Source organism: Myodes glareolus, chromosome 22 (genome assembly GCF_982192425.1).
Source record: "Myodes glareolus chromosome 22, mMyoGla1.1, whole genome shotgun sequence".
NCBI lineage: Eukaryota > Metazoa > Chordata > Mammalia > Rodentia > Cricetidae > Myodes > Myodes glareolus.
Window position 1 is genome coordinate 35,558,079 of NC_142047.1, and position 482,709 is coordinate 36,040,787.

The 482,709-nt window shown below is 47.3% G+C and overlaps 23 protein-coding genes and 2 long non-coding RNA genes across 54 annotated transcripts; 11 read left to right on the plus strand and 14 right to left on the minus strand.

The window, feature by feature from the left end:
- The first annotated feature begins 8,150 nt into the window (after positions 1-8,150).
- On the plus strand, positions 8,151-30,608 carry Slc12a4 (solute carrier family 12 member 4). The gene is made up of 24 exons (XM_087900232.1): positions 8,151-8,321; positions 13,423-13,517; positions 14,889-15,020; positions 18,577-18,723; positions 18,859-18,913; positions 20,193-20,323; positions 22,197-22,438; positions 22,578-22,792; positions 23,345-23,509; positions 23,590-23,688; positions 23,892-23,949; positions 24,277-24,451; positions 24,746-24,864; positions 26,397-26,495; positions 26,750-26,869; positions 27,145-27,249; positions 27,480-27,648; positions 28,125-28,320; positions 28,435-28,604; positions 28,686-28,817; positions 28,895-29,002; positions 29,475-29,659; positions 29,792-29,925; positions 30,041-30,608. The coding sequence occupies exons 1-24, from the start codon at positions 8,207-8,209 to the stop codon at positions 30,130-30,132; spliced, it is 3,258 nt and encodes a 1,085-aa protein (XP_087756358.1). The 5' UTR covers positions 8,151-8,206; the 3' UTR covers positions 30,133-30,608.
- A 177-nt stretch (positions 30,609-30,785) lies between these two features.
- Lcat (lecithin-cholesterol acyltransferase) lies at positions 30,786-33,962 on the plus strand. 3 transcript variants are annotated; one of them, XM_048437055.3, is made up of 6 exons: positions 30,786-30,974; positions 31,689-31,845; positions 31,924-32,039; positions 32,137-32,232; positions 32,313-32,537; positions 33,370-33,962. In XM_048437055.3, the coding sequence occupies exons 1-6, from the start codon at positions 30,821-30,823 to the stop codon at positions 33,942-33,944; spliced, it is 1,323 nt and encodes a 440-aa protein (XP_048293012.1). In that variant the 5' UTR covers positions 30,786-30,820; the 3' UTR covers positions 33,945-33,962. The 3 variants fall into 3 exon arrangements, with proteins under 3 accessions (XP_048293012.1, XP_048293015.1, XP_048293014.1); XM_048437058.3 differs by having other exon boundaries at positions 30,835-30,974; positions 31,676-31,845; XM_048437057.3 differs by lacking the exon at positions 30,786-30,974 and adding an exon at positions 31,559-31,599.
- A 2,021-nt stretch (positions 33,963-35,983) lies between these two features.
- Psmb10 (proteasome 20S subunit beta 10) lies at positions 35,984-38,497 on the plus strand. The gene is made up of 8 exons (XM_087900233.1): positions 35,984-36,188; positions 36,399-36,486; positions 36,573-36,670; positions 36,783-36,923; positions 37,196-37,311; positions 37,425-37,483; positions 38,072-38,223; positions 38,316-38,497. The coding sequence occupies exons 1-8, from the start codon at positions 36,133-36,135 to the stop codon at positions 38,425-38,427; spliced, it is 822 nt and encodes a 273-aa protein (XP_087756359.1). The 5' UTR covers positions 35,984-36,132; the 3' UTR covers positions 38,428-38,497.
- Positions 38,498-40,688: 2,191 nt separating this feature from the next.
- Positions 40,689-43,045, plus strand: Ctrl (chymotrypsin like). Its single transcript, XM_048437061.3, is given in 8 exon segments — positions 40,689-40,846; positions 41,395-41,498; positions 41,592-41,671; positions 42,113-42,194; positions 42,349-42,399; positions 42,401-42,530; positions 42,608-42,741; positions 42,830-43,045. Coding segments are annotated over 8 exon segments (795 nt in total). The 5' UTR covers positions 40,689-40,794; the 3' UTR covers positions 42,992-43,045.
- Positions 43,046-43,192: 147 nt separating this feature from the next.
- Positions 43,193-75,126, minus strand: Pskh1 (protein serine kinase H1). Its single transcript, XM_048437059.3, has 3 exons — positions 74,993-75,126; positions 58,331-59,345; positions 43,193-45,364 (listed from the first exon to the last, which is right to left on the minus strand). Exons 2-3 carry the CDS (start codon positions 59,273-59,275, stop codon positions 45,047-45,049), a joined length of 1,263 nt encoding a protein of 420 aa, XP_048293016.1. The 5' UTR covers positions 59,276-59,345; positions 74,993-75,126; the 3' UTR covers positions 43,193-45,046.
- A 6,519-nt stretch (positions 75,127-81,645) lies between these two features.
- Nrn1l (neuritin 1 like) lies at positions 81,646-83,289 on the minus strand. 2 transcript variants are annotated; one of them, XM_048437069.2, is made up of 3 exons: positions 82,970-83,289; positions 82,184-82,298; positions 81,646-82,044 (listed from the first exon to the last, which is right to left on the minus strand). In XM_048437069.2, the coding sequence occupies exons 1-3, from the start codon at positions 83,058-83,060 to the stop codon at positions 81,759-81,761; spliced, it is 492 nt and encodes a 163-aa protein (XP_048293026.1). In that variant the 5' UTR covers positions 83,061-83,289; the 3' UTR covers positions 81,646-81,758. The 2 variants fall into 2 exon arrangements, with proteins under 2 accessions (XP_048293026.1, XP_048293025.1); XM_048437068.2 differs by having other exon boundaries at positions 82,184-82,316.
- A 150-nt stretch (positions 83,290-83,439) lies between these two features.
- On the minus strand, positions 83,440-96,687 carry Edc4 (enhancer of mRNA decapping 4). Of its 3 annotated transcripts, none has more exons than XM_048437063.3 (29): positions 96,407-96,687; positions 92,700-92,856; positions 92,229-92,340; positions 91,051-91,150; positions 90,623-90,812; positions 90,365-90,512; positions 90,181-90,285; positions 89,696-89,805; positions 89,521-89,604; positions 89,340-89,435; positions 89,148-89,250; positions 88,852-89,032; positions 88,687-88,759; positions 88,495-88,586; positions 88,227-88,414; positions 88,025-88,152; positions 87,787-87,940; positions 86,922-87,358; positions 86,739-86,843; positions 86,501-86,653; positions 86,385-86,421; positions 86,071-86,248; positions 85,809-85,964; positions 85,606-85,721; positions 85,364-85,529; positions 85,094-85,280; positions 84,785-85,004; positions 84,234-84,397; positions 83,440-83,959 (listed from the first exon to the last, which is right to left on the minus strand). In XM_048437063.3, the coding sequence occupies exons 1-29, from the start codon at positions 96,486-96,488 to the stop codon at positions 83,767-83,769; spliced, it is 4,215 nt and encodes a 1,404-aa protein (XP_048293020.3). In that variant the 5' UTR covers positions 96,489-96,687; the 3' UTR covers positions 83,440-83,766. The 3 variants fall into 3 exon arrangements, with proteins under 3 accessions (XP_048293020.3, XP_087756363.1, XP_048293019.3); XM_087900237.1 differs by having other exon boundaries at positions 86,922-87,319; positions 87,787-87,943; XM_048437062.3 differs by having other exon boundaries at positions 87,787-87,943.
- A 499-nt stretch (positions 96,688-97,186) lies between these two features.
- On the minus strand, positions 97,187-120,073 carry Nutf2 (nuclear transport factor 2). 2 transcript variants are annotated; one of them, XM_087900238.1, is made up of 5 exons: positions 119,954-120,073; positions 104,108-104,234; positions 101,841-101,912; positions 101,658-101,756; positions 97,187-98,777 (listed from the first exon to the last, which is right to left on the minus strand). In XM_087900238.1, the coding sequence occupies exons 2-5, from the start codon at positions 104,204-104,206 to the stop codon at positions 98,664-98,666; spliced, it is 384 nt and encodes a 127-aa protein (XP_087756364.1). In that variant the 5' UTR covers positions 104,207-104,234; positions 119,954-120,073; the 3' UTR covers positions 97,187-98,663. The 2 variants fall into 2 exon arrangements, with proteins under 2 accessions (XP_087756364.1, XP_087756365.1); XM_087900239.1 differs by lacking the exon at positions 119,954-120,073 and adding an exon at positions 119,482-119,558.
- A 4,037-nt stretch (positions 120,074-124,110) lies between these two features.
- Positions 124,111-125,962, minus strand: Thap11 (THAP domain containing 11). The gene has a single exon (XM_048437072.3). The coding sequence runs from the start codon at positions 125,704-125,706 to the stop codon at positions 124,777-124,779; it is 930 nt and encodes a 309-aa protein (XP_048293029.3). The 5' UTR covers positions 125,707-125,962; the 3' UTR covers positions 124,111-124,776.
- A 6,141-nt stretch (positions 125,963-132,103) lies between these two features.
- Positions 132,104-138,831, plus strand: Cenpt (centromere protein T). 3 transcript variants are annotated; one of them, XM_048437086.3, is made up of 13 exons: positions 132,104-132,261; positions 133,570-133,660; positions 133,778-133,865; positions 133,982-134,078; positions 134,181-134,317; positions 134,453-134,489; positions 134,673-134,821; positions 136,104-136,301; positions 136,445-136,597; positions 136,949-137,039; positions 137,995-138,171; positions 138,409-138,513; positions 138,595-138,831. In XM_048437086.3, the coding sequence occupies exons 1-13, from the start codon at positions 132,149-132,151 to the stop codon at positions 138,716-138,718; spliced, it is 1,560 nt and encodes a 519-aa protein (XP_048293043.3). In that variant the 5' UTR covers positions 132,104-132,148; the 3' UTR covers positions 138,719-138,831. The 3 variants fall into 3 exon arrangements, with proteins under 3 accessions (XP_048293043.3, XP_048293044.3, XP_048293045.3); XM_048437088.3 differs by lacking the exon at positions 132,104-132,261 and adding an exon at positions 132,317-132,619; XM_048437087.3 differs by lacking the exon at positions 138,595-138,831 and having other exon boundaries at positions 138,376-138,514.
- A 90-nt stretch (positions 138,832-138,921) lies between these two features.
- Tsnaxip1 (translin associated factor X interacting protein 1) lies at positions 138,922-162,202 on the minus strand. 2 transcript variants are annotated; one of them, XM_048437073.3, is made up of 16 exons: positions 162,075-162,194; positions 158,484-158,565; positions 145,514-145,626; positions 145,241-145,367; positions 144,421-144,514; positions 143,366-143,562; positions 142,854-142,989; positions 141,476-141,645; positions 141,229-141,388; positions 141,021-141,151; positions 140,794-140,919; positions 140,511-140,663; positions 140,302-140,411; positions 139,640-139,766; positions 139,432-139,538; positions 138,922-139,232 (listed from the first exon to the last, which is right to left on the minus strand). In XM_048437073.3, the coding sequence occupies exons 1-16, from the start codon at positions 162,116-162,118 to the stop codon at positions 138,992-138,994; spliced, it is 2,118 nt and encodes a 705-aa protein (XP_048293030.1). In that variant the 5' UTR covers positions 162,119-162,194; the 3' UTR covers positions 138,922-138,991. The 2 variants fall into 2 exon arrangements, with proteins under 2 accessions (XP_048293030.1, XP_048293036.1); XM_048437079.3 differs by lacking the exon at positions 158,484-158,565 and having other exon boundaries at positions 162,075-162,202.
- A 414-nt stretch (positions 162,203-162,616) lies between these two features.
- Positions 162,617-222,567, plus strand: Ranbp10 (RAN binding protein 10). Of its 3 annotated transcripts, none has more exons than XM_087900244.1 (14): positions 162,617-162,950; positions 163,703-163,814; positions 184,877-184,929; positions 204,103-204,270; positions 209,307-209,329; positions 211,191-211,375; positions 215,090-215,202; positions 216,067-216,175; positions 216,249-216,397; positions 216,573-216,777; positions 217,728-217,849; positions 218,344-218,489; positions 218,769-218,880; positions 219,179-222,567. In XM_087900244.1, the coding sequence occupies exons 1-14, from the start codon at positions 162,632-162,634 to the stop codon at positions 219,307-219,309; spliced, it is 1,947 nt and encodes a 648-aa protein (XP_087756370.1). In that variant the 5' UTR covers positions 162,617-162,631; the 3' UTR covers positions 219,310-222,567. The 3 variants fall into 3 exon arrangements, with proteins under 3 accessions (XP_087756370.1, XP_087756371.1, XP_087756372.1); XM_087900245.1 differs by lacking the exons at positions 162,617-162,950; positions 163,703-163,814 and adding exons at positions 167,885-168,000; positions 168,298-168,380; XM_087900246.1 differs by lacking the exons at positions 162,617-162,950; positions 163,703-163,814; positions 184,877-184,929 and adding an exon at positions 195,530-195,665.
- Positions 222,568-235,300: 12,733 nt separating this feature from the next.
- On the plus strand, positions 235,301-277,557 carry Gfod2 (Gfo/Idh/MocA-like oxidoreductase domain containing 2). 3 transcript variants are annotated; one of them, XM_048437089.3, is made up of 4 exons: positions 235,301-235,487; positions 262,061-262,404; positions 269,820-270,714; positions 277,273-277,557. In XM_048437089.3, the coding sequence occupies exons 2-4, from the start codon at positions 262,146-262,148 to the stop codon at positions 277,310-277,312; spliced, it is 1,194 nt and encodes a 397-aa protein (XP_048293046.1). In that variant the 5' UTR covers positions 235,301-235,487; positions 262,061-262,145; the 3' UTR covers positions 277,313-277,557. The 3 variants fall into 3 exon arrangements, with proteins under 3 accessions (XP_048293046.1, XP_085537789.1, XP_085537788.1); XM_085681662.2 differs by lacking the exon at positions 235,301-235,487 and adding an exon at positions 235,597-235,733; XM_085681663.2 differs by having other exon boundaries at positions 269,820-277,557.
- Positions 277,558-277,794: 237 nt separating this feature from the next.
- C22H16orf86 (chromosome 22 C16orf86 homolog) lies at positions 277,795-279,572 on the minus strand. The gene is made up of 4 exons (XM_048437098.2): positions 279,455-279,572; positions 279,022-279,251; positions 278,450-278,694; positions 277,795-278,353 (listed from the first exon to the last, which is right to left on the minus strand). The coding sequence occupies exons 1-4, from the start codon at positions 279,536-279,538 to the stop codon at positions 277,944-277,946; spliced, it is 969 nt and encodes a 322-aa protein (XP_048293055.1). The 5' UTR covers positions 279,539-279,572; the 3' UTR covers positions 277,795-277,943.
- A 191-nt stretch (positions 279,573-279,763) lies between these two features.
- On the plus strand, positions 279,764-284,058 carry Enkd1 (enkurin domain containing 1). The gene is made up of 8 exons (XM_048437093.3): positions 279,764-279,797; positions 280,020-280,119; positions 280,199-280,393; positions 280,997-281,169; positions 282,988-283,113; positions 283,227-283,390; positions 283,492-283,628; positions 283,719-284,058. The coding sequence occupies exons 2-8, from the start codon at positions 280,035-280,037 to the stop codon at positions 283,877-283,879; spliced, it is 1,041 nt and encodes a 346-aa protein (XP_048293050.3). The 5' UTR covers positions 279,764-279,797; positions 280,020-280,034; the 3' UTR covers positions 283,880-284,058.
- Positions 284,059-284,226: 168 nt separating this feature from the next.
- Positions 284,227-286,054, minus strand: Pard6a (par-6 family cell polarity regulator alpha). 2 transcript variants are annotated; one of them, XM_048437096.3, is made up of 3 exons: positions 285,912-286,054; positions 285,322-285,544; positions 284,227-285,111 (listed from the first exon to the last, which is right to left on the minus strand). In XM_048437096.3, the coding sequence occupies exons 1-3, from the start codon at positions 285,972-285,974 to the stop codon at positions 284,360-284,362; spliced, it is 1,038 nt and encodes a 345-aa protein (XP_048293053.3). In that variant the 5' UTR covers positions 285,975-286,054; the 3' UTR covers positions 284,227-284,359. The 2 variants fall into 2 exon arrangements, with proteins under 2 accessions (XP_048293053.3, XP_048293052.3); XM_048437095.3 differs by having other exon boundaries at positions 284,227-285,114.
- A 559-nt stretch (positions 286,055-286,613) lies between these two features.
- Acd (ACD shelterin complex subunit and telomerase recruitment factor) lies at positions 286,614-289,343 on the plus strand. Its single transcript, XM_048437090.3, has 11 exons — positions 286,614-286,812; positions 286,888-287,024; positions 287,157-287,250; positions 287,341-287,417; positions 287,639-287,683; positions 287,794-287,828; positions 287,978-288,126; positions 288,204-288,300; positions 288,525-288,871; positions 288,983-289,074; positions 289,153-289,343. The coding sequence occupies exons 1-11, from the start codon at positions 286,714-286,716 to the stop codon at positions 289,229-289,231; spliced, it is 1,251 nt and encodes a 416-aa protein (XP_048293047.1). The 5' UTR covers positions 286,614-286,713; the 3' UTR covers positions 289,232-289,343.
- On the minus strand, positions 289,300-301,870 carry Carmil2 (capping protein regulator and myosin 1 linker 2). Of its 2 annotated transcripts, XM_085681660.2 has the most exons (39): positions 301,525-301,869; positions 301,187-301,278; positions 301,043-301,093; positions 300,561-300,623; positions 300,327-300,451; positions 300,132-300,223; positions 299,873-299,943; positions 299,690-299,763; positions 299,467-299,542; positions 299,299-299,387; positions 299,121-299,215; positions 298,961-299,047; positions 298,769-298,881; positions 298,590-298,667; positions 298,399-298,475; positions 298,189-298,302; positions 297,927-297,996; positions 297,729-297,810; positions 297,525-297,621; positions 297,381-297,438; positions 297,074-297,246; positions 296,747-296,909; positions 296,567-296,665; positions 295,031-295,159; positions 294,834-294,947; positions 294,502-294,662; positions 294,343-294,430; positions 294,071-294,208; positions 293,888-293,954; positions 293,228-293,463; positions 292,347-292,447; positions 291,902-292,265; positions 291,695-291,817; positions 290,730-290,766; positions 290,503-290,574; positions 290,155-290,376; positions 289,931-290,011; positions 289,550-289,627; positions 289,300-289,464 (listed from the first exon to the last, which is right to left on the minus strand). In XM_085681660.2, the coding sequence occupies exons 1-39, from the start codon at positions 301,826-301,828 to the stop codon at positions 289,352-289,354; spliced, it is 4,467 nt and encodes a 1,488-aa protein (XP_085537786.2). In that variant the 5' UTR covers positions 301,829-301,869; the 3' UTR covers positions 289,300-289,351. The 2 variants fall into 2 exon arrangements, with proteins under 2 accessions (XP_085537786.2, XP_085537787.2); XM_085681661.2 differs by lacking the exon at positions 289,931-290,011 and having other exon boundaries at positions 301,525-301,870.
- A 4,435-nt stretch (positions 301,871-306,305) lies between these two features.
- Positions 306,306-355,840, minus strand: Ctcf (CCCTC-binding factor). Of its 2 annotated transcripts, none has more exons than XM_085681672.2 (12): positions 355,659-355,840; positions 348,660-348,777; positions 323,799-324,588; positions 322,885-323,055; positions 319,490-319,623; positions 315,862-315,982; positions 314,742-314,891; positions 311,888-312,048; positions 311,105-311,287; positions 310,383-310,518; positions 308,891-309,067; positions 306,306-307,788 (listed from the first exon to the last, which is right to left on the minus strand). In XM_085681672.2, the coding sequence occupies exons 3-12, from the start codon at positions 324,577-324,579 to the stop codon at positions 307,604-307,606; spliced, it is 2,199 nt and encodes a 732-aa protein (XP_085537798.1). In that variant the 5' UTR covers positions 324,580-324,588; positions 348,660-348,777; positions 355,659-355,840; the 3' UTR covers positions 306,306-307,603. The 2 variants fall into 2 exon arrangements, with proteins under 2 accessions (XP_085537798.1, XP_085537799.1); XM_085681673.2 differs by having other exon boundaries at positions 308,891-309,064; positions 355,659-355,839.
- On the plus strand, positions 354,412-427,279 carry Agrp (agouti related neuropeptide). Of its 8 annotated transcripts, none has more exons than XM_048437105.3 (7): positions 354,416-355,106; positions 411,312-411,431; positions 411,520-411,570; positions 426,249-426,370; positions 426,480-426,616; positions 426,768-426,850; positions 427,041-427,279. In XM_048437105.3, the coding sequence occupies exons 4-7, from the start codon at positions 426,261-426,263 to the stop codon at positions 427,221-427,223; spliced, it is 513 nt and encodes a 170-aa protein (XP_048293062.1). In that variant the 5' UTR covers positions 354,416-355,106; positions 411,312-411,431; positions 411,520-411,570; positions 426,249-426,260; the 3' UTR covers positions 427,224-427,279. The 8 variants fall into 8 exon arrangements, 7 of the variants coding, with proteins under 7 accessions (XP_048293066.1, XP_048293065.1, XP_048293062.1 ...); XM_085681675.2 differs by lacking the exon at positions 354,416-355,106 and adding an exon at positions 402,915-403,037; XM_048437109.3 differs by lacking the exon at positions 426,249-426,370 and having other exon boundaries at positions 354,412-355,106; positions 426,423-426,616.
- Positions 370,861-394,832, minus strand: Ripor1 (RHO family interacting cell polarization regulator 1). 7 transcript variants are annotated; one of them, XR_015735940.1, is made up of 23 exons: positions 385,192-385,346; positions 384,242-384,368; positions 383,972-384,124; positions 383,739-383,817; positions 383,341-383,364; positions 383,191-383,244; positions 382,907-383,059; positions 382,746-382,809; positions 382,616-382,659; positions 382,409-382,534; positions 381,764-381,912; positions 381,559-381,688; positions 380,033-381,478; positions 379,836-379,954; positions 378,886-379,018; positions 378,498-378,633; positions 378,208-378,369; positions 377,832-377,990; positions 377,512-377,708; positions 377,350-377,433; positions 377,153-377,243; positions 373,572-376,650; positions 370,861-373,539 (listed from the first exon to the last, which is right to left on the minus strand). XR_015735940.1 is itself a non-coding variant. In XM_085681669.2 (22 exons), exons 1-22 carry the CDS (start codon positions 385,208-385,210, stop codon positions 376,634-376,636), a joined length of 3,666 nt encoding a protein of 1,221 aa, XP_085537795.2. In that variant the 5' UTR covers positions 385,211-385,346; the 3' UTR covers positions 370,861-376,633. The 7 variants fall into 7 exon arrangements, 6 of the variants coding, with proteins under 6 accessions (XP_085537795.2, XP_087756379.1, XP_085537793.2 ...); XM_085681669.2 differs by having other exon boundaries at positions 370,861-376,650; XM_087900253.1 differs by lacking the exons at positions 370,861-373,539; positions 385,192-385,346 and adding an exon at positions 394,710-394,832 and having other exon boundaries at positions 376,613-377,020.
- On the minus strand, positions 399,904-403,529 carry LOC125402395 (uncharacterized). Its single transcript, XR_014999015.2, has 3 exons — positions 403,056-403,529; positions 402,153-402,218; positions 399,904-400,556 (listed from the first exon to the last, which is right to left on the minus strand). It is a non-coding gene; the product is annotated as an uncharacterized LOC125402395 (long non-coding RNA).
- On the minus strand, positions 425,433-427,909 carry LOC146890147 (uncharacterized). Its single transcript, XR_014999017.2, has 2 exons — positions 427,635-427,909; positions 425,433-427,436 (listed from the first exon to the last, which is right to left on the minus strand). It is a non-coding gene; the product is annotated as an uncharacterized LOC146890147 (long non-coding RNA).
- A 39-nt stretch (positions 427,910-427,948) lies between these two features.
- On the plus strand, positions 427,949-470,609 carry Atp6v0d1 (ATPase H+ transporting V0 subunit d1). The gene is made up of 8 exons (XM_048437111.3): positions 427,949-428,194; positions 456,320-456,491; positions 464,005-464,183; positions 465,406-465,485; positions 469,334-469,411; positions 469,537-469,713; positions 469,807-469,884; positions 469,992-470,609. The coding sequence occupies exons 1-8, from the start codon at positions 428,065-428,067 to the stop codon at positions 470,151-470,153; spliced, it is 1,056 nt and encodes a 351-aa protein (XP_048293068.1). The 5' UTR covers positions 427,949-428,064; the 3' UTR covers positions 470,154-470,609.
- Positions 470,610-471,054: 445 nt separating this feature from the next.
- On the minus strand, positions 471,055-476,429 carry Hsd11b2 (hydroxysteroid 11-beta dehydrogenase 2). Its single transcript, XM_048436981.3, has 5 exons — positions 476,052-476,429; positions 472,825-473,037; positions 472,544-472,729; positions 472,309-472,446; positions 471,055-472,170 (listed from the first exon to the last, which is right to left on the minus strand). Exons 1-5 carry the CDS (start codon positions 476,314-476,316, stop codon positions 471,767-471,769), a joined length of 1,206 nt encoding a protein of 401 aa, XP_048292938.2. The 5' UTR covers positions 476,317-476,429; the 3' UTR covers positions 471,055-471,766.
- Positions 476,430-482,709: the final 6,280 nt, after the last annotated feature.

Genomic DNA, 482,709 nt, shown 5'->3' on the forward strand with positions numbered 1-482,709 from the left:
TACTCCATATAAAAATCAGCCTGGCAGCACTCAGGAAACAGAAGCAGGCAGATCTCTGTAACTTCGAGGTTTGAGACCAGCCTGGTCTACATAGAAAGTTTAGGCCAGCCAGGGCTGCATAGTGAAACTCTCTCAAACAAATATCAGTCCTGGTCTACGTATGATGACTCAAGCCTCTAATCCTAAAGGCAAGAAGATCATCCACAAATTCAAGGCCAGACCTGTCTATTCCAGGCCAGCTAGAGATACATAATAAGACCCTTCATCAAAAAAAAGAAAAAGAAAACAAGAAAATTCTACAAGATAATTATAGGAAAACAGTTCCTTCCTGAATGTGGAGACACTGGACAGAAAAAGCAGGAAGTGTTTTTGCCCAGGTGAGATACAGGGCCGACTGTCCTGAGTATTGCAATTGGTGAGGGGCAGTGACAGTTCTGTTCTCATGCCCCCGGGGATTGCTTTCCTGCCTGTCATGAATGGCAAGGGGTGGGAATGAGGGCATATTTCTCTTACCCTTGCCATCCCATGGCATACGAGGGAGGAGGCAGGGGCAGCTCTCCTGCTCTCACGCCCACAGACCTAGCCTACCTGTGCCCCTGCCAACGGGGTCAGCTCTGGTATGCTGCCCAGGTGAAGTGCCATGCCCGCTCTCCCATGTGCTGCTGCTGGGGGTGGGGGCAGGTTCAGTTCTCCCATTCTCATGGCCTTGGGGCCACCTCTCTCACCTGCCGCAGGTAGCAAGGGGTGAGGAGAGAGAGGGCATTTTACTTCCTCACTCATGCCTCCATACGACAGACAAAGAGGGGCAGGCTCAGGCCTCCTGTTCTCGTGCTCCCCAGGCCTTCTCTCCTCAGTGTTGCTGCCAGCGGGGGCAGGATCGGCTCTCCCATTCTCAAGACTATGGGACCTGCAGTAGGTGGCAAGGGGTGGGAAGCAAAGAGCAAGGGGGGGGTATCTCTTCCTCACTTGTGCCACCGAGTGACAGACCATGGGGCTATCTCTCCTGTTCTGGAATATTCAGGGTCTGCTTACCTGCACCCCCACCAGCGGGGACAGCACTATTTGGCTGCCCCGGGAAGGTGCAGGGCCAGTTCTCCAGAGCAGTGCAGTTGGTGGGGGGCATGGCCAGTTCTCCCTAGTGCTGCAGACAGTGGGGCACAGGACCAAGTCCGCGCAGCCCTATCTTCACTGATTTCAGTGGCAGCAGGAGCCACAGACCAACGCAGACTGAGGCTGTGACAGGGCCACTGACCCAGACATGGTCCCCTGCAGTAGCCTAGGCCCAGGCGGCATCGTGGTCCTGGGTGGCACCGCAGGCTACTCAGATCTGCATGGCCCTGGCAGAGGCTCAACCTTTCGACACTAACCTGGCCCTAGGTGGTCGCCCAGGTCCCTGACGATCTAGTGGCATCAGTACAGACCCCTCATGTGATCGAGCCATGGGCCCAGACATGGTCGTGGGCAGCACCTGGGCTCAGATGTCACCATGGTCCCAGTTGGCAGTGCAGGTCAACTTAGATCACCCAACAGCAGCATGGCCCTCGAGCCCCCACAGCCCCACGTGTAGGCCCAGATCCCAGGCATCTGTACTGCCATTGATGGCAGCAGGAGCCTCGGACACCAACACAGGGCCTGTCTGTGTCAGGGCCACAGACTCAGCTCAGGCCTGTGCACCCTGGCCCCGGGAGGCAACACATGTTACTCAGGTCTGTATGGGCCTAGCAGCAGCATAGTCCTCGGGCACCAAGAAGGCCATGGGTGGAAGCCCAGATCCTGGGCATCAGTGTGGCCTTTGGTGGCAATGTAGGCCTCAGACAACACAGACTCAGGCTGTGGTAGGATCATGGACCCAGACATGGTCCTTGGCAATAGTCTGGGGTCAGATGTTGTAGTATGAGGGGCCGGCTTGTTGGGGTTTCTTGTCCTGCCCGGTACCCCACAGCTGGCAAGTCCCAAAGAAAATCACACACAAGACTCCATAAGATTATAAACTGATTGGCCCATTAGGTCAGGCTACTTATTAGTTCTTATAACTTATGTTACCCCATTATCCTTATCTACGTTAGCCACACGGCTCAGTACCTTTCTCAGCTGGGCAGCTTACACCTTTCCTCTCCGGTGGTCTGGGCAGAACTGGAAGAGGGAGCTTCCCAGAATACTCCCAGTCTTCTTTGCTCCACCTCTACTTCCCGTCTGGCTTTTTCGCCTATACTGCCTGCCTGGCCAATCAGTGTTTTATTAAAATATGATTGACAGAATACAGACAATTCTCCCACACCAAGATGTCAGCATGGCCCTAGTTGGCACTGCAGATCACCCAGATTGGCATGGTCCTAGTGGCAGCATGGCTCCAAAATCCAACGTTTACCCAGGTGGCAGCCCAGACCCCAGGTATCCGCTTAGCCTTTGATAAGTAGGAGCCATGTACATAGACCCACACCCTGGCTGCGGTAGACTCACGAACCCAGACATGGATAATGGCCACATTTTGGGACCAGATGACACCATGACTCCAGGTGGCAGCATGGGCCACCCAGGTCTTTATGACCTGGGCAACAGTTTGACCCTCTAAGACCAACATAGCCTCAAGTTTCAGCCTGAATTGTGGACCTCTGCACAGCCCTCGGTGGCAACAAGAGTCATGGATATCAACTCAGAGTCCCGCTGTCGTAGAACCATGAACCCAGACACGGCCCCTGGCAGTAGTCTGGGCTGGACATCACAACAGTCCTGGGTGGCGGCACAGGAATACTGGATCGGCATGGCCCCTGTGGAGGGACATCTCTTGGACATCACCTTGGTCATAGGTAGTGGCACAGACTCCAGGTGTCCACAGCGCCATTGGTGATAGCAGTCTGGCTAATAAAAATTTAAAAGCAGAGCCAAATGTGGCATTTACCTTTAATGTTACCACTCAGGAGGCCAAGGCAGGTGGATCTTTCTGAGTTTGAAGCCAGTCTGATCTACAAGAGCTAGTTCCAGGACAGGCTCCAAAGCTACAGAGAAACCCTGTCTCCAAAACAAAACAAAACAAAACCAAAAAAAAAACAGAAAACAAAACAAAACAAAAAAAGCAAAACAACCAGGCCAGGTGTGGCAGTCCACAATACCTCTAGTAAACACCTCTAATGGTACCAGTTGGAGGCTGAGGAAAGTGGGTCTCTCTGAGATCCAGGCCAGTCTTGGCTGCATAATGAGTTTCAGGCTAAAAGGCTACATAAAGAAATCCTGTCCTCCCCCTCAAAAAAAAGTCAGGGCTGGTATGGTTATCCATCAGACTTAACCAAGTAAGTCTGGAGACCTAAGTTTGACCCCAAGGACCCCTGGAAAAACAGAGGAGAGAAATGACACCAGAAAGTTGTCCTTCGACCGCCACACTTGCACTGTCATACATGCATACACATGCATGCATCTGTCATACATACATACATGGGCACAGCATTTTAAAGACATTGGGAAGATGTTTAAATAGAAACTTTACAAGAAAAATATCAAAATTTCCAGTAATAATATAAAAAGGTATTAGTCATTAGGAACCCCAAGATTACTCGTATGTATCTCAGTGGTAGAACATAGGTTTAATATGGGTGAAGCTCCGGGCTCAGGTCCCAACCCCTAAAAACAAATTCAGGTCTTAGTTACTGTGTTATTACTGCAAAGAGACGCTGTGGCCAAGGCAACACATTTAAGAGAAAGCGTTTAACTGGGGGCTGGCTTACAGTTTAGAGAGTCCACCCTCACTATGGTGGGAAGCAGACAGGCACGGCACTGGGGCAGTAACTGAAAGCTTTACTTCCTGATCTGAGACAGCAGGCAGAGACAGTAAGACCGGGCCTGGTAAGGGCTTTTTAAACCTCAGCCCACCTCCAGTGACACACCTCCTCTAACAAGGCCACACCCCCTAGTTTGTCCAGAACAGCTCTACTTCCTGCGGATTTAACATGCAAATATATGAGTTTAGGCAGGCAAGGTGGAATCCCAGCACTAGGGAGGCAGAGGCAGGTGGATCTCTGTGAGTTCAAGGCCAGCCTGGTCTACAGAGTGAATTCCAGGGTCTCCAGGACTGCGATAGAGAGAAACCCTGCCTTGAAAAAAAACAAAAAACAAAAACAAACAAAAAACTATATATGAGGGGGCTGGAGATACGGCTCAGAGGTTAAGAGCACTGACTGCTCTTCCAGAGGTCCTGAGTTCAAGTCCCAGCAACCACATGGTGGCTCACGGCCATCTATAATAAGATCTGGTGCCCTCTTCTGGTATGTAAGCATACATGGAAGGAATGTTGTATACATAATAGATAAATAAATCTTTTAAAAAAAGAAAAAAAACTATGTATGAGCCTATAGGGGCCATTCTCATTCACACCACAACACCCAGCCTCTGAGCTTCCTTCTACAGCACAGTAGCCCACTTCCACTTTCTTTTCTTAATAAACAAACCCTCATAATGAAGATGCCTAGGATTCAACACAGTAAAACCTTTTATATCTATGCTTTAAAAAAAATAGCCCACTTACAGCAGGCTTTGGATGTCTCAAATAGCATCTCTCTCTCTTTTTTTTTAATTTATTTTATTATTTTATGTTCTCTGGTGCGAGGGTCAGATGCTCTGGAGCTGGAGTTACAAGCCGTTGTGAGCTGCCATGTGGGTGCTGACAACTGAACTCAGGACTCTGGAAGAGCAGTCAGTGCTCTTAACTGCTGAACCATCTCTCCAATCCCACAGCTTTTTTAAAAAAAAATTAATTATATTAATATATTACATATTATATGTTATTACATGTTATTATATTAATATAATACATATTACATATTATATGTTATTATATTATATCTTATATATGACCAAAGCTCATCATAGTTTGTTTGTTTATTTATTGCTTTTGAGTTTCTTTGTTTATGTCTGACTGTCCTAAAACTCACTCTGTAGACCAGGCTGGCCTCAAACTCATTAATATCCACCTGCTTCTGCCTTCAAAGTGCTGTAATTAAAGGTGTGCACCACCACCGCCCAGAATTTTTTTTTAAAAATATAGCTTCTGGGGATTAAATTTAGGTCCTCATGTTTGCAAGGTGTGCTTGTTAACTTCCTTTGTGCTGTGAGGAAATCCTTGACAAGCATTTTAAGAATCATTTACTTTAGTTCACAGTTCCAGGGTACAGCCCAGCATGGTAGAGCAGTCACAGGGGCAGGAGAAACTTGAGGCAGCTGGTCACAATGCATTTACAGTCAGGAAACAGGAAACTGGATGACAGTATTCAATCTGCTTTCTTCTTCTTTGTGTGTGTGTGTGTGTGTGTGTGTGTGTGTGTGTGTGTGGTTTGAGACAGGGTTTCTCTGTGTAACAGTCCTGGCTATCCTGGAACTTGCTCTATAGACCAGGTTGTCCCCAAACTCACAGAGATTCACCTACCTCTGCCTCCAGAATGCCGGGATTAAAGGCGAGGGCCACCAGGCCTAGCACTGCTTTCTTCTGACATAGTCCAGGACCGAAACTCATAGAATGGCCCCGCCCACAATTAAAGTGGTTCTCTTCACTGCCATTGTCCTAGACTAGTTAACTCCTCACAGGCATGACTAGAGGCTATCTTAATGTAGATAATCTCCCCCAGGTGTGCCCAGAGGCTTGCTGCCTGGGTGATTCTAGACTAAATATTTAAGGCAAGCTCCTTACCAACTAAACTATCTCCCCAGACCACCAATAACTTTTGGTATAGTCACGGGTTGTATGACCATTCTTTCTACCAAGTTCCATAATATTCTAGTCATGATAAGAGGAAACTACCATTAAACAATTACTCTCTGCTTTCTCTCTTCATTCCCACTCAACTGCCAATCTGATTTTTGACTCTGTGGATTCTTGGTATTTCTTTTTTTTTCCTTTTTCTTTTTTTGTTTTGTTTTAGTTTGTTTTGTTTTGTTTGTTTTTTGTATTGTCGAGACAGGGTTTCTCTGTAGCTTTGGAGCCTGTCCTGGAACTCACTCTATAGATCAGGCTGGCCTCAAACTTACAGAGATCCTCCTGTCTCTGCCTTCCGAGTGCTGGAATTAAAGGTGTGCACCATCACCACCCAACTTCTAGGTATTTCTTACAGCTGGAATCTTAGGCTATGTGACTCATGTTGAGTGTCTTTATCTTAGTATAATGTTTGGGAAGCTCGTTCCCAGGTCGGCTTCAAACTCCCTATGTAGCCAAGGATAACTCTGAACTTCTGAGCCTCCAGCATCTACCTCTGGCCTAAATACTGAGATTACAAGCAAGCACCACTTCCTACGCCCCCCCCCCCCCCCCGTCTTATGTAGTATGCACTCTACCAACTGATCTACATCTTGAACTCACTTTCTGTTTTTTTGAGACAGGGGTTTGTATGTAGCCCAGGCTGTCCTCAAACTCCTCCTCATTCTGCTGAGTTCTGGGAATGCAACTTTTTTATCTAGTTTAATTTCATTTTCTGGGATTTTTATTAGTCGGGTGCTGTTAGGATTTCTGTTGTAATCCTCTATCTCTCTTCTTCTCCCCCTGCCTGGCTGCCCTGGGACTTACTAGGTAGACAAGGCTGACCTGCCTCTGCCTCTCTAGTGCTCAGATTAAAGGTGAGTACCAGGTGCTGGAAAGATGACTGGACATTTAAGAGCCCTTGCTGTCACTGGGTGGTGGCGGCTCATGCCTTTAATCCCAGCACTTGGAAGGTAGGCAGATCTGTGAGTTTGAGGCCAGCTTGTCTACTAAGCAAGTTCCAGGTCAGCCAGGGGTACACAGAGAAATCCTATCTAGAAACAAAGCAAAACAAACAAAAAGATGAGTGTCACCATGCCTGGTGTGTGTGTGTGTGTGTGTGTGTGTGTGTGTGTGTGTGTGTGTGTGAACGCTGGCTTGCAGGAGTCCAGAGGGCATCGGATCCCTTGGAGCTGGAGTTACAGGCAGTCGCGAGCCACCTGATATGGGTGGATACTGGGAGCTGAATTTGGGTCTGCCCTAAGAGCTTCAAAAGCTCTTAAACACTGAGCCGTCTCTATGGCAGAGAGTGAAGCATGCGGAGAGCAGAGAAAAGCCCGGTTGGAAAGTATTGAAGGGTGAGGAAAGGGAGGTCGGATAGCAGCCCAGAAAAGCTGAGCAGGGTTAGAAGGTAGACTGCTCTAGGCGAGGGGAGGGTCCTACGGGGCTCCCAGACCTTGAGCAGGCCGGCCCACCCACCGAGTTCGAGCTGGGATTGGACAGCGGCCGTCAGAAGGCGCGGATCCTACAATCAGTCCACGTTTTAAAGGCCGTCCAAGCCAGAAAGGGGGAGAAGAATGGAGATAGACCAGAAAGATGAGCCCTGAGGCTTTCTGATAGTAGAGAAGGTGGGGGGGGGGGGGGAGAGAAAGAGGCCGAAAGGACAACCCAGAAAGATAAAAATTCTGAAGTAAAGGCAACTAGATAAGTTATCTGAATGTGAAAGAAGTTAGCACCAAGAAAGGAAAGGACTTGGGTGCAGAATCGCCAGGAGGCGAGGCTGTGAAGGAGCAATTTCAAATGAGATAGCTGGGCTTAACTCAAGTGTCAAACAGGGCCGGGTGGGTGCCACCTCTGCCGAGGGAGTAGTGGCCTTAAAGAGGAGAGGCTGCAGCAGCAGGACTGAGGGCAGAGACTGTGCATCTGCGGGGATTTGACTACCAGAGACACGAGAGAGACGAGACAGAGACACGAGAGAGAAATGATGGAAACCGACGAGTGTGTATGTGGGGTGATGAGCGACTCGGGGATGTTTGGGGTGGCTACTGAGACACTGGGCGGGCCCTGCCTTCCCTTCCCGCTAAGTAACAGAAAAGTGATTGAAAAGTCATCAAGTCCAAAGCCCGTGCACCCTGCGCCCCGTCTACCGCCATAAAGTCCCTAAATTAAGTGGAAAACGACTTTCCCTCATCTAGGGCTCAGAGAGGGCAATCCCTCAACCAAAGTCACACAGGAACCCAACCCTCCAGCAGCCTGAGTACTCTGTTCTTGGGGTCCTCTCACCACCCTGTCTCCCCCCCCCCCCCCCCCCCCGCCTCGGGGAGGAGCCGGCCCGAGCCCCTCCTGCTCCCCGCCTCCGAGGGGCGGCCCGGGGGGCGGGTGGAGGAAGTGAGCGCAGCGGGGTGGAATGCGAGCGGGCGGGGCGGGGCGGCCCAGGGCGGCGGGGACAGCGGGCTGGAGGCCGGGACAGCGGCCCGAACGCGCGCTGCGATGCCTCACTTCACCGTGGTGCCAGTGGACGGGCCGCGACGCGGCGACTATGACAACCTCGAGGGGCTCAGTTGGGTGGACTACGGGGAGCGCGCCGAGCGGGAAGACTCGGACGGTGAGGGTGCGCCCGGCCGGGGCCGGGACTGGGGGCGTCTACACGGGACCCGCTCGCGCCGCCGGACCGCGCGCGAGCACGTCCATGCGGGACTCCACTTTTCTTGCTCCACGAGCACTCAGACCGATGAGTCTTCTCGGTCCGGGACTCCTGAGCCAGGTCATCCTCCACCCGCCCGCACCCCCAGCTCCTCCCCCGAGAGCCGCGGGCGGGGGCTGCAGACGTGGCCGCCCGGGGAGACCGGCCAGCAGGCTGCCTCGCTCAGGATGGTGCCGAACGCGCGTCCCGGGCCCGGACCAGGCTCAACGGAAGCCTGGGTTGCAGCTTCCTCGCTTTCCGTGAATCGCCCCCATCCTTTTGAGAGTTATCCTTTCTTCCCCTGTGACTCACCGCCCCTCTCTTGTCCTCCCCCCACCCCTGTACTCTGGCCGGGTAGGAGCGAAGGGTGTGCTCGTTGAAGGGCCTCTCTTGGCCTTGATGTAGATCTGTAGGTACTTCATGGCTTCTGGGAAGCAGTTACACGGGGCCAAGCTTGTCTAGGCACTGTACATGAAGCGGCTCGTTCTAATCCTCCAGCCTCCCCCATGGGACAGGTTCTGTTACTCGCACTTAGGAAGAAGTGAAGAGAGGTGGTGAAGAGTTATGTAACTGGTTCCCAGTAGGATTCAAACCCGGATGTGAAAGTGCAGGGCCTTAACCTAGGGCTGGCCATGGAGGCGAACCCTTCCCCTCTTGCGGTGTTCCTTTCTCCATCTTCCACCCTGGAGGGATCCTCCAGGCCAGTCCTGGCACACACTTGGAATGTGACCGTCCGTGGGAATATGTGTCCGTGGAGCTGTGTAGGCATGATGCAAATACATGTGTGAGGCAGAGAGTATGGCAGGGTGAAGGCAGGGTCAGGTCAGGACATCCTCATGGCTACTGTTTCCAGCAAGGCTGCCAGTGAGGAGCGTGATGCTATGATTGATAGAACAAATGTCTATGATGTCTGGGACTGACAGTCACAGAAACGTGTAGGAAATGTGTGTTGTGTTGGGTGATGTTATCAGAGGCTGTCTGATAGGTCCGAAGTGGTGACGTGCTTGGGGTAGCCTGTGTCTGATGTGAATGATGGCAGTGTCACCTGTCTGCCACGTGTAGATGTGGCACAGGCCAGGGGCTTGGGCTGCCAGAGGTCATGGAGATCTGTCAGACTTCACAGCTGTATGTAAGTAACCCTAGGCCCAATGTCCCTGACTGCCTCTATCCTGGTGCAAGGAGTCAGAACAGTTTCCCTCCTCCCCTAGGCCTGGAAGGATGTCTGTCCCCAGATGATGTGCTGAGCCACATCATTAGCCTGGACCAGTGGGCAGTGCTAAGCCTTGGCCCCGCCTTGGTCCTTCACAGGGTGACCGGAGTAACCTGGAGCTATGCTGGCTGCTGGCTGAGTCCGGCCAGGTCCCTCCAGGCTAGGCCACCTCCTCCCACCCCACCCCCTTCTTCTTCTCCTCCTCTTACTCCTTTTCATCCAGACTGTGGCTGTGTTTGCAGCATGGGGGATACCCTGCACCCTGGTGAGTGATTTTGCTTTTTCTTAACTGGTATAGCAAAGGGTCAGAGAGCACAGAACTATCTTAGGCCCAGCTCTCCTGGAACCCCTCAACTTAAAGCTCACACCTCTACCCTGAGGGGCAAAAGTAGGCCATCTCATCTAGGTGGGCTGTGGCAGGAATCGGAAGGTCAAGGAAGGGCATTGTAGATAGATGCTATGTTTGTAGGGACCAATAATGTCACCCAGGTCATTCCCTACCATTGGGACTTTTATAATTGCTGGTAGGAACACACCTGTGTGCTTCACAGGACGCCCCGGGCCTGAATTGTGTCTGGTTCTCTGAGGGTCTCAGGTAATGTTTGAAAAACTTGAGCCTGGCAGGCAGGCATGCCTAAACCTGCCCTGGAATTTTTGGAATAGCTGAGGCCAGGGCAGGTAGCTTGAAGTTTAGGGGAATACAGATCTGAGGCACTGTTTAGACCCTCTCATATCCTACGGGAGGGGTCCTTAAATGAGGATTTGTGGAATCTAAGAAGTGCCTGCCCGTGTCTGAGACCAGACAGAACCTTTTCTGATGCATCAGGGAAGTTGGAAGAGGGAGTTCCTGCCTCTACTTCACAGACGATGATAGCAGTACGGAGAGAGTAAGCAGTTTCCTTTGGGTCACACAGGGCAAGGGGCAGGAACTCAAGCCAGATTGCTGACCCTCCAAACACCCAGAGGCTGGGGTATGCACACAGTGGCCAAACTACATATCCCAGAGGTCATTTCTATGCTGAGGTATCTTAATCTATCCCAGAGTACCCCCTAAATGGACTGAGATCTAAAGTGTGAAAAGGGGACCCACAGCTCATCTCCCAAGCTTGGACCCAGGTCTGGCCCTCTTCACTACACAATCATGCCTTGTCTTCTTCCTGGAAGAAGGTAAATGACATACACCAGGTCAGGTAATAGAAACAGCCTCTCGAATGTCCAAGCCATCTGCGAGTGATGGTTGTAGGGACAAGGGGTCAGCTGGGTCATAGAGGGGTCACTAGTGTGTACTTGCTCAGCAGTTTGTAGAAGTTTTTCTTTTGGTTCTTTTTAACACAAATTTTATGTGGTACTGGAGATTGAACCCAGGGATTTGAGCGTAATAGGCAAGCACTCTTCCACTGAGCTACATTCCTAGTCCTTTGGCTGTTTTGTTTGTTTTCCTTCTGCAGCCCAGGCTGCTCTAGAAACCACTAAGTAGCCCGGATTGACCTTGAACTCACGCTTTCCCAGCAACCGCCTCACAGGGTCAAGGATTACAGATTTGTGCCACCGTGCTTAGGTCTGCAGCAATGACTCTCCACCTGTGGATCAAACGACCCTTTTCACAGGGGTCACCTAAGACCATCGGAAAACAGATATTTACATTATGGTTCAGAACCGTAGCAAAACGGCAGTTATGAAGTAGCAACAAAAAGAATTTTCAGGTTGGGGGTCACCACATCATGAGGAACTGTATTAAAGGATTGCAGCATTAGGAAGTTGAGAACCACCGATCTACAGTTTCTAAATAATCGTCCATTGTTCTTAGAAACGGTTGAGGTGGGCCAGCCAGCATTGTGTGCACTGAGAATCATTTACGTTTATCTCCAGCCTCGTTCCACAAAGGGATCTGAAATACTCAATGAAAGTGCTCTCCAATGAAAGTGCTCTCCGCAAGGCTCCAGAGGGAGAGGGCAAGCACCGACACTAAGTAAATGCTGGCCGCATCTGAGGGATAAATTTATGGAAATTCCTAGTGGGCAAGGCAGGCAGGCAGGAAGACGAGCTGCTGTTCTCATTTCTGTTGTGTTGTTCTGTCTTGTTGTGGTGGCGGTTGTTTCTGTTGTCAACTGAAGAGCTGTCGATGGAGATGGCAACCGTGGCTGAATTTTGACATTTATTTCCTCATGATTCCTTCTTCATGAATGAGCATGGAAGTCACAAATGCCACCGAGTGTCTGGGGAGCTACCTGACCCCACCAGGCTTTAATGCTACTTGGTGGACTGAAATGACTGCTGCTTTGGCATTGACCTACATTGCCGTTGGTCTACAGATCACCAAATGTAGGCAGAGAACCAGGTGTACAGTGCCAGGCACATGCACCTTCTGTGATTCTGGCACTGGGGAGATAGAGCCAGGAGGATCCTGGAGCTTGCTAACAGGCCAGTCTAGCTGAATTGGTGAGCTCTAGGTTTAGTGAGAGACCCTGTCTCAAAAAATAAGGTGACTAGTGAGAAAGGAATACACCTGATGTTGGCGTTGGTCTCCATTCTACATAGACATGTTTGCACACACACACCACATATACAAAAAAAAAAAAAGGGGGTGTGAGAGCTGAGCATGGTGCTTATATCTTTAATCCTAATACTTAAGAAGATGTGGCAAGAGGATCGACACGAGCTTGAGGCCAGCCTGGGCTACAGTGAGACCCAGCCTCAGAGGAAGAGGGGCTGGAGAATGTGGTGGTGGCCCTTCGGTACAGCATTCGCCATAGTGCTCCATGAGTTTGCGGGTTCATCCCGACACATAGCAGAAAATGAAGGCGCGCAGACTCCCTCCTTGCTAGGAGGTTTTCTGGTTGATGAGGCACATTTTCACCGGCCTGAGAAGTGAGTGGAGCCTGCAGTAGGCCTCATAATCTGTCCTGGAGCAAACCGGAACCCTCGGACTCCTAAACTCAGTGATTCCTTTTGGATCTGGCCGACGGATGACACCCCCACCCCCACTGCAGTTCATGCTCCTACATAGCTTCTGCTCAATCCAAGATTCATCCTGTGCCCTGGCTTTCCCAATGGCCATTTCTGGCTCCTTGTGTAACCATGTGAGATTGGCCCCGTCTCCCAGCATGCTCTGGGCTACCCTCCGGGACACCTCACGCGGTGCATGGTGGGGTAGCTATCTGGCCCCTAGTTGGGCCATGGCAGCGGAAGGCACTCTGTGTGGTTTCATCTTCCTGGATGGCAGATTGGTGTCTGGCTACAGATCTGTGGGAAGAAGGAAGGTGGGGTCTCAGCGTTGGTTCTGGGCAGACCCCGCCTCCTCAACAGACCCTGCCCTTCACGTACACTTGGCGCTAGTGTGGAAATGTGGACTCCTCTACAGAGAATGATGCCTCCTGAGATTTGATTCCTGGGGCCTTCTTTATGGTCCTTTTTTTTTTTTTTTTTTTTTTTTTTTTTTTTTTTTTTTTCTCTTGATTCTTTTCGAGACTGTGTTTCCCTGTAGCTTTGGGGCCTGTCCTGGAACTAACTCTTGTAGACCAGGCTGACCTCGAACTAACAAAGATCCGCCTGCCTCTGCCTCCCGAGTGCTGAGATTAAAGGCATGCGCCACCGCCCATCCTTTTTTTTTTCTTTCTTTCTTTCGTGTGTGTGTGTGTCAGGGTTACTTGAAAGCTATGGCTTCCAAAAGTGTTTTAGAGAGATGGTGTTTTTGTGACTTCTCAGCCTCCTGGCTAAGATGTGCAGCGCTGTTTTGTGGGTTGTGGCCGTCTGGGGTGGGGTATAGGCTGGTACCCAGGGAGGCAGCAACTCACTTTCCCTCTCTCTCCACAGGACAGAGTAACCACAGAGAGAACAGCCCTTTCCTTTGCCCTTTGGAAGCTTCCAGAGGAAGTGATTACTATGACAGGAACCTGGCACTGTTTGAGGTATCTGGGGGAGCCATTCGGGTGTGGTGGACAGGTGGGTGATTGGCAGGGGCTTCTCCAGACCGCTCAGTTAAGCCAGGCTGTGGTTCTCTTGGCCCTTTGACGCACACTGTCCTCTGAGACCCTTGCAACCCTACCTCTGTTGCCATCCCAGAGCCTTTGCGTTCCTTGTGCCCCTCACCAAAGCGACTACTTCCTCACACTTTCTTCCCTCTCCATTCCCGGGCTTTTCCCACCCTGTGGCCCTGCTGTCTGCTGTGGATAGAATCTTTCTTTTCATTTCTTGCTGGCTCTTCTGACCCCGTTCCCCTCTGGTTACAGAGGCCTGTTTTTCCTCCTCGCTCGCTCTGCCCTCCGTAGCTGCAGCTATGGTGCACACTTCTCTGGAAAGGTTCCCACATCTCTGCCTTTCAGCGGGATTTTTTTTTCTCTGCAGACCCAAGCTGAGAAATAAGATCTGGACTTAAGACGCGGTTCAGATTCCTAAACTCTGAGCCTGTACATTAATCTGCCTCCTAGCCAAGAAATGTAGGCTTCTCAGTCTGCACACATCCAGAGAACCTCCATCGTCTCTCATCACTCCCAGCCAGACTCCCTGTGTTCCAGGGTCAGAAAGGTGGCAGGGAGCATCACAGCAGGTGGTAAAGTCACAGTGCTAAGGCCACAGTGGCAGGGAAGCCTTCGACCCCTTGAGTGCTAGAAGTCCTGTGATCTGTCCCCACCTGAAGAGAAGCGGGGGGGGGGGGGGGGGGGGAGGGCAGATAACAAACATCCTCCCTTGGAGATTGAGGTATGATTTTCATAGACTAGGGCCTGAGGACACCAGACAGGTCAGGGCTCAGACAACTAATGGATTACAGTTGTCCCGGATGTCCCTTTATCCCTCTTTTGTCTTTCTCGGTTTTCCGGATGTAACCTGGGTGGTGTGTGTGTGTGTGTGTGTGTGTGTGTGAGTGAGCATGCACATGTGCGCACACGTGTGTGTTAAGATAGACGTGAATCCCAGAGACCCAGCCATAGCTTCAAAGTGGCCAAGCAGGCAGGATGAAGTGTACAATCTGTCTGTCTGCCAGCAGGGCCTGCCCTTCCTTCTCCCCTGAGGCGGGTGATTTTCACAAATGAGCTGGCAGTGATTACAGCCAAGGTGGGGCAGAGAGAAGCAGCCGCTGGGCCTTTGAGTGCTGCCTTCTGGGGTGTGGTGCCCACACCTGCCCAGCTAGCTGGCTTGGGCTTCCCCAGGCAAGAACTGGGATCAAGTCCGGGCCTGCTTCAGGGCTTGGCACTAGGCCAGCAGCCGGGCTGCTGGCTACACACAGGTAGCCTGACGCTGGCCTGGCCCATTGCCATCTTGCCCCGTGGCTCTGTTTATAGGAGGAACTGGACATACGGCCAAAGGTGTCATCTCTCCTGGGCAAGCTTGTCAGCTACACCAACCTCACCCAAGGAGCCAAGGAACATGAGGAAGCCGAGAGCGGGGAAGGTGCCCGTCGGAGAGCTGTCAAGGTGAGCAAGTCAGTGTCAGCAGACACTGACATCTGAGGAACCAGATTGCCATGGAATTAGATGCTGGAAATAGATGTTTCCCTCTGGGGTGTTGAGCATACCTGGACCAGTGGGTGATGGCATGGAGGGTGAGAACTGAGTGCCTTAAGCTGAAGGAGACGTCAAAGGCTAAGAGCTAAGGAGGAGCTCCTGGGAGCAGAGGGCCAAAGGAACCTCAAAAGCAACAGGAGGAGCGGTAGCTCCTTGTTCCTAACTGTTGGCAGATGAGACATTGTTTTCAGAGTGGACCCAGGTTGGCTGGGCCGTGGCGGTGGACACCTTTAATATCAGGAGGCAGAGGCAGGCGGATCAAAGAGCAAACCCAGGATCTAGAATATTATTTTCACAGAAAAAGCTTTGAGACGGAAGTTGGGCTTGGTGGTGCACACCCAGAGTCCTGGTGATTTTAAAGGGGCTAACGCAGGAAGATTAGCTGCACCTTGGCATTCCCAGAGGGGCTAACGTAGGCAGATTGGCTGTACCTTGGCATTCCCAGAGCTGTCTGGGCAAGCAGCTGTGCTTGAAAGGAACAGGGGTCTGAGCCCGCTACCACATTCTCCTTGGCAGTAAACACAAACCAAAGTAATTCGTGGTTGAAATAAACCAGATTACTGGCTTCAGACCTGCTTATGGAGATGTGGGCATTGCTGAGGTGGGTCCAGGAAAGTAAGCCAAGCTAAAGTGTGTCCTTTACCTTCTGCCTATGGAAGTCAGCCCCCTCTTCAGAGAGGGCAGCTGATATCTTGAGGTGGTCTAGACCTGACTCCACCTTGTTCTTCTGGTTCTGATTTTGTTGGCATGTTCTGAACGAAGACAGCAAAAATTCAGCCAGGCGGTGGTGGCATGTGCCCTTAGTCCCAGCACCCTGGGTCTGAGTCCAAGGCCAGCCTGGTCTACAGAGTGAATTCCAGGAAGTCCAGGGCTACACAGACAAACCCTGTCTTGAAAAACAAGCAAACAAAAAAGATAGCGAGAACTCTGCCTGTTTCTAGTCATCCCTACCCAAACAAAAAAGATAGTGAGAATTCTGCCTATTTCTAGTCAGCCCTACCCAGCCCTACATAGGAGCAGTCTCAACTTCCAGAGTATTGCTTGGTACTAGTAGAATCCTTGGGCAATGCCTGGGAGCTGGTGACTGGGAATAAAAAAGCCAAGAAAGGCCTGTGGGAGAGAAACCTGAGTTAGTAAGGGGCCCTGGTCCTGAGCTTAATTAGGAGCCCATGAAGATGCTCAGCCACCCATTTACCCCATCCTAGTATAATAATGGTGTAAGAAGATAACTAACAGTCCTAGCTCCACAGCTGACCCATGGAGCGAGGACTCTGGCTAAATCTAATAGGAGCTAGGGAGCCACGGGCCTCAGAAAAGAAGGCTTGAATCAGGGAGAGTGGGCCTCCTCCAACCAGACTATGCCAGGACTGAAAGTCAGCCTCTTCTCTCTGGCAGCCACTTCTGCTCTAACCCAGTGACCTTCTGAGACTGCCAGGGGTTATTTAGGGATGCAAAAAGCATTTCCTGCCCGGCCCTTTCCCACACTGCCCTTTAGAGTGACTCAGCCTAGGCTGGGGATAAGAATAGGAGCTCTCGCTACTACCACCATCCAGTAGGTGGTGTCCTCTGAGAAGGGCACCAGAACCCAGAATAAGGTTTATCTCTCACCTATACAGCCTTGTGCAGGATGGCATACGCAAGCTTCTGTTCTTACTCAGGCTCTTTTGAAGATCCTCAGGCCCAAGGCCCAGCTTCAGGGCAGAGGAGGATTTGCTGGGGTTCTGTGGATGCTCTCAAGTGTTGCCTCTGCACACACAGCCTCTGTCATGGCCTCCTGGGTAGCCCCTCACCTGCCCTTCCAGAGTTGAGAAGCTGCCGGTCTGTATGTTAGAGCTTTCTCGCTTGCTCTCAGAAAGCCTGACTTCTGTCTGTGAGACTCCAAAGCAGGAAGGGATTTAGAAGGCCCCACTCACTGGGTTCAGGAGCACTTTGGGTGGACTTGTTGGGCCTGGTGTTATTAAAACAGTAAACAACTGTGTTAGTCAGGGTTCTCTAGAGGAACAGAACTTAAAGAATATATATACTGAATATATATATTATAAATAATAGGAATATATAATATAATATATGTTATAAAGAATAGGAATGCATATACATATACATATGTATATATGTGGGTATATATATATATAAAGGGATTACTAGATTGGCTTTATAGGCTACGGTCCAGCTAGTCCAACAATGGCTGTCTAGCAATAGAAAGTCCAAGAACCCAGTAGTTGTTCAGTTCACGAGGCTGGATGTCTCAGCTGGTCTTCAGTGTATGCTAGAACCCTGAAGAAGCAGGCTCTAATGCCAGTGAAGGAATGGACTTGCTAGCGAGAGAGCAAGCGAACAAAGAGAGAGCAAGCTTCTTTAGTCCATGTCCTTACATAGTCTGCCAGCCGAAGGTGTGGCCCAGGTTAAAGGTGGATCTTCCCACCACAGAGATCTGAGTTAGAAGTGGATCTTCCCACTTCTGATGATTTAATTAAGAAAATCTCTCACAGGTGTGCCCAGCCATTTGCGTTTTTGTTAATACCAGTTGTAAAGTCGACAACCAGGAATAGCCATCACACAAGCCAAGTCTACTAAATATGGTGGTCATGGATATACTAGTATATAGTCCAGGGAATGTAGTTCAAAACTGGGCCTGACAAGGGAGGTGATGGACTATGTCCAGTGGCCAGAGCCGAGGAGTCTGGACCAAATGCCCCACACTCCATTAGAGGGCAGTGCAGAGAATTTTCAGCAGGAATGATGGCACTGGACTTGGTTTTCAGAGGTTGGCAGGCATGGGAGGCGCCTGATGGACTGGTACAAAGCAGGCTAGTATCCAAGCAGCCTCGAGGCCAGCAAGGCAGAATTCTGTCTACTTAAGCTGGAGATGGGGGATCAGAAAGAGGGAGGGCAGCAACAACATTTTAAGCTTTGACTTGTATAATGAGGCCTGCCAGGTGGTCTTCACTTCCCAGAAGTTGAGCAGAAGTTGGAAGCCAGGTGTGGCAGTCAGTGTACTCAACACCCCAGAGGCTGAGACAGGATCGCCACAAGTTTGAGGTCAGCATGGTTACATAGTAAATCCCAGGCGAGCCTGACCAAAGAGTGAGAACCTGTTTCCAAAAGCAAAAACCAAGAAGAGGAGAACCATAAATCGTGCGTACGTCTATAATCCTAGCACACAGGAGACTGAGTGAGGCGGAAAGATCACTAGAAGTTCCAGACTTTCTTGGTCTACATAGAGAGTTCCAGGTCAACCAGGTACAAAACAAAACAAAAGAAAAAGAAAAGAAAAATCAGGTCTCATACCTTCCTAGTCTGAGCAGTCTTCCTATGGGAGAGCCTGTAGAAATAGCCTAGCTCTGCTGCTGCCTCCTGTGCTCCACTGGACCCCAGCATAGAGGCTGCTGAGTGACTAGGTGCTCCTTCCTGTGGCATATCTGGACCTCTCTGATGCCGTGTGCCCCCTCCCCTTCTGCCCATTTAGGCACCCAGCATGGGCACCCTCATGGGAGTGTACCTTCCCTGCCTGCAGAACATCTTTGGGGTCATCCTCTTCCTGCGGCTGACCTGGATGGTGGGCACGGCTGGCGTGCTGCAGTCTCTGCTCATAGTGCTCATCTGCTGCTGCTGTGTGAGTGTCTGGGGCCGGAGCCGGGCTGGGGCCGGGCCGTCATCTGCTGCTGCTGTGTGAGTGTCTGGGGCCGGGCCGTACTGCTCCCCAGAGCCCACCCAGCTGAGCTGCTCATCCAGGCCTTCCTTCCTACAGACCCTGCTGACAGCCATCTCCATGAGTGCCATTGCCACCAATGGTGTGGTTCCAGGTGAGTAAATGCCACCTGTGGGCCCGTTGCAAGGAACATGGCTCAAATCTACCTAGATCTGCCTGCTGTCCTCCTTTACCCCTCCTTCCCAGGGAGTTTTCTGGTAGGGGCCCATCCTTGACTCTAAGACAGTGCCCTCTGGTAGCTTTTCTGCTCAACAGAATTTGAAGCTGCTGTTGTGTTGTTTTTTTAAAAAATGTTTATTTATTTATTATGTATACAATATTCTGTCTGTGTGTATGCCTGCAGGCCAGAAGAGGGCACCGGACCCCATTACAGATGGTTGTAAGCCACCATGTGGTTGCTGGGAATTGAACTCAGGACCTTTGGAAGAGCAGGCAATGCTCTTAACCTCTGAGCCATCTCTCCAGCCCCTGCTGTTGTGTTTTGTCAATATAAAAGTAGTGCACCCTTCCCAAGAAAGAACAATGTGTATTTACTATAAGAGAGCTTAAATGATCAGGAAGCGGAATGGAAAATCAAAAGTACCCATAACCTCACCACGCTGACTGAGTTTATTGCTGATTGCTTTTGAAAGTGCATGGTCTTAGGTGCTACAAAGTATTAGTCTCTCTCTCTATGTGTGTACAATTTGCATTTCCCCAAGTCTGGAAATTTTCTTGAAAGCAGGTTACTTTATGCTAGGATATAACCAGTTTATGGAATCATCTCCTGTTTGTAGATTCATTTTCAACGTTGTATTTTGTTTTTGTTTTTTGGGTTTTTTGTTTATTTGTTTGTTTTGTTTTGTCTTTTGAGACAGAGTCTCACCATGTAGCTAGCCTTGGCTGGCCAGAAACTGTCTATGTAATCCAGGCTGGCTCTGAATTTGAAGTGATATTGCTTCTGATTTCTAGGAGCTGGGATTATAGGCATATGCCACTACATCAGCCTCCCCCGCCCATACCGTTGTATTGTCATGACAGTCTGAGACACCTTGATTTTTCTTTTAGGGGAGTCCTGAAGGTGGGGTTGCAACATAAAAGAAACTGATCACTTTTGTATTTTTTGATGCCTGTTATTAGACTTTCACCATTGAGGACTTAATGGCAGTGTTGGGCCACTGTCTCTGTGTTCTTTGTTGACTGCCCACCTTCTACGGGTGCTAGATCCTGATAGAAGCCAAGAGTCGGGGCAGGCCTGGACAAGACGCTGGTGCTGCCCTGGTCTGCTAAAGAGAAGCACAGTCTTTGTTCTTTTGGGTGGCTGTGCAGGTTCCCTGTGAGGGAGATCTCACTGAAGAACCAGTCTTGACCTGTGTACACTTTCTCCATCATAGCTGGTGGCTCCTATTTCATGATTTCCCGTTCGCTGGGACCAGAATTTGGAGGTGCCGTGGGCCTGTGCTTCTACCTGGGGACCACATTTGCAGCGGCCATGTATATCCTAGGGGCCATTGAGATCTTGCTGGTGAGTTGTGCAAAGCCTCGGTTAATACTAGTGGTGAACAGTCTCTCTAGACTCTAGAGGCTGTTAGTACTTCCCTCTTCCCTGATCAGGGTGTGGGGTTTTCTGATGGGAGGCCTCAAGGGAGAAGGTCATTGCTCAGATCTGTTTCCCCTTTACACCTGTGCTAGTTTGGGCCAAGCAGGAAAGAGGCCTGGTTGCCTTCAGCTTAGCCTGGTTATTCCTCCTATCCAAATACTGTTTGGGCCATGGCCCGGGGTCTGCCAAGTGCTGGATTGGGCTGATCTGGATGGTGACAGAGAGATTGCCTCCTAGACTTTTGTGGGCCCTGACAGCTGCTCCCCCAGACTCTGTGCCTGCCGGGATTCTTTAGATCTATTTTCTCTTTGTCCTTAAATCAGAGTGAACAGCCATAGATTGCTATCTGGAGACCCTTGAATCCCATGGGTGCTGTCTCAGACCCAGACCCCTACTCACCAATGAATGACTTACACCAATGGGAGAGAAACCGTGGGGGAAGCATGGTGACATGAGGAGAGTGTCACAGGGTGACAGGTGCCCCCTTGGAGATCCAGAGAATAGATGTTTAGAGATACTGTGTGGTACTACCAGCCAGAAGCCAGGACTTTTTGTCTAGATCTGAGTTTTTATTTCCTGTTTCTCACGTTTCTTATGTTATTTGGGAGGAGATGTTATCTGTAAGGAATTGTGTCCCTTTTCCACTGTATTTTTTTACTCAACCATGTAATTATATGGTTTCTGGAGGTTTACTTTGTTCTCTGGGTTACTGGTATAATCTGATACCACCTTTATTTAGTTCCTCAAACCGTGTCTTTTTTGGCCCTTCCTTCCACAGGTTGGCATCTGTGTCTGTCTCCTTTTCTTCCATTCCTTGCCTTCCCTTTCTTTCAATACTGGTTTTGTTGAACTACAACATGCATGGCAAGTAATTCATTACCCATTCAAAAAGTGTACAGCTCGGGCCAGTGAATGACTTAGTGTTCAGTCCTCGGGACTCACATGATGGAAGGCAAGAGCCGGCTCCTGCAAATCATACTCTGACCTCCAACCTGATAAATAAATGATTTTTCTTTTTTTCCTTTTTTTTTTTTTTTTGTGGTTTTTCGAGACAGGGTTTCTCTGTAGCTTTAGAGCCTGTCCTGGAACTAGTTCTTATAGACCAGGCTGGCCTTGAACTCCTAGAGATCCGCCTGCCTCTGCCTCCCGAGTGCTGGAATTAAAGGCGTGCACCACCACCACCCCGGCTTAAATGTTTTTCCTTTAACATTAGAACTCAGGAGGCTGAGGCAGGATATTGTAAGTTTAGTCAGTCTGACTTACATAGCAAAATCTTTCTCTCTCTCTCTCTCTCTATATATATATATGTGTGTGTGTGTGTGTGTGTGTGTATAAAAGCTGGGTGTGAAGGTACAACCTTTAATCGCAGTATTCAAGAGGTTGAGGTAGTGAATCTCTATGGCTTCAAAGGCAGCCTGGTCTACACAGTGAGTTTCAGAACAGTCAAAGCTACATAGTGAGATACTGTCAAAAAAGAAAAGAAAGAAAGAAAGAAAATGTACAAAGTTCTTGGTTTTCAGGATGCTCAGGGGATGTAACCACTGCCAGAATCAGTTTAGAACATCTTCATTACTCTAAGAGAAACTTCATTAGTAATTAGTCAATCTCCCTTCTTCCCATCCCTTAACAGATACTAGTCTGTGTTCTCTCTCTGTGTGGATTTGCTCTTCTGGACATTTCATACACCATTGGTCTTCTACGGTTGGGTTCTTGTAGACACACTTTATAAAGAAAACCGAACGACGGTTTCACCCCCCAGAACGAAGCCTTGAGCTGGAGCTCTGTCTTCTTGTTGCAGACCTACATTGCTCCACCAGCTGCCATCTTTCACCCGTCGGGCACTCATGATGTGTCAAGTGCCACCTTGAATAACATGCGAGTGTATGGGACCATTTTCCTGACTTTTATGACACTGGTGGTGTTTGTTGGTGTCAAGTATGTGAACAAATTTGCCTCACTTTTCCTGGCCTGTGTGATCATCTCCATCCTTTCCATTTACGCTGGAGGCATCAAGTCTATTTTTGACCCTCCTGTGTTTCCGTAAGTAGCTAGGGCATTTGTCCAGCCATTACACTGGCATCCTTTCTAAGCCTTTGATGCTCTGTATATCCCTCAGATTGCTGGGTGGGAACGAACTGGGACTCCAACCGAGCAGGTGCCAGTGCTTCTCTCCCTGCAGGGTATGCATGCTAGGCAATAGGACCCTGTCTTGGGACCAGTTTGACATCTGTGCCAAGACGGTTATGGTGGACAATGAGACTGTGGCCACCCGGCTGTGGAGTTTCTTCTGCCATAGCTCCAACCTTACTGCTGACTCCTGTGACCCTTACTTCCTGCTCAACAACGTGACCGAAATCCCTGGCATACCTGGGGCAGCTGCTGGTGTGCTCCAGGGTGGGTCCTCCCTCTGGTCTCCTAAGCCCACCGTACCCTCAGTCCCCAGGCTGAGCAGCAAAGCAAAACACAGAGCTGTCCTTGTATGCCCAGATCAAGGCAGGCGGGGCAGGCTTGGCGGCTTTCCCTGCTCAGTGGTGTCCTTTTAGCCTGGCTCCTTGTAGCTGAATTTAGGGTGAACGGAGCCTGTTTGGCCAAAATCCCAGGCCCACAGTGAACCCTGTAAAGTTCTGGCATTCCCTTTTGCCTGGCTACCAGCCCCTGATGCAGTGGGGGATGTTCCCACAAGAATCATAAAGGGCCTCTGTCTGGGAGTCAGGCAGTAGTGAGGTCCAGGCTGATGAAGGTTCGGTCACCTTTATCTGTTATAGTTCTAACAGGACAGCATCCTCTCTGGCCAAAGCAGTCCTATGGAAGACTCCATAATCACTGTGCTAAGACTGTCCCCAGAATTCCCCGAGCTCCCCTGCATCTGCAGGATCTTGCTGGGCTGCCCCAGACTTCCCTGGGGACTTCAGTGGTGCTGTAGTGCTTATGTTCCTCCCTCTACAGAAAACCTTTGGAGTACTTACCTGGAGAAGGGTGAGGTCGTGGAGAAGCATGGTCTGCCCTCTACAGACACCCTTGGCCTGAAGGAGAACCTGTCCCTGTATGTGGTGGCTGACATTGCCACATCCTTCACTGTGCTGGTTGGCATCTTTTTCCCTTCTGTAACAGGTAAGGTCTTCATGCCCACACGCTTAGCCCTACCCCAAATTCTGGAGACTCCCTGAGGGAATCTTGTCTGTTTTTTGGAGGCATCATGGCTGGCTCAAACCGCTCCGGGGACCTCCGTGATGCCCAGAAGTCTATCCCAGTGGGGACCATCCTGGCCATTGTTACCACTTCACTTGTGTGTATCCTTCCCCAGGCATGGTAGGGCAGGTGTCAGGGGGGACTTCTGTGTACGTAAGTCACCAGGCAGTGTGTGCGGACACACCACGGGACCTTCTGATGTCTGCAGGTCAAGGCTATGGCTGGGAAGGTCTCTAGGACACTGTGCAGGGAATGAATTGGGGCTACAATTTGGTAGACACCTAGTTTCCTTAATACAGCCCAGACTTCAGCAGTGTGATTCTCTTTGGCGCCTGCATTGAGGGTGTCGTGCTCCGGGACAAGTGAGTGAACCGTGCCCCTCCCTGTCGGCTTTTTCTGCCCTCGCTCCAGCCCATCCCTCACCACCCATGGCCCCACACATCTCAGGCAGTTGACTCTAGTAAAAATCTGTGTAACCAGGTAGGTCAGGACCCTCCATGACCTTTGCCTCTGAGATGATGATGATGTTACGATCAGGATGAGTTAAAGGGCAAAGATGTAAAGTTCAGGGCTGGCAAGTGGTCTCCGCCAGCATTTAGAGTCCTTCCTCTCAGCCTTTCTTCCTGAGGTCCCACCCAGGGCTTGGAGGGCTTCTCATCAGGAGCACGGTCTGAGCCTGGCCTCTGCAGGTATGGTGATGGCGTCAGCAGGAACCTGGTGGTGGGCACCTTGGCCTGGCCTTCGCCCTGGGTCATTGTCGTCGGCTCCTTCTTCTCAACATGTGGTGCTGGCCTCCAGAGCCTTACTGGGGCGCCACGTTTATTGCAAGCCATTGCCAAGGATAACATCATCCCCTTCCTCCGGGTAAGCCCTCCTGTGTGCCCCGCAGCCTTGGCAAGGGGAGGGGCAAATTCAGATGCAGCGTGTCTAGCTACACTGGCCCAGGCCTTGGCAGCCATCCACAAGGAGCTGCTGAGAGCTCCTCTGACCCTGTTTGCTGTTAGCAGTGTTGATTAGACCCAGAGTCTGTGACTTGTCTGTGCTTCATCCAGAGCAGGCAGAGCTGGAGAAACTATGGGGCTGGGACCAGTGGGACGACTGGGGCTGCAGGTGTGGGCAGTGGAGGTGGTAGGAGCAGCTCCTTTTCTGATCCTGCAGGTGTTTGGCCATGGGAAAGCAAATGGCGAGCCAACGTGGGCACTCCTCCTGACCGCACTCATCGCTGAGCTGGGCATCCTCATCGCCTCCCTGGACATGGTGGCCCCCATTCTGTCCATGTGAGCTGGGGAAAGGCACCTCCTTCATCAGCCAAGGACCCCAGCACCTCCCGTTGGTCCTGCCTGGTGTCTAGGGTGCCACTGGGAGATGGGCTGGGCTAAGGGGGAGCTGGCAGGTCTGTTTACCCAGAAGCCAGCCTGGTACAGCCACAGAGGCTGAAGAAGCCAACAGACCCTATCTATGCCCATGGTAGGAGCCTTCCTAGAACAGAAGGGCAGCAGATGCCCACTTTGAAGAGGGCAAGCACCTGGGTTGCCTTAGCCAAGCTATCGCTGCCCCATCATTATTTTTAGTGTCCTGTAAGCTGAGGAGATGAGTGTGCTCATGCCTTTCAGGTGTGGTGGCCAGCATGCTTCCTAGGGATCTCTGAGGCAGTTTGGTTTCTATACTCACCTGTACCCATGTTGGGGTTCTGCTCCACGGCTGATGGTCCTTACTTGTTCAGTTATAAAGGGGCTTGCTTCACACACTCAGCTTACAGACCTGATAGGGCTGCCTTCATCCTGAGCAGCCTCCAGCCCTGTCCCCAGGGGTTCTGTCACCCTAGTTTTGTTTGATTCTTGGTTTTGAGACAGGATTTTTTTGTGTAGCTTTGGAGCCTGTCCTGGAACTCACTCTGTAGACTAGGTTGGCCTCGAACTCACAGAGATCCGAGTGCTGGGATTAAAGGTGTGCGCCACTACCGCTCAGCTAAGCTATTCTTGCTGTAGGTATCTAGAGTGGTGTCTCTCTTGCCTAAACTAAAGGAAATAGGGCATCCTCTGTCGTGTGATTCTTTTTTTTTTTTTAAGACTTATTTATTTATTATGTATACAGTGTTCTACTTGCATGTATGCCTTCAGGCCAGAAGAGGGCACCAGATCTCATTACTGATGGTTGTGAGCCACCATGTGGTTGCTGGGAATTGAACTCTGGTCCTCTGGAAGAGCAGTCAGTGCTCTTAACCTCTGAGCCATCTCTCCAGCCCTGTCATGTGACTCTTGCTGGCAGTCCCATGTTGGGTCTTACTCCCCCATGGGAGTTCCTGCCCCCTGATATCTCCCTCCCTTTGTCCATTCTCTTCATCACTGCAGATGACGCTTGACAGCCTGTCCCCTCTCTTCCTTAGCTGACTCCTCAGAAGGGCTCACACAGCCTGCCTTGCCCATGTCCTAATTCCATATGCAGCGCAGCAGCCCGTCTCTTCAGAACAAAATTGCATGGTCTTTGTCGTGTTTTCCTGACAGCCCCCATTCTGTCCCATGGAGTGTCCCCTGGCATTCCTTGACACGGGCCTCTTACAACCTTCCACTCATTATACCTGGACTTGGCTCCTTTCTCACCTGCTCTGCTGGTGAACACTTCCCCATCCTCTACCACTTGGCTCTCAGGGCATTTTCTCGATACTGCCATCTGCATCAGGCCATAGGAGTGGGGACCTGGGGGATAGGAGCCGTGGTGTGGGTTGTTTCTGGGTCAGGTGTAGCCTGTTTTCAGGTGCCTAGAGGTACCAAGGAAGCTCCTGTGCTCCAGCTGCCTCCTGGTCCTGCAGGTTCTTTCTGATGTGTTACCTGTTTGTAAACTTGGCCTGTGCTGTGCAGACGCTTCTGAGGACCCCCAACTGGCGGCCCCGATTCAAATACTATCACTGGTGAGTGCCTGCTGGATCCCTGGGGCAAGTCCCTTGATAATTGGCCCTACTGGGGAAGCCATGAGACCCTTCTTGGAGGACGTCTGAGTTTCCCAGGCCTTTGCTCCTGAAATACTATGAGGGGGATTCTCTGACTGCACACTTGACCTGCTTCTCACATTTCAGCTTGTGACTTGGGACCTGTAAGGGCCACCAGAGTATGGGACAGACTATGGCCTGGATTCCCCATTCTTACCCTCTCATCGCCTGCCCAGGGCATTGTCTTTTCTAGGCATGAGTCTCTGCCTGGCTCTCATGTTTGTGTCCTCCTGGTACTATGCCCTGGTCGCCATGCTCATTGCAGGCATGATCTACAAGTACATCGAGTACCAAGGGTGAGTGAAGGGCTGCTGGCCAGCCTGGCAATTGCTTGGACAGCTCTGCCTGTGCCTCCTGAACAGTTAGAATGGGCTGAGTGTTGGGGTGGCCTGTAGTTAGGGGCTGTGATTCGGGACCTGGCCTTCCTTCAGCCCGTATTCACATAGAAACCCCTGAGTCCAGTCTAGGAGTGCAGCTCCACAGTAAAGTATTCACTTAACATGCAGAAGAGGGAGGGGGAGAGGGGGAGGGAAGGAACCAGGGGCTCAGTGTCTTGTGGTGGCATCTGTAGGGCTGAGAAGGAGTGGGGCGATGGGATTCGAGGCCTGTCCCTGAGCGCCGCGCGCTATGCCCTGCTGAGGCTGGAAGAAGGGCCTCCGCATACCAAGAACTGGCGGTAAGTTCATGGCCTGACTTGCAGGGCCATCTCAGGATTCTTAGGGAATGCCGAGGGTGGGAGGTCCTAGAGTTCAACCCCAGAGTCTATAAGAGGTACCCTCTTGCTTGCTGAGTCCTTGCCTCTGTGCTTCCCAAACCTGTGGGAGTCCAGATTCTGAGAATGAAAGCAGAGGACTCTTGGGAAAGGCCAGGCCCTCATCTCAGGCTACCGACTTCTGACCACCGCAGGCCTCAGCTCCTGGTGCTGCTGAAGCTAGACGAAGACCTTCATGTGAAGTACCCTCGCCTTCTCACCTTTGCCTCCCAACTCAAGGCTGGGAAGGGCCTGACAATCGTTGGCTCCGTCATCCAGGGCAGCTTCTTAGAGAGCTATGGTGAAGCCCAGGCTGCTGAGCAGGTAATGGCCAGGGGTGGGAAGACAGCTTAGCCAAATCAGTGGTGATTGGGGTGCAGCAGGCATATATGGGAGGGAACCAGTCTGGGTCACTATGGCCAACCAGATGGACAACACAGCCACTGTCTTCAAGCTTGAATGAGTATAGTTGTCCCACCTGGAAACCCTGACCTGTGGGCTGGCAAACACCTTGGGGTAGAGACATTCACATGTAGACTTAAGGTTGATTCCCAAACCCTACAAGGTTTCTGATGAGACCCACTCCCAAGAGTTGTCTTTTGACGTCCATATGATGTCATATATTTGCACTGTATTTACATTCACATACATACATCACATTAGCACACACATAAAATGCATACAATTCAGAAAATAGAACCTGTGGGCGGCAGCTTGCTCCAAGGTCTCCCCTGTTAGGGATCCCAACTGGGGTGGAAACTGGTGGTCCTTGCCTTTTGATGCTCTTGTATTCCCCACAGACAATCAAGAACATGATGGAGATTGAGAAAGTTAAAGGCTTCTGCCAGGTAGTGGTGGCCAGCAAGGTTCGAGAGGGACTGGCCCACCTCATCCAGTCTTGCGGCCTGGGCGGCATGAGACATAACTCCGTGGTGCTGGGCTGGCCCTATGGCTGGCGACAGAGTGAGGACCCACGTGCCTGGAAGACCTTTATTGGTGTGTGAGGGTCTGGCATCTAAGCTGGGCCAGGGACCAAGGGCCAGGGTTAAAGTGAGGTGGCAGAGACCAGAGGGTCACAGGCTGGCAGTCAGCAGTGACCCTCCTCCCTAGACACTGTGCGCTGTACCACAGCTGCCCACCTGGCCCTGCTGGTGCCAAAGAACATAGCTTTCTACCCCAGCAACCACGAGCGCTACCTGGAGGGCCACATTGATGTGTGGTGGATCGTGCATGATGGAGGCATGCTCATGCTTTTGCCCTTCCTGCTACGCCAGCATAAGGTGTGCCGATTGGTTGGGCATGGGTGAGGGCAGCTGGGCTCTTGGGAAGCCAGGTGTGGTTGAACCGCTTCATTGCGGCAGGTGTGGAGGAAGTGCCGGATGCGCATTTTCACCGTGGCCCAGATGGATGACAACAGTATCCAGATGAAGAAGGATCTAGCCATCTTCCTGTATCACCTCCGCCTGGAAGCTGAAGTGGAGGTGGTCGAGATGGTGAGCTGCCTGTCCTGCCCTGGCCCCGAGGATCCAGGGTCCTGCAGCCTGGTCCTCATGGCTTCCCCTCTCTCCAGCATAACAGTGACATCTCTGCGTATACCTATGAGCGGACCCTGATGATGGAGCAGCGGTCTCAGATGCTGCGGCAGATGAGGCTGACCAAAACCGAGCGGGATCGAGAGGTAAATGGCTGCCCTGGTTCAGGCTTGGGACATGGCCGGATCACACCTTTGAAGAACGGTTGTCTGGTGGAGGTATCAGGATGACTCATTTGACCTGGCATGATGGCTTATATCCATAGCTCCAGCACTCAGGGGGTTAAGACGGGTGGATTCCTGTGAGTTCAAGGCTGGCCTACTCCGCACAGAAAGTTCTAGGCCAAAAACCTAGGCTACATAGTGGGACCCTGTCTCAAAAAACAAACAAAAACCAAACAAACAAAAAGCTGGGCATGGTGGCTTATGGCTGTAATTCCAGTACCTAGGAGGCTGAGGCAAGAGGCCAGCTTGTTTTAAACTAACAAACAAAAACCCTCACCTGCTCCACCTGAACCAGAACAATCAGTGCCTATATCCTAGAGGCGGGGTGATCATGCTGGGCCAGCCAGGCCCCCATTTTCCCAGAGTACCGAGGATACACCGTGGTTGTCCTCAGGCCCAGCTAGTCAAGGACAGACACTCAGCCCTGCGGCTAGAGAGCCTTTACTCAGATGAGGAAGACGAGTCTGCAACGGGGACCGACAAGATCCAGATGACGTGGACCAGAGACAAGTACATGCCTGAGCCCTGGGACCCCAGCCATGCCCCTGACAACTTCCGGGAGCTGGTGCACATAAAGCCGTGAGTTCAAACGATGCTGAGGTCTGGAGTGGAGGAAGAGTGGGAGCAGGCAAGCTGTGCAGATGGGCCGGGGACAGAGACCCCTTTGCTAGGTAGCTCTCCGTAGCCTGTGATCAACTGCTGTGTCTGCAGGGATCAGTCCAACGTGAGGCGCATGCACACTGCTGTGAAGCTCAATGAAGTCATTGTCACTCGTTCCCACGATGCCCGCCTGGTCCTGCTGAACATGCCTGGCCCCCCTAAGAACAGCGAGGGTGATGAAAACTGTATCCTTTTGTGTAAAGGCTGACAGTGGGGTGCTATCCTCTCCTTGAGATGCCCACGGGTGGGTGGGAGGTGGTCTTGGACCTGTGGCTGCCTCCTTGACCTGATACCCTGCAGACATGGAATTCCTTGAAGTGCTAACTGAGGGCCTTGAACGGGTGTTGCTGGTGCGTGGAGGTGGCCGTGAAGTCATCACCATCTACTCCTGAGGCCAGTGGAGTCTGGTGGCCTGGAGTTGGGGTGTCTAGGACAACAGTTCCCACCCCTACACCTACTTGCCAGTTCTGCTTTGCCCAGCCTTGCTCTGGACCAGCTTTGCTAGGTCTCCTGGGAAACCAAGCTTGGACCTGGCGATTGAAATGGATCCGAGGACCCGTGGGACCCTGGGGGATGTAGGGACTTTTCCTTCCCATATCCCAGTATAGGCCTATCCTGACTAGAGAAGACTGGTGAGGGTCGATATGGGATTTGAAGTCCCAGTCTGGCCCAGGAACGTTATTTATTGTATATTTATTGTTTGGATGTCATCATCAGAGAAGAGGGGAGGGACAATAAGAGGGGAAATTGAGTTGCTGGAAGACCTGGCTCAGGCCGCTGTGGACAGAGACCCTCATCAAGCCAAGTGGAATGGAGCTGGCCAAGCTGAGCCTGACTTTTTTCAATAAAACATTGTGTACTTCTGGGCCTCCTGCTGCCCCAGCTCTTTTTCCCGTGGCGCCAAGGGAAGAAAGACTAAACTGAACCCAAACCTAGAGCCAGATCCCTAAGGCTATGCCCCTTCCTGGCCACCCCCATTGGTGGTTCTGCCCCTCCCACTGGCCCTGGGGCCCCTCCCAACCCCGATCTAGATAAGGCCAGCCCAGGACTGCCTCATCTGGCAGTAGGCACTGGGCTGGAATGGGGCTACCTGGCTCCCCATGGCAGTGGGTACTGCTGCTTTTGGGGCTGCTGCTCCCTCCCGCTGCCCCCTTCTGGCTCCTCAATGTGCTCTTCCCCCCGCACACCACGCCCAAGGCTGAACTCAGTAACCACACAAGGCCTGTCATCCTAGGTAAGCCCCCACTAGGTCCCTGATGCATCAAACGAGACCTTGGGGAACGTGGGCCCTAGCACCTGACAGCAGCAGATGCTGTCAAGGTTCATCCGCCCCCACCATTAGCCCTCATGCCAGACTTGGTACGGGGAAGGGTCAAGGGTTTGTTCTATAGAGACGCCGCCCCTTTCCCTTCACACTGTTCTGTCTCCAAGTTGTCTTCTTCAGGGGTTTGGGATGGGGTGGTGGTCGGTGAATGGGATGCAGTCTGCCTGTGGCTTTGGCCAGGGCAGTACAAGTTGTGGCCGACTCCAGACACACTGGATACTGGGTTAAGCCCCACTGCTTCCTTGGCTTCTGCCTTACCAAGGACAAGCTACCCTAGTCCAGGACAGGACAGCAGAGGTCCAGAAAGGCCTGCCCCTTGCTCTAGGCCCAGCCTCTGTTCCCCCGTACCTATTTGTTCTCTCTTTGGACTTTGGCAATAATGGAAAGCCAAGCTGGATGTTTGTTTTGTGGGGGCGGAGGGCAGCGGCCTTGGTTCCTGCACCTTCCCTGCCTGAAGGGAGTCTGGAATTTGCAGAGCTGGTGAGACTGTAAGAAGTGTGACGGAGAGAGGATAAGTGTCACCAGAGCCTTGAGGGTGCGGGAGATGGAGGGGTGGGCTTTCTTGGTGACAGGGTTGGGGGTGTGGAGAGAAGCTAAGTCCAGAACAAAAGCTGGTGCCCACAGTGCCTGGCTGGCTGGGGAATCGTCTAGAAGCCATGCTGGATAAACCAAATGTGGTGAACTGGTTCTGCTACCGCAAGACAGAGGACTTCTTCACCATCTTCCTGGATCTCAATATGTTTCTACCCCTTGGGGTGAACTGCTGGATTGATAATACCAGGTATGTCCCATGTGCCCTACCCAGCCCCCTACACATTGCCCTTCGGCTGCTGGCTGCTAAATGTCCCACTGTCCCCAGGGTTGTCTACAACCGCAGCTCTGGGCGCATGTCCAATGCTCCTGGTGTACAGATCCGTGTCCCTGGCTTTGGCAAGACCTACTCTGTTGAGTACTTAGATGACAACAAGCTAGCAGGTGTGTGTGCTCAGGGAAAGGCAGGGGCTCTTCTTGGCCATCAGGCTGGCCTACCGGTGTAATGGACAGGGTCCCCTGTGTTGCTGCCTCCCCACAGGTTACATGCACACACTGGTCCAGAATCTGGTTAACAATGGGTATGTGCGGGATGAGACAGTGCGGGCCGCACCCTATGACTGGCGTTTGGAACCCAGTAAGTGCTAGCAGGGAATGGGTTGGGGGTATGACAGGTGGTCCCAGACCCTAATTGCCCTGGTGTCTACCCATCTCCAGGCCAGCAAGAGGAATATTACCAGAAGTTGGCAGGGCTGGTAGAGGAGATGCATGCTGCATATGGGAAGCCTGTCTTCCTTATTGGGCACAGCCTGGGCTGCCTACATGTGCTGTATTTCTTACTGCGCCAGCCTCAGTCCTGGAAAGACCGCTTCATTGATGGTTTTATCTCTCTTGGGGCTCCATGGGGTGGCTCTGTCAAGCCCATGCTGGTCCTGGCCTCAGGTGAGGAGCTTTTGATTGCTGTCTTCCTGTGTGGGGTGAGGGATGAATCAGATCACAGAGCTGGCTGTCACTCCAACTGAGCTCACAGTGTCACCCAGGGAAATTGTGGGGCATACAGCTGTCCATCAGCTCCTTGAAGACAGCACCATTAGGATGTCCCCTTGTAGAGTCTTTAGTGATGATAAGGGAGGTGATAGAGGAAGTCAGTCCCAGTAGTCTGTCAGCTTCCGATTTGTTCTATGTAGCCCCAAGTCCTCTACACTCTGGCCTTCAGCTTTTTTGCTCCCAGGAATCTGTTTTAATGAGAACATATTTGCCACAGCATGGCCAGACCTCATGCTCTGTGTTTCTGAGTAACTTCCCCAGGAACCCAACACTAATACAGCCACCACTCACTGAGTACCGTTTTATACTGGGCACAGCAAGGCCCAGCCTTCACTGTGGAAGTTCACAGTCTTGTGAGTAACTCACCAGACTATGTCACTGACTGTAAAACAGACGCCATCTAATCCTCCAAAAAAACAATCCTGTGACCAATGTGCAGCATAGGCCCCGTACAGGACCTGAGGAAGAATAGCCAGTACACACGCATGCACACACTCACACACACATACCACAGATCTCCCTCTCTTTAACTGACACACCGTTTGAGGCCCCATAGCTCTGTCTTACAGAAGTACCAGCATAGCCTCTTTGAGCTTGAGCATCAGGCCTGCTTTGGTCTGGGTCTTGGATTCAAGGTCAGGACAGTCACCAACAGGGTTGAGTTCTTCATGGAGGCAAATTGTGAGCCAGGCCCAGCTCCCTGTCCCACCGGGCTCTGTATCCACAGGCGACAACCAGGGCATCCCGATCATGTCCAGCATCAAGCTGAGAGAGGAGCAGCGCATAACCACGACGTCGCCCTGGATGTTTCCAGCCCGCCAGGTATGGCCTGAAGACCACGTATTCATTTCCACCCCAAACTTCAACTACACAGGCCAAGACTTCAAGCGTTTCTTTGAGGATCTGTATTTTGAAGAAGGGTGGTACATGTGGCTGCAGTCACGTGACCTGCTGGCAGGCCTCCCTGCACCTGGTGTGGAAGTGTACTGTCTGTATGGTGTGGGTCTGCCCACACCCAGCACCTACATCTATGACCATAGCTTCCCCTACAAAGACCCGGTGGCTGCGCTCTATGAGGATGGGGATGACACTGTAGCCACACGAAGCACTGAGCTCTGTGGCCGGTGGCAGGGCCGCCAGTCACAGCCTGTGCACCTGCTGCCCATGAATGGGACAGAACATCTCAACATGGTCTTCAGCAATAACACACTGGAACATATCAATGCCATTCTCCTGGGTGCCTACCGTCATGGTACTCCTGAGTCCCCCGCTGCCAGCCCAGGTCCTCCACCCCCTGAATAAAGACCTTTGCTGTTATAAGTCCTGTGAGGTGTGGGTTAAATGGAAGGCACTACTAGGATCCTTGGATTCATGTATCACCCGACCCAGAGGAGCATGAGGTGAGATGGGCTTTGCCAAGCCTGCCATTGAACTGAACAATGAGAGGTGTAGCGTCTCATTGCCCCGGTTGAGCAGCTCAGAAAGCCTGCCCTTTGCCTTCCTTCACAGTACCTGTGCCAATACTCAGATATAAGTACAGCTGTTGGAATGGGACACAGACATATGATTTGAATTCTAGTTGGATACAAGAGTGTAAAATAGGACTAGGCAGTGGTGGTACATGCCTTTAATCCCAGCACTTGGGAGGTGGAGGCAGGTGGATCTCTGAGTTTGAGGCCAGCCTGATCTATGTAGTTCCAGGATAGCCAGGGCCACATACACCTTGATTCAAAAACAATAAATAAATAAATATGGCTGGGCGATGGTGGTGCACACGTTTAATCCCAGCACTAAGGAGACAGAGACAGGCGGGTTTCTGAGTTTGAGGCCAACCTGGTCTACAAAGTTCCAAGTAGACCAGGGCTACTTGTCTGAGTTCCAAGACAGCCAGGGCTATAAAGAGAAACCCTGTCTTGAAAAAAACGACTAAAATAAATCAATAGAGTATAATATGGGGGCTGAGACTGGAGATCTGTTAAGAATGTAAAATTGGGGCCAGAGAGATGACTCAGAGGTTAAGAGCATTGCCTGCTCTTCCCAAGGTCCTGAGTTCAATGCGCAGCAACCACATGGTAGCTCACAATCATTTATAATGAGATTTGGCTCCCTCTGGCACATAGGCAGAACACTATACATACATAATAAATAAATAAATCTTTTTTAAAAAAAAAAAACCACACACACTCATAAGATTGCCTGGTGGTGGTGGTGCACCCCTTTCATTCCAACACTCGAGAGGCAGAGGCAGGTGGAGTTCTGAGTTCGAAGCCAGCCTTGTCTACAGAGTGATATCTAGAAGAGCCAGGACTACAGAGAGAAACCCTGCCTTGAAAAAACAAAAAAGGTCCGGGCAGTGGTGGTCTTTAATCCCAGCACTCGGGAGACAGAGGTAGGTGGATCTTTGTGAGTTCAAGGCCAGCCTGGTCTACAAGAGCTAGTTTCAGGACAGGCTCCAAAGCTACAGAGAAACCCTGTCTCGAAAAACGAAAGAAAGAGAGAAAGAAAGAAAGAAAGAAAGAAAGAAAGAAAGAAAGAAAGAAAGAGAAAAAGAAAAAACAAAAAAGGCAGGGGAATGGGAGGGCTGTCAGAGTTAAAGAGCACTGGCTGCTCCTCCAGAGAGGTCCTGAGTTCAATTCCCAGCCCAGCAACCATAGGTTGGCTCATAACCGTCTATAATGAGATCTGGTGCCCTCTTCTGCCATACAAGCAGAACACGATGGTCTACAGAGCTAGTTCCAGGACAGCCAGGGTTAAACAGAGGAATCCTATCTCGAATAAATAAATAAATGAATAAATAAATAAATGTTTAGAGCTAGGTGATGGCATTCAGGCTAGCCTGGTCTACAGATTGAGTTCCAGGACAGCCAGGGCTACATGGAGCAACCCTGTCTCAAAAACCAAAAAGAAAAAGTCTAGGAAGCTTGGGATCTGAAAAAATGACAATTCATCTAAAGGCTTAATTTGGGGCTGGAGAGATGGCTCAGCAGTTAAGAGCACTTGTGGCCCTTGCAGAGGACCTGGGTTTGGCTCCCAGCACCCATATGGTTCACAATCATTCGTTCCAGGGAATCTAATGCCCTCTTCTGACCTTGGTGGGCACCTGGCATCACTAGAACATAATTAAACCTAAAAGGGCTTCATTTATACTTGAAGAGGTATGTGGTTCAGAGTTTTGCCTGCATATATGTATGGGCTTGCAGTCAGATAAGACGGAGGAACTGAGGAGCGCCATGGAAGACCTGGCAAGGGGCACAATAGCCCCTACCCTCAAGCTCCCTGGAACCCGAGGCAAAGGTGAAAGTGAAACAGAAGCCACACAAAGAGGCCTGCAGCTTCTGAACTGGGGTGGAGGTGAAAGCGAAAGTAGGAAGCGAGAAGCGTCCTGAACAACCCCACCGGAGCCGAGGCAGACGCTTTTCTGCTTCCCCCACGGGCTTCACTCTTTTCATCTGATCGACCTCCGGATCTCAGCTGGCTTCCCTGCCCCGAGATGCTGAAGCAGGCAGTGGAATTCAGAGGAGGCTTCTCTTTCGAGAACTGCCAGAGGTGAAGGGGGAGTGGAGTTCTAGTTGGGAGACGCCAGCGCTCGACAGTAGAAGGCCTTTTTTTTTTTAACTGGTGGAAGTGGGGGAGCCTTATGTTGGGTGACCAAGTAGGGGGATGAGGAGATGAGGAAAGTAGAGATAATTTGGGGGGCCGGCTCAAGGGCTCTCCCTAGAAGCAGAACTGAAACGTGAGTCACCCCACTGTTTGCAGGAATGCGTCCTTGGAACACGTCCTCTCGGGCCTTCGGGTCCCTCATGCACGCAAGACCGGGACTACCATCGCGGGACTCGTGTTCCGAGTGAGCAGAGCGATAGGACTGGAGGGTTAGGATGGCGCCACTGCGGAGAAGAGAGTGGGCATTAAGGCTAGGCTCTTTCTCTGCAGGATGGAGTTATTCTGGGCGCCGATACGCGGGCCACTAACGATTCGGTCGTGGTTGACAAAAGCTGCGAGAAGATCCACTTCATCGCCCCCAAAATCTAGTAAGAATCCCCAGCCCGGTCCCCACACTCAAACACGCTGCACTGTCTGTCACTCACGCCCTCCTCTGTCCCTGCACGTCCCCGTCCACACCCACCATCCCTTTTCCCTCAGCTGCTGTGGAGCTGGAGTAGCTGCAGACACTGAGATGACCACACGGATGGCAGCTTCCAAGATGGAGCTACACGCGCTGTCCACCGGTCGTGAGCCTCGGGTGGCCACGGTCACCCGTGTGCTGCGCCAGACACTCTTCCGGTGAGGAGGTGGGGTAAAGATGATCCCTAGCAGGGGTCATTTATTTGCGGATAGGCGGGTTGACGGGGAGGCGGGTGGCGAGGAAAAGGCCAGGCTGCTGCCTGCAGAGAGACCGGAAGAAGCCAGGCCGGTGTGACCAAAACTGAGTTCCGGAAGAAGCCCAGTCAATTATAGGACGCCAGGTCACAGGAAGGGGAGGGACTCAGATCTAGAAGTGGCCTAAGACGCGGAGCCGACTCCAGTTGGCAGTAACAGCGCCCACTTGTCCACAGGTACCGAGGCCACGTGGGAGCGTCACTGATCGTGGGCGGGGTTGATCTGACTGGGCCACAACTCTATGGAGTACACCCTCATGGTTCTTACAGCCGTCTGCCCTTTACGGCCCTGGGTGAGTGCTTCCTTCCTTTTCCCACGAATCCTGCTCCTGCAACCCTACCTTCAAGGTTTGTTCCCCAGAGGAGACGACAACAGCTGACTTCAGATGCGCCTTTTCACCTGTAGGCTCTGGACAGGATGCAGCCTTGGCGCTGCTGGAGGACCGGTTCCAGCCAAACATGACGGTGAGCGACTTCTGCCCATTACTTCATGCTCACAGGTGGGGAGTGTCAAAACAAACAAACAAAAAAACTGACCAAGTAAGGAAGGCTTGGAAGTGAAGAAGATGACACCTAAATAGGGACCGAATAATGTTGAAGGTCCAGGCAGTAACCAAGCATAGACCACTGAGAGGTGCTCACAAGTGATCATTAACTGAAGGAAGAGGTAAAGCCCACTGCGGTTCTCATGAGGTATGAGGTCTGGACTTGGGAGTGCGATAGAAATTGGCGACTATGTGCTTCAGGAATAACTAAGGCCCAGAGAGAAACTTAGTGACAGAGGACTAGCTTGGTAGGTGGGAAGACCACTGGAAGGGCCCTGGAAGTGTAAGGGGCACTGAGAAGCTTGTACAGAGGACCAGGGAGTGGAGGCAACACAGGGTTTGGGGAGAAAGCAAGTCAGAAGCCAAGGGACTGGAATTTTGCCTGGCAGGAGAGAAAGGAGGTTGGGCTTGCACAGATGGCCAACTGTCTAGGCTTCAAGATTAACGAAGTCCCCAGGTTAGTGTGAGGCCACAGCAGGCTCACTTAACCTCATTCACACTACCACAGCTGGAGGCTGCACAAGAGCTGTTGGTGGAAGCCATCACTGCAGGGATTCTGGATGACCTGGGCTCTGGAGGCAGCGTGGATGCGTGTGTGATCACTGCAGCAGGCGCCAAGCTGCTGAGAACACTGAGCTCACCCACAAAGCCCGTGCAGAGGTAGGAGCAGGGGAAGGGAGGACCGCTGGCTGGGAGGACTGCCAGAACAGGACAGGCTGCATGCTGAAAGGCTGCCCCCCCCTCTCTTCTAGAGCTTCCAGTTACCACTTTGCTCCTGGAACCACAGCTGTCCTGACCCAGGAAGTGAGGCCCCTGAACCTGGAGCTTCTGGAGGAAACCGTGCAGGCCATGGAGGTGGAATAAAGTGGCCTAAGACTTAGAGCTTGGAACAAAGGGGAATAAACCCGGGAAATACAAACACTTAAATAAAAAAGACTCTGTCGTTTTTGAGAGGAGTGAGCCATAGGAGCTTTGTGTCTGGGGCTTCTAAGGACCACAGGCCTGGTTCCTTCATCACCATCTCAGCGGTCGGTCCAGAATTCCAGCTCTAGTCAGCACTGCAGGCTTTGAGGTGGAAAGCTACATCCTGTCATCCCCAAGCCTAATTCCACACAGTGGAAGCATACTCCACTGTAGAGGGCCGAGTTTGAACTGCATAGAAACTCTGTGCAGGGGTGACTTGAGGTAGCATTCTCACTGGCTTGGCAAACCAAGTCAGGAGGAGGCAGGCCTCTCCCATCAGTAGAGTGCCTTGCCAATGGTCAGTCCTTGAGAACACAGATGTGCACTGTGGTTCAAAGGCTCTGATTAGGTTGTGGTTTGTCTTCTGATGAGGTGTTTTTACATTATTATATTACAACAAGAGTTTTTCCCATGACACCGAGCTTTTTGTTTAGATTAGCTAGGGCATGGAGCTCTTGAAATTAGTTGCAACCAAGTGACTAGTCTATGAAACTATTTTCAAGTATTATGGGAACCTAGTTTGAATCATGATTTGAGTATTATAGAAAGAGCACTGGCTTTGCAATAAAGTTTGCAGTTGTGTCTCTTACTCTGCATCCCTTATGTCCTGATTTCTGCAGCACTACCCAGGGTCATCCATAACCGAGGAGGTTGGGGAAGGGTCCCAACACTCCACCAGTCTCCATCTTGAACGACCCCATAGACAGACCCTATTTATTGCCGTTCCCTGGCTTATCAGTGCTTCCCTATTGCTACCAGGTCCACCCTGGGATCCAAGTGAGCTAAACTGCTGATAGAGCAACTGTTTCCTGACTCTAAGGCCGGGTGGCAAGTCCTCACCAAGCACCCCTCATCAACCTACAGTGCCTCTAACTTTATGGCACCTCTCAAACGACCTGGCTGTGTGAGATGCTGGTGAAAAGCTGGGCCTTGTCTGCACATGCGGGGCTGTGAGTAGAGAGATGGATTCCAAGCTCTCTGGGCTGAAAGGGGTCATGAACTCATGGGGAAAGGTGACACACACGTAACAAGAAACTTTTGCTAAGCATCCACCTAGGGCCCGAGGGCCCGGGCCCCTGGGTTGCTGCTAGGAACATCCTGCTCTCAAGTAGCTAAGCCCCACTGGGTCTTCAGAGTGAATAAGCCACATTCTCCAGAGAGGTTCTTCTCCAGGCTGGACATCTTTGGCCCCTGACTTTGTGTTCCCTGACATTTTATTATGAAAAAAATGTATATGCAATAGTAAAGTTAAGGGAATAGTTCACTAAGCATCCATATGTCCATCAGGTTATAATTCATATTTTGTTGGATTTGGTCTTATTTCTATCCACCCCTTTATTCACCCGTTCACTTGTTGCACCCTTTAGACTGGTGTATTAATTTTTTTAAAAAATCTTTATTTATTCATTTTACATCCCGACTGCCTTTCCCCTCCTTCTTCTCCTCCCAGTCCCTCCCCTAGGCTGAGGTATTCTTGAGTCAGTCAAAGCCTTTGATATTCTAGAAAGATTCTTGCCAACTTACCTGTTGCAAGTCTGCACACAGAGACACCCATCTCTCCATTGATTTAGTTCAGCCTGGAGTTCAATAACAAATGCACTGTGGACAGATCTTGCCCATGGCAGTCTGGGGTCTAGAAACAGAGGTCACAGCTGCCACTCTCATACTTCCAACTTCAGTCCAGAGTCTCCATCGCTGAGGGCTCACTCACACTTATGGTAATGTAGGCCTTAGAACCGGACACATGAGAGTTTGGGTCCCATCCCACCTCTCTGGGCAAACCTCTGGCTCCTGTTCCACACTGATGAGAAACCCGAGATGATGTCTGTTAAGATTCAGAACCTCCATCCCTGGTCTTCACAGCAGAGGCACCAGTCACAATACCTGTATGTTCTGAGCTGGCTTCTCTGGGAGTCCAGGACTCCTGATAGCCCTGGGAAACTTCACAGTTCCCAGCCACCAGTTTGGTATTTTACATCTAGTTCAGCCATATGTCCTTAGTATCCAGTGACCAACACTTGGGGTAGGAGGTGGCTCAGAAAGCCAATAGGAAGGCAAGGCTTGGGGAGCCACCTCCCCAAGGTGGGAGCCTCACACCTGGATACTTGATAATTCCAAGGACTTCGGCCTAAGAAGACCTCTCCTAGGCAGGTGTGGGAGTGTGCTAAGACCACACAGCTGGCCTAGTCTCAAGCCCAAGGCTTCTGCCCAAGGACAAGGATACCCATAAATAAAGCCAGGCCATTCTCAACTTCATTATCTTCCACAATGTTACTGCTCAGCCTAACCCTTAGCCTGGTCCTCCTTGGCTCCTCCTGGGGTAAGTGGGCTGGGGACCGATCCTGACTGATCAGCTTAAGGCAACTTAGCTTCCAGCTCCTGTTTAGGGGACCAGAGAAGGAGTCAGCCCGGCTAGAAGGAAAGTGGACAGTACAAGCAAAGGAAAACTAATGTACTTAGGGAAAAAAATACAAAAACAAAACAACTTTCAGGGCTGGGAGTGAGGGACCAGTCTCACAAATAAGTCAGACCTGAGAAAACATGAAAGATATGTATAGTCTATGCAAAGCAGACTTTAACTGCTCGGGTCTGGACTAACAGAAGGCCAAGGAGATGACCCCAGGAATCAGGGAGAAAGGTGGCCTGGAGAATATCAGGACTAGGTTGGTAGATGTGATGTGCACAGGATTTGAAGGCTGGTAAGATCGGGTAACCGAGATAGCTGTGTATGCCTAAAAGGCACTCAGGAGAAGGGCTAGTGAGAAATCCTCATGATCGGATCCCTCTGGAATACACAGCTTGGGGGTCTTGAGCGAGAAGGGAGGGCGAGGTAGGCTGGGATGTGGATACTCACCGCCCTATGTTCAGGCTGTGGTGTTCCTGCCATCACACCTGCATTGAGCTACAGCCAGAGGATTGTCAATGGACAGAATGCAGTGCCAGGCTCCTGGCCCTGGCAGGTGTCTCTACAGGTACACACGCTAGGGGTGGGTCAGGGTCCTGTATGCTTTATGCCTATGGGTAACTGAAACCCATAGTTTCACATATCTGACTTTTGACCCTAGGAAACCAACGGCTTCCACTTCTGTGGTGGTTCTCTCATCAGCCAGAACTGGGTAGTCACTGCTGCCCACTGCGAAGTTGTGTGAGTGTAATCTATCTGCCCTGCCAGTCCATCTCTTTCTTCTTCCTTGTAGCGTCCGTACTACTCACATACTACAGTCCTGTAGCACCTGTACTATGCCTGAGGCATACTGCGGGACAGTCCGCGAGCCAGGCAAGGGGCTGGAGATTGAAACACACAAATACACAGAGACAGAGGTCATCCTTGGATTCTCCAAAAATGCCCCCTTATTGTGTTCAGGGGCAGCTTATATAGTGCTCTGATCACACCCCAGCTCTCAAGATCTTTCAGCTGCAGACCAATCAGAAACCACTCCCCTGCCATCAGGCTGCTCAGAGCAGAGGACAACAAATTGTTTACAGGAAATTCAGGGTCTGGTGGCCTGCGGTCCCCAACACTTCCTTCCCTTGGATGCCCCCTCTGAAACCCCCTAGCAGCTACCCACTCCCATTATCCTTGCAGTGCTGGACGACACTTAGTTGTTTTGGGAGAATATGACCGATCTTCCAATGCCGAGCCTGTGCAAGTGCTCTCCATCTCGAAGGTAAGTCCCTGGCTGCACATGTACAAAGGACAATGGGCTTCAGGCGGTTTGCTTTGGACACAGAAACTCCAGCATGCCCCGACCTACCCCTCGGCGCCAACCTTGGGTACTTGCACATGCTCCAGCTTCCCATGGCTCTCTCCTGGCTCCATAGGCCATCACCCACCCTAACTGGGACCCCAACACTCTGAACAATGATGTGACCCCTCCTGAAGCTCGCCTCACCAGCCCAGTACACAGCACGAATCTCACCGGTCTGCCTGCCTTCCTCCAATGAGGGACTGCCCGAAGGCCTCAAGTGTGTCACCACTGGCTGGGGCCGCACCAGTGGTGTGGGTAAGAACCTGGGTAAGAGCGAGGGGAGCCTGGAAGAAGCATGCTGGGCCAGCCTGACCACCTTTCCTGGCCCACAGGCAACGTGACACCAGCACGTCTGCAGCAAGCAGTTCTACCCCTGGTCACTGTGAACCAGTGCCGGCAGTACTGGGGTTCGGGTGTTACTGACTCCATGATCTGTGCGGGTGCCTCGGGTGTCTCTTCGTGTCAGGTAAGCACGGGCACCCTGCCCTCTGTTCTGTCCCATGGGAGACTTCCTCAACTGCCGTCCCAACTTTCCCCCTTTCCTTCCCTTTCAGGGTGACTCAGGAGGCCCCCTTGTCTGCCATAAAGAAAATGTCTGGAAGCTAATTGGCATTGTCTCCTGGGGCACTGAGAACTGCAATGTGCAAGCCCCAGCCGTATACGCCCGGGTGAGCAAGTTCAGTACCTGGATCAACCAGGTCATGGCCTACAACTAAACTGTCTGCAGATCCTTTCCCCATCCCAATTCAATAAAGACACCAGGCTCGGTTCTCTTGTGTAGCCTTGTCCTCCATCCTGGTTTAGTGGAAAGGAGAGGCTCTCGGGGGCTCTACCCCTGACCTGGACTTTGTCATCCCAGGCTGTGGCCCCTACTCCTCTTTTTTGAACAATTCACTAGTCACATGGCACAGTCATGGTAATCAGAAGAAAATGGCAGCCTTCCCTGGGGATGGCAGCCTGTTTATTGGATACAGAAGATACACTTACAGGGTACACAAAATAAATAACTGCACATTCTCCATCCACGGTCCATGGCATGAACGCCTGGTGGACCTATCAAAGGCCCAAGACACAAACTCCCTCTGCCCTCTCCTCACAACCAGGCCTATTTTGGGCAAGAAGGACAATTAAATCCCCAGTGGTTCACACCCCCAGAAATTTCTGGGGCAACTGGTAGGTGGAGGGTTCTGAGGCTGTGAGGCTCAGTCCTCCAGGGCCTCCTATCCAGAGGATATAAGGAGAGAGAACATAAGGCACAGTTGACTTGGCACACAGTGGTCTCTTTGGTTTGGTGTCCCAATGGAGGTGGCATACTTAGAAAGAGGGCCTAGCCCAAGACTGCCTACTGAGAGGAGTTGTGTGGGAGTCAGACCCTTCTGCCGACAGAGGCTCTTAGTCTAGCTAAGGCTCAAGCTAGGCTCTGTCTGGCCCCTTCCTACCCACTGAAAGCAGCTACAGAGGGAGGGAGCTTGGATTCCAGCCTAGTGTGGTGGTGGTAGGGAGACCATGCCAGCTATAGGAGCTGCTGCGGCTCAGTTCTCTGGGAAAGCAGCCCCTGCAACCCTACCCTACCTCCCAGAGGAGCTCCCTCCAGCTTGACTCAGTGGGGACAGCCTCGAAAGTTAATGCTATGAAAAGAGGTGGGCACAGGGCAGACAGGGCAAGGCCAGCTCTTACAGCACGGTCAGCACCCAAGGCACCCGGGGTTCAGAGGCAGGTAACACAGTATGGCTAAGTTCCAGGGTGAGGTTTGGAGAAGCTGAGCAGAAGGGGAGTTGAGCAGCCCAGGACTCTCCCCCAATTCAGCAACTCCTTTCTTTCCTCTTCCTTTAGGAGGGCTGTGGCAAGGGTGTGCACCAGTCACCACCCCTCCCCCGGCCACCTATACCTAGACCAGACACTAGATGGCGCCATCATGAAGCTATAAAGAGGGCATGGCAGCTTTAGAAAGGAACCAGCAAAGGACAATACCAAAGGGTGGAACAAGGGTTGACAATGGAATTCTGAGGAGAACTCTTCATGCACATCCATCCCCCAGGTAGCAGCAGTGGATCTCCATTTAACCCCTCCAGGTGGGGAAGGAGGCAGCTGGGGAATGACATGGGCATCTAAGCAGGAGAGGGAGACAATGATGGGCTCTGCAGAGGCAGGAGCCTGAGACACGAGGCAAGTCTGGGGGCCAGAAGGGGTCCTGGTGGCACCATGAAGAAATATTGCTCTTGGCTGGGGAAAATGGTGGGGTTGCTTGGATCTGACTGGGCTAAGGCACCCATGAGGCACCCGGGACTTGCAGTCTAGCTATGGCAAAAGCTAGACCTCCCACTGGAGCATACTCTTAAGGATTAGTATGACATAGGATATGGGAACTAGACCAATGCTTTGTGGAAGAAAGGGGGGTTATAAAAGTAATGGATTCAAAGAGTCCTGAGCCATAGGACCCTTTCTACCCAACACTATAGACCCCTTTGGTCTAAGAAAAAGGCAAACATTAAGGAGATCTGTGAGGACTGGGTCCTGTCCTTTCTTCCAGCTCAGCAGCTGCCTACCAGGTTCTCAGGTTAGATGGTCCTGGGCCACCATCCCATTATAACAGGCCCAGGCCCATAAGGAGGTAGGGGCTACTAAAGGCACAGAGAAGAGCTAGGCCCAGACGTGCCCAGCTATATACTGCTGGTCATGATGCCTGGGTACAGAGAAGACATTGGGCCCAGGTGACAAAGCAGAGAGTGTTCAGGAGGAGACAACAGTGTGTCCATGTCACAGCTGGTGGCTCAGCCATTATACTGCTGCTGATAGCGCAGGTTGAGCTCCCGCAGTTCACGCTCCCGAACACGGCGGGACTTGTTGGAGCGCGTGGAGCGGCTGGAACGTGTGGACTGGGAAGATTTGGTGCTCTGGCAACGAGAAGAAGCACGCTTGAGGAGATTCTGGGAGATGGATCGATGCAGATTCTTCATGGACGAAGAGGCTGCCATGCTTACTACCCATGGGTGTCTCAGGGCCTGCAGTGCAGTCATCCGTGCTCCAGGGTCCACTGTCAGCAGGCGGTCAATGAAGTCCTTGGCCAGGTTAGATACACTAGGCCAGGGCTAGAAGCCAAGGACAAGCATTAGTGTGAGAGGACTCGATGCTGCCCTCCCATCTGAATGATACCTCCACAGCACTAGGATCCACCCAGCATCTGTGCAGTCTAGAGACGCAGCACCTCTCCTCTGGCCTTCCCCTCAAGTAACCTGACATAGGTTACTGAGCAGGCGCTGTTTGCTCATGAGTCTGACAAGGAGGAAAAGGATCCATCATCTATCCTGGGAAACAATTTAAGTGCTCTGCACCCAAAGCCTAACTAAAGGGGGTGGACCATGCCAAGACCCCTAACCCACCCAAGGGACTTTTTTTTTTTATTTTTTATTTTTTAAACAGTGTCTCTCTGTATAGCTCTGGCTGTCCTGGAACTAAAAATGTAGACCAGGCTTGTCTGTAAGTCTGTAAGTCACAGGGATCCACCTGTCTCTTCTTCCTGAGTTGTGATAGTAAAGGCATGTACCACCACATCTGGCTGCAAGATTTTTGTTTGTTTGTTTTGTTTTTTGTTTCTCTGTGTAGCTCTGGCTGTCCTAAAACTTACTCTGTAGATCAGGCTGGCTTCGAACTCACAGAAATCTGCTTGCCTCTGCCTCCCTGAGTGCTGGAATTAAAGACTTTTTTCTTTAATTTAATTTTTATACCTGTGTACCTGAGTGTATATATACCCACTACACACATGCAAGTACCCACGGAAGACAGACGGACTGGAGTTTCAGACAGCTGTGAGCCCTCTGCGGGTCCTTTGCAAGGACAACTCTTAACTGCTGGGCCATCTCTCCAACTCTAGATTTTTGTAGAAACTGATCCACATTTTCTCACCATGGCTAAACCCCACCAACCATCTGTCTGGACCATATTGAGTAGAGGGAAATTTTACAGTCCTTACTGAGAGGGTCTCACCTTCTAACTTCCGAGGAGCTCCCCATCAGCATTCAGGCTCCAGGAGGAAAAAACTATTTAGTGCATTTATATTTCTGTTTGGTGACAGGGTAGGGACTTCTGGAGCCAGATAAAAATGATTACCCTTCTCAGAGACTCTGTCGAGTTTGTGTAGTGATATTTCATTTGTTATCTTAATAAATACTGCTTCCCTGAAGTTCAGAGAGTAAAACAACTGCACTGGTCAGCCTGACAGACCAGGCAGTGGGGACACACACCTTTTTTCCCTCTGCTTCCCAAGTGCTGGGATTAAAGATGTGCCCACCACCACCCAGTGTAACACACACCTTTAATCCCAGTAGCCACATTAGTTTGTCACAGAAACCAGGAGGTTGTGGTGCATGCCTTTAATCCCAGCACTAGAGAGGAACATAAGACAGGAGGAAACAGCTCTCACATACAGTCTCATCCTGAGATTCCTGGAGGCAGGATCACCATTACGAACTGAGGTAGAGGGTAAGAGTCGGCGGCTGGCTGTTCTGCTTTCCTGACCTTCAGGCCGAGCCCCAATTCCTGTCTTTGGGTTTTTATTAATTGTGCGACAAGTTTTGTATAACTTCTTTGAGCCACAAAAGCCCCTGACATTAACCAGGTGTAATGGTACCTGCCTTTAATCTCAGCATTTGGGAGACAGAGGATGGCAGACACCTGTGAGCTCTAGGCCAATATAGCCTACATAGTGAAAGCCTCTCTCAAACAAAGAAACAAACAAGTCCTTAAGTATTATGTGCCAGCCTCCTTCTAGTCCATTTCTGTCCTTACGGAGCTCTCCTAAAAGCCTGGTCTGCTACAGGTAACCAGAGTTGCCTTGTCTTAGCCATTCGCAAAGCAGCTGTCAATGCTGGCTCTCAGCCTCCCTAACTTGTCTTTACCTGGATGAAGTTAAATTCTTAGGGGAAAGGACATTTCCTTCAGTGCTCTCCTAGCCTCCAGTGCTTACAATTATTCCAGTCTCTGAGTTCCAAGTTGATTATTACCGTTCGATGTACTGAGCCTTAGTGCTCGGTGCAGCTCACACAGGAGGCACTGAGTAGGTTCAGGTGGTTGAGTCATCACATGCTGTCTAATGGGTACCCTCTGGGAAAGCTGCTTCAGGCCATGGAACCCAGCCTCTGGGCCCCTGAACTTCCCAAGAGAGCTTCTAGAAAGTGTTCTGATGCTCCTTCAAGGGTAGGCCGCCAGGTAATTCCCTGTTCTGCTATATGGGCTCTACTATGATGCCAGGACACCACTGCTCTCTTCACTGCTATGTGAAGGCTGTCTGTCCTACTCCATGGCACCTTTACCTTGGGGAACCTCTGAACATGCTCTCCATGGTACTCGGCACACCTTACAACAGTCCACATTCCAGGTAGGAACATGGCCACTTAACAAAGACACACACCTGCTGATTCACATTGCCTAGCAGGGCTCCCTTCCCAACTGACAGATAGAAGTGATGCAGAGAGAAGACTCATCTGGACTCCTAAGAAGAGGTAAGTAGTTTCCTTGTAGTCACTGTCCTCACCTCTCTGTTAGAAAGCCAAGTTTTCTGGGCAGTGGTGGCGCATGCCTTTAATCTCAGCACTCAGGAAACAGAAATAGGTGGATCTCTGTGAGTTCGAGGCTAGCCTGGTCTACGGAGCAAGTTCCAGGACAAACAGAGACACAGAGAAACCAAACCCTGCCTCCCTCAAAGAAAGAAAGAGAGAGAAAAACGCTAAGAGAGAAAGACACCCATTCACATAGTTTTTTTTTTTCCTTTAAAGAAAGTTCCATGAATTGCTGTTGCCACCTGAGTACAAGCCTCTGCCTATCACGAGATGGATGCAGCAGGTCTATTAGAACACGTGATGAATATGGAAAGCCCAGAGCTGAACAGATCAGATCAGAGTACCTGCATGTGCTGCCCTGCTGGGCTTCTCTGGGAACTGGGAAAGCTACTGCAGCCCAGCCTGGCTTGCTGGAAGAACAACTCCAAGGTGGCCCAGGGTACTCTGAACAGAGCTGAATGATTCTGAGTCTGTCCCTTACTCAATTCTGAACAGGAGAAACTCCTAAGCCAGGGATTTTGGTACACACATTAGATCCCAGCACTTAGCCAGGCAGTGGTGGTACACACCTTTAATCCTGGCACTCAGGAAGCAGAAGCAGATGGATCTGAGTTTGAGGGCAGCCTGGTCTACAGAGTGAGTTCCAGGAGAGGCAGAGCGACACAGAGAAACCCTGCCTTGAGAAAAAATAGTAGTAGTAATAGTAATAATAATAATAAAAAGATCCTAGTACTTAGCGGGTGGAGGCAGGAGGATAAGGAGTTCAAAGCCACCCTATACTTTATAGACAATTTGAAGCCAACTGAGGCCTCCCGAGACCTCACAAACACACTCCTCCAAATAAGAGTAGCCGCTCTGTGCAGAAGGTGGAACAGTGGTACAGCTGGATTCACAAGCTAGAAGCCTAAACAAGGATGAACTGGAGGCTTTCTCCCTTCAGATCCTCACACAGTTAAAGCATGGACGCCTGCGGCTTGCAACCAGTCTGCTACTGTCTTAGGAGGGCCTCTCAGCAGACCTGCACAGTGAGCTTAAACAGCTCTATCTCCAGAGTAGCACACGCACACACCAGGCATTAACCCCTGCTGCCTGCCAAGCGCTCAGCCTGTTAGTGACAAAGCGAGCCAGATTGATCCACGCTTCCTACTCCCCAGACTCTCGCCTCATCAATCATTGTGTTCGTGCCACTGGGTACAGAATGCCAATGGACTCATTTGTCTGCGGCCAGCCCAGCTCTCTGGAAGGCCCCCAACACTCCCCATCTATGAGGAGCTGGGAGCAGCTATGCTGGTCTCCAAGCCAATGTGACTCAGGTCACACTAACCAACGTTTCTCCGTCTAATCTTTGTGTGTTGGAAGAAACTACAGTAGGAAGTCAAACAGGCTGAACACAGGGAAGTGGCCCTCATCCAGCTTGCAGACAGTGAGGCAGGGGCTTGGAGTGACCTCCAGTTGAGTGACCTCTTACCTCGACCTCCCACATTACTCAGAAACGCAAGGCCTCCTGTGTCCTCCACAGTCCCACTTCTGGACTTAAGCTCATTCCAGCACCTCCCAAGAAAGCGGCCATTGCCTAAAGCCCATCCCACCTGCTTCTCTGAACCCTAAGTATGTCTGTCAGGCTATGACTGACTGGTCAGGAGGCATTCTGGACATGAGAAAAAGAAAACGATTAAACAACCACGCCCTTCAGTTTCCAAAGTTCCAACTGCTTTTTCTGGCTAAAGGACACAACTCTGACCTCAGTATATATATCCTTGTGGTCAGATAGGGACATTCATGGGCCTCAGGTGACTGACAGATGGGACAGGTCCCAATAGCAGCTGGTTAGTCTCCCATTGGTCTCTACCTGCATCTGGACCATATGAAACCCAGGAGGGGTGAGGACTAGAAGGAAGAGGTCAGTTAGTTCTGCCTGCAGACAATGAGGAGATCAGAAGACAGCTTCAGTATATGCTTCTAGCCCATACTCTCCATAAGTCTCTGGACCCTGCATGTGTGGGCTGGGCCTTGGGCTGAGGCTGTGGGAGGAGGGTAATCACTGGCACTCCAAGTCTGACCATCAAGCTGGCTGCCTTTTTCCCAGTACACAAACTCCGAAAGACCTGTTCCCTTGCAGTTAAAGTACCTACTCTTGAGGTTCTAACAGCAGAGGAGACATCTACAGTGAGTGGGAGGGACCGCTCCCTCAGCACCCCCTCACCAATTTCCCGTCGTTATCCCCTACTTTTCTCCTGGGCAAAGCCATTCCTCTGTGGACTCCAACTCTCTCCTAGAGGGAGAGGCACCAATACACAAAGGCATTGTGTTCCAGCTCAGAGCGTGTCTCCCTTTTCTCTCTGCCCCTTCTACTTGAGTGGGAAGGTATGGCGAGAACATTTCCCAAGGCTACGACATAGTCTCACTTTGAGCCTGAAAGCTAAGAAAAGGAGGTTGGAGGCAGCTGTCCAACCGAGGCTGCATAGGGATGAGAAAGCTGCTTCCTCCTAGCAGCAAACCCTGCTCACCTGCTGCCCCAGACTTCCCCTGGTAGAAGGCTGACTACTTTTGTTTTTGTTTTTGGAGACAGGGTTTCCCTGTGTAACAGTCCTAGCTGTCCTGGAACTAGCTCTTGTAGACCAGGCTGGCCTCGAACTCACCGATCTGCCTGCCTCTGCCTTCCGCGTGCTGGGGTTAAAGGCATGCGCCACCACTGCCCAGCTAAGGCTGACCACTTTCAAGTGAGATTACAAAAGGACAAATGGCCCAGGTCTTTTCTGGATGGCATCAGGGTGATAGGTTAAAGTGTCAGGCTACAAGCCCAGTGGCCAATTCCATTTCTTTGTATGACCTAAGAGAACTCACAGCCTAACTATTTTCAACACAGAAAGACTGAACACAACATAATTCTAACTCTCTTCTAGATTTTAAGAAATGGCTTCCCATCTCTCACTCCTTGGCTGCATGCGAGGTCACAGGATGTGCTATTCCAGCCAACCTCCTGACCCCTGGGGCTCATCATACAGCCCATGAGTTTGGGATGAGAAGGTAGTCCTACTGCACAGCAGTCGGGGGAGGAAGGAACAAAGTTGGGCTTGCTACCATGACTCAGTTCTTCCTTCAGCTTTATCTCAAGATGTATTTTTATATTTTCAGACCCAGTATTCCCACCCTCAAAGGCCTCCTTTCTGTACTTACGTGGGCCTGAATCAAAGCCAAGAAAAGGGCACAGAAGAAATTCTTGGAAATAGAGCTTTGGGTTTACTTAGGAGAGCAGAACTCTCATTATAACAATAAGGACAACACACTCAGAATCGGCCTCCAAGGTTATGTTTTTTGAAAAATGTAGCAAGTTTGGACACTGGTAGAGCCAGCAAACCCTCTGATGAAGATGGCAACATCGGCTCCCTCCCACTGAGGTCCATGGTGGCTAGGGAAGGAGAAGAGGATGTAGAAGGACAGTTTAAAGAAAGAAATAACAGAAATTTTAAGGAATTTGTAGAGACAAGGTCTCAGGTCAGCCTCAGCCTTCTGGGTGTTGGGATTCTAAGGGTATACCATCATGCCTTGCTGGGCTTTGCTTTTGTTTTTGTTTTGATACATAGCTCCACTCCCCACCCCCCAGGCAGGGTCTCTGTAGCTTTGGAGCCTGTCCTGGAACTAACTCTTGTAAATCAGAAGGGCCTTGAACTCAGAGTTCTGCCTCTACCTCCTGAGTGCTGGGATTAAGACCCCTGCCACCACCACCTGGTGTTTGTTTAGTTTTTGTGGTGCTTCAAGCATACTAGACAAGGAGATCATATCTAACCCTGAAATTTGCATTTGATCTTAGCCCAGCAATTCTCAACCTGTGGGTTTCAATCCCTCTGGGGTTGCACATCAGATTCATAACAGCAGCAAAATTAGAATTATGAAGTAGCAATGAAATTTTATGGTTGGGGGGTCACCACATGAGGAACTGTATTAAAGGCTCACAACATTAGGAGGGTTAAGAACCACTGTCTTAGTCAAAAGGCCAAGAAACAAAAAAAGGAAACAACAAAAAATAACAACAACAAAAACAAACAAAAAAGATGAGAACAAGGGTATTTTGGGTTTTTGTTGTTGTTTTTCAAGACAGTGTTTCTCTGCATAGCCCTGGCTGTCCCGGAGCTCACTCTGTAGACTAGGCTGGCCTTGAATTCACAGAGATCCACCTGGGCTTTTTTTTTTTCAAAAAAAAAAATTATTTCTAAAAATTAAATTTAATTAGCTAGGTGGTGGTGCACACCTTTAATCCCAGCTCTTGGGAGGCTAGGGAAAAGGATCTCTAAGTTTGAGGCCAGCCTGGTCTACAGAGTGAGTTCTAGGACAGCCAAGGTTATTCAGAGAAACCCTATCTTGAAAAAACAAAACAAATCAAAACAAAATTTTAATTTAATTAAATAGACAGAGAAGGTAAGCGCGTTGCTCAGTAAGAGTGCTTGCTTATCGCTGTACAAGGCTCAGATCAACTCTGAGCACCAAAACAGAGAGGAAGAGAAAGAGAAGGAAAAAGGAGAGTGAGGGAGAAAGGAGAGAGAACGAGAACAGAATGCAATCTTGTCCCTTCTAAAAGCTTATGAAGCGAAAGCGGACAGGAAAGGGGATGGAGACAGAACAGGGTATAACTAAGTGCCTAGAAGAACGACAACCTGTGCCAGCCTATCTAGCAATGTCTATTTTAACAATGTCCGGGAGCAACCCTGGAGGGTTCTCCATCTAGATGAGTGCTAAAAATGATCTCTTTTGTTTCCATTCAAGGATTCTGCCGAAGCCAAGTAGTGTCCAGAGCCTGAGCTAGCTTTTTTCCCCTTGTTTCTTAAACAAACGACTTCTTTTCATATAAAACAAAATTTTAGATGTATTCCAAGCTGGGACAAACTCATTGTGTAGCTAAGGATGACCTTGAACTTCTGATCCTCCTGCTTCCACCTCCCGAGGTGTACACCACCAATTCTGAGAACATGTAATGCTCAGGATCAAACCTGAGCTGGGGAAGCACTCTACCAACTGAGATACATACCCACTTTAACTCTGAGGTGGTATTGAGCCTCAGTGGCTGTTAGAATCTCTCTCACAGATGTTGTGGTCTCTGTCTTCGGAGGTCTGTGTCCCTAGAACCCTAGGCACAGCAGGATTTAGTTCAGGACAAGTACTCGGGCAAGACTGAATGGCAGGATGAGCGAAGAGATGAAGGTAACTCAGCTTTCTGCAAGTGAGTCAGACAGCATTGGCCCGGAGCCCAATATGGGGTAGCACACATTTACTAGGAAAGAGAAAACAAGGCACTCTAGGCAGAAAGAGTGGCTCTGTGAGATGAGAGACTAAGTGGGGAAGGAGGGTGTGCAGAGGTATGGCCAGTAGGGGACAGGTGGACCAGATCACCATAACCACCCACCCAATAGAGAGTTAGCACCTATCTTAGCTGAGGCAGAGGGAGTGACTCTGAAGTCAGAATGTGGGGGAGGTGACAGCCAGGCAGCTAGCCCCCAGAACTAGAGAGCCCATGACAAAGAGGTGCTATCCAGGTGAAGTCAGGCGGTGAAAAGGAGAGGGAGGGGACCACAGGGAATGACTTTGAGCACAGCCATGTTGTTTCCTTTTGCTGGAGGGCCTCTGAGGGCTGCAAGTGGAAAGGGCAGAGATGAAAGGCAGCTCTAGCTAAGGCTGACAAGTTGCTGAAGTGTCTGAAGCAAGGCCTTTCTGTAGGAAGGGCTAAACGCAGCAGTGTAAGGAATGGCAGCTGCTTCCATCACTACAGGCAAGGTACTGCTCTCTGGGGAGTGTGTAACCAGGGCAGCAGCAACGGAAAAATGCCTAAAGGATTAGACTCTGGAGCCTGCAGCCCAAGAGGTAGCACATGATGGGGCTCTGCCTTCTTCCCTCAGAGCCTGTCTTCTGCCCCATCACATAATAGCCCTTATCTTTCTAAAAAGGGATTCCAAACGAGGATAGGTCTCCCTCCAGTGTGAGAATCCACTACCCACACCCAGTGGCCCAAACGACGCCACCTTTCAGAGGCACATGTTGCTAGGTATTAGGGAAAGCCTGTCTGAGGGTATCAGCAATCTAGTTTGTCTGTCTAGGGCATACAAATGGTGAAAACTGAAGTCCTGCCCAATGTGGTCCAGTTCAACTTGGAATAGAAAACTGCATCATGCTGAGTGGTGGTGGCGCACACTTATAATCCCAGCTCTTGGGAGGCAGAGACAAGTGTATCTCTGTGAGTTTGAGGCCAGCCTAGTCTACAAAGCAAGTTCCAGGACAGTCAGGGCTGTTACACAGAGAGAAAAAGATTCATGTCTTCATTCATCCTGCCATGCCATGTTGTCCAAGTGCTGGACCTGAGGCAAGTCCCAGTGTCCCTTATTTGTATCTTCTTGAAATGGCAGTTATAGATTTTGGAACATCATATAACCCTGAGTGCAAGCGCTATGAGAAAAAGAAGTGAGGAAGAATGAGGTGAGGAGCAGGTCAGGGAAGAGTTGACTCTGGGAACCCATCTTATTACAGGTGATCAGAACTAAATGGTGTTAGTCCAGCTCACTGCCCTCAAGAACCCTTGGCTCCAAGAAGAAGGATGGCTAGCCCAGGGTCCACCTCCCACTACCCCATATTTCCCAGGCAGAAGCAGGGTGGGTTTCTTCTCCCACCAACTCTGTCACCTGCTCAGAGGCACTTATGCTCCTGGTGTAGTCACCCGGGCTCACCCACGGCTCAGAATGCCCAAGTGGAGGAGGATGAAAATTCAGGCTTCTAAATTCGAAAGCCAGCAGAACTGCTGATGGCACCATCACTCTGCCGTCAGCCTCCAAGAGCCTCTTCATACATCCTGCCTCTAGGAATAGAACCCTTGACAAAAGCAATGACATCAGGCCAAGGAGTGTCACACTTGTCAAGTGAAACACGGCAGCTGAGTGAGAGACCCCCACTATACTTCAGTGTGAATCTAGATGACTCACATCCTGTGCTCTCTCCTTTAAGACAGTTCCTCCAGCCTCCTGAGGCCTCCTGTTAGAGGCAGTTCACCTTTGGGTGGCTTTGTGTCTTCAGTCTTCTCTCACCCTTATACAGGTCTTCTTTGCCCCTTAACAGAATGTTCCCTCACTTTCAAACTTCTTGACTCCAGCACCTCCAAATAGGTAAACTTAAGACTTCTTTTTGCAATATTAACTATCTGCATGCATTTCCTCTTCTTACAATGCCCTGTGTTTGCCCTAAGTAAAGAGCACATTCACTCCTGGTGTTCTGTGAACCCTTCTGTCTGTGCCTACAGGCAGCCCTGGCCAGGAGTCTCTAGCACACCACTAGCAAGGTCTCTGCTTCAACTTGCCTACCAGCAGCTGCATTTGGACCTTTCCCAGCGCAGAGCACAGAATCTCTGGTTCTATCTAGTCTTTGAATTTCAGTAGAAGCAAGTACATCCCCTACTCCACTCTTTTGTTATTCCCTCATGCTCAGATAGATAATCAATAACTAGTTAGTGACACTGTGCACATGCCAATTAAATAAACTGCTTGATCAACAATTGCCAGAATCAGAAATTCTTAGGAGTCCCTACAGATTTTTTAAGTCTTTCCACTTGAGAAACAGATAATCTCTCTCTCTCTCTCTCTCTCTCTCTCTCTCTCTCTCTCTCTCTCTCTCTCTCTCTCTCTCCCTCCCTCCCTCCCTCCCTCCTTTAGTTAAGATCCATGCTGCCCTGTCATCTGGAGGGACCCTCAACAGCTTGGCACCATACAAAGCTCAGAATAGAAGCAGCCTTTCAACTTTCAAACATTCATATTCTTTTTTTTGTTTTTGTTTTTTGAGATAGGGTTTCTCTGTAGCTTTTGGAGCCTGTCCTGGAACTAGCCCTTGTAGACCAGGCTGGCCTCAAACTCAGAGATCCACCTGCCTCTGCCTCCCGAGTGCTGGGATTAAAGGCATGCACCACCTCCTCACGACTCAAACATTTATATCCTATTTAAAGCATCAGTTTCGGTTATAAACTAAAGTAGTCCCTGAGCCTCCTACCAAAACTACAGAACGTTCTGAGTGCCTCTACGGGATGTGCTGGCTGACCTGTGACATCTTATGCTGTTTAGTACTAGCCCAGCACAAATACGTGAGAATCAAGTTTTCAATCACATACCCCATTCACTTAAAATCCACAAAGGACAGGAGACCAGGCATGTGCCTTCCATGGTGCTGCTCACTCTGTGGAAACTATCAGGTGTTCTCTAGCAACCCCTGTACTCCAGAGACCAAACACAGGTGTCAGTGTAACAGTTATCATCTCTCTCATAAATGGTGCAAACGGAAACCCTCCTCAGTGCCTGTCACAGAGTTGCACTGAAGAGGAAGGCTTTTATCCTTAAATCATTGCCATCTTTGAAACGTATGACCTGGGAACCCTCCTAGAGAAGAGCAGTTCCATCCCTGAAAAAGGGACATCCTTAACTAACCCCACAACCTCATCTGCAAACTAACAGGGAGGCTGACAGAGCATGGAATCTCAAGCCCTGAAACAAAGTGATCTAGGCCCTTGGGTGACTCTTACAAGGAACACTGTTCTGAGCCAGGTGATAGGGATGAGAGGGCTGGAACCAAAGCCCTGGGAGGAACTAAGTCACAGAAAACAGTTGCTCCCAGAGCTCCTTCCCTTCTCTGCAGGTGACAAAAAAGGCAGAAATGGCATCTGACAGTGGTGAGGCACACCTGTAATCCGAGAGTTTGGGAGGTAGAGGCAGGAGAATAGCAGTTCAAGGCCATCCTTGGCTACACAGAACTTCAGGTCAGTCTAGGCTACCTGACACTCCCCCTCAAAAACAAACAAAGCAAAGGGGCACTGAAATGTGCTTGGTAGGTAAAGTATAGTCTGAGTTTGATTCCTAGAATCTACATGAAAGTGTAAAGACACAACCTACTCACAAAGTTGTTCTCTGACCTCTACATACATGCTATGGCATGCACATGTCCACACACCCACATTATGCACACACATACAATAATAAGTAAAGCAATAAAAAGTAAAACACAAATCAAAATAAAATAACAACAAAAAGAGGCACAGACAATTAGTACCCTGGTAGCCCCAGCCCTGAGGGGAGCACTCTGTACTTTGTGGGAGGGGCCCTCACTATCTTGGCAGAGTCCTATAGTCCTGCATAACTCAGCTCATGTTTCTCACAAGCATGGACACTCTTCCACAAGCACACAGGTATTCTCCAGCTCGCAGTTTACGGCAGTCAGCCTCATCTCCTACCCCGTCAGAATCCTTCTGAAGGACAACCAGCAATGACTCTCTTTGCACCTTCCTTTAGCAGTCAGCAATACTAAAAACTGACATTTTTTTTTTGCAAGTATCAGAAGTATCCATGGACCTGGATACACAAACTGGATGGGTTGCTATTTGAATTTGGAACACAGGCTTGCATTTGTTGACATACAACTTACTATTTAAATATGTGAGCTAAAGCTAGGTATGGTGGTGCAAGCTTGTAATCCTAGCATTTAAGAAATAGAGGCAGGAGGATTAAATGTTTAAGGCCAGCCTTGGTTATATATTGAGTGTGACGTTATATGACACTCTGTCTCAAAACAAAAGTAAACTAACTTCTAACATCCTAATTCAAAAGATGAGCATACACAGGGTCCTCGTTGTCTGGCAAAACTGAACAGAGATAAGAAATTGAATGCAGATAAGAAATAGAGATGAAACATGACGTTCCTGAGAAAGGGGCATATTCATTCTAGCTTATGTGGTACCCAGTGGAACAGACACTGGAGAGACCCTACCTACATTCACCTCTGAGCTCACCTGTAGCTACTACGGCCAGTCATAGCTTCCCACTGCCAGGGCCTGCATCTTTTTGCCTCTCTACTTTTCTTTTCTTTTCTTTTTTTCCTAGACAGGGTTTCTCCATAGCTTTTGGTTCCTGTCTTGGAACTAGCTCTTGTAGACCAGGCTGGCCTCAAACTCACAGAGATTTGCCTGTGTCTGCCTCCCGAGTGCTGGGATTAAAGGCGTGCGCCACCACCGCCCAGCTACATTTACTTCTTCTTTTTTTTTTTTTTAAAGATTTATTTATTTATTATGGATACAACATTCTGCCTCCACATATTCCCGCACGACAGAGGAGGGCGCCAGATCTCATTACAGATGGTTGTGAGCCACCATGTGGTTGCTGGGAATTGAACTCAGGACCTCTGGAAGAGCAGCCAGGGCTCTTAACTGCTGAGCCATCTCTCCAGCCCCTACATTTACTTCTTTCCTGCATCACTTTCTCCTGTCTTTACTGAACCACCTCCCACATAAGCTTTCTGCTCCCAGGTCCTCATCTCAAGACTTACATTTAGGAGAAACCAAACGAAGGCACTTTGCTAGTCTTCGTCGTTTCTACACTGTCTGCCTGGTCCCCATGATCTACCCTCAAAGCAGATCCCTCTGACCAGGAGTTAATACCGTCCCAGGGGGGCCTCTCTAACACTCCTGGAACAGAAGCAAGACAAACTCACCTCCCCCAAATAACTGTATTTGCCCCTGAGGATCTGCCGGTAAAGCCGGGTGCGGTTGTCATCCTCAAAGGGCATGGTACCACTGAGCAGGATGTAGGCAATGACACCCAGTGCCCACATATCCACAGAATTGGTGTAGGGTTTTCGAACCAGGACCTCAGGAGCAATGTATTCAGGTGTGCCACAGGTGGTCTTCATCAGGCAATCATCACCTTTCTTTCGGGCACTGGCCAAACCAAAGTCAGTGATAATGATTTTGGAGTCAGTGCCTGGGTGGTAGTAGAGGAGATTCTCAGGCTTGAGGTCTCGGTGTGTGATGCCCAGGGCATGCAGATATCGGACACCATCCAGTACCATTTGCAGCACTCTTGTGGCATCCCGCTCAGTGAAAGAACCTTTGGCAATAATCCGGTCAAAGAGTTCACCACCAGTGGCCAGTTCCATCACCATGTATACACGCTCCTGTGTCTCAAACACTTCCACCAGCTGAATGATGTTGGCATGGCGCACCCGGCGCAGCACTCGCAGCTCGGACTCACACACCTCCCGTCCTTCTCGGTACTTGGTCTCGATCATCTTGATAGCATATGGCTGTCGGGTTGCCCGGTGCTCCACTCGTACCACTCGGCTAAAGCTGCCTCGGCCAATCAGGGCCTTGATGTCATACTTAGCTGTCACACGTGGGTCAAACTTGGCCCTGTACTTCGCCACCTTGACCCTGCGTGGTGGTTCTGAAGGAGGTTCTGTGTGGCCAGTAGTGGGAACACCAGGGCATGGAGGTGCATACTGACTGGCAGCTTTCAGTGGGCCAACACTGTCTACCTCTGTGATGAAGTGCTTGTACACATCAGTCTTAGTGCCACTAAAGGGCTCCACTTTCTTGACCAGATCCAGCTGGACATCCTTGGGTGGCTCAGGAAGGACCTTGCTTGTCCCACAGCCCATCACGGACACGGGGGCATCCTCCCCAGCGAGGCTGGCAGGACCTGCTCTGTAGGCAGTGCCCCGTCTACACCTATGCAAACAGAAGAGAGGGTTAGTCAGTATAGTCAGGGATACCCCTGAAGGACAACAGTCATTCTCCCTCTTCCTGTCGCCTTGATAAATGTAGTCTAGTTAAGAATGAAGTCAGATATGGTGGTGCATATCTGTAATTCTAGATTCTGGAGGCAGAAGTAGGAATACAATGCAAGTTTAAGGCCAGTCTGGTCTACAAAGCAATTTTTCTGGGCCATCCAACTTTACAGAACGAGACTCTGTCTCTAAACAAACTGATACAATTGACTGACACAACACCCTGCAAAGGGTGTGGTTGACATCTGAAGAAGTTAAGAATAGGGAATGGAAAGATGGCTCAGCAGTTTAAGAACACTGGTTGTGGTGGTAGCACACACCTTTAATCCCAGCACTTGGGAGGCAGAGACAGACAGATCTCTGTGAGTACGAAGCCAGCCTGGTCTACCAAGTGAGTTCCAGGACAGCTCCAAAGTTATAAAGAAACCCTGTCACAAAAAAAACAAAAAACAAAAAAACAAAAAAGAACACTGGTTGCTTTTCCAGAGGATCCAAGTTCAATTCTCAGCACTCATACTGAGAACATACTCACAATTGTTTGTAACCCCAGTTCCAGGAGATCTGATGTCTTCTTCTAGCCTCTAGTGGCACCAGGCACACACATGGTACATAGACATACATATAGACAAAACACCCACACACATAAAAATTTTAAATAAAATGAAAATAAAGAGACATCAGACAGAGTACAGAAGCCAGGCATAGTAGCAACTCACACTTGTGATTTCAAATTTTAGGAGGTTGAGGCATACCAGGCTGTTACACAGTGACTTCTGAGACAGAGTAGGGTTACAGAGACCCTGTCTCAAAACAAAACAAAGACAACTCAGACCGCAATCTCAGGGGAGGGTCTAGGAAAAAGACCAGGGCTGATCTCTATGGCCTTGGCTTACATTTCTCTGGATCGCAGTCTCATGCTGTTCTTCAAGCCTAACAGAGGGCAAGACAGTTCACCAGGCACAGCTGCCGGGTCCTTTATTTCCTCTTTAGTCTTCCTGACCCTCCTCATCTTTCTGACTCATCTCTTCTGAAACAGGGATGTAGAGTGTTGGAGACCTCCTCCAGCAGCAGCATCCATAAAAACTCAGAAAGTTGTATCTCCAGGTCTCCATGGAGAGCTTCCTAACCGTTCTCTTCTTACAGAGGTGGACCCCTACAACAGCAAAACTACCTTGAGTCTGTCCTTACTTCACCTTCCTGCATGGTTTCTACAGCCTTCCTTGTGTACAGTCTTCTCTTTGGCAGCTATCCTGCTCCACAGTCTCATATTTGCCCAGTTTCCACAGGGCTAAAATCTAACCCAGTGAACTGGAGACCAGAAATCTTGGCACAGTGTCACTAGGTAAGCTCCAACAAATCTGTGCTCCAAGAGACTGAGGGGACTTGAGCTCAGACAGAACAGGTCTGATGGTGACTGGACATCAGAGTACCTGCTCACCCCCACACCACCTTTTTGAGTCAGGGCTAACCTGGAACTCACTATGTAGACCTGACTAGTTCAAACGCACAGCGATCCTCCTCCCTCTGCCTTTTGAGTGGCCCTACACATGTAGAAGTGCTAATGCTTTGCAGAGGGCATCAACTTTTTCTCTACACTGACCCTCTAAGGGCCCATGGATTGGAGCCAGCTGGGAACTGTCTATTAATTATGATATACAGAAGAGCTGGTAGTAAAATGACCAAGGGAAACATTTATCAAACACCTATAGGATACAGGCAGGAATAAAGGATAAAGGCATGTTCCAATATATGTCTTTTTAGATTTTTGTTTTTAATTATGGGAGAGGGATTTGCACATAAGTGCAGATGCCAGAAAGGGTTGTTAGATGCCCTGGAGCTGGAGTTACAGGTGATTGTGAACCATCTGATGTGAGTGCTGGGAACTCAACTCAGGTCCTTTGCAAATGTAATATGTGCTCTTAGCAGAGCCATCTCTTGAGTCCCTATTGTTTCCTTTTAAAACACAAAAATACAAGACATGATCAATAAATATTAAATTTAAGTGAAAGAGAAAAAGCATTAGAATATATTTTTTATAGAAATTGGTTAAGATTAGGTTGAGAAAGGGTCTTTCTATGTGGCCCTGGCTAACCTGGAGCTCTTTTCCCCTTTTTTGAGATAAAGGATCTTATGTGACACAGGCTGGCCTTGAGCTCAATATATAGACCAATGCTGGAAGTACAAGCATGTTCCACCATGCCCAGCAAAGCGGTGGATTTCAATAGAGCATAGTGTTTAGCTTGAGAAATAATAGTGGCATATATAGAGTGACATGGTGTTAGGAAAGCAAGAATTAATCAAGTAACGGCGTATGTTGTCTCAAACCAGTAATCTTAACCTTCAGCGAACTGGGAAGAGGACTGCTAAAAGTTCAAAGCCAACCTGGGCTACAGTGTGAGCCCTCACTTCATGGAGAGCAGAGAGGGGTTGAGGTATAACTCAATGGCACAGTATTTTTCTAGCATGCACAAAGCCCTGGGTTTGATTCTCAAAATTGTCCCCAAGAAAGAGTTAAGTCAGCAAAGGAAGAAGATTCAAATAGAAAGAGTAACATACTTCAAGGCCCAGAAGCCCAGAGTATGCCTGGGAATGGGCACTAGAGTGACAGAAAGCTGAGCATGATGTTGTGGAAGATTAGCAGAAACCAGGTTATAGTGAGGACCAGGCCTTCTTGAGAAGTGATGGAGAATTACCAGATAGTTTATAAAGAAAAAGTTAATCTCATCTTTGCTTAGAAAGAAGTGTAAGGTTAGTCTAAACAATGGTCTAAGTGGTCTAAATGGGCCAGTCACAGTGTGGTGTCCCCATATGGTGAGATGGAATTAAAGAAATGAATGAGCAGTACAATAGCCAGGAACTAGAGTAGTGACTCTCAATTTGGGGATCATGACCCCTTGGGGTCGAACAACCACTTTGCATGGGTTGCATAATAGATATCCTGCATATAAGATACTTACATTACCATTCATAACAGTAGCAAAATTACAGGTATGAAATAGCAATGAAAATAATTTTATAGCTGGGCGATGATAGTGAACACCTTTAATCTCAACATTTGGGAGACAGAGGCAAGTGGATCTCTGTGAGTTTGAGGCCAACCTGGTCTACACAGCAAGTTCCAGGACAGCCAGGGATACACAGAAAAACCCTGTCTCAAAAAACAAACAAACAAACATAATTTTATGGTTGGGGTCACAACATGGTTTGTTTGTTTGTTTTGGGTTTTTTGTCTGCTTGTTTTTCAAGACAGGGTTTCTCTTTGTATCTCTGGCAGTCCTGGAACTCTCTTTGTAGACACTGAACTCACAGAACTTCGCCTGCCTCTGTCTTTCCAGTGCTGGAATTAAAGGTGTGCGCCACCACCACACAGCTGACAGCTCAGTTTTGGAACTGCCTGTGTGACATTTACTGTGATCACTGGATACAGAATTTGATCTCAAAAGAGCTGGCTGGGGTGTCCAAGAGTCGTGCAATATGTATAGTAAGGCACATATAAGGTCAGGACCAAGACGTACATGTCCTCACCAGCTAGTGAAATTAGAAACTAATCCAATCAAAGGCAGTGGGAAACCCAGGCATCTTTCACTGTGGCAATCTGAGGGTCACAGAAAACTCACAGAGGCCCTCAAATTATAATGAGTTGGGGCTTGAACTCAAGATGGGGAAGCTAGGCCTAACACCCCACTGAATAAGGGGTTGAGGGTATAGTTCTGAAGCAGAACACTTACTTGCCTAGCAGGCATGAGGCTCTGAGCTGATCCCCAACATGGTAAAAAACAAAAACGCTGGTGAAATGACTCAGTTGGCAAACTGTTTACCATGTAAGCAAGAGGACCTGAACCGGGCAGTGGTGGCGCACGCCTTTAATCCCAGCACTTAGGAGGTAGAGGCAGGCGGATCTCTGTGAGTTCGAGGCCAGTCAGCCTGGTCTACAGAGTGAGTTCCAGGACAGGCTCCAAAGCTAAAAGCTACAGAGAAACCCTGTCTCAAAAAACAAAAAAAACAAAAAAAGAGGACCTGAGTTGGAGCTCCAGACACCTATCCTTGAACAAATGAACAAACAAAAGAGTCAGGCATGCTATTCTGGACCTAGAATCCCAGTGCTGGGGAGGTGGTGACAGGAAGATTCCTGAGGCTTGCTCACTAACTAGCTGAAATGTTGAACTTCAGATTTACAGAGGAGGCTCAGTAGCTAAGGGAGCTTGCCACCAAACCTGAGAACCTGAGTTTGATTCCTGAAACCAACAGGGTAGAAGAAGAAAACTGACTCTCAAATTGTCTGCTGCCGGGCACAGTGGTGCATGCTTTTAATCCTAGCACGGCAGAGGCAGAGGCAGAGGCAGAGGCAGAGGCAGAGGCAGAGGCAGAGGCAGAGGCAGAGGCAGAGGCAGAGGCAGAGGCAGAGGCAGAGGCAGAGGCAGAGGCAGAGGCAGAGGCAGAGGCAGAGGCAGAGGCAGAGGCAGAGGCAGAGGCAGAGGCAGAGGCAGAGGCAGAGGCAGAGGCAGAGGCAGAGGCAGAGGCAGAGGCAGAGGCAGAGGCAGAGGCAGAGGCAGAGGCAGAGGCAGAGGCAGAGGCAGAGGCAGAGGCAGAGGCAGAGGCAGAGGCAGAGGCAGAGGCAGAGGCAGAGGCAGAGGCAGAGGCAGAGGCAGAGGCAGAGGCAGAGGCAGAGGCAGAGGCAGAGGCAGAGGCAGAGGCAGAGGCAGAGGCAGAGGCAGAGGCAGAGGCAGAGGCAGAGGCAGAGGCAGAGGCAGAGGCAGAGGCAGAGGCAGAGGCAGAGGCAGAGGCAGAGGCAGAGGCAGAGGCAGAGGCAGAGGCAGAGGCAGAGGCAGAGGCAGAGGCAGAGGCAGAGGCAGAGGCAGAGGCAGAGGCAGAGGCAGAGGCAGAGGCAGAGGCAGAGGCAGAGGCAGAGGCAGAGGCAGAGGCAGAGGCAGAGGCAGAGGCAGAGGCAGAGGCAGAGGCAGAGGCAGAGGCAGAGGCAGAGGCAGAGGCAGAGGCAGAGGCAGAGGCAGAGGCAGAGGCAGAGGCAGAGGCAGAGGCAGAGGCAGAGGCAGAGGCAGAGGCAGAGGCAGAGGCAGAGGCAGAGGCAGAGGCAGAGGCAGAGGCAGAGGCAGAGGCAGAGGCAGAGGCAGAGGCAGAGGCAGAGGCAGAGGCAGAGGCAGAGGCAGAGGCAGAGGCAGAGGCAGAGGCAGAGGCAGAGGCAGAGGCAGAGGCAGAGGCAGAGGCAGAGGCAGAGGCAGAGGCAGAGGCAGAGGCAGAGGCAGAGGCAGAGGCAGAGGCAGAGGCAGAGGCAGAGGCAGAGGCAGAGGCAGAGGCAGAGGCAGAGGCAGAGGCAGAGGCAGAGGCAGAGGCAGAGGCAGAGGCAGAGGCAGAGGCAGAGGCAGAGGCAGAGGCAGAGGCAGAGGCAGAGGCAGAGGCAGAGGCAGAGGCAGAGGCAGAGGCAGAGGCAGAGGCAGAGGCAGAGGCAGAGGCAGAGGCAGAGGCAGAGGCAGAGGCAGAGGCAGAGGCAGAGGCAGAGGCAGAGGCAGAGGCAGAGGCAGAGGCAGAGGCAGAGGCAGAGGCAGAGGCAGAGGCAGAGGCAGAGGCAGAGGCAGAGGCAGAGGCAGAGGCAGAGGCAGAGGCAGAGGCAGAGGCAGAGGCAGAGGCAGAGGCAGAGGCAGAGGCAGAGGCAGAGGCAGAGGCAGAGGCAGAGGCAGAGGCAGAGGCAGAGGCAGAGGCAGAGGCAGAGGCAGAGGCAGAGGCAGAGGCAGAGGCAGAGGCAGAGGCAGAGGCAGAGGCAGAGGCAGAGGCAGAGGCAGAGGCAGAGGCAGAGGCAGAGGCAGAGGCAGAGGCAGAGGCAGAGGCAGAGGCAGAGGCAGAGGCAGAGGCAGAGGCAGAGGCAGAGGCAGAGGCAGAGGCAGAGGCAGAGGCAGAGGCAGAGGCAGAGGCAGAGGCAGAGGCAGAGGCAGAGGCAGAGGCAGAGGCAGAGGCAGAGGCAGAGGCAGAGGCAGAGGCAGAGGCAGAGGCAGAGGCAGAGGCAGAGGCAGAGGCAGAGGCAGAGGCAGAGGCAGAGGCAGAGGCAGAGGCAGAGGCAGAGGCAGAGGCAGAGGCAGAGGCAGAGGCAGAGGCAGAGGCAGAGGCAGAGGCAGAGGCAGAGGCAGAGGCAGAGGCAGAGGCAGAGGCAGAGGCAGAGGCAGAGGCAGAGGCAGAGGCAGAGGCAGAGGCAGAGGCAGAGGCAGAGGCAGAGGCAGAGGCAGAGGCAGAGGCAGAGGCAGAGGCAGAGGCAGAGGCAGAGGCAGAGGCAGAGGCAGAGGCAGAGGCAGAGGCAGAGGCAGAGGCAGAGGCAGAGGCAGAGGCAGAGGCAGAGGCAGAGGCAGAGGCAGAGGCAGAGGCAGAGGCAGAGGCAGAGGCAGAGGCAGAGGCAGAGGCAGAGGCAGAGGCAGAGGCAGAGGCAGAGGCAGAGGCAGAGGCAGAGGCAGAGGCAGAGGCAGAGGCAGAGGCAGAGGCAGAGGCAGAGGCAGAGGCAGAGGCAGAGGCAGAGGCAGAGGCAGAGGCAGAGGCAGAGGCAGAGGCAGAGGCAGAGGCAGAGGCAGAGGCAGAGGCAGAGGCAGAGGCAGAGGCAGAGGCAGAGGCAGAGGCAGAGGCAGAGGCAGAGGCAGAGGCAGAGGCAGAGGCAGAGGCAGAGGCAGAGGCAGAGGCAGAGGCAGCTCTTTGAGTTAGAGGCCAGCCTGGTCTACATAATAAGTTTCTGGACAGCTAGAGCTATATAGTCAGACTCTGTTTTGGAAAAAGAAAAAAAGTTGTCTCCTAACCTCTATACTCTTGCCTCAACAAAACAAACAAAACCTCTGACCTCTACACACACATAGGTGTACCCGCATATATACATACACAAACACACAGAAACAGAAAAACAAAATAAAAACAAAACAAAGCAAATCCATCAGACATAAAGGAAGAATTTGGAGAGCATAAATAGAATTCAGATTTTACTTAGTATACTAATGTGGTTCTCAGCAGAATAAAATTTATTTTCCCTTACATGAAAAGCAACAATTCATCTTCAGGGTTTGATATTACCAAAATACCCAGGAGGCCACATGGACTTATGTTAGTCTTCAAAATTTAATTTTTTGTTTTGTTTTGTTTTTTTGTTTTTGTTTTTCGAGACAGGGTTTCTCTGTGGCTTTTGGAGCCTGTCCTGGAACTAGCTTTTGTAGACCAGGCCTGCCTCTGCCTCCCGAATGCTGGGATTAAAGACATGTGCCACCACCGTCCAGCCCCAAATTTAAAATTTTTTTATTAAATTTATTTATTCCTTTATTTATTTGAGTGAGGGAGAGAGAGAGAGAGGAAGAGGAAGGGGAGTAGAGGAAGAGACTAGATCAGAGTAACCTACAGAAGTCAATTCTTTCCTTCCACCCAAGTGGGTCCTGGGACTTTAACTCAGATCTCTGGACCAGTACTCCCAAATTAGAACAACGTATTTAAACAAAAACATTTGGAAAGTATGTTCCTTCTCATACAGATCAATGATTACAACCATGAACCAAGAATTCCGTAGACTCATCTCTTCAGGGAAATACACGTACTGAAACCCTGGAAGAAGACAGATCTTGGGTAGAGCACAGGTGTCTGGCTCCTGAGCCTCAAGCCCACAGAGGAAGTAACATCTCACTAATGAGAAGGAATACAAACTGCATGGATGACCAAACATGAGCCACTCAGAACTCACTTCCTCCTCCAGGTGAGTAAGGGTAAATAATACTCATCTCTATCCATACACACTTGACGAAAAAAAAGTTTCTTTATAAGGTTTATAAAGAAAAAACCATCAGGCAATGGTGGCACACACCTTTAATCCCAGCACTTGGGAGACAGAGGCAGGCAAATCTCTGTGAGTTTGTCAAAGCCAGCCTGGTGTATAGAGCAAGTTCCAGGACTGATATAAGCCACTCCTCCAGGAAAGCCCAAGCATGCTGGATAGTGCCAGAGGGAGTGAGCACTTGGCACCAGCCTTCCCTGACACTACAGAAATGACAAGCCAAGAGAGGTAGTGAGACTTGTCCAAAGCCACTCAAATTGTTGTGCTCAAGCATGGACTCCTGTCTCCTGGTTCTCCATCCAAGGATCTCTTCATAACACAGTCAAGATTTCAGAAGTATCTGGGCCCAGCAGAATTTGACCTCACCAGGTCAAAGCCTGAATTGTTTGCTCACTTCACTAAGGTGGTGAGTCAACACACCTCTGCTGAGCCCTTTTCTGTCATGAGGCTCACAGCTTTCTTCTGATTTTCTTTCCTTTTAGACAGTCTTGCTGTGTAGCCTTAACTGACCTTGAACTCACTACATAACCTGGGCTGGCCTCTAATTTGCAGTAATCCTGTCTAAACTCCTGAGTGCTGGGATTACCGGCACGCGCTGCTCAGCCTAGCACACAGCTCTACTCTAGACCATTACAACACGGTCCGCACCTCGAGGAAGGACTGTCTCAACTTTCCTGGACTCCTTCAGTATCTAGCAAAGTGCTGAGCTCAGGAAGTGAACGAGACTGAGTGAAGCTGAGACCAGGTGGATTCCTGTCTGATGCCAGGAACAACGAAAGATTCTGAGATATTTTTAAGGGGCAGAAAGCAGCCACAATGACGATTCAACATCCTCTACAACAATGGTAGCCTATTGGGTTTTGGAGGTTTTCTGAACTCCAAGTAAGTTTGTCCACAAGCTTCCAGACCTAACTTTATGGGGGAAAACCAGGAGTAAAGAATTAGTGAGCGGGCTGGAGAGATGGCTCAGTGGTTAAGAGCATTGACTGCTCTTCCAAAGACTCGGGTTCAATTCCCAGCACCCACATGGCAGCTCACAACTGTCCGAAGATCCATTTGCAGGGGATCTGACACCTTCACACCAATGCACATTAAAAAGTAGATAGATAGATAGATAGATAGATAGATAAAAGAGTTAGCTAGCCACAGAGGCAAGGTTTATGAATGGTGAAAAAAAAATGCCCATCTCTCATGCCACCCACCAACAATTTTTTCCCCACATTAAAGCAAGATAACCTTTCACCTATAAAGATCCTGAACCAAGCTGGGCAGTTGTGGTACATGCCTTTAATTCCAGCACTCAGGAGGCAGAGGTAGGTGGGTCTCTGAGTCTCTGAGTTCGAGGTCAGCCTGGTCTACAGGGTGAGTTCCAGGACAGTCAAGACTACACAGAGAATCCCTGTGTCAAAAAAGAAAGAAAGAAAAAAAAAAGACAGAAATCTCACAGTAATCTCAGAAATGAGTACTTCTCACCATCACATCATAACAAGACAAACACACACCAGACAAACATTCTTGCCATTTTAGACAAAAATTTCTCAACAGGAGCAGCTGCAGACTTGAAGAGAACTCTGCTTTCTATAACGGAGACTGACGCAGCAATTCTACTTCTAGAAACAATGCTACATAACTACTTTCATAAGGGTACAGATATGTGTTGTGGAATATTACTTTAACTATGTAAAGATGTGTTACTACTTTTGTTTTTGCTGCATTTGTTTAAGAGGTAAAGATGTGTGAACAGCCATTAGCTAGGCAGAGGAGGGATAGGTGGGGCTGGTAGGCAGACAGGATAAGGAGGAGGAGGAATCTAGGCTGCAGAGAGAACGTTCCCAGGCCCAGAGATAGACAGGACATACAGAAGGAAATAAAGGTAAGAAAGGCCCAAGGCAAACGTAGGTGAAGAGAAACAGGTTAAATTAAGTTGTAAGAGTTAGCCAGAGGCCAGGCAGTGGCGCACGCCTTTGATAGATCCCAGCACCCAGGAGGCAGACACAGACAGATCTCAGGGAGTTCAAGACCAGCCTGGTCTACAAAGTGAGTTCCAGAACAGCCAGGGCTGTTACTTAGAGAAACACTGTCTTGGCCGGGGGTGGGGGGGGAACGGACGGGACGGGACACGACACGGGGACACAAAGTTAGCTAGAAATGAGCATAAACTAAGGCCGAGCATTCATAACTAATAAGAAGTCTCTGTGTCGTTTCTGTATCATGATTAGGGGCTGGCGGTCCAAGAAAGCCTGCTACTAATAAGTGTGTGAGAAAATTCATGGTAGCATTCTTTAACATGATGAAAAACTAGGGCCTGGAAATATAGCTAGTGTCAGAGTTCGTGCCTAGTATGTGAGAGCTCTGGATTCAAACCCAGCACAGAGAAAGTAATTTCTTTTTAAGCTGGAAAATAAGGTTTTGGGGATGGCTCAGCTGGTAAACTATCTGTCCTGAACCCATGAGGATCTGAGTTTGCACACCCAGCACCCATGTAAAAAGCTGGGCATTGTGGCACAGAAATGCCATCCTAACACTCTGAGAAGAGGGAGGCAGGAAGGTTCCTGGAGATCATTGGCTGGCAATTCTCACCCACATGGTTCCAGGAGATCCTATGCTCTCTTCTGACCTCCACAGACACACATGCAGGCAAAACACTTGTGCACATAAAATAAAAATAAATAAATCTAAAAAACTTTTTTTTTAAATAAGAGAATGATAGAGAAGACATCTGACATTTACCTTAGGCCTCCATGTGTAGGTACGCACGCACACACACACACACACACACACACATACAAACATATAAACATACATAGAAAATAAATAATTTTTTCTTTGGTTTTTCGAGACAGGGTTTCTCAGTGCAACAGTCACTCTGTAGACCAGGCTGGCCTCAAACTCAAAGATCCACCTGCCTCTGCCTCTTGATTGCTGGGACATTGTGCTGCCACAATTGTTACAGTTTTTATTATTTACTCCGTTTCTTATTTATTTTTTTGAGATGGGGATTTATATTGCCCTTGCTGGTCTTAAACTCCTAAGCTCAAGCAATACCTCTGCCTCAGTCCCCTAAGGAGTTGGCACCACAATCATATACCACCATGCTTAGCTATGGCTTCTTGGGCTATAATATCTTGGGACCCCACTTTTCAAGGACTACAGCTGAACACTGTCCTCATGGTAATAGTTGGTAGACAACGACCTCATCTTGCTGAGAACAAGACTTACAAGGTTTGCTTTGTTTCCCCACTTTGTCGTGATCCCCAAATTTAAGACCTCCCACCATCAGAAATACAGATGTAGTAATTTACCAAGTTCTCCTTTCCAATCCACAAATATTTACTGATATCCTGCTTCGAACTAGAAACTCTTTAGGGCAGTGATAAAAAATAAGGTATAGTCTTTACTCTCAAGGAATTTATACCCTGGACAGTGCTTTTGACCATTTTTTTTTCCCTGAGACAGGTTCTCACCATGTATGTAGCTCTGGTTATTATGGAACTCACTATGTAGATCAGGCTGGCCTCGAACCCACAGAGACCTGCCTGCCTCTGTCTCTCAAGTGCTGGGATTAAAGGTGTGTGTCACTGAACCCAGGTGACCATCATTCGTATGATTCCTTGAAAGGCTACTTCAAACCTGTAGTCTGAAAAAGTCTCTCAGATGATTTCCTTACAGCAGATGAAACATCACATTTTCATTACCTTAACATCTAAAACCCTGACAATACAAGACTGTATCAAAAATTAGTTCCGAAATGACCTAGCCAATACTAAGATTTCTGGAGGGGAAGGGTGTTTGGATAAGCCTCTTTCCAGCTCTCAATAACCGGGATTGCTTACCTCTTTCTAGAGTTTTACTTCTCAGATACGCACAGAGAATGACACACTTGTGCAATGCTCTGGAACAATGCAGACAGCTGCTCTCAGCTACACTGAAGTGTAAGGTCAATGGCTTCAGCTGCATTCAGCATGATCACACCATCACACAGCTGCTTAAGTGCTAGGAAGGTCAGAGCTGCGCATATAACATGCTCATGCTTACAAAGCCACATAATAGGACAAACCAAATTCTTACCCATTTAACCATGACCTGTGACTCTGACACAAGACCTCTGCATCTATTTCAAATTCCACAGGCACTCGGAGCTCAAGGGTACTCTGTGGCAAGTGCCAAGAAAATCAGAGATGTTAAAGTACAGCTCACTGTCGGAGGCAAACAAGTTCCCTGAAGGCTTCACTTTCCCTGGCTCATTTATACAACTTAAGCACAGGATTACAATTAGACCTAGAGAACTCGCTCACTCGGCAGCAAACATCCCCTAGCGAGTTAGATCCCAAAGATCTTCTAGGGGAGTGGCCAACTGCATCTATCCGGTGAGAAGTAGTGTAACCAGAGCTCTCTGGTGCCTAGAAGTGACCTTGCAGATACCACAAAGCACAAGGCACCTCCCTACACACAGCTCAATATGAAGAACAACTTTAAAAGATGACATTTTCTGGGCTTGGTGGGAAAGGCCCATAATCCAAGCTACTCAGGAAGCTGAGGCAGGAAAATTCCAAGACCTGTCTTAGCTACAGAGTAAGTTCAAGACCAGCCTTGGCAACTAAGTAAAATCCTATCTCAAAATCAAAAGTGAAAAAGAGGGCTGGGGTTATACCTCACTGCTAGAGTTCTTGACTAGGTCCAACACTTAGTGTTAAGGAAAAACAAAACAAAGACATCAACTGCAATGGGGCTGACAAGAGAGTTCAGTGGGTGAAGGCACCTGCTTCCAAGACCGACAACCTGTGTTACAACCCAGAACCAACAATCACTTACTTACACACACACACACACACACACACACACACACACACACACACACGAAAAAAGTAAAAGAAACACAGAAAGATGAAAATTTCCAGAGTTAGGGGTTGTAGATCAGTAACGTAGAGTATATAATTGGCATATGTTTGATTAGTACGCATAGGGCCTGGGTTTGATACCCAACACTGGAAGAAAAAAAAAATGAAAGACACTATGGACATTAGTAAATTGGCTTCCATGTAGAAGGTTTCAAGTGTACTAAGCATTTCATGCATACTATGTCACCCATCTGCCCTCTAAGGAGATTTAATGAAGTAACATGACTCCCCTTCCTTGGATATGGGAAAATAGAACTCAGAGACTCCCAGGATGCTAAAAAGCCACTATCAGGCCCTGCCGCGGTGGCGCACGCCTTTAATCCCAGCACTAGGAGACAGAGGCAGGTGGATCTTTGTGAGCTTGAGGCCAGCCTGGTCTACAGAATGAGTTCCAGGACAGCCAAGGCTTCACAGAGAAATCCTGCCTCGAAAAAAACAAACAACAAAAAAGGCCAATAATCTAACTTAGGTCTTTCAAAATTTTCCAAGATCAACTAATTCAGAACAAGAGTCTACAAAGCTGTAGTTTTTGAAGCAGCAACACAAAATCTTCATCCAAGGAAGTACAGTAATGTCTTTAGCTTTGGCTTTTTCATTTTCTTTTCTTTTCTTTCTTTTTTTTAATGTGTAGCTCAGGCTGGCATTGAACTCGTGATCCTCCTGCCTCTGCCTCCTTCAGCAAATCCTACCGGTGAGAGCCACCTCAACCAAGACAGTGTCTCACTCTATAGCCCAAGATGATCTGGGGAACTCACTATTAAGCAAGACTGACCTCAAACTCACAGCGATTCTCCTGCCTCAGCATCCAGAATGCTGGGATTACTGATGTGACTACCATGACCTGCTTTTATTGGTTTTCAAAATATAGATTTCTGAAATAGGGACATAGCTCATTTGGTAGAATGCAAAACATCCTGGGAACAATTCATGTACAGGGGGAGGAAGACTTCACAACTTTAAAAAACACAGGTCTTAGGATTGGAGAGGCGGCTCAGCAGTTAAGAGCACTGCCTGCTCTTCCAGAGTCCTGAGTTCAATTCCCAGCACCCACATGGTGGTTTACAACCATCTGTAATGAGATCTGGTGCCCCCTTCTGGCCTGCAGGCATACATGCAGGCAGAACACTGAATACATAATACATTAAAAAAAAAATACAGGTCTCTATCTCATATCCTGTTTCTTATTTTTGTTTTGTTTTGTTTTGTGAGACAGGGTCTCACTCTGTAGCCCTGGCTGACTTGGTACTCAATATACAGTCTGGAGTAGCCTCATACCCATGGTAATCCTCCTTCAGTTTCCCAATGCTGGGCTTACAGCATTGGAGCTACCACACAACTTCCGAACTCAAACCGTAAACTGACCATGTAGCTTACATGTCATCTAAGTGCTAAGAGTACAGGCCCTGGGTACAGTCTCCATCACCATCATAACAGCAAAAAATAGAGCGAAAAAAATTTCCCCCACGAGAGCCTCTGGAAGTCGTATCAGATTCTTTCGATTTCTGGGCATCCTCCTGCTTCTGCCTGTGGTGTGCAAGTGATAACAGGTATGCTCACCCAATCTGGGCTTTGGGGTATTTTGTTTGCGAGACAGGGGCTGGTGGTCCTAAACATACTGCGTAGTCTATGGTGGCCTTTACTGTCACCCTGCCTCCATCTCATAGATGGGATTAGAAGTGTATCCTACCTTTTAAAAAATTTTTTATTTTTATTTTGAGACCGAGTTTCTCTGTGAAACAGCCGTGGCTGTCCAGGAATTCACTCTGTAGATCAGACTAGCCTCGAACTCAACAGGATCCACCTGCCTCTGCCTCCCTAGTCCTGGGATTAAAGGTGTGCGCCACCACCGCCTGGCTGTATCCCACCATTTCTACTAAGAATAAAACTCTTGAATTTGCATCTTGGAAAATTACTCCAAAGATTTTTTAGGTCATTAAGGTTGAAGAGGAAGCAGCACCTATCACCTAAAGATAGGTGTTTGCTGTGATTGTCTCAGCTGGTGGCTATGACAGACGCTCCACCTGTATCCATTCAAGCCGGTGCCGCATACAGCCTTAATCAAACACTACTGCTATGTGAAAGCAAGGGAGATGGAAGAGACATCGCTGGTAGATTCTTAAGGACACATGTAAATTCCTTACACTGGTGGGTGAGGGTGGAATGAAAGGAAGAATTTCCCAAACCGAGAAAGCAGCTTATCTGAACCTGAAGGGTATGGAACCATGGCGCTAACGGGAGGCTCACGTGCCTCAGCAGCACACTCCAGAAAAGCAGCACAGCGCCCGAAAGCTGACTGGAGGGCTAGGCCTCAGCAAATGAGGACGAGCTCTGAATGCCGCAGCCTAGAAAGGTCAGTTTTTCCCTACAGTGACTAGGGAGGCGGTTACAACTAGTGATTTTTCAGGTGGGAATTATCACTGCAGCAACTTCACAGAAGACTGGGCGGGGATGGGGCACTCCTTGGAAGTATGACAGGTTTGCCGTGCAAGCGACCCAGCTGGACTCTGGCCCGTTTTCCAGCCAGTGCATGGAAGGAGATCGGTGGCCCCAGCAGGACCCTAGCGTTTACTGGCAAAGGCAGGATGTAGAGTAGGCGCCGCACACAAGGTTAGATCAACCTGACCCGCGCTGGGTGCGGGACGACTGAGCCACAGCCAGGGCAGCTGACCACGTCCATCGGGCCCAAGGCCGCAGCAGGTTTTGAAGCCACGCCAGGCGACCGTGGGTAGCCACGGCCCGGCCCGCTCCCCTGCACGAAGGCCCCAGTGCACGGGGGCCGAAGGCTCGGAGTTGCACTGCGGCGGCCCGGCAGCGTCAAGCCCACGCCACGGCCGAGCTCGCCAGCCCCTCACGCCGGTCAGGCCGAAGCCCCGAGCCAGAAGGCCTCACCTCGCACGGCCGGCGGGCTCTTCGGAGTCTCGGCGGCTCAGCCCACCGTCTCCCGGCCCAGGCCACGGACGCCGCCGCCATCCTCTCGCGTCAGCGTCGTGACGTCATTACTGCGCGCGCCTGACGCCAAAACAAATTTGGGCGGCCTACAGGGAGGAACCGAGGCGGACCCTCCGCTCGGCGGACGCGGTGGGCGTCCTCTGAGGACCTGCCAATCAACGTCTTCCGGGCGGAGAAGGACTTTCCGGGAGGGTGGGTCTATCTGTGGATCCAAGCGGCTGGGGAGCGGGTTGTGGGAGGGACTTGTAAAGACTGGGAAGTTGGGGAGAAAATGTCAAGGTTATAGAGCTGAAGGGGCTCGTGAAAGGCGAGGAGAGAGCACAGTGGGCGCAGAGGTTTCTCGAACTGCCCCTGAATCTCCGCAGATGACTGATTTAGATCTCATTAATTAAATGTGTTTGTTCTGTTTCATTTGAAACTCGATCTGACTCTGTCCCTCTGGCTGACCAGGAATATATACTACGTAGTCCAGGCTGGGCTCGAACTCTTGGAAATCTTCCTACCTCGGCCTCCCGGAATGAGAGATTACTCGCTAGTCTTAAAATCTAATTTTGTTTGTTTGTTTGGTTTGGTTTCTCTGTGTAGCTTTAGAGTCTGTACTGGCACGCGCTCTGTAGACCAGGCATGTGAACCACGGCCGCCCGACTTAAAATCTATTTGAAACAATTGTGAACAATCAGATGTGTTAAAGACGGCAGTTAATTTCTGAATTGTGAAGTAAGTTTTGGACCAACTTCTAGATAGTCATGGGTTTTCTCTTCGCTTTTTCTCTTCCTTCCTTCCTTCCTTCCTTCCTTCCTTCCTTCCTTCCTTCCTTCCTTCCTTTCTTTCTTTCTTTCTTTCTTTCTTTCTTTCTTTCTCTCTTTCTTTTCTTCCATAAAACAAGGTTTCTCTGTGTATCCCTGACTGTTATGGAACTCACTCTCTAGACCAGACCTTAAAGTAAGATTGACAGGGTTCCTCTGTAGCTTTTTAAAGCCTGTCCTGGAATTCGCTCTGTAGATCAGGCTGACATCGAACTCAGAGATCTGCCTGCCTCTGCCTCCGAGTGCTGGGACTAAAGGCATGTGCCACCACTACTCGACTTTTAAAGAAAGATTTTTAAAAGATACTTAGCAATCTGAGCATGGTGGCTCACACCTTTTAATCCCAGCAATCGGGGAGGCAGAGGCAGGTGGATCTCTTAGTTTAATGTCAGCCTGGACTACATAGTGAGTTCCAGGACCAGAGCTGTGCCAGGAAAACCATCTTGAAAAATAAAAAAACGAAAGTTGTTTCAAAGCCTAGTGCGTTGGTACTTGTAGCCTGGAATTCTAGTAGTCTGGAAACAGCAGCAAGAAAGTCTTCAGTTTGAGGCTAGCCTGGGCTACATACTGATGTCCTGTCTCAAAAGAAAAATTGACAAACACCTGTAATCTTGGCACTCAGGATCTAAAGGAGTTTTGCAGTGAGAGATCAAGAATACCTGAGATAGGGCTGGAGAGACAGATCAGCACTTAAGAGCACTAGCTGCCTGGCTACTCGTCTCGAGGACCTGGGTTCAATCCTTAGCACCCACATGGCAGCTCACAGCTGTCTGTAACTCTAGTGCCAGGGGATCTGACACCCTCACACCAATACACATAAAAGAAACTTAAATAAAATATTCAAAAAATACGTAGGTTATATATAGAGTTCTAGGTCAGCTTGGAATATAAACTGAGAACTTATTTCAAAACAGCCACCATGAAAATTGTTTCTCAAAGTGTAGTGGAATTACTAAAAGCATAGACTTTATCCATGGTGCACACCTTTAGTCCCAGCACTTTGGGAAGCAGAGGCAGGTGGATCTTCAGAGGTTCCAAAGCCAGGGTGGCTTTAAGACCAGCATAGTTTATATATAAGCAGGACAGCCAAGGCTGCCACACGATGAGACCTTGCCTAAAAAAGAACTTTGGGACCAAACCTGAGATCAAATCTCAGTTCTGACATTTCCACAGTCGTGTGAATTCTTAGGGAAGACATCTTCCTCAAACCACTTTACATATTGTTTTCCTAGCTTTATAATGATTATAAACCTAGGTAGCCAGTCGGTGGTGGTACTGCACACCTTTAATCCCAGCACTCAAGAGGCAAAGGTAGGCAGATACTTGAGTTCAAGGCCAGTCTGGTCTACAGAGAGAACTCCTGGATAGCCAGGATTACACAGAGAAACCCTGTCTGGGGGGAAAAAGCTATTATGATCATAATCCCAACCTCACAGAAAGTAGTAAATAATATAAAATTTCAGGTTGATGACACTCAGAAATCTATACAACACTTTCACTTGACAGATATTTGGCAAATAACCAATATTTATCAAATATTCAGGTGCACCATGGTTTGGACCCTAGGGAAAAGCACGGGTCTGGTATCAAAGTGTGCAGGTGTGGTGGCACCTGAAGCCAGACCATCTGAACAACAGGCTGCACTTTGTCTATAGACCGACAGCTGCAGAACACTATCATTGTAATGCTGGGGCCTAGGCAGCTGTGCCCAGGCCCCAGCATCTTGGCTATCATCCCACCCCTTTGCTCTAGCTCTGAGATAAAACCCATAAAGCCTTTAAGCCCCTGACCAGAGAGCAAATTCTTCCCCCACTCATCCTCCCAACCCAGCCCATGGAAGAGTAGGGACTTAGGGAGTAAAACATCAGGGTAAAAATAGGTCACTGTAGGAGGATGGTAATCCCCAACAATGGCTGACCAGAGCAGCCAGCCCTGCTTGGAGAGGCATACTGCTCCTGGCCATTTAATAGGTCTAGAAAACTTTTACGATCTGAAGCCCCAACCTATCCCCCAATACTAACTGTATGCCCAGACTGAGGGAGATGTCCCAAAATGACATAGCCTCTACACTGGACTTATTCTCAGTTCAAGGTCTTGTTGACTATAATAATGATAACGATGCCTATGCTAAAGTTATTTATAGATTCTTTGATCCCAAATACTCCATACTGCACTTTCTTTTTATTTATTTATTTATTTATTTATTTATTTGGTTTTTCGAGACAGGGTTTCCCTGTGTAACAGTCCTAGTTGTCTTGCAACTAGCTCTTGTAGACCAGGCTGACCTCGAACTCACAGGGATTCACCTGCCTCTGCCTCCCGAGTGCTGGGATTAAAGATGTGTGCAACCACTGCCCAGTTGATTTGTTTTTATTTTATGTACATCGGTGTTTTCCCTGCATGTATCTCTGTGCGAGGGCATTGGATCCCTGGAGCTGGAGTTACAGACAGTTGTAAGCTGCCATGTGGGTGCTGGGAATTGAACCCGAGTCCTCTGGAAGAGCAGTCAGTGCTCTTAAGGACTAAGCCATCTCTCCAGATCCCCATAGTGCACTCTTTATCCTTAGGTTGGGTGCTAGAGACACAGAAAGTACCCCTTACCTTTGAGGAGTCCACATCTGGGAATTTTCACTGGGACTTGGGAATTACAAACCAGTGTTATACTGAGACGGGGAAAAGCACAAGTTCTGTGTCTATATAGAGGTAGTTTTAATTCAGTCTAAATACAGAGTTACAAAGTACTTTCTAGAAGAGGTGATGCTAAGCAAGATATAGCTGTTTCTTGTTGACCAAAAATAACTAGGAAAGGATATTTTCTTAAAAATATAGCTGTACAGGGCTGGAGAGATGGCTCAGTGGTTAAGAGCATTGCCTGCTTTTCCAAAGGTCCTAAGTTCAATTCCCGGCAACCACATGGTGGCTCACAACCATCTGTAATGAGGTCTGCTGTCATCTTCTGGCCTGCAGACATACACACAGACAGAATATTGTATACATAATAAATAAATATTTAAAAAATATATAGCTGTACAGGTCCAGCACGATAAGTTGCCAAGCATGGTGACCTGAGTTCAATCCCCAAATCTGTGTAGTGGGAAGGAGAGACTTGACGGCCGCTAGTTGGTCTTCTGACCACCACATGTGTACTGTGGCACACCCACAAGTACTCATGCCCCCCCACGCTCACACACACATGTACACACACACATGTACACACACACACACACACACGTACACACACACACGTACACACACACACACACATACACACACACAATATATTTTGTAAAGCACATATACAGCCCTGGTAAGGTGCTACACAAATTTAGTTACAATACTCAGGTGGCATAAGTGGGCAAGATCTTTAAGTATTTGAGGTCATCTTGGTCAGTGTAGTGAATTTCAGGACGCCAGGACTACATAGTGAGACTTCCCCCAAAAAAGGTACACCTAAAAGACTAAAAATTCCATTTTTCTTTCAAGAAATTTCTGGTGGCCAAAGGTAGCAGATTCAGGATTCTAGGTTTTGTGGGATTTTTTTAAAAGTGTTTTTGTTTTGTTTTTGCTGGGGTTTTTGTTGTTGTTGAGACGTGGTTTCTCTGTGTAACTCTGGCTGTTTAGGAACTCTCTAGATCAGGCTGGCCTTGACCTTAGAGATCCACCTGCCTCTGAGTTCTGAGCCTGTGCCACCACTACCTGGCTCAGGATTTTCTCCTTCAGAAATGTGAGTCTATGTCAATGAGGGAGGCTGGAGGGATGGCTCAGAGTTTCAAAGTTCTAGTAGAGACCGAAGTTGTGTTCCCAGCACTCACATGGAGTAGCTCACAAACTTCCATAACTCCAACTCCAGGAATGTGGCACCCTCCTCTGAACTCTGGGGCCACCAAGCATGCACATGATGCACCTGACTGTTCCTCCCTTTCACCGTGTGTGTGTGCGTGTATGTGTGCATGCATGTGTGTGTGTATGTGCATGTGTGTGTGCATGCATGTGTGTGTGTATGTGCATGTGTGTGTGTGAACAGCCTCCCAACATGAGTGTCATAAGCCTAGCCTTCCAAACTTAGACCCTGTGGATGCTAACGGCCTCTTTTGCAAATCCCTCTCCATATCTGCTCACCTTTCTTGTACCACTTCTTTTATGACAAATTTTGATTTTTATTAGTTTATTTTTTGTATTTTAAGACAGGGTTTCTCTGTGTAGCCCTGATTGTCCTAAAACTTGTTCTGTAGACCAGGAAGGCCTTGAACTCACAGAGATCCACCCGCTTCTGTCTCCCAAGTGTTGGGATTAAAGGTGTGCACCACCACCTGTCACCTTGTTATTTCTGATCGTGTGAGTACATGTGCACACATATAATAGTTCACACGTGGAGGCCAGAGGATAACTTGGCAGAGTCAGACCTCTCCTACCTTATAGTTTTACACTGAGTGGTGAGCCTTCTCATTGCCTGCACCGTGTGCACCAAAGTCAACCATGGGTGTCATTCTTCAGCTTCCATCTACCTTGTTTTTTGAGATAGAGTCTCTTAGTGGCTTGGCTCACATATTCAGCTATGGCTGGCTCTACATTAAGCCCCAGCGATCCATTTGTTTCTGCCTTCCCAAGTGCATGCCACTACATTGACTTTTTACATAGGTCCTAGGGGTCAAACTGAGGTCCTCATGCTTGAGTGGCAAGCACTTTGCTTAGCAAGCTCCCCAGCCCTTCCAAACCAGTTGTAAGGCTGCTGTTCTCGTGAGCTCTCACATCCTGTGTGCTACGTCCTGTCCTCAAGGACTGGTCCTGCAGGAACACAGAGCTGGCTTATGCAGGACCTTGTAGGCAAGAGGGGAGGAGTATACATAAGCATCAGTTTCTCAACCCAGAAAGTAGAGGGACTGAATAATAATAGCCCATGAGGAAGACATGGCAAAGTCCACAATAGTCATAGTGCTTAATCAAGGAATGGCACCATATGCCTATAATCCTAGCACCTAACAAAAGGCAGGAGGATCACTCCAAGTTTGAGGCCAACCTGGTCTATATAGTGAGTTCCAGGTTAGTCAAGAGTGACAAAAGAAGGCACTATTTAAAATAATAATAATAATAATAGTAATAATAAAAATAATAAATTAACACAGCATTAGCATAGAGTTAAACTTCTCTGTTCTTCTGCCCCCACTGGAATGAATAGGGGCTCTGCCCACACCATTTACTCATTTTATGGCTTCTGAAACACCTTCTTGAATCATTTTGTTTTCTCACTGCAAACCCCAAAGAGAAGCCAGATCACCTCCTCATTATAGCTTCAACTTGTGTAAGTTCAGATCCTGCCAGGGGTTTGAATGTGAACTTCTCTTTGGACAGTCTAGTACAGACCTCAAAAGAGAAGACTGGGCACCGAGCCTACATATCTTGAAGGCTGAGGTGATAGTTTAGCAGAGGAAGGTGCAGGTAAGGCACCAGGAGACAGCAGGAGCCTGAGAAAGACTTCACCTAGCCACTAGGGGTGAGTTCTGGACCCCATTGGTCCCCCACATCCCTGTCGGGTTAGGAAGGCAGAGAAAGGCTGTGCATTCCGGCAGATCTTGGGTCTCTACAAGAGCTCTTGGGATCCGAGGTACTCCTGAGATCTAAGGTGTAATGGAAAGAAACCTCAATGCTGCCATCATAAAACGAATGTTTGTGAGGGTGGATGAATCCCTTGTGGAGGTCCTGCGCCCGCCCTTTCCATGATGGGATCAACTTCTGGGGGCCCCTGCCTTTGCCAAGAGGGTCACAGCCAAGAGAAAGAAAACAGCTTGGTGCAAATATAAATACCTTTAATGAAAATTATGCACACTCTGCAGAGCCCACACGGCGGCCACTGCATGCAGTGATGGGAGGCAAGGGCACTGTTGGCTAGCCAACCAGACTGTTTAGGCCAGAGGCCCCAGGAGGCAGGCAAGTGCCAAAGCAGCAGCAAGCAATGCAGGGGCTGGGGCTGGAGCAAGTGCAGGAGCTGTGGCCCGTAGTGTCTCCTGGTTGGTCTCTGGGCCAGCAACCATCTCCCGAACACTCACAGGAGCGCCACAGAGGATGTGCAAGTTATCTGGGTGGGGGGCACGGCGAGCTTCTCGCTGCAGTGACTCCCACACTGCAGCGGCCTCCTCTGGGCAGCCGGACAGGACCCGAGAGGCACAAGCATGGAAGTCATTCCAGGATCTGTTACAGAATGGGGTTAGGGGAGTTGGGTAGAAATTTTAGAGTGGGAAGAGACTCAAGGCCCTGAGGTTGTTGCCCCAGTGGCACAGATTATTGGGTGGTACCTCCCACTGGCCCATTGCCTCCCACCTGCTGGTACCTGCAGACAGTCTGTAGCTCGCCCCCGCGGCCCATGCCATCCCCCAGGCGGATGAGACACTCAGCAAAGCCTTGGTATATGGTATCACAGCGGTTTGGGCCCTCAGAGGCCACAGCTAGAGAGGGTACAAAGACTAGGAATGGGGTGGGAATAGAGAAGAGTTGGTAGAATGAGCCAGGGTCCATTCATCAGGACCTTGTTTACCTGGCAGTGCTCTGGGGACATGACTCAGCGTGAGAGAGGTGCCCCCAGGGAACTTCAGGCTAGCTGGAGATCACTTGTCTTAAAGACAGGATCTGGACTGTGATGCACATGGAAGATGAGATGTGGGAACAGGAAGGGGTATGGGTTCAGAGCTCAGTTCCTTCTCTAGTTTCCGGGGCTCTAGAGCAATTCAGGGATTCAGGGGTATAGGGTCTGGAAGCATGAGGTCATGGGCAGAAGGCAATCTTTCTGTAGTTTTAATGAACTTCAGCTGGAACCCCCACTGCCTCCTCCTCAAAGACAAGTGTTTCTGCTGAAGCTGAGCGGCAGGGTGGGGAACCAAAGCCAGTCACCCTAAGTTCAGGGGTCTATGGCCTGAGTTCTACTAGGGGTCACAAACTCCCTTTGTCAGAAGAGGGGCTACAGGATTTAAAAGGTCTTCTCCCACAACTGAGCTGTTTGCACTTTCCCTCCTAAAACCACTACCACACTTCCCTAGAGCTCTACCCTAAACCCTTCACCCTACACCCAGTCTAAGAATTCAGAGAAGGGCTGCAGCCTGGGTCCAGGACACTCACTCACCGAGTGGCAGCAGCAGCAACAGCGTCAGGGCACAGGGTAGCGGCTGCCAGCGGCAGCGCCTGTGGCAGTGGCAGCAGCAGCAGCACATCATCCCTGGCTGTGAGCCTAGTGCAGGAGCTAGAAGCTTGGAGAGCTGCCTGTGGGCCCAGCCCCCAGAGGAAGGGATCCTGATTGGACAGGAGCTGGAGGCGGGGCCTCATCCCAGATGTCAGCCCCACCTCCAGGACCCAGATTGGCAGAGAAGGAAGGAAGGACCCCAGAGGGCAAAATTGCCTAGAGAGGAGATGTGTTGATGCTAAGCTGGCTCTAGGAGCTTTGTCTGAATTGGACAAGGGAGATAGGAGTAGACAGTTTATCAGATAAGAATGGGTGCCAAGGGACCCCCAGGGTGGGCTGGTTTAGACAGGCTCCCCCAAAGGGAGGAGACAACAGTTAGTCACATCAAAGGCAAATCAAAACCATACACATACTTTGTTTTATTCCAAAAGCCTTTAATTGAATTTCTCAATGTTTTTCAAAAACAAAAAGATCCAAATTATAGGTAAAAAGGAACATGGAAAATTCAACTCAAGTGGTATCACGATCTTGGGGTCATGATTCAGGCATGGCAGGACCCAAGAAAGCACAATACCTGCCCTGGGCCCAGCCTAATCCTGCTGGTAGACCAGTGTGTCCTGCCCCCTACCTCCCTCCAAACACTAGAGATGGAGATCTGGGCAGGCAAACAGCAGACACGGTCCTGCCTTGGCCTAGACCTGCCGACCAGCCTTCAGTGTCACCTGTCTCTGTTTAGACAGCTAAGGGAGGCTAGGGGTCGCAAGGCCATGTAACATTAGGCTGAGGCGACGGGCAGCTTTGCCAAGTGAGTTGTGTGGATCAGCCTGCAGGAACTGGAAGAGCTTCTGGCGTACCTGCGCCATGACAGAGCCCATGTGGTCTCGAGTAATGGGATCACTGTGGTCCAGGTGCATCACAGCCTCTTCCAAATAGCTGGGGATAGGGGGAAAGAACAGGCTATAGCTGAATGCCAGCAGATAGGAGTGCCCCCTAGTGGCACTGGAGCCCAGAGAGGTAACGGCAAAGACAGCTTCTAAGCCTCATTTCAGAGGGGTGGAGAACGTGGGTAAAAAAATAGGGATGAAAGTCAGGTAAGAGTAGGTGTCTGCTTTCAACTATTCTCTCTACCCCTGTCTCTAGCCCATCTTTCAACTATTCTCTCTACCCGTCTCTAGCTCATCTTTTGATCCCCGGCTGCCCCACTCACCTGAGCTTGAGGTCACTTCTAGTTCCAAGGTCAGATGCCAGCTGCTGGATTAGGGAAAGGAGTACAGGCTGGGACAGTGGACAGGGTGGCTGCCCAAAAACCTGGGCTGGGTCCACAGTTTCACACACATACAGCACCAGGTTGAGATCAGCGGCTGTCAGTGCCTGGGAGTAGAACAAGGCAGCATGCTCATTTATACCTAACATCAGGACAGGATGGAATGCTTGCTTCTCTGAGGTGTATGGCCTAAGGGCAGAAGACCAAAGTTGGATTCTAAAGGTTCCAGAAGTGACGTTCAGAAACTGATAGTGCTGTAGAGTTACTTTAGAAAATCAGATTACAAAGTTTTCCTGAGAAAGGTGATCATGAGGAAAAGTACGCTAAAGTGGGAAGAAAGTGGTCTAGCACAAGGAAACAAGAGGGGCAAAGGCTCAGGAAGCCAAAAAGAATCAGTGTACCAGACAGCCCAGAGCCTGCTGGGGAAGTGGGCATAGGTTACATAGACCCTGTCAGGAGACATCTTTGTGAAGGGATTATAACACTTGTCATACCTGCTGGAAGGCCTGATTGAGGTGGCCCTGCTGCAGTAACTGCAAGATATGGGCTTGTTGAGCCTGGCAGTCAAGGTGGGCGGTAGGGACAGGCGTGCCGGCAGCTGAACGCATGGCCTGCATGATGCTGGAAGTGACAGTGGCCTGTTGTTCCTTAAGGGCCACACTTACTTCACCCTTAACAATGCGTTGTACTTGTGCTAAAATTGACTCCTGCAAGCTGCAAAGGGAAGTGAGCCAGTGAGATGGATTGGAAGCCCAAAAAATTGTTCCTTCCTAACCACCTCACCCAGAGCCCTGCCCACACACCTGCCCACAGCTACATGCAGCTGGTGCTGCACCTCAGCCCGAACACTGCTGGACACAGTGGCCGCCATCTGCTCAGTGGCACTCTGCAGTGTGCTCACCAGGCCCCGAAGCTGGGCCAGGACAGGCTCCCTAGCTTCCTGTTCACGTGCCTTTCGGCTCTTCATGTGACTCTCGAGCTGCTGCAGATCTAAAGGTGACAACAGGGATCAGCAAAGGGATGACAGCAGAGCACAGCCGTTCTTCTACTTTGGGTTTTGTGACGCCACTCACATTCCTGTGTGCCCAGTCTAAAGCTGTCATTGATTTGCTGGAACATGGCCTGGCAACTCTTCTCAAAAGCTGGCAGTACCACGCTCTGGAAGGCTTCCCGGTAGGCAGCCTGCATTGGTCCCTGTAATGTGTCTGCAGCTGCTCGGGCAATGGCATCTGTCAAGTTCTAGAATATAAGGAGGGGTCAAGTTGAAAGCTTGAGTCCAGTTTGGCCTCACTTCCCATCTTGGACCCTGCATCACCTTGGACTTGAGTAGCTTAGAGATATTCTCTTTCATGCTGCCTTCCACTGCTGTAAGTTTGGTAGCCACGGAGTTGCTTAGCTGACCTGCCACAGGCTCCAGACTTCTGGAGACACCTAAGAAAGACGGATGAAACCAAAAGAAGTTTAAAAGCTTCCTGTACCCACATGGCTCACCCAAAAGAAATCTCATGAGAAACTCACAGGGAGGAACCGTCTTCTTGATTTCATCCCTTATACTGCGCTCCAGCCGCCCAGCCACAGCTGAAGACAAGGCCTGGGACAGCTGCTGTGTCAGCTGCTCCTGCAGCTGCCCACCCCGTTGCTGCCCCTCAGCCAGGGCCCGCTCCAGCCGCCGCTCTGTGGTGGAGCTAAGGAACAGGCCTACAGCACGACCTATACATTTCCTTAGACAAGAATGTTGCCATGCCCTACTGCCCTGCTGTGTCACTACCCCCAAGGATACGCTCTTGCTCATGCCGGGTCTCCAGGGCACGTTCTACGTGGTCAGTGACAGTGTTCTGTAGACCTTCAAGCTGGGCACAGAGACGCTGAAGCAGTTCTTCTTGGTTGTGCCATAGCTCTGTCAGCTCTCTTTGTTGTTGCCAAATTAATGCTGTCCAGTCCTCAGGTGGCTCTGCCACCTGCCAGTAACATTGAAAACTGATGAAATGTCTGTCCTTCCTATCTCCACCCACCATAAAAAGAAATAACTTAAAGTCCCTCCCTTCCTTGTGGGTTCCCAAAGGGATGGGGTCCCAAAGGTGCTCCCTTACATACCTGGTGCTCTGTAAGCCGGGATCCCACAGCTGAATCCCTACATAGGCAAGGAGCATTGGAGGTCACATCAGACAGCTTGGAGACCCTCCCTGGCCCCAATCCCAGAAACCTCCTACCCATCATCCTTCTTGCTTTTCCTCTTGAGCTTGGGTGAAGTCCGAGGGGATCCTTTGGTCTTCCAATCCTTGGTGGGCAGTCGTGGAGTAGGAATTTTGCTGCCAAAACCCCCTGAGGCAGAAGCAAGGCTGGCAACCTCGTCATCATGGTCACTGTGGAAGGGGAAGACGGCTAAGTGCCTGCTCACAGTCTGGCCCTCCTGTATGAGAGGAAGAACACAGAGCAGATGGTGCTTACCTTTGCTCAGCACTGGTGTCCTGGCTGTCATGTTGCTGCAGTAGGTGATAAGGTGGCCGGTGGAAGGCCAGGCTTTTGTGCTTTTCCTGGAGGCCATTCCTGGGGCTAAGGAAACACAAACTCAGTAGAGGATAATCCTAATGCCCTTCCCATAAGCATACTTTGCCCCTCTAAGCGCCTCACCTTTCTGCCAAGGTACTACAAGTCTCACGAGTAATGTCAGGTGCTGTAGGCCAGACTTGACTGTCAGGGGTTGCAACCTCCTGGGTCAAGGCTGCTTCCAGTAGGGAGGGAGTACTATGCCGATCCCCATCCCCAGAGCCTCCATCTAGGCCAAGCTGAGAGCCAATCTCAGGGCCTTGCCTGGGCCGAGGAGACAGTAAGTGTAGGGCTGAAGCCGCAGAAGCCATACTGTCTGGCTCAATGAGACCCTCAGGAACAGAGGAGCCAAAGCCACGGGACAGGGCCTCAGACGCAATTTCAGGGATGTCCTGGGACAGGGCAGTAGAAGCTGAGGAGATCACATCAGGGGAACGGGTGCGACTGGGAGAGGCCTGGGGTAACCCCAGCGGCTCCACATCCTGCAAATCCAAGGACAGTACAGAGGCAGCAGTAGACACCTGAGAAGGGCCAAAGATGGAGGCTTAAATACTAAGGAGTAAGGGGCACTGAGACACGGTACTGGTACTGTAGTGACGAGACAGTATAACAGGGAAGAGAGATGCAAGTAAAAAGCAGGGTCATAGTTCACAAGAGGGGGATGGGAGGCTGAGGAGATACCCTCCAAGGAAGATTAAAAAAAAGTCTTTATAACCTTTGGGGAAATATGAAGCCCTCAAGGCTAAGCAGGGTCAGCAGAAAAAGTACATTAGAATATAGCACCCCAATATTCCCCATTGCTCTCCACCTGCTACCCAGTACTTTAACACTTTACAGATTCTTTCTCTCTGTCTCTCTCTGTTTCTCTCTCTCTCTCTCTCTCTCTCTCTCTCTCTCTCACACACACACACACACACACACACACACACACACACACACACACACACACCTGTCCAGGTCCCTTGGGAGTCAATTTGTCAGCTGGGCCTGGGAGCAGACCAGGAAGGAGGCTTCGAGGGCTTGCCTGCAGGCTGCTGGTACTGTTTATTGTCAGACTGCCATCCAGCTGCAGCTTGGGACTCAAGGTCAGCTCCTCAGATGGCCTACTGGCAGAAAGGTAAGGCATTAGCTACTATGATTCATCACATCTGGCACCAGACTCTGCTATCACCCAGACTCTGCCTTACCTGGGCAGGGAAGGGTCCATAGCTGAGGAGCTACTCACAGCAGACACAGCTGTTAGGGAGCTGCTGCTGCTGCTGCTGCTGCTGCTGCTGCTGCTGCTGCTGCTGCTGCTACTAGGGGACGCAGAGATCTGGGAAGATCCAGAGAATGAGCACTAAGGCTGCTAATGGAACATTACCAGGTCTCTCTTCACTGAGGATGTACCTGCTGCAGGGAAGCGGTGGGCGTCATGAAAGCATCGGGTGTCATCAACTTAGGCTTGGTCTCACTGCTCAGACTGAGGAAGTCTGCAGGTGCAGGCAGTTCCACAATGCGTCGGAGGTCAGGCTGAGACCCGTGGGCAGCTGAAGCTAGCCCCTCAGAGCCTAGTTCAGGTCGAGACTCTCCAAAAGCTGTTGGGAAAGCTACTTGAGTCAGATCTGAGAACCATGTCAGTGTAACCTGCTTCCTTCCCTTCTCTTCCCTAACTCACTGAAGTCCTCGTGAGCCGTGTGGGTAGGGAGCGGAGCCACCACATCAGGGTTCAGCTGTGGTTGGAAGCGGATCTGCACATCCTGTAGTGCTCTAAAGAACAAGGGAGAGGGAGAACAGAATATCCAAATGAGCCAGGGCAAGGAGGGTAGGGGACAGACAGGACGCATGCACGGGCCTCCCTGACACTTACTTAGTGTGCACACAGAAGAGCTTGATAAGGACCCCAGCTGCAGACTCCACGGCACCAGCCCCATGGGAACTCTCTGAAAGGACAGTGGGGATCATTAAGTGGCCTGCTCTGTGCCTGGACACTTCCCACACACCAACAGACAGCCCTGACCCTGGGGCACCTCACCAGCCCCCAGACTGTCATTCTCCTCCTCAGCAGGCAGCACCTCAGTGTGCCGCAGCCGGCAGCGACTCACAACCTGGATCCCGAAGCTCAGCACAGGATGGGTGAGCAGGAACTCAGAGATGGAACTAAAGCAAGCACGGCCCTCGTCTTGGTTCTGCAGCAGTTCCATCACATAGAGGACCTGTGTGAATGATACAACCCTAACTGAACTGAGGTTGTGAGGGCTGTGGATCTGTCACATATCCCTGCCCACCCCAGCAACACCAGCGCTTCCCAGTACCACCATAGCAGCCTACCTTTCGCTGTACATCACTAAGAATCAGATACTCTGCTGAGAGGTCCAAGCAAACTTTGAGGCTGGGAGGTACACTCACTGAGCTAAAGATATCTGGGGAGAAACTAGGAAGCCAAGAAGTAGACCAAGTAAGACTGAGAATTCAAAGCAGCCATACCCCTGGCGTATCCTCAATCCCCTAGCTCTAGTATACCGAATGGTCTGCAGGCAGGTCCAGGACACTGTGCACCACATCTTCAGCTCCCGATTCTGGTCAGCGCCGGTAATGAGGAATCTCCAGAACGGGACCCTGAAAAGCAACAAGGCATTGACTGGTTACCAGCTAGGAGCCCATGGACAAGCTCGCCACCAACTTTGCGTACCCACTCACTCACTCAGGATCCTGTTTCTTGTGGTTATCACAGAATAAGAGGCAAGAAAGGGGCCGCCCATCATGAGGCTTCCATTCATGCAGACACCTGTAAGCAGACAGATAGGGACCTGAGTGAACGAACCACCCAACTTTCTAGACAGGAGGTAGAGAATAGGGTCTTTCAGGTCTTGCCTTACCTTGGCTCATCCTGACCTTCAATGTAGATCTGCCAGAACTTGACAAAGCCATCATGGCTTGCAGTAGCCAGGACAGTTCCATCAGGAGAGAGGGCTCCTTCACTGAGACACTGCAAAGAACCCAGAGAGTTCCAGGACAGCCAGGGCTACACAGAAAAACTGTCTCAAAATCAAACAACAGAAACAACCCAAACAGCATTGCTTTTCCTCCTGACCAGAGGTAGGAATGAGCCCTTCCTAAATGAGGCTGGTAGTGAGCTGGGCTGCCCAACAACAGACTCACACTTCTCTGGGACTGAATGAAGTGGGCAGGCACTACAGAGAAAACTGTCCTTCAGGGCACACCTAGATTAGAAGTGAACTGTACAAGTGAGGGCCAATTTGGGTTCCGCATCCACACTGGCAACTTGGGCAGTTATGAAAATGGGGAATAGATGAAGGGCACAGGAAGAGGAGAACAGGGAGGCAACCAGGTGTAGGCCTACCGTGCTATGGCCTTTTACCACAATGAAGCCCTGCTTGATTTGGCTGACGTCCACAGGCCAGGTGTTGTGGCTGGAGCGAAGCATATCCAGGTCCCATACCTCAGCCTAGCGGTACAGGAGGCATTCAGTGCACAGGCACAATATGGCAGTTCTGCCCCTCCTTCACCACACCCGGTTCTCTCACCCGGTCTTCATGCAGCAGGGCTACTGTTGGGCTACTCTCCTCACAACAGTCCTCACTCTCCTCAGGGATGAAGGGGCACCAGATGATCCTTCGAAAGTGGTTCAGTGGCGTGCCCTCTGGCTGGCGGATATGAACTAAAATCTCCTCTCTGAGTAGTGAGTTAAGGCTTAGATAGGTGGACGATAAAGTAAGTATCTCTAGAGGCCCTAGCCCTAGGCCCATCTCCACTTCTTCAGTTCCTTGCCTGGAAATGGATACTGAATTTTACCCTTAACCAGAGCCAAACGCCACACAAAAAGATTGCCAGCCTCATCCAGGCAGGCAAGCTGCGGAGAGTTGAGGTGTGCGAAGGCCAAATCAGCCACACTGCCTGTGAAACCTTTGAGCAGGGTCCGCTCTGAAGTGCTGACGCTGATCACACGGACCATTGCAGAGCCATTGTTGGCAGCTGGAATTAGAAAAGCAGAGACTCTAAGCAAGCACCCTGACCCATGCAGCGGCCCAGGAGCCCTGCCCTTGCCTACATCACTGCTATCATCACAGTAACAAGCCTGGTTTATCTAACCATCTCCCCCAACCAGCCCTGGGAGATGTCGAGGAAGCCCTGACAAACATTCTACTGAGCCTGACACTAGACCTGGGGCTTCTAGCAGAATGCTTCCTCTTTGCCCCCGCCCCTTACTTACCCCTAATGGCATATGCCAAGAAGGAGTTAGACACTGCAATCAGGTTGCCATAGTAGTATTTCTGCTCCCAGTCATACTTGGCGACAGGCTGTATTTTCACCTGAGAACTCAGAGTAAGGAAGGTTGAAGAAGCTGAGACCTGGAGTAGGTACCAATTCTGAGGACAGGCCAGGCCACAGAAATAAGCCTAGCACCCAATGATACCTCCCAGAACAGACTTCCCCAGAGGACTGGGAGTCAACACTGGTTTTCTGAAAATAAGGCACACTTTATATCAAAGCTGCTCTCATAGGAATTGGAAGCATACATGAGAAAGAAGAGAGAAGCTGAGTGTTCTCCCATACACTACATGTGACAGGACATTAGCCTGGTCTGTGGCTATGGCAGACCTTGTCCTTTCTCCCATTCTCTCTGCGTGTTAAAAACCATCAGACTATACTCCTAAAGCTAGCCATCACAGTCTAGTCCCTTACCTGGACACTTTCTTATGCCAGGCTCATTCCTGAGGATGAGTACCAAAGTCCAGCAATCAAAACCCCCTTTGGTCCACCTAATTAACAAGCCCAATCAGAATACACCACCACATCCTTGCCCATTCTAAAATTTACACTTGCAGGGGGCTGGAGAGATGGCTCAGAGGTTAAGAGCACTGGTTGCTCTTCCAGAGGTCCTGAGTTCAATTCCCAGCAACCACATGGTGGTTCACAACCATCTGAATGAGATCTGGTGCCTTCTTCTGGCCTGTAGGCATACAGAACACTGTATACACAATAAATAAAAAAATCTTTTTTTTTTTAATTACACCTGCAGTCAGGCATTGATGGTACATGCCTTTAATCCCAGCACTCAGGAGGCAGAGGCAGGCAGATCTCTATGAATTCGAGGCCAGCCTGGTCTACAAAGTGAGTTCCAGTACAGGCTCTAAAGCTACACAAAGAAATCCTGTCTCAATAAAAAAACAAAAAAAAAGAAAAAAGAAAGAAAATTATACCTGCAAGGTCATTTACTACCTTTTTCTGCCTGAGTCAGAAATCAATCACTTTAACTTTTCTTTCTACTTAATAAAGGATCTCATTGTGAAAATATGTGTTTGGGTGTGTGCCTGATCCAGGGTCTAGGAAGGAGGCCCAGCTGTGGGGAGTCTACTTCAACATGTAACTCAAAATCTTGGTACTCACCTTGTTGCTCCCCCGTGCCTTGCTGGAAATGCTAGAATCACTGCTGGCTACAATTTCCACCTCCTTGGCCAAAATCCCAATGCAAGTAGAGCTGTCATCTCCAGACAGGCAACTGGAAGAGGTACATAACCTAGTCTCTTGTTCACCAAATAGCTCAGTAGAGGGTGCTAAGGACTGATGACATGATGAAGATGTCTAGTCTCAGATTCCCAGTTCTGTGTGGTCCAGTGTTCCCACACACACAGTTCTCCTCACGTACCTCCCTCCTGACAAATGAGGTTAATTCCATTCTAGTCTTTAGCCTGTCCTCATCTCTTAGTATAAATTCAACATGATATTGTGCTTAGCCCCAGACTGTACAAAAGAGAGGAAGGAGAGGCTGCTGATCCCCTTGACCCTAATCTTATCCCTTTAGCTATACAAAAACCCCAAAGATATCATTACCACCATTAGTATTTCTCAGGTACTTACATGACTTGCTTTTCCTGCAGATTAATAGGAGGCATGGTCCGTATACCAGGTTTGCTTGTTGAGTTACCATCACCGGAGCTGAGTGGGTCTGGAACCAGGAGCCCATTGAGATCTCCATTGTAGGTACTGGATGGTCTTTGGCTCTCTGCATTGGAGCCTAAGGGGAAAAAAGGACACTGTGACAAGGTTCTTTACCTGCCGTGAGCTTCTCCTACAGCTCTAGACCACAAAGTAGTCATGAACACTTATTATATCCATAGGGAGGAGGGTCTCTTGTTCATTTTTATTCTACAAGTATGGGTGTAGAGCAGGACCATGAGACTCTTCTACCTGTGGGAGGGGTACAAACCAGTAAGACCTTCTGATGGGGCCAGAGGCACAGTTTAGTGGTAGCATGTTTGATTGCTTGTTTACCATATGTGAGACCCTTGGTTTGATCTTCAGCATCAATCAATCAATCAATCAATAAATAATAAGTGAGGTCAATTAATACTTGGGCTAACAAACAAACTTGACTTGAAGGAGGGTATAAGGATATTCAGGATATCACAACAATTGTGTTTACAGCATGCAAACATGGAAAATGTTAGGTGTTGTGGCTATAATCTCAGCACTTGGGAGATTGAAGCAGAAAGACAGTGAATTCATGGTTATACTAGGCTAATATGAAGTTCAGGGCAGCCTAGACTACATAATAAAATCCTGTCTCAAAACAAAACAGAAAGAAGTAGGAGAGATGGCTCTGTGTTGTTGCTCTTGCAGAGGAGCCAGGTTCCATTCTTAGCACCCATATGATGGTTCACATCCATCTGTAACTCCAGTTCCAAGGGATGCGATACCCTCCTCTGATCTCCTTAGGCCCCAAGCCCACGTGTAACACACATACATATACACAGGTTAAACAAGCAAATTTCTTAAAAATATTTATTTATTTTATTATGTATACAATATTCTGTCTGTATGCCTGCAGGCCAGAAGAGGGCACCAGACCCCATTACAGATGGCTGTGAGCCACCATGTGGTTGCTGGGAATTGAACTCAGATCCTTTGGAAGAGCAGGCAATGCTCTTAACCTCTGAGCCATCTCTCCAGCCCAATAAACAAATTTTTTAAAAGTGTGAAACAAAACAAAACAAAAACAAACAATCCAGAAACAGAGTATGGGAAGGATAGAGGAAAAGCAGGGCTGCTAATGCCTCTGATACGAGGCTGGATTGCTTAGTCTCTCCCTTTGTGCAATAACAGCCACAAAAATTCATTGCTCCCCCTCTTTTGTGAGACAGGGCCTTCCTGTGGAGTTCAGACAGCTGGCCTTGAAGTTGGGATCCTCTTGCTTCTGCCTCCTAAGTGTGGGAATTACAAGTATAAGCTAGCACACTTGGTTCTAGAAGAGTTTTAAATTGTACATAGTCAGCTGGAGCCAGTGGCCTGACTATTCCAAAGCAACATACAGACAACTGAGAACCTGCGTGAGACACCGGACTCCTAGTGGTAGAGTCTGTAGAGATGGCTCCTAATTCAAGCAAAGACGGGGCCTGACACACTGAATTAGTAAACAAGCCACCTTGGGCAGGGAAGCTCAGAAGGAAAGATAAGCACCGGAGGAACTGGAGAAAGAGGAGAGAAGCTATATGGGCACGGAGTAGAGTGTGGAATCAGGAATGACAATATTTCAGATGTTTGCAATGGCTGGTCCCACTCCTCCTTATGGCTTGGGATTGAATCCTGGGCATGCCATACATGCTAAGTGGGTTTTGTTTTTTGCGGGGGAGGAGAGTGCTGGGGATGGAACTCAGGACACTGCACATGCTAGATAATTGCTCTACCACTGAGCTATGTATCCAACAATTTATGTATTTACTTTTTCACTGAGATTTGATCTCAACATGTAGCCTGAAGTGGCTTTCAACTGACAATTCTCCTACCTCTGCCTCCCAAGAGCTGGGACTACAGGTGAATGCCACCATGCCTGATTTTTGGTTAAGTTTCAAAGACTCATTAATTCAAACACCACTTTCTGAACTCCAAGCTAGTAAGGTGCTTCAAGAAAAGACCAAGTTTTCAGTCATGAAATAGTCTAAGGGCTGATAAGTCTCAGGTCCGTCAATGAAAAGAGACAAGCAAAATGTACTTGGAAAAAAAAAGAAAAAAGAATAAGCATGGTGGCCCATGCCTTTAATCCCAGCATTCTGGAGGCAGAGACAGCTGGATCTCTGTGAGTTCAAGGTCAGCCTGGTCTACAGAGTGAGTTCCAGGACAGCCATGGATACACAAAGAAACCCTGTTTCAAAATACAAAAAACAACAACAAATCAAGTACCAGTCACTAAACAATGGAGTTCCAGGGAAAGACCCCTCTCTTATCTTTCCTACGACTAGAACCACTCTAGCTGCTCAGGGATAGGCTGACTACTCTTCCTCCCAAGCAATCTACCATAAGGATAAACAACGGGCCTAGTCTGTACAGTTAACTATGCCAGGTTCTACCAAATCTCTATGGAGTGTAACCTGCTCAGCTGAGGGTGGGCATCAGAGGCACAAAGCACCTCATGAATAAAGGGAGCACGCACTACAGGCACGAGGCAAAGACCCAGTGGTCTCAGGCAGCGAATGGATTATCTGTATCAGTTAACCCTACTGGAGAGCATATCAGTGCCGGCTTTAGCAGTCTGGGTCCTCTCAGCAAGTATAACAAGGTGTGAGAGAAGAATCAGTTCTCAGTTATGGCCTACATGTACAGCACTATCACCAGTCAACCACACGACTTTCAAACATCGAGGTTTCATACACACTATTTCCTTTAGGTAATATGTGCTTTCTATGTAAGTACCTAGATAGTTTTCCTGGCATTCAATTTCTTGTCTATAGTATTTGACCTAGCCTAAATAGTTTCCTCTCAGACGTGCCCTGTCTCCCTCTCTCGCTCTCTCTCTCTCACACACACACACACCTACACTGCTATCACAGTACCCAAACAACCATCTTTTACAGTAACAACAGTATACCACAACTTTGTAGGCTTTCTGCCCTGGAACTCTTATCTGGCAAGAGTAGCACCAAAAGGGATACTAGGAGCCCAAGTAAAACTCAGATGAATTGGGAACATATGGGTTTGCAAATGTGTGGAACCTAATCTAATCAGAGGCACAGTGTCTGTGATTTGCCTTCAATCTATTAAGAACTTGGATTTGGGATTGTCCACCTTTTATCAGAAAATCACTTTCAGAGTAACATCAGGCCTGGAGCCTACAATCTGGGGGAGTGGGGGAAGGCAAGTTATGAAGAGGAAAAGAGGCTCTCCTGCATATCGCTTAACTCTAGGCCCAGAACTCGCTAAACAGACACTGCACCAGGCCTCTGAACCATGACGAGTAGGGGCACAGGGCCAGTCCTCAAAACACTGGAGTTTGGAGTCAAGGAAACCAGAAGGATTGGGTAGATTCAGAGGACCCTTATCTTTGGCCAAAATACTTAAAGACAAGGCAGAATGACTTGCACGGGATGGGGAGAGGTAAGGTTAACACCCAGGGGTCTGCGCCATTCTCTGGATATGCCCAGGGATATCTATGACTCCAATATCCGTCCTCCGCAATCAAATGGGAGGATCCAGAGCCTGTCTAAAAGGGCATGCAGCACCCGAGGACGGTTCAGATCTACGCCAGAGGTCGGCCTCTTCGCCAAGAGCCCACCCATTCCATCCCGGTTCACCTCCGGCGGGCCGGTCCAGCTTGAGGATGTCCCGCAGATGCTGCGTGGCGTCCTCGATGTCGATGCTCGCGCAGGACGCCATGGGCCCAGCCACGAAAGTCCGGCTCGCAAGAGGTTAGTTTCTCTACCTCCGTGCACTGTCCAAATTCGCTCAGCCACGACCCCGCCAGATAGCAGAGGACCAAGCACTACACAATATCTAGCCGCAGTTCGCAAACCGCCACCGGGGCTGCGTCTCTGAGCCCCGCCAACCCCACCAACCGCCTCCACTTCCGGTCCTACTGACCTTTTCTTCCCGGATCCTACAAGGACCGCAGAAGAAAGGTTCCGCAGTGTGGGCGGCCAATTAGTTCCCATCTAAGCTTGCCTTCCTTAGTTGCTTGTTTCAGGCTAGCCCAGCAGTGCAGAAATTTACCAAGACTGAGAAAGAGCAAATGCGCTCAGAGAGCACTGGGTTGCTTAAAGCCCTGCTATCTCAGGAGATCCAACCCAGGCCCTGGCTCATTCTGATGAACTCAGAACTAACTCTAGCATCCAGGTACTGACTTTTCAGACCTTTAAAAAGGTAAACTGGTAGAAATCTGTTCCTCCTTAGGAGTAAACAAGACCTAGAAGACACTTGCGAGGTCATTAGGCCCAGGAAGATGGTTATAACCACACACACACACACACACACACACACACACACACACAAACCCCCAAAACCCACAAACAAAAAAACCCTACTGTCATCCCCTTAAACCACGTGGCAACTTCAAATTAGAAATAAAGAGACCATAGTTTACAAACACCTCTTTATTGCAGACATTTCAGGCACAGGTACATGGAAGAAGCTGTATTGCAGATTTTATACAGGGTGGATTAAGAGGCAGCCGGTATCTACCTCTCCCCGACCCCTACTTCCCCCAATACACAGCAGCTAAGAGATCAGTCCCACTGATACCTCCTGTGTGCTGTCCAGGACTATGCTGGTGTAACCAGGCAACCTGTGGAGTATGAGGAAATTTACTCCCCACCACCCAGTACAGGATGGGAGTGGGGCAAGAAGGGGAAGTTTTCAGGTGTGCCCAACCAATCCTAGGCTTGGTTCTAGCCAGCAGTTGCTATCTTGATACCAGCTTTATACTATCCAGAGGTATCCAGGATGATACCCACTTTTGTACTGGGCAAGACCTGTGCCCAAACAAAGGAGCAGGGCAGAAACTGCCCTGTTCAGACTCCCTGGGATTTGAAGAGCTCAGGTGTGTGGAAGGTAAGAAGACGGTGTGTAAATGCCCTGCAGAACTAGAACATGACTCTTTTATACTGATTTCTTCCATAATGTGGAATTTATGCTCCAATTCAGTGGGGCCTGGCTAATATCCCAAGCAGGTAGTACAGCTTCTCTTGTTTTGCATGGGGAATGTGGGCACTCTAGAATCTGATTCTGACCTTTTTGGGGATAAAGCAGGTCCCTCCTCCTGGGACTTCCACCCAGAGTCTAAACATGGAAAACCATATTTATCAAGGCCTCTCTAGCTGCTCAAGGAGAATCACCTACCCTGCTCTACACCCGAACCTACGCAGAGCAGAGGCCACAGGAGATGTCAGACAGAACCAACTCAAGAGACTTCAGTACACGAGAAGCTTCAGGTCAGACCTGCTTCCAGCTCTTCCTGCTTTCCAAAGCCCAAGTGGGCTGAGAACGCAGCTCTAGCAGGCTTGAGAGAAATTTAGTTGGACTGCGAACCTCAGTCAATTTGCTCCTGGCAGCAGGTACTGTTACGGTGAGGCAGAGATGGGAGGGCGGCATGAGGGACAAGTGGCCAGAACTGTTGATGCCCAGCCAACTATTTAACTAATTAAAACAATTTAAACTGTTAAGAAAACTTTTGTGGTTTTATTGTATCATGAGGCATTGAAACATCTGAACAAATCAATATCTGGGTGGTGAGGCAGCTGCTTTCTCCTTCACTTCTTTGGGTTACTAGAGCAACTTGTCAGTAGATTAAAAAACGAAATAAAACAAAAACCGACAATCTTTTGCATTACTTAAGTCTTTCCAAGGCATGCGCTGGTACAACACAAACGTCTCCTGTCAGATGCAACTAGTCTAGCATCCAAACATCATGCACAACACCGTGGTAAAAGAAGCGCACTGCACCCACTCCCACCTCGGCCCTGCTCATTTGTGTATGATATTTGGAGCATCTGGAGGAGTGAGATAGTATTGGGAAGAGGAGGGAGGAGGAAACAGCGTGAGCGTCTGGCCAGGAGGTCAGCCGAAGTTGTGCAGGGCAAGCCTGAACATGTCATTGGTGCAAACCCAAGCGTCATTGATGTTCTTTAATAGAAACATCTGGTGGAAACCCATGATGGGATCTTCATCGGCCTGTATGAATGAGAAAAGAAAGGATTCAGTAATAGGGCCAAGGAGCAGGAAGGATGTTCAGTGGTAGAACAAGGTAGAGAACACATACTTCAGGCACTTACTGTCTTTTTTTTTTTTTTTTTTTTTTTGAGACGGTTTCTCTGTGTAGCTCTGGCAGTCCTGGAACTCACTCTCACAAAGATCCACCTGCCTCTGCCTCCTGAATGCTGGGATTGAAGGCCTGCTCCACCACCGCCCAGCTAGGCACTTATTGTCTTAAATCTGAATTCCAGTACAGCATAGGTATGTGTGAACGTGCACTGCTCAGAGCAGAGGACCTGTCTGTCTCTGAACTCAACACTGTCTCTGGGTAGATGTTATCAAAAAATAATTTAAAGAATCTTGTAGGGGCTGGAGAGATGGTTCAGTGGTTAAGAGCATTGCCTGCTCTTCCAAAGGTCCTGAGTTCAATTCCCGGCAACCACATGGTGGCTCACAACCATCTGTAATGAGGTCTGGTGCCCTCTTCTGGCCTGAAGACATACACACAGACAGAATATCGTACACATAATAAATAATAATAATATATATAAAAGAATCTTGTAGTACTTACTATTTAATTTATAGTATCAAAAAACCATAAGCAATCTTAGTCAATAAAGCCAATTAGTCTAATCAGGAGAAATTACCGCTAAAACTGATTGTCTGGTAAAATGATTTAAGGTTCAAAATTGGTTTCACATTGGGCATGGTGGGACATGTCTGCCAGTGCGTATGACAAAGACTATTCAAAACAAACAAAGAATCAAACAATCAAATAAGCCCCCCCCTCAAAACCCAGATAAGTAAAATAACACACACACAAAGTTCACATTAGGATCACAGTTTTATAAGGGGTGGGGTAAGATGGGAAATGACCAGCATTGTATGGCAACAGTACTAATGCAGGCCCAAAACCTCTAACCATAACTCAGAAAACAAGGAGAAAGCCTAGTTAACAGGCAGTCCTCAGCATCACTTCTTTTTCTAAGAAATACAGCCAACAAGTAGGCAAACTGTTCACTTGAGGCTCCAGGTTGGAAAGAAACACCAGGAAGAATTATGACCTCAGTCTAAGAACGGGACAATGGGCTCCTTGGAAATACCTCCTCAACTCTAAGGGCCTATTGACTTGCTGGTTCTGAGCAGGGCACTCAGAAAAGGCAAAAGAAACTGGCAGAAGAGTAAGGCCGGACTTGTAGGTATTCCCTCTAGGTACAATACAGAGGCTCAGGACACTCTTTCCACATACATACTGGACCCAAACACTCCCCTTCCACACCCGTACTGGATGCAGGAAGCACTATTCATCTAGTCGAGGGGAGACGTGGGCGTACACAGAGACCCACCACAACATATTCCCAGAAAGCTGAGATCTGGCCAAGGGGTCAGCCAATTTGTCCAGCCTTCAAAACACTACCTGACTAAGAGGATGACAGTAAGGGTGTCGATAAGGATAAGGGGAAAAGGAGCCAGGCACAGTAACATACACCTTAAAATAAAAAAATGTCAGGGCTGGTGAGATGGCTCAGAGGTTAAGATCACTGTTCTTTCAGAAGTCCTGAGTTCAATTCCCAGCAACCACATGGTGGCTCACAACCATCTGTAATGAGATCTGTCTGGTGCCCTCTTCAGGTCTGTAGGCATACAAGCAGACAGAACACTGAATACATAATAAATAAATAAATCTTTTAAAAAAATGTCGCCAGGCAGTGGTGACACATGCCTTTAATCCCAGCACTGGGGAGGCAGAGGCAGGCAGATCTCTGTGAGTTCGAGGACAGCCTGGGTTACAAGAGCTAGTTCCAAAACCAAACAAAAAACCCAAAAATATCTGATAACTCATGCATGTAATCCCAGCATTCTAGGATCAAAATGTTGAGATAAGGCTGGAATATAGTGAGACCCTGACTCAAAATAAAAAGCCACATGGGTTGGCACACACCTCTAATTGGAGTTCTTGAGGAGTAGAGGCAGGAAGATTAAAGTTCAAGATGATCCTAGCTACACAGAGAAAATGAGATCACCTTGGGCTACATGAAACCATCTCAAAAAATATTTTTTATTCATTAAAAAATAAGGGAAGCATTCAGGTGAGGAGGGGTGGGATGTGGGAGGAAGAAAAACATGACCTCTTCATGTGGTGGCTCACAGCAGTAACGCTGGCTCTGGGGAGGCTAAAGCAGATCTATGAGTTGGTGGGATCTCTGAGTTTGAGGCCAGACTGGTCTACAGAGTGAGTTAGTTCTAGGACTACTCAAAGAAACCCTATCTCGGGCTGGAGAGACAGCTAAGCCATTAAAGGTTAGGCTCACTAGAAACCCCGTTGTTAGAGGCCGCTTGTTGGCCTGACTGCTCAGCCCAAAATAATCACACAGAAACTATATTGGTTAAATCATTGCTTGGCCCATTAGTTCTAGCTTCTTACTGGCTAACTCTTACATATTAATTTGACTTATTTCTAGTAATCTGTATATCGCCACATGTCTGTGACTCACCGGGTAAAGTTCTGTGTCTGTCTGACTATGTGGCTTCTCTCTGACTCTGCCTTCTTTCTGGCAGCATTCAGTTTAGTTTTCCCCGCCTACCTAAGTTCTGCCCTATCAACAGGCCAAGGCAACTTCTTTATTTATCAATGGTATTCACAGCATAGAGGGGACTCCCACATTAAAACCCTATCTCAAAAAGCCAAAAAAGAAAATAAAAAGACACGCCTAGGCAGTTACTTTGGCTTTTGTTTTGATAGTCACTCTGGATGTCCCTCAATAAACACACCACACCCTCATATTCACAGGGAAGGCAGTAGCCCAGGGCCCTGCTTTGCCTACCCACGACTGCCCTCAAACACAGTGGCAGTACTACCTTGAGCTGGCCTACAACCATACTGATGATACAGCTATCTGGTGTAGGCTGATGGTCCTGCGCCGTGATACTATGCTGGATTTTCTGGAAAGGAAGGCTCTGCAAGACAAAGAATGGGAGGCAGGCTGAGGTCAGAAGAGCATGAGATAAACTACCTGCTTCCCAGTTCTGGGCTTTACTTACAGACAACTTCTCCACAATGGCAGCTTTCCCCTGGAACTGCTGTCCTTCCCACGTAAGGCATGATGCATCAATCTGAAAAGTGCATAGCAAATATAGAGTCAGGGCCTCAGCACTCCAAGGCCTTAAAAGAAACAAGAAAAAAAAAGTCCTCAAAAGGGTCTTGCTTGAGGAAATGAGTCTATACCTGTTTACTTGTCTGGAAACAAGAGAAAAATTAAGGGTGAATCCCAAATTTATACTAGTAATAATTTCTAAATTAGAAGTTCTTTATTTCTGCAAGGTCACCGGTGGTCCTAGCACTTGGGAGGCAGAGGTAGGTGGATCTCTGACTTCAAGGCCAGCCTGGTCTACAGAGTGAGTTCCAGGACAGCCAGGGATACAGAGAAACCCTGTACCAAAAAACAAAAGAAATTCTTTATTTCTTTTTATTTCATTATTTTTTTTACGTGTATGTTTTGTTTTTAATTTCTAAATTTTTCATGTATATACGGGTATTTTTTTTATTTCATTATTTTTTGAGGCAGAGTCTCACTTTGTAGCCCTAGCTGACCTCAAACTCAAAAGATCCGTTTACCTCAGATTTCCAATGCTGTGATTAGAGGTTTATGCTACAATGCCCAGCAAACTTTCTAATTATATACCATTGTTTCACTCTAAAAGATTATCAGCCAGGTGGTAGTGGTGCAAACCTTTAATCCTAGCATTTAGGAGGCAGAGGCAAGAGGATCTCTGAGTTCTAGGCCAGCCTGGTCTACAGAGAGAATTTCAGGACAGTAAGAATTACACAGGTAAACCTTGACTATAAAAAACAAAACAAAAAGATTATCAAAATGTCCTTATTAACACACACACCCTCCCCAACTTTCTAAACCAGTCTCACTGTGTAGCCCTGGTTGGCCTAGATCCTTCTGCCCGTCTCCCAAGTGCTGGGATTAAAGGGTCATGCTACCATGCTCAGCCAATGACAGATAATTTTAGTCTTAAGAGGTTGTGGCAGGATGATGGAGTATTTGAGGCTAGCCAAAGCTACATAGTAAGGTATCACACTGGGGGTGGAGGTGGGAAATTTTGCTACTTCCAACTGTGACAGGCAAGCTTTAAGTTGCTTATTTTTGTGAATTGTAGTTTCCTCACTCTTCAGAAGGGAAACATTTGAGTGATTATCAAATTTGCTTTATTTTACAATGACCTGTAACCACAGTCCTTTAGAAGGCTGAGGCAGAGGAATCTGGGTCTGAGGCCAGCCTGAGCAAAACAGTGAGATTCCTATGTCCAAAGGAAGAGAGGATAAGGGGAACTGACTGGGTGAACAGTGGTAGAGCTCCTACCTTCCATGCACGGGGACCTGGGCTCAATCCCTCTAACTCATAAAGACAATTTATGTCATCTGTGATGAATTTGGTCTCTCAAATGCTAAGATGTCTTTCTTTTCTCGAAAATTTCTGAATGAAACCTGACACTGTGGAAGAGATACTGATAGCCCAACCAGGCTCTAAGGCTCTTCCTGTCATTGTTATCCTGAGTAGACACATTAGCTGGCCTGACAAAATACCCTTATGTGAACATCAGGAGTCTAGAAAGAATGAGTAAATGAGTATTCTCTTTCTTTCTTTCTTTTTCTTTCTTTTTTTTTTCTTTTGAGACAGGGTTTCTCTGTAGCTTTAGAGACTGTCCTGGAACTCACTCTATAGACCAGGCTCTACTCAAACTCACACAGAGCCACCTGTCTCTGCCTTCCAGGTGCTAGGAGGCACTGCCCAGCATTAGTATTCTTAAAACATCAAGTGCTGGGCAGTGGTGAAGCACGCTTTGAATCCCAGCACTGGGAGGCAGAGGCAGGCAGATCTCTGTGAGTTCAGAGCCAACCTGGTCTTACAGAGCTAGTTCTAGGACAGTCAGAACTACACAGAGAAACCGTCTCAAAAATCCAAACAAAACAAACAAAAACACCCATCAAGTAATCTGCCTGCCTAGAAGATTCCTTGGGTTAATTACTCGATCCCCATGAGCACTCAGGTGTTCTGGTCTCAAATGAAGCTACACATGGGACCTCCAGAAGCCACCTTTGCATTGCAAATGATGATGGTTGCTACCTCCAGAGGAAAATGAGTCCCAGTCTCTGACTGCTGCTACTTCCTCTGGAAGAGAGGTACTCTAGGACTATGTGCCCTGATGAGGTGAGAACTACATGGAATGGCAATCCCCACTCTGATATTCAAAAATTAATTTCCTAGGGTCCTATTCTGGCTCTCACGTTGGAGACTTACGTAAATTGCGCCTAGTTGGGTTCTGTCGTTATCAAATAATTGGTAGTAATGCTGAATAAAGCTGGATCCAATCTGCTCCCAAATTGGCTTGTCTCCCATCCTGGAGAGTCACCCACCTCACCAAGACCTGCAAAGAGCAGCAAGACAAAGAAAGGCAGAAGAGTTAGCATCACAGAAGCATGAAGTAGCCAGCCACTGACCTTTGTCTTCCTAATCTCCTCATGCAGGTAAATCCTCTGTTGATACCTGTTCTTTCAGGGTATATGACAAAGCCCTGGGGATCTCACAGGAGACCTTACCAATCCCAACCAGTGGTAGGAACCACGTTTAGCCCATCTTCTAAGTAGCTCCAGGTTGATGATAGAGAGATGCCAATTATACGAGATGGGTGCTGTAACTGGGGCAAAGGAATATAAATAGTCCTATAATGCCCAGTAAGGGAGAAGGAACTAAACACTGGTCCCAGCTCCATATTTTCTTTTAATCCTCTCAATAACCTCTAAGGTCAGTTACTGTCATTCTACCCACTGATCAGACCAGAAACTACTGATGTATCTGTGTAGACTGTTTCTATTTTAGCCTTCAATCTTCCAACACTGTCTCGGGGATGTGCTGGCAATGGGAGGCGGTGGGGGGAGAAGGGGAACGAATGACACACATAGCCTCTAAAGACCCCACTCTTGACCACAGGAAGTCCTAAGGAGCCAACCACCTTACAACTCTGAGGCAGGTGATTCTGCTTCGGTGACAACGACATCCTCCACTCACTCCAGAACTGTCAGAAGGAAGAGAAAGGAACTAGACGGAGGCTGTGAGTGGGAAGGAGCACCTCCGCACATCAGCCCGCCTCACCAACTGTCCTTCCTGAAGGGGACCGATGTATCCCAGGGCTTTGTCAAAGCAAGCCCTCCAAGAAAAGGGCAGCCTGCACTTCCTATGGGCCCTATACACCCAGGTATTGCTTGTTCTGCACGGATCTGACTGCAGAGGAGCACATCCTCTGTCCTGATAATATGTTTGAGACAAAACAGTAAGAAAATTCCAGCCCAGCAGAAAACCATTAGCTGCGGTAGGAGCTAATCCAAGTCACTGCTTCTAGGGCTTCCACAGCCTCCTCTGCAAAATTAAGATGTTAACCCTGGACATACTGATGGTTATGTAGCTTCTTTGCCAATGAGATTTAGTAAAGTGATTGTCTGACACGGTAAATACTAAGTTTACTACCATCACTATGAACTCAGCCGAGGCCAGAGGAGCTAGCAGGAAGGGACAGAGTAGAGAAATAGAAATAAATCCAATCCTCTAGCTTATGACGGATCCTCTAGCCAATGAAGGGCCAGGAAATGAAGCCAGTTTTATTTTAAGTTCCCTAGGAGGTAGTTGCACTAAAAATAGAAACTCTATGCTCAGATGACTAAAAAATGTCCAGGAAAGTCTAAAACAAACCATAGGAGAAAGCCTGGATTCAGCCACGCCTATACACAGGAACACAGCTGTGTCCCAGTTCACATTTGTGCCAATAAACAAATCAATAAATGGAAGCACAGGACCTACTACTAGTTTCACATGCAATCCTGGTCACGTTCCCAAATTTCCACATTTTCCTGCCCTCACATCTCTGCCCCTTCTACCTTAGTATTCACTCAACATGTCCCAACGCCACAAAAACTCCAAGAAAGAGACGCTGCCCAGAGCTCTCAAAAAAGCTGCAGAAATAATGAGGGTTACTCTTCCTTCTGCCCTCAGACCACATCAAGGCTGGGCAGTTCTCAGGGGAGTCCTAGAAAAAAACATGCCAAGCTGAAGAAAGCACCACCAAAACAGACCGGGGGGGTGGGGGTGGGGGGCGCGACAACGGACACGACTAGGAAGTCAAAGATGGAAGCAAGAGAGAGTAAGGTTGGAAATCAAACCAGAACCAAGCAAAGTGCTGGCACATGGTAAGGGCCTGCATGAGAAGGAGGTGTTTTTTCTTTCAGTAGTACTGTTCTATTTATCCTACGAATCTCTCACTATGCTACATCGACCAGGATGGACTATTATCCATCTGACATTTCCTCCTTAGTGCTAGGATTAAAGGCATGTACTACTATATCCAGTTAGGTAGGATTTTGTCTTGTTTTTGCTTGTTTTGAGACAGAATAGAGGCAGGAGGGTCAAAAGCTCAAGGTGTCAGTCCCTTGGGTACACAGGGAGTTTGAGGTCAGTCTGGATTTGAGACCTTGTTTCAAAAATAAAACAACAAAAAGAAAATCCCCCCCAAAAAAGGCTGCATAAAGATCTTTGTTTAAGGAGACCAAAAGCAGCTCCAAGAGCCAACACCAACCTTACTCTAAGCCTGCTCAACCTTCATGCATTTATTTCCACGTACCCAAACATTGCCATCTTGCTCTACAGATAGTAAACCTAGGTTAAGTTGAACAATTTAGAAGGGCTTGCCTAAAGCTCATTCAGATATCAAGGCTGACATGGTTTTGCATGACTGAACATGTTTCCTTCAACACTGCTGCCTTTGGGTTAAAACCAAATCCTAAACCCAGTATGGCATTGCATTTCCCCAGTCCCAGCACTCAGGCAGTTTTAAAGGAGAGAATAATGAGTTACAGGCAGGCCAGAGCTACATAGCAAGACACATCTTAAAATAAGCAGCCAGGTACCTGGAGCACACCTGTAATTCCAGCACATGGTAAGCACAATAGGACTGTTGTGAGTTTCAGGCCACCAGATAAAACTTATTTGAAACTTATTCAAAAATAGGATCCGGGTGTGGTGTGATGCAGGTCTTTAATTCCAGCACCTGGAGGCAGAGGCAGGAGGATCTCAGCTGAGATCTAGGTCAACATGGTCTGGACAGTGACTTACAGGCCAGTCAGAGCTACATAGTGAGACCTTGTCTCAACCAAACAAACTAAAACAAAAACAACAAAGAGAGGGACTGGAGAGCCTCCGAGGTCAGTAGTCCTTCCCGCTCTTTCAGAGGACCAGAGTTCAGCTCACAGCTGCTTCTAACTCCCTCCAAATGATCTAATGATACCCTCTTCTGGCCACACAGACATATAAACAAAAAACCAAAACCATACAAGACAAACTGCTAGGTGTGATATACACCTAAAACCCAAGTTTTCGGGATGCTGAGGTGAAAAGATTGTTGGAAAATCAAGGTCACCTCAGTAATAACAGTGATAATAGCCTGGGCTACAAAGTAAGAGTTAGTTTCAAAGAAAAAGGGGGGGGGGACTAAAAACGTTGGCTGCTCTTCTAGAGGACCTGGGTTCAATTCCCAGAATCCACACGAAGGCCCACAACCTCTGCAACTCAAGGGTAGTAGGCTCGAATGTGGTGCAGATATTCATGCAGAAAAAAAATACCCATACAAATAAAATATATTTAAAAAGAGCAAGAAACACATCTTTAATTTCAGCTCTCAGGAGGCAGAGATCGACAGGGTTTGGAAGTAGACTGGTCTACGAAGTAAGTTCTAAGACACCCAGAGTTACATTAGACCCAGTCCCAAAAGCAAACAACAATAAAAAACAAAACAATAACAAAAAGGGTAAGACAAACAAATATAAAACTCTCCAAGCTCTGCTGGGGGTCATCATACCACCCCTTTCCAGCCACCCACTCTTATCTGGATCTAGCACCACAGGCGCATGCGCGCGCGCGCGCGCACGCGCGCGCACACACACACACACACACACACACACACAAGGTAAAGAGCTTGCTCACCAGCATTTTTGCAAAAGTGAATCCCTATACAGGATATAATCACTTGCTTGGTCAATTCTTATTCTTTCCCCAAGTTACTGGCCAAACCCCATTAGTTTGTCAACACCAAATGTTGACCCAGCTCTGTTTCTCTGCCTTGAGGCACTATTACTCCCACGTGGGCTTTCCCTGTTTTTTGTTTGTTTGTTTGTTTTTGTTTTGTTTCGATTCAGGGTTTCTTTGTATAACAGTCCTGGCAGTCCTGGAACTGCTTTGGAGACCAGGCTGGCCTTGAACTCAAGAGTGCTGGGATTACAGGTGTGCCCACCACACCTAGTCACGGTGCCATTTCCACACAAATATTTCCCAGTACAGATGTAGAGACATACAAACCACAGATTTAATAGTTTACTCAAAACCTCCCACAAAGTTTTCAACTCAGTTTAAAAACAGCACTTCCAAACGCAAAAAGCAGAATGTAGAGGCCCTCTCCCTCCACAACTCCCCTGTGGGAGGTGTCCAGACAGGGCTAACTGCTTCCTTGGAATAGCCAGAAAGCTCTGAGCTTGTTCTTTGTGAAAGCAAAGTTTGTTTATTTTGTTTATTGTGAAAGCAAAAGTCTGAAAATCAGACTCAGAGATGCAGTCTCATACGACATTGACAACTATCCTTGTTAGTATTCAAGCGTCGTATGGCCTGCCCTTAGGGTTCTGATAGTGAACCAATGTTGTAATTTAAAAAACAGCACGACAGAGAAACACCACAGGACAGGGCTCACTTGGAGGGTTTTTTTTAATTGGGGGAAAGGAAATGGGAAAAGGGGAGAGGGGGAAAGAGAGAGAAAAAGAGGGGGGGAGGAGGGAGGGAGAAGGTGGACAAGGCCCTTTTAAAAGGGACTTAGTGAATCCACACAGGAGCTCTTAGTGGCTGCAGCAGCACAGGTATCCTGCCAGAGCCCCAAGGGCAAGCCATACAGATGCCCGAGTACTAACGTTCTCATCCTGTGGATTCTAGGGCTCTCGTGAGACACTGGGAACCACACCATCTCCGGCTTCGCCCACCAGCCCACAGACTAAGGCCAAGCTCCTCAAGGTCAGTCTTTCTGGACCCTTAGGTATGTAGTAGTGCAAAGATCCTCTGAGAATCACAAAGCTGTAACTCTCTGCCAAGTATGCACAAAAGTAGAAATGGACAAATCTTGTGAATAATTTCAGTTTGTTCAGACCCCCCAAGATTCCAATCATCAAAACAGGGCAGTGGTGGTGCATCTCTGAGTCAAGGCCAGCCCGGTCTACAGAGTGAGTTCCAGGACAGCCTTGGCTACAAAGAGAAACCCTGTTTCAGATCATCTAACCATAAGTGTTGACCTAAAAAGGTCTCACTAGGCAAAAGAAAAAAATCTTTATTTTTAAAAGTCAAGTGTCTCCAAGACAAAATCTGTGACCAACACATGAGAGGTTGATCCCTCTCTCAAAAACAAACAGATCAAGCCAAGAGAGAAATGTCTTATATGCACCACCAACCCAGTCCATCAATACGCATGTCAGAAATGGACAAAACAAGATGCAGTGAGGTCATCAACTCAGCAGCTGGTAGGCAGTAGAATTCAACTGCCCAGGTTTAGTGGACTCCAGAGTCAGGTTTCCAATGACAACCTGAGTCCTCTTAGAGATAAAAATTAACAGATCTCATCTGTGAAACAGTAGCCTCTAGGCATGAGGTCCTAGAACTCTAAGCCTCAATCTCTGAGGGGCAAGGCAGGCCTCTTTTGGAGATTTTCACACCAAGGGCTGAAGACAGACTTCGGACTTATATAGCAGTTCATGCCTGTAAGCTCAGCATTTAGGAGGCTTAGAGATGAAGACTACGTGAGTTCTAGGCAAGTCTAGGCTAAAGTGATGTCTTATGCCCCTCCCCAAAGTTACCAGGAGACTGCAAAGACAGTTTAACAGTTAAGAGTACTTGTTGCCCTAACAGAAGTCCTGGGTTCAGTCCAAGCACTCACACAATGGTTCACAACCACCTCTAACACCACTTCCACAGGACCCAAAATCCTCTTCTGTTCTCTGTGGACAACAAGCATGTACGTAAATGCAAGTAAAATACTCATCCACATAAAAAGGGTCAGAGACCTGACAAGACAGTTCATAGGTAAAAGCATTTACTACCAAACTTGTTGATTTCAATCCCTGGAATCTACATGGCAGAAGAGGCGGACAGACATCTATAAGTTATTCTCTGACTTCTGTACGCATTAGTACATGTCCCTCCAAAAAATGTGAAATAAAATAAAAGGTTGGGGATGTAGTTCAGTTGTAGAGCACTTCGTGTGACCAGGATCTGATCCCCCAGCACCGCCCCCTACACACACCCCAAAATCACAAATCAGTACCAGTTTCTACTGTTTCAACAAAGGAGAGCTGGACAGATGCTGGCCAAGCTGGACCTGGGACTGGTATAGGGCACAAGAAAAATAAAGAAGGCAAGGTGGAGGTGGCGCATGCCTTTAATCCCAGCACTCAGGAGGCAGAGGCAGGTGGATCTCCAGGAGTTTGAAGCCAGGCTGGTCTACAGAGCAAGTTTCAGGACAGCTAGGGCAGTTACAGTATAGAGAAACCCTGTCTTGAAAAAACAAAACAAATCACTAATTCCACAGACAGATGATCTCATATCTGAAAACTCATCACTTAGGTCCAGTGGAGAACACTAAATTGAGCTTGCAATAGAAACTTAGAACTGAGTGCCCCTTATTCCTTCTGCTTACCAGGCCCCAAACATAGAACCTTGAAGCAAAAAGCCTAAAAAGGATTCATTCATAAAAATCACTCATTATTTATTGTGTTTATATGGGATGTAAGTGCAGGTAAGCACTGTGGAGTCAGAGGTTTACTTTGAGGAGTCGGTTCCCTCCTTCCAAGGGGGCTGGAGGATGGGACCCAGGTTGTTAGGGTGTTTGGGTAAGCACTCTTACTGAGCATTCTCACCTGCACTGAGAAGAGCTCTTTAAACAGGACTAGCTAGCATCAGATCTTGGTTAAGCCCTTTGGAGGAAAGGGAGAGGTGAGCAGCAACCCAAGACAGCACAGTCCAGCAGGGGGAAAAATCCGCCCTTCTAGCTAGATGTGGTAGTACATACCTGTAATCCCACCACCTGGGAGTTGGAGACAAAAGGATCAGGAGTTTAAGGCCATATATGGCCATAGGGAGTCAAGGCTACAGAAAACCCTGCTACAAATAAACCATAAAAATTTGCCTTTGGGCTGGAGTTGACTCGGGTTAAGAGCACTTGTTGGTCAGGCATGGTAGTGCACGCCTTTAGTCCCAGCACTTGGGAGGAAGAGGCGGGCTCATCTCTGAGAGTTTGAGGCCACCAGCCGGGTCTACAGAGCTAGTTCCAGGATAGGCTCCACAGAGAAACCCTGTCTCAAAAAACCAAAAATAGATAGATAAATAAAGCACTTATTGCAAAGGATATGGGTTCAATTCCCAGCACCCACATGGAAACTCGTCACCTCCTAAGGCACCAGGTACCCATATATACATGTAGGCAAAACACTTATACAAATAAATAAAAATAAATCTATTTAAAAAGTAAGCCTTCCTATAGTCTCATGATGATATAAAAATCTACAGTGTATAACTCACGTTCTACAGCCTTACAATGACTTCCATGGTATCTGGAGCAAAGCCTCACCACTACTTTTTCTTCAAGGCCCTAGGTCACTTGGCCCTCCTGGTTGTCTAATCTTGACTTTGCCACCTACCCTCTACCCTCTTTAGCAACCATGCTGGGCATTTTGCTAGTTTCTGTACAGACTGCGCCCATTCACACCTGAGAACTTTGTAGTCACTGTTTCTTTGATTGCATTTAATTTAGGGGTGTGTGTGTGTGAGAGCCGAAACGTGTAGAGGTCAGAGGAAAACTTGCAGGACTTGGTTCTCTCTTTCCAACACTAGGCTTAATGCTGGTAACGCACCAGTTCTGTCACACTGCTTCTTATACCTGGACCATTCTTGCAACTAGACACCTGGCTCCCTGTCATGTGTCAATTCAAATGTCACCTCTTCTCTGATACCTTCCCTGACTATCCTCATCTTCCTTTATCCTTTCGCAATTTCATACAGATATGACTTTGATCATACTCTCCCTCATTGTCTTCTCAAATCCCCTTCTCCCACCAAACCTTCTTTACATTTAATTAAAGTTACTTGCATAAGCATGAGTGAGGAGGGGCTATTTTCTTGAGCAGGGCAAACTACAAAGTCAACACCACGAATAACTCCCTCTCTCAGCAACCATTAACTGGAGTTCCTCAGGGACGGGTAGGGTCTTATGAGCCCCTCTCCTCTCTCTGATGAAATGTCAGGGACCCAATCTTATGCAGATAGCCGCTGCTGTGAGTTCATAGTACATCAGCCAAGTCATGTCCAAAAGTCTGTCTACTCATTTTATCTCCTGTATTGCTCTTCTTAGCATTCATTACCCTGTCCGTGCATCATGTTTATATTGTGGTCTCTCTTCCTGACCAGGGTAGTCTTAATCACCCATTTCCATGGTATCTGGCCAAGCCCTCAATAACTCTTTTTGACAAAGTGGATTAATGTATGGGCTGGCTGTTCTCTGGGGTTGTCAGTTTTGGGCAATCCCGCTCAACATTAAGTGGCTCAGGAATCCACGTCTCATTCACCCATACCTTCTATCTAAGATGCCAGGAAATGAATAACCCTTTGATCCATTCAGCTGAGCGACATGTGACAAGTGGCCCCAACCCCCCCTCTCTCAATCCCAAGGCCCTAGTCACCTTGGGGAGCAGCTATGGTGAATAGTGGACACACAGCCACATCCTTGAAGATCTGGCTGCTAGCCTGCTTCTCTTCTCACTGTGTTATGAACTGGTGGTCCTGGCTCATCAGTAACCGTGGGCAAATTAGGGAGAAATTAGCCAAAGCAGAACCTAGTGGTAAAGAGTAATCAGCAGGCTCCAACAGGCAGGCTGCACAAAGGGAGGCACTCTTGACCCAAGAATGGTACCCTAAATATCCCTAGCACCACTGGGACCCTTTCCTATGCCTGTAGGCCTACAGAACCGACTGGTCCAAGAGCTGAATCCTGAGATCTGTATTGTACACTCTCCTCTGTACTTACTGCCCCAATAACTTGCCTTTCCTGGATGGTTTCACAGTATCTCTGGAGCCCTAGGCTTTTTTTAGCTTCTATTTGTGAACAGAGTTTCAGGCCTTGACCTTTGTGATCAGGGCCCCTGGTAGGACATGAGGTTCCTCAGTAACTGCTTCCATGGTCTGTCACCAACATCTGCAGACAGCATTGCTGTGATACCAAGACTGAGCAGAGCAGAGAATACAGAGGACACCTCCTCTATCGTGTTGTCTGACTTGAGTCTCATAATAAACTGATCCTACAAGGCTGGTATAGTTTTTACTTCAAGGTATAACTCGGGTGAAATTCAAAGCCACGAAAGGTCCCTGGCACAGGCAGCACTTGATCACCCATAAAGATGGCCAGAATAGAACAGTTCAGACCAAAAGTGGAATAGCAGAAGCACATGGCTAGTAAGGAGAAATTCATGCCTTTTCTGCCCTTCTGAAATCAGCAAATGCCTAAGCATGTGCTCAGTAGCGCAAAGCTGATTTTCCACAGGGATAACAAAGAGCTTGCATTCCCCATGCCTAGAAACCACTGCAGGTGAGATGATGGTACCAGACAGGTCCTTCCAGTGGCAGCAGGCTTTCCTTGCTATGACACTGAGATTCAGTTGGAGTTGGTAGCAGAGGCCTGAAGGACAGAGGATCAGAAATTCAAGGTTATGGAGTGAATTCAAGGCCCAGTTAGAACAACCTAGTGAAACCCATCTTAAAAATAAAAGGTTAAAATAGAACAGGAGTGGTGAATCCCAATACTCAGGACACAGAGGCAGGCAGATCTCTGAGTTTGGAGGCCTGCCTGGTCTACAAAGTGAGTTCCAGGACAGTCAGAACTGTTACACTGAGAAACCCTGACTCAAGAACAAACAAACAAAACCAAACAAACAAATAAGAACTAAAGGTTAGTAGAGGGCCAGGTGTGGAGTACACCTTTAATCCCAGCACTTGGGAGGCAGAGACAGGTGGATCTCTGTGAGCTCGAGGCCAGCCTGGTCTACAAAGCTGTTAACAGGGAAACTCTATCTCAAAACAAATAAACAAAACCTTCCCAAAACAAAACAAACAAACAAACAAACAAAAAACCCCAAGACAAAACAGGTAAGGTTTTACATTAATAATTACTAAATAAAGATGATCATTTACTCAGGTTGAAAAAGAAAGCTAGAGAAATAGCTCAGTGGCAGAGCATGAGGCCCTGGATTCAATCTCCGGTAGCACAAAATAAAAAAGAGGGTGGAATAGCTCTGAGATGGCTCAGCAGATAAGGGCACTTTGCTGAGAAAGCAAATACCTGAGCTCAATTCTCAGGATCCACACAGGTTGTCCTGACCTCCACTGTGTACTATGATGAGCACAAGTTTCTGAGCAAACGTGCACAAAATAAATAATATAGTAAGAGCTAGAGAAATGGTTCAGTGGTTTGAGAGCACTTTCTACTCTTGCACAACACCAAGTTCAGCTTCCAGGACCCACACATGGTGGTGTACAACCCCCTACTCCAGCTCCCAGGATCTGACTGACTTTCTCATCCGACCTCCTGCACTTGTAACATGTAGTACATATACATACATTCAGATATACACAAAAAACAAAACTTTCTTCGAAATTAATTTTTATTCATTTATTTATTGACAGTATCTTTCTACACAACCCTGGCTGTCCTAGAATTCACTATGTAGACCAGGATGGCCTTGAACTCAGAGATCTTCCTACCTTTTTAAAACAAATCTTTTAAAAATATAAAGTGGTTCATAATTTATCTTATATATGAGTGCTGTCTGCATGTACTCCTGCATGCCAGAAGAGGGCATCAGATTCCATTATAATGATTGTGAAATCGGGCAGTGGTACCAGCACTCAGGGAGGCAGAGGCAGGTAGATCTCTCTGAGTTCAAGGCCAGCCTGGTCTACAAGGGCTAGTTCCGGGACAACTACAGAGAAACCCTGTCTCAAAAAAAAAAAAAAAAAAAAGGTGTGAGTTGCCTTTAATTCCAGCACTTGGGAGGCAAAGGCATGTAGATTTCAGTGAGTTCCAGGACAGTCAGGAAGGACTGTTACAGAGAGAAATCCTATCTCAAAACAAAACATGGTGGTTGTGAGCCACCATGTGGTTGCTGGGAAGTGAACTCAGGACCTCAGGAAGAACAGCTAGGCTCTTAACTGCTGAGCCATCTCTCCAGCCCCCTCTGCCTAATTTTTTTTTAATGTCTACAGCACCTGGTATTCCCAGGCGGTCCCCCATCCAAGTACTAACCAGGTCTGACCCTGCCTAGCTTCTGAGATCAGACGTGTTCAGGGTGGTTGGCCATAGACCTCTGCCTAACTTTAATGTCCACCTTGGAAAATACTTTTCTACTTCCCTTGGCTCCAAAAGGCTATTCTCACGCTGGAGGCCCCAGTGAGGATAAACCGAAATATAGTCTAAAACAGTCTTTTCATTTCTTATCTCCGTACCCCGCCTGCCAAAAAAGCTGGGGACTGAATCCAAGGCCTCATTCCCGCTACACAAGTACCCTACTACTGAACTACACCCAACTCCCAGCACTGTTATTTCCGACACCCCTATTGGATCCTGCCCCCTTGAAACATCCTGACAATGGCCATCTCTTGACTCCATACTCAAAATCCCTGTGACTAGTTCTGGTGACCCTTCATTGGGGAAGCCTCCTCTAATCTTTCATTCTAAAAAGATGTTCCGGTTTCCGCTGAAATGGTTCAGTGGGTAGAGTGCTGGTCAGAGACTACCACAAGCCCAGTTTGATCCCCAGCTCTACCTCTAAAATAGGACATGAAGGCACACAGGCCTATGCAATCCAAGCCAATCCAGAGGCAAAAGCTGGAGGAACAGGACAGTATTCCAAGGATTCGTCACTTCAATCAAGCTGATCACAAGGGATCTCAATTAAGAGGTGTTACACACCCATGTTTCAGGCAAGGAAATAGAAGGCCAGACAATGTAGGTGACATTCCCAGGCATCCTGGGAACCTAGCAGACTCCTATGGTTTTTACCAGACATTGGACAGAAGGTGGTACCACTTCAGCACTCTAATCCTATAAAGGCTCCCCCTTCTGCACAGAATTAGAGTCCCCACAGTTCTCTCCAGCTAAGCCTTCAGCATACAACGCCAATATTACTCCATCACCTCCTTTCTCTAGCACCATTTCTCTAGACATGTTTGCGTGTGTCCCTGGAGCCTCAGCCCAGAGTTAGACATTCAAAAAGGATAAAAGAATGTCTTCAGAAAAAAAAACCTGAATATTCAGAGAAAAACAAAACAAGCCTTGATCATGTCAACCTAAATGCTAATACCTTACTAAGGGAATCTTGATTTTTTTTTTTGAGATATGGCCTCATTATATAATCCAGACTGTTCTTTTTATTCCTTTTCTTTTTTTTTCCTTTCTTTCTTTCTTTTTCTTTTTTTTTAGATTTTTGAGACAGGGTTTCTTCTGTCTAGCTCTGGCTGTCCTGGAACTTACTCTGTAGACCAGACTGGCCTCAAACTCACAGAGATCCATCTGCCTATTCCTCTCAAGTACTAGAAGTAAAGGTGTGAACCACCACAACAAGGCTTGTCCTTGAACTCTTAACCCCCACTCCTGCCTCATACTCCAGAGTGTTAAGATTAGTCAGTCTTTTGCGCAGTGTTGGTGTGCATGCACTCATTCAGGTCTGTACCTAAATATCACAAGAAGCCCAGGTCAGTCTCACTGAACTTAGCTAGGCTGGCAGTCAGTAAGCGCCAGAAAACTGTCAGCTTCTGACAATGCTTGGGTAGGTGCTAGGGATTTAAACTCAGGTCCTCGCCGGATTGCGGCAGTGCAAACCTTTAATTCCAGCACCCGGGAGGCAGAGGCAGGCGGATCTCTGTGAGTTCGAGGCCAGCTACAAGAACTAGTTCCAGGACAGGCTCCAAAGCTACAAAGCAACACTGTCTCGAAAACCACACACAAAACAAACAAACAAACAAATGAAACAACAACAACAACAACAACTCAGGTCCTCAAACTTGCACAGCAAGCATTTTTGCCCACTTGGGGATCTCTTACACTAAAACAGTGGTTTCTCAACCTTCCTCACGCTGTGACGCTTTAATACGGTTCCTCAGGTTATGGTGACCCCTCAACGACAACATTTTCATTGCTACTTCATAACTGTAATTTTGCTACTGTTATGAATCATAATGTAAACATCTGGGTTTTCCAAAGATCTTAGCAACCCCCAATGGGTTGTGACCCACAGTTGAGAACTGCTTTTTGGGAAGGTTTTTTGTTGTCCTCATGTTTCTGAGAAGGGGGTATTGTAATCCCAGGTTGGTATGAAATGCATGATCACTCTTTCAGTATCACAAGTGCCAGAATTACAGGTATTTGCCACCTTTTTGATAAGAGACACCTAATTCTAAAATTTGGGAATTCTGCATTTTTATCATTATCTCAGTGCACTAACTGCAGAGGCAGCAGAACAAAGCAACACATGGATCAGACAGAAGTGGGATTCTAGAAATGGACCAAAGTTTATATTAAAAGGCCAACTGTGGCGATGTACATCAATAATCCTAGTAGTTTTGGAGGCTGAGACAAGACGATTGTAAATTCAAGGCCAGCCTAGGCTATATAGCAAGTTCAGAACTACTCTGAATTACATAGCTATACTGTGTCAAAATAAATTCTGGGGCTCCTGAGGTAGCCCAAGAGGTAAAGGTCCCTGTTGTGCTGCCTAATGACCTAACGATATGATAATGAAAACTGACTTCTACAAGTTGTCCTCTGATACCCACAGCTGTGGCACATGCAGAGTCAAACACAAAATATACTTCTAAATGAAAAAAAAGATTAAAAAATAATTCTACTAGCTAAGACACACAAGTTATCTTGTCACTTGTTTGTGTAGCTATACTCAATTGTCCTATGCCAGGTCCCATGACTTTCTACATAGCAGAAGAGGGCACAGAGAGATTCTGAAGAATCTCAGGGTTCTCCTTTATCTCTCAGACCTCAGCAACCTTCCAAGCCCAGAAAGATCAAGGGCTTCTCAGGGTCAGGATGCCTAACAATGGTTTACTCTAGAAAGAAGTTTTTTCCATCATGAAGGTGCTGGAGTACACAAAGCCTAGCATTTATAATGTCTAGGGTCTGAACCCTACCTAGCACTGCATATATATATGGAGGTTCCATCACAAGCTACCCAGAAATTTGGAATACGCAAACTGATCTACAGCCATAATAACCTAGCCCATCTGAAACCCAGACAAGCTAGTCTGTTTTGTTTCTTTTGAGACAGGGTCTCATATATCCCAGGCTGGCCTTGAATTTCCTTTGTAGCGGAAGATATAACTTCTGATCCTCGTGCTCCTTTCTTTTCAAGCTAAGTGAACTGGGATTTCAAGCTTGTGCCACCACACCCAGCGTTTTCGGTGCTAGCGATTAAATAAGAAATCTACGAACCGAGTTACCCACTCCCAGAAAGTCTGGAAATAACCTCTGCTTATTGCCTTTAACTAGGGCGAATGACTGGGCAGAGAATTGGACGGGAGAAAACTTCTCAGGTGAACACCAGAAAAACAATATCTGAGGAAATATATTCAAGAAGCAGGCAGGCAGAAGACAGTGGCTTCCTGCCTTCTGGTCCAGGCAGTCATTCTAAGAGGCTGGGCACTCTGCTTGCTGAAGTCAGATCTGCAGAACTGACCGGTTTCTTAGTCCTTATGAGAACTGTGACACAGAAGCCATAACAGGCTGGAGAGTTCAAACTGACAAGAGCTGCCTTCAGTCATGTCCTAGAAGCTTCCCTACACTAGCCCCTTCATCACCGCTCACACAGAAGTGCCTTCAAAGCCTGCCTAATAGTAACTGGTTATATACACCTCTTCTCCAAGAACTCAATGTGATGAGCTATGGTGCCATTAGTAAGGCAATTTCTCAAGGCCCAACCAGCTTTTCGACTGTTCTCACAGGCAGCGCCAGCACAAGTGAAGGGAAACCAGACATTCAGCGACTTCCAGCTCCAGGTCTGCAACCAGCTTCAAAAGGAAAATACTGTCCAAACCAGAGTTCTAGCCAGAAGGTCCCTTTCACCTTTTCTTGTCCAGCTCTGGGCTAAAGGACCTCCAGCTTGCAGTTCACTTCCTCACGTACTATATCCTACCTCATCAGGAGTCCTCTTTCTTCCAGGCTACACGATGCCGACTCTAGGAGTTCTGATGGAAGTGTGCAGGCTGGGCCTACCAGCCGGGAGCTGCCTCTCCAAAGACACAAGGTCCAGATTTTCTAAGACTAACTAGAGATAAAGTCCCACGAGGCATCCCCTCCCGCCCCAGATTCCCTCCCCTGTCCTCCATGCTGGACAATGCAGCACAGGTTCCACCGAGGTAGAGGTTAAGTTCGTGCACTCCCAGCAGGCAATCAGGCAGAGAAGCGTTCACCTACATCCTTGCCGGGCTATGGTTTGGAACCGGGCAATGGTCCCAAGCCCCAGCAGCGGCAGGCGGGCAACCCTTACCCATGCTGGCTCTGGAGCGAGCTGGGTGACGTTGCCCATCCCCGGATCTTCGCCGGCCGGTGGTGGGACGTGGGTCTGGGGTCGGCCCGCCAACCTGCCTGCAGAGGTTGTAGGATTCGAGCAAGCCAGGGAAGGCCACACAGGGCGGGGCCCCGAGAGCTATATCCTGATCATCCGGACCAGAGAAAAAGATATGGCCACAACGCAGTCCGGCGCAACAGCCAGGACACAGGGCTGCACGGACAGGCGTCCGTAAGGCTCTCAGCATTTCCCCGGTCGCGGCCGCAGAGAATCCGCGGGAGGCGGAGCCGCGCGCGACACATGGTGCGGGCCCCGCGCCTCTTCGGGCCGCCGGGGGGGGGTGTGAAGAGGGGAGGGGCCTCCCAGGGCCTCGAAGCAGAAGCTCCCGGCGGCCTAGAACGCGGCTCCTGCGGCCCAGCCCCCGCCCCGGCGCGCTGGCCCCAACACTCACCCGTGGGGCTGGCACGATGGCGGCAGCGGCAGCGGCAACCCAGCGCGGTCTGCGACCGACTGTCCCTTCCCCCCTGCCTTCCCTCGCCCGTTCCGCTGCCCTCTGGGAAACGTAGTCCCGACACACGCCTTATGTGCGTCAGTAGGCTTCAATAATACTACCACTCCCAGAATGCTAAGCGCGGAGGCGCAACCACGGCTCGCTGCGCGGGAGGAGAGGTTAAGTCAGGCAGGGAGGCTGTCTGAGCGAGCCCCTGAGAATTGTGGTCTAGTGGAAGTCTCTGGAACACGGAATTGGCGCCAGGCGAGGATCAACTCTCGGTCGTAGCCCGGTCCTAGCTGGTCTGGCCCCGCCTAGGTGGTGCGGTCGGTGGTGCCTGAACCCGCCTTCGTGGGAGCCTGGTCTAGCTTGGAGCTGGTCTGGCTCGTCCTAGCAGCCCCTTCCTAGGCCTCTTAGACTGTTCAGTACTGGCTACTAGTACGTTCAGTCTGGCTACTAGTTACGCTCACGGTGTTACCTTAAACCACGTGACGAAACCCACCCGTCTCTTGTCCCAACATTAGTTGAATTAGCTGTCTCGGAGGGAGCTACTTACCTCCAAAGTTGGTTGCAAGCTGACTAGGCTTTTCTTGGACCCGAGACTCAAAACGCCCCTTTGATAGGTCATACTTGGGAGAAGTTAACCTCTCTTGTATAGACAGGGATTTTCAAAACAGAATCGTTGAGTTTTGGAGTGGTTTTTTTATTTGGTTTTGGTTTTTAAATGTATAGGTTCTCTTGTTTTGTTGCAGCAGAGTAATTATGAATTTTTTTGTCTTTTACATTTTATTTGTGTTGAGGGACGAGCCATAGCACATATGTGGAGGCTAGAGGAAGCTTACAGGAGTCAGTTCTTCCACCATGGTGGCCTAGAAATAAGATTCTCAAGCTTAGAGGCAAGTTATTTTACCCATTGAGCCATCTTGTCTTCTGAAATTTTCTTTTTTTCTTTCTTTTTTGGAGACCGGGTTTCTCTGTGTAGCCCTAGCTGCTCTGGAACTTGCTCTGTAGACCAGAATGGCCTTAAACTCAGAGATCCACGTGCCTCTGCCTCCCAAAGTGCTGGGATTAAATTGATCACAATTTTTTTTTTTGGTTGTTGAGACGGTTTCTCTGTGTAAATAGCCCCGGCTGTCCTGGAACTCGTGCTGTAGACCAGGCTGGCATCGAAGTCACTGAGATCCACCTGCCTGTGCCTCCCGAGTGCTGGGATTAAAAAGCCATGCGCCACCACCGTACAGGCCGAATTTTAATTTTTTTAATTTATTCTAATTTTATGTACATTGGTGTTTTTGCCTGCATGTATGTCTGTGTGAGAGCGTCAGATCTTGGAGTTATGGTTGTTAGCTGCCATGTGGGTGCTGGGAATGGAAGTGCAGTCGGTGCTCTCAAAGGCCAAGTCATCTCTCCAGCCACCTGCCCCAAAGTTAGGTTAGGCTCAACCTAACTTTCCCATGTGACCAGACTGTAACTAATCATCTTCCCACCTCTTCCCCCTTCCTTTCAGCATCCTTTCCAGTTTCCTTGGTAACACAAACATTTGAGGGTCTTTTTCAGTTGGGTCTGTGCTGAGTAAATGGCTCTGCAGCCAACCTAAAGAACCACAGGAAAGGAAAATGGCTTCCAACACCCCTATCTCCTTCCTCCAGGCCAGAAAAATCTTGAGCACTTCTGTTTTGCCATAAGGAGATTTGCACTTTTGGCCACACCCACCTCCTGGTAAAACTAGGCTAAGCTTCTTGATTAAGTCCTGTCTGGCCAGACCATTTGGTTGGCTGGATGCTGCTTTTATGACCCAGTCCCTAAACTCTGTTTCACCCTGTCGGTGATACATCTGGACCCTCACCACCACCACCAGGGAAACAAGACACAAGACAAGTTATGAGACAGGAGGAATGATCCAGGGAGTGCCGCCGCAAGGTTCAAGAGCAGCAAGGTGACAGACAGCAGCTGTCCTTTCAAAGAAGAGGTGCTCAAGGATACATAATGTGGCCCAGGACTGGGAAAGCCCCACTCCAAGGAAAGAGTGACACGTGAAAGTTTGGCAGTTAGCCAAGAATGCACTGCTGTTCCTTCACCATCTGATTTTAAGCCAAAGCTATCCCTACAGAGGCAGGTTCAACTTCTGCCCACACTGGGTGCCTAATAAATAGAACTTATACTGCAGCTTCCTCAAGACCTGTTTCCCAACTCAGAGCCAAAGAACCACAAAGGAAGTAGACCCTGGAGTTTCGGGGACACTTCAGCTTGCAAGTCACAGGGTATGTCCCCAGGCAAGGTGACTGGTCCTTAAGGAACTCAGGAGTCAAATTTTACAGAGCCAGAGCCTAAGAAGAATCCATTCGTGCCCCAACAGTCACAGAAACAGGTAGTTTTAAAAGGCTTTACAGACCTGGAGAGGTGGCTCTATAGTTAAGTATATATACAGCTCTTTCAAAGGACCCAAGCCTGTAACTCAGCTCCAAGGAATCTGATGACCTTCTGACTTCAGGAAGCTGCAATCATACAGACACACAAATTTGAAAATAATAAAAGCAATTTAAAAAAAGTCATTCACATCTGGCAGGGGTGGCACATACCTTTAATCCCAGCATTGGGAAGCAGAGGCAGGCAGATCTTTTTGAGTTCATAGCTAGCATGGTCTACAGAGTTCAGTTCCAGGGCTACACAGAGAAACCTTGTCTCAAATAAAAGCAAAAGATCATTCATATTTCCCCATTAGGTTTGAGCTAAATTTCTCACAAATATAGATAAAAATAATATTTTACCTTTCCAATATCCAATCTAGATATAGAGGAAGTCAAAACCAGTGTAGGGTTACAAAGCAATTCCTAATGCCCTCTATTCACCTCTCACAATGAAGGTGGACTGGACTAATGAAGTTGCAACAAGAGTTCTGTGCCTCAAGGAGACGAGGCTGCTTCCAGTTCTGTATTTAACTGTTTTTTTTTAAGTAATTGCTTTCACACATGTACTAGACATTATATGTCCCAAGGGATGAAATGGTAAACAAACTTCAGCTCTAGATGAGAATTCAAGAAGGAAATTAGTGGTGCACACCTTTAATCCCAGCACTTAGCAGTCAGAGACATGAATCTGAGTTTGAGGCCAGTCTGGTCTACAAACTGAGCTCCAGGCCAGACAGGGTTACACAGTGAGCTCCGTTTCAAACCCCCCCACATAAAAGGAAATTAAGACTATCAGAGTCTAGAGAAACAATCAACACTTTTCAGTCACACTTTTTGTTTAAAAAAATCAAGGGAAGGGCTAGAGACACAGGTCAGTTGGTAAAGTGCTTGCCTTGAAGTACATCACAGTACCTGTGTAATAAACAAAAAGACCCACAAAAACCAAAACATTAAAAACAGGCATGGTGATGTGAAGGGGGGGAGTCAGGCAGATTCCCTAAAGGCTCACTGGCTGGCCTGCCAGCCTAAACTACTTCATGAGTTCCAAGCCAGTAAGCCACTGAGAAGACTGACCCTCCCTTCCAACCTCCCTCCCCCTCCCTCTCTCTCCCTCCACCTCCCACCTCCAGAGCTGATAGGCAAGAGCTCAATCGCTAAGCTAAATCCCCAACCTCTAGAAAGGCTTGTCTAAAAGAAAAAAAAAAGCTAGATAGCACCTGAGGAAAGACAGCCCAGAAACCTCAGGCACCCAAACCTCAGACACCCAAACTATACACATGTATATACACACAAAGATCCAGGGAGAAAATCATGAACAAACCAAGAACTTTTCACACAGCTTCCAAACACTATGGAGTGACTTGAGCAAGGAACTTCTGTGAAGATCTATGTGCTTTTTGTTGCTTTGAGAAACCCGGTACAGTCTTTTAAAAACATTTCTATTTTCAATGGACAGTGGTAGGGCACCCCTTTAAGCCCAGCACTCACAAGGAAGAGGCAGGTGGATCATAGTGAGTTCAAGGCCAGACTGGTCTACAAGAGAGAGTTCCAGGACAGGCTCCAAAGCTACAGGAAAACCGTTTCAAAAAAACAATAATAATAATAATCTCTATTTTCAGGGCTAGCCAGTTCTTTCAAATAGGCCAAAACCTATAAACCACATTAATAAGGACACTTAGGTTTAATAAAAATAAAATGTCGAAACCCAAATAAAAACCTTACGTTTTTCTTTAATTTGTTTTGCCAAACAAACACAGTGAAAACTTTAGTCTAATTGTACAGAAAATAGAATTTGTAACCAGTAGCAAACATAACGAGATAAACCTAAGTCCCTGGTAAGCTGGATCTCCATCAGCAAGTCATCCAGAGCCCTCTCATAAAAGACCTTCTGGGTAGAGAGGTCCTAGAAAGCAGAGGAACAGACCAACTAGTCCCCATCAGAATCACAGGTAAGCATGAAAAGGGGAAATGATGTTACCGAGATCTCCTATCACTACGCACAGCAAAGCTGTCTCTAACTGCTGGCCAACCTTAAGATGTGGTTTTCTCTAACCCAGAGTCCTTAAGAGTCCCACCTGCATCCCTCCAGGATAAGTTTCAAGTTCAATAGTTCTGAAACCTTTGCTTAACCAGAATCTGCAACATAAACTGGGGAGTCAGAGACAAAGTCATAATTGCTGGTGTCACCAGATTCTGAAGCCCCCAACTCCTACTTCGGGAGGAAACAAATGAGGGTGCCAGATGACCAACAGGAGTTCCGCTGCCCTAAACCTCAGCACTGTCAACCAGAATATTGGGGAGTTCAACATCCGCCTGAGGATTGATTCCTTGGGCTGAAAGGAGTCAGGAATTCTGAAGGTTGCGGAGGAGAACCATTCACATTCCGTGCTTCTTACGGATGACAGCCATGGCAAGCAGACGATCCTTCTCCCGAAGTTCTTCACGGAGCTTGGCCTCGGTAAGACGCAGATGGCGAATGCTACCCTTCATCTCTTTCATCTTCACTTCCATCAGGGCCAAGATGTCCCGCTGCTCATTCAGCTTGCGCAGGAGCTCCTCCTCCGTGGTACCTGACGACAGGGAGTACGAGTGGTCGGAGCCAGTATCAGGGAAGCCCTCTTCTCCTACCACCACCAGCTGAGGGCCCAGAGCGCACTCAGCGGCCTGCAGCCCAGCTGTAGCAGCCTCTAGCTCCGATGCGGCGGCGGCGACAGCAGCGGCTGCGCCTTCCGCAGCTGCAAACTCCACCTGCACCGTAAGGTCGATGGGCTTCACATCTTCTCCCGAGGGAGCGGTGGGCGCCGGAGTCACGGATCCCGGAGCCTGGCTGCTGTCTACAGCGGCCTGGAGAGTAAGAAGCACGGCCGCAGAGGCAGACACCAGGTTCGGCTGCAACTGCGTGGTCTGGGCAGTGGAGGAGGACGGAGACGGCTGCTGCTGCTGCTGCTGCTGCTGCTGCTGCTGTTGTTGTTGTTGCTGCTGTTGTTGCTGCTGCTGCCTACGGCGAGCTGCCGCAGCTCCCGCAGGTCTCCGCGCTACTTTGCGCTCATTGACGCCTCGCAGCGGGAAGATGGTGGGAACGCGCACCGTATAGGTCTTGCGGCCGCCCTGGAAGTGAACGCTGCAGAGACGGTGGCCCGTGGTGGGCTGGAAGGTGGAGAAGCACCCACTGACGCCGGCACGGGACACGTTCTTGAGCCAGAGGCGCCGCAGCTCAGCGTCCTTGGGAAACGTGTAGAAGTGCAGCGCCTTGTCCCGGTGTGAGTTGTTGTAGCAGCCCGGTACGCAGCACGTAAAGCCAGGCATGGCTGCGACGCGCGGCCCGGCCCACCGGCCTCTTGCGCTCTACGACAGCCGGGTCTGGCCCCCGCCTCAGCTCCTCGACGGGCGGCGCCGCGCGAGGCCCTCAGAGGCCTCTCACTATTGCCGCCCGGCGCAAGTCGTCCCGGGCGGGGGCCCCGTGCCTAGAATATGCTTGCGGACCGCCCGCGCCACGCTACCCACCCGGCCGCCCGCCTGCGCTCCGGAGTCGGCCCGGGGGACGCCGCGAAGAACCGCCTGGAAAGGAGGACTACGCCCCCCACAATGCACCGCGCCAGAAGCCGCTCACTTCCGGGACGGGGGCGAGCTTATTCCGGCGGCTTTCCCGGGCTTCACGACCCCTGCTGAGATCTGAGTATTTTCCAGATGAGGCTCATTCTAGGTGGAGGGGGAAAATGTATTCGAATGGAACGTTGTCGCATGGGCTACCCCTCACAAGGACCCAGAATCCTGATGGTACGGGGCTCGCGTCTCATTAGCGCAAACGCTCTGGGTAAAAGCACACAAAGACTACAAGTTCCATGCTGCCTCAGAAAGCGCTGCGGCTTCTGCTGAGGGCTGCAGCGCCGCTTAAGGGAGAGGCGGAGTTCCTGCAGACCAGGATTTGAAGGAGGTTCTGCAGGCTGCTCTAGAAGTGCCCCAGTTCCTTAGCCTGGAGAGAACCCGAGTCAGGCCAGAAGGCATTCTGCAGTCACTTTCTCACTTGGGGGCACTCTTCCGACCCTCAGCTACCTCCTACTCATTGACCTAAACCAGGTCCCTTAGCTGCCTACTATGTGCCAAAGTGTAGGGAGAACACACTGAAGGTAATTTTGAGCAGTCAGGTCCGCCCAGCCCTCTCTCTCTTAGGGACTGACTAGAATGTCTTTTGGATAATGGATAAATACGCACTAATAGATATCAAGAATAAATGCCACAACGGAATCAGTCGGACAGAGAGGACATCCACAGAACCAATGTAATAAAGAACAAACAAACTTTATAAATGAGTAGTATCAGCGCTTCATCTGCCAACCCTTGGGAACTGTTGGGTGCTGAAACAGGAAAGACATAGGCCTGCTGTTTAAGTGCCTGGAAAGAGCAGTCAGGTTAGAACCCCTGGTAACGAACAAAACATTGATAGAGAATTTGGGATTTCATTCACAGGCAACCAGAAAGTTGAAGGGTTTTCGATTATAACACTTTACATTGTAACAAGACAGTAGGTGGTCTCCCAGCAACAGTCTTTGAGGGTGGAACAAGCCTAGGTGCTACAGACTTGGACCCTGGTTAGCCTGGACAACGAAACCAGACCAAGTTCAAGAACAGCCTGGGCAAGTTAGTGAGACCCTCTCTGGAAATAAACAAAACAGAGCTGAAAGAGTTAAGTAAACCACAAAGGAGGTCCCTACAAACAAAAACAATAAATACAGAACAAAAACCCAATTACCATTGCATTTTGAGAGATCCTTGATTATTTGTGTAGGCTTTGCTCACAAGTAAATAAGAGAAAAGCCTGTTTTCCTGGCCTAAACAAGGGGCCTTGGCTAGAATCTCTTCATATTCAAAATGTATTACCCACTGTGTATACAGTAGGATTAAAGATGTGTGTTCTCTTGGATGGGCGGTGGTGGCGCACACCTTTAATCTCTGCACTCTGGAGGCAGAGACAGGCAGATCTCTGTGACTTTAAGCCCAGCCTGATCTACATAGAAAGACTCTGCATCAAAACAAAACAATTCCAGGACAGATTCCAAAGCTACAGAGAAAACCTGTCTCGAAAAACAACATCCACCACCAAAAAGGTGTGTATTCATTCCAGTGAATCATTTATACAATAGTGTAAACATAGCCTGGCATGATGGTTCACATTTTCTTGCTTTTCCTTTCTTTCTCAAAACTGTTTATCTGTGCAGCCCTGGCTGTTCTCGAGAGCTGCTTGATTCTGCTTTCCCAGTGTTGGGTTCCAAGTGTTGGGATGGTGTACTACCAACATTCAGTTTGATGGTTTTGGGGTGTTATGTTTTGTTTGTTTTGTTTTGTTTTGTTTGGGGGGGGGTGTTTTTGGTTTTGGTTTTTTGAGACGGAGTTTCTTTGTGTAGTTATGACTGTCCTGGAACTTACTCTGTAGACCAGGCTGGCCTTGAGGGTTTGAACTCACAGAGCTCTGAAGACCTCTGGGTCCTAAGTACTGAGATTAAAGGTGAGCACCACTGCTCCATCCTTAGCTGAAGGTTCACAATTTTCATCCCAGCACTCAGGAGGCAGAGGCAAACTGATCTCTGAGAATTCAAAGCCAGGTTGGTCTACGTAGAAAGATCCTGCATCAAAACTGTTAGGTTTTGATGTATCCTACCCCAGTCCCTGGCATGTATACCCGCCCGCAAGCCTGATCTGGACTTCAAATCCCAGCAGGCCAGGGATGGGTCAGGACCACTCCCCCAGGCTACTTAAGTGATCCCCCCCCAAAAAAAAAAGAGAACCACGTGGTCTTCCTTTCTTCCTCCCAGGGGTTGCATTTCTGCGGCTTCCTGGTTTCCCCCTCGGGCCACCCGAGAGCGCAGATCTCCCATTAAACCTGGATATTTCTTAATTTGGCTTGTTGGGAATTTTTGCTTCATCAGGGAGCTCGTATTAGGAAATATTAGGTTTTTTTAATATTTATTTATTTACTATGTATACAATATTCTGTCTGTGTGTATGTCTGCAGGCTAGAAGAGGGTACCTGACCCCATTAGAGATGGTTGTGAGCCACCATGTGGTTGCTGGGAATTGAACGCAGGACCTTTGGAAGAGCAGTCAATGCTCTTAACCTCTGAGCCATCTCTCCAGCCCCGAAATATTAGTTTTTAAGTTAGAATTCAAAGTAATGAGAGACATTTTACACATACATATCATATGTTCTGTGGTGTATATGTGTAGACGGTACAATTTGTGTTTGTGCATGTTCATATGTGTGCCTGAGTGTGTGTGTGGAGGCCAGAGGTCAATTTTGAGCCCTTAACCTTTTCTTTTTAAGGTTGGCCAGACAACCACCTGTAAGTATCCACCTGTCTATACCTCCCGAGTCCTAGAATTATAGGCAATACGCTTAGTTTTTTTCTGAATAATTTATTTTTATTTTATGTGCATTGGTTTTTGCCTGCATGAATATCTGTGTGAGGGTGTCTCCTAGAACGCAAGGTAGAGACAGTTGTAACCCACCTTGTGAGTGCTGGGAATTGAACCCGGGTCCCTTGGAAGAGCAGTCAGTGATTTTAACTGCTAAACCATCTCTCTAGCCCCCCATGCTTGGCTTTTTACCTGAGTAAAGAAGGAGTACATTGATTCAGTTTCACAGAGCATTGAAGAAGATGCTAAATTAGACTCTACCTTCAGTACAAATAAACCTTCAGTAAAATAACCTTTAATATGTACTTGTATACATTTAAACAGTAACTAGTAAATTGAAAGTATTGCTTTGTAGTAGAATAAGAAAGGGCCTGTGTTTGATCTTCACCACCAAAAACAAGCAAGCAAAGACATTCATGTAATACATAATTTCTCTTTACCCCCACAACCCTGCCCATCCTTAGCTTGTCATCTAGTGGAAAGCAAGAACCATAGCTCATGTCTCTGCTTCTAATCTTGCCTCCTCCACAACTGTTCTTAGGGCTGCCAAAGAAAATCTGATAGACCATATGTCAATAAAGCCACTTCCTATTCTATTTAGAATGCTGTCTAAACTCCTTCCTTGAGCCTCCAAGAACCCACATAGATAGGCTGACCCTTGTGGACCTTTTGCATTCCATCCTCCCATCCTCATTTAACCCAGTGTTATTGTTTTAAAAATAATCTGGGACTGGAAAGATGGCTCAGTAGGTAACTGTATTTGCCACCAAGCCTGAAGACCTGAGTTCAATCCCTGGAACCTACAGAGAGGAAGGAAAGAACTGACTCCTGCAGCTTGTCCTCTGATTTCTACTTGTGCACTGTGACATGGACATACCCACACACTTGCAAAATAAACAAAAGTGAAAAATTAAAAATAGCAAAAAGTAGCTGGGTGTTGATGGTGTTTTCCTTTAATCCCAGCACTCAGAAGCAGAGGCAGACAGATCTCTGGGTTGGAGGCTAGCCTGGTCTACTAAGTGAGTTTCAGAACAGCCAAGATGACACAGAGAAATCCTGTCTGGAAATTTTTTTTTAAAAAAAAAAAGGAAAGAAAGAAAAATGTAGTGTGATATTTCACTCTTTTGGCTTTTGGGGGGGTCCACCATTCAACTCCCAAATAAATCACACATGGAGACTTATTCTCAGTCATGGATGCCCAGCCTCAGCTTGGCTTGTTTCTTGCCAGCTTTAATCTTTGGTTTGATTCAGTTTTTTATGTTAGGGTTTCTCGGTAGCTTTTGGAGCCTGTCCTGGAACTCCCTTTGTAGCCCAGGCTAGCCTCAAACTCAGAGATCTGCCTGCCTCTGCCCCTGAAGTGCTGGGATTAAAGGCATGCGCCACCACCACCCAGCCTTGCCAGCTATACTTAAGTTCTCCTGTCTATCTTTTCAAACCTCTGGGCTTTTATCTTTCTTTTCTATAAATCTTACTCTTACTCCATGGGTGGCTGGATGGCTGGCTAGTCCCTGATGTCCTCCTGGCTCCTTTCTTCCCAGAGTTCGCCTTCCATCTGTACACTTCTGCCAGCCCCGCCTATCTTCTCCTGCCTTGCTATTGGCTGTTCAGCTCTTTATTAGACCATCAGGTCTTCTAGACAGGCAAAGAATCACATATTCACAAGTTAAATAAATGCAGCATAAACAAAAGTCATCACCTTAAAATAATATTCCTCAACAGAAAAATAAAGTGGTGGTCCAGATCTATAATCTCAGCTCTGAAAAGGCCACAAAGGAGCATCAGTTGGAACAAGTTCGAAGCCTGCTTAGTGTACATGGTAAATTCCAGGCCAGTGGCCAGTCAAGCCCTACCTACATAACTTATCTAAAAAACAAACGAGGATGTACTAAATATGAAGTTTGTTTGTTTAAATGTATGTTTGTTTTGAGATAGGGTCTGACACTGTAGCCCAGGGCTGGTCTGGAATTCACTATGAGGACCAGGCTGGCCTCAAACTCCACAGAGATCCACCTGCCTCTGCATCTAGAGTGCTAGGATTAGTGGCATGCACCACCTTTCCTGGCTAAAATAAATTTCTATAATTAGATTCAGATAAATTTCTATAACTAGATTCAGATAGTTGATAGTGACCATAGAAATCGATTAATAAAGACTTAGCAAATTTAGATAAGATCAGATCTAACTAGACAGATTGCTAATGCTGTACAGATGGTGCATGGTGTATCACACTGTAATGTTACCACTCGAGTTGGAAGTCAGGGAATCAGAAATTCAAGTTCATCCTCAGCTAGAAGATAAGTTGGGCCAGCCTGGGCTACATGATTTCCTGTCTCAAAACAAAAACAAAACCTTTAATCAAAATTAAAAAAAAAACAAAAAACAAAAAAGGGGGCTGGAGAGATGGCTCAGAGGTTAAAAGCACTGACTGCTCTTCCAGAGGTCCTGAGTTCAACTCCCAGCAACCACATGGTGGCTCACAACCATCTGTAATGAGATCTGGTGCCCTCTTCTGGCCTGCAAACATACATGGAGGCTGAACACTGTGTATATAATAAATAAATAAATCTTAAAAAAAAAAAAAGATTTAAACTTCGTGTGATGGAACACTCCTGTAATCCAAGCACAAAGAAGTGAAAGCAGGAGGTTCAGTTCGAGGTCAGCCTAGGCTACACAGGGACTTCGAAATTAGCTTGGGCTACATAAGACCCTGTATCAAAAACAAAGTGTATGTGTGAAATCACTCAAGCCTGGCATAGTGGCCTCCACCTGCAATCCAAGCACTCACGAGGTAGAGATAAGAATGTTGCCCAGAGAGTCTGACACTACTTGCTTGGTGTTCGAAGAGACCCGCGGAGGTTGGCATTGGTGTTGCAGCAGTTATAAGCCTCCAAAAGGGTATTTGGGAACAGAATCCAGGTCCTACTCAAGAGCAGCCAGTCGGCCACAGTTCCTTTTTAAGATAATTATCATCCTTAATTTTTTTTATTTGTTTTTGACACAAGGTCTCTCTGTGTAGCCCCGGCTGTACTGGAATTAACTCGCTTGTGTAGACCAGGCCGGCCTCGAACTCACAAGGGTCCGCTGAGATTCGCCTGACCTCTGGTTCCCAAGTGATGGGATTAAAGGCGTGCGCCACCAACACCAGGCTGCTTTTGCCCAGGATTAATGTGATATGGCCTCCAAACTCAATTTACAATCTCCTTAGACCCGGCTACCAGCTGTAGGACTACAGTTCCCGTGGGGCCATGTGGCAGCATCGCGAGACTTGACTCGAAAGAGGCGGCGGGAACGCAGCTCTGGCTGCAGCCACAGCAGTTAGGAGGGGCGGATCCTGAGCATGGCGGGTCGCTACAGTCTGGACCCCGGTCAGACACCTCGCACGATTCTGCGGCGCGTGCTGGATACAGTGGATACGCGCTCCCCAAGGCGACGACGGAGTACTCAGACTAAGTATGTGAGAGTGTTGACTGAGGAGTGGTGGCTGTGCCTTCCTGTCCGGAAAGAAAAACTGAGTCTCGGTGGAGTCAGAATCGCCGAGCTCTGACTATATCCTAATCAATTCGGACTCAGCTAAGCTGTTGTGGAGCTCCACAAGGACCAACAGTGCTGGATCTTTAGAAACAAAGGATAAGGCTCTGTTTTCTAGGCTGTGTCACTCAACCCAGACCGAGGTTGTCCTGACATCTACTCCTACTTTAAGATGACTTCTCCTTTCCCAACACACGGTCCTACTCCCTGCGGCTCCCAAGCAGACAGGAACTGGAAGGATGCTTTACTAAAGACTTTTTGGAATGTCTTGAGGCTTGTGGTGAGCAGATGATACTGAAATTGGCATCTGTCGATCTGGAAGGATGTCGTCCTTTTCGAGAGGACAGTTGTTCGTGATAAGGTGTCCCCCCCCCCCCCCATGGTACTAGTGTGTGATCCAGAGCTTTATGCCTGCTAGTTAAGCACCCGACCACAGAGCTACATCTCTTTAAGGGTCTCTTTAAGTTGCCTTGGCAATTGTAGCCCAGCCGGGGTGGTGGTGGCGCACGCCTTTAATCCCAGCCCTCGGGAGGCAGAGGCAGGTGGATCTCTGTGAGTTGGAGACCAGCCTTTCCAGGACAGGCTCCACAACTACTGAGAAACCCTGTCTCGAGAAACCAAAAAAACAAGAACAAAACAAAAGAAAAACAAAAAAAACCTGTAGCCCAAACAAGTTTTAAAGTAGCCATTCTTCTGCCTATGCCTCCCTGGTAACTGGGGTTATAGGCTTGGTTCCACCTAGCCCTTCCTCATTCAGCATGTGGTATTTATGCATTTATTTACTGCGTGTGAGTGTGTGTGTGTCAGAAACCTGCAGAGTCAGGTCTCACCTTCCACCATATGGGTGACCTCAGAATGTCAGACTCGGAAACAAGTGCATTTATCCACTGAACATTCTGGGCAGCCCCTCGGATGGATATGTTTTGCATCTATGAGTAATGAGATGGGAGCTGTGCCTGGAGAACACAGTAGAGTTCTGAGCCGCACTGGACTGGAGAAACAGGGCTAGGGTGACCCATGTGGAATTTCCTGTCACACCTTGGCCACAACTTGAAAAGTAAAGATATTTGAATTTTCTGCTTAGATTGTTACTTTTAAGAATGGAATGAGATACTCTCCCAATTTGTTCCCTGTGTGACTAACCCCCGTGAAGGTAGCATCTGCATCCTCTAGATCCTCACTCCCACTCCCCACACATAATTCTCAAAGCCATTTTTTTTTTTAACACAGTGCACAGAGAACTCCACTTCAAGCACTTTCCTCCAAGAGGCAGGGTAGCCAATCAAAAACAACTGTCAGAAGGCATTCCTATGGAACTAGGGTAAGCCCACTCCATGAGTGACTTCATGGAGCACTGAAGTCAAGTCTGTTTTTGTTTCGAAGTCTAACTGGAGGGGTTCTCAAGGCAAAAATGTAGAATGGTGGTCTTTTACCATAGTCAGTTGGCGGATTGGCTCATGTTCAAGCCCACAGGCGCCTGGAGGAACAGACTCCCCGGACTCTGCTGAAGAACATCTTACTAACTGGTAAGTGTAAGGTGTTAGCCTGCCAATTAAAGGTAGGTGCTAGCCCAGTGGCCAGCCCTATGGTATCCTTCGTTATCCTTTTTCTCAGCCCTACCCTCTCCTTGGTATTTGTACAGCCCCTGAATCTTCTATGATGATGCCGGACTCAGTGATGAAGCCAGTACAAGTACCAGAGATGGTGGAATCTTCCAGACAGGAAAGCAGTCTGGGAAGGTACACAGTGAAATTCCCTCATAGGTTGAGCCACCTCTTCGAGGTCCCCAGAAACTAAAATTGGGCTTTCTGACATATCTGAGATAAACTCCATCCTTATAGCCTGGAGCTGCAACTTCCTGAGCCGGAAACCCCCTCAACCCTGGCTCCAGGTCTACGAGCCACTAGCAAAAGGAAGCAAAGGCTGAGGTTGTCAATATTTCAGCAGGAAGTGAACCAGGGGGTGTCTCTCGCTTCAGGTGAGTTCTAGGACACACCTGTGCTGTTCTTTCCCTTCTCTCTGCTGAGGAGGTTGAAGAGACCTGGGAGAGCTTCCATGGGCCTGAGTAACTCACTGTGAATTGTTCTTTTGACAATGTCTTAATGTCTGACAGAGCCACCTGGGAATGCTGATGCTTCATCCTTGGCCAGGTACTGTTTCCTCTTCTGGGGTCTGATGGAGCAGAGATGTGAGGGAGGTATTGACTCATGGGATCTTGCGATACACTTACTGTTAGTTTCAGACTTACAGCATGGGAGCCATATCCTAAGAGATGAGCTCTTTTGGCAAAGCAGTGTCTCAGGCTTCCTTTGTGTCTGTTTCCATCCTAACAGCTCCTTCAACCTCAGCTTTGTCCCACCTCCTCAGTCACAGTCAGTGAAGAGACCTGGTCTGGCTCGCAGACGTCCCAAACGCCAACCTGTGGATGTAGGTGCTCTTTTGCAGGATCTGAAAAATAATTCTTTGACCTCAGCTCTTCCAGGTAAGGTTGAGATTTCCTTTTCTAGCTTTAGGGAGACACTAGCACTCTCTGACAGACAGGAGGCTTTACTGAGTTCAGGGTTGCTCCACATTTGGTGAGGTCAAGGACGCTGTATGAGCCTGGCCAGGTATCTGTGAGGAATTTCTGCTTTCTTTGCTAAGTGTACCTGGCACTTTGGTGTATTAGTCAGGGTTCTCTAGAAGAACAGAACTTAGAGAATGAATATGAATATAATATAATGACTATATATGGGATTTATTAGAATGGCTTACAGACTGTAGCTTTTACTAACAGAAGGTCCAAAAATCCAGTAGTTTAAGGAAGTAGGCTCCATTGCCAGTGAAGGACTGGACTTTGTGTGTGACAGAGAGACAGAGACAAAGACACAGAATAGGCAAAGAGAGTAAGCTTCCTTCTTCCGTGTCCCTTTATATAGGCCGCCAGTAGAAGGTGTGGCCCAGATTAAAGGTGAATCTTCCCACTTCAAAGATCTGGATTAGAAGTGTATCTTTCCATATCAAATGTTTTAATTAAAAAACAAAAAACCTCACAGGTGTGCTCAGTCATTTGCATTTTAGTTAATTCCAGATGTAGTTAAGCTGATAACCAAGACTAGCCATCATAGCCAGGCTTGGGAGCCTCCCACAAGCTTGTGAAGCAGACGCAGGTGGATCTCTGTGCTTTTGAATCACACCTGGTCTTTGGAGAGAGACCCTGTCTCAAAAAGCAAACAAACAAACAAAGGCTAGGCTGTGGTGGCACACACTTTTATTCCCAGCACTCCAGAGGCAGAGGTAGGCAGATCTGAGTTCAAGGCCAGCTTGGTCTACAGAGCGAGTACTCCAGGATAGCTAAGGCTACATAGAGAAACCCTGTCTTGAGAAAAAAAAAAATCACCTAGCCTTGGTGTCTCTGAGTCGTCTGTTCCTTTTCGTTTGTGAACTGCGGGCTGAGGACAGAGGGAAAGGGTGTGTGCTCTGTGGCTAGAGCTTGTTAGGAAAACAGGTTTCATGGTCAGTTAGCACCAACCTGGGATCCTGATTTCAGAAGACAAGTTCACTAATGTTTGAGGAAAGTGCCTAGCAGAGGAAGAAGTACACAGTTGAGGCGTATGTGCGTAAGCAGTTTTGGAGGTGGAAGCAAGTTAGAGAGGCCTGGGAGTGTCAGAGAAAGGACATATGACATTATGGAGGTCACTTAGGCAGAGAAGACCCTTACGTTTCACTGCCCCAGGTATTAGGTGGGCCCAAAATCTAGAGTTTATCTGGCTCTTGATCTCTAGGTGACAACCATAGAAGCCCTGTCGCTACTCTGCCAATGGATGAAGTGTTGGAAGACACCCAGCCTTTCTCACATCCCTCGGCTGGCGGCTCCCTTAGTGCATATCGTTCTCTGCCCAACCCTTCTCCCACTGGGGTCGAAGGTTCTGAAGGACTTGTGCGCCACAGGATGCGAAGTGCTGGGACTGGGCTGCAGCACAGTGAGTATGGGGGCAGCTGGCTTGGAGCAAAGCTTATCCTGGGTGAGAGTCAACTTAGGAGTTCCCCCTCCACCCAAGAGCTGGGTCAGGGCTGGGCCAGGAGATTAGTGCTACGGTGCTGCTTTGTCTTGTTCTCCCCTCAGTGAACAGAACTGGCTTGGGTACTATTCCTTTGCCCTTCTCGGAACCACAGCCTCAGCTTCCAGAACTAAGAGAAGCAGTGGGATCCCAGGAGGCTGTGGAGGCCAAGGAGCAAGAAGGCTCTTCAGGGGTTGAGGATTCTCCTGGCGGGCCAGGTAAGAGGCTGAGGGTAGGTGAGTGTCATTAACTTATTAGACACCACCATACAGAAGAGTTTCCTGGGCTGTTTCTGGGAACTGGTAGTTCTAGAGACCAGGGAGCGTATAAGGGACAATCACTTGTCTAGAGCTCTATGAGGCCCTCAAGAATAAGAAAAGGAAGCTGAGTGGTGGCGCACACCTTTAATCCTAGCACTTGGGAGGCAGAGGCAGGTGGATCTCTGAGTTTGAGGCCAGCCTGGTCTCCAGAGAAACCCTGATTCGGGGGGGAAAAAAGGAGACTAGGCCTGTACAAGTATGTCAGACGGTCGAGCCTGAACCCCTTGTGACTCCACTCTTTCTTTGCAGCAAGTCCAGAGTTATCCTGCAGCACCAATGACTTACTCCAGGCTGAGCAGCCACATCAGTTTGAACCACCCCCACCATCTGGAGTTGCAATGTAAGAAACCACTGTTGTTGAGAAGGGGCTGCCCTGAAGTTGGCATTGTAGATATGCAGACGCTGAAGTTGGCATTGTAGATATGCAGACGCTGAAGTTGGCATTGTAGATATGCAGACGCTGAAGTTGGCATTGTAGATATGCAGACGTTTAACAAGCACAGCAGCTCCAGCCTGGTAGTGGTAGCCTGCCTGTCGTCCTGGTGTCTATCTCCGGGAGTTTGGAGGGGCCTGGGTGAGGGAGAAGCTCCTAGGTCAGTATGTAATCATAGAAGGCTTCCTGGAGGAGATCAGCAGTGATGGATTGTTGAGGGGGAAAATCTATCCAGTTTGAGACCTGAGGTTCAACAAGCTTGAGCAGGTACCTGTACGTATGTTGAAGCTAGCCTAGGATATTAGGGCTAGACTGGAGGATAAAGGTCATAGGGAAAGAACAGAGTTTTTGTTTGTTTGTTTGTTTGTTTGTTCAAGGCAGGGTTTCTCTGTGTAGCCCTGGCTGCTCTGGAACTTGCTCTGTAGACCAGGCTGGCCTGGAATTCACAGAGATTTGTCTTACTTTGACTCCTGAGTTCTGGGACAGAAGGTGTGTGCCACCATCGCCTCCCCCACCCCTGGCTGATAGATGGATTTCTATTTATCTATCTATCTATCTATCTATCTATCTATCTATCTATCTATTTATTTATTTATTTATGATTTAAGTTTTTCGAGACAGGGTTTCTCTGTGTAGCTTTAGAGCCTGTCCTGGAACTAGTTCTGTAGACCAGGCTGGCCTTGAATTCACAGAGATTGCCTCTGCCTCCCAAATGCCACCACCACCTGGCTATAGTTGGGTTTCTTGTTCACTCTACTTAATGAACAATAGTCCCAGTTTCAGCAGAGCCAGCAGGACTTGTTCTCGAATAAGAGTCTCCCCAAACAGCAGTTCAGTCACCTCTGTCTGCTCTTATCCTCAGCTTACCTTCAGGGCCCCTGGAGTCTGTGCCAGCTAGGCTTCCATCGAGGACCCGAACTGCAGGTCCTAGGCACCACCAAGACCCCTATAAGGCTGGACTGAGCCACTATATTAAGTTCTTCAGCTTCTGTACTAAGAGGCCTGTGGAGAAGGCGGCTCTTGGGATAGTGGAAAAGTGGTAAGTCTAGCATGTGAGTGGATAGAGGTGCCTTTTGTTTTTTGAGACAGGGTTTCTCTGTAGCTTTGGAGCCTGTCCTGGAACTAGCTCTTGTAGACCAGGCTGGCCTCGAACTCACAGAGATCCGCTTGCCTCTGCCTCCCAAGTGCTGGGATTAAAGGCGTGCACCACCATTGCCCAGCCAAGGTGCCGTTTCTTAAACAGACTGTTCAATCTGCTCTGTCACAACCTTGGCAGCCTAGACAAGTATTTCCAGCACCTTTGCAATGACCTGGAGGTATTTTCTGCTCATGCTGGCCGTAAGACCGTGAAGCTAGAGGACCTGGAGCTGCTGCTGCGACGGTAAGTGGGAGACATAACAGGGAGGCCGAACACGGGAGTGCGAGTGCTGACTCCGCCTGACCTCCGTTTCCTCCCATACAGGCAGGGACTAGTCACGGATCAAGTCTCACTGCACGTGCTTGTGGAGCGGTACCTGCCCCTGGAGTACCGACAGCTACTCATTCCCTGTGCATTTAGTGGCAATTCTGTCTTCCCTGCCCAGTAGTGGCCAGGCCTGTATATTTGTCCTCTTCCTGCCTTGGACACCTTGGACTGACCCACACAATCATCAAGTTTGCCTTCTCATCTCCTGGCACCAATAAAGTCTCACAAATGGGTTGTTCTGCTTTTTGGTGCATGTCTTAGGCTTTGCCCAGATCCTCTTCCCTCATACCCCCAACACTTTCTAGCACAGCCTGGAAAATAGAAATTTAGATAAAGAATTGTATATTGAAAGGTTAGCAATATTAAAGAACTTAAGTTGCCCATGGGGGTTCTTCTAGCTTGCTTGCTCTGACTCTCGTGGTCCTACACGTTTGGTGTCTGCCATCCGAAGCCGGTCAAGTGCAGTCTCAAGTTTTACCACAATTTCCCCCTGCTTCTCATCTTCCTCCAATGGCAGTTCTGCCACAGGGAGCTGAAAGGCCTGGCCTAGGTAGGTACTCAGCATCTGCTTGTCCAGACTAGGATCAATGTTCATCAGGGCCACACGCATATTCCATAGGCTCACATCATCGGTTCTGTCCCACAAGGAAAGAAAGACAGGTTTATAGGTGTGAACTCTTTGTACCCTGACTCTGAGATGCCCACTCTTCTGTCAGGTTGAGTAGTTTGTTGCACAGGGAGATTCAGGCACCTGAGATGCTATCTGATAGGGCTTGTCCCAATTATAGGACTTGCCAATGGCTGAGTGGGACTTCGGGGCCCAGGGTCACTCACTGTTCTAGGCCCAGATCCTGCTTCAATTCTTGTAAGTATGCATCCTTTTCATTGTCATATTGTTCCCACAGCTTTTGCACAAATGGCTCACTCTGGCCCTCCTCATCCTATGGGGGGGAGTATGGGAGAAGGCAGGGTGAGGCCATATTGACTGTAGTTTAAATAAAACTAAGGAAGTTTTATTGGCGAGTTATGTGCCCCCACCCACCTCAATAAACAATATCCGGTAGTTGAGCACTTCTGTGCTGCTGATGTCTGGACTCCAGCCTGCTGCTTCCATTAGCTCCTGAATTTGCTCTTCCTTCTTGAGAGGAAAGGCATTCTTGAGGATGGTGCTATTAGGAGAGTAAGAATTCCAACAGGGCCTGATTGATGGAGGCTATCAATCCCTCCTGGGCCATCCCCACCAGTATTTCCACGGTTTTTTTGTTTGTTTGTTTTGTTTTTGAGAGTCTTTGAACACATAATTATCTTCCTGCCTTAGTCTCCCAAACTTTTTTGCTGTTTTGATTTTCTTTTAAATTGGTTTTTTTGAAAAAGGATCTATTTCTATATCAATCTGATTAGCCTGGAACTCACTCTGTAGATCAGGATGGCCTCAAAACTGCAGAAATACTCCAGCCTCTGCCTCCCAGGTGCTGGGATTAAAACGTGCGCTACAATGCTTGACATGTTTTGAAACAGTTTTGTTCTGGGCCTAGAATCAAATGATTCTCTAGAATACCGGCATGTGCCACCACACCTAGACAGGACAGCAGGCTTTGAGGCTGTGACCCTTCCTTGGGAGGTTCCCCTTTTTCCTGCATACTTGAAAACCTGACCAGCCAAGAGACTGGACTAGAGTTTGGAGTTGCCTGACTGGCCTCTTACCTCAATTGCTCCATGGTTATTAACCCCTCGTTCTGAGTGTCGGCATTTGTCATCTCCTTGAGCAGCTGGGACATTGTCTCCCTTTGGCTGATGTATACGCTTTCCGTCCTCTACAACAAGGGGAGCAGTTGCTAATGTGCTGCCATCCTGTGCCGGGGACAAAAGCCCTTTTGATTTGGATGAAGGTAACGGCCTAGGCCAAAACTCACCTTTCCTATCAAGACTGCATAGAAGTGACTCATGATCTCACTGGAGCGAAAGAGCTTGATATTTTCAAAAATGGTATAAGCCCAGGCTATGGCATCATTGATCCCAAAGCGACGTTCCAGAAAATTGAAGAAGAAATTCGGGAATGACTCTTTCTGTAGAATAAGAATACTTGGTCAGGGTGTCCCAGATTTGATTAGCCCCCACCCTGCTCCCTACCATCTTGAGGGAACTCCTTAAAGGAGTCTGGATCTGAAGGCTACATAGAGGTCAGTCAGAGCTGACCTGATCTTGTGCAAGCCGTTCCTTCCAGGCATCCTCAAGGAGATGTACCACCTCCTTCTTGGTTGGCTTCTTGTTCTCCACAGGGCCATCAAACCGAAGGAAAGCAGGGACAGAGTCGCTATAGCCCTGAAAGGCAGGTATCAATCTGGACCTCTGTGTAAACAGGAAAGAGCCCCAGATAGTTCCCCCAGAGTCTTAAGTAACCTCTGGCTCAGGGACTCCCTTACCAGACCAGGGAAGAAGTCTTTTTCCCGAAGCAGAGCACTGCCAATCTCCTCCAGCAGCACATCCACCAGCTGGTCACTGTTCTTTCCTTCAGCCAGAATCAGCCAGCGTTCTGGACCCCCTGCGATGACACCTGCAGGTGGGGGAGAGGAGGCTAGAACCCAGCTCATGTCCTGCAGCAGGCCCTGGTGCCCCGGCAACCATCATTACTTTCGCATTTGTTCCAGTCAGGTCGAGGTGTGGAGGTGCGCTGGATCTCCTGTAGCTCAAAGTGGAACTGGTCCCGCTCCTTCAGCGTTGTCATGTGCAGCTGCAGCAGTAACTCGTGTTCCTTCCAGACCTCTTCATAGTCCGCTCGCAGGCTTTCCAGCTGTAGGCAAGGGGATTGGTGGTCCTAGCTACCCACCTGTCTGACCACACTACCATGTCAAACCCTACCTGCCCACCCCACCAGCACCTGCTCTTGTAGATCCATGTTGGTCTTCTCCAGCATTTCAAAGTCTCTCCTGGGCACCACGTCTCCAAAGTTGGCTTTCATGGTGTTGAGTTCCATCTGGGTGCGGGTCAGGTCTTGTCGGGTCATCTTCAGTGCCAGTGTTAGCTTCACAGGATCCTCTCCCCAAACACCTGCCAGGGTCCCACCAGTCTGTCACCCTGGCTCTAGGCCTTGTACCCAGGATTGGGTTAAATATTGCTTGGGGCATGCCCTCTGTTTGAATAGAGTGTCCTCCATAGGCTCATATGTTTGAATACTTGATCCCAACTTGGCGGGACCATTTGAGAAAGATTGAGAGGTACGGCCTTGTTGGAGGAGGTGTGTCACTGGGGGCAGCCTCCGCGTCATTCTCACTGTGTTACCTGCTTCCTGCATGTGGGTCTGTATATGAGCTCTCAGCTGCTGCTCCAGTGCCATGCCTGCCTGCTTACTGCCAATGCTCCTTGCCATGATGATAGACTAATATCCCTTTGGAACTCTAAGTCCAAAGAAATCCTTCTAGCTGAGTGGTGGGAGCTCACGCCTTTAAGCACTTGGAAGGCAGAGGCAGCCAGATCTGAGTTTGAGGCCAGACTGCTCTACAGAGTCCAGGATGGCCAGTGCTACAAAGAAAAACCTTGCCTCAAATAAAGAAAAAAAGAAGGCTGGGAGGTGGTGGCGCACACCTTTAATCCCATTATTTGGGAGGCAGAGGCAGGCGAATCTCTGTGAGTTTGAGGTCAGCCTGGTCTACAAGAGGTAGTTCCAGGACAGGCTCCAGAAACTACAGAGAAACCTTGTCTCGAAAATCAAAAAAAAAAAAAAAAAAAAAAAAAAAAAAAAAGAAAGAAAGAAAGAAAGAAAAAGAAATCTCTCCTTTTATAAGTTGCCTTGGTCACTGAGTTTTATCACAGCAGTAACTAGTATACCTCCCTCCTCCTCTGCTTGGGATTCTTTGGGAGTTAAGTAGAGAAGCCCAGGACCTGTGGTGCCAGGTTTCGCTTGCCCACAGTCTCAGCTTCCAGCAGTGTTAAAGTTTCCTACTTTATTCTGTGATTTTCAGTCTAGCTAAAAGATCCACAGCCAACGGGGCAGTGGTGGCCAGGGTTTAATCCCAGAACTCAGGAGGCAGAAGCAGGCAGATCTGTGTTTGAGGCCAATTTGATCTACTGAGTGAGTTCCAGGGTAGGTTCCAAAAGCTACAGAGAAAATGCTATCTCAAAAAACTAAAAAAAGATCCACAGCCTCAGGTAGTGGTCCAGGCCTCTCCTCCCGTCAATGGACGCAGGATGATAAGATATTAGGAATGTAAATGGTGACAGACTTCGATGCCTCAGATGAGGAACTTGGCTTGGATTACCTGGGGACTGGGCTAGTGACATGTCTTCTCGTTGGTATCGCAGCTCATTCAGGTTCCCAATGAGAATCTTGCGGGCATCTCGCTCAGTAAGGTAGCGAAGGTACTCCTCAGCCAAGCTCTTCCTCAGTTTAGCCACCTGGGGTGGGGTGGGGCGGGGGTATATGACAGTACTCAGTGACGCTTAGAGCCCTCATTGGGAGCTCATCACAACAGGGTGTGGCTACTGCTTGGCAGTCTCTTGAGCTTTGGAAAAGGAAAGTGACCATGCCTGAGAACCAAGCAAGATGCCAGTGCTTCAACCCATGGAGACTTTGCTGGCGCTTAGAGGCACACTGGAGTCTGCTGCGTGCGCACTGCAGCGGGGCACAGTGAAGATAGTAGGGGCGCTTGGGGATGGTGATGGCTCTCCATCCAGGCAGAAGCATAGATGGGGTTAGGGATCACATCATGAACACACCCAGGCTACAGATAGAGCAGGAACTTGGGGACTCAGCATTACCACTTCCATTCACCTCACTCTGCAATGAGATCTTCTCTTCATTCTTTTTATCAATGAGTTTTAGCAAATTCATCTTCTCTTTCTTGAGCTGGGAGATTTCGTACCTCTCTTCAGCCCTCATGGCCAGGATCCGCTCACTGCAGTCCTCACTCATAGTGACGATCTTGGCCTTCAGTGGTTCCAGGGCCCGAATTTTCTCCCTTTGGTGGGCTAAGCAAAGACAGGCAGGTTTGGCAGCACACACCTGTAATCCCAGCACACAGGAGGCAGAGGCCAGGAGGATCTCTGAGTTTAGGCCAGTGTGGTCTACAAATTGAGCTCCAGGACAACCAAGACTACACAGAGAGACCCTGTCTTGAAAATACAAATACATAAAAAAGACAGGTAGGAAAGCCCTTTGGGGGACACAGAATAAGCAGCCAGGGAGTCACAGGTCCTAAGGTATATGTGTGGGGTTTGCCTGTATGCATGTCTGTGAAACCTGTGTGCGCCCGATGCCTGCAGAGACCAGAAGAGGAGGTCAGATCCTCTGAGAATGGAGTTACAGATCATTGTTAACTAACACGTGGGTGCCGAAGTTTGAGCCCAAGTCCTCTGGAAGGATGGCTACTGCTGTTCTCTTAACTTCTGAACCGTTTCTCCAGTGTCTCCACACACTTGTTTTTAAGGAGGGCAGGGGATGGGAATGGAGAGCCATGGCAGAATGCCTGCTTGTTATGTGTGAGACACTCGGTTCAATCTCCAATCATGCAAAAGAAAAAAACAAATCAGGGGCTGAGTCATGTTGAGGGTCAGGATGTCTCCCGGGGAGAGGCTCAGAACACGGGTTCTGTAGCTGTAACCTGCTTCACACTGTCTGAGCAGACGAGGGAGCCTTACCAGAAGGACATACTCCTAGAATCCCTTCTGTTTACCACAGATTGCCTCGCCATCCCTCTAAAGGGTAGAAAAGGTTGAGGCATGCAGAAAGTGACCTGAAAGATCAGTTATTAGTAGAGAATCAAAAAGTCAGACTAGGATACTCTGCATTCATTCCAGCTGGGGCCCGGAATGGAGCTGCGGTCTTACCCAGCATCACCTCATACGCATTCTTGATGGAGGACAACAATGGCTTGTATGTCTTGAAATCCTCTATGAAGAACTCAAAGATCTCCCTGTAAGGCTGGCATAAAAAAGGAACTTATCATTTCCTGGCCCATAACCCCCACACTCAGCGGGCTCAAAACTGTTTCTGTATGAGACTGCCAGTAACCTATATCTGGCCAGGCACCATCCAAGTCTTAGTACCATGGAGCTGGAGAGGAGGGGCAGGTATAGAATCCTTGTCTGAGGCTTGGTAACCGTGGGCCAAATATGCCATTCTGCCCGAGATGACTCTTTGGTTGCCCAGTCAGCTTCTTACCAATCCTATATCCATTAGCCTCTCACTTGTAACCCTCTCTATATCAAGGACCTGTGGGAACAGGATGTTGAAGATTCTAGCTTGATGTTCTGAACTCAGAGTGGAAGAGCATATTCTCCTTTCCAACTTAGATGCAGAAAGACTGCATGTGTATTTGTGTGTGTGCCCAAAGCCTGGCACATGGTCTGCACTCAGTAAATACTTCAGTCATATCTGGGCCACAAGTCTGAGATTCCTTTTCATTAGTATTGACTCCCTCTCTAATATGTACCAGAGTCTGGACTACATCTAGACTGGCCATTCTCTCTCTGTTTCTGGGCTTCTGGTTGTTGCCACCAGGCCAGAGGCTCTGTCATAGTTCATTCCTCTTTCCAAAGAGGAATAGTTAGAAGACGGAGAGCCCATTTCCCTACGAAAGTCTGAGTTACTCAGTTCTGACGCATGCGTTTCTCTCCACCCTTGCCATGTTCGGTCTGTGGCTCTGACCTGCAGCCTCAGCTCTTGTTCAGAATCCGTGCCCAGGTCCAGCAGGAGGAGCTCCTTGCGCAGGTAGTTCTCTAGTTGCTCCAGGTACCTGGGCTTGGAAGTGCCCAGGGGCTGCGGCTGCCAGCTACTGCAGAGGATGGTGGGCTGAGATGCCACTAGCACCCATGGATCCTTGTAGTCTTGGTCTGGGGCCACAAACCCAACTAAGCTCTATGTCCTGAACCAGGGCCTACTCTAGACCAGCCCGTCCCCCATCGGGATGGCCTGGCTTACTTGGCTCGCTTCCGGCAGTCCTCGGAACAGGGCTTTCGTTTATGGAGAATCATCTGGCCACTGGTGTATGTTGGCCATGGGGATAGGTGGCCGCCCATGGATAACTGCAAGGGCTTAAGGAAGGGACAGCTGAGATTACTATGGCAACATTATTCCTCCTTCCCTTTTTGGTATTGTTGAGGATAAGACAGAACTACCTCACATTTTAAGTATAGACTGTACTACTACACAGCTCCTCCTTTTCTAATCTACATCCCTCCACCCACATCATACACACACTACACACACACACACACACACTACACACACACACTACACACACACACACACTACAGTACACACACACACTACAGTACACACATACTACAGTACACACACACACTACACACACACTACAGTACACACACACACTACACACACACACTACAGTACACACACACACACTACACACACACAGTACAGTACACACACTACAGTACACACACACACACTACAGTACACACATACACACACTACACACACACTACAGTACACACACACACTACACACACACTACACACACACACTACAGTACACACACACACTACACACATACACACACTACAGTACACACACACTACACACACACTACACACACACTACAGTACACACACACACTACACACATACACACACTACAGTACACACACACTACACACACACTACACACACACTACACACACATACTACAGTACACACACACACACTACACACACATACACACACTACAGTACACACACTACACACACACACACTACAGTACACACACACACTACAGTACACACACACACCACACACACACTACAGTACACACACACACACACACCACACACACACTACAGTACACACACACACACACACACACACACACACACACACACTCTTGCTATACAGCCCATGCTAGCCTTATTCTTGATACCTTCACAGGTCTGGGTCAGCATACTCAGCTATACAAACATCTTTAATGTGGTCCATAATTGTGGTCTTTTGGTTACAGACAGTTAGGATTAAATCTTAAATCTTAAATCTTCCTTATTAGTAGTGTGACCATAGGCTTAACTGCTCTGAACTTCAGTCTTTTCATTTGCAAAGTAGAGATAATAGGAGTGGCCACCCCAATGCACTGAGGCAAGAATGCTGTGAGAAAATATAGCATGTAGCTTATACACTGCAGTGCTGCGGAACCCAGGAGACATGAGTTATCCTCTCCTGGAGGTAAGTCAGCGAGCACTGAAAGCCTGTACCGTGACAAATGTGAATCCTGAAGAGCCCCAGCCCCTGCCTTAGGGCATAGCGTAGCTAAAGAGACAGGAGAGGAGAGTAAACCTAGATGGACAAGACAGCTAGAACTACAGAGATGTAACAGATGGAGCCTGGAAGGAGACTGGGTTGTGTCCCTTGGGGGAGGGGGAAACAGGTGAGGGTCCCCTGGCGAATGGGACTTCATTTTGAACCAGTAGCAGATGCATGTGGTAGGAAACAGTATGTATGGGTTTATTTCTTCAAATCTTTTCATGAAACACGGCATAGAAAAAATATGATAATCTGATCCAGTCAATCCTATTTTAGGATTTTATAAATTTGGTCCTTTATCTGTGTTCTCGTAGAAGCTCCACCCCAGCCCCTGGCATCTACATACCCAAAGAATCTGAATGTTTTGGTGGAAGCTCCACCTCAACTCCCCTCCCCCAGCTCTCTCTCCCAAAATCCTGCCTCATCTCAGAAAGTCCACCAAACATGGCTCCTCCCCCAGAGACCACTCCACAGGGTATTTAAACTGCCCCCCAGAAAACAGTTTTTGGTCTCTCTTCCCCATTTCCTCTCAGGAGGGTCAGAAAACCATCTGCGAATGTTTTACCTATTAAACCTGGGCTTTTTCTAATTTGGTTTGATTTGGTCTGGTTTGGATTGCTGCATCGGTGGAGAGGTTTATTGGGGTGCAGAAACTTTTCAATTTGTTTTCAGCCTCTTTGGAGTCCATAGTATATGTCAGTCACTGCTGGATTCTAGACACATGAGGAAAGCTGGGTACCATGGAAGCAGGGCAACAAGTGCGGAATATTAGTTTAAGAAGTGTGCCTGGAAAGTCGGGGGTGAGGGGAGCTTGGTGGCAGCTCTGGCTCTGGCCCAGAATTATCAGAGAGACAGGAAGCTCGGCAGCAGTCCCAGCGCGGGAGCATCAGAGAGAGAGGGAGTGCTGCGGTACCCCCATCCCTCACCACACACACCCTAGGGCCTGGAAGTGTTAGAGATGGGGCAGCTTCCAGAAACCCTCTGGGAAAGAGCACCTGTGTCCCAACCAGCATCCAGTGCCATCCTATGTAGGAGATACCCTGTTGCATCAGGGACCATCGGAGCCACAGAGCCGCCTGCACTTAGAGGAGTGATCCTGACCCTACCTGCATCTGAAGGATTGCCTCGGGCCCAACTGTACTAATTAGAGGAAGAGGAACCTCCTGAAGCACAGGCTCCACCTGCACCGTTTGGAGGAAGAGATGGGTAGACAACAGTGCAAGAGTGCACTCAACAGCATAAAGAGCAACACAGCACCACCAGAACCTAGTAGCTCTACAACAGGAAGACCTGAGCATCCCAACACAGATGAAGCAGAAGAGAACAACCTTAAAAATAACTTTATGAAGTTAACTGAAGCCTTTAAAGAGGAAATAAAAAATTCCCTTAAAGAAATGGAGGAAAAGGGCGCGGGAGAGATGGCTCTGGTTAAGAGCATCGCCTGCTCTTCCAAAGGTCCTGAGTTCAATTCCCGGCAACCACATGGTGGCTCACAACCATCTGTAATGATGTCTGGTGCCTTCTTCTGGCCTGCAGACATACACAAAGACAGAATATTGTATACATAATAAATAAATAAATATTAAAAAAGAAAAAAAGAAATGGAGGAAAAGACAAACAAAACATTCAAAAAAATTAACAAATCCCTTAAGGAAAACCAAGAAAAAAGCAATCAAACAGGTGAAGGAAATGGTTCAAGACTTAAAAACTCAAATAGACGCAAAAAAGAAAACAAACTGGGCTGGAGAGATGGCTCTGTCGTTAAAGACTAGGCTCACAACCAAAAATATAAGAGTTCAGTTCCCAGCACCCACGGCTGTCTCTCTAGCCAAAAAAAAAAAAAAAAAAAAGAAAAGAAAAAAGAAAAGAAAAGAAAACATAAACTAAGGGAATTCTGGAAATGAAAGATCTGGGTAAATGATTAGGAACTACAGATACAAGCATAAACAACAAAATACAAGAGATGGAAGAAAGAATCTCAGGCATTGAAGATACGATAGAAGAAATAGATTCAAAGAAAACAAATTCTTAACACAAAACATCTAGGAAATCTGGGACACCATGAAAAGACTGAACCTACGAATAATAGGGATAGAAGAAGGAGAAGAAGCCCAGCTCCAAGGGACAGAAAATATAGTCAACAAAATCATAGAAGAAAAATTTCCCAGCTGGGCTGTAGTGGCCCACACCTTTAATCCCAGCACTCGGAAGGCAGAGGCAGGCAGATCTCTGTGAGTTCGAGGACAGCCTGGTCTACAAGAGCTAGTTTCCCATCCTAAAGGAAGATACGCCTATGAAAGTACAAAAGTACAAGAAGGTTACAGAACACCAAATAGACTAGACCAAAAAAAAAAAAAAAAAAAAAAAAAAAAGGTCCCCCCTCACCACATAATAATCAAAACACTAAACATACAGCATAAAGAAAGAATGTTAAGAGCTGCAAAGGAAAAAGGCCAAGTAACATATAAAGGCAGACCTATCAGAATTATACCCAACTTCTCAATGGAAACAACGAAAGCTCAGAAGGTCCTGCCTGGTCAAGCATTTTGTTGTTGTTGTTGGTTGGTTGGTTGATTTTTCGAGACAGGGTTTTGTTGTAGCTATCAAGCCTGTCCTGGAACTAGCTCTTGTAGATCAGGCTGGCCTCGAACTCATAGGGATCCACCTGCCTCTGTCTCCTGAGTGCTGAGATTAAAGGTGTGCGCCACCACCACCCGGCCTGGTCAAGCATTTTACAGACACTAAAAGGCGACAGGTGCCATCCCAGACTACTTTACCCAGAAAATCTTTCAATCACCATAGATGGAGATAACAAGATATTCTAAAATAAAACCAGATTTAAACAATATCTATCCACAAATCCAGCCTAACAGAAAGTACAAGAAAGAAAACTCCAATCCAAGGAAATTAGCTACATCCACAAAAACACAGGAAATAGATAATCCCACAGCAGCAAATTTCAAAGAAGGGAAACACACACACACAATACCAACAACAACAACAAAAACAAAAATAACAGGAACTAGCAATCACTGGTCATTAATATCCCTTAATGGGATATTAATCAATGGACTCAATTCACCTATAAAACATACAGACTAACAGAATGGATACAAAACCAGTATCCATCCATCTGCTGCATACAAGAAACACACCTCGACTTCAAAGAGAGACACTACTTCAGAGTAAAGGGTTGGGAAAAGTTTTTCCAATCAAATGAACCTAAGAAAGAAGCGGGTATGGCTATCCTAATAGCTAACTAAATAAACCTCAATTTAAAAGTAGTCAAAAGACACAGAGAAGGGCATTTCATATTCGTAGCAGGACAAATTCATCAAGATGAAGTCTCAATTCTGAACATCTATGCCCCAAATACAAGAGCACCCTCATTTGTAAAAGAAACACTGCTAACACTTAAATCACACATGAAGCCCCACACACTAATAGTGGGAGACTTCAACACTCCACTCTCACCACTGGACAGGTCTCTCAAACAGAAACTCAACAGAGAAATAAAGGAATTAACATATATTAGGATTCAAATGGACTTAACAGAAATCTATAAAACATTCCAACCAAACCTTCTTCTCAGCAGCACCTCATGTAATCTTCTTTAAAATTAAACACAAAGCAAGTTTTGTAAAAAAACAAACCTCAACAGATACAAAACGTTTGGAATAACTTCATGTATCTTATCAGATCACCATGGCTTAAAGTTAGAATTCAACAACAACACTAATTGCAGAAAGCCTACAAACTCATGAAAACTGAATAATGCCTAACTGAATCACTCCTGGGTCAAGGAAGAAATAAAGAAATTAAAGACTTCCTAGAATTCAATTAATGTACAACATACCCAAACTTATGGGACACTTTGAAAGTAGTACTAAGAGGAAAGTTCATATCACTAAGTGTCTACATAGAGAAATTGGAGAAATCTCACACTAGTGACTTAACAGCACATGTGAAAGCTCTAGAATAAAAAAAAAAGCGAACTCACCCAGAAGGAGTAGATAGCAGGAAATAAACAAACTGAGGTCTGGAATCAATAAAATAGAAACAAAGAGTACAATACAAAGAACCAATGAAACAAAGTGATGGTTCTTCAAGAAAAATCAACAAGATAGACAAATTCTTATCCAAACTAACCAAAAGGCAGAGAGAGAATATCCAAATTAACAAAATCAGAAAAGAAAAGGGGGACATAAAAACAGAGACTGAGGAAATCCAGAGAATCATTAGGTCATATTTCAAAAACCTGTATTCCACAAAATTGGAAAATTTAAAAGAAATGGACAATTTTCTGGATAGGTACCATATACCAAAATTAAATCAAGACCAGATAAACAATTTAAATAAACCTATAAGCCCCAAGGAAGTAGAAGTATTCATTAAAAGTCTCCCAACCAGCTGGGCAGTGGTGGTGCATGCTTTTAATCCCAGCACTTGGGAAGCAAAGGCAGGCAGATCTCTGTGAGTGTGAGGCCAGCCTGGTCTACAGAGTGAGTTCCAGGATAGCCCCAAAGCTACAAAGAAATCCTTTGTCAAAAGAAAACAAACAGACAAAGACTCCCAACCAAAATAGCCCAGGACCCAGTTGGCTTCAGCACAGAATTCTACCAGAGCTTCAAAGAAGAGTTAATTGTTCCATATAATTGTTCCTAAAATTGTTCCATATAACAGAAACAGAAGGAACATTGCCAAACTTTTTTTTAACAAGGCTACAGTTACTATGATACCCAAACCACACAAAGATGCAACAAAGATAGAGAATTACAGACCAATCTCCCTCTTGAACATTGATGCAAAAATACTGGCAAACCTAACTCAAGAACACATCAAAAAAAAAAAAAATCATCCACTATGATCAAGTCGGCTTCATCCCAGAGATGCAGGGTTGGTTTAACATATAGAAATTTGTCACTATAATCCACCATGTAAACAAACTGAAAGAAAAAAAAAACTATATGATCATCTCATTAGACGCTGAAAAAGGCTTTGACAAAATCCAACATCTCTTCATGACAAAGGTCTTGGAGAGGTCATGGATACAAGGAACATATCTAAACATAATAAAAGCAATTTATAGCAAGCTCACAGCCAACATCAAATTAAATGGAGAGACTCTCAAAGCAATTCCAATAAAATCAGGAAGAAAACAAGGCTGTCCACTTTCCCCAAATTATTCAATATAGTACTCAAAGATATAGCTAGAACAATAAGACAACAGAAGGAGATCAAGGGTATAGTAATCGGAAAGGAAGAAGTCAAACTATCACTTTTCACAGATGATATGATAGTATACATAAATGACCCAAAAACTCTACTCAGGAACTTCTACAGCTGATAAACAGCTTCAGTAATGTGGCAGGATACACAGTCAACTCAAAAAAATCAGTAGCCCTCCTAGACACAAATCATAAGTGGGTTGAGAGAGAAATAAGAGAAACATCACCCTTCATAATGATCACAAATATAAAATATTTTGGGGTAACTCTAACCAAACAAGTGAAAGATCTGTATGACAAGAACTTTAAGTCTCTAAAGAAATTGAAGAAGGCATCAGGAAAGGAAGGATCTCCCATGCTCTTCGATAGGTAGGATCAACATAATAAAAATGGCAATCTTACCAAAAACAATCTACAAATTCAATGCAGTCCCCATCAAAATCCTAACACAATTCATCATAGACCTTGAAAGAACTTTACTCAACTTTATATGGAAAAACAAAAAACCCAGGATAGCTAAAACAACTCTTTAAAATAAAGGAACTTTCTTAGGCATCAGCATCCCTGACCTCAAGCTCTACTATAGAATTATAGAAATAAAAACAGCTTGGTATTGGCACAAAAACAGACAGGTGGACCAATGGAAATTGAAGAACCTGACTTTAATGCATGTACATATGAAGACCTGATTTTTGACAAAGATGCCAAAAAGGTATAATGGAAAAAGGAAAGCATCTTTAACAAATGGTGCTGGCATAACTGGATGTCAACATGCAGAAGATTGTAAATAAATCTATATCTATCACCTTGCACAAAAGTCAAGTCCAAGTGGATCAAGGACCTCAATATAAAGCCTGATAGAAGAGAAAGTGGGAAGTAGCCTTAAATGTATTAGCACAGGAGACTACTTCCTAAATAGAACACCAGCAGCACAGACACTGAGAGCAATGATCAATAAATGGTACCTCCTGAAACTGAGAAGCTTCTGTAAGGCAAACTACATGGTAAACAAGACAAAATGATAGTGTACAGAATGAGAAAAGATCTTCACCAGCCCCACATCTGACAGAGGGATTATCTCCAAAATATAAAAAGAACTCAAGAAACTAGATAACAAACTATCAAATAATCCAAAGAAAATATGGGGTGGAGAGCTAAACAGAGAATTCCCAACAGAAGAAACTCAAATGGCCAAAAGACATTTAAGGAATTGCTCAATAGTCTTAATCATCTGAGAAATCCAAATCAATATGATTCTGAGATACCATCTTACATCTGTCAGAATGGCTAAGATCAAAAACATTGAGGACAGCTTATATTGGAGAGGATGTGGAGTCAGGAGAACTCTCCTTCACTGCCGGTGGGAGTACAAACCTGCACAGCCACCACAGGACCCAACCGTGAAAAGCTTAATAGGAATGGTGGGACCCAGCCATGATAAGCTTACAGGAGGCCTGAGTCTCAGTAGTTTGCCCTGAGGCAATACCTGGTTGCAGGAAGAACCAGAAATGGATGAAGATTACCCAGGCACTACCCAAGAACAGACCATCCAAAGGAAATTCCTAACGTTCCAACTCTTGTAGATAGGATCATCTGACAGCACACATTCACCGGGACACCCTTAGACAAATGTCAGCCAATCAGGGGCACTGAACCTTAGAAATCCCTCATCCCCACCTTTACTACTATAAAAACCCAACTCTAACTGAGCTCCATGCTCTCCGATTATTCCAATACGTTGGACATGCAGAGAGACCAAGTTTGCAAACTTGTATAAAATAAAGGCTCTTTGCTTTTACATATGGGACTTGGTCTCCTTGTTGGTTTTTGGGGGACTTTGCAGATTTGGGCATAACACCATAACCATATTGGAAATCAATATGGCAGTTTCTCAGAAAATTGGGAATCAATCTACCTCATGACCCAATGATATTACTCCAGAATATACCAAAGGATACGCAATCATACCATGAGGACACTTGCTCAACAATATTCAAAGCAGCATTATTCGTAATAACTGGAACCTGGAAACAACCTAGATGCCCCTCAACCAAAGAATGGATAAAGAAAATGTGGTACATTTACACAATGGAGTACTACTCAGCTGTAAAAAAAAAAAAACAATGACATCATGAATTTGAAGGCAAATGAATGGAACTAGGAAAAAAACCCTCCTGAGTAAGGTAACCCAGACTCAGGAAGACAAACATAGTATGTACTCACACATAAGTGGATATTAGATATAAAGCAAGGATAACCAGATTACAATCCACAGCTCCAGGGAAGCGACAACCTTCTTCCAGTAATTACTGGAACCAGATGCAGAGGTCCACAACCAAGCATCAGGCCAAAGCCTGGGAATCCAGTCAAAGGGAGGGAGGAGCGAATACATAAACAAGCAAGGTCAATATCATGATGAAGAAATCTATAGAAACAGCAGAATCAAGGTCATGGAAACTCATGAATTCTTGACAGACAACTGTGGAGCCTCCACGGGACTGAACGAGGCCTTTCATATGTGGGAGACAGCTGTGAAGCTTGGGTTATCTGAGGGGCTCCTGGCAGTAGGACCAGGACCTACCCCTGGTACATGAACTAGCTTATTATAGCACATTCCCTATGAGGGGATGCCATGCTCAGACTTAACACACATGGGAGGGGCTTGGTCCTGCCCCAACATAAAGTGCCAAACTGTGTGGACTCCCCATGGGAGCCCTTAACTGTTGGGAGGAAAGAATGGGGAAGGTGGGATGGGAGAGAGGTGAAGGAGGGCAGGAGGAGGGGTGGGAGGGAGACCTTTGGTTGCAATGTAAAATGAAATTTAAAAAAATAATTAATCAATTAAAAAAGATAGAAGCCAGCTCTTCTTGTCCGAGTGAATACAGGGGGAAAAGTACTACATTCTTTTATGGTATAGAATATTTGTTTAATGATGCAAAGATGTGTTCTGTTCTTTTATGTTTTATTTGTTTAACTTTGTAAGGCTGTGTCACTTTGCCTGCCTAAAACACCTGATTGGTCTAATAAAGAGCTGAATGGCCAATAGAGGCAGGAGAGAGAAATGGGTGGGGCTGTGGGGCAGAGAGAATAAATAGGAGGAAAACTCTAGGGAAGAGCTAGGAGTGAGAAGAGGAGGGGAGGAGAAGGGACGCTAGGGGTCAGCACGGAGTCACACAGCCAGCCATGGAGTAAGGAGGAAAGAAAGATATAAACAATAAAGAAAGGCAAAAAGCCCAGGGGCAAAACATGGTGAAAGGAAACAGGATAATTAAAGTTAGAAAAGCTGGCTAGAAGCCTAGCTATGGTGGGGCATGGTCTTTAATCCCAGCATTCCGGAGGCAGGCGGATCTCTGTAAATTTGATGCCAGCCTGGTCTACAAGAGGTAGGTTCCCAGACAGGCTCCAAAGCTACAGAGAAACCTTGTCTCGAAACAAAACAAAACAAAACAAAACAAAACAGAAAATTTGGCTAGAAACTAGCCAAGTTAAGGCCAGGTATTCATGAGTAAGACTAAGTAAGTCTCAGTGTATTTATTTGAAATCTGGGTGGCAGGCCCCCAAAGATTAAAAAAAAAAAAAAAAAAAAGGAAAGAAAGAAAGAAAACTACAATACCTCCCCTCCCCCAGAAAGGGTTTCTCTGTGCCAGCATCTGCCTCCAGAGTGCTGAGATTAAAGGCCTGAATCACCACTACTTGACTTCAGGAAAAAAAAAAAATTATTAACTAAAAGTAGGGAAAACGTTTAGGTGAGGAGGAGTGGGATGCGGAAGTAAGAAAAAAAAAGTGACTTCTTCAAGCGGTGGCTCACACCTGAAATGCTAGCTCTGGGGAGGTTAAGGCAGAACCACTCTGAGCTGGAGGGCCAGTGTGGGCCATGGAACCCGAGTCTGTCTCAACAGAGGACAAACTTTTTACACAGTTGGTGGGGGTGCCCGGTAGTCCCAGCACTCCACTGTCCCATGAGTTTGAGGCCATGATGTCAGACTGTCTCAAAACAACAAAATGTGTGTGTGTGGGGGACCCCAGGAGACTCCTGGGGCCTCAATCTTGAGTCTGGAAAGCGTTTCAGATTTTCAAATGGACAGTAAATGAATTCTCTCCTTTTTCAGCTGAAGAAATCGTAGGCCCCCCTTTGACTTGCACAGGTGAATGAAAACTGGGCCCCTCTCCAGGGTTTTTAGCTGCTGCTGAAGGCTTCTGCCCAAGGGTTGTTGCTAGAACTCAGTTTTCCCGGCTCTTTGTTTCCCCCTGCAGGTAAAAACTGGAAAGTGCCCCACTTCCGGGTAATGTTGGGAGAATCATCCCCCTCTGGTGGTCAAGGCCAGAATTGAACTGGAGCGGGCCTCACATAGTGGTTCTCAACCTGTGGGTCGCGACGCTTTCACTGGGGTGGCCAAGGACCATCAGAAAACACAGAGATGTACATTACGATTCAAAACAGAAGTAAATTTACAGTTATGAAATAGTAATGAAAATAATTTTATTGTTGGGGGTCACCACAACATGAGGAACTGTGTTAAAAGGCGGCAGGATCAGGAAAGCTGAGAACCACGGCTCTGCTGTGGCTGCACTTGTCTCTACAGGGTTCACATTGTCCTCTTTCCTCAGAGAAGGGCCTGGTCTTGACAGTTCCCAGTTTCATAGAGTATATGACCTACATATGCTTCCAAATCCTCCCCAAGGAACGCATTCATACAGTGCCAATACACTGCCCACAGTGTTCCTTTGTCAACTAAAGCCATAAATTTGCTCAAATATATGTATGTGTGTATATGTATAAATGCTCATGTGTATGAGCATTTTGCCTGTGTATAAACGCACACATACATGCTTGGAGTCCGCAAAGGTCAGACGAGAGCATCGGCTCTTGCAGAAGAGCAGTTCCATTTATGAGCCACCATGTAAGTGTCTGGAACAGAGCCCAGGTTTCCTGCAAGAGTAGCAGGTGCTCTTAACCACTAAGGCACCCCATCAAATACGATATTTTTTTCCTCTGAGATGCGAACAGTGGTTATTTGTTATCTGAACTACAACAATCCTATGGTCCAATCAGCAAAAGCTTCAAAGTGGGGCGAGGCTATAGCTCAGTGGCAAACACTTGCACAGCAGTGTTGTTCAGTCCAAGGTGCTGAAGAAGAAAATTAGAAATAAACTGAAATACTTAGTAAGGTAAGAAGGCAGTGTTCCCGTTGTGGGAGGAGGCAAAGAGAAAGGGCTTACTTATGTTTGTGTTTGTTTGTTTGTTTGTTTTTTCAATACAGGGTTTCTTTGTGTAGCCTGGGTTGTCCGGGAACTCTCTTTCTAGACCAGGATGGCCTCAAACTCACATAGATCCGTGTGCCACCACTGCCCATTGAGAAAGGGCTTTGAGAGGGATCTGTCTATGCAGGCCAGGTTGACCTTGAACTCAAAAGCTTCCTGTTCCATTCTCCTGAGTGCTGGAATTGAAGTGTGTGCCACCATACTTAGCTGACCACGTTAATTTTTTTTATATTTAGTTTTATTATGTATGCAATATTCTGGCTGTGTATATGCCTGCAGGCCAGAAGAGGGCACCAGGCCTCATTACAGATGGTTGTGAGCCACCATGTGGTTGCTGGGAATTGAACTCAGGACCTTTGGAAGAGCAGGCGATGCTCTTAACCACTGAGCCATCTCTCCAGCCCCCGACCACATTAATTTTTATACAAATTTTTTAAAAAGGTCTTAAAGGAATTAAAGCGGTGGTGGCGCAAGCCTTTAATCTCAGTACAACCAGGGACACAGAGGAAGGCTGATCTGAGTTCAAGGCCAGCCTGGTCTACAGATCGAGTTTCAGGAGAGCAAGAGCTACACAGAGAAACCCTGTCTCAAAAAAACAAAAACCAAACCCAACCAAAACAAATCAACTTGCAGCTTTTTTTTCCCTCGGCCTTTCAAGGGCTGAAGTTACAGGTGTGAGTCACTGTGATCTCTACAAAAACCTTAGAGAGGAGGAGTGAGGAACTCAGAACCAAAACACAGCAGGAAAACACCCGGTGCTCTGCCTTCACATGTTTGTTCATAAGGACTGATGGAACCCAAGCCCTGTATCAGACCTAGGACGAAAAAGACAAAAAGGCACCGCCACAGCACTAAAGAACCTTGACTGGCGCTGGTCTCAATCACACCAGCGTCGCGTCTAGTCCACGGCAGGCTTGTGAAGAAAAGCTGAGCGGCTGTTAAGGGAAGGGGCTAAGTCTTTTTATCCAGGGTTAGTCATGGCCAGCGTTTAGATCAGGGGGAGGAAGCAGTATGTCCTCTCCTCCACCCCCAAAGCCTGGCAAGCCTGGCATCTGTGAGCCACACTCCTCTAAAAGAAACTAGTGTGCTGTAGGCAGAAGGCGGGTTGTAGAGGGTGGACAAGGACAGTTCCAAAAGAGCATCACTGACCAGTGTTATTCGTTTCTGAGAGAGCTTGCGATTCTCAATGCCCCTGGTTTCTGCAGTCCCTCCTGAAGATCGAGTACGTGTTCTGCATGGACAAGAAGCTGTGATAGGTGACGGAGCCTGTAAAGGGACAAGCCCCCCCAACCGTGATCCACAGAGCACGCCCCCCCCCCATACTGCCTGGCTTCCTCTTCCTTTTTAAACTGTGTGTATGTGTATGTATTTTTGTGTGAGTCTGAGCATGCGGAAGTATAGGTGCCGGCATGGTCCAGAAGAGGGCATTGTTTAATGGCCTCTGAGGTTTCAAAAGGACCAACTTTGGGCAAATCATTTAACCTCCTTAAGTCAAATTAATTGTCTCCTAAAGAAACAGATAATTCTTACCCTGTTTCTCATAGTTTTGTAAAGTTTAAATATGAGTGAGATATACCTCAGTGACAGAATATATATGAGATTCAGGTTCAATCTCCAATACTGGTTTTTGTTTTGTTTTGTTTTCAAGACAAGGTTTCCCTGTGTAGCCCTGACTGTCCTGGAACTTGTTCTGTAGAGCAAGCTGGCCTCGAACTCACTGATATCAGACTGCTTCTGCCTCCCAAGTGCTGGGATGAATGGCATGTGCCACCACCTCTGGTTTCTTGTTGTTAAAAGACACATATCGGAAAGCAACAAGATACAATGCAACAACTTTATCTGCTTATTGAGTTAATTAATACCTTTCTCTCAAGATCAGTCACTATGCCAAATTCTGTTTTTAAAAATGTATTCATTTATTTACTTATTTTTGACATGGTTCTTAGTATGTATTTTGGGTCACGATAGAGACCAGGCTGACCTAGTAGTGATCTTCCTCCCTTTGTTTCCTGAGCTCTGGGATTACTAGCATAAACCATTGTGCCTGTCTTTTTTCCCCCTTTTTTCTTTCTTTCTTCCTTCTTTCTTTCCTTCCTTCCTTTCTTTCTTTTATATTTATTTATTTATTTATTTGGAGATAGGGTTTGTCTGTATAGCTTTGGACCTTGTCCTGAAACTCACTCTGTAGACCAGGCTGGACTCAGACTCACAGAGATCCACCTGCCTCTAGCTCCTGAGTGCTGGGATTAAAGGTATGTGCCACCACTGGCCAGCTTTTGTCTTTAATTTTTGAGATAAGGTCATATTATGTATTTCAGTATGCTCTTGAACTTGTAAGCCTCCTGGCTCAGTCTCCTGAGTCACAGAATCACAGGCATGCACTAAATGCCTGGTCAAAATTCTGTTTTGATTTTTTTATATATATAATTTATTTTTATTTTATTTGCATTGGTGTTTTGCTACATGTATATCCATGTGAGGATGGAGTTACAGACAGTTCAGCAGCCATGCGGGTGCTAAGACTTGAACCCAGGTCCTCTGGAAGAGCAGTCAGTGCTCTTAACCACTGAGCCATCTCTCCAGCCCCCTGTTTTGATTTTTTTGAAATAGGCTTTCTCTGTGTAGCCTTGGCTGTCCTGAAACTTACTCTGTCGACCAGGCTGGTTTCAAATTCATAGAGGTCCACCTGCCTCTGCCTCCCGAAAAATTCTGCTTTTGATCATACTGTAACCACTATGAAAGGGGAAATAATTAGGAAAACTTTGTAGATCTCTAGAAATCAGGAGAAAGTTCCAAATGGAAAAGTTCAATAGGTGATACCTGTTAACTTTGGACATAAAAACTAGATTTAACCAAAATGAAAACCAAGCACACCCAGTAGAGACACAACCCAAATAGATACTCGTTATTTTATTTATTTTTAATTTCTAAGTACTTTTCTTATTTAAAATTTGTTTGGGGGAGAACCATCTCTGCAGCTCCATCCAGTCTCTAATTTTTAAAATTTCCTTCCTCCCTACCTTCCTTCCTCTCTCCTCTCTCTCTCTCTGCATGCATGTATACTTACACGAGCCACAGTACACAGGGGAGGGAGATCAGAGGATAACCTGTTGGGATGAGTGTTCTCTTTCTACCACATGGGACTTGGGATCAGAGTTGGATTATCAGGCAATCCGTAACTTGATGAGTTATCTCCCAGGCTCTCTACTTTTTTTTTCCAAGACAGGTTTCTCTGTGTAATCCTAGTTTTCCTGGAACTCACGCTGTAGACTAGGCTGGCCTCAAACTCAGAGCGTCATCTACCTCTACCTTCTGAATACAGGGGCTAAAGGTGTGCATCACCACCGCCCAGTTAGGAGCCCATCTTTTTAGAAATGATTTACACCCACCCTCAAGGAAGAGTGGAAAATATTTACATTTCTATCTCAATGGTGGTGAAAACTCAGTTATTTGACTGAAGGAAATGGTTCCTCAAGAATTTTTCTTGGGATTGAGTGACTTCCACAGACATTCCACTAAAGTATCATGTAGGGATATGCGAACAAGAGGAGAAAAACCCATGGGAGATGAACCATTCCCTGAGGAAATAGAAAAATCAGAGGTCTCTTTTCTCAGGTTCTGCTTACATTCTGCATGCTAAGGTATGATCTGTCCGTCTTGTAGTCCCTCATAAGGTCTGGAGGAGGAAACCACACTGTGTCTTTATAAGGGAAACAGTGTGTCACTACATATAGCTGGAAGAAGAGAATGGTGGATAAATATTCATATTGCCACCAAATCAGCTCACAGAAATGATATTGTGCTTCCTTCCTGTGGAATGAAGATCCTGAGTCTGTTTCATATCTTTGTGTTGCTGGGGGATCCAGGACCTGGCACATTCTAGCTACAGCCCAGTCTTATTACATATTTTTTTATAGATAATAAGTTTTCTAGATTATGTTTCATTGGATAACAGCTCTCTTTTTCAACCTGCTGCCTCTTTCGTGTAGATTATTTTTTTTCTTTTTTTCTTTTTTTGCGAGACAGGGTTTCTCTGTGTAGTTTTAGAGTCTGTCCTGGAACTTGCTCTGTAGACCAGGCTGGCCTCAAACTCACAGAGATCTGCCTGCTTCTGCATTCCCAGTGCTTGGATTACAGGTGTGAGCTACCACTCCCTGCCTTTGTAATCTTTTTCTATCAAGGCAGCAGACCCTGAAAGATTAAAGTTGAGATGATCCTCCAATACTGGGAATGAGCACAAGGCGGGAAATAATATTCATTAGACACTGAATGCTTCTTATATACAAGAGCTTTTTTTGTTGTTGTTGTTTTGGTTTGGTTTTGGTTTTTGGTTTTTTGAGACGGTGTTTCTCTGTGTAGTAGCCCTGGCTGTCCTGGAACTAGCTCTTGTAGACCAGGCTGGCCTCGAACTCACAGAGATTCTCTTGCCTCTGTCTCCTGAGTTCTGGGATTAAAGGTGTGCGCCACCACCGCCCGGCTTTAAGACGCTTCGCTTTTCAATCTTTTGCTAAGATCATGTATCTGACGATAAAGTACGCCCGCACTTTTGGCAGCACGTAACGTTCCTACTGGAGTCAGTCCCAATTCTATTACAACTGTTTCTGTATCACTGACTCTGTGTCGCTGGAGCCCTAGCCCAAAGAACAGAGACCAACTGATGGTGCAGCGGTCTGGATCAGTGTCATTTCCCACTCTGGAAGTACTCAAGTCCTCCCCGCCCTCGGCCCGGCCAGGTGCTACCTCGGCTTGGAGAAACTGTAGTAGCGAGTCTCGGGGTTGGCCATGACTTTGGAGCAGAGGCAAACTAGCTCCGTTGCAGTAGTGTACAGTCCGTTGCCATGGGGACCTGCCCCCAGCGGCCTCCGCGGTGAGGGCGGGGTCTCGAACGCGACACGCCTCCAGCTCCCCAAGAGCACTCTGGAGACAGGCCAAAAAGTAAAGAAAGGTTCGGACCCGGAGACAAGATGTTCTGAGAACCAATCAGTGCAATAAGTTTGATATCAGATACAGAACTGAGACAGGAGAATAAATTGAGACTGTGGTCGTAGGAGGGGAGCTTCGAGGCCTGGTCACTTGGCTGGCTGGGAATGGTAGTTTCCAGTGATTCGTAGTCTCCGTTAAACGGGCTTGTAGGTGAGCAGGCTTGTACTACATCTCCCGAAGTTCTCCAGGAACTCGCGTTGGCTTGCTTCTAGAGCGCTCTGTATTGTGGGATATGTAGTCTATAATCTGGCGAAGCATAGTTGTGTCCAAAGAAGGGCTCACGGATTCGGACTCAGTTTCCCTACGGCCCTGGGATGCTCACAGGCCATTGGCTGAGTAAGGCAGATCTTGTTGCACTCCTCCCCGCCCCCAGTGACACAATAGCAGCTCCTTCCAAGATGGCGGCGGCGACGGCAGACCCGGGGGCTGGGAACCCGCAGACTGGGGACTCCTCCGGTGGGGATGCAGGGGGCGGGCTACCGTCACCCGGGGAGCAGGAATTGAGCCGGCGCCTGCAGCGCTTGTACCCTGCTGTCAATCAGCACGAAACGCCACTGCCGCGATCCTGGAGCCCCAAGGACAAGTACAACTACATCGGCCTCTCCCAGGGAAACCTCCGGGTCCACTACAAAGGTATCAGCGGGTCTGGCCGCTGGGAGACAGTCCAGATTGTTGCAAGGAGGCTGTGACCATCATGTCCCTTTCTTTGCCGGGTTCTCTGACTTGGGCCTTTGCCCAGCGGAATGTCCAGAGTAGAGGGATTGGCCAGGCCATGGTTTACCTGCTTCCTTTCCTCTGTCCTGAAACAGCCGACTTTAAGGGAACTACAGTTAAATGTCCTAAACCAGTGTTGGGCAAGACCTTCCACTTTAGGGCCTCCCTTCTTGTCCTGAGCTGGCTCCAACCTCAGCTAGGCCCTTTACCATGGCTTAGTTTCGGTAATGTTAGCAAAAAGAGGTGTTAACATTCTCACAGGCGGTGCACGGGCTGCCTGCCTGCTAGTCTTCCCAGACTGGCCTGGGGGTTGTGTGCTAAAGTTGTTGGTAGTGGTGACTTCCATTTCTGCCACTTCCTTTCCCGGGTTCCAGACTGGGCCATTTGGATTCTAGAAAGACAGACAGCAGTGTTCAGAGTCTCACATGTACCCTAGTTGCCTGTGTGTACCCTTGTTTTGTTATGGAGGACAGTATCATGGTCAGGACACTTGGTTGGTCTGGGGTGGAGTTGATCTAAAGGTGGGAGGCTTTTGTGTTTACTCAATTTCTTGGCCAGCACAAGAGCTTCTCTGGCAAAGGAGGGTTGAAGTTACTATGGCACAGAGATAAAGGAGGCTTATTTTTGCATTTTTCTGGTGTTGACATTCCTTCTTTGCCTTTTTACATCAGGTCATGGCAAAAACCACAAAGACGCAGCCTCGGTGCGTGCCACCCACCCCATCCCTGCCGCCTGCGGTATTTACTATTTTGAAGTGAAGATTGTCAGCAAAGGAAGAGATGGGTAAAGCCCTCTTTACTCTCCTCCCCCTCCCCCCCCAACACAGAACTGGTGCTCCGTCTTGTCATGAGTTTGAAGTTCCTGACTGGTATTAGTGACTGAGGTTAGCCTGCTGACCCACTTGGATCTGGGCTACTCTCCCCTAAGTGTGAACGTGGTCTGGTTGGTCTAAACAGTGGGCCTTGATAGCAGTAGGCACATTGTAGGTTGAGCAGAGGACATTTCTTTTTTTTTTAAAGTATTGTAATTAGATAGTAACAGATCAGGGATATAAGTAACAAGTATACATTAACAATTCAGAGGCCAAATGGGGTTTCCCCTGCTAGCATGTGGTGTTTGTGACTTCTCTCCTTTTGAGGTTGAGGTTCTTTTTTATGGCATTTAGTCATGTAGAGGCCTCAGTAAACTTCAAAGGAATAATAGAGTCTGTGTAGCATTCATCAAAGCTGTAGTGGCCACTGTCATCTGGATAAACAGTGTATGCATGGTCAGAGTCAGGTGACCTTGCTGCTCATAAACTTGTTTTTCAGTCCAGGGACTTGAACACCAGTTGAACCAGCTTTAGGAAGGACTTATTAAACTTAGCATTAGGGAGACTCCCTATTTTAGTCTGACTTAAGTAGACACAAGGCATCAGAGGGGATATCTTTTCTTAGTGGTTTTTCGAGACAGGGTTTTTCTGTGTAGCTTTGAAGCCTATCCTGGAACTTGCTCTGTAGAACAGGCTGGCCTCGAACCTACAGAGATCCGCCTGCCTCTGCTTCCCAAGTGCTGGGATTAAAGGCGTGTGCCACTATCACCTGGCTCGTTGTCTTCTTCCTTATTCTCCCGGTCTCCTTTTCTCCCTAGTAATTGTAATAAAACAGATGTTCAAGCTATGAGATAATGTGACTATAACTATCTTGGGACAGGCTTTTTAAATCAGACCTTAGGTTTGTTATGGGAAATTTGCAAACCCTGCCAATGACAATCATACGGACCCGAGTGTGTGTTTTTGAGCATTTGGGATAATTTTTTCTCCTAACTGTGTTCCTTGTGTTGTGTGCAAAATGCCAGGTTTAGAAACTGAGACTGAACTGAATGTGATGATGCAGGCCCTTCATCCCAGCACTCGGGAGGAAGAAGCAAGCATAGCTCTGTGAGTTTGAGGCCAGCCTGGTTTATAGAGAGAGTTCCAGGACAGCCAGGCCCTGTCTCAAAACAAAAAGCAAAAATGAGGCTGAGTCTGGGGAAGGACTGTTGGAAACAGAACCTCCCTGCTTTCTCAGTGACTTTGTGGCTTCCTAGCCAAGGAGGACTCTGTGAGTGTGGGCACATCCTGGGGCTTGTCTCTTCATTGTCATTCTGGGAAGTTCAGTAAGCATCTAAACTGCTTTGCCTTAACATTCAGTGACTTTAGAATTTTCATCCTGGGAAGCTGTTGCATCTTTAGCTTTCATTTCCATCTGCTTCATTTGCAGATAGGAAACTTACATTTTGGAAGACTTAAAAACTTTTTAATATTTCTTTCCACCATCTGGTAGGATATATCTAATGTGTTGAAACCAGTATCAATGAGAATAACCTCTTAAAACAAACACCTCAAATACAGTTACAGTGTTGACTGAGATGCTGGTGTTGAACTCTGACATTGCCAAGGAGACAGGGGCATATTTCTTAAACTCGTCGGGAGGAAAATGTGTCTTCTCTGTAGCCCTTTCTCATAGATAAGGGCTGAGCTAGTGAGAAACAAGAACAGCTTTTCAGAAGGGGAGTGTTTAAACTTAGAAATCTGGATTCCTTTAACTGACTTTTTAAATTTCAATGGCTCTTGAGAAGAAAGCTCTGTGTGCGACTTTATACTGTGGTGTTATCTACAAGTCTAAAAACAGTGAAAGCCGGGCGTGGTGGTGCATGTGTGAGTCACGGGACTCTGAAGGCTGAGGCAGGTGGGTCTCTGAGTTTAAAGCCAGACTGGTTTTAAACCAGGGCTGCATAATGAGACCTTGTTTCAGCGAAATGAGGAGTATATTTCTCTGATTCTTACCCCAGCACTTTTTTTTCCTTTTCCCTCTTTATTTTTTATTTTTTAAAAATATTTATTTATTATGTATACAATATTCAGTCTGCGTATATGCCTGCAGGCCAGAAGAGGGCACCAGACCTCATTACAGATGGTTGTGAGCCATCACGTGGTTGCTGGGAATTGAACTCAGGACCTTTGGAAGAGCAGGCAATGCTCTTAACCTCTGAGCCATCTCTCCAGCCCTCCTTTTCCCTCTTTAAATAACAAAGTTTCGTGTATTCCAGGCTGGCTTATAACTTCTTAAGTGGCCAAAGCATGATCTTGAACTCATGGTCCTCCAACCTTCACTTTCCCAATGCTAGGATAACAGATCTATGCTACCTCATTTGGTTTATCTAGTGCTGGGAATTGAACCCAGGGCTTCAAACACACTAGGAAGCCCTCTGCCAACGGAGTGACGATCTTGTGCTCTAGTCTTAGTATTTTTGCATATGGCGAATACAGTTGTTGAGTTGGTCTGGAAGCCTCAGTCGTATAAAGGTCATGTGTGTCTGTAGTGGCTTGCTTCAGTTGACAGACAGCTAAAGTAGTAAGCTGGTGAGAGAGTATATGACTGGCTCCCCACAGCTGCTTTCTGGAATCCTTGAAGGGCTTTTTGTGGCTGAGATGTCAGTTGTTGGTATGAGCCACGCAGTATAGTTCAGATTTGTTTTTTGAGGAAGCCAACAGAAGTTGTAGGACAGGCAGACACTGACTCCTCCCCATCGGCGTTGGAGATACATTTCTGACCCAGGTCTCATTGATGTCCTCAGCATTAACTGTAGCTATTGGCTTTGTAGACTTCTCTGTTGTCTCCTTTGAGCCTCATAGCATCTCTAGAAAATGGCTAGAGTAAATGGTGATGAACTTGTTTTGTGGGTGAGTCCTTGAGCTGTTTAGTGGCCTGCCTTGGCTGCTGGGCCTGTGATGTGCAATAGAATAGCCTAACCTGTCAGATGTCCTTGCCTGATCCCAGACACGTGCCTGGGCTGTTGCTGACTTTTCGCAGCACTACTGCTATTGCATTCTTTCTCTGGGCTGGTGTGCAGGAACAGCCTGCTGGATCTGCAGGGTCACAATGTCAAGGGACAGGACTGACACACGTAGACACCGAGGCTAGAGAAGCAGGGCATGTTGTGTGCTGGCCTTGACTGACTTCTTCTCCCATTGACTCTGTAATCTTGTTTTTCTGTAGAGTTGTGTGTTCCTAAAGTATGTATGAGTCCATTTTTTGTTGTCATGGTCGATTTAAGTGATTTTATGTTTTTATTTTTATTTACATGCATGTGTGTGTGTGTGTGTGTGTGGTTGGGTTATGTGCATGTGAGCAGAATATGATGACAGGTCCCCTGGACCTGGAATTACAGGTAGCTGTAACCTGCCTGACGTGGTGCTGGGAATGGAACTCAGGTTCCATAACACTGCCCTACTGGGTAGGAATTCTTTTGAGTCAGTTTTGCTTTGTACAAACAAGTGTCTCCTAAGTGCCACAAAAAGGCTTATTTCAAGGGGCTTATAGAGTTTTTCTTTTCTTTCTTTCTTTTTCATCCCTGTGTGCCAAATATAAGAGAGCAGAAGCAAAGCCAGCAATAGATCAGCCTTGTCCTCAGGGCGCCTGTGGCCTACTCAGTGGAGAGTGGACCTGAGAGGAGCCCTTCATCAGAGGAGGCAGAGCTGGGCACTGCAGCGAGGGATGAGTGGGAGTCCCAGCAGGCACTACCCATGGATCCATGCGTCTTGTGGGTAATTAGCTCCATGCCAGGGCGCAGGAGGAGGACTCTGTAGAAGGAACTAAGAGCCTGGCATAGATTGGTTGGCTTTGGCTGATTTTGTCAAGTCATCAGAGTTGTGGACCTTGGGAGCAGGTCTGATAGGGTGAGGCGATGTCTCAGGCCCCGCCAGGGCTGCCCCTAGGAGATAAGGAGCATCTGTGTTGGTCTTTCCAGAAAGTTAAGTAGGCACTTTATGGACCTGTGGGTGTCCCCAGCGTTTAGTGATGACACATGGAGGGTGTGGTTGTCCTGGCTGACAGATGCCTCAGTGTGACCCTCAAAATAGACTGTAACATCATCCTGGTGGCGGAGGCCTCCTGACATGTGATGGGTGACTCTACCCAAGAAGAGCAGACTTAGCCTAGAGCACTAGGTAGTGTAGGGAGAGGTGGGGTTCTCTTCAGCAAGGGCCCCGGATAGGTTACGGTCAACCAACTCTTGCTTGCTTGGTCATGTAGCGGTGCACTCACCCATTCATGCCACACACCAGGTTGAACACTCGTTGTCTGTCCTAGGTATGGGCTCCAGGAACACAGACACAAGGCCTTTCTAGAGACAGGAGGGATACACCCCTGTGTGTGACCTCACGGGCAGAGAAATTGTTAGCCCATGGTATGTGCCCTATCTGGTTGGCCCCGAGGTTATGTTTCCTTCTACACCCTGCGTTTAGGGGATGCTTCATAGAAGAGATGGCGACGGACCGTGGGAAGCGCATCTGGAATGCTCAAGGTGAACAAAGTGAGGAGCAGAAAGGTGTGTAGGCTGACCTGGGGATGATGGCTGACCTGGCGATGGTGACTTACGCTTGTGAGCCTTACACTCACGTGGCAGAGGCAGGAAGATTGAAACTTGAATCCAGCTTGGCTTCAAGGCTAGCTTGGGACTATACAGAGTCCATGTTTGTTTGGGGGAGAAAAAATATTTGGGGCCAGGACTGAAGGACTAAGTAAGTAGGGGCCAGATGGAAAACCCCTTGTGTATTGTGGCCAAAGGTTTTGAACTTTGTTTTGAGGGCAGTTGTGTGTACAGACTCTGGCTAGGGCAGAAGACACCGCTGTCTGGTCTACCAGGCCTCTGCTCAGAGTTCTGTCAGTGTGGGCCAGTGGTTTAGGTTCTTCATTCACCTGGAGCGTGATTTTCTTATAGAGTGGTCCTTTCCGAGGGAGAGTGACTCTCTGCTTATACTTATGTGGTGTTTGATTTTGCCACCTCCTCTTTCACAGCCATCCAAACATTTCTGTCTCATGAGTTAGGGTCACCCAAAATGATTTTCCATGGAGACTGGAGTCACTCTATTGTAAAGATCTTACCTATCGCTTTTTTGGTCGTAAAAACTACCAAGTCTAGAGACAGCCTGCAGCTGGGCCTCTCATTCAGGATACCCTCCTCTCATTCGGGTCTCTGTGCATGGTTCAGTGCTGTTGAAGCTCCATGTTTATCTGTGGGCTGGCTAATGCCTGCCCGTATGTCCTGAGGAGTAGGCGCCAGCAGCAGTGGAGTCCTGTTTTCCCTGAGCACCCCAAAGCTGGGGACTACAAGTGACTGCTGAACTTTAGGCTTCATCTTTCCTCGAGTTCCAAACACTGTGTTGTTTCTGGTTATGGAGCCTCCTGGGGTGATATATGACTTACTTATATTGTGGATAGAAACTAGTTTGGGTATCTTGAGGTGTAGCTGTGGCATGGGTTGAAAAAGCGGAAATTACTTTCCTGGTGGGGGCTCCCTGCTCATTTCCAGTTGCCATCTACATCCAACTATGAGCTCAGAATGGGGAGTATGGCACTTTTTGTTTTTATTTTGTTTTTCGAGACAGGGTTTCTTTGTGTAGCTCTGGCTGTCCTGGAACTAGCTCTGTAGACTAGGCTGGCCTTGAACTCACAGAGATCTGCCTGTCTCTGCTCCCAAGTGCTGGGATTAAAGGCGTGTGCCACCACTGCCTGGCAGCACTTGAATTTTTTAGGTTACTATTTATTTTATTTTCATGTTTGTGTGTGTGTGTCTACATTACACACCACATGTGTCAAAGTCAGAGGACAATTTAAAAGAATAGGTTCTCGTCCATCATGTGAGTCCTGGGGATGGAATTCAGGTCATCAGACTTTTCAGCAAGCTCCTTTATACACTGAGCCATATCACTGCCCTATAGGTGGTGGTGGTAGTGGTTGGTTTTTTGTTTGTTTCTTTTCTCTTTTGTGTTTTTGGAGACAAGGTCTTACTATGTGGCCTTGGCTAACCTAGACCGAGCTATGTAGACCAGGCTAACCTCAAACTCATAGAGATCCATCTACAGCATCATACTCTGGCCCCATGGGTTCTTTATAAGTTAAATTTTACTTGGTCAAGGGTCAGCCTCTAGGGAAATTCCTAGGAGAAATTCCTATACTCTCCTCCTCACATCCCCGTTGCTTCTTCGGTCTCTGGAATGCTTGGTTTATTACTGTAGATGGGTTGGTACAAAGGGGAAAATCCCAGGTAGAGGGGAAGCCACGGTTTGTCAGGCTGAGCAGAGAGCATGAGTTTAGCAGAACACTGGAAAAGAGGGGTCCTGAGGAGGTCTGTGTGTGGTCAGGGGGCAAGGTGGAAAGAAGATGCGTCTGAGAGTAGAGAGAGCTGATCTCTGACCTTCTGAATCCAAACAGAGTGTCTTCATAGCTCCAGGACTGCCAGTGTTTTGGTTGTGACCAAAATGTGGAGTCATGGCTGATTTCTGGACTGGAGGACTTGGTGATAGAGCAGTGAGAGAGCCTTTCTGTCCCCAAGACGCTAGAATAAGATGCCCTGGACTGTGTAGGAATTTGGGATGGGCCAAGAAAGTTCTTCCCACTGCTCACTCTCTTGCCTCTTTCCTTGTCTTAGAAGGTGTCTTGAGATTTCAGGAAACTTTAGGGCAGTGTGCTGGCTAGTTTCATATCAACTAGACACAAGCTAGAGTCATCTGAGAGGAGGAAATTTCAATTGAGAAAATACTTCCATAAGGTCAGGCTGTAGGCAAGCCTGTAGGGCATTTTCTTTTCTTTATCTATTTTTTTAATTTTTAAATTTTTTTCATGTGCATTGGTGTTCTGCCTGCGTGTATGTCTGTATGAGGGTGTCGGATCCCCTGGAATTGGAGTTACAGTTGTGAGCTGCCATGTGGGTACTGGGAATTGAACCTGGGTCCTCTGGAAGAGCAACCAATACTCCTAACCACTGAACATCTCCTTAAATAGTGATTTTTGGTGAAGAGTCCAACCTGCTGTGGGTTGGGCCATCCCTGGGCAGGTAGTCCTGAGTTCTGTAAGAAAGTAGACTGAAGCTAGGACAGTGGCCTTTAATCCCAGCACTGTAAAGGCAGAGGCAGGTGGATCTCTGTGAGTTCAAGGCCATTCTGGTCTAAAGAGCGAATTCCAGGACAGGCTCCAAAACTATGTGAAACCCTGTCTTGAAAAACCGAAAAAAAAAAAAAGAAAAAAAGCAGACGAGGAAGCCATGGGGAACCAGCCATAAGCAGCACTGTGTCCATGCCTCTGTGTCAGCTCTTGCCTCCAGGTTCCTCCTTTGTTTGGGTTTGGGTTCCTGTTCTGACTTTCTTCAATGATGAATAGTGATGTGGAAGTGTAAGCCAAATAAACTCTTTCCTCCCCAAGTTGTTTTGGTCCTGGTGTTTCATCACAGCAACAGTAACCCTGACCAGGACAGTCAGGAATGACAAATGTCAGGGCTCAAATACAGCTAGACCCTCAGCTCCTGGGCATACATACATGGATAAAAGCAGCCATTCTGGTCCAGACAGAACCCCAGGATTTTTCTTAATTACAGTATACTAGGGAGTTTGAACTTTTTTGGTCACATTTTGAACGCTAGATGAAATTCACCAGCCTCGGGGCAGAGGTGAGAAGCGGACAGCAGAGAAAGGGTATCTAGATGGTCCGAGGGCTCAGGTTTTCTCTCCTCCAGGACAGTGCCAAGGTAGAGTTGTACCGAGAAGCAGCAGAGGGGGCAGCTTGGTTGCATTCTACTAACAAAGTCATATCTCACAAGTCGAGAGTCAGTCCGTAGTTGGCATGTACCATTTTTATACAGTGTTCTGGTGTCATTAGGACTGTAGTGCTGGCTGCTTATCAGTGGTGGTTATAGTTACTTTGTTTATTTATTTTTTCTAACAGCCCTGGCTGTCCTGGAACTTGCTCTGTAGACCAGGCTTGACTTGAGCTCAGAGATCCACCTGCTCCCTGAGTGCTGGGATAAAGGCGTGTGCAAGACTTGTTTTTAAGACCGTTGACCATTTAGAGCAGGAGCCCAGGGGCTGGAGAAATGGGTCAGAGGTTACGAGCACTGACTGCTCTTCCATAGGTCCTGAGTTAAATTCCCAGTGCCCACAGGTGGCTCACAGCCATCTATAATGGGATCTGATGCCCTCTTCTGTCATGCAGGCATACATGCAGATAGAGCACCATATACATAATAAATAAATCTTTAAAAAAACAAAACAAAGGGGGCTGGAGAGATGGCTCAGTGGTTAAGAGCATTGCCTGCTCTTCCAAAGGTCCTGAGTTCAATTCCCAGCAACCACATGGTGGCTCACAACCATCTGTAATGAGGTCTGGTGCCCTCTTCTGGCCTTCAGGCATACATGTAGGCAGAATATTGTATAACAAAATAAATAAATAAATATTTTAAAAAGCCAAAAAAAACCCCAAAACAAAGCAGAACAAGAAGAGGAGCCCATGTCTGAGCAACCTGGAGACATCTATACTCTATGTCTCTATGGGACATCTTGACTGAGGCCTTTTTGCATTTTGGATTGACACTCCCCCCCCCCCCCCCTTCCATAACCCCGGGACCTATCATGCCCCTCCTCTAAGTGAGCTACATGTCTTCCTGGCAGTGGGCTATGGTTGCTGGAGGAACAAAATGCACATAGTTGGTGCCATGATGGTCTGTGGTTTTGAGTGGGCTCATCAGACTATGAAATGAAATCCCCAGTGCCAAACATTAGCTCTTATTTCAGACCTAGTTCGTGTTTTGTAGCCACTGCCCTAGAGTCTTCTGTTATTGAAGCCGTTGATTTCTTTTGTCTGGAGCAATCTCTGATAGGAAGAAGATTGCCAGTCTGATGAGCTGTGGCTGAAGTGTTAGACATCAAGATGAAACTGTCAGGTGATCTCCCCAGAGCTCTTTGGAGAGCTGCACCTTTGTTTTTATTTTTCAAGACAGTTTCTCTGTGTAGACCCGGCTGTCCTGGAACTCACTCTGTAGAACAGGCTGGCCTTGAATTCAGAGATCTACCTGCCTCTCTCTCCCCAGTACTGGGTGTAAAGGCATGATGCCTGAAGCCAGGCCCCCCCCCCCTTTTTGAATTAGAGAAGATAGACTCATAGTTTCCCACGGCTACCCAGAGCTGTCTCTGTACCCAGGCTCAGGCCTTTTGTTTTTTCCTTTGCATCACTTCCTACCAGAGCTATCCTATTAATAGAACTTTTAAGTCTAAAGCCTTAGACTTAAAAGTAAAATATATTGGTTCCTTTACCTTACACACAGTCTTTTTTTTCTTTTTTCGAGACAGGGTTTCTCTGTAGCTTTGTAGCCTTTCCTGGAACTCTTGTAGACCAGGCTGGCCTCGAACTCACAGAGATCCTCCTGCCTCTGCCTCCCGAGTGCTGGGATTAAAGGTGTGTGCCACCACTGCCCGGCCAGAGTCATTATTATTATTCTTTGTTTTTGGTTTTTTGGAAACAGGGTTTCTCTGTGTAACAGCCCTAGCTGTCCTGGAATTAGCCTTTAATTCACAGAGATCTGCCTGCCTCTGCTTCCCGAGTGCTGGTATTAAAACCGTGCACCACCATTATTTAAAGTGCCCATAAGATCCACCTTCTACTAGGCGGTTTTGACGCATGCCTTTAATTCTAGCTTTGGAGTTTGAGGTCAGCTTGGTCTACAGACCAAGATTTAGAACAGCCAGGGCTACACAGAGACACCCTGTCTCAAAACCAAAAACAAACAAACAAAAAACTCTACCTTTTCTCCGAGAAGAAATTGAGAGACAGTGAGAAGAGCTGGGCCTGTGTTTTCACTATTTTCATTTGTTCTGTACGAGCAGAGGGGCTTCTTCTTCTGGCCCCGACACACACCCGAGTCTAGGCCGCTCCAAGCTTCCCATTGCGCTCTGCGCCAGACCTCACCTGTCTTATCTGGAAAGGCCAGGTGTGACTCCTGCCGGCTGGCCTAGCTGAAAGGGTGTGACCGCTGACAATCTTCAACATAAACGGCTGTTTTTCTGCTTTATTTTTTTTTAGCTTGCTTACTTCTTTTCTTCTTTCTTTTTCCCTTTCCTTTTCCTTTTCCTTTGCTTTCCTCCTGGCTGTCCTAGAACTTGCTCTGTAGACTGGGAGGGCCTCAAACTCAGAGATCCGGCTGCCTGTTCATCCCAGGTGCTGGGACTAAAGTGCACCACCAAGCCTGGCTAATTTTATTCTTTTTTATGTAGCTCTGGTTGTCCTCAAACTCACTCTAGGGACTAGGCTGACCTCGAGCTCTGAGAGATATGCCTGAATTAGAGGGGTGTGCCTCTATGCCTGTCTTGTTTGTTGTCTTTAATGTGTAATTCGGTGGTATTATTTAGGGTCACAATGTTGAATAACCATTGCTACTGTCTATTTCTAAGACTTCTATTATCCCATTGAATAATAATTATTTCCAGTCTGAGTATAGTGGCACATATCTTTAATCCCAGCACTCAGGAGGTAGAAGCAAGTGGATAAATTTGAGTTCAAGGCCAGTCAGGATTACCAAGTGAGACACTCAAACAAACTACCCTCTTCTTCCCAGTCCCTGATTACATTTTGTGTTTATGAATTTACCAATTGTAGATAATTTTATACAAATGGAATCCTACAAAATTAGTCCTATGGTGTCAGACTTGTTTTGTGTAAAAATGATTTCAAAGTGTATGTTGTGGCATGCACCTGAACTTCATTCTTTTTTATGACTGAGAAATTTCCCACTGTGTAGCTAGCTAGTTAGATAGCTAGGCACACAGAAAGATACATTTTGTTTGTCTGTTGGTGGATACACCTGTTTGGTTGCATACCAAGTGACATTGTGCATCTTTTCATGCGCTGTTGTATATGGCTGTATGGCTCCCTCTCCCTTCTTCTCCCTTCCTTCCTTTCTTCAGTTTTTTATCCTGGTTACTCTCAAGTTTACTGTGTATTCAAGGATGATGATCTTGCCTCTGGGTGCTGGGATTTTAGACTGTGCTGCCCTCCCCAGTTTATGCTGTCCTGGAGCTCAAACCCAATGCTTCATGTATACTAGGCAGACGGGCTGTCAACTTAGTTACATCCTCAGCACCAGCTGTTTCATAAATCCTCAACAAATGTCTATAGGACTGGTGAGATGGCTCAGGAGGTAAAAGCGGTTGCTGTATAAGTCTGGAAACCCAAGTTTGATCTCCAAAACCCATGATAGAAGGAGAGAACCAACCCTTTAGAATGGTCCTCTGTTTTCAGTATGAATGCATGTGCCCTGACCCAAATGCATCTGCATTCGTGCCTGTGATAATAATATATAAAATAAAAATTACACAAAAAGAAACATCTATATAGTTCTTTGCCTATTTCATAATTGGATTGCTTTTTATTTCAATTATAAGGGATTCTTTTTTTTTTTTTTCTAAGACCGGATTTCTCTATGTAGTCCTGACTATCCTGGAACTCAGTCTGTAGACCAGGTTGGCTTCAAATTCATAGAGATCTCCCTGCCTCTGCCTGCCGAGCTCTGGGACTAAAGGTGTGCATCACTACTTCTTGGGTCTATTTTTTATTTTAAATCTGAGACTGTCTGATGCCTTAGCACTTGCCTGGTTGGTACACTACATGTAGACACACTATTGTAGCACAGGCTAGCCTTGAATTCCTGATCCTTCTACATTTGCCTCTTGAGGGCTAGAATTACTGGCATGGGTCATTATATCCTGCTAGTATTGTGTTATTTTTGCAGTGAGTGCACGTGTGTATGTGTGTGTTTGCGGGCATGCGTGTGCAGTGGTATAGGTATGAAGGTCAGAAGAAATTTTCAGAATTCAGTTCTCTCCTTCTACCGTAGAATCCAGAGATTAAATTCAGGTCGTTAGGTTTGTGTGTGAATTGCTTGCACCCACTGAGCCATCTTGCCTGCATCCTTAGTTGACTTTTTAATTGCTCTTCTAAGATATAGCTCATCTTGGGTTTGCGTCTGGGTATGATACATTTGTAATAGTGCACAGCCATTATTGACATTATTCTGCTAAGAGTTATGCTAAGGTCAGAGCTGGGAAGGAGCTGAGAAGCCCTTTAGTCTAACTTCTCCTTTTCTGATAGGGAACCTGAGATGTGGGTTGAAACCCAAGATCTCTGATCCCAAATTAGGGTAGAGTCTAAGAGACCAGCCTTTCAGAGTTGGGGGTGGTATGTCTAAGGCCGCTGAGAAGTGTTCTGTCACTTTGCTTTTATTTTCATCTAGCCCAGACTGGCTGTGAGTTTGAAGGATAACGCAGAAGGCTGAGCATCAATTCCCGCCCCTCTTGCAGCAGCTTCCCCAGTGCTGGGATTAGAAGCGCACATCACACCTGACTTCCTGTCACTTTAAAATTGCTCAGGGTCTGGCAGGATAGTTGAGCAGGTAAAGGTGTTTGCCACCAAGCTTTCTGACCTAAGTTTGATCCCTGGGACTCACGTGATGGAAGGAGAGCACTAGCTCGTGTAAATTGTTCTCTGACCTCCACATGGGCATCATGGCACAAGTGCACACCCAAAATTAGTAAAGAAATATAGTGATTTTTTTTCAAAAAACAAAATAAATTGGTTTGGTGGAACATGCCAGTAGGATTTGCTAAAGAAGTCAGAGGTAGGAGGATCACGAGTTCGAGGCCAGCCTAGGTGGTGGAACAGGCCTTTAATCCCTTGGGGAGCAGAGGCAGGCCAGTTCAAGGCCAATCTGGTCTATAGAAAGAGTTCCAGGACAACCAAAGCTACTCATAGAAACCCTGTTCAAAAAACCAAAATAAATTCTTCACATGCTTCCCTTCCAGAAGTAGGAAGGGCATACTAGATTTGTTTCCAAAGGGTTCCCTGTGTAGAAGGGTCTTCCCAGCTCCATTAGGAAACAACAGAGAAGGTGTCGTGTCCCCCTCTAGCCTTGTTCAAAACTGGAGGGTCGAGAGTCCAGTGCTCTCTTTCTAAGGTCCTGTCCTCTGGTATCACCAGGCATGACTGAGTTAGGAAAAAATCTCCAGTCCGTTGGAGCTCTGCTGAGCCTGACTCACTGCAGCGGTGTCTTCTGAGAGTGAGCTCTGGGTTGTTCTTGGGGTGGGAGCCAAGATGCCATTTCTGCTGTTTCTTCCAGTGCACTCTCAGCCCCCTAGATGTATGTACCGAGGAGCTAATCCCACGTTCCCTGGTCTGTCTCTTGCCACTGAAGGGCTGTGCTGGGATGAACCAGAGATGGTTATAGCTGGCTCCTCAATGTGATGTTTTCACAATTATAAAAGTGATTCCAGGGCTTAGGGATGTAACTAGGTGGACTGTTAGCCTAGCGTGTCAAAGCCCTAGGTTTGATCCCTAGCACCATGTAAACTGGATGTGGCAGTCCATGTTTATGATCCCAGCACTTGGGAGGTAGGAGCAGAAGAGTCAGAAGTTCAAGGCCAGCCTCACTTTGGGTGTGGTTAGTTGGGGGCCTTTCCTGCCCACCTACAGCTGTGCTGTCCCTTCTCTAAGTCAGTGGTGAGTCTCTGCCTGGCTTGGTCCTGCAGTGCAGAGCCACAGCGGGGGCAGAGAGACTCTTGTAGCTGCAGTGAGCAGCAGAGACTGAGGAGTTAGAAACCAGCTCATGACCCAGCTACCATCAGGGACTTGTCTTGTTGTCCCTCTGTACTTCCTGGCTGTCTCACGTCTTTGTTAAGTGTTATTTCCTCTGTTTTACTGTCATAGAAAGAAAAAAAAACAAAATGAGTTTATTTTGCAGTTACTTGTGGGGTAAATTATTCTCTCTCATATCTTCTGATGCCTGAAAAGAGAGCCCAATGAGCAAGCCAAACTTTTGGATCCGTTCTGCCACTTATTTAGGGGAGTGGGGGTTTTACTGACTCCCTTCTTCCCAGGCTGCTGTATCTGGTAGTGTTTTTAGCATGACTTGGCCTATTATCAACAAGGAAGCAAACGTTCAGACCTTTCTCCTTGGTAATCCCAAATAAACAGGCAGTTGTTTTTAGATGTCCCAAGTTCAGGCCTTTGAGAATAGTCTGATTTATCTGATTCCCCTGCTGGAAGAACCTATAGTGACCTACTAGACAGAGTGGGTCATGTATACAGTCATCCATCTGCTTTCCCTGAGCACCAGCCCAGGTTGGTTCTGGTGACTGGCTGCACTGAGGCCTCTCTGGTTTCATGGTAACAGCTGATTAAGCAGGCCCTGAGGACCGAGAAACATGCCCGTGGACCTATGGTGAGCTTGGGAGCAGAGATGAGATTGGAATCGGAGTATGTCCAGTATATTTGTCGTTTGCTAGTAGGTTTCTCATTCAGGTGCTGTGCTTGGTGTCATTGTCAGTCTAGAACAGAGTTGGGGGATGGCGGCCATGCCTCTTGCTGAGCACGTTGGCTTCAAACTTTCCAAACGAGTCCCAGTTGACCTTGCTTTGGTGCCTGTTTGTGCTGTTCAATGTCCTAAGCTCTTCAAGCTTCAAACCTAGAAGTTCGCTGGTTCTAAAGAGTGGTTGGTTTTTTCCATGTCGTTCCATCCCTATTGCTGTACTAGGATGACTTTGGTAGTGTCTGGGTTTGCTTCTTCAGTCTTTGTCAGCTATCTGATCAGTGTAGCCTTGCTACACCCCTTCTGTGGCTTCCCACTGACCTCCTGTGAAGTGTAAACTCCTTAAGTTAGCATGTAGGCTGTGTACACAATCCCCGTTTCCTGTCCAGCTTTGGTTCTTTATAAGTCTGCCCAGCCTAGAACTCAGCCGCATCGAACTTCTTTCAGTTCCTCTGCCCTGTGTCTGCTTCTTTGCCTTTATTTGCCTTTGCATTTTCCGTTGCTTCTGCATGGCACATGCTCTCTCTTGCTTCTCTCACCTCCTTTACCAGGCCTTAGCTCGGCTTTCACTTCCTCAGGGAATCCCGCCCTTCACGTCAGCACATTCTGGATCTCTGGTTTAACCTTAACCTGACAATGGTGGGAGGCCAACCTGGTCTACAAAGGGAGGACAGACGGCTATTACACAGAGAAACCCTGTCTTGAAAAATCTAAAAAACAAAACAAAAACCCCAGAAACATCTCTGCATTGAGTGGTCAAGGCGCCCTTGTCATAATCAGTTAACTGTGAGAGTTTAGTTCTAGGCTCCCTGTTTTGAGTCTTTTTTGTTGGTCTTCATGTCTATCTTTTGCTAGTCTTATACTTTTTTGTTGTTGTTGTTGCTGTTGTTTTGAGACAGGATTTTCCTGTGTAGCAGCTTTAGCTGTCCTGTAGCTCTTGTAGACCAAGCTGGCCTGAAACTCATAGAGATCCACCAGCCTCTGCCTCCCGAGTGCTGGGATTAAAAACATGTGCCACTATGCCTCGCCTTTATTTATTTATTTATTTTTAAACATTTCTTATGCTTTATTTGACTTTATGTGCATTGGTGTGAAGGTGTCAGATCCCCTGCAACTGGATCTTCAGAGAGTTGTGAGCTGCCATGTGGGTGCTGGGAACTGAACCCAGGTCCTCTGGAAGAGCAGTCAGTGCTCCCAACCACTGAGCCATCTCTCCAGCCCCGCCTCGCCTTTATTTTATTTTATTTTATTTTATTTTATTTTGAGTCAGGGTCTCAGTATGTAACCCTGACTGGCCTAGAACTTGCTATGTAGTTCAGGCTGCCATTGAACTCTCAGAGATTGCCTGCTTCTGCCTCCAGAGTTCTGGATTAAAGGTGTGCACTCCAAACCTCCTATATTTAATTTTTGTCTTAACTGCTTTACCTAGAACTCTCAGTGTTCTGCTGAGGTAATAGTGAGAGAGCATTGTATTCCCAGTGTTAGAGGATAAGCTGTGAGTCTTGTTACTGTTTTATGTTGTTGTGTTAGGATTCTTTCTATTCTCTATTGAGTATTATTGGAATGTAATGTTTTGTTTTGAGACAAGGTTCTATGTAGTTCTGGAACTTGCTATGTAGACCAGACTGACCCTTGAACTCACAGAGCTTCTCCTGCCTCTGCTTCTTGAGTGCTGGAATTAAAGGCAATTGTCATCACGCTTGGCCCAGATGTAATGTTTAAATATTTAAAATTTTATTTTGTTTAAGAAAGGGTAATTGCTATAGCTCAGGCTGGACTCATAGCTGCCTCAGCCTCCTGATTCTTAGATTATAGGTGTGTGCCGCTCACTTGGCTGATATGTAATTTCTTTATCCTATACGATTCACCCCTTAAAGTGTATAGTTGTGGATTGGGATTTAGTTCAACAATACAGTCCTTGCTTGGCACTTTCAGTTTACTCAAAAGGACCTTGACTGAGTGCTAGTATTGTAAAACCAAAAAGTGTAGCTCAGCACTTAGTATATTCGAAGGGCCCTTATGGCTCTTACCCTTTATTATCTCAGGCTGGTTGGATGAGAGTCCTCATGTTCCTGAAAACTCACTAGAAGGTGGGAGCCTGCAGCTATTTTCAACAAAAAGTTGAGACAAGGTCTCTTTATGCGTCCGTGGGTTACTGACTATGTAGTCCAGGCTGGCATTGGACTTTTGACATTCTGCCAGCCTCTTCCTTCCAAGTGCTGGGGAATTACAGTCGTGTGTCGCCACACCCATCTGGGAAACTTCTTTCTCTCGCTCTCTTTTCACCCCAGTGCTTGGGGCTTGTGTACAGGTGCCTAGACATGCTAGGCAAGTGCTCTGCCACACGTAGCCCAGCAACCAGTGTCTTCTTGTAGCTTCAGGGTACCCTCCTTTTGAAAAAGACTTAGTGTTATCTGGTATTTGAAGAGTTGGGGCCTCTTTCCTTTGGACCCTGACTCAGCTTTGACCTCATTTGAGTCTGCTAGTTGGGTTCCTGTGGGGCTGTTCCCCATGTCATTGACACCCAGAGGTGGCATGGTGCCCAATGTGAATGGGTGTCAGCTTCCCCGGGCTACTCTACACTTAACTCATCCAATCAGATCTTGAAGTTGAGCAGGAGTTTGTGCAGAGGCTCAGGCAGTTATCTAAGAAGAGCCCATAGGAATGTGATGATGGCTACTTGCTGGAGAAAGAAGCTTCTTTTGTAGGAAGTAATAGCTTGTTCCTGTTTGTTTTTTGTTTGTTTGTTTTTGAGACAGGGTTTTTTTTGTAGCTTTTTTGGAGCCTATCTTGGAACTCACTTGGTAGACTGGGCTGACCTCGAACTCACAGAGATCCGCAGCCTCTGCCTCCTGAGTGAGAGTGCAGGGATTAAAGGCGTGCGCCACCACTGCCTAGCTTCATGTTTGTTTTTTATAGTGCTGGAGATCAGACCCAAGGCTTTGTGCATGTTAGGTAAGTGCTGTATCACTGAGCTACACCCCAGCCCCCTAAAGCAACTTGTGTTTGAGCATAGATGTCTTAGTGGTCTTTCCCCATGGAACATTGTAGAACCAGAACTTTGCCTGGTGACCAAACATAACTCTTCCTGCAGGATCCTTAATTTACCCTGTTTGCACTAGCTTTAAGCTGTCAAGGGTCATTCAGGAAACAAATATGCTCTAAACACAAGCTCTTCCCTTAGTTTCAGGAAACTCTTATGCCAGGAGTGGGACTACATGTAGTGTGGGACACAGGCTCAGGCCCCTCACAATAGGACAGGATGAGTGGCTGCCTTCCAAGTTAGGGAACCTCCTGACTGTGTTGTGCATTTTGGGTGGATGACTACAGGCTAGTTGAGTTGTTTACTGCTTAGTCAGCAAAGACGTCAAGGGAATGGAGACCAGCTTTTGGCACCCTCTACCACATAAAGCCAGGAAGCTGATTATTTAGGCCGTTGTTTTTCTGGGGAAATGTGAAAGTTGTAATCTAATGGGGATCATGCCAGCAGGCTCACACAATGGCTCCCGATGGCCCTAGAAGCTGGCCCTTTCTTGCAGTCAGTATGTGTTTCTTGGAAGAGCTGAGGAGTTCTGTTCAGCCTTGGGCTGTGTATTGGGCCATGTCTTTGGCCTCAAAGGAGTTAATTCTGTGTCCCAAATAGTGCTTATAATAAGGAAGACAAGTTTTCTTTGTGCTATGGATGCCCTCTATAAAATGTTGGTCCTCTTTGCATCTCCTTTAAGCTCTGTGAACTAAATTAATTAGCTCTATGTGTTAGTCTATGTCTTTGATACCTGCACTACATGATGGGGTTGCTGGTTTCAAAGGGAGATTGGTGGGTCAGAGCCTTGCATTCCTGTTTACTATTCTGTTTGGGTATTAGAAGTTGTTCCTATAAAATCCAGTGAATGGTACAGACAATAAGAGAAAGGAAAGAGGGCATTAACTACATTTGAGTGCCGGGCAGGGTCTGGGCCAAGGCTGACTACGGAATCGGGCCCTGGGAGTGCTAGGAAGTAGGTGCATAGTATATTTGTACTAGAGGAGGAAGACTCTGGATCTTGGTAAAGTCATAACACAAGCAATCGAGTGGCTGTTGAGGCACTTGGAAATAGGCAAATTAAGACAACTATGCAGCTTCTTCAGTTTTGGGGAGTGGGATGATGGCCCAGTTGGTAAGAATGCCTTCTGTACAAGCACAAGGACTTGAGTTTGGATCTCTAATAGCCACACAAAAATCTGGGCCCAGCAGTGCACACCTGTAATCTCAGAACTGGGAAGCTGAAGACAGGAAGATTCTGTGGCTTACAAACCAGCCATAAAGCTGAACTAGTGAGCTCCAGGGTCAGTGGAAGACTGTCTTAAAAAAACGAGACCATTAAGGAAGACTCCTGATGGTAAACTCTGGCTTCCACACACACATGTACATACTACTACACACACGCCAATAGAAACTCTTTTTTTTTTTTTGGTGTTTTTTTTTCTCTGTGTAGCTTTGCAGCCTGTCCTAGAATTCACTCTGTAGATCAGGCTGGCCTTGAACTCACAGAGATCTGCCTGTCTCTGTCTCCTGAGTGTTGGGATTAAAGGCATGCACCATCACTATTGAGTAAAACTTTTTTCATTATGGTAAAATTCACTTAGCATAGTATTTGCCATTTTAACCGTTTAAAATGTACAATTCAATGGTATTAAATACATTGCCATTGTTAGTCAATTGTAAAGTTACACCTTAGCCTCTTTGGATGGTGTTTTGGATGTTTTAAGTATTTCAAGCACCTCAGCTGCCTGTTGTAATGGTTTTATGTGCTCTGAATCAGGTGTTTTATGTTTGGCTTCTACTCTTTTCTTTTACTCTTAAAAGATGATGATTTGGTTGGATGGTGGTGGCGCGTGCCTTTAATCCCAGCACCTGAGAGGCAGAGACAGGTGGATCTTTGTGAGTTTGAGGTCAGCCTGGTCTACAGAGCTAGTTCCAGGACAGCCAGTGCTGTTACACAAAGAAACTCTGTCTCAAGGAGAAAAGAAATTATGGCTTGATATTTTTTCTTCTTAAGATTTATTTATTTATTTTATGTGTATTGGTAATTTGCCTGAATGTGAATTTGTGTGATCTGTGTTAGATCCCGTGGAACTGGGGTTACAGAAGTTGTGAGCTACCATGTGGGTGCCGGTGCCGGGAATTGAACCCTGGTCCTTTGGAAGTACAGTCAGTACTCTTAACCACTGAGCCATCTCTCCAGTCCCAGCCATCTCTCCAGCCACAGAGGGCTTGATTCTTTTATTTTTAAGTTCTTGAGTTACCCGTTTCCTTCTATACCACAAACACTTAGACTGAAAAAGAGATTTCCTTTTTTGGCTTACCTCTTCTTATGAGTGCTACTAAGACTTCTTTGGAAATTGCCACAGGAAGGGCCCCACCTTGCCTTGCATACCTTACTTAGGTACCTGGGGTGGAACAAGTGTGTGTGTGTGTGTGTGTGTGTGTGTGTGTGTGTGTGTGTGTATGGGGGATGGTTTGGTTTTGGAAGTTCAAACTTCAACACCTCCCTGCTGTGTGTGGTCTAGGAGGCTAGCCACAAATACAAAGGGAAGGGTAATGTGTATATGTTTTGAGGGTCCTGAGAGGAAACTGTGTTGGGTTTCCTGATGATCAAGAGAGTAGATTCTGCCTGGCTGTACTTTTTCAGTATACTGCTCCTTGCTAATGATGAAGCTTGACCTTGTATTACGCTGCCATTCATTCCCTAGTTCATAGGTACTTTTAAGGAGTTGGCTTTCCTGCCCTAGTTGGAATTAGAAAGCCAGAGGATTGGAGGCCATTTTTTAGTTCACTTTAGCAGTTAGTCATGGTTACACACACTATCCCTTATTTTCTTTTTTGTTTTTTTTTTTTTTTGTTTTTGTTTTTCGAGACAGGGTTTCTCTGTAGCTTTGGAGCCTATCCTGGATCTAGCTCATATAGACCAGGCTGGCCTCGAACTCACAGAGATCCGCCTGCCCCTGTCTCTAGTGCTGGGATTAAAGGTGTGCACCATCACCGCCTGGCTATCCCTTATTTTCTTTTAAAGGAAAATTTAAAATCATCTGTGTTTATTTTGTGTGTTTGCGTGTGCACACATATATCACAGACATATCTGGAAGTCAGAGAGAGACATTTGAGGGTCAGTATTTTCTTTTCGTTGTATGAGTCCTAGAGATGGAATTCAGGTTTCAGTTTAGTGGCAAGTGCCTTTGCCTGATGAGTAATCTTAGTGGTCCTCTTTTTAGTGGCAAAGATATTAAGATGCTTCCATTGGAAATAAAAAGGTTAGTTGGATGTGGTAGTTGAACTCACTTTAAATCCCAGCACTCAGAATGCAGAGGCAGGCAGATCTCTGTGAGTTCAAGGCCAGCCTGATCTCATAATGAGTTCCAGGACATCCATAGCTACACAGAGAGACCCTGTTTCAAATAAATAAATAAATAAATAAATAAATCGAAAAGCAAAAGTTTGTACTTAGATAAATCAAAAGATGAAGGTTCTCTGAGAACCATTAGTGTATTGAAAAAGTCTACAGCTATTGCTTTTCTCATTTTTGTCTTCTACTAAGAACTGTTTGAGAAGGGAGATAAATTAATTTTAGGTAGCATATAAAATAATGAGTATCATGATGGCCTCTTCATACATATGTGTTCCACTTTGTTTTCATTAGTTCCCTATTTGCTTTTTTAAGGTACATGGGAATTGGACTCTCAGCTCAAGGCGTCAACATGAACAGACTACCTGGTGAGTCACTGTTTAAGGAAACATTATTCTGCTCTCTGTCCTGCTCTGTTAGAGTGGCTGAAAGACTGGGGAGGGTCCTGTTTGCAGGATGGCCAGCCATTGGGTGCCATTGAGATTGATGGAGGCTGCGGAGGCAGTCTGGCAGCTAAGAGTGCTTCCTGCTTTTCCAGAGGACTTGAGTTCAGTCTTCAGCACCCATGTCAGGTTGCTCACAACTGCTTCCTCGGACCCCCCGAATCCACACTCAAGACATACACAATCACACATAATTAAAAATAAAAATCTTGAAAAATATTGACAAGTGTTGTCCCTCATGGAATTTGGACTGTTTACTGTTAAATGAAGTGACCTGACCTTAATCCCCTTGGGGCTACGCCTCAGTAACCCTCATTCCCATTGGCTGTTGCCAGCCTGGGACTCAGGCATGTGCCAGGAGGCATGTACTGCCAAGCCTGGCTCCTTCGTTGCTTGTTACTTCACCACGTTAAAGATCAAAGTCTTTAAGTGGTTTCCCACGTGGAACCTGGTTGAGGTGAATTCTGAATAAATAAGAGGTGTGATTAAGATATTTGAATTTGTAGCTGTGAGTCCACAGCAGCTTCATATTAGTGAAGTGTCCTAGGTCTGCATCTGGTCCTCCTCTACCAGTCTCACATGCTTCCAGCTGTTTTCTGCCCTGCCATTCATTTCTCGTCCTGCCCTGCCGGGGCACGGCTGTGGAGACAGAGCCTACCCTAAGAGCTTCCAGCTGATGTTTGCCTTAAGTGGCAGAGGTGGCGTGACATGAGCTGCCCTGATACCATCACAGAGGCAAGCAGTGTCCTGGTGGTTTTGCCTTGGATTCCTTGTGCTGGTGCCACGGAAGACAGCTGGCTTTTCTAAAGAGGGCGCGCACTTCAGTGCCCTTTCCTAACAACTCCGATCGTCACCACAGATCGTCACCACAGAGTTGTTGACAACAGACTGATTTCAAATGCAATCTAGACTTGCTCTGAATTCAACTAATTTTCAGGAATTTGGCTTTTCTCTTTTTGTCTTTTTGCTTTAATGTGGTGAAAAGCAAACTTTTTTTTTTTATTCATCAGAATCTGTAACTTAGGTGTAGTCTAACTTTTTAGGTCTTACACAGATCGGTTTCTTGCTTTCAGTGTGATCTTTGAACTTTTGTACTGTTCTGGTAGTGGAAAAAAGATATTTTGTTATTGGAGACAGAGTCTTGTATAGCTCAAGCTAGCCTCGAATTTGAGATTTTTCCTGCCTCAGCTTCCCAAGTGTTGGCATCATAGGTGGGCACCACCATGCCCTGCTTGCCCTTGCCCTAACTTGCACTCTGATTGCTATCTTGGTTGTTCCCTGCCATATCTGAACTCTGCCTGATAATTCCTTGGCTGGAAATAATCAGATTGATTCTAGGTAGGGCTTCTTGGGAAGGATGGAAACCCCTGACTTGCCTAGGATGCAGAACTAGCTGACTGACTGGACAGATCTAGCATAGGGCAGTATATGGATAGAGTGGGGGGTTTCTTCACAGGAATGACAGTGGATTGGTCTATCGTTGTTCAGTTTACTGCTGCGTTTGGAAGGTTAGAATACAAGAGTGTGCTTTCAACTTCTCTGAGATTGCTCTGTATGTGTGGGTGTGTTGAATATATGTTCTTTAAAACTGAAAACGTCATCATTTATTTAACAGTTAGATCCAAAACTCCTTGTAGGTATTTTGGTAGGGAGGTAGGGTGGGTATGGTAGCAACTCAAGCCTTCCTGCCAACTGTTTTTGATTTCCAAGAGACCCCTGAAGACTAATTGGGTTGTTTGGATGTGTGACTGATGGGAGGGGACTGGTAATGACTTTGGCTGGGTCCAAATTTTGAGACTTTGTTATTACCTTTAGATGAGATGTTTGAGAGATAATATATCTTCTGGCCTGCTAGCCACCTGTTGAGCTTCTGTGTCTGTAGGCCAGTGCCCATTTATCCAAATAGACTCAAAGAAAGCTTTATGAATATTTACTTGTTTAATTTTTTTTCCCAAGACAGGGTTTCTTTGAATAGCGTTGGCTATCCTGGAACTCACTCTAGAGCAGGCTGGCGTCAAACTCACAGAGATCCGCCTTTCTCTGTCTTCCAGCTGCAAGGTGTGCATGACCATCTCCTAGCTTAGGTTTTTTTTTTTTCTTGAGACAGGGTCCCTCTATTATGTTTTTCTGGCTGTCTTGTAGGTAGACAAGCTAGCCTCAAACACATAGAGGTCCACCCATCTCTGTCTCCCAGGTGCTGGTATTCAAGGCATATGCAGCCACACCCCACTCAAATATCCCTTTTGAGATGAGAGTGTACATATATACTTGATGGTCATGTTCGGTGTTTGTTCACCATTAGTGGACCCAGTGAAGCCAATTTGTTTGCATATGTCATAACTACAAACCTTTCTGCCTATTGGAAATACGTGTTCATGGGAAGGGGTCTGTTTTGAGACATGATCTCCCTATGTAGCTCAGGCTGGCCTTGAACTCAGTCTTCCATCATTCCTCTCTGCTGGGATTACAGGCTTACCACACAATGCCTGGATATTTTTCTTTAAATTAAAAATTTTATTCTCCTGGGGTATTGAACCTAGGACCTTGCCTGTGCTAGGCAAATGCTCTCCCACTGAGCTATCTACTCAGCAGGGTTTGCTGTTTTGACCAGTCTTAGAAACATCTTTGTGCAAACTGCTTGTTATTTCTTCTAGTGTTGTTTAGGGAGGGGTGTTAATATTTTAGCATTGTAAAGATGTCAGAGTTTTTATATTTGTCTAGAATAGACCTTTTTTTGCGATGCAGGGGATAGGAAAGCAGAGTCTCATGTATACCAAGTTAGCCTCAACTCTCTATATAGCTGAGTGATCTTGAACTCTGATTCTCCTGTCTCCGAGTACACCGCCATTATGATCCTGTACTACCACACCCCATTTTGGGCTAGGCCAATTTGGAACTAGCAAGCTCAACAAACAACATTTTAATTAACTGTTCCAAAATGCTATACTGACATTTTTTCTTTTTCCTTCTTCTTCTTCTTCTTCTTCTTCTTCTTCTTCTTCTTCTTCTTCTTCTTCTTCTTCTTCTTCTTCTTCTCTCTCTCTCTCTCTCTCTCTCTTTCTCTTTTTTTTTTTCTCCTTTTTTGGTGATTTTTCGAGACAGGGTTTCTCTGTGTAGCCTTGGCTGTCCTGGAACTAGCTCTGTAGACCAGATTAGTCTCGAACTCAGAGATCCACCTGCCACTTGGATTAAAAGCATGCACCACGACCGCCTCACCATATTGACATTTTAAATTTGTAGGGCTGGAGAAATGGCTCAGTGGTTAAGAGCATTGACTGTTCTTCCAGAGGACCTGAGTTCAATTCCCAGCAACCACATGATGGCTCACAACCATCTGTAATGAGATCTGGCGCCCTCTTCTGGCCTGCAGGCATACATGGAGGCAGAGTGTTGTATACATAATAAATAAATCTTTAAAAAAAATTGTAATGCATATACAAAATCCATGTGTTAGCATAGGAAACCTTAATTTCACTGAAAATTAAGTCTTCCAAACCAGAAATGGCATACATCTCTCTCTCTCTTTTTAATTTATTGTAATTATTGTTATTGCTGTTTTTGTTTTGTTCTAAAATATGGTCTCACTATGTATCCCAAGCTGGTTTCAAACTAGACTTTTGCCTCTTGAGTTCTCTGAGTCCTGGGATGATAGGTATGTGTTTCCATGCCCAACAGGAACTAATGGTGTCTTAGCCAGACTATTCAAGTTTGCTTAGTGGTTGGTCATATTTTGTTTGTTTCTCTCTCTCTCTTTCTTCATTCTCTCTCTCTCTCTCTCTCTCTCTCTCTCTCTCTCTCTCCCTCTCCTAAGACAGGGTTTCTCTGTGTAACCACCCTGGCTGTTCTGGAACTCACTCTATGAACCAGGCTGACCTTGAACTCACAGAGGTCCCCCTGCCTCTGCCTCCGAGTGTTGGAATTAAAGGCATGTGCCACCACCCTCCAACTGGTGCAGGATTGTTTAATGAGGGGAGAGACAGTGGTAGAGGTTGTGAATACTGCTTCTCAGTGGTTTGTTTGGCCGATATTGAGGATTTTTCCAGGTGGATCTGAACAATGGCATAGGAATGCCTATGGCTGTGAGTAAATATATGTTTTCTGATGGGGTGCATGGTTCCCTGGGGGATAATCAGAACTGGCCAGTTGTGGGAAGGGTTTGTATTCTTGCCAAGGGCATGGTGATGGTGGTCTCCTTCACCTTTTCCTTTCTTCTTCATAAGCAGGAAGGGAGGCTACAGAATTGCTTTGTATAGGCAAGATGTTAGCCAACTAATTCACCCTAACTCTGTGTAGAGGAAGGAGAACCAGAGGAATTGAAGCTGGGGCTCTTGGGCAGTAAGAACTTTAGGAAATTCGGCTGGTCAGGGAACTGTAACAAGTGGTAGATTATAGTTTACATAAAGACTCTTTTCTCCCCTAAGATAGTAACCAGAAGCATTTAGTCCTAAGTGGAATGGAACCTGAAGATGTAGCTCAGTAATGAGATTGTGGGTTTGGTCCCCAGTACTGCCCATCCCCAAAAGTATGCAGTTATGTTTTAAATGTGTGTATACTGAGATAACAGAATGTATCTAGTTTGGTTGAAAAAACTCCTGCTAGGTCATTGGGAGAGGTCCTTATTTTGATGGCTGTATATGAAGATTACTTTTTCTTTTTGAGGGTGGTGATGGGAATTGAACCCAGGATCTTGCACTTGCTAACTCTCTACTGCTTCTCGTATACCACTTAACCTATATAGATTATTTCCTGTTTTCAAGTTTAGGAAAATAACTATATTGGGTGGTGGTAGCACACACCTTTAATCCCAGCACTTGGAAGGCAGAGGCAGGCAGATCTCTGTGAGTTTGAGGCCAGCCTGGTCTACAAGAGCTAGTTTCAAGACAGCTAGGGCTACACAGAGAATCTTTATCTTGAAAAACTAAAAACCAGAAGAAAATAGAAGAAAAAAAAGCTTAGTTGGGCTGTGGCTGTGGCTGGGGATGTGACTCAGTTGGTAAAGTGTCTGCTGCACAAGCTTGACGATCTGAGTTTGCATCTTCAGAACCCACACAAAAAACGGGTGTGGTAGCAGACATATGTAACCCCAGTGCTGTGGTGTGTGTGTGTGTGTGTGTGTGTGTGTGTGTGTGAGTGTGAGAGAGAGAGAGAGAGAGAGAGAGAGAGAGAGAGAGAGAGAGAACAGGCAAATCCCTGAAGTGCATAGACTAGCCAAGCTAGCTGAGTCAGTGAACTTAGGGTTCAGCGGGATAGAAAAGATGAGTGACTGAGGAAAGACTTCAGGGTTGAGCTCTGCCCACTGCTGCTGTGCATGTATTCACCTGCATGCAGGTGTCGCACATTGACAAGTGCATGCATCCCTCTTCCAGTACAGCATACACACAAAACAAAACAAACAACAACAACAAAACTTAGGAGTTTATAAGTCTTAGAGAAAACATTTTGTTTTGTTTTGAGGGCTGTTTGGGTGAGAAATCAAAGCATGTTGGGTTTGTGAGTGCGGGATTTGTTCCAGTGTGTGGTGAAGGCCTTTTGTTTGCAGGTCACCTGGAGATGGGTGTATGGATTATGCTCAATACAGAGGGAGGACTAGGAAGTGGGGCTTAGTCACTCTTTTCTGGGGAGCCATGGATATCCAGGTACCTGTTGGGAGTCTCAACAAAGTAGAAGAACTCATCCAGGACTGTATGTGCTGGCACACATCTGTCAGGAACCTGAAGCAGGAGGCTAGTGAGTTCTCAGCCAGATTAGGCTAGAAAGTGAAATGTTCTTCAGATGAAAAACAAATAGCCAGGCCTGATGGCTCCTGAACTTATCCCAGCAGAGGTGGGTGGATCTCTGAGTTCGAAGCCAGCCTGTTCTCTATCAGCTTGGGATATGTAAGTGAAGCCCTGTTTTAGACCAGAACTGTAACGTGAGAGATGCACCGAGCCCTCTGGCTGGCTGTGGGAGTGGAGTGCCCTCCCTTCTTATGTCCTGGCAGCTTGCCTGAAATTGCTGGGAGGGGTCCAGTGTCAGGCTGCTGCTTCAGCATTTAGAAGTGGTGGCAGGCAATACTCTCTCATCCTGAAAGAGGCCACTGGAATGAAAAGGATCACCCTTGATCCTGGGCCAAGGAGGCCCTGGGCTTAGCCCCTGCGGGCTAGCCTTTCCAGTGTTGCAGGGAAACTTGTCAGGGCAGGTCCCATCATCCCTTCACAGGTCTGTCTACTCTAGAGCAGGCTCTGGATGTGAATAATAGCTACCCTAGCTCCTTGTGCTGTGGAGCTTCTGGGTGAACTATCACCAGACAGGTCTCTTTTTCCATGGGCAGCTTGGAAAGCTGTTCTCTGGTGTGGGAGCAGCTGTGATGGGGCCAGAGAACAAGGGAACAGAGATTCTTTCGTGGCCCCAGGCACTGTGCTCTGGAATCCTTGTGTTTTAGGTGCTCTCTGTGCTGGGTGCTTTACAGGGGACATCTCATTCTTTATAACGTGAGGCCCTAACAGTGTGCTGTGCAGGCGCTCTGTGACAGGTACTGAGTCTAGTCCAGAGGTAAACAGGCACAGCCTCCCCGCTGGGAAATCTGCCCAGTAGGAAGAAACGTGTAGTCAAGAACTCCACAAGGGGGCTGGAGAGATGGCTCAGAGGTTAAAGATGCTGACTGTTCTTCCAGAGGACCTGAGTTCAATTCCCAGCAACCACATGGTGGCTCACAACCATCTACAATGAGACCTGGTGCCCTCTTCTGGCCTGCAGTCATACATGGAGGCAGAACACTGTATTATATACATAATAATAAGAAGAAGAACTGCGCATGGGCACTTTACACTGTGGTCCCTTGAAGAGCCCGCTAGAGTGTGGTGAAAGTGCGCTAGGGTCAGACCTTTCTGAGGCAGCCATTAAGGCTGAAGATGAAGAAATGAGGGAGAGTCAGGCCAGGAGTGGTGATAAATGGGGAGGGAAGATCAGATGGGGAAGAACGTTCTAGGTAGGATAAAGATCCTGATGGAGGATTCAAGAGCTGAGTCATGAGGGAACGGGTAAGGTCAATGGGACTGGGCTGTATGGTTGACATGGTCCAATAAGGAATATGGATTGTCTTGGGTGTTTTGAGGAAACCATAGTACAGCTTAGAAGGACAGGTATGAAGAGACAAACCTGTCTCAGTGGCCAGAACGTCATGAAGTGACCTGGACAAGATTGATAAGGAGAAGATGGAATGACTGACTAGTTCCTTGAGAAGTAACTGAGCAAGACTTAGTGTTTTAGATGGTTGGCCTGCAAGCTGTTAGGCTGTCTCCAGAGAGTTGCTGACTATTGCTTTCAGAAATCTTTCACTAAGCATGGGGATGTAGCTCAGTTGGTAGAGTGTTTGCCCAGCATGCAAAACATTTGATCCCCAGCACTGCAGAAGCCCATGGGCTTTGGTGATGCATACCTATAACCCCAACACTCTGGGAGTTAGAGGCCAGATGAAGCAGAAATTCAATTATCTTGGCTATGTAATGAGTTTTGAGGCAGCCTGTGCTATGTGAGTGCTGTCTCAAATTTTATTTATTATTATTTATTAGTGTGTGTGTGTGTGTGTGTGTGTGTGTGTGTGTGTTTGAGACAGAATTTCTCTGCATAACACCCCTGGCCATCCTAGAACTCAATCTGTAGACCAGGCTGGCCTTGAACTCACAGAAATCCACCTGCCTTTATTTACTATTATTTATTAATCAGTCAAGGGTTTCTCTGTGTAGCGCTGGCTGTCTTGTAGCTCATGCTGTAGATCAGACTGGCCTTGAACTCCTCTGCCTTTGCCTTGCAAGTACTGGGATTAAAGGTGTGTGCCACCACTCCCCAGAAAATTTAAAAAAAACAAAGATGCTTTTATTAATTAAAAAATGGCTGTTTTCATGCAGAATCTCAGTTACATTAGAAATAGGCTAAGAGCGGCTCTTGTCAAGCAGCTCTTGTCAAAGTCAGTCAGAGAGACGATGTTAACTAAGGAGCCGAGGCCTGATCTTCCCTGCTGTTGCTACTGTAGAGAAATACATGGTCCTCGGCTCCTAATACTGCCTCTCTGAGCCTTGTAACAAATGCTTGTGAGGAAGGAATATTGCAGGTGTGGATGGACATCATTTTTGTGTGGTCCTGATCTAGTGAGTGAAACCATCCAGATCCGGTACAAGCCTGACAGAATGCACTTTCTTCTTTCCTTCTCAACCCTGGACTCCTATTTCTCTGGTCCCCAGGATCTACTGTCTTAGCAATGTACAGAAGCTGAGTAAAGGTCCTGGAGAGGTGGTGGCAGCAGTATTGGTCTTCCTTAAGAGGAGTCCTGTGGCCTGGGAGTGGTTGGTTGAGCTTGGCCAGGCCCCGAAAGGGCAGTGTGAGGGCAGCCAGGGGACCCCTAACCTAGAGAATCCAGATCACTGCGCTGATTCCACTCCATTTTAAAGTAAATCATCCCATAGAAAGCTTGGTTCTTTTCTTCAGGCTGGGCAGAAAGTGAACCTACTTTCTCTAAATGGAAGTTTTCTTGCAAGGACCAGGTCCCCATGTGCTTCTTGCTCTGTGACAGCCCGTGACTCCTAGCGCTCTGTGCTCTGCTCCTAGAGTAGCCTGTGGGGTCTCTGCTGATCTCATCCCGTGCTTCTGCTGCTTTCTGTTCTCTCCTTTCTTCGTCCATGGCCTTCTTTCTTGTTTCTTCACCTCTGTGCCCCTGACTGCTCCTACTGCTGAGAGGACTGTTTCTTCCTCTGCTTCTTCAAATATTTCTGCCCCCTGCACATACTGCACAGCCCCATGGCTGTGGTGCACCTCAGACATGCTGCCAACGTCCCACATCCGCCAGTGGCAGACGCTGATTGAGCTTGCCTTGGGAATGCCTTTCCTCTTGACCCTAGTTCAGTCTTGCTTGGTCCCTTCAGCTCTGCCCGTCTCCCTGATGACACTTATCACCATGCCTTGTGTGACTCAACATTTATCATGTCCTTAATTAGGTTGTGGGCTCCGTAGGACTTGGACAAAGTCTCTCACTGTGTAGCCCTGGCTATCCTGGAACTTGTTATGTAGACAATCTGGCTTTGGGTTCACAGAGATCCACCTGCCTCTGCCTCATGAGTGCTGGAATCAAAGGTGTGTGCCACCACAGCCTGCCTGTGAAATGCATTTTTTAATCATGACTCATACAGAGTGCATAGAGGGCCTTGATAATGGCTTTGGTTTGAAATTATTCTTGTTCTTTGCTGTGCTTTGCCTCAACAAGATGAATGTCAGTAAGTTACCTGTGGTTTTGGAACCAGTTTTGCATCAGGGCCTTCAGGGCCTGAAGGGCCCCGAGAGCCTTCAGCTTGAATGAGCCTTGGTTTGGAGCTCCGCCTACCCCCAATGCCTTAAGCCCTGTGGCATTGATTGTGACCAAGTTCTTCCTCCTTGCACTTACAGAGCTCAGAGTCACTGAACTGAAAGCTGGCTCACATTTGGTCTTGTAGGAAAGCACATCTTACATTAGTAATTGATTATGTGTGTTCGTTTGTGTATGTGAAGGCACGAATGTGTGGTGCATGGAGGCCATAGGACAGCTTGCAGTGGTCAGTTCTCTTCTACCCTTCGAGTTTTGGGGATTGAACTCAACTTACCAGGTTTGACGGCAAGCACCTTTACCTGCTGAGACATCTTGTCGGCCTGGAAAATCTTGAGGGTTGTATGGTTGACTTGTGAAACTGTATGGCCCAGTGACTAAGGCCATGGGCTGGGAAGCCACATTGTCTGCTTTTGCATTCTTGCAACTTTGTTACCTAGAATGATTACTTAATTGCTTGGTTAGTTAGCTTCTCCATTTATAAAATGGGAGGGATATATTAGCTTATAAATATCTAGGGTGGTGGTAATAAGGATTAAAGATTAATTCTTTTGCAGGGAGGGTCTAAGATAGGATCTCAAAATATCTCTCAAAAAGGAGCAGAAGTACAGCTTTTGTTGGAAAAGGTAAATTTTCTCTATATGGAAAAAAGGGAGCAACTGTGCATTTAAAATTCTCCTGTATCTGCATATAGGTTGGAGTTAGCTTTCATTGAAACTGTACTTTCCGAAGCAGGGCATAGTGGCCCATGCATTTAATCCCAGCATTTGGGAGATAGATGCAGGTGGATCTCTGTGAGCTCAAGGCACCCTGATCTACATAGTGAGTTCCAGAACAGCCAGGACTGCATAATAGAGAGACCCTGTCTCAAGGAAAAAACAAAAAAAGGAAACTGCACTTTCCCCTCGAGTGCTTGTTTTCTGTACTGGAGAGTAGACTGTCCTAACAGGAATAGTAGTGTGGACCGCTGAGACCATAGTCAGGATGTTGATGCTTCTAGTGTGTTTTTGTAGGTTACTGGCTCAGTGGAGCATCTTCGCCTTCCAGGCTGTTGGGGCAGAGAGATGGCCCTGTGGGACTCACTGATGATAGCAGGAACACCTCCCTCCCTCATGAGGCTCTGCTGCTCACTTTCTTGAGAGCTTTGGGAGTGTCTTAGTTTGCACTGTCAGAAGTTTCTGTTGGAAGATGTGGAAGTTTTGTTATCTCTTACAAGGTGTTCTTTAGTTTCCTTACCTGTGAAACCAGGGAACAGGTGTGGCTCCAAAATAAGAATGTCAGAACCCTGGGTGAAATGACTCAGAGGCAAGACTGAATGGTGTACTGACAGGTGAGTGTAACCGCCTGCTGCCCCACCCGTGCTCTGGAGAATTAGCAGGAAAGGGCAGGGATCCCTAGACTGGGGAAGCTGGATGAAGAAGGCAGGATTGTGTGGATGGAGAGCAGGGGTTTGGGCCTCGTCCATGCATGGGTGTTTTGAGAGTTGGGGGACAGACAGATGTTGCTTCTGTGCCCTGTGCCTCAGATGGAGCCAGGGAAACATGCTGTGTTGAAAGGAGGCCCATCTGCAAAGAGCTGGGTTTCTGGCATTGTCCGATTTGCCTTTCCTGTAGTAGGATGGCTGTTCTCATGGTGTTGCATACATTACTTTGATTGCTACAACCCCACAGAAGAGAATTCAGACCCACTGAGATCTGTTTTCCTTAATTGTTGGAAAGGAATATCTGGAAGGATGATGGTTAGGGATTGGGAGTATATCTTCTGGGGCAGCTGTTGTCCAGGCCTGGGCTGGGGACTGAGATGGGGGAGGGCACAGGCTGGAGCAGTCTGCTTTGTCTGTGAATGGTGGAAAGTAACTGAGCACCTTTTCTCCCAAGCCTGCTGTGCGCCAGCTGTCAGCAGGGTATCCCCTTAGGAGAGCTGTCTCGTCTGGCTGGGCCACATTCTGCAAATAACTCCTCTGTCACATCTGCACACGCTTAGGAGGGTCTGTGCCAGGCTCACGTGAGAGGGAGAGTAAATAACAGGATGTTCAATATCCTTCCTCTCTACCTTCCTAAGGGTTCAGCTCAAACAGTGGAAAGTATCTGAAGTAAATACCAGTAGCTGGTGGTGGGACACAGCTGACATTCTAGGTATTGCTGTGGGTGGGTTTCTAATAGTCTGGAAATGCTGCTTGTGTGTACCTGCCAAACAGGAATTATTCTTTTCTACTTCATGTAAGCTGGGACCTTGTTGTTTGTTAGCTGACAAGACCCACCAGGTCTTTTGTTCAGCCATTGTCTCTCTGGAACATCTTTCTTCTCAGGAACTAGTGCTTCATAAGGGTTTGCCATGTGGTGCTCAAGCCCCTGGGAGGGAAAACTGTGCTTCTCTCCACCTGGATGAGTTGAGCATCAGGGCCTCACTAAGATTTTGGGTGTCCTTCCTCCTCACTGCAGCAGACTCCCTGAGCACAGGACCTGGGAGTCATACTTCCAGTTAGTATTGCAGTCCTGTCCATGCCTCCCAAGCCAGTGCCTAGCTGAGCCTGCTGGAGAAGAAGCTAATGGGTTGTTACCCAGTAGTTCTGTTCTACCTGTAAAAGGGATCAGTTAGGAAATTTTCTGAACCACTGAGCAGCTGCCTAGGACCAGTGCTATAAGAAAAGAGGTTGGGGCTTAAAAGCCTGGTACTGCCTGACCCGTCGTTGCCTTTTTTATGTCTCTCCTCTCTCTGAGATGTCCTTGGAAAGTATCCTGAATGGGAGTGATGTAGATGCCAGAAGCCTTGGAGCTTGGCAACAGGGGTACAGAGCAGTTCAGAATACAGGTGTTTGGGCCGTTGGATACTAGAGGCGGGGTACTGGTTAGAAATCCTGGTGGTTCATGTGGTGGTGTGTGGTCCCCAAGGGAGGAGCATGGTTCAGGTGAGAGCCTCCATTTCTCATTTCCCTGCGGTTATGCTCAAGTCTGGCAGTGCCCTTGGCCCCATGACCTGGGTGAGCTCCTTTTCCAAGGGCTACTGCCATCACCCACAGGACCTGTGTGTTTGACAGAACGTTGGGCTGCTCAGTTAGACCTGGAAATTCTTATTACTAGGCACTGGGGCTCGTTGTAGCATTCTGTTCCGTAAACAGACTTAGACTGTTTTTCAGTGTGTTGGTTCATGCCTGTAAAAGCACTTGGGAAGCTAAAGCAGGAGGATCTCTTTGAGTTCTAGACTTGTACTACAGAGTGAGAAACTGTCTAAACAACAAGTGTATTTTTCAAGCTGAATACAGAATAGACTGTAGTTCCAGCTACTTAGGAGGCCAAGGCAGGAGGATCACTTGAGGCCAGGAGTTTAAGATCAGCATGGACAACAAAACAAGATTCCATCTCAAAAAAAAAAAAAAGATGCTGTATTTTCTCAGGGCAAGTTTGACCCTTAAGATAAGGTATCTATTGATATTGACAGGTCTAAAATTTGAGTTTGTTAACGTTTGAAAGCAGAGAGTCTCGAGTGTGCTCTGATGAGACTAGGGCCACATCAGGCTAGAGCAGAGTAGGGATCAGTTGCTGCTCCAACCCTCACAACTGGCACTCTGTATAGAGATCTGGGTCAAAAGTCAGTGGTGTCTGGGCCACCTTTGAGGAACCCTTTAGTTCATATTTTGCCTGCACCTCTTAGGGTTTGGGGGTGTGCGCAAGGTCAGGCTTCACCCATCCATTAGCTTTCCCCAGAGATTTGAAAGAATGAGCAGAAGCCAGATTCAACCCTAGAGAGACATTAGTCCTGGGAGTTGAGCCCACACACCCCCATCGTGCAGAACAGTGCCATCCCTTTTCCTTAACATAGTTCGTGGTCTGACAAACCCAGCTTTCCCTAGGGACTCTGGATGTAGAAAAATAACTCAGCCAGGTGAGACAAATGCCATTCAAGCTAGACCTAGCCAGACCCTCTTGGACATTTTTCGGTCTTTCCTGAATATACCAGGATGATGACACAAACAAGATGTATTTCTTCCTTTTTTTTTTTTTAAAGATATTTGTTTATATATGTATGGGCATTCTGCCTGCATGAATGTCTGTGCACTGTGTGCATGCAGTGTCTGTGGAGGCCAGAAGAATGTATCAGAACTGTGTATCAGAATGTACAGATGTGAGCTGCCACGTGGGTGCTGGGAATTGAACTAGGTCCTCTATAAGAGCAGCCAGTGCTCTTACCTGCTGAGCCATCTATCCAGTCCTAAAAAGCCCCCTTTTAGGCAGATGCTGGCTGTATCTTCCCTTTCCTTCCCATGGCTTCAAATTGACTCCCAGGCCCTTTTCAGTGGAGGGTCCAGGAGCCTTACCCAGGTTCATTAGCTACTTGCAGAGATTTTGTTTTGTTTTGTGTTTTCTTTCCCTCTTTAACATCGTTTCCATCCAGAGCCACCATGAAGATTTTGCCCTTGGGTTACTGTTTCCTTTTCTGCCTGAAGCTGCCAGAACCTTTAGAGTTGCCATGGCCCAAGATTCCCAAATCTCATATTAATGGCCATGGGAGTAGTGTGACTGCAGAATGCTGTCTGCGATGGACTTGTTCTGTTACCTCAGCATCTACTGAATGAAAACAAAAGACCCTCCTGCTTTCCCATTAGCCATTGTCAATCTGTTGCACACTGGTTCTGTCGGGGTTTTAAGATAGTTGGGATATAGAGAAAGCATGTCTGCCAGACTTCTGAATGGAATGTCTCAGCACTGCTGACTACTCTTGTGGGACAGCCCAACTATTGATGCTTGGCTGTCTTCTTAGGAGCCTCAGGCTTGGGAAAACCCCTGGCCATCCAGCCCAGCACATTCCTTCCCACAGCAGGTCCGAGAGTACAATTTTGAGAGCCACTGGGCATGGCTCTTGAATGCTGCATGTTCTATAAGGGCCATGGACAACGAAGAACAGAGTGGGCCTGGGTCTTTTGCGAGTGGACCCTTCCAGCTGTTTGTTAAGAGAGGGTGGATGGTGACCCTGGCTTGCCACTGCAGGGCTAAAGGGAACTAGAAATGCAGAACACCCTAGTGTAATTGATCGCTAAGCTGGTGTTCAAGGTCACGGTGAGAGGAAAGAACCTTACTAGAAGTACTTCCTGTGACTTGTACCTCATGCTCAGTCATGCTATAGCTGAAAGAAATGCAGCCGAGTGAACTCAGGTGCTGAGTGCAAGAGTTGGGATTCAGACTGAAATGCTGAGTAAGATCATTTGAACCTGTGAGTTTGAGCAACATAGACCCCAACTGAAATAAAATCAAGTCCTCTGATCCCAAAGTCCACTGTTGAGTGGGATGTGGGAAAATAGCTGGTTTGAAGGCATAGGCTCAGGCTAGCTTTGTGGGTAAGGCATGGGCTGGCCTCTTTATATGGACAGCATTGGGCTGGGCCTAGTGGGCAGCCCCAGCCTAGGCCACCTTCCAGAGTTTTGACCTAATGCACTAATGATGTGATTTGGCAGTAGAGTCTTCCACTCCCTGGTACTTTGAGACTGAAGCTCTTGATGTGTCCTGGTGGATGGGAGTGGCGTGGGTGGGCTCCCAGAGCAGTCATGCTGGAGTCCTGGCACTCCCATGGAGAGTCACTCACCTCTGGGATGTCCCATGCATGGCGTCTGGGGATGCCAAAACAATGAGCCACTTCCTCAGCCACCCTGTATTTACGTGTTAGGTCTTCCCAATTTGATGATGAGTCAGGGGAAGTGGGTGGTACTGGGGTTCCTAAACTGTACACGTGGAGCCTTCTGGACTGAATAGAGCTTGCCCTCCCTTTGTGTTATTGGCGTTTGGTTAAGTAACTGATATGTGGCAGGGCACCCTGACACTGACTTTCCTGTTGGGGTGCCCATGAAATCAGTTCCCTTTGAGAGTAGCAATACCTAATTTCCTAGGAGAAGGAGGGATGGTGAGTTTGGATGGCATTCTGTTAGAGTGTTGTCTCCATTTACACAGCCCCAGCCCATCTTTCTGAATCCGAGCTAACTGGATATGATTCCCTGCAGAGCCTGACCCATACGGTAGTACCTACTTGACCTCTTATGACCTTTGTGTCCTGCTGTCTTTAGTCCTTGTTTTGTTTTGTGGTGCTGAACATCAAACCCAGAAGGGTTCTAAGCATGCGTGGCGGTCTATCACTGACCTCATGTCTGTGGTCTTATAGTGGGAATGGCAAATCTCATTACTAGACACATACCCAACTTTATACCAGGCTCATCTAGAGAAGGACGAGTGCATTCTGTTAGCTCTAGACACGAGTGGGAAAGAGTGTAGTAGTCTTAAGGAAAGGGTGCTGGGTAGGAGGGGGCTTCCTTAGGCATGACTACTAGTCCCCTAAGTAGGAAGGGGACTTAGTTAGCAGCATAGATGATTCTCAAGCTTCTAGGGATATTGCATCCTCTGCCTTGTTTCATAGATGAGGAATGGAAAACCAGAGGAATAAAGGTGTTTGTTTGGACAGAGTTACGTCTGCCACCTAGCTGTAGGTCTCTTTCCAAAGTGCAAAAACCTTCACTGTTAATCTTTATATGTGGCACCTCACGTGTGCTAGACAGACTCTACCACTAAGCTCCTACTTGAACCAGATGTTAGGTAGTGTGGACAAAGGATGCTTAAATAGGGCTGCTGTTGTCAGAGAACTTAACTGCATTAAGGAAGAGAACCTATCTCTGACCAGCTTGGCTCACTGATCCCTGGTAGGGCAAACAGGTGCCCAATCTCAGGTACCCAGATGTTCCGTGGGGCTCTTTGTATCTTTTGTCTCTATTCCCTGCTTTAGGCTCCTAAACTGACTTTCTCTATGAGGTTAGAACAATGGCTGCAAGGGACTTTGAGAGCTGCTATCTTCCTAACTACCTGTGGGAATTTGTTTTACTCAGATGAACTGATCATATTCCCTTCATCCAAAGTGTCTTTCCCTCTGATCTTCTTGGCAAGTAGAACTCTGCTCATGTGTGTGAGTGTTTGCCAGAATATATGGCATCTGTACATGCAGTGCCAGGAGAAAGACTTTGAATCTCCTGGAACTGGAGCTAGAGATGATTGTCAGCTGCCATATGGGTGCTGAAAATTGAACCCAGGTCCTCTGGAAAAGTAGCCAGTGCTCTTAAATCACTGAGCCATCTCTCTAGTCTCTACCAGGTATTTCTTGTTTGCTTGTTTACTTACATGTTATCTGTCTTCTCTGCTCCTTCCACATCCCGTCACCCTTTGCAAACTTCCAGGAGTAGGCTTTTGTTAATTTTTCAGAGCTATCTCCAAACCACCCTGCTGTTCCTGAGGAAATACATACCATTCTGGGATTTAAAAATATCTTATTTATAGCCAGGCAGTGGTGGCACACACCTTTAATCCCAGCATCTTGGAAGGCAGAAGCAGGTGAATCTCTGTGAGTTCAAAGCCAGCCTGCTCTACAGAGTGAGTTCCAGGATAGCCAGAGATACACAGTGAAACCCTGTCTCAGAAAACAAAAACCAAACAAAACTTATTTATTTTCATTTTATCCACATGAGTGTTTCCCTACATGTGTATGTGTATCATGTGTATATAGTACCAGAAGAGAGAATCAGATTTCCTGAGTTGCTTTATGGGGTTCTGGATCCTCTGCAAGAGCAGCAAGTTCTCTCAACCACTGATACATCTCTCCAGCCTCCCAGTTCTTATTGTAATTTGATACAGTGTTTCACTCTGTAGCCAGCCCTGTAACTTTTTTTTTTAAACTTAATTTATTGTGTATACAGTGTGCTGCCCACATGTATGCCTGTATGCCAGAAGAGGGCACCAGATCTCATTACAGATGGTTGTGAGCCACCAACCATGTGGTTGCTGGGAATTGAACTCAGGACCTTTGGAGCAGCTTAAGATGTCTCTTAAGCACTAAGACATCTCTCCAGTCCCTGGCCTAGAACTCTTTAAAATAGATCAGGCAGACCCAGAATTCAGAGATCCACCTGCCTTTCTGCCTCTGAAGTACTGGGATTAAAGGCATGCACTATTACACTTGGCAACAGTCGACTGTCTTGGTGGTAACACAAAACATTTGTTAAAGCTAATTTGAATTGTACTGCTAAAATGGAAGAGGAGCCAGTATTATATATAGTATGCCTTGTACCGCTGAGGAGCCAGCAGTATAGTCAGTATTATAGTATGCTTAGCACAGGTGAGGCCTTGGATTTAATCTCCTTTACTCAAACAGAAAACATACAAAGGAAGGATTTTGTCAGGTGAGGTTGAAACAGTGGAATCTTAAACTTAAGGCCAATGTAGGCAATTTAGATCCTGTCTTAAAATGTGAGTTAACTGGGTGGTGGATGCACATGCCTTTAATCCCAGCACTCAGGGAGGTAGAGGTAGGTGGCTCTCTATGACTTCGAGGCCAGCCTGGTCTACAGAGTGAGTTCCAGGACAGCCAGAGATACACAGAGAAACCCTGTCTCGAAGAAACATAAACAAACAAACAAAAAAAATAAAATGTAAATTAAACACAACACTCTGGAGGCAGAGACAGGTGGATCTCCGTGAGTTTGAAACCAATAGCCAGGGCTACACAGAGAAACCCTGTCTCAAAAAAAAAAAAGGGCTAAATAAATACATAAAAATAAAATGTAAAAAAAGAATTAGTAGAGGGCTGGAGAGATGGCTCAGTGGTTAAGAGCATTGCCTGCTCTAGCAAAGGTCTTGAGTTCAATTCCTGGCAACCACATGGTGGCTCACAACCATCTGTAATGACGTCTGGTGCCCTCTTCTGGTCTGCAGACATACACACAGACAGACTATTGTATACATAATAAATAAATAAATATTTTAAAAAAAGAATTAGTAGAACCAAATGTTGAAGTGCCTGCCTAGCATTCCCAAGATTCTTAGTTCAATCCCCAATCCTTAGTACCATCAAAAAGAAAAGATTAAATTACTCCCCAGTTAAAACACACACACTTTTTTTGTTTATTTGTTTTTTTGTTTTTCAAGGCAGGGTTTCTCCAGTAGCTTTGGAGCCTGTCCTGGAACTTACTCTGTAGAGGAGGCTGGCCTTGAACTCACAGAGATTTGCTTGTCTCTGCCTCCCAAATGCTGGGATTAAAGGTGTGCGCCACCACTGCGCCATCAAAACACACAGACATATTTTAACAGCTGGGTATGCTGCTACTCTCCTGGAATCCTAGCACTTGGGGCATGGAGGTAGGAGGATCAGAAGTTCAAGACTAGCTTCAGCTACATAGTGAGTCTGAGGCGATTGTGGACTTGATGAGATCCTGTCTGGAAAACAAAACAACCCACCAGTATAGACTTTCTAATAAGTTCTAGCCTGCTCCTTCATGACTGAGACTTTCCCTATCGCCCCCCCCCCCTTTGTTTTCTTTCTTTTTTATTTTTTATTTTCCCCGAGACAGGGTTTCTCTGTAGCTTTGGAGCCTGTCCTGGAACTTGCTCTTGTAGACCAGGCTGGTCTTGAACTCACAGAGATCCTCTTGCCTCTGCCTCCCGAGTTCAAGAATTAAAGGCATGTGCCACCACTGCCTGACGAGGCTTCTTGTTTTGCATTTGTCTTTTGATGAGTCCCTTCCAGGTTTTGGTTCTTGCCTCAGCTCCTCAGAGGTAATGATCTGGTGGACTCTGTCAGAATATGTGTGCAGTTCCGCAAGACCATGTCCATAGGCAGCTCTGTGAAGGACCAAACTCCTGAGTGCTGGCTAAGATGGACAAGGGACCTGGCAATATAATTGAGACCTTCAGAGTTTTCTATCAAGTACAGACTCTAAGCTATTGCTGCTCTCTTCCCCACAGGTTGGGACAAACATTCCTATGGTTACCATGGCGATGATGGACATTCCTTCTGCTCCTCGGGGACAGGCCAGCCCTATGGTCCCACATTCACCACAGGGGATGTGATTGGCTGTTGTGTCAACCTCATCAATGGCACCTGCTTCTACACCAAGAATGGCCACAGCCTTGGTAGGTGCATAGGAGACCTTGGAGGGTCTGGCTGTGGAGCCACTGTGATTGATGAGAAGCTCAAAGGCAGGCCTTGAAGTCAAAGTAGTATCATGGAGCCTCTGCACAGCTCTGGGGGACTGCAGTCACTTCCAGCCATTGGAGCCTTTTCAGGTGAATGGAAGGCAACAGGCATGCCCGTTGTTAACCTGTCCCTTCAGCAGCATTTACTGGATGAGCCCAGGATGGTTGCTGAGAGCAGCACATTCTAGTCATGATCCTGGCCTGTCTTGTCGGTTGTACTTGATGGAGAAAAAGTCTGAGGACCCTAAGTGTAGTTATCAGTGGTTATGGTTTGGGTTAGGGTTTGCATGCCTATAACCTGGCCCAGACTTTGGCCTGCTCTTCTGATGGTGGGGTACTGAAAGTAGCAGTGAGGGCTGTCAGACAGAAGGTAAACAGGAAGGAGTCAAATAGGGACAGAACACTGGCAGTGTTGACGGAGTTACAAATAAAAATCCAGAGAGAAATGGAGGGATGGCCTGGAAAAGGGGCCAGGAGAAAAGGGAAGCACCTGGAGGTCAATGCTAGAGATGGGCTGAGAAGTGGGTCTGGAGGTCCAGCAGGACATTGGGGTGGTGGTGCACTGGAGAAGAGAAAGGTGAGGAAGGAGCCAGACTAGTGGAATGTTAACCATGTGAAGTAAAGGAATTTAGCAGTGGGGAAATTGCGGGTCTGATGGGTTCCTTGAAAGGAGCTGTTCTCTACATGTATAGAAACTTAACGTTAGAACTTTAGCTGGACCAGCACTAGAGGAAGGAGGCAGGAAGAGCAGAAGTTCAAGGCCAGCCTCAGCTATATAAAGGGTTTTAGGCCAGTCTAGACTATAAGAGCACCATACAAACAAAATGGTTTTGAGGGAGGAAAGAGAAAGAACATGCCAGATGTGGCATCCACCTGAAGTCCCAGCATTCAGGAGCTGAGGCAAGATGGTTTCTATGAGTTAAAGGCCAGCCTGGATTATGTAACTACTCAAGGTTGACCTATGACTTCCACACATGTGCCTTGGCATATGGGTGCCCCTATTCACGTGAATATATACATAAACAAGAAAAAGTGAATTAATTAAAATTTAAAACATGTGAAAAAAATTCAGAGAAAGGGACTTGGACGATACTGACTAGTAAATGGCCACACTGTCCCAACTTGGTCCCTAACTGCTGGGTTTGCCTGCCTTGCAAGGGCCTCTGCTCTGACCATGCCCTGCTTCTCCCAAGAGAACTAGTAGCACCTTACTAACCAGGCCACCAAGCTTTTCAGGATTGGAATCTGGGGCCCTGCTTCTGCTGACTTTAGGGGCTGGTTGCTGCTCCTACAACCTGTATGTGTATATGGGGTTTTCTTGTGCCAACAGCTGCTCTTGAATAACTATTTAGAGTCCTAATCATAAATGCTTGGCCAATAGCTCAGGCTTATTACTAACTAACCTCTTACACTTTAAATTAACCCATATTTCTTATCTATGCTTTGCCATGTGGCTTGGTACCTTTTCTCAGTATGGCATGCCCATCTTGCTTCTCTCTCTGTCTGCTCATGACTTCTCTAACTCTGCCCTTCTTCCTCCCAGCATTCTCAGTTTGGCTCTCCCACCTAACCTTGTCCTGTTCAGCTATTGGCCAGTCAGCTTCTTTATTAAGTCAATCATAGTGACAAATATTTACACAGTGTCAAGGAATATTCCACATGTGTGGTTTTTCTAGGAGATAAGCCAGTCAGAATCAAGAGCCCTAAGGGAATTAGGTTTGCTGTTGACTGGGGATGAGCAACTAAGAGCCAACATTCTTCAGCCATTCTTTGCACACCACAGCCTAGAGCACTCAGGAAAGGGCAGGAAGATGGGTGATTGAGAACATGTCTCAGAGGTAGAGCCTCCTCCGGTTCCCATCTGGAGGAACTCTCCTGAGACTGACCATCACCTAGGTGCAGTTGTTGGTATCCCACTGGCAAGATCTCGAGAATGTTCTTTGCTCCTTACTCTGCTTTCTGAATCCAGCTATTTCGTCACTTTGGGTTCATCTGCGGCCAGAATCTCAAGGGCTCTTAGATGCTCTCATTGCACGTCCTCTCACCTGCCTGTCTGCAGCCAGGCTCAGTCTTACCCCTTCATCTGTTTGCCTTTCACATCTCCCTAGCTTGTCCACATCTTGCTTAAAGCATGGTGTCTCTTGTGGAAAATAAGATTTGGAGAATACAATGCTGTACCTATAGTGCCTGTATGTTTAGTGCCTTCTTTGGGCACTATAGATGTGTATTAGAACTCTTTGTGAGCCAGGGCACCTGAGGCCTAGTGAATGCTTTTCATGGACCCTGTGCAGAGACCTATTACACATGTTTAATTAAACTTGATATGGTAGTACATTGTCTAATTTTTTTATCCTTTAAAAAAATGTTCTGTGGTCTTGTTTATTTCTTAATATTTGGTGTTAATTTCAAACTTCTGTTAACCCAAAGTATGATACATAAGTATCATTTAATAAAGATACTCATTAACATACTAGAAGAGGAAAAGGCCAAGATTTGAGTTCCTTTGTAGTTAAGCTTCCCACATAGACAGCAACCATTAAAAGCCAGTTGTGTGATCTGGAGATCTAGGTCAGTGGTAGAGCACTTGCCTAGCTTCTTTAGGATCTAAGTTCAATCCTTAGTACCACTAAATGAGGCAAAACAATACAGAAAAGCCAAAGAATCAGTTAAGCTCCGTCTGGTGGCACAGGCTTCTTGAGGCAGGGACTTTGAAAGCTCAGGGCCAACAGGGCATCTTAACAAGAATCTGTTTCAAAGTTAAAAAATGAAAAGAGAGCTGAAAATGAAAAGTAGAGGTCCGTGGTAGAACACTTGATTGGCCCAGTCAAGGCCCTGACTTCCATCCCTAATACTGGGGGGCGGGGTGGGGGAATTGGGTATATTAGCTTGAAGCTCACATTTTACCATCTGGTCCACGAGTCTATTTTGGGGACCTAATTGAAAATGAATAGGTCCCGTCTTTTTCATTTTCTGAATCATAAAATTTCATGAGGTTTTAGTGATAGATGCTTGGTGAATCTTTTCATGTCCTGTGCTGTCTTATTATCACTAACATGCTTCAGGCTCTAATCCCTCCACTTCAGGGGTTAGAATTACATATTCTACCCCTGGCCTCCCTGCCTGTTTTCTTTGTCATAGCACTCAAGCCTCCTGTGTCATCATTTCGTGTCTCTGTGTCATCTTTCTTGCTGAATTCGGGGCATTTTTGAGAGCGAGCTGGCTTGTAGCTGTTTCTCCAGTCCTGTTACTGGGCCTGGCTCCTCAACAGATGAGTGGAGATAGAGGACTGATATCCGGTCCATAAGTGGTCTGTGTGCTTGTAGATTCTTCTTCATGTGGTTCTGTACTGTCTCATGTGGTCCTTTGTTCTTAGCTTCAGGGTCCTCAGAACCTGTTTACCCAGGGCTCTTATCAGCAAGTCTGGCTATTCTGTTTGCCTGGCCTTTCTTTCTGTGGGTCTACAAATCTTATTATCACAGTAGCCTTAGTGAGACTCACAGGACCTCATCAGCGAGCAGTCTTGCCTTCCACAGTGCAGTAGAGAATAGTTTTTTCCTTATTGTCCTGACAGCCTTCAAGGACTTGTCTTTCCTGGTACCATTGTGAGGCAGAGTTGGGCTGGTCTGAGTGTGCCAGCCTCTGTCCAGACTGTAGCAGTTTTCTTACTGTGTAGCCAACTTGGACCTAGACCTCATGGTGAATGAAGCAACTTTCATAGTCTGCCTCATTTCTTTTCCCCCTTAAGGTAAAGGATTAGTATTATCCTTTCTCCAGATGGGCTAGACCACTTGGGGTAACTTGCCAAAGGTCACATGGCAGTAAAACAGATGAAGCTGGAGTCCCCTTCTTTGAAGGTCCTGTGAGCATCTTCCCAAGCCTGGGAGTGAGTAGCATCTTAGATACTTCAAGATCTACAAGGGCACCTTAATGAGGGACTTCTGGTGCTGTGACTCTGACCCCATATGTGAGGCTCACACGTGACCTCAGGCCAGGGGAGCATAATAAGGATTTTGACTTTCACTCACTGAAGAGCAAAGTAGCTGTTCAAAGAATATGTCATCTCTCTTTACCTTGTGTTTTAGTCTGTGCACTAGTCTGAGAAATATTGCACACTTCCGGAGGCTGTTGTCAGACTTCACTGTGCTCTTTGCCAAGTTTCTGTTTCCTTCTGGATGAGAGTTCAGAGAGTCCTTTGGGACCTTTGGGGAGTCAGTGACTTGAAAACTCTAATGCCAAAAACAGAGCAGTTCCCAGATGACAGAAGACTTTACCTAAGAGGTCTGTGAGGCCTTGGAAGAGGCTTACTTGGCTCTCACATTCTGATGCTCCTCTCTAAGGATACCGCTCAGGTCTCCTCATGTGTTTGGGGTGGCATGACCTCCACTCTTACTGCAGCTCAAATCTGAAGTCTCTAGAGATGCATTTCCCACTCTTGACAGGAGGGTTCGGATGTACAGGCCATTGTCGGCCAGTGCTGGATAGTAAGGAACTTCTCTATCCCTTGGACTGTTAGACTCAGACCAGGAATGTGTGCAGATCCACCACTGCCAACACCTCTAACCTCTGACTCTGAGTCTGTTTTCCTTGTCTGTAATGGGAGAATGAGCAGAATGCCTGCTCCAAGGGACTGGCATGAGGAGTGGATCAGGTCGTAGCCGATACTGGCGGGAGCACACAGTAGGTGTCTGTGAAGACATTTAGATCAGGAAGCTTCAACAGCCCTAGGTGATAGATCACTTGGGTTTAGTTTTTCTAGCAGGCGTTCTTGCAAAAGTGGAAAAACTATTGGCAATTAATTACCTGAGGTTCTGGTTTCCCTTCTGGTTAGATTATCCAGCAAGAGGAAGGCCCAGACCTAAAACTACCAGGCCCTAGTATATGCTTGGCCACCATCTGCACCTTGAGTTCACAGGGTGGAGACCAAGGGGCCATCCCTGTCTAGTGACCTGATCATTGTCCTTTCCTCCCCACAGGTATAGCCTTCACAGATCTCCCGGTAAGTACTGCTAATGGATTTTCCTTCTCCCGGATTTTTGAGGGCTGCCTGGAATGGGTGGGGATACCTGCAAGTAGAGGGTGTGGAGTCTGGCCCTTTCCCCAAGCAGGGATGTGTGATGTGCTGCCAGCTTGAGGGTGCCAGTGGGGGTTACCTGCTGGCTGTCCTCTCTCTTCATCAAGGCCTGGTGTTCCTCCACGTCTCTTAGCAGGTGACAGAAATTTGTGACATTCTCTAAGGCAGTTGTTGTGGGTGGGGGTAATGGAATGGTGGTGCAATCAGGGTAATTCCATGGCACAGGCTAATCTGTGACTTCAGCCACAGGGCTGGGAGTGGCGTATAGGGATTGCTCCTGAGCTTCTAGGAATCGGGTCCTCATCCAGGCCTTCAGAGATCCCCAAGGAAAGTCAGCACCCCTGGAGACCTAGCATGCTACCATTCGGAGTTTCCCTAAGCCTGGAAGATGAGTTGTGTGGGCTTTTCACTTGAAAAGAATGTTTCCTGTCAGCTGAGTTTGGTCCTTTCCCTCCTTCTCTACCCTATTACTTGACTGAGTTGTACGAGCACCGTCACATGCAACCTTTACTCAGAATGTTGGGAGCCTGCATGGGTCTCTGTGCCTTGGTTCTGAAAAGAAGTTTCTTGACTTTATTATCCTGGGTGTCCCACTTTGCCCCAGGAAGTGCATTTGTAATACAAGGGGCCTCGGAATCTTAACAGCAGTACCCGTAGTCATGTTTGAACTTCCTGTCTATGTATCAGAATCCTTTCTTCCTACCTGGAGGCCCCAGAAAGGGGCTGTTGTCCTAGACAAGGGGGGCAGAATCAGAAGAATTCTGACTCTGACTGCGGAAGCTTCTAGGTGTGGAGACATGACATGAAATGAGCAGCCATGAGCATGGATGATGTGCTGCCACATGCTGGGAAGCCTGGGAAATGTCCCGTGGACTTGGCCTATGCTGTGGAAGATGGGAGGAAAAGAAAGGAAGCAGAAAGTCTTTAGGGTTAGACCTCATGGTGGGCTGAACCCCATGTGCCCAGAAAAAAACATATGAGGTACTTGTGAAGGACCCATCACCTGAGCGCGGAAGGTGAAGAGGGCTCAGGGGAGCCAGAGGTGGTGGTACACACCTGTAATCCTAGCATTTAGGAGGTGAAGGCAGCTGGGTCAGTCAAGGTAACCAACTGCATAGTGAGCATGAGGCCAAATGGGCTGGATGAGACCCTGTCTTTAAAAAAAGTGGGTAGGGGTTTCTGGGAAAATGGTGTCTAGTGGCATGGGGAGGAGGGGCGGGTGAAGCTTTGGACATGGGCAATTAGAAGCCCAAGAGGCACTGAGTGAGGCTGTGACCTGATTACAGCTGGTCGTGGTAAGCGGGTAGTAAATGCAGAGAGCTCCTACGTCGCTGGCCAGAAGGCCTCTGCTGAGTAAGCCTCTGACCGGAAGAGGGGCAGCCTCTGTCTCCATTACCAGCTCTAGAAGCAACTCACCAAATCATTCGCCTGTTCTCATCTATGTTCCTCATTTCCTACGTCATCCCTTCCCCTCATGTACCTCTTTTTGGTTACCAGGGACGTCCTTGGCCCTGCATCTCTTTCCAGGAGAAGCCATAAGCCACCCCATAGCACATTTTTATTTGTATGTGTGTAGTGGTGTGCAGTCCTGTCTTATACTGTGTATCTTGGCCAAAGGCCTGGGGGACTTAGTGACCTTTGATGCAAAAACAGGAGACTTTTCCTTGTTGAGCCTTGCTTGCTTTTCTTTTTCTTCTCCCTTCATCTTTTCTGCTAGGGAGGCAGGCAGAATGTGATTGACCCCTGCTGCCCTCAGGGGCCTGACTGACATCATTCTCCTCCTCAGGCCAACCTCTACCCCACCGTAGGCCTGCAGACACCTGGGGAGATTGTGGATGCCAACTTCGGGCAGCAGCCGTTCCTGTTCGACATTGAGGACTATATGCGGGAGTGGCGCGCCAAGGTCCAGGGCACTGTCCACGGCTTCCCCATCAGTGCCCGGCTTGGCGAGTGGCAGGCGGTGCTGCAGAAGTGAGTGTTATCCCCCTCCCCTAGGCCTTACGGTCCTGGAGATCTATGTAGTATTGCAAATGATGCTAACAGTTCTGTCCGCGGGGTGTGTTTTTGGGGACACTGGCGGACGACGCTGCTGCTGCTGCTTCCCTCTTGTCAGTGGGCCCCCTCTTTGTGCTGTGGAACTGCTCCTGGTTAACCCTTGCCTGGGCTGGAGAGTGACTCAGTGGTTAGGAGCACACAGTACTCTTGTAGAAGACCTGAGTTCAGTTCCCAGCTCCCGTGTCAGGTGGCTCACAACCATTTGTAACTCCAGCTCCAGGGGATCTGATATCTTCAGCTTTTCTCAGTTTGCACAAATTCACACATGTACTGCATACATGTATTTAAATTATGCATATAATTAAAAATACATATAATTAAAAATAATAACAATCAAAAAAAACCTTCCTCTCAGGCAACTTACAAGACTCCTGTGTGTAAGATTACCAGCCCAGTGTAGACATGTTGCCACATGACTTTAGTCCCAACACTCAGGTATATCTCTGAGTTTGAGGTAGCCTGGTCTATAGAGCAGGTCCCAGGGTGACATAGAAAAACCTTGTCTTGAAAAACCATTTAAAGGGCTGGCGAGATGGCTCACTGGTTAAGAGCACTGCCTGCTCTTCCAAAGGTCCTGAGTTCAGTTCCCAGCAATCACATGGTGGCTCACAACCATCTGTAATGAGATCTGGCGCCCTCTTCTGGCCTGCAAGCATACACGGAGACAGAATAGTGTATACATGATAGATAAATAAATAAATAAATAAATTTTTTTTTTTAAGAAAAGAAAAGCCATTTAAAAAAATTCATATTGCCATACTTCGGTTGAGATGACTTCACAGGATCAATATCTGCCCAGTATCCCTGTGTCCATGGCAAAGTGGTATCAGGAAGTCTTCCTTAGGATCAGCCTAGCAGTCTCCTTGGCTAATCAATGTCTAAATTGTCTTGGAAGCTAGTGTTGCTGAGATCCAACAGAGGCTCAAGTTTGGGTCTTTATTTCACAGCCAGCTGCATACCTGAGTGAAGCAATGGCCGTTACTTATCCATCTCTTAGGAGGTGGATGTAAGCTTGGTTCTCAAGAGTGGACAAGGACTTAGCTTCTGCTAACCCTGATCATTGTTCTGCAAAGGCACCAACCAGGGGTCCAGGGGTAGGAGTGCAGTATACGCTATGTTCTCATCCAGTCCCAAGTGGTCTCCAGCACCACCCGCCCCGCCCTGTCTCCAGAGTTGTTTATGCTAGGAAAGCTCTATCACTGAGCCGCATCCCCAGTACTCAGCTTTCTTTCCTTGAGGGATTGATACTAAGGTAGCCTTAAGGGCTGAGGTCCAGGCAGCCAGACCTGGAAGGAATAGCATAACCACCTCTAGTTCCCAGCCCACAGGTGAGAAGTGCTTCCTTGAAGGCCAGAGCAACACCATTCCCCGCAATATACTTGCTGGTTGGACAGGAGAAGAAGTGGAGTTACTTTGAGGGTTGGGCTCAGCACATGAATTGTTATATGTATGTATCCATGGTGCCAGTTTATGTCCCGTGCAGCATTTGCCAAGACCTGGATATAATTTGTGTTCTGTTATTCTTTGTTCTGTTAAAGCTTTATTTTATAAATATTGGAAGTGGCTAGGTTATCTTGGAGATAGATTTGTCACAGCTTCATGACAGCTTCTCTCCCCTGGTGAGACTCAAGCATTACCATCCTCCCATCCTCTCTCCTCCTCCTTTGCGTCCTTTCCTCTCTCTGTGACAGCAGTAGAATCCAGGTCCTCGTACATGCTAGGCAACCACAGTACTGCTGACCAGAATCCCCAGCCCATTTCTTTTGCTGCTATAGGTAACCCTTTCATAATAAAGAATTTACATTATTACAGAAAGTTACTTTCTGGGCCTCAGAGGTTAAGAGCACTTGTCGCTCTTGTAGAGGACCATGCTTGGTTCCCAGAATCCTCATGCCAGCTTACAATCGTTTGTAATCCCAGTCCCACAGGGTTTGATGCTCTTCTGTACTGTGCAGGCACCAGGCATATGCATAGTACATATGCATACATGAAGGGAAACACTCAAATACATAAAATAATAGATAAATAAATGCTTAAAATTGTGTTTGTATTGTCCTCTAAAGAAGTATTCTTTTGTTTTCCAAGACAAGGTTTCTCTGTGTAGCCCTGGCTGTCCTGGAACTCACTCTGTAGACCAGGCTGTCCTCAAACTCAGAGACCCACCTGTCTCTGCCTCCCAAGTGCTGGGATTAAAGCACGTGCCACCACTGACCAGCTAAGCAGTATTATTAAGTCAAGCTATATTTTATTTTTATTTTCTTTTAGAGATTTATTTTTATTTTCTACGAATTAGTGCTTTGCCTGCAGGTATATTATGTGCACTGTGTGTGTGCCTGGTACTTGTGGAGAGCAGAAGAGGACATCAGATCCTCGACCTGGAGTTACAAATGGTTATGAGCCACTATGTGAGTGCTGAGAACCAAATCCAGGTCCTCTGCAAGAGCAGCAGGTGTTCTTAAACTACTGAGCCATCTCTCCGGCCCCAAGAATATACATTTTAGAGGTATCTGGTGTTCATATGAGATAATCTGAACCATGGTTTTTTGTTTTTTTTTTTTTTTTCAAAATACATTGCTCTTCTGTTTATGTTAAAATGCCAAGCATTTTGTTTGTTTATTTCATTTACCCCTTAAAACATAAGAAGACAAACAGCCAAAGTTGCACAGACTTAAAACATTTCCCATACATCTCCTATCCACACAGGTCATGAGAGCTCATCTTTGTACACATGCATGTACATATACATATATGTATACATAAAGCACTGTTCAGCCAGCTTTAGATGGGGTTAACTTTTTGTACATTATGCTCTTCCACAAAGATTGTGCTCCTGTTGACTGTGCTGTGTCTATCTCTTCCCGGCAAAATCAGCCTGATACCTTGAATTCTTGGGCCCCTGATCCATGGTATATCATGGAATTAATTTGACCTATAGATTAAGCTTCTATTTCTCTAGAGCAGAAGCTCTCAACCTACCTAATACTGTGATCTTTAAAAACAGTTCCTCATGTCTTGGTGATCCCCAATCATAAAATTATTTTGTTGCTACTTCATAACTTTAAATCTGCTACAGTTATGAATCGTAATGTAAATATCTGTTATGCAGGATACTGATATGTGGCCCCCATGGGGGTCCTGACCTAGAGGTTGAGAACCGCTACTCAAGAGCCAGTGCCCCCACATGGCAGGCAGGCTCCCTGGGGACAAAGGTGCTTCCTCCAGTGCAGGCAACCCCAGGGTTCCACCTGCGTTCCTCACCATTTGCTAAAGTTTAGTGGTTAGTTCTGTCAAATATGGGTGTGCAGGCATCCTCTGTATCCCGGCAGCTGCCACACTGCCTGTCTAGTTGCCATGTTAGGCAGCCCTGGGGCAGATACTTAGCAGAGCTGGTCTTGCTGCAGTCTCCCAGAAGGCAGCCGTTTCTGTGAGACTGAAGCACAGATGTGACTGGCCCTCTCCTGTCGACAGTGTGAGCACCTGAGAGCAGGTTTCATTTTCTTTACCCAGTCTGGGTCATACCTCCAAGATCTGTTTAGGGGAGACCTCATGGGGGCGCCTGTGGCCTGTCCTCCTTCAGTGCTCTTGGGTGTTACCTTAAGCTCTTTTTATTTTTATTTTTATTTTTCTTAGCATGGTCTCTTCTTATCTGGTGCATCATGGGTACTGTGCCACAGCCACTGCTTTTGCCCGAATGACTGAAACCACGATTCAGGAAGAACAGGCGTCCATAAAGAACAGACAAAGTAAGTCCTTGTCCTTGCTGTCCTGGAGACCAGTTTGCAGGCTCCAGTCCCTGCTCCCATCCTTCATTTGCTGCTCCACGGGTAGCCAACGGCCCCAGAGGTCTCAGAGCAGCCTCCCTAATATAACACACTTTGAAAGTCAGGCGTAGGCCTGATCCTGGCATGGCAGAACCCTGTTCCTCCATGCTGTTTCCTCTCCCTGCCTCTCTGAGCACATCATTTCTGTGTATGTGTCTGGGTCTGGGTCTCTAGAGAAGCTGTGCTCAACCAGGTGGATGGACAGGTATCCTATCCTAGACTTGGAGTCAACAAATGAGAGAGCTTCAGACCCAGAAGTCATTCACAGCAAGATGCTCAGGTCCTAGGGCCTGAATGAGAAAGGAGTAGCAAGATGCTGATGGCCAGAGAAGTACCATTCTCAGAGAGGCCAGTGTGAAGTAGACTACCTCTTCTCCCAGTACGGAGCATGCTGCAGCATCTGCAGATTGTCAAGATGTGGACCTTAGCTCAAGCCAGTGCATACCCCGTGAGGCCTGAAGAGAGCGCAGTCTGTCTAAAGAGGCCTCCTCAGGCCAACCCAAGATCATGGTCTCACAGCCAGGGCTCCCCTCACTAGCTACCTCCCTGGCTTCCTGTACCCTGCAGGAGTGGACCTGCGGACTCACCTCCTACCTCTGGACTGTGAGTTCTTGTTCTCTCCTCATATTCTTGAGAATTCCGTGACAGCTGTCCAAAACCACCCTCTGCTGTGGTCCTGGGCAACCAGGTTCACTCAGCCTTTTCTGTGAGCTTCTCCAGCTGGCAGTGTGCCAGGAGCCAGCCCACCTGACTTCTGGTTACTCACAACCATGTTCTTCTCTACAGAAATCCAGAAGCTGGTGCTGGAAGGCCGGGTGGGCGAAGCCATTGAAACAACCCAGCGCTTCTACCCTGGGCTGCTGGAGCACAATCCCAACCTGCTCTTCATGCTCAAGTAAGTCAGGTTTACAGCTCCAGAGCCTGGCCCTCTACAGCAACAAAACGCCAACGCTGCGCTCCCTTTGCAGGTGTCGGCAGTTCGTGGAGATGGTGAATGGCACCGACAGTGAGGTCCGCAGCTTGAGCTCGCGAAGCCCCAAGTCCCAGGACAGCTACCCTGGCTCCCCCAGCCTCAGCCCCCGACACGGCCCTGGTAGTTCCCACATGCACAGCACAGGTCAGCATCCTCCAGAGTTCTGTGGGAAGAGCTGGTGTGGAGGAGAGTGGCCGCCCCCTACCTTTCCTTATGTGGGCTTAGGACTGTCTGCAGGATTGGGTGGAAGGGAAAGGGCCACAGTGGCGACCCCTGGGGCCCCACTTCTCACCCCTTCTCTGACCCACCTGGCTTCTAGGAGCAGACAGTCCCAGCTGCAGCAATGGCGTTGCATCCACCAAGAACAAACAGAACCACAGTAAATACCCCGCACCCAGCTCCTCTTCCTCATCCTCGTCCTCCTCGTCCTCCTCTTCCCCGTCCTCCATCAATTACTCCGAGTCCAACTCAACAGACTCCACCAAGTCCCAGCCCCACAGCAGTACCAGTAACCAGGAGACCAGGTGCCTGTCTTGCTCCTCTCTCTCCACTCTGCTTCCGTTCTGTGCCCAATGAACCTACCACTGGGTAGTCTCTCCCTTGAAATGCTGCCTTCTGCCCTTACCCCCACCTCTGTTGTAGGTCTTGCCTGGATTGCAACCTGTTGACCAGTCAGGCCAAACACTGGTTCTAGCTTTTGTCCCTATTCAAGATATAACTGTATTTCCTTGGCTCTGGTTTTCTCTGGAGGTGCTGACCCTGCCAGACTTGATAACATGGTAGCCTACACAGGGATCCCTTTTCCAAGGAGGATGGGCCTATTAGAACTTGTAGGGTCAGCTGGGTGGAGGTGGTGCATGCCTTTAATCTCAGCACTCGGGGGGCAGAAACAGGCAGATCTTTGTGAGTTTGAGGCCAGCCTTGTTTACAGAGTGACTTCTAGGACAGGCTCCAAAGCTACAGAGAAACCTTGTGTCAAAAAACCAAAAAAAAAAAAAAAAAAAGAAAAGGAAAGAAAGAAAGAAAAGGAACCTCTAGTATTTATAGTTAAGCAATTTTTATGAAATTAGGCTCATGGACAGTCAGGTGACCTGAGCTGTAGGCTGCAGCTCCAAATGGTCCTAGGCATACCTAAAAGCTGACTTTTGTTTGGGTTCCTGCCAAGGCCACAGAGATGCCCAACCAGTCTGTTGGTCAGTTGGTAGGGAAGAGAAGGATATAGTGAAGAGGTGTGTCAGCTCAGAAGAGTCACAGGGGCAGCTTTGGGACAAGAATAGGAATCACGTAACAGGCACCCGGAGATAACTGTAGTGGGGGCAAAGCTTTGGAGCCCAGAAAGCTTGGGCTGTCCTTCAGTTTGATGCCACGACAGGACCCATTTTGGTCCGTCGGGTAAACCCCTTGGGTTTACCTGAAGCGATGGTAAACAAAGCCTGGATAGAGACCCAACTCTTGTCTCCACTCTTCTCTCCAGCGACAGCGAGATGGAGATGGAGGCAGAACATTACCCCAATGGCGTGTTGGAAAGCATATCCACGCGCATCATCAATGGTGCCTACAAGCACGAAGACCTGCAGACAGATGAGTCCAGCATGGGTCAGTGCTGTTCCTTCGTGTCGCCCAGCCCCTGTGCTCCTTGAGAGGGCAACACAGAGTTGAAATACCCACTTCCTCCTAAGAGGGGCTATGATGGCAGGCTCTGGCAGCTTGAGAAACTGAACTCAGCTGTTCTGAGCCACCACTTAGTCATTCCTGAGTGCATCCTTGAGGTGGCTTCCAGCCACTACGACCCCTCAAGGCCAAAGGGAGCTTGAGAATGTGGGCCTCACTAGCGCCACACATTTGTGCAGGATGGGAAGGGGGACATTTCCAAGTCTACCCACCTCCCCCGGTCTGTGCAGGGTGGGAGGAGGGACGTTTCCAAGTCTCCCCGCCCCCTTTCCCGGTCTGTATGCCAGCTGAGCTTAGCTGCTCCACCTGCATGCTCTCCTATCCCTTGCCTGCCTTTGGCAGATGCTGTAGCTCCATGGGGTCCTTGTGTTCCTGCCCCTTTGTCCTCTAATGTGTTTTCTGCTGACCTCTGGATACAGACGATGGGCATCCGCGGCGGCAGCTCTGCGGGGGCAACCAGGCTGCCACAGAAAGGATCATCCTGTTTGGCCGAGAGTTGCAGGCATTGAGCGAGCAGCTGGGCCGAGAGTACGGCAAGAATTTGGCCCACACGGAGATGCTGCAGGTATAGGAGAAGCCAGGCCCTCACACAGAGCAGCTCCCCATCTGATGCTGGGGCTCTGGGAAGCAGTACTAGGCCAAAATGGGCTCTAGACGTGTCTGCAGTGGAATGTGGGATGTTTAGGGTGTTCCCCACCCTAAGATCTAAAGAGGGTATAGCTTTGCCTGACTCTGTAGTTCAGGTATTTTGAGCTCTCTGGGCCCCATGCAGTATTCTGCCCTTTGGAGCTGTGGGGACTAGGTGTGTGCGCTACATTCCTCTCACGAGTGCTCTGTCCCTTAGGATGCCTTCAGCCTACTCGCATACTCAGACCCCTGGAACTGCCCCGTTGGCCATCAACTTGATCCCATTCAGAGGGAGCCTGTGTGTGCTGCTCTCAACAGCGCCATTTTAGGTGAGTGCAGCTGGTGAAAGCAAAAGTTAACCTTTGAGTGTGTGGGTGGCCATCATCTCTCTTCCTGGAAATACCAAGATTGGCATAGGCCTTCATGGGGAACCTGACCCTAACTCCAGAGAAGGCCAAGGTCCTCAGGTTTCTGTCATGAATACAGGGCTATTGCCTGCTGGTTAGGGCACCCAGACAATAAACTCTGTTCCAAGAGTTCTGTCCATACCCCCGACCTCTAGGGAACTTTGACCTGTGCCCAAGTCCTTGACTAATCTTTGATCATCCCTTGTAATCTCTTCCACAGAGTCCCAGAACCTGCCAAAGCAGCCTCCTCTGATGCTCGCCCTGGGCCAGGCATCTGAATGTCTACGGCTCATGGCCCGAGCAGGCCTGGGATCTTGTTCTTTTGCCAGAGTTGATGACTACTTGCACTAGCTGACCTTCCTGGCTGGCTCTGGCTGGCCATCCTTCAGCCCTAGGGCTGGAGCAACCCTGCCCTCCAGAGGCACCTGGTACAGAGACCTGGAAGCCGTGGGCAGAGTCCCACTCCTCCTACCTGGCCGGTCTTCCCTCCCTCCCTCCCTCCCTCCCTCCCTCCCTCCCTCCCTCTCTCCCTCTCTCCATCCCTCCCTTCCTCCTTCCCTTGTCCTTTCCTTCTTCTTTCCTTCTTTTCCTTCTCCCTTCCACGTGCAGCGGCCTGTGACACAGTATTGGCTGGTTACTCATGTAGCGGCTTCTCCTTTAAAGGAGATTTTGTTTTGAGGAGAGGTTGGGTTTTTTGTTGTTGTTGTTGTTGTTTTTTTTTTAATCTTGTTTTTTTTCCTCCTGACTGAGCCACCAGTGTTTATCTCGGGAGAGTTTGTGCTGAGCTGGTTTCTGCTAATTTAGTACTGAAGCCTATCCAGGTTGATGATAGCTTATTATTTTCATAAGTAAAAAAACAAACAAACAAATGAGATTATATATATATATAAATATATATATATTAAAAAAAGACACAGTATTTATCGTAGCACTAGTGGTCCAGCACCTCTTGGGTGAGGCTGTCCAGACACCATGTGTTTTTATTTGAGTCCAACTCATTAAAAAAGAATCATCTCTTGTCACTTCAATCAAGTGATTTGTTTATTTTAGGCTCCCTTTTTGTTGGGCCACAGGTCCAGCTGAGGTTGCTTGGTGGGCAAGGTCAGGCTAAGCTGCTTTGCAGCATCCCAAGAGGTGTGGGTCTCTAGGCCCCTTATAGGTAGACAAAACACAGAACTGCAGGTTCGGGGATTCAGGGACGTGAGGTGGCACAGGAGCACACAGCGAAGCAAGGGAACACAGGGTCTGTAGCCAGCACGCTGTCTACCACTCCACCCTGCCTCACTGCCTGCCTTGCCCCTCTCTCCCATCTCAGTGCCCTGCCTTCCCTTGTTGTTAAGATGGCCAAATAATTCATTACTCTCAGTTGAATGCCTGGAAACTACCTGCCTTCAACCCAAGAGCTGCTGTATGCCAGGCTGCCAAGAGGAAGACTCCGTTCCCAGGACAGAGGCCCTTAACGACAGGCTGGCTGCTTTCCTCCTGCCTGGGTCTGCATCACTGCCCAGCTCTGATGGGATTGATGTTTCCTGTGGAGAAGTTGGTACCTCGTGGAGGCTGGTTCTTGGACCACTGGTCCAGAGTGGATGGAACCTTTGGCTTCCTGGTCCAGATTTCCCTACAGCTATGGGAGGCTGCTCCCTACAGCTTGGCCCCAGCGACTCCTAGGAAGAGGAGACTCCATGGGCCTTACAAATGCCCCACCAACTGTTTCACATGGATCCTCACAGCTGGTGGAGCAACAACAAAAACCCCACCACCACAGGGCTGAGATGCTTCCGGGATGTGGGTAGGCCATCCATGGAGGGGACTGTCTGCCAAGGAAGAGGAGGGGCTGTGGAGAGGAGACCTGGAAGGGCACTGGTCTCTTTACCTGCTTCACAGGGTGAGTGAAAGGCCCAGGCAGCCTCTGCAAAGAGAAGGCAGAGCCACAAGTGGGCTTCCAGTCCCTGTCTGCGTCTGCATCTGGGCTGGGTGAGCTCATGTTCTGCCAGTGGACACAGAGATCAGTGGGAGAGCTTGAGATATTCTGTGCCTGCCAGGCTTCACCAGGCTCACAGCTGGACAAAAATGAATTAAGCCAGCTGTCACGAGCCAGGGCCCTGACTGACACCTTCCAGAAATTTGGTTTGAGGGCTACTACATTTTCTTGGTTCCTGACAGGGCCTTAGTTAGCAGCTTGTTAGGAGGTCTTGTCCTGTGTAAAGGAAATTTCATCCTGTCGAAGGCTGGAATACCCAAGCTCCAAACTCAGGTTGGAAATATCAGGCTGTTACAGTGGTCGTCTTCACGTTTGGAAATGAAATCCAGTGGCATTTGCAGAGCAGTGGAGTTTAGAAAACATCCCCACCAGTACTCTTCTTTGCCAGTTAAAGAAACAGGCCCAGGAGATTAAGTGACTTGACCAAAGTCACACAGCAAATAGTGGCACAGTCAGAACTAACTATTTGTATGGGTTCGACAGTCTTGTCTAGACCTAAATCAAAATGGCAGATGAGCTTTGTGAGGGGTTAGGTTGGCATGACTTCAGCAGTGCCTGAGCAGCAGGGACCTTTAGGAGTGTGACAAGGGTGGGGATGGGTGCTTAGACTTGGGTTGTGGAGTGGCTGAGAGGGCCTTGGAGGGCTCGGGACTGCTGTGTGCTGTATGGGGTTGTGTGTCTCTCTGGCTCGCTCTCAGTACCCATGGCCACCTCCCCATTTTCTGTGCCTTATCTCACTGTTTCAGCTGAGTCCAAGTTGTTTACTCGGTTCCTCTCCAGAGGGGTTCCCTGTCCTAGTTGGACAGCTCACTTTGGGGACATAAGCCTTTGCCCCACAAGCTGTGGGGAGGGCCAAAATCAAGCTGCTGGAGCCAGTTGTTAGTCCAGTCCTGCTGCCAGAGGAGCCCCATATGTACCTCCAATCCTCCTAGCCTGGAGTGGGAATAGTTTCTTGGCTACAGCTTAGTAAGGGGCTGGACCTGACCCTTGTAGGCAGGAAGAGGACCTGGTTGTGTTGGGTTCCAGCCCTTGGTGAGCAGCATTCCCTACTCACCTTCCCTTTGTGGCACCAGGTGGTAGCTCCTTGCAGAGCAAGGACCAAGCTGACAGATCCCCACTCCTTCCTATGTGGGTCTGTGGCTGGGTCTAGGCTGGCAGAACAAGAATATTACAACAAGCTAGGGAAGTGAGGACTGCCTGGCTACCCAGCCCTTAAGCACAAAAAAGAGATGAGGCAGAGGACTGTTGGGGTTGAACGTTCCTTTGGTTGCTCACAACTCAGGTATGCATGTCATTTGGCAGCTGGACATCAGAGCCCTACTTCAACACCAATCGCAGGCATTTGGACCTGTGGCCAGATGGTGGCTTCTGGCTGTCCGCAGCGCCCACCTCTTCACATAGGCCCCCTCCATTCTCAACTCCAGCTGAAACAGGCGTCCTCCACATTGTGCACACTGGTTCTGCCTTTGTCCTTGCAAGTTGATATTCAGCATTAGCATGAAATTTGTGGTGGGAGAGGGTTGACAGAATTCTAACACAAACATCCTATTAAATTGTACTTGAGATGAAAAAAATTCCTGTTGTATTTTGACAGAATTATTTTTATTAAAATACACATCCATGAGCAATTGTGTCTCATTTTTTTGGTCTTACTGGGGTTGGTGGGCTCATACCTCTCTTGACAAGACTCCAAAAAGGACAGGGGCTTTAGCTAGTTCTCTCTTAAATTAGCTTTCATCTTAGACCAGGAAAATGACAAATTTAACCTCAGAAGGGTGGGCTGCAATGTCGTTTTTCCTCCACAAAAATATGCTTCCACAACACAAATCCTCCACCCCAGGCTCAAGGATCTCAACGGAAGAGGGGTAGGAAGACTGTCAGAGCCAGGGGAACAGGTTTGCTGTGAGATTTCATCTAGAAATGTCAGAGAAGCTATACCTATGAAGTCTCATCAACATGGCTGCCAGTCTCATTCATGACCTGAATGAGCATAGCACCAGTAGAAGGGGGAGCTCTGATGGGGCCTCAGCCTTTGACAAAGAGCTACAGGCAACCAAGACATACTGAGAGCAGGGCAAATAGTCTTCCTCAGGGAAGAATCCCACATTAGTTATCCAATACCAAGAGGTCAAACCTGAAATCATACACATAGAGGTGACATATGGACTGAGCAGATTGTATTTACACATGTGTATATACATAACAGTAATAAATAGAGGCCATGAACTCAAGAGATCAAGGTGGGTACATGGGAAGAATTAGAGGGGAATAAAGGAAAGGCACAATTATGTAATTAAATATAAAGCTGGGCATGGTAGCATACGCTTTTAATTTTAATGCCAGCACTTAGGAGGCGGGTGAATCTCTGAATTCAAGGCCAGCCTCATCTACAATGCAAATTCCAGGACAGCCAGGGCTGTTAGCACAGAGAAACCCTGTCTCCAAAAAACCCCTCAGGTTTTTGGTTTTTTTTTTTTAATGTAGTACAGGGGTTGGGTGTGATAGTGTACAGCTTTAGTCTGAGCACCAAGAGGCAGGGGCAAGCAAACCTCTGAGCTCAAGGTCAGGCAGGCCAGGACTACACAAATCCTGTATCAAAAAAAAGTGTGGTGTTGTAAAGATGGCTCAGTGGCTGGGAGAGCTCTTGCTTGTTGCATGATTAATAAAACCCAGAGACAGATACTGGGGTTCAACCTGAAGATCAGAAAAGCAAAGCAGCCAGCCACTGGCTCTTAACTCTATCTCAGATCCTGTCTCCATGAATCCTAAAGGCTACACACCCCACTGAGTTCCTGTCTCTCTCCCCACCTATATTGCTCCTATCTCCACCTTCCTAGTGCTGGGGTTAAAGGTGTGTGATCCCAAGTGCTGGGGTCGCCTTTGTGTGAGCTCTGTTTCTCTTTCAGACAGATTCAATCTTGTGTAGCCCAGGGCGGCCTAACAGATCTGCCTGCCTCTGTCTCCAGAGTCCTGGAATTAAAGGTGTGTGCCACCATTACCTGGCCTGTATGGCTGACTAGCAGGGCTGCTTTGCCCGCTGATCTTCAGGCAAGTTTATCAAAACACAAATAATATACCACTATACTTGCTGTTCTTTAGAGAACCTGAGTTTAGTTCCCGTCACCTACATCCGGTGGCAAACCTGTAACTCCAGCTCTGGAGGATCTGATGCCTCCGGCCTCTCAGGGTACCTGCACTCAGGCATATACCCACAACTCAGACACACAAACCTACACATCATCTTAAATAATAAAAATAGATCTTTAAAGGAAAAAAGGTGTAGTATATATTCAGTGTTGACAAAGAGTGGATTCCAGGAGACTGCTTTCTCTTCCACATGCCAAATTTCTCTGGTGTTTAAATTCCTCATATAAAATGGTATATAATATGACCTACACACATTGTTTCTATGCTTTGATGTACTTTTATTTTTCTTTCTCTATGTAACAGCGTTGACTGTCCTGGAACTCACTCTGTAGAGTTCCAGGACTCAAGCCTGCTTCTGCCTCCTTAGTGCTAGGATTAAAGGTATGTACCACCATGCCTGATTTTTATATATATATATATATATATATATATATATATATATATATATATATATATTTTTTTTTTTTTTTTTTTTTTTTTTTGAGACAGGGTTTCTCTGTGGGACAGGCCTGACTGTCCTGGAACTCACTCTGTAGACCAGGCTGGCCTCAAACTCACAGGTGGATACCTGCCTTTGCCTCCCGAGTGCTGGGATTAAAGGTGTGTGCCACCAACCACCCGGATTAGATACACTTTTAAAAACTTGGTGTGTGATGTGTATGTGTGTATTTACACTTCCCCTTCTATGCATGTGTGGAGGCCAGAGACTGTTGGGTGTCTTTCTCCATTTCACTCCACTATTTTCTTCTTTTTGGTTTTTAAGACAGCTCTGTCTGTCCTAAAACTAGTTCTATAAACCAGGCTGGCCTCGAACTCACAGAGACACTGAGATCTACCTGCCTCTGCCTCCCTAGTGTTGGGATTGAAGGCATGAGCCACTATTACCCAGCTCTCCTTTTACTGTTTTTAACTATGTGTATATAAGTTAGGGTACTTGCACATACATGTGGTGCCTGGGGAGTCCAAAGAGGGCGCTGGATCCCCAGAGCTGGCATTAAAGGCAGTTTCAGCTACCTAATTGCTGTGGGATAATGCTTTTGTACTCTATAAAGATTTGTCAGTCATATTGGTTTAAAAAAATGCTGATTGGCCAGTAGCCAGCCAGGAAGTATAGACAGGGTGATGTGGGATTCCCCTCTGTATGCTGTGAATATGTTTTATTACCATTGGTTAATAAAGAAGCTGCTTCGGCCTATGGCAGGGCTGAGTATAACTAGGTGGAAAAACTAAACTGAATGCAGGGAAAAAGGTGGCAGAGTCAGGCACACACCATGTAGCTGCCAAAGGAGAAGGACACGAAAATCTTACCAGTAAACCATTAGCCTCATGGTAAAATACAAATTAATACAAATGGGTTACCTTAAGATGTAAAAGTTAGTTAATAGGAATCCTGAGCTAGTAGGCCAAACAGTGGTGTAATTAATGTAGTTTCTGTGTGATTATTCAGGTCTGGGTGGCCAGGAAACACAAGTGCAGTCTCCAATCTCCTGGGCAACCAGTCTAGGAGAATTCTGGGAAGAGGAAAGGCTCAGTCTGCAGTGACCAGCCAGACACAGAGGAAGCCTCACTGAGTAAGGTACCAAGCCATGTGACTAAACATACATAAAATTTATGGGTTAATTTAAATTCTAAAAGCTAGTTAATAAGCCTGAGCAATACCAGTTTATAATTAGTATAAGCCTCTGTATGTTTTGTTTGGACTGAATGACTGCAGGACCAGGCAGGACAGAAACTTCCGTCTACACCTGATGGGTGTCGTGGAAACTGAACTCTAGGCCATTGCAGGAGCAATGCCTGCTCTTAACTGCTGAGCAATATGGTTCCTTCACTGTTGGAGAAAGGTCACTTGTTGGTTCCCAGCTGCTCAGCCCCAAAATAACCACACATTTAAATTAAACTTTAAATCACTGCTTGGCCCATTAGCTCTAGTTTCTTATTGGCTAGCTCTTACATATTAATTTAACCCATTTCTATTAATCTGTGCATCACCACGAGGTCATGGCCTACCAGCAAAGTTTCAGTGTCTGTCTCCAGCAGGGCTACATGGCTTCTCCCTGACTCCGCCTTCCTTCTCCCAGCATTCAGTTTAGTTTTCTCCACCTAGCTCTGTTCCCCTATAGCTCTGCTATAGGCCCAAAGCAGTTCCTTTATTAACCAATGATATTCACAACATGCAGAGGGGAATCCCACCTCACTTTATCTTATTTATTTATTTATTTGTTTGTTTGTTTGTTTGTTTGTTTATTTGGAGACAGTCTCTCACTAAACTTGGAACTCTCCAGTCTGATCACAGTGGTCAGTGCATCCTTGAGGTCCTCTCCTTGCTGCTTCCCAAAGCTGGGATTACAGTTTTGTGCCTGACTTCATACACGGGCACTAAGGATCCAAATTTAGATCCTCATGGTCGCATGGCAAACACTTTACCCACTAAAGCATTCCCCCAGGCCCTAAGTACAACTAAGAAGAAAAAAAAAATCACTGGCTGTAGTGGTGCACATTCATAGTCCCAGAAATTGAGAGGTGGAGACAGCAGGGTCAGTACTTAAAAGCCAGCCATCTTCTATAGTTTGAGACCAGCCTGGGCTACTTGAGAACCTGTCCTGAAAATCCAAAGCAAACAATGTTCTTGCTGACCTCTGGTTGGTTGATTCCATGGGTGTTGAATGCAAAAGCCAACTGTATATTCTGAAGGCATATATCCCAAATCTTGCAACCAGAGTTCAAGGTACTTCTTTTGAGGGCTAGGAGGAAAAAGATTAAAGGCTCAGTAATAGCCACAAGTGTAGTTAACCAAGGGGACTGGGAGACCAAGGATTGGTACCAGTTATCAGATTCTGGGCTAACCTTTTGCTAAGTATCCCTGACTGGTTGGCATAGAACCAGTGTTATTGGGGAAAAAAACAAAACAAAACAAAACCCTCTACTTGGATCTACCTGGGTTTCCAGACAGTAAACAGAATTTTTCAGATGGCCTAGGTCTTCACCTACTTAAGCATTGAGTTCCTTGAAGTGTTCACCTCCCACAGTTAGGACTGAAGTGCCAACTGCAGTGGAACCCAGCCCGAGATTCCTGCTCCCAACAACAGGGGGATGAGAATGGGGATAGCTTACCACACAGAGGAAACCCAGAATCTAGATTTAGGTGAGTCCTGTTCTCTTTCTAATTATAGGTGAACACTGGTGGTATAACAAAGACACAGAGGAGTGGGGTTTCTTCCAGTGTAAACATTTTACAAGATGCATACTTGATTAAGCTGTTAGTGTAAGCAAGCCAGGTAGTCTCTGGGGACTGAGAAAACACCCAGCTGCCATTCCTGAGGTTAGCCTGCTGTACGTGGCTACAGGAGTCTGCATGGGGGAACTATCTAGGAAGTATCTTGATAACATTAAGCAGGCACCATTCCTTGGTGGTCCCACAGGGTGAGTGTAGGTTAGTCCCACTTATAGTTGTCAAGATTAGAAGGGGAGCTTTTCTTTTTTTTTTTTAAATTTACTTATTTATTATGTATACAATATTCTGTCTGTGTGTATGCCTGCAGGCCAGAAGAGGGCACCAGATCCCATTACAGATGGTTGTGAGCCACCATGTGGTTGCTGGGAATTGAACTCAGGACCTTTGGAAGAGCAGGCAATGCTCTTAACCTCTGAGTCATCTCTCCAGCCCCCAGAAGGGGAGCTTTTCTGTTTGATTAGATCCAAGCCCAACATACTATGGAGGTTCGGTGTCCAAACATAGAGAGCATTGATTTGAATAGGAATGGCCCCCAGAGGTTCATATATGTGAATGCGTGGTCATTAAAGAGCAGTGCCGCTTGACAGGGATTAGGAGGTGCGGCCTTGAGAAAGTGTGTCACTGGGAGTGGGTTTTGGGGTTTCAAATACTCACGTCAGGCCTAGTGTCCTTCTCTGCTTGTTGCCTGTGGATCCAGATGTAGAATCCTCAGCTACTCTCCAGCACCAGCCACCCTGTCTGTGTGTCACCATGTTCCCTGCTGTGAGAATAATGGACCAGACCTCTGAAAGTGTAAGTCCCAACTAAATGTTTTCTTTTATGAGTTGCCATGGTCATGGTGTCTCTTCCCAGCAACAGAGCATTGACTAAGACGTCTATGTTCAGCTTAGAATGGCTTAGAAACTGGTACACTCCTTTTAGCACCCCAAACACTGAGGGCCTGGCTTTTGTTGTTTCCTTGACTTCTACCCCGTCTCGGGAAATTGGAATTTTGGAGCTTGCAGTCTTAGAAGGCTGTTTTCCAGAGGTACCAAGATGGGCCAATTTGGGCCAGATAACTCTAGGTGAAGGTTTCCTTGGTTAGTCAATAAGCTGCTTGAGTCCTGACGATTCACATACCTACCACCTGACTCCCCAGGTTTGGGTTTTTCAATCATGACCTTTAGTTTCTTGCCAAGATCAAAGCTTTATAGATATGAGATTGCATTGCCCAAGACTGGTAAAATTACAGGTAGATTGTGATGGTCTCTCTGGGCCTATGAAGGAGGTCAGTTGTGCCTCCAGAAGGAACTGGTTTTGCAACCCCATTGAGCACACTGATATCCACCCAGCTCTTGGCAGTTCTGGAGGCCATCAGCATGGCAGATACAGTTTTGGGTCAATTGGAGCCCAACCTTTTTCAAGATTTGTTTGTTTGTTTGTTTATTATGCATACAGTGTTCTGCCTGCGTATATGTCTGCAGGCCAGAAGAGGGCACCAGATCACACTAAGGATGGTTGTGAGTTGCCATGTGGTTGCTGGAAATTGAATTCACGACCTTTCTCTGGAAGAGCAGACAGTGCTCCCAACTGCTAAGCCATCGTTCCAGCCCAGAGCCCAACTTTTTCAATAGTGGACCCACAACCCCAAGAGCGGGCCCTTTACGGCCTCCTTTTCCCAGTAGCTTCTGGGTTTGTAATTGTTTATGGAAGTCCACCTGGAAGGTAGATTGGGTCCTAGTGAATAGATGAAGCTATAAGCTCCCAGTTTCGTTTTTTCTAATTCTCATTCCCAGGGTCTCGGTTTATGGAGGTTATGGGCCTTTTCCATGGAAGACAAGGCAAAATAGGACAACTACAGTCTTGGGGTGCTCAGTGGGTCAGAGGACCTGGTAACAGCCCATCTGGTGTCATCCTTGGGTCTCCTTCACGAGGTGTGGTGGATCCACCAGCAATCTTCATTGCTTTAGGGATGGTGAGAAACATAGGAGATGGGCCTTTCCACACTGGCTCCAGGATCTGGGTCAGGAACCTCGTTACTCACACGAAGTCACTGGGCTGGAACTTGTGCACAGGCTCGGACATGGAAAAGGGCTCAGCCCCTCACACTGTCTGATGAATAGCCCTTTGGGCTTGTTGCAGGGCCTGTAAGGACATAGGCCGGGAATGGTTAGTAATTTCTGCCTCATGAATATAGCTTAGAAAGGAGGGGGTAACCTCCAAATTTTAATTTTTTATAATTTTTATTTTATGTGCATTTGCATTTTTGCCTAGATATTTCATGTATCTCTGTGTGAGGATGTCAGATCTTAAAGCTACAGACAGTTGTAAGCTGCCATGCGGTCGTCTGGAACTCTAACAATCAGTGCTCTTAATCGATGAGCCATCTCTCCAGGCCCTCAAGTATAATTTTAAAAGGGGTGAAACCCTCTTGATATGGGGTGCACCTGGTCCTTAGAAAGACAAATGAGGGAGCTGGAGAGATGGCTCAGCGGTTAAGAGCATTGCTCTTCCAAAGGTCCTGAGTTCAATTCCTAGCAACTACATGGTGGGTGGCTCACAACCATCTGTAATGAGGTCTGGTGCCCTCTTCTGGCCTGAAGGTATACATACAGACAGAATATTGTATAATAAGTAACTATTTAATAAACTCTTTTTAAAAAGACAAATGATAAGCCATGCAGTTGTGGTGCACGCCTTTAATCCCAGCACTTGGGGGCAGAGGCAGGTGGATCTCTGTGAGTTTGAGGCCAGTCTGCTCTACAGAGTGAGTCCAAGAACAGCCAGGGCTACACAGAGAAATCCTATCTCAAAAAAACAAAACAAAAACAAAAAAAAACCACCCCCCCCAAAAAAGGTACAAGGTTGGTATAATTTACCAGTCTCAAGGATGTATTTAAATTTTCTCCTAAAGTCCTGCTTCTCCTTTGTACCTGCCCTGAGCTCTAACCTACAGGCACGATGTAGTTTTCAATCAACATTTAGGATCTTTGTTAGATTTGGGGAAACTTTGCCTGTGAAGGTTAGGCCACTGTCTGACTGGGAGAGGGGCAACCCAAATCTAGGTATTAATTCTTGGAGGAGTTTCTTGGTGACTGTCAAGGCTGTCAGAACTTGGCTTCCATCATCAGATGGCATCAGAGCATCAGAGAGGCTTCCATCAATCCAGAGAAGGTAGCTATAAAAATTAACAAATTTTCCCCAAGAATGGTGACTTTTATCTCTGTAAAGCTGACTTGGGGTGCCCATTGGGTGCAGGTTCCTTCCCAGGCTTTTTCTCCTCCTTTGGGATTTACTTGTGTACATCTGCACATCTGGACACAATGTCTTTGACAAGACTATCTAGTTGAAGGATGTAATATCTGGGCCTGAGTAACTTAGCGGGTTTGGATGCCCCCAGGTGGATGGTGCCCATCTGTCTTCTGAGAATGGCGGGAGTACGTCCAGCAAGAGTCACCTCTTTGTGTTCCGTTTACTATCCTTTCCCGGCCCTTTGGTTTCTTTCTGTGTGTAGCTTTGGTGTTGGAGCAATTTGGGTTTGGGCGGGTGACCAAGATCTGAAGCGGCCCCAGTGGTTCTAGGGTTGCCTTCTGGGCAACTAAGTCTGCTGCCCTAATTCCACGGGCTTCCAGGGATTCCCCTTTCTGATGCCCTTTATAGTGGACAATGGCTACCTATTTTGGCAGCTGCATGGCCTCTAATAGGGCCGGGATTTCTTTGTTTTTAATTTCCTTTCTGGTTGAGGTGGGTAATCACATTTTCCTATACAGGGCTCCATGGTCATGGCTGCAGTAAATCCCTAGCAACTGTCTATGTATACACAGCCAAGTGCCTGGGTTGATGCCAAAAGCTCAGCCCTTTGTGCTGAAGTTCCTCACCTGAGAGACTGGGCCCAAACTGTCCTGTCCAAGGTGACAACTGTAGCCCCAAGATACCTGCCGTGCACACTGCCCGTCTGTGCTCTATGCGCTACCATACAGTTCATGAGCTTCGGGCAAGGGGCTAGAGGTTGAAACACACAAAGACTCACAGAGACACACAGACAGAGAAACAGAGACACGGACCTCTAGTCATTGGTAAGAAGCCCTTTATTCAATAGCACCATGGAGGCTTATATACCCAACACAGTCAGGTGGGCCAACAGGTGAAAACCTCATCCTCTGATTCTCAAGGCCAAGTCTACACGTGCTTGTGAAGCAGAGTTGGTAAACAACTTTGACACAGCCTTTATAACTCAAATCAGATGGAAAGTAAAGATCTCTAGCAGGGAAGAGCAGCTGGAGGCCAGGACTCCAAATGGTCCCAACAATACCTGGTTCCATTTTGAACAAAACTGCTTCAGTCCATCAGGCAATAGCGGAGAGGCTCTGTTGGGTTATTTTATGGCAGCAGGCTGGCTGGGTTGATGGCTGAAGTTTTGCAGAATTGGGTATGGGGTTAGTCTAAGAAAAGTGCTCAATAATAAGTCATTTGGGTGTTAAACATCTGTCTTGCTGGGGCCTCTAGAGTGTTGCAAAGCAATTCCACCAGAGACCACACAGAAACTCTTTTTCTCTTTTTATTTTATGTGTATTAGTGTGTCACCTGCATGTATGTCTAGATACCATGTGTGCATGGTACCCTTGGAGGCCAGAAGAGAGTGTCAGATCCCCTGGAACTGGAATTAAAGACATTTGTGGGTGTTGGGAATCCAACAGACTCTTTTTTTTTTTTTTTTTTTTTTTTTGGTTTCTTCAAGACAAGGTTTCTCTGTGTATTCTTGGCTGTCCTGGAACTCACTCTGTAGACCAGGCTGTCCTGAAACTCACTCTGTAGACCAGGCTGGCCTGGAACGCAGAGATCTGCCTGCCTCTGCCTCCTGAGTGCTGGGATTTGTCCAGCTCACACAGAAACTTCTAAAGCCAAATACAAAGTCTGTACTGCTGGCTGGAGACTGCATGGGGAACTTACCCCAGTCAGGCAGCTCCAAGGCTCACCATGTTTTTGCCTTTTATATAAAAATAAACCACATCCTGGTTGACATACTTTGGTTAGCAAGAAGTGAAACTACAGAAGCCAAAAAGCAAAGGTTAGTGCATTTTGGGACTTTCCCAGATCCTGGAACTGTGGATTAGGTCTTTGATAGATTACGTCTTTGTTTCCATTTTAGAAGGTGTTCGGGTATATGGTCTGGGTTCTACGGTCAAAACAGTGTCCCTAACATGGCTACAGTAGTGCTCAGGTCTTAGGGCCTGGTACAATCTGTGGTCCATTCCCTGGGCAGAGGATCCTGAACTATGTAAGACTGAGAGAGCAATTTGAGTAGCTGCATGCATACATTCCTCCTGGGTTTTGTTTTTTTGTTTTTATCTGTGTGTCTTGTTTGCATAGATATCTGTGTACCACCTGTGCCACTGGCGCTCTTGAAGGCCGGCCAGTCCCCTGGCACTGGAGTGATGGGTGATTGTGAGCTGTCATATGGGTGCTGAGAACCGAACTCAGGTCCTTTGTAAGAACAGTCAGTGCTCTTAACCTCTGAGCCATCTCTCCAGCCCTGTTCTAGAGTGTGATGTGACAGCTGCTTCAAGTTTCTCCCACCCAAAAGGATGAACTATAACCAGGAATTGTGAACCAAATAAACTTCCTCTGTTAAGCTTTTTTTGTCGGGGTATTTTATCACAACAGGGGGGAAACAACCAAGACGCCTCATAGTAACAAATCCCTTGGTTCAATCTCTAGCAACAAAGAAGGAAAAAGGAAGTGAATTTTCTGGGCTCGCTTACCACACAGTAAGGTTAATGTGGAATCATGGAACCAGGGGGTGATAGCAGGCATCAGTGGTTCTTAGTCCTTCAGGAGTCTCATGTGGCTGGCTCTCCTGATGCCACAAAGCCAGGGGTTTGTGCAGAAAAGGGACATAGTGAATTATGTTGGTGTCCACAGGACATAAGATACAGAGATAACAGATTAGGGCATGAACGAGGACGCCACTAGTAGGCCATAAAAACCGGCAAGGCTGAGCAATATCTAGGAGAAAAACGCTGTTAGGCACAAGATGGGTGGTTGGGGAAGAAACAAGGCAAACAAGCTCTGATGGGAAAGAGTGACTATGAGCAGGGGAGGCTTGCTGAGAGGACCAGACCCATCTCTAGGAGACATGCCCTTGGAGAAGGGTTTTTGGTGTGCCTATAATTCAGGAAAACTCTTAGATGTTGACAGTGAGCATCGATCACCATCTATTTGCTTGTTTGTCTTTTTGTATTTTGAGACAGGGTTTCTCTGTGTAGCCCTGGCTGTCCCGGATGGAACTCTGTAGTCCAGGCTGGCCTCGAGATCCACCTTCCTTAGCTCCACAGTGTTGGTATTAAAGGTGTGTGCCAGCAGTCTGGCAACCACCAGCTATTTAAAAGCTGTAAAAGTCCTAAGTTAAAGTGTGGGGCTTAACACTGCATTCTCCTGGATCTGCATTACTAGAGAATGTTTCACTCAGCATCTTTTTTTTTTGAAAGTAATTTTATTAAATTATAAAAGTTTCCATTTCTGCCCCTCCTCCCACCTTCACTCAGCATCTTACAGAGGGTTTTGGTTTTGTCTGGCAGTGCCGAGGCATATATTAGGCAAGTGCTCTGCCTCTAAGCTACACTCCCAGCACTGACAATTCTTTGGGAAGAGCTAATGCAGAGGGAGAAATGGGAAATCAGATAAGCACAAAAGTAACTTTTAGTAGTCACAACTGGGGCTGTGTGCTAATGGCATCTACTGGGTAGAGAGCCTGGGATACTGTTAACCATCTGATAACAAACAGCCCTCTCCATCTCTGCCAAACAAACAAACAAACAAACAAACAAAAAAAACGACCGGGCTAGAGGCCTGGGATACTGTTAACCATCCTATTAGCAAACAGCTTTCTCCATCTCTGCTGAACAAAAAAATGATCAGGCTTTGAAAGTTAGTAGTATCACTACTGAAAACCCTGAACTAGGAAAATTACCATAATCAAATATAAAATGCAAGCCAGGTAGTGATGGCCCATGCCTTTAACATCAACATCTGGAGGGCAGAGACAGATGGACCTTGGTGAGTTCAAGGCCAGCCTGGTATAGAGAGTGAGTTCCAGAACACCCAGGAATACACAGAGAAACCCTATCTTGAAAAACAAACAAACGAAAGGAATGTCAAGAAATAGGAAATGCATCCACATTTTAACTCTGATCCTCTCTGTCTCTAGTGGACAGGGGTAACAGCCCATTTGAGAGGAAGGTTGGAAGTTGCGGTTCTTTTCACCCTGGAAGCTGCCCAGGTGCGGAGACAGTGGTAATGATGTCAAATCTTACAACTGGTAAAAGGGTCACGGAATCACCTTCAGCAGGCGTGTTCTTTCATCCAAAGCCTGCTGTGAGATGAGGACTAGGTTCTTCCGCCTTTGCAGCTCTGAGAAGCAACCAGGGGAATATTCCCCCGCAGAATAAATCCCAGTCACATTCTGCAGAGCCAATTTCACATTAAGGTCTAGCGGCTTCACTTGTAAGAGCGGTCTGGTAAAACAAAGGGTAATCTCATTACAAAATCTATTTCCTTGAGAGAACACAGGCTCCATAAGGAGGTCAAGAGAACCTGAGTTCACCGACTAAAAGAAACATGACATTTAAGGAACAACCAAAGAACACCCAGAGGAGAGACCAGGCAGACACCTGGGCAAAAAGCAAAGTCAATCATTCCAGAGTCAACCCAAGTTGGAGATACTTGGTTTTCTACAAACAGGTTGCTGTCGAATACAAGACCTTTTTTCATTCCAGGGAATCCTCTAAAGAATATACATTATTGACGTTATTGGGCAAACTAGAGAGCGTCCAAGGCTGAAAACCCCTGGCATCAAGACCGCTAGCGCAGAAATCGAGACAGCATCAGCCTCCCGGCCGGTTTCATAAGCACCGCCCCAAGGCACGAGCATGCGCAACTCTGCATCCCGGCCCCTCCTAGCGCAGGTCCACCCCCGTCACAGAGCATGCGCAGTCCTCAGCCGCCCCGCCCCTCCCCTCTAGAGCCCCCTGTTCCTTAGAAACCGGGCGGCGTGTTCCCGGTATCGGTGAGCTGGATTCCGGTGCCCGCGCATCCGCACTAGTCTCCCTCAGGGCGGACTGGCGGCCTCCGAAACCGGTCGGGATCTATGGTTTCGCATGCGGCTCTGGACGGGCGATGCCAGCGTGCCAGGTGAGAGGCAGCCGGCGGCGGGTGAGGGCGAAGGAGGGCATGGCGCGGCTGGGAGCGGGCGCTGGCCCGGCCTCTGCCACCGCCCGGCTCCTGAGGTTGGAGGCGAGTATACGCGGGGCCCGGACTGGAGGAGGCCTGTGCTAAATGCCATTATGTGCCCTGTACGGAGTACGAGGGTCGCACTGGGATTCGTTTCCCCACCTCGGAGGTAGGACCTGCGCATTTGGACGCAGAATTTTGGATCCGGTAAGATCTTGAACCTAACCACATCCCTATCCAGATGCGAAAGCCTAGGCTGCCGCGCCTAGTGCGGAGCAGTCCACTCCATACCTGTGTGAGGATGGGCGCTTTGTGGATGAGAATTTGTGAGGTGTGGGAACTTCAGACAAAGGACTCGTCGCGTAGCTGGCCCATTCTCTTGCAAAATGAGATGGGATTTTCAGACAGCAAATATGTAAGAAACTGGTGTTCAGGTAACAGCTTGAAACAAGGAACATCCCAGAAGTGTTTGGTTTTCCCTGCCAGCCCCGACCGAGTGCTGTGTCCTGGTTGGCCCTGGCCTACTTTTGTAGCTCAGGAAAAAAAAAACAAAAACAAAAACAAAAGACAAAAAACTTCTGGATTTGGAGAGACAAAAGATGAGATGAGGTGTTCCTGTCAAGGCTCTATTACACCTGAATGGCGAGGAAAGATGGGGCCGGAAGGCGAGCATTTATGAATGGGTATGTGAACAGTTCACCCTCCAGACTGCAGCAGGATCTAAAGAGCAGGACAGACATATAAAGGTATAAAACTGCATTGGGTAGATAGCAAGGAAGTTATCGTATGTTTGTGTTCGTTGTTCCCCGTGTCATGCTAAGGACAGAATACATGAGGAAGAAGTCGAAACCCAGCTCAGGCACTACTCTGAGGATCTGTGGGCACAAAGACTTCTTGATGGAAGACACCATTCAGTTGAAAGAAACAGCCCTTAAAATAGAAAAAAATAGAAAAAGAAGATACAACATTGCTATGATATATGGTGATAAGGAAAAGATGATCGTCTCTGAGTGGGTAAAGCTAGATTCATTTGTGATAAGGAAACTCATTTCCTTCTGAAAAACTGCACCAGAGAACACAAGAGTGTCAAGACACCCATTTTATAGAAAACGGGAGAAAATTAATGCTTTAGGGCTATGAATTTAAAACATGTTTGGGGGCCAAGAAGTGGAAGTTTTTGTACACAGTTCTATTGGCAGATTCCCCTGCCCTCCGCGGTTTGTTTTTTTTTTTTTTTTTTTTTTTTTTGTTTGTTTGTTTTTTTCTCGGAGACAGGGTTTCTCTGTGTAGCCCTGGCTATCCTGGAACTCGCTCTGTAGACCAGGCTGGCCTCCAACTCACAGAGATCCGTTTGCCTCTGCCTCCAGAGTGTTGGGATTAAAGGCATACGCCATCACCACCCAGCGACCCTAAACTTCTGATCCTCCTGCCTTCACCTCCGAAGTACTTGAGAGCGCACCACTGTATCTGGTTTTATAAGGCAGCAGGAATTAAACCCAGGGCCTTGTGCTTGCTAGGCATGCACTGTATGAACTGGGCTATATCAGTAATATTTTTTATATTAATTTATTTTGTGCATGTGACTGGAGGTCTGGGACAGCTAGTTCTACTATATGGATCCTGTGGGTGGAACTTGGTTGTCAGGCTTGCCAACAGGTAGTTTTACCTGATCAGCCACCTCCTGGGCCTGTGTGTGTGTGTGCGTGTGTGAAGAAATTCAAACTGGGTGAAGTTGGTGCATACCTAGGACCCAGAAGGTAGAGGTAGGAAAATGGCAAGTTCTGGGCCAGTCTGGGCTGCATATTAACCACATCAAAACTGCAAAAAGGAGGCCATAGAGATGGGTCAGGGGTTAAGAACACTTGATGGTGCTTGGTGGTGGTGGCGCACACCTTTAATCCCAGCACTTGGGAGGCAGAGGCAGGTGGAGCTCTGTGAGCTCAAGGCCAGCCCTGTCTACAAAACGGGTTCCAGGACAGCCAGAGATGTTACACAGAGAAAGCCTGTCTTGAAAAACAAACAAACAAAAAAACCTAATATAAAAAAAACCAAGCAACATTAACAAAAGCCTAGAAAATTCCTATATATGATTTTTTGTAGTAATTTAGTTCTCAGTGAGCTTTTGTCTCAAAGAAACATATGCAGCCACGCATGGTAGCAAACACCTTTAATCATAGCACTCGGGAGGAAGAGGCAGACTGATCTTCATGAGTTCAAAGTTCCCAGCCAGCCAGCCAGTGTTACATATGTGGTTGAGACTGTCTCAAGAAAAATATATACACCTATTTTTTTTTTTTTTTTGACCCAAGGTCTCACTCTGTAACCCAAGCCAGCCTGGAACTCTCTTTAGCTATCCTCGTGCCTCAGTTTTCCAAGTCAAGACCCACCATACCTACCTTAAGTAAGAATTTAAAAAAAAAAATTTTGCATGCAAGTGTGTGCCTGATGCCATTGAAGAAGAGAGTTTCAGAACCGCTGGAATTGGATTTATGGGTGGTTCAGGGAATAGCAGATACTTTCAATTGATGAGCCATTGCTCCAGCCCCAAGTATGAGTTGTTTTTTGTTTTGGGTTTTTTTGTTTGTTTGTTTTTTAAGATATATTTTGGGTGAGGGGCTGAAGATATGGGCCAGCGGGTAAGAACATTGGCTGCTCTTCCAGAGGTCCCAGGTCTGATTCCCAGCACCCACATGGCGGCTCACAACCATGTGCAACTGTAGTTCTAGGGGATGCAGTGCCCTCTTCTGGCCTTGATGAACACCAGGCACACACACAGTGCACAGATATACATGTAGGCAAAACACTCATACACATAAAATTTTAAAATTTAGGAACTGAAGAGATAACTTAGCAGTTAGAAACCTTGAAAACTAACATTTAAAAAAGAGATTGATTTTGTGTGTGTTGCCTGTATGTATGTATGTATGTATATATGCATATGCACCATATGTGTGCCTGGTACCCATGAAGGTCAGAGGAGGGTGTCAGATCTCCTGGTAGTAGAGCTATAGATGGCTGTGAATTGGTGTGTAGGTGCTAGGAACTGAACCCTAGTCCTCTGCCTTAGCAATAAGTACCCTTAGCTGCAGAGGCATTGTTAGGTTGGGATGTGTTCGTGGGTTTATGGTTTTTTGTTTTTGTTCTTTTTGTTGTTGTTGTTCTACAATCAGACACTATTTTTTTTCCCAGAGAAAGGTGGACTTAAGGAGACTCTCCAGGTGTTTCTAAGTTACTATGGCAATGAAACCTTTGGCAAATAATTGCTTAGCGCCCACTCCATTTTCAGGGTAACTGAGGGCAGCTATCAAGTCTGACCTGCAATAAAGTAATCACTAGTGTTTGACAGTTCAACTGCAAGGAGCCCTTGCCAGATAAAGCAGCAATACTAATAGCATCTACTTTCACTGAACTGCCTTTCTGGTTTTCCTGTAGGTGAATAGAGAGGGCATGCAGTGCTGTCTGATAAGATGAAGCTGAGACAGAGAGGATAGCAGGTAAAATCGCAGTCAGCCAGGCCAAACAGCGCCTGGGAGGCAGAGGCAGAGGATCTTTGTGAGTTCCAGGACAGCCAGAGCTACATAGGTGAGACTCTATCTCAGAAAAAGGAAGGAGGGAGTGCGTGCATGTCCTGGGTTCAGGGACAGCGCTTGCCTAGTGTGTACGTGTCCTGGGTTCAGTCCCGGGGCCATTGAAAAAGGGAAAAAAACCATTGAAGTTATGAAAAGTTATAATAAAAGATACTGAGAAAAAAAATCAGACTTCCCATACTATTATAATTTCTTTTTTCTTTTGTTTTTTGTAGCCCTGGCTGTCCTGGAACTCGCTCTATAGACCAGGTTGGCCTCAGAATTGACAGAGATCCTCCTGTCTCTGCCTCCTGAGTGCTAGTATTAAAGTTGTACGCCACCACACAGATCTGTGGGTTTTGCTTTATTTTGTTTTCTAGGGTACTGGAGGCTGTGCGTGCTAGGCAAGTGCTTTAACCTGAGCTGTACCATCCCAACACCTCTTTGTTCTCATGGTTAGACAGTATTCCAAAGCAGAGGATAATCCGTGTGATTAGCGACTTCTGCAGCCCCATGGCGGCACATGCTAGAAAATGATTATTTCTGAAGGGAACACGTTTGACAGTGGCTCTGGGTGTAACATGAGGACTGGTTTGTTGGGTTTCTGTACTGCCCGGTACCCCACAACTGGCAACTCCCAAGGAAAATCACATGGAGTCTAAATTAGGTTATAAACTGATTGGCCCATTAGGTAAGGCTTCTTATTAATCCTGTAACTTATATTAATCCATTATCATTATCTATGTTAGCCACATGGCTCAGTACCTTTCTCAGTGTGACAGCTCACATGTTGCTTCTTCGGTTATCTGGGCAGGAATGACAGAGGGAGCTTCCTGCTTCCCAGAATATTCCTGTTCTCATCGCCCCACCTCTACTTCCTGTTTGGTGGACCCACCTGTACTTCCTGCCTGGCCAATCAGCGTTTTATTAAAATATGATTGACAGAATACAGACAATTCTCCCACATCTAGGGACCTGGTGGGTTGGTACGTTTGACCTGCTAGGTTTTCTCAGATTGTCAGGGAGAAGGGGTCAAACCATACTGCCTGTTTCTTTTCAGTCTTTTGAGTTTATTTTCCTGTGTGTAGTGTTCAGGAGATCCAGCTTTTGTTTGGGGGCAGTGGAATAAATACTTAAATATATTGTTTCCTTAAATGATGTTACTTTCAGAATTATTTTTGTTGGATATAAATATTTTTAAAAAGTGTGCCTGTGTGTGTGTGTCTGTGCATGAGTGTGAGATGTTTGTGTACGGGCACACACATGACATGTGAAAGTCAGAGACAGCTTTCTGGAATTGATTCTCTCTTTCTGCCTTTGTGTGGGTCTTAGGAATTGGACCCAGCTCATCAGGCTGGGCAGCTCGTCAGGTTGGGCAGCTCTGCTTTACCCACTGAGCCACCCTGCTGGGCTTGATCTTGATCATGTTGTCTTAGTCGGGGTTGCTATTGCTCTGATGAAACACCATGACCAGAGCAACTTGGGGAGGAAAGGGTTTATTTGGCTTACACTTCCACATCACTGTTTATCGTTGAAGGAAATCATGACAGGAACTCGAGCAGGGCAGGAACCTGAAGGCAGAGGCTGATGCAGAGGTGGTGGATGCCTCTGCTAACTGGCTTGCTCAACCTGCTGCTTTCTTATAGAACCAAGGTTCACCAGCCCGGCCTGACTCCACCCACAGTGGACTGGTTCCTCCCACATCAGTCAGTACTTAAGAAAATGCCCCAAAGTCTTGTCTACAATCCTATCATATGAAGGCATTTTCTCAATTGAGGGTCCATCTCTCAAGCCTGTCAAGTTGCTGTAAAACTAGCCAGCATACATGCTGTTTATTTTAAAATATGCTCTTTATTTTAAAATTAGTCTATCCTCCTGTCAATGCTTAGGGTTTCTTTGTTTTTCTTTTCTTTTTTTGTGGGGGAGGTGGCGGTTGAGACAGGGTTTCTCCATAGCTTTGGAGCCTGACCTGGCACTCACTCTGTAGACTAGGCTGGACTTGAACTCACAAAGATCCACCTGTCTCTGTCTCCCGAGTGCTGGGATTAAAGGCATGAGCCACCACCGCCCTGTAATGCTTAGGGTTTCTAATATTCCCTAATATATTGATTGCTATCCAGAAAACATTTAAATGCTTCTAAGTAATTACCAGATTATAAAGAACTGTTCTCTGCAATGTATTTGTAAGTATGAAGTTCCAGGGACTTAGTATCTGATTAATACTGAAAATATGGTTTTTGTCCTGAAGGAGTATAGAGTCTCAATAGTGGACAAAACATCATTTAAACAGGCACAGAAAAACAGTATTCAGTGAATGAGTATTTTCAGTTAGGCACATTCTGTTTGTAACCTGTGTTTTACAGCTGGCCCTTCATTACATAGCAACCAAATAAAAGGGGTGGTGTGGCAAAAAGAAAAAAATGTGACCACGTTGGTTAGCTAGGTGTCACCTAGCTACCATTTCGAGCAGTGCTTCTCAACCCCCAATGCCGTAGCCTTTAATACAGCTCCTCATGCTGCGAGGACCCCAGCCATAAAACGATTCTCATTGCTACTTCACAGCTGTGATTTTCCTACTGTTATGAATCATAATGTGCCGGGGAGTGGGGTGGCTCACGCCTTCAATCCCAACACTAGGGAAGCAGAGACAGAGGCAGGTGGATCTCTGTGAGTTCAAGGCCAGCCTGGTCTATAGTGCGAATTCCAGAACAGTCTCCAAAGCTACAGAGAAACCCTGTCTTCAAAACAAAACAAAAGAATCGGTAATGTATTATCTGACATACAAGATATCTGCTATGCAACCCCTGTGAAAGGGTCGTTTGACTTCCTACGGGGGTTGTGACCCACAGGTTGAGAACTGCTGAGCTAGAGGCTAGCTCTAAGCATAGTTATGGCCCTGCTAGTAAGCAAATTTTTCTTATTTACTTCATTTGCGTGTACATGTGTGTGCCTCTGGGCATGCACATGCCACAGTGCAAGTGTGGAGGTCAGAGGACAGCGTGTGGGAGTTGGTTCTTGTATAAAGTGAGGGTTTTGGCCCTAGCGGTATTAATTGAGGACACGACAGTTCCAAGGTATAGTTGAAGAGAAGGTTTTTATTGTAGACATGAGGGAGAGTACAGCCAGAGGTATCTGAAAGAGTCCAGAGCATAGAGAGAAAGTCGTAGATTAAACATGGCCAGCAGACTGGACCTGGCCATGAGAGAAGAGGAGAGGGAGGCAGAGCCAGAGAGGAGGAAAAAAGAGAACATGGCTGCGTAATAAGGTTATAAGGGAGTGAGAATCTGGGGAAGGGAAGCCCAGGAGCTGGAGAAATTTAGGGGTGAGAAGAGCTGAGGAGCTCTGAAGGCCAGCATGCACTTTTGCTATGCAAATAGGCACCCAGATAGCTTTTTGGACCTGGCAGTTCTCTCCTGCCATGTTGATTCTGGGAATGCAACTCAGATCTGTATGAGAGTGAGTGCTTTTACCCACTGAGCCGCTTTGCTGGCCCTGGTGCAGAGCTCTGCATACAAGTGCACCAGAAGTGGCTGTGGTGGCTCCTGTCTGTAACCCAGCAGTCGGGAGGCTGAGGCTGGAGGACCTCTGTGAGTTCAAGGCCAGCCTGCTTTACGTAGTGAGCTTCAGGCCAAGGCTATGTATTCAGATTTTGTCTCAAAAGCAAAAACAAACAAAAAAGTGAAAACCTGAAGTTTGTCCATTGAAAAGCATCATAAATGAAAACTCACCTTGTTTTTGACACCACAGGTAAACCCAAACTATATGACATACTCGGGTCTAGGGTTGGTGAGACAAGCGCATTGCTGGAGAGTTTGCCCTCAGTGCCTTAAAGATAAACCAGTGTTTGTTACCATGTGGTTTACCACAGCCAGGTTCCCAAATCATCTCTGTTCAGCTAGGGCCAAGCAAGAAATGGAAACTGAACTCCAGGGACGAGGCCTGTTTGAATCACTCCTGTGTGCCCCAGGTCCTGACATGCCTGATTCTGTGATTAAAAATGGTAGGACATGAAGAGGAAAGAACTCTGGCGACTGTGTTGTTGGGGGGAGGGGGCACAGGAGGACCTTCGGGTTTGAGGGAAGAGGAATTCCAGTTGGAGGCAGCTGGGAGACAGCCAGCGGGAATTTCCAGCGGATCCTTAGAAGAGTGGAGCCTGAGGTGGAGCTGGAGCTGCGTTGCGGGGGCTGGAGACTGGAAGTCAGGATAAAATTGAGGGATTAGATTGAACTGCTCGGAGAGAAAGGGCTGAGAATGTTCCTGGGCTGGTGTCAGCCGAGTACTCACTATTGGAGCAATATCAGGAAAAAAAAATGTTACTGTCTCTTTTTTTGGAGAAAGTGCCTCCTGTTACCCAAGTTGTCCTCATGTTTGCTATAACCAGCTTTTGATGAACTTCTGATCTACTTGCCTCCATCTCCTGGGAGCAGGGGTTACAGATGTGGGCCATGTCATAGGGCTTATGTAGTGCTGGGAATCGGACAGGGTTTCAAACGTGCTAGGCAGTTACTGAACCAACTGAACTACATCCCCAGTCCCTCTGCTGCTGCTGCTGTGTGTGTCCAACTGTCTGTCTGTCTTCATGTCTGTGTGCATGTGTCTGTCTGTGAGTGTGTCTGTGTCTTCATGTCTCTGTGTGTGTCTGTTCGTCTCTGTGAGTGTGTGTGTGTTTGTATTCATGTTTGTATGCATGTCTGTGTGTCTGTCTTCATGTGTCTATGTCTTTGTGTGTGTGTGCCTTAAGACAGGATCTTACTCTGTTGCCCAGGCTGCTCTGATAGTTGGTATGTAACCCACCCGGCCTCAGACTCCTGGCAGTTAGTTCTCTAGCCTTTGTCACCTGAGTCTGGGATTACAGTCATGTGCACCATGCCCAGCTTCTTATGGATATATTTTAAAGAGCCAGTTAGATGACTCAGTGGGTAAAGGCACTGTTGCTAGCCTGACAACCTGAGTCTGAGTCCTAGTACCTACATAGTAGGAGAGAACCAACTCCTGTAAGTTGTCTCTACCTCCACAAGTGCGCACAACAAACAACAAATAAATAAATGTGACTTAAACAGTAGTCAGGAGTTGTGGCTCACATCTTTAATCCCAGCTCTTGGGAGGCAGGCGGATCTCTGAGTTCCAGGCCAGCCTGGTCTACAAAGTGAATTCCAGGACAGCTAGGACTGTTACACAGAGAAACCCCGTCTCAAAAAAACCAAACAAGAAAAGCAACAAACAAACCAATAAAGATCTGATAGAGCTGGCAGAGGAATGCTTTTATTAGTAGCTGAAGCTTTGTAACCTAATAGCAAACTAAATGCATCTGTGGGTGTTCTATTTACTTCTCCTTTATGGCCCAGTTAGCTGACCCTTGGCGCATAGGGTGTTCATGCTTCACGGACTAGGTCATTGGGCTGGTCCTTGGTGTCCTGTTTACAGAGGAGTGGAGTGGAGAGTGGGTGCCTCTGTGCTCTGAGGTGGTGGTTGCGTCTCAAGCCACTGCCCTATCACCGCCACTGCTAGTGGAAATGGCTTCTCTTTCCTTTGTCCTGCTTTTGGTTTTGCTTCCAGTGGGAAGGCGGAAATATGTGACCATGTCATAGACTCAGTGCAGGCACTGTTCACATAGATAATATTAATGAAAACAAATTGGCAAGAGTCAATACCTGCATTCTAACTCTTCCCCTCCCGTCCCTTCCCAGTTCTTTCCCACTCCCTTTTCCTTCCTCATTCCTCCCTTCCTTTTTGCTTCTGGGTTTTTGTTGTTGTTGTTGTTGTTGCTTTGTTTTGTTTTGTTTCTGTGTGTTTGTGTTTCTGTCTGTCTGTCTGTGCCTGGGCATATGTTGTGGTGAGAGGTGCATGTCTTGTCTTTCTACCATGCAAGTCCCAGATAGCAAACTAGATTGTCATACTTGACACCAAGTGCCACCAAGCCCTGAGCCATCTCACCAGCCTCTTTTTGTTGTTGTTTTTTTGGTTATTTTTTGTTTGTTTGTTTTGTTTTGTTTTCTTTTTTTATACCGGTTCTCTATGTTGCTCTGGCTGGTCTCAGCCTGCCTCTGTTGCCCAAATGCTGGGATCAAAGGTGTGCACCACCATACCAGACTTCTCCTTTGTGTAGATGTGTGTGTGTGTGTTTGTTATGGTTTAGGGTTTTTTTTTTTTTTTCTAGACGGTCTCTCCTGGACAGGATAGTCCTGGCTATCCTGGAACTCGCTCTGTAGACCAGGCTGGCCTTGAACTCACAGAGATCAGCCTGGCTTCTTCTTCTCCTCCTCTTCTACTTCTTCTAATCTAGTCTTGCTGTGTGGCCAAGACTGACCTAAAACTCAGTGATCCTCTTTCCTCAGCCTCCCAAAGGCTGGGATTATAATTGTGCACCACCATATCTAGCTTCATCTCTTGGTTTTCTTTTTTGGTTTCTCAGAGACAGGATTTCTTTGTGTGGATCAGGCTGGCCTTGAACTCACAGCAATCTGCCTGCCTCCGCCTCCTGAGTGCTGGGATTAAAGGCATGAGCCATCACCGCGCGGCACATGCCATATTTTTATGTGGAAGTCAGAAGACAACTTTTCAGTTCTCCCCTTCATCCATGTGGGCCCCAGGGGTTGAATTCAGGTTGTCAGATGTGGTGACAAGCGCTGTTATTCACTGAGCCATCTCCCCAGCCCAAACAGAGATCCACCTGCCTCTACCTCTGCCTCCCAAGTGCTGGGATTAAAGGCATGCGCCACCACCGCCTGGCTTAGTTCTCACTCTTAAGTTTTAAAAATAATCATTTATCTAAAGTCAAAAAGACAAAGAAGAAATTAAGAGCGTGGCACCCTCACAGGCTGATTTGATTTCCTTATCTCACATTTGTTCAGTGACTGGGTCTTTCTGCAGCCTCCGCTCCTTGTCAGAGCTGGGCTGTTTTTTTTAGAGATACAGTGGTGTGCGAGCAAGGCCGCGTCCTGCCCTTCTGACTGCTTGACGTGTGATCTCTGAGAAAGACAAAGCCCAGGGTGCTGTGGGAACACTAAACAACCACTCCTTCCAGCCAAGGACACAGGCTCTCTGAGGAGGTGGTACTTCAGTGAAGAGCCGACAGTTCTGAGGGGTTAGAGAAGAGTTTTACAGGCAGAGGAAGTGACATGGACCGAAGGAGACAAGCGAAGATAGTGGCTAGCCTGGGCCATGCATGTATCAGACCAAGTGCAGAGAGATAGGAAGTGTCCTGCCCCACTGCGTAGCTGTGTGTGAGCATTGTCAAGAAATTTGGTGCCTACGGTGTTTCCCTTCGGCTAGGAAAAGTCCTGGGTACCTTTGGAGGTCAAAGTAGTGGTGAATTCAGGTGACACCAGGATGTCCAGTTGTTGGGGAGTGGTGACAGACTGCTGGGGCAGGGAGGCTTCGCTGTTGCCATGTTTCTTTTAAACTGGTTAAATTTGAGTCGTCAGCGTTTGTCTGCGTCCTCGGTTACTTTCCTCCCTTTATTTTGGTCTGCGGCCTTTAAACACAGACTTTGACTGACATATGGTGCTCTTTTCTGGTAGGAGAAGGAACTTAACTGCAAGGAGGGCTAAGGTGGTGTGGCTCATGTGCTGGGAAGGAGGGGTCAGAGTTGTAGAAGTGGTTCTGGATGAAGGACATGCTCTTGAGAGCTCATGTTGCAATATAAGACACGGGGGTGGGTGGAGGGTCAGCTCCTCTTCCTAGTCCTCAGTTTGCTGTCATCTGATGCTTGTTTCCTTTCCTGAACACTAAACCAGATTCTGTTCCAGACTACTCAAGCTGAGGACATAAACTCTGTGTCTGTGTCTGTGTACATGTGGATATGTTTGTCTGTCTTTGTGTGTACATGTGGATATGTCTGTGGATATATGTGGATATGTTTGTGTGTACATGTGGATATGTTTGTGTGTGTATATATGTGAATATGTTTGTGTGTGTGCATGTGGATATGTTTGTGTGTGTGCATGTGAATATGTTTGTGTGTTGTGTATATACGTGTGTATATGTTTGTGTATGTGTATACATGTGATATGTTTGTGTGTTGTATATATATGTGTGGATATGTTTGTGTATATGTATACATGTGATATGTTTGTGTGTGTGGATATGTTTGTGTGTTTGTGTATACATGTGAATATGTTTGTGTGTTATGTATATACATGTGTGTGTCTGTGTGTTTGTGTGTGCATGGAGGTCAGGTTGATCACAGTGAGTCTCCTCGTTTAGTTTCCACTTTATTTTTGAGACAAGGTCTCTCACTGAACCTCAGTTTCACAAAGTGGATATGTTTGTGTGTTGTGTACATACGTGTGTGTGTGTGTGTGTGTGTGTGTGCGTGCGTGCGTGCATGGAGGTCAGGTTGATCACAGCGAGTCTCCTCGTTTAGTTTCCACTTTATTTTTGAGACAAGGTCTCTCACTGAACCCCAATTTCACAAAGTTGGCTAGACTAGCTGGCCAGCAAGCCCAGGACCTTCCTGTCTTTGGTTTCTCGGCACTGGGACTAACATAGGGGCATAGTGGCACCCCCTAGCTTTTACATGGATATTGGAGAACTAAGTACAGATCCTCACAGTCATGCAGCGAGTACTTTACTGACTAAGCTGTTTGCCTTGTTTTGTTTGAAACAGGGATTTATAGTGGCACTGAGCATTTGGGTTACAAGCATAAACTACCGCGCCTACCTGGAAATCTCTCTTTCCCTCCCCCTCCTCCCTCACTACTTCTTCTTCCTTCTCTTCTTCCATATCTCCCTCTCTTTTTTTGAAAGGCAGGGTCTCATGCAATCCAGGCCGCCTAGAAGTCATTATGTTGACAAGGGTAACTTTGAACTCTGATTCTTGTGTCTCTATCTCCTAAATTCTGGAATTAAGCCACCACACCTTGTTTTTATGCAGTGTTAGGTAGAAGTAGAACCATGCTTCATGCGCGCTGCTCAGGGGCTCTGCCAACTGAGTAGCGGCCTCGTACCTAATTTTGTAGCTGGAGATCTTATTATTACATTTGTGTGCTTATCCCACGACCCTACTGGGTTATACACAGCTTTTCTTTTGTTTATCTTTGGGTTTTGTGTATATATGTGGATAGGGTCTCAACATGTAGCCTAGGCTGGACTGGAATTCAGAATCCTCCTGCCTCAGCTTCTCAAGTACTATGATTACAGGGATGAATGACTATGCCCATCTCTATATATATTGTTTTTAATTTTTTTTTAAACTTGGGTTTTTGTTGTCGTTTCGTTTGTTTTTGAGACATGGTCTCACCAAGGAACCCTGGTTAGCCTCTCCTATGTAGATCAGGCCCTGGAATTCTCAAAGATCCTCTGCCTCTGTCTCTTGAGTACTGGACTTAAAGGTGTGCACTACCACACCTGACTGTATTTATTCATTTCATATGTGCAAGTATTTTGTGTGCATGTATATCCGTCCACCAGGTTTCATGCCTAGTGCCCTAGGACATTAAAAGTGGGCATTGTCAGATCCCCTGGAACTGAAATTACAGACAGCTATTGTAAGCTACCATGTGGATGCTAGGAGCTGAGCCCAGGCCCTTTGCAGGTGCCCTTAACCAGTGAGCCATTTCTCTAGCCAAAATTGTAAATAACAAAATTTTTATTAGCTCAGTAAATGTGTCTTGCTTTCTTGACTATGTGCGAACAAGGTCCGAAATCTTTTTCTCTTTTTTTCCAGAGCATATTTATTAAACATTTGTTATATACTAAGTATCAGTGATAAAACACTGGAAAAAAACAGACTGCTACAGGCCCCCCAAATTCCTTGTTCCCAGGGAGCATAAATTCTAATAGGTTGACAGATAAAACAACAGCAGCAACAATATAACCATAAACCTGTTCTTACAGAACTGTGTTTAAAAAGGAAACAGATCATTAATAGAACACTTGCCCCTTATGTATGAGGCTTCAGGCCAGTTCCCCAGTACTAAAGAAATAGGAAGGGGGAAAAGACCATGTTTGAGTAGAGACCTGAAAGGAAGGGGAAGGTAAGTGAGTTTCTGTAGAACAGAGCAAATCTCAAATGTCATGGTCCTGAGACCGGAGCCCCTGCTTGTCTGAGCTGCACACAGCGGTGAACGTTGTATCTGGCTTGGTAAATGAGGTCAGAACGGGAAAGTAGGTGGCAGGAAAGGCGTAAGGCTTTGTAGGTCACACGAGAAAATGTTTGGACACGTAATTTGATCTGAATTACACTTTAATCGGGTCACTCTTGGTGCCCTGAGAGTAGATTGGGAGTGTAACGTGGGGAGACAGGGTAGAAGCTGGGAACCAGTTAGGCTGTTGCAGTGATGTAGGGGGAGTGGGTACCTGAACTTAGGTGATGGTGACTGAAAGTGCAAAGTATTTAGATTCAGGATGAAGTCAGAAGGCAGAGAGTTGGCAAAAGATTTGTTGATGGAAAAGATAGCAAGTGTGGGAAGGAAGCAAAGATAACTCCAAGGTTTTGACTTGAGCCATTGGAAGATTTATGTTCCCAATTTCAGTGATGAAGCCACCATGAAAGGATTAGAAACTGTGTTGTTCTGTATGCCTTAAGTTTCAGATGCAGCATCCAAGTGGAGGTGTCAGATAGGTAGTTGATTATACTGGTCTGAACCCCAAGCGGAAAGGCTGTAGCTGACGACTTTAGGAGTCACTAGGGAATAGATGGTATTTAAAGTCATGAGACTTGGCAGACTCATCAAGGGGGTGTAAATAGAAAAGAGAAATGGTCTGGGTAGTTAGTTACATTGGTTATCAGGAGAAACTAGCAGGGAGGGTCTGAGAAATGGATGGGAGCCAAATCAGCAGGCATTTGTGTTCTAGAAGCCAAGAAAAGAAATCTGTCGTGGAGGTGGGAGAGACCATCAGACGCTGCAGACGGGAGTGGGATGAGCTTGGCCCTGTAATTAGCAGTATCGTTTCTCCAATGCCTTCTACCTTATTTTCAGACAGGTCTCCCACTGACCTGAACTCACCTAGCAGGTTAGGCTGCCCAGTGTGCGTGTGTAAAGTGTAAGTGAGTGCCAGGGCACACGTGGAGGTCAGAGGATAACCTCGCGTGTTGGTTCTTGCCTTCCATCTTGAGACAGGTTCGCTTGTTCACTATTACAAATGCCAGGCTAGTTGGCCACAGACTTCTGAAGATTCTCTTGTCTCTGCCTCCTGTCGCCCCATAGGAATTCTAGAATTATAATACTATCAAGACCAGCTTAATACGGGTTCTGGGGATCTGAACTCAAGTCCAGGTCCTCATGATTACATGGCAGGAGCTTTGACCACTGAGCCATCTCCCCACTTCCAAACTAGCCTTTTTGGTTTTTGTTTTGTTTTGTTTTGGATTTTATTTATTTATTTTTTGGAGACAGGGTTTCTCTGTGTAGCTTTGGAGCCTGTCCTGGAACTCACTCTGTAGACCAGGCTGGCCTGCCTCTGCTACCCTAGTGCTAGGATTAAAGGCGTGCACCACCACCACCACCCGGCACCTTTTTTTTTTTTTTTTTCTTTTAAAGACAGTCTCACTATGTAGACCAGGCTGGCCTGGAACCCACAGAAATTGGCCTGCCTGTACCACATTAGTGTGGGAACTAAAGATGTACGTGTGTGTTGGTGTGTGTGTGAATGTGTGTCCGTGTATGTTGGTGTGTCGGTGTGTTTGTGTGTCAGTGTGTGTCGGTGTGTGTGTGAGTGTGTGTCAGTGTGTGTTGGTGTGTCGATGTGTCTGTACTGGGCTTGAATCCAGCATTTTAATGGCATTGAACTGCTCTGCTTATTTATTCACTGGGATGCCAGGACCAGAGTTTTTCATCACATTCAAACCCATGTAGATGGTGCCTTTCTCTTATGGAACTTAAAATGTGTGGCATAAATATCATCAGTGTCCTTAGGCTCACCCGGTAGCTTAGATTGTCCTTGAACTCCTTCAGTTCCCTGCCGTACCTCCCAAGTCTTGGGGTTAAAGGTATGCAGCACCCCCATGGCGCTCTCATTTAGTCCTTCTTTATATGACCGCAGTTTTAACCCTACTGTACCTTGTTTTCTTTATAGCGTTTGGCTTAAATTGTCGTGACATGCTTATGTGGTTGCTAGGTTGTTGCCCACTCCTGTAAGTGGTACCCTGTGTAAGAGCAGAAGCTGTGTCTGGTTCTTTGCCTGATCCTGGCCTGTGGCCTGTGCTTGATGAGTCTGTTTTAGTGAGTCTGTTTGCGTAAATTACAGGTGTTGTCTTATACAAAAGCACCTGAAACAGCTTATAACGAGCTCAGCTAGTGTCACAGTGTTTTAAAATAGGATCGAGGGTCTGTCTCCATGCCAGTGGGCCCTGGCTCACACTTCTGAGTGCAGAGCTTTGTCCTGATGGGCTTGTCACCTTAGCGCTAAGACCCTAGATACTGGTTCCAGCTAGAAGTCATTTCTTCAGAAACTCTGTTCTCTTGGTTCTCTTTGTCTCTATGCTGATCAAGTTAGCTTCCATGGCATTTCTTTGTGTTATAGGAATTAATTTTTAATTCCATGCCCATTTAGCTTGATTACGTGTCTGGAATTGCGAAGAGTAAGCAGGTTGCTCTATGCCCTTAGATCCCTGCTTATGAATGCCAACAGTAAAGACAGGAGCCAGGTGTTACAGAGGCACACACCTTTAATTCCAGCACCCAGGAGGCAGAGGCAAGTGGATCTCTGTTGAGTTGGAGGCCAGCCTGGTCTACATAGTAGGTTTCAGGACAACCGGGGCTGTGTAGAAAGACCTTGTGTCAAACAAACAAAAAACTCTTAATTTCTGAAGTAGTTCTATTGTTTTATCTTTTTGTTGTTGTTGTTTTTTCGAGACAGGGTTTCTCTCTAGCTTTGGAGCCTGTCCTGGAACTCACTCTGTAAACCAGGTGGCCTCAAACTCATAGAGATCTGCCTGCCTCTATCTCCCGAGTGCTGGGATTAAAAGTGTGTGCCGCCACTGCCTGGCGATTGTATTGCTTTATACCTCCACCATAAACATAGGAGATTTCCATCTTTTCCATGTCCTCTGCACACTTTGGGATTGTCACTCTTTCTTGCTTTGCTCAGAATTGAACCCAGGCTCATGCAGATAAGCAAGTGTTTCAAGCCTTATTATTATTATTATTATTATTATTATTATTATTTAACTTTCACTGTTCTGGGGCTGGAGAGACAACTCAGCTGTTAAAAAGCACTTGCTGTTCTTATAGAGGACCTGGGTTCAGTTCACAGCACCCATGTAGGCTGGTAGAACGCTTAGTGAAGCCCTGAGTTCAGTCTCCAAGACTGATATAAATTGAAGGCATCCAAGCTGTTTGATCGAAAGTGTAATGGATAGTAAGAACAGAGCTTGTATGCAGCCCTGGACCTCCACTTAATTGGGCTATTGTTAAACCAGGTGAGCAGACCAGAACAGGCTGGACTGTGGGGTGGAGCCTATGAAGGTTGTAGGAGTTTAGTTGTTATGAAGTATATTAGGTAATTTCTTACTGTATAACAAACAGCCTCAAAATCCAAGAACTTAAGACAAATGTGTATTTCTCATACTTCCTGGGGTGGTCTGGTCTAAGTCAGTTTGGATGGAACCTGATGGCTCAGTGTCAGATGAGGTAGTGGTAATAATTTGGTCATGTCTCTCATGATCCCAAAAAATGGCTTTGAGCTTGTCCGATGGCCCCAGATATCTTGAGTAGTAAGACCTACCTTAACAATGGTGTTTTCCAAGCTTGTGTCGTAACCACTGTTGGCCAAACAGTGTTGTCACTGGGATCTCTGACTGGACTCCCTTACTTCCCTGGTCCTTTTGACCATTGTAAGAATTCAGATGAAACACAGAATGTAGTGTCAAAGACAGGCATTTTATTACAGAGTAATAAAACCCAAATACTCTCGAGGGGTGAGAGTGGACAGCGGGCAGAGAGGCCGTTGTCCCCGTAGTTTAGGCGAGTTTTATAAGGCTTTTCTGACGGTCATCGAAAACCCACTCGGACTGACCCTGGAGGCCAGTGGGATGTACTTGTTCTTCATCAGGAAGTCTTCTGCTGGGTGGCAGTCTTAAAGGTTCCCCGCAGGTGAGCCCAGCCCTGTGATATTGCAGTAGATTTCATCATCTGCAGAGGTCACACTTTAGGAACTGTGCAGTTCAATTACAAACAAAAAGACCCCTAAAAAAACAAGCAAACAAACAAAAAGCTCAGTATTTTAATGTTTGATCTTATGCTGATCTGCTCTCCTTGGCAGCCTGTGGGCTTCTGGAACTGGGTTTGGTTATCACCTAATGGCCTCCAGGCAGTTCAGCATACGATGCCTCTTCCCAGGGCCAAGAGCTATGGCGCAGGTCCCATTGCCCTGTCCAGTTACTGAATCCTGCTCTTTCACTCTGGGCTTACGAGCTGTTGACTGAGAAATTCAGTCCTAATGTCCTTTCATCCTGCTGGTGTCTCACTGGCTCTCCAACAGTGTGGCTAACCCAAGTCAGCGTGGGTTGTGATTGAGTGCCCACGACCTAGGACACTCGTGAGTGTTCTTATGGAGGAGGATTCCTGAGAATGTAAGTCCATCTGAAGAGTTCAGGCCTGCAATCCCAGCACACAAGAGACCGAGGCAGATGAGTTGCCATGAGTTAGATTCTTGTCTCAAAAAGAGAGAGTAAGGGAAGTAGGAAGGAGGAAGGGAAAGAAGGAGCATAGGAAGGAAGGAACCTCTGACTGAAATGTCCTGAGAGACAGAAGTGGGCTGCCATTTAAGAGGGGCCTTGCTATGCACGAAATGGAGGCCTTTCTTATCACTTGTCTTTCTCTCCAGTTCAGGGCTCTTAAAGCATTTCCACCCTGCAGCTTCCTATTCGGGTGCCACCTCCAGCCCTGTGGTGTTTATCGTGTGTGTGTGTGTGTGTGTGTGTGTGTGTGTGTGTGTGTGTGTCTGACTTTAATATGTAGCTGCTCTGGCCTTGAACGCTGAAGTCTCCACTTGAGCTCTGTGACTCCAGGCATATGCCACTGTGCCCTGTCACACCTTAAAATAGATTTGATGAAATGCCTGTCTTGTCGTGACATGGTATTCCCCGCGGCTATAGACAATGTCTCATTATGCTGCAGGAAGCTGTTGTGTGATCAGGTATTCTCCCAGCAATAAGAACAAGTGCTCTTGACTGCTGAGCCTTTCCTGTAGACCTCCTATTTCTATTTCTTTAAAAAAAAAAAAATTCCACAAGTTGTAGAGGCAGAAGCAGGTGAATCTCTGAGTTCGAGGTCCAGCCTGGTCTACAAAGTGAGTTCCAAAATAGCCAGGGCTGTTACACAGAGAAACCCTGTCTTGGAAAAAAAAAAAATCCACAAATTTTGACAAACTGTACCTTCTCTGTTTATCTCATGAGATATACCTCATAGAGATACAAGGAAGTATGGGAAATACAGGATTTAGCCCTTTTACCTATTACAACCCCAACATTATAAAGAACAGAATTACAATAATTTAGTTTAACTTTCACAGGTGGCTTTATTTTCAGTTCTAGAGTCAGGTGACAATTCATTCCTTGAAGCAGGGTGAGTGTCTCAGTGAGCCCGGAAGAGGCTGGTTAGAGTTTGAAAAGCGCTACAGGGCTGGAGGGAGGGCTCCACGGTCAAGAGCACTGGCTGCTCTTGCAGAGGACCAGGATTTGGTTCCAGCAGCGTCTCACAGCTATCTCTTAATTTCAGCTCCAAGCATGCAGGTGCTGCACAGCATAAACCCAGGCAAAACACCACAAACTCTTTTTTCTTTCTTGTTGTTTTTTGTTTTTGTTTTTAATTAAAAAGAAAAAGGCTGAAGAAAACAAACTAAAAGCGAGTAGTTTTTATTTTCTTTGTAATCACAACTGGCTACCATCATATAGCTTTGGGTTTCCTTTTTTACCGAAGGGTTGAGGCAGAGAAGTCTCTATTGTCATGCTAGTTGACACTGATCTTTTGGGGAAATTTACCTGTTCCCTCTCTAATCTAATGTCTGAGAAAGTGAGATAACAGTCTAGTTTAAACTCAGCGACATGTAACCGGAATGAAAAAGGTATAACTTTAGCATGAATCCATTTTGACTTTTAACCTGGTGTGTGGGTACTTAGTGTAACCATAGACAGAAGGATTCACAGGCGTCTTCTGACTTAAGGTCTCACTCCTCTGTGAGCTGCCGAATGACAACTGCCACTAACTCAGAATATGTGACTTCCACACAGGTAGAATATTCTTTCCTGGACACCATCACCTTCATGACTATACTTTGTCCTGTACTGTATAAACCCATGGATGGGGCATGGATTTGCAAATCTTTTGTTTAAAAGGCCTGCTTTAACTATTTTAGGCTTTGTGGGTCCTTGTGGCCTGTTACTGCTACTGAACTGCTTGCTGTAGCTTAGAGCAACAATAACAGGATGGGTAAATGGTGGGAAGGGTGGGGAAGGCGCTGGAGAGATGGCTCAGAGGTTGGGAGCACTGGCTTTTGTTCCAGAGGACTAAAGTTCAATTCATCCCTCCATATGTCCAGTTCCAGGGGATCTGATACCTTTACTGGCCTTCACAGGCATGAATATGATGCACAGACATATATGCAGGCAAAATGCTCATAAGATAAATAATAATTTAAAAGAATTGGTAAATGGGTGGGTGTGACTGTGTTCCAATAAAGCTTTATTAATAAAACCAGGCATCAGATTAGAATTGGTTCATGTTTCTTTCTCTTTAGGACACTACAGTTTCTTAAGTTATTTAGGCTTAGAACATTACTGCCATTTGTTGAAATGCAATTTTATTTTTAGTTTGTTTGCTGAGGATAATCCTAAACTCCCAATGTAACCAGTAATGACTTTGGACTTCTGATTTTCCTACTTCCCAAGTATTGGTATTTCAGGCATGTCAGCTGTATCAGTGTGGGGTAAGGGGGTGCAGGAGGGGAAGAGCCTTGTGCATGCTAGACAAACAATATATCAAATGGGCTATGTCCTCAGTTTTCGAAGGATAATTTATGTACCAGTAAAATTTACCCTCTTTTAGTGTAAAGTGTTAAGTTTTGACAAACATGTGACCACAGCTATAGTTAAGATACAGATAACACACACGCACCCTTGTGTCCTTTTATATCTTAGCCCTATCTCCAGCCTCATACAGCCACTGATCTATTTTTGTCCATATAGTTTTACCTTCTCCATTATCTTAATTAAGGGGCATCAAACAGCCCAGGCTGCACACAGTGAGCTCGGAAAAGGTATATATTTATTTAACTGTATAAGATGACAAACTGTGGGGGGCTGGAGAGATGGCTCAGAGGTTAAGAGCATTGCCTGCTCTTCCAAGGGTCCTGAGTTCAATTCCAGCAACCACATGGTGGCTCACAACCATCTGAACTGATATCTGATGCCCTCCTCTGGCCTGCAGACAGACACACAGACAGAATATTGTATACATAATAAATAAATAAATATTAAAAAAAAAGATGACAAACTGTGTTTCAAAGTGGCTGTATCAGCCTGATGTTTTGGCTTATACCTCTAACTCCAGCACTTGGGAAACTGAGGCAGGAGAATCACCTTAAGTTTGAGGCCAGCCTAGGCTAGAAAATGAGATTGTCTTAAAGCACCAAGCCAAACCAACAACAAAAACAAAGTGACTGTATCCTATTGCATTTTCACCCCTACAGAACAGTTGCTTCCTCGTTTTTCCAGTATTTTCTCCTCAACTTCCTCCCCAATGTCCCTTTACAATGTTGTCCAGGCTAACCTTGAACTCATTGCTGAAATGATTCTTCCACCTCAGCCTTCCAAACTACATAACATGTGCCACTGTGCCTGCCTTCATACCAATTTTCCGAGTTTCTGAATTTCAGGCATTCAAATGTGTGTTGTTGAAAAAGATTAAACACATACAGATGGTGGTGGTCACACCTTTAATCCCACTCGGGAGGCAGAGGCAGGTGGATCTGAGTTCAAGGGCAGCCTGGTCTGCAGAGTGAGTTCCAGGACAGCCAGGGCTGCACAGAGAAACCCTCCCGCCCCCCACAAACCAAACAACAACAACAACAACAACCCACTTGCTCTGTAAACTAGGCTGGCATTGAACTTGCCTCGAACAAGATTCACCTGCCTCTGCCTCCTGAGTTCTGGGATTAATGGTGTGTGCTACTACTGCCTGGCTATACTAGATAGTTTGTTTTGTTTTTTTTTAAAAAAAAAAAAGATTTGTTCTGTATACAGTGTTCTGCCTGCATGTATCCCTGCAGGCCAGAAGAGGGCACCAGATCTCATTACTGATGGTTGTGAGCCACCACGTGATTGCTGGGAATTGAACTCAGGACCTCTGGACGATCAGCCAGTGCTCTTAACCTCTGAGCCATCTCGCTAGCCTATTTCTTTTTATCAAATGTCTCCTAAATCTATTCTGCCTTCATCTTTGTGCCAACTTTAAAAAGGAAATTAATGGTATTCAGCTGCTACAGGAAGCAACCAGTACACTCAGAGGTTAACAAGAGACCTTAAGTAAAGGGATTGTTTACAGTTGTGTGAATGACCCTGTAATGGATAGTAGAGCACCAAGAGACTGTCAGGACTGACTGTACCTAGTCATGCTCCTATCCCAGATACAGTGGAGGAAAAGTGGGTGTGACTGGAACAGGATCCTCAGTTGAAGAACATAAATCCTGCTAGAACCATATCTTTGAAAAAGAGAGATCACGGGATAAGTGCCTTGACTTTCCGGCTCTCGGGTTTCTTCTAGTGACGCAGACGGCAGCCAGAAGACCTGGAATCTTGCTCCTTAGAGATTGGCCTTCTGGATCCTGAGGCAGGAGGCCTGAACATAACATCTGCCAGAGCCCATCCTTAGACTACCACTTAGTGCTGCCAGCTCTGGCTCCTGCCTACCTTTCTGACTTGTCATCTCCTGATTAGGGTTTTCATGTTTTTATACCCCACAACCCCTATTAAACTTTCCATTAAGATGCAGTACATAGGGGACTGGAGAGATGGCTCAATGGTTAAGAGCACTGACTACTCTTCCAGAGGATCCAGGTTCAATTCCCAGCACCCACAATTGTCTGTAACTGGCAAAACACCAACACACATAAAATAAAATTAAGAAACAAAAGATGTGAAACGTGAACAGATTGCATTGTCTGAGTGGTAGATCTGAGGCAGGCAAGCTTGACAGCAGGAGGAGCTGGTCTGGCTCTCACCGGTCACTAAGGATAGAGTCGGGCTGCTTTAAGGCCACACGTGTCTGACAGTAGCTTCCAGAGTCTCAGGAGAGCCAAGTAGCCTGGGGCGGTTTCCACAAGTCTACTGCTCACAGCCCGCTATGAAAAAGTCTGTTTTCCCAGCTTTAAGACAAGATTATGTGGACTTAAAGACAGGCTAATACTGCCTGATCGGGTGTCCGTGCAGTCAGCTCAAGGTTACCTTTGCTGTCCTGCAGAGCTGTTGGTTTGATTTGTGTGTGGAGGGTGTGGTGCCCACATATGGGCACGTGACTTTGGGAGCCAGAGAAAGATGCCAGATGACCTCCTCTATTACTCTGTACCTTATTCCAGTGAGACAAGGTCTCTCACTGAACCAGAAGCTTACCATTCTGGCTAGACTGATGGCCCGCAAGCTCTTGGGAACCACCTGTTTCTGTCCCAACTGCTGGGGTTGTAGGCTCACAAAGTCATACTTGACTTTGAACATAGGTGTTGGAATTTGAATTCATGTCTTCATGTTCACATTGCAAGCACTTGTACCCCGAGCTGTCTCTATAGTCCCTACTATTTATTTACTTGTTTATTTATTTTGCTGCTTCTGAATATTAGATATAACTATTTATTGGTTCTTTGAAAATGAAATTTTGGGCCAGTGAGATGACTCAGTGGGCACAGGCACTCCCTGCACTAGTGTGATGACCTCAGTTTGGTCCCCAGAACGCATGGTGGAGACAACTAACTCTCAGTGATTCTCTGACCTCTGCATGTATGCCCGACTTAGTTACAGCATTTTCAAACATACACACACACACACACACACATCATTGTACTTTGCTCATGTCTTATCTCTCTTCCACACAGAGACTGTAAGTCCAAAGATACATAATCCTTTTAAAAAGCTGAGCCTTCTGTGATTACACGTGTAATCACAGCTCTGGGAAGCTGAGACTTTGCTGTGAGTTTGAGGTTACACAGTAACTATAGGCTATAGTATGAAACATGTCTCAAAAACCCAGAGTGGAGAGAAAGAAAGTGACCAGTTCCTTGGCCACCCATGTGAAGGCCACCTTGCTGGTAAGAGGCAGAGTCAGATTTGAATCCCTGCCTCCGATCACCTAGTACTTGCACTCTGCATTCCTGACAAGATGTGGTGATTGGAACGCACAGGAACTTGATGAGGCTGGATTTGTCTAGATCTTCAGAGGCATGGGAAAGGCATATGCAATGATTTTAAGATAAAGAGTAAGACATTTAGGGGCAAGAAAGAGTAGCCACCAAAATAACCCAGGAAACTAGCTGTTTCTGCTTGAGCAGGATATACTCAGTCATCCAGCTTGCTTAGTTTCACACCATTTAGCTTCCTCAGAGGCCCCTCTGTGGGTGTTAATGAAATTGACCTCACTTAAGTCAGTGATAGTAAAACAGGTTATAAAAAAAAATCTAATTTGTTATTTTATACCACCAATGCTTAAGAATGTGTGTGTTTATATCCATATCCATGGGTTTTTTTTTTGCAAATCACACACCTGTGCATGTTTTTTTGGGGGGGTTGTTTTGGGGTTTTTTGGGTTTTGTTTTTGTTTTTGTTTTGTTTGTTTTTTTGAGACAGCGTCTCTCTGTGTAACTTCAGAGCCTGTCCTGGAACAAGCCCTATAGACCAGGCTGGCCTCGAACTCACAAAAATCCACCTGTCTCTGCCTCTTGAGTGCTGGGATTAAAGGCATGTGCCACCGCCACTGCTGGTGAATGACTTTTAATCCCAACACTTGGGAGGCAGAAGCTAATGGATCTCTGATATAGCCAGCCTAGTCTATAAATAGAGTTCCAGGACAGCCAGGGCTATACAGAAAAAACCCGTTTTAAAAAATAAATATTGATATGTGTGTGCATATGCAGCCTATATGACTAGAGTAGTTAGGAGCGCAGTGTGAAATAGGAAGAGTTAGGTTGTCCTGGGCATAATTTTAGAGAGAATATGGACATCCCTGGCTTTTTTTTTTTCTAATTTTTATATGCATTGGTGTTTGAGGGAGTCAGATCTACTGGAACTTGAGTAACAAACAGTTGTGAGCTGCCATGTGGGTGCTGGGAATTGATCCCGGGTCCTCTGGAAGACCAGCTAGTGCTCTTAACCACTGAGCCATTTCTGCAGTCTCTATCCCTGGCTTTTAATAATCAGTGGTCTGCAGAGCCAGGCATAGTGGCTCAGACCTGAAGTCCCAGCATGAAAGCAAAGATAGGTATATCTCTGTACATTTGAGGGTAGCCTGATCTACGTATTGAATTTCAGGCACACAGGCCTTCATAGTAAGACCCTGTGTTTAAAGTAAATAAATAAGGTAAGAAAATTCCAATGGTAGTGTACAGGGGCCAGCCAGGCTCCACATCCATAGTGGACACAAAAGATTGCATAAACCAGAGCTGAGAATGTGCTTCATTTGGTAGAAAGCTTTGTCTGGCACACATGAAGCCCTAGGTTCATTCCCTGGCACCTAAAACCAGGTGTGGTTCATAGGTTGAGGCTACCCTAGGATGCACAAGACCCTGTTTATAAATAAGTAAATAAACAAATATTCTAATGACATACACACAAACAAAACAAAAAATCCTGGAGGCGCTGCAGTTGCTGACTGCCTGCATGCTTGTTTCAGTGGTCCTCAAAGGCACAGATGTACTGTCCCCAGTACAGGATGATGCAGGGTACCTTGTGAACCAGATACCCCCTCCCCCAGTGAGCGTGTGGGAGTGCCTTTCAAGCAGTCGAGGGCCCTGTGCCACATGGTTTTAGTGCCCAGTGTTATTTATCTAATCTGTCATTTTTATTAGCTACCCTTGTTTTTCAGTCTCTTTGTTTTACTTTTGGTGTTTTGGTTTGTTTGTTTTGTTTTGAGACAGGGTCTCTGTATAGCCCTGGGTGTCCTGGAACTCTGTATGTAGACCAGGCTGGACTCAAACTCAGAGATCTACCTACCTCTGCTTCCTGAGTACTGGGATTAAAAGAGTGTGTCACCATGTTTGACTTCCTTTTTTCTTCCTGATTTTTTTCAGTCTTTTTTGACTGCCCTCGCATGCACCACGCGCCTGCCTGAGGCTCCAGGTGCTTGTCTTCATAGTGCTGCAGCTGCAGCTGCTGCTTTTTATTTCCCACTTTTTCCAACTGTGGTATCGTGAAACCACTAAATGTTTGCAGCGAGGAAGAACTTTAAGGGCTGGAGAAATAACTGAGTGCTTAAGAGTATCACTGCTCTTGCGGAGGACCTGGGTTCTGTTCCCAGCATCTGTGCAATGCACCGACGTCAGGTACACACACACACACCACACACACACATCAAGTAAATACTTTTTAAGAGAGGAAATTTAAGATCAGTCCTTTTTTGTGATTGAAGCTTTGAAGGCTAAATTACTTGCCCAGATTTGACCCCCTACTTATCATTTTTTTTCTTGGTTTTTGAGACAGGGTTTCTCTGTAGCTTTGGAGCCTGTCCTGGAACTAGCTCTTGTAGACCAGGCTGGCCTCGAACTCACAGAGATCTGCTTGCCTCTGCCTCCTGAGTGCTGGAATGAAAGGTGTACACCACCACCACCCGGCTTGTTTGTTTTGTTTTGTTTTGTTTTCTCTGTGTCTTAACAGGTGACTGTGTGGTATCAGTGTTTAAGGGACAAAACCGTTCAGCTTTTTATTTTGGAAAAATACTTCATCTGTTCTTTGGGGTCAGAAAACTTAATTGCTTTCAAATTATCCAAAAATGTAGGTCCCACTGAGTATGATCTCCCCCACTAATGAGTTGTTTCTTACTGTTTTAGGAACCATGTTTGACCGGGACTATGGGAAAGTTAGCTCCATCCTGGAGACCCTTGTAAGGAGATGAGTCACTGAGCAGAGGCCAGAATGAAGTTGCTGCCAGGAGTGGGCGTGTTTGGGACTGGCAGCTCAGCCCGGGTCCTAGTACCACTGCTGAGGGCAGAGGGGTTCACCGTGGAGGCCCTGTGGGGGAAGACTGAGGAGGAAGCAAAGCAGCTGGCTGAGGAGATGAACATCACTTTCTACACCAGCCGGACCGATGACGTCTTGCTGCATCAAGATGTAGACCTGGTGTGCATCAACATCCCACCTCCGCTCACCCGGCAGATATCCGTGAAGGCCCTAGGTATGTACCTTCAGACCGCAGCAGGCAGAATGTGTTTCCCTCTGGGCGGTCCTCCACAGCTCACTGCCCTCTCACAGGCCTGGGCATTCCTTCTTCTTCTGCGTCTGCTCTCAAGAGGAAAGAATAGTTCGACCTTCTGTACCCCCTGTTCACTAGTAACCCTCAGAGCCAACACTCAGCCCGTCAAGGAGCTAGAGATGTGCGGGTGTTGACTCTCAGGTCTGCCTCTGGGCCTGCGGATCAGCTGTGACCGCTGTGTGTGCTCTGCCACTGTGTAGCACAGGGCCCCACAGGAAGGAGCGGAGGCTGTCTAGAAGACTGCCGGTTCCCTGCTTTGTCAGCCCTTGACTGTAGTGAGCATCACCCTTCCTGGCAAGCTGCAATCTCATACTGCCAGACAGCAGGAAGGCCGTCTGTCAGCCCTGGCTTTCCCTACACCAGCCACGGGGCAGCTCGCTTACGTTTCCACTCCCTTGGGAAACTGGGCTTGGGGACCTCTGACCCTGGCTGGGTGTGGCCCCGTCAACTGATCTTCAGTTCCTAGTGAATTCTACCTGATTGTGAACTACGGACAGATTTTTCTTTCATCATACATATCTTGAGACAAGAGTTTACCTATGTAGTCCAGGCTGTCCCCCAACTCACAATCCTGCCTCACCCTTCTGAGTGCTGGGTGTGTGTGTGTGTATGCACACATGTGCACAATTACTCCTGGCTTCTTTTCTTTCTGTTATTGGATCTCTCTTGCTCTTTTTCTTTATGTTTTTTAAATTAAGGTTCCAAGCTTTATAACCGCAGTCTGTTTAGAGTTGGCAGAAGACAAGAGAGTCCTTAGAAGATGTCGGAATAGTCTAATTTTAACTGAGCTCCCTTCGACCTGGAGCATATATGAGGTTTTCCCTCTCTGGGGTTGGCAGCTTCCTAGGTGGTTCTGATGCATGCTGTAGGTGAAGGGTCACAGACCCATAGCAATGTCTTTGTTGTCGCATAAAGGATATGGTTCAGGGTCTGGAGAGATGGCTTAGCAGTTAAGAGCACTGGCTGCTCTTCCAGAGGTCCTGAGTTCAATTCCCAGCACTCACATAAATCTGAATGAGGCTCACTGGGACTTGGAGGTGTGGCTTGTAGGTAGAGCTAGGGTGCAGAGACTTTGGGTTCAATACCCAGTACCCTAAACAAAAGAAAAAGAAAGGCAACGGAGGCCTCCTGTTGTTTCCCACTGCTCAGCCCCGAAATAATCACAGAAACTGTATTAATTAAATCAATGCTTGGCCCATTAGCTCTGGCTTCTTATTGGCTGACTCTTACATCTTAATTTAACCCACTCCTATTAATCTGTGTATCGCCACATGGCTGTGACTTACCAGGTAAAGTTCTGTCTGTCTCTGGTGGGGCTACATGGCTTCTCCTCACTCTGCCTCCTTTCTCCCAGCATTCAGTTTAGTTTCTCCCCCACCCTCAGCCTACCTAAGTTCTGCCCTATCAACAGGTCAAGGCAGTTTCTTTATTCACTAATGGTATTCACAGCACACCGAGGGGAATCCCACATCAGCCCAGGAATGTTACTTGGGTATTTTCTAAGTCTTGGGCTATAGGTAAAATTGTTTTTCCTTCTCATTAGAGTATTTTTATTTTTATTTTGTGTTGTGGTGTCCTTGTGTACACACTGTGTGTAGGAATGCATGTCCTTTTCATGCCACACATAGAGGCTAGAACTTGATACTGGGTAATTTCATTTATAATTTGCAGGGCTGGGGGGTACATGTGACTGTGGGTGCCCGGGGAGGAAGCCTGTCAGATCTTCCTGGAGCTGGAGTTACAGGCAGTTATGAGCGGCCCACGCGAGTGCTGGGAATTGGACTTGGAGCTCTCTCTCCAGCACTATCTAGTTTATTTTTTGAGACACTGAACCAGGAGTTCTCCATCTCCACTAGGCTGGCCAGCCAGGAAGCCCCTGGGGTACATCTGTCTGTGTCCACCCCTGCATCCTCATCCTCAGTTATTTGTTCTTACCACATGCCCGGTTTTCTCATGGCTGCCGGGAACCCACTCAGGCCCTCGTGTGTGCGACAGCACCTTACCCACCAGCTGGCTCCCCAACCAAGTTATGAAAAAGGACAAGGAACGATTTGTTTTCTGGTTCTAATGCTGCTAAGGATTTTTTCATATTTGGCGATTAATAAGTGCACAAAAACATATTCCATACTGAAAGTATAAAACCCAATGTGAAGCTCCACAGCTTCAGAATATATAGAAATTCACTGAGATGTGTAGACTTGGGGTCTGGTTACTTTTGGTGTGTTTGTGTTGTTTAAAAGAGCTTTTATTGTTTTTAAGGAATAAAGTTTACAAAACTAATTAAGATTAGATAAATACATGTATGTCTATGTATATCTTATACACTCATTAAATTTATTAATTCTTTTCTCATAACAAAAGATCACTCTCTAAGCACACTGACCCAGATAATTTAATTTCAAGAACTCCAGTTCTGGGCTGGAGAAATGGCTCAGTGGTTAAGAGCACTGGCTGCTCTTCCAGAGGTCCTGAGTTCAATTCCCAGGACCCACAAGTCCAGGACCTAGGACTCACAACCATCTGTAATGAGATCTTGCGCTCTCTTCTGGCCTGCAGGCAGACATGCAGGCAGAACACTGTATACATAATAAATAACTAAATCTTTAAAAATAAAAAGAACTCCAGTTCCTTATGAAGCCTCTTAGCCCAGGCCAGACCAGATTCCTGCTATGCAGTCTACATTTTTACCGTATGGTCATATGAGCCCCTAAAGTGTTCCCCAGTTTTTGACCCAGGACCTGGCATACTGGGTAAATATGACGCTTACAGTTCCCGTCCATGTGGTCTATCTTGCTGGTGGCCAGAGCGCTAACAATGGACCTGTGGCCAGGAAAGAATGGAGATGGGCTGTAGGCAAGAGTGAGAGCCTGCTCTGCTGGTTTGCACACTCGTATTTCTAGTATCTGGGCTGGGTATGGTGGCACCGCACCCACCTTTAATTCCAGCGACCAGAAGTCAGAGACTGGCAGATCTCTGTAGCCAGCCTGGTCTACATAGTGAGTTCCATGACAGCCTGGACTACATAGAAAAACCTTGTCTTAAACACACACACACACACACACACACACACATACACACACACACACACACACACACAAAATGACTAGAGAGATGGCTCAGTGGTTGAGAATACTGGTTCTCTGCAAGAGAAGCAAGTGCTCTTAACCACTACGTCATCTCTCCAGCTCTATAAAACCTTTTCAGTTAAAAAAAGAAAGTGGGTTGGGCGGGGGGAGTGGGAGGCTGGAGAGACGTCTCATTGGTTAAGAGCACCAGTCTCTGAGTTCGAGGCCAGTCTGGTCTGCAGAGTGTAATCTCTCGCAAGACTTCCCTTACTGTGATGGTATCCAGTTCTGCCTGTTAGCTTTCTTGGTGCTAATGACCGCTGCCTCTCCCCAACCACCAGGCTTTCAAGCACAACAGCACCATCTTCACCCGGCAGCCAGTACAGGCTGAGCAGAGGAGGGACCACGGTAGAGAGAAAGAGCTAAAAGAAGGTTTTGGAAGGGTCTCTGGTCAGAAATGAAGGTTGTATCAGTAGACCACTAATAGAACTTTGTGTTTTTTCAGTGCCTGGGGCTGACCCTAGGGCTTCGTGTGTGCGGAGCAAGGGCTGGGCTCGTCTTTATCTTCTTTTCCTTTTTATTTTGAGACTGGATCTTTCTAAATTTCCAGGCTGAAATTGAATGTATATGCCAGGCAAGTTTTTACTTTTAAAATTTATTATCAGTCAGGCATGGTGGCACATGCTTTTGATCCCAGCATTCAGGCGGCTGATTTCTGTGAGTTTAAGGCCAGCCTGGCCTATAAAGCGAGTTCCAGAACAAATAAGACTATTACACAGAGAAACCCTGTCTCAAAAACAAACAAACAAAAATTGTCATATATGTCATCGTACATGTGTATGTAAGGTGTGTGTATGTGTGCATGTACATGTGCCACAGAATACATGGTGGGGCTCAGCGGATGACTTTCTGGTGTCAGTTTTTTCTACTGTAGAATCTGGGGATTGAACTCAGGTCATCAGGCTTGCATAGGGCTTCCCCCAAATCCCCACTGAGCCATCACCCCGGCCCTAATCTGTGGTGAGATTTTGTTTGTGATCTAACAAATAAAGCTTGCCTGAAGATCAGAGAAGCAGACTAGCCAGCCACTAGTTCTTATCTCTATGAAATTCCCAGACGGAATGGTGTATACTGTCTCTACAGGTCCTCAGACCGAATCCCCATACTGAGTGCAGTGAGCTCCTGTCTCCTTCCTCTTTTTATTCCTCTCTCCACCCAGCCATATCCCTTCCTGTCTCCACCTCCCTAGTGTTGGGATTAAAGGCGTGTGACTCCCGAATACTGGAATTAAAGGTGTGAGCCACCGCTGCCTGGCTTCTATGGCTAACTAGCTCCACACTCTGATCTTCAGGCAAGCTTTATTAGATCCTGAACAAAATATCACCACATTTCCTCTTTTTTATCTAAAATTTAAAAAAGGTTATAACTAATATAAGAAAAACTATAAACATAATAGCTATATACAATATGTACAGGCAATAATTACATTAACAATGTCTAGTCATTAGCATTTGACAAATTCAGAAAAAATACTCCATTATCTATCCTATTTTGGTGATTCCAGGAGGTTGTACCTAATTCATTTTCTATCTTTAGGGGATCCTGAAAAGAAAAATTTGAGTTAATTGTCAAGCCCTGGGAGAGGTAGCTTATCATTTCTTATCCAGTCTCTGTGTAATGGGAAAGTGCAGGGTTTGTCTCAAGTCCTGGCTAGAGTAGTCTGTGAGACAGGAGCTACCGCATTCAGTCTGGTGATTCGGACTGAGGACTTGTAGACAGGATGCCTCATTTGGTCTGAGGATTCCGTAGCAGTAAGAACTAGTGGCTGGCTGCTTCGCTCCTCTGATCTTTCAGCTTTCACCCCCTAATATCTGACTCCAGGTTTTTATTATTAAGACCAATTAGAATTCACACTACACTAATTCTTTTTGGGACAAAGTCTTTTGATATAGTCCAGGCAGGCCTACAATTCCTCGCCTCCCAAGTGCTGGAATTACAGGCACATGCTATCATGCCTGGTGGTTGGACTTTGACTTTTATTCTGAATGAGAGGTGAATCCATTGGAAGGCTCTTTTTGGGAGAGATATTCTGATCCATCCTAAGTTTTATATTACGTTAGCTTTCCATTACGGGAACAAAATATTTGAGATCCACAATTTAAAAGGACAGGCTAGCCAGGCGAATGCCACTTGCTAATCCCAACACTTTCAGGCAGTGGCAGGAGAATCTCTGAGCTTAAAAGGAAAGATTTGCTTTGCTGGCGGTTTTAGCCTTTTAACCTTGGAGTAGCTTCATCACCTGTGGATCCATGTGATCCAGAAGAGTAAGGCAAAGAGCGTGTGGTGGAACAAGGCTGCCCTGTGTGTGTGAGAGACAGGCTGTCGCTGTGTAGCCTTGGCTGGCCTCAGGCTCATAATCTTCCTGTTTGAACCTCTGATTACTGTGACTGCAGGTGTGAGCCACCGTGCCCAGCTTAGGAGCAGAACTCTGTACTTCACAGCAGCAGCGAAGCAAAGAGAAAGAACAGGGGAAGGCCAGGAACTCAGCACCACATTCAAAGACACGGCCTCCAGTGGCCTCAGTTCCTGCCAAGGGTTTCTGATCCCAGTAGCACCAGGTGTTGGGGATCAAACCTTTTACACATGGACCTTTGGAGAATGTGATACTGTAACAAGCTTGAACAGAATTATGACTGCCATGCTGTGAGGAAACAGAAGGGCTGCCAGAGCAGAGGCAGAGAGCAGTTAAGTGACTTTGGGAGTAGGGGAGTGGTTGTTTGAGATATGGCCTCACACAAGCTGTGTAGCCAAGACTGGCCTTGAACTCTTGATCTTCTTGTTTCTCATCTACCAAGAAGTGACTGTTGTTACAATCCAAGCAAAACAAAACCGTGATAATCTGAATGGGGACAGTGACAGAACTGGTCAGATTCTGGATGCAGCTTGAAGACCAAGTCCACAGCATGTATTCAAGTCAGATAGCTTGGCGTGGTGGCACACGCCTTTAATCCCCGCACTCGGGGCAGAAGCGGGGGTTCTCTGTGAGTTCGAGGCCAGCCTGGTCTACAAAGTGAGTTTAAGGTCAGCTGTGGCTACATAGAGAGACTATGTATGAAAACCTGAAAAGGGGTAGAAGTGGACACCTGGTTTTGGATCTGGCCTCCGTATGCATGTATTGTATGACCAACTACACAGACACATGCATGCATGCAAACATGTAGACTTTCATACACCACACAGACAAAATATTTTTGAAAATGGTACATATGAGGTGCCTCCAGTGATTTTTTTCACTCAGGAAACCCAGATGGGGAAGCTTTGAGCTAGGGACTCTCTGGAGTCCCAGTTTGGATCTTACCTTGAATATCTCGGGGGTGAGTGGTGCCTGTTGCCCATCTACTTTCCCATATCGCTTTAAATAGCATGTAATCTCTCTGGTTCTATGTCCTGACAGGCAGCCAGGATGCTAGCAAGTCTAACTCTTGGCTCTTCTCTGCCTTAAAGTCTTGGCATATGTCACCCCCTCTCTGTGTGCCCTATGCCCCTGCTTCCTTAACCCCGTTAACTCCCCTGTGAAGCCTCACATGGTCCTGACCATTCCAATACCCACCACCACTCCAATGAAAGAACCCAGGCACTGAGACCTTTTCAGTATGTTCTAAATCTCTTCCCTTCCAGATTACCTGTTTCTACAGGGGATATTCCTGAGCCATCTAGAGGTGTGTGTGTGTGTGTGTGTGTGTGTGTGTGTGTGTGTAGACTGACTCTTACGTAATCCAGGCTGGCCTTAAACTCCAGTTCTTCCTGTCTCCATCCCACCCAGTGCTGAGATTACAGGTGTATCCCACCTTGTCAGACCTGAGAAATAAAATTGTGTTGTGCTACTGCAGGCCTTTGATCCCAGCACCTGGGAGGCAGAGGCAGGCAGATCTTTGAGTTGGAAGCCAGCCTGGTCTACAGAACGAATTCCAGGCCAGTCAAAGCTACATGGAAAAACTTGTGTTCCCCACCAAAAAAAAAAAAAGATTTTTTTCCCCTACAAAGCAAATCTTTTTTTTTTTAAAGATTTATTTATTCATTATGTATACAGTGTTCTATAGGCCAGAAGAGATCTTTCTACAGGTGGTTGTGAACACCATGTGGTTGCTGGGAATTGAACTCAGGACCTCTGGAAGAGCAGGCAGTGCTCTTAACCCCTGAGCCATCTCTCCAGCCCCCTACAAGGCGAATCTCGTGAAAGTTTGAGGATTCCCCGTTGTCTTTTATTCACAGGCATCGGGAAGAATGTGGTGTGTGAGAAAGCAGCGACATCAGTGGACGCCTTCCGGATGGTGACAGCGTCTCGCTACTACCCACAGCTGATGAGCCTGGTGGGCAACGTGCTGCGCTTCTTGCCTGCTTTCGTGCGCATGAAGCAACTGATCGCGGAGCACTATGTGGGTGCAGTGATGATCTGTGACGCCCGCATCTACTCTGGGAGCCTGCTCAGCCCCAGCTATGGCTGGATATGTGATGAGCTCATGGGTGGCGGGGGCCTGCACACCATGGGCACCTACATCGTGGACCTGCTGACCCACCTGACTGGCCAGAAAGCTGAGAAGGTGCATGGGCTCCTCAAGACCTTTGTGCGGCAGAACGCCACCATCCGCGGCATCCGGCACGTCACCAGCGATGACTTCTGCTTTTTCCAGATGCTCATGGGTGGGGGGGTGTGCAGCACAGTGACACTCAACTTCAACATGCCAGGTGCCTTTGTACATGAAGTCATGGTTGTGGGCTCAGCAGGACGCCTTGTTGCCCGGGGAGCTGACCTCTATGGGCAGAAGAACTCAGCCGCACAGGAGGAGCTGCTGGTGAGAGACTCGCTGACTGTGGGTGCGGGGCTCCCGGAGCAGGGTCTCCAGGATGTCCCGCTGCTCTACTTGAAAGGTATGGTCTATATGGTGCAGGCCTTACGCCAGTCCTTCCAGGGCCAGGGGGATCGCCGTACCTGGGACCGCACCCCGGTCTCTATGGCTGCCTCATTTGAGGATGGACTATATATGCAGAGCGTGGTAGATGCCATTAAAAGGTCCAGCCGATCTGGGGAGTGGGAGACTGTGGAGATGCTGACCGAGGAGCCAGATGCCAACCAGAACCTATGTGAAGCACTTCAGCGGAACAACCTGTGAGCCTACACATCCTTCCTCCCACAGGGCAGAGGGACCAGGGCGGGACTGGGAGCTGGGACTGGCTATAGCAGAGACAGTGTCTTTCGTTTAATAAATCAGCTTGGTCCAGGGCTAGGAGCTGGTTGAAGGTGGCCCAGGAAAAAGCCCATCTGTCCGTTAATGACTTCTCAGACTTGCAAGGCGGCCAGTGCCCCTGCTGCCGTATCTCAGGCTAGCCGTGTATGCAGGACAGGGCTGGGACCTGGCCCTTTGGTTCTACCGGAGAGCAGGGGCAGAAAAAGATCCATCTGTGTGCTGTTCAGCCTGATTTGTGGTCTGACAGGATGAGAGAGCCCAATAAAAGGAACTAGCTTGGTCGAGTCCTAAGGGGAGATGGCAGGAAGCCTTGCCCGTCTTAGACGGGGGCATCTCAGGACTGGTGAGGGCACCAGGTCATCCCTTAGGGACCTTCACCCGCCCTCCCATGAGATCAGACCCTTCCAGCCCCCAGGCAGGCTCTTCCCACAGAAAAGGAGATGTCTGTATATACATGGGGAGGAGGCCCTGAGTTGGCAGAGCGGAGACAAAGCGGAGCTGTACGACATCTGAGAAATGTCAGTAAATCAGTCAGAAAAAATGTGACATCATGGTGTGTGCTCGTTTGTTTGGGGTTGGGTTTCCTTAATAATAGAATGCTTGTTTGTTGCTGTAGATTGGTTGTTTTCCCCCTTTTCTCATGGACTACACCGCAGCTCTGAGCTAATGGCTCAGCTCATGGCCGAGTCCCAGAAGTTCTCCAAATATCCGTAGTAGACAGGGCGTGAGGCTTTCTGTCAGGCTTCTGCCAAGTGTGCCGTTTCAGGAAGATGGGAGGAGAGCCTGGGCCCTAGACAGGAGGTCATGAAAGGTTCCTTTTCTTTTTGTTGTTTTTTAGATTTGGTGTGTGTGTGTGTGTGTCTGTCTGTCTGTCGGTCTGTATGCGTGTATACATGTGTGCAGGTGCCCAAAGAGTCTAATAGATGACATCAGATTTCCTGGAGCACGAAATAGCGAGTTAGCTGATGTGGATGCTGGGAACTGAACCTGGATCCTCTGTGAAGGCAGTAAGCAATTTTAACTGCTGGGCCATCTCCAGCCCCAGGCTTCTGTTCTTGAAGCTGTGGTGTGGCTTCAGGAGAGCCCTCAGGGAGGAGCTTAAGGAGGAAGGGTCCTATGCCACCCTTTGGAGCAGGTTTAACTGGCACTGCCTGAGTCAGCTGGCTAGTCACCAGCCATGTTTATTAACTAGCTGTTGCAGTTAGGGACAGGCCTGAGCTGGGTGGGGTCTTGAAGGACAAATCTGCCCCCATTGTCTTCTTTGCCAAGCTGCTGGATTGCGAAGCCTCTGAACTCTGCTCCTCCTCCAGTCCTTCCTCCTTCAAATCCTGGGCTCCTTGCCAAAAAGCCCTGGGGAGACCTTCCTCTTCCTCTTGGCATCACTTGTAGGAATTATCAGGCCTGTTCCCTGCAGTGTCCTGATTGCAAACACTGTCCTTAGGAGGTAGAGTAAGGTTGGAGTGCCGTTGGTGTTCTGGTCCCCCAGAGTAAATCACTCCATGCAGATTATTACATTCAATCTCTAAGCCATTCAGAAAGGCACTGTTAATGTGTTCATTAGGGCTGGGCACGGTGCTGTACATCTGTAATCCTAGCATTTGGTACACAGAAGCAGGGGGCTCGCTCGCTGCAAGTTCAAGGCCAGCTTGGTCTACATAAGGATTCCAGGTCAGCCAGGGCTACAGAGCAAGAACCTTTCTCAAAATAAAATCCATTTAGAGTAGAAGGCACAAAGAGGCAGTTACTTGATAATAAGACTCCAGCTTCTGACCTTAAACCACCTTATTCCTGCGCTTCTCCCAGAGGCCTAGGCATTGACCCCTCTGCAGCAGGATTCAGCCTGATCTGAACTAGGAAGGCACTGTACAGTACCCGTCTCTAGAACATTCCGCTCAGCTCCAGCTGTCCCTGTGTGTCTTACTAAGGTGCCAAGGTCCCATTCAGGCAGTGGTGCACACCTTTAATCCCAGCATCTCTGTGAGTTTGAGGCCAGCCTGGTCTACAAAGCAAGTTCCAGGACAGCCAGAAATGTTACACAGAAAAACCCTGTCCTGAAAAAAAATCAAAACAAGACAAAAAGATGCCAAGTTCCTGCCTAAGTTTGAGAATGGCCGAGAAGTCCAAAGATGTATTTGTGAGAGAGCCTTTTTTTCTGGCCCAGAGCAGTGTTCAGGTCAGAGAACTTTGGAGAGAGACTCCAGTACTGAGCAGGTGGTGAGCGGTCATGAGGCGGGACTTTGAGAGCACCTCTCAGAACCTAGATCCAGGCTCCTGACATCTCTCCATCCCTCTGGCACAGTCACTGGGAAAGGCATGAGTTGAGCCTTAAGGCCCAGATACTTGTGGGTGAGAGCCCAGGGGTGACTGAGCCTAATTAGTTCCAGGCCTGTCCTGCAGCGCCCCCTCCTGGAAGGAGACAGCAGCATCTCCCAGGACTATATTTTCAAATAAAAGTTCCTTCTGCCTTAGCTCTCCCCTTTGATACTCCAACTAGATAGAACTTCCAAAATACCGTTAAGGCATTGATCTTCAATAAAACTCTATGCTTTGTGCTTACCGAGACATGACACCCGCTTCCTGCCTCCCCAACCATCTCACTAGTCCTTGTTCTTTGCTTCAGAAACAGTTTCTCCACAATGCCAGGCTGTGTGAGGAGCAGACCCCTCCCCCCAGGCATCACCAGTCTGCACTTGGAGGGATGGAAAACTCAACTTTATTGTATCGGCTGATGATAACTCAAGCTAATCCTCAGAGTGGCCAGACCCTGATCCCTTGTCTCATGCAGTTCCTTTTGGCTCTATGTTCAGGATCACCTCTGGGCATTGCCCTGATTGGCGGGCTTTACATTTTAGTTTGCATGATTGGACTTCTAAAAATTCATTTTTCTCAATTTTTAAAAACCAGCATGTTTAATCCCAGCACTTGGGAGGCAGAAGCAGGTGGATCTCTTGAGTTTGAGGCCTGCCTAGTCTACAAATCGAGTTCCAGGACAGCTAGGGCTACACAGAGAAACCTATCTTGAAAATATAAAAACAGCCAGGCGGTGGTGCACGCCTTTAATCCCAGCACTCAGGAGGCAGAAGCAGACGGATCTCTGTGAGTTTGAGACCAGCCTGGTCTACAGAGCTAGTTCCAGGACAGGCTTCAAAGCTACAGAGAAATCCTGTCTTGAAAAGCCAAAAAAACAAAAACAAAACAAACAAACAAGCAGGTTTACAGAAGCAGCAGGACAAAACAGCTCTTTTGGAACTATTTCTCAAAGCAGCTAAGATACAGTTCTTGGCATAAAGAGAAGTAAAAGTCCAAGAGATAACACGTCTCTTGAAAATATCCCCAGTCTAGGCCCCAGCAGGGCTCAGCTCCCTCCTACCGTGTAACTCTCTCACATGTAGTGTTTAGGCCACAGTAGAGCTTAACTCTTTCTTGACATGTAACTCCTCCCTACCATGGTAAGGACTCCTGTTTGTTTCCTCTCTTCTTCATCACCTCATACCTGTCCAGCCCGCGTCCCTGCTAGCCATGTCCTCGGCTTCCACCACACGGAACAGCCTTCCTGTTGACATCTCCCACGTCGGGACAGCTTTGTCCCAGAGTTATCATAGGCCTGAAAGGGCATCACTTGTCCCCATCTGTCCTCGTCACCCCCATCTGCGTTCCTACGTGAGCACGAGAACATAACAGTCCCTTGCTGCTAAGACAATACTGCTGGTCTAGGCCTCAGGAACATGGACTTTCCTCTCCATACTCGATCTCTGCACTTCCAGCTCTGCAGACAAAGAGGAAATGCTTCATATGCTTGGGCCATGTCACAGATGGTGTAGAACTCCCAGCAGGACCGGATAGACCCCAGGGTTTTCTGTAAAGCCACATCTCTGCACACATGACTTCCTCAGTCATATGAGGTCACACTTAGTTACCTAGCTCTGCAACATACTTCTCTATGCCCATCTCATCCCTGGGCAAGGTTCTGTCTGCGTGGCCCCTGTGGACAGTATCACCTGAGGTGGTGGAGCCATTACTGTAGGCAGATGGGGAGATGGCTTGCCAGTGACCTTGCTGTGGGCCAGAAAGCATCTGGGTAGCTTTCCAACGGAGGGAGCAGCCGAGAACGGTGCTAGGAGACTGGACCCTTCCCATCTGCTGTCACCTGCACCTGCCCACCTCATCCGCATCCAGTGACCACGCTGGGCCCTTATTCTAGAGGCCCTGCATGAGACTGTGGACTTGAGATGGCTTTAGCTGCTCTGTTTCCTACCTGTCATCTCTGTGGCCTCCTTGACTTTGACCTCCTTGAGGCCTTCGATGGGAGTCCCTAGGTAGGTGTGACCCAATGATGTGTGATCCAGGGGTGCACAGTCTGGTGAAGATATACAATTCATGGTATAAAAATGCCACAAATTCAGGGCAACACTGGTGCTTCCTGACTCCGTGAAAGAGGATGTGTGTAGTATGTATGTATGCATGTATGTATATGGTGTGTGCGGTATGTATTCATCTATGTATGTGGTGTGTGATATGTATATTGTGTACATATGTGACGTGTGTGGTATGTATTTGTATGTGGTATTGTGGTATGTATGTATTGTGTACATATGTGATGTGTGTGGTATATATGTATGTTTATGTGTGTGGTATGTGTATATACATGCATATATGATGTATGTGGTATATAGGTGTATATGTATGTGATATGTGTGATATATATGTGGTATGTGTGATATGTATGCACTAACCAGGTAGAAGGATAAAGGAACAAAGGCATCTTAGGCAGAGAAAGCCCCATGTGCAGAATGAAAGCAATACAAGGTCTGGTTGATCAGGAACATACACACAGCCAGTAAGTTTCAAAGCAGTGAGTAAAAATAGCAAGATGCAATAGGGACAGTGACATCATCAAGGATGCAGGCTATGTGCAGCAGGATTATTACATGTATCTGTAATACCAGAGACCACAGGCAGGGGGGCACTTTTGAGCCACCTACCTGGAGATTTTTGAGACCCAGGCCCATGTTCCGACCTCTCAATTTAGATAGATTCACTTGTAGAAATAGAGTCAGAAGTGGCACCAGGATCTTAGCCTGATACAGGAAGAAAAACATTTCACGTGGAAGCCCCGTATTTGAGGGGCATGCAGGAAGACCTGTGGTCTTGTCTCCACAACATCGCTCACTCATCTGCTTTTCCCAGAGAGCTGTCTATGGGACCAGAGGCAGTAGCCATCCAGTGACAGGGCCTTCACTGTCCCTACCATCCACCACCAGGGACCATTAGCGGGCAAAGTGTGGTCTGCTTGCTCTGTGACAATGAATGGGAGCATTTTTTAAAAAAAAAATTTAATGCATATGAGTGTTTTGCCTGCATGCATGTCTGTACACTGCAGTGTTTTGCCTGCATGCATGTCTATACACTGCAGTGTGTGCCTGGGACAGGCAGAGGCCAGAAGAGGTGTCAGATCCTGGGACAGGAGTAAGGTTCTGTGTGAGTGCTGGGAACTGAACCTGGTCCCCTGCAAAAGCAGTAAGTGCTTTTTACCAAGAGCCATCTCCCCCTCCCCCGTTTTCTTTCTTGTTTTGGTTTTTGGAGATAGGGTCTTTCTGTGTAGCCCTAGCTCCTGGAACTACTCTGTAGACCAGGCTGGCCTCAAACTCAGAAATTCCCTCGTCTCCACCTCCAGAGTCCTGGGGTTAAAGGTGTGCATCACCAAGTTTGGCTCCTGTAACTTTTTTTTTCCTCTACTGTTTTTGAGAGAGGGGTTTTTTCTGTGTAGCCCTGGCTGTACTAGAACTTGCTTTGTAGACCAGGCTGACCTTGAACTGACTGAGGTCTGCCTGCCTCTGCCTCCTGAATGCTGGAATTAAATGTGTGTGTCACCCCCCCACACCTCCCCTCCTTTCTTTTTTTTTTTAAAAGATAGGGTCTCCTATAGTATACCCTGGCCTTGAATTCACTATGCAAATGAGATTGGCCTTTAACTCTAATTCTGCCTGCCTCTACCTCCCAAATTCAAGGGCAGAGCAAGGCCTAAGCCCAGGTCCCCAGCCACAGGTATGCACCACCACAACTGGTTAGTAGTAAACTTTCTAAAATGCCAGTCTTGGGTCAGACAAATGAACTTTGCCTCCTCAGAGGTTGATCCCAGATTTGATCCCCTTGAAGTAAGGGCAAATGTAGGCCCTCCAAGAGACAGGCAATGGGATCGAACACTGGTTCCTAACACTCTTCTTCACTCCGTCCCAAATTCCTCTCCCTCACTGCCTAACATCAGTAGGTCTGACCCTCAGGCAGACACCATGGGGGTGGGGAGCACAGAGCCTGGGCACCATGCCTACCTACCTCTGTGTGTAACACTTTCCTCTGATATGGAAACACTCCATCCTGGAGGAGGCTCCTTAAACAGGAAGGTAAACAACTCAAAATAGCTTCAAGAAGTTCCTGAAACTGACCAGATTCACCATAAAAGCTGCGAGTCTCTCTCATAGGGAAGGAGCTGTGGTGCCTCTTAAAGGACTTCGAGACTAGACAGACCAGAGGCCTGGAAAAAGCAGAAACCCACCAAGCGCCTGAAGCACCTGGAAGGGACACTCGAACCTGTTGAACCGCCTCCAGGCTGTGCAACATGCTCCAAGTTCCCAGCTCCTGTGAGCTGTCACCCATGCTGGGGTGGGCTGGGGTGCTGCAGCTGCCTTTGAGGCATTTCTGCTCCCGTAGTAACCCCTCACCCATATTCCTGTAAGTAACCCCAATAAAAGTCATCGGTTCACCAAGTTGGGCTTCGGTGGTATCTGTTCTTGGGTCGGGTCTGTCCTGGGCTCCCTGTCTGGGGTGAGTAAATGTGTGTGTCTCTCCAGGAAAATATTCACAACACCCTCACCCACCCTGACACACTTGACCAGGTCCCAGCTGGTCCAGATGACCCATCAGGCAAACGCTGCACAGGTGAACCCTCCTCCCTTCTCCCCAGCCTTTTCCCCAATTCAGACATCGTATTTGAGGAATCAGTCTTCAAGATGGGAAATATTTATTTTCAGCAAGTCCAAATTCCCAAGTACAGATAAATTCCAAGCATAGATAAAAAGACTAAATTCCTCCCTCCACCTGACGGCCCAGGCCTGAGCTCACAGTCCTAGTTTAGGCCCAGGGTAGAGACATGTCACTTGTACTGAGGGGAGAGTGGGGGCACAAGAGGGGCGGCACAGACACTCAACATCTTGTCAATATCCACTTGGGTTGTCTTATCCACCTCAGCCTTGAGCCTGCCACTCACCCTCAGATTGGACAACCCCCCAGGCTCCCCTCCAACCTCCTGCCCTAGAGAAGGAAGGGTGTGCGTGAGAGGCACTAATGTGTTAGGGCAGGGCAAAGCGAGGCCTAAGCCCAGCTCACCTGCCACGGGCAGCAAGGCCCGCAAGTGCAGCTGTTCCGCACCTGCCTCCTCAGGAGCCGGGGCTAACTCCGACTCGGGCTCCACCTCTGGCTCTCCGTCGCCGTCCCCGGCCTGATTCAGCTCGGGGTTGCAATAGTTGATGTATTGGTACAGTGGCCGCAGGCGCTGGGCTTTTCCTGCAAGAACCCAGGCAGGGTAAAGACTGGAGTGCCCGGTGGTCCCATGTCGGACTGAGAAGACAAAGAAAGGTAACCCCAGGGAGGGCTACTCACGCTCCAGCCCCAGCGTCTCTGTGGGTGCAGGTGTGCTGGCTACAGCTGGGGGCACAGGAGCCCCTACACTCTTGCGCTTCTTGGCTTTTTTGTGCTGTTTAGCAGGCAGTGAAGACTCACTGTGGCTGCCCTCTGGCTCCTCCTTCTGCAGCAGCATCCCTGGTGGCAGTTCAGCTTCAGCCCTAGGTTGGGCATGGTAGCTTGGCCCTGGGAGGGCTATGGTAGCCAAGCCTGGGACAAGAGGCCTGACAGAGGTAGGCTTTAGTCTTTGGATCCTAGCCCTGCCTGCCCACCAATGCCAGGACTAGTTAGCTGCCCCTTTCTTGGTCAGTGAAGCCCCAAGCCCAATAGAGACCCAACACTCGTAGCAGTTTCCTACAAAACCAGAATGCTCCAAATCTTTGTCTTTTCCTTAGACTCCTGTTCTAGAGAAACAGAAGGTTCTACTTGGGAGTTAGAGGTAGCAGCAGAAGACAAAGATTTCTACCTCAAAGGTATCAGAATTTAGGACTATCGGGGTGTAAAAACCCCCTCCCCAGCCCAGCAGCTCCTTCCCTCTGAAAGTCCCTCACTTGATGGGCTTTCTCTTGGTTCCATGACTGGGCCTCACAATGGATGATGCCGGCTTGGGTCCTCTCTCCTCTCCTGCTTCCACCCCTGGATTGAGTCTTTCTTCTCCCCGGTTTATTCCTTCCTCCTGGAGCTCCGGCTCGAAGCTGTGTCCTATTGAACACTTGTCTTCACTTGGGGGTCTGCAGGTCTCATGTGCGGGCACCAGACACTTTTCTCCTGGTCCTGGACACTAGAAGATACACATAGCAGCCAACGGCCAGGCAAAGCGTTGCAGGGAATCAGTCATTCAAAGTCCAATATTGGCCACAAAATATGACATGAAGGCTACCAGCTCAGACCCCTCTACTTGCAGGGCTTGGCCGGGCAGTTAGGGAGTTGGGTCACCTAGAGTCCCGCTTCTCCTGCCCTACCACTCCACCTCCCGAGCTTCACCTCAGGGATCTCTGCAACCTGGGCTAATCCTACTGCCTCCCCATTCTGGGCTTCTGGTTGCCTCTGGGCCCCTGCTGAGGCCATGGTTGTGCGAACTCAGTGCTTCCCTTGACGGTTGCTAGGAGAAGACGGCGGGCTCAGATGGGGGTTGGACTGGTGTACTCAGTGTTGGCAGATGAGGATCCTGCTGAGACCGGAGACTTACACTAGCTCCTCATCTGCAACTACAAAGCCCAGAAGGCTTTTCGCCAAAATCATTTGACCCCTGACCTCAGGAAGCCATTTGTTGCCAAGCAACAGCAACTCCTACCGGCTTGCAACAGTTGGCGGTAAAACTGCTCCAGTGAGAGCCCCCGATGGGGCGCGGCGGGGGAGGGGGTCGCGAACACCTCAGGGCAGTGGGCTAGGATCCCGGTCGCGGGGCGGTGGCGCAGGCTCAGCCTAGGGGCCGGGCGGGAATGGCGGGTATTGCGGGACTGCAGGGCTCGGGTCGAGGGTGGAAGCACCCGACAGGGATTGGGGGTCGGAGTTACGCAGCGCAGTAGGCTTCGGTGCATGGTTGCAGGGCTGCGGTAGAATCATGTGCGAGGGCCCGTCCCGCATCTCTGGACCCATTCCCCCAGACCCTACACTCTGCCCGGACTACTACAGGCGGCCGGCCTCGGGTGAGTTGCGGGGTCCCGCGGCAGGCAAGTACACCGCGCCGTCACTAAGCACGGCTTTCCACCGCTTCTTGCTCCTCAGCCCAAGGTCGCCTGGAAGGAAACACGCTGAAGCTGGACCTGCTGACTTCAGGTCGCGACCTGGACTCCTGTCCTCCTCGTGGCCCCCGCATCAGGCCTGGAGCCCTAGAGATCCTAGAGCGTGGTCAGCGAGGCGTGGGGGACGTGCTGCTGCAACTGGGGGGCATCTCCCTTGGTTCAGGGGTGTCTCCTAAGAGTAAGTCCTTCCCAGAGGGGTATGGGGCATTGGGAGGTCAAAAGCAGAGATTAAAATAGGATGCACCTTAATTGCCTTGAGCCCAGGTAATTATGCACTTTTCTGGGTGTTAGTTTTCCTAGCACAAAAGGAGGATGAAATAAATGCACTATGTCCTGGCAGGATCAGAATTCGTCCTTACGTAGGAAATCCTAGCTTCAAGCATTCACACCTTGATGGAACATTGCTTAAGTAGCCTACTTCTTGTACTAAGTCTTATAGGTGTTTGGAAAACAGGCTTAAAAGTATGGGCCTCGCAGTTAGAGGCAATAAACAAGACAGGAAAAGGTGATTAGTGGTAAACTTTAGTATCAAAATGTAGAGGATAACCAGGAGGAATACTGGGTAAGAAGAGAATAAAGTGATAACAGTGCTGTGTATGTAATGTTGGAGATGCCAATCAGCTCCTCAGAGAAGGTCCATCCAGGGCCTCTCATATACTAGGCATCTCTTCACCAGATCGTCCAGGAGAAAGTTCTGCCTGTAGGTGTCAGCCTACATGTGCTCCACTCTTAAGTTGCACGGCCATTTGTAGGGCTGTCCCTAGCAATAGTTCTTCCCCAGGAAAGGATTCAAAAGACCATGAGAAGGAAAACCTGAGGCGGATCAGAGAGATTCAGAGGCGCTTCCAAGATCAAGAACGCAGCCGGGAGCAGGGCCAGCCTAAGCCCCTGAAGGCACTGTGGCGCTCACCCAAGTACGACAATGTGGAGTCTCGAGTCAAGGCCAGGATGAAGGTATCTGTCCCTGGGAACCAGCCATAATGTCAGTCTTGGTCAACAGACAGTTATACCCTGACCTAACTTACAGGGTGTGTATATGGGGTGGGGATCATAAAGGCTAAGACACCTGGGGTGGACCTTTTCTGGGGAGCTGATTGGCATCAGGGAAAGTAAGAATTAGGCTAGGGAAAGAGAAGAAAGAAGTTCTGGGATCGGGGCAATGGGGAGAGTGGGTATCACTGTATTTATAGAAGGTTAGAGTTGAAAGCCAGCTGGACACATACCTTAAAGAACTACCTAAGCTGCTTGTCAACATTATTTATTTGTGATGTTGGAGACCAAATCCAGGGACTCATACACCCTAGGCATACACTGTACCACTCACTAAGTTATACCCCAGCCTTCCTACTAATTCATTCTCAATTTTTCTGCCCCTGTCTGTTTCATGTAACTCAGGCTGACCTCAAACTCTGTGTACATGAGATAAAGTTATAACCTTTGAACTCCTGACTCTCCTTTCTCCACCTCCCAAGTACTGGAATTAAAGGTGTTTCCTACCACACCACTTTCTTTTTCTTTTAATTAATTAATTAATTTTTTCAGATAAAAACATTATGTGTATGGGTGTTTTGCCTGCGAGTCTATGTATCACAGAGGCCAAAAGAAGGCATCAGATCTCCTGGAACTGGAGTTCCAGACTGCCGTGAGCTGCCATGTGATATTGGGAACGGAATCCAGGTCCCCTGGAAGAGCATCCAGTGCTCTTAAATGCTGGGCCATCTCTCTAGCCTTCTCCTCCGTTCCCCCCACTACTTTCTTTTGAGGCACGATCTCACTATGTAACCCAGTCTAGCCTCAAACTCATTATGTAGCCCAGGCTGGCCTTGAACTTTTAACAGTCCTCCTGCCTTAGCCTCCTAGTTGTTGCGATAATAGGTTTGGACCACCACTTCCAGCTCATTTCTGAAACCCAAGCTAGCTGTTTAGCCCCAAGCTGCCCTTGAATTCTCTCCATAGCCTAGACTGGCCTCAGATTGTCAATCCTTCCGAGTCCCGGGACTATAGGCATGTACCACCATTCCTTGAAACATGTATTTCTGAGGAAAGAGCGGAGGGTTATGTTTAGGTTTTGGTGGTAGTTACCATGTCTCTATGCAGGGACCCTGAAGGAGACAGAGGACTGAGAGAAAAGACAAGGTCACATGAGAGTGTATTCAGGCTGAAGCATCTGTGGGACTGCCAGGGGGTAGGACTGTGTCCAGGAAGCAGATGGATACATAGCTCTCGATCTAGTCAGTGAGACCAGAGTGTTATTGACAATTAAATTGAGGTCAGTAGCTTGAAGGAAGCATCCTTGGTTTCTAGGGCTTGGAGGCAACCCTCAGTAACTTTGGGGTGCTAGAGCCAAAAAGCTTGGTTAAGGAGTAAGGGAGCCGGGTGGTGGAGGCGCATGCCTTTTATCCCAGCACTCGGGAGGCAGAGACAGGCAGATCTGTATGAATTCAAGGACACCCTGGTCTACAGAGTGAGTTCCAGGACAGCCAGGGCTACACAGAAACCCTGTCCTGAAAAACCAAAAATAAATAAATAAATAAAAATGGAGAAAAGGATGATAGCTAAATGAAGACGAATGTGGACAGCAGGTAGTTTGTTCTCTTGAGGTTTTAAGAGAAAAGCCCATTTAAATGTTGAGACGTATTCCTTCAAGGAGGCGGCCCATCGAAATGAGCATAGAGAGGAACTTAAAGGAAGGAGAGACAGAACAGGAAATAGTTTATGGCTTAGGACCCTGTCTGCAGCCTCCCTGATTCCTCTGCTGTGCCTACCTCCCAGGAGCCTGGCCCTGCCTCTGTGACGGAGCCTGCCCACTTCCTTCGGGCACACTCCCGCTGTGGACCTGGGCTCCCACCATCCCGCGTCTCCAGTCCTCAGCCTGCCCTGCCAGGTGCCAAAGCCAAGGTGAGAGAATCTGTGTGGACTAGAGAGGCCATTAGCCAGCCGTCCTGGGGCTGGGGTACAGAGGTACGACAGAGTGCTACAGGATCCCCGCCATGCTTGCCATGTTCCTGCAGGGGCCAGGCCTGGGTGTGGATTTCATTAGTCACAATGCCCGAGCTGCCAAGAGAGCCCCGCGGCGCCATTCCCGCTCCCTGCAGGTCCTCACACAGGCTCTGGAACAGCAGCGGCAAGCCCAGGAACACTACAATGCCACACAGAAAGGCCATGTGCCCCATTAGTAGGTTCCATGGGCCAACAAGTATGGTTAGGGACCTTTGTGGGGGGTGGGAGCCAGTCTGCTTTGGTGTCCTCAACCCTGGGGGTCCTGTGACTTTACAGCCTGTTGGAACGCAGGGATCTGTGGCGGAGGGAAGCTGAAGCTCGTCAGCGTAGCCAGCCAGACCCTGCCGTGCCCCCTGGCCACACACTCATGCCTGAGAACCAGCGACTAGAGACCCTGAACAGTCTGCTCCAGAGTGAGTACTTGGGCAGGGGTGGCTGAAAGGGAACCCACGGGGCACCGTGCACGCCTACCCAACATTCACTGTTCCCATGCCTTCTTGTAGGCCAGAGCCAGCTGCTGCGTGAACTAGTCCTACTACCTGCTGGGGCAGACTCTCTGAGAGCCCAAGGCCACCGTGCTGAACTGGAACGGAAACTGGTGCAAATAGATGAGGCTATCAAGATCTTTTCCCGACCCAAAGTCTTTGTGAAGATGGATAGCTGAGCTCTACCTCTGTGGGTAGAGTGACAGGAAGATCCATGCTGAGGGTCACCCATGGCTATGAAGGGCAAGCCATGTCATAGTTCCAATGACAGGAGCACTAGGGTGGGCAGTTTCTTTAAAGCACTTCCTAGTCACCCAGCCTTCCACCTCCTATATCAAAATTAAACCTTTTGTATACAGCTGCTGTTTCCATAGCATCTTTCTTAACACTGTCAGTGGGCCTCCTGCTGCATAGTTCTAGGAAGGTCTCTGCTGCACCCTTATCCCTCCTGCCTCATGTCCAGGTAAGAAGGCTGACTTACAGGCTCAGGAAAGGGATTTGGGCTGGGACATAGAAGGACCATGTCTGCATTTGTAGACAACCTTTAATATTCCCTGGGCCGAGAGGGCTCTGTGAGCAAAGCTAATCTTCCCTCCCCAGCTGGGAAGTCCGTGCCAGGCTCTAGCAGCCTGAACTGACAAGGGCTGCATCTTTGCCTGTCAGAGGCTGAATCCGCTAACATCACCTCGCATGCCATTCCCCCAGTCAGAGTTGGCTTGCTCTTGGCTATCCAAGGAGGGCAGAGAGCTGCCAGCACCAGGAAGTAGGCAGCCAGGTTGCAGGTCCCAGCGCAGGGGCCCCTGAGACAGCCCATTAGAACAGGGAGGGTGGCGATTCTCAATGACCAGGTCACTGTTGTCCTCATCACTCTCAGGGTCAGCAGGCCCAGGCCCTACAGAGGAAGGCCCTGTTGGACGCCCAGACGCCCCTCGTACAACATTATTACGCTGGTTGGCAGGCTTGACAGTGACAATGAGGTTATGGCTGTTGGCAACCATCATGTCCGTCACTTGGTCCAAGGTCTTCCCAGCCACCTCAATGCCATTGACCTCGAGGATCTCATCACTGACTGCCAGCAGCCCTGTACTCTCAGCCAGGCCCCCACGTACCAGGCGGGAGATGAAGATTCCTGGAACCCGCTCCAGGCCCTGGGGAGCCACCCGAACACTCATGCCATCTCGAATGTAGAAGCCCAGGGGGCGGTCTGATCCGTGTTTGTGGAGCCTCACACGCCGATGGGTCTCGGGGAGCAGGTCCACGTCTATGACTGAAGACACCTGGCGGAAATCCTGGGGCAGGCTGATTAGCAAGGGTGGTCGGGTGCGCAGAGATGCTGCTGGTCGAAGCAGGAGTCCTTTCTTGCGCCTCTGCAGAGAGTTGGAGGCAAAAGCCAAGCCACTGGAGTCGCCTTCTGCTGCAAGAGAAAGGGGACTGGGATTAGAGACTGCTCTCTCATTTTGGCCCCTGACAGGGACAATGCCAACTGTTTCCTACCACTTGGAGGTCAGCCCAAGGGCAGAGATTGAAAGTGAAGCCTGGGAACCCTGGGTATGGATTAACCTTTGTAGACCTGCCCTGTCACCCTACCCCGAGGAAACTGCCCACTGTACCCCATCCTCACCCCGCTTCTGCACCAATAGGCGCAGCGGCGGGGGCCCGCTGGCAAGGGCTCGGTGCAAACTGTCATCGTTGGTGAGGGGCAGCAGGTCGCCGTGAGCATCGGTGTAGCCAAGCAGCACATCCAGGCCAGAGATCTGGTGTACCACACACAGCAACCGCGAGAACTCCTGGAAGCCTTTCACGGAAGCGCGGGGCAGCGCAAAACGTCGGAACTCGGCGTCAAACTGGAGGCGGGAGAGGAAGGGGAGAGAAGTGTCAAGACAGAGCCCAAGCCCCTTTCTCACTATAGGTCTGAAGCTGTCAAGTGAGAGAAAGGGCTGCTGCAACAGCTGCAGCCTTTAAGCTTAAACCTCAGTTCCAGTACAAGGGACACTGTCCAAGGTCCTTTCCTACATACCCAGGCCACAGAGAGACTCTGGAGATCCATGTGGGAAGGAGGATGCGATGAGGGGAGGCAGACAGAAAAGCAGAATAGGACGCGGAGGATGGAGGACAGAAAGAGGTGATGGAGACCAAGGAGCCAGTAAGGGAGAGAAAGGGAATTGGAGCGTCTAGCGCAGTGGCCAGAGCCGAGGCCGGAGGAGCCCTTACTTTGCTCTTCACCTCGACGATGCTATCGGGACTGCGCGCCGGAGTCCTCTGCGGTCTGGCCATTGCGGGACCAGGCGGGCTGGGGACAGTGCTCCAAGGCTGCCCGCCGAGGTGCAGGTGCACTGCCCGGCCCGCTGGCCCGCGCCGCCCCGCCCCTGGCGGTAGCACTCGCCCCGCCCTCCCACCCGAACCATGACGTCAAGGGAGCCGCGACACGGAGAAACGCGGAGTCTACGTTTCCTAGGAAACGGAGACGGAGGTAGCGAGGGCTTCCTCTGCTCTTACGTCATTACGCTATGGTTCGAGCGTCCCTAGGAGGACTCGACCAATGGGCAGAATGAGGGAAATAACTTGTTTTGTACTGTCATTTCCACTGGCCTTACAGGACCGCGCGTTTTGCAGGAGACTAAGTCAACATTTTGAGAAAACCTCTTGGGGTCACACAGCACCGAAGTGGCTTCGAGCCCCACTCTCGGCTGCAGCCTCCTAACCTGGATCGCTTCTTTCCAGACCAGCCCTTGCTCTTTCCTTTCAGGTGCTAGGTAGTACTGAGGAACAGGTCACAGGCTCAGAGAGCTGACTTGGTAAAAACAAGCATCGAGCAGCCTGGCAGCTGTGCCAAGCAAGTCAGCCAAAGACTACATTACAGACCAGGAAGTACTTGCGCAGGCGTAGAAGCGCGAGTAGGCGGGGCTCCAACAGGCTCCACCTAACGGTCACGTGCTTCCTCTCCCGCCGAAGACTGAGCAGCGCTCGCGGGAAGCCTCTGCCCCCGGGGGTCTTTTAGGGTGCTGCCGGGCTAATGTACAGCTGGGAGAACCTGGTCCTGCGTCCCTGGATTCGAGAGCTGATCCTAGGCTCAGAAACACTGTCAAGTCCACGAATCGGGCAGCTGCTCAAGGTGAGCAGGCCACTCAGATCCCGGAGACCTGAGTGGGGGCTGAGAAAGTTAGTTGACACTCGCCACTACTGTTAGGTGCTCCAGGACTCGGAGACTCCAGGCCCATCTTCTGCCCCTGACACACCTGACTCCGGGGCCGTGTTGCTCGTGTCAGACGGAACCCACAGTGTCCGATGCCTGGTGACGCGCAAAGCCATCGACACCTCCGAGTGGTAAGACACAGGTGCTACCTGTATGGAAGGTGGGAGCGCAAAATTGAACCTGAGGTGGAAAGCTCTCCCAGGCGTGTGGGGTTGGTGCCTGGGTGCCTGGGTTCTGGGCAGTAAGGGCTGTACTTGTCGCAGGGGGGAGAAGGAGTTCGGATTCCGTGGGATAGAGGGCCGGATCCTGCTGCTGCTGTCCTGCGGTGTCCGCATTGAGGTTCCTCAGGACCATACGGTGAGGGTGGTAATGCTCACTTGGGTGGGTTGGTTACTGTGTCTGGCTCTTTGTGACATCTCCTGAGACACCACACCCCAACTCCTCCAGCCTGCCGAGTTCTACCTCCAGGTGGACCGCTTTAACGTGCTGCTCGCGGAGAGGCCCCGGCTACAAGTGACTAGTTGGTAAGTGAGCCCTCCAAGAGAAGGGAATGTAGCTCAGTGGCAAAGCACAGGCTTAGCATACCTGAGGGGTTCAATCCAAGGCTCCCCATATTCCTTCCCCGAAAACAAAACGGTATATGAAGTTTCCACGCTCTGCTTCTTCACTCTCCCTGGGCTAGGTCTTTGGGTGAAGAGACTCGGCTGTAAGTCACACTGACTACCTACACCCTCCTTTCTCCCAGCAACCAGGATTCGGATGTGCAGAGAAAGCTCAATGAATGCCTTGAGTGAGTCTGGGATTGGGCTCTGAGGCTGAGTGTGGTTTGGTCCGGGGTGGCAGAGCCAGGTAGACTGGCATCAGGGTTGTTCCTGAGAAGTGTTCCCATTGTCTCTCTAGGGACCACCTTTCAGAGTCTGCGTCTTCCAGTGCAGGTACTGGTAGGGTTTCCCGATAATCCTACCTCTCCCCCAGAAGCAGAGGTCCTTCCGCGGCCGTCTTGTTCTCCTCAGTAAGTAACTGTAATAACTTACCCATCCTTCTTGCTTCTACTTCAACCCTTTGGCCAAATCTCTGGCCTCAGGCCTAACCTTGTCTCAGCTTCTGGATGAGGTGAAGGAAGACCAGGATCACCGAGGGGCACTAGTGCGGCTCGCTGAGAGCTGCCTGACGCTAGCAGGCCCTTGCCCAGCCACCCCCTTCACCCGGTGGACTGCCTGCTTCCAGCCCACGGTTAGTGTGGAGCTTTACTTGGGAGGTTGCAGGGTGAGGGTTAGACAGCTGCCTTACTGAGGGTTTACGTCTCACAGGAAGAAGCCGTGTTCACTGTCTCCAGCTTATTGCTGCACATCTCTGAGAAGGACGAGCAGATTCTGAGTTCTCTTGGCTCAAGTCAGAAGGCACAGGGTAAGGATAACTGGGGAGGTCAAGGTGACGGGGGTGGGTCTTTGGAGCCTAGGGCCTACCACGGCACTGATGATTCTCCCCAGAATTCCAGGGACCCAGCTTATTTCTTTAGCCAGTTCCGTAGGTTCAGGCCGTAAGCATGCGGTACTGGATTGTGTAGAATGCTGTGAAATGTTGTATGATAGTTCACAGGCACTCAGCTCACACTCAGTCTCCTCCCCCAGAATCCCCTGCTTCGCTCAGGCACACGCCACTGGAGGAAAGTGATGCCAGTGTTAGCCTTCTGTCAGCCGTGGCTGCATCAGCCCCTGGGCAGGACAACAGCTTCCAGCCTCCACCCGCCGTTTGCTCATCTTCTCTAAGACCTCAGGCTCCCAGTTCCCCACCCCGCAGTTCTACACCCAGCCCCCCACTCCTGACCTGTAACCCCAGTCTCTTACCCCCTAACCATGCCTCCAGTCCAGCCCAGGCCCATAGCCCGGTGATCAGGGAGCTCCAGTGGCCTGGCAAGAAACGGCAGCTTTTCCCAAGAACCAGAGCGAAGGAAGCCCACGAACCCTGCTCTGTCTGGGTGAGCACCGCAGCTGGAGAGGTGGGAGGGTTTGGGGAGTTTGGAGAGAGCCAGAGGTAGGCTGGGATTACACTAGGAGTCCTTACTGGACTCTCTCTACATCCCTTTCAGGAACCCCCAAAGAGGCATCCTGATGCTTCTGCTTTTCAGTATAAGTATGAGACCCCCTCTGCCTCCCTCCATGCGCAAGTCCAGGCTGCCAGGTGAGTGCTTGGGGCTGCCCCACTGTGCTGGTCACCAGTCTTAGATAACCTTGACCTAAGGCCATGGTTTCTTTCCAGACTCCCTCCTCAGCTTGTAGCTTGGGCCTTGAACTTGGTGATGGAGTCAGAGTCAGAGCCCGAATTAACGCAGGTATGAGGAGTCACTTGGACGCAGCAGAGGATGCGTACACACAGGTCTACGGACAAACAGTATTCCATACCCTGTTTCATTCAAGTTTTTTAATAAAATAATTTCATGCGGCAGGAAAGGACAGGATTAGGGATTGGGGCCGCCGCCTCTTTGGTCTGTGGCTGGGGAGGGAGGGCTCCGCTCAGGGCTGGAAGGTTCTGTTGGGTATGGAGAAAGAGGCTTGGTTCCGAGGCCAGAGCCTGTGAGGGGAGATGGAGGGAGAAAGTTTTAGGTTTGTGTTGAACAATATTGTCAGCTTCCCAGTTGGCTCTTGCCCACTCTTACCTAAGCTTGGGGATGGGGGTGCCTCGAGCTTTGGCCTGCGCTTGAGGACAGGGGAGCGCTGCAGCCGAAGGGGCCGTTCTAAAAAGGATACAGAGAAACTCACTGGCTGTTCCCAACCCTTCTCCATCTTCAGTGCACGCACAACATGCATAGCTATTCCCATAGATTCCCCAGCCAGTGTCCTCCCACCCTCAGAGGCCAGTGTCCAGGAGGTAGGAAGGGCTTGCACTCTTGCACTACGCTGAGCCTCTGGGCTTCCTTGTTGCTCCAGCATTCCCAGTACCCGTGGTCCTGTCCAAGGACCAGAGCCAAGACAGAAGTCCAGGAGCCCACCCTTCCCCATCTCCTGCACTCAAGCACAGACAGAGGTGTCCCCCTCACCCGCAGGGGTCTGGAGCTGGTCCTCATGCACAGACACTGCTCGCCGCCCTGCTGAGAGAGGCCTCGGCCTCAGCTGGCCATCTAGAGGAGGCCAAGATATCAGGGTATGATCCCGTTGGCTGCCCACACCCAGTGTTGGCCTCCCACTATGAGTGTTCCCAGATGGGTCAGGTTCCCAGCAGGCGCTCCACCAGTCCCAGCCTAGGAGTGGGGTGCCCACCTACCTTCATTCCGAGGGCCCAAGCAGGGATCCTCAGGGAGACTCAGGATGTCTGGGGAGGGGCTGGTTCTTCGGGGACTTGGGCTGGGACATGGGGAGGGAGGCCCTGGACCATCTTGCTGGCCCCAACCACGGCCTCTGAGCTCCGCATTCAGCTGCTGCCCCAGTGTCTTCCAGGTGGCAGACTCAGGGCCCTGGCCCCCTGGCCCAGGTCTACAGGAGGGATCTGGGTGAAGAAACAAGTGTCAACTAACACCTGAGCCTGGTCCTGGAGATGGTTCTGAGCAATGGTCTGCTCCCTTGCCTCACAGTCCCTGTGCCTCCCTCAATACATACAGTGGCTCTCACTCACCAGCCGACACAGAGTGGGTTCGGGACTTGATTGAGATGGGAGGGGTCTCTGTGGAACTGTCCATAATGTCACCTGCAAGGTAGGACTAGAGGCTTAGGTGCCAGACCTTAATGCGAAGGGAGGAAAAACAGCTGTCCCCTCCCCCAGGAGAGCAAGTACCTTATGGACTATCTCTAAGGCCACCTCCTCCCCCTAAATATATTTCTTTGTTCCAGGGTCCTACTTACCATCTGAGCCTGCCTTCTTGATCTCACCATCTTTGCTCTGTAGGAAACAAATCAGTGCCTTTGTTGTCCTGACTCTGGCCTTATCTCTGTTCATTTACATTCTTAAAACCTAGCTATAGAATGCATTTCATTGGATGGCCAGAACATGGCAAACCTAGTCCCTTACCTTACAGTCTGGGATGACAGAGGTGACACAAAAGTATGCATGTTAGTCCTAACAAGGAGATACTGTGATTCCTTTGGTTTTGTTTTTGAGACAGTCTCACTGTATGGCTCAAGCTAAGTCTTCCTTGGGTCTTCCTGCCCCAGCTTCCTGAATGCTGCGATTACCACTACACCCAGGAGATAATGTGACTTCTTGGTTCTGATTCTTCCCATACTTAATGTCTCTTAATTCAGGCCAGGTCTCATTGCATATGTGTTTTTTCCTAGAAAACTGTTAAGTGGACAGTACACAGGGGTGTGGTTCATAATCAAGACTATGTTTAGAATGACATTATCAGGGTGACCATGAAAGGGAGCAGGGAAGGCTCACAAGAAACTGCAGGGACAGCAGAAAAGGAACCTGAATAACGGAGTACACAACCAGACACAAGATGTAAACCGATGGCTGTGTGAGGTTCTGAGATGCTCCAAAGGAGCTCCAGGGAGGTCTCAGGAGGCCAGCTCCAGGGTCCCACAGATTCTGCGGCAGGATTAGTAATCTGGATAAAGAGGAAGTCCTGGAGGACTGTTTCCAGGTATAGGGAACAAGGTCAAATTTCTGTTCAGAATCTTTGGAGAGAGTTCCCTAGACCCTAGGAAGTACATCTCTGGGCCAGATCAGAAAGAAGGAACAATGACTATTTTTAGGGTGAGAGAGTGTAAGTGACAATCGGATCACATTTGTGCCATGTTCTTTCCCCCTTGGTCACATATGTCATCCACAGATTGCCACACGCCACCTCACACACACCCCAACTCACTTGCTTCCTCTTGCTTTCGGCACCCCCACTGCCCCGGCTCACGCCGATTCTCTGCAGCATCACTTGTACCCGCTGCTCAAAAGATGGAGCCAGTTCCGTTTCTCCCCGTTCCAGAGGACGCCTCTGAGGACAGAGATGTCTAAGTGGAGAGAGAGCCCACTGCTTTCTATTCCTGAAGAGCCCTCAGCTCCTGACTTCAGTCTTTACCTTGTCAGGTCTGGCACCCACTGTTGCTTCCTCCTCCTCAGCGGGTAGCAGTATCATAGAGTAGGCCTTGCTTTCTCGCGTGTACCGAGGCCGAGTTCTGCGAGCAGAGTCAGGGCTGCTGGTGCCCCCCTCTGCCCCTCCAGACTCCTCACCACGGCCTGGACGGGCTGGTGGTCGAAGCAGGTCTCCAAGTGTGGTTTTTCTGCCACGAGCTGCTGCTCCAGGGCTGGTCTCTAGATCAGATCTTGGACCCCTTGTTGAACGAGGTTTCTTAAAGGCAAAGAGGGTACCCAGCTTCTTTCGAAGTGTACGGGAGACAGGAGTGGCACCACCCTCAGTGGCTGGATCCTCCTCTGGGGCCCAGCTGTAGGAACAACCACCAGTGAGTAAGGAAACTCAAGAATGTCCCACCCTCTTCCGCCTCCAGCAACTGACCCTCACTCACAGGCGTTCCTGCTGGATCAGCCTTTTGGAGAAGAATTCCTCCACACCTTCGTCCACACGAGCAGTGAGCCCATTCCCTTCTTGAAGCAGGGCTGGGGACACCTGGGAGACATCGGGAGGTTAGGAGTCAGGACCGAGAACTGGCTCTCTCCCCACCCCCACTTCTTCCCAGTGACCTGGCCTGAGTATATCCCAAAGCTAGGGTGCTGTCTGTACCGTGCTGGAGTTCTTTCCTCCCTGCTGCCACAGTACACCGGCCCAGTCCACACCCGTTCTTGTTACATAGAGGATGCTATACCCTGAACCACCTGGCTTTCACTAAGCAAACACCTACATTCCAATATGCCACCCTTTCTACTCCCCGCAGTACCCTAACCCTCCACCTCCACCTCACCCCACCCGGTCTAACATCCCGGCTCAGTGGCGCCGCTGCTGCGTCAGACCCTCAGGGGGCCTTAGGCCGGCTCCTCCTCTCCTTCTGCCAGTGCCCACTGCCCCTGCCAGTACCCAGCCCACACACATATATCCACCCGCTGGTGCACAGCTGATGCAGGAGTGTCCCGCGGGTCCGGCTGCCCAATATTTTTTCAGTAACCCCAGGAGAGGGAGGGCAAGACGGACATCCGCTCTCACACGTCCACGCATACAGCAAACCACTCCAAGGCGGGAGTCTACCATCTAGGCGCACCTTACAGGAAACCCGCACACCAGTGGCCTGTTATAGGCACGGCCTGAGGTTGAGGATGGCCAGGGAGATGATAGGGCACAATCGGGTGGACTTGGGCCTCCACAACCCATCTCCCTGCCTTCTATAGCAAGTGAGCAGCGAATGGACCACCCACGACCCTTAAGCGGGGCGAGGGGGGAAGGGAAGCACTTTACCTGGGGGCCCCCCGGCGGCGGGCGGTGGTGGTGCTGGCGACGTGGCCGCGGCCGGGCCCGGGTCGGATGGCGTAGGGGTTGCCCGGAGGGTGGCAGGTCCATGCGAGGCAGCGGGCCGGCGGGTGGCCCCGGGGCGGCGGGGCTTGGAGAGCCGCGTGCGGACGGCCCAGCCTGCGGCTCCGCATCTTCCCCCGGAGCTGCCAGCTCGGGGTACTGCTCTGCTTCCTCAGCAGCACCTGAGGCGAAAGCACCAGAAGAGCACAGAGCGTCGAACCCGGGGAGGTGGCGGAGGCGCTAGGGCGGGCGGCGGGGGACCCGCCCAGGGCGCGGGGAGGGGCCCGGCTACGCCGCCCGCCCCTCCCCCAGTCGCCGCTGTCCGTGGTGCTGAGCGCGGCCCCGAGTGCGCGCGACTCCGAGCTACCGCCAAGCATGCGCGTCCTGGGGTTAGGGAAAGGGGCGGGGGAGGCTGGGAAGAAGGTATCCTAGTCTTATTCTCTTAGGTCTCACAGGGTTCTGAGAAGAGCTGACTGACTTTCTGGCCTGGCTCAGGGAGGGGTTAGGGTATACCTGGGACAGGGCTGCATGAGTGAGTAAGTACCCAGATTTAACAGAGCTTCAGTCCACTTGGGTGAACTCTCTTCTCTCCAGGGCCTGACTTACCATGAAGGGAGGGGACCAGGTGAAAACAATAGCTGGGCTCAAGCCATTTCCATGAAGAACCATTGTCCTGGTGGGATGGTACAACCTCAGTCTAGGGTTGGAGTGGGGCCTACTCACCTTCCACATCCCAGAGCAAGAAAGAAAGATCTGGAGTTCTAGGCATGGAATTCTTGAGACACTTACCTCTCTCTCCTCTTCCTTCTCCATGGGAAAGAAAAGATCTTCCAGTCCTTCAGGCTCAAGGGCGTTGAGTTCATCTCCACCCAGTGATGGGACAGCAGGGTCCACTGTGGCTGGCGCCTGCTGAGCTAGACTCTCCATCTGCAGTACCAAACCACCCAGGGAGAGGCAGAGCTAAGAAAAACCTAAAGTAGTTATGACTCCAGAAGTCATTACAGGGCCCCCTGTCAGGGTTAAACAGGTTACTGTGAAATACAGACAAAGCTTCCCCTTACCAGTCGATCTCGGGCTGCATGAAGACTTTCAAGGGCCTGAGCCACAATGCTCTCTGCTAGGGTCCCTGTGATTGACAGACGCATGTCCCTGAGGGCAGGAGAGGGTGAGGATCAGTGTGCTAGCTCTGTCCAGCTTTGCCCATCCCAGGGTTTGCTTACCTCAGCCTAGTAAAGGCATCTTGCAGCAGATGTTCTGGAAGCAGTTCTGGAAGGCTCCTGGAGCCCACCAGAACTCCCTCGAGCTGCTCCTTCCAGCTAGGTCTCTGCAATATCTGTGGGCAAAGGCTCCTTGTGGTATCCAGTGTGGTCTGAGTGAAGTCCTGGGTAAAAGTTATAAGATGGTAACAATATCGCTAGAGCCTAGGCCCCTTGGCTTATGGGTGTGAGCCCTCATTAAATCACTGCTGACTGAGGGCACAACACAGACAAGTCTATGAACTGAGGGTTAAACCTGCAAAGGGGGTGAAGCTAGGGCAGAAATGGCACCTTACCTGGATGTCCTGGCGACAGATCTCGCCCACCTGACCCAAGAGGCCCTCCAGCTTCTGCTGCAGCTGCCAGTGATGACTTGGAGAACTCCCAGCCTCATACAGAATGGGAAGGATCTGAGGGCCAAGGCACAAGGAGTTCCAAGATGACACTCAGTCAAGAGCAGAAAGGTCCTCACAGTGGGGGAGGGCATGCTCACACTGAGAGAGAAGTTGGCGTTCTGGATGGCGTCCTCAGCCTGGTGCACAGCAACTTCACCCTGGGGCCCAGCCCCACAGCCCAGCAGCTCCACATGTTCCTGCACTGACTGGCACAGTTCATTCACTTCCTGAGGGAAATCACGGGTTAGTCCCTCCTTTGTCTCTTATGAGTCTCCCCGTGTCTGCCTCTCTTCTTGGGTTTCTGACAGGGTAGATGAAGCCCTGAAGGCAACCTATGAAGCAAAGTGCTTGGGAAACCCTATCTGCTCAAGGTAGGCTAGCAGGGTCTTTCCCTTCCGGTTGTTTAGGGACCTTATGCCTCCGAAAGGCCTAGAACAAGCAGGAAAGCAGCAGCTTTGGTCACTGTTTAAAAATCTTCCCAACTATTCTCATCAAGGATAGGTAGGGGTGTGTGTGTGTGTGTGTGTGTGTGTGTGTGTGTGAGAGAGAGAGAGAGAGAGAGAGAGAGAGAGAGAGAGAGAGACTGAGGAAGCAAAAAATGGCTGATCTGAGCCAGGCAGTGGAGCCAGGGAGCGGATCTCTGTGAGTTCGAGGCCAGCCTGGTCTACAGAGCTAGTTCCAGGACAGGTTCCAAAGCTTCAGAGAAACCCTGTCTCAAAAAATTAAAAAAAAAAAGGAGGGACCTTAGAAGGACATTTAGTTATATAGACACCAAAGAAATTGGAGCCCATAATAGTGGGGTCGTGGATGATAATAAGACCATCTGAGAGCCTGTGAGATGACCCAGGAGTAGCTGTGCTTGCCACTGAGCCTGATGCTGTGCATGAATCCATCCTCGGGATCCACGCTACATCTGTTATCCTTTGACTTCCACACGTACCTACAAGCATGGGCATACGGGTGTATGCATGCGCACACACAGTAATATGCAATAAATAAATAAATGCAGTAATTAAAAAAAGTGGAGCCAGAGAGATGGCTCAGTGGTTAAGAGCACTGACTGCTCTTCCAGAGGACCCGGGTTCAATTCCCAGCACCCACATGGTAGCTCATAACTGTCTGAAGATCCAGTTGCAGGGGATCTGACACCTTCACACCAATGCACATAAAATAAAAAGTTAAATAAACCATAAAAAATATTTTTAAAAAAATCACTTGATGGCATGGAGTGCATAAAGCCCACCGGTCAGGGCGTCTGGATCAAGGTAACCGCGCTTCAGAGCTTGGGTGAGAATTGCGGCTTGGGAATGCAGAAGTAGGAAGAACTCAAAAAAAGACAGGTGAGGGGGAAATTCATGCCAGAGATAGGATGGCTGGCGGTAGCCACACAGAGATGAGCCGAGAGGGGAGAGCCGCCTATGGATGGGAAGTCAGATGCGACTACAATGGAGAGAGCTTATTCACATGATTAAAATAAGACAGCCAAGCATCACATGGGGAGTTACTCCAGGAATGGCGACTGAGGAGAGAAAACTGTCTGTGCCACAGAACTCAGGGCAGCTGGCTGACCCGAGAAAGTCACACTCTCAGACTCGGGGGCCCAGGCACCCGAGATTCGAGGAAGAAACACCGACCTGCTCGGAGTGGTCTGGAATCAGACCCACAGGCTGAAGGCAGGGCTTGATATCAGAAGCAGGGTCTGCCCGACTGTTCCTCAAGAGACTGGCTTGGATCTGCAGTCAAGGGAGAGCGAGAAGAGTTAGGGAGTGGAGTCTCCACTTCTAACGGGGAGAAGAACCAGAAGGGACCCCCACCTGATGGACTGCTCGAGCTGTTAGTTCTGGGCGGCTGCGCTGGGCCTGCGCTATGTCATTCAGTGGCAGAGGCATGGACTTCAGGCTGTGGTTCTCCTCCAGGGCTTGGGCCACATCCAGCAGGCCCAGAGCAGATGTGTTGTTTCGGTCCCAGATCACAGACCTGGGCCCCACCATGCTTCAGCTGGGTCAGGGCCCCACCCAACCCCCTGGCCTTATTCATTCATCTACCTCATCAGCCTGTACCTCTTAGCCCCCCTCCCACCCTTTTAATATATCCCCCTTTCTTCTCCTGTTGGTCCCAGCCCTCATAATGACCATGCCTACCGTAGCCTGGTGTTGACTCGAAGCGCCTTGGCTAGCATCTTGGCGCCAGCATCCCCTATGGCATTGCCACTGATATCCAGTGCTGTCAGTTTTGGATTGGTGCTCAAAGCCCGAAGCAGGACGCTGGCACCCTGCTTCAACCGGGACTCAGCCACTGACAGGGACTGCAAAGGCTGGGATTAAAAGAAAAGCATTCATGGACGATTAGAATCAGATTCAGCAAAGAGGCTTCGAAGAAAGAAGCAAAAGGGAGAAGCTTTACAAGAGGCTAATTGCTTGAGGAGCCCACAGGGTTCTGTGAACTCACACAGTCGTCATCCTGAATGAGCTGGACTATCCGGTGCAGGACATCGTCCAGGGTCTCCCTGTGCCAGGAGACACTGTTAGGTCAGGGGACTGCCTGAGTGATGAAGTCCTATCTGAGAGGTAGAGGCATGGGCTTGGGGCTCACTTGCACCGAACGTTGAAGTTTCTTCCAAGAGCCACGTGTTTCAGAGACCGGCTCCTCCCGATGGCAAGCACCAGCGTCACCATGTCGGAGCCAAAGCCTGGGAGTAATTAGGGTGAGGCACAAGTCAATGCCGCCAGGGCAGGGTCCCCACCCTGGGAATCGGGTGAATAATGGGAGTGTGGATGGGTTCCCTGGTGGCCTCACCATTGTCGGACAGATCCAAGGAGCTCAAGGCACCCGCGTCACAGACTAAGTCTTGTATCACCTGGGCACCCGCAGAGCGCAGCTGAAGGTGGAGATTGGCCACATTCAGGATATTTATGCCTGGGTGGGGAAGGTCTCCAAGTCCCACTCCCGATGTGTGGACGTGCTCCTGGCCCACAACCTGGACCAGGTGCCTACCTCACAAGTGCTGAGGTCCAGGTGCAGGTCGCGGATCTGAGTGTTGAGCGCAAGACCATCTAGAAGGGCCCTGTGGGAGAGTATGTCAACGTCACACAGGTGACAAGATCTGGGAATGTGGGACTCAGGGTGCAAACGAAAAGCCTGAGCCAGGCAGGTTGCCGTTAGGGAAGATTGTGGGTGGGACAGAGGGTTTAGCGAAGATCTGCACAAGGTCGTGAGTGAAGGCGTTGGGGCGTGGCCACGGGTGGCACACACTGACCTGAGCGCTTCAGGTGGCAGCTTGCAGCCAGCCAGGCCCAGGTGCTGCAGCATCCTGGCACTGCTGAGGAAGCGTTGTAGCGCGGCAGGTGCTGCTCTCGCGGCTCGGGACTTCCTGCGTTGGGGGTGGGAGGAAGGAGAAGTGGGATTCAGGCTTCTGGAGCTGATTTCCCGAAGCCTCTGCCTCTCGGGTCTGCGTGGTGCTCCTTACCCGCGAGAGAAGATATTCCTAGACGCTTCAAGGTGGGTCAGACTGGAGCAGCAACCACCGGATAAGGCGGCAAAGAGCTGGGAGGGAAGACGGGATCGGTGATAGCCTTCCATTAGACCTGGTCTTCTCTACCACGCCCTGCTTTCCCGCTACGGAGGAGCCCCACCAAATACCCACATGACCACACTCACAGTCCCTAGAGCGGTGTCAGTGCCTGCCAGATTCAGAAACACTAGAACGTTAGGACGGCTCAAGAAAGTGTACAGGCCCTGTGGAGGACATGAAAGAGGGAGTCAGGGATGGCCTAAGGATTCTGGGCATCCCACTGACTGGGCAGCTCCAATCTCTGACTTTAAAAACTGCCACTCACCCCACTATCCTGGGAGGCTCCCAGTGCCCCAGGGTTCCCAGAAAGATCCAGGTGGGTCAGGGTAGAATCAAATGCGGCATTGGCTGCTAGTGCCCTGCCTAGAGCCCTCATCCCTGGAGAGGAAGGAGAGGCTCAGAATCAGACAAACTTGCCTCATCTGACCCCCTCCCAACCCTCATCAGTCCCACCCACCTCGAGGTGTCAACCCTGTCTGGGCTAGGCTGAGTCTCCTCAGGGCTCCTGGACAGTGCTCTAGGTGTCTGCCAAGTGCAGCCATACCTGTGGAGAGAGCAGCTATGTAAGCCCCTCCTCTCCCGGCTGTGTGCCTTGGGTCTCCCCGGTTCTGCCATACCTCTGTCATCCAGCAAGTTCCCAGACAGGCTGAGCTCCCGAAGTCCAGAATTCGAATGGCCTGCCAGCGCCTGGGCCAGTCGTCGAACAAAGTCTCTGGGGATCGAGACCCTGGTGTAAGACTGACTCCGGATCATACCACAGACCACTGGTTCCCAAGCCCTGCTCAGGTCTCTCACCCTCTCAGGCCACAGGTCTCCAGTACCAGCTCCTCCAAATGCCAAGACTGGCTCATCATGTGTAGAATCTGTTCTGAGACCTCCAGGCTCTGATACCAGAGGGTCATAGCTCATTAGGGCTGAACTTTGACCCTTACACCCTTGGCTTCCCCTGTCATGTACCCTCACCAGCTTCATGTCCACGCAGGAGAGGCGCCGGAACCACAGGTTGTAAGATAAGGCTGCTACACTCAAGGCTAGGTCTCTGGTGTGAGGAAGAGGAGGTACAGAGTTCAGAGCCTTCTAGATACTAGGCTCAGCTAGCATCCCCTTTCCTCCCGCCCAAGAGAGGCTGAAGTCTAGGTATATGGGTCCTGGAGTCCTTTCCTCCCAATCCTGGCAGGCCTCATACCTGCTGCCAAGGTGGGCAAAGTCTCCAAGGCAGAAATGGCGGCGGCCTTGACGATGGTAGATAGTGTCCACATCCTGAATGTGAGGAAAAGTACCCATAGCTGGCTTGGGACCAAAAAGGGTGGAGGGGTTCACCATACATGGGAGACCTCTCCGGAGCTCCCAGAAAGGGCCCGACTCTCACCCACTGAATCTCCTCTCGGAAGGGGAAGCCATTGTAGTCACACAGGGCTTCATACGTCTCCAAGAAGCCACCTAAGGAGGTGCCCGGGGTACGATGGAGGGAAAGAGAGACAATGAGCCAGAGATGGGAAGATCATCAGAGTAGATGGGGGCAGGGACAAAGGTGGCCCTGTTCACTTCAGGGAGCCTCCAATACCAAGGGTCTAGGGTTGCACGAAGGCAAACTGGAAGGTTTTATGGGGCTCTCATTTGGTCCTCACCACACGGGCTGCTGGGTGCTGTGGACTCTAAGGGCCGGCTTCTCTCCAACCGAGCCAGGAGTGATGAGGGTGTGGGCTTCCGGAATAGCTTCCTAGGGAGGGGATAAAAGAAGAGCAAGGGACTTCTTTCTAGCCTTTGAGGTTGAAAGGCAGTTCACTAAGGCCCTCCAGCCCCTTGGATTTTCCAGGCCTCACCCAAGGGTTGAGCGAGGGAAGACCTTTTTAATGGCGGCAACCACGTGCTGGGCCAGTTGTTCTAGGGCAGCCACCCCAGGAAACGCCAGGACCAGTTCAGGCAGGGACTCCAGCTCAAAGATGACCTGGGAGAGGTGAGACTGTCAGGCTTTTTGGAACTGTGTGTTTGGAAGCTGGTGTTCATTCAGAGCTTCACGCGCGGGGTAAACGATGGAGCCTGTGTAGCTCTCTCACCTGAGGAGGCGTCTCCTGCAGCGTCATGGCCTGGACCTCCAGGTAGCTGAATGTGCAGTCCACCTGGAAAGCACATGCATTATCTGCAGCTAACTGAGGCCAATCTCTGGACCCTAGTTTTTTGTTTGTTTGTTTGCTTGCTTGCTTTTAAATTTGAAAAATCTCCTATTTTGTGCGCACGTTTGTCTGTGCACCGCTTGTGTGTCCATTGCCTGAAGACTCTAGAAGGGTGCAGTGGGCCTTCCTACTAGAGTTCCAGCCAGCTGTGAGCTGCCTGGTGGTGTCGGGATTTGAACCCACATCTTCTTTCTCTCCAGTTAACGGTTTTGTGGAGTCTAGTCCAGAGCTAGACCTGCCCAGACTCCCCTCCTATCATCCCCGTGCTGGTTGGAAAGCAAAAGCCAGCACAGGCAAACAGGGCAACTCTGCAAAGCAGTTCCTCCCTGCCAGGGACAGGAGTGGTGGCCAGGCCTGGGACTCACCCTCAGTGGGAGGCAGCTATGCAGCAGATAAGCCCTCCATCGAAGCAGTGCCTGGGGGAAACAAAATACCGATATTCTAGGGAAATCAAGTTTCTTTGTGCCGGGCCTGGCCACTGTTCTGAACTCCAATCCTGGCCACCATACCAGGATATGACTTTGCTCAGCACCCTCCTGGGGAAGCCAGGTTTTCAACAGCAACTCCACCTCCTTGGGCCACAGGAACCTGGTGATCTCACCTGTGGAAAGACAATCTACTGGGTGACTTTGTCCTCCCATCGGGGCCTAAGGACTGTGCTAGGCTGGGTGCCCGGGTGTTCATCTATGGATCAGCTAGGAAGCAGTGGAGTGGATCTTTAGGCGCTGGCCCACCAGAACAGAACCTCTGGTCAAGTTCCCCGAGGCGCTGAGCGGAGGTCGAGTTTGGGGTCAGGCCACCTGTTCGCCGCCAGGTGGGCTCCCAGGAAGGGCCAGGCAGGGCTTACCTCGCAGTTCACAGGATATGTCGTCTGGGGTCTGAGCCATAGGGCCGGGGCGGCCCAATGAGCTCTGGCGGGAAAAAGTAGCTAGCGGGAGCGTACACAGGAAGCCTGGGGCCCCGGGCAGCACTGCAGCCACCTGCTCCTCCTGCAGCGGAAGGTACGCGCCGCTTCCTGCCAGGCCGCCCCCGACCCGGCCCCTCCCAGCCCGGGCTTCGCTGGCTGGGTTCGCCTCGGTTGGAGGTTGTGGGAGGGAGGTCGAATCCTGGCTGCTGCTGTAGCTCAGGGACTTTTCCATTCGGGTACTCATGGGTGTGGTGAATGGTGGAGCGGAGAAGGTCTTGCTTGTTTCTTGCGGACCCTTGTGCCCTACTTTCACTCCGCCCCGTAGTCCTTGATGCGAACACCAGGGGGCACCACCCTCCAGGGGATTCCATAGGCCCAACTTGGTCTGTCCCAAGAAAGAGTAGGCACTCAAAACAAGCCAGAAAAAGGCTGTCTCTTCAGCAAGATGCAACCAAATTACCCAACCCCCCAAGTTCTGTCCTGCTCAGACACAAATTCAAAAATCTGGCACCTATTTGTAATCCTAGCACTGTGAAAACTCAAGCAGGAGGAAAACAGCCCGGGCTGCAGTTTCAGGATGCCTGGGCTTTATAAAGATAAAACGCCTGACGCCTTTGTGTTTCTCTGTAGCTTTGAAGCCTGTCCTGGCATTCGCGCTGTAGACCAGGCTTGCCTCGAACTCACAGAGATCTGCCTGTCTCTGCCTCCTGAGTGCTGGGATTAAAGGTGTGAGCCAACACCACCATCACCCGGCTTGGTGGCTGCTTTGAATCGAAACACACTCTGAATTTGGTCAGAGCCTTATCTACAACCAAGCCTGTATACAGAAATCCTTGTCTCAAAACAAAAACAAAAAACCCCCCACAAAAGTCAGGCACGCTTTTAATCACAGTACAGGGTGGTGGGGGTACAGGCGGATCTCTGTGAGTTCGAGGCCAGCTAGGTCTACACAGTGAAACTGTCTAGAACAAAACAAACAAACAAGAAAGCCAAAACAACAAACAAAAGCCATACCATTTTGTAGCAGACTCCGTTCATTAGATTGGTGCTTATCATTTATTATTATTATGTTAGTTTTTTTCCAAAGCAAGTTTTTGGTTTTTTTCCCCCTGTAACAGCTCTGGCCATTCTAGAACTCACTCTGTAGACCAGACTGGCCTTGAACTCAAGAAATTCATCTACTTCTGCCTCCTGAGTGGGATTAAAGATTTGTGCCACCATTCCCTAGCAGACTAGGGCTCTTAGGGGACAGACAGCTCTAGTTAATTATGGCCTGAACTTCAGGGGATGCTGGAGTGATGCATGAGCAAATACCAGGCACATGTATGTCCACATGTCTGCATTTAGATGTAGGAGAATTTGCTTGAAAAGGAAGGTAGACAGTCATGAGGTGTGCTAGCCAAAAGCATACTGTCTTACAAAAGCCAAGGGACTAGATTCCAGGGTTCACAGATTTAAAGCCATGTCCAGAGACTTCCATTAAATCCCACTTCTAACTGCCCTTTCCACGGGTCAGCCAGAGAGAAATGGAATGTAGGAGACTGACTGTGTTGGGTAGCTCTCAGCTTGTTTCTCAGACTTGGGGATGAGATTGGACACATTTTCTAGACAAGATCCTCTCGACCAAGTCCCAGCCATTCTGAGTCATCAGGACTTTCTGGACAACACAGAGACCCTCTCTCTTCCAAACAAAATGGCTAAGCGACAGGAGCATTTGCTTCGCCTGTGAAACCAGAGTTCAATTCCCTGCACTGTGATGAGAACAAGCCTCTTCAGACATGTTTGTCGATTTCCACCAAAACACAGGACAAGATAGGAAGTGGAGATGGGGGAACATGGGGGACAACATTGCCATTTAAGCTGGAGGAACACGGTATGACTGCTCAAGGCTGACGGAGGGCTTGGCTGGAGCAGATGCAGACAGAACCAAGACGTTCTGATACCTCTCAGCCTAAGGCTGTAAGGCCATCTGGAATTCACAAATGGCTTTTAGGGTGACAAAATCTAGTCTCATGCACATTATGGCCAAGAATTTGGGTTTTTGAAAGGCAAAGTGAATGGATTTTGACACTTAGCCTCACTAGTTTTTCGGAAGCTACTGACTGACACCCGAGTTGTTCTCAGAATTTGATTTTTGTTTGTATTTGTGTGTCTGCACAGAGGTCGGAGGGCGTCAGACCACCTAGAATGATAGGGAGTTGTGCCCTGCCTGCAGAGGGGGCTGGACCTCTACAGGAACAGCAAGTGCCCCAGCTCCCCTTTTGTTGGCACAGGGTCTTGTTATCCCTGGCTGCCAGATACTATGCAGTCCATGCTGGCCTTAAATTTGTGGCAATCTGGCTTCACTTCCTGAGTGCTAGAATTACATGCGTGGGTCAGTGAGTCAGCTTTAACTCCTGCCTCCTCCTAAGAGCTGGTATTACACTGGGGGGTCAGCACACCTGGCTTCAGTGTGTATTCCAGATGTGTATTCAGTGAACACTTCCACTTGCCAGGTCTACCATGGCAACTATGGGGCTTCTAAAACAGAAAACCTCGTCCCACTAGGATCTTTCTGACTAGAACGAGAAGGGGTGGCTGTCAAAGAGCTACAGTAGTGCCCAGGCAGAAGTGCCCTCCGGGCCAAGGCCAGACACAACACTTACAGGGTGAGTACTGGGAAAACAGGAAGTGCAGAGGTAACCAGGTCTAGCTACACAGCTGTTAGTGGTCAGTACATTAGCAAAACAAACTCAAGACCAAGAACACTCGGGCAGATTCTACATGTGATGCCGAAGCTCAACGGGAACAAATAAACCGTCTGTTGAGGAACACTGGGTGAGGGCAGTAGTGCATTTGGCTCACTCACGACAGGTATTTTTTCTAAACTGTGAGTACAGTGCTGTCTGCATGTGTGCCTGCAGGCCAAAAGAGGGCACAAGATCTCATCAATGGTTGTGAGTCACTATGTGGTTGCTGGGAACTAACTCAGGACCTCTGAAAGAGCAGGCAGTGCTCTAAACCGCTGAGCCATCTTTCCAGCCTCTACCACAGGTAGTTTAACTAGAAGAGAATCTGACTAAAGCAACGAGGGTTCACACAGATGCACACTGAACAGAACAGCTGTGGGAAGGGCTGAAGCCAGGTCAGGGATGCAAAGAATAGATTACAGACTATAGATTACTGTAGGTTCAGTAATTTGCCTAAATTTCTCAGAGAATATGGGTGATGACTAGCTTCTGATGTTGTGTGTGGGACCCTCAAGTCCAATCACCGAGGAGTTGCCCCAAGAGACCACTCTCACACCACAGTTGATATAAAAGAGGATTTAATTAATTCTGTTGTGACAGAGTCTTTCAGCATTTGAGAAGCCAAAAGACCCCGAATGCCTGTCACAAGCCATTTTTAAAGCAAAAAACCATAGAAACACGGGGGGGGGGGGGTTGGGAACTCGGGGGTTGTTCTTCAACAATTAGAACTATTGGCTTATTCAAAGGGCTATTAACAATGACTGGTCTGAGCTAGGGCTGGAGGGCGGTTGCCAGATCAGGTGAGGTAAGAGGAAACATTTGAGGGTTACTTTGACCCCTTCCCAGGGACTGAGTCAAAACATCAGGAACTGAGTCAACCTATGGGCTATCTTGCCCCTATTCCAATAACTGAGTTCTAATGAAGAACATTCACAAGAACTCAGGGAGATGGAAAGTTCTCAACATTTCAGTATGTGCATGTATAGTTGTTAGGTCCTTGGTTCCCAGGGGAGGGGGGCAGCACTACTGCTGAGAGGCCTCTGTCAGAAATGGCTTCAGAGTTATCCTAGAGCTTTACAGTGGAGCTTAGTGGACTCCATGGCCATTGTTTTTAGCACCATCAGAATCTCTTCCTGCCTGACCCTTCCTATCGAGTCAGTCAAGACTGATGTACTCTGAAATTTTCAGCTAATTTGAGTGTACATAAATGGGGGGGGGGTGTTACTGATGATGTAGCTCATCAGAACAAGCTGTTCTGTAAAAGGGACTTCCAATACAAATAATTCTGACAGTCCGAGGACACTAATACTCATTTGGGTGAGATGCCTGCCTAGTCCGGAATTTTTCAGACCCAAGAAACCCATTATGTTTTCCTCAGTAAGGCAACACAGGGCAAGGTACAAGCTGCATGAAAAGCCCTTTGCCTTTTTTTCTCACCGAAAAACATCTAAAAACCAGTATTGGAGTTTTGGCGAAATTCAGTAAGGAGTATTTTTGGTGAAACCACACACATACACACATACCATGGCTGAAGTTCAAGTGTGGTTCCACTACAATGTAGGTCTCTGAATCCCCTTGTGGAGCTAAGAAGTAAGAATGACTGCCTGAGCCTGCCCTCGCCCTGCCTTACCTTGCTAGTGTTCTTTGTTGCGGGTTGAGCCCAGCTTCTCTCTGTGTCTGGCTAGAAACTAGGGCTGACCCTAAACCTTCCTGAAGCAGATCTCAAGGACACAGCCTCCCACCAGCACCCTCCGGCAACACTAGCTGTGCAAAGGACAGGCATTTCTCAGGTGTATCATGGAAGCAGGCTGTGCAGCCATGTACTTCTCTACTCCCACACTTTGTAGGGCATTATAGCTTGAAGCAAGTTGCACTGCACATGTTGTCATTTGCCAGGACCATCCATCTCAGACCGTCGTAGAGAGAAAGCTGTGCACAGGCCCCTGAGGGACCCCAGCAAACAGGAATAACGGAAGGAGTCTGCAGAGTGAGTGCCTGTTAATCCGTTATGATTTATTAGCTGTACAGCAGTAGATCCTCCTCCCCAGCTTTCAACCCCATTACATATTTTATTACAGGTCTCATGTTGGCGTCCTAAAATAATGAAAAATATCACACAGTACAGCTAAGTACAAAAATGCATCAACCTAGAGTCTGATAGCTAACTGATGGCTCTCTTAAAGCAATACACAGAAGAAAAAAAGGGTTTGAAATCAGTCAGACTGAGGCTCTTTAAAAAAACACATGTCAACATGTGACAATTCATGTGCAAGAATCACTTTTGAAGTTGGTTTACTTCACATTATTAATTTTTTTTTTAGATCCGAAGTTTAAATTACTGACCAAGTGAAATTTTCTGGCTCAGCTTGCCAAGGCTGTGGCCCATTCATAATCAACTATTCTGGCTTTAACAGAGATTTAAAAAATATAACATTCAGCTACAAACAGAGCAAAGAAAATGTTGATGGGAAATCATAATGAGAGTTATCTGTTCAAGGTTCGAATGCTGGCTCCATGAGCTGGAAACTAACTTTCCACGTGGTGTCACCACTTGCAGGCAGCAGGTCCAGAGCCCTTCTGCTTCATGATTGGGATCCGATTCAACATTTACACACCACTGAGTCCGTGGTACCTTAATTTGCAAGTAATTAAAATGCTGGGTTTTCTTACACACTGCACTTCTTCTCAACCTCTTAATTAATGGAAAAGATTAAAATGTAAAAAAGGTTATTTACAAGCTTGACCATACCAGAAACTTTGCCAAGAAAGCGGCAAAGTACTCAGGACAGAAACTGATCGTAGCATGCCATCCTATTGGTGTGCAGCTGACTCCGAGCAAAGGGAGTCAGGGAAAAGCAAAAGCAAAAACCAGGTTAAAAGTCTAAGTCTTTCCCAAGTCTGCATTTACAATTAAAAACTCTCTTGGGAAGACCATAGAACTCTGGGAAACCCGTGGCCATTCTGGAGTTGTTTACTAAATCAAGAGAGAGGGCTCAATGTCTCTGTTTCCATCTAAGAAAACTAGTTAGGCATCAACACTGTCCTCAGCACTTCACAGTAAACCCTCAGAGACTTAGAACATTCCATGATTTGCTAACATCAAACAACAAGTTCTAGTAAATCACATTTTTCTAACATCATCCTTGAAGCTTTCGTTCTCAGTATGTTTGGTAAAATGGTGTAAAATTATGCCGTTCCCAAAGCCAAAAGAAAGAAAGAAGAGAGAAAATTAAGATGCGGGCCGTTTAAACACAGCCTCAATAGTCCTGGTGACGGGCAAGACCCCGTCATCACCGGTCCATCATGCTGAGGATCATCTCAGGCGTGAGGTCTCCATTGGGGGCATCTGTGGTGGCTGCCTGAGCCTCCTCTTCTTCACCTTCCGCAGGCTCAGCATCTGGCTCTTTTTTGACTTCAACTATAATGTTCTCAATTGCACCTGTATTCTGGTCTTCAACCTGAATGATGGCTGTTGCTGGCAATAAGAGCAGGAACAAAACAAATGGTACATTAAAGCCCCCAGAGAGTACAGAGATCCTTTCATAAGCTGACAAGTGAGTGGAATGGCAGCAACATAGAAAGCCTTAGCGATGAAGGGGGGAAAAAAAAAAAAGCAAGACAAGTCCCTGCTAATATTAAGTGGTCATACATAAAAGCCCAATAGGCTAGAAATTGTCAGATACCAAACTCTGACATTCATCTTCATGGGCTTCCAAATTGCATATGTTGTGAATTTAGGATTTATAGTAATGTGAGGCCCCACCCAGCATATGACTAGGAAAAGTCAGAGTGTACGATGGGGCAGACAGTTCTGATTCTGTAGTGCTCCAATCGAGTGTTGTGTAGGTGAAATGAAGGGCCTGGTTCTAGATTCAAAGTTAACTCTTTCCTGTGATGGCCATCTGAACATGGGGCTCAGGAAGAATATAATTATTCTTAGGAAGAATAACAGATTAAACTTTGAATTTCAAGAGGAAAGGGCTGTTCTGAGGAGATCTAGAGACGCATCTGAGCAGAGTGAGCACTGCTGCCACCTGTGCAGTGTACCTGAAAGGGAACACACTTCTGGGCCGGACCATACACTTCAATTTCTCTTTTCTTTTTCCCTTCCCCTCTTCCTCATGTAGCCCAGGCCAGCCCTATTCCCCCAAGGGTTGGAACTGTGGGTGGTAATAGTACTCAGCTTTACGGGGGAGAGCCTCTCTAGACAGACACTCTCAGTGCACTCCTTATTTTATCCCTCACTCCTTGAAATCTGGCTCTTCTATCCATAACCACATCAATTCTGCAGGTGATGGGGACTGGTTCTTTTACAAACTCTCCCACATTAACAATGTACTGCCTTTAGGACGTCAGCACCCTTCTACTATGGATGTTTTTGACTGGAATGTATAAGTTTTTATAGAAAACTTCCTTTAAAACAAAACAAACAAACAAAACCAAAGTTTCCTGAGAGTGTTGGCCAATATGACCTTAACTTGTTTTCATGGCTCAGTGCCCACCTCCACAAGAACAGACCCATCTGGCTTCCTCAAACAAGGGAGAAGATGAATACTGAGACAAGGCAGGCAACTTACGCTGGTTCTGTTTGGGCTGGTTGGTTCTTCCAGGAGGTCGCCCTCTCCTCTTCTTGGCAGGTGGTGGGGCTGGGGCCACAGGCTGAGGCTGAGGCTGAGGCTCTGGCTCAGGTTCAATCTCTACAGCAGGCTCCTCCTCTTCCTCATTGTCATCCAGATCTGGCTCAGCATTTTCTTCTCAAGAAATCAAAGCACAGGTGGTGGGTCAAGCAGAGTTGTGAAACAGAGACAGCGAACAAATTTTCTAAAAACATTGCTCTACATTTCCTTTACTAAGGTCTTAGGATGGGCGTTGGTGGCACACACATTTAAGCCCAGCACTCAGGAGGCAGACAAATCTCTGTAAATTTGAGACTAACCTGGTCTACAGAGTGAGTTCCAGGACAGCCAGAGCTACACAGAGAAACTCTGTCTCAAAAAACACCAAAGCAAGGGAAAAAAGAGGGGGGGGGGCTTTTAGAAATTTTGGAAAATTATTTTTTTTAAAGATTTATTTATTATATACAGTGTTCTGCTTGCGTATATCACTACAGGCCAGAAGAGGGCACCAGATCTCATTATAGATGGTGTGGGCCACCATGTGGTTGCCGAGAATTGAACTCAGGACCTCTGGAAGAGCAGTCTGTGCTCTTAACTTTTGAAAGTTAAGAGCCTTTAACCAGCCTGAAAAATCCTTGAAAGTAACAGAATTTTCTGGTCAATCTCAGCAGATGGCTGATGGACAGAACTAAGGGGTTAAACAAGACTATATGGCTTTTGCTAGCAGTAGGATAGAGTCCACAGTCAAGATTGACTCCAACATTCAGGGACAAAAAAAAGAAGACACTACCTATAAGGTTCCAGAATGAACGAGTAATTCCAGACAAAAAGAAGAACTGCAGAAATCTGTTAGGGTCATCAATAATTTCTTCAGAGACAGAACAGGAACAAAACAGTAGCAGGAAAAGAAAAGGCACGGGACAACGTCTTTGAGAACGGAGACCTCTGCAGCAAACTTCAGAGCTATCTAGGCTCTGTGAACACTTGTAACTTCTGGGGGTCACCTGATATTCCTTGATGCCAGGGCTAGCCTTAAACTTGCTATGTAGTGGGGCTGGAGAGATGGCTCAGCCGTTAAGAGCACTGACTGTTCTTCCCGAGGACCCGGGTTCAATTCCCAGCACCCACATGGCAGCTCATAACTGTCTGAAAATCCAGTTCCAGGGGATCTGATACCTTCACACCGATGCACATAAAATAAAGTTAAATAAACCATAAAAACAAAACAAAACAAAAAAAAACTTGCTATGTAGTGAGGTACTGAAACCCTGCTCTGATCTTCCTGCTTTTACCTCCAGAGGAAATGTACTACCACGCCCAGCTTTAGAAAGATTACAAGCACAAGAGAAGAGTGATCTTCTGGCCTCTATATATATATATTCTGCACATACTCTCTGGAAACTGGGCCTCCAACTGTGTCACCTCTAACGAAATCAAGAAATAATTCACTTACCACTATCAGAGGAGTCTTCTTTTTTAGAACGCATCTTTCTTTTTCTTCCCCGTTTGCTCTTCTTTGTCTCTCCTCCATTTTCCCCTTCTACACCATCCGGACCAGCACAATTATCAGCGTGTCTTGCCATTGTATTCTGACAAAAGGAACAAACCTTGTTTCATACTACTAAAAGAGGTAAGTTCAGACTGGAAGTTTTATTTTAATTGAATAAAAACAAACTTTAAGGAATGTATAAAATCCCAGAGTTCTGTTAACTGTACTGCACATATTCCTGCCCTCCCCACTCAGGGGAGATGGACAGCATCTAGAGCAGTCATATGGGGGAGGAAAGGAATGAAGGGAACACCTGTCAGAAGATCAGGCTGGGCTCCCAGGGGAAAAACTCAGTGCCTGTGGTTAGAGGGGTTTCAGGGTGGCTGACCAGTGCTTACTTGGCTAAACAACACAGAGAACAGAAGAGACTCAAGCTAGCTAGGGACAGATGGATTGCAGGTTTCAGTCTACCCAAGGAAATGCCTTTTAATCATCAGCCTACAAGATACTGCAGTCCCTATCGACAGAAGGCTCCTGCCATGGATAGAAGAGCTTAGAATAGTGATGAATGACTCTTTCCAAACGGCAAAGCATCTCTACATTTATCACTCCAGTGGCAAAAACTGCATTTTGCAATGGCAGATCAAGCACATGATATTAGGAACCATGGGAAAACTGATCCTTACCCGGCGTGTGAATGTTTTCCCACACTTGGAACAGACAAAGGCCGCAGGGACAAAGTTGGGGTCGTGATAGCGCTTGAAGTGCATGTCAAGGAGCTGTTTCTGGCGGAAGGTCTTGTCGCAGTGACTGCAGGCGTAAGGCTTCTCCCCCGTGTGAGTGCGCTTGTGCATGATCATGTGCCTCTCCTGAAAACATAACTGCCTGTCAGAAAGGCCTCAGCGCGTCACAGCTGCTACCCTTGCTGCTATGCACGCACACCACAGGCCTATCATCTTAAAGGAGTGGATGCTAACAGTATACTTACAGGGAGGCAAAGTGCTCCCAGAAACCCTGCTCACCCCTGCTGGTCTGTTTTCCTAGCTCTCTTTGAAAGAAGTTGACGGTGTGCCTTAAGATATCAACTGTGAGGGAAAGAGCATTAAATGGAAACCCAGATTCAACTAACTGGTTCAGAGAGTAGCATCCTTGATTTTTGGTAGTATTCTTTATACTGAAAATACTCTTCTTAGAAGCAGCTACCAGGCAGGGCTTTAATCCCAGCACTTGGTAGGCAGAGGCAGACGGACATCTGTAAATTTGAGGACAGCTTGGTCTGCAAAGCAAGTTCCAGGACACAGAGAAATTTTGTCTTAAAATACAAAGCATAACAAAACAAAAACAAAATCCCAACAAACAAAAACAAAACACATAGGACACACACAAACACACAGACAACAGCTACCTTACCTCTGATAATACCTGACAAGGACAGAGTACAATGGCTTTCTAACTAAGATAGCACCTACCTGTCTACACGCATAATCACACTGGTCACACTTGAAGCGCTTCTCGTTTTTGTGTGATTTTTGATGCTGGATGAGAGCATAGCGCTCATGAAACACAGCATCACAGTAGCGACATTTTTTGCCCTGCTCAATATAGGAATGCTGCTTTCGCAAGTGGACACCTGCAAACAAAATATAAAGTTGAACTTGTAAAATCATAAGTTAAATATTTCAACGAGTTAATAATACATTATTTACTTAAGAAAAATTACTTAATAATACATTATTTACTCCACAGCTTAAGAGTATGAGATCAGAACTAAAACACTTGTATAGCAGGTGTGAGACCCTGGGTTCGGTCCCTAGTGTCGTGTCACTCCCATCCAATCCACCAGTAACAACAGGAAGAGAGCAGCAGGCAGAAGACGGAAACCTCAACAAAGAGGCCTGCACTGGACACGGAAGCCAGGAAGTGAGGGCAATAGGAGCTAACCGATAAAATGTGAGGTGAACTGAAGAAGAGAAAATTATGTTGGAGATGACACCCAATGGCATGGCCACTTAGGAGATAAGAAATGCTGGAAAGGGGTTAAAACCAAACTGAGTGTCTGTTCTGGCAGGGAATGAAGCAATGCCATTGAAATGGGGATGGGGACAGGAAAGGATGAACTGGTACTAGAACTTGAGTAGACCCAAGGTCATATTCAAAAGGGGAGGAGTAAGAACAAGCATGCTCAAGCTTGTTTCTTTTTTTGAGACAGGGTCTCTATGACTTCCAGCTGTCCTGGAGCCTGCTGTGCAGTAGGCCAGGCTGGCCTGGAACTGACAGAGATATCATAGACTACAGTCTATCCACCCCCTGAGTGTTGGGATTAAAGGCTTTCACCACCATGTCCAGCCTATGTTAGGCTTTAAATCTAAGAGTTAAGGTCATGGGGGAGGGAGGGAGAGACAATTTAAAAAACGGGACAGGAACTACCAGAGAGAGGAATCCAATAGGACTTCAGTCCTAGAGGCCCTGGGAAGAGAGGGCAGCACACTACTTGTTTGCTGGGGGCACTGCTTGGGAAGCAACGGAAACGAGGAGCAGAAAGTTGACTACGTCCCACACGAGGGCCACTGACCACAGCCAGCCACTTTCCTGGGGTAAAGGTATAGCACATACATGAGAGGTATACTAAAGACAGGCCAGGAAAAGCTAGGAAGGACATGACTTCATCAGGGCTGGTCGGGGGAAATGAGTTAAACCCAGGGTTAGGATAACTTAGTGAAAACAGTTTAGCTATAAGGGGTAGGGTGAGGAGGGGAGCGTGTGAGTCTGAAAAAATTCACTTTTTACTTTTAAATTTTTTTTAAAATATTTATTTATTATGTATATATCACACTGTCTGTGTATGCCTGTAGGCCAGAAGAGGGCACCAGACCCCATTACAGATGGTTGTACACACTACCATGTGGTTGCTGGGAATTGAACTCAGGACCTTTGGAAGAGCAGGCAATGCTCTTAACCTCTGAGCCATCTCTCCAGCTCCCCACTTTTTACTTTTAAAATGTTTTTGTAATACTGAAGACTAAACTCAGGGCACTTATGCCAAGCAAACACTGTACCACTGAGTTTTATCACTAGTTTTTTTTTTTTTTTTAAATTTGAGACAGGGTCTCACTACATTGCCCACAGTGGCCTTGAACTCACGGAACCCCAAGCAGGCCTTGAATTTGTTATCCTCTTGCCTCAGTTTCTGGAGCAACTAAAATGTCTGATCAATACCACCAGGTCTTGTTCAAAATAAGTTCTTTGAGAATAGAGAGAAATTAGTACACCAAGTTGAAAAGAAAAATCAAGGATATGAGAGTGAAGGTGAACATAATAATAATGAAAATACTTAAGTAAACAGGAAAGTGGGGTTGAGGGTGAAGGGACAAGGCACAGACAGATGACACCAACTCCTAAGCGTAGATAGGAAATGTTAAGGTAAATGTAGATACAATGAGGTCAGATAGCTGGTTTTCTAACAGGAAACTTTAACCTGTTGCCTTGATATCTTAAAAAGAAAGAGGAAGATTCATAGTTAAAAAAAAAGGAAAGAACTTGTCCAACATAACTGTAGCACAGTGCCTTCTACAGAGCAGAGCCAAGAGCTCTGTGTAGAAATGAATGAATTTACTAAGGATGAATGGGAGTAGCCCTAAAAGAGTAACTAGTTGGACTGTTGAGGAGTATGACAGACCAGATTAAGATTATGAACATATAGTATTCAAAGTCATTGTCTATTCAAAATATTACTCAGTCTCCCCTTAAAAAACAAACAAAAACAGGGTCCTTGAATTCCTGATTTTTCTGCTTCAACTTCCCAAGTGCTGGCACTTACCTACTCCTGGTTTCTAATCTTCTTTGGTAAGAAAGATTAAGAGCGAACTCTAGATGTTATTATGTGTAAGCATTGGTTACATTAAAATTCCTATAGGTGAATTCACTTTCTCTGTAATTCTGGCTTAACTACGCACAAGAATAGTTACCACTAAACCAACATAATACTCTAACTGCTGAGAGACTGCACAAATACTGTTGAAAAACCTGAAGGAAACGGAGCTTAAACTGAAACATATGCTACTTTCTGAACATTTAGGAAAGGAAAGCTACTATTACAGACAGGTATACTGTTTCCCATTACAATTTCCATTCAATGTATGTATAATCTATGTTCAGAATATATTATCTTGTAGTTTGACTCCAATAAAGAGAAGGTATGGGGGAAGGGGCACAGCTAAGCAAGGGCTTTCACTAAGTGATAAGCCATTCACATACACAAAAGTTTAAGATAAAAGTTTTTATGCTTTTATTTTTATGAATTTGCTATTTGCTTCTAGTACTTACCCAAATCACTTTTTCGGGCTATGACAGTGTCACAGTGGGGACAATGAAATTTGGCCACATTTTCTGTGTGCTTCTGTAAAATGTGCATCTTCATGGTACCACTCTGGGTAAACCGAGCATGACAAATATAACATTCATAAGGTTTTTCCCCTTAAAAGGAAATACAGAATGAACAAATTAAATGAATAAACACTATGGCTTAGTTGGTAAGTAGCTGAGTGGCAGAAACATACATTAGGCTCTAAGGCCTTTCTTGAGAAAGTAAGGCTTGATGTAACTGTTCAGCTCATTCCTATCTCCAGAATTAGCAAACAAACCCTACACCTTTGCTTTGCTCAGCTCTCTCTACATAGCCTTCCATTTTAGAATCAGTCTTTATGAGAAAGCTTACCATAGAGAAAACTAGAACTATTTATTCATTTTTTGAAGCAGGGTTTTGTCTTGTAGCTTAGGACAGTATGGGATTAGAGATCCTTTTATCTCAGCCCCCTGAGTGTGAATATTATAGGCTTATACTCTATCACACTTAGCACAAGACTTTCTTTTTACAAAATGATAATACTCAGGGAGAGTCAATTATGTTAGATAATCTATCCAAACTTATTTTATTTTTAGAAACAAGGACTGACTCACTATGTAGCCCTGGCTAGTCTGGAATTTACCATGTACACCAAGTTGGCCTCAAACTCACAGAGATCTGTCTGCCTCTGCTGGGGTTGAAAATCTATACCACAACATTTTATTATCTCCCTTAAAACAACCATTCTCATCTTATAAGAAGATTCAAATAGAATAAAATTGCTCACTAGTGTATTTTCAGAACCATCAATTTGGAGAATATATCAGAGCTTTTCTTTCCTTTTTGGTATTTTAAAGACAGCGTTTATCTGTGTAACAATCCTGGCTGTCCTGGAACTCACTTGATAGAACAGGCTGGCCTCGAACTCACAGAGATCCACCTGCCTCTGCCTCTGCCTCCCAAGTGCTGGGATTAAAGGATGTACCATCACCGCCCGGCACCAGAGCTTTTCTTCCTTTTAGGTAAGCCTTGGGTGCATGTGGCAGTTTACAGGATTCACTGAAGAGCAGCTCGTTAGTAGCAGGAGGGGAGAAGTCCTACCTGAATGGGTTCTCATATGCCTTTTCAGCTTGTATGTGTCCCTGCTGGCATAACTGCACAAACTGCACTGGAACGGACGCTCTCCAGTATGAGAGCGAATGTGTCGTTTTAATTTGCTGACCTGAAACATGAAAGCAACCGAACCTCTTACACTTCTGTTAACAAGGACTGTAATTTGAACTCTATGGGTTAGGCACCAAAACTTCATTTTGGGGCATTAAAGTTAGTAAAAGTCTAAAAGATAGATGTTTCTTCATTGTAGCCTTTGCTGTATCTCAGCAGTACTACAATCCAACTAGAGTGGGATAAACGGGTAGAACACAGATCAGGCAAACTGTTTTCAGTCATAACTGAGTGGGTGATAAGGTACACAATGGTATACTATAGTCTCTACTTCTAACTGTTTCTTCCCTGTGGTGGTGGTGGTGGTGGTCCTGAAGACTGAACCCAGGGACACAAATGAGCCACATCTCCGGCCCTTTCTTTACTTCTGTTTGCAACTTTTCACAACACTCTAATAAGTAATCCACGACTATTTTTTATTTTATTTTTTTAAAAATATTTATTTATTTATACAGTATCCTGCCTGTAGACCAGAAGAGGGCACTAGATCTCATTATAGGTGGTTCTGAGCCAGCACGTGGTTGCTGGGAATCGAACTCAGGACTTCTGGAAGAGCAGTCAGTGCTCTTAAAAACCACGGAGCCATCTCTCCAGCCCTCCATGACTATTTTTATACTAATTTCTTACAAAACTCAACTCCAAATTTATGTTTTAATTCCCCACCCTCTTTTCTCTCTTTAGTATTTCCCAGACAGGCTGAGATCTGAGTCTCTCACTTGTCTTTCTTGCCACTGGCCATGCTGTCTGTCTCTTGGTAACTACTTTACCCCAACCTATGAGTTCAAATCTGACTCTATGAAGTACTTCAAAGATTTATAACTAATGCCTGCCTGATTTTTTGGGAAAAAAAATTCTGATTTTAAGGGAAAATCCTCCATACCCAAGAAAAATCACACACTAAATTTTCACAATTGCTCAGGGGTCAAGTAACCATCTCAGCAGCACTGCTCAATCTTCTCCTTTCCCTCTCACTGCCACACCCGCCCCACACTGTCTGATTACACATACTCCCACAATTCAACAGCATAGATCCCTCATTAAATTCCAATTTTTTCTTAACTTGTCATTCACATTTATTCTGCTGATAAAAATTTGAAATCAAATTGTAATCTTCATTTATTCATGCCCTTTGGAAAAATTTGAAACGTTTTCTGTCCAAAGATACTACCAAAGTGGTTTTTACTGTTACTGAGTTTTAAGTCATTTCACCACTACCAGAGTTAGAAGCACAAAGATTTTACAGTTCCTATTAGAATAGGCTAGGCTATCTATTTCTAATTGAAAAGAAATTAAAAAAATGCTCAGAGGTCTAAAACTTATTACTCCTCTTTTTTTTTTTTTTTAAAACAGCGTTGGACTGAACACAGGGCCTGATACTCTACCACTGGCTGCACCCATACCAAGTCCCCCAAATGAAGAACTGACAAACCAGCAAGTAGCAAATTTGATCTCATGTGATGGGTCTCAGTAAAAATATAGGTACACTGTAAGTAACTACATAAAATTACCTTTAGTTTGTGTGCATAATCTTATGCTTAAACTTGAGTCCCTTTGCCAAGATGTCAGAACATTTATGTAAATATTGTAAAATCCAAAGGTGGGGGGGCTAGAGAGATGGCTTGATGGTTAGGAGCGTGTACCACTCTTCCAAGGACACACATTAGGTTCACAGTATCTCACAACCAACCCTTGCAACTCTAGCTACAAGGGATCCAAACTTCTGGCCCCAGTAGGCACCTGCACTCCTATTTACCCAATCACTACGCATATAGTTAAAAAAATAAATCTTACCCCTTGCATAACCACAAAAAAACAAAACCTGGAAGAAATTCTTGAAGCCCCTTTAGTGTCAAGCATCACCGATAAGGGATAAACAACTTGTACACTAGTGCAAGATGTTTGGAGACTGGAGATATAGCTCTCTGGTCGAGTTCTTGCCTAAGGCACTGGGTTAAACCACTGTTTCATGCACAAATTTTTTTATTTCTGCATACTTCTGTTATATCTGGTCTCTCCCCCACTGAATTCTTCCTATTCTAAGGTCTTCAGTTAATAATACTGATATTCTCAAAGGTTTAAAAAAAAATCTGTAAGAAATGTTGTTTAGGGAGATTAGCAAGATGAACCAGTGGGTAAATGCACTTGCTGATAACTTGAGTTTTACCCTCAAGATCCACATGGTTAAAAGAAAAAATTGATTCCGGAAGTTCTCCTTTTACCTTCACACTCATTGAGTGGCAGCAATGCCACCCCACCCCCGACCAGCAAATACAAAATAGGAAAGAAAACAAACAAAAAATCCAAACAGCTGGGTGTGGAGGAACAGGCTTATAATCTGAACACTCGGGAAGCAGGAGCAAACAGGTTTCTCTTAAGTTCCAGGCCAGCCTGGTCTAGTCAGACCTTGTCTCAAACAATTTTTTAAAAAAGAAAAAAATAATTTTATCTTCCTACTTTTATAATATACTTATCTTCTTCAATTAGTTCTAATTCTTAAAATATTACAACAAAACAGCATTCAGATCCTACGTTTTGGTAGTTGTGGGTTTTTTTTGTTTTTGTTTTTTTAAATTTGAGACAGGGTCTCACTCTATAGCCTAGGCTGGTTTAAAACTTGCAGCAATCCACCTGCCTCAGCATCCTGAGTGCTGGGATTATAGGCATGAGGGATCACTAGTGATTCAGAGTTAGTTAACATACATTTACTCTGGCTTTTCCCAAGTCTTATTAGGACTTCAGTGATGAGAATTGAATTTTATTGTCCATTTTCCAGCTACCTATAAAGTAATACACACTGCTGAACTAGTCTTGTTTTGAACATACTTAGCAACCACTTATTTTTCAATATAATATTAGATTTGTTTGGTTGCTTATTAATTTTATGCAACCATGGTCCCATTTTGGTAGTATCCTTATCCAATTTGGTAATACGGTAGACTTAAATACTGAAGTCAATAACCTTCCTACCTTCCTTTTTTCCTCTAAGTGATAGGAAACAAGCATTTAGAGCCTCATGAATGCTGCTGCTTGCCAAGCAAGTATCACTGATTCACAGCTCCAACCCCAAACCTCCCAATGTTGCAATTATTAAGACAGAGTCTTAACTGTATTCCAGTAGGCTTCAAACTCAATACCCACTTTAAGGTAATGCCAAACTCACAATCCAGAGCCTGTCCATTGCTAGGAACAAAGAGAGATACACCAAATCTTGCATTTTAAAACAACATGGGTACAGTTATTTCTTCAATGTATAGGAGCATTTTCTTATATTAATATATGGGATTTTTTTTTCTTTTTCTTTTTTTGAGACAGGGTCTCTCGATATAGCCCTGGATGTCCTGGTATTATGTACACCAGGCTGGTCTTGAACTCACAGAATCTACCTACCTCTGACTCCCAAGTACTCAGATTAAAAGTATACACTAGCATGCCTAACCCTGAAATTGGTACACACACACACACACCCCTCCCTAAGAAATTTCCCAAAAAATAATTCGACACTCACTTCTACACTGGCATAATCACACATGGAACACTTAAATGGTTTCTCATGGGTGTGTTTATAACGACGATGCCGCACCAATTCTCCACTGGTCACAAAGGCCATGTCGCAGTCTGGGCACTTGTGAGGACGAGTACCTAAAGGAAGGAGGGGATAACAGGAAAAATTAAAGGCCCAGTAAATTACAGGGTTCAATGTATGACTCAAAGCTCTTGCAAATGCTGAAAGTAGCTCTACAAGCTACAGGAAGGTTTGAATGAATTTTCAGTACTAGTCCCTAAAATGTAAAAACACATGCTAAACTTCAGTTTCTGCTAATTATTTGAATCTAGTGTCTTTGAATAGAAAAATTCTTCTTAGCCAGGTAGTACTGGTGCACATCTTCAATCTCAGGACTTGGATGGCAGAAGCCAATGAACCTCTGAGTTTGAAGCCAGCCTGGTCTATACAGTGAGTTACTAGACAGTCAGGGCTACAGAGAAAAATCCCGTCTTGAAAAATCAAAAGAAAGAGAAAAAAAAAAAGGAAAAAAATGTAATTAGGAAAACTCATAATGTCAAGTAGTAGATCACACACTTGTAGAAATTTTCTTTGTTTTTTCTTTCTCTCTTTTAAAGATAAAGTTTCAATATATAAATATATAACCCAGGCAAGTCTTGAACTCTTAATCCTACTACCCTAGCTTCCCAAATGCTTAGGTTTACAATCACAAGACACCATCCCTAACTCTACAAAAATGCTTTTCTAAAAGGACAAAGTATAAAAAGGGAAGTATCACTGAAAAATGACAGTAACTAAGAAATTAAAATCAGCCACGCCTTTAATCCCAGCACTCAGGGAGGAGGCAGAGGAACTTGAATCTCTGTGAGTTCAAGGCCAACCAGGTCTACAAAAGCTAGTTCCAAGATAGCCAGGGCTGTTACACAAAGAAACCTTGTCTCGAAAAACAAAAACAAAACAAAAGAGAAAAAGGAATGCTTATTTACTCATTAAATTTGCTTCTTCAGTACCACTGAGCTAGGAGAGAGTAAAAGAACTCTTCCTATGAAGTATATATAATATGATGGTACAGAAAATAAGTTAACAACAGAAAAGCAGCATTTACATCAAAACAATAACTTTTGATTTGTACCTAGTGTTACTGAGGGAAGAAAAGAGATCTATCTTTGGTAGAAACCAGCATGACAACTATCAACGTAGCAGATACTGTTGTGGAGCAGGGATGTCCATCTGATTGCACTTCATGACTACCTATGTCCTTTTGCTCAAGGTCCAGGTTCACCAACTAATTTTTCATTTGCTACAACTTTATAGGCAAGAGCATCCCCTAGAAGTTAAGCATGGTACATATGCCTTTAATCCCAGTACTAGAGACAGACAATGGTGGATCTCTGTGAGTTCAACGTCAGCCTGCTCTACAAAGTGAATTCCCGGACAGCCAGGGTGGTGCAGAGAAACCCTGCCTAAAACAACCAACCCAAAGAACGCCCCCTAGAATGCAATACAAGCATATTTTTAAAATGAAAAGCTTATTCTTCACCATAAAGTGGCATTCTAGTGGTGTGGGAAGTCCTTCTGTCTACGTGTTGCTTTTATTGGTTAATGAACAAAGTTGTTTTGTCCAGTGGCTTAGCAGAATAGAGTTAGGCAGGAAAACTAAACTGAATGCTGGGAGAAAGAAGGCGGAGTCAGTGAGAAGCCATGGAGCAGCCAAAGAAAGACGCAAGCCACTAGCTGGAACCCTGCCAGTAGGCCACGAGCCTCATGATAAAATATGTAAGAGCTAGCTAGCAATACACTTATGTGACTGGTCAAACAGTATTGCAAATAATATAGTTTCTGTGTTTATTGTGGGACTAGGCGGAACGGAAACCTCTGCCAACATTCTAGCATGTACACATTTGACTCTTGCAGGCTTGCTTAACCAGGTAAATAAGTTTTACCAAATCAGTTCTGGATAACCACAGAATGAACTTTTCAAGGCTGAAGTACAGTACAAAACAGAAGTACTCATACACATTGACAAATCCTATCAAAGGACAATATAGTTTCTTCGGAGTACTAGATGCATTTGTGTGTGTGTGCTATAATGTGACTAGATGATAAAGCATACCCCAACATATAGCACACCACTTGTAAAGCAATAGACAATCCACTGTCTAATTTATCTGACTTCTAAAGAATGATAACAGATTAATTTATCGGACAACAGGTGCATCAAATAAAAATCAACAGTCAGCACTTAAAGACGGGAAAACCTACTCTGAATGAAATAGAGAACTATTCTCCACGAAAAACTGGGTGGGAAGATTTACAACCAAGTACTTAGGCTAAAAAGATAAAGCCTTCAAAAAAAGAGTTGTCTTAGTTAGGGTTTCTACTGCTACAATAAACTCTATAACCAAAATCACTTCAATTTACAATTCTTAGGTCACACTACATTGCTGAGGAGTCAGGGTAGGAACTAACTGAATTGCTCCCTCTGGCTTCCTCAGCCTTTTTTAAAAAAGATTTATTTATTATGTATACAGTGTTCTGCCTGCATATATGTCTGCATGACAGAAGGAAGCACCATATCTCATTATAGGTGGTTGTGAGCCGCCATGTGGTTGCCAGGAATTGAACTCAGGACCTCTGGAAGAGCAGTCTGTGCTCTTAACCTCTGAGCCATCTCTCCAGCCCCTCAGTCAGCTTTGTTATATATCTTATGACCACCTGGCCTAGGTGTGGCACCACCCACAATGGGCTGGGCCCTGCCATATGAACAATTAATTAAGAATAGGTCCTACATGATAGCATAAGGTCATTCTTAATGAAGGCATTTTCTCTTCTCTCAGATAACTATAGTTTGTATCAAACTGACAAAAAGACAAAACAAAACAGCAACAACAAAAAAAACCTGCCAGCACAAGAGTTTAAGAGAGGTCTAGTAAATGGTCACTTCACTGGAATCTAGGCATACCCAACATGAAGTTAGTATCAGAAAATTGAACACAGTATTAAAGAATTTTTTGTACTTCAACAATAAATGAATTTCCAGAATGATCTTTATAGTTTTCTATTAGTAAGTTGTGAACAACTTACCTTCTCTGAGATAAAGCTACCAGAAACGAACAAAAAGAAAGCCACAGTTTTAACATAGGTAGGATTTTACTTATATTTCTAGTGTTCTTTCTCACTGATTGCCTTGGACTTTAGGGTCTCATTTCTTGTCACTGTTAAATCCTCAGCAACACAATGATAAAAAGTCTTTATGAATTATGTCAAGTAAAAACCACAGCTATCATAAAGAGGAACAAAATAGTATTCTTCAACTTCCTCCTGCAGTAAGCCCGGATAGTTTTAAGAACCATGTTTTAACGTTGGTTCTGCTGCAGCCCCATACTCATATCCTGCACCTGTGTGTGTGTTAAGGTGATTCCGAAGTAGGGTTACTGTTCTGAAGGCTCTGCCACAGAGATGGCATTTGTGTGGTCTCTCATCAGTGTGGCTTTTCATGTGACGATCCAAATTTGAACGCCGCGGACATGTGTAACTGCAAAGCTCACACTGGAATGTCTTCTTCACACCTGTATGCAAAACAAAACATCTACTTGTCACAGTGCTTCAGTGTTTCAATTAACTCTAAACTACAATTATAACCTATTAACCTTTTACAATCAAAGTCAATCTAAGTAATTAATTCACAGCATCAATAGACTCACTTCTCTTTATGACTTAAAAACTCAAAAGAAAACCAAATACGTAAAAACACAAATAAAACCCTTTTTTTGAGCTGGGTGGTGGCGGCCTATGCCTTTAATCCCAGCATCTGGGAGGCAGAGGCAGAACTCTTGAAGTTTGAGACCAGTCTAGTCTATGAAGCAAGCTCCAGGACAGCCAGAGATGTTACAGAGAAACCCTATCTAAAAACCAAACAATGGGCTGGAGAGGTGGCTCAGAGGTCAAGAGCACTGGCTGCTTTTCCAAAGGTCCTGAGTTCAGTTCCCAGCAACCACATGATGGCTCACAACCATCTGTAATGAGATCTGGTGCCCTCTTCTGGTATACAGGCATACACGGAGACAGAATACTATACATATAATAAACAAATAAATCTTAAAAAAAATAAAAACCCAAACAAACAAATAAAAATCAAAAACAAAACCCTTCTTTTGTACTGATTAAATGCCCAGGGAACTCACTAGATGTCCTTAAAAAAATTAAAAAGAAAGGGGGGCATTTAAATTTAATAAAATAACTTGCACACAAGCTGCTATAGCCTTTATCCCCAAATTGTTTTACAAGACTATTACAGAAAAACTCATTTTACCTTTTTTTTTAATTTTTGTTGGCTTTGGAGGCTTCATATTACCAACCACTTTCTCTGCATTAACTTCAGACAGCAAACCTTCCTGCTGTTCTTCCTCAAAATCATAGACAGACACATCCACATCTTTGCCCTCCTCCGTGTAACGCAGTTTGCTCTTTTTGGTTTTCTTTGTTTTTTTGGCTGGTGGCTGATAGTCAGGGTCTTTTTGCCAGCTAGGGTCTTCCTGAGGAGGAAGCTCCCCCTGCTCTAGCGTCTCTACTTCTCCATTGGCCCCCACTTTCACCACCTGAAACCCTTCAGGCAAAGGTAAGGTGTGACATATCATCGGTTCACTTTCTGCAAGGCCCTCTTTAGATACTTCATTCTCATAAGCCCCCTGAAGTTCTTCTACTGAAGTGGTAGCAACAGGTACAGTCACAGGAACAGGTACTTGAACAAGCTGAAGTTCTCCTAAGTTAATCGGTTGTTCCTCCATATTTACAACCTGCAAGGTTATGATCTGGGTATCGTCCACTGCAGCCTCTGCTTCGGGAGCCACTGTACCCTCCATTACTTCAGTCTTCATCTGAAGAAGGGTAGGATCCAGCTGTTCCATCATTACCATCTGTACACTGCTGTTGACATCCTGGACCACCTCACCCCCATCTGTCTGGTTCTGGGGCAGGTGGCAAGCATCTTCTTCCTGGCCCCCTTCCCGACGTCTCTGGTAAGTCTTTCTTTCCTTTCCTTTAATGAAAGTTTCAGACTCCTCCACAATGGCTTCAACCGCCTCACCTTCCATTTCCCCTTCCTTTATTAAGGGAGAACACAAATTGTTATTTAAGATAAGGTTTGCCAAATAAAAATACATACATTTTAAACTAAAATCCCCTTGGTGAATGAATTAGGCATCCATCAATGGTTGTTCAACAATCTACCTCTTTCACCCGGGCGGTGGTGGCACACGCCTTTAATCCCAGCACTTTGGAGGCAGAGGCAGGCGGATCTCTGTGAGTTTGAGGCCAGCCTGGGCTACAAAAGCTAGTTCCAGGACAGGCTCCAAAGCTACAGAGAAACCCTGTCTCGAAAAACAAAATCAAAAAAACAATCTACCTCTTTGATGGAAGAAAAAAAAAACTACCATCTACATTATAAATCTTGCCAACCAAAACAAAAACTCTGAAACTGATGAAGACTCTAGAGCATACTCCCAATGAACAAAACCCGGAGACAGGTGGGTATTAAAATACACTGCAGAAGTGAAGCTCAGTCTAGGAGAAACAATACATTATTAATTCTGGTTTCTTTTTTTAATATTTATTTATTTATTTATTATGTATACAATATTCTGTCTGCATGTGTGCCTGCAGTCCAGAAGAGGGCAACAGACCTTATTACAGATGGTTGCGAGCCCCCATGTGGTTGCTGGGAATTGAACTCATGACCTTTGGAAGAGCAGGCAATGCTCTTAACTGCTGAGCCATCTCTCCAGCCCTTAATTCTGGTTTCTTATAAAAAATAAATTATCAAAAGAACAAAATGGGAAAATTGAAGCAACAACCTACAGGTTCAAGTTTTTAACCCAAGGGAACTTAGCCTCCAGAGACAGCTGGCAATGTCTAGGGATATATTTTAGTTTTTATATCCCTAGATATCGTTAATTGTATATGTGAAATCAAAAGGCACAAGTCTTCTAACTCTCCCCCCCCTCACACTCTCACACACACACACACACACACACACACACACACACACACACACACACACACAATCATCAGAGCTAGGTACCGCGGCACATGACTGTAAAACTAGTATTTGCAGAGCTGAGGCTGAAGGATGAAGCTTGAGACCAGCTTCGGCCATATAATTTGACCCAATCACAAACATAGTCACTAGACACTAGAAACATCAACTGGACATTTAATTATATTAAAAATTATCAGTAAAGCTAGTTTAAAACTTATACATTTGGGGTGCATTAGGTAAAAAAAATGAATTTCAGTAAGAAGAATGTTCAAGATAGCTATTGCACAGCATACAAAAATAAGTTAACCACCTCAAGTGCTCTTACTATAATTAAGGCAATACATATGCTAATTAGCATAATTTAAAGATTCCTCAACACATAGATATTTCAAAATGCTGTACACTACAAATATATACTTTTTCCTGTTGATTAAAAAGAATTAAAGTGGGCAGTGGTGGTACATGCCTTTCATCCCAGCACTCAGGCAGAGGCAGGCAAATCTTTTGAGTTTGAAGCCTGTCTACTCTACAAAGTGAGTTCCAGGACAGCTAGGGCTACAGAGAAACCCTGCCTCAAAAAACAAAAACATAATTAATGCCTTTAATCCCAACATCTGGGAGGTCAAGGCAGGTGGATCTCATCTCAGTGAATTCAATCGAGGCCAGCCTGGTCTACAAAGTAAGTTCAAGGACAGCCAGGACTGTTACACAGAGAAACCCTGTTTCAAAAAACCAAAAATCAAAACAAACAAACCCTTTAAAAATCAACTTTAAAAGTCTTAAGGAATAGAATGTAGTGGTGCATAGCTTTAACCCTAATACTGGAGAGGCAAATCACTGAGTTTAAGGCTAGACCAGAATAGCTAGGAATACTCGGTAAGATCCTACCTCAAAAAACAAAAACAAACAGAAAAATACATTTTGTAATTATTTATAAAACACTAGAAGAAAGTCTACATGCTTTTTATGGTTCTAGGGGTCAGATCCAGGGCCTTTTGCCTTGCTGTTTTTTATTAAATTCTCCTTAGAAATCATACTTTGTCGTAACGTTTTCCAGGAAGCTGTACTGTGTGGGACTAGGCTCAGTTGGTAAAGTGCCACTGAGGATATGAGTTTGATTCCCAGCACCCACATGAAAAGTTGGACATGGCAGCATATACCTGTAATCACACTGCTGGGGATGTAGAGAGAGGAGGATCCAGGGCTCACTGGCTAAACAAAATAAATAGGTAACTTCCAGATTCAGTGAGAGACCCTGTCTCTCAAAAACAAGTGGGAAAGAAATTGAGTGTTTGTTTGCTTGCACATGCACACATTCTGTCTCTTTCTCTCAAACCTTGTTTTAAATTCCAGCACTGAATAAAACTGAGGATTGCATTGCATACCTGTAAAATCAGCACTCTGGATGTGGAAGTAAGAAGATCAAAAGTCAAAGCCATCTTCAACTACATAATGAGCAAGAGCAATTTGGGTCACATGAGACCCAAACACACCTCTTTATATTCAGATATAATGCTGAGCATGCAGGTAGAAGAACATCTATGAGTTTAAGGTCAGTCTGGACTATATAGCAAGTTTCAAGATAGCCAGTGCTACACTGAGAGATTGTCTTAAAAAAAGAAAATTTTGTGTACAGAGCAACTTCCAGGACAGGCTCCAAAGCTATAGAGAAATCCCGTCTCGGGGAAAAAAAAGAAAGAAAATTTTATGGGTACACTGCTTACTGTATAAGTTTGGATATGCATATATTCAGGATAAACAAAGCATTAAATATAAGTAAAGTGACCTTATATTACTATCATCCTTCCCCCCACCCCAACTTCTAGTGGTGAGAATACTAAAGTGCTATGAGATAGTTTAGTAATTAAGGGTACTGTTGATCTTCAAGAGGATCCAGGCTCAATTCCCACTGGAAGCTAACAACCATTTCTAACTCCAGTTTCAGGGGATGCAACTTTCTTCTAGCCTCCAAAGGCATCATGCATGCAAGTTGTGCACAGATGCACGTGCAGACGAAACAGTCACACACATAAATTAGTAAGATAAAAATAAACTTTTAAAAGTCTACCCTATCGCCAGGTAGCGGTGGTGTATGCCTTTAATTTCAGTAGTCGGGAGGCAGAGGCAGGTGGATCTCTGTTGAGTTCGAGGCCAACCTTGTCTACAAGATGAGTTCCAGGACGGCCAGGACTGTTACACAGAGAAACCCTGTCTCAAAAAAACCAAAACAGTAAAAAACAAAAAACAAAAGAAAACAAAAAACCAAAACCAAAAAACTACTCTAACATTTTAAACTGCATATACTGTATTATTATTAAGTGTGTGTACTATTCTCTATAGATCTCTAGAGGTACTTGTTCATTTTATATTCACTGAGTAATAATTCCATTTCTCTCTTCCATCATACTTATTATTATTTTTTTTTTTAGTCTAGCCTCAAACTTGATCCCCCTGTCTCAGACTCCTGAATACTTAGAATTAGGGGGTCATTGTGTTCTATCATAAAGTTCCTCACTCATTTTGAGACAGGGTTTCTCTACATAGGCTTGGCTGTCCTGAAATTCATTATGTAAACCAGGTTGACCTCAAATTTACAGAGACCTGCCTCCCTCTGCCACCATACCTGTCTCCAGTTTCTGTCTCTTAAATCTTGGGATTATCTAGAGTAAAATAATGAGCCAGTGAGATGACTCAGAGGTGAAGGTACTTGCTATCATCAATCCTAATGACCCAAGTCTGATGGCCTAGGGCCCAAGTAGTAAGAGAGAATCAACTCCTACAAACTGTCCTCTGGCTTCCTCATGTACGATGGCATACTCATGCGCACGTGTGCGCGCACACACACACACACATACACACACACACACACACACACACACAAAATAAAATAAAAGTTAACGTAAAATTTTTAAAAGAGTGAAATGGGGATCTGGAGAAATGGTTCCTTGGTTAGGAGTACTTATTACTCTTCCAGAGGACCTGGGTTCAGTTCCCAACACCCACATGGAGCTTAGAACAGACTGTAACTCCAGTTTCGGAGTATATTACTCTCTATTTTAACCTCTTTGGCATCAAGCGTGCAGCTGGTACACAAATATTCATGCAGGAAATACCTCATACACATAAAGTTAATCTATAACCAAAAAATAACTAAGAATAAAATGAGTCTGAGAGTCATCTAATTTAAAGTAATATTGTGACCTAACAAAAATCAGAAGTATATATAAAAGGTTATTGCTAAACAATTTAAAGTACTTTATGTTCTTGGCCTAGTCTTTTGCTACTTTATTATAGATGCAATCCATTATTGTCTGTGCAGACATTGTATCTGTGCTAGCATTCTGGGAAAACAGCATAAACCCTGAAGAGAAAGAGCCATGGCCTGGCTCAGGATGAAGTAAGGTAGGCTTGGAGGAAGGCAGTGTGTCTATGCTGAAAGCACATGCTCATATAAATTAGAATCTAAAGGTTACAAAACCCTACCTCAAAATAAGAAGGAAAAAGAAGGCTGAAGACACAGTTCACTGTCAAGGCACCCCGTTAGCACTTATGAGGTCCTAAACTCAACTCTAGTACTGGCCTCTTTCGCATTGCATAACTTAATCCCAGTCTTGGGAGGCAGGCGGATCTCTCTGTAAACCTGAGGCTAGACTGGTCTACATTGCAAGTTCTAGGCCATAAGGGTACATAGTGAAATCCAGTCTCAAAACAATACCTCCCCAAAAGCAACAATAAAAACTCAAGCTATCACCGCAACAAAAAATTGTATTTTCACTCAAACACTGTTATCACTGTCAATCTCCCTCCTTGTACTTCCCATCTCCTTCAGATCCAATTCATTCATAGGACAGTAAAGTTTGCTGAGGTTCTGAGGCCATCACTTTGCTATTATGTATCCGCTAATAAAACAAAGCCATGATTTTGTGCTTGGCAATGTCTCATATTGATGATGTGTGTGGTCATGTACACGGAATCCTACTACCATTCACGGAGGAAGAGGCAGGAGGACTAGGGAATTCTGAGGTCGGCCTTGGCTTTATAACAACTTCAAAGCTGGCCTGGGATATTTGAAAATATCATGTAGCTATTTTTTCAATTGAAGCATTCTATCCATGATGGAGTAGGGAGTCTCAGAAGACACAGAAAGCTAAGGGAACGTAAGTCTCAGGAAACTCACGAAATATAATGGCTCAAGAATCTCACAAAGTACAAGACTTATAAACTCCTCTTCAAGGTTCTATTACAGTGAACAATTACTAAGGGAGAGAAATTTTTCAACAGGGCTGCCTTCAAAAGTTGGGCAAGGAGGCTGGGTGGTGGTGGTGCACACCTTTAATCCCAGCACTTGGGAGGCAGAGATAGGCGGATCTCTGTGAGTTCAAGACCAGCCTGGTCTGCAGAGCGGAGTTCCAGGACAGGCTCCAAAGCTACAGAGAAACCCTGTCTGGAAAAACCAATAAGTTGGGCAAGGAACTCCTTCAGGTCACACAGCTGTTTTGAGTAACCCATGCTCCTATAAGTAACTCCAATAAACTCACTAATTGGTTCACTGAATTCAAATTGAGTGAACTAATTTCTGTGGATTGTGGTTGGTAACATACCTAAGATGAATGGACACCATGCAACATGGTAACATCATGCAACACACCCTATCTCAAAAAAACACAAAACAGAAATATAAAGCCTATTTCTTCAAATTTAAAATAAAAGCAAAAACTGTGAGGCCAGGCCTAAAGCCATACTCGCTCACTCACTCGCTCACTCAATTGAATTCATTAGTGGTGCTGGGGACTGAATCTGGAACTTTCCACACTTTAGGCAAGAACCCTATACCCTCAGCTTAGCAACCTTTATTTTTGGACCAATTCAACAAAGCCCACTGTTATGTGCGGAATAAAGACAAGAATGATGAAAAACATTCTTAGAAAGTCAGTTTGATTTATAATGCTGTTATCTGCTTTTACTGCCTTTTGCTCTAAATATCTTAAGAGCAAAATAATACAAAGCTTAAAACAAAGACCTCTTGCTAGCTGTTTCACCACAGTGGAGACAAACATAATAAAATGTTACCATAAAGGTGGAGGCAAGGGATACCCGTGGGATAAATTATAATCTGTAAATTCAAAAAGTCCAACCACCAGGGTGCCAGCACCTTGTAAAATCTAATATTTCTGATTGTGAAAGATTAACCTCTAAGTTTTCAACAGCAACACTAGAACAACTTTATACATTTGTTGCTCAAAGTATGGTGCGGGGACCAAGAACATTGGGGTAATTTTGGCCTTTGATTGAAACTCAAACTTTAAGCCTCACCCCTACCTATCTTGCTATCAGGATCTGACACTTAACATTAAGCCATTTCTCTTCCTTTTTTTTTTTAAGATTTATTTATTATGTATACAACATTCTGTCTCCATGTATACCCGCATGCCAGAGGAGGGCGCCAGATCTCACTACAGATAGTTGTGAGCCACCATATGGTTGCTGGGAATTGAACTCGGGTGCTCTGGAAAAGCAACCAGTGCTCTTAACCACTGAGCCATCTCTCTCCAGCCCTCCTTTTTTTTTTTTTTTTTTTTTAATTTCAGACAAGGTTTACTCTGTAGCCAGGCTAACCTAATTCTGTCTCAGTTTCCAGGATACTGGAATAATCACTATGTAGGTCTTGCTGTCCTGGGAACTTGGTAGGTAGACCAGGTTGAACTGAAGCTCATAGAGATCCCCAGCCTCTGCTTCCTGAGCGCTGAAATTAAAGATGAGTACCACCAAGCCCAGCATCACCAGCTCAATTTTTTTTTAAAAAAAGAGTTTTTTAGATCATGTAAGTTCCAAAGTTAATACCTCGGCAAACAAGAGTGATAATCCAAATGCTTAAAGTTAAGGAACAGAGAAAAGGCCCTATTTATGCTACAGACAGCATAAGAAAAAGATAATTCCCATGTGGTAAATGTTTAAGGGCAGCCCTGCCAGTGAATCACTACATCACTCCAGACTATTTAAATTTCCCCAGTAAAAATCAGATGGAGGAGTCTGTATGGTAGCACATGCATGTGATCCTACCACTTGGTAGGTGAAGAGAAGGGATCAAGAGTTAATGGTAACTCTTGGTTACAGTGAGCTGAGGCTAGCCCAGGCTACATGACACCCTGCTTCTTTATTAAAATAAAATATAATCAAATCCATAGAGAAAAAATTTTCTTTTACAAGCTCGTCTCCCCACCCCTTGGGGTATTATAGTACATAATTTGAAGAACACAGAAAATCAATTGTCTGCTGTGAATCTGAAAAGTTCAAACATTAAATATTACATCAAGAAGAAAAAGGAAAATAAAATCCAAAAAAAGATCACTGAATTGTACCCAGGTAGAAAAATAACCGGAATAAAGGAATACAAATGGAAAGCAATTGTACTGCCAGGAATTGAGCTGATAGCACTCAACCAAAGGAACACAGAAGACTTATAACTATGCACATAAGAATCTACTGAAGTCTTAAAGAAACAGCTTCTGTTTTTACAGGAAAAAAAAAAATCACATAAGAAAAAAAAAGGCAACCAATCTTTCAGACACTGCTTAGAAATTTCAGTGCACCTCCTCGAGCAGTGGCTTCTTCATTTTAGGTTTCTCCAGAAAGGAATCCCTCCTCTGAATCAATAACTAACCCAATAGTCTAAATCAGGCCTTTCTCCTTTACTCCCTGAGGGACTACACTCCTAGCTGCCTTGCCTGTGTCAACTGTTCTAATTCATTTCCTCCCTTAACTCCTGCTTTCAAACAATTCCTGATTGTTTAAATCTTTCGCCTCTCTTCTTTGTACCCACCACACCTTCCTAGGTTTTATGAAACCTCTTTGGTCTTAAAGAGAGTATTAACAAGGAGTTTACAACATATCTTCTCATTTTCCTTGACCCTACACTTCCTTCTTTAGCTGCTTCCTATCCTGGATCTTTTACCTGTGTCTCTGAAAGTTCTTCCTTCAGCTTCCTGGAACATACCAAGGTTCTGTAGCCGCTTCTGGCACTAGCCTTTTGAATCATCTCTCTACTTTCAAACCTGTATCTGCAATCTGTTTCAGAGCCTAAAGGCTACTAACTACTACTACCTACTATCACCACTACTACTTTCTAAACTCACAAGTACTGGATGGAGAATAAAAAAAAAAAAAAAAAAAAAAGGAAGGCTGTAGTCTTTATCACTAAACATGGAAGAAATTATTTAGTAAAACAGTTTTACCCTGGGGATTGCAGTTTCCACTATAAACTGATACAGTGTTTCTTTGGGGTTTGGGGTTTTGTTTTGTTTTTCTTTTTAGGAAGTGCCTGAAATGGAATCCAGAGCCTTATACCTATGAGACTCTGTATCACTGAGTTATATGACTAAAGGAGTACTTTCAGAACAGATCCCTATTGCATCTTCTATACTCAAGGTAGAAGAGTAAAACACACTAACATCCCATCAATTTCTGAACAGAAGAGGAAGGAGGAGCTTTCTTCAGATTTAGCGAGATCTAGACAATTAGGGGTGAAGGGCTAGAAGGAAGAAAACTTGGTTCACAAGTATTTTCCTGATTTCTTCACAGAGTGGATGCAGAGATCCAACTCTGAGACACCTAAGATCTGCCATGCTCCCATGCCATAACCTAACTATATATCCCCTCAGGAAGCTTGCTAGATCAGTCTCCTTTATCCTCTCCTCTTGGCTTTTCTGTCAACTCTATGCTATCCAATTATATCCCATCTTAAACCTCATTTTACTGTGTAGTTTTCCTCATATATTTTTTTGTACGCTCAACTCCACATTTGCTGTTTCCAATCCTCTTCCACCTTTCTGTTCAGCAGTTTGGCCTCTATTCCTTAGTATTCTATTGAACTGCTCTGAGGCCGGCAATGACTGTTAATGGGTAAATACAGATGGGACTTTCCTGTCCTTATCTGACTTGACCATTCTGTGAAGAAATTCAATATTCTATCCTAGGCATTCTTCCAGACTTAAGCCAGATCATCTATAAACTGGACACACATGGGCCACCAAGTCTTATCCCCCACAAAACTGCTTCCACTAAATTTTTTTGGCGTTATGCCCTTGACTCATAACAAAGGAAATATAAGTGAAATTTTATTTAGAATTAATGTTTAGTTAGAAAAGCTATTATTCAGAAAAGATTACTTTTTCTTTTGCTTTAAATTATTTTTAAAATTACTTTTATTTTTTGGGTATGGGTATTTTGTCTTCGGGTTTATCTGTGTGCCATGTGCTGGCAGAGGCTAGAAAGTGTCAGATCTCCCGGAACTAGTTACAAACAGTTGTGGTCCACCAAGAAAGTGCTGGAAATTGAACAGAGATCCACGACTGGAAGAGCTGCCAGTGCTCTTAACCAATCTGCCATCTCTCTAGCCACAAAGATTTTTTTAAACTTTTTTTTTGATTTTGTGATCTTATATAATAGACCTTGTTACTGTTTTTAGTTGGTTATATCTGGATCAATTTATCAATAATTTATTAAATATGAGTGGTTTGAATAAAGATAACCCCCACAAATTCATAGGGAGTGGCATTAATAGAGTAGGTGTGGCCTTGTTGGAGGAAGTGTGTCACTAGGGGTGGGCACTGAGGTTTCAGAAGTTCAAACCAGGCCCAGTGTCACTCTCTTCTGCATACCTTCCAATCCAGATGTAGAACTCTCAGTTACTTCTCCAGCACCGTATCTGCCTGCTGGACAAAACCTCTGAACCTGTAATCCAGCCCCAAATAAATGTTTTCCTTACAAGAGTTGCCATGGTCATGGCATCTATCATAGCAATAGAATCCTAACTAAGACAGTAGATAATAACTTTCTAATTTGCATTTTCTGCACATGTACTCCCAAATTCTTTGTGGAACAAACTAGGATTTAAATTTAAAATTGTATGTATTTTTGATAAATAGAAGTTGGAGAAAAATTATATAGAAATATAGAAAGTTAAATCGTAACAAACTTATCAAAAGAAAGGAAAAATCAAGCAGGGCTTGTTGACTCTTGTCAATGTTAATTCAAAAAATGGAAATAGAATTGCAGTTCAGGACAACTGTAAGACTGTCTCTCAAGAAACAAATAGCGCCAGGTTGGGCTGGAGAGATGGCTCAGCCGTTAAAGGCTAGGCTCACAACCAAAAATACAAATAGCGCCATGCAGTGGTGGTGCACACCTTTAATCCAAGTACTCAGAGACAGAGAAAGGTGGATCTTTTTGAGTTCGAGGCAAGCCTGGTCTACAGAGTGAGTTCCAGGACAGGCTCCAAAGCAACAGAGAAACCCTGCCTCCAAAAACAACCAAAAAACACCCAAAACAACAACCAAATAGTTGGGTAGTGGTGGGCACACCTTTAATCCCAGTACTCAGGAGGCAGCAAGGCAGCAAGGTTCAGGATGGCCAGGGATACACAAAAAAATTCTGTCTCCAAAACCAAAATATACACACAGTAGTAGTTTGAATGTAATTGGTCCCCTTAATCTCATAGGGAATGGCACTAGTAGATGCAGCTTTGTTGGAGAAGGTGTGGAATTGTTGGAGGAAGTATGTCACTGTGAGGGTGGGCTTGGAGGTTTCCTATCTATGGTCAGGATACTGCCCAAGGGGTCAGTTTACTTCCTGTTCCCGGCAAGCCAAGATGTAGCCAGCACCACATCTGCCCGCAGGCCACCACGCACTCCCCAATGATGATAAATGACTGAACCTTTGAATCTGTAAGCAAATCCCAATTAAATGTTTTCTTTAGAAGAGTTGCCATGGTCATAGTTCCTATTCACAGCAATAAAACTCTAAGACAGACAGACACAGACACAAGAAAGAAACGATTACTAGCTTGAACTAAAGATGGAAACAAATAATAGCCTGAACTAAAAAAGAGCAAAATAATCTGGATGCTGGTAGTATATGTCTTTAATATATAAAGTAATCCTTGAGCACTCAGGATTAAAGTGAGTTCGAGGACAGCCTGGTCTACACACTGAGTTCCAGAGCAGTCAGGGCTACACAGAGAATCCATGTCCAGAATAAAAAATAACTTAATTAGTAACTGCAAGACCTATTTCAAAGACACAGAACTCAGAGTCATGAGTGGGTAACATAGAACTAGAAATCTCTAAACTAAAAGGCAAGAAAGAAAAAAACAGAAAGGAAGGAAAAGGAAGACAAAAGGCTAATACCTCAGTAGTCAAGGACATACTAAGCATACTCAAAACCCTAAATTCATTCTATCGCTAATGTCAGAATAGAGACATGCAGCTTTCAGATCCAAAAGGGACAAAGGTTTTATACTTAAAATAGTAGTGATCACCTTAAGATAAAAAAACAAACAAAAAACACAAAAGAAAACACTAAACAGGAACAAAGCAATCATGGAACAAATCAATTTCCAGTGCAGCAAACAAACGAAACTTATGTTGAACAAACAAACAAACAAATAAAAAAAACCCACAGGGAGATATAGTTAAGTTGGTTGAGTGTGCTTGCCTAAACACTATATATAAATTGGAATGCTGTCAAGTACCTATAATCCTAGCAAACCAAAAAAGGAGGTAGGACAATCTGAGGAGATTCAAGGTCACCTTCATCTATATAGAGTCTGAGGGAAGGTTGATTTACAGATTCTATCTCAAAAAAAAAAAAAAAGAAAGTATTTGCAACTTCTAAAACAATACATTAATTTTGTTACATAAAACGGCCAATAAAATTGCTATGAAAAAGGTAAGGGCCAAAATAGAAAGCTGGACAAAGAACATAAACAGTTAATTGGGGAAGCTAGGGACAGTTTGCTCAAGTCTATAATCTTCTTCCTGAAGTACAGGCAAAGGATCAGGAGTTGAAAGATACCCCGAATTCTATCAGACCACCCCACAAAAAACAAACAACAACAACAACAACAAAACCCTCCAAACCTCCAAATGGTAGTAACAAAGGAAAAAAGTTATGGCTCAGTGGCAAAAGGCTTGCCCAGTACGCCTGGGCCCTCGGTTCTATCCTGAGCACCAAATCAAACAAACAGCAGATGAAAGAAAAAAAAGGGGGGGGGGGCCCAAAACCGAAACCTCATTAATAATCAAAACAAAACAAAACAGTGTAGCAATACCTTGGTTGTCAGAATGGTTACTTTCCAATACTTGTCATGCTGCAGTGAAACTAGTGACTGTTAATGTGAATAAAGAAAAGTATGATCTTGCTGTGCAACGGTGGCACAAGCCTTTAATTCCAGAAATTGGGAGGCAGAAGCAGAATATTTCTGTGAGTTCGAGGCCAGTCTGGTCTACAGCGCAAGTTCCAAGACAGCCAGGACTACACAGAGAAACCCTGTCTCAAAAACAAACAAACAAACAAAACAAAACAAAAACCCCACAAAAATAAAACAAAAACAAAAAGCCAAAGTCCCATCACCCACAGAAAACTATGATCTAGTAAACAGTCAGTATTAGCAGAGGGTAGTATATGTTCAAAACAGATGCAAATTTTCCAAGTATATCTGACAAAGGTTTGGTTAATAGGCGGACATGGAAACTGATAAATAGTAGAGGCCAGATTGGTTAATATATAGAAAATATTGTGTACTTCTTATTTTAATATTTTTTTAGCTGGGGATAGTGGTATATGCCTGTAATCCCAGTACTTAAGAGACAGAGACAGGCAAATCTGTGAGTTTGAGGCCAGCCTGGTCTACAGAGTTAAGTTTTAGAACAGTCAGGGTTGTTCCACAAAGAAACCCTGCCTTATAAAACAAAACAAAAATTAAATTTATTATGTGTGTATGTGTGCCTCTTCCACTCAAGAGGCTAGGAGGTCAAGAGGGCATCAAATATTCTGAAATAGGAGTTAGAGGCAGTGGTACTCCACCTTGTGGGTACTGAAGCTGGGTCCTCAGCAAGAGCAGTTAAGTATTCTATTTAGTTGCTAATTCAAGCCAGGCGGTGGTGGCTCACGCCTTAATCCCAGCACTCGGGAGGCAGAGGCAGGCAGATCTCTGAGTTCGAGGCCAGCCTGGTCTACAGAACTAATTCTGGGATAGGCTCCAAAGCTACAGAGAAACCCAATTAGCTCTGAATAAAAAAATGAATAATCAACATTTTCAGACACAGATCTTTTCCTGTTTGAACTGTTTCTTTTTTTTCTTCCCTCTCTTTGGTTTATCGAGACAGTATTTCTCTGTGTAACAGCCTTCACTGGAACTCATTCTGTAGACCACGTTTTCCCTGAATTCACAGATCTGCCTGCCTCTGCCTTCTTCTGGGATTAAAGACATTTGCCACCACCACCCAGCTTAGTTAAGTACTCTTTACTGTTGAACAATCTTGCCAGCCCCATGCAAGTGTTTTTGTTTGTTTGTTTTTTTAAGAAAGAGGGGCTGGAGAGATGGCTCATGAGTTTAAAAGCACTGGCTGTTCTTCCAGAGGACTTGGGTTCAATTCCCAGCACCCACATGGCAGTTTACAGTTGTCTGTAACACCAGTTCTAGGGGATCTGATATCTTCACACCAATTCACATAAAGTTAAATAATTTTAAAAAATGAAAAAAAAAGGAAAGAATAGGTAGAATAGTTATGAAGAGTCAACGCCTGGGGGATAGTGAGATGGTTCAGTTCTTGACACCAAATGTGACAATATGAACTCAAACCTCTGGCTCCCCAAGGTGGAGACAACCAATTCCTGCAAGTTATCTGCTAATATACTTATGCTACAGTAAATGTGCACCCATATACATACACAGACACATACACAAATAAATAAATGTTTTTAAAAAAAAACAAAAACAAAACCAGAATTCCAATTCTAGTTTTCTGCCAATTAGCAAGGTGGCCTAGAGTATAATATACTATCTTTTTTTGTCTTGGATTCCCCTTTCTATAAAAGAATAATGGGGGAACTGGAGAGATAGTACTCTGCTCTTCCAAAGGACCCAGGTTCACTTCCTAGCATTCACATGGCAGTTCACAACTGTCTGTAGCTTCAGTTCCAGGGGATCTGACAACTTTACACCAGTGCATAGAAAATAAAAATTAAAAATTAAAAAAATATAATGTTATAGATTTCCATAAAGTTTAAATAAAAGAACCATTGTATGGTGGCAGGTTTCTGTACTCTTCTGTGTCCATACAGGACACCATTCAAGAAGACAAAGCATTTTAGGAATTTAGGTGAACAGTAGTATTAGCATGCTACTGTCAGAGATCCACCTGCCTCTGCTTCCAGAGTGCTGGGATTAAAGATGTGCATATCACTCCTAGAGTTTGAGAATACCTTTTAATTATCTAAAATTCTAATAAAAAATCTTAACGTTCTCCCATGAAAATGACTTTTCTGATAAATTCCCTGGTTTCTATAAGACTTGCTGACTGGTTATAGAAATATAGAAATGAGAGGCTTAAGAACTCTTTAAATAAACAGGACTGCCGCACACATGTGGTGTATATATATACATTCAGGTACATACACAGAGCAAATATTTTTTTTTTTTAAAGAAACACGCTGGACCTGGCGGTGGTAGCATACGTCTTTAATCCCGGCACTCAGGAGGCAGAGTCAGGCGAACCTCTGTGAGTTCGAGGCCAGCCTGGTCTACACAAGCAAGCTCCAAGCTACGGAGAAATTCTCTCTCTCAAAAACAAACAAACAAACAAAATCAAAATAAAACAAAATTTAAAAAAAAAAAGGAAGGAAGGAAGGAAGAAGGAAAGAAAGAAACCAGTTGGGAGGTGGTAGCATGTGCCTTTAATCCCAGCACTCAGGAAGCAGAGGCAAGCAGATCTCTGAATTAGAGACCAGTCTGGTCTACAAAGAGTTCCAGGATAGCTAGGACTATTCAGAGAAATCCTGTCAAAAAACAAAAACAAATACAAAAAACACCACCAAAAACAAAGCAAAACATGGACTGGGAGATGTAGTTGAGAGCCTAGTATTTCTGATGTGCAAGGTTTGATTGCTATTACTCCAAAAACAAAATAATAAAACAGGTTGAGGACATAGCTCGTGTTGGTCACAGAAGCATGATGATCTGAATCCGATTTCAGAACCTATATACATGCAAAAAAAGCTATATTTTTGCATATATTATAAAAAAAGCTATATTTTTTTATATATAATAGAAGCATGGCCCTATTATCTTACTACTGGGAAGGCAGAGGCAAGATCTCTAGGGCTTTCTTGCCAGTCGATAAAATTAAATTGGTGAACTCAAGATTTAGTGAGAGACCCTGCCTTAAAAGGGCAGAAGACAAACAACATTGACCTCTGGCCTCTACATGCACTTGCATACACGGGTGCATGTGTCACACGAAAAACAAAATGACCCCTGTGGCTAACACTTGTAGATGGTTTTAATAACTGATGACACCTTTATAAAATGAGGCTCAAATACTCAAGATGAATGAAGAATAGAGAAGCACATGCCTTAGTCCCAACTACCCAACAGACTGAGGCAGGAGGATCACTTTAGCTCAGGAGTTAGAGGTAGACTGTATACAGACTGAGGCAGGAGGATCATTTGAGCTCTGGAGTTTAGAGGTAGACTATGCAACGTAAATCTTTTAAAAATACAAAGTTGAGTATGATGGTTCCGCTTATACTCACAACACTCAAAACACTGAGACAAGACCTTGAATTTGAAGCCAGGCTGGGTTATACAGCAAGATTGTACTAATACATGTAATAGAAAAACCTTCCAAATGGTTGATGCTTACTCTCTGGCTTAGCTCCCAGCTTGTACAGTTTGTTCCCATCCTTTCTATTCATTTAACCTAATCTTTGAGAGCTCCCTGCTAGGCATCTCTACACGAGTGTCTGCTGTCTTGTTCTCTTTTAGCTTAAAACATCTCCTATGTCAAAATCTTTTCAACCTTTAACTGTATCTGTATTTTCCTTCAACAAATCACTCATTTTAAAGGCAGGAATTATGTATTACTTTTGTATTCTCTAAAGCAATGGCTACAAAACAATTTTAGGTAAACAGCAAATACGCACACATCAGTGAAATGTACATGAAATACAAATGGCTCATGCACAAGGCTACTGTAGGAAGAGAAAATGGAAAAACAAAACACTAATTATATGCTAAGTGAAAGCCTAACAGCAAAATTTTATTTTCTTTATTGTACTATTTATGTCCTTCCCCCAACTCCCTCCCATTTTTAGAGACAAAGACTAACTATGTGACCCTGGCTGGCGTTGGAATTCCTAACCAAATCAGGCTGGTATCAAATTTGCAATCCCATACCCAGGTATTAATTTTTGACTACATAAATTTTAGTAAGGTATTATCATATAGGATAACACAGTAAGTGTATTCAACTATTCTTAGAGGAAACAACCCAGATAAGCATGTCATATTCATCATCAGATCATTTAATCATTTGGAGAAAAATGGTCATTGTACTTCAAATATTCTATTTCTGATAATAAGACATTAAAACTGGCTTGGGCTAGATATGGTAGCATATTCCTTCAATCCCAGCACTCAGGAGACAAAGACAGGCAGATGAATGAGTTCTGGGAGAGCCAGGACTACACAGAGAGGCTATGAACAGAAAACAAAACCCAAGTGTTATAGTACGGAGCCTATAACTGTACTTGAAAGACAGAGATAGGAGGATTGTTGAAAACTTTGTTTTCTTTTAAAGATAGCGTTTCTCTGTCTAGCCCAGGCTGTCTAGCTCTTGTAGACCAGGCTGGCCTTGAACTCACTCACAGAGCTCTGTCTACCTCTGGGAGAAAAGACGCCACCACCACCCAGCCAGATTGTTGGAAACTTTAAGGTCATTCTACTCTACGTAATGAGTTCCAGACTAGCCAGGAATATGTAGTAAGACCTTGTCTCAAAACAGAAAATAAGGCCAATGCAGTGATGCAAGCACTTAGAAGATGGAAGCAGGAAAATCAGGAGTTAAGACTGTGTCATGGGCTACAGAGCTGGAAGCCAATCTGAGCTTTATAAAACTTGTCTCAAAAGCCCTACATGAACAAATAAATCGGACTGGGAATAAAATACACCCAGTGACAAAGCCTCTGCCTAGCATGGAAAGGGGTCAACAAACCAATCTTCATATCTCTAGGAGACAAATACTAGTCACTGTAAACAGACAGTAGTACATTAATAAGATTTGGTTGGACTTATAAAATAGATTCCTGTAGAATCTGACTTAATTTTATGATCTGACTGACTTAAATTTATGTAGTCAGACTGTAGACTGACTTAAATTTATGATCCTTTTGCTTTAGCCTCCCAAGTAGCTCAGATTACAAGCCTGTGGTAGCAAACAAGGCATAACAAATACACTATTGCAGACAAAAAGAAATAGTAGCCCCAGCTGGATACGGTGGCACACACCTTTAATCCCAGAGCTCACAAACCCAGATGATTTCGAAGCTAGCCTAACCTACACAGCCATGTCCCAGGCCAACTGGGGCTACCTAGTAAGACCCTGTTCTCAATAATGAGGTGGAGGCTCTTAGTAGTTCAATTGGTCTAGTATATACTAAACACTGGGTTTGAATCCCAGCACTACATAAACTGTGCAAAGTGGCTCACGCCTACAATCTCAGCACTTCAGAGATGGAGGCAGAAAGACCAAAGCTCAAGGCTATGAAAACCCTGTCTTAGAAATAAATAAATAAAATAAGCATACAAACAAAACCAATGACTGCAAACACGGCCCTGTGGCAATACTTTAACATGTCCTGGGTTCAATCCCAAGTACTACCCCCCCCCCCAAAAAAAGAAAAAAAAAACCACCCAAAAACCAAAAGCAGTCAGGTGTCATATTATTTAGCACTGTAAAGAAAGGAGGATCATTAAAAACATTCTTGGTTACATAGTGATTTTGATGCCAGCCTAGACTATGTGAGATTCTGTCTTAAGAAGCTTGAAGAGGTGTAAGAAGGCTCAGTGGTTAAGAGGGCATACTATTCTTGCAGAGGATCTGCGGTTAGTTCCCAGCACCCACAAAGGTGCTCACAACCTCCTGAAACTCTAGTTCCAGGGCAATCCAGGACCAAACCTTCTGGCCTTAAAACATACCTACACTCATGAGGACACACCTACATGAAGACAGAGAGACAAACACACAGACACAAATAATCCTTTAGTCAAAAAAGATAACCCGACACTTAAAGTTTTAGTAGCTCCCTAGCAAGTTAATGAAAGTGGAACAAAGGTTGCAAGTAGAGCAAAGAGCGCACAAGCAAGAGAGCAGTCTCCAACTGCTAACACTGTTCATTCCCAAATAGTTTTCTACACAGGGCTCAGTTCTTAGCTTTCTCATCTGACAGCAAAACAGGCAAAGCAAAAATAGAAGCTCCATAGTAGAGTGAGTGCTAGGAAGAGAAGGTAACATGGGTTGGAGAGATGGCTCAACCATTAAAGGCTAAGCTCACAACCAAAACCACCAGAGGTTTTCTAACTTTGGCACAGAGAACAACTTATGTGGGTAAAAAGAGAATTTCAAGATTCAGGTATAATTTAATGGTGTACATCTTTGATTCCAGCACTTGGGACACAGAGGCAGGCAGATAGATCTCTTGGAGTTTGAGGTCAGCCTGGTCTACATAGACAATTCTAGGACAGCGAGAGCCACGTGGCGAGACTTTGTCTCAAAAAATATAAATAATAAAGACTCCCCCCCAATAAAGGAACTGCTAGAATTACAATTTCTCTTTCTCTCTTTTACAAGACTTATTTGTAGTTTACCCGTATGAGCATTTTGCCTGTGTGTATGTTATGTGCGTGTATTGCTTGGTGCCCAGGGAGGCCAGAAGAGGAGGTCGGATCTCTTAGAACTGGATTTACTTACATTTGTAAGCTACCATGAGAATGCTGGAAACAGAAGAAGCCCTGTCTTCCACAAGAGCAGCAAATGCTCAACTGCTGGTCTTTTCAGCCCCATAAAGCTAGAAATTCACTTCACCCCGACCTCACGACCTCACGATGGTGATGGTCCTGGAGACTAACTATACCTAGGGTCCTGTACATGCTAAATAAGTGCTTAACAGAAACCTAATGATAGACTATAAAGCATGTGCTAGGCCTCTGGTTTATTCCCCAGTTATCACAAAAACAAAAAAAACCCTCAAATTTACTATTGTAATCTGGTTTCAAAGGCTCTTTATTAAGGGTATTCCATTTATTGTGTTTACTAAACATTTACACAGAGAAAAGAGGAGGCTAATAGGGAAGTCAACACTAGTGTCACAGTATCAATGGGAGGCTAGTTTCTGAGTAACATTATCTACAACCCAACACTATGGTAAAGCAAACTAACACCTTGCTTTTCCTTATTCTCCTAATAGTAACTGTGCCAAGAATCAGCAGAGCCTCACTTACCCCTGAGAAGCAGCTCAGAGTCTCTGTTTTTGGAACAGCCCTACAAGCTTTTTACAGTTAGCATATTAAAGAAAGCTGACTCTGAGGTAAGCTTATCACTAATAATTACAGAAGAGGAATAATCACACACACACACACACAGAAGGGTTTATACAGAGCTAACAGATAACTTTCTATGTTTGGAGGGGTAATCAGGAACAGTGGTTTTTACACTTTTTTTTGTATCAGTATCACCTAGTGAATTAAAAAAAAAAGATATTTTGATTCAGATGTGGGATAAGTAAAACCTTATTTTTTAAGGCCACCAGCCATGACAGCACATGTTTATAATCTAAGCACTCAGGGAAATGGAGATTGGTCTCTTTGATAGTCAGACTTCATTCCCTGCATTCCAGATTATAATCATATCTCATACAGAATCTATGTTCCATGATCTCAAAGTTGACCTAAAATATAATACTTTAAACATAGATTTATTGTTTCCTAATGTGATGTTCACCCTACCCCTCAAGTCCCCTATTGAGACAAGGCTTCACACTGGCCTCAAACTCACTGGACCCCTCTTGCCTGAGTCTCTGAAGTGCTAGGAATACAAATGTTAGCTACAGTATTTGGCTTGTTTGTTTTTGAGATAAAATCTGCAAAACTGCCAGGCATGGTGGTGCTTGGACTCTAATTCTAGCACTCAGGAGATAGAAGCAAATGGGTCTCTGTTGAGTTCAAGGATTAGAGAGACCCCGTTTCCAAAAAAAAAAAAAAAAAAAAATTCTGCAAAGTCATCTCCAACTATTCATATCTCACAGAATAAGTCTTTAAGTGTCACCAATACTGAATACTTGTGTACGAGGGAAAGGCAAGCTCATAGTTTTATAATGCATCTCAGTACGTGACCACGTTGTACTACCACAAAGGCTACTGGATAGAATCAATATCATTACTATTTGGTTAGGGGGTTATTAAGTCAGAAATCTTACAGCTTATATTCAAGAACACATACTTATCCTCATGGCATAATGGTAAGAATAGCAACATAATGCTCTTAACACAGATCAAGAGTTGGGAACAATCCCCAATTTCTCAGTGAGTATAAATAGTGTCACAAGATAGAATATGGACAACAAGAAAATTAAAAAAAAAACCTGAAAAGTATACATGTATACTATATACTACTCATAGAAATATAAAAACAGTAAGTAGAAAAAGACAAGGTCTCCTGAGTAAATTGGAAACACTGAAGAGGAAGGAAGGGGGGGCAGAGAAAAATGTAGAGCTCAATAAAAAAGAAAACTCAATAAAATTTAAAAAAAAAAAGAAATATAAAGAACAAATATTAGATTCCTAAAACAATTTGTCAAACTGGTCAGTTTTTAGAAATACAAGTGTTCTGTTAAGGAGCAACCAAAGAGAAGTTTCTCTGTATTGTATAGAGATTGACAATGGACATCCAGTAATGAAACCTGACCCTAAAAGTAATAGTCAATGATATGTATCTATGGAAAATGTCACACATACAAATGAAAATCCAAGCATTCAGTCAAATACAAAGAATGTGGATGCAAAAAGTTAGAAATGGAGTTACAGATTGCTATGAGCCACCAGATGGGTGCTAGAAATCCAATCCTGGTCCTCTGCAAGAACAGTAAGCACTAAGATAGCTCTCCAGCTCCATGACAAGATTTTTCCCACCACTACTGGGACTTGAACTTACTTTACGCAAACTAGGAAAGAATTCTATTACTATGCTATATTCTCAACACTCAAAAATCAGTATAAATTATTAAAGGACTAAGCTGGAGCTAGTGAGATGGCTCAGGGTATAAAGTACCTGTAACCAAACCAAATGGCCTGCACTTGAACCCCAGAATTTACATGGTGGAGAGAAGTGACTCCTAAAAGTTGTCCTATGATCTCCCTTATGCATAGGAGCACAAGCATGTATGTTTATGTACATGTGCAGTTGAGCTAATGACAGTCAGGCATGGTAGTGTACCCGTAGGATGCCAGCACATGGGAGGCCAAGGCACAAAGCCAGAACTGTTTCAACAAGTTGGCAAATAAGCATCAGCAACAAAAGTATCACTTTTCTCTCTTATGTTTCTACTGTGATGCCCATAAAACACTTCCCTGGGTCTGGAGAGATGAGCACTGGCTTCTCTTCCAAAGGATTCAAGTTCAATTCCCAGCACCCACATGGCAGCACCCAACTGTTTCTAACTCCAGTTTTTGAGGATACAACACCTTCTTCACACACATATACAGACATTACACCCAGGCAAAAGACCAATACACATGAAATAAAATAAATAAATAAAAACAAAAACCACTTCCCATTAAAGGTACTCATACCTCATTTTGTTGAATACTTTATTTTTCAAGACAGAAATACAGCTTGCACTCTGCTTAAAAAATGTTAACTTGCGGGAGGCAAAGACAGGAAGATCTCTGTGTGAGTTCGAGGCCAGCCTGATCTACAGAGCTAGTTTTAGGACAGGCTCCAAAGCCACAGAGAAACCCTGTCTCAAAAAACCAAAAAAAAAAAAAAAAAAAAAAAAAAAAAGGTTTACTTGGCCAGGTAGCGGTGGTGCACACCTTTAAGCCCAGCACTCAGGAGGCAGAGGCAGGCAGATCAATATTAAATTCAAGGCCAGAGGATTGTTACACAAAGAAACCCTGTCTAAAAATAAAAATCACAATAAAATAAATTATTTTTTTTAAATGCTGACTTATATAAATAAAATTTTTGTTTTGAGACAGGATCTCAATAAGTAGCCTTGGTTGGTTTGGAGCTTTCTACATAGATCAGGCTGGCCTAGGACTCATGATTGGCCTGCCTCTGCCTCCGCCTCCCTAGAAATGGGTGGGATTAAAGGCATGCACCACACTTAGCAAATCTAACTTTTTGTTTTGTTTTGTTTTTCAAGAAAGGGTTTCTCTGTTTAACAGCCCTAGCTATCCTAGAACTAGCTCCTGTTGACCAGGCTGGCTTAGAACCTACTTCTGCTAGGATTAAAGGCATGCGCCACCACTGCCCTGCTAGCCACCACTGCCCTGCTAAATCTAACAATTTAAAAAAAATTACTTCTAGCTAAATTATTTAAGTCACTATACCCTAAATTAGCATAGTTTAAGCTCTAGGAAGTGGTTATTTTTATATTTGGCTTCAAGTACCATATATTATATCATCTTGTACTCTGAAGACATTCAACCCAACCCTGAAAAATAGGGATCTAATACAGTTACGTCAATTTATAACACTTAAAAACAAGCAATCTACTTCTATCCCATTCCCCAAACTAGTAAGGTCAGCTTCTCAACAGTTCTTCAAATCAGAATTGCTTCCCTTTCAGCAGCTTATTAGTATTCGATGAGTATCAACACTCCTTAAAGAACCAAAGGGCATAATTTATGGAGCAGAATATTACCATACAGATCTTGTGCTTCCTATTTAAAAAAATAGGTTTGAAGAACTGAACTTTCATTCCTAGTCCCTTCTTTCTGTTCCAGATAAAGCTTATAAGAAAAACTCTAGTAACCACTTAGATAATACATTCAAGCCAATTTACTTAATATTAGCATTTGAAGTTTCCATCTCTAAGGTAGGTGAGATGACACAGTGGGTAAAGGGGCTTGCCACCAAGCCTGATTACCTGAACTCAAGCCCTGGAACCCCACAGTGAGAAGAGAGGATTCCCAAGACTTGTCCTCTAACCTCCACACATGTAGTATACTCCCACTGACAAGACATACAGACACACAGACATACACACACATAAAATATAACTAAAAAAAAAAAAAACCAAACTTCCAACTCTTAATTCCTTTTTACTATTACACAAATGTAATTATTTTACATTTTTACCCAGGGGTGAAAAAAAATGCTTTTGTCAGCATGAAAGGAGGTAATTTAATTTCAAATTTCACTTATTTAGAAATCTCAAAGCAGAGCTGGGCAGTGGTGAAGCACGCCTTTAATTCCAGCACTCAAGAGGCAGTGGCAGGCGGATGGATCTCTGTGAGTTCAAGGCCAGCCTGGTCTATAAGAGCTAGTTCCAGGATGGACTCCAAAGCTACAGAGAAACCCTGTCTTGAAAAACAAAACAAAACACACACAAAAAAGAAATCTCAAAGCAGAATAGACCCCAACATTTATAAGATCTTTTCCAAGTATCCATGCAGAGTATAGATTAACAAAAATTGATAAAAACTATCATCACACTACAAGGCAAATATGGGCTAATTAGACTAACTCAAGAAAATTTTTATCAGATACTAGTTTCTCCAAGAACAAAATCATAACTGTTCATATCAAAAGTATAAAACTATAAACTGTCATTTACCACTTCACATCATCTCCCCATGGTCAAAATATATAACCCAAAGGTTTCTACTGAAAAACATTGATCTGCCCTGCCAATCACCTAGTACATGGCACTACAGTTTCATACCAAGGACCTGATAATATTGCTTTCATGCTCTCTATCCAATGTGCTGTATTTCCTATGCTCAAAACTACCCAGAAAATCCTGTAGACCCAAAAGGGTGGCATTACCTCATACTTTTCCCCCTCAGTACTGAGGACTGAACTTAAGCTATAACATTACACCTCTTAGGTTCCCAAGTGCTGGCTGGGATTATAGGCATATGCCACCCCACCCATCTTTTTACTTTTTTATTTTCTCTAAGGTGGCCTTCAACTTGTTATTCTCCTACCTATGCCTGGCGTAGCTATAACCACAGGCCTACATCACGGAGCTCAGCTAGTTCTTTTTTTAAGAGCAAACAAAGGAAAAGGCATTTACCTCTCCGTGGCTGCAAAATCAGTTTGAGGAAGGAAAACAGAATCCAGTTCTGCAGTCCCTAGCTCCAAGTTCTGTCTGCTAGCGCATCATGCTCTTTGGTTCTAGGTTTGTAGTCATTCTAAAAGAAAAGCAGAAATCATTTAATGAGACAGCAAATTCACGTAAACACACTATACAGTATAAAAAAGGAAGACTGATAGATATGACTGGGAGGAAAAAACAAACAAACAAAGAAAACAATAGACTTGCTGGTTGTAATAATGAATGAAGGTCTATGATGTCAGCACCTGGGAAGCAAAGGCAGGAGAATTGCCAATAGTTCAAAGCCAGTTGGAGATACAAGCAAGATCCTGTCTCAAAAACAACAACAAAACCTCCACCCCAGGCAATCAACTGTTCATATATTAACTGAATCATTCTACGAATGCTTTTCAAGCTAACAATAAATACAATTCACTTCCTTTTTAGACATTCAATGAACAGACACAGATTTAAAAAAATTATGATTGTTAAAACAGTAAGTACTCCATTATAATCATGGCACATACACTCAAACTACCAAAAGTTAATTCTTGCAGCTAAAAGAACAATCCTTTAGCAGTTTGTTTCCTTATCTTCAGTAAATAGTATGTAGTGTTACTGATTAAGTTAGTTTGCTGCATAAACTGGTAAGCTTATTAACAAGAGACAGGGAGAAGCTTTCAAAGACCTTTGAAAATCCTAGAATAACCAATCTTGTCTTAGTGAACATTTTCCCTCCCTAAACTACAATGAACTGAGATACTTCAAGTAGAATGGACAATATCTCTATTTAAAAAAAAAAAAAAAAAAACTGGCCTGGAAACCAACACCTTTAATCCAAGCACTCTAGACTCTAGGTCAGAGGCAAGAAGATCTGAGTTTGAGGCCAACCTGGTCTACACAGCAGGCTTCAGAGGACTGTCCAAACTACTTGAGAGATCACGTTCCCCACAACAAAAACAACAGCAACAACAACAACAACAACAAACCCCAAAAACAAACAAAAAAGCACCGAGGAAATAAAGAGAGAAAGGGAGGAAAAGAGAAAGCCCTAAGTGAAATACTCTGCGAGTTTTCAAAGGTGGTGGCGTATCCCAGGTTGAAGTAGGATTATGAGTCTGAGGTGAGACTACCTCTGAAAACAACAAAAAGGGCTGGAGGGATAGCCCAGAAGTTAAGCAGTTAAGAGCACTTGCTGCTCTTGTAGAGGACCCAGGTTCAGTTCCCGATACCCACAAGAAAGCTCACAACTGTCTATAACTCCAGTTCTAGGGAATCTGACCCCCTCTGACCTCCATGGGTACAAGGTATGCACATGGAATACATACATACGTGCAGGCAAAACCATTCATACACAAAATAAAAATAAATCTTTACAAGCAACAAAACGTTTTCAAAGAATCTGGTATATAAAGTACAACAAAGAGGAAATCCATCTCACAATTTAACTAGTTCAATAAAATAAGCTGATACAATACTTTTAAGGCTTAAGATAAAAAAGATGGCATGGCTCTTCTGTTGGGAGGTAGCATAACATAAAACTTATTATTGTATAAGAAACAATTTCATATTGAAGTCCATAATACAATCAAAAGGGAACAGAATTTACATCCCAGAAAATTTTAAATTTATTCCAACAATAAAGATCAGGCGCATAAAAAAATATATCACCACTCTTGAGGTATATGTCAAGACTATGTAATACCACATCTTTGCATTCAAATATTAAACCACTGAAAAAATGCACCATGATATTGGCTAGGAAGCAATGAAGATACGGACTAGAAAGACTGTATGGTAGTTCCCCAACTTCTTAGGATTGTACATGTAATTCCAACACTTGGGAGGCAGAGGCAGAATAATGGCTATGAGTTTGAGGCCAGCTTAATCTATTTACATCATGGGTTCTAGGCCAACCGGGGCTACATGAGACCTATCTCATAACAAGTTAAAAATAATTTACAAAATAAAAGAGATTTGTTTTTATTTTATGCATGAGTACTTTGCCTACATGTACATTAAGTACATTAAGGTCAGAACAGGATAGTGAAATGTGAGACACTATGTGGGTAATAGGAACAGAACCCGGATCCTTGGCAAAAGCAACAAGTGCTTATAATTGCTGAGGTACTTCTCTAGTCCTGAAAGGTTTCTTTTTGCTGTTTTGTTTTGGTATTTTTTGAGACAAGGAATCATTATATAGACTAGGTTATTTTCAAACTCATGATTCTCCTGCTTCAGTCTTCTGAGAGCTAGGATTACAGGTATGTACCACAATGCTTGGCTTTAAGAAGTCTTAAAAATACATGTGATATGACAAATCTACATATCTGAGAACAGCTATCTTCAATGTTACACATATTTCATCTATTGTTCTTCCTAAATCTGCAAGTTCCTTTTCAGTCTTGAACCATTACAAATCTTAGTTATTTGAAGAAGGATCATTTTAACCAATAGTTTGAAATCATCTGGAGCCAAGACATATAAATAGGATATAAAGCTGGACAAATTAAGATTCCTATGTGAGAGAGAGAGAGAGAGAGAGAGAGAGAGAGAGAGAGAGAGAACGCCTATAAAGTAGATGATGTGGGATGGCTGTGACGCCAGCAGCAACCCCTAGGAAAAAAGGGCTCAACAGAATTTTCAGCCAGTAAGTAAACCGTGTGAAAGACTCTGCCGTAGGACTCCTCCCTACAGCATTAGTCAGGCACATGTGGATCTGCCAAGGAATTCTCAGAAAAGGCATTGGTCCCAACTGGATTCCTTTAATTCTCAATATCCTTAAAAAAAATAAATAAAAATTAAAAAGACCCTTAAACTCTTAGAACACATCTAAAGTTCTACTTTTGCACCTCCTACATTATCTTACAAGGCTGGAGAGCTAGAGAGATCCCTAAGGAGAACTTCCAACAACTCTTAAATAAGCAGGATTTCCTTATATAGGCAGATAGTCATATAACTGTGTCACATTATTGTCCTTGGGCCGGGCTAGATGGCTCTGTGGGTACAATCTATTTCCAGGAAAGCCTGATGACTTGAGTCCAGAATCAAGTAAAAGTCCACTGCTTTACTCTCAGCACTCAGGAAGCTGAGACATCAAGTGTGAGGCCAGCCTGGTATACACAGTCAGTTCCAGGACAGCCAGAGCTATGAAGAAAACTCCTGTCTCAGGGCTGGAGAGATGGCTCAGTGGTTACTAGCACTGACTGCTCTTCCAGAGGACCTGGGTTCAATTCCCAGCACCCTCTTCCCCCTCCATGTCAGCTCACAACTGTCTGTAACTCCAGATGTAAGATTTGATGCCCTCACATTAAAAAAACAACCTGTCTCAAATAGAAAAGGGGAGGGGATACAAGTAAGGTGCAATGACTTCAATCCCAGCACTTGGGAGGCAAGGATCTCTGAGTACAGCACCAATCGAGTCTGCACAGCAAGTTCTAGGCCAACCAGCGATCCAAAAAGAAAGGAGAAAATGGACTCTATAGTGTTGGATCTTCCTTCACACATCTGCCTGCACTCACATACACAAAGACCAAAGGACGTGATGGCTCGTGTCTTTAAACACAGGCAAAGGCAGGTGGATCTCTGAGATGGGAGACTAGTCTGGGTTACATAGCCAGTTCCCAACTAGCCAGAGCTATACAGTGAGACCCCATCTCAAATTAATTAATTAACAGCTTAAAAACTTTGTTTTGTGCTCGTTTTTGAGACAGGATCTCTCTAGGTGGTCCAGGCTGATCTTGAACTCAGAAATTAGCTTGTCTCTGCCTTCCAAGTATTGAGATTAAAGGTATGTGACATTATACCCAACAAAAATTAAGTTTTAAACTGGGTACTGGTAGTGCTCGCACTAGGGAGGTCGAAGCAGGAGGATCTCTGTGAGTTCAAGGCCAGCCTGGTCTACAGAGTGAGTTTCAGTACAACAATGACTATTACAGAGAGAAATCCTGTTTCAAAAACCAAAACCATACAAACAAAAACCCAAAGTTTTAAATAAGTAGGCCCTTTGTGTTATCTTGCATTAATTCACCCCCAATTTTTTCCTTAGAGATAAAATTGCTTTCTTTCCATTAAAAAAATTTTAGTGTACAAAATAATGGATTTAATGTCACTTTCAAACATATCATATTTTGCTAATGTCTGCCATTTGTCTGTTGTTATAGTACTGGGAACTAAACTTTGTCAAGTACTCCTAACAAGTCCTAACTTTAAATATGTCAGGATTCAAGCCTGTAATCCCAGGTATTAGGAAATTAGAATTTAAAGTGGGAGGTCTACCTAAGTAAGCTTACATTCAAGGCCAATTCAACCTTAAATTCAAACCTGGGTAACTTAATGAAAGACTCTATCAAAAAATAAGGGGGTTATTAGTATAGCTGAGGTAGAGAGCACTTGCTTAACTTACTCAAGGCCCTGAGTTCAAACCCCAGTTACTACAAACACAAATTCCAACTACTCTCTGCTAAGGCAGTCTCACGGACCAAAAGGCTGCTTTACACTTGCTATGAAGCTAAAGATGACCTTGAGCTCCTCCCCCTCTACTTCTAAAGTACTGGCAGGCGCCATCCCTGGGAGCTTGTGCAGCTTATTTTTAATAAAAATGACACTTGTCAAACAACAAAACTTGACAAAAAAAATTGAAAATGTAATAAATTACACAGTTGGGCCAAGTATATATATAAAAAGATGGTTCTACTAAAGGCTGGCACTCCATTTAGTTATTCTGTGACATTTTATTGTAGGGGAGGGAGAGGAAGAACATTTTGGAGAGTTCAAAGAAGGGATGAAATGAATGACTGAGAACATACCGCAAAGGTAGAACACTTTCATGGCATGCACAAGCACCACAGAAAAACAAATTGCATAGGATTTCAATGTGGCTAGTAAGGCTTACCTAGCTTGGAGAATCCTAGGTTCATTTAAGGGAGGGAGAAGGGACGGCATAAACGTTGGGGAGTGTTCAAAGAGTTGTGCACAGTCAGGCATGGTGGCACAAGCCTTTAATCCCAGCACTCGGGAGGCACAGGCAGGCAAATTTCTGTGCGTTAGAGGCCAGCCTGGTCTACTAAGTGAGTTCCAAAGCTACACAGAGGGGGAGAAAAAAAAAAAGAGTTGTGTACAACGGGGGTTGCCAGGACCTACAAATTGAGATCACACACAGCATAATTTTTCTTAATATCAAGATGTTTAAAGCAAGCCAACCATGTCGAAGCACACCTCTAATCCCAGCACTCGGGAGACAGGCAGGTGGATCTCTGAGTAGGCGGCCAGGCAAAGCTACAGAGACAAACTACTCTGTCCGGGGTTTGGGGTGGGAAGACGTGTTTAAAGCTTCTAATAAATACCTTCTTTTCTATAAATGTCAACCTAGACTTTCTTTTCTAATTAAGAACCTAAGTCACACATCAGCGACTAAATTGGTAACAAAATATGGGGGGGGGGTTCGACTTGGGAAATAAAGGTTACTCCAGCAATTTAACAGCATAAGCTTTTTAATGTAAAAGAATTAAAGTCAGGGTGAATACCCTGTTTACTTTCTTTTCCTGTCTATGAAGGCCATGAAATTTTAGCTTTCTTAGTTATCTAAACTCCAAGAAAGTTTTGTCTCTATGCTGATGTTTACTTAATGCTAAACTCAATATAGGAAGTCAGCTACTAAAGAGTAGTTACATTAGGCACACAAATTTATTAACCATCTGCTGCAAGTGACCCAGGACTCAATTACATCAACCCTCACATTTCATCGAACAGTCAAATTACCAGTCTAGTCGAGAATAAGTTCATTCTGCCCTACTGGCGCTTCAGATCGGGTTGCACAATCCCAGAGGGTTGAACTGTCTTAGCCTAGTCCTAGAACATCAGGTCGTAAGTGGAGTGCGAAGTTACCGGCAGGACATTTTTAAACTGGAGGCAAACTCCAGTGTCGCCTGCACAAACGTAACCAGCCTATGCTCCCGAATTTTGGAGTTTAACACAACACTTGAGATCAGAGTGAAATTAAGTTTCAGTCCCTTTGAGATCTCTGAGCACACAATGTCTGCTATCATTCCAAGGGGCTGAAGAGTGCGAACCTAGCTGGGAAAAAAAAAAACAACTATTTGGTGCGGAAATTCGTGTCTTTTCCGCCCACCATTGGGGGCTGCATCGATCGGGTCCCGCGCGATGCCCTGGCGTGAGTTTGGGGGCGCAACGGGACCCAGAGGGGGCGGCGAGCGCGCGTTCCCCCGCCCGCTCGGGCGGCGTCGAGGCGCGAGCAGCTCAGCCAGCCTTGCAGAGGGAGCTCTCGGCAGTTCAGGGGTCCCTCTGCTCTCAGCCACAGCAGCGCCGCCTGCGCCACTCGGCGGCGACGGAGACCAGCGGCGGCGATCATCGGACTCGGAGGAACTAGAGAGCACCCCAGCTGCTGGAGAAGCACTCGGCGGCCGGGTAGGTTCCGGGAGCGGGTGGACTGGGAAGATGGGCAGTCCGAGGCGCGGCAGTAGGGACCCGACACCCACACGGTTCCGGGACCCGGCAACGCGCGGGCGGCAGAGGGTTCAGGACCCCCGAACGAGGCAAGCGCGGAAACCGAGCCTCAAGAGGTCCAGCCTCGGTTAGGGCCACCCGTCGCGGGAGGGGCGGAGGGCAGAGGGCGGGCCGCGGCCCGAAGATCAGCCGGGCCAAAAGCCGGCCTCGAGGGTAGAGACAAAGGAAGGAAAATGGAGTCGCCGAGCGCGCAGGCCTCTGTCGCCACCGCCGCCAGAGGCCTACCATGTTGGGCGGAGGGAAGCTAGCGGGCGGGCGTGGAGGGGGTTGGCCAGGCCCTGGCGGCAGCGCCGGGCAATGGCGGCGGCCGCGCCGCAGCAGGGACGGTAGAGGGAGACAAACACCCCCCGGCGGCGGCGCTGGCGCCGGGCTGCAGCCAGCGCCGACCGGAGCGGCCCCATCGTGACACCTAGAGGCGGCCCGCGAAACCTCCTCCACCCCGGGCCCCCTTACCTTCGCGCCACACCCCCCGCGGCGCCCGCTCCGCCGCCGCTCCACCGCTCCGGCCACCTGGCGTCCCCGGCTAGCTCCGCGTGCCTGCACTGGCTACCGCTGTCGCCGCTGCCGCCAAAGAAGCAGCTCCGCGCACGGTTTAATCGCTCCACAGGCTCGGACACAAAATGGCGGCGGCGCGGTGCAGTGCGCCTGCGTCGGCGCTGCCGGGGCCGCGGGTGCTGATAAGGGAAGAGACGGGTTGGGGGGGCCGGCCGGCGGCGAGTTGAGGGCGGGGGAGGAAAGGTGAGGGGAGGGGTTGGCGCGGGGCAGCATGGGAGGCGGCCCCGGGCGCCAACTTTCAAAAGCCGGCGCGATGGCGTCACGGAATGCGCCGCGAGTCGCGTCGTCACGCCGCACGCGCCCTTCCGCGCCCTCGCCCGGTCGCGCGTGGGCTCGGCTAAGGCGGAGGAGTCCTGGTTCCCGTTGGGTGGGGCTTCCTGGGCGGAGGTTTGCGGCCTCTGGGCGGTCGGATCTCCGCCTGGTTGCTGTGATTCTTCAGCTCTTTTCTCTTCCCCCGAAGCCTTGGAGGGCGGGAGGGCTAAGGTTACTTGAACTAAGCGCGCGGGCCCGGGCAGCGGGTCGAGGCGACTCCAAGGTTCGGCCCTATCCAGTCTCCTACCCCGCTGGGCCCAACCCGGGTTTAGTCCTGCGCGGTACTCCTCTTCCGAGTAAGACCCAGCGAGTTCCCGCGCCTTCACACTTCTCCAACACTGTCCGGTGCTCGAGATCGATGGCTGGAAGAGCTGTTTTTGCCCAGTGGCTTTGGTGATCTAGAAAAGGGCCTTATAAAACCGGGTGTGAAACTAAGGACCAGGACAGGGTCTCCTGCTCTCTCGAGGACTTCTCAATCCGAAGAGACAGCAGACCACAGCAGTAGATTTTTAAAGACATTTCTGTTAGGTTTCCAGTTGAAGTCGTTCAGCCCTTCTCTCCCCTGGAGGAGCCTAGGGACCCAGTGGTAAACTTGACAAAGACCCTCTCCCCCCCAAGACCGTGGAATGTGATTTAGGACTGTATTCCCAACCCTCTTGTTTTATCTACGAGGATAACAAATGCACCTAACATCAAGGGTGCTGCTTCTGCTCTATCCATGTATTTTATGCTGTGTTGTGGGAATGCTGGCCCATTCTGAACAGATACTGTTATTTCCCCCCAAAAGAATCAGAAAGCTGGGTTTGGAAGTATGTATGTATAATCCAGATGTTCAAATGTCAGCAACTAAATAAGATGTTTTTAAACGTCTTGAGCCAATTCAACCAGATAAAATAAAAAATTCCAAGACTAAATCTTGGAATTTACAGACAGAGGGTAATAAAGAAGGAAGCAGGCAGAAAGTCAAGTCTAGAGTGTTGAATTGTAGAATCCAAGGCCAGAGGTTTGAGGCAGAAAGGGAGGCTTCTGTTTCCGGAAGCTGCGTGTTCTGGTACAGTTGAGCTAGAGGCTTAGTTATTGAATTTGTTACCTCGGAGATAACTAGAAAATGTCATTGGTGACTTCCGCTTGACTAGTATGAATCAACTGAAGATGTTGGCCTGAGTAAAATAGGTTAAAAAGTAAACAGGAAAAGTAAGGAAATAGAAACAGTACATGAAGGCAACTTGAGAGTTTTGCTGTGGGTAGAGCAGAGGTTCGGGGATAAGTGCAGAAGGAAGTAAGGGCAAGGGAGGAGTTTTATTTCCTTTCTGGTGGTAGGAGTTCAATCCACAGCCATTCACATGGCAGGTACTCTGCCACTGAGCTTCATCTCAAGCCAGTGGAGATGTTTAAAAGGATAGTAGACATAGCACACATCTTTACTCCCAGCACTCTGGAGGGAGAGACAGACAGATCTCTGAGTTCAAAGCCAGCCTTGTCTACAGAGAGAGTTCCAGGATACCCAGGGCTACACAGAGAAACCTTGTCTCAAAAAAACTAAAAAATAAAAATTAAAAAAAAAAACCTGAGCTGTTTGTTTGTTTGGTTTGGTTTGGTTTTGATTTTTCAAGACAGGATTTCTCTGTAATTTTGTGGCCTGTCCTGGAACTAGCTTTTCTAGATCAGGCTGGCCTCGAATGCACAAAGATCCACCTGCCTCTGCCACCCAAGTGTTGGAATTAAAGGTGTGCACCATCACCACCTGGCTGTTTTGTTTTATCTCAGATCACCTTGAGAGTAATTTACAGTAATATCTTCTAAGGCTTTAGTGTAGGAAATATAAGACAGTGACTTTGGAAGAGGAAAAACCTCAACTGTATTTACTCTTGTATAACCTCTGAGGTATCAGAAGCAGGAATAAGACCCAAGTAACCTTAGGACTGCTTCCTGAGTGAAGGAACCTATGTGCTGTTCAGTCAGCTGAAAACACATGGGAAAGAACAAAAGGATGTTTTCTTCTAGGAAATCCTATTTCCTATGTCCTGCTTTGTGTAATCATCTCCAAAGAGTAAGGAAAGGAAAACCAAAGAATAAGGCATTTAAGACTAGAAAGAGACAAGCTGAGAGGCCAGAGTGATGTGATGAGATATAGTCAGGATAATTTACTGAGGGTGGGTATGCTCATGTTCCGTGGCTCATGTTTGAAGGTCAAAGAACAACTTGCAGAAGTAAGTTCTTTCCTTTCACCTTGTAGGTCCTGGGAATGGAACTCAAGTTATCAGCGTGGTGGCAAATGCCTTTACCAGCTGAGCCATCTTGCTAGCCCCTATGTTTTATTTTTCTGTATAATTGGGATTTGTGTGTGTGTGTGTGTGTGTGTGTGTGTGTGTGTGTGTTTTGTCTTGTGACAGAGTATTGCTATTGCTTTATAGCCTTGGCTAGCCTAGTTCCCACTTTGTAGCCCAAGGTGGCCTCAAAATTTACTTATACTAGTGTGCCCCTCCCTTTCTTGCTGGGATTACAGCATGAGTCACCATTCCTGGTTTATAAAGGATAGTTTTAGAATATTCTAGGATGTGATATAGACTAAGTGTGTATGTGTAGTTTTGTTAGGGTTGTCATTTAGGAAAAATAGGTATTAAGGGTGTTCCTTTAAAAAAATTATTTCCTTTTATTTATTTTGTGTGAGGTATATGTGCATGCATGATTGCCAGGGCACATATGTGGGGATCAGAGAATAACTTGCAGGAGTTGGTTCTCTTCTATGATGTGGGTCCCAGGAATTGATACTCGGGTTGTCAGCTGGGCGGTGGTGGCGCACACCTTTAATCCTAGCACTCAGGAGGTGGAGGCAGGTGGATCTCTTGTGAATTCGATGCCAGCCTAGTCTACAAGAGCTAGTTCCAGGACAGGTTTCAAAAAAGCTACAGAGAAACCCTGTCTCAAAACCAAAAAAGAGGAGCTGGAGAGATGGCTCAGAGGTTAAGAGCATTGCCTGCTTTTCCAAAGGTCCTGAGTTCAATTCCCAGCAACCACGTGGTGGCTCACAACCATCTGAAATGAGGCCTGGTGCCCTCTTCTGGACTGAAGAAAGAATACTGTATACATAATAAGCAAATAAATAAATATAAAAAAAAAAACAAAAAAGAAAGAAAGAAGCTCAGGCTGTCGGGCATGGTCTCAAGCTAAGTCATCTCAACATCCCCTCCCCCCACACACACCTTATTTTTTGAGATAGTAAGGAAGCATCCTTCCCATGGAGTTTCACTTAGGTTTGTTGTGCATGGGGAGTGGTCAGGGCCTTTTAGCAGATGGCTGCCCAGTTTACCATAGATGAAGTCACCATATTTTCAAACCTGACCCTCAGTTTGGTGGGGACAGATTCTTAGAATAATTTCAAATTCTTAAGTTGAGTGCCTGGGAGCTTGGCGGTTAAACAATATGCTGTTTTACTAACTAGCTGGTAGACTAGTATCCGTGCTGGCAAAAAGGTGATGTAACTCAGTGGGAGAATACTGTATCTAGCATGTGTGAGGCTTTGGGGTCAATCTGTAGAGACCAAAAATATTAAAAATAAAGTCATATTCTAGCCAAGTGTAGTGGTACACACCTGTAATCCTAGCATTTGAGAAGCTGAGGCAGAAGGATCATGGATTGGAGGCCAAATCTGAGCCATCTCTCCAGCCCAAGACAGGGTTTCTCTGTAGCTTTTGGAGCCTGTCCTGGAACTAACTCTTGTAGACCAGGCTGGCCTCGAACTCACAGAGATCTACCTGCCTCTGCCTCCCAAGTGCTGGGATTAAAGTCATGCACCACAACCGCCGGCTCTGGATGAGGGATTTCTAAGGTTCAGGACCCCTGATTGGCTGACATTTGGCTAGGGGTATCCTGGTGAAAAAGCAGTGGGTGTGTGCTAGCAGGTGATCCTATCTACAATAGTTGGAACATTTGGAATTTTCTTTGGATGGTCTGTTCCTGGGTGGTGCCTGGGTAGTCTCAGTTTGTGGCCTTTCTTGGAACCAGGTATTGCCTTAGTGTAAGCTACTGAGACTCAGACCTCTATTGAGCTTGTTATGGCTGGGTCCTACATTTCCCCCTTCACAAGTACCAATGACAGGACCCATATGGGTCCTGCTTGCCCATGGGTTTAAGGAGACAGTTGGGACCTAAGAACCATTAGCTAACAGATTTTTCCAGGGCAATGACTGTTCTACCAGGCCCTGTAGCTCTGATCTTTGAGTACAACCAAAATATAATTATAATCCTGAATGTCCTCTTTGATTCTGTGGTTCTGCATAAAGAATCAAGGTGTCTTCTTAGTGTAGAACCATTTTAGTTAGTAAATATATTAATTGATAACTCTGGGCCTACTTTTTTGGGGGGATATGTCAATGGACATTATAGACAGCCATTTTTGTCCCCCATGCCAGGGAGTTCCCCCTTGTCTCAGCATTTCAACCTATTCTGGGCAGGGAGCATGGGACGACATGTTCTTTTCTGTAACTACTTTGAGCTGACATTGAGGCATTGTTATCAGGGCCCAAGAAGGTTGAAAGGCTAGCCAAAGGTAGGGAGGGAATTCAGGCAATGGGGCACTCATCAGAAGTATCTGGTTCTCAGACACTGTAGAAAGAGTCAGGGAGCACTCACATCAACTGGTCTGGTCCACATTAGCTTTCAGCAAATCCAGGGCTCGCAGTCATTCGGAGCAGGTGATAGCAGCTGGTGCTTAGATGTATCTGCCAGCCTAGTGGAAACCTATTGAGACAAGTTTAAACTAAGAACAGAAGTTAATATATATATATATATTTTTTTTTTGTGTGACAGGATTTCTCTGCAGTTTTTGGAGTCTGTCCTGGAACTAGCTCTTGTAGACCAGGCTGGCCTCGAACTCACAGAGATCTGACTGCCTCTGCCTCCGGAGTGCTGGGATTAAAGGTGTGAGCCACCACCAACCGGCCAGAAGTTAAAATTTATGTACTTAAAGGAAAATAATATATTTGAAACTTTCGGGATCATATTGAAATCCCTATCTTAGAAAAAAGCAGATAATGGGTGTTAGTTATCATTTATAAAGAGGTGGTGGGGGACCAGTGCCCACAAGGGACGGTGGGTCAGTCAAGGCCTCAGTGGACTCCCTGGTGTGGCCTGAGGTCTTGGCAGGAGACAAACAGATATGCCATGGAGAGAATTTGGGTATAGGGTTTATTTAGTAGGTTATGGAAGGGGGAAGGGTAGAGGAGAGGGGGAAAAAAGGGAAGGAAAAGAGCGGCAGAAGCTGCCTCTCCAGAAGAAAAAACCCTTAAAGCTGCTGCTAAGTTGACAAAGTTATAGCTAGCCTAACCATCAATACTGTCAGAGAAGGACAAATAAATTATACTTGAGTACAGACCAAGCAGCTCTCGATCTATTAAAAATGACAGGGACCAGAGTCCATATATAGTTAGCCATACCCAGGTCTCCATAGTATTGAAGGCAGAAGTATCAGAACAGCAGTCTTACAGTCTTAGCCAGACCCATAAGGTGAATTTTTTTTTTTCCTGTGGAAGAGGGACATGGAAAAGATTGACCTTATTTTGTCTAGGCAAAAGTGGTGCAATCAATTCTCCAATGTCCTGATGCTTGTCCACAGTCTAGACCGAGTCCTGGCAGCAGGTGTTGCACTGGGGCGCCTTGCCCAGTGGTCAGCATCGTCATAATCCAGATGGAAACATCATGGTGTCCCATAATCTTCTTTGGAGATCTCAGATCACTGCTAAGATCTGGGAGTCTCTATCTCATTTATTATTTTAAATGCCATTTTCTGCAGATCTCTGAAGTATGAGGGCTGCCTAGGTATGTCTGATTAGACAAACTTTGTTTCTAGTTACTTATTTTGACTTTGAAAACATATACAAGGTGAAAGACCCTCGCCTGCCTGTCTCAGGGAATTTCCATTGCAGCTATAGTCCAAACCAGGTCAAGTTGTTCCTAGACCAGCATAATCACCCTGAGGCCAGATGGGCCCCTACTGATGAGAAAAACAGGATATCTGTGGTCAGGCACCTGGAGGCCAACCCTTGGCCAACAGGAAGATAGAAGGGAACAGAAAGCCCAGAGGGTGCTAAAATGAGCCTTATCTGCTTTCCATGTACCTTGTCCCTGACCTGGCTCCATCGCCTTATTTGAAATGACCAATGAGAACCCTGTAACCTTGCATCTGCTTCTGTAAGCCCGCATCTTGCTGCCCCAACCCTATATAATCAGCCCGAACCTAGCCTGGTGCGCTCAGTCACCCGAAGGCAGGAGCGTCCGCCAGGCGCCTGTGCGAATAATAAAGTGCCTCTTGCATTTGCATCCAGTGGACTGATCTTGGTTCTTGGGCGTCAGGGTCCTCGAGGGGAGGAGACCCAATTCAGGGGTCTTTGACGTGGAGGTTCCACCAAGATTGGGACACACACATACACACACACACCCCCTGCCCAGACCAACCAGGAGGTAAGCTGGCCAGCATCCGTTCGTCCTTGTCTGATTATTTGTTCTCAGTTTGGTTTCGTTTTAACCGTGTTGCGCAGCGTCTGTAAATCGCCTTGAATCCGTTGCCATTTGGTATTTGGGTATTTGGGCAGCCTTGAGAAGGAGCTGACGAGCTCGGACTTCTCCCCCGCCACCCTGGGGGACGCCTCAGGGATCGGGGGAGCCCGATTTTTTGAGGGCTCAATGTGAGTTCGAGGGATTCGTGCATCTGCAGGGTGAAGTTGTCATTTCCCCGTCTGATTTTGTTCTTTCGGTTTGCTACCAAAGTCGCGCTTTCGGATCTGGCATCCATCGCTGATCCTGCTTCAGTATGTGGATGATATCCTGCTAGCTGCCTCAACTGAACAAGACTGCCGTACAGGTACTGGGGCCCTTCTGCGGACCCTGGGACAGATGGGCTACAGAGCCTCTGCTAAAAAGGCCCAGATTTGTCACACTGAGATCACTTATTTGGGATGTAAATTACAGGATGGCCAACGCTGGCTGACAGCCGCGTGAAAAGAAACTATATCTCGTATCCCTACACCCTGGATCCACCGCCAGCTGCGGGAATTCCTGGGGACAGCAGGGTTCTGCCGATTTTGGATCCCAGGATTTGCAGAAATAGCAGCCCCCCTCTATTTACTGACTAAACAGGACGCCTCTTTTATTTGGACTGAGATACAGCAGCAAGCCTTTGATACAATTAAACGGGCCCTCCTCTCCTCTCCTGCCTTGGGCCTACCTGATATCACCAAGCCTTTTGACCTTTTTGTAGACGAAAAACAGGGCTTCGCACAAGGGGTCTTAACACAGAAACTTGGGCCATGGAGGCGCCCCATTGCCTACCTGTCCAAAAAGCTAGGCCCAGTGACTTCCGGATGGCTCCCATGCCTGAGAATGGTAGCCGCCATTGCAGTCCTAATCAAGGACGCCGGCAAACTGACTTTGGGACAACCGATGACTATACTGGTGCCTCATGCCATTGAGTCCATTATTCGTCAGCCACCTGACCATTGATTGTCAAATGCTCGCCTAACTCATTATCAGTCCCTGCTTCTGGATGCTGACCAAATTCAATTTGGGCCCATGGTGACTCTCAATCCTGCTACCCTGCTGCCCCTGCCGAAGGGTCCTGCCTCCCATGACTGCCAACAGATCCTTGAGGAAATGCATGGAACTCGTCATGATCTTAGCGATCAGCCTCTCACAGATGCCGACTACACATGGTACACGGATGGCAGCAGCTACCTGTTAAATGGAGAACAGCGGGCAGGAGCCGCAATAACCACTGAAAACCAGGTAGTTTGGGCCAGTGCCTTGCCTGGCAGCACCTCCGCTCAGCGAGCGGAACTCATCACCCTGACACAGACCCTCCAACTGGCAGCAGGTAAGAAACTTAATGTTTGTATGGACAGCCAATATGCCTTTGCAACAGCTCATATTCATGGAGAAATATATTGCAGAAGGGGACTACTAACATCGGAGGGAAAAGAGATCAAAAACAAGGCAGAAATTTTGGTGCTGCTGAAAGTCCTATTTTTGCCTACGAGACTGAGTATTATGCATTGTCCAGGACACCAGAAAGGGAACAGTTCCGAAGCCAAAGGAAATCACCTGGCCAATGAAACAGCTAGGCAGGCTGCCCTTGGCCTCAGCTCTTGATGGTCACCGTCCTCTCTGAGACGGGGAAGGCCCCCAAGTCCCCTACCTGGGACTATGATAAGGAAGACTTGAATCTTATTCAGAAAGTAGGAGTGGATTATGATCCATCCCGTGATCGCTGGATATACCAAGGAAAGACTGTAATACCTATAAAGATGACCATAGAGTTAGTTGACTCTCTACACAAATTGACTCATTTGAGTGCCCAAAAAATGAAGACTGCTGGACCAGGTGGAGATTTGACAATATTTCTTAAATAGGGATAGGGCCCTACAACAGGTGACAGACAACTGTACGGCCTGTGCTCAACCCTGGTAAGGCCCGAGTTGGTCAAGGAATCCGCCTAAAAGGCCATAGGCCGGGTGTCCATTGGGAGATAGATTTTACTGAAATTAAGCCTGGTATGTATGGATACAGATATCTTTTAGTCTTCATAGATACTTTTTCAGGATGGGTCAAAGCCTTCCCAACCAAGCATGAAACGGCAAAGGTTGTGACTAAAAAGCTAATGGAAGAGATCTTTCCCCAATATGGGATGCCCCAGGTACTGGGGTCAGATAATGGGCCTGCCTTTGTCTCCCAGGTAAGTCAGCTGGTGGCTAAGTTATTGGGGATCGATTGGAAATTGCATTGTGCATACAGACCCCAAAGCTCAGGACAGGTAGAGAGAATGAACAGAACAATTAATGAGGCTTTATCTAAATTAATGCTCGCAACTGGCTCAAAGGATTGGGTACAGCTCCTACCCCTTGCCCTCTATCAAGCTAGAAATACCCCGGGCCTGGGCTGATCCCCTTTGAGATTCTTTATGGCGCGCCACCTCCAGCCGTAACATTTTTTGATGCGGACATATCCAATTATGCTGATACCTCTTCCCTTCAGGCTCATTTGCAGGCCTTGCAGCTGGTGCAGCAGGAGATCTGGAAACCACTCGTGGCAGCCTACCAAGAGGCAACCAGAACCCCAGCAGTCCCACACCCGTTCCAGATCAAAGACGCTGTCTGGGTCCGAAGACACCAAACCCGGAGCCTTGAACCCTGCTGGAAGGGACCCTATACCGTGCTCTTAACTACACCCACGGCGTTGAAAGTTGATGGGATTACTGCCTGGATCCATACATCACACGTCAAGGCTGCTCAATCGGGACACCTTCCTGAGGGACCGGATCCGGAACCATCATGGAAACTCCAACGCTCTCAAAACCCTCTAAAGATAAGGCTCGTCCGCTCTTGACCTGTACATTGTTTTTCATTGTATTACTCCCCCGGGCCTTAAGCGCCAATGGCCCAAGAAGTTCCCTTACCCCCTATCAGGTGACTTGGAAAATTTACAATCTGATCACTGGAGAAACAGTAAATACCACTATGTTGATAGGACCTATCCAGACGACCTTTCCCACCCTATATATAGACTTATGTGACTTGGTGGGAGAAGACTGGGACCCGTCAGAACAGGAGCCCTTCCCTGGCTATGGATGCAAGCATCCGGGATGGAGGGCCAAAACCAGACAACACCCCTTCTACGTTTGCCCGGGGCATGGCCACAGCCAGGGAGAACGAATAAGATGTGGGGGGCCCTCAGAAGGATTCTGTGCTAACTGGGGTTGCGAAACAACAGGGACAACCTATTGGAAGCCTTCCTCCTCCTGGGATTTAATTACAGTGAAACGGGGAAACACCCCAGGATATGAGGGGATAGGACCCTGGACCTGTGGGGGGAAGGACTGCGGACCATGTTTTGACTCAACTAAAGGAGCAGCCCAGGGGGCCACAGTAGGGGGCAGATGTAATCCACTGATGATACATTTCACAGAGGCTGGCAAAAAGGCCGATTGGGCCAATTTGAGGAGCTGGGGCCTCCGTTTATACCGCACCGGCTGGGATCCCATAGCCCTATTCGCTATTTCTAGAGAAGTTATGCCAGTCCAACAAGCCCAGTCAGTCGGGCCCAATATGATATTAGCTGACCAGAAGCCCCCTTCTCAACCGGTAGCTCCTCCCAATTAACCAGCCACCCCCTTTAATGCCTCTGTTGCTCCAGCAGGAACTCCCAATCCTGCTACCACCCCAACCACATCCGGAGGCCTGACCATGGTCCCTGGAACCAGGGATAGACTTCTAAACCTAATCAGAGGGGCATATCAGGCCCTAAATCACTCAGACCCAGATAAGGCCAAAGAATGCTGACTGTGCCTAAATCCCAGTCCAATATATTATGAGGGCATAGCCCTCATAGGAAATTTTTCCAATCACTCTAGCTCTCCTCCCAGCGCATGCCTGGGAATGGGGCACCAGTTAAGTCTAACTCAAGTGACTGGAGCAGACACTTGCATTGGACACCCCCCTTCTACCCTAGGCATTTACAACAAGACCATAAGCATTTCAACTGGCAATTATTACTTGGTGCCCCCAGATGGAACCTATTGGGCATGTAGTACTGGATTAACTCCTTGCGTGTCAGCCGCTGTTTTGAATTTGACCCAAGATTATTGCGTGTTAGTCCAGCTATAGCCATGCATACATTATCATTCTGATGAGACGGTGTTACAATATTATGAAGATTCCCTTCGGAAATTCAAGAGGGAACCACTGTCCCTTACTCTGGCCATGTTATTAGGGATAGGAGGGGTAACTGCGGGCATTGCTACCGGCACCACAGCGCTAGTACGCACAGACTCAGGGAATTTCCATTGCAGCTATAGTCCAAACCAGGTCAAGCTGTTCCCAAGCCAGCATAATCACCCTGAGGCCAGATGGGCCCCTACTGATGAGAAAAACAGGATATCTGTGGTCAGGCACCTGGAGGCCAACCCTTGGCCAACAGGAAGATAGAAGGGAACAGAAAGCCCAGAGGGTGCTAAAATGAGCCTTATCTGCTTTCCATGTACCCTGTCCCTGACCTGGCTCCATCGCCTTATTTGAAATGACCAATGAGAACCCTGTAACCATGCATCTGCTTCTGTAAGCCCGCATCTTGCTGCCCCAACCCTATATAATCAGCCCCGAACCTAGCCTGGTGCGCTCAGTCACCCGAACTGCCAGGCACCTGTGCGAATAATAAAGTGCCTCTTGCGTTTGCATCCAGTGGACTGGTTCTTGGTTCTTGGGCATCAGGGTCGCCGAGGGGAGGAGACCCAATTCAGGGGTCTTTCAAAGGAACTAAGTAAGGCTTATTCCTGTAATTAATTATTATCAGTATTTAAGGGTGACTGACTAACTTCTATTTCCTAACAGTCTATAATAAGTTAGCAGCTTTCATAAGATTAGAACTTTATATTCAAGTTTAGCCTTAAAAATTATGATTTTGAATTGAAACTAATAATGAAACTAAATTAGTTATCTGAGGGTAAAAACAGAACAAGTTTGTATCCAGCTGTTAATGCTATCTCCTGGGAAGGCAAGGAAAAGGTCCCAGGGTGAAATGGGAACTGGAGGGAGCCTAAGGGCTAGTACAGCCAAGGCCAAGTTACTAGAGAACTTTTTTGTTTGTTTGGTCTTTCGAGGGGGTGGGGAGTGGGGGTGGGAGTTCTCTGTGTAGTCCTGGTTGTCCTGGAACTCACTCCACAGACCAGGCTGTCTAGAGAACCTTTGATAAACAAACCAAGATGCTAGATGTTAGTTATAAAACTTAAATATTTACTATCGGCGTGTCTGGATGTGGGAGTCAGACTGTCCTAATGTCTAAAACTGTGATAAAACACTGTGACAGAAACCAACTTGAGGAGGAAAGGGTTTGTTTACTTGATACTTCCACGTCAGTCTGTCATGGAAAGTCAAGCTCGGAATTCAAGGCAGGATCTTTGAGGCAGGAATTGAAGCAGAAGCCAGAATCTTACAGACTTGCTTTTTCTTTTGGGCTCACTCAGCCTATTTTCTTTTTTGTTGTTGTTGTTGTTTGTTTGTTGTTGTTTTTTTTGTGTTTGTTTCTCTGTAGCTTTGGAGCTTGTCCTGGAACTAGCTCTTGTAGACCAGGCTGGTCTCGAACTCACAGAGATCCACCTGCCTCTGCCTCCGGAGTGCTGGGATTAACACCACCACCCGGCAAAGCCTGTTTTCTTATACCATTCAGTACTACCTGCCCAGGAGTAACACAACTCACAGTGAGCTGGGCACCCTGCCACACAACCATTAATCAAGAAAATATACCATAAATAGGGGCATTTTCTCAATTGAAGTTTTTTCTTCTCAGATGACTTTAACTTGTACCAAAGTTGACAAAAAAATAACAAACAAACAAAAAATGTAACTATGTGGTGGTGCACACATGTGAATTAAGGGTGGTGCCTTTAATCCCAGCACTCAGGAGGCAAAGGCAGGCAGATCTCTGAGAGTTCGAGGCCAGTCTGATCTACAAATCGAGTTCCAGGACAGCCAGGGCTGTTACACAGAGAAACCTTGCCTTCAAAAAAACAAAAATGAAATGGGGAACGGGGGAGGAAAAACTAACCAGGACACTTGGACTTAGGTATTATGTGGACTTTTTAAAAAAAACATTTACTGGGCTGGAGAGATGGCTCAGAGGTTAAGAGCATTGCCTGCTCTTCCAAAGGATCTGAGTTCAATTCCCGGCAACCACATGGTGGCTCACAACCATCTGTAATGAGGTCTAGTGCCCTCTTCTGGCCTGCAGACATACACACAGACAGACTGTTGTATACATTTAAAAAAAAAAAACTTAAAAAAAAGAGAATTATAAAAAAAATAAAAATAAAATAAACAAAAAATATTTACTTTGAGGGGAGAGGAACATGTGTGCCATGGACATCAGAGGACAACTTGCAGGAATTAGTTCTTTAAGATGGGTTTCAAGGATTGAACTCAGGTCATCAGATTTGGTAGCAAGAGCCTTTTTATCCATTGAGCCATCTTGTGGGCCCTCGTGTTGATTTGCTAGTGGCTGTGTAATCTCAGATTGCTCCTCTATGAGGTTGATAATTGTACTGACATAGTGATAAAAATCTTGAAAAGTAAAGCTTCTGACATAGTTAGAGGGACCATGTTTTTTTTTTTAAAAAAAAAAAGATTTTATTTATTATGTATACAGTGTTTTACCTGCATGCACCAGATCTCATTACAGATGGTTGTGAGCCACCATGTGATTGCTGGGAATTGAACTCAAGACCTCTGGAAGAGCAGCCAATGCTCTTAACCTCTAGGCTATCTCTCCAGCCCCCCAGTTATTACAAAGTAAATGTAATTATCCTGCTTTCTGTTTTTTCCCCTTAGTCCCAACCTACCTTCCAACAACTTGACTTCTTTCTAGAGTCATCAGTAGAATCAGCTACATTTCTAAGTAGAGTTTTCTTGGTCTTAGAGTCATTCTTTCTGGGAAAGACATATTTTCTACAATAATTCTCAAAGAGATTCTTTCATTTTGTTTTTTGTTTGTTTGTTTTGTTTTATTTTTTTGAGACAGGTCTTTCTATGTAGACCAGACCAGGCTGGCTTTGAACTCAGAGACCCACCTACCTGAGATTCTATTTCCTTTTTTGTTTATTTGTTTGATTTGCTTTTTAAGACAGCGTTTCTCAATAGCTATGGAACCAGTCCTGGAACTCACTCTGTAGATCAGGCTGTCCTCAAAATCACAGAGATTCGGCTGCCTCTGCTTCCTGAGTGCTAGGATTAAAGTCGTGCACCACCACTGCCTGGCTCTTTCTTTTGAGGCAGGGTTTCTCTGTGTAACAGCCCTGGCTGCCCTCTACAGACCAGGCTGACCGCGAACTCCCAGAGATCTGCCAGCCTCTGCCACCTAAGTTCCTGGGATTAAAGGCATGTGCTAGTGCCGTCCAACTTTTATCAATTATCTTTTTCTATATTGGGGAACCTATGAACCTATGGCTTTGGGCACACTAGGCAGATGGTTTACCACTGACCTATATCCCCAGCTCTTTTTTGCATTTTATTTTAAAGCCTGATATTTTACTAAGTTGCTGACCTTAAATTAATTCTGTAATCCAGACTGGTCTTAAACTTTTCAGGCGCTAGAGTAGCTGAGATTATAAGTCTCTACCACCAGGCCCAATTTCAAATAACATCTTTCTCCTTCCTTTTCCTCCCCTGCCCTTCCCTTTCCATTTCCCCTCCTTTCCTTCTTTGTCTTACTAACCACCTGATTTTGAAATTCTAGGCTCAAAAAAAAAATATTTTTTTGAGACAGGGTTTCTCTGTAGCTTTGGAGCCTGTCCTGAAACTAGCTCTTGTAAACCAGGCTGGCCTTGAACTCATAAAAATCCGCCTGCCTCTGCCTCCTCAGTTCTGTGATTAAAGGCATGTGCTACCACCGCCCAACTCAAATTATTGCCTTGCATCAGCCTTCCGAGTACTAGAATTACAGGTGTGTACCACACCACTAGCTCAACATTTCTGCTTCTATGGCAGTCCTCTGGAGATGATGCTATAGCTCTAAGGCTACCTAGGAAGGAGGAGGAGATGTCTCGGCCAGGAATTAAGTACAGGACCTTGTGCCTGTTAAGCATGTGCCCTTTCACTGAACACTGAACTCTCATTTCCTTAATTCCATATGATTTGTTTAGAAGGGACAAAACAATTTCTGCCCCCAAGACAAGCTGGATATTATGGCTTCAATTCATAGGAGGAGCTGTAATCAAATTCATCAGAGCAGAGAGCACCTTTAACCTCTGAGCTACATCAAAAGGGCTTTAATGATGAATATTTCAGACAACTTTGGCAGACAGATAGCAGAGGCATTTGGAGCTATGATTTAGTCTGTAAGTTCGTCCTGAGTAACTGAACCCAGCCTTATGCTCTAGACAGGTAATGCTGGAGGGAGACAGGAGATGCTCCTAAGGGCTGCGCTGAATTTTAAGGATTCTTCTACAGTAAACATACGTTACTTACGTCCTAAAATGTTTAGAGGTTGCATTGAGATAGAGTAAGACATAAGTTGGGATATAGGAAGATGTAATTGGATCTAGGAAGCCCAGAGGTAACAGATTGTAGATATATACATCCAAAGGCATTTCTGTTTATTGTGTTTAGAGATGGGATCCCACATTATAGCCCAGCGTGGTCTGGAACTCAAAGAAATCCTTCTACCTCAGCCTCTCAATGCTAGGATTACAGGGATGAACTAATAAGGCCCTCCTGGCCTTAGAAGACATTTCTTTTGTGTATGTGTGTGTGTGCATGTCTTTCAGGACAGGCTCTGTCTCGAAAAACTGTATGTTTTATATGGTGTGTGTGTGTGTGTGTGTGTATGTGTGATATATTTATGTGTGTGCCTCTGTCTGCCTGAGAGTGTGGAGGTCAGAGGATAATTTGCAGGAGCAGGTTCCTTTCCCCCTACCATGTGGATTACAGGGATCCCACTCAGAGCCCTGAAAGACATTTCTTGTCCACTTTGTACGGATCCTGCTTTAGGTAATAGAGGTAAAGAGCTGGGCATGGTATATACCTATAGTCTCAGCATTCAGGAAGTGGAAGCAGGAAGATTACAGGTTCAAGACCAACTATGGCTATATAATGAAAACTTGTCTAAAACAAACAAACAAAAACAAGGAAATGCAGGATGATCAAATAGTAATTGTCAGGATCCATGGCAGACTCACTGAATTAACCTTCAGGGAAGTTCTTAGATGGCTCCCAACTGAGTAAGTTGGAAAGACATAATCTGATTCCCTTTATGAAAAATGTACAGCAGAAAAAAATTCATAGAAGGAAATAGTAGATTTCTAATTGTCTAGGCCTGGTGGGGGGGGTGAGGTGAGAGAATGCAGGGACCCTGGGAATGATAGCTAAAAGGAAGTTACATTCTTTTATGGATAGATAAAAATATTCTAAAATTATAGTCCTTGGTATAAAACTCTGAATATATCCAAAGCTATTATGTTAGATGCTTTATTGTAGTGCTATTTTTTTTTGTTTTGTTTTGGGACATAATTTCAAGTAGTCTTGGTTGGCCTCACATTTACTATGTTGCCCGAGAATGACCTTAAACTCCTGATCTTCCTGCCTTAGCCTCCCAAGTACTAGAATTACAGGCCTGTACACCATGTCCAGCAAATTGTGCACTTTAAGTGGTTGAACCACAAGAGTATGAAGACTACTGATAAAGCATTGTTTAATGTAGGGGAATGCCTGGCAGTGGTGGCACACGCCTTTAGTTCCAGCACTTGAGAGGTAGGGGCAGGCGGATCTCTGAGTTCAAGGCCAGCCTGGTCTACAGAGCGAGATCCAGGACAGCCAGGGCTACCGAAAGACCCTGTCTTGAAAAACAAGACTAGAACTCACAAGACTGGAAAGGACCAGTCAGGCCCCTGGGGGTCATCCTCAGGCTTATGCTGCCAACCGCTTAGTGGAATCACCAGAGTAATGATACATACACTGAAGCAGTTGCAACTGTCAGAATGGTAATACAGACCAACTAGGCCTTGAAGTCACCGTATTACCCAGGCTGGCTTTGAAATCACAGCAATCCTTTTATTTCACTTTATTTTTAAAACTTTTATTTTATGAACATTGGCGTTTTACCTGCATGTATGTCCTTGTGAGGGTGTCAGGTCCCCTGGAACTGAGTTTACAGACAGTTGTGAGCAGCCATGTGGGCGCTGGGAATTGAACCCAGATCCTCTGGAAGAGGACCTCAACCACTGGGCCACCTCTCCAGCCCCACAACAATCTTACTCCAAGCATTTGCCAGTGTACCCCAGTGAGGTGACAACTCTTAAAGAAACATGTAATGTTGAAGTTGAAGGTTTTTAGGGGGTTGGCTTGAGCAAGGCTATGGAGAAGTGAAAATAATGGACCACAGGAGGAGTGGCACCAGGTCTAGGCAAGCCCTGCAGAAAGCTCAGTCAAGCTCCAGGGCATGGGGAGCAGTTCCAGTAGAAATGACAATCCAGCCTGGAATGACTCAAAGGGCTGCCAGAGCAAGGTCGAGTGGGCTGGGGTTTTCTGTAAACAATTACTGTAGAGGTAGATTTGAGTTTTAGAAATCATTCTGTATTGTGGAGAATAAGTCCAAGAGGGACAAGGAGTAGGCTTTGGGTTGTTGAATTTAAAATGCTTTGAGTGTTCAAAAGGAAGTATCCAGTCTGGAACTGGATTCACAAGTGTCTAGAAATAAAGTAAAAACAAAATGACTGACAGTAGCCTCAGAATGTGGATGGAAGCCATGTGTTTAAAGAGAGTAGAACTCAGTGGAGTGCTATTTAAGGGGGTGCCTGCACAGGAGGAAGAGGTCAGAGGAGTTAGCTAGGAACAGATCGTTGGTAGCCGCAGCAAAGCATCCGCTAATCAGCTGTTCTAAGTCAGCATTTACTGGACATCTATGCTCCTGGGATGTATCATGAGTTAAGAGGCAACTGGGCCTTGAATTTTAGCGTCAACTTTAGACTAATGGCTGTCACTGCAGGCCATTGACAGCTTTATTTTCTAAATGACATGTTGTGCTTTAACTTCTAGAGGAGCCTTTCAATCTTGCCTTCTCATATTATCCAGGTTCAGAAAAGCTAGCCCAGCATCCAAGCCAACAAGTCAAGAGCCTTTTTTTTTCCCTTTTTCTTCTTCTTCTTCTTCTTCTTTTTTTTTTTTTTTTTTTTTTTTGGCTTTTTGAGATAGGGTTTCTCTGTGTAACTGCCCTGGCTATCCCGGAACTCACTCTGTAGACCAGACTCTGGCCTTGGATTCACAGAAATTCACCTGCCAGTGCCTCCTGAGTTCTGGGATTAAAAGCATGAGCCACTACCACCCAGCTTTGAAAAAAAAAAGAAAAAGAAAAAAAGATTTATTTTATGTGCATGAGGTTTTACTTGCATGTATGGATGGATGTGCCTCTAGAAGGTTGCAAACAACTTTGTGGATGCTGGGAACTGAGCTCAGTTCCTCTGCAAGAACATTTAAGTGTTCTTTACTGCTGAGTTATCTCTCCAGCTACCCACAAGAGCCTTCTTTCTGAGGGGATGGAGGGAAAGCAGAGAACATCTCATGTGCTGGCATCCAAAAAATTGTACCCACATACCAGGCTCAGAAACGTACAAGGAAGGTACCCCCGCTCTGTGGGGGAGACCAGGAAGCAGTCCTCTTCCCGTGTGCCAGCCCATCTGCTTCTTTGCCTTCATAAACATGTTTTTTCTTCTTTTTGGTTCACTGAAGCTTTGAATGCATGAGAAAAGAAGAGTGAGAAACAAGAAAAGATAAGGTTGGAAGAGGGCAAGAGAAAAGGAGAGGAATGGAAGGAAACTCCTGCAGCCACCAACACAATAAATTGTATCCTGAGCCACCTCAGCCTGGTCCTTTTTTGCAACCTGCACACGTCAGTTTCCTCTGCAGCGCTCTGAAGATAATGAATAAGACATGACTGTGACCTAGGTGGTCTTAAATGACAAAACCCATCATCACATTATTGGCCTTAGAAGCCCATTTCCATTTGCCCCTCTAGGTGCACACTTTCCTTGCCGATACCTGTGACTCTTGATAATATCATCAACCTCCCACCACCTGAGATAGCAGGCTCCCAACAGTCCTGAATCAGAACTGGAAGAACAAATGTCTCCCTAGCCTGCAGGACAGCAGGGTAGGAAGTAAAAGTGATGCCCCATGTGTGCCCCCTTACTGTCAGGCTAGGAGACCAGCCAGCCTGACTTGAGGTTGTGAATTGAGAGTGGTTGTCCTGCGGTTGGTCCACACTGCTTCAAGCCCAGAAGTCTTGAAGGGCAAAGGCCTGAAGTCTTTTCCTGACCTTGATAGTTCTTCCCCTGGCTGTGCTCTGATTCCAGCTTCTCTCCACTCTGCTCCCACTCTTCCTCAGCTAGGACAGACGCCTAGGCTCTGGCTGGCCCTAGTACCCTCCTTGTAGAAGACAGAGGGGTCTTGTTCCTTCTGTTTTGGAGAACGGGGATGGATATTCAGTGACGGACTGAAGTAATGACACCTTCCCACTCTGTATTTCTTGTCAGGCACTGTCCGTGGTTTGTGCTATGAGGGTGTTCTGGCCCAGTCACTGCCTTCACATTCCTACTCCCTGCTCAGCCAAGGTTGGACTCCACTCTCTCCCCATCACTCACAACAGTCCTGCCCTGCCAGTGGACATTTTCTGTGCCTTTAGGCCTGCCTACAGGGAGTCTACTGGTGGTTCTGGGACTGCCTCCAAACTGTGACCGGTTATAGGCAGTGGTGTGGTCTGTCACCTGACTGTTTTATCTACTCCATTTTACCCCAGCTGACCAACCAAAAAGCTGAACTGCCCTATCCTGCCCAGCTATGCCAGTGTATAAGGGCTGTCTGTGTGCGCCTTACCCCACCCCCACCAGACTATAGCAAACTGCCAGTATCCACTCACAGGTGTTTCCTGTTGCCGTTACTTTTGCTCAGCATGACCTCCACAGCAGGTGGTGAAGGCCCAGCCAAAAACTTCTTCATAGGCAGTTCTAAAACACTGGGGTAAGGCTCCCCAGGGATCTGGGTCACCCCACCCCCACCTAGGAAACTGTTGGGTCTTCCTGAGCGCTCCCCCCATGACAGCTTTGTGCACACAGTGTCACACTACTGTGCTGTAACACCACAGGTACTGGGACACCAGGGAGGGCTCAAGCTTGGGAGACCTTATGGATGTCCAGTTTCTCTAAACAATAGAAATCCTAGTAGGAGGATGGAGGGTCCATTTCTCCAGCCATGGGTGTGGAAACCCCTTGGGACCTTCTTAGCAAAAGCCTGCCATCCTGAAATCCCACCCAACCCTCAGAGCCAGTCCCAAAGGTCTCCTAACAGGTTAACAACATACTTCTGTGCTGCAGGCAGGGAGGCCCTCTCCTGGGAGTCCTACTTCCTCATCACAGGTCTGCTGGCTGTTGGGGGCCACAGAGTTCACAGTTAGTTATTGCAGGGAAAGAGGTGGCCTTGCTGTCTTGGTTCACGGGGCAGCCATCCGGGTCTCCTGTCTCCCAGGCTCTAACTCCTCCCCTAAGCAAGGATTCCCGCTTCTCCCCACAGCCCTAAAGTTGCTCCTAAAGCTCCGTAGTAGGAAGCTGCCTCGTCAGAGGGGCCCCGTGCAGAAGCTAACACCCACTGATGCAGTTCTGCTGCCCCCTGGTGGCAACAGCTCAGGCACGCCATGCTAGCTTTTCTTTCTCTCTGCCCTCTAGCCACAGTTAGTCTACAATATGCAGTTTGAGCCTTCTCTGGGCCAGCTGCTTGGATCCACTCAGGGCCTGTAGTTCCCAGGCCCAGATGCAGGTTCAGCCTGTTGAGCAGAGCAGAGCTCCCTTCCCTTCTGTGTCTCTTCTCCAAGCACAACCCTGGACTGTATGGGCTTTCTTCCACCAGGATTTCCAGGGCAAATGCACACGATGTTGTCACAGCTGGAGTGTGGGCACAGCAGTGCCGGAAGAGCACACCAGAAGGTGTTGGAGCAGAGGTTCAGAAGTGCAGCAAGCCATGTAGGAAACGCATTTTGCTTTTTTATTTTCTGTAAAACTCTGTAAATAAAATACAAAACCAAGGGATGTGGTGAGGCAGAGCAAGATACAGCCAAGCCCCCGACACTGTGGCAAAGGATATGCAGAACCAAGGCTGGGAGGCACTTCATTCAGGCACTCTACCAACCCCAGGGGTAACAAAAGAATATATTAGATTTTCATTCATAGGGATTTGTGGGGAGAGGTGTCTGGAACCAGCCCTCACCCTCCCTGCCAGTGCCTGGTGAGCCCTGAAAATGGGGGAAGGAACACTGGGAGCCGGTGATTAGAGTTCAGAATGCTGTGCTGGCCATGCTGCTGGGCCCAAAGATGCGAGGCAGAGCATCCAGGGACTCTTCTAGCCGCCGATGAGCAGACTGTCCTTCTTCCCCTATAACGTGTGAGCATAAGATCAAGAGTGGCCCTGACATCCTCCAGGACTTCCCACGCCTGGCATTACCTCACCCTACTCCCCACAGCCAAGGTGTTCTCAGATCTCATGTCTCCCACTTCCCAGCCTCACCACACTGTTGTAGGCTCTGCCGGGCAGCTTCTCTCACAGCTTCCGTATCTGTTTGGCACAAGTACACCAGGGGCTCAATACCCTCAGGAGCCTATGAGGGAACAAAACATTGAGGCAAGTTCAGTATAACAAGCAGGAATAGCCCTGGAGCGAAAGTGGTAGGTAGGAAAGTAGGTAGGTAGGTTGGCAGGGATCACCTTGATACAGCCCAAAGCCAGGCATCCGGCCACTCGAGTCTGTACATCCTCATCCTCAAGTTGGTCCAGGAAGCACAAAAGAGCCTGGGCAAGGGTGGGAGGGCAGATTTAGCCACTGGACGTCCTCAGCCCTCACCTTACCCACAAGACTGCCAAACTCACCCTTTCCCGGAAGACAGGACCAAGTGAAAGACTCCGAAGCTGGGTGCTGACCGCAGCCATAACTTTGTTATTGCCATGGACCAGCAGGGAGCTCAGAGCCCGAAGCCCATCCCTTCGCAGGCGCCCCTCGGGTGCTAACCTCAGGGCTTTCAGTACAACAGCCTGGTCATCAGAGTTCAGATTCTGTACCAGTAACACTAAAAGGGGGTGGCACAAGTTGGTAAAAACTCTTGGGGTGACTTTGTCCTCATGATCCCATCTTTTACACCCTCATGACCATCCCTGGGGTCAGCATTCTGTGACCAGGGCCACTGCCTCACCCTCCTCTGCAGTCTCTGTCACATAGGCATCCATGGAGGGGCTGTCCAAGGCTTCTACGTAACTCCAGAATTGGAAAACGGTGAATTGTTCCCCGGGGCCTGGTTGGGGCCGCCTAGGCAGCTTCCGCCCCAGGGCATCTTCAAGGAACTTCACACACACTGCAGGAGACAGTATCACAGCCTGAGTTGGGATAGACGCAAGTCTCTAGGTGGGAAGAGAATGTCCCTGGTCCAGCTCAAGCCCAGGGACTCCTTGTCCACCCCTACTCTGAGAACGAGCAATCACCACTTCTCTTCAATGCTCAATTTGACCGTCAGTAGGGGCTGACATGGAAGCTAGGAAAGGAAGGAAGGGGCAGGTAGGCAGCCCACTCACCAGCCTCAGCTAAGCCTGGCTGGCGCAGGGAAAGACGGGCACCATACTGGCTGCAGAAAGTGAGGAGCACCTGCTCCACGGGGCAGATGAAGGGGCTGAGTCCCTCTGTACACTGGTCCCAAAAGGTCAGGAAGCCAGACCGAGAGGCTGAGAACTGCACCACTGTGGGGGGAGGGTGAGAAAAGCCATCAGCAACAGAGCAGGTCAGGCAGGAGGGGTGGGCATGTAAGTGAGAAAAGGTCAGGCATGAACTCCAGGTGGGCACCAGTCCAAGCCCAAGGGGCCTTTACCTTCCTGGGCAGAGGTGGCAGCGGCCCCCCATAGCTTGCTGTGCTCACACACTTCCTCGAGCACACGCGCCTCTCTCAGCAGCCGCTCTAGGGCCCAGGCCTCCTGGCAGCGCAGGGGCCCAAATGTGCCCAGTTTCTAAAGGACAGGGGTTGCCAAGTAATTTAGACCTCATGGTAAGGGTTGGGGAGGATAGAGTCAGGGGAGTACAGGTCCCAGCATGCATTGGGAGGGGCTGAAACAGGAAGAGCATAGGAGGCATTACATGCATAGGAGCCAAATGCCCAGGACCCTGGGGCACTGGTGTGTGGAACTGAGAGGTTTAGAGGACCAGGACTGGAGTGCAGGGCTCCCTGGGGCAAGGGTTGGGGGGGGGGGTTATCCCCTCACCAGCAGGAGGCGGCTGCAGTGGTACAGGTGCTGGACCAAAGTAGCATCCAGGGCAGGACACCCTGTGCTTAGAGACTGGGCATTTGATGAGTCTAATCTGTCCTCTGCCACAGCCTCTGGGCTGCTTGTGGGCCTGAGAGAAAAATGGATCAAGCACCCCAACAACACACATCACCTTCTGGTCACCAGATATTATTTTTATTAAGCTCCTCCCACCCAGAACGGAAGAACAAAGTGCAGACTCAGACAATACGACACAGGTAAGTTTGCAGAGACTTCCAGGAGGATGAGGCCGCAATGAGTAAGTAACATGATCTTATAGTCAGTCTACCTTTTGCTATCCCTGCTAAGAAGAAAGGGGCTGCCGGACCCGAGATGGGCGCCAGTAGGATTGCAGGCGGGATGGTCTATAAAACGTGGACTGGGAGGGACGCAGGGCTTGGGACTGGAACCTAGGAAGTCGTAAAGGGAGGAGGGACCAGGTGCGACTCTCAAATCTGAATCGGTAAAGTCTACTCCAAGAATGAGAGCTGAGAGGCCGCAGCCTCCGGGAGAGTCGGGGTCGTGATGGAGGGGGCTGATACTGGGAGACACAGGGCACATGGTGAGGCACTGAAAGGGCTCCTTCACAGGGTGGGTCCACGGTGAGGTCAAGGGAAAGAAGAGAGGCAGGAGGCTCACAAGCTGATGGGGACTTGCAGGGGAGGCAGACATTGCAGAGATGAGCAGGGTGACCAGAAACACTGGGATCGATGAAGGTGACATGGGCATCAAAGGTACACGAGGTATACAAGGAAAAAACACAACTGCAGAAGGGGGAGGTGCCACAAGCCCCACCTCACCAGTCCCCATCTTGCGTTTTCTCCCAACCTCCCCCTCCTCTGCCTTACATTGCTTTACCTCTTCCGCTTCATATCTCCCTGCCCAACTAGTTCCCAGTCTGGCCTTACCTGGCCCCAGTACTGTCATCTTCATCTTCATCATCATTGAGGAAGCTGAAGCTCTCCAGGGCATGTTCCACCGTGATGCTAAGACTGGAGGCCCTGCTTCGGGTCAGGCCTTGTCTCTGCTGAGATTGTAAAAGGGGTCAGAGCTGCTGCCACTGGCTGGCAGCTCTCTCTGTGCTGTCCTAGCCCAGCCTCCTTACCATGAGCAGACTCTCCAGGCGAGTCACCTCCTGTTCCAAGCCCTGCAGCTCAGGGAACTGACCACGATAGTCATCCAAGGCAGCCATTAGGGTCCCCAGGGCCTCTTCAAGCCTTTTGTCCCCAGCTCCTTCGGTTGCTTCAGGGACTGGGGCTTGAGCAGCTGTGGCCTGGCTAAGTTCTGAATGTTGGGGTGCAGGGACAGCGGATGAGGGAGAGGAACTTGGACTCTTAGGAACTTGTTCTGGGGAATTTGGGGCAGGGCTTATGAGGGACTTTGAACCAGAACAAGCAAGACTCTGGTAAGAGGTGCAGGATGCTGTGGGGTCGTCTATTTTAGTGTAGGGAGTGGTGGCTGGGTGGCTACAAGGCAGAGGTTCAGTGCCTGGGAGTGCAGGGTCTACGGAGGAGCTGGAGCTTACAGCAAGGTCTATAGAAGGAGAAGGGCTTCCCGTTGAGGAAATGGGGCTTGTAGTGATCTGGACGGGGTCCACAGCACTGGTGGTATGACTTGTAGTGGTATGAGTTGATACCCCAGTTTTTCGAGTAGGGCTAGTGGTCCTATGACTGGGGCTCGGAGTGGCATTGGTGGGGCTTGGAGTAGTGCAAGTAGGACTTACAGTGGTGTGGATGGGGCTCGGGGTGCTGTGCATGGGGCTTGGGGTGCTGTGTGTAGGGCTGGCGGTCGTGTGGGTGAGACTGGCAGTGGTATGGGTGGGGCTCGGGGTGGTGTGAGGAGGGCTTGTGGTAGCCTGGATTGGGTCTGGTACACTGGGGCTAGAGCCTGGAGTGGCGAGAATGGAGGGCATGGGTTTGGGGGTAGAATCTACAGTAGTGGAAGTTGGGCTTGGAACACTGTTGGCAGCGCTTACAGCACTGTAAGTAGAGCTTGTATGTGTGAGGCTTGGACACTCAGAAGGGTCAGAGTTTGTGGCTTTGTGAACTAAGTCTAGCGGCGTAGATGAGGCAGGGTCTGTACATGTTGGGGCAGGGCCAGTTGTGGTTGGGGTGGGTCTTGTGGCAGAATGGCGAGTGTCTGGGATAGGAGGAACACTATTGAGATGCTCCACATGGGCGGAATCTGAATATACAAGTGGGCTGGGTCCCGAGACCAGGCTTTCTGAGCCCGCTGCTTCCACAGCCTCAGTCAGGGCAGCATCCACACTGGCCTCACTGATGTGGCTGAGAGTCCGGCTGTAAGGGGCATGCCCATTGACCAGGGCGGGGGCCACAGCTGGCTCTTCTTCCAGGGAGCTAGAGGTGAGGGGCTCTGGCCTTCGGAAGGCAACTTGGATGGGCAGGGGCTCTGGCTGCTGCACCAAGGGCTTGGGAGTTGATGAATGTCGAGCAGTGCCTGAGAGCTGTGGGCTGGACGAGTCATCTGAAGATTCAGATGACAGGGACCATGCCGTCCCATTCTCTAGCTCGTCCTGCCGCCGTAACATGTTCTAAGAGAAAGAAACACTTCAGGGTTACACCAAAAAGACTCTGGGAGATGGTAAGATCTGGGACCTGGATTTCGACTCACATAGAAGGCCTGCTCCCGAAGCGAGGGTGTGTCTGGTGGGCTCTGGCTGTATGTGGAGAATCGCTTGGTGACAGTGGAAGCTTTGTTGACTGTAGAAGCTGCTGAGGGCTGGTCATCCTTGTCAAAGGGACTGTGAAGGGAAAAGGTCATTAGCCATGCCACCACCTTCCTTTTGCCCTGGTAAAAGCCCTTCACCTCTACCAACCTCCATATGACCTCCAGGCTGAGCTTGATGGTGCCAAGGTCATTGATGTCCACAGCCACAACCTGAGGCAGGGCAGCAAACAGGTCCTTGGTCTCACAGGAGACACTTCCCACAACAACATGGTTAGCCAGGCCCTTCAGTTCTGTCACCTGTAGCCAAGAGTGCACGGAGGGGTCACATGAGTGAGTGTAGGAGCTAATGAGCTTCAGGGCATCCAGAAATCTGAGTTTGCTTAGAAGCTGTAAGATAGTCACAGGGTCACAGGTGTACAGATTACAGGAGGATGAGAGTTCCAGGGATCACAGGGCCATGGAGGCCATCTGGGAGCATGAGTGTCATAGAAGTCCAAGCTGGTAGGGTCCCTGGACTTATAGGGTCACACTCTCATGGGAGTTCAATGGAAATCTCATATTCACAAGTTCAGAAGTTCGGGAGAAGGTCTCAGTAGCAAAGTCATGAGGAAGAGGAGTTACAAAGATTGTTTTCAAGGCCACATAAAGAGGGTTATGGAGGTCATGGAGTCACATTTACAGGGCCAGAGAGCTATAAGGGACTACAGGAATGAGGGCCTTAGGAGAGATCTTTACAAGAAATTCACAGGATAACGGGGTCAAGCTGTCTTGTGGATCCAGTCAGGAAAATCACCTTGATGGACAGGAACTCTGTGAGCAGCGGAAGAAAGACGGTCTCTTCGCTGTCCCACACCTGCTTCCCACTACTCTCTATCCGGCCTCGCAGTTTCCATCGCTGGCGGCCATATTTCATGCAGATCTAGGGTGACAGGCAGCGTGAAGCAGCTCTTGGGACTGTGGCCCTTCCTCCCACCCCGGTCTTCTCAGTACAACCTCATACCTCATACTGATCGCCTACACACAGCCTGGCGAAGCCAGCCAGCCCTGGGCACAGAAAGGAGAAGATGAGCCATGCTGAGGGCCTTAAGCATACCCACTCCTGCCTCTCTTCTGCTCCGACAACTCATTACCTTTCATCCGGAGATGAAACTCGCCCAGCTGTGCCTCTAGCTCATTCTCCAGAAGACACATGCTCTGGGAAGGAGGGATAGGAACATGAGGAAATGAAGAACCGGTCCTCTCTCACCAGCCCACACCTTGTGCCTCTACCACAGTGGTCCTCGTTGCTCACCTCTGTGTACTCTCGATGCCCTCTAGTGGCCTCAGCCAGGCTATCCCGGGCCTCTCGACTCCCGGGGGACCCCGTGCTGTAGGCACGGACCATGTTGTAGGCACCATCCCGGAGCCGCCGCTGGACACAGTATGCTTCATACATCTCGTCAATCTGGGGAGGTGGTAACAGGGGTAGCAGCAGGCGACTGAGACTCACCACTGGGGTTGCCCACACTGGACCTCTCCGCTTTCCCTGTGATAGCCAAACCCACATCCCACTCTGCATGCATGCTGTACAAGTACCTTACTGGCATGGAACTCCAGCCGTCGAAGAAAACGTTCAATGGACTTGACTTGCTAAGGGAGAGTCGAGTCAGAAAGAGCCTAAGTCTTAGGACTCTTTCCTCTCCCTGTGAGCCAACCCTCTTCCAACACCATTCTATATCCACTCACCTTGTCCAAGTCATACAGGAAGCCCTACAGAGGGAGACAAGAAGGGATACTTAGAAGGCGTCGGGAGGACCCCAGGAACGTATTTGTCTATCCAGCTATTTTTCAGGAGTCAACAGAATCGTTTCCTCCTTTGACAACTGCCTTCCCAGGAAGAACCCTGGCCTACAATATAATCTCTTGCTGTCATGAGCGAGGCCTTGAACTCTCACACTGGACGTTTCTTTGAGTAAGGCACTAGGTCTCAAGCAGAAAGTGCATTTCAAGAGGCTGGGACAGAGTAACCTACCAGCTCACCTCAGAACACAGCTCAATATCATACAAGGTTGCTTTGCCCAGACCCTACTCTATACAGGCAAGAGAGAGACACTGGTTCAGGGCATCCCCTGTCATTTACTCACTAGGCGGGAATTCCTCTTGGACTCTTTGATCTGGCCCTGGAGCTTCTCCTGCTCCTGCTGATGCACTTCCAAGTAGGCCCTAGGGGAAAGGCAAAGTGACAAGAGTCAACTTATCCAGCCTCAAGCTGACAGGATGCTGGTAGTAGGAAAAGGGTGCATAGCTGGGGAAGATTCAAACTTGCAGAAACTTTAGATGGAATCCTGGGACATTGCACAAGGAGGGTGTTGCTTACGTCAATCCCCGCTTAAGGGCGGCATACACCAGGTCCAGCCGCTCTGGCTGTGGCACCTTGGGGGCTGGGTGGGCTACGGAAAACATCCTCGATACTCGGGAGAGCACTAGAGGCTTCCGTGGGGGCCCTGGTGGGCTGAAGACCGTGAAGCTCCTGAAGAAGAGACTGCCTTTAAAAAGGGGTTAGCAAGAATCCCCCAAACCCTCACTACACACCCAGTGCCCAACCCCATCTAACTCTCTCAACACCATTAACCCCCTTGTCGCGTACCTGGGCCCGCGCTCGTGGCTGCCGAGGACGCCTGCGAAGGACTGGCTCCTACTGACCCGGGCGCTGAGCAGGCGGCGCTGCGGCCGCACCGACAGGGACATCATGGAATGAGTCCGCGCGGGGCTCCCTGGGGGTGGCGGGGGTGTGTGTCCAGCACCAATCGGGTCCCCGAAGAAGCCCCCTTCCCGTGACTGGGTCCCAGGGCTGGAGCAGGCCCTCCCTGGTCACCAGGAACAGCTGCCCCAATGGGCTCCAGCCTTGGTAGTCTTAGCCTCATTGGCCCCCTCGCTAATGACAGGGCAGTGGCAGGCGACTCGGCCTCGGACTCAGCGTGGCCTCCGCTCTGCCCCTACTTCCTGCGGAGGTGAGGGCTCCGCCTGTCGCGGGGCAGGAAGGGGGGGTCGCGCGGGGACCCTCCTCCAGCTGGGAAGAAGCAGGAAAGGGGCGGGGCGCGCGAAGAATGTGCGGAAGCGCCTGTTTACCCGGGGGCGGGGCAGCATCCCCAGCCCTTCCCCTGCCTGCTCCCCCCCCCAAGTGGCCGAAAGCTCGGGTGCCACCACCCCGGGAGGCCGTGGAAGGTCATGGGGCGGGGCGCGGGTTAGGATCTCAGTAGAGCCGAGAGACAGGCCTGGCCGGTGCAGGTTTGTAACCCACCGCCCAACTCACACCAACTCGCAGGCGCCTTGACACCAGCGTCCTCCCGGCGCCCGGGGATTCCCAGAGTGGGGGGCTGTGCCGAGAGAAGTGCCCCGCCTCCTCCAATTTTCTATAGACCCTTCTTGGAAACTGAGTCATGGACGCACGCTTCTCCTACCGTGGGAGGAAAGGAGTCCCGACCGAATCGCCACCCCAACCTACTCCAACGAAACACGCATCCTAGGCCCCCAGAATCCCGTCTGTATCCCTTGTGGCCATCTCTAGAGCCTTTGAAGCTCCAAGCCGAGTCCTACCTCTCTTCTTGGAGTTCATGGTGGGTTCCGGATGGTCCCCGACCCGCGCTCACCCACTGTGTCCCGCTGGCCTGGGACTTTTGGTACTAGCCCCGCTGGGCTCCAAGCTCACTGCCAGCGACTCTGGCCCTGGTTTCGGCAGCTCTAGGCGCCTCCCGCCCGCCCAGTTCCTGCCTCCTGACTCAGCCAGCCGGGATGGGGCGGGACTGATCCCCCGGACTAGGGGGGCACCCGACCTCGGTCTGCCTGGCCTCTGCAAGGGGTGACTAGGGGCTTTCCTCCGGAGTAGGCTGGCACATTGTTTGGGGTTAGGAGCGCCTGTGAAGGGAGTTGAACCCCAGAATGAATATGGAAGGACAGACTGAGACTAGTGGGACAGTGATAGAAAGGTGTGCAAGGGCTGGGGAGATGGCTTAGCTTCTCTCCCAGCGTTCCAGGTTCAATTCCCAGCACCCACATGGCAGCTCACAACTGTAACTCCAGTTCCAGGGGATCTCTCTCTTTCTCTCTCTCTCTCTCTCTCTCACGCACGCATACATACATACACACGCATACATACATACATACATACATACATACATACATACATACATCAGGCAAACCTCCAATACATAAGAAATAAAAATAAATTTAAAAAAAGAAATATGTTCAAAAGTGGCTGCCAGGCTGCAGAGAAAAAGAGTAAACATAAAGAGGGTTTGGGAATTAGGGTTCTGTGTGTGTGAAGGGGGAAAGCAAGAAGTTGGAGGTGTTGAGTGCAGGCATTGTGGCAGTGGAGGACACTGGATAATAAGGACTCTGTAGAAGCTGAGGAAAGTGATGATCTGAAGGGGCAGGAGCTAGATCAATCACATATCATGTGTTACTCCAAGACACCGAGGAGGAGCAACTCCAAAGCCCCCTGCATCATCTTTACACCCACAAAGGGGTGCTCCCTTCTCTTGGGCCTAGAGAAAAGGATCAAGTCCACTACCCAGCCAGGGCTTCCCCTATAGTGGAAGCTACGACTGAGGTGTTCTTTTACCCTTGGCTCTCCCCACAAGTCCAATTCCCTTGGTACCAGCTTTCTTGATCCCAGCATCTCTTATTTGAATATCCTTCGTCCACATCCAGCATGAACTATGCATTCCCGTGGACTGCTCACCTAATACAAGCCTTTATGCATCTTTTAGCTCCCATACTCAACACCCTAGCCTTATCGTATACTCTGGAATGCCCTTTTCCTAACTGTCCATACTAAACCTCACTGTCCATAATCATCAGTTTCTCACCATCACCATCACCATATCTGTTTGCTACCTGAGACCTCTGGTCTCCTGAACACAGTCATTTATTCAGCTACCCACTGAATGGCAAGCATGTGCCAGTCACTGGAGAAACAGCCCAGAATTTCAGACACCACTGTGCACAGAGATCACAGTCCGCCTCTGCTTGCTTTCTCTTCCAGCTCCCTCCCACCTTCCTTCCCTTACCTCTCTGCACACCCTGTTCCCAGCCTGCATTTACAGTCACCCTTTTTTTAAGTATCCCTTTTTTTATTTATTACATATACAGTGTTCTGCCTGCATATACACCTGCAGGCCAGAAGGGGTCACCAGATCTCATTATAGATGATCGTGAGCCACCAGGTGGATGCTGGGAATTGAACTCAGGACTTCTGGGAGAGCAGCCAGTGCTCCTAACTGCTGAGCCGGCTCTCCAGCCCCCAAAGCCACCCTTTTATCTCTTGCCTGCTGTTAGTATCCTCAGCACTCTACACTCTGTCTTGCGTGGCAGAAACCAAACCTGGCAAATCAACTCCCTGTTCCTGCTGCTCTTACCACTCATCCTGAATTGAGCCGGGAGGTCTTGGCATAGCAGCTGGAATCAGTGCAGTACTCAAGCTCAGACGGTTCTCACTTCCTCCCTGGGAGTTATCCTGTGTGGTGCTAGTCTTTCTCTCCCTGCCTTCTCAGAGAAGATGGGTGTCTCAGGCTTTCGCTTCAACTTACCGGTAAATTCAGTCACTCTTACACTAACCGTGAAAACAAGCCTGAAAACTATCCAAAAGGCCATCAGTAATGACAGAATCACTATGTGGTAAAAGCAATGAAAAATAGCTGGGCGATGGTGGCACACGCCTTTAATCCCGGCACTCGGGAGGCAGAGGCAGGCGGATCTCTGTGAGTTTGAGGGCAGCCTGGTCTACAAGAGCTAGTTCCAGGACAGGCTCCAAAGCTACAGAGAAACTGTCTCCAAAAAACAAACACATTCAGTAATATGAATGAATCTTACAGTATATCAACTAGCGACAGACATAAAACACAAGTAAGGCAATATGTATGGTTCCCTTGACAATGAATTTCACAAACAGGTGAGAAAGTACATAAGTGTGGTGTTGCATCCTATTATCAGGAGGCAGGCATATCAGACGTTCATGACTAGCCTAGGCTACATGAGACTCTGTCTCAAAAAACAGAAAAATCACATAAAACCAATTTGTGATGGCAGAAGTCAGATTATAATTGTCCTGGTTGGTTTTGGTAAACTTGACACAAATCTAGACATATCTTGGAAGAGGGAATCTTAACTGAAAAATGTCTCCATCAGATTGGACTGTAGGCAAGGAGCATTTTCCTTTTCCTTTTTTTTTTTTTTTAAATATTTATTTATTTATTTATTATGTGTACAATATTCTGTCTGTGTATATGCCTGCAGGCCAGAAGAGGGCACCAGACCCTGTTACAGATAGTTGTGAGCCACCATGTGGTCACTGGGAATTGAACTCAGGACCTTTTGAAGAGCAGGCAATGCTCTTAACCTCTGAGCCATCTCTCCAGCCCCTTTCCTTTTCCTTTTTTAGACAGGATCTAGCTATGTAGCCTTGTTTGACTGGCCTGAAACTTGCTATGTAGATCAGACTAATCTTGAACTCATAGAGATCTGCCTGCCTCTGTTTCCTGATTCCTGGGAGTAAAGGCATGCACCACCATAACTGGCTCTGCATTTTCTTGGTTAATGATGAATGTGGAAATGCGCAGCCCAACTGGGGGTGGTGCTACCCTTTAGCAAGTGGTCCTGGGGTGTGTAAGAAAGAGTGAGCCACGGGCAGTAAGACAGTAAGCCATATTCTTCTGTGGCTATGTTTCAGTTCCTGCCTCAAGGTCCCTGCCCTGCTCGAGTTCCTGCCCTGACTTCCCTCAGTGATGAACCTGGAAGTAGAAAATGAAATAAACCATTTCCTCCCCAAGTTGCTTTTGGTTGTAGTGTTTTACTACAATAATGAAACCCTAATTCAGACAGTAGTCATCCTTAGGCTGTAACTGAAAGTAGGCAAAAGGGGTCTTCCGAAGTGTTAGCGATGTTATATTTCCTGCTGTGGGTTCTATTTCCCAGTCATATATAGGTGTGTGGCTCCATTACAAAATGTATCATAGGGGCTGGAGAGATGGCTCAGTGGTTAAGAGCACCGCCTGCTCTTCCAAAGGTCCTGAGTTCAATTCCCAGCAACCACATGGTGGGTGACATCTGTAATGATGATCTGTAATGAGATCTGGTGCCCTCTTCTGACCTGCAGGCAGAGTACTGAGAATACTGTATACATAATGAATAAATAAATCTTAAAAAAAATTAAAATGTATCATGATGTACATTTAGGACAGACCTCTGTAGGAGGGGGGTGGGGAAGGAATGATGATGTCTTAGCTATACTTCCCAAGCTAGCCTCAAAACTCTTAGGCTCAAGCAATCTTGCTGCCTTCTCCTCTGAGACGCTTGGACCCTAGGTATATGCCACTGTTCCTAGCAACTTTCTGCATACATTAGATTGCACTATACAGTTGGATTTTAAGTAAATAACTATACAGGGAATCTAGAATGTAGCTCAATGGCAAAGTATATGCTTAGTATGCTCAAAACTCTGGATTCGATGCCCAACAAAACACACACATACATGCACACACGCACACACGCACTCAGCGAATGAGTAACTATAGAAAATAAATTACAGCTGGGCAGTGGTAGTGCACACCGTTAATCCCAGCACTTGGGAGGCAGAGACAGGCAGATCTCTTGTGAGTTCGAGGCCAGCCTCATCTACAAAACAGATGCCAAGACAGCCAGGACTGTTAAACAGTGAAACCCTATCTCAAAAAAACACACAACACATGCAAAATAGATAAATAAAATAAATAAATTACATCCCAATGTGTCTTGTTCTAGCTACCCCATTCCTCACCCCATTGCTCCATTCCTTTCTGAGTCAAGTTTCTGGAAAAATGGTCCACCTCCATTTCCTTACCACACCCACCTACTCCTCTTCCCGTGCTGGCTGGCTTTTTGCACCCACCCCTCCTGTGACTGTCTTGACAAGGTCAACAATGACTTCTCTGTTGCTGAATCAACCCAGTATCTAAAGTCCTTCTCCTGCTCTATCTCAATAAAGTACTGGCCTCCATGGTTCCCTTCCTCTTGATTAACCCCTTCCTTCCATGAATTTCAAGAAGCAGTGGGGCTAGAGAGATGGTCAGCAGTTAAGAACACTGACTGTTCTTCCAGGACCTGAGTCCAATTCCCAGCACCCACATGGCAACTCACAACTGTCTGTAACTCCAGGATCCAACACCCTCTCACAGACATATATGCAGGAAAAACACTAATGTGCACAAAATAAAAATAAATTTAAAAAAAAGGAAGACACATACTTCTGTTTTTCTGCCTAATACTCACCACACATTTGTTTTCCCACAGAGGACCCGTTTCTCTCTTTGTCCTCAAACAGATTACATTGTCCCAACCCTTGGGCTATGTACCTCTCTGCATCCTTATCTATCCTCAACCAAACCACTCTTTGTAAGCATTAGACCTGCTTATCCAACTGCCTCCCAGATGTCTACCCACAAACTAACTGACACTGTGTAGTAGCCTGTAAAGGGAGAAGAGCTGAGTCTGAGGTCACAGGACTGAACTGACCACTTGTCCAAGTTCTAACCATCCCATGACAGTCCTCTTATCTATTTGCCCAGGTGTTCAAAACAGAAACTGGGAGTCATCCCTGGCCCTGCCGTGAGCTACACTCAACCTCCACTCAGTCACCCACTCTTGACAGATCAAGCTTTTAGACGCCTCTGGATCCAGCCCTGGGGGTACAAGCTTAAATACCATTTACCTAGGAGACTGCAGCAGAAGGACCAAAAATTCAAGCCTACCTGAACTACAAAGTGAGTTCAAGGCCAGCCTGGCTAACTTACTAAGACCCTTTGGCAAAATTTAAAAAAAAAAAAAAAATTTTTTTTTAAAAAAAGTCCTTAGGTATATATATATATATATATATATATATATATATATATATATATATATGGTATATATATATATGTATATATATATACCACACAACACACACATCATACATACGTACATACATACACACATACAGAGTGTATCTCTAGAATCTGCACCCTCACAGCAGGTCCGATCTATTACCAACTTTATCCTAGCGCCCAAGCAGCCTCCCATAGTCTCCCTGTCTCTCCCTATCCTGCAATCAACCATTCTTTATTCACTAAGACACTCTTGAAAATTCCCGTCACCAACCATGCCCAAAACAACAACAATAACAAACAATCCTGTCCCTTCTTGAGTGTTTACTGAATGTCAGGCAATATGCTGAACGAAGATCATTTAATTGCAGCAAGAAGCCTATGTAGGTAAGTCTCACTAGCCCTACTTCACAGCTGAGGTGAACTGTCTGTATGTGACCTCGGGTGAGATGCTCGGTTGGTTGGTTGGTTGGTTCTTGAGACAGGGTTTTCCTGTGTAGCTCTGACTATCCTGGAACATGCTCTGTAGACCAGACTGGCCTCAAACTCACAGGGCCAAGACACTTCTTAAGCTTTTGGACTTCAGATACTCATAAGGATAATAACCACCACTGCCGGAAGCATGAAGTGAGATATCTCCATCTACGGGGAGTGTTTAGGGGAGGGAGAAGTACACAGCAAGTATTAGCTATTATTAATGATTATTAATTACCCAAGATTACACAGGGCTCAGATTCAAGCCTAGACTTTCTGATCTAAGATTCTAAACCTTTAAAAATCTCTCTATTCATACTCTTATGAAAAATTACAAACAAACTAAAAAACCAATGAGAGCTACAGAGTAATTGCCAGGACACGCCTTTAATCCCAGCACTCGGGAGGCAGAGGCAGGCGGATCTCTGTGAGTTCGAGGCCAGCCTGGCCTACAAGAGCTAGTTCCAGGACAGGCTTGAAAGACGCCACAGAGAAACCCTGTCTCGAAAAAGAAAAATCCACAGCTACCTCCTGTCCTATGAATAAAGTCCTATGCTTCTTTCCTGGCCCTGTCCTTCTCTGTAGCAACTGTGACCCCTCCTGCCACACTCAAGGTTTTTAGCATCTGGGCAGCAAACTCTATCCCCCCCATGCCCCTTTCCACTAGCGCTCGCGCGCACACGTGCGTGCGTGCGTGTGTGCATGCATACGTGTGTGTGCGCGCGTGTGTGTGTGTGTGTGGTGTTGCTAGGTTCAACCTTAGGTTCTTAGGCGAGTGCACTCTACCAGTGAGCTACATGCCTAGTCGTCCCCTCACTTCACCGCTTTTAGCCTAACTAACTCCCTCTCCTTGTTCCTCTGTCTCCCTAACTTCTCCCTCGAGGAAGCCTGCTCTGGATTGTTTCCCCCTTTTTGGCACCTCTATAGCCTCCTCTCTCTGACCCTCAAGGCCACATAGCTAAATGGTAGTTCTCCAGGAGATCCTATCTATCTTCCCACCAGTCTCTACTCTCTGGGACCTGGGACCTACCTGCTTGCCCTCTGCTGTAATTTCCGGAGCCCTCCACCAAGACCTGAGCATCTGGGAAGTGAAGGAAGGGGCTGAGTGCAGAAGCTGGGCTGCCCAGTCTTCGGAACAGGATCCTGACCTACTGGAGGGGTAGATCCTAGGACACAAGTCTGGGTCTACCCTGATTCTCTCTTTTCCTTTCCCAGTTCATTACATCACATACCATATGCATGGGTCAGGGGTTGCTCCCTGGGACTGGGACAGGGTGGAGGTGTCCTGGGATTTTGGATTCAGAGTATATGGGTTATTCCATCCATTTTCTGTCCCTGGCAGCAGCTCTGCTGCCACTTAACCCCTATACTCAGGAACCATGAGTAACTGTTGGGAACACCAGCGCCACACCCCACCTCACCAATTAAATGGCCACGGAGAATGTACAATTAACTGACCACTTCTGGGGGAGGCAGTCTCGTCCCCCGTTGAGGTGGATGGAAAGGCTGACACCTACTCCCATCCCTACCTAATGAAGAGTAACTATCTCAACTGGTGGGTGCTGGCTGCTAAGAGACGGGAGCCTTAGCTCCTGTCAAGGCCACACTGTGTTCTGGACATGGGGAAGAATCCAGGTCCTAAAGGTTATGAGGTGTGCAACTCAACAGTGAACGGAACCCTTCCTTCCTTCCTTCCTTCCTTCCTTCCTTCCTTCCTTCCTTCCTTCCTTCCTTCTTTTCCTTCTTTCTGTTTTTCGAGACAGGGTTTCTCTGTCTGTGTAGCCTTCGAGTCTGTCCTGTAACTCACTCTGTAGATCAAGTTGGCCTCGAACTCACATAGATCCGCCTGCCTCTGCCTCCCAAGTGCGGGGATTAAAGGCGTGTGTCACCACCACCCGGCAGGGAATGGAATCTTAACTGCCTGCGTGAATCCAGTTTTTATAGACGCCCCCCAATAGCTCCTGTGTGCCAAGACTAATGAATACACCTGCGAGGGACGGAAAGTACGACTGACAGTACTGTCCACCTTGTGCAGTGGTCGGTGACACTAGCCATAGCCTCTCCGCGAGTCTCTGGGTCCAGCCCCTCTCAGCTGTAGGGCCACAGCAGACTGAGGTAAACAGAAGCTATAAATAACCCAGGCAAAAGGGTGACTGGGAGGGAGAAGGGGGTCGCGCGCAGGAGCCCGTCCCTGTCTCCATGGCAACTGCCCCAAACCTAGCTGCTGACGTCATCTGGCAGCCACCAACCAGAACTGGCAATAAAAAGGGGAGGGGGCCTGCCGTGGCGTAGGACCCCCCCCACCCCGGAACCGGGTGGAGACTGCTTGGTGGCCTCACTTCCTGCCGGCCTCCTCCCTGGTCAGCTGGTCACATTCTCTGTCCCGCCGCGCTCTGGGAGCTGGACAGCCTCCCCCAGCTGGGTCTGGCTAGGACGCGAATCCCAGCGGTGGCGGATTGGGAACGCTCTGACTCACCCTCGCTTTTCTCGCCTGCTTTTCCACCTAGGCATAAGCCTAATCCAAAGCTCTGTGTGCTCTCCTCCCTCTCACCCAAACCCAGACCCCCGGGACTGCTCATCCCGCTCTGCTGCCCACAGGACGCGGACCGGTTAGGAGGTAGACGAGGGAGCCATGCCAGTCCTTGTCCGGCTGTAGTGCTATGTAGCTCTATTATCATTTTCTCTCCCTATCCACCTCCACTGACAATACTAGGATGGTGGATAGTGCAGGGGCAAAAAATCAGATCAAATTCTTGCTTCTCCTCGACACAGCTGTGTGACCTTGAGAACGATGCTAACCTCTCAGGCCCAGTACGCACACCTACCAGATACTCATAGACCTCCTCAAAAGACTGCATGTCAGCTGAATACAGCCGACCCAAGACGCACGCAGTCACACACATGGTGGCCAGGGCACCGTTATTATTATATGAGATTGTACACACGAGAGTCCAGTCTGTACATAAATCAGAACTGATCTGGAAGGGCCGGTAAGAGAGGTCAGATTCAGGCTTAACTCGGGATAGGAGGACAGAGGGTGTTGGGGCTGACTTAAACGGGGGCTCTAGTCCAGGCGAACAACCCCTTCCCCAAACCAGTTCTACAGGATGCTCAGTTCTGACTATTTGCTGAGTTCCCATAGCAGCTTCCATTCCCAGGGAGAGAGTCTGGTCACCGACCTCCACCAGTGCGACCTTCTCTGGCTTCAGCTTTGATTTGGGTGGGGAGTGTGGCTTCGGGCAGGCTCAGTCATCTCGAGCCTGGCCTCAAAGCAGCTTAGGTTGGAAGGGCCGGGAAGACTAGCTCATCTGAGAGGTTCCCTGCACCTTGTGGCCCCCTTCCCAGTCTCAGATCAGCCTCCTGTCGCGCCGTGGGCAGCACAAGCTGGGGGGGGGGGGGGGAGCAAGCTAATCCCAGGCCCCATAGGCGCCGCAGGCTCGCCCTCGGGCCTGCCCACCGCGGAGCCCCGGGGCACGGCCGCCGCGGCCTGCGCGGAAGGGAAGAAGGCGGCGGCGGGCGCGGCAGACCCGGAGGCGGCGGCTTTTGTGGGGCGAAGCTGTGTCCACGGCGCCGGGCGTGGGGGTGGGGGAGGAAAGACACCGCGCGATCCGGGTCGCGAGAATGGGGTGAGGCGGGACCCGGTCGCAGATCCGGGAGTCGCTGGGCGGCGCGGGTGCGGGAGGCACGGGATCCACCGCCCGCCCCCTCTCCCGGCCATGGCTATTCGGAAACGGCGCGGACACTCACATGGCTGCGCTGGGCTTCAAGGACCTCGGGCTGTCGGTGCTCTCGGCGTTGCCTGGCCTGCTCGCGCCGCAGCTGCCGCTGTCGCCGCCGCCGGCGCCTGCCCCTCCCTCCGCCCCGCCGCCCCGCCCCGCCGGGCCCCACCTCCTGCGTTCCCCCAGGCTCCCGCACCCCTAAGGGGCGCCTACAGCTCGCTCCACCTTCGCGGGTAGCCCGGCAGAGTGGTCTGCCTACCGTGTCAACCAGCTCGTGGGAGGGAAGACCTTTGGGAACCCGAAGGCGTCTGCGGGAACCGAAAGGCTCCTGGGAATGGCAAGCAGACCTTTAAACTGGGGTAGGGGGCGCTAGGGAACCCCTCCTACTTGCCTCTTACCCAGATCTCTGCAGTTCTAAAGACCTCAGGCCCCCTTCCTGTCACATAAACAGGTTCTTGGAGCTGACACTGAAAGTTGGGGTGGTTGGAGAAAATAGTTAGGGTCTGGAAAGGACAAAGGGAAGTCGGAAGCCTAACCATCCCACCCCCATCCCTCCCCCACCTTTTCAGCCAGCTTCAGCTTCCCACGTAGAGTCAGATTTATTATCTGGCTAATAAATCAGGGCACATAGCCATACCATACATGCATTCACCTCTCATTGGGTACTACTTTCTGTGGAGTTACAGATTTTGCTCCCTGGGATATAAGTGGCTAACCTGGTAAACTCTGGATATGCATACTGGAAACACACATTGGCCCTCCAGGCTAAAGCCTCATCTCCAAGGCCAGGGCTGAAAGGCTGGCCCTTCCAAGAAATGGGTTATAGTTGAATAGAGAACTGGCCTGACTGACCCCCATGGGGTAAACAGCTGACTCCAATCCTCTATCTCTCCTACTAATCAGATGCTACTAGCTCTCTCCAACCCTATGTCCCTGAACCTCCACCCCTGACTTCCCTGTAGCGCTTCATCTTTTGAAGTATGTCAGGCAGGCATACTCAGGATTGATTTGATGAATTTTAAGAGGTCCCCAGATTTCTGACCCTGACCCTGGTCCTGAAGGTTGATCTCACCAATCCAGTTTAGGTAGACTCTTGGGATACCTACATCTTCATCCTCCCAGGCTGGACTTGAATGCCCTTGTGAATGCCCATACTCCCTCTCCCCTCAGTTCTTTTTTGTTGTTGTTTTATGTGCATTGGTATTTTGTCTACATATATGTCTGTGTGAGAGTATCAGATCCCCTAGCCTGGAGTTAGAGTTACAGCTGTAAGCTGTCCTGTGTATGCTAGGAATTGAACCCAGGTCCTTTGGAAGAGCAGCCAGTGCTCTTAACCACTGAACCATTTCTCTAGCCTCTCTTCCCAGTTCTTCTTCTTCTTCTTCTTCTTCTTCTTCTTCTTCTTCTTCTTCTTCTTCTTCTTCTTCTTCTTTTTCTTCTTCCTCTTCTTCTTCTTCTTCTTTCTTCTGTTTTTGGTTTTTTGTTTGTTTGTTTGTTTTTCAAGACAATGATTCTTTGTGTAATAGACCTGGTTGTCCTGGAACTCACTTTGTAGAGTAGGCTGGCCTTGAACTCACTGAGATCCGCCTGCCTCTGCCTCTCAAGTGCTGGTATTAAAGGTGTGTGCCACCACCGCCCGACTTCCAGTTCTTATGGTTATCTGACCAGGTACTTTCTCCTTAACCTTGTAAAGCATCACTTTTACCCAGGCACACATTTGTGGTCAGAGGTTGAGCCTCTCTAGAAGTCTCAAAACTGGTGTCTCTAGGCCTCTGGCTAGCTCTAAAGTCACCCCTTCAGCAAGTCATGCTTCAAGCACCTTCTCTATAGATAACCTGCCCTCTTTCCACTGTGTCAAGCTTCTGGCCAATTCCTTTCATGCCTTGTATTGGCACCAGATAGCAAGCAAGCTGTGTGTGCTTAAGGCGAGATTAAGGAACCTGACTGTGGTCTCTAAGCATTGTGGAGGCAGAGATCTCAGAAGTGATTACCACCATGTCCTGGCTCCTAGTGGGCGTTGAAGAACCTATTTATCGAACGAGTGAGTGAGTGAGTATCAGCATCCTGATCTAGTAGTCTTCCCTTTCCTCCCTTCTTGTCCTCTTTTTTTTCTTCTGTCTCTTCTGGAAATCAAACCCAGGGCCTTCTAGACACTAGGCAAGTGCTCTCCTGCTGAGCTACTTTCTGCCTTTGGTCCCCTGAGACAAGGTCTTGCTGCATAGCCTAGGCTAGTCTCAAGCTCATACTTCTGCCTCCCAAGTCTGGGATTGAGGGCATGTTCCTAGGTTGGACCCACCTTACATTTTTAAATTCACGCTCCCCCCCCTCCGTTACTAGTGCTCTGTCAATGAACACTCCTTGAGCACCAAGAGCTAGGCAGCTTGACGGTGGCTGGAGTGACCATGGCCTAGAGCTGTCCCTTTGTTTCCACCTCTGAGGAACTCCTTCAAAGAGTGAAATCGTGTAATCCACTTTGAGAACTCCTCTGCAACCCATGGCCGGGTGCACACTAGGCAATCACTCTACCGCAGAGCTTTAGTCTCAGCTTTAAAATCCCCACTTAGAAAAATTGCCAGTAGTGGTAGCACACACCTATAATCCCAGCATCTGAGCTGTAAAAGCAGATGAAAGTATGTACTTGAGTTCTGTGCCAGCCTAGTCTACGTATAAAGTTCCAGGACAGCCAACGCTACGTTGAGAGCTTGTCTCAAAATAAATGCAACAAAACGGATTTGTTTATTTTTAATTTTATGGGCATAGATGGTGTTTTTCATGCCTGATGACCTAGGAAGCAGAAGAGGGTGTCATATCCCCTGCGACTGTAGTTAAACGTGATTGTGAGCTGCTGTGTGGGGGCTGGGTCCTCTCCAAGAGCACCAAATGTTCTTAACTGCCGAGCCATCTCCCAGTTCCCCCAAATCCTCGTTTTTAATGGATGATTCAATCACTCCTCACTTTCAGCCCCTCTGCCTTCTGTCTGTCTGTCCGTTGTCACTGCTCCTATGATGACCTGGGTTACAATTGTTTTCTGTTCCTCAGTCTGCTTTTGTCACCGAAACCAAAAGTTGGTTTCCACTCACCAATCCAAGCCATCTTTTAGATCATTAATTCAGTCAGAGGTTCCCCTACCTAAGCAGTTTCCATGGATCCTCATTGCCATCCAGACTGTGGTAGCACCCTAGAGAGATCTGGCCCAAGACAGCCTCTCTTCTTTACCGTCCTCTGAACGGCATTTGTTCTACTTCAGCTTTAACTATACCAGCTTGCCTGAAGTTCTTACTCTCTGGCTCGGACGTTTCCCCTAACCTGTCTTCTGTCTGGTCCGCTGTATCACCCACCACATCCTCTTGGGAAACAAATCAAATGCCCCCCTAACCATGCGCTCAGGTTTCCCAGTTATTCTGTCTGAGCATCTGTCCCTGTGTATTGTTCTTGTCTATAGACAGACCTGTGACCAGGAGCAGATGGGACTGCAGTGATGAGATGGCACACCTCTGAGTTTACCGGGCCCTTTCCCCTTTCCAAGAGGCATCGAAGAAAGGGGAACATCTGAGGGCCATGGACTGCTAGAGAACGTTCAGGCCTCTCCCCAGCCGTGAGCAAGCAGAAACTCACTTCCCAGGAGATTCCCTGAAGCTAAGAGAAAGGCAAACAACTTTCCAGGTCATGTGGTTAGGAAGGGCTAGGTCTGAGTTCCAGATTGGCTCCCTGAGTCACAGCCAGTTTTGCTCTATTGATTCGGGCATCACTCCCTGGCTTTGAAGCTGAAGGAAGCACGGACATTTCTTCTTTTTTTAAAATTCTATTTATATTTTATGTATATGAGTGCTCTGCATGTATCCCTGCATGCAGGCATCAGATCCTATTACAGATGGCTGTGAGCCGCCATGTGTGGGTGCTGGGAATTGAACTCGGGACCTCCGGAAGAGCAGCCAGTGCTCTTAACTAAGCCATCTCTCCAGCTCCAGCATGGGCACTTCTAACCTGGAAGAGCTCACGTTCTTAGAGGGGTAGACTCAGGCCTGAGACAAATCCCTTTAGCAGAGTCAGAGGATGGTCAGGGCCCTAGTGCATGGTGCTGCCTGCTCCACTTTGGGGAACTCTGCATTCAAATTCAAAAAAGAAAAAAATCAAGAAAAACAGAAGCGTCCCTTATTTTTCCCCACAGGCCCCCACAGGTTACAACTCTGAGCACAACTTCCCCTTGCTTTCTGGGAAAAGATAAAATAAAAATCTCTCCACTACCGTGTTTTGGCGATGTCATTCATTGGCCAGATATTTACCAAACTTTTAGAAAATATCCAAGAATGTAACTACCCGCCCACCTTGCAGGGACCAAAGTTAGGTCACCTCCATCCTTGTCCCTGGGGGCTCACGATCAGAGCAGGTTTTGTTCTGATCTCTTGAGTTTTTGCACCTCTTGTGTCACCAAAACCAAGAACGTGTATGTGTGTGTGTGTGTGTGTGTGTGTGTGTGTGTGTGTGAGCTGGTAAGTGGAAGTTGCTAGGAAAGGGCCCTTAGGGTGACATGTTGGAGATTCTTGGCAGGTGGAGAGCAGGTCTTTGAGGCTTATGTGATGTAGGATGGCAGGCAGGCTCAAGGCAAGAAAAGAGATGCAATCGTTTTTGCTAGAAGAGAACAAAAGCCCAACATGACTGGAGAACTATGCATGCATGCATGCATTGATGAAGGAAGTAATCTTGGGGAGCCTTAGGCACTGAGTGAAGGGCAAGACTTTATCCTTAGAGTAATGGTGGCCTTGGCTTTATGCTGGGGGATTTTTGAGTCATATCATAGCTGTGCTTAGCAAGTCACCCAGGCAGTAGGATGTGGGTCACAAGGACTTTGGTACAATTTCTAGGTGAGTTGATAATGGCATGGGCCTAGCTGAAGGAAACAGAGAAGGAGGAGAATAAGAGAAATTAAAGGAATCTTTGGAAGAATGTAGAGGTTGGTGCTTCAAGAACTCTGGAGAGAGGGAGAGAGGATGATGCAAGAGCCCTGGTGTTTCCTTAATGAGGTGGGGAGGCCTAGAGAATTGAGGTAGGGGGACTGGGACATGGTTAACTTAGGCAGGCAGCATCTGAAGGGACGTTCCCATAAGGCAGCTGGACACATGGGTAGAGAAAAGAGGGATCGAGGCTTGTCTCCCCATCCTTGTCAACCCTCTTTGAAAAATTTACCCCAAAGAAATAGTTGTTGAAGAAGGAAAAGCTCTGTCTGAAAATATTGATTACTCATTTGTTTATTCAAAGGTAAAGAGATGACATAGAGCTTCAGAGACGGGATGCTGAAAGACCTTGTGAATGCCTATAGCACGCTGTGGCCAGCAGGAAGGGAAGGTCCGAGTAGGGTCAGAGCTGGCTGGCACGTGAGAATGTTAGATTTTTGAATATGTTGAGAGTTCCTGGTCCCTCAACACAACAAGCACAATGGGTGGAGAAAGCTCCAGAACGACCCTTATCTGCACCCGTTGCCCACAAGAGCTGTCAGCGCCTTCCCCTGCCGGTAGACTGTCTCGACCCAGAGTTGTAATTTCTCTCGGCTTTGTATTTACTTATATCGTGAAAGATTTTGGTAAACTTGGCACTGTTTTGGAAAGCGAACATGGCCATTACTTATTTGGACAGCTCCAGGCTGGCTTCTGCGCTTGGAGGTGTAAGTTTATAGGCTGGGCAAGCAGACTGACTTCCCTGGGGACTCGCCCAATACACCCAGCTGTGTCTCTGTTGTGGTCCTTGTTGGTCCAGTTTCAAGCCTCCAGGGGGAGCAGTGAGAGGGAGGCCTGCTGGTTTGGTAAGAGTAAGGCGTGGGGTGGCTGTGTCTCTCTGGAGTTGGGCTGGGCGTCCTTCCTTCCTTCCTGACTCCTTTCTCCTAAGGGACAAGTGGGAGGAATGTCCTTGCCTCTCCCAGGTCATGGGATGAGCTGTTCCCTTAGGATCCTTTTAGGCCAGGCCTCTTAGAAAAGGGCTGTGGAGTTAATGGCTCGCAGTTGTTTCTGTGTGTATCCTACTCCTGACACACAGGTGTAGTAGGGAGGCCTGGTGGAGACGGTAAGTGTCCTGGACACCAGGCATCTGGTAATCCCTTCCTGTTCTGGACTATGACTGGCCAATGAGGCTTCCCAAAGTGACCCCTGCCCTGTCAGCTCCAAGCCCCAATACAGAGTGGGCCTTTGGTGCCACCGTGTGGGAAGTGTCCTCAGTGCAGTTACAAACTTGGCCCACGCCAGGGGTGCCCCATCAACTGAGCAGTCTCATTGAATAAGGACTGGGGTGTGCCGTGTATAACATACTTAGTTGGTGTGTCTGCCCTTCTTACACCCAAACTCGGTCTCAGTTCAGGCACCCTGGACCTCCACCACCACGAAGGTCTCCACAGCTGCTTCTTCAGGGAAATATCAAATGGCGGATTACGCTGGTGCAGCGGGAGGACCCGAAGAACCCGGGGGGACCCAGGATAAAAATTAAAACAAACAAACAAACAAAAAAACTCCTCCACAGCCCAAAGCCTCTTCAGGAGGGACATACATTCTCTGCCCCTTCTCTTCCTAGTCCTCACTCCTACCGGGCTCCATCTTTTCCTCTTTAGAAGACTCTTCTGATTTCTGTAACTGCTACTCTAGGATTTCTAGTTGCTTCTCTCGGTGAGCTCTCTTTCTGGTTCTTGGGAGCTGGTTCCCCTTCCCTCTTCCTTGGTATCCCAACGATTTCCAGGGCCTAGCTTCTGAATCCACAGTAGCACCTCGTGGTTTAGCCTTCTCTCTCTCAGTCCTTACATTTAGGATAACCCTTTCACACCCCAAACTCAATGCGTAAAGTTGTTGATCTCAACTCCTCACAACTGTACTCTCCTGACTATCCCGCTGGCACCCCATTATCCTCAACTTGTGCCACACTTCCGCCTGGCCCTAGTGTCCTTCGTTCTCCTGAGTTAGTCTAGTCTTCAGGGGTGGACTGCCTCTATAGGTTGGACCCTGCCCATCTTCGCTTTCTTACTGGTCCCTCATCTCTGGCCAGTTCCTCCCTGGGAGGACCTAAGTCCTGCCAAACTGAACTTCATGCTCTCTGAATGCATCCCCTTCTCTCCTCTCTCTCTCTGTCTTGGCACAGGGTGGTCTGTGCACTTGAATGCCTTTTTTGCCTTCTTTTGCCTGACTCACACCTGTCTGCCTGTTAGGTCCCGGCTGTGACATCAGTGCCTTTTCGATCATTCGTATGGACTCCAGGCTTGGTCAGGAATCTTTTTCTTTGCCCTCAAAATGTCCTACTTCATTCCCTCTATCACTACCTGATCTACCTAGAGTACCCTACTCCAGGGCCACATATAGGCTGAATCACCTGATTGCCCTATTTTTTATGACCAAAAGACCCAGGTATATATAAAATTGAGTTCTAGGGAGAGGAAGGCCGTGATTGCTGGTCATCACAGTAAGCCAGTGGCCAAGCTGATCTGGGACCCAAGACTTACCTTCCTCTCCTGGGCTTCTTTGCTCTCCAAGATACCATTGTCAACTGAGTTAGGATCCTTGAAGGCCTGATAAGATTCGACAAGAAGAGAATCTTTCTAGGTGCTCTTGTCCTTAGGAGACAGCAGCCATTAGGAGGCTGTCCCAGGATGCCATGAGAGCTAGTATACAGTGACCACAGGTCAACACATCTGATAATATCCTACTGAGACTCCCTTTTCCTTCAGGGCTATGAAGTAGGAGTGCCTGAATTCCTAAAGGATGCTGGTGGCAGCAGTTATGGTCCCCAGGTTAATTATTTCTAATGTCATACAGAAGAGAATGTGCTGAGTGGGACCTCCCCCACTCAACCTTGACCTTAAAGGGCACGGATCTCCCCAGACCTGTTCTACCCACTACCAGACTGAAGTTTAAGGTCATTTCAATATCCCTCAGGCCTCTGAACCACCACTGTGCTCCAGTACCGTGAGAGCTCTCCTCTGAGAATTCGGGGTCCTACCTTGGGTCTTTGACACTGCTGTGTCCTCTGCCTGCCCCATGGGTGGACCCGATTCCCTTGCTCAGAGAGCTCGGTAAACAGAAACACATTGTTCTGGAAGTGAACACAAAGTGCCAAAGAGGATGCCTCCTAGCACTTAGGAAGTGCCCCTTCTACCTTAATAAATTTACAACGCAAACAACCCACAAATAGAATACCAAGGATCCACCCAGTTTTTTCTTGTACCTCTACTCCTCAAACTTCTTTCCTTGAAGTTCTTTAGAACAGCTACCCACATTTCCACCATCGCCCCCCTCCAACCTTCCTCCTTGTCACTCCGTACAAGTGTACTGACATGCACAGTGCATACCTGCTGGGTTGCGAGCGGCTAGAAGCCTGGGACACTGAGGTATTTTCTCACACTTACCTTGCCTGGATGGTACCATCTTGGTCACTTGCTCCAGATTGCCTAGATGTACAAAGTCCCTCTTTCCTGAACTGCCAGGATTCACTCGCCTTCCCTGGTCTTTCTGGCTGGTGTTTTTCCTCTGAGTTTCCAGCACCGAACAGTAGCTTAACAGCTTCACGCTAAAATGGAAAACTTTCCCAGAGATCCCTTCTTGCTTGCTTCCTGGAATCTGCTTTCCATCTCCCCTGGCCTGCAAAGCCCGTGACTCATTTACGCAGCAGCCAGCAGTGCCTTCTCCGCCGGGATTTCTCACAGGAAACCTGAGAGCCGCTCAAGCGCGGCCGTTTTCACGCTGCCTACTCTCGGCCCTGGCTTTTCTTATCTAAAACCCTGATTTGTTCTATCAGGAGAGGCAGTGGAGTTGTTACTTTTTCTCTAGATTCGGGCACCCACATTAAAACAGGGCTTTGTATCCCAGAGGCCCAGGGTGGAGCTTTTGCAGGACCTTTCAAAGTCCAGCAATCAAAACTCATCTTTGTTGTTGTTTCTGCACAATGACAGTCTTTGGATCGCCCTAGAAATTGAGAAAACTATAGGATCCATACCCCGCGCGTGCATATACACACTCTCACTTTCTCACACATACACACAGACTTTGAGAGAATCATAGACTATTTCTATCACAGCCGGGTGAGGAGTAGGGTGGGATTTTGACAGAGCTGACAGATGGGGTTCCCATCTGAATGGAATGTGCACCATCTCTGCAAGTGTTTGCAAGGCTGGGGGAGTGTTTTGTTGAATTCCTGAGGGTTGTCAAACGCCGGGTAGAATTTTAAAAATGCTTTGTTGTTGCTGTTTTGCTGTATTGTTGACAGGGTCTTGCTATGTAGACCAGGCTGTCCTGGAACTCACTATATTGCCCAGGATGGTCTCAAATTCTTGGCAATCTTTCTATTTCAGCCTCACAAGTTCTGGGATTTCAGGTGTGTGCTCCCTACTCAACTAAACATATGTTTTACAAATATATTGGTGAAAGAAGGCAGAGTAATGAACGTGGGTAATGATTTTTATTTATTTATAAGACAGGGTTTCTCTGTGTAACAGCCCTGTCTGTCCTGGAACTCACAGAGAACCGCCTGCCTCTGCCTGCCTCGTTCTAGGATTGAAGGTGTGTGCTACCACCAGCCGGCTTAGAGTTCACTCTGTCTTCATCATTAGTAACAATTACCATCAGTTTCTTCTAGTACTAGGAACCGAACTCAGGACTCTGGGTATACTAGTGCTCTAACACTGAATTAGATCTCCAGCCCTATTTTTATTTTGAGACAAGTTTTTACTCGGTCTGTCAAATAGGCCTTGACTTTTTTTTTTTTTTTTTTTTGACAAGGTTTTTCTGTGTAGCCCTAGCTGTCCTGGAACTCACATTGTAGACCAGGGCAGCATCAAACTCAGAGATCCACCTGCCTCCTCTGTCTCCCAAGTGTTGAGATTAAAGGTGTATGACGTCAGGACCAGCAGGCCTTGAATTTTTAATCCTTCTGTTTTAGCCCCCAAGTAGCTGGGATTAGGTGTGCATGTCACCACATTTGGCAATACTTTTAAAAATGTTCCAGTCAGCCCTAGCATTCCTCAGCCACCTGCCTCATTTACCCACATGAGTCAAGTCAGGCTGGGGAGGCCAAAGCAAAAAAATTGCTGTGAACTTGAGGCCAGCCTGAGCTACATAGTGAGTGCTAGGCTAGCCATAGCTCTACAGCAAAACCTGTCTCAAACAAAAGTCCTCAATGACAACAAAGTTGTCAGAATAATTTATGCCAATCCCTAATAAAATGGAGTAAAACTCTCTTGTACACATGTGCTTGATAAAGCCATTTTAATGACTTCCTAAAAAAAAAAAACAACCCACAATCTTGCACAAAAGTAAACACACAAACACACACACACACACACACACACACACACACACATACACACACACACATCTGTAAGGACACTTACCATGCAACTGCCTCTTCCACCTTGAATAGATGCCAACTAGTTGACGATATTCATAGTCAGAGATAATTATTTCTTTTTCTTTTTAATTATTAATTTTACCTATTTGTTTGTTTCTTTTTATGTGCCAATCCCAGTTTCCACTCCCTCCTCTTAAAGATAATCATTTCAAAACTACTTATGATACTTTATCTCACCTTTAAAAATCTTTATCCTTCCTTGTCTCTCTGGGTGTGGCTATAATTTATTATAACATGAGTAGTCTGGATTTTAATCTCTGGCTTATTCTTTCGAGACCGGGTCTCTTGATATAGTCCTGGTTGACCTGGAGCTCCCTATTTAGACCAGTCTAGTCTCAAACTCACAGAGAGAGAGCCACCTGCCTCTGCCTCTCTGGTGTTTGAATTAGAGGCCTGCACTGTCACGCCCAGTCTTCCCCTACTTATTTTTAAGTATATTCCTTGGCGAGCTACTTTCTGGATATTATTTCAAGCTGACACACTTATTCTGCCTTGATCTTGAAACATTTTACCCAGGGCATAGTTTGTGAGACTCAATGGGAAAAATAAATGCAGAGTACCTCACTCATTAGATTATGAATTTCAAGATAACAACAGCAGAGCATGAAACTAATCATGGACTCTTTGGAGCATGAAGCCCATGCAGTTACACAGTTACTAAATGATTCTGAAATGCTAATTGAGCTTTAATACACACTTGGACTAAGGATAGTCTGTACGTTTGAAAACTAGTTATGCATCAATCCAGTGTGCAATGTGATTGCTGGTGATCTCTCTCTCTCTCTCTCTCTCTCTTCCCTCTGTGTGTGTGTGTATGTGTGTGTGTGTGTGTGTATGTGTGGGTAAGAAATGCTATGGAGTCTGTGTCTGGGTACTTCTGACTGATGTTCACCAACCTTAGAGAGGCCTCTATATTGCAATTAAGTTTGTCTCTGAGAAACAGAGCTACACACACAGCCTGCAGTCATTTAGCATAGAGCTTTTGTTGTTGTTAATAAGTTTTCTGTATCTTCATAGTAGGCTTCTCTTCCAATGCAGTAAGCCAGTTCAAGCCAAAACTGAAAAAGAACAGGTTTATTTGAGCAAAGCAACTCCCGGGTGAGTCCTCCAGCCCCAGAAATCGGGCTGGAACTAAAGAAGGGAACTTAAATACCCTATAGGTGAGGGGTGATGGCATGTCCTCCATAAGCTGTGTTTGTGCCCAAGTATGGTATGCTTTCGATGGGGACTTGGGTCGCTGGCAACTTCAGGGGAGGAGCCACCACAGCCACCAAGAATGCAGACTGGGGCTTTTTGATGCCTTTTCTTTGTTAGAGATTTTCTGAGAGGGTGGGGTTTGGAGAGAGAAAATGGGGCTTTCTGGATTCAGCAGGAGTGAGCTGGAGCTTCCAGCTCAACAGTTGTCATTTTCTGAAGTCTGCTGAGGAGACTAGAGAAGACTGAGTAGGATGAGGGTAGGGATGGTGGGGTAAGGGTAAATGAAGAACAAGAAATAAAGGAGGCTTATAGGAATTCCCTCTTGTGGAATTTTGTTTTTTGACCCTTCTCTCTCTTCCTATCGGGTTTGGCACCAGATGAATGAAAAGCAGAAATGAAAGAACTGCTCCTAAGGGGTTGAGGTTTTTAATTATAGATAAAAGGGAGAGCACGGGCAGGGACAGAGGCATCTGGAAGAGTCCAGACTGAACTTGCCCAGAAGACTGAACCAGGCCCTATGAGGAGAGGGGTAAGGGGAGAGGGGAAAAGAAAAGAGAGGAACCTGAGGCCAAGAGACCAGGAAGGAACCAGGAGGCCAGGAGACCAAGAGGGTAAGAGATCAGCACAGCAAAAATGACTGGGTTATATAGGGAAGTGGAGCTGGGGGAAGGCCAGTGAAGCTCCCGAACTGAAGAGGTTGCAGAGAGGGGCCAGGGTATGCCAGCCAGGATGTCTTTCTCCATAACAGGCATTGACAATGCTGAGAGGCTAGCAGACAATGTCTGCTTTATATGTTAATAGGCACCTCAGCCAGTGTGTCCCAGGTTTGGGACTGTATATGTGTGTGTGCGTGTGCGTGCGTGTGCGTGTGTGGTGTGTGTGTGTGTGTGTGTGTAAAACAGAGAACATGTGACAGGCTAGGAGGAAGTTCCAAAAGTGAAGTGCTGGTAAACATGCAGCCACAAGGGGGCGTTCATTTACTTTCAATAACAAATTAAAACACTCAGGAAAAATGCGATTATTATATACCTAGCATATCCAAAGTTTTTTGACTTCATTATGAAACTCTTACAGAGTTGAGGCTATAACACAATGGCAGATCATTACCCAGCGTGTCTGAGGCCCTCAACAGTACAGAGGAGGAGGAGGAGGAGAAAGAAGAAAAGAATCAGTAGTGGTGGCACGTGCCTGTGATCACAACACTTAGGAAGTGGAAGTAGGAGAATCAGGAGACTCTGTCTCACAAGAACAACAATGACAAAAGCAATGTGACCCAAAGGGGACAAACCCTTAACTATAGAGAAATGGATAGGTGATAAGCAAGTATAGCGGAGACGTAATGACAGAGTGTGTGTGTGTGTGTGTGTGTGTGTGTGTGTGTGTGTGTGTGTGTAGGTGAGACTGTACAGGTGTGTGCAGGAGTAGGATCCCCTGGGAGCTGTAGTTATAGGTGGTTGGGAACCTTGCAGTGTGGGTGCTGAGAATAAACTCAGGTCCTCTGAGAAAGCAGTATGTGCTCTTAGCCACTGAGATCCCTCCAGCCCTAATTCAGTTTACAAAAAGATCTGGACAGTAGGTATAAAAGAGTTTACTCTTAGCCAGTTGATGGCGGCGCACAACTTTACAAGTTCCAGGCTAGCCTGGTCTACAGAGTGAGTTTCAGGACAGCCAAGGTCATGCAGAGAAACTGTGTCTCAGAAAATTTTAATTGTGTATTTTTTATATGTGTTTTGAGACAGTCTCACTATGTAGCCCTGGCTGGCTTGAACTGAAACTCTCCATGTAGACCAGGCTGGCCTTAAACTCCTGGAGATCCGCCTGCCTCTGCTTCCCAAGTCCTGGAATTAAAGGCATGTGCCACCACAGCTGGCTATCACATCCGGTTTTTCAGAGTCTGGGCTTGAACCAGGGCTCAGTGCATGCCACACAATCATTCCGCTAACTGAGCTGCATCCCAGGGTCCACCCCCAACCTCCTCGCAGTACATACAATCAGGTCCGGAACTTGCCATCATTCTACCTCAGCCTGGTGAGTGCTTGGATAACATGACATTACAACCAACTTCTAGGTGTTTTTTGTTGTTGTTGTTGTTGTTTTGTTAATATATTATTATATAAAAATTTAAATACATAGTCAAGCTGGGTATAATAACACACACATTTAATCCCAGCACCCAAGACTCTGTCTCAAAAGCAAAGCAAAGCAAAATAAAACAAAAGAACCAAGCGTGGTGGTGCATGCTAATAATCCCAGTACTTAGGGGATGGGAGCAGGAGACTTGCTGCAAGTCGAAGGCTTATATATTGAGTTCTACATTTAAGGTCTACATATTTGAGTTCCAGGCCACCCAGAATGACATAGCAAAACACTGTCTTTTTTTTCTTTTTTCTTTTTTTCATGTTTTCAATGGACAATTTTTTTGTTTTTTTTTTCTTTCTTTAAGACACTGTCTTGATAAGTAAATGGATCTTTATTAACTGAGTGTGTTGGTTGCAGTCTTGTGTACTAAAGAGACTCAGACAAGAGACTGGGTTCTGTCCAGGATTTCTTTTTTACCTTCTCTCCTCTCCTCTCCCCTCCTCTCCCCTCCCCTCCCCTCCCCTCCCCTCCCCTCTCCTCTCCCCTCCCCTCCCTTCCTCCCCTCTCCTCTCCTCTCCTCTCTTCTCTTCTCTTCTCTTCTTCCCTCCTCTTCTCTTTTCCTCCCTCCATCTTTTCCTTCCTCCCTTTATTTTTTCTTAATTTCTTGTTTTGTAACGCAGGGTCTCTCTTTGTAGTCCTGGTTATCCAGGAACTCCCTATGTAAACCAGCCTGGCCTTGGAAATAACAAGGATCCTCCTGTCTCTGCGTCCTGAGTTCTGGGATCTAACGTGTGTGGCACTATACCTGCCTGGCCTCACTCCAGGATTCAAGAACCGTAGGGGCAACATAGAAAGATTTCATCTCGAGTCATGTGTGGTGACCTAGAATCCCAGGAAAAGTGCTGTCCACATTCAGGGTGAAGTCTTTCCTGTTTAGTTAAATCTCTCTGGAAAGAGCCGTGAAGACTCACCCAAAGGCATGTCTTCTAGGTAGGCTCACCCAAAGGTATGTCTCCTATGTAGACTCACCCAAAGGTATGTCTCCTAGGTGATTCTAGACCTAGTCAAGCTGACAGTGAAGATGATCTATTGCACTGCCGTGCTCCAGATTTCTGACTTGGCTCACATACTTCAATGTACTCGGGCTGTTGCATGAATTGGTATATCTCCTTCAGCCTGACTCCTGTCCCCACTACCTGGACTGAATATTTTATCACCTCAGGGCTATAGTCTAAGGACTCTCAGATACCACTTGGATTAATGGTGGGATCTCTTCCCCCATGTAGTCTGGTAAGTGGTCAATTTCTGTTTATCTTTTGGCTTGCCTTCTAAGACCCCTCTTGCCTGTCTCATGCAAGTAATTTATCCAGGGAGAAATTCTTCCTAGAAAAGGAATGAAAAGAAGCGAAAGAGGGGAATAGGGAGGAGGCATAGCAGTGAGATGTGCTTGCGTTCAATCATGAGGACCTGAGTCTGGATTCCAGCAGCTACAACGCAAGCTGAGTATCCTGCAAACACCTGTAACTACAACTCCAAGGGATCCAGTGTCGTCTTCTGACATCGGCATGCACACCCGCACACAGACAGGTACAAGAACACAAACAGATGCATACATAAGTAAAGAGAAGTAAGAAGAAATAGAAGAGATGGGGAAATATGGGGGATAGAAATGATCTCATTTGGAAGCTAATCTCATCTAGACATCACAGGGAGTGCAAGTTGGGATCTTAGCGATGGGTAGGTCCAAACCATGGTGGGTGACAGAATATGCCGCCATGAAGACATGCAGACAGAGCTTGAGTGTGGAGTTTATTGAGATAAAGGGAATGAGAAGGGGAGAGAAAAAGGGGGGGCAGGCAAAGGCCTGCTTGCCTCTTCAGAAGAACAGCCGGGAGAACAGCAGGAGTCTCTTAAAGGGGCCTTTGCATCTGCATACAGTCAGGGAACTATTTAGCATGTGCAGAGGGGTGAGGTGTGGTACATTGTGCCAGGTTCCCCCAGAGGCAGCCCAAGGTGTGCCTGGATACTAACAACTAGAATCACACCCCACAGTTGGTTTCACCGTGAAGTCAGAAAGTTAGGTGCCTTTTATCTGCTGTGCCCTCTTCCTGGGAAAGGTGGGACTAATGGCCAAGCATGAAGGAGCTCATTAAACGAAATAAAGTTCTACAAAGAATGGGGCAACTAAGAGATGTTCGTTTAATCAGTCTGTGCAGTGATGCTGTGAGCCTGTACTGACTGTGGAGGTGGGAGGGAGAGGAGGTCCCCAGGCTTCCCCATGCACTCACACATAGACCCAAACACACACTTGGTTTATTGTCTCTGAACACTAGCTGTTTACACCCTGTGTCCTGTGGGATAAAATAAATAGGTACTTTTTTTTTTTTTCAGTTTTTCCTTTTACATTTTCTGCCTTGACTTTTCTGGATGATGGCCTAGAAACCATAAGACGAAATGAACCTTTTCCTCCCAAAGTTATTTTTTGTTACGGTGTTTTATCACAGCAGTAGAAACCCTAACTAAGATAGGTACTTATATGAGGTAGGAACCCCAAGTCTTCATACTTTAAAACACCACATCTTTCCTTAGGCCTTTATCCCAAAAACCCCAGAAAAAGGAATCATGTTTATCCCTCCTGAACATACCAAGAGCTTTTGCCAACGCCTTGGGGAGAGGGACTCTTGCCTCTCTACCGCCTACCTTACTCTTTGCATGCTTTCTTTAAGGGTCTGCTTCCTTCCTTTATTTATTTTGGTTTTTCGAGACAGGATTTCTTTGTGTAACAGCCCTAGTTGTCCTGGAACTAGCTCAGGCTGGCCTTGAACTCACAGAGATCTGCCTGCCTCTGCCTCCAAGTGCTGGGATTAAAGGCATGCACCACCACTGCCCCGTTTAGGATCTGCTTCCTTTCTAATCCTCAAGGATTTACGCTTTAACAGTCAGTGGAAAGCTGGGAGACACTGACCCTGTTGTTTCCTGAAAGAACCCTAGTGACAGATGCCAAATGAAGTCTAAGGCGAGAGACTGAACAGCAATTGCTGGCACTGCTCCTGCCTGTAAGCTGGTGTTTGCCACCTGATACCTTGACGGGACCCAAGCACAGGTAAGAGTCTACCAAACCCAGGATGTGATTGAGCTGGTGTAGAAGCTTGTATGGCCCAGGGTCAACCTCACCTTCTTTTCTCCCATAGCTCTGGGACACTGGAAAACAGAAAACTGACCACTATAGAGCCTTCATTTTGGTGAGTGCACAGCCAACTCTGCTCTTCTTGCTATGGTTTCGTGTATCCCCACTCCCTGGTCCCAACTTTGTTACCTATATTTGACTCAGGCTTCAATTGGCTTCCATGTGGGCATGATTCTGACGATTTCTGAAATTCAACTACGTATACAGCTCCTGGAGAAACCATGGCCTGTTCGTTCTCTACAGGTCAGGGTATAATGTACATCACCTGATGTAGTCAGGTGATTGGGAGGAAGACATGGCGAGAAGAGAAACCTTTTACAGGAGAACTCAGGCACCGAGGCCCTCGGGCTTTAGGCAGGAGTGTAAGAATTACTGTGACGAAGGGGGTGGGCTGGTAAACAGGAAGCAGAAGCCTAGAGAATCATGTCTGGGGAAGATCAGGTAAGATCCTAAAACCAGCACTGATTTATTTTCAGAAATGTCATACACCTTGCATTCACTCAGCGAGCTAAGTGCAGTTACTGGTGCTTCTGGGGGACAAAGGCCTCTCCCTGTTCATCAACAAGGCGACACTGTTGAGCGCTTTATCCCTGGATGCAAAACGGCACCCGAAACGTAGTTGTCTACTAGATCAGCTCGTAATCAGCGTTCCTTCCTCACTCTGGTCTAACCTAGATCTTCCCCTAGCAATGCTGCTTGTGATGACTATTCTTGGTTGTCAACTTGACTGCATTTGGAATTAACTAAAACCCCTGTGAGGACATACGTGTGAGGGATTTCTGCTTAGTTTGAAGTGAGAAGATTTATTTCTAACTGGGTCTTTGAGGTAGGAAGACACACCTTTAATCCAGATCTAATCTGGACCATGCCTTCTGCTGGAAGCCTATATAAGGACATGGAGGAAGGAAGCCTTGCTCTTTGCCTGCTTACTTTCACATTGCTAGCAGATCCACTCACTGGCCTTAGAGCCCATTTCGTCAGGATTCCAGTGTATACTGAAGATCAGCTGACACATCCAGCCTTGTGGACTGAACGGCTATTAGATTCTTGGACTTTGCATCCATAGCTAAGCACTGTTTGATTAACTGGACTACAGCCTGTAAGTCATTCTAATAAATCAAATATATATATATGTGTGTGTGTATATATACATACACACACACACATATATATATTTGTGTGTATGTGTATACACACATATTTATACACACATGCACATACACACACACACACACACACACACACACATATATATATATATATATATATAGAGAGAGAGAGAGAGAGATTCATTCTATAAATTCTGTTACTCTAGAGAACCCTGACTAATACGCTGCTCTTCCTTCAACCCCAAGGGCCTCAGGCAAGGGAGGGGATTTGAGCAGGCCCAGGCGGTGTGAGAGGAATCTGGTCCAGTTCCCCTGACACCTGCTTCCTTGCTGAGTCATGTAAACTTTTCTGCAAAATGAGACTTTCAACAGTTTGACTGCCAGGTTCAGAGAATGTTGTTGTCAAGGTTTAGCTCCTTCTTGTCTACAGTCATTCCCCTGACCTAGGCCTTCAAAAACTGGTGAGAAACCAGGTGGTGGTGACACACACCTTTAATTCTAGCACTGGGGAGGCAAGATGAATCTCTGTGAGTTCGAGACCATTCTGGTCTAGAGTTAGTGCCAGGACGGGCTCCAAAGCTACACAGAGAAACCCTGTCTTGAAAAATAAAAACAAAGCAAAACAAACAAATAAAAAACTGTTGAGAAAATCTAGCTGAATCAATCATCGCCAAAGAATGAATTCTTTAATTAAAATACTTGAGAGGTAGAGGCAGGCAGATCGCTGTGAATTCAAGGCTAACTTGGTCTGCAAAGTGAGTTCTAGGACAGCCAGAGCTACACAGAAAAAGCCTGTTTCAAAAAAGAAAAGAAAAAAAAAAAGAATGGAGCTGGGCATGAGATGCGGTCTTCATCCTTTGCAGAAATGCAGGCTATATAACAAAATTTGTGGGTACGGGACTACAGATGAAGCAGCAGTGGGTCTGGGGAGGCTGCGATGGGGGAGCTTAACTGTATTTGGGACCTCCCTGATGGGCCACAGCCCCTTTGAGCGCATTTCTTTTCTAGATTGCCCCAGAAGCATGCTAGGCTGTGGCCTAAGGGAGGAAGGCATTTGTGGGTTAGCATCCGCTCTGTTGTGAGGGTGTTTTCTGATTCCGTACCTGACTCTGAGGACAGGTCTGCTCTACTGGGTTCTAGGGGAGCCAAGCAAATGCCCTTGAATTCTACTTTTAAAAGGGTTATTAATAGCAAGGGTGGTATGTGTTGTACTTGGGTGGCATTAAAGGAGTTTGGGGAGTTGAGTCCTGGGATCCAGGCTGCAGATGGAGGCAACACATAGAAGACGAAGGGGAGTTAGTGATATGGGGGTGTGGGAGGTTGTAGAAAAAAGAAGTAAAAGACTCCCTCCACACAAAAAAGGGCCATAAAATAGGCTTAAGGCTTCGAGATTTTTGTTGCCCATGGAGTTCCAGAAAGCAGCCAACCTGTCATCTGTCCCGAAGCACAGAGGTCACACAAACACAATCTGAATTATCTCCCACCCCAAAGTTTTCAAAAACACATTACACAAAAAGCAGTCCATGGGCCTGGCTTCACCAGGCCCTCCACCTCCCTACTCAACAGCTGCAAAAACTGATTCTCAGGTCTTGCATGATGGGCTCTTCTCCTGTACCCCTTGGATACTGAGCTGCTCGAGGCTTAGTAACATCAACCTCTCAGACCAATAAAGCTCCACTCTTGCCATTTTGAAGTAGAACTGAGTCTTTATCCCTTCTTTTTAAAAAATTATTTATTTATTTATTACGTATACAGTGTTCTGCCTGCATGTATCTCTGCAGGCCAGAAGAGGGCACCAGATCTTATTATAGATGGTTGTGAGCCACCATGTGGTTACTGGGAATTGAACTCAGGACCTTTGGAAGAGCAGGCAGCACTGAGCCATCTCTCCAGACCCCATCCCTTCGTTTTCTGTCACTAACTTTTTATGGGAGGTACTTCAGAAGAGGTGATGGGTTGAAAGAGGCAAGAGTATCCCTGGGGGGGCTGGAAAGATGGCTCCGTGGTTAAGAGCACTGACTGCTCTTCCAGAGGACTTGGGTTCAATTCCCAGCACCCACATGGCAGCTCACAACTGTCTGATGATCCAGTTCCAGGGGATCTGACACCTTCACACCAATATACATAAAATAAAAGTTAAATAAATCATAAAAAATATTTTTTAAAAAAAATTTTTAAAAATTTAAAAAAAAGAGTATCCCTGGGTTATTCACCCAAGCACAGGCAGCTGGTAGATGGCACTCAGACCCTAAAAGGTGTGGGCTCTAGCATCTGTGGATTTCTCTCTGACTTCGGTTCAACTCTTCAGGTTTGAATGTGGGCGGGCCTGTGGTCAGGTGGTCTTGGGGGCATATGCTTTCTGCGTGTTCCATGATAGTGCAAAGAACCTGTGCTCGAGCGTACTGCAGTGGATGACTCCCTTAGAGAAAGAAGTAGGGGCCCTTCTGGACTGTCAAGACTTAGTTATGAGCCGGGCGGTGGTGGCACACGCCTTTAATCCCAGTACTTGGGAGGCAGAGGCAGGAGGATCTCTGTGAGTTCGAGGCCAGCCTGGTCTACAAGAGCTAGTTCCAGGGCAGGCTCCAAAGCTACAGAGAAACCCTGTCTCGAAAAAACAAACAAACAAGACTGAGTTATGCCCCGCTGAGCATCTCTAAGGACTCAGGTAGACCAAAGGGGCCCAAGAGACTCCAATTCTTGGTATTCCAGAGTCAGCTCTTGTATGAACTTTGTTTCATTTACCTGCAGGGTCACCTAAGTCCTAAGGATCTGTGCCACCTCTATCAGGCATGGTCCACAGTAGGCCCTCAGAGAATGCTTCATGGATGAAGATGTTCCTCTGCCTGTGATACCTGTGGCAGATACTCCTGTGATTCTCCTCGCTCGTGGACACCTAGGTCTTATGTGAGGAAGTTGCTAGGCTTTTCAGTTACAAAGTGAAGCAAGGGTTCTTTTTTTTTTTATTTTTTTCATTCAAAAATTTACACTTCCTCCCCTCCTCCCAATCCCCTCCCACTCCCCCACTCCCCTCTTCCCTCCCCCTCCCTGCGCTTGAGAGAGGGCAGGGAACCCTGCCCTGTGGGAAGTCCAAGGCCCTCCCCTCTACATCCAGGCCTAGGAAGCTGTGCATCCATATAGACTAGGGTCCCAAAAAGCCAGAACATGCTGTAAAAACAAGTCCCAGTGCCTTTATCAATGGCTTCTCAGTCAGCCCCCATTGTCAGCCACAATCAGAGTCCGGTTTAATCACATGCTTATTCAGACCCAGTCCAGCTGGATTTGGTGAGCTCCCATTAGAACAGGCACACTGCCTCAGTTGGTGGACCAACCTTTCACGGTCCTGACTTCCTTGCTCATCTTCTCCCTCCTTCTGCCCTTCAACTGGACCTTGGGAGCTCAGTTCGTTGCTCTGGTGAGGGTCTCTGTCTCTATCTCCATCCGTCACCATATTCGAGATAATCATCAGTGTAATAGTGGGGCAAGGACAGTTCAGGCACCCTCTTCTCTGCTGACCAAGGACCTAGCTGGGGACATCCCTGTGGACACCTGGGATCCCCCCTAGAGCCAAGTCTCTTGCCAACCCTAAAATGGCTCCCTTAATGTAGATATATTCTTCCCTGCTCCTATCTCTGCCCTTCCTCTATTTCCACCCTCCCAGTCCCCCATGCTCTCACCAGTCTTTTCCTTCTCTCACCCCCTCACCCCTTCCCCCAACCTCACCCCCACCCCCATGCTCCCAACTTTTGCTTCCAATTTCCAGGCGGATCTATGAAGCAAGGGTTCTTAAAGCTGAGTCACATTAAAGTCTAGAATGAGCCAGGCAGTGGTGGAGCACACCTTTAATTCCAGCACTCAGGAGGCAGAGGCAGGCGGGTCTGAGTTCAAGGCTAGTCTGGTTTACAGAGCGATTTCTAGGACAGGCTCCAAAGCTACACTGAGAAACCCTGTCTCAAAAGACAAAAGCAAAACAAACAAAAAACCTCCAAAATCTGGGGCAGCTGATAGCAGTGTTTGCTCTACTCCTGTGAGGACCTGAGTCTGATCCTCACCCCCTCATAAAGTCAGGCACAATGGCTTCTGTTTATAATCCTAGAGCTGACTGGTTAGCTAACCTAGCCTAATTGATGAACCCAGCATTCCAATAAAAGACTGTTTCAAAAACCAAGATATACAGCTTGACTCCTAAGACATCTGATGTTGATTTCTGGCTTTGACATACGTGCACACACACACAAACACACACACTGGAAGCTGAGCCCAGTCCTGGGAGTATATAATTTCTTAGAGTCTGCACAAGGTTAGACTGGAATCCTCACAATTTCTTAGACTTTTGGTGCTGGTGTGGGCAGGAAGAGACCTACATGCTTAGACATACAGAAACAGGTGCTCTTGATAATCTATCCTTTCTGGGGAGAACAACACATGTTATAGGCATTCAGTTCTCTCCTCCTCTCTCTCTCTCTCTTGCTCTTCAAGACAGGGTTTCTTTTGTAGCCTGCGCTGTCCTCGAACTCAGAAATCTGCCCAACTTTGTCTCCCTAGGGCTAGAATTAGAGGCCTGTGTCACACGGCCCAGTAACCTCCTTTCTCTTTATTGAAGCAGTAAGAGGCTCCATCCTCAATGAAGGTAAAGGGAGCTTTGAGTGCTTTTTGTCAGTCCTAGGGAATGGGTCTCAGCCTCAGCTTGGGTTGCTTAAGAAAAATCCTGGGACTTCTTCAGCTGTTACTTGGTTTCTAGGAGGGTAAAAATGGGCTGAATCCCATTTGACCCGGAAAGCAGGATGCTGAAGGTGTATGATACGGGGTTGGGACCACTGGGCTCCTGTTGTGAACAACTGTGTAAAAGTGATTCTACAAGTCTCTTCCTCCTTTTGAAAGGTTCCCCTCATCTTTAGGAACCCCACTTTAACACCTTGCCAGGGAACCCAAGCATTCCCAGAGGTTTCTTTACAGAAGCTTACACATCACAAATGTACCCCTATTGACACAGGAATGCCTTAGAGAATCTGAGGAAGCTGGTGTATTTGGGCATTGATCCAAACAAAACTGGGAACAGGACTTGAGAATGCAACTAACTGTGTCTGCCCCACTAAGTGCTTATAAATTCAAGAGGTAGTCTATCAACCCTCAACTGAAACCAACCCTGTCTCCGTACTTTTTGAGGTATAATATAGTGAGACAACCTTATTATAGTTTAAGATGATTTGAATTAAACTTTTCACTTACTGAAGCTGATATTAACTCATTGGTTCTGTTTTCCTAACAGGTTTTTTTTTTCCCCTGGCTGACCTGGAACTTGCTATGTAGAGACTAGGCTGACATTGAACTCATAGAGCTCCATCTGCCTCTGCCTCCCCAGTGTTAGGAATAAAGGCCTGTACCACCACACCCAGTCCTTTTTGCTTTTTTGAGACAGGATCTCACTAAATTGACCTTGAATTTGCAACCCACCTGCCCGGGCTTTGTGAGTTCCGGGGATCAAACTCAGAAGGTCACCTAAGGCAGCTGGTGCTTTTACCCACGGAGCCATCTTGCTGGCCCCAGGTTTCTCTTTCCAGAAGAGGAATAGCAACAGTCTTTGATCATTCTAGAAAGTGTTCTCTTAAAACCCAGTGAGGAAAAACAGCCTCAGCATTCTCCTAATAGGCAAAGTAAGAGTATCTTTGGCCCAGCACTTGGGAGGCAGAGGCAGGCGGATCTCTGTGAATTTGAGGACAGCCTGGTCTACAGAGTGAGTACCTGGACAGGCTCCAAAACTACAGAGAAACTCTGTCTCGACCCCCCCCCCACAAAGTATCTTTTGCGGAAAAAGTACTTCATCACAGATTCTAAGAGGCTATTTTATATTTAGTAACAGTATTGTTTTATGAACCTCTAATTTAAAAAAGAAAAGAAAAGAAAAGAAAAGAAAAGAAAAGAAAAGAAAAGAAAAAAATCCTCTGTAGTCCCCAGGTCTCAAATCCTGCACACAGAACATGCCAAATATTCCTGAGGACATCAGGTTGTTCCCGACCAGTAAAACCACCTCCACAGCTAGGCAATTCTCTGTCACACTTGCCCTGGAGAGGCTGGTGCTGGGGACTGTGCGTCCAGGGAGTCTGGTCATGTAGTGAGACACGTCTAAAAAACAAAACCAAGGCTGGGTGTGGTGGCACTCTAGAGGGAGAGATAAGTGTATCTTTGTGAGTTCAAGACTAGCCTAGTTAACATAGTGAATTTCAGGCCATACACAGTGAGATCCTGCCTTTAAAAAAAAATCAGCTGGGCAGTTGTGGTGTATGCCTTTAATCCCAGCACTTGGGAGGCAGAGGCAGGCAGATCTCAGTGAGTTCAAGGCCAGTTGGTCTACCAAGCAGTTCCAGGACAGCCAGGACTGTTATACAGAGAAACCCTGTCTCTGTTATACAGAGAAAACCAGTAAGCAATAAAAGAAAAAAATCAGCCCCAGAGTGTTTGTGTTCATTCACAGAGGAAATGTTTTTCACCTTGAACTGCCAGAAAAAGTAAAGGCAAAAATTCATAGTGGCAGTTATGCGTAATGACTACAATTCCAGCATCCAGAAGGTTGAGGCAAGAAGATTATGAGTAAGACCATGTCATAAAAAAATCTGGGGTCCAACAATATAGCTCAGGCAGTAGGGACGCTTACTGTCAAGTCTGAGTCTGATGACCTGAGTTTGCTCAGTTTGTTCTCCTGAAAGAAGATACGGTAGAAGGAGATAACTTTTTTTTTAAAGATTTATTTATTATGTTCACAGTGTTCTGTCTGCATGTGTGTCTGCAGGCCAGAAGAGGGCACCAGATCTCATTATAGATGGTTGTGAGTCACCATGTGACTGCTGGAATTGAACTCAGTACCTCTGGAGGAATAGTCAGTGCGCTTAACCTCTGAGCCATCTCTCTAACCCATTTCTTTTCTTTTTTTCTTCTTCTTTTTTCTTTTTCTTTTTCGAGACAAGGTTTCTCTCTGTCCTGGAACTTGCTTTGTAGATCAGGTTAGCCTCAAACTCACAGAGATCCTCCTGCTTCTGCCTCTTGAGACTGGGATCAAAGGCATGTACCACCATGCCTGACTCAAGAATCTATTTTCAGGGCTGAAGAGATAGCTCAGAGGTTAAGAACACTGGTTGTTCTTCTAGAAGTCCTGAGTTCAATTCCCAGCAACCACACAGTGGCTCACAACCATCTATAATGAGAACTAGCACTCTCTTCTGGCCTGAAGGAATATATGCAGGCAAACACTATACATAATAAGTAAATAAAAAAATCTAATTTCAATAAAAAGGGGGAAAAGGGTGTCTTCTGACCCCCTTATGTGCACTATGGCACACATATACACTGCTTTCCAACCAACACAAAAAGTAAATAAATGTAATAAAATATTAAAATTATTTTAGATATTTCTATTTTCTGTGTATGAGCATTTTGCCTAAATGTATGTCTGTGTAACATTTGTATTAGATTCTTCGGAACTGGAGTTACAGATGGTTATAGGTACTGGAAATGGAACCTAGGTTCTCTGCAAGACAAGTGTTCTTAAATGCTGAGCCATCTCTCCAGCTCTAATAAAACATTTGAAAAACAAGACCAAAACTTGAGTATTGTGGCACAGGCCTAGAACACCTGCACCAGGGAGGCTGTGGCAGGAGGATGAGATCAGCCAAGACTACATACTGAGTTCTAGGTCAGCCTAAACTACAGTGTAAGACCCTGAATCTAAATTCAACAAAAACCTCAGAGATCCAACAGCTGGAGAAGGGCTTTTCACCACTATAATACTTGAAGCAGGACACTTATGGGGGAAAAAAAGTTTAGCTGGGCATAATGGTGTAGCTATAATCTCAGTACTTGGGGAGTAGAGGCAGGAGGATCAGGAGTTCAAGACAGGAATGGTTACATGAGACCTGGCAGTTGATGGCTATTGGAGAGAGAAGAATTATTTTTCTTCAGGGGTGTCTCATGCATTCAGGCAGCACTAATTGAACTCTGGGTTATTTTTAAAATTTTTTTGAGGGGGACTTGTTAGGGAAGATCCAGTGGGGCTCCTCAGGGAATAAGAGGATGGGTATGATCAAAACATGCTGCATATATGTATGATGTTCTAAAAGAATAAATTAAAACTCTATTAAAAACCAAAAGGTTTATTTCGCTCACAGTTTTAAAGGCTGAAGAGGCTATGTGGCTAATTGCAGATTGGCGAGAGCCCAGTGACAGATGGCAGCAGTGCAGGCTGGGCCACAGGATCACCTCTGCAGGAGGCAGTAGAGAGCTGGGCGGAGCCAGGCTTGCCCCTTCTATAATAACCCAACGACAAGAATTTACAGGGTCTCAGAAGATAGGCCTCTCAGCACTGCCCTCTGGGGGCTCAAATTTAATCACAAGAATCTGGGTTGGGAAGTACACAAATTATACTCAAACCCTAGCATAAGGAAAGCAGGATACATTAGAAAGGCAGAAGATTCTGACTGTAAGAAAAATTGAATCAAAAATTGAACTGAGGCTGGGCATGGTGGCATACACCTTTTATCACAGCTTCTGGGAGGCAGGCAGATCTCTGTAAATTCAAGGCTAACCAGAGATATATAGTGAGACCCTGTCTCAAAAAATAAAATAAAGCTGGATGGTGGTGGCTCATGCCTTTAATCCCAGCACTTGGGATGCTAAGACAGGTGGATCTCTGTGAGTTTGAGGCCAGACTGGTCTACAGAGCGAGTTCCAAAACAGACACCATAGCTACTGAGAAACCAAAATAAAATAAAATAGAGCCAGATATGGCGGTGCATGCCTTTAATTCTAGTGGTCAGGAGGCAGAGGCAGAGGCAGGAGGTTTGAAGTCAACTTGGTCTACAGAGTGAGTTCCAGTCAACTAGGGCTACATAAAGACACTGTCACCAAATAGATATAAATAAATTGAGTTAAATCAAAGATTTCTTATTTGCAAAAATCAATATACGTAAGGACTGGGGAGATAACTCAGTGGTTAACTTGCTGTTCAAGTATGAGGATCAGAGTTTAGATGTAGGACCCACGTATGTAAATGCTGGGTTCCCATAACAGCCCACTTGTAACTTCAGTGCTTGGAAGGCACAGACCTGGGATCCACAGAGCAAACCGGTTAGCTAAACTAGCATGTGGGTGAGCTCCGGGTTCAGTCGAGACCCTGCCTCAGTGAGTGAGGTGGGGAGTGATCAAGGAAGACTTTAGCCTTGGGCCTCCATGGGTACGTGCACACCTGCACACACAAGCAGGAGATTTCTCTGTCTCTGTCTCTCTCTCGAGATGTATTCATAGAGAGCTACGACAAGAACTCAGGCTCTTCAGGGCAGCACTGGCGGGCAGAGACGGTATGAACAGATGTTAATTTCCTCCTCCGGACTCCTGCTGTGCTGCTGTGACAGGTCATCTGGGCCCATGCACACTCACAGAAGTTGTACAATGGGGTGATGGCTACAGATGCTTGCTGATGACTCACTAGCTGAACCCTGGAGGACTGCGGGTTTCCCAGGCCCAGTTCGAAGATAAAAAGTCAGCTGTTTATTGGGCTGGGCCTTTGGGAAGAAACCAGGTTTGAGGCAGAGGCAGTGTTAAGCAGTGTTAACCAGTCTGAGGGGTAAACAGTGTGTCAGTTATGAATTCAAGGGACTTATACTGCCCTACACTCCTCAACTCCTATTCAAGTTTCATGACCAAAGAAAGGTCTCCTCCCCTAGGAAGCCTTCCCTGAAGTGGGTGCCCAAACTGGCCCAACAGGCCCTTGGACATTCTTGAGTCAAAGTACTTAGTGTACTGAAGTTTGTTTTGAGACAGGATCTCTCTAGGTAGTTACTACTGTCTGAGAACTCTTTATGTAGATCAGGCTGTCCTGGAACTCACAGAGATGTGCCTGCCTCTGTCTCCCGAGAGCTGGGATTAAAGATGTGTGCCATCACCGACTGGCGACACTTAGCTTTTTAAAAACCCAGATTTTATCATGTAGTCCAGGCTGGCCTCGAAGTCATGACCCCTCTCCCACTTGTGGGATTAGAGGCATGTGCCACTGCATGTGACTTCCGTCACGATTTTTTTAAAGTTGACATCTGCTAGTGAAACATTTCTATGCTATATTCATCTTGATCTCTCAGTTTTCATTCTATACACTGCCACTTTTTCTGAATATAGGCACAAGCGATCTTTTGTATTATCTTTCTAGTTTTCTTAATTTTTTTAATCTTTAGACAGGGTCTCAACAAGGTAACACATTCACATACATAAAATAAAAATATAAACATCTTCAAAAATAAGTATAAAGGGGGCTGGAGAGATGGCTCAGTGGTTAAGAGCACTGACTCCTCTTCCAGAGGACCAGGGTTCAATTCCCAGCACCCACATGGCAGCTCACAACTGTCTGAAGATCCAGTTCCAGGGGATCTGACACCTTCATATCAATGCACATAAAATAAAAGTTAAATAAACTATAAGAAATGTTTTAAAAAAAAGTATAAAGTACATAAACAATTAGATAAACTTATGGAGAAGCTGATCAAGACACATAAATTAGGAAATAAAAGTATCCATTTAGCTGGGCGGTGGTAGCACATGCCGTTAATCCCAGTATTCAGGCGGCAGAGGCAGGCAGATCTCTGTAAATTCAAGGTCAGTCTGGCCTACAGAGTGAATTCCAGGACAGCCCAGGCTACACAGAGAAACCCTGTCTTGAAAAACCAGAAAAGGGTATCCATCTAAATTTTCCACATTTGATTTTTTTTCAAATTAGTTATGTTCAATATACAATTTTTGTCATTTAGGAAGTTCTTTATTGTAAAGATAATCCTTTTGTCTGATGGCAAACAGCAGCTATGATAATTACTCTGAATCTCCACACTGGATGAATTCTTATTCTTGAGAAAATTCCTTCTGTATTTCCGGGGTCATGTTCTGTTATTTCTACAGTGTCCATTGGACCCTGATACATCAGCAGACCTGACATTTACTTCCTTTAGAGTGCTGTGCAGTCAGAGAACAGTGAGATAGTAGTCCTGCTGCTTCCAAAGTTTCTGAGGCTCCAAGGTTAGGATTCTCTCTTCCGCCAGAGAACCTTATTAATGTGACTTCGTTACCTGAATGCTTCTGCTTGGTGGACACCATACTGCTGCCTATCACCTATGTCACTGGATTTTGATGGTTTGGTTTCTAAACTGTCTCTTCCCCTGGACCTAACCAGGAGCAAAGGTTGCCCCATAAGCACCATGGCCCTTGTCTGTCATTGCCCAATGGGCTGACACACTCATGCACAGACTGCCCTGTGAAGACAGCTGACCTTCAGAGTGAGAGGAGGCCCTACTGGAGACAGGAAGAGCTGTCCTGAGGACAGGTGCTACATAGGTGTGGCCAAGTGTCCAGAGCCTGCCTCAGCAACCAGCCTCCCGAGTGTTGTGAGCGTAAGTGTGCTTCAGCTCACTGGGGCACCTTTCCAAGTCATAAGATGCCCCTGCTTAATCTTCTCAGTCAGAATCTCCAGTAAATGAGGCTGAAGAAAAGATCTAGGAGCCAGGCGGTGATGGCACACCCCTTTAATCCCAGCACTCAGGAGGCAGAGGCGGGCGGATCTTGGTGAGTTTGAGGCCAGCCTGGTCTACAAGAGCTAGTTCCAGGACAGGTTCCAAAGCTACAGAGAAACCCTGTCTTGAAAAACCAAATAAATAAATAAATAAATAAATAAATAAATAAATAAATAAATAAATAAAACAAAGAAATAAGACCTGGGAAAGGACCTCATGTGCACTTCATGTACTGCCGCACTTGAGCTCCGAGTGACGCAGCTAGGATATACCCTGATTTCTTTCCGTTGTTACTCTAGAGAAGATAAGGTCCTGAAGTGGGGCACCAAACTTCCAGATTAGCTTCCAAATAGGTCTCAATGCCAGGCCTACTCAGGGGCTGCTTACACTATTCTCAGCAGACAAAAAAGGGCTGCCCCTTGCAGCAAGGGTGAGTTCAGGGACTACTCCCCTAAAGCCCTAATGGGCTTTCCTTAGCTCCTCATGCCCCAACCTGGGAAGGACGAAGACTCTGAGCTCCGAGGACTGTCCCGAGTCATCTGCAGAAGAACACAATGCCAGTGTCCGTCTGCTTGCTACAGGCCCATCCTCTGCAGAACATCTCCTTCCCTTGAAGCTAGCACCCAAACACTAATTGATGGGTGCTCTAGATGAAGGCTGCCAGAGGGCAGTTTGCTGTTTTACTCCTGCAGGGAGGATTTCCTCAGGCAACCACCTGATCACAAGAGTCCAGATGAGCCGGGCTATATATCCTGACAGATATATTCTTTCATCTTTTCTTATTGCCTTGGGCACTGGGGTCTCCAAGGTGATTTAACCTGTATTCCTTTCCAAATGGGCATGTGAATGATTTTTTTAATAGTTTATTTTAACTTTATTTTATGTGCATTGATGTAAAGATGTCAGCTTCCAGGGAGCTGAAGCCACAGGCAGTTGTGAGCTGCCATGTGGGTGCTGGGAATTGAACCCTGGTCCTCTGGAAGAGCAGCCAGTGCTCTTAACCGTTGAGCCATCTCTCCAACCCGAATTACTTTTCTTTTTCAAAAGTCCACCACGGTGCTAGAAAGTTGTCTCAGAGGTGAAAAAAAACATTTCATGCTTTTGCAGAGGACTCAGACTCAGTTTCTATCACCTACATGATGGCTCACAATTATATGTAACTCCAGGTCCAGGGGATCTAAAAACCCTCTTCTGACCTCCTTGGGCACCCGGCATGCATGTGGTGGACATATATACATGCAGGCAAAAACAATAACAACAACAAAACAACATTAAAACCCCACCAAGCATGGTGGCGAATGCCTTTAATCCCAGTACTTAAGAGGTAGAGGCAGGTGGATTTCTGTGAGATGGAGGTCTGCTTGGTCTTACATAGAAAGACCCTGTCTCAAAAACCAAAACAAAGGGTCCTGCGGGTCCTGCTACATCCACCAATGGGCAGCCCTCGCCATGTCCTCAAGCTGATGAGACCAGGCGTAGGCAGAGACCTGACAATTCAGGGCGGAAGGGAGCTGCCATTAACACTAATGAAGCAGCCGGGCTGAAAGCTTTTTACTGAAAGCCGTGTGCCCACCCTGGGAACAGTGCGTTCTGTTCCCTTGGTTTACAGGAGCCCTAGGTGGGAAGGAGCTTGGGGACTGGAGCAAGGGTGGGGGCTTAAAGGAGGGACAGAGGAGGGAGAGCCAGAGGCTGTGATTTTAGCTGGGAGAGCTTTTTTGACCTGTCTTCCAAAGAAACCTTGGGTCTAGTTCTTTACTCCACTCCTGCCTGGTGACACTCACTGGCCCTTTGGTGTCCTTGACCAAAGTTCCTGGAACAAAGGAAACAACAGGCCATAAAGAGGCTAAGCAAACATCTGTGGGGCCAGAAATTAAATTACGATCACAGGGCCGCCTGCCTCATTATTGCTAATGGTTCTAGCCTGATCCATCCCTAGGTTCTGCTCTTAGGGAAATTTTGGGGTCTGGACACCCTATTTTGTTCCCAACGTTTAATTGGTTCCTGGAGGCTTATGTCAAATTGGATAGGTACTTCTCTCAATGGTTCAGGCTCTAGGGAGAAAGTCAAACTGTGTCCCCCTTTTCCAGGGAGGGCCCCTCATGCCCTGGCTGCAGAAATCAGTCACGTGCAGGCCCTTTATTAGACTCTGCCATATAAGCTCTGGGCACAAGTGGCCGGGAACTCTCCAGGCAAGGATCAGCAAGCAAAGGTAAGTACAAAGGCTAGGCAGGAATTCTGACTTTCTGCGATGTCTCTCTCAGCATTTGTAGGGTATTCTAAAGATGAGGAGAAACTAAATAGGGGGTTTTCCTGCCCAGCCAGGCCATGCTGACTGTAATGCTGCTGAGTTGTGCCATGCTGCTGGCACTGCCTCCCACGCTGGGGGTCCAGATGGGCTTGGCACCCCTGGAAGGCATCAGAAGACCTGGCCAGGCCCTGTTCCCAGAGTTCCCAGGTGAGTATGGTCAGGTCGGGGATGTGTGGGACTAGGACAATTGCTGGTCACAAATCTGCCTGTATGGGCTAAACCCTTGTTCCCAAATCCCAATCCTGGGAGGTGGGTACTTGGTGCAAGGCGGGCGTGCCACTCACATCCTCTGCCCCAGGTCTAAGTCTGAATGACCCAAAGAGGACAACTGCAGACCGAACAGAAGAGGCTCTGCTGCGGAAGGCAGAAGCTTTGGCGGAGGTAACGCCTCAGGGAAAGGGATAAAGTAGCAGGTAGGGATCATCAGATAGCACCCTCTCTCTCCACTTCCGGACCATCCAAGCTGGACAGACCATCCCTGCCCCACACTCCACTGCCATCCTACTGGGATCGGGGTGGGAGATGTTTCCTGAATCTGCGGTCAGACGTTCTTGTTCCCCTATGAATGCAGGTGCTAGATCCACAGAATCGCGAGTCTCGTTCTCCTCGTCGCTGTGTAAGGCTGCATGAGTCCTGCCTGGGACAGCAAGTTCCTTGCTGCGACCCGTGCGCCACGTGCTACTGCCGCTTCTTCAATGCCTTTTGCTACTGCCGCAAACTGGGTACTGCCACGAATCTCTGCAGCCGCACCTAGCCAACGGATGTTGGGCAAACGCAGGGACGCGAATAAAGGATGGGACCAATCCTAAAGCTGTGGTTATTTTGCATATGGTTATCGATGGGTTGTTGGGTTCCCCGAAGGGTAGGGCGCGTCGTTATGCCGGAACTACACACACTATAACCTCGGGGTCTAGGCTACTCCATCTTCTGAGTCACGTAGACTGGCGATTTTTAAGGCACCAGGCCCCTGTGGGGATAGCGAGAGGTCACACGCCAGCCCCAGAGACTCTAGTGCGACAAATGCAGGGAAAGCGGGCGCAGTGCAGCTTACGGGATGTAAAGTCTAGTTAGTGGCTAAATATTGATTTCAAAACCTTCTCTGGACCTCCGTTTCCGTCTGGTAGGAGGCAGCCTCGGCAGCGTAAGAAACAGCACATATGCTCACCTTTACCTGGTTGGCCCCGACAGAGCCAGACAGAAGCGCCTAACTCGGGAAAACTAAATTGATGGACCCCGCTCGAATCCTGCGGGTTTTAGCACCACCACGCGGTCGACTTCCAGCATCGTCGTTGCTTTTTTTGCTCTACGCTAGGCGTCCAAGGCCCAGCCTTGCCTTAGTGCGCAGGCGCCCTGAGGACGGCGAGCCGCTCACCCCTGAGCTACGCTTGCGCGCCAGGCTACCCGGAAGCTGGGTACATTTAAGAGCCCGCCTGCTGTGGTCACGTGAGACGCTTTGCGTCACTTGACGCACTTGACAGCCCTCTGCGGGCGCCGAGTCAGCTGATCTGGGAGTCGAGTTGCGTGCGGGCTGATCAGGGCTCTCTGGTCCTGCCGTCCCCGCCGTCCCTGCCGTCCCCGCCGTCCCCGCCGCAGCCATGTCGTTCTTCCCGGAGCTTTATTTCAACGTGGACAATGGCTACTTGGAGGGATTAGTGCGCGGCCTGAAGGCCGGGGTGCTCAGCCAGGCGGACTACCTCAACCTGGTGCAGTGCGAGACTCTCGAGGGTGAGCCGCGGGTCTGGTCTGACTGAGGGGCCTTGAAAGGCCGGAATGGAGGCCGCCCTGAGCCGGGAAGCCGGTAACGGAGGGTCTTGAAGGGCCTGCGAGGCCTCTGGGAATCCGCGAGCGGATGGCGGGCATGTCAGAAGGGAGTCTACCTGTAGCTGCGACTCGGCGCAGGGGCCCAGACATAGACAAGACTTTAAAAACCGCAGTGGTTTGCCTCTGTTTGGGTTACCTCTAACCTCGTTGAGCTAGCCCAGTAATTTAGAAGGACGAGCCCCTGAGGATTGACTAGCCGGCGCGAAGTGTCTGCCTTCAAGACTCTTCACCCTGGCCCAACCCAGGGCCATTCGGGTGGCAGTGCATGGGGAAGTTAGGTGGAAAAGCCTCTCCCCTCCCCCAAGGTCTTTGGAATCATTGTGTTTTGGTGTTGGTCTGAGGGTTGAGCCTTCCAGGGGAATTGCTAAGCCAGTTTGGTGGGAGGTTCCTCCCAACTCTGAACCGCTGGTCGTGCAGTGCCTTCCAGACGGAATGTTTGGGAAAGCAAGAGGTAGCCCTGTAAATCTGAAGTCCGTGGACAAGTGTCTGGCCCTGACTCCCACCCACCCCCCAGCGAGAGGCCATGCCTGTTGGGATAACAGTTTCTTACACAAGAGAGACAGAAACTCAATTCCTCTTTCATAACACTGAATTTAGAGCAGCGGTTCTCAGCAGGTGGGTCGCGACCTCCTCCACCTTGGGGCAGGCCACAGGTTGCCTAAGACCATTGGAAAACACAAATATTTATGTCATGATTCATAACAGTAGCAAAATTACTGTTCTGAAGTAGCAACGAAAATAATTTTATAGTTTGGGGTCACCACAACATATGGCACTGTATTATATGGTCATATGGTCGCAGGTATTAGGAAGGTAGGGAGCCAGTTCTCTAAAGGAAGATGACATTCAGGCCCATATGTAGCAAATGTCCTCTGTTAGAGCTGTCCCTAATTCCAGACCCTCCGACCTGGTGGTAGTGAAGGGTGGGGATGCGGCTTCCTGTCTCTTCGTCCTAAATGATTCCTTTGAAGAAAGGTACTTCTAGCTGGAGGAGGAGGCTTGGTGTTTCACCCTGTTTAGAACCTTCTGGTCAAATACTTCTGGAGTTAAATTGAACTCATCCAAATATTGTTTACCTTGAAAACTAGACCTGTCAAGTGAAAAATAGTGCTACAATAATAGGACACTTTTTGACGTAAGAGTGTAGCAGTGCATGTTATGGTTTTCATGTTAACCTGCAAGGAAGTTTGTTCACCTTCATTATAACAGTGAAATGGGGAGGAGAGGATACATGAAGATGCTGGGTTGTGGGAACCAGCCACGAACCCTAGTTTGACTCCACTGTTGGAAGAGGAGAAATAGAGAGGCTGCCTGGAGCATGGCCTAATGCCTGCTTCGCACTTACTGTGAGTTCTACGGTTTGACTAGAACTGGAGGAAGATTCTTTGTTTTCCCTGTTACAAAGATGTTTAACTTTTTCTTTGAGGAAGATCCTTGTTTGGGTAAATGCAAAGGTGAACATAATTGCCCTGTTTTGGCTTCTCTTCTGGCTTTCCTTACTCCTTCTGCTGCCTGCTCCCCTGTGGAGTTGCTGGGAACCTGTGTTTCTGTCTTTCCAGCAGATACCCATCATCAATAATAAACATATTAGGACATTCTTCCCGCCAAACTGTTTAGCAATGGTCCCCTTGTGGACATTATCCAAACTTTCAGGGTGGCATTTAGGGACCCTTGCTCTTTCACACATACCCTTCTCCCTTTTTTTGGTGGGGGGGCACCACCTTCCCCTCCTTCCCCTTTACACACAGTATACACAGAGGTGATCGGACTTGAGAGTCAACCTGCCAAATGCTGAATTCCTGTAGACAAATGGTTAAAATCTCTGGACATACGACTCTTCATCTGGCATATAAGCAGCATCTATCTCATAAAGGCTATGAGATGGATGGTCACAGTGCTACTGTGTAAAACACAGCCCAGCACCAAGAACCCAGTAAGGGCTAAAGACAAAGTCCGAATTCAGGATATCTTAGCTTATATTGTCTGTTACTTACCTTGCTGTTCTCTCTGCTTGCTTCTTCCCCCACAAACACTGTCCCACTACCACCTTCCTTTTTTCCAGTATTATGATTTAAGTCCTGTAGATACTTGGAAAGTAGTTTAACCACTGAACTGTAGCCCCCAGCCCTCTTTTTGTTGTTTTGTTTTCGACACAGGGTAGCCTTGGCTATCTAGGAACTTACTCTCTAGAACAAGCTGGTTTTAAACTCAGAGATCCGCCTTGCCTCTGCCTCTGCCTCCTGAGTACTGGAATTAAAGACATAAGCAGCCACTACTGCCTGGCTTTCAGCCATCTTTTTTACTTTTATTTTGAGACAGTCTCTCTAACTTACACTGGCTGGTTTGTACTCTGTAGCCTCAGCTGGCTTTTTTTGTTTTTTGTGTTTTGCCTACTACTCTAGTAGTAGGTGGATCTACGGTGGACGGTGGGAGGTTGTGTGTGGGGTCGTTCTGCAGGCCTCTGGGCGGTGCTGGCTGACGGTCACGGAACTACATTCCGGGCCGGGAATCCAACTCGGGTGCTCGGGTAGAGTGGTTGGGTGCTCTGCCCCCTGAACCGTCTCTCCGGCTTCTCAGCTGGCTTTGATATTGTGATCCTACCCTCCATTTTAGCCTCCTAAATAGCTGTAATTGTTTTTATATTTTTGTGGGGTTTTATTTTTTATTTTTTCGAGACAGGGTTTCTCTGTGGCTTTGGAGCCTATCCTGGCACTCGCTCTGTAGACCAGGCTGGCCTCAAACTTACAGAGGTCCGTCTATCATCTCTGCCTCCCCCCTCCCAGTGCGTGCTCTGATTAAGGGTGGGTGCCACCACCATCTGGCATGTGTTTATTTTTTAAAGTTATGTATGTGTGAACATGTGGATGTGAGTTTGGGTACCTACCATTGGAGGCCACAGAAGGAGCTGTGTTCACTGGAGCTGGAGTTACAGGGGACTATGAACCATGCTGGGAATTGAATGGAAGAGCAGCCAGTGCTCTTAACTGCTGCACCATGTCTTCAGCCCCTTATTAGTTTGTTTGTTTGTTTGTTTGGGACAAGGTCTCACTCTGTAGCCCAGGCTGATTTAGAATTTACCATATAGCATAGGCTTGACAGGATTAGCAGTAATCCTCCCAAGTGCTGGGTTTACAGGTGTGAGTTACCATAGGTGGTTGCCAACCTCATCATTGAAACTCTGGCCATGGTTGACCAGAATGTCGTCTCCTCCATTCAGTCATAACTCCAGTGGTGTTTGTCAAGGCTACTTTTCCAGAAATTTCTTGACTTAGGTTTGGTATTCCAGGGACTTTGTATGTTGAAGATGCACAGGACTTTTTTTTTTTTTTTTCCGAGACAGGGTTTCTCTGTAGTTTTGGTGCTTGTTCTGGAACTAGCTCTGTAGACCAGTCTGGCCTCGAACTCACAGAGATCTGCCTGCCTCTGCCTCCCGAGTGCTGGGATTAAAGGCATGTGCCACCACCTCCTGGCTAAGATGCACAGGACTTTTAAGGGCAGAACATAATCAGAAGCAGAAAAGAGGGCCAGTGAGCAAGTTCAGCAGGTAAAGGCACTTGCTGCCAAGCTAGATGACCTGAGTTCAATCCCTACGACCAGCTCCCACAGTTGTCTTCCGACCTCTACAGAGCGATACTTTCTTTTTGTTTTGTTTTGAGACAGGGTTTCTTTGTGTAACCCTGGCTATTCCAGAGCTCATTATATAGATCAGACTGGCCTCTGAACTCAGAGATCTGTCTGCCTCTGAAGTTCTGGGATTAAAGGTTTGCGCCTTCACACCCGGCTCCCCAGTAAGAGCTTTAAGCATGGTCTAGCATGATACAGATTTTAAAGAGAATGTTTCAGGTGTTGGGCAGTTTCCAGTAGGCAGAGGCAGGACTAAGGGTGTTTGCTTTGCAAGACAGGTGCAATGGTATGGTTCTGTAATCCCACACTCAAGAAGGTTGGGGAATCATGAGTTCAAGACAGGCTTGAGATCCTGACTCAAACAAAACAGAGCAGGAAATATATGGCAAGTATTGTACCCACTCCAGCAGGGTGTCTGCTCCAGTGACTTCCCCCTCTGATAGAACTGTCTCTTTAAGATGTCCGATGCCCATTTATTCCATATTGTACATTGTATATGACTCTTCAGAAGTGTGAAAAAGAACCATCCCTGCTGGGTGGTGGTACAAACCTTTAATCCCAGAATACAGAAGATAAAGAAAGGCAGGCAGAGCTCAGTATTCAAGGCCAGCCTGGTCTACAGAGCGAGTTATAAGACAGCCAGGGCTACACAGCCTGTCTCAAAAATAACAACAACAACAACAAAAAAACCCACAAAACAAAAAAGCAAAATGGTGATTGTATTAGATTGTATTCTTTTTATCAAGCAGGTTTGAGGACCTGTGTTCAGTTCTGTGGAACCCACATAAAGCCAGGCATGCTAGTGTTTGTCTGTAATCTCAATGCTCCTATGGGGAGATGGGAAGCAGAGACAAAAGAATTTCCAGGAGTTTGCAGGCTGCCTAGCCTGTTGAACTTAGTAACAAGCAATAAGACTTTCTGACTCAAAAACAGTGGAACGTGAGGACTGACACCCAAGGTTGTCCACTGACTCCTGTGGGCATGCTGTAGTAAGTGTGTAACTGTACACACACACACACACACACATATCTGAGAATGTAAGTGAGGAAAGAATTTTAGCTCTTGGCTTTAGAAACTTCAGTACATGTTCAGCAGGCTGCACTGTCTCTAGACTATGGTGAGGACGAGCATTAAGGACAGGGAGAACTAGTGCTGTTTACCTCATGGTGGTCAGGAAGCAAAGGGAGTCAAAGGAAGAGGCCCATGGCCAAGTACAGCTTTCAAAGCTCTGTCCTCATTGACTTATTTCTTCCCGTTAGTCCCTATTTCCTAACAACTCCAAAGTAGCTCTACTAGCTAGAGATCAGCTCATCAATACATGAGCCTGGGAGGGGACATTTCGTAGTCACACGGTAACTTTTTTCTTCCGCAATTGCTTGCATGGATAGTTCTATGCCTGGGAATCTATCGATGTATCTGTCTGTCTGTCTGTCTATCTTTCTGTTTTTAAGACAGGATCTCTCTGCGTAGCCCTGGCTTTCCTGGAACTCTCTTTGTAGGCTGGCCTCAAACTCACAGAGAATTGTTTGTCTCGTCCTCCTGAGTGCTGGAATTAAAGACATGCACCACTATACCCAGCAGTTGGTGCTTTTAATGATCAGTTATTTGGTTACTTTGAAATACAGTCTATATAGGAGACACTAGGATTATTGAGTCCCACATTCTCTAGCTTTTAAAATAATGAATTCTTGGCCTGGGGATGTAACTAAATTGATAGTGGTTGCCTATCATGTACAAGACCCTGATTTGAGTCCCAAGACCACAAAAACATGATATTATGGCATATATCTGTAATCACAGTCCTCCAGAGGTGAAGTCAGGAAAATCAGAAGTTCTAGATCACCCTTGGTTACATAGTGAGTTCAAGTCCAGCCTAGGATCCATGAGACCCTTCCTCAGAAATGAATGGATGGATGGATGAAATGAATCCTTAAGCATTATTCAAAGATGACAAATGAGGTTTGTTTGTTGTGACACTAATGAAGGCCTTAGCAGATAGCTCAGCTGGTAAAAGTGTTTGCCACATGTACTGACTAGTTTTGTTTGCTTGTTTGTTTGTTTATTTATTTGGTTTTTCAAGACAAGTTTTTACTTGTAGCATTGGAGCCTGTCCTGGAACTTGTTCTGTAGACCAGGCTGGCTTTAAACTCACAGAGATCCATCCGCTGTCTCTGCCTCCCAAGTGCTGGGATTAAAGGCAAGCGCCACCACACTGCCCAGATGTACTGGCTAGTTTTTTTATGTCAACTTTTTAAGTTTTTCGAGACAGGGTTTCTCTGTGGCTTTGTAGCCTGTCCTGGAACTAGTTCTTGTAGACCAGGCTGGCCTCGAACTCACAGAGATCCGCCTGCCTCTCTGCCTCCCGAGTGCTGGGATTAAAGGCGTGCACCAACACCACCCGGCTTTTTATGTCAACAAGCTAGAGTCATCAGAGAGGAGGAAGCCTCAGTTAAGAAAATGCCTTCATAATATATTGCAGGCAGCAAGCTTGTTGTAGGGCATTTTCTTAATTAGTGATTGATGTGGGAGGGCCCAGTCCATTGAGGGTGGAGCCACCCCTGGGCTGATGGTCCTAGGTTCTATAAGAAAGCAGACCAGAGGGTGCAAGTTAGTAAGCAGTACCCCTTTATGGCTTCTGTGTCAGCGCCTGCCTCCAGGTTCCTGCTCTGCTTGAGTTCCTGTCCTGACTTCCTTTGATGGTAAATAGTTATGTGGATGTGTAAGCCAGATCAACCCTTTTCTCCACAAGTTACTCTGGTCATGGTGTTTTATCACGGCAATAGGAACCCTAAGACACCACACATGCAAGAGTACCTGAGTTCAGCTCCCCAGCATCCATATAAAAACAAGTTCCCAGTGAACCTTTGTAACTCCAGTGCATGGAGGAGACAAGTAGACCCTGATGCTTGCTGGTTAACCAGTCTAGCCAATTGGCGAGCTCCAAGTTCAGTAAGAGTCTCCAAAAATAAGATGGAAAGTGGCTAAGGAAGACACCTGGCATTGACCTCTGGTTTCTACACCATATGCATACATGTAGATAGACACATGAACACACATACACATGCAAAATAAAACTAATTAATCTTATTTCTTAAACTTATATCAATTAACCTATTGATGTTAAAATTGTCTCTTGGTCAGTAGGAGTTTATTAGGCTTGGTTGCCAAGTTGTGTGTGTGTGTGTGTGTGTGTTGGGAGGAATATATTGAATATGTGAGTGCATTTTTGTGCTCACTTGTGCATGCATGTGTAGGAACAGGTCACCATCAATTGCTTCCTCTATCATCTCTATCTTATTTTTTTTATTTAACTTTATTTTATGTGCATTGATGTGAAGGTGTCAGATCCCCTGGAACTGGATTTTCAGACAGTTGTGAGCTGCTATGTGGGTGCTGGGAATTAAACCTGGGTCCTCGGGAAGAGCAATCAGTGCTCATATCCGCTGAGCCACCCCTCCAGCCCCTCTATCTTATTTTTTTTTTGAGAGGGGATTTTTCCCTGAACCTGGGACTTGCCATTTTATCTCTACTGGCTATGTAGATTCACTTGTTTTTGCACTTTCCCCCAGCACTGGGGTTACAGGTGTGTACTATTATGCCTTGCTTTTATGTGAGTGCTGGGGGCTCTGAACTCAGTTCTTATGCTTGCATAGTAAACATTTTATTCAGTGAACCATCTCCCCAGCCTCCTAGGAATTTTTTTTTTTACCCCTCAAGACTTTTTGGAGATAGGGTCTTGAAGTACAACCCAGGCTAGCCTCAACTCGTAGTCCTTTTCTTCACTTTTCTTGAGTGCTGGGGTTACAGGTGTGTGCCATCATTCCGGGCTTTCTGTATGCCTTATGCACTTACTACCTGAGATGTCAATATTTTAATTACATATGAACATTTCTTGGCCTAAAAGTATAGTCACTGTTTCTTTCAAGAGATATGGTTTTGTTTATTGGAAAATAATATTTAGAGATGACAACCTGAATCCTAGGGGTTCTCATCACTACTAGGCCAGTCCTAGGTTTTTCTCTAGTAATTTAGTGTTCTTGTCCCTCAGAAACTTGGAAAACACAGAAAAGCAAATAGCTTTCTGGATAATGCTGTACACCCAGCTAATGATGACCTGAATGCAAGTTTTCTAATCCAGAATGGGGGCTTTACATGGCATCTGGGCCACTTGGGACATTTCCTCCCTCTTGTCTAATATGAACAGGTGATGTTCAACTTTCACGTGGACTAAATGGTCCTGAGGATAGTTTTTCACAGCCAGTGAGTTAGCTACTTGGTGCTATGGTTGAAGCCCTCATATAAGATGTTGTACTGGCCGGGTTTGGGTGTGAACTTGACACAGGCGAGAATCATCAGAGAGGAAGGAGCCTTAGTTGAGGAAATGCCTCCATGAGATTCAGCTATGCATTTTCTCAATTAGTGACCACTGGGGGAGGGCCCAGTGCACTGTGGGTGTTGCCATCCCTGGGCTTATGGTCTTGGGTTCTAAAAGAAAGCAAGCCATGGGAAGCAAGCCAGTAAACTGCATCTCACCAATGTCTCTGCATCAGTTCCTGCCTCCAGGTTCCTGCCCTGCTTGAGTTCCTGTCTTGATTTTGGCCATTCTTTAGTGATGAATAGTGAGATGGAAATGTAAGCCAAAGAAATCCTTTCCTCCACAACCTGCTTTTTGGTTATGATGTTTCATTGCAGCAATAGAAATCCTAACTAAGACAGCTGTGCAGTTTATTTTTTAGAATACTTGTTTCTAGTGTTTGTGTGTGTACGAGATAGGTGCTTTTATATGGATGTGTATATACATGCATGTGGGGTACTCATTCACATGTGTATGTTTGCATGTAGAAGTGTCTTTCTGTGTGTGTTTGTTTTTGAGTTGGGTTTCTCTATGTAGTACTGGCTATCCTGGAATTTGCTCTTTAGATTAGGCTGGCCTACAACTCACAGAGATCCACCTGTTTCTGCCTCCAAGTATTAGGATGAAGGCATGTGCCACCACAACTGGCTCAGGTGTCTTTCTTGGTTGCTCTCCACCTTAGTTTTTGAGACAGGGTATCTCACTGACCCCGGTATGCATCACTATAACTAGGCTGGATGATTAATGAGCTCTGTCTACTCCCACCGCCAAGTACTGGGGTTGCAGACTCTGACATCATGCTCAGATTATTTTAATGGTGGGTGCTGGCAACCTAAACTCAGATCTCCATGCTTGCACCACAGGCACTTTACCAACTGGGCTATCCCCACAGCCCCTCAAAAGTATGTTGATTCCTCTTTGCTCTGGTGTAATTTCTCTTCACATTTCCTTCTGTGGTCTCACATTATTTCATAAGAGAGAGTCTGATGTGAAGAAACACTGGAAATCCTGGCTGAATTTGGCTAGTCCAGCAGTTTTATGAAACTGAAGATACAGATGTTGATGTCCTTCATTAGTTACATGTCATCTGGCATTGATTAATTGTGGAATGACCAGAAATATGGCTGGAAAGTTAAACAGAAATCAACTCTTGAAAGATGCAAAAGCCAGAGGACCCTGAGTTTAAAGTATGGGAAAGTAAAACTACTGGACTTGACTTTTAAAGGAAACTGTCATTGGAAAGTAGGCTGGTGATATAGACTACTATAGAGGAGAAAGAACAATCTGTAGGTGGTGGTGGTGGTGGTGGTGGTGGTTCTTCTTCTTCTTCTTCTTCTTCTTCTTCTTCTTCTTCTTCTTCTTCTTCTTCTTCTTCTTTAATAAAGATGTATATGAGTGTTTTGCTTGAATGCATGTCTGCATACCATATACATACCTGGTGCCCTTAGAGGTCAGAAGAGGATGATGAATCTTCTAACAATGGTTGTGAGCTGCCATGTGGGTGCTGGGAATTGAACTCAGTTCTTCTTAAACAGTAGTAAGTGCTCTTAACTGTTGAACCCATTTTCCAGCCCCAATCTGTAGGTTCTTAGAGCCATCCAACCAGAGGTGATGACGATTTGATCAGACATTGACTGGGAATACTGTAGGGGAATGTTAGGAAGAAATAGGATGAGACTGAGCTAGAAAGAATGAGGGAGGAAAAAAAGCTGAATCTGTGGTAGTGCTCACATGTAATCCCAGCACTTGGTGTTGGGAAAGCAGGTTATCAGGAGTTCAAAGCCATTCCTTAGCTTTGTAGCAATTTTGAGGCCAGTTTAGACTATATGAGACTCTGTCTAAAAAAGAAAAAAGAAAGAAAGAAAAGAAACAAATAAGAAATTACGTTTGGTGTGGGTTAGGTAAGTGTGTAGATGACAGAATGGAATGATGGCAGCTTGTGAGAGAAAGGACAGGTAGGGGAAAGTGAGATGAGTCGAGCATCCGTGAGCCAGCCGAGTGTGTAAGGTGTGAGCTTGAAAGACAGCTTTGGGGACTGCAGTAGAGTTGTAACCAAAGTTCCCAAAAGAGTAGAGAATCAGAATAGAGACCAGAGATTGGACCCTTCTCCAGAAAGTTCTTCAGTTAAGCAAAGTTGGGAGTGGGATGAGGAAGGAATACTGTTAAGTGGCCAAAGGCCCTGCGAGATTGGTAGCTCCAGAGAGGACCTTCAGGGTGATAAAAATGTTCTGATTGTGATGAGCTAAAACTGAAAACTGGTACTTTACACTTTTTGTTTGTTTTTGGAGACATTGTTTCTCTATGTAGCCCTGGTTGTCCTGGAACTCATTCTGTAGACCAGAGTGACCTTGAACTCAAAAAAAAAAAAAATCCAGCTGTCTCTTCCTTCTGAGTGCTGGGGTTAAAGGTATGAGATACCATGCCTGGATACCCCTGCCCCATTTTTCAAGACAGGGTTTCTCTGTGTAACAGTCCTGGTTGGCCTGGAACTCACTGAGATCTGCCTGCCTCTGCCTCCCGAGTGCTGGGATTAAAGGTGTGCGCCACCACCACCCGTTGGCACGTACTTTACACTTTAAATGGATATGTTATATGGTAAATGAGTTAATATCAATAAAGCCAGCACCAAAAATAAATAAATACATAATTTAGTTAAGGAAGTGAGAACACCTGAGGGAGAATTAGTGACATTAGACTTATCAGAACAAAAATACAACATATCAGAGAAGCTTTACAACTAGGAGTAGAACACATGAAGTATGTGCTGGGCCTGTGTCTGGATTGATGTCCTGCTGGTGTGTGAAAGACTATGGGTACCTCAGAAGTACATATGGTCAAGAGGAATGAAAGTTAAGATTTTTAGAAAGAGAAAGATGATTAGCTTTGATTAAAGTCAGTGTATGGGAAATGTCTTAGGAGTTGATGGCAGGGACTGGAAAGATTGCTCAACGGTTAAGAGCATTGGCTGCTCTTCCAGAGGTCCTGAGTTCAGTTTCTAGCACCCACATGGTGGCTCACAACCATCTATAGTGGGTTCTGATGCCCTCTTCTGGCACAGAGGTATACATGCAGGTAGAACACTCACATACATAAATAAATCTTTTTTTTAAAAAAGTTGCTGGCTGGGAACTAGAGAGATGGCTCAACAGTTAAGTGCACTTGTTGCTCTTGTAGGGGACCAGGGTTCCCAGCACTCACATGGTGGATTATAACCATCAGTAACTCTAGTTCCAGGGAATCCTGTGCCTTCTTCTGGCGTCTGAAGGCACCAGGAATGCAACTGGTACACTCATATACATTCAGACAAAGCACTCATACACATAAAATAAAAATAAATCTTTAAAAAAATTTGTAAAGAGTTGTCGGCCAATTTGATGGCTCTAACCCTAACTGCCTGTGTTCGACCCCAGGACTGATGTGGTTAAAGAAAAGAACTGACTCTCACTTCTTTCCTCTGATCTGCACACATGTTCATGGTTTGTGCAGCCACAGTGAATGTAAACATAAAGGCATGGGGCACAGACCTTTTATTTCAGCCTAGTGCTTGGGATACTGAGGTAGGAAGGAAGGTAATGAGTTCAAGGCCAACTTTGACTTGTAGCACACCTTGTCTCAAACAACAAAATCACAAACACAAAATAATTTCTTTTTGTTTGTTTTGTTTTTGTTTTTGTTTTGAGACAAGGTTTATCCTCGGCTATCCTGAAACTCTCTGTAGACCAAGTTGGCCTTGAACTCAAAAAATAACCTGCCTCTCCCAAGTGCTAGGGTTAAAGGTATGGGCTACCATACCCTACAGTTTCTTTACTGCAGTTTATTATGTGTGAAAATATTTATGTGTTTCATTTTGTTTGCCAAAGGAGACTAAACAGGGTTTCTGAAATGAAATGACTACAGCTTAGATAGAAGATTAGCTGGCTCAGTCCTCAATGCATCAGAGTCATATATGCTTCAAAGGAAGAGATGTCATTGTCCTAAGAATCTAGTGAACAACAAGAAAGGTGTTCAGGGGTCATTGGAGAAATGTCTACAGAAGGCAATAACCCAAGGATAGCTTATTCTATGGAAGGAAGGGAATAAATGTGAGTCAGTTAGAGACTGAGCCTCACACATGCCTGAAGCTTTTCTCTCAGTATTTGAGGATCTGTATTGTTCCGATTACCTTGGGCAATGATTTCATTGTATGAAGAGACCCTGGTGCCCAAGGATCAAGGAGCTGGTATGGATGGGTCATTGATGACTGTGCCTGCTGCTTTGATTGCTTTTTTCTAACTTGCTGCTGCTTCTCCTCTAGAGAATGAGGTATCTAAACTGGGGGATAAGAGGTTAGGGAGAGGCAGAAGCTGCTGTGAGCCTTCTGGACCTTTCTTTTTCTAAACAAAGCAGAGGGGAGTTGTGGAGGAGGTCGGGATTGGTTGTAGGATATAAACAGAAACCTGCTCTGGATTCTCAGAAGTCAGACTAGAGGATGATGGCCTTGGGTGATAACATGAACGAAGGGGGTGAAGGACTGGGTTAGAGATCCGAAAGGGGATGAAATCTACTTTTGTTAGATATCAGGTAAGAGGCATTGGAAGTCAGGCTTCTGACTTCAAGAAAGACTCAGATAAACCCTGAAGCTGTTTCTGAGGTGGGGGGACCCCTGAGAATAAAACAATTTACTTGAGTGTGGATAGAATGGTAGAAGAGGAGGCATTGCCTCTTAGATGTGTAAGGAAGGAGTCCAGTAGGCATGTGGGGAAGTAGCACTCAATTAAGATACCAATCTGGAAATCATCAGTACATTGGCTGGAAGGAGATTGACATTCTCAGCTATTTCTAGGCTTGCAGCCAGGGCAGCCTGCTTTAGAAGCCCATTCCTGCTCATGAGTTCTGCCAGGTGACTAAAGAAAAGTAACCGTGGGCTAAATGTGGGCAAGTGTGGCCTAACAAAGACATCTGGCATGGGGCCTAATTTAGCAACAAGGTAGAATGAGAAATATGCTTGAATTTCCCTTTCCTCGATTGCTGACATCTCTCAGTGTGATTATGGGGTGTATGTTTGTTTCTTGTTTTGTTTCTTTCTTTTAGATTTTTTTTTATTTTAAAGATTTGTTTTTATTTATTATGTGTACAGTGTTCTGCCTGCATGTATGTCTACGGGCCAGAAGAGGGCACCAGAACTCAGTACAGATGGTTTTGAGCCATCTTATGGTTGCTGGGATTTGAACTCAGGACCTCTGGAAGAGCAGTCAGTGCTCTTAACCTCTGATCCATCTCTTCAACTCTGTTCCTTGTTTTTTGATACATACATATGGACATATATCTATATTTACACACACAGTTTTTGTTGTTGGTCTATTTTGGATTTTGAGGTGGTCTGGTCTCTATGTAGTGTAGGTTCAGGACTATAAAACCTCTCTGATCAGCCGGGCTTGGTGGTGCACTCTAATCCCAGCACTTGAGAGGCAGAGGTAGGCAGATCTCTGTGAGTTTGAGAATAGTCTGAACTAAAGAGCAAATTCCAGGACAGCCAGGGCCACACAGAGAAACCCTGTTTCAAAAAAGCCAAACCAAACAAAGTAAATAAAAAGACCTCTCTGATTACCAGAATTTCTCTTGTTCTTGGTGCCAGGCAGTAGGTATTGTGCACCTTTTGGCCAGCTGTTTAATGCTGAGTGTATGTAAAGTGGAACAGAGATCACTCACTGGCAAATTGTTGCTTGTATATTCAACAGTACTACTGGGTGGTGGTGCACACTTTTAGTCCCGGCACTTGGGAGGCAGAGGCAGGAGGATCTCAGTGAATTTGAGGCCAGCGTGGTCTACAGATCAAGTTCCAGGACAACCATCGCTATTACACAGAGAAGCCCTGACTTGAAAAACAACAAAATCCAACAGTGCAGTGATAAACAGAATGGATGCTCACTTTTGCTTTGTGTGTGTGTGTGTGTGTGTGTGTGTGTGTGACTGGATGAGCAATAGACTCAATCGTACTAGCAGGGTCCTAGGATTTTGAATCTAGGGGAGAAGCTAAGACTACATGCTGAAGGGGTTACTGTGACACAGATCTTATTTCTGAGTAATAAGTGTCAGTAGAGACAAAACAGTTGTGAGAGTTAAAGAGAAGTAGAGATTTGGAAGGGTCTAGCTGAGCTAGAAAACAAGAGTCCATGTGGAGGGCTGAGGTGACTAAGCTTCCCTCCACATCCTCTTAGCCTTGTCCCTCAGGAAACTGTGCCAATGTAGACCAATTTCTCATGCCAGACTCATACTGCCCTGGTATGCATTCTGGCTTTTCCAGACACATGTCTACTTCTGAGTTAAATTTTCATTGTTTTTTTTAATTGATTAAATTATTTATTTTTATAAGTATTGATGTTTTGCCTGCATGTCTTTCTGTGCACCACCACATGTTTGTTTGGTTATTCAGGAGGCCAGAAAGGTCATGTCATCTCCTGAAACTGGAGTTGCAAGTGGTTGTGAACCCTGATGTGGGTGCTGGGAATCCAGCTCCTCTGGAAGAGCATCCAGATCTCTTAACTGCAGAGCCATCTCTCAAGCCTCTATTCATTTTTTAAAAATGTGTATAGATGTTTTGCCTACATGTATGTATGTGCCCCATGCGCACTCCTGGTCAGAAGAAGGTGTTAGATCTCCTGGAACTGGAGTTAGGGATGGTTATAAGCCACTGTGTAGGTGCTGGGTAGTGAACCTGGGTCCTTTGCAAGTGCAAGTGCTTTAAACTGCTCTCCAGCCCCTTAAATTCCCATTCTTTATGACACATTTCTGCACCTCTCTGCAGATGTCAGCAGTCTCATGCCTGCAGGGGCTTGATGGCTGGGGGAGATGGAGACCAAGCGTCTGAGGCATGATGAAATTAGAAGGATGTGTTGAGAGGGAACTGGAGCTGGAGCACCCGCTTCTCGCCAAGAACCAATCTTCTCATGGGTGTCCACAGACCCATTCTCTCTTCTGCCACAAGAGGGTGCACTAGGATCACTCTGCTGCCGGGAGAAGCAGCATGGCTGAGCTTGTGCTTCTGTTGTACACAACACCTGCCCATGTCTGCTGTCTTTTAGGATTCTCTCCTAGGCTCTACTTCTGTCATTCAAGTCCCCAATTAGCCTTTTAGATATAGGGTTTATGGTTCAGTGTCTTCTATTGTTTAATTCTTTCTGTTATTTTCTCCCTGTGTCCCATCTTCCAAGGATAGATAGAAGACCAAAGGACATTCTCTGATATTCTCTGTCCTGATGCCTGGTACAGGATGCTCTAACCTTGACTAATACACTACCATCATTTATTGCATCTAGGTCATTCTGGCATCTCTCAGAGCTGTAATAGCAGCCACCACAGTGTGTTATCTTATGAGCTTTAAGATGTCTTCAGAGTTTCAAGTAGGAGCTTGAGGCTCCCCAGAGGTCAAGATCTTGCCTTTCAGGTTCCTAGAAATATACTGGTCACTAGCTTTCCACCCTTGCTGGTTTCACCGAGAATTCATCCATAGTACAGACTCTCCTTAGTTTCCTTGGGACATACAGATACATATGTGGAAGCAACTCTGAGAGAGAGATAAGCATAGTACCAAATTCCAGGTCAACAATGTTGGCCCACTAATTCTGCCAAGAGTGGTGCCATTAACAGGTGACTGACAACTCTTCTTTACCCTCTGTTCTCATTTGCGTGCCTTTCCATTGAGGTCACTGCTTCTGCCTCAGGCAGTATTACAAGGTTGACTTCCCTTCCTCTCTTCCCTCGTCCTAAGAGACAGAAAAATGAAAGATGGCTTTATTTCATAACCTGGGTGCCTTTTCCGCTTATCCATACCCAGCATCCTGCAGTTTTCCTGATAGACTGTGGAGCTATACTCAGGAGCCTGGACTGGACTGACCATCTGAGGACAGACAGACATGTTCAGCAAGGGAGGGTTCTGGGAGGGAAAGCTCTGACTGATTGCTGGACCAGTTCTGGTCTAGCCAAGAGCACTTGCTTGTCCTTAGACTTTCAGGGAATGAAATCAGGCCTTGACCTCAGCCAAGACTTTATATTTGGTTGGTTTATAAACCCCTTTCTGAGGAGTCATTTCTGTTATCTTGTTGTCTGAACTCTGAGGACTTTAAATCTCCCAGTGTCTTTCCTGCATCTTCCACTAGTCTTGTCAAGGCTGCTTTTTTGGTGCCTAGGCCACCAGTCTAACCGGAGCCTCTGAGTGGCCTTCAGAGGTTGTGTTACAGGGTGTCAGAGTGACCTGGGCCTGACCAGACTAGAATATGGCAGAGCTAGACAGGTTTCTGGGGATAACTTCTCCAACCCTCTTATTTTATCTGGGAAATTAGTTCCCAGATAAAGCTCAAGGACTTTACTGCTGGTCTTCTAACATCTGTTTTGGCTCCTCAGGTCCAGTCACTCTAGATTCCCACTTTTCCCTTTATTTACTATTTAATTTGTGTATTCAGGGCTCCCTGGGCTATACCTGTGTATATCTAGCCTCTGACTCAGTAAGGGGTGGTTAGTGGAAAGAATCCCTGCTTCTGGGGTCCTTGCCAATCCCTCCGGTTATGAGGGATTGAGTTAATGAGTTGGGAGTTGAGGAATTTAGGTGAGATGCAACCTATGATCTGCTGCACAGGACCGTGAGGCTTCCAGGTCACATGTGGCAGCTCATTCATTTTCTCTACCTTCTAAGTTTCAGATTATATTGCACCTGTCCAGGTCAGAGGGGAACAGAGAATCTTGGAGGGTCTTTTAACCCTTGTCGGGACTGTATGCTTCCACATCCTCCAGTAGCTTCCATCATTTGGTTCTAGCTTTTGTTTTGTTTAAAATATTTTTTATTTGAGAGAGAGGGGGAGTGAGTGTGGGGGGACATAGGGGTGTCTGTGTATGTGTGTCCAGGTACCCACTGAGTTCAAAGGAGTCAGGACCTCCAGCAGCTGGAGCTACAGGCAGTTATGAATCACCTGATGTGGATGGTGGGAACCGAACTCTGGTTTTCAGCAAGAGCAACAAATACTTTTAACTGCTGAACCATTGGATCTTCCTTTTAAACTATGAAGCTCCCCAAGTATGGAACCACTGCCCTGTCAGAGGCTAGTTCAGGACCACAGTGCTGATCAACATCCAGTCTAGCTTTTTATTACAGCCCCACACATGTCTATTGTGTTCTTAGTGAAGTTACTCGGGATAACCTAAAGGCAGGGTGAATGAAGGGTACTAAACAGGACCAATCTGGATGGTTACCGCAGGATGTTGCCACCTTCTTGCCTGGTCCAAGTGTCTTGGCTCTGCAAGTCGTATGTATGGTGTGCCCTTGGCCTGGGCTGCTCTGTGCAGTTTCCATGAGCTCTAGGAAATGGTGTTTCATACTGAAGGTAGCATGTCTTAACATATATAAATGAGGCTTGATCCTTTGAGCCTGTCTGTAAGGCTGAGGCCAAAACAAAATAAATGTTTCTTATGTCTCTCCTTTGGACTGGACTGTTTCTGAGCACTGTGGACTTGGCAGGCCGCTCCTGCCAGGATCTTGGTATAATCTCACAGAGATCAGAGCCTCTGGAGCTGCACTTCTCCATCTGAGCAAGCCTTAGCTTTCCTCCATGTCCTTCTTCCAGAGGTCTGTGTGTGAAACAGGAGCCTAACATCAAGAACTGACTGGATCACTCAGGTGCTATGGTCCAGCAAACTCAGGATCTAGACATGGACACGAGCCAGAATTTAGGCACAGCTCACTGCTACTGATGGCCTTCATTTGGCTGCCTGGCACCTAGTCAAGTGAGACCACTTTGCCTCTCTTACTCCACCCAGACAGATTCACATCTTTGGGAAATGCAAAACGGTTTTGCTTACAGCCCCAGATTTATTTCAGTTTGCTGATTCTATAACTAGTAGCAAATCTAGAGAAGAAAGTTTGCATAAGTCCAAAGTGCATGGTAGCCACAGAAGTGTGGCCCCTACTCCCAGGGTAAGGTCCCTTGACTGTCAGGCTAGGTTGTGGTTGGGGAACCTTGTGTCTTTTTGGTTATACCAGTCCTTTGAAGCCTTAGGACCAAAGAGGGAATAGCCTGGTGAAGGCTGTCTAGTTGGATTACCTCTTAGGTAGAAGAGAACCTCTTGGAACTTGCCCTGGGTGCAGCAGTAACCAGCTCTGCCCCTCCTTTTGGCACACAAAGCCTGCAACCCTTCCTCATGGATGAGTTGACTTCCTCATAGGTTATGAGAGATGCTTTGCTTTCATTGTCCCAGCTACGGGGACGGGATGTTCCTAAGATCATGTGGGTAATTAAATGTGACTCTGCTACCACCTGCCACCTGTCCCAGAACTGGGAGTGGGGTGGCTAACCTGGGGCAGACATCTTGATGATTCTTGAACATGGGGAGTGATCTTCCCCCCACGTTTGATGTTGTTGGATGGTGTCACCAGTATCAGCTAGACCACCTCTGTGAGTTAGTCCCACCCCTTGCTATCAATGCCTTACCTTAACTTAAAAGCCTCTAGCATGAAATAAAATTCCGGTTCAGAGACCAAGGAGGGAGAACTCCTTGTCCTTTCCCTGCAAGAGCCCTGCTTTACGCCACCTGAAACCCAATAACTGTGTATGGCTGTGCCAGCAGTAGACTCCAGGTTGTGCTGGCCTGCCAGGTCCCAGGGCTTCCCATGGAGTAGGAGCTGCACTTGGCTACTCTACCTCCTCTTTGCTCCAAAGACTCTGGGGCTGTAGCTCAGGGCAGCCCAGGGTGTAGTTTATGGGGCAGAGTTGGGTCACAACCTCTGTCTAGATTTCTGGGCTACTCAGATCTCTGTATGATTTTGTCGGTAGGTGAAGTAACATATAGACTTTGGGACAGGCACCCTAAATCTTGAGCTAGCCCTATTTTTTCCATCTCTAGTAAATAGTAGAGTTGTGCTGGTGTGTTTGCATGCTTATGGGGTATAGGGATCTCTACAGGCAAGGACATGGATGACATGCAAGAGCCCGTGGGAAAATGCTACAGACCTTGGGAATTCTTTGGTGGGACTCAATAGGGCAGCTTGAGCTGCAGCTGGAGTGGAGACTGTTGAGCTGAAAATGTTTGTTAGGAAGCTTTGTGTATAGTCTTGACTGCTAGAAAAGATGGTCTATGGTGTACTGTGTTGATGTCTTTATACAATACTTCAATTTAATGTCTGTACAGGTGCCCTGGGGGGTAGGGACACCCAGTGCAAGTGCTGGGCAGCCAGCCAGGAGTCTGGATGTAGAGATATACTATAAAATACACAGGACCAAGATGTAGGAAAAGATTTGAACCCACATTTTATGGCTCCAAAGCTCAAATTTTTCTTTCGTCTTGAGCCAGGCATTGTGGTAAGTACATGCCTTAATCCTAGCACGTAGAGACAGAGGCAGGAGGATTTTAAGTTTGAGGCCATTCTGAGTTACACAGACAGCCCTATATTTAAACACATACACAACAATATTTCCTCCTCTCTGCCTGTGGAGTGGTATTTTGAAGCCAATAGTTTGGCAAAGTGGGTCTGTAGAGGAACTGGAAGTACAGCATAAACCAGCTGTGGCCAGGATAAGGAGCTTTTGACACTCTAGGGGTGGCTAGGAAGAGCAAGTAATATGTGGGGAGGGAGAATGTGGGCATTTGATAGGAAGAGTTGGAACACAGAGATATCAGTTGGCATTAACCTGGGGGTCTCGCATGCCTTCAGTAGGTCATAATGGAGGCTCCAAGGCTAAAGTGAAGAGGATACTCAGTCTGTGCTGAGGCCTTAGGTAAGCCCAGGGTTAATGGTTCCCATGCAGACGCTCCCACGCTTGTGTTCCAGATGTGGCACTCTGACCCTGCAGATTCAGCCAGCCAGTGCACACATCTGCTTTAGAGCTGACATGGACCCAAGAAACTCCCCTGAGCTTAGTGGGGAGGTTTTGGCACAACATATTCACCCAAAAGTGTTAGGGTGGCACAAACTCTATTGCATCACCGCACTGGCCATCTGTCCATATCTGTCCATCCTGTGTTTTCTCATTTTGAACCTCTAGAAGTAATAGCATTGGAAGGGGATCCTTGTTCCGTCAAAGTAGATCTAAGGTAGAACCAAGGTAGAACCAGGCCCATGACCTAGCCACCCTTGCAGGGTTGGCACATTAGACTCTCTGAAACATGTTCTAGCATCTGGTTTCATACAATTCCTGAAAACTCCTGAGCTCCCCAGGAGAGCGTCATTGAGTAACCTCTGGAAAAGCAGAAGTGAAGTCTGAGAACACACTGTCCTCTTACACTTCACTCTGGCCAGCTGGCCAGCAAGACCCCTCTGGACCATGAGACCATGGGTAAGTGTAGAACTAGGCCACTCTGCTTAGTGTGTTAGTCCCCTAGGGCATGTGGAATCACCTCCTTGGCATAGGCCATGACCTTCCTTTCCTGCCTGCCTAGGTTCTTGGAGAACTGCTGTAGGGACTAGAGTGCTGGAGAGGCCATGTGCTTCCTGTCCCTGGGAGCCAACCGAATGGCCTGAAAGATCCCCTTCAGGGTTGGCAGGCTTAGGGAATGCCTCAGGAAGAGGGTGGGGGCAGGGTTGCTTAGGTCCACCTCACACAGCCTCGCTGAGTCTCTGCCAAGCCAATACTTTTCATCATACAGAGTGGAGAGCAGTAGTCACGTTGGTGGGGGGAGAGGGGACAGGGGCATGCCACTGTACTATTTAGGAGCCTGGGGTAGGTTTGATGGGTCAGTAGTGTCAGCAGGGACCAGAGCCTTCCTACTGAAAAGTCATGACTAGAGGAGACTAGGGATTAGGGATAAGCCAGGGGGTTTTCAGGACAGTTGGAAGCTGTGAGGCTAGCCTGAAGCTGGTGGTACAGATTTATAAGCTAAATAGCAATGCCAGGTGGATATTGGTCTTTGGTCTTCACTGGTAACTCCAAAGAGCTTTGCTGGAGCTGGGACAGTGGCCTTTGACACGCAGTCTCAAAATGACAGAGGATGCCCTGTGGAAGAGGGAGAGCAGAGGCTCTCGGTTTCTAGGCTTGGGGTGTATCATCCTTCTTCAGTCTTCCTGGCTGGGCTTGAGGAAACAGCTCTGTTTTCCTCTACTTCAAGGGCTTCTTAATAAGGCCTCCTAAGGACTTCCCTAGAGCATTTGCTGGGAGCTTAGATAGTAGAACTGTTAGATAGTAGGGACTGTTGTCAGAATAGTAGCACTGTTAAGTCAGAGAGTCAAGGGCAAAAGGAGTGTAAGGCGGGGGCGTGAGACCTTGGGCTGTTGGGGAAGTAGAGCTGAAGCTCCAGGGCCACAAAGCCTCTTGAGTAAAGGTGATGGATGACTTCACTCTGGGGTTGGCGTGCACTTGGGAACTGAGAGCTGAGGAGTAGAGTAGGAAGCCTGCATGGCGGCTGGAGATGGTGCTAGTGGGGGATAGTTGCCAGAACATCTGAGGCAAGAACTTAGGAAGCACAGGAGGTCTGGAATGATCCTGGGATTGGGGTGCAGAGGAATAAGCCCAGGGTTCTGAGTGGAGACCAGGAACACAGAGAAACTGAATTAGCCTGCTTTCTCTGAGTTAGGATTTAGGTCACACTGAAACACGAATGTCCTGATAGCAACAGCATCTTTCTGAACTTGAGAATCAGACTCTGAGGAATTCTTACTATGAGAGACAGATCCCAAACTGGCCAGCACCACTGTTGCTGGACCACTGATTGGCTTTAGGGTAGACAGCTGGGCTTGTGGGGAGACCAGAGTTGTCCTCAGAGAATCCAGCTCATACCTCAGATGAGGCATGTGTGGTCCTCTCAAGGGCCATCACTGATGCTGTTAGATTGCTGAACCCGGGTCTCACAGCAGAGCTAGCCCCTGTTGTCCTTGGGTGCCCTTGAGGGGCTGGGCTAGGGCCAGGTGGCTGGGTTTCCCACAAAACATCTATAAATTCCAGGCCTCTCCTATGCTTGGATCCTATCCCTACTCACATCCCCTCCTCCACAGCCCTCAGAGAGAGCAGGAAACTGAGGAAAGAGTGTCCTAACCCAGCTTGTCCTAGCCCTGGCCAGGCCTGTCTGAAGGACTTGGGGCTGCCAGCCACTGTGTCTGGGCGCCAGCTTTCTCCAGCGGGGTCAGAACTGGTTTAGAAGCCCTGTGTGGTCCCCTCGTGGGCGAGCTGAGGGATCAGCCTGCCTGCCTCTCTCCAACTTGCCTTCTTGGCTGGCAGGCTGTCCCTTTTCCCTGGGTCACAGGGAAATGTGAGTCTTAGCCAGAGAAAGTGGTCTGGAACAGCCCTTTGACATTGTCTCTAGGGGCCTTTAAAAATGAGTTTCCTGGTACGGCAGACTCTTGCAGCCCCAGGCAGGATTCTCAGTAGTCTCCCGGGCTTGCTCTGATCTGACAAACTTCAGCAGAAACCACCCAGCCGCCAGCATTCCAGCAGTGCTCAGAGCCATGGCTTCCTCAGTTGCAGCGTCAGCAGAATGCAGCATGGAGGATCGGGGTATTTGCTCTGCAGCCTCTCTGAAGTCCAGGGGCGGGACTGTACAAAGCAGAGAACCACAGCTTTGCCCTGCTCAATCACAGGCATACATTTTTAGCTTCTGTAGTAATGGTTGGTGTCTAAAGTGATACTAGAGGCATTTGTCACTGAGTCACGATAGTTTAGGCCTCTGCCTCCTATTGACAGATGAACAGTGAGTATACAGCTGGCCTACATGCCAGTTTCTTTGCCACTGGCCTACTCTTCAGGTCTAAAGGCTGTTTGGGCACCTGGTTTTATACCTGAAAGTTATGCCCTAGACACAAAATATGGAAGAATGTGGTAAAGGAGGCTCAGAGGAGAACAAAAGAGGCCTGAGGTGGGGTCCGACAGCGTCTACCAGACCTGCATGATATCCCATCTGCTCTATACTCTGACTGTAGACTCTGGACAAGGTTCCGGCTCCAAGAGACTTTTTATTGATAAGTCTATGAAATGGGCATGGCTCGAAAGCCCTGCACAAAGATTGCTCCTGGCATAGGAATAAGACCATTGCATGGCCTGTGTGTTTCCAAAACTGTCACCTGAGTACCAGGTATTTGATGGAGTGTCATTGGTTGTTTAAGAGAAGAAAGTGTTTGGCAGTGGGGAAGTTGCTGAACTAAGCCTTTGTAGAGAATGGAGACATAGGAAGCATTTCCATGTGATGCAAGGCAGAGCCTGGGACAGAGAAGTTTCATGCTACTGGACAGCTTACTGGGGTTCCCAGTGAGAAGTGACAACTTGCCTAGGGAATCCTCTCAGAGCTTACGCCAGAGCACCAAAGGGCAGAATGTGCAGAGGCCTGGATCCTTAATGCTGTAGGCTTGAGGGATGAGGGCGTGGGTTGACTATGGTTTGAGGCTATGCTTGCTACCCTAGGAACCAATGGGGCCACTGACAAGGAGGCATTCCAGTCAGAGGATTGAGTTTTGCCCTGGGGTCTTCCTGTGCCTCTGTCTTGGTCTCTAGACCCAAGCTGTGAGCTGAAGAGAAAGTCTTTTGGCTTGAAGAGCACTTTAAGCTGTCTCAGTGGCTGCATGGATAAATGGACAGTTTGGCCTAGCTGATGGTCTAAACCAGAATACCAGTTCTGTTTTCAGCTCTGGAACTTCTCTTAGTATAAGTTTGGGCTCTTGGAGGCCCTGGACCAGAACTCCTTGACTGTGCTCCCTCACACCCTCCAGTAGCAATATGTTTATTGGTAGATACAATATATATAAATCAGAGCATGAACAAGTTTGCTTCACTTCAGTACCTGTAATACTGCTTATTTTTTAAAGATTTATTTATGTATATGAGTGTTCTACTTGCATGTATTCCTGCATGGCAGAAGAGGGCATCCAATCCTATTATAGACAGTTGCGAGCCACCATGTGGTTGCTGAGAATTGAAACCAGGACTTTTAGAAGAGCAGCCAGTGCTCTTAACCATTGATATTTTTAACCATTTGTTTCATAGCCACAAAAAACATTTCAGAGGCATCAATGACCTTTTTGGAAAGTCTAGCAAAGCCAAATTTTATTTATTATTATTACTGTTATTGCTTTTTGAGACAGGGTTTCTCTGTATAACAGCCCTGGCTGTCCTGGAACTTGCTTTGTAGACCAGGCTGGCTTCAAACGCCTAAAGATCCACCTGCCTCTGCCTCCTGATTAATTAATTAATCCTGCTGGGTTTAAAGGCATGTGCCACCAATGCCCAAGGCAAATTTAAGAGAGTTTTTATTTTATCAGAGTTTCAAAGAAAAACCCCAGAGCACCAAGTTGTAAATCTCAGTAGCTGTCTGGAGAAGACTAGAAAAGAAAAAACAGCCTTGGGCTGGAGAGATGGCTCAGAGGTTAAGAGCACTGGCTGCTCTTCCAGAGGTCCTGAGTTCAATTTCCAGCAACCACGTGGTGGCTCACAACCATCTGTATGAGAACTGGTGCCCTCTTCTGGCCTGCAGGCACACATGGAAGGAATGTTGTATACATAATAAATAAAAAAAATCTTTAAAAAAAAAAAAGAAAAGAAAAAACAGCCTTGTTTGTTTACAGCTCCATGGTAGGAAATGGGGCATTAGAAGAGTGAAACCCAAAATGTTAAGGAAGATATGCTTCTGTAAGATAGAAGAAAAGGAAAAGTTACGCTTCTCAGAGTAATTCAGAAAGCTGACAGACTTATGAAGCAGCATGGCTGTGCACTGTAAGAAGTTACTAGACAAGGGTTCTAAGACGTGAGTGTTATGTCTGTTTGTCTGTTGTTGTTGTGTGCCCTCCCCCGTGCTTATTTCTGATTCTTTTTGTCTTTGTTTGTTTGTTTTGTTTTTTTCAAGACAGGGTTTGTCCTGGAACTAGCTCTTGTAGACCAGGCTGTCCTCAAACCCACAGAGATCCACCTGTCTCTGCCTCCCGAATGCTGGTATTATAGGCATGTGCCATCATATCTGGTTTTGTATAGTGCTGGGGATTGAGCCCAGGATTTCATATATGCTAGGTAAGATCTCTGCCAGTTGAGCTACAGCCTCAGCTCCATTTTTTTAAAAAAAAGATTGTATACTTGCCCAGTCTCAAGGTTATTACAATGTGGAGGTGGAAATGCGGATAATATACTGTTATGGCAGTAGCTATCAATAGAAGTAGGCTTTTTCTGCAAAACCTATCTGAAATACTACAACAACCCAAGCATTTCTGACTTGAATACCTTCTGTTACCTATGCCTTACTCTCAAAGTAGCCAGATTGGGAGAATAGGGAAGAACAGAACCCCTTAGCAGGGCACTTGCACCTGCCCTGGTGCAGAGACATTGGAGCACGTGCTCACAAAGGCAGTAGATCCTCCTGTAGGCCTTTAGAGGTTAAGGTCCATTCTGTTAGTGCTTAAGGACCACAGAAACCTAAGTTGTGTCTGTCACCAGCCCCCAGACATAGAGGTGGAAAGAATCCCTTCCAGCACTTTTGTACCCACTCTTCACATTCTGCCACCTTTGCTCTTCCATCTCCTTTTGCATGCTTGACTGCAAGTGGACATTCTTTGTTGTTGTTGTTGTTGTTGTTATTCATTTTTGTTTTGAGACAGAGTTTAACTAAGTAGACCTGGCTGGTCTTGAACTCACAGAGATCCTCCTGCTTCTACATCCTGAGTACTGGGATTAAAGGTTGTGTCACAAAGCCAAACACCATTGGGACATTCTTTTGTTTTCGAGACAGGGTTTCCCTGGGTATCTCAGGCTGTCCTGTAACTTTGTAGACCAGGTTGACCCTGAGCTCAGAGATTCACCTGCCTTTGCCTCCCAAGTGCTGGGATTAAAGGCGTGTGCCACCACCACCCATGGAGACTTTTGAAGTGATTAAGTAGGAGGGCATCAGAGAGGTGCCTGAAGTCTATGGACGAGTTATCCACTTTCCATTCTCTCAGAGCACCTGGGGAATCCTTGGTCTTATTTCCAGTAGATGTTTTTCTCAGCCACTGGCCTTGATACTTCCATTGTAACCACAGTGACCCCCATATAAACCTAGGAGTAATTTTCCTGCCATCTTCACCCAACCTCTCCCAATTTTTCATGCATTTTTCAGTAGTTTTCATAGCATAAATAAACACTCATCTTATTATTCTGTTCTAGGCTCTAGAGTACCACGTTGGGCCAGAGTCTCTATCCTTATATAGAGTTTATATGTCCTGCACTGGGTAGGACCAAGTGCTTCAAAGAAAAATGACACAGGTGAAGGATTAGGTACCAGATGGCAGAAGAGGTTTTAGCTCTTTTGTTTAAGAAGTGGTCTGAAGGACCAGGCTAGGGAACAGAGAAAGGACCCTGACAGGAGGATGTGCCTGGAGTCAAGAGGAGGAGAGAAGCAAGGAAGCGATTGTGGGCAACTCGATGGGGCTCCATTTCAGCAGGGACTCCCACTTGAAGTTAAAGGCCAACTGAGAGGGACTGAGGCAGAGGACCACTGTCAGCAGGCAAAGGCACTCACCACCAAGCTTGACAGCTTGAGTTCAATACTTGGAACTCATGTGGCGGAAGAAGGAACCAGCTTCTGCAGGAGTCCTTTGATTTCTGTAGGTGCAAAATAACACTGCATGTCGGGGAACATGTAAGCACTCATCCACATCCCCATACATATATAAATAAAAATTTTAAAAACAGATCACTCTAAGCTGATTGTGGTGGTTCATGACTGGAATCTCAACATTAGCACTTGGAAGGTTAAAGTAGGAGGATTGAAAACATTTGAGGCTAGTCTGGTCTACACAGTTAGTTCCAAGCCAGCTTGTGCTACATAACAAGATCATGTTTCAAAGCAGCCAGGCATAGTGGTACATGCTTTTAATCCCAGAATTTGAGAGACAGAGGCAGGGGGTATCTATGAGTTCAAGGCCAGCCTGGTCTACATAATGACCAGGCAGCCAAGCTACATAGTGAGACTGTATTTTGAAGAAACAAAAATAAATAAAATAAGGGACTTGGGTAGATGGCTCAATTGGTAAATCTTCATAAGCATTGATGACCTGACTTCAGATCCCCAGACTCTGTGTAAAACAATGGATTTGGTGGCATGTACTTTTGTACCAGTGAGATGGGAGGCAAGGCAGGTGAGTCCCTATAAGCTCACTGGCCAACTGGTCTATCCTACGTTGTCAGGGTCTAGACCAGAGAACAACCCTGTCTAGAACAAAAGATATAGCCTGAAAAATGATATCCAAGATTTTCCTCTGACCTGTAAAACCATGTACATGCGCACACACACACACACACACACACACACACACACACACACACGAATAAGATAAAATAATAAAACAGACCTGGGACTACCTTAATGAAAGAATACTTGCCTAGTATGTATGAAGCCCCAAGTTCAGTTCCCAGCATTTCAAAGATAGCACAATCACTGACTACTGTGTGAGGAATAGGCAGGGACAAATCATATTCTATCACCTGTGTCTCTAAGAGCTCAAGAGGACTCATAGTATTAGCCTATCTGCCTCCAGCCACCGCTAAGGGAAGCCATTCCCCAGGGCACACATTTACCCCTCAAACCCCCTCTTCACTCGCTCCGCGTCCTGGTTGTTTCCTTAATGTTTCCTAGTCCCTGCCCTTTGCTGTAGCCAAGCCCAGCATGGCCTTCTCTGCTCAGCCATATTTTTGTGCTGTTTCTCTTTTCTACCCCCCACGGCTTTAGGTATTTTTTTTAATATGTCTTATATCTGAATGTTTTGCCCCTCCAATCCTGATGCCCTAGAGAGCAAAGCCCATGTTATATTCTGTTCTGAATCAGGGTCTCAAAGGCTACAGGTTGTAAATGTCACCTTGTGTTGAGGTTTCCCAACCTCATCATCTTGGTGTACAATTATTCCATTTATGTTGGTACTCTAGGACTCAGCATGCTGGCTTCTGTTCCTAGGGTCTGGAGCATCTAGACTTTAGCATGACTACTTTGTAAATTGGTACTGAGCCAATAGGTCAATGGAAGTCAGGGTGCCAGAAGGATGCAATTTCATGGAAGGAACTGGGCCCAGTGTTGGTTAGAGATGGAAACTTAGGGCACTGGGTAAGTTTCACAAAACCTAGCGCCTTTCATCTGCCCTTGGATTTCAGACTTGAAGCTGCACCTGCAGAGCACAGATTATGGCAACTTCCTGGCCAATGAAGCATCACCTCTGACGGTGTCAGTCATCGATGACAGGCTCAAGGAGAAGATGGTAGTGGAGTTCCGCCACATGAGAAACCATGCCTATGAGCCGCTCGCCAGCTTCCTGGACTTCATTACGTGAGTGAACCCATAGTGCTAGGCAGGGTGACTATATATCTGCAGAAGTTGGCATCAGAATGGCCTAGGCTAACAGCTATTGTGCCTCTGTCACCTGACCAGCTGGCAGCTCTGTCAGGCCAGTCTTGTTAAAGAATGTCTTTAAAATCTTCTCATGTGGTATAACTAGATTGGTTGTTCAACAACCCTGAACTCCAGGTCATAAACTTTTGTTACCAGTCTCTTTCCCTGTCCCATCATTGTTGTGGAGGTGTTAAAGTTGCAAAAGCTGGGAAAATTGGAGCTCCTCTACTCGCCTAATCTATAGCATCCACATCAAACACTCGTTAGGTTTTCTCCTGCTCCCTCATGCTAGAGTTGAAGGTCCAGGTGTAGACAGAACTCTGAAGAGCCTGGGATGGGCCATATAGTCCTTCTGCCTCTTAGGCTGAGGCCTGTTTTCTGTCTACTTTGACAGGTCAGGAAGACTGGGATGGGTTTGAGTTGGAGGAGACTGAATTCCTTGCCCTCCTTCACAAGAGCTAGAATGGTTAGCACCCCCCCCCCCATGTTTATAGTAACCCTTGGTTGCACCATGCATCCTCATTGTGGGACCCTTGGGTGGAGTTCTGCCTATACCAAGCTTTTAGAGAAGCTAAGCAGAGAAGAACCTGGACTTCAGGACTTGAAGAAGTTATTTGGACTAGTCCTGTGTACCTGGGACTCTGAAAAGTAGAGAGATTGCCTTTGAAGGAATAACCTAGGAGTGGGGTAAGCCAGATCCTGACAGACAAAGAATGACTCTAGCCCAGATGGCAGCTTCATGCAAGTGGTGAGCTGAAGTATGATCAATGGCCAGCCTCTGAGTGTGCTGTGCAGTGTATGTTGTTAGGAAATGTATCTCCATATTCTTCTGAGTTTCTTGGTTTTCCCATTCCCTGCCCTCTTGCTTGGGACCAGACACATTACTCCATTTGTTTCTCTTTAGAGCGAGGGTTATATGCTGGCTGCCTAGCCTGACTCTCCCTCTTAGTCAAGAGCAGCCAGTTGCGCAGAATCCATCTACTCAAATGGAGTATTTAGGCAGAGGGCTCCTCAGGTAAAAGGGGCACCTGAAAGTTGCAGAGAACTCTCATAAGCTGGAAAACAAACCTTTTTCCTGGAGGCTGTAGATCTCCTTCCCCAGGTACCTCTTTGCTGGGGAGTCCTAGCTGGGCTCATGCTCAAACCACCTTTCTCCTGTCAAGGTATGCTAAGATGGACCTAGTGGGACAGGGACATGGAGTAGATCATGTGCTGCCAGTGTGTGTGTGTGTGTGTGTGTGTGTGTGTGTGTGTGTGTGTGTGACACATCACTCTACCATCTGTCACCTAACTCCTAGCCTGGGCCTGTATCCCTTGCCCCAAGGCCAGAGCCAAGGACATACCAGGAAACTGAATTTATTGCCAGAGCTCAGCCTTCACCTTCAACTTGTTTGCACAAGGCTTCTTCAGCTTCCTGGTGAATGTTCTGGTCTTGCCAGCTAGGCTGGCTAGAGGAAGCTTGACCCCATGCCAGTGGTCAGAGAGTAGATGTTATCCGTATTGCTGCCAACTTACCCACCTGCCTGTGCATCTACCCTGGCCTGTTTTGGTGTCAGCCTGCCAGGCTATGAAACTGGAGAGGGCTCTGAGTGTGACTGAGACAGAGCAGCCGCCAGCTCTTTGCTGGAGGTTGGCTCCAAGCACCAAGTGTGCTTAAAGCAGCCAAGTACTATCTTGTGGCAAGCTGTCTGAATCCTCCACTTCCGCGCCTCTTCCATTCATGGGCGGTTGTGGCTTATAGCCTTCCCATCTAACCCCACTCAGAAACAGCTCTGCAGCCACGTGCTGGCTAGTCTGAGCTTGTGGCTGCTTGTCCATGACCCCTTCATCCCCAGTGCCTGCTCCTCTGCTCTCCACATCAGCCACCCCTCACTGATGACTGCTCTGCCACCACCTGGAACTACTACACTCCTGAAATCGCTGAGTCAGGCCACCAACCTCCACCCACAACTTTCAGGTTCTCCAGCCCACTTTCAGTTCCTTGCAGGGCATGGGTCCTGGATTCAGCAGGACACTGGGCTTTGCTGCTTTCCCTGCTATCCCTCTGTGTTCATTTCCTTACCTCCCTAGCTGAGGTTCCCCGATCTATCATTTGAGCTGTCTTCTGCCAACATCTGCAACTCTCTTGGCTGTCCGACTTAGGGTCCCACCCGACTGGCAGCCCCCCAGCCCTGGAGGAATCCCAGAACCTCCAGCCTGGAGCTATCCTCCCTCCACCTCCACTGCTGGGAGCAAAGCTGGGGAAGCCAGCTATTTGGTGGGGTGTGGGGAGTGTCATTCCTACTAACAGACATACATGCTTACCTACTCAGCTAGCCTCAGCTTGTTTCTGCCCAGTAACCTTTTGCTGTCCCTAATCAGCACCTTGCAACTTCCACCAAGAGTAGGTTGACTCCTCCCCATCCTAAACATCATTCCTCTCCTGCCTCCAGCTTCCTCATCTTTGGGCAAATGGCCCACCTACTCCTCTACAATGTAATCAGTAGCCAGTACACCTTCCAACACTGCATCTGCATACCACCCCCTAAGTCCATTCTGCCCTCCTTTCCCTGAGATCCATCTACCAGCATTCAGAATTCCCTTACCCCTTCCTGGACCCCGAGTGGCCCCCTCCTCTTTATTTCTGTGTTGCCACCTTCCCTTTCAGATTCCTCCATGTGCTTCTAGCACTATCTACCTGAATCTCTAGCATCGTTAACCACCCTTAAAAGCTCATTTCATGCCACCTGTATTTTCACATTCCTCATCTTTTCCCTCTCCTCCCCTATCTCTCAAACCTGCAGTCATCTCCTAGAAGTTAAGTCCCTCCACATCAAGGCCTTTAATCCTTTAAGGATCAAAGACCTTTAAGGCAAGGTCTCCAGGATTGGCCATTGATAGTGTCCAGCCCCCAGCAGTTTCTTTTCTCATATTTGACTAACTTAACTCCCATTTTCTCAGTTGCTCTTTCTCTTCCACTGCCCTAGCAGATTAGTCAGGTGTAAATAGAATTTTGGAAAGAGGTGAGTGGAGCATGGGACTGATGACTGGTTCCCCACAAGGAATAGCTACTTGTCTGAGGAGAAAGGTGTTTGAGGGAAGAACTGGGGTGGGAATCTAGACTGAAGGACTCTAGCTGAGTTCAGAGCCAATGCCAGGCGGAAGGTCCGAGGGTTCAGAGGGATAGTGACGCTGAGAGAACAGACAGTGACAGTAGAGGTGGTTGTCTGGCATAGTGAAGACAGTCAAAGTGGAGTGGACTGTTAGCATGTGGTCTTGAGGCGACCCTGCTCAGTTTTATAGTGGTGACGTATTTAGTATGCCATTATACCAAGGACTCTTGCCAGGTCTAGCCATTAACTTGCTGTGACACTTGGGATAGGACTTGTATTCTGGTTTTTGTGGTTTTTGTTTTTACTTTGGAGAAGATCTTTATCTGGCCTATTCCATGATGTTTTCCCATAGACCAGTCAGCCCTGGAAGAAAAGTTGAGAAACTTGTTTTTAGGAGAGTAAGCTTGGTCTCTGGGGTATCTTCAGGTGGACCCTAAATGCCCTTGTTTTTAAACAGGTAAACCTCTAGCAGGAGCCATCCCCAGTGGATAACACCTGCCTGTAGCCTACATGCCCAATGGCAGGAACTGTGGTTAACCTGTACCATCTGGGAGAATTGCCATCAGCTAAAGTGGACTACTGGAAGGAAGCTTTGTCCTAGGACAATGGCCTCAAGTGTCCAATAAGCCTACCAAAGCATCTCTTATCCTCTTAGGACATGCTTGGTCATAGAGCATTGGGCTCTATCCTGACTGTTCCCAGTAAGCTGAGTGTGCGGGTGGACTACAGTTCTCTACCAACTAAGGCTCTAGGGCTGCTCTGGGTTCTGTTTCTTTGTCTTTCCCTAGCATAGAAAGAGAGAGAGCCAGTACTGACCCTGTTCTTTTGGCTTGGGGGAAAGCACCACTGTGAGGGGTTGTTTAGGGCCCCAAAGGTTCAAATCGGATGGGATAATTCAAGTGGGCCTTGGAGGAGGTCAGAGACCACTGTCTCTTCTGTGGACCACATCTCATTCATTCTGGTTGCAAAGGGCAACTTGAGGCTTAAGAAGTGAGGTGCTGAGGCCTTAGCAGAAACCTCTGTTCATTTTCAAGCCTGGGTAAGGCTCTTGAGAACCTAGATGGAAACTGAATACAGATACTATCACTAGCAACAAATGAGGACTCTTGGTGGTGGCTGCAGGTGGATAAGTTGGCAGGAGTACCTGGTTACACACAGCTTCCCAGCCCAAGTACTAGAAAGTTGTGGTGCTCCAGCAGGTGGCACCAAAGGGCACAGAGGAGGGACAGGGTCGGCTAGGGACTCTAAAGACTTCTTTGAAGGAAGTAGCTTCCTCCAGCCTGAGACTTCTCCCAGCTCAAGCTATTTGGAGGCACAGGGCAAGCAAGGGAGGGCCTCAGGGCAGAGGATTATAGACTGCCCTACCCCCACCCCAAAAGGGCCTCTTTGGCCTGGCGGGCAGCGGGCCATCCACTCCCCAGCTGTCTTCCTCTGGAGGGAGATGCTGACCAGCTGGAACTTCATTCTCTCTTTTGAGGCCAAATGAGGGGAGACATGGCAGAGCAGCTCTCTGGGGGCAGGGAGGCAACTGCTGAAGCACTAAGCAGAGGGGAAGGTTCTCTGCTTGCTGAAGGTAGGAAGGTGTATGACTGGATCTTATCATCTCCGCCAGGCCTGTCCGGTCTTTCATCTCCCAGGAAAGAGAATTTTGAGCCTTACTGTGCAAGGGAAATAGGGGCCTCCAGTGCAACAACCTTACAGTTGGCCCAAAGGGAGGGAAGTGCTCAGCCTGGCACAGGGTAGAGGCTGGCCTGGCTTGAGTAGGAGGAGGAATAGAAGGAGCTGAGTGCTATGATTTGAGTGGCCCTTACTTGGCCCAACATTTCCCTCTGTGCTCAACTAAAGCTTGTAGGAAAGAGAGTCTTGGGGAAGAAAGGAGGGGAGAGCCACTACTGGCGTCTGCAGACACTGTCAGAGCTGAAATGTGAAGCACAGCTGGCTTCTTCCACTCACTGGAAGGCAAGACTAGCACAGTGAAGTCAGGTGGCAGCATCTCCCTACAGGATCGACAGGATTTTCTTCTGAGGCTGGACCAGGACCTTCAGAAATACTCAGACACCTTTGGGCTCTTATTCCAGCCTTACCCCTAGTCTAAACAGATAAAGGAGACCCTGGGTTGTGGGCACAAGAGGGTAAGTTTAGAATGAGGAAACTGGGTTGTGGGGTCGCTCTGAGAAGACAGAGGTGGGGAGTTTAGAACTAGAGTAGAAGGCACTAGCGATAGGTGGCTGTGGGGCTAGAGCCTGATGCTGAGATAGGTCTGGTAATAGCCCACTCTGGGTTTATCTGCCACGCTGCTAAGCCACAGATCACTTGAATAATGTAGGTTCAAGGGATGTACTGTTCTTCAGCGTTTCCAAAGGTCTAAGAGGAAAAGGGGCATTCTTAAGCTCTGGGGTGGGGTCTTTGTGGCTGTCTCTGGAGGTGCATAGATTTTAGTGGGGCTGGATTGGGTGCGGGTTAAATAATGAGGGGTGATATGTGTGTCCTGGGATATGAGATACAGAAGATGTCAGTGGCAGGAGATTTCTGGAGTGGAGGAGATACAGTTTGAGGCCAAAGCACAAAAAGCTCTGGCAGGCCCACTCTCTCTGCTCTCCCCCCACTCTGCCAGTTCTGTGGAGTCAGGGATGGGAGGCTGGCCATATGGGCCTCTTGGCTTGCAATTCCAGATGGGCCTTGCCTGAGGCCCTTGGTTTTTTTAAGGGGGAGACTGTCTCTTCTCAGTGTATATCCTGTAATGACCCAGACAGATTGAGTATGGAAAGAGGGCCGCTGCCTAGCCCCAGGCCCAGGAGACCAGAGGTTGTAATGACATTAAACTGGGTGGGAGCTGCACAGGCACAAAGAGTATGGGTTGGGATGGAACAGGAGCTGGCACATTTTCTTACACCTTCCTTGAGGGCCTTATAGGAATGTCCCAGTGGCTGGTTCTTTAAGCTGAGGTATGGGCTCTGGATCACCTACCTTTTCCCCTTTATTCCCTTGGTACTGGGCTACCAGGGCCTTTCCTAAACAGTCTCAGCACTAGGTACTCAAGATATGTCACAGAGATGGACTGTAGCCCACCTAGAAACAGAGCAAGACCTGTGATCAGGGTCCAGTTCACAGTAGCCTCCATTTTAGTCCTTACCCTTTCTTGGCCTGGCCAGGCCTTTAAGGACATTCTCCTGGGGCCTAATCCGGCTCCTTTATACTCTTGAGTTTACTACTTGAGTTACTTACTGCTGGACCCTAATCCAGCTTGGGTCATACCTGGGACCACTGCAGCCTGACTGTAGCTGGGGTCCTCTCCTCTTCTTTATGCTGTCCCTCCTCCCCATAGGTGATTACACAAAACTCTGTGCCCCAGCTCCTCTGTGACTGTGTTTTTCAGCTGGAGACAAGTTGTCTTGGTTGTTCCTTGCCAAGTCTTAACTAGGCAGCCCCACCCTCCCCAGCTCCACAGCTCCCTCTGCTGCCCATGGTAGACAGAGTTGTTTTTCTTGCAGGGCATGCCTAAAGAGACTAAGCCCAACTTGAGTCAGACTAGCTTCTGAGTTTCTTGCAGCCCTCCTGAACAGTTGGCTCTAAGGAGGAATGTACTTTTCTCTCTTCATAGTGGAGCTGTGCAGTCTCCTTAACCCAGTCCTTTATTCTAAATGGGGCCTCTGTAACGCTTCTCTGGCCTTAGAGAAGCCTCTCCCCAGCCCATTCCTTAGCCTTTCCCCTCCCTCCTTTGTTCCCCCCAAATCAAAGGAGCCAGCATAGCCTTAACTATACAATGCTATCCTGTTTTCAGCCCACTTACAGCCTTAGTGCTTGAGATGAAGTTGAAACCCTCTGCCTGGCCTGAGCTCAGTCTCCAGGCAGCCCTTTGCTGTGCCCTCCCTTTCCCTCTGCCAGTCTTGACAGTACTCAGTATGTCCCTCCAGGCCTCTGTATACTGTTCCCTCTTTCCAAGAACACACTTTTATCTCCAAGTCCTTTTATCTGTCAAGCTCCTGACCAAACCTACCCCTGGGATGGGGTGTGTACCTCACCTGCATGTGCCTACCATTCCTGTGTCCTACTTGTCACACTGTAGGAGAGTGACTTGTGTTCCTGTCATTTGTGAAGCATGAATCCACCATCCTTTCAAAGGAGAGGCTGCATTTACTCTGTGTTCCTGTTATTGGGGGTAGGGAGGTAGTGGTGGCTGTGGTGACAGGAACCTGAGTGGAGAGGTACCAAAGGACAGTGCCTCTGGAGCCTATCATAGCATCCATGAGCCAGCACTTAACACTGAGGAGGTGCTGACCCATGCGTTGTGTCGGCAAGGGTATTGGGCCAGGCCTTCTACCCTAATAGTCTGCCCTATTGTTGTCTGCTTCTCACAGTTATAGCTACATGATTGACAACGTGATCCTGCTCATCACAGGCACATTGCACCAGCGTTCAATCGCTGAACTTGTGCCCAAGTGCCACCCACTAGGCAGCTTTGAGCAGATGGAGGCCGTGAACATCGCACAGACACCTGCAGAGCTCTACAATGCCATTCTGGTGGACACGCCCCTGGGTGAGCCACTGTGGTGGAAACAGCAGCTGGACAGTGGTCTTAGCATTAGAGCCTCGGTGTGGGTTTTGTGGATTGAAAGAGGTGGGGCAGCCCCAAAGCAGAAAGTGAGAGTCTGCCTGTTGCTGCTGACCTTGCCCTTTCCTCAACTTCCCATTCTCATTGTTTCACATCCCACTTCTCCTTTCCCATTGCTTTTTCTAGGCCAGATAGCCAACCCACGGGCCAGACTTAGACTATCTAACTTTGGAAATAGTCTAGTTTTTAGAATTCCCTGAGCAGGGGTACTATGACTGGCTCCTTATGAGGTGAAAAAGAGAAGCACATAGCTTTATTTGATTCCACTGAGAAAGTCCTAGGGGCCAGGTCAGACAGTGTCCGGGAGGATACAGGGTCCATGTCAGAGGCCAAGAAAGGGAGGGGAATCAGGATAGCTTTCTGTTAGTCCCGCCTCACTAGTATTGGCTCCTGTCTGCCTAGAATGCTGAAAGAAGGCATGAGGATCACAACTAGCTAGTGCTTTTACAGCCAGAGTTTAAACCCTGGGGAACTATTCCAGAAAGCCACCAGAGCTGAATCAGAAGATTCTAGGCTGAAAAGCACCAGCCATATCTGCTCACCTAGTTTGCCTTTGATTCTCTCAGTAACTCTGAGCTAGTTCTGGGCTGTTTGTGGCTTCTGAAGTTTCTTCATCTTTAAAGGAGAGCCATAAGGTAAGTCTTCAGGTCCTCCTTGGGAGCAAGATTTCTTGATCCTGCCTTAGCCTCTCCTCTTAGTCCTGCAGTGGGACTAGTCCATGCCTAGCTACTGAGCTCACTATTACTTGAAAGAGGAGGCTAGCCTCCCATATGTGGGCACTAGGCCCTCAGAGGGTATACAGTGCAGTGAATTTCAGCCCCCAAATCCATAGCTGCCCCTGGAGAAAGAGAATGTCATGGCCTCTTATGCAAGCCTGTCTTTGGCATGGTCTAAACTTGGGTCTGCCCCAGCAGCGATTAGATCATGTTATGGCTGGCCGCCTCCTTTATAAATCAATTTTAGGAGCAAGGAGGCAGGAAAAGCTCAGGTCAGTGCACATGGCCCCGAGAATTGCTTCTACTACTTCCAAGACAGTATCCCAGGCTGTATTGGGGGTCCCCAATACCTAGCCTAGTGGGCCTTGTGATGTGGGCCCTCTCACTTAGGCTGCTTACCCACTCTTCACATCTTTGTTTTCCCTCCTCAGCGGCTTTTTTCCAGGATTGCATCTCAGAGCAGGACCTTGATGAGATGAACATCGAGATAATCCGCAATACGCTTTACAAGGTAATGTTCTTTAGAAGCATGGGGGAGTGACTTGTCAGTGGGTGGGTCTGTGGGCCTGATAGGGGGTGATTTATGTGAGGTGCTGGGCCAGGATTCTTGTGCACCAGGCTCCTGTCCTGGAGACCTAGCTCATCTCAGGCTCCTGTGATGGTTGCAAGGTTGCATGGAACAGGTTATCTATTCTGTGGTGTCTGCAGCAGGCTCAGATAACATCAGCAGGAGTGGCTGGTGCTCCGTCACTTATCCTGACAGACCTGGCTTCTAGACAGCCACTCCTGTAGCATCCAGGAGGGTCATGGGCTACAACCCAGGCCATAGCCCTCAGATCTATACCACACGAGCTTTTGACAGCCAGGACAGGCATTTAGGCAAAGGCAGTATTGTATGCTTAGTTATGTGGGGGGAGGAATCCAGCCAAGCACAGTCAGTTTGTTATGACCTTTTCAGGTTCCCAGACCCTGAGCCAATACCTTATATCTCACTGTCTTCAGCTTCTACTTGCCTTTTGCTTCCCACTAGGCTGTGCCATAGACTGGCTAGCCTCTGGGGTTAGAGAGTGGGCTTGGGATTCTTAGGTTCATTCAGTCATGGAAGAGATTAAGAGGTAGCTATCAGATCTTCTTGTCTTTCTGTGGAGCCTGGGTCAACATACAGCAAGGATTTGGTGGTAGATGATCAAAGTTATAATAGTGTAGGCAGAGGGGTGGCACATAAAAAGAAAGCAAGGAACATGGGCTAGACCAGATGGCAAGGGGTTTACTGTGAAAGTATAGGTTTTACATGGTTAATGGGGAGGAGATCCAAATGAAGAGACAGGCACTGAGCCAAGTCATCCAGGGCCTTGAATGGCAGATCAAAAGTTTGATCTGGGAGTGGTGGTGCATACCTCAAAATGCTCAGAAATCTCAAGCAGGAGAATTTTTGCTGAGTTCAAGATTATCTTATGTATGTTGTGAGTTCCAGGTCAACCAGGTCTCCGTAGTAAGAGCCTGTCTCAAGAAAAAAAGGTAAGCTAGGCATAGTAGCACATGCCTTCAGATCTAGTACTCAGAAGACAGAGGCAGTCTACTCTCTGTGAGTTTGAGTCTATGTATTAAGTTTCAGGACAGCCAGGGCTAAGACCCTGTGACAAAACAAACTACAACAATAATCAAAAAAGGTAAGTTTGAAGTTTGGTCTGGCAAGATGGTTCAGGAAATGAGGATGTTTACTGACAAGCTAGACAACCTGAGTTTAATTCCTGGGAACCACATGGTGGAAAGAAAGAACTGATACCCACTAATTGTCTTCTGACCTTTGCATGTACATGCACACAAAATAGTTAAATGTGAAAAAAAAAAAAACAAAACAGATGTTAGGCTATGAGCCTAAAGTCTTCTAACAGAGCAAAGTATTCTTAGAAGGCCCTCTATCTATGACTACAGGGTGGAAGGAAGGCAGAGTAGAGGGAAGGGGTACATGCAGGCACACACACATATACATACAAAGTTTTATACTGTCCCTCCCACTCACCTGGCTCATTGACAAATTCCCTGCCCCAGACAGGATGAGGACTGGCCTTACCCACACCCTCACTGGGCCTGACTGGTTTTAGCTGGAGTCACTGGCAAGGACTGCCCAGGAACCAGCTCATAAACACCAATCCAACACTATGAACCCCATGCCAGAGCTGCCTGCCTGTCAGGCAATGAGTGTCCCAGCCCAGTGGCCCCAGATGGGAGATTAGGTGGACCCTCAGATGTCTGACAGGTAAACTGTAGGCAGCTGGTGCAGAACCATGGGCTGGCAGACTCCAGGGTACAGGGTGGGGCTGGGGAGGTGACCTTGGTACCTGGGTCTTGCCAGTTTCTTTGCTGCTATAGCCTCTGGAGGAAAGTGTAGATCTTAACCATAGGGTCAGCTTTTCTGGGGCTCAGCAAACAGGTTAGGCAACAGGGCATGGAACCTAAAATCTGGCTAGTGGTTTCCCTTACAGATATGAACTGCAGGCTCCTCTAGGGATACAGGCTCCAAGAGGTCCTACGATTCCAGCGTAACCAGCTTGGCTGGCCATAAGGGAGGCTATGGAGGACTAACTCCTGGAGACTGAGAAGTACCACCAAGCCTTGGTGGGAGCTGGGAACCATTTCTGCCTGCAGACTTTGGATTCTCTGAGATCCTCTGCACTGGACTCTATCTTCCTCCCCCGCCCTCCCCCTTCTTCTTCTTCTTCTTCTTTTTTTTTTTTTTTTCGAGACAGAATTTCTCTGTGTAATAGCTCTAGGTGTCTGGCATCTGCTTTGTAAACCAGGCTGGTCTCAAAGATCTGCCTGCCTCTGCCTCCCAAGTGCTGGGATTAAAGACATGTGCCACCACCACCTGGCCTCCAGGATTTTTCTTACTGCGGACTTATACTAGCTTTTTGTTTCCTGTGAGCTCTGTGGTCACCTGCAGATTCTCACTGAGCTCATCTTGCATAGTGTCACTGTGCTTGTGGGGCCCTGGGTCTCAGCTCATCTATCTTGGAATGGCAGGACTGTGGGTCCAAGCCAGCTTGAAAGGCACACCTGAATATGGAAAGTTCTTCATACCTTGCAAGCCCACCCACCCCAACTCAGGATAGTCTTTAGTATATGGATCCAGAGTCTCTGTGACTATGCTATGTATGGAACCTTAGGTGGTCTCTGAGTGAAGTTTCCCATTGTTACCCATGGAGTCTGCAAGATCATGGGGAGTGGGTAGGAAGGTATTGGAAAGAAACTTGTGTGACCTGATGAATGAGAATCGGGAAAGACTTTGTATCTGGGGCTGACCTGTCCTTTCCTTATTCTCAGCAGATTCAATTTGCCTGGACAAAAAGTACTTGTTTCCGCAGGCAGCCCATGTACCTAATTATTGACTGTGAGGCCTGCGTTCACATAGGCGATAACCATCCTTCAGCAGGAACTGACCTGATAATTTGGTTCCTGCTGTTAATGCCAAGGGGCTGCCTGGGGGTAGGAGAAATAGTGTTCTGCAAGGTGGGCTTATGGATTCAGTTCAGACCAATTGTAAATTCTGAGGATAACTTTCCCTCACTAGCTCTTGGATACCTGGTTTTCTGAGTCTGGGGAAGGGAGGTTTTAGGAGACTAGGAGAAAAGGAAGCAGAGCAGCAGGAAGAAGACAGAGCCCCCCCCCCCAGCTTGGTTGTCCAAAAGAAAGCGGTGGAAACATGTACCTGAAGCAGACAGTGGGCCAGAAACTGTTTTGTCACCCTAGATAGAAAGCAGCAAGCTACTGCTGGCTGGGTTAGCGGTTGAAATTGGTGGATGTTTTGGTGCAGGGAAATTGTCATAGAATGAGCTGACCCATCCCGACCATAGAAGGCTTAGAGGGAGGAAAGTAAACTGACTACGTTTCTTTTTCTTTTTTCTTTATGTTTGTGGATGTTTTTGTTTTTTAGGTTTTTTAATATTTATTTATTTATTTATTATGTATATAATATTCTGTCTACGTGCATGCCTGAAGAGGGCACCAGGCCTCATTATAGATGGTTGTGAGCCACCATGTGGTTGCTGGAAATTGAACTCAGGACCTTTGGAAGAGCAGGCAGTGCTCTTAACTGCTGAGCCATCTCTCCAGTCCCTATTTTTGTTTTTTTAATGTGCACTGGTGTCTTGCCTGTGTGTATGCCTATGTAAGGGTGTCAGGTTCCCTGGAAATGTAGTTGTGAGCCACCATGTGGTTGCTGGGAATTGAATCCGGGTCCTCTGGAAGAGCAGTAAGTGCTTGTAACCATTAAACTATTTCTTCAGCCCCTGACTAGGTTCCTAATAAATCCCCCAGCATTGCTCTCCTTGCTCTAAGCAAACACAGTTCTCTCTGCAGGCCTATCTGGAGTCCTTCTACAAGTTTTGCACTCTGTTGGGTGGGACCACAGCTGATGCCATGTGTCCTATCCTAGAGGTGAGTGCCTGCCCTACCTTTCTGCCTTTTGTTCCCACTGATCCTTGCCAAGGGGAGCTCTGCCATGGTCTGGCTATGGTCTCCCTCATCTTCTCTCTCTCCTCACATATGCACTGGCCCTGAAGTTTGAAGCAGACCGCCGCGCCTTCATCATCACCATCAACTCTTTTGGGACAGAGCTATCCAAGGAGGACCGTGCCAAACTCTTTCCACACTGTGGCCGACTCTACCCTGAGGGCTTGGCTCAGCTGGCTCGGGCTGATGACTATGAACAGGTCAAGAATGTAGCTGATTACTACCCGGTGAGTGCCCTGGCTGACAAGATTTAGGTGACCATGTTGGCACCCCCAGCACCCAACAACACTCACACCTGTTTCTCCCCATTTCCTGACCAGGAATACAAACTGCTTTTTGAGGGTGCAGGTAGCAATCCTGGAGACAAGACCCTGGAAGACCGATTCTTTGAACATGAGGTGAGCACAGGGCCCTTGTGGAGCCTACCCAGTTATAGGGAGGGTTTGACTTAGGGCTTATACTGCTGGCCACAGCCACCTGTCATCACACCTGCATCTGTCCACAGGTGAAGCTGAACAAGTTGGCCTTCCTGAATCAGTTCCACTTTGGTGTCTTTTATGCCTTTGTGAAGCTTAAGGAACAGGAGTGTCGCAACATTGTGTGGATTGCTGAGTGCATCGCCCAGCGCCATCGCGCCAAGATTGACAACTATATCCCCATCTTCTAGCATTCTAACTCAAGGTTCCCAAATGCACTGTGTGTGTCTTTGTGTGTTGTGGTGAAGCCCATGACTCACTTGTCTGACCTGGTGAGGTGTAGCACGTTGTCCTGGGATTGCTCAGTTTCCACAATCCCCTCTGGGACTGCTCTTAGGCCTAAAAGGGATTAGGGACCTCTCCCCTGATGAAGAATGAACCAAGATTCCTCCAGAGCAAAGAGCCCCCAGCCCTCTGTTTATGGCCACTGACATATCTAAGGAACTTGTGTCACTTTCATGTCCCTCCCTGACCTGGGAACCCCTGGGCAGTGTGAGCCTCCTTGTCCCTCTATGGCTCATTCCCAGAGCAATAGCCCTTGGAAAGATTAAAGAGTGTGTGTCTTTGGGGTGTGGGGGAAGTAGCTTTGTAGCTCTCTCCTTCAGCTCTGCCTCTCTGAGACAATAAAATCCTCTCTTTAAAAAGTCTCCTGTCTACTGCCTCTTTTAAATCCTAGAACCTTTCCTTGCCTCCTGACTTTCTTCATCACTGCACCCTGATTGAGCCCTTCCTGCAGTCAGCAGCCACAGTGTCAGGGGAGTCCCTGGAGGAGGCTCTTCCTGCTAGGAGCTCAGGCAGAGATAGGCTGAGGTGGGGCTTGTTAGAGAGGAGTGTATCTTTACTCTGGGGGCACCAGACCTCCCTAACTGCTTCACCTTCATCTCACTATGCAGAAAGCCAGATATCGGGATAAGTGATTTGTTTGCCTCCTGAGGTCAGTAGAAGAGGGATATGGACCACAGAGTGCCTGGGAAACTCAGTCAGGTCCCCTGCTGGTCCCAGGTTGTCCCAGGCAGTTCCCAGTCTCTGCGACATAATCACACCCTGTCACCCAGGCAACCAGGCAGCCACTCCTTCAAACACTGATCTCCATTCTAGGAGAAATAAAAATGTGTCTTTATTTTAAATGCCAACGGCCAGGCAAGTACAATATATAGCTTCCCTATGGCTTGGGATCAAGTAGTTGGGGACCTAATTCTTGAGCCAGTCAAGAGACAGTTGGGATTTACTCTGAACTTGTAGCACTGAGGCACTGGTGCCAAGAGAATCCTGAGGAGGTGCCCTCTGGCTTTTGGTTTGCAGAGAAATAATCTGTGCATCCTATCAAAGGTTACAGATAATCTTGCAAACTCTCTATCTAGCTGGGTCCCCAAAGCTGCAGTATGGACATTGTGCCTGGTAGGGTCTGTGTGGGTTCATGAAGCAGTAGAGAGGTTCAGAGGCTCACTAGCAAACTTCAGCTTCCCAGGTCTGGACTAGGCATCAGCAATGGAGTCTGGGCTTTTCTTAACACAAATTCTAGGCAGTGGTTCTCAACCTTCCTAATGCTGCAGCTCTTTAATACAGTTCCTCATGATATGGTGACTTCCACCCATAAGATTATTTTTGTTGCTACTTCATAACTGTAATTCTGCTACTGTTATGAATCATAATGTAAATATTCTTAGATAGAAATTTGTTAAAGGGGTCAGACCCACAGTTTAAAAACTGTTCTGGGGCAAGGTTGAGGGGTTTATAATGGCTAGGAAAGAGGGCCGAGGGCTCATGGAGCCTTTCCTGCTGGAGCTCTTAGACCATCTGTGGCTCACCGAGCTGCCACTAAGGAAGGGTTTGGGTCCTGGGGTGTGTCCTGAGCAGGAGTGGGGCCAGGTTGGCCAGGCCTCAGTGCTCGGGGCAGACAGTGATTGATGAAGAAATTCTGCAGGAAGCGGCGCCGCAGGCCCTCTGGCAGGTAGTAGTGGATGAAATACATGATCATCAGGCCACGGCCTGGGTAATAGCGGCGGCGTGGCCGAGCTGCCAGCAGTGCATCGATGATGGCATCTACAACCGGGCTGAGGTCAGACACCGCCGAGCTGAGCGAATGCAGGAACTGCCCATGCACGTGCTCGATGTAGTCTTCACCATAGGCCTGCAGCAGCTCTCCAGGCAGGCTGGCCAGCAGCAGTTGCTTGCGCTTCTCCCAGAGGTTCACATTGGTCACTGCCTCTGAAGGAGGGACGTCAAGGTCAGAAGACAGCTGCTGGAGGAGCCAGAGGCCCCTATTTAAGGTGAACTGTGCCTATAACCCAAGCCACACCGGATCCTCAGACCACACGCGTGTCCCACCCCAAACTTAACCCTCACCTGTCTTGAAGTAGCCAGGCTGGATAATGCTGACCTTGATCCCCCAGGGAAGCAGTTCACAGCCGAACGTGTCCATGAGCAGTGCCACAGCCGCCTTGGAGGTGCCGTAGGCTGCCAGGCAGGGGTACGGCATATCTCCTGGACAGAATGAGGAAGAGGCCAGGTGTTCCCCAAACCGCTTTTCACCTGATAGCAACTCCTTTACTACTGCACCTCAGAGTGGAAGGGCACTTACCTGCTGGGCTGCCAACGGTCACAATCCGTCCTCTTGAGTGGCGCAGGAGTGGCAGGAGGCCCTTGGTCAGCTCAAGTGCACCGAAGAAGTTCACCTCCATGCATTTTCGGAAAGTTGCCACTGGAGACAGCTCCACATCAGCCACTATGCTGTTGAGGCCAGCATTGTTAACCAGACCCCACAGGCCTGAGGGCACAAAAGCAGGAGGGAAGCTTCAGGGCAGCCACCTCCCTCACACTCACCCAGCCATGGCCAGCCCTAATGGAGCCACTTCTGCTAACCAGTGCCTGTGGTGTGAGTCTTGGTGAGTTCCAGCGCACTACTGATGTCCTCTGGCTTGGTCAGGTCCATCTTCAGCAGCTTTAAGCGAGAGGAACAGCAGGCACGCAGTTCTAGGGCACCAGGGCCATTCAAGTCCAACACAGTGGCCAGCACCATGAAGCCCATGGCATCCAGTTTCTTAGCTGCCTCCTTGCCAAAACCAGAGTCACAACCTAACCAGAGTAAGATAGCCAATGAATCTTCACAATGGCCCAGCCCAGCCCAAGACAATAAAAGGATCACCAGTATCCGGGTGGAATCTAGGCTCCTGAACACTTAACCCTCCTTCCTTACAAATAAATGTGTTATAAGTTTGTCCTCTTGACTGAGCCCTGAGCATCAATTTTGTGACAGCTGTCACCTCCCTGATTCCCTATAGCTAATCCCTCAAGTGTGACTGATAAACTTTAGAGAAGAAACAGAGACCTAAGCTGGCCCCATCTTGTCTCCTGAATTTACTGCCTAAGCCAGAGGGATATTTTTCAAAAAAAAAAAAAAAAAATGACAGTATCACTCTGCTACAGCTAATTCCCAGAGGCTTTTTGCTTCCTCAGGATCCTATGGGCCTTAGAATAAAGCCACGGCTCTCTGATGACATCATCCTGGCCCTGTTCAACCTGAGCACTCCTATCAGCCTCGATTATTATTATTATCAGTCCCCTATTATTGTTCCAGGCTCAAATTGGCGCTCCATTTCCAACTTCCCCTTGAAATCTACCCTTGGAATTCCAATCACTGACTTTGGCCATATATGTTTGCTGAGCCCCAGACCACTTGCCTCTCAGGATAGGAAGCATGCACGGTAAGTGGAGAAAACAGACCTGCACTGGAATCCCTTCCCACACCACCAAGTGTGACCTGAGGTCGGCTACCACTCATGGAGGCTTCATTTTCCTGTCCTTGGTATGCAGAGATAAGAACCACCAGGCAAGGCCCCAGTGTGGGGGTCCCTGGTACTGATAAGCCCTTGCTTCCTTGATGGTTTCCATTCTGATCCTGGCTCTGTGGGTGGCCAGTGAGAGGAGGAGGAGGGCCAGTGAAGGAGGAGGTGCTGTGGAGCCCGCCAGCCCCGAGGTCCTGCTGAGCAGAAAAGCTGCTTTGCAGCTCGGCTTCCCCACTCCTGGACAAACAGCACCCCTCCTCGTCTCAGCCCCGCCCCCTATGCTGAGAGGAGAACAAAGCTGGGCAGGGGGCTGCAAACTGGGCTTTGTGTGGCTGGGGCCTGCCAGCCTGTGTTGAGGGGTCCTTCTCAGGCAAATCTGACTGGGGGAGGGGACTGCGTGTGCACAAATACACTTGCCTCTGCACCCTTCTGGAGCAGTTAGCACTCCACTAAAGCCTGCCAGAGCTTTAGCTCTGGGGTCCCAACAGTCACCCCCACATCTTACCCTCTTGCTCACATGAAAAAAAAATCCCTAACCTGCCTGGATGTTCACACATGAGCTTGACCCGTCACCCATCCGCACAAAGATCTACACATGCATGCACACAAGGTTCCTTCCACACCAAACAGTCCAAACTTGACTCCATGGCTGAGTTTGTGGAGTGGATTTGACAAACAGCTCTTGAGCATTCTCAGGGAGGAATGAGAGACAGCTCTGCAGGCAGAAGGCTCTGTACTTGGCAGGGTGGCCAGGACCGGGTCACTTAAGTGCCTTGCTGCTTGGTGGTGACTGGGAAAACCCCAGGATTTGCAGGCATCAGGAAGCTAGACGCCAACTTCCGGTCTTACACAGGAGTAGGCTGGGCAGTCCTCACCACTCCCAAACACTGAGCTTGGAGGAGATGAAGGGAGCCCAGGTCACAGAAAGCATCCCGCTTCTCACCTCTCGCTGGAGCTCAGGGCTAGAACTGACTGAAGTACCGAAGACCTAAATGAGGTCTTAGGAAAGACTGCCTTGCCCGGCCAGTAGAACCTGAAATGGCCTAGGACCTGGTGAAATAGCTCAGATGAGAGAAAAGGAAGGGATCCTATAACCTAGTCCCCGCTGCGTTCCAAGAGAGTTTGGTAGCTTTCTTTCCTCAACCTCCTGACACTGGGGTTCCCTGAGGCTTCCCACTCACCCTGGAAGTCTCTTCCATCTTCCTCTGTGTCACCCTCGTCTACCTTAGTACAGTCTGCTTTCTCACCTGACGTTCAGATCTCCTCCCAAGGAAATTCCACATCCACCACAGCCTGTCTGGTTATTGATTATTCCCCTTCCCAAATCCTATGCATATTCCTGTCTTAAGCCTTTGTCCCACACCCTTTCTGTGATCCAAGACACCTTTCTTATTCCACCTGTCTCCACCCACTGTCCTCCAAGGTCCAGTTCAAGGATTTCCTCCTAAATTCTCCCAGCCCCATCCGACCCCACAGACCACCCATAAAGGACCAAGATCTCTGAACCGCCATGGTGGTTTGGGAAGAAATAAGGCTGCCCTTCCTCCCATGCAATGGACCAATGCCCCCTGGCCTTCCTCCCCCTCCCCATTTCCTGCTGGGTCTGCAGCCCCCCCTTCCCCTTCCCTCCCTCTGATGACAGATTTATTCCCTGCTCCAGACAAAGAGAGCTCAGCCAGGCACCAGAGACACCTGAGTCCAGCACTCCAAAGCCTCTTTCCCGGGCACCCAGGACTAGGCAGGATGAAGTGCTAGGTGCAGACCGCTGCAGTTTTGGCAGTGGGTAACTGGATCTAAGCAGCAGCTATTATCCAGCTGCTGTGACCTTAGGCGGTTCAGAGCTCCAAGGATTCCAGCCAGTGGAGGTCAGGAGGAGCAGAACTCGCATCTGAGCGCTCTGTCTCTAGAGAACAGCCGATAGTGTATTCCAGGCAGAGTTCAAGGGATGGCATTCTCCTTTCTCGGGTCTTCTATCCCTTAGAATACTGTCCTCTGTTCCACACCTGGAATCTTAGGGACCAGCACTGCATAAACTCTGTCTCTCCTCTCCTCAGTCACTCGTTTTCTTTGAGCACCTGCCCACTCCCTACCTAACTTTCCCTCCTACACTCCCTGCGGTCGCAGGTAGTTAACCCGGACTTGGTGAGGTGCCCAGAGCTTCCTATTTGGCGCACTCTCTTGCATCTCGGAGTGAAGGACTCTCCCTTCCTAGCTGCGGAGTCCGCCTTGATGGAGCCCAAGGGAATCCCTCTAGGTGTACGGTCCCGCCCTCCAGCCTGGAGTCCCTGCGCTCTGCGCACTCACCGGTGATGAGCACCGCGCGAGTGGCCACGGGCAGGAGAGGAGGGCGCGCCAGGCGGGACAACGCGATCCAGCCGGCAGCAGCTAGCACCACGAGTGCCGCCGGCGGGGGCAACAGGCGCTGGCACAGCCAGTCCAGTGCGGCCAGCAGCGCCAGCGCCGCCAACAACGGGCGGCCCAGACGCAAGTCTGAGCGCAGCAGCTGTAGCAGCGCGCGGGCGGCCACTAGCAGCCAGGCGCCGCCCGACGGCCAAGGCCAGCGCTCCATGACTGCGGGGCCGGGCCGGGCTGGGGCGGGGCGGGGGCCGGGTTGGGGAGCGCGGAGAGGGACTCAGGGCCAGGACACGGAGTGTAGAAACCACGGCCTGGGGTAGGAGGGATATTCGCTTTCTTTGCGGGCCCTCGGACCCAGCTTATAAAGCGCCCCCGGGGGCGGGGTGGGGGCGGGGCGAAGGCGGGGCTGGGGTGGGCTTTCCTGCACTTATATCACGGCACCCCACGCCGGGCAGGTGCCCCCCCGCCCCCGCCCCCTCGGCTAGATCCGCTTTCGAAGAAGCCGGAACAAAGTCCCAAGTTGTTGCACGAGGCGGAGCCGTCAGACGCTGGCTTCTCCGGGGAAAGAGCCAGTCTGCCCAACCCTGTTCCCTGCATCTCATTCACTCTTGCGCGCCTACTGGCACGCCAAGGGCTCTGAGCCTCTGCGCTCAGGTGTGCACACTCTGCTCACGCTTCCTCAGAACACCTAACTACACACACATACACACACATGCACGCACGCACGGACGCGCGCACACACACACACACACACACACACACCAACATCAACTTTCATTCAAGTATTCCACATTGATATCGCTGTGGCTGTCATGATCCAGAACACTGCGTGGAACCAGTCAGAGTCGGCTCCCAGCCACACCCGCGGTGCCATGGCCTTGGGTCTCTGGTGCACACACCCAAATGTGCACTCTTGTCTGAGGTCTGAGAAGTCCGCAGCCATAGCTAGAGGAGAAGGGTGACCGACCACGAGACCGGGGATTCTTGGGAGTTTCTGTTTCACCTCCCCGCTTTCTTCCAGAGTCTAGAACTGGGGACACCACACAAGTGTATGTGTGTGAGAAGTCAAAGAAACATCAAAGTCTCCTTTTACGTGCACTTCACCCACCCTCTCCCCAAGAGCCAAGATAATGGGAACACCTGGAAGAAGTGTCAGGACAGGGTGGTCCCTGACCTGCTACCCTGAATCCTCAGGGGATGATATAAGTACTGTGTGGGTGCACTTCCCTCCCTGTGTGTATGAAGGTCCTTGTCTGTGTGTGGCCTGGCACCCCCTGCCACCCCCATGTCTGGCACTCTGTGCCTAACATGTGTGCCAGGGCTCTGGCAGGCGTTGGGGGTTAGTGCCAATAGCTGGGTGCCAGGCCCTATGCAGAGTGTAGGCACAGACCATGGTAGTGGAGATCCCTGCTTCTGTGGACCTCCAGATCTTGTTCAGTTCCTCATCTCTGTCCTTCTGGGTCCTGAGAGGCTGTGAACTCCTTATCACACACAGCTTGTCCTGTGCTTCACTCTCTCTCCTGTATCCAGACCCTGTCCCAAAGTTTCACGAAAACATCCCTTCCAAACCCGCTCTTCTATCCAGGCATGGGCTCCTGATGGATCAGAGAAATCTCTAAGAAGGAGCTGGAGTCCAGACCCACTTGAGGGGAGGAACTCTGGGTGGAGACCCTGTCTCCACTCAGAACCATTCATCTGCTTCCATCTACCGTTCCTCTGTAAATATAAACCATGGGGGAACCCTGGCCTGGGTGGCAGGATTTGCCTGAGTGAGGTGTGTGTGTGCGCGCGCCTGACCTTGGGTATGTGGCCTTGTGTTCTTTTGTTTCTACGTACCTGTCCGTAGGGTTCTGTGCCCTGTGTCATGATCTTACATGTGTAGGTGTGTGTGTGGCATGTGTGTTTCATATAGCTCTCCTTCTATCTGGGTCATCTTGCTTCTAAAATTCAGGGAAGCAATCCTTTCCCCAAACCATTGATGTCTGTCGTCCAGGCCCAGAAGAGAACAGTGTCCCCTACTTTAACTGTAAAAGTTGCACCCATCAGCGCTCCCAGAACTGGCTACCCTCCTTAGACTCCAGCAACAGTTTCTCCAGTCTTAGCCCCTGTAAGGACTTCTCCTGTGGTGGAAAGGGGAGAAAAAAAGCCGAGTCCTAGGGGACCCTCACATTTGCTCACAGTCCCAGTACTTAAAGCAAGGTAAGACAGGGATGAGTAGAGAGAGAGACAAGATGAGGAGTCGGGAAGCAGGGCTCTACTCTGCCCCTGTAAAGTGCACGAGGAAGCCCAGGGTTGGGTGGGAGAGAGATGTTTTGAGAGTAGACGAGGTAGGGGGAATTGCCTTTGACTGTGGAGCACAGGAGGGCTAGGCTGCTGCTAGGACAGTGCACCACTTCGGGTGGGACTCTCCTGAGTCTTGATGAGATTGCACTACCTGTCCCATTTATAAGACACCTGCTTCCCCCACCCCAAACATCCTAAGTCAAGAGACCACGGCCCCTCCCTCCTAGGATCTGCACTCCAACCCCCTGTGGCCTCCTCAGCCACTGACCCTTCCCCTCATCAGGTGCAGGTGCTGTAGAAGTGGAAGGTGTTTCAGATAGTCATAACTGGGAGGGGCCAACCCAGCCCTGTCTGAGGCCTGGTGCCAGGTTGAGCCTGCCTTGGGGTAGAGAACCAACTTCTGCCAGAATCAAGAATCTGGTCTGGTAGGGGCCTCCGTGGGAGAGGAGTGGGGGTGGGCGGGGTAAGCAGAGGGCAGGAACCCCGGCAGATAAGGCAGGATCTAGAAGGGCAGGTTAATGGAGGGTAGCCAGGAGTAGAGCTCCCGGAGCCACCTGGTTCCAAGCACTCTGACGGCAGTCTTAACCCTTTGTCCCAACTCCCAGCCCCAACGTCACCCTTTTGATCAGAAGCCTGGTTAGCCGACCATAGCGTGCCCCGGGCTCTGGAGGACCAAGGGTCTGTAACTAGAATGAAGGCTGGCAGCTCTCTGCTTTGGTGACCAGTGACTCACTAGCACCATCTGCTGACTTTCTGGGAGGGTGCATCTGTAAAAAACCGATTGAACTCAGATGCAGCCGGCTTCCAGGGAGCCCTACCCTGTATGACACTCATGCACACCCTCTCTCTCCTGGGGCACAGTGGCAGAGGCACAGTGCCCATTCCCTGCCAATGACTAGTTCTTTTGTCATGTTCTAGACCTCACCTCATACTGCTGTCAAAGATAGCAAGTTTCTTTCCATATGAGGTGTTTCAGTGCTGGGCCTTGTGCATACCAGGCACACACTTTGAGGCTGAACAACGTTCTCAATCACTTGTGTGCACATGTGGACATCAGATGTCAACACTGGACATCATCCTCTGTGGCTCTACCCCTTAGTTTTTGAGACAGGGTCTCCCACTGAGCCTGGAATGCATCAGTTAATTCAGCTAGACTGGCTGGTCAGAAAGCCCCTGGAACTCACCTGTCTTTACCCTTCTGAGCACTCGAGTTCCAGATAGCATCACCAATCCTAACCATTGTATGGGTTCTAGAAAACTAAACTTGGGTCTTCTTGCTTGCACAGTGAACACTTTACCCACAGGGTCATCTCCCCAACCCCGATATAGCACATTTTTATTGATTTCCTACTAGGTGCCTACAGACGGACCCACGGACCACTGGTCACTCCCTCACAGCCTCTCTCACTGGCAACCTCAATCCTGCATCCTTTTCCTAGAACTTGCTTTGTAGACCAGGCTGGCCTTGAACTTACAGAGATTTGCCTGCCTCTGCCTCCCCAGTGCTGGGAGTAAACATGTATACCACCACCGTCGGCGCAGGCATTGTTTGCATGGGCCCTCCTCTCTTGGCCGCTTTTATCTAAGGCTATTTCAGTTGCCACTGCTCCTATCTATTCTCCCAGGTTAGCCCAGGGGCAGCTCCCACTCCTACCCTCACCGAGTCACCTGCTCATGCATCTCAGGACCACATCTGCCGTCAACTGTCTCAGTCTCCTCCCAGCCTCTGTTCCTCTGGCCTTTCTTGACTGCCCAGCTCTGTTTCTCTTTGATGGTGGTGTTCCTCCCAGCTCTCTGCCCTTCCGCAGCCTTCCTCATAAACTTGTCTTCCGTGTGCCTGAGCGTCTGGTTGTGGAGGCCTCACACTCACCTCCTCCACCCATGAGCTCATCTTCCTACACACATGCTGGCAACACCCACACGCCGGCTCTCCAGCCAAGGCCTCCCTCTTGACTCCAGGCCCACGCATCCAGCTGCCCTGGATGCCTCCCTTGGACATCACAGGCCATTTGCACTCAACATGTCCAAAGTTGGTCTCATCATCTTCCTAAATCCTGGCAGACATCTTCTTCCCAGAATGCCCTTCTCTCCATGCACTGACCTCCAGACTTCTTATGTTCTGAGCTCTGGGATGGGTGCAGAAACCCCAGGACAACCCCTTTTAGTAGGTCTGCTTATCAACAATTTACCTTCAAGAGAACAGAGGCTAAGGGCCCTCTCAGGCCCAGCCTCAACACTTAAATCAGGTTTAAGTGCAAAATCTGTGATTTTGAGAACAACGTCAATACAGAGCTACGTTTACCACAAGTGGTCTTGTGGATTTTTTTTCTTTTTTCTTTTCTTTTTTTTCTTCTTTCAGTTTTTCGAGACAGGGTTTCTCTGTGTAGCTGTTGAAGCCTGTCCTGGAACTTACTCTGTAGGTCAGGCTGGCCTTGAACTCACAGAGATCCACCTGTCTCTGCTTCCCGAGTGCTGGGATTAACTACATGCACCAACATCGTTCAGCATGGACTTCATTTTATGGGCAAAAGAGAACATGGTGTGATCTTGAGCAAAGACCTCTGTCCCAGCCGGCCAGGAAGTAGATTTGGGAAGAAGATGTTGGTCTGTCTGGAGTCTTGTCTGCAGCCAGGTAAGGGACAGGAACAGAGGTCTTATGTAGACAAACCCAGCCTAGGATGTCTGTAGATGTATGCAAGGAAGGGCTGAAGCCAGAGACAGTCGGATGCTTGTGGGCTAAGGTGGCATAGGCGGCCTGGAGATTACTAGCTCACTTCTGAATATCCTTCATGCAAGCCAACACCCCGCTCACTTTTCAGAGGTACCCTTCTTAGTGTGAGCACCTGGAGAATTTGCTCCTTGGTGACCTGGGGGAGAGCCTCACCTGGATTCCCAGGCTATTTCTGTGACGCTCTCCTGAATTATTTTATGGCCTCCAAGATTGAAAGCAGATGTTTAGGGAGTAGGGACCCAGAAGGTAGGAAACATTTTGTGCTCTGCAGAATTTTCTGGATCAGCCCTTGGGAAAGCAAGGCTCAGCTGAGGGCCTGGGGAGACTAATCAGACTCCGAGTCAGATCCTCTGGGTCCTCAACAACGACTGAGAATTAGTCGTGATCTTTTCACATTTATTTTGTATTCCCTGCATGCCAGTCCTGTTCTGCTGGACTTTTCTGTTCTCCCAGCATCTCGACACTGTTGTCAGCCTCTTGATATACCTAAGGATGCGGACTCAACCTAAGGATGCGGACTCAAAGAGTTAAGTGCTATGCCCTTGTCAGGTGTTCTTAATCTTTCCCACTCATAGCCTTCTTTACCAAGGACAAAAAGGATTTTTTTTTTTGGCAGGGGGCACAAGGTCTCACTATGTAGCCTGGGTTGGCCTGGAGCTTGTTATGTAGACCAGGCTGGCCTAGGACTCATAGAAATTCACTAGTCTCAGCTTCACGAGTGTGCTGGGATTAAAGGTGTGGACCACCATGTCCAGCCGCTTAAAAATGTTTATCTGATCCCAGATATAGCTATATTAAATAGGTATACTTGCCAGGTGTGATGGTGCGTGCATTTAGTCACAGTACTCAGGAGGCAGAGGCAGGTGGATCTCTGAGTTTGAGGCCAGCCTGGTCTACAAAGTGAGTTCCAGGACTCCCAGGGCTACACAGAGAAACCCTGTCTTGATAAAAAAAAAAACAAAAACAAAAACAAAAAAAAACAATAAATAAAATAGGTATATAAATCAAGCATTTACTGATAATAAGCATTAAAATTAATTGGAGAGGGGCTGGAGAGATGGCTCAGCGGTTAAGAGCACTGACTGCTCTTCCAGAGGACCCGGGTTCAATTCCCAGCACTCACATGGCAGCTCACAACTGTCTGAAAATCCAGTTCCAGGACATCTGACACCTTCACACTAATGTACATAAAATAAAGTTAAATAAAATTAATTGGAGAATAAATTTGGTGTATAGATAATTTTATCATTACTAAAGATGAGTGAAAATTTGTATGCTAATGAAGTATAAATATTTGTTAATTTTTACTTAAAAAATAAAATCTTGTTTGAATTATTATTATTACTAGTAGTATTTTGTTTTTTCAAGACAAGTTTTCTCTGTGTAATAGCTGTGTCTGTCCTGGAACTCGAGTTGTAGACCAGGCTGGCCTCGAACTCACAGAGATCTGCCTGCCTCTGCCTCCTGAGTGCTGGGATCAGAGATGTGTGTCAGGAAGCCCAGCCGAATTTTTCTGTTTTTAAATATATTTTTTTTCTTTTTGTTTCTATTTTATTGATTTCAGCCCTCAATTTGATTATTTCCTGTCATCTA

Coding starts and splice junctions, on each gene's coding strand:
- Slc12a4 (XM_087900232.1), top strand. CDS start 8,207: ATGCCTCACTTCACCGTGGTGCCAGTGGACGGGCCGCGACGCGGCGAC. Junction 22,439..22,577: donor TTTGACCCTCCTGTGTTTCC/GTAAGTAGCTAG, acceptor CTCTCCCTGCAG/GGTATGCATGCTAGGCAATA. Junction 27,649..28,124: donor AAGCCCAGGCTGCTGAGCAG/GTAATGGCCAGG, acceptor TATTCCCCACAG/ACAATCAAGAACATGATGGA.
- Lcat (XM_048437055.3), top strand. CDS start 30,821: ATGGGGCTACCTGGCTCCCCATGGCAGTGGGTACTGCTGCTTTTGGGG. Junction 30,975..31,688: donor CACAAGGCCTGTCATCCTAG/GTAAGCCCCCAC, acceptor TGGTGCCCACAG/TGCCTGGCTGGCTGGGGAAT. Junction 32,233..32,312: donor TGACTGGCGTTTGGAACCCA/GTAAGTGCTAGC, acceptor ACCCATCTCCAG/GCCAGCAAGAGGAATATTAC.
- Psmb10 (XM_087900233.1), top strand. CDS start 36,133: ATGCTGAAGCAGGCAGTGGAATTCAGAGGAGGCTTCTCTTTCGAGAAC. Junction 36,487..36,572: donor TCGCGGGACTCGTGTTCCGA/GTGAGCAGAGCG, acceptor CTTTCTCTGCAG/GATGGAGTTATTCTGGGCGC. Junction 36,671..36,782: donor TTCATCGCCCCCAAAATCTA/GTAAGAATCCCC, acceptor CTTTTCCCTCAG/CTGCTGTGGAGCTGGAGTAG.
- Pskh1 (XM_048437059.3), bottom strand. CDS start 59,275: ATGGGCTGTGGGACAAGCAAGGTCCTTCCTGAGCCACCCAAGGATGTC. Junction 45,365..58,330: donor AATACAGTTATTTGGGGGAG/GTGAGTTTGTCT, acceptor CTTGGCTTCTAG/CCCTGGCCTAGTGTATCTAA.
- Nrn1l (XM_048437068.2), bottom strand. CDS start 83,060: ATGATGTGCTGCTGCTGCTGCCACTGCCACAGGCGCTGCCGCTGGCAG. Junction 82,317..82,969: donor GTTGCTGCTGCTGCCACTCG/GTGAGTGAGTGT, acceptor CCCCATTCCTAG/TCTTTGTACCCTCTCTAGCT. Junction 82,045..82,183: donor GAGCTACAGACTGTCTGCAG/GTACCAGCAGGT, acceptor ATTCTGTAACAG/ATCCTGGAATGACTTCCATG.
- Edc4 (XM_048437062.3), bottom strand. CDS start 96,488: ATGGCGTCCTGCGCGAGCATCGACATCGAGGACGCCACGCAGCATCTG. Junction 90,286..90,364: donor CCCTGCTGCATGAAGACCGG/GTGAGAGAACCG, acceptor CTGTACCGCTAG/GCTGAGGTATGGGACCTGGA. Junction 87,359..87,786: donor CTCCCAAGGGACCTGGACAG/GTGTGTGTGTGT, acceptor GGCCCTTCTCAG/GTGTCTACTGCTGCCTCTGT.
- Nutf2 (XM_087900238.1), bottom strand. CDS start 104,206: ATGGGAGACAAGCCAATTTGGGAGCAGATTGGATCCAGCTTTATTCAG. Junction 101,757..101,840: donor CCATTGTGGAGAAGTTGTCT/GTAAGTAAAGCC, acceptor TTTGTCTTGCAG/AGCCTTCCTTTCCAGAAAAT. Junction 98,778..101,657: donor TGGTTGTAGGCCAGCTCAAG/GTAGTACTGCCA, acceptor TCATTCATACAG/GCCGATGAAGATCCCATCAT.
- Thap11 (XM_048437072.3), bottom strand. CDS start 125,706: ATGCCTGGCTTTACGTGCTGCGTACCGGGCTGCTACAACAACTCACAC.
- Cenpt (XM_048437086.3), top strand. CDS start 132,149: ATGGCGGGTCGCTACAGTCTGGACCCCGGTCAGACACCTCGCACGATT. Junction 138,172..138,408: donor CTTGGGATAGTGGAAAAGTG/GTAAGTCTAGCA, acceptor CAACCTTGGCAG/CCTAGACAAGTATTTCCAGC. Junction 138,514..138,594: donor CTGGAGCTGCTGCTGCGACG/GTAAGTGGGAGA, acceptor CCTCCCATACAG/GCAGGGACTAGTCACGGATC.
- Tsnaxip1 (XM_048437073.3), bottom strand. CDS start 162,118: ATGGCCAACCCCGAGACTCGCTACTACAGTTTCTCCAAGCCGAG. Junction 158,566..162,074: donor TACAGTTTCTCCAAGCCGAG/GTAGCACCTGGC, acceptor TTGTCCATGCAG/AACACGTACTCGATCTTCAG. Junction 140,920..141,020: donor AAGACTTCTTCCCTGGTCTG/GTAAGGGAGTCC, acceptor CCTGCCTTTCAG/GGCTATAGCGACTCTGTCCC.
- Ranbp10 (XM_087900244.1), top strand. CDS start 162,632: ATGCTCACAGGCCATTGGCTGAGTAAGGCAGATCTTGTTGCACTCCTC. Junction 211,376..215,089: donor TGGCAGGCGGTGCTGCAGAA/GTGAGTGTTATC, acceptor TATTTTTCTTAG/CATGGTCTCTTCTTATCTGG. Junction 215,203..216,066: donor GTCCATAAAGAACAGACAAA/GTAAGTCCTTGT, acceptor TCTTCTCTACAG/AAATCCAGAAGCTGGTGCTG.
- Gfod2 (XM_048437089.3), top strand. CDS start 262,146: ATGAAGTTGCTGCCAGGAGTGGGCGTGTTTGGGACTGGCAGCTCAGCC. Junction 262,405..269,819: donor GATATCCGTGAAGGCCCTAG/GTATGTACCTTC, acceptor TTTTATTCACAG/GCATCGGGAAGAATGTGGTG. Junction 270,715..277,272: donor GCACTTCAGCGGAACAACCT/GTGAGCCTACAC, acceptor TCTCTCTCATAG/GGAAGGAGCTGTGGTGCCTC.
- C22H16orf86 (XM_048437098.2), bottom strand. CDS start 279,538: ATGGCCTCAGCAGGGGCCCAGAGGCAACCAGAAGCCCAGAATGGGGAG. Junction 279,252..279,454: donor AGGTTGCAGAGATCCCTGAG/GTGAAGCTCGGG, acceptor TGTATCTTCTAG/TGTCCAGGACCAGGAGAAAA. Junction 278,354..278,449: donor AGAGACGCTGGGGCTGGAGC/GTGAGTAGCCCT, acceptor GGGTTCTTGCAG/GAAAAGCCCAGCGCCTGCGG.
- Enkd1 (XM_048437093.3), top strand. CDS start 280,035: ATGTGCGAGGGCCCGTCCCGCATCTCTGGACCCATTCCCCCAGACCCT. Junction 280,394..280,996: donor TTCAGGGGTGTCTCCTAAGA/GTAAGTCCTTCC, acceptor GTTCTTCCCCAG/GAAAGGATTCAAAAGACCAT. Junction 283,114..283,226: donor TGCCAGGTGCCAAAGCCAAG/GTGAGAGAATCT, acceptor ATGTTCCTGCAG/GGGCCAGGCCTGGGTGTGGA.
- Pard6a (XM_048437095.3), bottom strand. CDS start 285,974: ATGGCCAGACCGCAGAGGACTCCGGCGCGCAGTCCCGATAGCATCGTC. Junction 285,545..285,911: donor TCGTCGAGGTGAAGAGCAAA/GTAAGGGCTCCT, acceptor TCCCGCCTCCAG/TTTGACGCCGAGTTCCGACG. Junction 285,115..285,321: donor CCTATTGGTGCAGAAGCGGG/GTGAGGATGGGG, acceptor TTTCTCTTGCAG/CAGAAGGCGACTCCAGTGGC.
- Acd (XM_048437090.3), top strand. CDS start 286,714: ATGTACAGCTGGGAGAACCTGGTCCTGCGTCCCTGGATTCGAGAGCTG. Junction 287,829..287,977: donor GTCTGCGTCTTCCAGTGCAG/GTACTGGTAGGG, acceptor CTCTGGCCTCAG/GCCTAACCTTGTCTCAGCTT. Junction 289,075..289,152: donor GCGCAAGTCCAGGCTGCCAG/GTGAGTGCTTGG, acceptor GTTTCTTTCCAG/ACTCCCTCCTCAGCTTGTAG.
- Carmil2 (XM_085681660.2), bottom strand. CDS start 301,828: ATGAGTACCCGAATGGAAAAGTCCCTGAGCTACAGCAGCAGCCAGGAT. Junction 293,464..293,887: donor CCTGGTCCCCTCCCTTCATG/GTAAGTCAGGCC, acceptor CTTTCGCCTCAG/GTGCTGCTGAGGAAGCAGAG. Junction 290,012..290,154: donor CTTGGGCCCTCGGAATGAAG/GTAGGTGGGCAC, acceptor GGCCTCCTCTAG/ATGGCCAGCTGAGGCCGAGG.
- Ctcf (XM_085681672.2), bottom strand. CDS start 324,579: ATGGAAGGTGAGGCGGTTGAAGCCATTGTGGAGGAGTCTGAAACTTTC. Junction 315,983..319,489: donor GTGATTATGCCAGTGTAGAA/GTGAGTGTCGAA, acceptor TTCATGTTTCAG/GTCAGCAAATTAAAACGACA. Junction 309,068..310,382: donor AGAAGACTCCTCTGATAGTG/GTAAGTGAATTA, acceptor TGATTTCTTGAG/AAGAAAATGCTGAGCCAGAT.
- Agrp (XM_048437102.3), top strand. CDS start 354,843: ATGCCCTGGCGTGAGTTTGGGGGCGCAACGGGACCCAGAGGGGGCGGC. Junction 355,107..365,096: donor GAGAAGCACTCGGCGGCCGG/GTAGGTTCCGGG, acceptor TCTTCCCTTCAG/GCTCATTTGCAGGCCTTGCA.
- Ripor1 (XM_048437101.3), bottom strand. Junction 382,810..382,906: donor GGCATCGAGAGTACACAGAG/GTGAGCAACGAG, acceptor CCTCCTTCCCAG/AGCATGTGTCTTCTGGAGAA. Junction 377,434..377,511: donor GTCCTGTCTTCCGGGAAAGG/GTGAGTTTGGCA, acceptor ACCCTTGCCCAG/GCTCTTTTGTGCTTCCTGGA.
- Atp6v0d1 (XM_048437111.3), top strand. CDS start 428,065: ATGTCGTTCTTCCCGGAGCTTTATTTCAACGTGGACAATGGCTACTTG. Junction 428,195..456,319: donor GCAGTGCGAGACTCTCGAGG/GTGAGCCGCGGG, acceptor CTTGGATTTCAG/ACTTGAAGCTGCACCTGCAG. Junction 469,885..469,991: donor ACCGATTCTTTGAACATGAG/GTGAGCACAGGG, acceptor ATCTGTCCACAG/GTGAAGCTGAACAAGTTGGC.
- Hsd11b2 (XM_048436981.3), bottom strand. CDS start 476,316: ATGGAGCGCTGGCCTTGGCCGTCGGGCGGCGCCTGGCTGCTAGTGGCC. Junction 472,730..472,824: donor GACTCACACCACAGGCACTG/GTTAGCAGAAGT, acceptor TTGTGCCCTCAG/GCCTGTGGGGTCTGGTTAAC. Junction 472,171..472,308: donor GCCTGGCTACTTCAAGACAG/GTGAGGGTTAAG, acceptor TCCCTCCTTCAG/AGGCAGTGACCAATGTGAAC.